We start from the raw sequence: 512,802 nt of genomic DNA, 5'->3' as shown, positions 1-512,802 counted from the left end.
ATTAGTTATGGTGAGCAGAGACAAGAATATTATTGTTTGGAGGACATGAATATGTTTACCCAAAACACCTTATTATCTTCTGTGACTTATACCAGGCTTACCGGGGGAAATAAAGCAGTCATTGATTGGATTTTCCTAAGGTTTACTCACAGTCATAATAAGATTTAATTCAAAACTCTCACTGGATTTCTTTCTAAACAGACAAACAAAACCCAACATTTTGTGACACCTTTTGTCTTTATATCATACTTGTTTTGCGTAGGGAGTGTGAGACTTTTTGCTAGCTGAAATATAGTCCCAAAACAAGTTGGCTTTTCTGTTGACAGATAAGCTTAATAAATATAGAAACATGGGCTAAGTGGTTGGAGAACACTAAACTTGAAGCCCTGAGTTATCTTTTGTTCTGGCTTAAACTCATTTATTCTTTATTTCTCCTTACATTCATGGCCAAATTTCTTGATAAGATTGCTCATCAGTACCCCTACTTCATTTCCTCTCATTTTCTTCTTAACTCTCTGTAGTCTGGATTCTGACCTCAGCATTCAACTAAAACTGCTCTCTCCAGTTACCAATGATTTCTTAATCTCCAAATTTAATGGCCTTTTCTCAGTCCTCATACATTTTGATCACTCTGCAGCCTTTGACACCATCAATCACCTTCTTCTCCTTGAAACTCTCTTCTCTCTAGATTTTTCTGACACTGCTTTCTCTTGCCCTTTCTAATAAGCTGTCTGATTATTCCTTCTCTGTCCTCTTTGCTTATGCTTCGATCAAATCATAACCATAAGGGTCCCCCAGTACTCTCTTCTAGGCCTTTTTTTTAAAAGGTTATACATGTGTAGTCATGCAAAACATATCCATGATAGTCATGCTGTGAAAGAAAACATAGACCAAAAAACCCTCCAGAAAACAAAGTATATATATATGTGTGTGTGTGTATACACACACACACACACACACACACACACACATACATACACATATATAATGTTTCAATCTGTATTCAGACACCATCAGTTCTTTCTCTGGGAACGGATAGCATTTTTTTTTTGGCTTTTTGATGAGGCAATTGAGGTTAAGTGACTTGCCCAGGGTCACACAGCTATTAAGTGTCAAACATCTGAGGGCAGATTTGAACTCAGGTCCTCCTGACTCCAAGGCTGGAACTCTATCACTGCGCCACCTAGCTGCCCAATGGATAGCATTTTTCATCAGAAGTCCTTCAGAGTTGTCTTGGATTGTTGTATTGCTGAGAATAGCTAAGTCATTCACAGATGATCATCTTACAATATTGCTGTTACTTTGTTCATAGTACATTTCATTTTGCATCAGTCCATGCAAGTCTTTCCAGGTTTTTCTGAGAGCATTCTGCTCATTTCTTATAGTATAATTGTATTTCATCATAATCACATACCACAACTAGTTAAGCCATTCCCCAATTGATGGGCACCCCCTCAATTTCTAATTTTTTGCTCCCAGAAAAAGAGCTGCTATAAATATTTTTGTACATTTAGATCCTTTTCCTTTTTGTTTTTTATTTCTTTTTTGATACAGACCTAGTAGTGGTATTGCTGGGTCAAAGGGTATGCATACTTTTATAGCTCTTTGGGCATGACCCTCTTCTTCCTCTATACTATTTCACTCTGTGATTTCGTGGATTCAATTGTTATTTCTATTTAGATGATTCCCACATCTATTTATCAAGTTCTAACCTCTCCATCTCCAGTCTTGAAATTCTAACTGCCTATTGGCTATCTTAAACTGAATGTCTCATAGACACTTAAACTAAACATGTCCAAAACTGAACTCATTATCTTCATTCCACCCCAACCTTTCTTCCCAACTTCCCTAAGACCTCAGTAGTGGCTGAGGGTACAATCTTTCCATTCACTCAGGATCAAAACTTAGGTGTCATCCTCAGCTCCTTATTCTCTCCCCCCTTCCCTTATATACAGTCTGCAGCCACATCCTATGGTTTCTATCTTTGTATCTTCTTTAAGATATGCCCCTTCTTCTCCTCTGACAATGCCACCATCCTGGTACAGACCCTCATCGCCTCAAGCCTGGACTTTGCATTGCCTGCTAGTAGGTCTCTCTACCTTAAATCTCTCATTTCTCTGATCCATCTTCCACTTAGGTGCAAAATTGGTCTTCCTGAAATCATAACCTATAGCTAATAAAATCCAGTGGCTTCCTATTACCTCCAGAATCAAATATAAAGTCCTCTGTTAGCTTTTAAAACCATACTTCTAGTTTAAAACCTGGACCATTCTCCCTCTCCAGTCTTCTTATACTTTGCTTCCCTTTACATATTCTTTATTACAAATCTTCTTCCTATGCTATTTCATTAAATATTTTTTCTTTATTATTGTGTCTTCTATATGACTAGAGAAAAAATAGACCAATAGAGGCTTATGAAGTATTATTTTTTTGGGTAGACATGGGCCCCAAAGAACTTTGAATATGGCATAGTTATTCTAGGGATTCTACATGTGAAAAATGGGTATTGGGGCAGTGAGGTGGCGCAATGGGTAGAGCACCAGCCCTGGAATCAGGAGGACCTGAGTTCAAATCTGGCCTGAGACACATAACACTCACTAGCTGTGTGACTCTGGGCAAGTCACTTAACCCCAATTGCCTTGCAGAAAGAAATACTGAAAAATGGGTACCAAAGATCATACATCTAAAAAAGTATCCCTTTATTCCTTCCAGATTGAACCCTCCTTTGTATGAAAAATACTCAATATGGTGGCCACATCTGACAATATATACAAAATTCTGTCATAGTACTTCTCCCCTTCCCTACCACAAGGGGAGAATTATATTTAGTTTCCTGAAATATTATATCCAAATACAATATTTAAAACTGAAAAAACATTCTTAGCTTGCAAGCTGTACAAAAATAGGTAGTCAGCCAGATTTATCTCATGGGCTGTAGTTGGCTGATCCCTGCTCTAGATACACAGATTCTCAATGTATGTTGACTGGTCTGGTTTTGGAATGGTATAAAATTCAAACACAGAACATTTTGGTATCTGAACAACACATTGAAAAGAAGGAGAGCTCTTTACTCTTAGTGATTTGACTTAGTGAGGGCTGGGGATGGTGACACTGCCTGGTGTACCCCAGAAGTGAAGAATTTGTGGTCAGATCTTCCAGTTGGCTTATGTGTATTCCTGGTTTTTAGGCTTACTTTGAAACGTAACCTATGCAAGAACTGTATGAACCGATGCAAAGTGAAGTGAGAAGAACCAGATGATTATCGTGCATAGTAGCAGCAATGTTGTAATGAAGACTTGGCTACTCTAACCAGTACAATGATCCAAGAAAATTCCAAAGTATTTGTGATGAAAAAAGAGAGAACTGATGCACTTTGAATGCAAATTGAAGTATAGTTTTCTCATTTTCTTTGTCTTGCTTTTTAAAAAAAGATGGCTAATATAGAAATATATTTTGCATGATTTCACACGTATAATTTGTATATTGCTTGACACTTCAGTGGGTATTGGAGGGAGTAGGAGGGAGGGAGAGAACTTGGAACTCAAAATTTAAAAAGAAAAGAATATTAAAAATAATAAATAAATTTTTTTAAAGGTAGCTTTTACTTTAAATGCCTAGAATGAACCTTCCCTTCAAGCAGGCTCACAGCTAGAATTCTTTAAAAAAAAAAACAAACCAACTCCTTGAAACACAGTAACTGGTTGATAATCTTGTAGTTAAATTCATGTCTATTTATCAATCATCCATCTATCATATATCTCTCCCTCTCTGTCTTTCTCTTTCTCCCTCCCTCTCTCTCTCTGTGTTTTCTTAGCTTTCCACTAGAAGTAGATCATTATCAAGGCTTTTGTCCTAGGCAATGATGCAGGAAAATTAGAAATGCAATTGATGTTAAAGAAGGTATCAGGAACTGGCTTGTCCTATGAAACATAGTCATAGATAGTCTGTTTAAGACCTCCCTGAATTCCTTTTATGACTAATGGACTTTCATTATTTCTAACCATTGTGTAGTAGGTGCTCTAAGTTTTCCCACCAGCTAAAGGGATGTCCCAATGATTGTTTTCCTCTGCCACCAGCAAATACAACTGTGTTTCATTGAGCAAGATGCTAGTACAACTCTGATTATTCACAGGTATACTGGTAACTGAGTGAATCATAATGCCTGGCATTGTGAATTCAGTAATAATCCCTTTCCCCTGATATTATACTCTGCTTATCTCCTTGCTGTTGACCTGTCACTTAATACTTGATAAATTCTTTTCTAATTGACTGTCTATGGGCCTGTGCTGTATGTTGTACAAAGAAAAGCAGACAGGCATCCCAGTCTCTTGGAATCTCTAACTCAACTTTAAGATTCAATTCTTGTGCTACCCCCTATGGGAAGCCTTTCCCAACCCCCTTAGTTGTTAGTACTATTTATTCTTCAAATGATCATATATCTATATCTATCTATATCTATATCTATCTATTATCTATCTATCTATCTATCTATCTATCTATCTATCTAATCTGTATTGGTGTCTAGATGTAGAAATATACTTATCTGTGTACATGTTGTATTTCTCCAGTAAAAGGTAGGGTTAGGAACAGCTTCATTTGTATCTTTGTAATCCTAATGCTCAGTACAAGGTCTCTACGTAGCAAAGGTCTAATAAATGCTTGTTGGACTGAATATCTCCAACCTGATTTAGCTAAAATGTTTATTTTTTTAATTGCCCCCTTTTCTTAAACAAATCCTTTTTATTGTTCACTTAAGTACATTTGAAGGCATAATTTGATCTGCACAAATATTTTTCATTTTGTAAAAGCACTCGAGTCCCAATTATAACACTTTCTTGTGTGACTTACTCAGCCTCTCCTGATAGTACAATTTCTTCATCTGTCAAATTGGAGACTGATATTTATATCACATTTTAAAGTTTGGAAAGCACTTTATAGACACTATGTCCTTTGAACCTCACAACAACCTGTGAAATAGGTTCTACTATTATTTTCTCCCCATTTTACAGATTAGGAAACTGAGGTTCAGAGAGTAAGGTGACTTCACCCTAGAGGCACACAATGAATAAGTGGAAAAGGTAAAATCTAACCCCTGATCTTCCCAACACCAAGTCCAGCAAATTGTCTAATCTGTTTCCTCTCAATAGTTATAATTGTTTTCTCTCAGTAATCATGATACTTGCATTATCTACATCATAAGATTGTTGTGCTTAAAAATCCTTAAAGTGCTATTTAAATGTGAGCTGTGATATAGTGAATTCAGATGTACCAACCCTTTATCCAAAGAGTTGGAGTGTAGATGAAATGGATGCTTGCAGGACAGAAATACTCAGTCTGATTCAAGGACAATAAAGTATGTGATTATTTCTGAAAGGGAAGGTCTTTCTTTCCCCTTTAGAAGGGAGAGCTAACATTTCTCCAGAGATGAGAAAAGAGCAAGGTGAGGTAGGGGCTGCATGTGAAGTTCCATGTGAGGAGGCAGGACCGATGTCCCTGGGGGAGAGGGGACCACAGACGGGCCATCCTGGGAGGCGCTCTAATACCACTTTTGCTGCTACCACAGCAGCTGTTCCTCCTGGAAGTGAAACACTAGAAAATACTGTAGTCATCTGTAGTGGATGTGGGATGGTGATAGCTGTTACTCTTCCTGAGAACATAACTGGTAACATTCCTGTTTCCCTATCCTTTATGTCACTTTCGCTTCCAAATTGATCCTATATCCCAATGTTCATTGTTTTGAGGGGTGTTGGTGGTGGTGGTTTTTTCATTCATATTTACCATGTGTTTTCAAAAGAAACTGGTTTAAGATATCATAATTCGTTGTGTGTGAGGAGGAGAGGTGTAGAGGGTGTGTGTGTGTGTGTGTGTGTGTGTGTGTGTGTCTAGGGGATTAGATATAGGTGAGAGGGAAGCTGTAGTTGGCCAGGGACACAGTGGGGAAAGAGAGAATTATAGATTCTCTTTCTGATTGTTGGAGCTACTAACTGGGGGCTCAAGCTCTATAAGAGATTTTATTGACAGATGTCATTGTAGCTTCCCAAATTCAGAGAAGTAGAAATGCATCGGACTATAGACTGATGTGGCAGTTTTCTTGTAGGAATAGGTTGAGTAAGGGAGGGGGAGGCAACCAGGGCTTAGGCAACTTCCATTCCCATTGTCTCTCCCTGGGCAGGTTTGGAGGAAACCAATTTTCCCCTTCCTACCAGAAGCAGAAGGATAGCAAGAAACAGTGAGGCCCACAGGGATACCGGAAGGGAGGAGATGGGAAAGCATGGCATTGTTCACATGAGAGTGTGGGCCAGAAAGGGGGAGTGACTTATGGTGTTGATATTTTACAGACTGATGCATATGTATACATATTTACTGTTCTCCAAACATATATGTATATATGTGTGCATGTATAATAGTAGCTGTATATAAAATGCGTGTAGAACTATAGATACCAACATACACTTGTATATATATATACACACATATATGTACATACATACATGCATATACATACATGTATATATATACATATATGTACACACATACATGCATATACATACATACATGTGCCAAAGAGATTAGTACCTCTTCTCCAGAATATTTTACTTATCTTCAGCAAAAATGCAAAGGAAAATATTTTCATTATACTTACCAGAAGGAGATTTTAAATAATTACTGCCGTTAAATTAATACCATTAGTGGATGAATTGATTACACTATAATGCTTGCTAGTGTGTTTCATGAATGTCAAGTTATTACCAATATCTACTTTTTTGTTGTTCTCTTACTGTCTGTTAAAACTTTATATTTTAGTTTCCCCAAAACTCCCAGACTCCCCCCAAAAATAATGATGATAATGATGATAATTAGGATATTTCTTTGATTCCAAGGCCAAGGCTCTATCCATTGTGCCACCTGGTTGACCCCTTACTGCCATTACTATTTATTTTTATATTTGCATTACTGTTATTTGCTATGTATCAATCACTGAAAGCAACGCCTTATAGTATCATTGCTATACAAGACAACAGAGCTAGCTTATTTCACACTGTGGTCAGTCAAATATTGTTATTATGGATCAATATTTTGTAAATATGAGTTATATGTGAAATGCATTTGACATTCCTATCTATGGAAGGCTACTGTTATTTGGAATAGGCTCTATCAAAGTGTTTGATTAATTGGTACCTGCATAATAACTTACATTACAAAAACTCAACCCCTACAACCTCAGAAATGTTCTCTTACATATGGGCCATGGAAGTTAATCAGGGGGACTATCTTACAAATCCAGTGTTTGCCAAGGAAACACACAGAAAATCTGATAAAAAGTTGACCCAATGACAAATGCATTCTTCTTCTTCTTCTTTTTTTTTTTCCTGTGAGGCAATTGGGGTTAAGTGACTTGCCCAGGGTCACACAGCTAGAAAGTGCCAAGTGTCTGGTTTGAGACCAGATTCGAACTCAGGTCCTCCTGACTCCAGGGCCAGTGCTCTATCCACTGCACTACCTAGCTGCCCCAAATCCATTCTTCTTAGAAATGTAAAGGGATAAGAGAATGGTGACCACAGAAATGGTGACACATGACTCCTGTCATCAGGAGAAAACCAGAAAGAATTCATTCCCTTCTTCTACAACTGTAGAGAAGATGGCCACACACAAGTTAGATATACCCATGAAGAGAATGCAGCGTTAGTGCTAAGGAAGGTGAGATGTACAGGGTTAGCATTGGGAAAGAGAGATAGAGGAAGGGAAGGAGGATTCTCTGGACTCTGAAAGTACTGACTATGACCTCCATCAGTCCCTTATAGGTCTCTTCTGCCTGGATTCTTGGACCCTGTTCACAGGTGACAGTAATGATGAAGTATACAATGTAGTGTGATGTTAGACAGCAAAGGGCAAATGACCTATATATTTCGGTCATTTTCTGAGACACCCATGGGGAATACCATTACAATCTTTGGGTTTGGATTTGGAAAGCTGAGCGATAAGAATAATATGTATCTGGAATGTGTCAAAGTAAACTTGAAATTTCCCAAGGAAGTTACTGGTGTCAGTGGACACCTTGGCTGTGGTATGTTCAGATCCATCATTACAGGATCAATATTAATTAGAACCAATTCCAATCTGTTCAAGATACTAGCAGGATACTCCAAATACACCTGCACACTTTGACCATCCCAGCAGCCCACTGTGTAGAAGGTTATGCCAGAGGCAAGCGGTGATGGAAAACTTCAGAACACCAACAAATTTAGCCACGATCCATTCCCAGTAGCAGAAGAAGAATGGAAGGAGCGGCTAGGTCAGAAGCTCAGGACAGGTGTGTTCTCACATCTGTAGGTGTGAGACGACTGAATGCTTGGAATAACCCACAGGATGCAATTTTCCAACCTTTGAGAGTTCTTAGAAAGATCCAGGAAGATTCCTTTGGCTATGGTGACTGACTTCAAAAACTGTTTCAAAGACCCACCAGTCTATGGAATTATTGCAGAGTCTAGCTGCCCATATGTATCCTGTATAGTGGTGGTATGGAAGAAAAATGAAAAGATATAAATGTATGTAGACTACCAGACTTTGAACATAAGAATCAAAGTGGATCAGTATACCATGACAAGAATTCAAGATGCCGTGGATTATCTGTTGGGCACTAGCGGTTGTCAGCATTTGACTTATGCAAGGCTAATACCAGATTCCTATGGCAGAAAGAGACAAGGAGAAAATTGCTTTCATCTACCAACCTGGATTTTATCAGTTTGCAAATATTTTTCAAAGCATCTGCGGGTGGGGTCGGGGGAAGTGTGGCACACCTGCCACTTTCCAGAGACTGTTGAAGGAAGTAGCTGCAGATATGAGCTGCCTGCAAGTGTTGGGGTACTTTGATGATGTCATTGGCTTTGGGAATACCATGTAAGAACACAAGTAGAGACTAATGAAAATATTGGATTACCTAGAGGAAATTTTCGACTGATTAAGTACCAGTTTTGCAATGCCTCTTTCAAGTATGTGGGTCATTTAGTATCTCAACAAGGTGTAAGCACAGACCTAGAAAAGATCCACAGAACCTTAGAAATCTAAGGACTTTTCAGAGATTTGGTAGTTATGATAAATAATACAAATAACATAAAAATGGCTGACATTTATATAGTGCTCACTATGTTACAGGCACCGTGCTAAGCACTTTACAATTATCTCATTTGGCCCTTACAACAATCTTAGGAGGTATTATTATCTCCATTTTACAAATGAGGAAACTGGGGCAAGCAGGTTAAGTGTCTTGTCCAAAGTCACACAGCTAAGTTAGTGTTTGAGGCTAAATTTGAACTCAAGTATTTTCCTGACTCAAGGCCTGGTGCTGTTCGCACTGAGTCACTAAGCTGCCAAATTTGTCAAGAACTATGCTGCTTTGGATGGACTAAACTGATTAGGTATCCATACTAAGTCCAAAACCAATATGGTGAGCCCCCAGGAGCAAAGGGCCACCAGGCTGCCTAGTAAAGGTGATCTAGTTCAGCTTGGAAAAGGAATAGCTTGAAGCTCCCTCACCAATCAATAGTAGAATCAGCCATGAGTGGTCATTGTACTTCCAGCCTACATGAGATAGGGCCACCCAATCTCAAACAAAATAAAATGCTGCTCTGCTAACTACTGAATGACCTCACTTGTGCATATATGATTTTTTTGACCCAGAAGGACAAGAAATTCAAAGTTGCCTTAAAACCCACTAGAGAGAAAGTCATGCCTGGAGGGAGGAGTTTGGAACAGAGTAGCTGTACACCCCACTTGGTGAAGGGCCAGAGAGAAAGAGTGGATTTTTATTATATTAATAGCCAAACATCCATAGGCAAACATCTCTTATCCCCAACCACTGCTAGAGAAATATACCCACAACCACTCTTACACTTAACTTGCTAGTGGCACCTGAATAACTACATATGCTTCCACTTCCTGAGGCCAGAACTGCCCTCTACTGCTATATTACCAGTGTCTCACCCCAGGTCCCCCCATCAATATCCAACTCTTTTCCCCTCAGGGCTCAGAAGGGACTCTGAGTTAATGTGATTACTATCTTTGTGACTAATATGGAAATGTTTTACATGATTGCATGTGTATAAACTATGTCAGATTGCTTACCTTCTCAGGGAAGGGAAAGGGGAAATTTTTTTTTAAAGTTTAAAAATTGTTTTAACATGTAATTGAGGAAAATATTATATAAAAAATATGATCCCTATTTTTGGATACATTATGAGTTAAATAGGATTTTGTTGACTAGCCTGAAAACCTAACACTATTTGTGAAAATATTGGAAAACGTATTCCAAATTTTATGTAACTTACTTACAAATGGGTTTTTTGAAACAAACTAGCTCATGAATTGGGAATGAATTTTTTCCAAGTAGAAAATAAAACCACCAGGGGGCAGAGTTGGATCAGGAAGAGATAGGAAGAAAGAGATTTGGAAGATTTGCACACCCAAGGTTCTGAATGCAGTGTAAGGGTTAAAATATATGGCACTTGCACTATTCATCACTTATGATCTGGGGATGTTGAAGTTCAGACCCAGATTGACAGCCACCTGCATTAGCAAAGGGAGTTAGGAGACAAAGAAATCAATGCAATTTACAGACACCTTTGCTTCTATACCCTGAAGCTCAGCTCTACAAATACGTGTAAGGCTCTGGAGCAAAAAGTGAGCGATATTTTTTGGTTGGGTTATGTTCTGCCTTACTGAGCTTACTTCCCCAAAGCCAGAAAAATGACCCGACTCTGAGTCATCAGTGTTTCCTGCTACCCAACTCCTTGCCCCCAACAAATACCCAACCCTAGTCTGGGCTTGATATAAAGGAAGAGAGACCAAAAATGGATTGAATCTCAATTTAAACCCAAATTTTAAGTCTAAATGGATTTCTGGTTAGTATAAAAGAGAACATAGTATTGATTTTGGGTTGGTTTCTAAAAGAGCTACATTTACTCAGAAGAACCAAAAACTGGGAGAGGAATAACTTTTTTTTTTCCTGACGTGGGACATAGTTTGGCTGAACACTGTGCATTGGAGTTATTCCACACACCCCAGAATGATCCCCAATGGCCAAGTCTTAAGATGAAAAGGTACAGTTACCAGTCTTATTTCAGAAGGTTAAGTTTATGAAAAAAATTGCATGAAATAATGCTTTTCAGAATGGGAAATGTCTTTAAAAAAAAAACATGGGAAGTATTGATGCAGTGTGTTGGGGGTGGATTATTCTTTATTTGTGGAGTAAACTCACAAGTTGCTGGACTAACTCCAACAATCTAAAGGGGCTACAAACTGAAATGAGCTGAGCCCATGCTGATGGAGCTAAATGAGACTAATGAGTGCATTTTGCCAAAGCCTGTGTCCTCATTCTTTTAGAGAATGACTATTATTAGCATTATTTCAGATTTGTCAAGTTCCAACCGGGGTGGCTGGTCATAATGGATTGGGTAGGCAGAGGGAAAAAGCACCAGCTGTCCCTGGCATCAACACAGTATAGCCAGTGCTGACTACAGGGGAATAGAATGAAAAAAAAAATGTTTTTTAAGGGTCTGTCATTTGATGCTGCTACTTTGGGATGAAATTAGGGTGCCTCCTGGTTGTCTCGTTAAGCCCCATGTTATCTTAATTCTTCCCCTTCAGCTTTTCTTATCCTTTTTTTTTTTATCCAGGAAAAAATATTTACATTTTATAAGACTTCACTGGAGAGCCATACTCACTCCTCCAGTCCCCAGATGGCCTAAAGTAGGTGGATATTAGGTTTAACAATGTCATATCTACATGAATCTTGAAGATAAATCTGGGGTATTACTAATGTTCACCATTGGGGTTAGCGCTATTAAGATGGGATACAGTTTAGGAGATGGAAGGGGAGCCAGAAAGATGTGGCTTTCCTTTTTCTTCACAGAATTAGGAAATAACATCTGGACACGGAATTGGTCTTCAAATTCTCAATTACTCCCCAATGACTCCAAATTTCCCTTCTCAAATTCAGTTTTTGGCCTCCTTCACAAGGTTAAACCTCTCCAAATCCCCCACGCAATGGCCTTCTCCTTATTTAACTGAAATATTTCTCTTTTCTCCTGCTCCTTCTCCCACAACCTTCTTCCACTGAAACCAGTCATAAATGCCAAGATATATTTACACAAATAATTTGGAAAACATACTAATACATAACTTGGATGGCTATAGTGCCTTCCATCCTGAAGGACCACTTCCCCCAACTCTGTAAAAACCATCATAGAACCTTAACTAGAATTTTTTTGCACCTAGGGCGATTGCCATAAAAGGAATCCCGGACACACTACTAGGAACACATCCTAGGTTGTGGGAAGTGGGTTGGGGCTGACCTATGGGAGGAGATAGGCTCTTGAACACCTCTGTGAAATTACCACTGGGGAGGAAGGAACAGTTGTGGGAGGAGAACAACTCCCTAGCCTAACATTTGGTAGCTTCCTATTTTAACTACTCTACTAGAACAAATACAAGAGTAGGTATCACCCCCATTAGAAGTGATCAACTTATGATACAGCAGGCCTATGCTATGAACAACAGGATTCACTGTTTGATTATTGTGGGTACAATCTGAATACCATCCCCACATTTGGAACAAATATTTAAATACATAGTGATAAGAGAAAGAGAATTAGCCTTGGAGGAAGGAAATCCTGCATCCAACTCTTACTAATTGTGCCTCTATTACAAGCCATTTCTCTAAGTCTTAGTTTTTTCATCTGTCAAATGGGGATAACAACTCCTGTAGTTCCCAGTGCAGAGTTGTTGTGAGGGTAAAAGGAGATGATATATGTAAAACCCTTCATAGATTTTAGAGTATTATATAAATGTCAGCTGTTATCATTCATCATTTATACAGCCTTTCTAATTAAATCTATAGGATGTTGACATATCACTAATCATTCAGTGCTACTATGGTATTATTAACATTTATATCATGAGCCCATCAAACTTTTTGAATGTTTTCTCAATTATTAATGTATTAATATTAAATGATTAATTCCTTTGCACATGCTAAACTGCTGTGTCTGCCTGCATTAGTACATTGTTCACAACTATGTCTTCGTACTAAAAAAAAAATTGGAATAGGAATACCTGATCTATAAAACCTACCAATTAGTCAAACTCCAGATCATAACCCTTTGATAAAAATGTCCTGCCCTGATAGGTGGGATATAAGTTTCTTAAGGGCAGAGATTATTTCACTTTGGGTCTTGTTATCTCCAGCATGAGCATAGTGCCTGGCACCTAGTGGGTGTTTGATACTTACTGATTGATGGATTGCTTTCTAGCATCATGTCTCCAGAATTTTTTAAAAAAGTAGATATAATACCACTTCACAGAGACTAAAGATGTATCCCAAAATTAAACATATAAACAAATTGTTTTCCTTCTCCTTGATTAAAACATGAATACTAAAAAAAAAATGGAGGAAAAGTTCAACCGTGTCATGAGCTCATTCATGTATATGTATATGTAGATATATAGGCATGTCTATATAGACACATGGACGCTGTATGTATGTATGATGTATGTGTGTATAGCTCCTCCACAACAGAAATGTCAAGCACTTACCATACAACATCCCCCAGTGCGTCAGAAGCACATTAAAATGTAATTGGGAAATATTTAACAAAATAAAAATACAATAGCACATAGATAATGTTAATATGTGGTTTTCTAAGTCAATATCCTGTCTCTATTTGAGTTTGACAGGAACTGCAGATGTACAATGAAATAGACCCAGGATAGAGTAAGGGGAGATGCTGGGCTAAATTACACCTGGAAATTTGAGCAGTGTTTTTAATGATCACTCATTGCCTTTTCATCTTGGCTATTGAAATAGCTGACTTAATTGATCCCCCTGTCCTGTGTCAGCTCTGGATTTACCATCAGGAAGATCTGGCTTCAAAACCTACCTGGGACACTTGCTAGCTGCATGATCTTGGGCAAATCACTTAACCCCTCAGTACCTCAGTTTCCTCATCTGTGAAATGAGAGAGTTGGACTAACTGGTCTTTAACGTCCCTCCAAGCTCTAAGTCTATGGTCCTATGATCCCTCTTCCTTTTCTTGCAATATAATCTTCCGAAGATACAGACCTGACCATGGCACTTTCCTATATCTTTAGTGGCTCTCTATCATCTTTGGATAAAATGCAAATCGAGCAGTCCAGCATCTAAAGCTATCTGGAATCTGGATCGAACCTGCCTTTCCAGACATTTTGTATAATTCCCTTTCACATACTCTTTGGTTCTGGCCAAACTGGATTACAGTTATCCCTTCCATATTGCAGGTGTCAGGAGTACAGTGCCCCCACAATCTGGAAAATCTGCATAGTATTTTTGACCCACCTGTTATACCAGAGAGGTCTGAATTTTTTCTTTTTCTTTTATGGGTGTTTACAGTACCTTGTTGTAAAATTTGAGTTGACAGTATACAATACTATATTTATATTTTATGCATTTCTGAGTTTCTGAACTTTTTCTGTTTAGTCTCCTGGCCTTTGTGAGTTGTCTGGGGCTTCTCCAAAACTCCCCCCAAATTCCCATTTAATTTCTCATGCTGACTGATTATATATTGAAACCACAATGGGAATTGTGGAAGGGATAACTGTACTGGCTTCCCTGAACTCACCATTCCATGTCTACTATATGCATCCTTACACAGACTGTCAGACTCCCAAGCTTTGGGCACACTGTCCCTTCACTTTTATACCTCAGAATCCTTCAAGGCTTCTTCCTTCAAGGATTAGCTCAAGGACTACATTATATTTGGTCTTCATAAATCCTCTTATTATTACTGCTCTTTCAAGTTATTTGATTTTTGTTTATCTGTGTGCAAGGTTGCATCCTCTCTTAGAATAAATTCCTCTAGGCCAGGGAAGAACCAATTTTTTTTTTGTCTCTCCACCCCAGCACCAAGCACGTTGCCCTATATATAGTAGGCCCTTATTAAATGTCTGTTGAATTCAGTTGCATCTGAACACTCTTACAAAAGCCAATCTCTTCAATGCAAGTACTTTCCTTGTGGTGTTCTATGATTGCAAACCATGTAACACCATGATCTTAGATGAATTAAAATTATCATGTCATATGTAATGAGAAGTAGGATAAGGAAAGTCTGGGTATAAATCCCACCTCTGACACTTCATAGCTGTGTGACCCAGGGCAAGGAATCTAGCTTCTTTGTGCCTCAGGCAATTTTCTAGGCTTAAATGGAGGCAGTATGGTAGAACGGTGGAAAGCAATCCTGCTTTTGGAGTCACATCTGTGGTCTGTGGATGCCTGTACATGAGAAATAATCTAGTAAGGGTCTGAGAAAGATGTGAAGAGTAATGATAATATTGTCTGATTCCCTGCCAAGGTTACTGAGGCATGTGTTAGCCTAACAATAATAAAGAGGCATTATCTTCTTGGGGCATTTATTATCAGAGAACCACCCAGGACTAGTAAAAATGGATGACTACTTTTGATATGTTAAACAGTTGTACTAGTTTTTCCTCTGTTTTTGCCTAAAAACCCCCACTATCTGTTATATGGTTTGACTCTCTGGGAGGGGGACAGGCACTAGGGTAATGTAAAAAAAAACCCAAAATATATCAATAAAAACTCATTTTTTTAAAATGGATATTTCACATAGGCAAAAAGGGTATAGCCAGAAGGAACCTAAGAACTATTGCTGAAGAATACCAAGTCTTGGGCAAAAAATTAGGTTAGGGCAGCTAGGTGGTACAGTGGATAGAGCACTGGCCCTGGATTCAAGAGGACCTGAGTTCAAATTTGACCTCAGACATATAACACTTACTAGCTGTGTAACCCTGGGCAAGTCACTTAACACTATCGCCTAGCTGAAAAGAAAAAAAAAAGAAACTAGGTCACAAGAGGTATTTTCCTTACTGCTGCCTACTGAAGGTAAGGGAATGAAGAAAAGAAAAATTGATTTATTAAGTAAGCAATTAGCTAAGAAGTTGGTGTCGGAGAATGAGACTTGGACTTCTAGACCATGGTTTAAAATACAATGATGGGAGCAGCTAGGTGGCACAGTGGATAGAGCTCTAGAATCAGAAGGACCTGAGTCCAAATCTGACCTCAGACACTTGACACTTACTAGCTGTGTGACCCTGGGCAAGTCACTTAACCCCAACTGCCTCACAAAAAAACCCAAAGAAACAACAACAACAACAAAATATAATGATGGCAGACTCTCAGCCACGAATGAAATATGTCCAACAAAGACTGATAAGCATATATTTGCCTGCTCTCTCACAAAACAAAAAAGCTTTAAATATAAGAAGATGAGGAGGGAGAAAAATGCCTTAGTGGGATTTATATATCTACTGTTGAATGTACATATATAATGAATAAAAGAGAGCAGCAGTTGAGATAAGCAATTCACATGATATAAAAATCCAAAGAAGGAGCCAGTAGTAAAATCTATGCTATCAAATATGTATACACAGTAATAATGATAGCCATCATTTATATGGTGCTTTAAGTTTTGCAAAGCACTTTTCACATTTCCATTCATTTGATCTTCACAACTCCAGGAGGTATTATTATTATTATCCTCTAAATATTATTATTATATATGATATTATATTATTATGTCTAAATCATAGCTAAATATTATAATTATATTATATGATATTATTGTATATTAATTAATGTATTATATTATTATTATATAATATTATTATTGTTTAAAAATGAGAAAACTTAGGCAGCCAGAGGTTAAGTTACTCACTCAAGGTCACACAGCTAATAAGTGTCAGAGGCAAGATTTGGACTCAGGTCTTTCTGTCTCCAAGACTTGTGCTCTATCCATTGTACCACCTAATGGCTAGCTATAATTATACACAAATGGTCAAAGTTTGGGCAATAATCAAGAGGAACTTGAAGTCCAAATAGAAGAAGGTAAGTTTGACCTCATAATTATCACTGAAATTTGGTGGGATGAAATCCATGACTGTAATATAACTTGGGATAGGTATATTTTGTTCAAAAATATTAAGATAGGTTGGAGGGAGAAGGTAGCATCATATTTTTCCTCATGTGAGGAAGTCCAGGAAGTCCCAGGAAGGAAACATGATTACCAACATTTGGATGAAGATCAATGAAAGGAGAAACAGAAGTAATTTTGTCATCAGACCACCTGTACAAAAAAGAAGAAATAGATGAGCTCAGCAAACAGAATGGCATCATATAGTAGTGATAAGTGACTTCCATTATCCATACACGGGCTGGCATTCTACGTCAAAAACAATGACGCTACTAACTTACTGACTTGTCTTAATAATAACTTTAAAAGGTGAAGGAACCTAATAGAGGAAATTCTATGTAGGATCTGAATCTCCCTAACAGGGAGGAATTGGCTGGTAGAGTGGAAATGATGGGGATAACAAGAGAAAATTCTCTCTCACTCCTAGAATATGTGACAGAGAAAGAGAAAAACTGGGCAGAGTCTGATTAAACACTCTAGTTTCGGAGAACAGATTTCAAAAGGTTCAGAGGAAGTCAGCCCAGGAGGGATGGGAAACTTCCAAGAATGAAAGTATTTTTAAAACTTTATTTTTAACATTCTTTTCTTTTTAAATTTTGAGTTCCAGATTATCTCCCTCCCTCTAACTCCTCCCCCATCCAGTGAGAAGACAAACAATATCAGTTATGCATGTGAAATAATGCAAAACCTATTTCCATATTAGCCATGTTAACAAAAAAAAAAGCAAAACAAAAAAGTGAGAAAAGTATACTTCATTTGCATTCAGAGTTCATCATTTCTGTCTCTGGGTGGATAGCATTTTTTTCTTGAGTCCTTTGGAATTGTCTTGGATCACTGTCAGAGTAGCCAAATCTTTCACAGTTGACCATCATTACAGCATTGTGGTTATGATGCACAATGGTCTCCTGGTTCTTACTTCACTTTGCATCAGTTCATATAGGTCTTGCTATGTTTTCTCTGAAACCACCCCATGTTGTGGAGCACAACAGTACTCCATCACAATCATATGCCACAATTTGTTCAGTCATTCGCCAGTTGAGGAGCATTTCCAATTCTTTGTCACCCCAAAGAGAGCTGCTATAAATATTTTTGTACCCTTTTCCTTTCTCTATTCATCTCTGGCCTTTTCATCAGGGATGCTTGGAATCCTCTATTTTGTGAAATGTCAATTTTTTTCCCTTAAAAATTATACTCAGCTTTGTTGGGTAGGTTATTCTTGGTTGTAATCCTAGCTCCTATGCCCTCTGGTACATCATATTCCAAGCCTTTTGGTCCCTTGATGTAGAAGCTACTAAATCTTGTGTGATTCTCCTGACTGTGGTTCCATGATATTAGGATCGTTTCATTCTGGCTGCTTGCAATATTTTCTTCTTGATCTAGGAGCTCTGTAATTTGGCTATAATATTCCTGAGAGTTTTCATTTTGGGATCTCTTTCAGAAAGCGATCAGAGGCTTCTTTCAATTTCTATTTAACCCTCTGATCTAAGGTAGCTTTCCTTTATAATTTCTTGAAATGTGATGTCTAGGCTCTTCTTTTTTTTTTTTATCACGGCTTTCAGGCAGTCCAATAATTCCTAAATTATGTCTCCTTCATCTATTTTTCAGATCAGTTGTTTTTCCAATAAGATATCTAACTTTTTTCTATTTTTTCATTCTTTTGATTTTGTCTTATTGTTGAAATCTTATACAGCCATTAGCCTCCAGTTCTCAATTCTTTTTTTTTTTAAGGAATTCTTTTCTTCAGTGAATTTTTGTGCTTCTTTTACTATTAGGCCAATTCTGTTTTTTTAAGATATTATTTTCTTATTTTTTGTTCTTCTTTTCCCAAGCTATTAATTCTCTGTTCATAATTTTTTTTTTGCATCACTCTCATTTCTTTCCCCAATTTTTCATCTACTACTCTTATCTTTTTTTATTAACTCTTCCAGGAATTCTTGCTGGCCTCGGGCCCAATTAGCATTTTTCTTTGAGATTTGGTTGTAGAGATTTTCACATTTTTGTCTTCTTCTAAGTTTATGTTTTGGTCTTCCCAGCCACCATAGTATGGTCAAGTTATTTTTTTTTTCATTGTTGTTTTTTGCTCATTTTCTCAGTCTATTTTTTGACTTTGAACTTTATGTTAAAGTTAGATTCTGCTTACCTGGAGGTGGGGAGGCACTGTGCCAAATTTCAGGCTTCTTTATGCTGCTATTTTGGAACTAGTTCTGGGTGTCTGCAAGTTTTCAGTGGTTTCTAGGTGGTGTTATCCTGGGAGAGATATGGTCACTGCTCTCCTGCAGCTGCAAGTACTAGTGCTCCTCTTGGTCCTGGAACTGTGACCTTCTTCCTCCCTCCATTCCTTCCTTCCTTCCTTTCTTTTCCCATATTTGTATTCCTATAGCTTAGCACAGTATTTGGCATATAGTCAGGCATTTAATAAATTTTTGACTGAAAACACAAACAGAAATTATCTCAGTCAGCAGGAAAAAATGGGAGTTCTCAATGAGAATGATGTGTAGACACAGAGAACTCATCAATAAACTTAGATTTTTTTTTTTTTGGCTAGGCAATGGGGTGAAGTGACTTGCCCAGGGTCACACAGCTAGTAAGCGTCCAAGGTCTAAGGCCACATTTAAACTCAGGTCTTCCTGAGTCCAGGGCCAGTGTTCTATCCACTGCACCATCTAGCTGCCCCCTAAGCTTAGGTTTTTAAAAGATACGTACAAATGAGAGAAGCAAGGGCAGGTAACAGAATCTGAATATAAGAGCATGGAATGGCCCTGAAAAAACAGTGTCAGAATGCTAAAACTCCGAATAAGCTCTGGTAGCCAACAGAAGTTAAGGACTATAAAAAGAGTTTTCTTGTTTTTCTACCTATATTAGGAAAAAGAGAAGGATCAAAGGGATAGCACCACTGTTTAGGGTGGGTGGGACAATGGTAACTGACAATGGAAAGAAGACATAATTGCTCAGTTCTTATTTTACTCCTATTTTCTCTGCCAAGGAAAATGACTTAAGTGTCTGAAATGTCAAAGCAAAAATGGTGAGCAGAGGGGTGATAAGCAAGATAAATAGGGAAATAGTAGGAAAAAATCTTGATGAATTCAAGTCACCCAGCCCAGATGGACTACATCTTTGGGGATGGAAAAAACTGACAGTTGTGATTACTGAACCTCATCCTTCTTATGGAACCACTGCAATGATGTTTGAAAGATCATGGAGATCTAGGGCAATCTCTCTGTCCTAGAGGACAAATGCAATCCTAACTTTGAGAAAAAGGGGACAGTACAGAGTCTTCTAACCAGTGATCTAGATTTTGATTCCTGGGAAAATTTTAGAACAGATCATTAAAAGGTCAGCGAATATCTCACTTTGTCAAGAGCAGGTCATAACAGACTAACCTTATTTCCCTTTTTTGATAGGGTTACTAAATTAGTAGATCTGGGGAATGCTATAGATTAAAAAAATTTCCCTAGCATTTGATAAAGTAACCCATTCAATTCTTGTGGAAAAGTTATTGAGAAGTAGACTAGATAATTCAATTATCTGGCTGAATGGTCAGACTCATTGTCAACTTGGCAAGAGGTCTCCAGTGCAGTGTGCAAGGGATCCGTGCTTTGCCCCGTGCTATCTATAATTTTTCTAAGTGACTCAGATAAAGGCATACGTGGTATGCTCATCAACTTTGTAGTTCACACAAAGCTGAGAGTATTAGTTAATGTACTAAAAGACACAAAGTCCAAAGAGATCTTGATAATCTAGCATACTAGGGTGAATCTAATAAGCTGAAAGTCAATAGGGATAAATGTAAAGTCTTACATTTGTCTTTCCCAAATTAACTTGTGAAGTACAGGATGGGGGAGTATGACTATACAGTAGTATATCTATGGAGGGAGAGAGATTAGTGGACCACAAACTCAACATCACCTTGCTATACATGATCATGGTATGCTACTGTGATTTTGACCAGTATCACAAGAGGCATGACTAGTAAGTGGTGTAATGGATAGAATGCCAGGCTTGGAGTCAGGAAGACCTGAGTTCAAATCTAGCTTCAGATATTACTAGCTATGTGACCCTGGGCAAATCACTTAACCCTATTTGCTGGAGTTCCCTCACCTGTAAAATGAGCTGAAGAAGGAAATGGCAAGCCACTCTATTATCTTTGCCAAGAAAACCCCAAAAGGAGTCACAAAGAGTCAGTCATGACTGAAAAATGACTCAGCAGCAACTACAATGAGGCATAGCAGGAATATTTCTGGAATAAGGAGATAACAGTCCCAAGGTCCTTTTCCCTTGTAGGATCACATCTGGAGTAGCATTCAGATCTGGGTGCCACAGTTTTAAAAGAACATTGATAAGCCAGGAGTATCCAAACGAGGGGGACCAAAATGGTGGAGGGACTTGAGTACATGTTATAAAAGGATTGGTTGAAAGAAGAGAAAGGACAGCATATAGCTGTTTTCAAGTATCATGAGGTGGTAGATTCCCTATCATTGGTGGTCTTTGGCCAAAGGTGGGAGGTCAGGTATTTATATTAGAGATTTCTTTTGGGTATGGGTGAAACAGGTGGCCACAGAGATCCCTTCCAACTCAATTCCTTTGTTCTGTGAGATGTTTACACACACACATACACAGCACAATACAGTCAGATATTGCTCCTGGTCCATCTATTCCCCAAGCTGCATTAGGATATAAGTCAAGGCTCTCAGTAGGGGTGGAATGAATTGGCTGGAAAAGCAGAGGAATCTTTTCTTGGACTCCCAGGGGTTCAAAAGTAATTTTGAGGAAGAAGGAAATGTATCTGCAACTGATTTTACTTTCTAGTTCATTCTTATTTCAAGGAACTGGGTCAAACTTTTCAGTAGGGTTGGACAAGTTTAACCCACTCCTTTCTTGGCTGGATTACATTTCCATTTGTCCTGGAAAGAGGTCAGTGCTGCTCATTTTGTACCAGTAAAGTTTAAAAAGAAATATCTAATTTTTATTGCATCAATGAGCTAAGACTATGATGACCAAACTATTAAACCATCACTCAAACCCCAGAAACTCGCATCGGAGATAGGCTAAGTTTTGTTAGCATCTGGAGGCTACTGCCAAAGGACTGTCCGGTAATGCAGCTCAATGGCTGTTTCCAGATAGAAAATGGCTGGGACGCTAAGTTTGATGCACAGCAATGCTGCTTCCTGGGTCTCAAGCTGCAATTTACAGACTTGAAAATTCTGCTGCATCAAACAGGACCTGGATTTTAAAATGGACATTCATAGGAGCTGGTATAGTTTAATAATAATAATTTTTAAAAGGTCAATGTTTATATGTTCTAGAAGAAATTAGGGGGAAAAAAGATATAACCAGAAACCAAATGAAAGCAACTGGAATATAACGCAAATCTACAGCTGAGGTTCAAAGTGAAATTAAAGAGTTATTAAGGAAAGGTTAAAAATTAATTGCCTCATTAATGAGTTTTTCCAGTCTTGGTATTAGTTGGGTACAAGATAGAGGGTGGGGTCAGAAAAGATTTTCCCAGTTGGTTCCAGGAGAACTCCTCAGTCCCCAGAGATCTGGCTTGGATCTGACATTCCACTCTTCAGGAAATGACACCAAACTGACCTTTTCACATAGAGGGAATTAAGTGATCCAAATACTGAGAGAGAATGTGGAATAGTGGATAGCATGCCTGATAGGATCAGGGAGAGCTAGATTCAAATCCTGCCTGTGACATTATTTACTAGTTGTATGTGACTGAGGGAATGTCACTTGATCTCCCTCAGCCTTGGTTTCCTCATCTGGAAAATGGGGATAATAACAGTGCCTACTTCACAAGGTTATTGTAAGCAAATGAGATAACATGTAAAGTGCTTTGCAAATCTCAAAGTGCTACATTAATGTTCTTGATTATTATTTCGGAAAGCAGCAGGTCTCTTGATCCTTGAAGGTATGGTCATTCCACGGTTGGCGAAAGGAGGGAAAAAGAATAAACATTTATATAGAGTCTACTAAGGGCCAAAATGCATCTCTGCCTTCTGGCTTTCCTGACTTCCCTTAAGTCACAGATAAAGTCTCACCTTCTGCAAGAAGACTTTTCCAGTCCTTCTTAATCCTAGTGCCTTTCGTCTGAGACTAGCTAGCTCCCATTTATCCTGTATTTTCTTGTTTGTACATGGTTATTTGCAGGTAATATCTCCCATTAGGCTGTGTACAACTTGAGGGCAGGGCCTATTTTTGCCTCTCTTTGTAATCCCAACTTAGCCCAGTACATAGTAGGCACTTAATAAACCTGCCGTTGACTTGATTTCTTTGGTTACTTTGTATATAATTTGTTTGTAAGTCATTTAATATCAAAATTCCCCTAGATTTGTCAGTTCTTATTCCTCTCACTTTTAGAGATGGAAAGGAGCGTGGAGATCATCTGGTCTAACAGCTTTTTTACCTTTTTTAGGTGAAGTGAGTGGCTCTGGGTCACAGAACTAGCATGTGACAGCAAGAACTTAAATCAACGTCCCCTCAATTGAAGCTCAGTGCCCTTTCTACCATAATGTGCTTTGTTTCCATTAATTTAGAATCCATGTTGGTCGACACCCATCAGAAAAATCTACAAGGACGAGGAAGAGAAGTGGTAAAAGAACAGACTGCTCCCCCCCTCCACCCAAGTAGCCATAGGCCTGTGGACTGACTTGACTGAAGGAATTCCTTACCATAGTAATGAAACAGCCATTGGTGTCCAAAAAACTAATAGATTATGTGAAAGCTTTTGAGCAATTGGAAGGTGGCCCCCAAACTTAACCCCAACCATCCTCAAGCTGTCTTCTTGTATATGGATCATGGAAACTAAACAAGGGAATAGTCTTGCGGTTGTAGAGTTAACTAAAAAAACTCAGAAAATCTGGTGAGAGGCGATCCCACTAGCAAAGCCATGTTTCTTGGATCTAGTTCTATGATGGCCTTACTAGCAGCATCTCTGGCATACTGACATCCATTTTACTCACATAGTTTGCATCTAGAAGTGGGTAGCAGATGAAGAAGGGGATATGAGACATCAGGAGAGCAGAAACCCTAAATGCTTTTTTTTTTTCAAATGAACAGTAGTGTTACCTTGGAGCCCTGTTATAGTCTCTCCTGATAATTAAAGAATGAGGTCCAGACAGGATTCTCTTTCTAGCTCTATGACTAACTAGTTATATGAATTTAAGCACATCACTTCTTGTCTTTGGGACATAGTTGACTCCTTTGTAAAAATGAAGGTGATGGACAAGGCAACCTATAAGGTCCTTTCCAGCACTGACATTTTTTTCACCTATAGTTATGGACTTAATGGAATATTTGAGCTTATCGGAATTGTAAAGAAAATCAAGTTCTAAATCCCTTAAATGAGTAGAGATGTTAAACCAAATTTCATCCAGATAGTGAATGACAGAGACAGGGTTCAAAACTTTGTCTCTGGACTCTAAATCCATTGTTTTCTATACTCCCCCATATATGAGTTTAAGATTCTAGAGGAGTTTAGAATCTGGTTGGGGAGATAAGGCTTCTGCACAAATAACAATTAGAGAACAATACAAAGCAGTCCATAACTCATTTTTCCTACAAATATTTCTTGATCTAGTAGAATATTCTGCTGTCAGAATCTGAGCTGGTATATGCCAGGCATTGTGCTGTTACCAGTTACAGATAGTGTGGTTCAGATGACAAGCACCATGAGAGTTTGGAGAAATGAGGTATGTTCTCAAATGTGTGTTTATTAATACACACAGGACATTATTTAGAATTCATCCTTGCCTCATTACTTCCAACTCTAAAATCAAAGCCAGTAACAATTATTGCTATTTTGTTGGGTGCAGAGTACCACACAATCTTGGAAACTGAGGAACAGGCAGGTTATGCTGGTAAGTATTTAACAACTGGCTCCCTGGGAAAGAAAATGTACACCTGATTCAAACTTTTAAATTTAATCTGCATCATTAACATTTCCTTTATCAATCTGTTTTCTAGATAATCAACAAAACAATAAATCAAGCCCTGATTTGTAGTGTCTGTTGATTTCTGAGGTGCAAATGCTCCCACTGCAGCCAGCTTGAACAGCTTGAGAGAATCAATTGTTAAGTTTGAAGGCATAATGGAAAGAGAAAATACTTTATCTGCCCCTATGGAGCTTACATTTCAATGCAAGAGACATGCCTAACCTGTGTGGAAGGAGATCAAAGAATAAATATGCAAGAAAATTGCACACAGGCCAGTCATTTGTACATTCAAACCAACCAACAATGATTTATTAAACACTTGCTATGCAGAAGGCATGCTACTGCTCACTGAAAGTATAAAAACAAAATGAAAACCAGTCCCTACCCTTGAGATTTTTGGTGGTGGGGACAATATCTTAACTCTCTGCCCTCAAGCACATTAGGCTAATTTTTCGTTAAAAGATATTGAAACCATCCTCAAGACTTGATTGACTCAGAGGACTAATGTCACTTCTTGGTTGCTTGAATACCAAATAGCCATTTGGAGCTCCAGACTTGCTCTGAAGCTTAGCTGGATGACCACGATGGGCGGCTGAGAGGCAGGGAGCTTTACTCTGCTAAATCAGTTTGAGATCTCCTCCCTGCATATCCTTGTTGAACATTCTTCTTCTGCTATGGCTAAGTAAATCTCCTTTTGTTAACTGTTGAACAACTTAGGAGCATCTCATTCAGTTCCAATATATACCAGGGGACTGGCCTAACTCAGGCCCAACCCAGAATAATCCTACTTAGGAGGATCTCATACTTAAATTGGCAAATATATACATCACAATCTGAGGAGGAAAGAGAATGCACTAAGTAGAATCTGGAAAGGTTTCCATTAGGAGATTGCAAGTAAACTGATTACAGAAGAAACTAAGTTTTCTAAAAGGTTTAAGTGAAGACAAATGACATTCCAGTCACAGGGACAGCCTCCTCCTCCTCTTTCTTCTCTCTGTCCCTTTTTCCTTCCTCTTCCCTTCCTCTCCTCCCCTTCTTTTTTCGTTTATATCTTTTCCACCTCCCTGGAATGATGTAGATCATAGGTATCAAATTCTCGCTGGGCTGTATATGAGTGTAAACTCGATGAAAATGCAATTGGGAAATGGTCTAAGCCCAACCTGTTTCTGTTTGAATTTGACACATTGACCACTATGAGTTTGCTGAAGTGAAGGAGGCGTGAAAGAAGCTGTGGTCCCCACACAATGTGGTCTACAGTGACAAGTGTCAGCATTGACTCAGCCTGCAAAATGACACATTCCATGAAGAAAGGCAGTCTTCCTTTAACCCTGAAGGTTGTTTTAATTCTAACTTGATGATAGAAATGGAAGGGGGAACTTAGAGCCAGGGCTCAGTTACTCATGTGCTGGCTAAGACAAAGCTGGAAGTCAAACATGACTTCACAGTCCATGTTTCAAGGGACAGTATCCTTCTCATTAGCATTTTGACTAGCCATCATAGCTTGATATATTAATTTCCCTGAAACCATCTGAAAGGCCTGAGGACCTCTAGTCACATGCCTTAAGGGAAACTTCAGGGATTCAGTCTGGAATATATAAAAAACAAAACAAAACAAAACAACTCCAGAATATAAACTACTTCACAGGATACTTGAGCAGAAAACTCTTTCTGACTTAGTATTAGCAAACACAATAAACACAAAGTAACACATTTGCTAAAAAGCTATTTGATATATTCATTTTTTCTTTTAGTCTTTTTTTTTTTTGTGAGGCAATTGGGGTTAAGTGACTTGCCCAGAGTCACACAGCTAGTAAGTGTCAGGTGTCTGGTCTGAGGCCACATTTGAACTCAGGTCTCATTTTTTCTTTTAAAAGGATGAAAAGGCTTCCAGTCCTTCCTGATTGATGTTACTTTATATAAAGTAACTGAATAGAGAAGCTTACCTGCCAACTTACTGAAATGAAGGAAAGGAAAAGTATGAAATATATTTTTATAGTCCTCTAAAATCTTTAAATCAGGACTGGGATTCCTGCTCCTGCACTTTTGGCAGATTTTCCCTCTTTCAGCCTCTACTACAAGGAACTTGTGCTCACATAATTCTTTCCACTCAAGTCAGAGTGGTATAGTGGAAAGAATTCTGGGTTTGGAATCAGAGGAACTGCATTCAGATCCTGGCTCTGGTTCTTCCTGCTTTCATAACTTTAGGCAAGATCCTTCATATCTCTATACCTGTTTCCTTATTTGTAAAATTAATCATTTATTAAGCTTTGACTAGGCATAGGGGCTGTAAAGACAAAAAGATCTTATATCCTACTGGGCAATACAAAATGTGTACATGTATGAGAATGTTATATGCATATATACAAATTGGAAGAGTGCCTATAGGAAGGATATAAAGTGAAAAGGAGAAAGGAAAATATCTGTGAACCTCTGGGTTTATTTTGCATTTTGAAAAGTTGAATTCATTTGGTTATTGAACCATCTCTTCAAGCCTGTGCTAGGCAACAGGTTTTTAAATACAGCAGAGGTATCAAACACTCCAGAGTCCACCCTGAACCAAATTAAAATGTAATTGGGAAATATTTGACAAAATAAATATAAATAAAGTAGAACATAGATAATGTTAATATATGGTTTTACCTAGGCAGGTACCCTTAAGTATGGCTTAGTGGTACCCATTTCTATTTCAATTTGACACCACTAATGTGGAACATTCAAAAGATTCTCTCAGACCTTGAATTTCTAAGGTTGAGAGGTTTATAAAAATAATCCTCCCCCAACACACATACCTCAATCACACTCAGCCATTTTGGTGGTTCATAAAGCCAAGATGGGAGTATCTAATTATTCATAACTGCTTTTGTGTCATCAGGCTTAAAGTACTTTGCATCCAACAGGGAAAATAATTTGGCTGTGAGTTGGGGGATAAATAGCTAAATAGTTCCCTTACTATACAACTGAGAGAACTGTCTGAAAATACGAATGATAAAAATGATAAATATTGATCTACACCAAATGTTCTATTTTTTAAGCAAGACCACTAGGACTGAGAGGAATCAATGCTTCATTTCTTTGTCCCTGAAGTCATTTCTCTGTTCATATGGTCTACACCACAAAGGGAGACATTGTAGCTGTTTCTGAAATGCCTGAATAGTATTAGTGAAACTAACCATGGGCTGTTGGAAATGCATATATATACCTATGGGGATGACTCCCTTATGAAAGTAGATCAGAAGAATGAAAATAACACCAGTAAATCCTAAGCATCAGCACTAAATATTCGCCTTGACCACTTCAGGGCAAAATTATAACCTGCTGCTTTACATGTACACTTGGCACATGAAGAAAGAAGAATTTAGGTCAATGTCACATTTTCAAGCAGAGATTGTGTTGGAGATAAATCCAGACTCCTCTGAACCCAAATCCACTACTCTTTAAAATCAAAACCCAAGGTGAGAGAAATGGAACTCTGGGTTCAACTCCTGGTGCTTACACCTCAAGATACATTTATTGTGCCTATGTGCCTGGCACTGTGCTAAGTGTGGCAATAGGAAGACAGACACTTAATACCAATGAGGCTTTGGGCAAGTCATTTCATCTCTCTGAGATTATATCATAATGTATTAGCATTTATATAGCACCTACTATGTGCCAGGAACTGTGCTACGTGTTTTATAAATATTCCCTCATTTGATGCTGACAACCCTAGGAGGTGTTTCTTCATCTATAACAAGAGTGAACTCGTTAAGCGATCTGAGGTCCCTCCCAGTCCTACATTTAAGACTTGTGATGCCAACTTTCCCCCTCAGACCTCCAAAAGCAGTATTTTGTCCCTTTCCAATATACTTATTTTATTTTTATGCATATGTATATATACATATTTATGTGTGTGTTTATATACATCTATATTGCACACACACACTAGATTGTAAGCTCCTGGAGGGCAGGGACTTGACTTGCAGCATATAGCTACAAAGTGTTGGGCTTGATTTTCTAAATTTTTTAGATATACATGCATACATACATATATATATATATATATACACATATATATATATATTTTAAGGCAATTGGGGTTAAGTGACTTGTCCGCGGTCACACAGCTAGTACGTTTCAAATGTCTGGTCTGAGGCCACATCTGAATTCAGGTCCTCTTGACTTCAGGGCCGATGTTCTATCCACTGCGCCACCTACCTGCTCCCAAAGTGTTGGACTTGAACGTCGGTTTCCCACATTCCAGGTCCTTCGCTTTATCTACTGCGCCACCTAGCTGCAAAGCGAACATTTGAACCCAGGTCTTCTGAACCCGGAAGTCCTGCCCTCAAAAAGCTTCCATTCTATTGCAAGCTAACCGCTCTTTGATAGACTGACTGCATGGATTTATGCGAAAATGCAATTACAGCGCCTCTAAGGTCACGACCCGGGCTGGCCGCAGGAGCTCGGCCAGGCCTGGGCTCAGGCCACTGGTTTCCTCGAAGTCCGAACTGGCTACCGCTCTCACTCCCTCTCCGCTTCCCGGATCCGCCCACGAGGGGCGGTGTCGCTCAGTAGCGCCTCCGCGGCGGGCTCGAGCACGAACGCACGCACGCACGCCCTCCTTCAAGCCGTCGCGCACGCGCACGCTCAGAACCCGGAAGCGGGCGCGGCGCGGCGGGGGCGCGGAGAGGGAAGCCGGGGGAAGCCGACAGCCACGTGGGGTCGGGCCGAGCGCAGGCCGGCGAGCGCGCTGGGGGCGGGCCCTCGGGGGCGGGGCTAGGGGCGGAGCCCCGGCGGGCGGAGGGGACCGGCTCGCATGGGGGAGTCCATCCCGCTGGCCGCCCCGGTGCCGGTGGAGCAGGCGGTGCTGGAGACCTTCTTCTCGCACCTGGGCATCTTCTCGTACGACAAGGCCAAGGACAATGTGGAGAAGGAGCGGGAGGCCAACAAGAGCGCGGGGGGCAGCTGGCTGGCGCTGTTGGCCGCCCTGGCCCACCTGGCCGCTGCCGAGAAGGCCTATCACAGCCTTACCTACCTGGGGCAGAAACTAGGTACCGTTCCCTCCAGCCCCGCCGGCCCCTCCCCCATGCCCTTGACCCTGGCGTGACCCCGGGGGGGCGCCCTGCCGGCCGGAGCCCTCAGCCTCTGCGGGAGGCCTCCCCGGGGGGGGGCGTCCTGAGCCGCGGGGTCATGCCCCCCCCACTTGTGACAAGTCACGAGTGGCCCCAGACGTGCGCTCTTGCTTCCCCGTCCATTCTCCTCTTCCCTTCCCCTTCCCCTAAAAACAAAAACAACTCCTCCCCCGCCTCCTTCCTCTGCTCACTTGGCTTCGCAGGCGATAGCGACCCTTGCGGGGTCCGGGACCGAAACTCCCCCCCCCACCGTGTTGCATTAATTGGTCATTGGGAAGTAATCATCTCCCCAAATTAGGTCCGATGACTGCTGTTGCTAATGCCTACTGCGCTAATGTCCGGTTCCTAGTCCCCAGTAATAAGCCTCTTAGAAAACCTAATAGAATTTTACATCTGTTAGTTAAAAAAAAATCGTCTCCAAAGAGAAAGGTCTCAGAAATAGGAACTGAAAAAAGAAAAAAAAACCCTCATGACCTCAGCTTGCTCTCCCCACCAGTGTAGCATCTGGGGGTGGCAGGACCCTGGAGGTGGGATGGGGTCTCTTTTCCTCCTTCCACTCCTGCACCCTTGTCCTAAGTGGCCCCAGATGTTCCTTTCATCACTCATTGCCTTCTTTTGCTTTACTTTCCATCTTCCTTGCTTATGTTATTCGTCATCGAAGATGAGTAACGATTGTTATTACCCTATACATGTTAAATTCCAACCCTTAATTTTTCTTAGAATTTGAGTCACTGGCCTTGTTTTTCAGTCTAATAAGTACACAGTCTGAGTGGTGACTATGAAGGACTAGGCTCTTGAGTAAATAATTACTATCAGGTTAATGGCCCAGTTTTTTTATTTTTCCCCTACTAGCGCCTGTCTCATCTTGATCATAGAGCTTTTAAGGTGGACACGTGGGGCGGGACCTTCTGAAATTTTAACATGAATCCTGTAGCAGTGATTCAAATACAAGGAAAGTTGAAAATTCGGATATGGAATCATTGGCACCAGTGATCAAATAATTTATGTATGTTTTTAACTCTCTTCCCCCTTTTAATTCCAAGCATATTACATATTAGGCAGCTGTTTTGTGGGAGCTCAGAGTATAAATTTATCTCTTATGTTTGCAGTTTTCTGTAGGGGTATGGTTATCATCACAAATGAGAAAACTGCCAAAACCAGAAACTAAGTGTGTAAATTGGGTTCCATCCACATAATGACATCATATAGTCTCCCTTTGGCAAAAACATCACAAGTCATGATGAAGTTGTCCTTGCCAAAGTAAAACCGTCTACTTGTGCCTTTAATCTTTTCCCCCACTTGGTTCCCCCTCCCCCATCTCCTTTCCTCTCTAGGTACTTGCCCCTTCAGTCTTCCCATTCCATACCTGATTTTCAAACTGTTCTTTATACCTATTGCCTGCAAAATCTCTCCTATCCTTTAAAAAAAAAATCTTCACGGTTTACCCCTCCCCCACTCACCACTCCCTCCAGTCAGTCTCTATATATTTTCCCCCTTTCACAGCAAAACTCCTAGGGAAAAAAAAAGAACTGTCTAGTCCAAAGGTGATTCAGTGAAAGGGCCCCGCTTGAGGAACCAGAGGACCACATGTGGCCTTGAGGCAACAGTTTCCTCACCCCTGGTCTCATCCATGCCTCCACTTTTCTCACCTCTCACTTCTCAAACCTTTGCAATTTGGCTTCTGCCCCAGTTATTTGACTGAAACAGTTCTGTCAAGATTGCCAAACATATGTTGTTTGCTAAATACAATGGACTTTTCTCAGTGCTCATCCTTCTTGAAGTCTTTGCAGCTTTTGACACAATTTAACACTTTGAATCTGTCCCGCTAGCTTTGCTATTTGTACTGAGGATTCCACCATTCGTTAGTCACTCAGGTGCAAAGCCTCAGAGCTATCCTTGCCTCCTCTGTCTCCTTTATATCTCATAGCCAGTCAGATGCCAAGCCTTGGCCATTTACGTCCTCCGCATTTAGGCCTTCATCAACTCTCACCTGGACTGTTTGTTAGTATAGGCTTCGAATTGGCGGTCTTCCTACCTCCCATTCTCTTCCCTTTCCAACCTATCTTCCATGTAGCTGCCATATTGTTATTACTAAAGCCCAAGTCGGACCATGTCCCTCCCTATCTCAAGAAGCTTCATCTGGCATTTAATACTCTTCACGGTCTGGCTCTAACCTACGTTTCTAGACTGATTTCACATTATTCCCACTTTTACTTGAAATAGTAAAACTTGAGGTTCATGACACCACCCATATACAACCTTCTGTTTTCTACTTCTGTGCTTTGTATTGGCTTACCAAGAATGTACTCTCTCCACAGATTTTCTAATGCCCAGCTTTGTTCACAAGGAACTGTAGGATAGGCGGGACTTGGGACAAGAATATATATTTATGTAGGTCATTATCAGAGTTTGCTTTTGTTGTTGTTTTCTTTGTTTAGGAACTGGAGCTGATAATTGGCAAGATGGTAAATTCTATAAAGGGCAGACTGGGTTCCAGAACTACCTCTGGCATATATTGGCTTTGTAACTGTGAGCATGTTAGTGAACCTCTCAGATCCCTAGGTACTCCACTAAGACTATAAGTTACTGATGAAATGTCCAGCTGCATTGGGGGAGGGAGTTTCCATACCAATAATTCCTGTGATAATGAAATTGAAGGTTTGGAGAAAAGTAAAGGAAAACTTTTTGAATGAAATAGTTCTTGGGTGATAATGGAAAAGGAGTATAAATGTGACTTAGGATTTGAAACAAAAGTGGACAAGAATTGGGAAGTATTGTGAAAGCTTTCCTTAATTGACTGGTTTGGGATTAGCTGCTTAAATAGGTCATTTCAACAAACAACTTCACTTAAAAAAATTTTTTTTAAATGAGATGTCCTTTGAGTGATGTAGATCTTTGACTATTAAGACAGAGTTCCGAGGTAATCAGTAAAAAGTATCTCTGCCCTTTCCTGAGGCTTCAGCAGTTGTGAGAGCTGTGCTTCTGTCCTTCCTTTGAGGCTCTGTTGTTTTTGGTCTTTTGGTAAGATGTGGGATTGAATGAGAAGATATCTGTGAAGCAAGCTTCTAAATTCATTGACTACATAGAGACCTCTGGTTGCTAAGGAGCTGGTGAAATGTTGCCTCTCTCCAGCCCTCTGCACGTTTGCTGTTAGGCTTTGCAGATTCCCCTTAGACCCCCTTAGCTGCAGTTATGGTTGAATTCCTGCTTGGCTTTTGCTATCAGTAATTTAAATTGTGATTCTTGTTAGTGTCTAATCCCTTGTCAAATATTAGAAGCCTTTCTTCTGTGTGGATTGTGTAGACAGGGTTCTTAGGAAGTTCCTGGATGGTCTCTCTAGAGACCATCTATATGCAGGTTCTGCTTAATGTATGTATATAAAATATATAAATAATGTATGTAAATATATGGTAAAGTTAACAGTCTAAAATGAGGTGGTGATGGTGGGAAGGTCATGTTCTGACTTGCATATTTTACTTCATTTAAAAGTGCCAGGAGAGATATAGTGCTTCTGGATCAGAGGTACAGCCATTGAATTAGATCTGAAACTCAAAGGTGGGGTGGAAAGACTAATTTTTTTTTGGCCTCAGGAACATGGTAATGAGTATTCATTTAATCTTTTATTAAGTGAATTATAAATCAGAATGTATTCAAATTCTGATTATAGGCTTCCTTGAACACTGCCGGAGAACCTGCAGAGTAAGATCTTGAGATCAGGGGTTTTTTTATTTTAGAAACTGGTCCTTTCCTCCTCTCGTTGCTCTTTCTCACCAGTAATGTGCCCCTGTCATTTACCCTAACAGGTGGGCAGTCCTTTTTCAGCAGAAAGGATTCCATCCGGACCATTTACACCTCACTGCACAATGAGTTGAAGAAGGTGGTAGTGACTGGCCGTGGTGCTGCAGGGGGGACTGTTCCTCACTTGGAAGAGCTCCTGTCCCATTTGTCCGAGCAGCTCTGTTTCTTTGTTCAGGCTCGAGTGGAAATTGCTGACTTCTATGAGAAGATGTACACCCTCAGCACTCAGAAGTTCATAAACTCCGAAGAGCTAGTCAGTCTTTTGGAGTCCATCCTGAAAAAATACAGCTCCAGGTCAGTGTAACATCATGACGCAGCTTAGGTGTTGATGAGGTCTAGTGGGCTGCTGAGAGCCCCCCTCCCCACTTTCCCCATCCTCTTTTATGCTTCGAGTGAGATTATAGAAAAAGAATTGTGGGTGTGTAAATAAATATATATGTATATATTTTACATGTATGTGTAAAAATGTATGTATATGTATGTAAAAATAATTGCTAACATTTATGTAGCACCTTGTACGTATAGGTGATATATAGTGTAAGGTGCTATACTAAATGCTTTAGGTTATCTCATCTGATCCTCACGATAACCCTGGGAAGAGGTGCTATTATTATCCCAATTTTTACATATGAGGAGACTGAGGCCAACCGAGGTTAAGTTATTTGTTCAGGGTCACACAGCTAGTAAGTGTCTGAGGCAAGATTTGAACTCAGGTCTTCCTGACTCCAGGCCCAGGACTCTATCAATTATGCTACCTAGCTACCAAATATATATATGTGTGTATATACATGTATGTATGTATTTGTGTACATATACATGTATGTAAATGTCTCTATCATCCTTTCTGGGCCCTGGGGGCAACTGTGCACAAGCAGATGTGAGCTCTTACCTGGGGCACAGAGAAATTAAGTTATGACCTTAACAAACATGAACTTTTCCATATATAAAAAATGGGAAAAGAGTATTACACATAACATCATAAATCATTACTTTGTAATCTTAGGGTTTTTTAAAATATGCATATTAAATGTGTTTGTATCCCCTTCTCAAATTTATACTGTTCTCTTCTGTGCATTTTAGAAAAAGTTTTTCACATTCTTTTCTTTTCTTTTCTTCCTTTTTTCGAGTGTCACTATCACTAACCTTCTACTCCATAACTACCTCTCCCGCTCCACTCCCCCATTAGTCCTTCCTTTGTAACAAATAAGTAGAGTCAAGCAGAATATCCACACACTGGCTGTATGCCAAGACATTTCCCATTCTGCACCTCTATTCTGTTACCTCTCTACAAAAAGGAAGGAAACATTAGTCATTATCAGTCCTCCGGAATTGTGATTGATCATTATATTGAATGGAGTTCTCATTTGTTTCACAGCTGTTCTCTTTTGCAACATTGTGATCATTGTATAAATTCTTCTGGCTCTGAAGAGTGCATTTGACATCATTTCAATATTCAAGTCTTCTCTGGCTTCTCAGAATCCACTCCATTTTATGTGGCTCAATAATATTCCATTACATTCATACACCATAATTTATTCAGCCATTCCCCATACCCCTTTTTTCCAGTTCTTTGCTACAACAAAAAGTGCTGCTAAAAATATTTCTGTACATGTGGGTCCTTTCTCTCCACCTCTGATCCCCTTGGGGTACATGCTTAGGAGTGCTGTTGCTGGGTGAATGGTTCTGGGGTATGGTTCAAATTGGTTTCACTGGTGGAAGGATCATTAATTTCACAGCTCCACTGAGAAGTCATGAGTGTGCCTGTCTTTCCGTAACATCTCCAACAATTGTCATTTTCCTTTTTTTGTCATCTTTTTTTTTTTTAAGGCAGTTGGGGTTAAGTGACTTGCCCTGGGTAACACAACAAGTAAGTGTCAAGTGTTGGGTTGGAGGCCAGATTAGAACTCAGGTCCTCCTGACTTCAGGGCCAGGGCTCTATCCACTGTGCCACCTAGCTGCCCTTTTTTGTCATCTTTGCTCATCTGATGGGTGTGAGGTAGAATTTCAGAGTTATTTTATTTTTCACTTCTCTTAGTAGTGATTAGGAACATTTCTTTCATAGAGTTGTTTATAACTTGGACTTCAAATGATTTTCCCAGGGTCATGCAACCTATTTGTGTCAAAAGTGAGACTTAAAGATGGTAGTCAGCTCTCTTTGACGTGCTGGGTATCCTTGAAGCCTAACCACCACCAGTCAGTCAATAAGCATCTGTTAATAATAATAATGATATCCGTGATAAGGATAGTGCTTTGAGATTTGCCGCGCAGTTGACATCTGGTATCTCATTTGCTCGTCACAACAGTCATGGGAGGTAGGTGCTGTTATCCCCATTTCACAAATACAGAAACTGAGTTTGAATGACTTGCCCAGGGTCACGCAGCTAGTGTGTGTCTGAGGCCGGATTTGGCCTCGGGTCTAAGGGACTGTGTACAGCACCGTGTCTACACGGTGTTACCCGGCGGCCTGCTGTTTATGAACGCACCAGGACAATGATGCGCTATGGAAATTCTCGTCCTTATTTAACAGATATTTTTTTTTCTGAATAGCACTCTTTGATCTTTCCTTCGTGAGCCTTGACATGACCCTGGACTGACTGTTGAACCCTAGGGTTTTTTTGTTCCTAGGTTTTATTGATGATCATCACCATTATTTCTGATTATCTCCCTGCCTCTGACAGAAGAGTCCATCATAACAAAGAAAAACAATGAAGGGAAGCCAAGCAGCAGCTGTCTCTGGCAGCGCCATGTAGGCAGCCTCTCATGCTTCTTTGCTAGAAGGATGGATGGGCATTTTACTCTCTGTTCTTTGGGACTGGGATGGGTCAGCCCAGTTCTTCCAACCCTGACTTCCTTGTCAGGTTGCTTGTCTGTATCCTCTTATTGGATAGACTCTTCTTCTGGGGTTGTGGGACTCACCCTGCCATTCATGGCTTTCATTGTATTGTGGGTGTCATTTTGTCTGAAGCAGCAATATGCCATTCCATTCATAACCATCATTTGTTCAGCTATTCTACACTTGATTCTCGTTTTTGTCGGCCATCCACATTCCAACTCTTCCTGGAAGTACCTTGGTTTTATACACAGCTGCCAAGGCTTGATTCTCCTCTTTCCTTCTTCGAACGGGTATTTAACGTTCAGGGTGTATTTAAGTAAGAGGCAGCATGGTGTAGGGGAAGCCAGGAAGGCCCAGTTTTAAATCAACTGCTTTACCTCCTAGCTCTGTGATCTTGGGCAAGTCACTTAACCTCCTTGTAAAAACTCTTAGTGCAGGGAGTCTCCTTCCATGGTAGTTCCAATACTAATGAAATTGCCAATCCAGACCCTACCCTTTTTATTCCTGAAATGTTCAGTAAAACAAAGGCACAGTATTCCACTTTCCCAGTGTGTCTTTATCTAGTACGTGGTATACCCTAATCTGAGAATTCCTTCAGTTAGAGGCTTTGGGATTAATTTAAACAAAATTACTTTCCTATTTTGTCAATTCTGAAAGTTCAGAGCTCTGTGTACTGTATTGAGTTTCCTTAGGATGAAAGATTCGGATGAATACTGCCCTTTTGCTGGGCTCTTTGCCTTTGTGGCAGACAGGGTTGTTTTTTCTTTTTTTTTTCTTTTTTTGATTTGGTGCTGTGCATCAGAAAACTATTAACTCTTTTTTCTTTTTTTGAGGTCTCAGCATTCTGAAGGAGTAATTTACCCTTTGGTCTCATATTGTTTCAGAAGAACTAATGCACTCAATTTTCAACATAATGGGTCAGTTCCTGCTGGGTGAATAAACTATACTCAGAGCATAAATGGCATCATAAAAAAATTCTGTGGCTAGTCTTTCAACTAAGAGGATGTTTTTGTATTCAGAAATGGAACAAACTTGATGAATACATAAAGCCTAAAACCCTGGCTTTCATTTTAAAGGCCTTTCTGCTGTGAGTTGTTGCAAAGACCCAGCCTGCTAACTGAGATAAATTGGAAGCAGATTTTTTTAAAAAATTATATTTGTTTTCCTTGAGAATGCTAATTGGGTTCAGAGTAGAATAGTTTTGAAGGTATTTTTCCTTCTCCCTTTTTCTTTTTTCTTCTTTTTTTTTTTTAAATTCTGGAAGATAAGAGGAGTTGGACCACTAGCCATTCTTGAGAATCATTAGCATCTTTTGTGGAATTGCCTTCCACAGGATAGGAGTTTTAGCATGTTATAGGTCTGAAGTAGGTACAGTAAAATGCATAGGAAGGAGAATTATTCTAATTCAGCCCTTGCTGGATAAGCATGTCTCTTTTTTTAATAAGATACATTCCTAATAGGACAGGGAGATGATGTGAGTTGTTTCTTTTTTTTTTTTTAAGTGGTAGCAATAGATGTTTTTCCTAATCCAGTGGTAGTTAGCTTTGAATATATTAACCTGGTTCTATAATATACGATGAGCACAAAACAATACCTGATAATTTTTTCTGTTCTGTGCCCAGTAAAAAAAATAATTAATCTTGGAAAATACATAAATACTTAAATGGATCTGGGATCTTATGGATTCAGAAGGTCCCTCCATTGATTCAGATTGCACCTTATCCATGCCTGGCCATTCCATTGTCACTCTTGTCCTTGTTCTCCCCATAGTTCTGCATGCATTGTGCATGCAAGGCTCACCTTGCTTTTTTTGGACATCTCCAAGGCACCAGTGGAGTCCTCTGGCTGGTTACTTGTGCTCTTGTCATATGACTAGTCCATGTCTCTTCCTCAGGAATGCAGTTTCTCAGGAACATCCTTTATTCCCGTTTTTCATACTTCCTTGTTGATTATGATGCATCCTAATTATACTCACTGTATGCCTCTTCATGAAAATTAATATTTAATCTCATGAAAAAAGAGTAAGAATATGGATAAGACATTTATTATAACAGGAATAATCTCTTTTAGCATACACTTTGGACAACTGCAGCTTTCCATGGTATGGGAGATTTTATTCAATGGTTTTAATTTTTTTAAGTTTATAGCTAGAATAGAAATAGTATCATTTGAAATAACAGTACTTCACGTGGTTACCATTTGCATTTCAGAGGACAAAGCTTCTCTGTTGGAGCTCTTTCAATTGCCAGAATTCTTACTGAAGGGAAGACTATTAATGAAACAATTTGTGAGTTCCTCATATGTGGTTCAGCAAGGTTAATGCTTACTAAAAAAAAAATTCATAAGCCCATCAGCACTACTGTAGCTTAATAATTTTAGACACAGTGCACTTGCAGCATTTAATATGCATGTGGAGAACACGTTCAGTCTTATTGCTCATGACCACTGTCTTAAATAATAAGATTTTAGAATCAGAAGGCATTGAAGGGAGTGAGGTGGTGTAGTGGATGGAGCTCTAGAACTGGACTCAGGAAGACCCGACTTCAAATCCAGCCCCAGACGGTAGCTTTGTGACCCTGGGCAGGCCACTTAACCTCTGTCTGCCTCAGTATCATCATCAGTAGAATGAGGATGTTATTCTCACCTGCCTCTCAGGGTTGTTGTGAAGACTAGATGAATCATATTTGCAAAGCACTTGGCAAACCTTATATAAATGATAGTGAGCTATTAACAGGACATGTGTTCCAAGGTGCCTAACCTCGAGGTCCATTGATAGCTTTCAGGAAGTTTGTGAACTTAGAACAAAAAGAGGTGGCATCTTTATTTTTCAGTAACTTTTGAAATTTATCATTTCCTTCAATTATTGAAAAACATAATTCTAAGAAGAGCTCCAAAGGCTTCAGCCTCCTTCCAAAGGGATCTATGACAGAAAAGGCTAAGAACCCCTGAATTTGTCCAATTCCCCATATTACAGAAAGGAAATTGAAGTTCAGGGTTAGTTAAAATCTCGCAGTGAGTTAATAGCAGAACTTCAATGGGAACCAAGACCTCTTGGCTCTAATCTAGTATTCTTTTTTACTATAACTCCAGATGAAAATATTGTGTTTTTAGATGGGTTCATAGATCTAGAGCTGATCTTAGAGGTCCTCTAATCTATAGCTCTTAATTTACAGAAGAGAAGTAGGGCCAGAGAAATTCGCTGATTTGCCCAGGGTTGTCCAGGTGGGTGAGTAGCAGAGAAGAGATCCCAGGTCCTCTGGCTCCCAATCTGGTGCTCTAGAACAGCGCTTCTTAAACTGTGGGTTGTGACCTCATATGGGATTATGAAAAATTTGGCAACAGTAAAAGGTTCCCGAATATGCAACAACCAAAAATTAATTAAAAATCAAATGCATAATGAATCAAGGTGTTTCTGGTAGCACTTTCCCGAGCAGCTTCCTTGCAGCCTTGGTTCTGAGCACAGAATACGTGCACTTTGTATTGCATATGCTGTCACACCACTAAATGCTGCCAAAATGCAAAAAAGGGTCACTAGTGGAAAAAGTTTAAGAAGCTCTGCCTTAGAAAAGAACATTGGGGATGCCCTTAGCTTCAGCCCCCCAGAAGGCCTTGCTGCTGACTCAGCTGATTTAAAGTGCGGGGCTTGGCATTTCTCCAAGGAATTCAGACTGTGCAGATGTTCAGGAGGTAGAAATTTTCTCAGACTATGGGGATCTGCTCATTAGAATGTTATAAGAACCCTCTTTTGCTTCTTAGAGACAGTTCTGAGCCCTTACAATAATTAGAGTAGATCTTCTCGTCACAAAGCTGTCAATTTATACTGCTTTCAGACCCTTTCAAGCTCTCTACCATGGCTAAAATGTGTATTTTTGCATTACAATAATTTAACATCCTGCTCTGGAGTGAAACATGAAAAGCTTCCAGCCACCAAGCAGCATGGAATTGGGGAAATGATGCAGTGTACTGCTAATCCTGAGCCGTGGTGGGCCTACATTAGCATGAATTTTTTAGCTGCTCTTAAGGATGAAATATAACTTTGTCACTAACCCCTAATAGATGTTGAACATTTAAAACATTCCATGTATCTGGGGAATAGCTAATCCAAAATTATTTTTCAAGGTTTGTACAGTGAATTCATAGTCTTTTAAGGACAGCATTGGAAATGAGGAAAAGGGAAGCACGTAGGAAAGCTAATGACAGTTATTTGTTGCTGAATGGTTTTTAAAAAATTTTTTTAATTTAATTTTAATTACTTTAAGCAATTTCAACAGCTTACTATCTGGACGTGTTCCTAGGTTCCCCACCACTTCTAACTGGTGGATGACAAAGAATCCATGAAGTATATGATTTGATCCTCAGAACAACCTGGGAGGGAGGTGCTATTATTAGCTCTGTTTTAGAGCTGAGGAAACTAAGGCAGATAGAAGGTAAGGGACTTGCACAGGGTCACACAGCTAGTAAGTGCCGGAGGTCAGACTTTAACTCAGGTCTTACTGACTTTCTATCCACTGGGCCTCCTAGCTGTTTCTGTATAGCAGTTTATCTCAACCAGGTTTGGGAGTTTTTGTGGTCAGCAAGCTCAGTACGTGCAGAGTGTGATATTTCAGCCACAAAAGTTAAATGTGATCTTTGGCTGCATCGAGAGGGATAGATAGCATCTAGGGATTAGGTGGTGATGGGCATCTCTCTTGGCGAGCTCTTGGTCAGACTCTGCTTATAGTAGTGTGCTCCATTTTGGGCACTATGTTTAGGAAGGACATCGATTAACTGGACAGTGTCTTGAAGTGGTAAACTAGGATGTGGAACAGCCTCTAGTTCGTGCCATATCAGCATATGTTGAAGAAATTAGTGATGTTCAGTTTGGAGGAGACAAGATGTAGGGAGGACGTGGCTGTCTTCCAGGATTTTTGATTTGTTGTCCTTGGCTAACCACCCTGGCTCCAGAATCAAATGACTCAGGTTCAAATCCTGTCTCTGACACTGCCTCTGTGACCTTGGATTAGTCACAATCAGTTTCCTCGTTTGTGAAATGAGGGGCTTGGACTCTGAGGGCCCTATTAGCTCTATCTGTGATCCTGTGAATGAGTAGCAGTGGTTGGAGGCCTCAGTTTGCCTCTTTATAGCTTCTCATCAAAAGTGGCATGGGTTGGGTGGAGTTAGCTTCCCTGTACTGAAGGTCTTTGAGTCGGAGCCAGGTGACCACCTGTTGAGTATGTTATAAAAGGGATTTTTTTTTGTGGTTTGGGTGGATACAGTGACAGTCCTTCTAATTAAAAAATTCTGGGACTCTCAACAAGGCCCCACAGAATCCTAGTATATCACTGTGGGGAACATTTTGGTGTTAGCAAAAACTTTACCATCAAAAGTATTAAATGTGAAATGCGTGTGTCAAGTGCTTCCTGTGTGCAAAAATTTTTGAGTATAAGCTTAATGTACTCAGTTTCAGAATTTCTCTCCAACTGCCCCCTCCCCCCCGATTATAGATTCTGTAATCTTTCCCAGAGGGTTTTGTGTTTAAAACAGTTTTAGAGATCCTGTTTTGAGGTTTGTGTTGATGAAGGCAACAAGATTCCAACTGTGGGCTGGCCAGGGCAGAGTTAGGTAGGACCATTGCCTCCTCATTTATGGGGGCTGTGTCTCTCTTAATGTAGCCTAGGATCACTTAGGCTTTCTCGGCTGCCATGTCAGAAGTCAGATGCAAAATGTCCGTCAGGGTTCTGTCCTGGGCCCAGGCACTCTTTTTTTCTCGCTCTGTACGAATTCATTTGGTGATCTCATCAGCTCTCATGGATTTAATTGCCTGTCCTGCCCCAATATCTATGCTGACCTCCACTCTCACATCTCCAACAGCCTTTCAGACATCTCAAATTGGATATCCAGTAGAAATATCCGAAACTCAGTATATGGAACTCATCTTTCCCCCTAAACCCTCCCTACTTCCTTCTCTATTACTGTAGAGGGCAACACCATCCTCCCATCCCCAGGCTCACAGCCCAAGAGTCCTCTTGAATTCCTAATTATTTCAGCCACATCCAAGCTTTTGGCAAGGCCTGTTGATTTCACCTTTACAACATCTCTTGAATATGCTCCCTTCTCTTTTCTGACACTGCCACCTCCTTTGTACAGGCTCCCTGGTACCTCACCTCTGAACTATTACAGTGGCCTGCTGTTGGGTCTGCCTGCCTCAAGTCTCTCCCCACGCCAATCTATTCTCCATTTAGCCACCAAAATGATTTCCTTAAAGGACAGATCTGACCATATCAACGTCCCCACCCCCAATAAATTCCAGTGGTTCCCTCTTGCCTCCTGGAGCAATTATAAAATGTTCTGTTTGGCATTCAAAGGCCTTCATCGCCTAGCCCCCTTTCACCTTTCCAGTCTTACACGGTACTTCCAAACGTGTACTTTTCAGTCCAGTGACACTGGCCTCCTGGCTGTTCCATGAACAAGAAACTCCGTATTAGCTCTGGGCATTTTCTTTGGCACTCCTCCAAGCCTGGAATACTCTCCCTCCTCCACTCTAATTACTGACCTCACTGGCTTCCCTCAAGTCCTCACTAAAATCCTACCTTGTATGAGAAGCTTTCCCCAACTCCTTAATTCTAGTGTTTTCCCTCTGTTAATTATTTCCTGTTTATCCTTTAGATAGCTTGCTTTGTAAATATTTGTTTGCATGTTGCCTTCCCCCTGTGAGACTATCAGCTTTTTGAGGGCAGGCACTGGTTTTTTGCCTCTTTTCTTATCCTCAGGTCTTAGTCCAGTGCCTGGCACATAGGCGCTTAATAAATATTTATTAATTAATTGATAGTAGTAGATTACTCAGTTAAACAAAAATACTTTTATTTGGATCTTAGTAACTCTATATTGTTGTCAGGGCCCTGTCTTGGGCTCTGTTCTGGCCAGCATTTTATCATTGATGCGACAGAGGCCAGATGCTGCTCATATATTTAAGTGACACAGAGTAGCAGGAATAGGTGATATGCTGGCTGACAGGATTGGGCTCTCAGAACATTTTGACAGGTTAGAAGTGAGCAGGGGTAAATGTGATGAGGATAAATGCAAAATCCCAAATGTGGTAAAAAAAAAAATCAGCTGCACCAAGACAGGTTGAGGTGGGTTCTGTCTAGGAAGCAGTTCACTGCAAAAGACTGTAAGGATGCTAGCTGGTGGCAAGCTCAGGGTGAGAAGACAGTGAGATGTAAAGAGTTCATGTGACTTCACACTTCAGTGAATATGTTCTGTTGCCAGACCCTCCCAAGGTGAAGATTTTAGTGCCTCAAGTGCCTTCTCATCTTGGCAATTCCCTGATAGAATATAAGCTCCTTGAAGGCAGGAACTATCTTCTTTCTTTTTTTTTAAATTTTTTTAGGCAATTGGAGTTATATGACTTGCCCAGGGTCACACAGCTAGTAAGTGTCAAGTGTTTGGTCTGAGGCCAGATTTGAACCAACCACTGTGCCACCTAGCTGCCCTGAACTATCTCATTTCTCTTGTATCCCTAGCACCTTGCCCAGTTCCTGGCAATAGTAGTCCGTTAATGAATTCTGATTGTTTGAACAATTGATTCTAGTTCAAGACCTCACATCTGTCTTCCACAGAAGCTTTATCCTGCCATGATGGAGGATTCCTTCTTGGTCTTTTCTAAGACTCTAATCTTAGGCTGCCTTAATGAAAGTTTGGGTCCTGAAGCAAGGGAAGGAGACCACTCAGCAGACCTCTCACTGGATCCTTCTCACAGACCACGTCTTAAGTATTGTGAACAGTTTTTGGGGCCCCATTTTGGAAGACATTGACCAGATTATGGAAGACAACATGCTAGGCCATGCTAAGCTAAAGGAGTTGGTGGTGTTTAGTCCAGAGAAGAGAGCACTTGGAGGCAGGGAGAAGGGGAGTTTTGAGAGCAGCCTTGAGATATTTGGATTGTTGCCAGGTCCCCATCAGTGCCAAGCCTGCCATCCTGTGGTCCCATGGGGAAGAGTGGCTGGGTGGGTTTTTCCTCTAGGCCCAGTGGGTGGAAGCTGCAAGGACACAGGTTTTAGCCCAACCTTAAGAGAAGCTTTGGAACCATTAGAACTGTCTGAAAATGGAATTGGAGGTGGTAAGAATGCGAGATCTGGAGCCAGAGGGCCAGGGTGAAGGCCAGCTCTGCCTGTGTGACCTGGGAGAAGTCACTTCACCTCTCTAGGCCTCAGTTTTCTCATCTGTAAAACAGGGAGTTGGACTAGGTGACTCTCAGGGCTCCTTCCAGCTGGAAGTCTATGAGGCGATGTCACAGGAGGAAGTAAGCTCCCACTTACTGGAATTCTGCAAGTAGAACTGGGACAGTGACTGATTCCTGGGATAATATAGGATCGTAGATTTAGGGCTGGAAAGGCCCCCATTGCACACCCACTACTTCATAGCCTCCAAGCCCTGACTTGATACTGAGTCACATTCTGCTCCATCAGATTCTCTTCCACCCCACAGTGTGGTGTGATGTATTACAAGTGAAGAACTTTGAAGTCCCCTGAGGAAAAATGCTAGATCCATGTGACTTTTAAAAATGTTACAGTAATAATAGCTAGCATTTATATAGCTCTTTAAAGTTTACAAAGCGCTTTCCAAATATCTCATTTTATCCTCACATCAGCTTGGAAAGATAGGTGTTATTATTATCCTCATTTATCTTCACCCAAATGAGGAAACTGAGACACAGAGCAGTTAAGTGGCGTAACTAATAAGCATCTGAGGCTGGATTTGAACTCAAATCTTCCTGACTCCAAGTTCAGTGCTCTGTCCAATGGGCCATCTAGCTGTCTTCATATAACCTACATTTGTTTATTCCTCCCTTTTTTCTTCTCATTTTCCCTGTATGTGGGTGAGGTGACGTCTAAAAATTTAATATTCAAATGCCTATGGACTAGCTATGTAACAGGAGCTCCCCTGTTAAGGAAATCCTTCCAGAGAAAGTGTAGCTTCTATAAATCCTTCTAAAGGTTATAAAGTTTATAAGGGTGGTTTCTGTGTATTTAACAGGAGAGACCTCATGAATCAGTATAGCCCACATCTGAAAACACTGGGTGGGCCAAGAGGCTTTTCTCATCAAGAAAGAAAAAAGTGCTAGGTAGGTCCTGACAAGAAGCAAAGTTAAATTAACTGGCTATTAGGTTAGAAACAGGCGGCCTGTTGTAGCATAGAAAGCCCTGCACTTGGTGTCAGAAGATCCAGGTTTGAGTGTGGGCAATGCCACTTGATTGTGTGACTCTGGGAAAACTTAACTTTACTAAGCGTTTTCTTATTTATTAAATGGGTTTAACAATCACTTGTGTCAGTCTGTCAGTCAGTAAACATTTATTAAGTGCCTGCTGTGTGCCAGGCACTGTGCTAAGTCCTGGGGATAAGAAAAATAGGTAAAAAGACAATCCCTGCCCTCAAGAATCTTACAATCTCATGGGAGAGACGGCATACAAGCAAATATATACAGAGCAAGCTATCTACAGGATAAATGGGAAATAATTAACAGAGGGAGGGTACTAGAATTAAGAGGGCTTGGAGAAGGTTTTGTAGAAGGTAGGATTTTAGTGAAGTCAGGGAGGTCAGTAGTGGGAGTGGAAGAGGGAGAGCATTTCAGACATGGAAGACAGCCAAAGAAAATGCCTGGAGGTGAGAGATGGAGTGCTTTGGTCATGGAACAGCCGGGAGGCTGGTGTTGCTGGACTGAAGAGTTGGGGTAGGGGAGTGGAAGTATGAGAAGACTGGAGAGTAGGAGAGGATTAGGTTCTGAAGGGCTTTGAATCTCAAATGAAGCATTTTGTATTTGATCCTGGAGCCACTGGAGTCTATTGATTAGGGAGTGACACAGTCAGACCTGCACTTTAGTGAGGAGCTGACTGACCAAGGGGTCAAGATGGGTACAAGAGGAGAATGGATAGTGCAGAGGAAGTAGCCTACGGGAGAATTGAAGGGTCTTGGGATTGGAGGTCATAGTGAGGATGGAAAGTAGGGTTAGGTAGGGAAAGACAGAGGGAGAGGTGAAAAACCAAGAGATGATGGTCAGATCGGGGGATTTCAGAATTCTTGAACATGGGGGTGGTACATGTATTGTGGGTGATGGCAAGATCAAGGGCAAGACCTTGTGTGTGTGTGTGTGTGTGTGTGTGTGTGTGTGTGTGTGTGTGTGTGTAGGTTGGTTGTACGAGTAGGTCATGAGAAGTGTCATAGGTTGAAAAACCAAATAGTTGAGGCATTTGAGTATTTATGTTGAAATCCCCTAGTATGAGGGCAGGAATTGGGGAGGAGAAAAAAATTAGGAGCCAGGTACTGACCTCCTTGGGGAAGGAAGGGGTAGATGTGAACAGAGAGGAAGAGGGATTACAAAGGGATGGAGGCACAGGCAGAACCTGGGAATGGCAGGAGGGAGCAAGGAGTATTCCATTTCCCCTAGTGAGCCAAGGGGAGTGAGGGAAGGCGTAGCTGGTACATGGGCACTGCTTATCTCGTAGAATTGTTATGGAAATAGTGCTTCCTAATTATCAAGTTCTGAATAAATATGAACCTTATTAGTAGGAACAGATCAATGTTTACACAAAGACAATTAATGGAGAAGAAACCAAAATGAAGATAATTAAAAATTATATATTAACTATGTTGTCTGTTTTGTTTTTAAGCATCTCAGTGGCACAGTGGATAGAGTATTGGACTTGGCTTCAGGATCACCTGAGTTCAAATCCTGCCTCAGACATTTACCCTGTGCAAGACACTTAACCTCATTTGTAAAGTGGGGATAGTAATAGTACCTTATCTTACAGGGCTGCTGTGAGCATCAAATGAGCTAACATCTATAAAGTGCTTTGTGAACCTTCAAGTGCCAGCTTTTATTATTTTTTATTATATGAATATGTAAATGTGGCAGACTTTTGGGAGCCAGGGCTGAGTTATTGTCTGTCTGGTTAGGTTTATTGTGTCCTTATAGCCCTTTTGGTGTCCATATAGTATCCTTAAAACCAGTAGCCAGAAGGAAAAAAAAGTTTGTCTTACTTACAGTATTACTTCTACAATAAACAATAAGCAAACTCAAGCAAGAAAGAAGAATTACAATCAAGATTAATAACACCTTTATTTTTGAAAAGGGGCCCTGTATTGAATTTGCCACACAAAGAACTGTTCTAGAAAGTCTCAATTTGTATAGCCATAAAGTGAAGTTGTTGAAAGTTTTTATTGATGTCATTAGTTTTCCCTCCTAGAGAGCTATTCCATATAACAATATAATCATTTTAAAGACAATAAAAAAGAAAAAGAGGAAAATCAACATAACTGATAAGTTCATTGGACAAAGTCTAAAAATATGTGCAGATATTTCTGAATTAAAAATTGACTTAAGAAGCTGAGACGTGTTCAGAATGACTTTGAATTGGCTTGAAATTCTTCCATTTTCCCCACTCCTTGATCCTACTGTTACAGCATTTAACTGACCAATGTATTTTTGTTTTGGTCAGCAAAATCTACATTGAGTAATATTTCTACTTACTTCTTTTAAAATATTTTCTTCTTCTCTCTAGATTTCACCACCCAATTCTCAGCCCTTTGGAGAGCAGTTTCCAGCTGGAAGTTGATGTCCTGGCCCATCTCTTAAAGTCCCAGGCTCAGATCTCCGAGTGGAAGTTCCTCCCATCCCTGGTCAACTTGCACAGCGCCCACACCAAGCTGCAGACGTGGGGCCAGATCTTTGAAAAGCAGCGGGAGACTAAGAAGCATCTGTTCGGAGGGCAGTCTCAGAAGGCTGTCCAGCCCCCGCACCTCTTCCTTTGGTTGATGAAACTCAAGAACATGCTCCTGGCCAAGTTTAGCTTTTATTTTCATGAAGCCCTGAGCCGACAAACAACAGCTTCGGAAATGAAGGCGCTGACTGCGAAAGCCAATCCTGACCTTTTTGGGAAGATCTCTAGCTTTATTAGGAAGTATGATGCTGCCAACGTGTCTTTAATCTTTGACAACAGAGGCTCTGAGAGCTTCCAGGGGCATGGTTACCATCACCCTCATTCCTATCGAGAGGCCCCAAAGGGAGTGGATCAGTACCCAGCTGTGGTATCCCTGCCCAGTGACAGGCCTGTCATGCACTGGCCCAATGTCATCATGATCATGACTGATCGGACCTCTGACCTGAACACCTTGGAGAAAATTGTCCACTTCTACGATGACAAAGTCCAGAGCACCTACTTCCTGACCCGCCCAGAGCCTCACTTTACCATTGTTGTCATTTTTGAGTCTAAGAAATCAGAAAAAGATTCCCATTTCCTCTCCTTCCTCAATGAACTCTCACATGCCCTTAAAAACCCCAAAGTATTTGCAGGCCTGAAACCTGGATCCAAAGGGTAGTAGGCTTATTAGAGTGACAGTTTCTCAAGGCTGATTAACAAGACTGCTGTAATTTTTGGTGATTCAGGTCACATCCGTTGATGATTCTTTAAAAGCTAAATTAAAGAAAAATTGTCATGACATGTATTGCACATTTCATATGTAATTATGGCCATTTAAGTTAAATATCCAAAGATGACTATAGTAAGTGATCATGGGTACTGTGTATCTCTGTGTTGGACAGAGTGATCTCAGTGTTTTTTCCACATTTTCCTGAGTTTTGTGTGATTTGAGTATTTATTTGGTCCTTGACTTTGTGAGGGAGGAGGTAGTAAAAAGGGGCAGGGCGTGTGTGTGTGTGTGTGTGTGTGTGTGTGTGTGTGTGTGCGTGTGTGTGCGCGCGCGCGTGATATTCTTGCTAGCTGCTGTATCTTCTTCTAGTCCTTGAGTTCTGGTGCAATGTTTTTTTTTTTTCCTGTTGTATGGAAAAAGTAATTAGGATGGAAAAAATTAAATGGCCTTTATAGAATTCACTATTATATGATTTCTGTCAAGAAATCTCCGATCAGCAAAAGGATTATGTTTGGGGTTCTAATTTATTAAATGATCTTTTATGATGCCCAAATGATGAGCACAATACTCTAGTTTTAAAAGAATTATTTAATTAAGTTTTATCTTGGTAATTTTTTGTTTTTATACCCCAGTCATTTTTGCATGCCAGAGAGATTCCCACTTCAGAGAGAGATTCACTCTCACACTTCTGAAATTGAATAATCCCCTATAACAACAATAATAACCTAGTTAAAAATAACCAATACAGTGGCTGTATCGGACTATATTTTTAGAACCTTTTGCCCTCATAGTCCCTCACCTATTTGCAAAGAAGGGCAAGGCATGTGTACTTTTTTCTCGTCACCTCTCTGTTTAATAAAAAGACACATCTAGCTGTGAATCCCATAGAAGGGAAGGTATCTCCATTCAAAAACCCCTAAAAGATGACCCCCCGTTTCAGAGATTGCGTCTTTTCCTCATAATCTGAATGCCTTCTTTAGTCTCTAACTTTATCAGGATTTTGGGGTGGAGGCTAGTAGAACATGTAAGCAAGCCCCTTTCGGTTTAAAATTTCTCAATTTGCATTAACATTGGGATAGTATAGGTCAGGGGTGGGGAACATTCGGTCTTGAGGCCACATGTGCCCCTCTGTTTGTTCTGTGAAGTTTGGATTCAGGCAAAGGGCTGCATTTAGGACCTAGAGGGCCACATGTGGCCTTGAGGCTGCAGGTTCCCCACCCCTGGTCTAGGCACTAGATCTTGGATTTCTTTGGTATACAGAACTCCCGGATTAGGAAACTCCCGTCTACCAATGCAAGTAGTCACCACCCCTATAATAGTCTCCAGAGATTTGCTTGCTTAGAGCCCTAAGTGAAGTGCCCAGTCACACACACAAGTCAGTGAGTGTCAGATGATGGATTAAAATCAGGATAATCCATTATTCAGGAGTTCCCCATTCTTTAGCTCACAACCTTTTTATTTTTCACTTTTTTTGTTGCTGAGATCTTCATTTTAAAGAATCACTTACTTCCCAGTTATTTTTAGGAATAAACAGCATCTAGCCTTTGACTTTATTTGAAAAGCTCAGTGACCCACTTTTCAAATGGCCAGAAGAAAGGTGGCACTACTTGTGCTTATAAAACTTAGTTGTGTATTCCCAGGACCCCTTCCTGCTTGGACAAGCAGCAAAATACTTAAGCACAGTTGAACTGAGACTGTCTTTGCCTTTCTGCCACTAATTTATATTTAGACCCAGTTATACATCTTAACATGTGCTTGACTTCAGTGGGTGTCCATGAGGACTGCATGGATCAGGGGAGGCTTAATGGGGTATGGAGTCCTTTACAGCAGGCTTATTGATCCAGAATGCGAATAAGCCCTAACGGGTAAATCGAGCCATTAGCATCTGACAGCCACTTCATAGTCTGTGTGAGATGTAATGTTCTGGTCGATTCAGTCTCTCCCAGTTGTTCAGAGGCAGGCCTCACATGGGGGCCCCCAGCAAGAAGCTAAGTATTGGAACTGGGCTGAGAAGTAAAATGTACCATTCTAGAGAGCGGAGCCCTGGTGGGTTGGCGTTCAGACACGGGAAAGGTTGACTACTTCAGACTTAGAAAATTGGAAGGAAGCTTCCAGTAGTCTGTTTTCCAGGGTCAGCAGGTGCTTTAAAAAAAAGTGGCATAATTTGCAAATATTGAATTTAACAAACGCTTGTCAAATACCTACTATATGCAGGATACTTCCAGGCACTTAGAAGTGAATGTATTTGGTTGGTTTCCATGGGATTTGGAGCAGGAAGGCTCCCTTTTGCTCGAATGATCAAGTGCAGATTTGTCTCTTTGGCATTTCAAAGCCCTTCACAACCTTGCCCCAACTTATCTTTGATTGTCCGTGACTCTTCATGTCCTCTAGGATCCAGCCAAGGTCACCGTGCTGTTCCTTGCCCATGACATTCCATCTCCCGTCTGCCTTTGCTCAGCCTTTCCCACATCACACACCTGGGATCCACACCTCACTTCCACCTCTTTCCTTCAAGACTCAGCTCAAAGCCTTCCTTCCACGTAAAGACATTTGTGATCCCAACAACCATTAATGCTTCCCCACCACTCCCCCAATTTACTTTGTGTATATGTTGTATATTTATGTGACCATGTTGTTTTCCATGGTAGAATGGAAGCTTCTTGAGGGCAGGGACTGTTTCGTTTTTGTCTTTGTATCTCCAGCATGTGGCACAGTGCTTGGCACACAGTAGGTATCTAATAAATGCTTGTTTATTGATTTATCTAGTCTAAATCCATTATTTGAAGCCTAGAGCAGTAAAGTAACTTGCTGAAGGCCAAGGGATATAATATATAGCAAGGCTTGAGTTGGAATTCAAGTCTTCTAATTCCAAGTCTTTCACTCTTTTTCTTTTTCTTTTTCTTTTTTTTTTTTGGTGAGGCAGTCAGGGTTTAGTGACTTGCCTAGGGTCACACAGCTAGTAAGTATTAAATGTCTGAGGCTGGATTTGAACTCAGGTCCTCTTGACTCCAAGGCCAGAGCTCTATTCACTGCGCCACCTAGCTGCCCCCTTTCACTCTTTTTCACTAAAAATGTAAAATAGTAATTTTCCCTGAGCATTTTAGTCACACTGGTTCTTGATAGGGAAATGGTCTTGAAGCCAGAAAGACCTGGGTTCAAATCCTGCCACTGAAATACTTCACTGTTACATAGCACTTACTTTGTACAATTATCTCATTTGATTCTCATAACAACCCTGGGAGGGAGGTGGGATTATTATCCCCATTTTATAGGTGAGGAAACTGAGGCAAACAGGTTAAGTGACTTGCCTAGGGTCACACAGCCAGTAAGTTTGAACTTAGGTCTTCATAGAGCTTAGGTGCTCTATCCTCTGTGCCACCAGCTGCTCCTTAGGCAGCTCCCAAGTTGCAGAGGAGGTGCCAGCTGGAATTGGTAGAGGGGGGTTTCCTCATCTGGATGTTCCCTCTGCCAATAAAATCCCAGGTTCAGTCCTTAACTCTGTGCTAATTTCGCTTTACATTGAAGTGGAAGCAGAATTTAAAAAGTAAACAACACAGAACTGAAAAGGAACTTGGCCATCTAGTCCAATCCATGCACAAAAAGAATCGCCGTTATAGTATACCGGAGGAGTGATTGAACATTTCGAAGGAGGGCCCAGCACCTCTTGACGTTGTCCATTCCACTCTCGGACATCATTAGGAAGTTTTTCCTGACATCAAGCCTGAATTGGCCTCTCTATCTTTCCTGTGACCTTTGCCACCAGTTTTGCCTTGTGAGGTCAAGCAGAAAAAATTCTGACCCCACTTCTCCATGAAAGCCCTTTAAATCCTTGAAAACAGCTATCCTGTCTACCCCCTTCCCTCTAGTCTTCTCCAAGTTAAGCCCAGTTCATTCAAGCAGTCCTGTTATGACATGGACTCAAGATTCTTCACCATGCTGGTTGCCCTCTTCTGGACATTTTCCAGATTGTTACCGTTGTCCATCTTCAGCTATGGCGCCCAGAGCTCTGGGTAAGGTCTGATAAAGGCAGAGTATATGAGGAGCCCCCATTCCTAGAAGTTAGGCCACCTAATGTAGCCCAAGATGGTATTAGCTTTTTGGCCACTGTATCCCACTCAGACTGAGCTTGCAAGACACTCATCCCCAGATCCTTTTTCAGAATAACTGTTGTTTAACCTTGTCTGCCTCTACCTTCCATATAAATTAAAGATGTATGAGGTTGAATTTATTAAGCACCTGTTATGTACCAGGTACTGTGCTAAGAACTAGGGATGCTAAAAAAAAAAAAGACATATGAGGTTGACAAGCACAAGTAAATGCTTTTAGCATAAACATTCATCTTCCTCTTCTTTTATCCATGTTTACCTGTTAGAAGAGCCTAACTAGATCTCAGATTGCTAGAGTTAAACCTTAGAGATCACACAATTAGGCCTGGAAGGAATCTTAGAGGTGGCTTCACTTTAAAGCTGAGGAAACTGAGTTTGTGTGAGACGGAATGTTGAAGGTTATATAAATAATAAATGGTAGAATCACAATTCACACTCAGGTCTTCTGCCTCCAAATTGATTATTTTCACCATTGTACTATGATTTTTGAGTTGTTTTGTGTCTAAATCCAATACTTTTATATTCATCTCTATTGAATTTTATTTTAGAGCCAGCCCAGCTGTAGCGCAAGCTCTCACTCAAAGTATGATCTGGGGGTTCTTCAAAACCTTTTCAAAGGTCCATAAGGTCAAAATGATTTTCATAGTAATACCAAGATATTATTTGCCTGTTAAAATTCCTCCCTTTTCCAACTACATATCTGTGTGAGGCTGGATTTTCTTCGTATACTTTGCCAAAACAACATATTAGTTTGAATGCAGAAGCAGATATGAGAATCTAGCTATCTTATCTATCTTTAAGCCTGAACAGGCTTAAAGAGGTTTGTAAAAATACGTAAAATAATGCCAATCTTACTGAATTTTTTGTCTTGTAACAATTATTTTTCATTAAAATTTGTTAATATAAATAAGTTTATTTTTATTTTAAAATAAATTATTTTTAAATGTTATCAGTTTCAATTTCTAATATGGCGGCTAGGTGGCGCAGTGGAGCCTGGAGTCAGGAAGACTCCTCTTTCTGAGTTCAAATATGACCTCAGACATTTACTAGCTGTGTGACCCTGGGCAAGTCACTTAATCCTGTTTTTCTCAGTTTCTTCATCTGTAGAATGAGCTGGAGAAGGAAATGACGAACCACTCCCGTATCTCTGCCAAGAAAACACCAAAAATGGGGTCATGGAAAATGACTGAAATTTAAATATCTATAAATATAACCCATTATAACCAAAAATTCTTTGGGATCCTTAATAATTTTTAAGAGCATAAAGGGTTCCAGAGAACAGAAAGTTGAGAACCATTGCTCTATCCTGTAAAGTTCTTGGATACTGTCACCCACTGTATTAGCCATTCTTTTCCACTTTGTGTTATCTGTAAATCTGGTGAGCATACCATCTATGTTTATGTCAAAGTCATTAATAAAAATATCAAATAGCATGGACTTAACATAGATCCTTTAGGCACTCCACTGGAGACCTGAAAAAGCAACAAAAGGACAAACTTTTCACATGCCTATTTACTAAGAAGGGTGTAGACTTAGTTGTATTCTTTGCTACTTACATGTTAGCACTAATGGTTGTTCTATCCATACCCAAGAGAAAATAGACTGAAATGATCAGTTTCCTTCTATGTATGCCGGCCACCAGCTCTTTCATGGAGCACATTTAGATGCATATTACTTTAATGAACTTTTGTTCAGCCTGGGGAACAGTGTTATTTCACTCTGCAGGATTGTTCTCTGTAATGAGATAATCACAAATTTCTGTCTTTTGCTACTAGGGTAAGAATATACACATTCTCCAGCTGACATCTTGAAATGTTATATTTGTTTCTAAAGTCAGATTGAGTAAAATCCTTAGAGATCATCTCATCCAGAGGTCATAAGATAATAGATTTGGGATCTCAGAGGCCATCTAGTTCCACCCCCCTCAATTTACGGTTGAGAAAACAGACCTAGAGATGATAAGTGACCTGTCTAAGGTCCGAAATGCAAAATCCATTTGTGGAAACCTGTCTTCAGACTCCAAATCTAAGCTTCTTCTAGGTATCTCATTGCCAAGAACTGCCAAATCTGTCAATTCAAAGTTTCATAACAGCTCTTGTATACATCCTCTGACATTCTTTCCTCTGACATTGCCACCATCTGTTGCAGGCCCTCATCACCTCAGCCTGGACTATTGCAATAGCCTGCTGGTGGGTCTTCCTGCCTCAATTTTCTCCCCTCTCCTATCCATCCTCCACTCAGCTGACAACTTAATCTTCCTAAAGCATACGTCTATGTCACCCCTCTATTTAATAAACTCTAGTGGCTCACTATTACCACCAGGATCAAATATGAAACCTTCTGTTTGGCTTGTAAAGCCCTTCATAATCTTTTCCCTTTCATATCTTCCGTTATTAACTTTCTCTTCTCTAATCCTCTAACACTGGCCTAGTTTTTGTTCCTCATACAAGACACTCCATTTCCCGATTCTGTGCATTTTCACTGACTGTCCCTCATGTCTGGAATTCTCTTCCCCATTATCATCTCCTGGCTTCTCTCAGGCACAGCTAAAATTCCATCCACAAAGAAGCTTTTCATTATCCCCCTTAATGCTAGTACCTTCCTTCTGCTGATAATCCCCAATTTAACCTCTCTAGAATCTTGTTTGCCTTTCTTTATATCGCTAACCCTTAGCATTGTGTCTGGCTCATGACAGGTACTTAATTAATGCTTGATTTGACTTACATAAGGGAAACACTGAGTTTCGCCACTTTGACTGTACTATAGAACAAAATTGTCCAATCTGCAAGAAAAACCACTGAGGCAGAGCTCTAAGCCAATGGCATAAAGGGTGCATGGTCCCCTTTAAAGAAGTAGACCTCAAAAAAAAAAAAAAACTAGACAGATCTTCCTCATGATCTGAGATGCCTCCTTCCTCCAGGGCCTTAGTTTTATAGTGCTTGATACCCGTATAATACAGGTAGAGCAGGCTATGGCTAAGAACCATATAGAATGAAAAGGTGTGGATAACTGCACCACTGGAGGGTGTACCCACATCAGTTATTCCCATCTCTATGAATTCTACCTTCCTCCTGGCTCTTATTGTTGCAAAATGGTGGCCTTCCCAGGTCTTAGGGAACCAGTCCAAAGTCCAGTGTCTATAGATCCAGCTCTGGGAAATACCACTTGAATCTATTCCTTACTTTAAATGTCTTTACAACCAGTCAGAAGACCTGGATTCTGGTCCCAGTTCTGCTGTGTGACCTTGTCAAGTTACTTCCTGCTCTGGCCCTCAGTTTTTTCATCTCCAAAATAGGAGTTTGGAATGAATTCTGGAGTAAGATTTTCTTACTGTGTAGGAGCATTATTATTCACCAGGGTCCTTCACCATGGGCCTCCAAGTTGCTCTTCCTAAGGCCTTACTCCATACAGATTAGGCTTGTTTTTCCTTAAAAGGCATTGAAATTATCCTTGAGACTTCTTTGGCTCGGGGTAACCTAAATAGAAAAGCTTTTGACTTCTGAGTGGAAGACCAGCATAATGACCAATATTACAAGAAGCTGTCCTTGACTAAATCAAGGCTTTATCCTCAATGAACAACCCATCTCTGTTCTAAATGTTCTTCTCCTGCTGTGGCTAAGTAAACCTTTTGTTAGATAAACTGTTTTCTTAGATAAATGATGAGTGTCTTGTTGCGTTTCAACCTCTAATCTAAGGTACCATCCCAGCCTAGCCAAGATTGTTCTAATATAGTTGGTCAGTCAATAAACATTAAGTACCTACTATGGGTTAGACATTTCATCATTGTCGTCATCATCATCATCATCATCATCCTAACAACTGAAACCTCAAAAAGCATAGTACAATGGTGAAAATGATCAATTTGGAGTCAGAAGACCTGATTTTGAAGCCTGATTCTACCATTTATGCATTTACCTGTGCTTGTCAACTTCATACGTCTTTAATTTATATGGAAGCTTAGGCTATAAACCTAAACCTTTATCATATATTCAAATGACTTACTCCCTCCTGGACTCAATGCCTATGGCTGGGAGCTAGGTAGAATTCCTTCAATCAAGCAGGTAACAATAAGAGCTATTTAAAGGTCTTATATATTTAATGCCTCTCAAAGGGTGCTTGTGGGTTTTTAAATGCTGGAATAAGTCTCCCTCCCCCCCATCTCTCCCTCATCCCCCCCCCCCTTTTCTTCTTTAGGTCTTTCTCATTTTCTTGAACTTGTTAAAAGCTGGGCTAGTCCCCTGGGAGTCTGTGTTTGATGTTGGAATGAAATGAGATACCCCTAGGCAATTCAACAGTTAATGAAACTGTTACGGCTACTTAGCCTTAGCAGGGGAAGGAATCAAGGACCCCACGATTGATTCAGCTGAGGGAAGGTCCCCTGCCTGAGCTGCCCATGGTGGCCCACCAGCCAAGCATCAGAGGATGTCTGGAGTGCCTAGTGGTTCATACTTAGACATCAATAGTCCACGTCAATAGTCAGATATCAATAGCCTGAGTCATTATTAATCCCCTGAGCCAATTAAATCTTGAGGATGATTTCAACACCATTTAAGGAAAAGCTAGCCTAATTTACATGGAGGGGAGGGAGTAGTCAGAATCTTGTTCCCACTATATCCATATATGGGGATTCATAGTTTATACTATGCATTTTTATTATTATTTTTTTTGCTTAAGGAAAATCATTAATAATAGTGTACTTTTTGGATTACCCTAATGCAGGTAAATTAGAAGGTCAGTCAATGTATTAGGAAACACTGCAGGTAGAGTTTGGTTCACTAATCCCGTCATCCTCCCGCCTCTCTCCTTTTCTACCTGGGAACTGTTACAAATGCCAATTATTCCATGGCTCCTTGTCTTCATTATTCCTGTTTCCTTAAAAGAAATCAGTCAGATGTAATACAGCTCTGTTCCCAATGCCATGAAGCTCCACAGTAAATCATTAATGCAAACATTTGGATTTATCTGAATACATTTTCAATATGCCCTTTAACAAAATCTATTTCTGTAATAGTGAGGGTTGAAAACCATATGGTGTCATGGAAATAATTCTAGAGAATGATAGGCATAGGAGAGCTCAAATAAAGGAGGTAGAGTGGTCTCAACCTAAGGGTCATTTGTCTCCCCCTCCCCACTTTGCCAATATTTCTGCAATTCAGTCTTGCTCATATGCTTCTGGTGTAACTATGACAAGGTAAGTGGGAAAATTGACATGGGGTGCTTCCTGGGAAGGGGTGGAGGGAAGAATAAAAGAGTTGTTGCTACAGTGACCAGGTTCTACACAGCGCTGCAGTGAGCAGCATAAAAGACAAAATGGTCATGATGAGGGGGAGGATGCTGGTGTTGGAGACAGAGTGTGATGAAGGAATGAAGGAATGAAGAAATAAATCAAAAGAAATTTATTACACATTTGCCATGTGCCAGCCACTGTGCTAAGTGCTAGAAATACAAATATTTTTTAAAGGCAAGATAGCCTCTGTTCTTAAGGAACTTACCTTCTTTTAAAAAAAATAATTAATTTATTCATTTTTAGTTTTCAGCATTTACTTCCATAAGATTTTGAGTTTTGAATTTTCTCCCCCACCCTCTTCTCCCCCTCGCCAAGATGGAGTGCAATCTGATATAGGCTTTACTTATACATTCATGGAACTTACCTTCTAATGGGGGTAGCTAGAGAGGGGGTGTCATGATAGGACTGATATTTATTAGGGTTTCTCTCACTCCCAACTTGGGTTGGTTTTTCCCCAAAAAAGCAGGGACTTGATTGCACAGGAATGGAGCAAGGCTCAAGCTATGCCTCCTTTGTTGAAGTTTCCTAATACTCTCTACACATATTGATGCCTTGGCTTCTTGTGACTCAAGGGCACAAAAAAGGCCTCTCCTTGTGGGGTCAGGCCCTCAAATCTTAGAAGATGTTCCAAGATTGCAGGAATTGCCACACTCAGCTCTGCAGAGCAAATGCATTCCATATGGATACACAGTAGGGCCACCCCCATCTGAGCAAATGCTAGTCCAGGGGTGGAGAATCTGTGACCTCAAAGCCACACATGGCCTTCTAGGTCTTTGGCTGTGGCCTTTTGACTGAGTCCAAGTTTTACAGAACAAATCCTTTTTTAAGGCGGTTTGTTCTGTGAAGTTTGGATTCAGGCAAAGGGCTGCACTTCAGGACCTAGAGGGCCACATGTGACTTTGAGGGCAAAGATTCCCCATCCCTGTGCTAGGTGTATCCTTATAGAATATCCTTTCTATGTTAGGGCTAAGCAAACCTCCTTTTATTAACTGTTGAATGACCTAGGAGTGTTTCATTTTGTTCCAACCCCAAACCTGAAATAACAGGGCCTGAGTCAAGCCTGCCCCAATTGGCATTTTGTGAGTGAAACCAATGGACAGGAATGGTCAGGGTGATCTGATGACTGCTCCTGGAAAGAAAAGGGGGAGGCAGCAGCGGCAAGGCAGAGCAACAGTGCTGGGGTCTGGGTTGGGCTAGATATGGAGAATTCTCACTACCCAGGAGCCCAGGGCTCCAGCTGGAGCACCTGTCTCAGGCAGAGGCAGAGAGACAGAAAAGAGGTTGGTGCTGGGGCTGGGGAGGCTGCACCTGGAAGGATATGGTGGGGGTAGAGGAGAGAGGCAAGGGAGGTGGGGAGTAAGGCTTTTAACGAATTTTGACCCAGGTGCAAAATCACATTCATTATCCTTGCTTGTTTGAAGACTTCTGCCCCAGGCAGAAGTTCTAGGGTTTATTGCATGCTTTGAAGTGCCTATGGGAATCTGGTTTCTTTTCTCATCCCAAGGATTTGAGAGCAGGTTTGCTCTTCTGGATTGGTTCTGGTCTTGCCTTTGCCTTGTGGGGTCCTCTGGACATGGAATGACCTAGGTCAGGCTGAACTCTCTTTTCCCTTCCCCCTCCCTACTCTCAGAGGTAATCCAAGTCAAGGCTCCTAAGGTCAAACCAATTTTTAAATATTTCTAAGGCAAAAGGGAGGTAGAGGTGGAGACTGAAAAGTTATGTACGACATGACTGTCATTATCACTATAGCCATCTGGGTCCAATGGCCAGATACAGATCAGGATGACTGAAGATGGCCCCCAGTCTAGGGAGTATTGTTCGAGGTAAGGAGGAGGGGAGATGGGGCCAGGTAAATGGGATATCCAGTATAGGTGACTAAGCTAATATTTATAATATAATACTTTAAAGGTTAACAATGCCCCATGGGAGGCAGTATGGTAATAAAGAACACTAGACTTGGAGTTCAAAGGACCTGGCTTTAAAGTATGGCTCTGCTACTTACCGTCCTTGGGCGATTCATTTAACTGCTCTGGGCCTGTTTCCACAACTATAAAATGAAGGGATTAGACTAGATACCTTCTAAAGCCCCTTCCAGCTACGATCCTACTACCATAGAATAATTATTGTCATTTTAAAAGAATTTATTCCCATTTTACAGATAAGGAAACTGAGGCTTGACATATAGACTATGTATTAGAAGGGAAGAATAATTTTCCTTGAATAACCTCAAAGAGTTTTTTTAGGAAAGAAATAGAAGAGAAACAAATAGACAAATAGGTTTCTAAAATTCCATGAATTTGTCAAGCTTTCCAGTTTCTACAAATTACCATTGTCCTGGCCACATCCAAACCTTCTTCTCCTTTCTCTTGCTAGTTCTCATATCACAGGAAGAAGAGAATAACAAATGTATACTTTAAGTCAAGTAATCAGTGCTTTTTGGGTACCTACTATGTGTCTAATGTGTTCAGGGAAAAAAAAAGGCCAAGGCCTCCCACTGAATCCTGGGCCATCACCAGTCATCTTGACTTATGTCTTGCCACTGGACTCCCATGACTGGAGGAGAAGGCGAGGTTGATGACTTTTCACTGCTTTGCCTCACTTAAATCTAATTTACTTGCAAGTCAAGACATCACTCTCAAGATGTCATTGGTCCTCTTCCAGAAAGAAGTAGAAACAAGAACAACAAATAATGTGTTCAACTCTACATGGCCTAATGTCAGATAAATGTAAATCATCCATTCACATCATCAAAAATTAATTCCTTCAACAGTTATTGTAAATTTATTATAAGATTATTATTATAAATTCAAACATTTATTAAGCACCTACTATGTACAATCGGCTATGCTTAGACACTGGGGGAGATACAAAGAAAAACAAGACATGGTCCTTCTGAAACTTATTATAATGTAGAAATTAAAATTTTCATTACTCAATAAGAAAATGATGGAAAGGGAAGGCAGAATTTATTCATTTCCCCAAAGCCTCTCCTATCTTTGCCGTCCTGTTGAATCAAAGTTAGATGATTTTACTGGTGTAGCCTCCAGGGGGTGCTGATTCATATGCTTCTCTCCAGTGACAAGGACCAAGCGTTGCCAATCGGATGCTCATGTCGAGGAGTTCTGCACCTCTTCCTGACCCAGAGGACATTTTGGAGGCAGTAATTAAATTCTCTCTGGTTATCTCTACCCCATAGTTCCACTCCCTTTTTGGTGGCACCATTTTTATTCATCCAGACTCTTGACTCAGCCCTAACTCCTACCCCAGAAAAACTCTGACCTCTTTAGCATCTCTGATGCATTTCAATTAAAATCTTATTATGCCAAGGCTTCTGCCCTCCTCATTCCACCAAAACTGCTCTCCCCAAAGTTATTCTCTTAGCCGTGTCCAATGGCTTTTTCTCTATGCTCGCTCTCCTTGACCTCTCTGCAGCCTTGACACTGATGATCACTCTCTCCTCCCTGATACTCTTTTCTCTCTAGGTTTTTGGGACGTCTCTCTCTCCTGGTTCTCCTTTTACCTATTTGAATGCCTTCTTTCTGTCTCCTTTGCTGGATCCTCTTGCAGATCACACCTTCTAACGGTAGGTGTCCCCTAGGGCTCTGTATTGGGTCCTCTTCTTTTCTCCTACTGTACTATTTCACTGGGGATCTCATCAGCTCCCATGGATTCAATGACCATCATGCTGCTGATGATTCTCAAATCTATCTTTAATGCTCCAAACTCTGCTCTCTTCCAGTCTCACATCTCCCACTGCCTTTTAGACATCTCAAACTGGATGTCCAGTAGACATCTTGAAATGTTATGTCCAAAATGGAATTCATCATCCTTTCATCTAAACCCTCCCTACCCCTACTTTCCCTGTTATTGTAGAGAGCAACACCATCCTCCCAGTCCTTCAGCTCACGAGGAAGTCTTCTTGGATTCTTATTCTCAGTGCCTTCCCTCCTCATCCAATCAGTTGCCAAAGCCTGTTGATTTTAATTTTGCAATATCACTTGACTACACCTCCTTCTCTCCTCTGACACTGCCATTTCTCTAATGCAGGCCTTCATTACCTCACATCTGGATTATTATAGAATTATTGGAATGGCCTGCTGGTGGGTGCGCCTGTCTCAAGTGTCCCCTTACTGCAATCCATTCTCAATTCAGCCACTAAAAGTGATTTTCCTAAAGCCCCTCTACTCAACCCTAACCCTAACCCTAACCCTAACCCTAATTGCGCTCTAACCCTAACCCTAACCCTAACCCTAACCTAACCCTCAACCCTAACCCTAACCCTCAACCCTAACCATGCCACCCCTCTACTCAATAACCTCCAAGTGGCTCCCTATTGCCTACAGGAACAAATTCAAAATACTCTGCTTGGCATTCAAAGCCCTTCATAACCTAGCCCCTTCTAATAATGTTCTTACACCTTACTCCCCAAGATATACTCTTTGATCCAGTGACGTTGGTCTTCTGGCTATTCCACTAACAAGACACTCCATCTCTCAGCCCAGGCATTTTCTCTGGCTGTCCCCCATGCCTGGAATGTCTTCTTCCTCCATTCTGCTGGCCTCACTGACTTCCTTTAAGTCCCAACTAAAATCCTATCTCTCATTGGAAGCCTTCCCCAATCCCTCTTTCCCTCTGTTTATTATTTCCTATTTATCCCATATATAGCTTGCTTTGTATATATTTGTTTGCATGTTGTCTCCCCCATTAGATTGTAAATTCCTTGAGGGCAGAGACTGCCTTTTGCCTCTTATTGTGTTCCCATTGCTTAGCACAGTGTCTGAAACATAGCAAAAATGTTAATAAATGTTTGTTGATTGATTAAAACTATTCAGTTTTTTAATTATAACATTAGAGATAGGTAAAAACAAATGCATTAAAACAATTACTGGAATTAACTTTCATCCCAGGAATCCTCCCAAAATCAAACAGCAATCCTCAGTTTAGAGGCAAATCCTAAAATTTCTGGTGCTTAAAGAAACTCAGTTTCAATCCTTACTCTCTTACATGGAGGGAATAATGTTAGTGACTCATGGATAGGCTGGATCCCACAAGCTGCCGCTTTCCCCCTTTCCTGTTCTGAATCCTCTTCTTCCTGCTGCTCTTGACAGGCCCACTCTGCTCTGGCCACACTTCCTGTTTAGTTCTGTGTGCCTACCTTGCTTGTCTTTGGGTCTAGCTCATGGTCTAAGAGTATGCAAATTCAGTGCTGAAGTCTTACCTCAGGAAGATAACTAGATGTGGGGGAGAGAGTTAGGATGGCTTCATGCCGGTCACCATTTTGTCTCTGTCCCTTTTCATATCAGATTGTGTGCCATCCTAGGGAGGGAGGTGGAGAAAAATTTAAAACTCAAAAGCTTATGGAAGTGATTGTTGATAATTCAAAATAAATTAATTAAAAATTAAAAAAAAAAAAAAAAAGCCCAGGCTTGCAACCTATATCACTTCCACTGGGGGCCTCATTTAAATTACTTATATTTCTGTTTTTCTATTGTCTCCTTGGTCCAGGGCTTTGTGGATGGAGTACAAATGTTGCATAAATGTAAAATAGGAAGGAAGAAAGAAAATGAATTTTGGGGAAAATCTTTGGTTTTGGCTATTCCTTCCATACTTTGAGGGACAACATATGGAATAGCAGAAAGAGTTCTTTACTTAGAGTTTAAAGAAACTTGTTTTTGAACCCTACCTCCAATAGCACATATTGGGTGACTGGCCAGGGGCCTAGTACTTCTGAGCACATGCACAGAACCTCAGAGCCCATCAGCGCTGCTCATCCGTCACAGAGCTCCATCTAAGAAGAATCTGGTGAAGACTCCATGAAGGAAGAAAAAGGATTCCCAGTGCCAGGATTCAAGAAGTACCCATTGCCCCCTGTGTGTTTCAACTACGTGTATGTGTTTCAACTACCTTTGAAGTGCCTTCAGTACCCATTGTTAGGGACAGCTAGGTGCCACCATAGTGGATTGAGGGCCCAGCCTGGAATCAGGAAGACTCCTCTTCCTGAGTTCAAATCTGGCCTCAGATACTTACTAGCTGTGACCCTGGGCAAGTCACTTAGTCCCATTTGCCTCAGTTTCCTCGTCTAAGGAAAGAACAAACATAAAAGAAACAGAGAGGACCGTATCCTTACAGCTTGTGGCTGGGGAGTAGGAGGGGAAGGGCACCCTTCACTCTCCAAATTCAGACATAACCTCGGGCCATGAAATTTTAAGAGCAACGTTTTTCATAGATACCTGCATACCAAATGTTCATAATCTCTGTGGAATAAAATAAAACATGCCATGGATGAAAAGCTTTCAAAATTATAGAGACCTTGCAAAAGAAATATAAACCATGTGGGAACAGGACGGGGTATGTGTCATACCTGTCATCCTGTCTGCTACTGGAGTTGTCCCAAAGGTGCTTTCAGTGAGTCTGTAGAAGATGAGCTTTCATTCAACTATTCTTACTCGATTACAAAAAGCAGTCATATTATCCGCCTGTATAATAGTCTGCAGAACACCAACTGTATGAGAAAATAGAAGAATAGGGACATTATCCTTGGTCCATTTCTACTTGAATTCCATCAAAAATGATGAAAACAAAGATGATTTTTAATGATGACCATGATAATAGCAGCTTATCTTTATGTAATGGCTTAAGCTTTACAGAGTCCTCTCTTCCCAACAACCCTGTGAAATGGGTAATGTAAAATAATTTTTATTCTACATCTCTCACCTTTGACCCCTCATCATCTGCTACTTAGTTTGTTCAAACAGCCTCCTGGTTAATCTACCTGCCTCAAATTCCTCCTCATTCCAGTTCATCCTACACAGTTGCTAGGAGAGATTTTTTTTTTTGCACTCATCTTGCTATCCTATCTTTCACCTCCCACACTTCAGTGATCTTTATTTCTTTATAATTTTTGTGTGAAATAAACAGCAAGTTAGGGCATTGAGACCCCTCAGGAAGTGAGGGCAGGGCTGGCCCCTGGCAAAGAAATGAGAGATTTTCTTTAAGTGCACATCTGACCTTATCACTCTCCTCAACAACACCAGTGTCTCCCTAGTACCTTTAGGATAAACATAGATTCTTTTGTTTTGTCTTTTTTTTCTTTTTACTTCTGTTTAGTCTTTAAAGCCCTACACAACCTGGCTTCAACCTATCTTTCCAGATTCACTGAATGTTATTCCCCCTCACCTCCAGAAGTGTGTAATCCAGCCCTACTGGCCTTCTCTGTTTCTGACCTCCATTTACTACCTTCATGTCCTTGCCCTGGCCATCCCCCATTCTCTCATGAACTCTCTGCTCATCCCCACCTCATAGAAATACTTTTTTCCTTCAAGACACAGGTCAAATACCACCTTCTATAGCTTTTCTGATGCCCTAAACTTGGACTGAGACCAAGTTTTACAGAACAAATCCTTTTATTAAGGGGATTCGTTCTGTGAAGTTTGGATACAGTCAAAGGGCCGCACCTGAGGACCTAGAGGGCCATGTGGCTGTAGGTTCCCCACCCCTACTTAAACTGAAATTTTTTCTCTCCTGAACTGTGTAGTGTAACCAGGCTTTGAGTATACCCAGATTACCCAACTTGGGAGCACCCATGTGAGAGAGGCCAGGGACCATCTTCTGGAAAAAAGACACTCTTCCTTCCTCCACATGGAACACATGTGAACAGCGTGCTCCGATAAGGTAGAGTAATGTGGAATGTTTCCTCCCTGTAGCTGGTCCCTGGTCTCTTCTAAGTAGGTACTTCCAGGTTAGATGATCTGGGTACATGCAAAGCTTGGTTACTCTTGTATTTAACAACTTTGTATTTATCTGTTTTATAGTTATTATAATCTTTATAGCTATATATTACATAAAATGTATATGATTTATTACATATATAATTATATATCATACATGTAATTATATATTACATTTGTATTATATATTATATATAATATATCTATAGTTATATATACTATATAATGTCATGTAGTATATATAATATATTTTATATTATAGTTATATATTATATCTTTATAGTTATTCTGTATATACCTATTATGTGTTTTTACTGCTTCCCTCAGTCATGTATAAACTCCTTCCAAGTAAGAACTGTTGCATTGATTATTTTTGTATCCCTAGCACCCAGCACAAGGCCTGGTTCAATGTTAGTATTTCATAAGGGCTTGTTGATTGATTCTTTGAGAGGTTAGGTGCCTGGGCCATTAATAATAGACATACTGAATAACTGAGCCAAGATTGGAACCCAGTTCTTGTGACTCCAGGCCTAATGCTTCTTCCTGTCCTCTACCAAAGGAGAGTAGCATGGAGTTAGCCAGTAGAGAGCCCTCTGGCTACAAAGCTTTTACCTTTTCTAAGCCTCAGCTTCATTTCCAAGAACTAGAAAACCCTTTGTTTAGCTTAATGTAAGCTCTCTTGGCTCAGGAATTGTTCCAAAGAGGCTAGGATCGAGTTCTTTGTTGGTGAGTCTCAGGCTGCTCTGCTTGTAAAAATCTGTGATGGCAAGTTTTATGGCAATAGCTGAATGAGTCAGAACCTAAATCAGTGATTTCCTTTGAATTTTGACCAAGAACTTCTATGCCCTTTCCTTCTTTAGTGACTGTGAATACTCCTGACTCAGAGTCATTCACAAAGGCTGTGTCACCAATAAAATATTCAGCTGCTCCTTGCTTCCCTTCCTCCCCACCCTTGCCTCCCAGCTGTCTTCTTCCTTTGGAAAATCTATCTCTAGAATTATCTCTTCTATCACCTTCTTCATTTAAGCCTCAGTTTCTTCATTTGTAAAACATGGTTTTCTCATGCCTGCCCTTCTCTCGAACCATTGTCAGGAAGCTCAAGTGAGATAATTCAAGTGAAGATGCTTTGTAAATTCTCCTTCAAAAATAGGTCATCAGAAGGGGCAGCTAGGTGGCACAGTGGATAGAACATTGGCCCTGGAGTCAGGAGGAACTGAGTTCAAATCAGATACTGACTAGCTGTGTGACTCTGGGCAAGGCACTTGACCCTGATTGGCTCATACATACATATACATACCTGTATATGTATGTATGTATGTATGTATGTATGTATGTATGTATGTATATCATCAAAGTCCTGCTCTTCCCTTCTCCCCCTGAGCTGGGATTAATCTGGGGTCCCTGACCACTGAGAGAGTCAGCTTCTGTCTTATGTTCCTGTAAAAAAAATATAATGTATTATTATTACTGAAAAGGTGCTCCAATTTTAAGACTAAATTCCTTTAAAAACATTTTTTTTAAATGAGTTTATTTTATGAAGCAGTGAGGCACGGTTAGAGAGCAATTATCAGAATTAGGGAAACTTGGGGTCAAATCTCATTTCTGAAAAATACAGACTATGATATCCTATGAAGATTATTTCATCTCTCCTTGCTCTAAGACAGGATTCTTAATCTAGGGATTTGGCCTGTGGACAGAGTTCATGGGGTCTGTAAACTTGTATGGAAAAAAATGTACATTTTCTCTAACTGAAATTTATAATTTCTTTCTTTTTTTTTTTTTTTTCAGGCAATTGGGGTTAAGTGACTTGCCCAAGGTCACACAGCTAGTAAGTGTCAAGTGTTTGGTCTGAGGCTGGATTTGAACTCAGGTCCTCCTGACTTCAGGGCCAGTTCTCTATCTACTGCGCCATCTAGCTGACCCTATAATTTTTTTCAATTATGAATTAAAGAACATTATTCTGAGAAAGGGTTTATCTATAGGCTTCACCAGACTGCCAAAGGGGTCCATGAACAAAAAAGGTTAGGAACTCCTCCTTTAAGAATGAAAGTTGAAGGGGCAGCCTGGTGGTGCAGAGGATAGAGCACCGGCCCTGAAGTCAGGAGTACCTGAGTTCAAATCCGGCCTCAGACCAAACACTTGACACTTACTAGCTGTGTGACCCTGAGCAAGTCACTTAACCCCAATTGCCTAAAAAAAAAAAAAGAATGAAAGTTGAAAAGAAGGTGCCAGCCTGCATTGGTAGAGGTCGTTTCTTCATCTAAGAGTTTCCTATACCCATGAAATTACAGGTCCAGTCTCTAGCCTTGTCTCCTATTTTACAGAATCATAGAGTGTTTAGTACTAGAAGGGATCTTAGAGAATCATTTCATTCAAACCCTAAAGATTAAAAAGCTGATTGAGAACCAAAAGGAAAAGGCATTCTGCTTAAGGTCACAGAGTTATTTAGTGGAAAACTTGAGACAAAATCCTGGTTCTTATTTTACTAAGTTTGGGGATGTCAGAAATGCGTAAAGACCTTGTCCTTCTAAGTCTCCAAATCCAGCATCTTTGTATCATCGGATGCTAACGGAATGCTTTGCATGTAGTGGACACTGAATTAATATTTGTTTAATTGACTTGTGATTTGTAAGTTCCTTTAGGGTCAGGATAGTATTTTTATATATCTTTGTATTCTGCCCCCCTCTTAGCACCCAGTTGGTCTAACACAAATGCTTCATACACAATATACATTTAATAAATATTTGTTTATCCCTCTACCTATTCATCCATTCACCCCAGGCATCTTGCCATCTGCCCAGGCCCTGTCCCACCCCCATCACCATATCTTTTATAGTACTCTCAAACCAGACCTTCAGAGAACCTTCCCGGGGGAGAGAATCCACTCAGCTTTGCCATTCTTACTTGGGGTTCAATGGTACAGATTTGTTAGAGATTTCAAACTCATCTAACCCACTATGTTTATTAGGCTTCAAACCATGTGTCCCATCATCCCATCCATCCACCTTGTGCATTATGTTTCAGTCATCCTCCTACTCCCTTCCACCAATTGCTCAGGAAAAGAAATATTCAAATCAATTATTTCTTGAAAGAGCATTACAATCACAACTTATAGTTCCATTCATTACCTGGCCTTGGGGTCATCAGGTCAATGTACTCTTTTCTGACCATCAATCCCCTTTCTATTATTCTCCTCCATTAGAATGTAAGCTCCTTGAGGGCAGGAATTATTTATTTTGCTTTTCTATTTGTAATTCCAGTGTCTAGCACAAAGCTGGATACATAGTTGTTTGATACATAGTTGCTTAATAATGAATCTATCAATTAGAATATTTATTAAGTACCTACTTTGTGTCAGACTCTGGGTGCTGGGGATTGAAATACAAAGAATAAAACAATGCCTATTCTCAAGGAGCTTAAAAATTCCTTTTCATTTGGGCAGCTAGGTGGCGCAGTGGATAGAGCACTGGCCCTGAAGTCAGGAGGACCCTGAGTTCAAATTCGGCCTCAGACCAAACACTTGACACTTACTAGCTGTGTGACCCTGGGCAAGTCACTTAACCCCAATTGCCTATAATTAAAAGAAAGAGAAATAGTATTTTATTATTGTTTTGCATGTGACACTGTACTATAGACCAGATAGCTAGGTGTATGTATCTGTGACAATTCCGCTTACTTAGATGAATGTGGAGAAAATAGAAAGAAACCCAAAGAGGAGGGGATCTAAATTATGGAGAGTTTGTACATTCAAGGTAGAACTACCAATGCATAATGGCTAAGGGTTTAAAAAACAAGCATTTACTAGTCGTGTGACCCTGGGCAAGTCACTTAACCCCGATTGCCTCACCAAAAAATAAAAACAAAACAAACCAAGCATTAAGAGAGATGAGATTTTATGAGAGAGAGAGACAGAGAGACAGAGAGAGAGACAGACACAGACAGAGACAGACACAGACAGAGAATTAAAATACTTGGTAAATCAAGCTAGTAGCCACAGGGTCATGTGATGGAAGAACTAAAGCAGAGTAATTTTTTTTTTCACATTGGATTTTAAAAAAGCACCTACTGGAAGGGATTTGGTGATTTGTTGGGAAAAGCAGGCCATGCCCTAGAAGGAAATGAGCTCCCAGAAGAACTTTATCTATGTGAAGGGAAGGGGGTCTAGTTTCTTACAGCGCATGTGAAGACAAGTCTGTCAAGCTATAGGCCTACCTTGCCAGCACCATGTGGCAGCTTATATGTCCAAATTTGTTAAAAATACTTACTATTGCTAACCCACTGAATGACCTCACTTGTGCATATATTATGGGAAGGAATTAGAAACCAGAGGGTAAGAAAAGCTGACTCACTTAAAAACCTACTAAGTCATTTGGGAATTGATGGTCAGACAGATGTGAATAAGATTTCAAAGATTTGGTTAATTGCTTCTCACATATGCCATTGTTGGCCTGCATAGAGCCAAGCAAGCCTTTTGTCCTATATACACATGCTAGTCTGGAGGGTTTGAGAGCAGTCCTGTACCAAAAGAGTTATCAGAAACCTACTAATTTGCCAGTCAAGGACATAGTGACAGCACGACTTGCTACCTTACATATAAACTTGGAAGTATTGGCTTTGAAGCGGGCTGTCACTGAAGAGTTCAGAGGTTACGTGTATGGAGAGAAATTGTAAGTGTGAACTGACAGCATTCTACTGATTTATAGTTTGATGGGTACCAGGATGGGTACCTCTTGCTAGAGATAGGTAGTAGTATTAGCCAACTCTGAATTCAGCGTATGCTACCAGTCAGGTAAGATGAATGTGAGAAGATGGACGCTGTTTTGTCAAGGTCAGGTGACACAGAAGATAGTGGGATACGTAAGGAAGGAGGGGCGTGATATGGGACAATGGAGGAGCAAGTATAATATGGTTTTACATAGATGCATATGAATGTATATGTCTGTATGTTAGTATGATCATAGACATCTAAGTATATGTATGTGTATGTAAGCGTATGTATGTGTATATGTATGTATATATATATATGTATTTGTCTATATCTATAAATCTGCACGCTTAATTGTAGACTTTTTTTGGGGGGGAAGGGGGAAAAATAACAAAGTAAAAAGTGCACAGCAGAGAACAAAAGAAAACTCATGAGGAAGCAAAGATGGACAGTCTGAACACAATGTGTAGTATTTATTATATAGACTTTCTTGAAATGGAAATTTATTGCTGTGTATTTTGAATCCTCTCATGTTCTGCTGTGCATGTAGCAATGCTTTTTTTCTTTTCTTATTTTGTATTTAAGTTCTAATATTTAAGTTTATAATATGTTTCTTTTTTATTATGTATTTAAGTTTAAATTAAATTAATAAAAAAAAATTTTAAAAGGCAAAAAAAAAAAAGAAGAATAAATGACTGATGAATGACCAAGAGCTATAAAACAAGCCATGGAGGAAAGCGGTGATGCTAAAGGATGCAAGTTCAAGTCAAGGCAATGGTAGAAGTTGGAATTGAGCAATGGACTGTCATTCTGGACATTCACTAATCTGACACATGGTATGAGGAAATACATAGTGCTACCCAATATGTATTGCTTTATGGCCTTGAAAGCCTTAAATAACTTTGGATGTATGAGGAAGAAATATATTTTGTTAGCCCAAGGTGGTGGCAAATATCATTAAGTGACAGCTTACTATATCAGATTGCAGGAGGGGGAAGGGGAAGGAGAAAAAAAAATTTGGAACTCAAAATCTCATAAAAGTGAATGTTGAAAACTAAAAACTAAAACTAAAAATAAAAGGAAGTGACAGCTGAATGATGGAGTAGATAGAATACTGAATCTGGAGTCAGGAAGACCTGAGTTCAAATTTGAGCTATGTAACCTGGGACAACTCATTTAACCTCTTCAGTTTTCTCAACTGCAAAAATCAGGAGAATAATCTATCAATCAATAAACATTTATTAAAAGACTACCATGTGCCAGGAACTGTGGAGATACAAAAGAGGGAAAAGACAGTCCCTGCCCTCAAGGAGCTTACACTCTAATGGGGGACAACATACAAACAAATATATACAAAGTAAGCTAAATACGGGACAAATAGGAAATAATGAACAGAGGGAAAGTACTAGAATTAAGAGGAGTTGAGGAAGGCTTCTGATAAAAGATGGGATTTCTGTTGAGATTTAAATGGAAGCCAGGAGGTCAGTGGTCACAGCAGAGGAGGGAGATCATTCTGGGCATGAGAAACAGCCAGAGAAAATGACCAGAGCTGAGAGATGGAGTATCTTTGTGGAACAGCAGGAAGGTCAGTGTCATTGGATTGAGGAGAATTTTGGGGGGAGTAAGATGTAAGAAGAGTGTAAGATGGGGCGAGGTTATGAAGAGCTCTGAATGCTAAACAGAGGCAATAGGAAGTCATTGGAGTTTATCGAGTAGGTGGGGGTGGGGTGGGGTGACATGATTGGACCTGTGCCTACCTCAAGTCTCTCTCTACTCTAATCCAGTGGAGGATGGATTAGAGTAGAGAGAGACTTGAGGTAGGCACACCCACCATCAGGCTATTGCAATAATTCAGTCATGAGGTGATGAGGGCCTGTACTAGAATGAAGGCAGTGTCAGAGGAAAGATAGAGGTATATTCAAGAGGTGAAATCAATGGACCTTAGTAACAAATTGGATATGGGTTGGGGGGCAGTGAGAGAAAGTGAGGAACTGACGATGACTTTTAATTTGTGAGTCTGAGGGACCAGGAGGATGGTTTTGCCATGGGAAGGCAGAAGGGCTTGGGGAGGGTTTAAGGGAAAGATAATGAGTTCCATTTTAGACATCTTGAGTTTAAGATGTCTACTGGTCGGCCAGTTTGAGATGTCTGAAAGGCAGTTGAAGATGAGAGCTAAGAGATCAGCAGAGTGTTTGGGGCAGAACAGAGTTTGGGGTACCTACCTCACAGCATTGTTGAGAGGATCAAATGAGATATTATTTATAAAATGCTTAGCACAATGCCTGGCCCATAGTAGACTCCTAATAAATGCTTGTTTCTTCCCCGTTCCCCTAAAAAGTGTTAGACTTGTGCTTTTGTGTACAAAGAAAAAATGTTACCAACTGGTGCTACATGTTTGGAGAATGTAATCAGTAACAAACTTTCAGAACTTGTCTGCCTTGATTTTCTTTCTCTGGAAGAATATAGTATGAATGTAAGCCATGTCTTGCTGGTGACTGACCATTTCACTAGATATATAGAAGTATGCCCAACTAGAAAATAGAAAATTTCTGAGGATGGGAATATTTCTCATTATATAGACTCCCTACCAGGATCCATTCTGACCAAGGCAGAGACTTTGAGAGCACAATACTCAAGGAGATACTAGCTTGAGTGTTAACTAGAAATCTATAACTACTTCTTACTGTTCCCAAGCAAACTTACAATCTGAATGCTTCAAAATCACATTGCTGAATGAAGTCAACACGTGCCATTTCTTGTCCATGCATACCAGAAATACCCAAGGCTTTCAACCATATTTGCTGATGCTTAGACAAGAGGTATGTCTATCTATTGTTGGCGATTTGAATATAAGTATGAAGGATGATTTGGAGAGAAGGAAAGATGGCAGGAAGACCAGTTAATAGGCTACTAGTGGACAACAACCCAGATAAGAGAATATAAGGTTCTGAACTAGACTGATATAGTGGTGGGATTATTCAGGAGAGGATGAAGGAGCAGAGATGTTGCTAAATTACAGTAAGCCAGAGTCAGGTAGGTGGCACAGTGGATAGAATGCCTGGCCTGGAGTCAGAAACACTTATCTTCCTGAATTCAAATCCAGCCTGGGACATGTACTAGCTGCGTAATCCTGGGCAAGCTACTTACTTCTGTTTGTCTCAGTTTCCTCATCTGTAAAATGAGCTGGAGAAGGAAATGGCAAACCACTCTGGTATCTCTGCCAGGACATGACTGAAATCACTAAACAACTATAACAGAACCTCTTAGCAAAAAAGCGATAGACTAGAGGTAAAGAATGAAATATACATTTTCAGGAATGGCCAACGTTTTAATTTGGTTTGTATCTCCATACTTTGTCGTGGTTCAGTGGGTAGAGCACTGAGCTTGGAGTCAGGAAGACCCGAGTTCAAATCCAGCTTCAAATACTTGTTAGCTATGTGACCCTGGGCAAGTCACTTAACTTCCGTTTGCTTTAATCCACTGTAGAAGGAAATGTCAAACCACTCCAGTATCTTTGCCAAGAAAACCCCATGGACAATATTAGTATGATATAGTCCGCAGGGTCACAAAAAGTCAGACATGACTGAACAACAGCATACTTTCTTATGAGGAAAAGTTTTCATTTTCTTTTTGAGAAGGGACTAGGTTGGAGGAGATTGGGGAAAGAGTGATAGTGATACTTAAAAGGACTGAAGGAAAGAAAGAAAAGAACATAAATTAAAATAATAAATAACAAGTAGAAGGAAGTTCAGAGGGGGACACAGATAAGCAGAACAATATTGGCATTATCATGTTAAATTTGAATTATTCTATGTAGTAGAACTCCCTCTCCCATTATAAGGAGTTCAGTTTCATATATCATATGCTTCTGTTTTCCTTTGTATACTAAGGCAACTTGGTGGCTCAGTGGATACAGTATTGGACTTGAAGTCAGGAAAATCTGAGTTCAAATCTTAGCTCAGACACAGATTATTTATGTGACCCTGAACAAGGCCTAACTTCTCTCAGCTTCAGTTTCCTTTTCCTATAAAGCAGGGATAATAATAGTACACATTTCACTGTTAAAGTACTTTTGGAAACCTTAAAGTGCCACATAAATGCTATTATTGTCATCTAAATGTTCATTTTTTATGTTTAGTTTATAATAAAAAAAGTCATTGAACTTAGGATGTAGGCTTGAAAGAACTGACTCAAATGCATTTTCAACGCAGGTAGTTGAACAAAGGAGAGAAGGCAGCCCTGCAAATTATCAAAGGATTTAGTGTCTGGAAACAAACAAACCTATCTGCGTCTAAATTAAATCCATTTATTAAAAAAACATCTTGATAAAAATGGAGAATACAGTATAGGAAAAAGGTGGGGAAGGTGAGAGCTGATTTTTCTGAATCTGTATACGGGGGTAATTTATGACATTTAAACCCAACCACTCATTATTTATGTTGACTAATGTTCAGCTACTCCTGACTTCAGGGCCAGTGCTCTATCCACTGCACCACCTAGCTGCCCCCGGAGAGTAAAGTCTCTGGGTTGGCCTCATTCTTCTTGCAAACAATATGCCCACAGGAGGTATTTTTGTTCTATTTCTAGCTATAGGCTCTGAGCTAGCCAAAATGACCATTGAAAGAATATTATGAATGATTATAAGAAAATTAGAAGAACATGGAACATATTTGTTATCAGACTTATGGATGGGCAAACAATTTATGAACAAACAAGAAATAGAGAGCATTGGGAGATGTAAAATGGATAATTTCAATGACATTAACTTAAAAAGGTTTTGCATAAATAAAACCAACATAGCCAAGATCAGAAGGAAAGAACAAAATTGGGGGGAGGAATTTATAAACAATTTTTCAGATAAAGGTCTCATATCTCAAACACATAATGAACTTTGTCACATCTCTAAGATTATGAGTCATTCCCCAATTGATAAATGGTCAAAGGATATGAACAGGCAGTTTTCTGAAGAAGAAATCAAAACAATTTATAGGCATATGAGGTAGTGCTCTAAATCATTATTGATTAGATAAATGCAAACTAAAACAACCTTGAGGTAGCATTTTACTCCCATCAGATTGGCTAAAATGATAGAAGGGAAAAGTGACACATGTTGGAGGGGATGTGGAAAAATTGGGACACTATTTCACTATTGGTAGAACCGTGGACTAATCCAACCATTTTGGAGAGCAATTTGGAATTATGCCCAAAGAGTTCTAAAACTGCCTATACCCTTTGACCCAGCAATACCACTATTAGGTCTGTTTCCTGAAATGATTACAGAAAAAGAAAAGAACCTATATGTTCTAAAGTATTTATAGCAGCTCTCTTTGTGGTGGCAAAGAACTGGAAATTGCGGGAATGCTTGCCAATTGGGGGATGGCTAAACAAGTTGTGGTATATGATCGTGATGGAATACTACTGTGCTATAAGATATGATGAGTTCAGTGATTTTAGAAAAAACATGGAAAGACTGGCATGAAATAATGAAGAGTGAAATGAGCAGAAGCAAGAGAATGTTGTACATAGTAACAGCAATATTGTTTTAAGAACAACTTTGAGTGACCAAATCATTTTGACTATTATAAATTACCAAATTAACTACAAAAGACCTATGAAAGAAGATGCTATCTGCACATAGAAAAAGAACTGATAAATAGAACTATGTATAGTATGATTTTACATATACATACACATTTGTGTCTAATGGTAGCCATGGGGGGGGAAGAAAGTTAGACAATAATTTTATTATACATTTAAAAGGAAATACAAGTTGTACATAATAGATTTACAGTTTCACATGCAATCCTCTTCTTTTTTTTTAAATTCTACTTTGTTATGGAAGTGCTTGTGAATGCCAGGATCTGGTTCCTTTCATTTTATTGGCACAGTGATTCTCATGAATTATTATCCTGTTGGCATGGCTAGGGAGGAAGGTAGTGTGGTAGAAAATGCATGGGACTTGAAATCATAGGATATGATAGAGGATTTAAAAATGAAAAGAGCTTAGTCTAACTTGCTCCTTTCACTTGAGGGTATACTGAGGCCAGCTGTATACTAGTAAATGTTTGACAACCAATTCTTTGGGGAAAAAGGAATACATACATACACATATGTGTGTGAATGTGTGTGTGTACATATATGTACCCAAGACTTAATTGAACTTTAATCTTCATTTCAGACATTTTCCTCTATCACCTTAAGTCTAGAAATCATCCATACAATAAATCAGACCCTGATTTGTGGTGCTTGCCTGGTTCTGAGGTACAAATGCTCACGCTGCAAATTTAACAGCCTTCAGCTTTTGAGATACACCCGTGACTTAGGTCCAGGACATCATATGCTGGGGTGAGAATTAGGGAGAAGTCAGTAGTACAGCACACCCAAGAGTTAGCTGGGCTACATTCAATTTAGGCTAGGCCAGAGATAGTAAAGATAGCAGAGCTGGGATTTGAACTCAGATTCTCTCCCTCAGAATCTAATGCTTGTTGCCATCGTACCATGGAGTCAAAAGACTGCAGTTTATGTCTCAGCTTTAACACTTCCTTGTTGTGTGACCTTGGGCAACACAATTGCTCAGGGCCTCAGTTCTTTCATCTATAAAATGGCTACAATGATATTTACACTATCTAACTCAGGATTATTGTGAGGTTCAGATGAGATGATAAAAATGAAAGTATTTGGCAAATTGTGAAGCTATAAAAAAAAAGTAAAAGCAGCTTGAATAGCCTCTCCCATAGAAAGGTTGTTACTGCATTTTAAAGAGAGGCTACAGAAACCTGAAGTGAAAGTTTAACTAGAATTCTATGAGGACTCACCTGTAAAGAAACTGTTTTTTAGGGTCATGAGTAGAGGGAGACTGAGTGAAGTACAGAGAATGAGGATGAAGAAGACTTCTTTCTTTAGAAAAATGTTTTGATCTTTAGCTTGTCAAGAGGATGAAGAGAATTTTTGAGAAAAGACTTTACTCTCCGGGGGCAGCTCGGTGGTGCAGTGGATAGAGCACTGGCCCTGAAGTCAGGAGTACCTGGGTTCAAATTTGGCCTCAGACCAAACACTTGACACTTACTAGCTGTGTGACTCTGGGCAAGTCACTTAGCCCCAATTGCCTAAAAAAAAATAAAATAAAATAAGAAAAGACTTTACTCTGAAATACTTAAATGGTAGGACCATATTGCATAAGTGAGAAGTCAAGACTTGCAGCAAGGTCAAAGGTGAATTTAGATGTGATCTTTCTCAAAGTTTAAACAATTAAAAATAATGATTTACATCTTTGGTTACTGTTGGTTTCCTTGTCAATAAATTGTATAGCCCTTACTTTAATGTTTACCTGATCTTAAGATGTTAGAAGTTTTGACAATCCAGAGAAATATGAACAATGGCTAGTAGAAAATGAGATTTCTCTAGTTGATTAAAAATAGTTATTAAATGAGTTTCCTCACCTGGGAATTTTCTGTGCAGTGAAATTACAGGTCTAGACCTTATTTAATAAGTAATATTTAATAAGCTGGGGTGAGGGCTTCCAGGTAGCTGGTTGGTTAATGGGAAAGGTGTGTAATTTTAGTAACTAATGAAGAAATACCCAAACATATCTCCAGATTTGTGAAGATGAGAATAAATATGGTAATGAATAAAGTATCAGGCTGAAGGTTAATCATCCCACGTGGTCTACAAGTGATCGTGGTGCACTCAATTATGTTACAAATACAACCATTATCATTATTATTAGTTAACAGCTATTTATTAACCTTACAAAAGGGAAAACAGTCCAGTAAAGTTTAAAAGATGTTCAGGAAGCCCAGAGCAGATATGGGAATTGGATCCAAAAGTCGTGAGAAGATTCCAAGGGTGTCCCTTTTATCTCCCCTTTTATCCCTGGAAAATTAAAACTCAACTTGGTTGCTGAATACTAGAAAGACATTGTGTAATTGTTTACCTTAGAGTTTAAAAAAATGATAATTTGGACAAGTTGATCCAAATAGAATGAATTATGGAATTAAAAAAAGAAATACAACTTAAGTATATTCTGCAATAGAAAATAGTTGCAAACTTTTGTCAAGTTGCTTTAACATATGGTTGAGAATAGTTTGTAATCAGTAACTACTTGTGCACCGCTGGTTACACTAGAGAGCTTGGAAACAGACTATTCTGCTAAGTAGGTTACTTAGGACTACTATCTTTTGTACACCATGCATTGCCTAGCAACTGATTTCCCATTGACATCACACAGATGAACTTCAGCCCAGCTCTTGACCAAATGGTTATCATTCTCAATTTAGCCAACTTCTGACATGAATGAGGTTTTATTGTTGAATTTTGAACTATCTTTCTGGAACAGTTTAGGTGTGGGGTAGGGGAGAAAGGAGAAGAGGAAGAACATTACATAATAGATTTCTTGTTGGTTCTTTCGGCTTGTGATACAAAGTGGTTTTAGGGGCACAAGCCTAGGAAACCTGGGGCTGGAAAACTGCATCCAAGACAGTTAACTGGTTTTGTAGAATACATCTGTGGAAGGATTTCAATGAAGAAACCCTGGGGAAACCCAAATGCCCTGATTGAATAGCAGCTAGCTGTTAATTCCCCAGGTGTTCCTCCCCACCCACTCAGTGTAAATTATCACTAATTCCCCAGGTCCAGGCTTGGATTCCTTGCCTCCAATATCTAGTCCTACTTAATCCAAATAAAGGTCAAAACCACCAGATTTTTGCCAGTTTCAGCACATCTAGTTCCACCTCAGACCCTTAGCAGACCTATCTCCATCCATCCTTCCTGCCTGCCCCTTCTTATTGTATTTCTATTCAATATAATTGGCTTTCTTTCCTTTCTTTCTACTGACTAGGTCATACCACATGCTTTATATTTCCTTATACTGCATTTTGGAATCTTGACCTAGTTCTAACTACATTAAGACAGAAGACCTGATAATGGAGATCCCAGTCACGAGGCTTGTCAAAGTAGCCACCCATCTTGTGGCCTGTTCCTACTTCACAGTAGAGTTTCTGTTTGTACGTGGCAAGATACTAAGGATTGCTCATTGGTGTATAAGTCACTTGCAGTTTTTTGTTTGTTCATTTCATTTTAAAATGAAGCTGCTTTAGAAAGGCCTGAATTGGAAGAACCACTTGATAGGATAAGTATGTGTGTATGGGGAATGCACATGAGTCTTAAAGGAGACCTCCTATGTGCAAACATCTGTTTTTCTCTCTTCCGTTGTTTTCTGACTTTCCCAGAGAATTCAGTGATATTCTTCCCTCTCTAACCCTATGTTTCTCTCTTGTCCTATTTATCAATGGTTTCTTCAAACTGAAGAAAATGGAGTATAACATCTGGACATCTGGCCTCCAGTGTGGAAAGAGTGCCAGATTTCCATGACCCGGTCACATCATAATTAAAATTTAAGGCTTGGCAGAGGGCGTGGTAGTCATATCATCAAGCCCTTGAGAAATTGTGGAGTAAATAGTCTCAGTTCCAGCTGTAACATACAGAAGGATGGAGCCCTTGCCCATCATAAACACTTCCTGAGATTTTCTTACTCTGTGCATAACACTTGGTTTTAGGAAAACAAACATCAAAGAACCAGGCGCAGGGGAGGAAAAAGGTCATTGTGAATGCAGAACAGCCTTACTGTGGGGCTTCTGGAGGCTCCCATTCTGCTTTAGAATCTTGGCTGTCCAATCAGAATACATCTTCAAACCAATGCTATTCAACTGGTTACTATGGTGATGATATAGTAGTAGTTGTCATGGCAATGGAATGGAAATGGGGACAACAATTTCTTTAGAGAAGATTGGTCCATTTGGATTTTTTGGGAGGGGAGTCACAACTTGGTTTATTGGTGGTGTGTGTGTGTGTGTGTGTGTGTGTGTGTGTGTGTGTGTTTAAAGGGAGTTCATTCTCTGGCTCTCTATGTATTTGAGGATGTTGGTCTTCATTGGTGTTCTCTTGCTCTTACATCATGATGCTGTCATAGCTTGAATGTATGAGAAAAGATTACAACCCCTCTTCATGTGGCTTGCCCAAAGAACTACAGCAGTTGGAAAGCCATAGAATAGCTCAGATGGGGGCTCCTTCTAAAGTAATATTGCCTCCCTTAATTTTACTCCCTAAATTCTATGAAAAATAAGATATAGGCACTTTATTGAATAGTTTGAATAAATCTAATAAGATACATGAATTGCCTTTTCCTCAATCAGTCTGAATATTTACTGTTTCTCATCAGCATGTTGTGATTAGAGCCATCTATATGTTTGAGCCTGGAATTTTGAGAAATGGTTTTCTTTTCCTCTTCTGACTGACGTTTTGATTCATTTGTCCCTGGAGCTCATCAACAGGAAATGTATACCAAATACAAATTGCATTGGCTTGATGAGCAGATTCTGAGGAACTCCTGTTAGAGGCTCATTCTAACCACTGAGAAAGAAACAATAAATAGCTTGATCAAATAAGTTTCTTAATTTTCAGATTTTTAGAGAAAACTCAAATACTTAAATGAATCTGTGATTTCCTTCATCTGGATGCGCCCCCCCCCCCCCCCATTGATTCAGCTGGCAATACCTCTGGTCATTTGGTGGTTATCCTGTCCATGTCCTCTCAAAAGTTCATCAGAGAGGGCTCACTGAATGTGTTAGGCACCTTCTTCACCTTTTCCTGACATTACAAGGATATTGGTGGAGCACTTGGGCTGTCTACCTATCATCCTATCACTTTACTACATGACCCACCCATCTTATTTTTTGATCATACATTTCCGTAATGACATCCTTGACTCCTGTTCTTCAAAGTTCCTTATTTGTTATAAGTTGCAACAAATTCGTATCCACTAGCCATGTCTTCTGCTTTGAAGTCTTGAGAGATTGATGTGTTTGTGTCTTGTGGTCATATAACAATGCCAGTAGGATATTGGTGTTAAAAATAGGGGCTTTTGCTTCTAGGAAAAGTTTGTGGCTCATCAAAATGACCATTAATGATCACTAAAATTGGGGGTCACAACTTTCTGAAGGTAATTCAACCTTTTTGTTTAATTTTGAGCCCCGCTCATTGTCCATTTATACTGTCCCAGGTGTGTATTTGTGTGTGTGTATGTGTGTGTATAAATAGGAAGTGTATGTTTAGCACAAGTAGATTATGTGAATATCTGTTAATTACTATTATTAATGACAAATTTCACCTTAAATGTATTTTGTGCCTTAGCTAATGATAGTATGAAGCCATCACAATTAGCAAGACATTTAGATGTAAAGTGGGGTTAACTGAATACATCAATTTAGAGTAACTGTCAACATGCTAAGCTTTGATAAATGTATTAGGTGACATTATTTTGATTGTGCAGTAGAAGAGAACAAGGCCTGGACACCTCCCTAGGTAGGACAGGATGTCTCTTTGGATTGGCCCAGGAACCCAGTCACACTTTCTGGCACCTGCATAAAACCAGGAACTAGTTCAGAACCCAAAAGATTCTAGTGGCCAAAAACAGAGAAGAGAGAATGTTCTAGCTGAACCCTTGGGAAGGAATCCATTTGGGGAAGGGGAGAAATAGAACCCTGGGCCTCAGCCTTAGTCTTTCTACCCACCTGCCTCAAGGTCCTCTCTTAAAGGGTATTTCCAAAGAACTGAACAAAGTACCTTCTCTAATCATGCAGATTGGCATTCTCTTAGGAGTGACATCTCTGTACAGATATGTAGTGCAGCTCATTCGGGGTACCCATATAAAAACCTAAATTTTGTTGCTGAAAACAAGGTAAATATATTATACAAACACTTATACCTGTACACTTAAAAAAACTTATAAATTGAATTTTTTGAACTATTTGAAAATTTTCCAAATAAAGAGTTCAGTATAAGTATTTTAAACTTAAGTATTTGTATTTGTATAACTATTGCATTTGTATTAAGTATAAGTATTTGTAAAAAATATAACACCTTTCTATTAGTTTGCAAGAATTACTGATTAACATCAGGCAAGGTGGACATTTGCTAGCTGAATTTCAACAAAAAACTTTGTATAAGGTGGATGGAGTTAAAGAGTGAGTATCATGGGGTAATAAGTGTCGTCAATGAGATCCTTCTTCCACTAAGATCTATAGATCTTTGTGAGAGATCTTTTTCATTTGTCATTAAAACCAAGTAATGAAATAAACTGAGCTCGGAACCAGGTCTTCGGATTTGCTGTATGACAAAAAGGTTAACCCCAAATTTGCAATAGTAATGGTATAGATTCAATCACATTGCTCTCATTAAAACTATTATTAATAACAGTTTTAATGAGTAGAAAATCTTCTTGTACTATTAACAAGTAAAACAAAAATTATTTGAAAATATTTCATTTCAACCTCATTCTTTTAAATTTCTATTCTGTATATGCTTCATAATGAACAGACTACATTAGTAGAGTAGGGCACGCATGTAATTTATAAATATACTTATATTGAGGGTGTGCATTTAAAGACTTTTTAACTGAAGAGTTATATAACCAAAAAAGCTTAGCAACCACCGATTAAAAACAGATTCACAAAGGTTCCTTTGCTTCTCTTGGGCACAGTCAGTGTCACATAACGCAAGAAAGGACAATTTTGCTTTTGTCTGCAGATTAAGCCGTTTTCTTCTTGCTTTTTTCCTCAGGGAAGATGGAGAATAGCTGTTCACCACACTCAGTTTAGCTCTCATGAACTATATATATATAGCTAGAGTCTCTAAAACATTATCAACAATGTCTTTCTCCTTCCTAGGAAGGTTATAAAGGGCTTTCCTGGAAAGAAAGGCATTCATTATTCGAGCTCACTGTTCTTGGGAAAGAACAGGCTGCAGAGGAAACCCAATGCTTCACTTTCAGGAGGACTGAATCAGAAAACTATATAGGAAGCATTGGGAGGTAGGTAGCCTGAGAGCCACAGTCCAAGCAGGGTCTGCAGGGGGTCATATCCTTTATCTTCATCTTCTGCCTTTGAGTTTAAAAAGATAATAATTGTGAAGTGCTTAGTATGATGCCTGGCACATAGTGAGCGTTATCTTAAATGTTAGCTATTTTTCTTTTGTTCTTATTTTTATCATCATTATTAATTATTTACATAGTCCTCAGAATCTGTGGAAAGAGAGCTTAGAAGACATCTAGTCGACCTGGTGTTTCCTGAAGGAGTCGCGTACTTCTGCTAGTGGGGGAGATCCTCCCAAGGTTGCCCATTCCACTATAGTTCTGTTGGAAGCTTTTCTTTGTACTGAGATGAAATGTACCTTTCTGTAACGTCTACCCAATTGTTGCTAGTTCTGGCTCCTGAGGAAGGAAGCAAACAAGCATTTATTAAGTGACTGTTATATTCCAGGCACTGTGCCTTTTTAAGGACTTTACAATTATTATCATTTGATCTTCACCACAAACCTGGGAGGTGAGTACTATTATCATCCTCATTTACAGTTGAGGAAACTGAGGTAGGGTAAAGTTAAGTGACTTGCACAGGGTCACACAGCTAGTGTCTGAGGTCAAAACTGTACTCCAGTCTTCCTGACTGGAGCATTTTATCTCTGCCTGCTTGACCTGTAAGGCCAAACAGAATAATTCTAATCCTTTCACATGGCAGCCCTTAAATACCCAGCTAGTATGTGTTCCCAAGTCTCTTCTTCAGAATAACTATCTCTGATTCTTTCAGCTGATCCTAGTATGGCTTGGCTTGCACTTCTTTTATCATATTGGTTGGCTTTCTTTGCATGCCCTCCAGTTTGTCAATGCTGGACACCCCATCTGATGAAAAGACTAATCTTAAAGACTTCTAAATGAGAAGTGCTTTAAAAATATATACGCAACTTAGGTTCATAGGATCAGGGTTTTTCAGCCCTGAAATTTGCACCCAGAACTGAAAACGATAAGCCAGATGTGCACTGACAAGGGTAGACTCTAGTAGGACTCATCATTTTCTAGTGCCAGACACTGCGCTTCAATCAATGTGGGATAAACTAAGATTAGCTATTTTGGGGCCAGGACACACTGTTGGAGACAGGAAGAGGTAGTGAGTACCAGTCAGGAAGACCTAAGTGCAAATCCTGAAGGTAGGTGGTACAGTAGCTACAGCACTGGGCCTGGAGTCAGGAGGAACTGAGTTCAAATGCTGCTTTAGATATTTGCCACTACTTGTGTTAACCTGGGCAAGCCATGTAACCTCTGTTTCCTCAGCTGTGAAGTGGTGATAATAATGAAATCTACCTCTCAGAGTTCTTATATGGATCGAGGGCCATCTCCAGATCTATAGCGGGCCACTGGACCCATATGGCTCTGGAGGAGAAAGTGAGGCTGCTCATTTTACAGAGCCCTCCCTCACTTAAAATTGAATTCACTTGCATAGCATATATAACCTTCCCTTTAAGAACAAAGGACAAACGATAATATTATATGGATTGAATGAGATAAATTTGTAAAGTGATTAGCACAGTGCCTGGCACATAAAAGATGATGATGATAATAATAATAATAGTTAACACAGATAGGTGTTAGTAGCACTTAGTAGGAGCTAAATAAATGTTTGTTTTCCCCTTCTTCTCTACATTTACAAGCTGTGTGCAGGTCAGATTTCTAGGGCTTTTCTACTTGCACAAAGGTAGATTGTGATGTATATCCATGGAAGAAATTCCAGATCCTCCACACTGTTCACTCATGTTGAACTTGTAGTCCACTAAAACCCCAGATTTTTTTTTATAAACATTGTTGTCCCCCATCCTGAACTCTGAAACGGATTTTTTTCAAGTTCTATGAGACTTTATAATTATGTATGAAATTTGTCAGGACTGCTTTTGTATTATTTTCCTTTTCACTTACAGTCAATAGTTGTTAGCTGTTTGAGGGCAAAGATCATATCGTCTACATCTTTGTATCCCTGTATCACTAAGCATGATGCCTTTACATACATTGCATGCAAACATGTGAGGAGCAGCATGGCGTAATGGAAAGCATCCTGGACCAAGATTTGTATCTTAGGTTTGTATCTTAGGTCTGACACTTACTGATTGATTGACCATAGGCAAGTCTCTTTCCCTTTCTGTGCCTCAGTTTCCTCATTTGCAAAATCATCATAATAATAATACCTATATTATCTACTGCACAAAGTTATTGTGAGGAAAACACTTTGTCAGATTTGAAGCTCTATATAAATGAGGATTGGGGGACTTGTGACAGTTTTAGGGATTTGTCTGATCAGTTCTGGGGAGTGTTGGACACTGAACAAAATGTTAACCATTAAAAACTCTAACCTTATCAATGTAAGTCTAGTATACACTTTAAAAAGCACTTGTCATTTAGAAGGCTCTAAGACTAGTCTATCCATCCAACAATGTATCCAACAGCACTGTGCCACGTGGTTGTAGGCATCATCAATTCTGTCATTCAAAAGATAGTAGGTCCCTTGGATCAGTTCAGTAATTCAATTCAACAAACATTTATGAAGCATCTACTAAGTTCTAGGCACTGTGCTAAGTGCTAGGGATACAAATAAGAAAAAAAAAAAGATGGCTTCTCCCGCAAGGAGCTTACAATTTAATTGGGAAAACAATACACAAAAGAAAGCTGGAAAGGGGGAGGGGCTTAGAGGGTACTCAGTGGAGTCTAAACTAAGTAGAAGTGCTGATGGAAAGTAGGAGGTAGATCCCCAGCCCTTTATAAAGGAAAGCTTTGGGAAGAGTTTCAGGCTTCACTCTCCAGCCAAGGCCTCCAGTCAGAGGGGAGAGGAGGCTGTGGGTGTAGAGAAGGTGTTGAATATCCAAAACTGAGTGGATCCCAGTATGATGATGAGATTTCAGGTAATCCAATCATCCTGGGTGGGGAGATAATGTTCCTGGAGTCCAAAGCAAGAAGAGTGGCTGATGGAAAGTGGAGACCTAGTTGACCATAAAGGAGTTGTTGTGACTCTGTTATAACTCTCATACCTCTATTAGCACTTACCCTAAAGGCCTGTGTGCCACATTTCTCTGACTTATTCCATTCAAGGTATCTGTATCTCCTATACCTCCCTTAGTGTCTGGAACACTATTTAATAGATACTTGTTGATTGAATGGCTGATCAGGGGTAGAGGTTCAGTAATTCTTCACCTGAGAGGATGGGAAGGAAGTTCTATGAGCTGAGAAATTTCCGTGGCTACCACCAGGACCTCTGTTCAATGTGATCAGTCAATGGCATCAGAAAGGGAAAGCTGTGTCTTTCAACTTATTTCTTCATAACTCTTTGTCACTAGACTTCAATGGTCTTCTTGATATTTTATAATTCCTTTGTGTGGAGAATAGCAATATCATCCTTATTTCGTCAGTAGCGGCCCCAGGAAAGCTTATAACTTGTCTACAGTTACTACCCCGCACTACTGCTCAAAATTTATAGGATTATAGATCATAGACTTGGAGCTAATGGAAACTTTGAAATCTGGTCCACAGGCCACATGTGGCCCACAACACTCCTGAATGTGGCCTGATCCAGATTAAAATGTAATTTTATTGGGTAATGTGGAAATTTGTTTTGAATGACTATCCATATTTGTAATAAGTTTTTCTTTTCACTGAGTGGGGGCAGGGAGCTGTAATTTTTTTTTTCTGTTTGTTTCACAGACAGAGGTATAAAGTGTGAGAGGAGACGGTCTGTCAGACTGCAGAAAAGGAATAACTTTCTTAAGAAGATAGCATCCTAAAACCTGTTTTTCCTTCTTTGGAAAATCCCCTGGTAGGGCTACATAAGAACAATTCATCCTCACTGAGGATCTGGAGTCACTCTGGAGGTGAGAGGCTAAAGAGCAAAGTTCTGTGAAGTAATAAGAATTAAGAATTTTGGCATGAAATATGGATGTAGCATCTTCTAAATAAAAAATAATGATAATAAAGAGTCCTATACAAATGATAATGGCATGGGATGATTATGAATTGAGCCTTGAATTTTTAATCACTTTCATGCTACTAGCTATAAGCAGAAGCTCAAAATAAATTGCTCTCATTCATTCCCTTGATACTGGATCTGGTGTGTGAAGGCTAGAATTCTAAGGAGCGTAATGGTGCTATTAAAAACAACAGCAATGACAACAGCAATAATGACTGTATTTTTTAAAAACGCATTTTCATTTCTATGGTCTATTTGGAGCCTCATAACAACCCTATGAAGTAGGTACTTCAGTCACCAATTTATAGATAAGAAAACTGAAATCTAGGGAGGTTATTGGACTTGTCAAGACATGTCAAGGGTGGGATTTAGATCCAAGCCTATGTGACTTACTCATGATCCCACAGCTGGGACATGTACATTGGTGGGATTCCCACCCAAACCTTTCTATCCCTCTCCAAGTCCCACAATCTGCCAAATTATACCGCCTCAGGCAATAGCGTTAATTATTAAGGGCTTACCTCCCCTCAGTTTTTCTTTCCAAAGCTTGACCTACTCAAACTCAAATAAAGTTATTAAACAGGAAGGCTGAACGTTAATAGATGCCTTTAACAATGTAGCCTGCAGTTTAAAGTAAATACATACTACGAGGTACCATTTAAAGTAACTTGTCTCTTGGGTGTTCACAGGAAAGCTATAAACTAGAACAGGTACCGTAAGAATGAGACAAAGCAGACAACGCCAAGTAAGTCAATGTTTAGTAGAGATTTGCCCCAACCCATCAGATATCATGTGTATTTCAGTATGTTCAGTTAATTCTCTGCCATTCAGCAGCTGTTTAATCAATATTAACTTTCTACTCAAATTGTTCGGTTGTTATTCAGTCTGTGTGTGTGGGGGCACGATTGGGGTTAAGTGACTTGCTCAGGGTCACACAGCTAGTGCGTGTTATATGTCTGAGGCCAGATTTGAACTTGGGTCCTCTTGACTCCAGGGCTGGTGCTCTATATACTGCGCCACATAGCTGCCCCAATCATGCTGACTCTTTGTGATGTCTTGTGGGATTTTCTTGGCAGAGATACTGGAGTAGTTTGTCATTTTCCTTCTCCATCTCATTTGACCTATGAGGAAACCGAGGCAAACAGGGTTAAGTGACTTGGCTAGGGTTACACAAAAAGTAAGTGTCTGAGACCAGATCCACTACACCATCTAGCTGCCTTCTCTAATTGAGACTTCAGTAAAACTGTTAAAATATCTAAGACGTGGATTTAGTTGTCTGCACCCAGATTATCATCATAGCATTTATAGTTAGCATTTATGTAGCACTTACTTTGTGCCAGGCACTGTGCTATGCCAAGTGCTTTTATAAATGTTATGTCGTTTGAGCCTCACAACAACTCTGGGAGGTATGTGATATCATTATCCCCATTTTATAGTTGAGGAAACTGAGGCAGAGGTAAAGTGACTTGCCCAAGGTCACACAGCTAGTAAGCATCTCTAGCTGGATTTGAACACTGCTCATGGGCAGCTAAGTGGATAGAACACTGGACCAGGAATCAGGAAGATCTGAGTTCAAATTTGGCCATGATACTACCTAGCTGTGTGACCCTGGGTGAGTCACTTAATCCTGTATGTCTCAGTTTCCCCATCTGTGAAACGAACTGGAGATGGAAATGACAAACCAGTCCAGTATCTCTGCTAGGAAAACCCCAAATGGGGTCACGTTTCAGTCACGACTGGAAAAAGAACTTCTAACTCCAGGCTCAGAGCTTTAACCACTGCATCACCCTGTAACCTAATAGCATCAATGCCATACATTTTAAATTTCAAGGACCCTCTGAGAAGGGCCATTTTATTCTGTCAAAGTCCCAGCATGGGTGGGTACCTAGTCAGTACTTAGGATGAGAATGGATCATATTCCTTTCTTTTTTTCTTCCAGCTTTGGCTTGCATAGTCTTTTCCTTTCCTGCCACTCTCCTTCCTTTATTTTCTCCCTCCCTCTCTCTCATATTTCCCTGCTTTTTTCTTCCAAGTCTCAATCTCTGTAATAATTGCATGTAGCCTCAGTTGCCAAGACTGCACTTTGAATCCATCAACTCTCAGTTAGGAGGTAGATAATGTGCTTCATCATTGGTCCTCTGGAGTTATGGCTGGTTATTATTTTGATTAGAGTTCTTAAACATTTAAAATTTGTTATTTTTTACAGTGTTGTATACAAGTTCTCCTAATTCTGTTCACCTTAGTCTGTATCAGTGGTTATTTCAGTCTCTCTGAGTCTTTGTGACCCCATTTGGGGTTTTCTTGAAAAAGACACTAGACTGGTTTGCCATTTCCTTCTCCAGCTCACTTTACAGATGAGGAAACTGGGGCGAACAGGGTTAAGTGACTTGCCCAGGGTCACACAGCTAGTAAATATCTGAGGCCAGATTTGAACTCATGAGTCTTCCTGATTCCAAGCCCAGTACTCTATCTACTATGCCACCAAGCTGCCCTTTGGGTATCAGTATATAACATTTTTTAAAGACTCAGAAATTATCTTTCATCATTTCTTGTGGTGCAATAATATTCCATTACATTCCTATAACATAAATTGTTTGACCATTCCCCAATTGATGTGCATTCTCTAATTACTACTTTTTTTTTCTACAACAGAAAGCATTACTATGAATATTTTTGTGGATATGGGTCCTTTTTCCTTTGATCTCTTTTGAGTATAAACCTAAAAATGCTAGTTCTCGATTATAGTTTAGTGTTTTGGGGAGTATGGTTCCAAATTATTTTTCAGAGTCCTAGACCAATTCACAGCCCCACCAGTGGATATTAGTGTACCTGTCCTGTTGCAGTCTCTCCTGCAGTGACATTTTCCTTTTTTGTCATCTTGGCCAATCTGATGAGTGTGAGATGGAACCTCAGAGTTATATTAATTTGTATTTAGACTTTTAGAACATTTTATATGGTTGTGAATAATGTAGATTTCTTCTTTTGAGAACACCCTGTTCATGGCCTTTGACCATTTATCAATTGGGGAATGGTTCTTGTTTTCAAATACTAAAGCCTATATATATACCTTTATGTAAGAAACTTACTGCAAAGATTTCTTCCCCCTTCCCCCTCCAGTTACCATTTCTTCTCTTAGCACCTGTGCCCCCACACCCTTTACATTTGCATTTAAAATTTTATTTTATTTTTATTAGGAACTTAAACATTAAAAACAGAACATTTCACATATACAGCAGAACGCAGAAAGAGGACTACATGAAAAGGTGAATCTTTTGCTTGTTTTTTAAAAAAAGATGTAATACATTCTATTTGTCGCTTTCAAAATTGTTGTCTTTGTACTTCCTTCTGAAATTCCTTTTGTTCTGTGCATTTCAAAATGTTTCCTGCCTTCCCTTTTTTCTGTTTTCACTATTGCTGTTCCACTACCACCCACCTTCCCTCACCTCTCTACAAATTAACCAAGAGGAAAAAAAACCCAAAACCCTTGTAACAAATAACCATGGTCAAGAAAAACGAATCCATACAATTGCCATGCCCCCCCCCAATAATGTATCTTTCTTTACATTATGTCTAGCACTTCCGTGAGCAGTGTATAACATCCTCATCATGGGTACTTTGGAAACATGGCTGATCATTGCTTTTTTCAGAGTTCTTAAGGCCTTGTTTTTCTTTGCAATTGTCAAGATACTGGTAGACACCCTCATTTTCCAGAGCTTAGGCTCAGCAAGCAAGCTGTGCCCTGAGCTTGGTATAACAACAATCCTTTGCACTTATCCTCTGGATGATCTCACCCTCTGGCAAAATCACATAATTTTTGTACTGCTTTGACCAGCACCAGACAAGCTCGCACAAGCGCTGGACAAGTGCTGGTCAAGCTTGGACAAGTACCCATGTTCCAGTCACAAAGTCCTGCTAGGAATCAGACCTGTCTTATTGTTGCTGCTAGCCTTCATTGTCAAGGCTATCCCTGAGTTAGGTATGAGTATTGAGATCTGCTTACGCTAAAGTGCGTGTCCCCCCCCCCAGCACACACACACACACACACACACACACACACACACACACACAGGGAGAGGCTCTGGCACATGTGTCCTTGCTTGCAAGCCATTTCCTTCACTTTGAAATTAAACTTTTGTTTGTTTCCTGATTCTCCTGTCTTTAGCCTGCTCTGTTTGGCTCCGGCCAGCCACAGGTAAGAGGTGGGTTCCATCTGGTTAACACACATTGTCCTTGCATGAATTGTCTTTGTTCTACTCACTTCACTTTGCATCAGTTTATACAGCCCAGGATGCTCTGAAATCATCCTTTTCAGCATTGCTTATGACACAATAATATCCCATTAAATTAATATACAATTTGTTTAACCATCCCCACAAATGTTTAAAAGGCACTCAAAAGCTCACTCCCTCAGGTTCTAGTTCTTTCCCTGTCCATTTAATACCTTCAAAACAATTTATTTTGCTCACAAATATTCCTTCACCTCAACATTATCCTCCCTCTTTATCCCCTTTGTCTCAGTTTTTTTCCCTGTTGAGTGTGATTTATAGAATGTCTCAAAAATCTTACTGCAGTTTTAAGCTATGATAATTTTAAAACAGCACCACAATTTTTTTGGAAACACCCTGTATTTTTACCCCAAACTGCAAGTGCGTGTTTGTGTGTTTGTGTGTGTGTGTGTGTGTTCAATCCTCCTTCATCCATTTCAGATAAGAGTGGGGTTCATCTGATGCCTTCTCCCTCACCCCAAATATGTGAAATAGCAAGTCACCCCTCTTTTCTTCCTCTTTTCTATACTAACATATTCCTCCCTTTTTTTTTTTGGCAAGGCAATTGGGGTTAAATGACTTGCCCAGGGTCACACAGCTAGTAAGTGTCAAGTATCTGGTCTGAGACTGGATTTGAACTCAGGTCCTCCTGACTCCAGGGCCAATGCTCTATCCAATGGGTGATGTAGCTATTTCAAAAGTTTCTTTCAGATGGTAGGATTTTATTTTATTTTTTTATTTTGTTTTTCTTCTTGGGTAAGGCAACTGGGGTTCAGTGACTTGCCCAGAGTCACACAGCTAGTCAGTATTATGTGTCTGAGGTTGGATTTGAACTCAGGTCCTCCTGAATCCAGGGCTGGTGCTCTATGCACTGTGCCACTTAGCTGCCCCCCGTATTCTTCCTTTTACCCTCCCTTCTCCTTCCCTCTTAAAACCCTCAAAATAGAACCAATCTACTCCCACCTACTCCCAGAACCTCCATTTTCCTTGAGTCCACCAATACGCTTTGAGGACAGTAAAGTTCAGAAGGGACACTTGTTTCTTTTCTCCCTGTTAGAATGTTGGCACTACATTATTACACAGTTTCTTTGAAAATGATCAAATAAATTTATCTTTCTCGCTTTCTCTTGATTCTTGTATTTCTATTTCACAGTTCTCACTCAGCTCTGGCTTTATCATCAGAAATATTTGAAGTTCCTTTATTCTATTAATCTTCTCCCTCTTTTTTTTTTAAACCTGCAGAATCAAACCAGCTTTGCAAGTTAAATTATTTTTCTTTGTAAGCCTATATCTTTTGACTTTTGGAATATTATATCCCCAGAGCTCCCTTTAAAATGTATTTATTTATTTTTGATGCCAGGTTTTGCATAATTTTGACTGTAGTTCCTTAGTCCTTTCTGGACATTTATAGTATTTTTTTCCTTTGATGTGGAATTTTGACTATGACATTCTTTGGACTTTTCATTTTGAAGCTCCTTTCAGGAATGAATGGTGGGCTCTTTTTAATCTTGACTTTTCTCTCTGGTTCTAATAGATCTAGGCAGTTTTATTTCCTGATTTCTTGAAATCTAGTGTTAAGATTTTTTAAAAATCATTGTTTTTCAGGGAGTCCAATGATTTAATTTTTCCTCCTTTATCAGGTTTCCAGGTGTTTTTTTTTTACATCAGATACTTTATATTTGCTTCTATTCTTTTGATTTTGTTCTAATATTTCTTGCTATCTAATAGAATTATTGATTTCTGTCCAATCTATTTTAGTTTTCAAGGATTTCATTTCTTGGGTAAAGTTCACCACTTTGTCTTCTAAGCTATTTATTCTCTCAGTTTTTTCCTTGAGATTTTATTTCATTTAAAAAAAAATCTCTTGATTAATTACCTGTTTTCAACCAAGCCCATTCTTAGGATATGTAATCTTGCCACCTGAACCCCAACTTTGTGTGTATTTCCTTCCTGACTTGACTCCCTCCCTATCTGGTTTAGGCGAATTTCTTGCACGTAGGGACAATCTTCTATCTGTTTATAGTGCCATGGTGTCTATATGCTTTGTTTGCTTGCTTCATTCCAAAATAATAAAGATCAAGATCATATTACTTCCCCTAGTTCCAATTTTCTAGAAATCCTGAATCCAGGTATTTGTTTTAACCTGAGCGTCGAGATGTCAAATAAAGCAGTCTCTGCTTGCAGTTGTAATGGAGTTAGATTCACAATCATTTTTGATACTGGTCAGTGTCTTCTTTGATTTGTTCATCTTTCTAGCTTCTGAACTGAGGCCAGGCTTCGCCTCTTGTTTTGATTTTAAGCGGAGATGGTCAGCCCTGATCTGTTTTGCCCTGGGTTCCCTGGATTCTTGTGCTGACTTCTGCTTCTCAGGGGTAGGCTGCTTGAATCTTGAAGGTTCAGAGTGCTGGATCTTCAAGGCCCTCTCTAGTGTTTCAGGACAGAATGTCATGGACCTCAGAACCTCAGACTGCGCTATCCTGGTCTGAGAGCTGAGGTGCCATGGTGGTAGTTACCATACTGTTTGCTGTCTGCTGCTCCTGGAGCTTCCAAGGTCCTTATTCTGGGGCTTTCTCATGGACGAGCTCTGCCCTTGTTGCTTCTGGACACAGAGCCTTGCAGGCCACAAGGGTCCTGTCTCTGCTTGTGTTGACTCGTGCTTGTCTCAATTCCCTTAATTATTCTCAGTGGGTTTCTAGGTAACTTTTTGTGTAATTTAGGAGTAGAAAATGCCCCTTGCTATAATTTCTCAATGGATTTCTTGATCATTATTGATCTAGAAGGGTGAACATCAGGGTTTTGCTGGAGTAAGGACATAGAGATGAGTGACCTGCCCCTCATTTGGGCAGCCATTTTGGCAAGAAGTCTCTCCCTACTCCTGGTAAAGAAGAAGGTAGTAAAAGACGAGGAACAGGATCAACACCAGCGGTTTATAACTGAAGATTTTATTCTGTTCCTCTTGGCTTCCTCTCTTGCCCTTGCCTAGACCCTTCTTTTTAAAATTTTTTCCACCCTGTAATATCCCCATTCCAGATCCACCTTCCGAAGCTGATCTTTGTTTTGCTTGCTACTATTTGTTCTCTGGTATCATCCTTCCTCTTAACTACACCTCTATTTTCCTCTCAAGTTCATGTATTTCTGCTCCAAACACATACACACACTCTCTCTCTCTGTGTTTTTGTGTGTGTGTGTGTGTGTGTGTGTGTGTGTGTGTGTGTGTTTGTGTCTCCTCTGTCTGGTTCAGATAAGAGTTAGATTCATTGATGCCTGTTCCTCCCCTTTCTCCATGTTTCTGTACTCCTTGCTCAGCCTAATTATGAGAAATAGTAAGCCCCACTCTCTTTTCCTTCTTTCTGTGCTACTGTTTTCCTTTCACTTGCTTTTTATTTCCTCTCTTAAAACCACCAAGAACCAGACCAATCTACCCCACCCCCTCCCTGGGGTCCTCTGTTTTATTGAACTCACTCAATGTCCTTCGAAACCATTAAAGTTCTGAAGAACTACTCATTTTTTTTTCCTTCTTCAAATATTAGACTGCTAGCATTTCATCATTGCAAAGCCCCTTCTAATTATTCAAATAAATTGACCTTTCCAGGTTCTTCTGGACATTGTGTTTGCATTGCTACTGGACTCTGGTCTTTTCATCAGGAATGCTTAAAAGCCTTCTGTTCATCAAAGATCCATCTAATCCTCCCTCCTCCACCCACCCCCTGAATAAGAGAATACTCAGCTTTGCAGGTCAGGTTATTCCTGGTTATAAGCGTTTTTTGTGTTTTGGAATATTGCTTTCCAAGAAATTCTCATATTTGTAGTAGAAGTGGGCAGGTTTGGTGTGATCTGATTTTGGTACTTAAACATTTTCTTTCTGGCTACTTGTCTCTGATGTGGGAGCTAGGGATTTTGGTTATGAAAATTCTGGAACTTTTCATTTTGAGGTTTCTTTCAGGAGATAATTGGTAGATTCTTTTTACTTTCACTTTGCCCTCTGATTACAACAGATCTTGCCAATTTTAATTTGAATTCTTGTTAGGTTGTGAGCCAATAAGAGGTAAGGTTAGAAGAGAGGAGGGTTTGAGGGGAAAGAAAATGAGTTATTTTTTGGACAGATTTTGTTTGAAATACTTATGGGCATGCAGTTCAAGATGTCCAAAAAAGTAGCAAGACTTGCTGTTCCCCTCTAACCGTTCTTTTTCCTTTGTTATATAAGAGAAGTTTCCCTGGGTAGGGGAAGAGGATAAGCTGTACTTTTAGTAATAAAAACAATGAAACAAAACTAACTATAAATTTAGTTCCCTGTGCACATACATTTTTTCTTTTAAAAATGATGATTTCTTGAAATGGAGCATCCAGGTTTTTTTAAAATAACAGTTTTCAGGGAGCCTAATGACTCTTAAATTGTCTTTCCATGACTTGTTTTCAAGGTTAGTTGTTTTTATAGCAGAGATCTTAAATTTTCTTCTACTTTTCCTATCTTTCCAATTTTTGTCCTACAGTTTCTTGTCTCAAGTGAAATACGTTTAAAAGAAATACTCTAAACTTCAAAGTCTTAAGCAATACTGCCTTAAGTTCCTTATGACAGCACAATTTTGTTGTTTGTTGTCTCAAGAAAAATTTATCAGTACCTTCTGTTTTGATATCATCTGAATTTCTTAATATCTTCTTTCTTCTTCCCCTCCCTGAGAACTCTTATAACAACTAACAAAAGAGATAACAAAAATAGTTCCTTTAAAACAAATCAACATGTCAACAAATCCAACAGTGTATAAAGTGTTCCAAACTCCATCCCCTCCCACCAATGCAAAGAAGAAAAAGAAGCAGATTCTTGTATCTCATTTTGGGGACTAAACTTGGTCACCATAAATTAATAGCCTTCAATTCCAATTATTGTGCTTTCCATATATATTGTTGTAGTATGTATATTTATAGTATACTATACAACATATATATGCATACACATGTATATATACAAATAAAATTTTCCTGGTTCTGTTTGTTTCATTTCATATATGTTTATACAATTTCCAGTTCAGTAAGCATTTATTTTTAACTTTTTTTGCATTTTAAAAATTAATTTATTTTGATTTATCAACAGTCACTTCCATAAGCTTTTGAGTTTTAAATTTTTCTCCCCCTCCCCACCCACCGCTCTCCCAAGACGGCACATAATCTAATATAGGCTATACATATACGTTCCTATTAAACATTTTCACATTAGTGATGTTGTAAGTAAGAATTAGAACCAATAGGAAGAACCACCAGAAAGAGGAAACAAAACCCAATAGAAGAAAAAAAAATAGCAAATAGTATGCTTCCATCTGCATTCAAACTCCATAGTTCTTTCTTTGGATGTGGATAGCATTTTCCATCATGAGGCCTGTGAAGATGCCTTAGATACTTGTATTGCTGAGACTTAGTCATAGCACAACATGGCTGTTACTGTGTATAACATTCTCCTGGTTCTGCTCACTTCACTCAGCATCAGACCATACAAGCCTTTCCAGGTTTTCTGAAGTCTGCCTGTTCATCATTTCTTATATTACAATAGTATTCCATTACATTCATATCACATTCACAGTGATGATTAATATCTCTTTCTCTCCATCCTTTCCCCCCTGTTTATGCTTTTCTTTCTCCTTTTTTCTTTTCCCTCCTCATTAGTGTTTTGCTTTTGACCACCGCCTCCCTCAGTCCCGCCTCCCTTCTATTAGCCCCCTCCCTTTTCTTTTCTCTCTTACTGCCTATAGGTCAAGTTATATTTCTATACCTGATTATGTTATTTCCTTCTTGAGCCAAATGTGATGACAGTAAGGTTTGAACAATGCTCATCTCCCTCCCTTCTTTCCCTCTGCTGTAATAGGTTTTTGTGCCTTTTCCTGTAACATAATTTACCCTTGTCTGTCTCCTCTTTTCCTTTTCTCTCAGATCAGATTAATCCACTTAACCTACTTGATTAGATTTTTTTTATCATTACATCAAAGTCAATTTATACTCACCCCCTTTATGTATACCCCTTTAACATGGTGTAATAACAATACAGTTCTCAAGAGTAACAAGAATCATCTTCCCTTGTAGGGATGTAAACAGTTTGCCCTTATTAATAACATGTTGTTTCTTTCTGTCCTGTTTACCTTTTTATGTCTCTCTTGAGTCTTGTATTTGAAGATTAAATTTTCTGTTGAGCTCTGGTCTTTTTATCAGGAAGGTTTGGAAGTCCACTATTTCATTGAATATCCATCTCCTCCCCTGAAAGATTATGCTCATTTTCACTGGGTAGATGATCCTTGGCTGTAATCTAAGCTCCTTTGTCTTACAGAGTATCATATTCCACTGTGGTCTTTTAATGTAGAAGCTGCAAGGTCCTGTGTAATTCTTACTGTGGTTCCATGATATTTAAATTGTTTCTTTCTGGCTGCTTGCAGTATTTTCTCTTTGACCTGGTAATTTTGGAATTTGGCTACTATGTTCTTTGATGTTTTCAATTTGGGATCTCTTTCAGGAGGTGATCAGTGGATTCTTTCTATTGCTATTTTACCCTCTGGTTCTAGGACCTCAGGGCCGTTTTGCCTTATGATTTCCTGAAAGATACTATCCAGGCTCTTTTTTTTCAACGTGATTTTCAGGTAGACCAATAATTTTAAAATTGTCTCTCCTGGATCAATTTTCCAGGTCAGTTGCTTTAACAATGAGGTATTTTACATTTTCATCTGTTTTTTCATTCTTTTGTTTTTGTTTGACTGATTCTTGCTCTCTCATAGTCATTAGCTTCCATTTGCCTGATTCTAATTGTTTACTTCTATTAGATTTTGTACCTCTTTCCCCATTTGACCAATTGTACTTTTTAGGGACTTGTTTTCTTCAGTGTACTTTTTTTCCAGTTGGCCAATTATATTTTTTAAGGACTTGCTTTCTACAGTTAATTTTTGTCTTTTCTTTTCCAAGCTATTGACTCTCTCTTGCATACCTCTCATTTCTTTTCCCATTTTTTCTTCTACCTCTCTCATTTGACTTTTAAAATCCTTCTTGAGCTCTTCTAAGAAGGTTTTTGGGCTTCAGACCAGTTCATATTCCCTTTTGAGGTTCCAGATGTGGGTTTGTTGACAGTGTTGTCCTCTTCAGAATTTCTGCCTTGATCTTCACTCTCCCCATAAGAATCTATCGTATGTTTCTTTTTGCTCATGGTGTTTGCTTATTTCCTGGCCTTTAAAGAGACTGAGCTCTCCTCCTAGGGAGCAGAGGGCACTGACCCAAGCTTCTTGTGTTGGGAGCCTAAGGCCTGGTCTATGGCTTTGTGTGCTGGGGCCACTAATGCTGGCAGTTGGAGGCTGTAGGGTTCTGGCAGCTTACCTGGTGTTGGGCTGGAACTGTAGGGGTAGGATTGGGTAGCATGGCTCCCGGAGATTTCCTGCTCACCCAGGCTTTTCTTCCCCTTTCAGCTTTCTTCAGCTCCTTTCAGATGGATGTTGCAGGATGTTTATCGCTTGTGGCCCCTTGGAGTGTTGCTTCTCTTAGTTTTGCCGAGGCACTGGGAGAGCTGGTTGCTGTAGAATGCTGAGGCACCTTATGGTTTTCCAAGCTGTTTTCCACCTGTTCCCCCACCCTCACTGAGGCACTTGGGGGTACAGGTGTTGATGTTTGCTTGCTCCACCACCTGGGTTTCAGGATGTCCTCCTAATATGCTGAGGTGAGGCTTTCAGCTAGCTTGCTGGGATTGTACTGTTCCCCTTCTCACAGGGCAAGAGGGGCCTTTCCTGTTAATCCCTCAAGCTACCTGTCCTACTGGACTGCTGCACCCCATCTTTCTTCTGGTTCAGCTGTTCCAAGGTTTTTCCTGGGGTGATATTTTCTGGGCTTTCAGAGATTAATAAGGGAGGGTAAGAGCCTCAGTAAACATTTATTAAGAACCTACTATGTGCCAGGCACTGTGCTAAGTGTTGGAGATACAAAAAGAGGCAAAAGGTAGTCCTTGCCCTCCAGGAGTTTACAATCTAAGTCGGGGAGGCAACATGCAAACAACTAAACAAAGCAAGTTTACAAAACATAAATGGGAAATAATTAAAGGAGGGAAAGCACTAGAACTAAAAGGGGTTGGGAAGTCTCCTTGTAGAAAGTAGGATTTTAGCTGGGATTTAAAGGAAGCCCAAGAATAAAGGAGTGAGAACATTCCAGGCATGGAGTACAGCCAGAGAAAATGCCTGGAGCTGCGAGATGGAATGTCTAACTCTTCCAGTGCTTCTCTGAATTCTATTCATTTCTTCTAACAGCACAGTGACATTCCATTACAGTCACATCCCAAGTTTCTTTATCCATTTCCCAATCACTGGGTATCTGCTTGCTTTTCAATTTTTTGCTACTAACAAGTGTGTTTAGAAATATTTTGGGGTGTGTGTAAGCATATATATGCTACATATAACATATACATATGCATACATACATATCTATATATAAAATTTTCTTGGTTCTGTTTGCTTTGTTTCATATCCATTCATATAATTTCTATTCAGTAAACATTACATATGCATATATGTGTATATACATATAGATATATGTATGTATATAAGACTTTTCTTTTGATCATTAGCCTCTTTGAGATAGAGGCCAATCGGGGGTCTCTCTGGGACAAATTCATGGACCTTCTGATCACTTATTCAAAAGCATAATTCCAAATTTGTTTCCAGAACAGTTGTACTAACCCAAGCATGTTTGTTTGCCTGTGTTTACCAAACTCTTCCAGTGTCACCTATTTCCATATTTTGTCATCTTTGCCAAATTGTTTGATATGAAGTGAAACTTCAATTGTTTTAGTTTGCATTTCTCTTATTAATGATTTGGAGCAATTTTTTTCTGTTAGAATTTGACCCAGGAAGATGGTACATGTCTCCACTGTTGTATCAGGTCAAAAAATAGGTGCCTGAATATCATGTGAGCAAGGAATCACCAATCACCACTATTCCTTTCACCCTATAGGATTATCTCTCACATTATAGTTTCTATGGCTCTCTGATGTTATTCTTTAAAGGACAAGTAGCACCAACTTCACAAACATACCTTACATTGCCTGACATTACAGAGCCTTACATTGCTCTTCTATTCATTTTACCAATGTCCCACCAATCCACTCTTTCAATTCGCTTTATCCTTTCTTAAGTTCTTCAGTTCCAGATAAGTTCTTTCTTGCCTTACTTTGTGTTATCCTTTTATCTTTCCTTTCTTCTTCTCAGTTGGGGAGTTAGTAGGTGTGGTAGAAAGAGTACAAAATCTGGGGGCAGCTAGGTGGTGCAGTGGATACAGCACTGGCCCTGGAGTCAGGAGGACCTGAGTTCAAATGCGGCCTCAGACACATATCACTTACTAGCTGTGTGACTCTGGGCAAGTTACTTAACCCCAACTGCCTTGAAAAAAAAATGAATACTGAGTCTGAAACTTTTGGTTCAAATCTTATACCAGCTACTTGTTTCCTGTGTGGCCTTCAAGGCTCAGACTCTGGAGTCAAAAGATGTGGATTCACATTCCACTCCCACACCATCTGCATGATATTGGGAAATTACCCTCCCTAGAGTTTTGTTTCCCCATCTACAAAATGGGATGGTATCTGAGGTATCTTTTAGCTCTGGATCTATGATCCTAAGCCATTAAAAACCCATTGGTATAAGTTTCCTCATGCTAGGTGGCATCTCCAAATTTTTGATCTATGATTCTTTCTCATCAGGTACTTATGATAGGGTGCTTGGGTGCTTGTACTCGGACCCCACTTTCAAGATCATATTTCTTCCTGACCTTAGAAACACTATCCCTGAGAGTTTCCCTCCAGCCCAAGGACTCTATCTCTGGCAATAACTCATGAATGGGCCCAGTGAGGCAAACCGTCTCTCGCTATTACAAGAACAAGCTGACCTCTGTGGAATTTCCCTTGTATGAACAGGACTCTCTTGTACCAGCAGAACTATCAAGTGCTGATGCCCACGTTTATCATATACAATCCAGAGGTGAAGCTATAGACATCAACTCTTGAAGCTATCTTGTTACACACATAACAGACCTGAAATATGTCCTTTAGGAACCCTCTCTTTCCTCCCTACCCTTGGTTTCCAGTAGGGAATGACATAGTGGTATGTTATCACTTAATTAGCATACTTGGCACATAATTCACTACTTTTCCTATATATATCATCCTAATTCTCTCTTGTAAAGATAAGGGAACACTAGAGTTATCCATAGGTTTCCTTTAACTCCTTTATAAATGGAAGACACTAACTATAAGCTTGTCCTGTTTGATATTAGAGGTCATATCATGTATGTAATTTGATTCAGAGTGGGATTTTCTAATTTCCTTTCTATTCATGAAATTAAATATTTTCAGCTCACAGTATGGTGTCTGAGGAAACTTCCAATTACTGCAATTATTAGATCTAGATCATAATAAATTGTTTGCCCTTCATTTATACAAAAGGATAATCCAATCATAATTTCAATTCACCTACCGTTAGGAGAATAGAGGCTGTTACGTTAGTCTCTTAAAACAAAAACAAACCCATTCTCTGACTCTGTCCCCTAAATGTACTGACTTCATTATTCCATAATTACTCACCAAGAAATCCCAGATAATAGTTTGCTTTTTATTTGAGGAAAGAAACAAACTAATAACTAGTTTTCATTTGGATGTCACTATAAACCTCTTCCAGTATTTCATTGTGGTGTGGAGATGGTTGTAGCTTGCTGAAGGGTGTGCCAGTAGACCATAAACTCTTGCAGGGCCTATCAAGCTAAAAGGGCTTTAAAGGCCCAGTAGAGGGGCAGCTAGGTGGCACAGTGGATAGAGCACCAGCCCTGAAGTCAGGATGGACCTGAGTTCAAATCCAGCCTCAGAACAAACAGCTGACACTTACTAGTTGTGTGACCCTGGGCAAGTCACTTAACCCCAACTGCCTAAAAAAACAAAAACAAAAAAACAAAAAAACTAAAGGCCCAGTAGAGTTTGTCATAGTAAGGACTACTTTCTAAATTCAGAGAAACTCATCAACAGTGGGTTGACCACCAGCTGACAACTTTATTGCTGCAATAGTTCATTGAGGGGGCCATGATATTGGTCTTCAAGTATCTGAAGGGCTGTTACATAGAAGAGGGTAGAACAAAGAGTAATAGATACAACTTGCAAAGAAGCAAATTTGGGCTTGATATAAGCAAAACACTGCTCCCCCCCTCCCAAAAACCCCCTTTGTCATAATTAGAGCTATCCCAGAGTGGAAGGGAATGCCTCAGGAAATGGTAGGTTCCCACTTACTGGAGGCTTTCAGGTAGAGCTAGCCACCAATCAATCACCAATGACCACTTGCAGGGATACTTTAGAGGGGATTCATGTTCAAGTGTGGGTTGGGCTGGATGACTTCTTGAGGCCCCTTCCTGCTCTGAGATTCTACTTGGATGGAGATGATGGGGTGAATGGGTGAAGCATCAACCTGGTGGAACATTCAACATGGGTGAAATTACAGCTCCCTGAATTATCAAAGAAGTGTGATTTTTAAAATGACTTCGTTCATAGTGTTTAGTAATAACAGTGTTGATATTAAGATGGAGATAGGTGTGAAATACAATAGTGAAGCAGACCCCTTGAGGGAGTCACTTAACTTTTTCAATGCTATCATCTGTAAAATGAGGGGGAGTTGGATTAGATGGACTCTTCTAGGTCTCTTCTAGGCCTGGAGTGGTGTCAAACTCAAACAGAAAATGGGCCGCTAGTCCATAAATAAGGATCCCTGTAGGCTGCATATTGGCCTAGCTTTAAAATGCAGTATTTTCGATGTTATGTTTTTTAAAATTAATTTTGTTAAATATTTCCCAATTACATTTTAATTTGGTTTGAGGAGAGTTCAGGGAATCATGTTGTGAGCTGTGTGTTTGGCCCTTCTAGTCTATGATCCTAAAGCAATGGGTTATCCCCACCTAAGTGACTTAGCTTTTCTGTTTCACCACCCTAACCAGTCAGAAAGGGGATAGGATGAGGGTTTATTACATTTGGAAGAACAACTTAGGGAGTCAGTGGGGCCATCCTTGTGTATTTAGGATATCACACTTCATTATTTAGGGTTAAATGCTTAATTTCTGTGACTTCCATTTCTACTCTGTCTTTCCTACTTCAGGTGTGGCCACATTTTTTCATCTCACTATGACTTTGTCAACTTTCAAGATCTCAAACATTGAAATTCCCACTCTGATTCAAACTTCTGGTTTTTTTTTTAGTGTCTCCTATACCCTCTTTCCTTATGAGCCTATCTTTTTATTTTTTTCTTCCTTATATCAATCCCTCCCTGTTATCCCATTGTACCATTCCTGTTTTGGTTTTATTTCTCATCATTCACAGCTTTGACTTTTAGATCAATCTTACCTACAATATACAGTTCTCCATTCTTCAATCTTTGGATTCTCGACCTTCCTCTGCTCCTACTCTGCTAATCCCCAAACTTGGATAACCACCTTCTCTACTATTCATCTTCTCTTTCCCGTCTCACCCCTTTATTTATGAGCAGTGAGATATTGCTAGAGGAAGTCATCAAATACTGCCGAGTCTAACACAAATTTATAAAAGTCATGGTCAACAGAAGGGTCTGGGAAAGAGCCTATCACCTATCACTACTATAAGAAAAACAGTTCACATCCCTGGTAGAAAGGATGACGGCTCCATTTGCATGTATGAGAAACAGCATGTGACCATAGGAGTTGGCTCTAGAATTCTATGATTCCCTTATTTTTATTACCCACTTCCTTTTTTACACACTTTTTCCTGAGATATCTTTCACCGAAGAACAAACAGGAAGGGGCTAATCAACTAACTAGAAGCACACAGACTAGCTAGTTGACAGACAAGAGTACAGCCACCCAACACTGGGATCAAACTACTGTCTCTGGTTGAATTGCCATCCCATTCCAAACACATTGGTGGTGGTGGTTGCGTGGTAGAATGGAGAGAGAGTAGCCTTGGGAGTCAAGATCTGGGTTCAAAGCCTGCCTCTGACACATATACAGGCTGTGTGACCTGGAGCAAGGTACTTTTAACATCTTAGTACCCCCAAGCCACTCTCTGAAAGTGTAGGGCAAGTATTTATCTGTGTACCAGTGAAATTACTCCCCTGGTTAAAAAACAAAACAAAACCAAAAACATTATTCTTTTTCACTTTTTTTTTCCCATGGAATCCTTTGTCATAGGTAGGAAGAGGTTTGTTAGATGCAGTGCTAGAGCCTGACTTAGGCTTATTGCGTTGTCATGAGTTTTTGAGAGTAGGAAAAAATAAATCAATATGTGGTGAATTAAAAATATAGCCAGTGCCTTCTTTGGATTACATACTAATTTATTAAAAATGAAACTGATGTGATCAGCTAGAAATCATAGCACATTAAATAATCTTGGTGGGGGGGGAACAAAACAAAACTTCATCATGGGATCAGGCTTATGGTAAGAATGCTTATGAGGAAGAGACTAACTGGGTCTTCCTAATTCAAACCTCCACTCCAACACTCCAACAACTCCACTCCACTAAAAATTATAGGGGAATTGTGATGTGAATTTGTGGACAGAATTTTTGGGAACTCTCCATACAGATGCAGTTTTTTTTCTTTTGGCTAGGCAATGGGGTTAAGTGACTTGCCCAGGGTCACACAGCTAGTATGTGTGACCGGATTTGAACTCAGGTCCTCCTGAATCCAGGGCCAGTGCTCTATCCACTGCGCCATCTAGCTGCCCCCAGATGCCATCAGTTTTGATGAATCCCTGAATTTGAGTTGGAAGGGACCTAAGTGGTCATCTAATCAGTCAAGAAACATTTTACTAAGTGCTTACTTTCTGCCAGGCAAAGACCCACTCCTATGCCCACTCTGGAATCCCTACCATACCATCATGACAAGTGGTTATTTAGCCTCTGCTTGAAGACCTCCAAGGAAGGGGTGTCCATCAACCCTTGAAGCAGTTCCTTACGCTTTTGGACCTTCTAATTGCTAGGAAGTTTTCTCCAACACTGACCTAAATTTGTCTCTTTGCAACTTCTACCTTTTGAGGATGAAATACACAGATTGCAGAGGACTTTATTTTATAAAGCCTAGGGAACAGAGTATAACTGATACCCAGCATTTTTTAAAGCTTATGTTTTTACATCATTCAACACAACAACTCCAGGAGAATAATAACAGCAGAAAGATACTACAGCAAGAATCATACCAAACTGGAACCAGACAACAGCAGACAGAACTATCTTTTTTATTATAAAGATACACTATGAGGAACAAATCTGAATGCGTTCTGAAGCCGTAATGGTCCATGCCGAAATGTACAGTATCATACATAAAAGTGCATTGTCACGACAGATTAACAGAACATTGCTTCTTCCAGAACTGTAAAATCATCCTTTCTTTTCATCTTGAAGGATGGAAGGAATGTAATGGAAACTGGGCAGCACAAGAGCACAAGGGAACACAATGGCCATACCGCCATCTTGGAGCCGACACTGAAAGAACCCAGTGGGAACGATGAAGTGGGAGGGCCAGGAAGAAGGCAAGACAATACTACTGTACACAGGAACACAAGGAGCAAAGCAGCAGGTGGGAGGAAGGGGAGGGATGGGCAATGGGGCAAGTAGAAAAGAAATGAGGGGCAGTGGGAGGTCGGGGGAGGGGGCAGATGGGAATGCAACAGTACAGAGCAAGGCCAAAGCTCCTCTAAAAAATTTAAAGGCACTTTCACATGTACATACTACAGATGTACAGTGACACAATTAGGTAGGTAACAGTCACAAACAGGGAGCCACCAGGACTGCCACTGATCAAACTGATAGTGAAGGACAATACTGATTTAATTAGGTGTGCAAGAGTTACCTCTACTTAAGTACATCTGTAGTCGTCTCAAGTCTTTCCTGTTACATATCCACTTACTCTAAATAGCTATAATAACCATGAAACTACACATTGAACTTGTGTGAATGCTCTAAAGGGATTGGGGGCATCCACAAAACGCATGGTTCCTAATATTTTCTTTTACTAGACAGTTTCTAAGATAAGCATTATGGAATGCAGTACAATTATTTAAACATACAAAATCCCCTATGTAATTCAAAGATACAGGATCCATCTCAATTATACCATATAGGTTATTTTTTTTTCTTTTTCAAGAAAGAATACTAGGCTAGAACTGCATGTAAATGAAAGCTTAAATTCCAGTTTGTTCCACTGATCTTTACTAAAGTTGTGACTATTGCGAAAGTAATTCTTGGTCCTGGACAGGAAGCCCCAATGGTACCCAGGCACTGGGATTGACCTCAGAATCCTGCCAGAGGTTGGGGTTATCAGCTCCAGGGTACAGGCCAGAGGTGCATGATTAAAATAAGTCATGTAGACTGTGGCCCTGCTTACAGAGTAGTAGCCTTCCCTTCAACACTACCTGATGCCCAGTCCCAAAGCAGACCCTTATATGCAATTCTTTCAAGACTGCTCTTGCTAAATACAGCTTACAGACAAAGGGATACCACCACAAGACTAAATGCCATCTCGAATCCCAAGGCCTGTCCCTAAACCCACTGCATAGACTCTTGGTCACATCTTGGTGATGATACTCGGGATTTTGGGGTCCCTGTTGACCAGTAAATGCTTATTCAAGAAGTAAACCCCAGAGAGGGTAGATCATTCACAAAAACCTGAAGAGACATTTTTATGGCCTCCCATGCTGAAGGAAACTCTAAGTGTGAGACACTTATTTCTCCCTTTCCCCAATTAGCTTGGGCACAGAAAAATTCCACTGAGACACTACTATTAGGGTAGGCAACACTAAACTGAAACCACTTTTACTTGTAGTGATGCAATTCAGTTGACTGATGTTTCCCAGCCAGAGTCTATGGGGCAGTGGTACTGTTTTATAGTAGGACAATGTAGTTATGTGTGAGAACCTATTATAAATTATCCTATGGATGAGGCAGGAGGCATGGAAAATACTTTTCTAAAAAAGTTATAACATCTTGTTAAAATGTGCAAAACTGTTATTCATTGGAGTTTACAGGTCACCTTCCCTTCCTCTCCTCTTCCCCTAATCCTCAATCTAACAAAGGGCTATTAACCATGCTACAACAGTCTGTGGAATACTTTTTAAAAAAGGTACACCAATGTACCTTTCTCCTTGCCACCTGCAATCCCTTCCACTTGCTTCCTTTAGTTCCCCACAAAAAAGCAAGCCTGGTAGAGTGACTAAAGTCAAGGAATTCTATGGAAGCAGAAACGTCAATTCTATGAATTGCAAGTAAGCTATCTTACACGACTGAAACCATCATTGCTTCCAGCAAATAAAATAGTTCACCCTCCCCCCCCACTCCCCAATGATAATATTAGTGAGGTTTATAAACTTGAAACCAGAAATGATCCCAGCCTTCTCAATGACACAGTTCAATTCTCTTGTCTTCCTTTGGGTTGCAAAGTTTAAGAGGCGCCAAGTGGAATTACTCTTCAGTTGAAGTTTTCTATGACCTGACTGCATGACTTTAGAGCCCACAAAGAAACTCTCACCCACAGCTCCCTGGGGTCTTTGCATAGTCACCAAGGTTAGAACATCCTTGTCCCCATGTCAAAAGAACATCAAGGACGAGTCTATTTTGGACACTTTATGTAGCGGCCACCTGATTTCATATCTGGAATTGGAAGATTCTTGAGTAAGGTAAGGTTAGCTCTAGACTCATCCTTCCCTTTCTGTGTTCCTGCTTCTGAACACAGGTCCCTCCCTTGTGCTAGTGCAAGAGTAATGTCTTTGGGAATACAGCAGGAGGCTGGGGAAGAGTGAGGTGTCCAGATTTAAGGAGGAACAATGAGGGAAAGATCAGAAGATATACTGCCTAAGAAACCACTGGCCTCTGAGACCCTGGGAAACCCCATGGTAGTGAGCTCTTGGCTCACCTTGTCAGCAGCACCAGTGTCTCACTTTGTGGAAGAAAACAGAATTCTTTCTTAAATTAAAAGGCAAACAGTATATACGGTAGAATCTTGGGTGGATTACTGGGGAGAAGTTTAAAGAAATGGTGAAGGCTTGCTGAAGCACAGCCTGTAAAGCTAATGGTGGGGAGTGAGATTATGCAATTTACATAAAAAAAATACAAAAACCCCAGAATTAAACATCTTGGCTTTTTAGATGTCTTTATCAGTATCTCCCTATCTTATCCCATCAAGGGAGAACATTTTCAATCATCCTTCCCTTGTTCCTAAAACATTTAAGTTTTCATTTTAACGAAGTACCTCCCAACTTGATGCCCTTGATGAACTAGTAACAGGAAATGGGAACTTGGAGTCAGGGAGACTGGAAACCAAGTTGGAGGGGAAACCTTGGGAGGTTATTTATTATTGTATTAAGGGAAACTATTCTAGAATCAGTCATAGATCTAGAAGGGACTTTAGAATTCTTCTGGTCAAATATCTTTAAATAGGCTAAATGCTATTCACTGCTAGCAGGGTGACATCTCTCGGAGTATCTAAACCACTGGCTAACCTCCATTACAATTTGTGGAGGAGTGAAGGAGATATATGGAGGGTCATAACCTCTCTGAGTATCAGTTACATCATCTGTATAATGACCTGTAAAATGATGGACCAGGTTATTACCAGGTAATTAGGGCTTCATGTCTATGCCTGGAAAAAATACTAGGAGGAAAAAAATCCATCACAAATTCAATTTGTGAGAAGGTACAGGCTAGTAAATAGGCGTGGGTGTCATAATTTAATCTCATCTACTCAATCTCAGTGGCAGAATAATTAGTCTGGCAAATCAAGGAAGAGAGATCAAAGCAATCAATCCTGATTTTAGTAAAGGCTCCGAGTCTTTCTTGAATGATGACAGCTGAAAAATTACACTCTTTATTTTAGAAGCACAAGGTGGGTAGGCACATAACTAGTGGGATGGTTTAAAGAAACATTTATTAAGCACCTACTGCATACAGAGCCCTGTGCTAGGCACTAAAAGTATTTAGAATATGATCCCTCTCTTCATGGAGCTAGGCTAGTAAAGTCTAATGAAAATAATAATTCCAGAGCAATTACTAATGGAGTAGTGCTTATCTAGGGATAGAAAGGCTAACATACAGAGATTTCTTCTGGGCCTTTCACAATAAAAATATTATTTTATCAGTCACTCGTGATGGCACAAAGAACCTAAAACTGTTAAGATGCTGATGACACCAAGTCGAGGCAGGAGGATGGGAAGTGACTAGAATCATAGGAAATCAAAAGGTTAAATGGGCATTGAAGATCAACCCCCTTATTTTAGAGATGAAGAGAGTGAAGTTAGTACCTTGAAAAATATAATCCAGATTCAAAGTGGCCTTTGTGAACTGAAGAAGCAATCAGGGGTGGGGATGGGATGGGATGGGATGGAAAGGAATGAGATGTCCTTTAAGGCCATTTCAGGGCAACAAATCTGGGAGAGTAAAAACAAAATCAAAAAACTGTGCAAAGACATAACCCTGGTTATATCCAAACATGGGGGAGGGGGGGAAACGTCGATGATCCTAGTAGGTAACAAGCTAATCTGTGAGGAAGCACTGTAGTGAAAAAACAAGCTTGCACTGGATGCAGAGATGGGATCAAGAGCTGGAAAGGGACCTTGGAAGAGGTCTGGCAGGATATTCTTGAAATGGGCTAAAGTTTATTCAAAACAGTCATATTTCTTGAAAGTAAAGTCATTGAAGAACCTTAAAAATTTGTGGAAGAGTTAAGGAGATTGTGTAGAGGGTCCCAACCTTTGCAAGTCTCAGTTTCCTCATCTGCAAAATCAGAATGGAACCCAGATGAACACAAAGATATAGCTTAGGCATGAGGCAGCATGGTATTTTTGGAAAGAACACTGGATTTGAAGTCAGAAGACCTGGGTTTGAAACTTTTCCCCCCCCACTGTTGTTTACTATCTATCTTTGTGATATTAGGTAAGTCACTTAATGTCTCTGAGCCTCAGTTTCTTCATTTGTAATATGTTAAATGCGGGGGGTTGGACTCCATGGTTCCACCTCTGTCTCCCATGAGCCTTTGGGCACAGCATCAAAGAACTAGGAGATGACAGCCCTTGTCTACGAACAGATCTGTACTTGAGCGCTAAGGTCAGTCCTGGGATGTGGCAATGAATAAAGTGAATAAACTGGGGAGAATTTTTAAAAAAATTCACAAAAAAATGATTAAAGGCGAGGGCAGCTAGGTAGTGCAGTGGATAGAGTACCGGCCTTAGGGTCAGGAGGACCTGAGTTCAAATCCGACCTCAGATACTTACTAGCTGTGTGATACAGGGGAAGTCACTTAACCCTGATTGCCTCCAAAAAGCAATGATTAAAAGTTTGTAAAACCAGATCTTTGGGGAAACTAAAAAAAACTAGGTTTTTTTTAGCTTGCAGAAGAAAAGTCTAAAGGGTATGATACAGGGTTCACAGAGCTTGTTCTCCATTCCATTAAGGTCAGTGCAAAGATCTGGGTTATATATAATAAAAGAGTTTAATGACAAATACTTAAAAATAGATTAGCAAGAGAGAAGTGCTAGTATGAACATCTGGAGGTCTTTAATAACAGGATTCTCATCTGTATAGTGCAGTCTCTTACCTGAGGGAAGGGGATAAATTAGATGACCTTAGGCACTAAGATTCTGTTCATACTCATGAAAGGAATAATATTGATAGCTTTAGAAACTTGCCTTCTTTCTCCTCCCCCTAGTTAAGCTCAAGTAATAACTGTGTAGGTTTCCCATAGATAATAAGTCCTGGGCTTATAGCATCCTAGATTTAGAGCCAGACAGGACCTTGGCAGTCATCTGTTCCAATCCCATTTTGTAGATGAGGAAACTGAGGCCCAGGGCTTGTTAAGTAACTTGCTCAAGGTCATACAGGTAATAAGCAGCAGAGCTGTGCTTCAGATGAGGCCCTCCAAATGCGGATTTAATGAGATTTCCATTGCAACATGCTTCCAGACTTTGGGTAAGCCACTCTTAAGGAAGTGGGGAAATAATTTAGCCACTAGTCCCACCCAAGCCTGGGCTGATCCAGGGGAAGTACCTGCTTCAGCGACAAGCCTGATTATGGAGTGTATGCTTCTGCGTTTGAGATCAGACACAATCACTGAATAGTCTCTAACCACTATGGTCGTCAGATTTCAGCCACCATCCCAGCTTTGGCAGGCTGGCATGGGCTAAAATCCCCACAAAGTCTGGTACTTAATATTCTATCTTCTTAGCGTGGGAACTCTCTTCTTAACATCAGCTATGCTAAATCTGAGACGTACTGTACCATAGGGAAAGCTGTGCTCCGATCTTTTTTTTTTACAAGTGGTGCAGCATTGAATTTTCAAGTAAATCTAGTGTGTTTCTATTGTCTTTAAAACATGTAGAAATGTCCAGCTTTTTTAAAAAGGAAAAAAATACAAAATACAAATGCCTGTGTTAACATACGTAGCAAGTCTCAGACGTTACATTCAAAAAGACAGAAAAGCCAGTATCTCCAGTTATAAGCACAAAACTCATGAAGACAAGAAGCCTTGAATCCCTCCCCCCCCAATCCATTCCTTTTTTCAACCACTTTTTTTTTTCTACCTTCTGGGTCATCTGTGTGGTTTTTTTTTTTTACATGGTACACGATTTGTCTGTTGGACCCTGCGCAGGAGGTGTGGGTCCTATGGTTGGATTTGTTTTTGGAAGAACAATGGGTTTTGGCCTAAGAGCTGGGGGCTTCAGCTGCACTCCCATCCTGGGTGCCACCATGGGCTTGAAAGTACTCATTGTGTCACTGGAAGAGCTCGTGCTACGTCGGATTTGAGGCTCGGTGCTCCTGAGCATCACGTTATGGAGTGGGCTGAGGGATTCAGTGGATGAGGCAGGTGTGGGGGAGTTTTTCATTTGTTCCAAGGTATCCAGCACCACGTCGGGGGCATGCTTTGCTGTACTCTGCCTTTCCAGCTCTCGGAGTTCATTCAAAGCTGTGTTCATTGTCTCCTCAATATCCTGAAGCCAATGAGAAAGAAGAGAAGATGGAGCCCTTGAGAATAGATGGAGAAAGAACCCAATTTTCAAAACCCTAGGTGCTACTTGCGAAGTTATTCATACAGTCTTATTATGTTCACATGTAAATGTATTCCACTTTAAATCTCAAGCATGGTGCTTGGTGACAGGCTTTCCTTAACATAGTACTTCAGATGAACCCACAGCTTTAAGAGAGGCAGTATGGCACAGGAGATCTTTGTCATACTCTATTCCTTGTCTAACCAGTGTAGCAAGGCATTTAACCTCGAAGTATCCCAGGCAGCTCTCCATGACTCTTGCTAAGTTGCAACAATGGAGGAATTTTCCACACCAGAAACTCCCCATATTGATTAATAGTACCAGAACCCCCACCCCCCCAGCAAGTGATTTTGGATAATGAAAAAAGGTGAAGAATGGAACACACCTTCAATCTAGCAGAATCTTGACTAATATTCACAAGCCTAAAGTCTGATGGCCCCTTGCCAACATACACATCTGAACTCTGACATCATTTGTCTAAAGTCAGCTTTCTTCAGGTTGAAGCCTTCCATGTTTATTTAATTTATGGTGAAGCTAGAGTATAAACCCAGTGACCACATCTCCAGAGAGAAAGTACTGTACTTGGGAATTAGGCACAGCTGAATATGATCAAGACAGTTGCTAAATCGTGGCTACATTCAATCGTTATTCTATGTAGCCAATACAGCTTTTAGAAGAGAGCCTCCTTTTTGAGGAGATTGGGTTGAGTACCTTTCAGTAAAATCCCCTGTATTTTCTTTTGCATCTACACTATGATGCTATGCCCACTAATCTTTGCTGCAAAGTAAGTATAAGTCTTGGTGTAAAGGGACTGCTGCGTGCAAGGTCAAGCTGGAAATCATTATATGGACCCCTGGATGATGACATCACTTTCCAGGAGATGGCTTTCATATGCTATTCCTCTTTTCCTTGAAAGATGTAGATTTGTTATTTTTGCAAAATGCATCTACTTAAGAGAAGATGAACAAAGGAAAAACTGAATGCAGACACAAAAGGGTTATACAAAGTTTCCTACTCTCAAACTCTCACCTCTTCATTCCCTTCCTCCTTGCAGCCTCAAATCATGTTTCTTGTGCTTATGAGAAACGGCAATTTCATGGGTTTATCAAAAACACTAAATAGTGATTTTTGATCAGCTATATTCAACCATTATTGGTTTTAAGCTTAGGATATAACTCGAAGGGCTCTGTAAATACATAACAAAAAACCAAAAGCTTTTTTGATTCTGTTTTCAAAAGGCTGGGCCATTTAATTTAAACTTTTCAGTACTGTTCTGTAATTTAATTCACTTTCCAAGATTCTCTGGGTCTTGCATAGAAACTAAAGCAACAACAAGAAAATAGCTTAGGAGTCAAGCACATTGCTGCGAGATTCCTTGACAGCTTTCTAAAATCGAAAATAATCTAACTTTATTGCTTCCCTGGTTTTCATTCCTTTCATTTCCCTTTCACATCCTATCATTTCTCCTTACTTAGTTCTCATGTGTGTGATGAATACAGATCCTTTGGATGGCTGTAATAAGTCCATAGACTATACTTAGCATCACCTAGCTCATCTTTCTTTGGACTGCTTACAAATATTTTTCTTAATGGTTTATGTCAGCGGTACTTATCTATCGGCAACAGACCCGCCCCCCCAGGCAATTACAGAGCCATTGCAGGGGGTCTGTGAAACCAACATCTTGATCTGTCTTTATTTAGAGCTTTATCTTGACTTACAAAGCAATATGGAAAGTATATATATACGTGTGTGTGTGTACATATGTATGTGTATAGATACATACACACATATACATATATGTATGTGTATACTTCACTTTTTCTTTTTTAGACAGTATTTTTTCCAATTACATGTAAAGACAATTTTTAATTTTTTTTTTAACAAAATTTTGAATTCCAAATTTTCTCACTTCTTCTCTTTCTTCCCCCCTCCCTAAGATGATAAGCAACTTGATATGGGTTATACATGTGCAATCACATAAAACCTATTTCCATTAGGCATGTTGTGAAAGAAGAAAGTTTGTAGAAAAGAATTAGCAGGATTATTTTTCAAGCTATGTAGGTACTATTGTGATGAACAGTATTCAGATAAATTTAAATCTGTTCCTGAATTGATGTGGTTTCCTGTCATTATGTATTTTCCCAATCAATGGAGACTAATAATATAAATTATCATATAGGAGCAAGCAATTTTTTTTAAGTTAAAAAAGGGTATTCATGTTTACCTGTCTGTGTCATGGGTAAAGGCCAAAAACAAAAGACAAAAGAAGGCCAAAGATACTAACCAGGTGCTCAGAATAGCAAGGGAGAAAACCTGGCATATTTATTAATTAGGGTTGTGTTTATACTTGGTTGATTCTAGGGTTTTTTCTTTTTCTTTTTAAAAAAACATTATTGTCCCCCAATTACATGTTAAAACAAATTTTTAACATTTAAAAAAAAGTTTTGAGTTTCAAATTCTATCCCTCCTGTCCTTCCCCATCCCTGAGATAGTTAGTAATCAGATACAGGTTATAACAGTTCTATCCTTGTTATAGTCACTTATGTCCGTAAGCAAGTGAAAATGTGTTTGAATTTCCCATTTTGTACCTTTTTATGACAGGCAGCCTGGATCTTCCTCACCACCTCTATCCTGTGCCATTTTTATCTGTTTCCTCCTTGGACTGGGGAGAGAGGGTGTAACTCAAAGTAACAAGTAACTATTCTTCAGACTAGAACCACAGTCGGGATCCTACTTAATGATTCATTGTTTCCCTGGCTTTTTACTACGACTTAGAGAAGATACATGGAATCCCTTTCTTTACATTCAAAGACGATCCCCTACCTTTTTATTAAACTTTCTACCCCTATTAGAATAATTCTACAAATAGAAAACAGAACAGAACAAATGTAAACCGCAGTGTCCTACCTGAGCAATCGTCTCTGGGTCCAGAGGCTTGTGGTCATTGAAGCCTGTATACTGGCCCGATGATGTTGATCTCCGAATGGGCGGACTGTCGATCTTCTTTAGAGAATCATGCCTACTAATGTTTGTCAAGCTGCCGTGGCCGGGCCTGCGCCTCCTCTCGGGGCTATCATTGAGGCTGCGGTTCTGCAGCAGGGCTCGAGGGCTGCAGTGACTGGACAGGCTAGGGGACCCAAGGTCAACCGAGGAGTTGGAAAGTGAATGTGGTGGGTGGATAGGGCAGTGGCCATCACTGGTCCTGCCAGGACGCCTTGAAGGAAGGGGTGGTTCAGCCCTTTTTCTTTGTCTAAGAAAAAGAAAATAGAGAGAACAAAGGAAAACTAAGCATGCTGGGTAACATGAGTTCAAAGACCTTCTGACTCCTTGGAGTGGTACAGAAGGAATGCTAGACATAGTCAAGGAGACTCAGGACCTAGCTTTGCCCTTTTCTAAATTGTATGACTTTGGGCAAGTCACCCTCTCTGGGCCTCAGTTTCCTTACTGGTACAATGAACGAGGATTAGATGACCTGCAATGTCCCTTCTGGCTCTAAATACTGCAATTCTATGCAGCTGAGACATAGAGGCTTGATTACCAGGCCAAGCCTACCTCGCTAAATATCCATCAGGATGACGGTCAGTTGGGGAGTTCATGTCCTTGGATGAAGACTTATCTTCTGTAACAGGCCCACTGCTGGCTTCACTGTCTGCTTTTTGGCTCAGTGTATCAGAAAAGGTATCATCCCTGCAAATAAAAAAGAGCAAAACATGAAGCTTATTACCTCACAGGTGTGATGAGGCCTTAGGATGAGAGGAAAGGTATGAGGCTTTAATCTGTAATTGAATACTTTAAGTTTTCAACCCATAGTGATGTAACATGCTGAATGAAGGCTATTTCTATATGCATGAATGAAAAAGCTTTTATTAAACGCTTTCTGTGTGCCAAGCATTCTGCTAAGTTCTGGGAATAAAAATGGAAAAGATAGTCTCTGCTCTTATGGACTTCAGATCCTAATCAGGAAGATACTACATATAGAAGCTTTCAGCTGCCAGTTAGAGAGAGGATCCATGGTCCCTAGGGTGCAGCAGCAATGCAGATGGTCATTCATCTTTTTAAATGTCATTTCCACTGATAAAATCATGTGTTTCTTATATTGAACCCCAGATGGTGTCAAGGAATTCAGTAGCATGACCTTTCTTTTCTGGATCTTTAGTTAGTAGCTGTGGCTCCTGAGGAATCACGGGATGCAGTACCTGTGGAAGCAGTCGCTGGGTTCTAGCTTTACAGGGATTGCTAACTGGGATTATGGCTTCAGGGATGGAAGGAGGACTGGTCGTCTGGAGAATGCTACCATGCCTAGAATTCTTGGCCTTATCTGCCCATTGGTGGCAGTTCGTCAGGACTTTGTAGTGGTGGTCGTTGTGGTGGCGGCAAGGAAGCCAGACCCCTCCTCTACAGACAGAGATTTCTTCCTTGAATGATGGCTGGGCCAAAGGTCTAGGGTTGTTGGGGGGGGGGGTGCAGGGAACAGGTCTGCTATTCCCAAAGTTCTTAGGGTTCTGGGCTATCTTCATTAAGGTCTGAGGGGAGTTGGTGGTTTTCTAAGTTGTATCTTTGTCATGCTACAAAGAAGAAGGCAGTAGCATGGGCATTGGAAAGGGTATTGAAATCAGAAAATACATGGGTTTCAATATTGCCTCTGATATGTATACCAGCTCTGTGACTATGGGTAAGTCACTTGAGTCTCAGTTTCCTCATCTGTAAAATGTACCTACTTTCTAGGGGTTATTGGGAGGATCAAACGAAATAATATATATAGAGTAAACCTTTAAGTACTAGATGCTGAGTGTTTTTCATCAGCTCTATGGACATATCTTGCATGAACAGAAGTGTTTTGTTTTCCGCATTGGAACGAAAGCTGCTTGAAGTTAGGGGCTGTCTTTTTCTTTTATATTGTATCCTTGCTGCTTAGCATAATGCCTGGCATATAATGTTAAGCAAGTCACTGCTGACTTGATTTGAATAAACGTCAGACTTTGCTATTATTGGCACATAGCAGGCACTTGATAAATGCTTGTTGACTGATTATTAGGAAATAGGCCTGTGAGTATTTTTAATACTGTAGGCCTTTGTCATGCCTCTGAGACGTAGGCCTTGAAGCAATAGACAGACACAAGATAATACTAGCTTCTTCCACTGAACTCTATACAGTAGTACCAATACTCCTCTTTTTGGAATGATTGAGGCCACCTCATCTCTTGAGAGATCCTCATAATGTAGGGTTTATTCTTGGGAATATGAAACCTCTGAGAGAGATCCTCCCCTCAATAATTTCCCAGTAATCCTTGATCTACTTCCAGACTTAACAGTGGAGACATGAAGAGGGATGAAGATGGGGCCAGGGAGCACAAGGTGTTGCCAGGGAAAAGCAGAGGGTAGTCCTGCTATTACCAACTGAGGGTCAAAGGGAAGGAAGTGCTAATGAACTGCAGCGGGTCTCTTTGGAACTGTTTCATGAGATCCTTGAGGGATCTCAAGTGAGTGGGTAGATCTCAATTCTACTATGAGAAGGAAAGTCCTAGTTCTCCTGAATATGTTTAGACATGGAGCCTTTAGGGGTTACTAGTGAAACTGGGCAATACTTACATATCCTGTACCACAATGTACTGGTGAGGTACTAGGCCATCAATTCCATTGTGCCGTCCTTCCCACCAGTCCTCGGATGCTCGGTGATACAAAAGCAGTGAAGCTCCCTTCTTGAAGGACAGTTCTCGAGCAGACCTCCCAACATAGTCAAATTTGGCTATTGCTTCAATGGGTTCACATTCTGTAAGGAAACCATATTTAAAAAAAAAAAGAATAAGGGACAATGAGCTGAGGAAGCTATTGGAAAATTTCTGAAAGGTATCTCCACGTGCCCATAGATGCCTTTAATTGTGGGTACCTTTTCAGAAAGTTGGCTTTGGAAGCCCAGGTCATCCAAAAGAAACATCTGGAACACAGTATCATCTTTATATGAACAAAAAGCTTATTGATCAAGAGTCAGGAAAAAGAAAATCTGTTCACCTACTTATGATTTTTTGGTGTATAATGCAAGCTTTCTGCTGAAAGCAAAATTTAATGGCCTGTCTCCGGACACTTAATAATTATGTGACCTTGTGCAAAGCACTTAACCTCTCTCTGCTTCAGTTTTCTCATTTGTAAAACGAGGGGATTGGATTAAATACTCTCAAAGGTCCCCTCCAGCTCTAAATCTCTGATCTAAAAATCACATATGAAGACATGTGCGCGCACACACAAACACACACAATGTTCTTCTGGTGAAGCCTCATGGCTGTGAATCATGGAATGCAATAATCTCTGAAGAATCTTCTACCTAATGACACTAGCCTCCTGGCCGTTCTACAGACAAGATGCTTTATCTTTAAGCTCTGGCCATTCTCTCTGGCTGTTCCTCATGCTTGGAATGTTCTCCCTCCTTGATTCATTCCAACATTCCTGGCTTCCTTTAAGTTCCAAATAAAATCCCACCTTCTTCAGGAAGCCTTCCCCAACTCCTCTTAATTCCAATGAATTCCTCCTGTTCCTGTCTATTTATCCCTGTATATAGATTGCTTTGTATACAGTTGTTTACATGTTGTCTTCCCCACCAGACTGTAAGCTCCTTGAGGGTAAGGACTGCCTTTTGCCTCTTTTTGTATCCCCTGGACTTACCACAGCGGCTGGCACATAGCAGGCACTTAAAAATCTTTGTTGATTGATTTCAGGGGACCCAAAAACCAATGGAGAGACACATAGTACAGGGAAATCAACTGCAGCATATTACCATCAAGGACTGGTGCATAAAAAGTGTTATAAAGGGTTTTTTTTTTGGGGGGGTGGAGTTCATTAGCGTAGAGAACTTCTTGGTGAGGAAAACTCTATCTACTAATCCAGACCAGCAACCTATCTGTAACTTAAAGCCTTAGAGAGTTGACTGGGTATACTGAGAAATTAAGTTATTTGCTCATGGTCCCACTGCTAGTAAAGGACAGAGGCGGGCCTTTCTGACTCCAGCATAAGAGATATCTAGGGAAAGTACAAACAGAAGAGAAGGTGGCCTGGCCAAGTGAGGGACAGCAGGGTGACAGATTGTACCCAACAAATTTTTTTCGGAGGCAATTGGGTTAAGTGACTTGCCTAGGGTCACACAGCTAGTAAGTGACTGAGGCATGATTTGAACTCGGGTTCTCCTGACTCCAAGACCTACACTCTACCCACTGTGCCATCTAGCTGCCCCATGTACCCAATGAATGTTAAAGAAGGTCTCTAGTATGATGGGTAGATGCTTTAGGGAGGACTCATGGAAGGCTATAGATGAGAATCAATGATAATACATGGAAAGATCATGATGAGAACAAGGGAAGGGAAGGCAAATCTATTAAGTGCCTACTATGTGCCAGGTGCTAGAGATACACAGCCAAAAGTGAAATGCCCCTGTCCTTAAGGAGCTGATGTTTTATGGAGGGGGAGGGGAAGAATACCAAGTGTACAAAAAATAAATACCAAATAATTTTGGTGGATGTAGACACCAATAAGTACAAAAAATAAATACCGAATAATTTTGGTGGATGTAGACACCAATAACTAAAGGGATCAGGAATAGTCTTGACCTCTGTGGTCCTGAGCTTTGAAGGAAGCTAAACATTCTACCTAAGATGGGGAGGCGGGGAGGAAATGTTTAAAGGTAAGTAAAAAGTAATAAGCCTGCAAAGATAAGCTGGAATCAGGTCTTAACTGTCAAAGAGGGGAGTATTTGGTCCTAGAGGCAATAGGGGGCCATGGGAGCTTACTCAGCAGGTCAGACCCATGTTTTAAGAATATCAATGCAACATCTCTGTGGAGAATGACTTAGAATGGGGAAAATATTGAGGCAGGGGGAGCAACTAGGAGGCAATGATCCAGGAAAGAGGTGATGAGGATTTGAGCTATGGTGAATGTTGTGTGGGTAGAGAGAAAGGGCTAGACTTGAGAGAAATGACAAGACTTCATAACTGAATACATATATGGGGTGACAAAGAGTTAGATGAGGCAGAAAGAGGGCAGATGAGCCACGTTTTGGATATGCTGAGTTCAGTTCAGAATATCTAAAACACAGCAGGCAATGAGGAAGTGGAGCTCACAAGAGACTAGCACAAGCGTGGGGAACCTGTGGCCTCCTAGGTCCTTGGGTGGGGCCTTTTGACTGAGTCCAAGATTTACAGAACAAATCCTTTTATTAAGAGGATTCTTTGAAATGTGGATTCAAAGGGATGCACTTGAGGACGTAGAGGGCCACGTGTGGCCTTGAAGTCACACGTTCCCCACCCATAGCTAGGGACTAGATGTGCAGCTCTGGGGGTCACATGCAGAGAGATTCTAATTGAATCTGTGGCAGCTGATCAGATCACCCAGGGGGCTCAGTACAGACCCCTCAGAGTACACCCACAGTTAGGGGAATGCATATGAATGATGATGCAGCCAAGGAGATTGAGAAGGGGCAGTCAGGAAGGAGAAGGAATATTAAGATAGCAGTGTCAAGGGAGAGCACTTACGCGGGAGAGCACCAAGAAAAAGCAGGCCATTTCTTAACAGTGTCAAATGCTAGAAAGAAGCCAAGGAGGATGAGGATTGAAAAAAAGCAAGTGAATTTGGCAACTGGGATCACTGGTGATTTTGGAGAGAGGGGCTTTGGCTGAGTTCATCAATGAAATCCTAGATCCATTCAGGCATTAAAGAGAATTTGTTCAAGCAACTTTAGGGAGCGGTGGTACAGTCTGCCTCTTCACATGCTGAGGTTTCAATGTCCACCATATAGCATTGCAGCAAATATTAAACAGCAGCAATAATTCTTACTCATGGAGTAATACCCACATTCAAAATGTGAATTCTAAATCATCTATTTAGAATTTTCTTTTTTTGCCTTTAAATTTTATGACCATAGGCCTCCAGGCCATATGTGGCCTTCAAGGTCCTTGGGTGCAGCCTTTTGATGAGTCCAAGTTTTACTGAACAAATTCTTTTACTAAGGGGATTTGTTCTGTGAAGTTTGGATTCAGTCAAAGGGCCGCACTTGAGGACCTAGAGGGTCACATGTGGCCTTGAGGCCACAGGTTTCCCACCTCTGCTCCAGACTATTGTTGTTTTTGCTTCTAGTCTTCCATTCAAGTACATCCTTCATACTTAGGGAACTATTAGGATCATATTCCAACCCTAATTAAAACAAAACAATGGTGGCTCTTCACTGCCTATTGGGTAAAATATAAATCAATCCTGGCTTTCCACTATGGCTTAAACCTTTTTTAAAAATGCACTTTTCTTAAGCTCTACTTTCATCTACTCTATCTTCCAATTCTACCCAACTTCTTTCCATCCTTTATTCTTGTCCTGTCTTCTTCTATCTCTAGGCCTTTGTTTATGCTGTCTCTCATGTCTAGAATGGCCTTCCTTCATCTCCACTTCTATCCCAACTCAGGTGCTATCTCTTCCTTAAAGCTCTCCTTGTCCTCACCCACATTTCCATCTTCTCCACATCTCCAGACTTTTCAGAGCACTTGGCTGGTATCTTTTCCCTTGCACTTACCGCTCTCCTTTGCATTGCAGTCATTTATCCATAATAACCACAATACAGTAATCATTGACTTTCCTTCCATTTGATTGCAAATTCTTTGAAAACTGGTCTTGTGTCACTTATCTTCACATTCCTTTTTTTATATACCTCTATATTTTTTATTTCCAACCCTTCCTCTAATTTCTTACAGAATGATAGATGTTTGTTAATTGAATATACTAAGAGGAGAAAGCTTTTATAACTACCACCCATGCTTAAAGAGGGAAAAGAATGAGGCCCACAAAGAAGACTCAGTAATGACATTACAAGGTTAGCAACCCAGAAGTACTGGGATCTAATTCTAGAGAAGACTTCTTTCTTAGTCTTCCCATATGTGGTAATTTCATGAAAGTAGGTGGTTATTTATTAGATTGTAAACTCCATAAATGCAAGAACTTCATCTAAATTTTATTTCTTTCCCAACACCGTGATGTTGCACACTGGCGGGTACTTGATAAAATGTTTGTTCAATGAATTGAGACTAATCTTTTCAAAGTACTTTGAAAATCTAAAGTACAATACAGTGATCTAATATTATTGGGTGTCTCTACAAGATGCTGGCACAATTTTTTTTTTTTGGTTTAATTTGGATGGTATGTTAGGCATTATTCATTCTTCCCAAGTCACGGGTCCTAAGGTGCTGATTAACCCACAGTGCCCAAATAGTTTGTAAGTGTGTATGTGTATTCCTTGGCACAGTAGATAGAGTACTGGACCTGGGGTCAGGAAGACAAATCCTTGCGAGTTCCACTCTGCCCTCAGACACTAGCTATGTGATGCGGGGCAAGTCACTTAACCTGTTTGCCTCAGTTTCCTCATCTGTAAAATGAACTGCAGAAGGAAATGACAAATCACTCCAGTATCTTTGCGAAGAAAACCCCAAATGGGGGTCATGAAGAGTCAGTATGACTGAAATCACACAGCACAAATGCGTATTCCTTAGTCTTGGGGATTAGGGTTAAGTACATTAAGGGTCACTTTTGGTGAATTCTGTATAAATTGGTAGCTTTTTGGACCAAATAAACTTTTCATTATGGTTTGGGTGCTGTTGTAATTGGCCTGAGCTATGTTTCTGTGGGTGGAGGTCTGGAGAGCTGCATCTATCACTGTGCATCCTTGGTTAGTGTTTGTATTTAATCACCCTTTTACTATTTTTTTTCCTTGCCTCACTGATTTAATCTTTCCAGATCGTGACCCTGTACTTGGGACCAACGTCTATTTGGTGTAAAACAAATGAGAAAACTACAAAACTTTAATTAGCACTCTGTCAATGTCTGCAAATGAAATGAACGTTGTGTTAAGATAGAGCTTAGGAATAGGGAGAAATCAGAAACAAACGGGCTTGCTAATTGGTCATTTACTATCCAGACAAGAAAATATGCCAATCAATAAACGGATCACCAAGTTAGTAGAAAATACTGATTATTAACCAGAACTGCAATATTTCTAAGCTGTTGGGTATGTGGCCAAAGTAAGATTAAATCTAAGATTTTTCATTTCCACAGACTGCTTCTAAGGTTATAATGAAAGCATAATAAAACAATATTCTGAACTTTGCAGTGAGATATATCAAGGCTTTCACTGAAATGCAATATCCTTCATGGTTGCTATAATATCAAGCTGACAATGATGGAGTAGTTATGATTTCATTGCAATGTGTTGATAATATTTATCACATAGAAAAATTGCAACTCAAGAACACAAGACAGCAGTTCATAATCTCTTAGATTACAAATCAAGGTTATAAAAAAGCATCTACAATAATAAGAAACTTGAATCTATTCAGTTTCCTTACATACTTTTATTGGCTAAAACTGATATTCTGACTTTAACAGCAAATGCAAAATCTGTTTTTTCTATCCCTATTAACACTAAAACATGACTTTGTTATCCCTATTTCCCCGAACTAAAAATCTTGATTAGAAATGTAAGTTCTGCACTCACCCCAAACTCTGGCACTTTTTGGTAGCGGATCCCTGGTCCTTGATAATTATACCCAACAACCTCAAACCCCAAATTCCTAAATGTTAAAAAAAAAAAAAGGCCAAGAAAAATTCTTTGAGACTTGGTTCATTGCAAAACTCAGACCTTATGTTCTTCCAATTTACAGTTTCTCTTGCTTCTATGGATGCAAGCAAATATTTAAATAGGAATCCAAGAGGGCAAAGGGGGTAGGGATGGGATTAGGTTTTTTGCAGGTTGTTCCTGAACAACGATCAAAGCCAAACTTGTTAAAGTAAGTGTAAGTTCATTTCCAAATCTGCTGGAAGAATACATAGGTACACACACCACAACTTAAGCCATCTGTCTCAGATTTCCTGAGAAATGCTTTCATGTTTCCCTTGGAAGCAGCTCTTGGCAATTAAAAACAAAACAAAACATAAAACAAAAACTAGGTTATAATATGGTCTCTGAAGACACAGAATAATTTCAGAAGTCATTTTTAGGCTAGGAAGTTTAACTTAGGTTGATCATCCATTGACAAATTCCAACCCGTGTCTGAAGAATTAGAGGAATGATCTTGGGATTGCAGACATGCTAGAAAAAAATACTCATGCTTCATCATAAGGTCTGTTTTAATTATAGCTACATATCTCAAATGTAGAAAGGAAAAAAGGTCTCATTTCAGAGCCTATTAACTAAATAATATTTCATGTTGATGACTTAGGGAAGAATGATTAGGGTTTTTAAACTCCCTTACAGATGAAATAATTTAAAAAAAACCCAAAAACTAATTCAGTCCTTCAGCCCTTCAGTACAATTTTTAGATCGTGGCAATTTCCAGAGAAACATAGATATTTCATCTACCTTCTTGGGTTTCTGAGAAGACACCCACATTATGACCCTATTTTTTTCAACACCACCACTATGAACTTTTTTTATAAAACAAGTGCTAAGACAGTCAGTGTGGTATAGTAGATAAAGCCTTGGAGCCCTGGATTCAGATCTTGCCTCTGACTTGTACTAGCTAGGTGATCTTGGATAAATCGCTCAACTTCTCAGGATTCCACATAACTCTTTAAGATTTTAACTTATAGACAGCGTCTGGCACATAGTGGACAAATAGTTGTTGTTCATCCTTTATTTTTGAAGGCCAATGATATCACAGGTGATGTCTTGAGTTACTCATGAGCTGGATTTAAGTGAGGCAGAACTGCACAAAGCCATCAGCCTTACTCTCTTTTCCTGAGTCACTGAAATCCAGTTGGAAGACAAAAGCCAAAGGTTATGATCCAGGATGCAGTGGATGACCTTGGCGTTTTCAATGTTTTACTAGGCCCTAAGTGCTTCATGGTGCCTGCTTTAGCCACCATGGCTGTTGGAACAAATTGTTTTCATCTGTCTATTCTGTAGGGGGAAGTCTTCACATCTTTGGAGTAGTCATCTCTTTAACTCACTGACAGGTTTGAGGCCTATAGGTTACCCTCAACCTGGTTTTGACCTGACTGCCAAGAAGATTTTCTCACAAGCATGCTACAGCCTCTTGGAGTCACAGGTGAGAGGTGGGTGACAAGTGGACAAAGAGTAAACCCTCACTGATCCATCTCCACTTGTAGAGGGAGTTTCCATGCCAGAAATTCTTTCAAGGTGGAACCAAAAAACTCCAATGTCAAAAAACCCAGCAAGGGTGAGAATGGAAGAACATCTTATGTTTGATCATTACTATGAAAACATAGTTCAAGGACAAAAATTAGGAAATGTTTGTTGAACTGCACAGGATAAATTGTAAGACTCTGATATCAGACCAACCAAGGCCTAATTCTTAGCTGAAAGTCTCAAAGCAGACCAGGTTCTTAGGATGTAGAATCCTGCCTTTGACACATGATCTAAAGATTTTACAAGATAGTTATTTGCTTTTTTCTTTCCCCCCTTACGTACAGTCAGTCCTTATTATTTGCTGATTCCACCTTTAAAATTTATTGGTAACCCTAAAATCAACACTGGCAGTCATATTCATGAACAAATGCAGAGTGAGGGAGAATGAGTCACCTTGACATGCACGTTCCCGGGCTGAAGGTGATTGCAGGGATACTCTGCTTTCTTGTTTTAGCTCTCATACTGTAAACAAGCGTTCTTTCTGTGGAACAAGTGTCCTTTTCGTGGCTTCTTCAGTGCCAACTTTTTGTGTTTTTTGTTAAAGATTTCACTGTTTAAAATGGTCCCCGAGCACAGTGCTGACATTCTGTCTAGTGTTCCTAAGCACGAGAAGGCTACAATGTCCATTACAGAGAAAATATGTGCTAGACAAGTTTTGTTCAGGCACAGGTTATAGCACTACTGGCAATGACTTCAATGTGCTAAAGTAACTGTAAAAGTAAAAGAAGCTCACTGCAGCCTAACCCTGTACTTCTAGGAGCAATGGTTTAGTACTTGTTAATTCAGTGTTCATGGCATCTTTATATAACATAACTACTGCAAATGACAAGAATCGACTGTACTTTTAATTCACCATTGACACGAGTGACTTTCCAACAACCTCACCCCTGTACCTGCCTACAGCCCCAATAACTGCTTATAAAAATATAATGAAGGGGCAGCTAGGTGGCGCAGTGGATACAGCACCGGCCCTGAAGTCGGGAGGACCTGAGTTCAAATCCTGCCTGAAACCAAACACTTGACATTTACTAGCTTTGTGACCCTGGGCAAGTCACCTAACCCCAATTGCAAAAAAAAAAATAATGATTATAGCTCTTCATCTAAAACAGGCATTCTTAATCTTTTTTTTGGTGATGGCCCCCTTTGGCAGTCTGGTGAAGCTATAGATTCCTTCTCAGAATACTGTTTTTAAATGCGTAAAATAAAATACATAGGATTGTAAAGGAAAACCAATACAGTTATCAAAATATTTTTTAAAAAGTTTGTGGACTCCAGGTTAAGAACTTCTGATCTAAAGAGCCAAAGAAAAGGACCAAATCTGCTTTGAGACTTTTATACAAGCCTAAGGAACTTGGCTGGTTTGATACCGGAATCTTACAGTTTATTATACTCAATTCAACAAATATTTCCTGAGCGTCCACTCCTGTTAGGTGCTGGGACTTTTGTTGTTTGGTCGTTTCAGTCATGGGGTATTCTTCTAGGGAACAAAAATTTAGAGGATAGTAATAACATTGTTCAGGGTGCACATCTTTCCTCCCATGGCTTCACACTGGCCCCTGGTCCTTTCCCTCCCTCCACTTCCCCAACAACAGCAGTTGCTAAGCCCCCTAGTAGGCTTCCTCTCCTTGGGTGCATAGCAGGTGCTCCAGGCACAAAAAGTCCTGTTTATAGTTCTAATTATAAAATATACCTTTATGTCATATTGTCATGTGACAATATAATTTTATACTAACGTGGTTTATACTCATAAGATCAGAGAATGGGTTAAGAGCTAAAACAGTCCTCAGAGGCCACGCAGTCCAACTCAGCACCTAGTAAGTGCTTAATATTTTACAAATGAGGAAACTGAGTCCCAGAGACATGCACTGATTTGCTCAAGGTCACATAAGAGTAACAAAGTAGCATGACTGAATTCTGAATTTAGGTCAACTGATTTCAGACCATAGTAATCTCTTCCTCCATGAAAACTTCAACGAGAGAGATTGGTCTGTTTATTTCATCCAAATATAGTTTATAGAAGAATAACTAGGTAATAAAAGACCAGCCAGGTGAATTAATAATACATTTGCCTTTCTGGCCAATCAGCTACTAGGTTAAAGAAATTCCTCCCTTTGGCCTCCCTGTTTTCCTCTAGGAACCACCTGGGTCTCTTTAGATCAATCAATAAGCTATTTCCCCACATCTTTAATAAGACAGAGCAATCCCAAGCAAAGACAATATTCACACAAGCACAGTGGCTCTTTGGAGATCTCAGATGAGATTCTGTTGAATGACTGAATAAGAAAAGAGGGGTAGTGGCCTCATCTTCCTGAATAACCATCTTCTTTTTTTTTTTTTTTGTCCCAGGGAGAAGAAAAGTTAGCAAAGCTGGCCATCTGTCGGGGTACTGGTGTCATGTCCCATGTTTCCATTACCCATCACTTAATCCAGATGTCAAATACACCAAATTTTCCCTTTAAGGCTTCAACATCGTTTTATCTTTTCACAACCTGATCTGTTATCTCTTTTCCTGGGAGACTGATACAGAGACAAATCAGTGATCTGGCTTTTGTAACAAAAGCCACTCTTGTAAGTCATCACACTGCAGAAGATGCAACATACAAAGACACCTGCAATACTTCTGTTAATTTAATTAGGCTTTGGCACAGCTTCAGTGGGACACACCCCTCATTTTTTTTTTTGATCCACTATAGTCAGAGTGCTCATTTAAAATGCAATGGCCTCTGTAGGCCAGTTATCTTGTACATGACAAATAAGAACAGCTGACAAATGGCCTACTGGGTCAGTCAGATATTTGTACTGATACCTAGCATTAACTTTGCTTTGATTCTACATTTTTCTGGGGATAGTGAGGAAACCCTTGCGGAAGCCTCTAGTTTAAAAATAAACCATCCAGAGAAAGAAACAAAGCAATACAAGATAAAAGAAAGTAGATAAGGGTTGGGGGTTGGCGGGGCTTGGAAAAAAGGCAATTCCACTGAAAGGGGAACATTGTTATGTCACTTGCAATGACAACTTGCAAATTAGATTCACTGTAAGTTCTGAAAATGTGAATTTATCTGATCTAAAAACACACAGAATAGTATTTTAACAACATGATGTGATAAGGCATACCATCTTCACTGGTGTGGGGCTCTGTACCAGCATCCTGATCAACTTCTTCCAAAGTACCATGCTCACTATATGGGCTGTCACTGTGGGACAGAAATGGAAATCATTAGGAAGCCACAGGGAGCAGATATATAAGGAATGAGCAAATGAGACTTTAAACCAAAGGACACAATGCAAGGACATTCATAATTCATAATGTTAGCCTCAGTAGAGAGGAGAACTATGATATCTGTGACTTTCTGGTGAGGTGAAGAGAGATCTCACCCATAGAACTATGTATCATCTCGGGGAGGGAGGGACAGAATTTTTGGAACTCAAAATTAAAAAAAAATGTTAAACAGTTTTAACAATTGTTAAAAATGTTTAAAATTGTTTAAATTGGGGAAAATATATTTTAAGAAAGATGATATGAAAACCCATGTTATAACTGAATTGCAAAGCATTTTATAATGAGGTTTAAGTATATTTTAGAAAATAGGTGTTGAAAATTTACTAGATTAGACCTAAAAAAGACCAACAAATCTTGGTTAACAGGCTATCTGATAAACTGTGCAGGAGACCTTAGACAGAGTTGTTCCACTTAATGGAAATGAGATTAGAAGCACCACATGACAACATGTTATTTCAAATCTAGTCTCAGACCAGACACTTGAGACATATTATATTAGCCGTGTGACTCTGGGCAAGTCACTTAACCCCAATTGTTTTGACAAAAAATAAAAGTAATTGTCAACATATTACTTACTATTATCACTTATTTTTCCATTGTTTACATCTAACTTAGAAGGAGGTGAAAGAGAATCTCTACCAAACCAAAACAAGGACCTCTGTATCCTACTGCAGGAATAAAATTAAGTTATAAGGACAAGCTTTAGCCTAATGCTTGGCCTGGTACTAGCACCGAGATGCGATCCTATTTATTCCTGATAAAGGGGCAAGGAACAGTAAAGGGGCAAGGGGTCTAGATGGGTTATAGGGATGGGGAACATGCAGTCTTGAGGCCACATGTAGCCCTCTAGGTCCTCAAGTGTGGCCCTTTGACTGAATCCAAACTTCACAGAACAAATCCTCTTAATAATAGGATTTGTTCTATAAAACTTGGATTCAGTCAAAAGGCCATACCTAAGGACCTAGAACAAATCCTGTTAATAAAGGGATTTGTTCTGTAAAACTTTGGACTCAGTCAAAAGTTCCACACAAGGACCCACCCCTGGGATGGTTTTCTAGTTTCTCATGAGGAGGATTGTCACAGTAGGGTGGACTCATATGTTTTGAACATCAGACACACATCAAATGTAAGCACAAAAATATTGCAAAGTCAAACATAAAGGATTTGGAGGCTTTTTTGGGAAACTGACACTATTTCTCCCCTTCAGGAGTATGGATAATTAGGAGCTGATTATATTTTTCTGATGATCAGAACAATTTCTATGCCAAGGTTCCAGTTTTTGCAAGGCTGTTGCATAGAACAGGGATCAGACTTGTTCTGTCTGGCTCCACATGACAGAACAAGGAATGGTACATGCTCCACACAGGCAAATTTCAGCTTGATGTCAGGAAAGAGCTCCCTAACAATGAGCGTTCTCCTAGAGTGGAATTAGCTACCTCAGGAACTGATGAGTTTCCCCCCTCACTGGGGGAGGGAGGGGTCTTGGAGAAATTGCTTGAGTAGTTGGTGGGTATGTTCTAGTGGAGGATTTATTTACGTCCTATCTTAAAATCTTAGGTTAGGCTCCTACTTATTAGAGCTGTGAACTGGTAAGAGTAAAAAAAAGAGGCTTATATAATTTCTTTATTTTCAGAAGCTCTAAGTGCTTTATATACATGATACTGGGTAGAATCATAACTACCTGGTAAAGGATATGGAAGGAGGACAATGATAACTTCATTAGTCACTTGAGAGGAACCAGATGTATCTGGGTGAAATTTCCAGCCCTTTTTTTTTTTTTAAAGGCAACTGGGGTTAAGTGACTTGCCCAGGCTCACACAGCTAGTAAGTGTCAAGTGTTTGGTCTGAGGCCGGATTTGAACTCAGGTCCTCCTGACTTCAGGGTCGGTGCTCTATCTACTGCGCCACCTAGCTGCCCCAAGCCATTTTCACTTGATATTAGTACAGTACAAATATAAATGACCAAAAAAATTACCCTTCCCCAAATCTGACTACAAGAAAAAAAATGTTTAAGGTCTAGATGAGGTGATAAACCCCTAGTTGAGGTTGGAGTTTCCCTGGTAACAAGCCAGTTTCTAGTAATCATTTCAGTCCTACTAAAATTTACCTGTTTTCTAAATTTTATGGGGTTGTATTCTTTTGACGTAACTAGGTGGTGCAGTGAATATAATGTTAGAAAGATAAGTTCAATCCCAGACTCTGACACTTACTAGCTGGGCAAGTTACTTAACTTCTGTTTGCCTCAGTTTCCTCATCTATAAAATGGGGATAATAATCGCACCTACCTCCCAGGGTTGTTGTGAGGACAAAATGAGAAAATATTTGTAGCGTGCTTTGCCAACTTTATAGTGTTATATAAATGGTGGCTATTATCATTGCTATTATTTTGAGAAGTGTAAGAATTTTGTGGTACGAGGTCCTTGCCTGGTTCTTTCCTGCCTTAAATCCCTCTTACTTACCAGTAGTCGCCTCCAGCCATGCACTTCTCATAAACTGGGCCATCTAGTTCTTTAGCATCTGGGAAAATGATCTCATGGTGGATGATGATAGTTTTGATGATTTCATTCACGTGAGCCTGGCAAGACACCTGGTCCTGTATTTCTGGAACAGGCATTAGTGTTGGCCCAAAACAAATGGCCAGGTTATAGGGGTCCATCATGTTCTCATCGCTGTACTGTGAGAGGCTAGGGAAGGAAACACAAGCAACTGTAAACAGATTTTTTTTTTTAAGAAATAGAAAATTCAGTGATGTTTAAAAATACTGAAATTCTGAGAATTAAGGCATAAACCCTTTGATGATCAATTATGAATTATGGCCCTCTATCTTCCCTACAGTAGTTCAACTGAAAACAAAGATAGCTGTAACTTGTATTGAGTAGCAGCTGAAAGAGAATTGTATATTCAGCTTGCTTTATTAAGTAGCATTCTTGGAAGGCAGGGAAGAGAATTTATTATGGTTCTCAGTACAATTGGGAACTAGGATGAAATGAACAGAGTTCCATCTGTAAGACACAAAGTAAACAATCAGCCATTAAATGTCAAGCAGATACATCTGGGAGGAACAGAAAGAAACCCTACAAGGCTGCTGTGTTTAGATCTCTAAAACCCCTCCTCCCTCCCAACTTTTTTTTTCAGATTTATTTCTTGCTAGAAAGTGTTAAGAAACACTAGTGGGAAAGACAGTTTCTTTCCTTGCCACTTGAGAGGGAGCAAATGAACAACGCTTGGAATCTAAAATCAATATAAGAGACTTCAAAGCTTGGTCTCCAAAGCTAAGCAATAGTCCCTCAACCTCCATCATATCATACACATCAAAGGAGCACAAATATTCTCTTCCACCTCTGCAACAGATTTTTTAAGAAGAATAAATCCCATTCTCCCATCTCATCCATGGATTGTGAGCTGCATGTTTTTGGGAAATCCCTAGTTGACTTGTTTTAATTACAGAGCTCAGTCACATGAATATTCATGATTGTGTTACTATAGTACCTCCTCTAGGTTATTTTTCCCAACCTGCACTCAAACTGGCAGAGAGGGCGGCCGGCACCTTGTGCTCAAGAATAACCCTTTGGGTTATTCTTCTAACTTCTATACTTTAGTTCTAACACTTTAGTTCATGAGCCCCCCCCATACGCTTCCTACGAACAGCCAATAGATATAATTAGCTCTTAACAAAGCCTTTTACTAAGATGGCATAATGTAAAGGCAGCTACAAAACATTCTTCACTAATCAGAGATACTCTCCCATAAATAAACACAGCATCCATGGGAAGAGAAGACTTAAACTCAAGAGTACATATTTATCGCATTTATAGCAAAGGTATCTTACAACTATTTGTGATATACCAGTTTGGAAATTCTTCTTAGATTCCTCTTACAATTCCCCTTATCAATATACAGTATCTCTACTAAGAAAGTTGTTAAGCTGGGTTCCAAAGGTCTAATCTTCTCCATGGACAGCTTTCTTTTCTGCCACCTGAGGTCCCATTCCTCAATAATGCTGACTCCCTCAAGCGACTGCTTCTCTGGAGCCATGTCTATTTAGACTGTGTTTGTGTGTGTGTGTGCGTGTGTGTCTCTGCTCCCTCAACTGTATCTTGAGGTCTTCCAAACCAATGAACTCTTCTCCAGCTGCTGAATGAGGTGTTTGCCTCTGGGCAAATTGCTGCTAGAATCCGTGACTAATGAGGTGGGGAGGAGAGAGAAATCCCTTCCTCCTCCACTTTAGGACTCTACCTCATAAAGAGCCTGGACCCCTTGAACTTCCCTGGGCTGGACCCTGGGTTGGGTCTAATTTGTTTGCTCAGCCAGTGAGTTTCCCTTTAATTCACCCAAGGGACTGGTTTGTATCCCATAAAGTGACCAGTAGGTGTTAATACCTTGTTAACACATTAATTTCTCATTACCCTGCTATCACATCAATTGTACTAGGGGGGTGGGTGTGTGGGGGGGGTAGGAGAAGGAATCCTCCCTTATACTATCCAGGTGATGATTATAATTGGACTTATAAAGATTATAAGACACCTGCTGTTACCTTCCCTCTTTCTTCATTCAAATTGGGCAGGAAGCTACATTAGGAAAACTATTTTTATCTTAGCAATGTTAGTGTCTTATATAATGTCTAGTCTAAAGAGAACGTAAAGTCCAGATGAAAGCACAATGCCTGCCATAAAACAGGTTCTTAACAAATGCTGGTGCTGGATTGAACTGCATTGAATGAAAAGATGACAAACTGAAGGGAAGGAGGGGGGACGGGGAGAACACACACTGCCAGAAGAAGGCTGTGTCAGAGTCAAAAATGACTCGCCATAATGCATGCTGTTTATACGCTTTTTGTGAAATAAAGTAGTCTAGTTGATGTTATCCATTCTTCCTTCTCAAAAAGGACCAATGACATCGCAAGGGTGATGTCTTGAAATGCAATCTAGTTAAACAGAAGGGGGATAAAAGCACAATTTCTACAACTGTTATATAGAACCCCTAAGTTCAGTCTTTACAAAGTCTATAATATAGCACTGGAAAGTCATGTTACTTGAACTGGGCCAGCTCTTTCCTCATATCCTCACACATATTTTAGAAATGCAGCTAGGTGGCGCAGTGGATAGAGCACTGCCCCTGGATTCAGGAGGATTTGAGTTCAAATCCAACCTCAGACACATAACACTTACTAGCTGTGTGACCCTGGGCAAGTCACTTAACCCCACTGCCTAACTAAAAAAAAAATGTCCTTTTCCCTATTTCTGTCTGTTGAAATCCTTTAAGACACATCTCAAATGCTGCCTCTTTGAAGCCTTCCCTGATCCCTTTATTTGCAAATGAGTTTTTCTTTCATGGGAATGTCATTGCACTTAATATGCACATAGCATTTTTAGTTGTTCATCTTCTGATATATTTACCAAGTTCTATTTTGTATTATAGTTAATTGTGTATATGTCTTAGCTCCTCTACCAGACCGTAAGCCCCTAGAAGGTAGATGCCATATCTTGGTTATCTATCTCTCTCCCTCAGTGCCCAGCACAGTGTTTTGCACAAACATTAATAAATGTTGAAACTGAATTGAAGATAAGCGAATCATCAGGGGTGTTCCTGGAGCTAGAAGAGAGCCTGGAGGTTCTCTAGTCTAAGCCTTTCATTTTGAGACTAAGGTAAGAGAGAAGAAAGAATTGGGGTAAAACACAGAGGTATCTATCCCTTCATCCTTATTTTCTTATCAGAAAACACTTGAATTAGGAGGCATGCGATTAATCTTTCCAAGTTTTTAAATTAAGCCTGTTTGAAAAGTGAGCATTTGAAAATTAAAAAAAATGATTTCTAACATATGCACAACAAATATTCTACAACATACAAAGCACTGAAAAGGAGAACTGTAGATGGAACTGTGAAATTTTGTGATGTTCACTTTGGTTTTTAAAATTACACCACAGTACTTTTACAGCACAGTAAGTTTTAATGTTGTTTTCCTATCATTCTTTAACAAATCAAATGAATAATTAGCAATCACCTCTTCTTTGGGCTCTTTCCAAAAGCCCCACACAAACATTGCACAACAAAGCCAGTCTCTTCAGAGGGCAGAGGCAGGATCCCTTTGTGTTCAGGCCCATTTCCTTCCAACCTCTGCCTTTTCACTAGGAGGTTAGGAAAGGATACCATTTGATTCCAAATTATCTTTTTTGACAGGCATATTAACAGATAAGTTCATTTCCAGCAATAGAAAGTAAACACCCTGAGGGCAGCAGTTGTTTCCTTCTTATTATTTCCATCTCCTATAGGCAGCATAGCACCTGGCACTTAATTAATGCTTGGGGGTAGCTAGTTAGTGCAATGGATAGAGCGCTGGACCTGAAGTCAGATTCAAATCTGTCCTCAGACACTTACTAGCTATGAGATTCTGGACAAGTCACTTAACCTTGTACGCCTCAGTTCCTCATCTGTAAAATGGGCTTGAAAAGGAAATGGCAAACCACTCTAGTATCTTTGCCAAGAAAACCCCTAAATGGGGTCACAAAGAGTCAGACACAACTGAAATGGCCAATAACAAGTTGATGACTAACTTGCCGGTGGAAGGGTGGGGTTGAAAGCACTTCTGATAACCTCACTGGGTCAGAACATCTCTATCAATCAATGAATATCGAATAATATTATTTTAAGAACAATTTTGAGTGACTAAGTCATTTTAACCATTATAAATATCCAAATTAACTACAAAGGACATATGAAAGAAGATGCTATCTGCATCCAGAGAAAGAAGTGATAAATAGAAGTATGTGTAGAATGGTTTTATATATCTATATATCTATATCTACACATATATATGCTTATATATTTATATTTGTGTCTAATGATAGCCACCCCTAGGGTGGGGTAGTGGAAGGGAAAAAGAAAAAAAAAGAAATTTACATAAGTTTATACATTTATATAATTTAAAAGTAAAAAGGAACAGCAAATTGTACAAATACATTTGCAGTTTCATGTGCAATTTTCTTTTAAAAATTATACCATGCTGGGGGCAGCTAGGTGGCGCAATGGATAGAGCACCGGCCCTGAAGTCAGGAGGACCCGAGTTCAAATTCGGCCTCAGACCAAACACTTGACACTTACTAGCTGTGTGACCCTGGGAAAGTCACTTAACCCCAACTGCCTAAAAAAAAAATTTAAAAATTATACTATGTTATGGAAATGCTCATTTTATTCCATAAATTAAAAATAAGATGAATAAAAATTTTAAAAACCCAGTGAATTATAGACTAAGTATGAAAAGTCTTGAAAGCCATTTGATGAACTAAAATTCTATCAGATAAGAGGTCTGTTTCAACTGGCTGTGATATTTTGTTGTATCCTCTGAATCCGGAATAAAATCTATGAGTTAGCTGGTATGCTAGGGAATTCTAGTTGAAACACCTGCAAAGGAACAGCAATGCCAAGGTGAGGATAAGGGGTCACCTTGATTAGGCGTCCTTCCCCTTTCCATCTCCCGCTGAGTGGAAGAGGACCCACTGGCTTTGCAGATCCTTAAGGATCTGGTAGATGCAGGGCCTCTCATCTTTCCACTGGTGACCTAGCATCCTGCCTCTATTACAGTAGAAACTCCCACCTTCTCATTGGCGTCTTAGATGTGTCCCGGATCAGCTGGTAGGAACATTCTGTGTCAGGAGCCAAGGAGAGAGAGATGCAAATCCACTATATTTAAGGTGAACTTCCTGAAGTCAGGAAGACCTGAGTTCAAATCCATCCTCAGGCGTTTTCTATCTGTCTGACACTGGGCAAGTCATTTAATCTCTGTCTCAGTTTCTTCATCTATAAATTCCGGATAATAACAGTACCCACCTCCTAGGATTGTTATGAGGAACATATGAGATATTTGTAATTTAGCATATTAGCACAGTGGCTGGCACACAGTAGACGCTATATAAATATTAACTTTTATTACTGAGTACCCCATGAGAGGGAGAAAAGGACTTCTCGTAGCTAAGAGCTGTCAGGTACCCACTTAGCACACGGGCTGGTACCTGAAGGAAGAAGGGTTAAAATTTTGGTGGGGTAATGTTTTACGCCGACTTCTTACTGTACCGCCTTAGCAAACACCTCTTTCTGAAAGTTACTCAGGCTGGCTGACTACTTGGATTCTTAACTGTTAATACTGGCTGGGGTTGTGGGGTGGGAAAGAAGCATACCAGTGAGAGCTTGAAACAATGGCCTCAGAGAACCATCCCTGACCCCTCAAGGGGTATCTCTAGAACCCTGGAGGGAAGACGCAGCCAGCTCAGCTCTAGGGACCCAACCCATTTGTGAGAGTGGGGGATGAGGGAAGGATCTTCAGAGCTAACGTGGAATACACTTGATTAGATAGATCCTAGGTTTCATCGGGGCTCAAGGACTGGAGAAAGGGGTGACAAGAAAATCAGTGTGTGGTGTAAAGTCAGTGAGTAAATGTGACAAATAGGTATATATTACGTGTATATCTTATACATGTATGTACATATGTTTGTGGGCACATATGTAGTGCCTTAATATTTGCAAAGTGCTTTGCATAGATTAACACAGTGATTTTGGCAGGATTTCATGGGGAGAGAAAAGGCTAGTAGCTATTCTCTTGGATGGAGGGCAAATGCAAGTAAGAATCTAAGAGAGTAAATTGAAAGACTGACTAATTTCTCTACCCATAGTCTTCCATCATGTTGTTACTGTCTCCGTACCACTGTGATATATTTAATATACTTAAAAAGATGAAACTACAATTGTGCCTAAAAATAATTGTGATCTGAATAGACCCCAACAGACATTTCTGTTTGAAGCTTTGGGAAAGGAGTGGACACTGAATTTTTAGCCACATGGTTCTCTCTTTATTCAAATCAAATGAATTCACTGAAACACATATTTATTGAATGCCAGCATCTTCCTATCTATATGGACACTCTGGTTTCACATGAAATTTTCAGAAGGGGTCATGTCCACAATTGCCCTGGCATTTTTTTTGAGAGCTCAAAGCAATCTGCAAACTTCCCTTCTCTCTCCAGGGAAGTGGAGAGAAGAGAATGCCCTAATTTTAGAAATGGACAATCTACACTTGACAGAGGAAAAGGCATTTCCTCAAATTGACTCAGTAAATCATTGGTGAACTCCCCCCCCCCCCCCCCGACATCCATTGTATTTCTTTAGCTCCAACTGCTTACTTGAAATGCTGACAGGAGAACATGGAGTGGGAGTAGGGCAGGGGGAAGGAGCTTATCTAGGACCTGGCCAAGATGCTTTTAAAGTTCTGAATATGCACTAGGAAATAAGAAAGCTAGCCTTTTTGTCTTTTTAAAACTGAAAGATAAATGGACTAAATAGAAAAAAAAATGTTCTTTTGAAAATCAAAACTAGATTTTTATATTTCTATTCCATTTAATAATGGAAAAAATGTTTTAGAAATGCATTTAAACCTTTACAGTATCTCATTCTACTGAGCTTAGAGAATTTCTCATTTAATTCAGAGCATAACACTCATCTCTTTTATTTTTCCTTTTTTTCCCTCCAACAGCATTAGAATTACAGTAACTTTCCACAGTAGACAGGTACCTAGCTCATTCTGACTTAAAAAACAACCTTCATAAAATAGTTAATATTGGCTTAGTTTTGTGGTTTGTTCCTTTTAAGAAGATGAGGCTATTTGGGGACTTATGGCCACAGGTTCTGCATTTGGGGTTGCTGTCCTTCATTTGTTCAGTTGTTTCTGACTCTTTGTGACTCCATGGACCATAGCCCTTCTATTGTTCACTATCTCTCAAAGCCTGCTCCTGAAGAAGTTGGGGTGGTGCTTTCAAACTAATGATGATTTGCTAGGAAGAAACATACTTTCAGTCTGAATTCAATCATTTTTTTCCAGTTGTCAACTGTGCCAATTAAAATACATTTGCCTATGATGAAGAGAACCAAAATGTCAGTTTTAAAGAGGACCTGACAGCCAAGACAATTCAGATGTAGCAAATAAATGGTTAAATAGCAGTATTTCCACAACAGCCTCAAAGATACTTACTGGTTGAGGAAAGCAAAAAGGTACCTCATCACAATAAGGACTGATCTCGGCAAGGTAAGGAGGAGTTTATGGATGTGAAGAGCCCTCTCATAGAGATTATCTATTCCTACAAACAGAAGATAAATAGTATTGTTAAGATCCTTCCACCTAAATAAAGTATAGAATGATGCCTATACATTCTGATATGCTTTATGATAAGGACACTTATATAGGTTGACTCTCCATGGCCCTTGGCCAGATCCTCAAACTTTCCCCATGGGAATGCAAGTGACATTTAAGTGAAATAGCATGAGGGGTGCTACCATTTCCAATGATGTCCCCTCTACCCTACCACCATATTTTTTTTTCATTGGTATTCCTATAGTTCTGGTCTTAAACAAGATTCTTCTCATTTATTTAGTGTAGAAACAGTTTTAAACTTGTTGACATTTCTAAATTCCTCTGAACAGTTTTCCCCCTCCTTTTTTTGGAGAAGGAGAGGGAAGGATCTCTCCTTTGCTATGTTTGACTAGTTCCCTGGACTTCCTGGTGCTTCGCATTTCCAAGTATTGTTTTCTTCTCTACCGAAGCAGACTTTTCTGAAGCTTCTCAGCACAGCGGTGTTCCTGAAAAATATTACTCTTAGGGATAATGTAGTTAACAATGATATTAATGCCACTTTCCCTAACCAACGTTCTACTTTGATGCTTTGGAGGTAACACTGGGTTCTCTGGGTTTCACCAAATAGAGTGTAGGCTCTCTGGTAGATCCTACTAAGCTTGAAAGATCTCAATGTCTAAGAACAAATTTGAGTTTGGAAAGAAGACCAAGAAGACTGGTCACCAGGTGACAAGGTGGTTTTTCTTTTTCTGCTTTTTTTTTTCCAATCCACAAATATAAAATATAGCACTGGTGAAAGAGTGAAATAGTAATCCCACTTATTGTTTTTTGTACAGCATTTTGCATCCTGTCTCAGGAGTTATGGGACCTCTAATGCTTATTATCTGTGGGAACTCAGGGAAATCACTTCACCTAGATTTTCCTTTCTACAAAAAGAAAAGGTTGGACTACATGACCCTAAAGGTCACTTTCTGTTCTAGATCTAAACTCCCCCACCTATTATTTTTTTAAAAAGTGTTTTCAAATCCATTTGGTTTTTTTCAGAGCCTCATAACAACACTGTGGCACAGATATGCCAGGTGTTAGAAGCTATATTTTAAGAGATGAGGAAACAGAGGCTCTGAGATCTTAACTGCTTTGTTCAAATCACAGATTGAGTAAGTGGTGGATCTTGGAGCTAGAATTTAGGTCTTCTGACCCCCAGCCCAGGATTCTTTCTGCTCCACTACTTTGTTTCTCTGCATGGCGTTCTGAGAGAATTGACAAGTGTACAAATGAGAGCCTCATTCTGTGAAACATATGAAAATACTGGCATGATTTCCCCCCTAAGGACTTTCAATAGTCTTTAATCATCATATTTAATAAGAGGAAGAGAAAACAATTGACAAATGTATCAGAATAGATGAGAAAGCCTTTCTAGCTTCTTCCTCCTATCAGCACCAATTCAATTAAAAGCTAATTCAGCCCAGACAGTCAGGTGATAATCTACAAATTAAAAATAAAATGCATGAACAACTACATTTAATCAACTAATTTTTTCCCAGCTCCTTCATTGTGTTCCAAGAGTAAGAATAACCATTTACATTGAGAGGGGGAAAAGGTATCTAGGGCTGCTGTCCACTTATTAAGAAACCACTGGTGTGATCAGACAGTTGTTTCTCTGCACAGCTGGGGAGGATTTTAATTAGTGATGGAAAAGGAGGGGAAGTATATGGATATATAATTCCCAGATGTCCTCTATCAGGATGCAAATAAGTTCAAAACCGTACAAGTAACTCTATCACATAGTCAGGACTTACAGAAAAAAACAATTCTCACTCTCACCAATGACTGTGCTACATAGTTTAAGTTGGAGCTGTCATATCTTAAGACTACAAATTCTAAAAAGTCCAACTAAAATGGAGCTAAAGAATTGACATGCTATTCATACTTCCAACGAACTTCTCCATCCAGAAAGGTACCCTCTACATCAACTCAGAAAATACCGATAATACAATCATTTGAGCAATATGGAAAATGTATTTATGATTTGTAAAGTACTTCAGAATGAATCAGAACCCATGGATGTTATAAGGCAGATGGTTAGAACTGAATTCATTGAATGTAGTGCCTTGTTTCAACACACTTTTCAGAAAATGGCCTTGTTGGAGATAAATTACTTCCCTTTTGGAGGGGGGTGAATGTTTTTCAGGTCGCTAGGGCCCAAATGACAGGTTGCCATTCCAGTTAAACTCAAGTATACTCTCAGTGATCTGGAAAAATTAACCCATGTTCCCAATGTAAGAAGTTTATTTTCTGGTCACCATGACAACTAACTCCATTATATCAATGGCTTCCATGTGCCACAGTTAAGGGGGGAGGCACATATTTTTAGCCTTCTTTAGCAGAGGAGAAGCTGAAGGGTACGCATGTATGTATGTATATATGTATGTATATATGTGCATATATGTATATAATCAGATTTAGAACTTGAAGAAACTTTAGAGATCATCTAATTCAACTCCATTCATTCTTATAAGGGGGAACTGAGGTCCATAGAGATGCCCAAAGATCAGAGAAGTAGGAAGGGGCAGAGATCTTCTGCCTCAATCCATTTTATTTTCCACTGAAATACATGGATGAAGAGACTCGTCTACAGAGGACCACCAAGCACTTAACAAGAATGACAAATGTTATGTGCTTAGGTTTTAGTAGATTAAGCATTAAATGATATGAAATATTTTACACAATTTCACTTTCCAATTTCCCCTCTCAAGTTGCCAATGCTCTCTTAATTGCCAATTATAATGGCCTTTTCTTGATCTCTTTGTAAAATCTGACATTGTATTTTTTTCTTTTTAGGCAATTGGGGTTAAGTGACTTGCCCAGGGTCACACAGCTAGTAAGTGTCAAGTGTTTGGTCTGAGGCCAGATTTGAACTCAGGTCCTCCTGACTTCAGGGCCAGTGCTCTATCCACTTCGCCACCTAGCTGCCCCAGCATCTGACATTGTTAACCACCTTCTTTTCTTGGATACTGCCTCCTCTCTGGGTCTCTGTGACTCTGCTGTCTCGGTTCTCCTCCTACTTGTCTGACCACTCCTCATTTTTTTTTGTTAGTTCTTCATCCATGTCATTCCCACCTACAGAGGATTCCCCTCAAGACTCTGTCCTGGACACTTTTTTCTTTTCTCTCTATATTCTTTCATTTGGTGATCTCATTTGCCATGGGTTCAGTTATCATAACTATACAGAAGATTCCCAGATCTATTTATCCAAGTTTAGTCTCTCTTCTGGGGTCCAGTCCTGAATCACCAGTTTCCTTCTACATCTGAAACTGAACACCTCCAAGACATATTCTCTACCCCCACCCCAATCACCTCTCTCCCAAACTCCTCTTTTACTACTGAAGGTATCACAAGTCACCCAGGTTCATCACTTCAGTGTCATCCGTGATTCCTTTTTTTTTTTTCACTGACCACACATCTAATCAGTTACCTAATCTTGCTATTTCTATCTATACAATATCTCTTGTATATGTTCCCGTCTTTCCATTCCCACAGAGACTATTCCAGCCCAGGTGCTTCTCATCTCTTGTCCTGTTTTTTTTTTTTTTGTTGTTGTTGCTGTTCAGTTGTGTCTGACTCTTCGTGACCTTATTTGGGGTTTTCTTGGGAAAGATATTGGAATGGCTTGCCATTTCCTTCTCCAGCTCATTTAACAGTTGAGGAAACTGAGGCAAATGGGGTGAAATGACTTGCCAAGGGTCACACAGCTAGTAAGTATCTCAGGCTGGATTTGAACTAAAGATGAGTCTTCTTGACTCCAGGGCTAGCACGCTAATCCACTGTGCCATCTAGCTACAACAGACTCAATTAGACTCCTTGTCTCAATGTCCTCATTCCATTCCAATCTCCACCCTGCTACCCAACCACAAGTCTGACCTTATCACGTCCCTAGTTGATAAACTCCCTATTGCCTCCATGATACATAATCTCTGTCTGGCATTTAAAGTTCTTCACAACTGGCCTCAGTCTTTCTTTCCAGTCTTTTCTAGCCACATTGGCCCACTTGCTGTTCCCTTGATGGGATTCCCTATCTCTCATTTCTGTGCCTTAGTCCTAGATGTTCCCTATACGTCTCCCTTCTCACCTCTGCCTCTTAGTATCTCCAGCCTCCTTTAAAACTCAGCTGAAACACAAGCTCTTCTAAGAGATCTTTCCTGGTCCTAATGACTTCTTTTCTAAGGCCATTTTCCATCTTCTCTGTATTCATCTTGTATATACTGATTTATATATCTTGTCTCTTGAATTAGAACTTAAGTACCCTGAGGGCAAGGACTAATTTTTTTCTTTATATCTCTAGCACTCAGTGTCTAGCAAACATTTAATAAATGTTTGTTGAGTGAACTTATATTTAGTATTTTATAATTAATGCTATCTTTGAATATTTAGTTACGTTGAATAAAACTGTAACAGAACTTTTATACCATCTCTAATTAGGGTGTCTGTCACACATTGTGAAATAATTACATATTTTGAAGTTCGATGCTAAACAGGAGTCATGTTATACATGTTATGACTCACTCTTAAAAGCAAAAATTGATATTTATCTACATTTGTTCCCTTGTCAACAAGGCAAACATATGTTGTCCTTAGCATTTTTGCCTCCAACTGATTCATGCCAAGGAAGAATTTGAAATAAGTTACCTGAAGATGACCCTGCCACTGAAAGCAGCGTGCTTAGTAAGTGCATAGTGACAGCCACGTAAGCTAGGATGAATGCATCATTTTAAAAAATGCCATTGCTATCACTTAGGATGTGAGAAATGTGGTAAGAATTAAGAATATTATTTTCTAAGCAACCAATCTAACTTTAGGCTGGCAGACGATGGATAACTGTGTTAATCGAGAAGGGTTGGTAGGCAGCAGTCTATCTTACGGTTTTAAAAAAAGTTCTCGTCATCAATCATCATTCCACTTCATCCTTGTGAAATCCTAGCTTTGCAGCTAGGTGGTGCAGTGGAAAGAGTGCCCACCCTGGAGTCAGGAAGACCAGAGTTCAAATCTGGCTTCAGACTGTGTGATCCCAGGGAATTCACTTAAAACCTGTTTGCCTCAGTTTTCTTACCTGGTAAATAGGGATAATAATAGCATCTATCTCCCAGGGTTGTCGATTAATTGAGATAATAAACGTAAAGCACTTAGCACGGTGCCTGGTACATAGTATTAGGTTACTATGATGCTACATTTATAAGATTATGATTATAATAATATTATTACATTACTTCATTATTATATTAGCTGTTATTTTTATTCTGTAGGATGTGCAAAGCCATAGTTCCTGATTCTATGGAAATATCATCATGATATAAGATCCTTTGGGTAATTCTTCTCAACTCTAGAGACCACTGTCTCTGGAGTCTGAGGTCCGGGGCTCAAATCCCCCCCTCAGATATTTACTGCCAGCGTCACCTTGGGGGAATCATTTCATGTCCCCGGGCTTCGGTTTGCTCATCTGTAGAATAAGGGAGTTGGATCAGATGACCTCTAAAGGATCCCTCCAGCTCTAGGTCTACAATCATCAAGACTTTGGTTAATTCCTGTCAACTCTTGAGGCAGTGTGGACACCTCTGCCTCTTGGGATCTCTTGTTTCCAACATTCAGCTCAGATACCACCTTCTACGCCTACCAAGTAATCGACATGCAATTCTTGATTGATACATGCCTTGTGCCAGGCACCGTACAAAGACCAAAACTGAAACGGTCCCTGCTTTCATGGAGCTTAAATTCTACTGGCGGAATCAACATGTGTATATAAGCACATGGAATATTACAGGGTAATTTTTGGGGGAAGGGTCAGGAAGGGCCCCATATGTAAGCGGGTGCTTCAGCTGGCTCTCAAAGGAAACCAGAGATCCTAAGAATCAGAGAGTCGAGGAGGGAATGAACTCCAGGCATAGACAACAAGCCATCCAAAGACCCAGAGATGGGAGATCCATAAAGATTTTCCTAATCTCCCCATCCACTAGTGTTCTTCCCTCCCCAAACTCTCTTGGAATCACTGTGTAGATATTTTATATACACATATGTAAATACTGTAGATAATCTGCACATGTAGTATGTATTCTGTATACACATGTACATGCATATAGCCCGCACACACACACACACGTACACCTATATTCTATACATGTCTATATTCTGCACACATGTGTGTATGTATATAGTCTGTATACACACATAAGCATAAAGTCTATATATGGACACTATATATTCTGTATATGTACATATGTGCACATAGCCTACACATATATTCTATATGCGTCCATATTCTGCAGACAGGTACACTATATATTCTACATACATACATGCAGGCAACACATTCAGTATACATACACGTATGTTATGTAGTCTACACATTTTTGTGTGTATTGTACACATGCAATACACATGCACATATCATGTGTATATACATACACACATCTCCCCTATTACAATGAAAGCCTCATAAGGCAGTGATTTCTGTCTTTATGTTCCAGAGTTTAACAGTGCCTACCATATACAAGGCACACAATAATAACAAACAGCTAACATTTTTATAGTGCTTTAATATGTGCCAGGAACCGTGCTAAGTGCTATTCCCATTTTACAGACAAGGAAACTGAGGCAGGTAAATAGTGAAGTGACTTGCCCAGGGTAATACAGCTAGAAAGTGTCTGAGGGCAGATTTGAACACAGAATCCTAACTCTACATACTCTAACCACTGCGTTGTTGTTGTTGTTGTTCAGTTTTCAGTCACGTTTAACTCTTTATTACCCCATTTAGGGTTTCTTGGCAAAGATACTAGAATGGTTTGCCACTTCCTTCTCCATCTCATTTTAGTGACGAGGAAACTGAGGCAAACAGGGCGAAATGACTTGCCCAGGCTAGCTTGTCCACAGCTAGTAAGTGTCTGATGCTGGATTTAAAGTCGGGAAGACATCTTCCTGACTCCAAGAGTGGCACTCTATGTGCTACTGTGCCACTTGGCTGACCATCCATTGTGCTACCAGTTGTTTAAAGAATGTCTGCTGGTGTATTGGCAAGGTGGAAAAACCACTGCCTTTGGAGTCATAGTATCTGGGTTCAGATTCCAACCCCAGCTCTGGCCCTTACAACTGATGTGACCTTGAGCTATTAGTTAATTTCCCCAAGTCTCGGCTTCCTTGGGTATAAAATGAGGGATTTGAATTAGATGGTCTCGAAGGTCCCTTCCAGCTCAAAATATACAATTCTGTCATCGTAAATACTCTAATAAGTCCTTCCTCAGAGAAGATTTAAAATGCATTAAACTGCCCATGGTGAGTTACAGTTACTCCTTGCTCATGGTAAAAGCCAAAATATCTCGGCCTCAAGGAACAAAGATGAGGAAAAACAATGATGGCAGTGCAGAAAAGCTGAACAAAACTAAACATCTGTGCATTATGTCAACCTAAAGTAGGGTGAGATGCAACCAACCGGCATTTCTGAAGTAGCAGTGTGGGCCTGGAGGTATGCAAGCCACCAGCTGGAGGTGGTGGAAGGGCCTGAGAACTTCCCCTGGCTGTCTCCTCTAGGCATAGTCATTCCCAGCTTGGGTTGTGGTCTGGCTCCAGCTGCTGGCACACTCCCCTGGACCCAGGATTGGGGCCAACATTAATGGTTGTCATGGGTAACCTGGAAAACGTCCATGTCTATACCTGCTTGTGAATGAACATGGAACATTATGCTTCCTTGCCTTCCTTCACTGGAAGACAAGACAAGCAATTATTGATGGATATAAGTCCCTACTGTGTGCCAGGCACATTTATTCCTTTGGGGCATGCTCTTCTCTGGGAAAAGCTGTGAGTAGAAGCTTTGTTTTATTTTCTAAGTCATACCTTGTTTCCACAACTTTATAAGCTCATCTACTTGGGAAAAGGGGGAATTCTCAACTAGGCTTGGTGCATCTGATTAAAATTCTCCAAGTGAGTTAAAGTTCTTGTCTCCAAACTGGAGACTTCACATGTCATTTTTCTAATGCCCTGACATTGAGGCTTGACAACTCTGTGAGGCTGTGTATGAAAAGCTAACCACAAATCACATCTCTGAATTCTGAAAATGGCAAATATCAGATCTTTGGTGGCACCATTTCTAAAGCAGAGAGCAAATGCTAAATCACAGCATGCTATTTCCCTTGGTAACTTATCCTTAAGCATTAAGACATGGATGGAAATTCCATGGTAGCTACATTTAGAAAAGGTATTTATTTAACAGCAGTTGCCTCAAACATTCCTGACATCCATTGCTAAATACTCGCCTTTCAAGATCAATTTACTGGCTAACATTATATATTTAAGTAAGCATTCACATTTTATTTTTGCCACATCACATTTAGAGTCAATGTCTAACATGTGCTAAAGTTAAGTGCGTATGTGAGCTTTATAGGGGGTGAGGACAGCTAGAAAGATGAAGAGAGAAGGAGAGAAAAAGGAGAGGAAAGGGGTAGGGGGAGAGGAAGGAAGAAATATACTTGAAGGAAAACCTTAGTGGCAAATTGAATCCATTTAGATTAATCTTTGCCTTGCTTTCGAGTTATGGTTACCAGAGCACAGTCGTATCAGACTCTCTGTGTGTGTGTGTGTGTGTGTGTGTGTGTGTGTGTGTGTGTGTGTGTTAAGGTAGGAGGGAGAGTGATTTGTGTACTTCTTTAAATAAATGACTTTATACTGTGGCCTCATAGAATCATGGATTTAGAACTGAGAAGGACTTTAGGTGAACCTCATTTTAATGTTTTAAAAACTATTCTCAGAGAGAGACAGAGAGAGATGCAGGTAACTTTAGACTTGTGGATGATGGGGCAGTGGGAGGGATGGATTAGAAAAGTCCTCTTGCAGAAGGTGAGATCTAAGTCAAGTCTAGAAGGAAGCCAGGTTTCTAAGGCAGGATAGGATTCAAACTCAGGTCTTTCTGACTCAAAGTCCAGCCTCTGTCCACTACAGCTTCACTACCAAATAGGACATTTAATCACCATAGGAAGCTCTCTACAGGGCCTTGGCAAAGAGATGTAAATTTTAAAAAATTGCTGTTTAGATTAAATGTCACTTCAAATTATTATATGATGGGAAGAGGGAGGGGGAACTGTGGACACCATTATTGGAAGCTGACAAAGTCCAAATCTACTGATTAGGCCAGTGATCTCTCCTACCCCTGACCTCCTATGGAACATTTTTCCATACCACGTTTATTATACTTGTCTTATGTTACTTTGCAATGTAATACACACACACACACACACACACACACTCTTATAATGTTTTAAATTTGGAGATGTGATATCATTGGAATAGGGAGTTTCTAGGGAGGCAATTTTCTTCCTCTCCCTCCCAAGGCAGATCCCACTAGCTCCATAACTTAAGAGAGTCTCAGATGCTGTCTGAAACATTGAGAGAACTTAGGTATCAGAACTTAAACCTGGGTCTTTCAAGATTCCCAAGCTGGTCCTCCAAACCATTATTCTTCTTGTATACACTTGGCTGTGTATCTTGTCTTTCCTGTTAGAATGGAAATCCTTGAAGGTAGGGAATCTGAGTCTACATCTCTTACGGCATCTAGGATATTGCAGATGCTCAATAAATTGTCCTGGATGGATATATATGTTTATGTATATATGTGTATACACATATATACACATAATGTGCATAAATATATATGTGTATATATATATATATGTTTATTTGTGTGTATGTTATATATACATGCACATACATATACACACATATATGTATGTATCTATCTACCTATCTATCTCTATATCTGGTGTTTAAAATCCCAGCTCAGTTCATCCCTTCCTTTTTTGAACTTGAGCAGGCTAGTAAATTTTTTGGGGCCTCAAAGTCTTCATCTATAAAAAGAAGGGACTGTATTCTAACTCTATAATCCTAGGATCAGTTGAACAATACTACAAAAGCATAGAGAGCAAAAATGTTCACCTGGAGATTAAATCCTAATAGTTAAGAAGCCCATCTTGAGGTTTCTGGGTGATACTGGTTTCCTGGCTGTTCCATGAATATGACACTCCATCTGGGCATTCTCCCTGGTTGTCCCCCATGCCTACAAGGTCCTTCCTCTTCTGTTCTGCCTCCTGGCTTCCTTTCAGTCCCAATGAAAACCTCACATTCTACAGGAAACCTTTCCCAACCCCTCTTAATTCCAGTGCCTTCCCTCTCTAAATGATTTCCTATTTACCTTGCATGTTGCTTGCTATATAAATTTATATGCATGTATACATATGTGCATGCATACACATATGCATGTACATATGGGCAGACAAAAAACAGATATACATACAAACATGTATGCACATGCGTGTATATGTACACATGTGTATACATACATGTTTGGATGTTGCCTCTCCTGTTAGACTGTAAGCTCTATGAGGGTAGGGATTGTCTTTGGCCTATGTTTTGTATCCCAAGAACTTGGCACAGTGTCTGGCACGCAGCAGGTGCTTAATAAATGTGAATCGACTGACTGTTGTAAGAAGCCCTTATGAGGTGACACAGTAGAATAAAAATGCAACAGAAGTGAGGAAACCAGTGTTGCTGATGAGCTGACTAAGATCCTGGCATGATATCATGATATAGGGAGGAGGGCTGTGCCTCCCCTCCAGCTGTCACGTGGGACACCTAAAGAAGACAATGATCTGGGCAACGAGAAATCTGCTGAATGTTGCCGATGAAAATCCCCAGAGTGTTCATTTTCCCATATTTAAGTCATCAGGATGTGAGGGAAGGTTCTGGTCATGGTAGAAGGGGATTCCAGGATCATGACATCTCTCTCTCTTTTTTTTCCTCTTAGTTCTTTCCAGCTGGGTCAAAAGTCTGCTGTGATGACTCAGGCAATGTGTGTGTACATGTTGAAATGTCTCAGAGACATTCTGAATCACCCGCAATAATGTCTAGATAAGCTAGAGGAGGCTTTCTTGGAACAAAGTTCTTAAAAAGTATACCTACTGGTAGTTCTCTCTCCCTCTGGAAAGCACTTTGAATTGACTTGGTATCTATTTTGAATTTAGTTCAATGTGTCCGTGTTGTATTCCCCTTCCCTTCCTAGCCCTTTTCTTCAGCTAGTAAAATGTAAGCATCTTGAAATTGGGGACTGTTTCATTTTGGTCTTTCTATCCCCAGCACTTAGTATCCCCCTGAACATAGCTGGCATTTAACTCACTGAACTGAATTAAGGAAAAACTGTGATCCTGGACTTTCATAATCTTGCTATCTAAGCCAACATTTCTGGTGTGGTACATGTGTTCCAGCAATCATGCTGGTTATGAAGGCTGACCTTTGACATTTCCATTATTTTTAATGCTTATATTTTGGAAGGAACTGGGTTGGGGGGGGGAGTTCTATTAACTAAACATACAGGTCTGTCAGGGAGGGCACTGCCAGACCCGAAACCCTAGGCAGTTAGTTGGTGCAGTAGATAAAGCACTAGCCTGTGAGTCAGGAAGATCTGAGTTCAAATCCCATCTAAGACACCTAATAGCTGTGTGACCCTGAGCAAATCACTTAACAGCCCTGTGCTTTAGTTTCCTCATTTGTAAAAAGAGGGGGTTGGGCTTGATAGTTTCTGAGGTTCCATCTATATTTAAGGCTGTGATCTATTCTTTTTAAATATGTGCAGTAGGACATAGTGTTAAAACACAATCCCTAGGATCAGTTTTCACTTTCCTCATTTCACTTTTAGAAAGCTCGGAACAAAAAAAAAAATCAAACAAAACATGCTCGGGATAGCAGCTTTATAGTCTCCTGTGACATAATATTGTTCATCATCAAGAGGCTATTTGCATAACATTTTACAAAACTGTTACACGTATATGTAATCTCATCTGGACCTCTTGAGGCTGTCAATGCAGAAGCCTGACTCTCCCTCTCCCATGATGCCCTTCTTTCTCCATTCTGAATATAGCTTAGACTCCTTCGCAGAGCAGAACATGATTGGCTCCTTGGTCGGCCCACAGCCCACACTCCCTGGTGACACTGATGTGTACTAATAGGAATTCACCTCAATGGAGCAGGAATTCCTTGAAGCAATTACCAAGATGTGGACATGTTAGATGTCTAAGTTGGGCTAGGGTGAGCCCAAAGCAAACAACAAAACAGAAACGGATCAATACATCTCATTTGCATCAGCCTCACTTCTCCTCTATCTCTTAGCCTGGCTGAACCCATCCTTGAGCACGGAAGAAAATGAAAAGCCCTGGAAGCTTCAATATTCCCTATTCAATTCAGAAATGCCCTCACAACTGCACTCCACTCTGGGAATGCATCTGTGTTCAATCCCAGTCCAAAAAGGGAGTGACCCTGGATGCAAAGCAAGACTCACCCTGGAGATGAACTGCTCCAGAATGGAAACAGCTTGTCTCTGAAATCCAGGGGGCTATCTCTTACCCTTTTCCAGGAAGTTGTTAATTGAAACACATAGTTCTGCAGAGAGAAGGATTTGTTTTTTAAATGTAAAAAAAGTCCACTTACTGACACAAGAAATAAGATCATTAAATCTTTCCTTAGGAAAGAGGGGGTTTTCCAGCCCGCGGAAAAAGAGTTTCAGAACTCCTGCAACTGAGTTAATGTCATGGTTACTTTGGTCGTCAGCCAAAGGATTTTCACCTAAAATAAATAAGTAAAAAACAAATTATTCATATACTTTTGTTCACTCTGATCAAAACCACAGACATTTCTTTACGAGGCTGTTAATTATAATTATGATCTGTGAGATTTTATATGGGGCTAAAATTAAAATTACTGGTTTAGAAATCCCACCCTGTGATTACACTAAATATAGTAGGCTAAAATGAAGCTGTTTTAAAATCTTGTTACCAAATAATACCTTACAATTTACCAAAATGTAAAGAAAAAAAAAACTGTGGCATTCATTATGCTACCCAAGTTTCTCTCCCCTCCCAATGAGCAACCTAACAACATCTAAATTGAATTCTCTTCCCAGACTCCTCATGCCACAGTGTAAAAATCCAAAACGTGTGTGCCTGGGGTAGCTCAATGTTTCAGAAATAATGCAGACTGCTCCTGATTGCAAGAATATAAATATTCCCCCACCCCCAGAGATAAGTCTATTCTAAATGGACAGAATCTTAAATACCTGAAAATTTGGTAGCATTTTCAGGCTATCTAGAAGGGGTGATTAGAAAATGCACCTTTAACTTGTCAGAAATAGGAAAAAGTGGTCTTTTTTTTTTTGCATGTGATAGTGTTTAATTTTTTGTGTTGTACTTTACACTTGTAAGGCACCTATTTATGGTGTTACATTTTGAGGATACTGGAACAGAGCAATGTACCCCTCAATCCTTATTACACAGTCTTTTATAAAGTTACCCACTTTGTAGAGGGAGATACCAAATCATCGTTAAGTAAATTGAAAGAGTCAACATCAAGGCCAGGAAAGTAACTCACTGACTGATCCCTGGTCCCATGTTTAAATCATGTTTGTTATCCATAAAGCTACTCTCCTAGAAAGGCACATATATTTTATGTAGACACTTGGCTATTTCACAGAACAGACTCACCTTCACTCTATGATTTGTTAACTTTGAAGAAGAATTCCTTGGTTCCTGAACAAACAACCTCTCATTTCCCTTTCTTATTACTAGGAACAGTGTACTAGGAAATCACTGATACATATAACCATTCGTACCTCCTTAACATGGAGAAGCTGCATATCTGAAATGAAGTTCTGCTGCTTGTAACACAATTATCTGGCTTTTCCAGACCCTTGGACCGAAGAGAGACTGAGTATACCATACAGAGATAGGCTGTTTCCCTCTCACCCTGAAGGGTAGACCTAGAATGCCAACATCAAGCTTGTGAAGGTTTGTGAGAGAATGCCTTCAAAGTGATACAAGGCTTTGATTTTTTGTTGGGGGAGATAGGAAATGGCTGCTGCTACTGTTATCATAATAGGGGGCGAAGGCATTTGGATGACATTCAGGGTTGAGAGAGAGAGTGCCTTTCGCTAAAAAGGACAATGATGATTCTTTTTCCTTTGGTCTTTCTCCCAGGAAGAATGAGTTCTTGTTTAAAAGCTTATCTCATTTTTTTAAGTCACATTTATAATTTCTAACTAATTATTTTGAATTTGCTACCGGTATAAAGTCATCTATTATGGCTAGTTCAGATCTGAGTACTTCATTATTCATGAAGAAGGAATTACAAAAAACAAGGGACAGTGAGAAGAGAGGGAGAGAATATCTTTATCTGAATGAGAGATGGATTGAGAAGAGTAAATCTCAATAGCTGGGGGCTATATGAGAGAGACTCTTACAGATTTTATAACTCCCTGAAAGATAGAGAAAGGATCTAGTTGTGTGACCATTAAGCTTACACAATGCCTGAGAGATAGGTGAGCAGTTTTAAAAGGGGAAAATTCTCTTGGAGGTAGTAGACTCAGGTTGTTTCTTGTTTTCCTTCAAGCATACCCACAGGATCTTTCCCCTGGGGAGTAAAGGTGAAGGAGGTGACTAGAGCGTAAGTCACACCCAGGGTAAGGAAAGAGGGGGTGGCTTCAAAGGACCAGTGATGTCCACATTACAAAGGTGGGAGGTAGCTAAGAGGGAATAGTTAATTTTCTATGAACCTAAATCTCTCCAGCCCAGTTACTGCTACATAAAAATAATTATTTGATATTTGTTCTACTTTGATGAGAATACCATACCCCCAAACCCCAGCAATGACAAAAAAATAATACCAAGAGAATTTCTGAGGTGAAATAATGGGGCCTGGTCCACCTGAAGAAATGCATCTTTCGACAGAATTTGGCTTATGACCCAGTGACCACCAAATTATACAAAAGTTTTAGTGCATGTAGTTCAGTGTTAGGACTCAAGTTGTTGTTATGGTTGTTTCTGATTTCCACCAAATGTCATACATTGGTAAGAAGGAGAAAACAAAATAAGATAGTGTTTTTTAACTAAAGTCTAGTTGTTTCAATGCAGGGACTGGGCAATGTTTCAGAGATGGATGTGGTTTGCCAAGTTGTCATTTATTTACTCATAAGCAGAGAGAAGGGAGAAGTGGCAGCTAACCCCAAGGGACCTCTCTAACCCCCAATATTGCTAATCCAGGCCATAGAGGAAGATGCCACAGGTGACGATCTTTAAGCCTTAACTTTGAAGAAAGGGAAGAAATGGATGATTGGAAGAAAGGATGATGTGGCTGACCATATTTACTTTTTTAGATGTAAACACATTTCAATGGAATGGGGACAAACTTGAAACCATTAAGGAAGTTAATAATTAATAACATTTTAGCAAGGTTGAATTGACAGCCAACTGAAAGAGATGATGGGAACGAGATTAGGTAGCTGGGAGCTAAGTATAGAGAGGGCATCAGGAAACAGATAGAAAGATGAAGCAGGAAGGCACTAGACAGGTCACAATTTTATGGATAACTCTCCTTGGTTATACTACTCAGAATCACTTTGCATAGTGCTTTTGTAGGCTGCCCATCCTGTTCTAAATCAGAATGCAATGTTTTAATGCTTCTTAGACCTTGGGTAACAAGTCACATCATTACAGTTGATTCTATTTAATAACTGCTCTGCATAGGTCTTTGTACCATTTTTCTTATGTGAAATTATTCCTCTCCCTTCTTTCCACCCCTCTCCACTCCAAGTTTTATGTAGAGAGTAACACAGAATAACATGTTCCTGGACATTAAAGAAAATGATGAATTTTTAACAGCATTTGAGAAGTTGTCTTTCCCCTTGCTTGTATGGATAAAAATGCAATTACCTCTCTCAAATGAATTTTTAATGTCATTGACTTCCACCTGGGAGCCAGACACTCTGAAAATCCCCTGATGCTGAAGACCTACAAAAAACAGAAAGAGAAGGGAAAAAGGTGAAAAATTGCAGCCCATCTTCTGGTTCCCTTTTGCAAATGACTCAACAAATAAGAAGACAAGTTTACTTAAAATCCATAGTAGTTAATGTCTGCACCTTACCATACAGATTGATAAACCTGATGCAGCTTTCCACAATGAGGGGGATGACTTGCCCTGAATCCTGCAGAAAGAAAATGGAAATCAATTGACCTCAATTGAGAACACATAATCACATGCAAAATTAATGTCTGGAGTTTCAGTCAACTTAATTAAAGTCAAATTTGAGTCAATCCTTAAAAAAATAAATTTTTCTTTCCCTTCCCCACCTCAAGATCTTTTGTAAGGTGGAAAGAAAGGGAGAGGAAATAATTTATACTTAGATAAAGGTGTATTTCAGTTCTGAAGCAAGCCAAATCAAACACAGTGGAAATGGTCTCAGTTCTACTTCAATTCTTTGTCTCTGCATAGGAATCCAAATTTCCCTTACAGACCTAACTGACACTATCAAGTAACGTATTTTTCTTTTTCTTTTTTTTTTTTGGCTAGGCAATGGGGTTAAGTGACTTGCCCAGGGTCACACAGCTAGTAAGTGTTATGTGTCTGAGGCTGGATTTGAACTCAGGTCCTCCTGAATCCAGGGCCGGTGCTCTATCCACTGCACCACCTAGCTGCCCCAAGTAACATATTTTTCAAACTAAATATTGTACCTGCTGGGGAAAGCCGATTGTTAAATTTTCACTGTGAGCAATGCTACCAATGAAGGCTTGATTTATTGTTCTGTTGATTGTCCCAACTTAAAATGACAATGCAGATTAAATTTAAGTGTCATGCTTTTTTGAAGAACCACTTGTTAAACATTTACTAGCACACCCCCTGCCAATACCTCTCATGAAATATTGAAAAAAATCCCAGGAGACACTAGCTAGCATTTTTAGAGTGCCTGCTATGTGCTAGGCACTTTACAAATATTATCTCATTTGATCACAGAATCTGGGTTGGCTGGAACCTCAGAGGTCATCCAGTTCAACCTCACTGTTTAGAGAGAAATGTTGCACAAATACCTTCCCTCCGGCTAAAGATTCCGCACCAGACTGTGTCCCCATTCTGAAGCTCAGTGATAAGAGCTCACCACTGTAGGACCCTAGTACTGTTTTTGTTCAGTTTGCATCAGAACTTACTCATAAATAACTACAAAGGTGTTTTTTCCCCCACAAAGCACTTTCTCCATGATTCAAAATTTTATTTATTTATTTAAAAAAATCACACTCGAGTACATCAGATTTATTTATACTGACGTTTTGTTTAAAAATTCCATTTTCATATTTTGTGGCAGCTTAAGGTCTTTGACTAAATGTGAATTCTTGTAGCCCTTTAAGATAAGTATTTACTGATACAGGAGATGGAGACTGCGGTCTCAGTTAAACATGTACTAATGTCATGCACTACCTGTAGTTTCAAAAAAAGGTTACTGCCTACAGAATTAATTTTTCATGTATTTTTAAAAAACTTAGCCCTTCGGTGAATTAAATCTTTCATGGAAACATTAGCTCAAACATGATGGGTTTACATCAGGCACTAATTCGCAGCGAATTTTTAATATGAAACACAAGAAGAACATGGTCTTCTGAATGTCTTAAAACAATTCAAAATACACCTTTCTATTTAAGGAATGGGTTAAGAATTGGGTATACCCTGCTTCTGCCATTTAAACATGTGTTCCTGATGGACTGTAAGCCCTATGAGGATAGAGGCAGTTTTGCTTCTTAATGTACATATGTGTGTATGTGTGTGTGTACACACACATTTATGTATACCCAACATCTAGCACTGGGTCTGGTAGCTTTTAACAACTACTTTTTGATTGACTGATGATTTCTGGGATGGATAATATCCTTCCAAGGAAGATAGTGTTTGTAACGAAAAAATGTGAGAAGCAGTTTAATTGTTCTATGTTTCACTTTTAATAGTTTAGGGTGGTTCTGTAAATATCATTCCGTTCAATTTCCTGAGTAACTGTCACGAGTCTGTTTCAAGGGTATCCATTTCACGCTTTTCTTTAGGGAGTGTTTTTGGCAATGAAAACAGGACTTTGCTCTGAACTGGGCAATGAAGGATAGCAATATGGTAATTAACACCAAGATTTATAGTTTTGATGAGCTGATTCATCTTAAAAAAACCCAGTACATTTGTATCATTTAAAGGGAGTAACCTTTTTAAAGAAACAAATAAAAGAATGCTGTAATCTATAATGGCATTGTGTTTAAATGTCAGCAAAAAAAAAGGGCAGAATATTAGTTTGCACATTTGATGTACTTAATGCTTTAAAAAAAAAAAAGAAAAGAGAACACAGAGGACCAAAGGTGATCAAAAGGAAAATGTTTGCATTAAAAAAGTTCCAAAGAGAATATCATGTTTTCATAGCATTCTTCAAATATGTATTCATTCCCTCTCTATTTAGCCAGTTTATTGCTAGCCACGAATTTTGTGAATGCTAAGCATTTAAACTCAGGCTTTAACAGATAATATTTTATGAGCAGTAAGAATCTGGTGATGTGTTTCTATGGACCCCCAAGGAGCTTTGTGAATCTGAACAATTTTCTTTGTACCTCAGTTTCTCCAACTGTACCATGGGAAAAATAATTTGGCTCCCACTACTTCACAGCTATGTTATGGGGGAGAAATAAATGTAGATCTGCCCTATCTAGTCTAGTAAAAAGAGTACTTGAGAGGCAGGAGGTTTGAATTCCACCTCTGATACTGAGAAATTGAATGAATACAGACAAGTGACAGTCTCTCCGTGCCCCAGTTCCTCGTATATAAAATGGGTAGTAGAGTCGGGAGTCAGGAAGATCTGAGTTCAAACATGACCTCAGACACAAGTAAGTCACTTAAACTGTTTGCCTCAGTTTCCCCATCTGTAAAATGAGCTGGAGCAGCAAATGGCAAACCACTCCAGTATCTTGGTCAAGAAAACCCCCAAAGGGGTCATGAAGAGTGGAGCACAACTGAAAACAACTTAACAACAAATACATGAAATGTCCACCTCACAGGGTTGCTAAGAGGATTAACTGACATAATATATATAAAGCACTTTCCACACATTAATATTCTATACAAATGCCAATCACTATTTATCTGGCATTATTGGAGAATGAACAGCTTCACTGACAAATATTCCGAACAATTCTTAGCCCCCTAGTTGCCAAATATTTACTTAGGACAATGTTTTTGATGGAAACCTTCCTAAATTATATTAAATTTTAACTTCCCTGTCTTTATAAACAGAGAATACTGAAGATAATTTAACCTTTTCTTGTTAACTTCTGATGACTCAGGGTCATTATAAAACTCTATTCTTTTACTCTACAGCAATATACATAGGTCTTAGGCCCTCTTTGGAGCTGTTGGGTTTTTTTTTTTTTCGGTCAGGCTATTACCCTGGCCTAGGAATTCCAATTTTCCCTCTCCCCTTCCCCATTTGTAGCTTCTAATCTGCTATACATGGAGAAATAAAATAACCAAATTTATTAATTACATTAATAGTTAAAAAGCGAAAATTTGAAAGTTTATTGTTAGTACAGGAAATTTATAACTTTTTTTTTTTACATGGATGGGCCTTTTTCTTTAGAGGTTTAGGGGGAAGGCTGCCCCAACTCCAGATAAATGGGATAATGTAATTAAGCAGCAAATGGATCTTTTTTAAAAATAAAATTATTGTGGGTTTAACAGGAGAGGATGTGACCCCACATGAAACACTCCCTTCCCGTGTGATAATATATTTTAGCGAGGAAACAGACCCTTTCTCTTTCATGAGCAATCAACAATAGCTCTAACAGAAAGTCCCCAGGTTCACCCATAAACTTGGCACCAGGATCTTAGGATCATAGGATTTTTGAGTGGGAAGGAACCTTGGAAGCACCCCCTAATTTTGCAGCTGAAGAAACTGAGGCCCAGAGAGAAGTGATGGACTACATCAAGGTTCAAAGGGGAGTAACAGAGCAAGGACCTCAAATCCAGTGCCCTTAATTGCAGGTCAAACTTAAAATGGGTCCATTATCCAAAGACTGCAATCTATGAGCAAGTTGGGTCACCTTACCCAAAGCTCTGATTTCCATTATGAGATGTCTTCTAAATGAAATGATATGATATAATAGAGCAATGAAACTTTGGAAAGAAGCCACATGTAATTAGATAACTCCTTACTAGGGAATTGGACAGTCTATATGCCAGAGTTTTGAATTCCCTGGGTCCAGTCTAAAGGAAAATGTCTAGCTGAATCAGTCAGCTCTCTGAAGGCAAACATTTCTCTTTTAATGTATTGGACAGACCTGATTAAAGCCAAGCCATGATTCCAACCTGAAAAGTGTGATGCAGAGAGGAAGAGAGAGAGAGTGCCTACACTCTCTTCCCACTAGGACTATACCTGATGTCTTGTGTGCGAGTTCCTCCGTCCTCGGCTAGAAGCATTATTAGAAATACAGGATGAAACGGAGATAGAGAGTAAACACAGCAGAGATATAAGGTACAGACTATAAGGTCTCACAATTTCACCCAATATAATGAATTCCTCAAGTCATGGGAAATACAAGCAATTTTGTTTTTTGGGTCCATACTGCCCCACACCTCCTTGCCATGAGGCTCTCAATGATTCTGTATAACTCATTTTGCAATCTGGAAAAATACTGTTTAATCAAATCTTTTAAAAGATAATGTAGCCTCTCTTTACAAAGGCCTTAAAAATGACAACAGTAACAACTCTCAACACCAGGTATACCTGGTATACCAAACCAAACTAACAACATGCAGGACCAACCCCTTCCCTCTGAGGGAATTTGATCCAAATATCAAATTCTCTTCTTTCCCCTCTGACTTCAGGAAATATTATATTGCTCTTCTGGGAAAGCAAAGAGCCCCAGGACAGACTTGTATATAATGATCTGCCTCCTTTTATAAGAGGCCTAGACCATTATAGTAATAAGTGTGGAGATTAGCCACCCAAATAGCTGGTGCCAGTACCTTGATGAATGTTTCCAAATCCCCATTAAACAACTTAGCATTATACTGTGATCGGGGTCTGGGCTTCCTGTGTTTCTGGGGCTTAGGGGGAACATTTGGAGGCCTAAGGGAAGGGAATATAATTACTGAGTAGAGAACAAATCAAACAATAAATGAAACACCCAAAGGTCATGTCAAAATTACATATACGAGGAACCTCTGTTAAGAAGTCACCACTGCCCACCCACATAAGAAACACAATGTCTCACCGCTGACTTTATTAATAAGATAGACAATACATGGAATCAGACTTTTGGTATCCCCTGTATTTTTGTAGCTAGTATCACAGACCATCTGGATTGGTAGGGCAGAAGTCACATCAATTGGTTAACATAACACACATGCTAAGAAATCACAGGCTTACTAAAATAGTGACTTGGGTGGAATTTTTACGAATTTAAATGAAATGATTTATGGTTATAATCTAATGTTCTATCAATGTTTAATAATAAAAATACCTCAGGAGAATGCTGGGATTTTTATCCTGGGTATTAGTGGTTATGGATAAATTATGAGTGCAAAAAGCAGGGTTCAAAAATCTCCCTTCCCTCCACCCCACATTTGTGTTGCATCCAGTGATTAGAATGTAATTCCTTGAAGGAAGGGAGGGATGGTCTCACTTTTGCATTTGCATCCCTAATACAAATACAGGATCTGTCTAATAGAAGGTGCTTAAAACTTATTGAATTGAAGACCCATTCCAGTATTTTCTCAGTAGAAGGAAGAAAGAACAATTTTATTTCTTTTTTTTTAAGCTTTCCAGACAGTATTTTATTTTTTCCCAATTACATATCAACAATATTCTTTAAAAGAAATCATCACACTACCTAAATATGTTTTTCATATAACAGTTATAATATGCTCAATATATAACTTTTCCACCTGACTGATTCTGTATCATTAATCATATATTCATCTATCTACCTAAAAGCATTGATTTAGAGAAGAAAATAGCTTAGTCCAAACAAGTTATTTCATAGATGAGTAAACTGAGATCCTGAGAAGTCTTACTCAAGGACAACTTGGGACCAAATGGCAGACCTGGAATTAGAACCCAGACAAGTCTTCTGACTTCAAATTCAGTACTTTCCCCACATAGCTATATGTGTTTTACTCTACGTACAGTACAAGCTTGTTTCCTGCCTGAATTCTTTATTTGGACTATTTTATTGTGCAAAAGCTCAGATTGTAGAGTGGGGGCTTCCTAACCCATTTCCACTATATTTATTTTTGATATCCCATTTATTTACATATTGTATACCACTGAAGAGATCTCTTCAGCCTATCTCCCATGGCAAATCTCATAAGGAATATAGATTTAGAACTGGAAGGAAGCTTAGAGACCATCTAGTCCATCCCTTTGTTTTACAGATGAGAAACCCTGAGGACCAGAGAGTTAAGCAAAGTTGGGACTCAAACAGAGGTTCTTGTCTTCTAAACTGGGGGCTAGAAACAGCAACTTGAATTTACTTTATACATGATAGTACTAACCATAAAGATGCAGACCCCTTCTCCTATAAGATTTGGTTGGCATTTGTTTTAGTTACTATGGATGTACAGGATTTTATGATACTTTTTAAAAAGGGGGAAAAAGTTCTTGAATAAAGTACAGCAGAAAATATGGCACAGGAAATAGATCAAAGCTAAATCTTTTGGGAAATGTACTTATTAATTAATTAATAAAAGGTATTACAAACTCATAAGCTTCCTGACAGAAAAGCTACTAATGAATCCATGTCTACTGAGAAACCTGGCTATGTATGTAGAATAACAATGCAAAAACCAAGGACGAAATTTTGTCCCTCTGCCTTGAAAGTGAACAAATTTGGCCCCTAAGGAGAAAAATCAAGAGTTGATGGCTTCACTGGCAAGCTGCTTTTCAGCTTCCTAGCATATCTGAAGAATTCATCTGCAGACATGCTCACCTGACCAGTGGGGTAGAAGGCCTTGAACCCCATGACTAGTAGGCAAATTTGTGTTTTTGTAAATTGTCCACAGAAGAAGATGAGAAGGACAATGAGAAAGACTATGATCATATGTCAAGCTCTTAGCTAGGTAGGCTGGGATTTTCTGCTATCACTATAATTATTGGGTTAGCTTTTGCAATCTTAATTAGGAGGTGAGAAAAGGCATGTGGACTACTGAATAGGTAATGCCACAGGAGGGAAGGAACAACTCAGTTGCTGCCCAGTGGGTCCTTTGAATAGCAAAGATGTGACAATGGGTGGCATCTAACTACTTCAGTCACTTTAAACATATCAAAAAGCTTCCCAGTCATTAGATTCTATGACAATGAAATGGCTTTTTAAAGTTAGGCTTTTCTGCATTGGGTCTATTATTTTTGGAAGGTCACTGATTAAAAGGAAAATGAAATCAGAAGACTTATATCAAGCTAGAATCTCACTTAAATATCTGTGGGCAATATAGGTCTTAGAATATAGCTAATAGGTGAAACCATTAGAAACAGGTCACTGGTACTAGTGTCTTGAATGACTTCTAACTGCTATGCTCAGGGCCTGACAATTGCTTCATGAAAAGAAGCCGTTATCTGAAATGGGCTAGTGTTCTAATAGTGGCCTAACAAAGGAAATTTTAGATTAAGATGGAGTGTCTTGCATTAGTTACAGAAAAGAAGGAGGGGGGGGAAAGCCCATGTCAAAGAATTGTTTCTGGGGTAGCAAAAAAGCAGGGCAAGATGGTTGCCCATCGATTGGGAAAGGGCTGAATAAATTGTGGTCTGTGGATATAAAGGAACATTATTGTACCATAAGAAATGCTGAGTTTGAGGAACTCATAGGGAAACGGTGAAGATTTGATACTGAGCCACAGAAGATGAACCAGTAGAACCATACACTCAAAGACTACAGTAATAATGTAAATAAAAACAGTATTAAAAAGCAGCTAAGCTCAGATTACTGTTAATGACTAGTCTTGGTCCTAGAGGATACATAATGAAACACATTTCCTTCACCTTGGTAGAGAGGTGGAGGCCCATGGGCACAGAAAGCTACGTATTTTGTCAGGTGCATTTGTTTTATTGGTTGGTTTTGCTTAACTGTGTTTTTGTTATAAAAGAGGGCTCAATGGGAGACAGTGTAATATTGGGAAATGATCAGTACAGAAAATAAAACTGTTACTGAGAACTGATTGTCACAGAACTTAAAAGCTTCGTAGTTTTCTTTTTGAAAACCTTGAAAAAACAATAGCTATAACTGTCTAGTTGGTTCACTAAAAAAAGCGACAGGTTCACTTTTTCAAATAGGAACATTATTAAAGTTCTAAAAACCATCTGGTGAATTTGGGTGAAGGGCAGTAAAGCCATTTCCTAAATATACCACTTAGCCCAAAGAAAACTTGGCATCCCACTGTAAAATCTTTCTAATGCTGATTAGAATTGCTCCCAATGCTGCCATATCAGCCTTTAAAGAGAAAACCAAACCTTCCTAACTTTTCCCAATCTGAATTGGAATCAGCTTAAACAATAATTTCATTGGATCACCCACGGTTGTGACTCTGAAGTCTTTAGATAACAGAAAAACTACAACTATTTGAAAGGGTTGGATTAAAGTTGAAGAAAATGGTTTTTGAAGGGGTAGAGGATTACCCTATTTGGGTCATTCCACATAGACAAGGTGGGACAAGAAAGGCCTTGACAGTAGTTCATGTGAAAAAAGACCTGGGGTTTTTTAGTAGGCTTCACATTGACATAAATCAACAGTGTAAAAGGGTAAGTAAAAAAAAAAAAGCAAAAGTATTGTGGGCTACTTGGTGTCTCGGACTAGGACGGGAATAGTCCTCCTGTATTCTGTCCTGATTAGATCCTATCTAGAGTATGCTAGTTCTGATGCCATATTTTAGGAGAAAGACATTAAGAAACTAGAAGTAGCTAGACGAAAGTGGCCAAGGCAGTAAAGAGTCTCAATATTATTTCATATTAGAATTAGTTGAAAGAATTAGAGATGTTTAGCCTGTAAAAGACTTGGGGACTGGGATGGTGAGGTGGTGGAGAGGACGCGCTAGCTGCCTCCAAGCATTAGAATGGCTCTGCTAGGTATGAGAGAGTAGGCTTTTCACACTTGATCCCTGAGGCCACAACCTGGAGGAAGGGGTCAAAGCTGAAAAAGCAGCATATATAGACTTGACATCAGGAAAAGCTTCCTAACAATTCAAGTTGTCCCAAAGCAGAAAAGGGTGGTTCTTCCCTTCACTAGAGCTTTTCTCGCAAGAGGCTGCAAGATCACTTATCTTCAATATGGTATAGAAGAAATTCTTATTCAGGTCTGAGTTGGCCTCCAAGATCTGTCCCAATTCTGAGATCTCCTCTTTTCACAATAAAGGAAGAGGGTGGGGGAAAATAACTCCATTTGCTTGTGTGTGTGTGTGTGTGTGTGTGTGTGTGTGTGCGCGTGCTTGTGAATGATCCAATCCTATAATCCCCTTTTGTCTGGAATCTTTCTGGAGCCTCTAAGTGCTCTGATTCAGACAATCCAAGACCTTGGGCTCTTGTTACCAAACTGCCTCATAAGAACACTTTACTGTCCCACTGGGAAGTCCTCAGAAATACATAAATGCAAATCCAGTTTTACTAGAAACCTGAATCTACTACATGGGTTTCACATACATTGGGAAAGCCTTTCCATTTCTGATGATTTAAAATTTTCATTGTCCCTTGACAAAGGGTAGGAATAACAAATGAGCAAGACTCAAACATTTTCCTACCTTGTGGTCATATATTCAGCTCTGTGACCTAAGGGAACAGAAAGAAAATAATTTAAGTTGATGGAAACAGATAAGCCTATTTTTTGTTTCTTTATCACTTACCCTTATAATACTTTTTCTTTTTTGTGCACACCAAGTTTACAATTACTCACACACTAAGTAAATATTAGTATCCTACTGGGAAACACAAGGTTAACATAAACTAAGAAATATATTCCAAGGCAAATATTTCCAACATCCCCTTCGCGATTTAAAAAAAAAATTCTGTAGGCTAACTTGGCATCATGCATAATGTCTCTAAAAAGTTAGAGCAGCTTATGTTTTTATTGAATTACATCAGCCATAAATTGAGGCCTTCTCATAAGATTGACTTTCATTGATTTATACCCCATAGTTCCCTCTGCTCAGACTTGTTGGGTGTTAAAGAAAAAATGTCCTGCCATGAGATTTGAATGTAAGCCCCTTGAAGACAGGAACAATTCCCCTTGTATGCCCAGCCTTTAGTATGTATATGTGTATGTATATATGTGTGTGTGTGTGTGTGTGTGTGTATACATAATACACACACACACATATACATATACACATACATACACATACTGTAGTTCATGTACTATAGTATACAGTAGTACACAGCAAATCTTTAATAAATATTGAATTGAATGGAAATGAATCTGAAGGTTCAAAACCAGTTGGGGGGGGGTCTCTTGTGAACTTAACTCTGTATCTTCTTGTCTGGGACCAAATACAGGAGCAGAAACAAGCTACTTTCTGGCATTTTTGGGAAATGGGGAGGGGAGTCTGATGTTTCTACTTTTATGCATTAAGTCCTGCTTGATCTTAGACATTAGGGCTAAAGATAACAGGATGATAATATGCTACCAAAATGCAATCAGGATTCAAATGCCATTATTTATTTTTAATGGTTTGTATTAGGGGCAGGGCACATAGATTTATTTGGAAATATTGACCTGCCTATAGGGCAGCTAGTTGGCTCAATGGATAGAACACTAAGCCTGGAGTCAGGAAGACCTGAATTCAAACTTGGCCTCAGACACTGACTAGCTGTGTGATCCTGGGCAAGTCACTTCTGTTTGCCTCAATCCACTGGAGAAGGAAATGGAAAACCAGTCCAGTATCTTTACCAAGAACACCCCACGGACAGCACGGTTCATGGGGTCACAAAGAGTTGGACAAGACTGAACAACAACATTGATAGGATTTAGATTAAAATGGTATTTTGCTGCAATATGCAATTACAGACCTGGGAGGTGGTTAGGTTTTATAATCACAAATGACATTTGATTGTTGACATTAAGGCATGACAGTGTTCAGTTTTTGCTGCTTCAACTAACACATGAATGAGCTCAAAACCTTTCTTTTGGGTTCCCTGTCACTTGAAATGATGGGCTCTTTTTATAGAATTTTATGTCTCTTCAGTTTTGTTTTCATCTGTGATTGGGTGTTTGCATGGTGCTCCCACAATCTAAGCTAATTTTAAGTCTGCATGGGTTTGAAGGTTGCCACCTGCTCTGATATTTCAGGGTTGGCCAGGAGAGTATAAGGGATGCATGTGGCACCCTATCATGCTCTAAGGCACCCCAACATTCTTCTACTTTGTTGTTGTTGTTATTTCAGTTCTGTTTGACTCCGCATGACCCCATTTGGGATTTTCTTGGCAAAGATATCGGAGTGGCTTGCCATTTCCTTCTCCAACTCATTTTATAGATGAGAAAACTGAGGCAAAAAGGGTTAAGTGACTTGCCCAGGGTCACTCAGCTAGTAAGTGTCTTAAGCCAGATTTGAACTCATAAATACGAGTCTTCCTGACTCCAGGCCTGGCACTCTATCCACTGTGTCACCTTACTGCCCTATATTCTTCTATAACAGCTTAGAAATAGACCTGGCCTATTAAGGTTATTTTGTAGTACACTCCTTAATATCACAATTCCTGGAATTATCTCCTTTCTTTACCTCTAAGCCTCTTGTAATCTCTAGCTCTATCCCATTACATGAGACCTTTCCTGACTCCCCCGGTTGTCAGGGCTCTCTCCCTACCCCAATATTCTGTATTTGTGTCACATACATTTTGTATTTACTTATTTCTGTACAAGTTCTATCCCTTGTATCCTGCCAATCACCCACCCCAATCCCTACCCACTCCATGAAGTTCCTTGAGCATATTAAATTGAGCAATGCAAGGATTCTAACTTGAAATTTTTAATTGCCTTGTTGTAGGTGATAAATGAATTCTACCAGGTCACTGGATGACTTTCTAGCCAAGCACCCCCTCGTCTACTGACTGGCCCATCAGGTATTTGGCAGATCTTAGGGAAGAGCTGCCTCATTGAAAGTCATACATGGAATCACAGGGTTTTAAGTTGGAAGGGAAATCAACATTCAAGTAGCCCAGCCCCTTTGTTTGAAGATAAGACTGCTGAGGCCCAGAGACATTACTTGCCCACGGACAGAGATATTAAATTACAAAGTTGATATTAAAGTCCAGGTCCACTGATTCCAAATTCAGTGATTCCCCCCCCCCCCAACAGCTGCTGCCTCTAATTACTATTAAAGAGAAAAGTCTTTATTATTAAGGGATAAGAACCTGTGATGGGCAGCTAGGTGGTACAGCGCATAGAGTGCTGGGCCTGGAGTCAGGAAGATTCATCTTTGTGAGTTCAAATCTGGCCTCAGACATTTACTAGCTGGGTGACTCTGGGCAAATCACCTAATCCTTTTTGCCTCAGTTTCCTCATCTGTAAAATGAGTTGGAGAAGAAAATGGCAAACCACTCGAGTATGTTTACCAAGAAAATCCGAAAGGGGTCACAAAGAGTCAGACATGACTAGATCACAACAAAAGAATTCTGTAATGGTTCTTCCCTTTCTTGGAGGGGTGGACTGGAATACTTACCATAAATGGTAGGACTACACTCTGATCCCTGGCCAAAGGGCATGTATGACCCAGAAATTCCTGATTGAGCCCCATGATTGATTGGGTTATGGAGAAGGTGATTAGCAGTAAAGCCAGAAGGAAGCAGGGCTTCATCATCCATATAGAAACATGCAGGCTCTTGATTTATTGACTAGGTGCAGATATCTGTAAAAGCTCATCCGGGTGTTATGAGAGCTGAGCTTCACTCTTAACTTTCACAAATACATTTTGTCAACATACAATATCAGAAAAAGCAGTATGTCATAGTAAACATTGAGCCAGCCTCAGAGTCTAGAAGCCCTGGGTTCAAGTGCTGCCTCTTCTATGGCTGTATGATTCTGGGCAGGTCACTTAATCTCTTAGCCACTTGCTAAGAATGCAAATTGAAGACAAGGTGCTGACCATGGGATTCCCTCACCCGTATTCCACTGAAATTATAGGTCTAATTCCCCTCTCCTATAGTACCATCAACAGCATAAATTCCCTTGAATACTAATCCAGAAAGATAATTTGTAGAGTCCAATGTAATTCCAAGGCTCAAAAACATAAAACTGAAAATGAACAGAAGCTTTAACAGTCAAAAAGCTAAAAGTGGGTGGAGACACAGACTAGAGTTGACAAATGTATGTCATTTTCTAACCTTTCTCGTTTCCTTAAAAGGGGAATCATCTATGGAGGTACATTTCTAGAGAAAGCAATTATTCATATTCAGGTTTTCTTTGGAAAGTATACTTACTCAAGTGGCAATAAAAGAGTACAGCCAAATAGCCTACTTAATTTTGTTCTCAGAAGCCTTAGGTCATGGACTAGAAATAGGGATATGATATGAATTCAGCTTCCAGTGTCAAACCCTCTGAATTAAGCAAAAAAGAAAAAAAAACAACAAAATACCAAACCAACCAAAAAACAAAAACTTTAATGATTAATTAAAGTCAGCCTCTTTAACTTCAAAGCAGCAAAAACACTCCCTGAAATGAAACAAACAAACAAACAAAAACACAACCAAAACATGACACTGATTGGAAGAACTCATTGCCCAATATTTTAGAAGTCCAAACCAATTCCTCAGATACACAGGCCCTATTCATTTCATTCGTTTTTGTTAAAAAAAAAAAAAGAAAGAAACCTTGTGCCATTAAATACTGTTATTCCATTATACGTTATTGAAAAATAAAGCTTTTTTTGGCTTCATCGATGCCAACCTATTATCTAGTTTCTTCCTACATTTCAGTGAGCTTAGATAATGAACTTTCAATGATAATTTCAATGTTGTCACCTTTGCAGATGTGAGAGCAGCAAAGTAAGTTTTGTAAAAGTGTAAATCAATAAGTATATATTAAGTGCTTACTCTGTGCTGGAAACAATGCTAAGCATTGGGGATGTAGTCCCTGTCCTCAAGTGGCTTAAACTCTTACAGAGAAGACAACATATATAAATCAGAACACTCAAGAAAAATAGAGAATTGATAGAAGGCAACCTCAGAGGGAAGGGTGCCAGTCCTCGGGGGGGGGTGGTGGTGGGAAGGCCAAGAAAAGTCTCCTGGAGGAGATGGCGCTTGAGGTGAGTCTTAAAGAAAGCCAGAGGCTGGGAGGGAGAGAATTCCAAGTATGGGGAATGGCCAGTTGTTGTCTGTTGCTTGTTCTTGAAGAGGACCATGACATCAGGCAGGTGATGCCATGACATGCAAGCGATTTTGATTTTTTTTTTTTGTGATTTGGATTTAAGTGAGGGAGAGCTGTGCAAAGTCACCAGCCTCACTCTCTCCTCCAGAGCCATCCGGGTCAGTGGCAAGATATAGATCAGGATGACTAGAGATGGCCCTGGTGAATGGCCAGTACAAAGGCACAGAGAAGATGGAGTGTTAGGTTGTGTACGAGGTTACAAGCAGGCCAGTAGGTCTAGAGTGCACGGAAGTAGAACGTAAGAAGATTAGAAAGGTAAGAAGGGTCTAGGTTGTGAAGAGCTTTAAATGTCAAATAAAGGCTTTTATATTTGATCTTGGAGGCAGTAGGTAATTAGAGACAGAGTGTGACCATGGTCACACCAATGCTTTAGGAAAACCCCTTTGGCAACGGCATGGAAGATGGACTGTGGTGCACTTCAGACAGGAAGACCATTTAGCAAGCTTTTGGAAGCAAGTCAATGGAAGAGAGTGACAAGGACCTGAAAATCTGAATGAGAGTGGTAGCTGTGTCTGTAGAGAGAAGGGGACATACAAGAGATATGGAGAAAGGAATGACAAGATTGGGCAACTGAAGCGACATGTGGGGTAAGGGAAGAGTTGAGGATGACACCAGGGCTGTAAAACTGGATGATGGGAAGGAGGATAATGTCCTTGAAAGTGGTAGGGTCAGCAATAAGATAGGCAAACCCACTGGGTAAATCTTTGAGTTAAGAGCTATTTGTTTTGTCACAAAGGTAACTTTTGTAATAATATGTATAATATAATTCATACATGCAATTTCTGCTGTGCCACTTCAGAACTTTGTGGCCCCTTTCCTGGTGCCCTTACATCACCCAGGCTGTTGCTGAGTTGTTTCCGTCATATCCGACTCTCTGTGACCCCATTTGGGGTTTTTTTGGCAAGGGAATGCTTTGCCATTTACTTCTCCAGTTCCTTTTACAGATGAGGAAAATGAATCAAACAGGGTTAAGCGAATTGCCCAGGGTCACATAGTGAGTAAGTGTCTAAGGCCACATTTGAACTCAGGTCCTCCTGACTCCTGGCCTGGCACACTATCCACTGTGCTACCTCGCTGCCCATAAAGGCAGGGTATTTCTTTATTAATTATTAAGAGAGGGAGTATAATATATGGATTGCCCACCAGGCTAGTGGTCTCGCCAGGGCTTTCATGCATGGGATAACATTCCTGAAAGATTATAGTATCCCCACTCGCCATTACAAGACGTTCGGACTGCAGATGCCTAGAAAGTCACCCCCATTACTGAGCCTGCAGCTTTAAATGGTGGTGCTGGCTGGGAGAGAAGTTAATCTAAGAGCTAAAATGGAATCCTGTTCAAAACAGTAAACTGTGAAATGTACAGTCTATATGGAGCTCTTGAGCACAAACCCTCACCTTGTCTGTGGTCTCTGTTCTCAGTCACAGCTTCCCTCCAACACCCATAGATTCATAGGCTTAGCCTACTGATATCACATAATTTATTGAACATAGCAAAAATAAAAGAAACCAAATCAAATGCTGTAATGTGGAGTCATCTAGCTCCAGCCATCTTCTAAACCTCCTCCCACTTGCCCTACCAGATCCCTGGATGTGGCAGGGAGAGAGTCCAAAGTTACTCTCACCTGAAACTCATGGAAAGGAACAAGGAAAGACGTGTATTTTGGGATATGGGAGAGCAGGAGAGAAAGGAGTCATCTACCCTTCAGTTCAGTAGTCCAATACTAGTAGAACAGATGTAAGTCTGAGGACTCATGATCCTCCCTTCTCATACTGTTTTTCATCTGTTTAGTATAATTTTCTTTCCCCAAAAATTCATCCCTATTTCAAATTTCCATATTTCTGTCATGAGTACCACCATCCTTCCAGTTACCTGAGTTCACAACTTGATGGCATCCTCAATACCTTACTTTCTCTTCTAGCATTCATCTCTTTATCTCTACTTACACAACCACCCCCTAAGTTCAGATGCTTATCATCTCTCCCTGGGTCTATATTTCAACAGCCTCCTGATTGTTTTTCCCTCTCCAATCCATCTTCTACAAAGTTGCCAAAATAATCTTCCTAAGGTATAGCTCTAGCCATGTTATTCTCCTGCAAGAAAAATTGTGGCTCCCTAATCCATTCAGAATAAAATACAAAATCCTTATTCTTGTCTTGTAAACTAACTTTTCTAACCTTATTACATATTGTCCTCCTCGACATATTTACTCTATTATCTAGCTGAACTGAACTCCTAACTGTTCCCTGATCTCAACATATCACCTTCTACCTTGAAGCATTCATACCAGCTTTATAACCAGTGCCTAGATCCCATTCCCCATCTTTGTCTTTGAGCATCCTTATCTACTTTTGTTGTTGTTTGTCCTTTCTTCTGAAGAGGACCATGACATTGGGAAGGTGATGTCATGACTTGCAAGTAAATTGGATTTAAGTGAGGGAGGGCTGTGCAAAGTCACCAGCCTCACTTTCTCCTCCAAAGCCATCTGGGTCCAGTGGCCAGATATAAATTAGGACAACTGGAGATGGCCCCCTATCTACTTTTAGGACTCAGCTTAAGTGATACTTCTTCCTTGAAGCTTTCTCTCCTACCTTCAGCTATTTTCTCTTTCTCCTCAAAATTTCCTGAAGTTTTTTTTCCATTCTGTCTCCCATGCTCCTCAATTCCCTTTCCCTCTATTTAAATGTAGGTTGTATTACTCCTTCTTTACAACAACTTTCTTGAAGACTATTTCACATCTGTCTTTGTATACTAAGTATGAAACTTAGGGCCTTACACATAGTAAACAATATTTTTTTTTTTATTTAATTGCTCCACCCAGAAAACGTTTCCTCTTTGCCTTCAGACCACACCAGGCTCTGCAGAGTTGAAGCTATGGGCTCCACCTGAAATGCCTGCCCCTGTTTCTTTTGTACTTAACAAAATCCCACCCATCCTTCAGATCTATTTAATTCTCATTGATCTCTCTCACCTCTGATGGCCCAGGGCACATATTCCTTTTACCATTCATTTGGGCTCTTTGTCACCCAATGTCTTGAACTGTTAGTTAAATGTCTCATACACATGTAACTTGTGTCCCTAATTAGATCTTGAAGATATGGGCTATGTGCTATCCACAATTTTTGTACTCATGCTTTTAGTACAGAGTCATTACTCAATAAAGACCTGCTAAATGAATGAATGAATTAAAAAGTCTTGCCATGGCCTCCTAAGACCTCAGGGGTAAACAAGGTCTAAACCACACAATCTGAAACACAAATCTCACTTGAAGGTGGCTCTTCCTGGACCATCAACCGGACTAACTAAATCTACTGTATAGGATCTGATGTCCTTCTCCCCTGCTAAGAAAAGGGAAAATGGTATCAGGCACAAACACTTTAATATAAAGAGTCAGCTGTGTGTGACTGAAGTCACATTCAGGTTAGACCAGTTGGTTCTCTTTACCCAAGCTGGAGGGTTGGCCTATATTTGGTGCCATACCAATACCTTAAACAAAGAACAGACCTCCTATTGTGTGGAGGGAATCCAGGTCTCTCAAGCAGAAGAGAAATGGTCCCATGCGGAGTCAGCACCTTTGGCAACAACAGCTCAGGGTGAATTCCCTGATTCTAGATAAAGAAATGACAAGCTTAGACTTCACCATGTTCAATGTGTCTGCAAGCGATGTAATCTGGGATAAAGATCAACAACTGACCAGATTACAGCAGTATTTAATAAAGGCATATGAAAATAACATTAAGAGTCTGGGTTTTCTATTGGGAAGATGTAGATTCCATTCTAGACAGTGAATCACTTCCATAAAAACTCTCTGAATGTGACCTCAAGTGTCTTAACTCATGTAGTGTCTGGTGCCAAGAACGAAGTCACAGAGCTAATTCTCATAAGAGTACCATTTGCAAAGTAACATCACACCTTCTAGGTAGAATGCAGAAAATGCTTCTAAGCCTTAATGTTCACTGAGGACAAATGGTTCCTTTGTGCTCAGAAATTACATTAGAGTATGCTGCTCTATCAGACATTCTGAAAGAGATTAAAAAAAAGGGAGAGAGATTGAGAGAGAGAGAGAGAGAGAGAGAGAGAGAGAGAGAGAGAGAGAGAGAGAGAGAGACTCTTGAAAAGCTAAGAAAACTAGGCAAAGATATGTATGGCCAAGTTCTCAAAAAACTTGTCATTTTGAGTTTTTCTTCCCTGTTAAGTGAAGATTTTTACCTTACAGTCTGGAAGTCACTGCTCAGTCAGTAAGCATTTATTCAGTATCTACTATGAGGCTATAAGTGCAGCTAGGTGGTGCAGTGGATAGAGCATTGGGCCTGGAGTCAGGAAGACTCATCTTCCTGAGTTCAAATCTGGCCTTAGATATTAGCTGTGTAACCTTGGGCAAGTCATTTAACCCTGTTTACCTCAGTTTCCTCATCTGTAAAATGAGCTGAAGAAAGAAATGGCAAACCGCTCCAGTATCTTTGCCAAGAAAACCCCAAATGGCGTCATGAAAAGTTGGATACAACTGAAATGATCAACCAACAACAAAAATGGGACTACAAAGAGAAAACAGAAATTGTCCTTGACCTCAAAAGAGCTTACATATGTTTGGGGGAGATTACATATATGTAGGCACGTAGGTGGCTGGACTTGGATTCTAGAAGACGAGTTCAAATCCAGCCTCTGACACTTAACAAGTTATATGACTCTGGGCAAGTTAAATGACTTATTTGCCTCTTGTTTGCCTCAGTTTCCTCATCTGAAAAATGGAGAAGATAATAGGACGTACCTTCCAGGGTTGAGTGAAGATCAAATGAGATGATATTGGTAAAGTGCTTTGCAAACCTAAAAGTGCTATATAAATGCTAGCTATTATTATATAAGTATATATGAAATAAATATCGGTTAATTTTTTTTTTTGCAGGGATAACACTAGCATCTGGGGGGAGATGGGATGGATAAAGAAAGCCTTACTGTACAACAGAGATTCTTAACTTTATTCATATCATCAACCTCTCCGGCAGCCTAGGGATCACTATATAACTTAAGGAAATGCTAAATTTCTGTTGGAGTTTAGAAATAGAGGAGGGCTTTTGGGCCTGAATCCAGAAGGAAATAATGAATTCTAAGAGGCAGAGGTGAGGGAGGAGGATACTCTAGACATGGGAAAAAACCAGTTCAAAGGCATGGAGATAAAAGATGGAGGACAGTGTGAGAGGAATAGTAAGAAGCCTTGCTCTGGTGGACGATAGCGAGGGAAGCGCTGTCATGTAGAATTAGGTTGAAAGGGAATGTGGAGGCCATATTGTGAAGGGAAGTTTCTATTTGATCCTAGAGGCATTGGGGAACTATTGGAGCTTATTAAGTAATGGAATGACATGGTAAGAACTGCCCTTTAAAAAAATCACTTTGCCACTTGAGTGTAGGATGATGGATTGAAGAGGGGAGAGACTTGAGGCTAAGACACTATTTACAAGGCTATTGCAACGGTCCTGGTGAAAGGTGATGACTGTGTGCTTCCAGGAAAAGAGACCACTGGCAGATACAGAGAAATAAGGTAGGAAATTTGTTGACTTCCTGGGAAAGGAGGAGAGAAGATGACACATACCCTCCCTCTACTTTCAACTAAATCTCAGCAGGCCCTATAAAACATGAAGAAAAGAGAGCTAAGAGAAACAGGAGATGGGGCAGGTAAAGTGAGGATTTGATCTTGTATTTCTATTTCAATTTTTCATTTTACAAATAAACTAAGAAGCATGAACTGAATTATACAGGGCCTTCTTTTTCTTGGAATAGTTTTATTCCTAGTCAGGAGATTAACCATAATGTAAAGAAAGTTCTCAAGGAAAGCCAACACTCATTGAAAAAACAAACTGGATTCTAGAGTGGGAAATGAAACCCCAAACCCTGTAACTTACTAGAATACCAAATACCTAGAAGGGGTGGGGAACCTGAGGCCTCAAGGACACATGTGGCCCTCTAGATTCTCAAGTGAGGCCCTCTGATGGAATTCAAACCTCACAGCACAAATCTGTGTGAAGTCTGGATTCCATCGAAGGGCCTCACTTGAGGATCTAGAAGCCACATGTGGCCTCGAGGCTGCAGGTTCCCCACAAAACAAGTTATAGGGTAGAGAAGTAAGGTAGGGAGCAGCAAATGTATAGAGGTTATAGACATGGGAAGTTGGGTGTGGTTTATTAGCACAAATCCCTTTGGGACCACATTAACTCTATCACCAAAGCCTCTTTTTTAAACACCATCTACACAATCCTTCTCACCCCTTCTAATTTCCTTTCTATTGATATATGCTCTTATCTTCCCCTCCCTATGTTTAGATATGTAGTTAATTCAATTCAATATTTGTTAAATATTTACTATGTGCCAGGTATTGCGCATAGGAGTAGTGATGTAAGGATGAAAAAGTCAGTCTTTGTCCTCGGAGGGTTTATAGTCTAATAGATGCTTATACATATGCAAACGGTGCATTGAAAATACATGGACAGTTATAAATACACATATGAGATCACTGCATAACTATATAAACACATACGTATACATTGATTACTATCAACATTCCTACTTACATAGCATTTGAAGGCTTACACTTGTCTCATACTTATAAAGTAGTTAGTGTTAGGAATCATTGTTTCCATTTTACAGATGAGGAAGCTAAAGCTCAGATGAATCTGGGGACTTGTCTCCTCACACAGCTAGTAAGTACTAAAGCTGATTCCAATTTCAGACCACTTTTTCAGCTCTGATGAATCACCCCCTTCCTGATCATTTTACATCGCTTACCTTCTCCCAGTGTCCTTTGCAGCAAATCATGTTTGGCTTGAAGCTTTGTAATGAGATTACTGCCTTCCAGGTATTCTCTGAATTTCTGCACAAGAGAAGATTGATTTTCAAAAAAAAAAAAATTACCACAAAAAGTCAATATTTTGAAATAAATGTCCTTGCGTTATCTCGACTGGACCTTATGGCTCGGGAAATGAATGACGTACCATGAAGTAGAACTGTTCAGTTTCCTGCTGGTTGGCTCTTCTTTTAGCAATGCTGGGTTTACTCAAGTATGTTTCTGAGACGGTGGACTTTACAGACTCCGTGGACCGACTATGCTGGAAGCATTCTGAGACATCATAATCCTCAATGGTGACCATGTCTTGTATTGTTTGTAAGGTGGCTTCGGTTGTTTTCTTAACCTGGGGACACAAAGACATTTTATTTATCTCTCAGGAAGGAAACACCAACCATGACAAAAGTGACCTCAGGTACTATGTAGTGGGGTGAAGAGATTAGGAAATGACATGAAGAATTAAGGCAGACAGAAGTAACTGGACTGTACTGTATTTGAGACACGGGCAATGAAACAGCATGACGTAGCTGAACAGAACCCCCTAAAGACCCAGCAGATTAAGAATTAGGAAATCTGGGTACTAGTTCTGGCTGCCCTACTAACTAGCCATGGGCTCTGGTGAAAGTTGCTTAATTTCTCATCTCTATATATTTAAGAAGGAAAGAGACTTCAGCTATCAGATGTGGGTAACCCATTGATTACACTCAAGGCAGGGTGGTGCAGTGGATAGAGTGCTGGACGTGGAGTCAGGAAGACCTGAATTCTAATCCTGCCCCACTCTTTGCATTAATATACAAATGGAAGAAGGTCATAGGAATGTCACAGTCATCTCCTTTAGTTTCTTAGTCATACGTGTATATCAACAACAGCTCCTCACATTTGCATAGTTCTTAATGGTTTGAAAAGTGCTTTTCTCACAATAACTCTACTGAGTATGACTATGCTGGTTTTATAGTTGAGAAAACTCAGGTTCTGAATGGTTAAATGACTTGTCCATGGTTATATAGCTAATGAGAGGTAGGATTTGAACCCAAGTCCCCTGACCCCAAGTGAAGAGCTCTATTCCTCAGACCAGTGGTTGGCCATCTTTTGTCTCAATTTTTAACCAGTAGTGACAAACTTAAGTAGAAGAGAGGGCCACATATTGACTTCGATAAAATTAGGTTTTAAAACTATGTTTTATTATATTTTTGTTATTAAATATTTCCCAATTACATTTTAATCTGGTCCAGACTGCACTGGAGAGTGTTGTAGGGTGACACCTCTGTATTAAATTAAGGGCTTTCTATAAACAATAATAATTATTTGGTTTTTTATTATATTAACCTGCATATATGAAACATAGTCATTAACACATCTGTATATATAACATATATATATATATGTATAAATACACACATACACACACACACACACACAAGTAAAGATAAGTTTGATATACAATTTCCCTGTCATTAACTGGAACACACATATTCAACACGTATATATAAATGCACATTTAAGTATAATACCTAAATTCCTATTTTAATGCCCCATTTTACCATGAAGTTGACATCTTTTTTAGTTTATTTTGGTTTTTTTTCCTTTTTGGTAAGGCAATTGTGGTTAAGTGACTTGCCCAAGGTCACACAGCTAGTAAGTGTTAAGTGTCTGAGGTTGGATTTGAACTCAGGTCCTCCTGACTCCAAGGCCAGAGCTCTATTCACTGTGCCATTTAACTGCCCCGACATCTTTTATTTATTTTAAAAAGATGTTCTGCGGTGTTCTTGAATGCTATGCTTTCAGAGTATAAACTCAGCCAAATCCTACCAAGCTAGAAAGATGTCAAGGATGGGCCCAGTAACGGACACAATATATATGTATATATAATATATTTATAGCAATATATAAAGTATATTTATAATATATAATATTTAAATATTAAATCTTAATTTTTAGATTAACATAAAATAAACATATGTTTATATATCTAGTTATATATGTTAAATATATCTTATAAATGACAGACAATTGACTGGTGTTGAGGTAAAGCCCAGCTGAGGTCACAAGCTCATTAATGAGTAGGTAGCAAAGTGATGTACTTTTTGGTTATAGAAATTCTCAAAGATCATTTATTTACATTGATGGATTCACATTGGTGGAGAATGTGCGTTCCCCATTCCTCCCCCAAAATACAGATCCTTAAAGACTTAAACTCTCTGTGCATGTGTAAACACACACATAATGATATACCATAATAATGTAATATCACATAATATAATGCAGCATTTCCCTCAAAAGGCTGCTAGACCCTGGAACAGATGGTTTCTAAGCTACTACCAGGTTATAAAATTCTATGCTTTTAAGATAGTGATTTTGAGAGGCAGTGTGGCTGGGTTGGCAGAAAAGTAGATTCAGGAAATCTTGAGTTCAAACCCCAACTTTGCCACTTACCAGCCATGTAACCATTGACAAGTCACAGAACCTCTCTGAGTCTCAGTTTCTTCTTCTGGGAAAAGAGAATAATGCCAGGAACACCTACATCTTCACTATTATTTTGAAAAGATGTTCTGTGGAATATTCATATATACATACCTGCACATACAAACGTGCACTTACTTACATGACATTTTAGAGATTTTTCAGTTTACACCTCTTCCCTATGAGCCTAACTGACCTTGCTGACTCTGCAGGACAACTGAATCGGCTGTTTAATCCTGAATTGTCCAGTTGAATACAAGATGGGACAGAAATGTGAGATGGTTTGCCTTGTGCTGCAAAGTACTGTCCCGTGGGATAGTCTGAACAAAGAAGCACACCAAACTTACACAGAAAAGCCATATTTACAAGTCACAGGAGAAAAAAAGGACGAAACAGCTCATATAGCGCTCCCGGCAACTCCTCATTAGCAGTGGAAATGAGAAGCCTTTACTTTGTGGCTGGAGACACAAACGTCTCAAGAAGGAAGATATCAAGACCTCCCAATAAGTTTAAAGACTAGGACACACTCGAGGTCAAATGCACTACTAGGCCACACATTAAGAAGAATAACATATACACACACACACATTTTTTTTTAACAAACAAGCATTTATTTTCTCTCCCTCCCATCTCCTCTCACCCCCAACAGGGGGAAAAAAGAAAAATTAAGCTCCTGTAACAAATACGCATAGTCAAGCAGAACAAATTCCCACAGTGGCCATGTTCAAACATATACATCTCCTTCTGCATCTTGAGTCCATCACCTCTCTGTCAGGAGGTGAGCAGCATTCCTCTGCCATCATGGCTGGTCATTATACTGATCAGAAATGTAATGCTGTTTATTTTTACAATGTTATTATTGCATAAATTGTTCTCTTGGGGAATAATCATTTTGGAAAGCTGCTGCAAGTTGCTGGGCCTTTTTTCTTTCTTCAGAAAGCAGGAAGAGGAATCTCCAAAACTGATGGCTCATCCACTCCAACCACCTCTTCAATGTCCCAAGAGAAAATGTCCATAAGCTGATATCCCCCTCTTCTCAAGTGGTATTTGCCCCCAGAAATACTGAGAGACAACATCTTCATGGGCTATGATTTTCTGAATGGATATATCCTTTATGAGAACTTCCATTTCCTTGGATTTACATACTTTTCATAGAAGTCGAGAGTTGGAAGGGAGACATTTAGTTCAATCCATATCCCTAATGAAACCCAAAAGGTGATCTTCCAACCTCTTGCTTGAAGACCTCTATGGAGGGTGAACCCACCACCTCTTGAGACAGCTCATTTCACTTTTCGACCATTCTTAATTAGGAAGTTTCGCCTGATATAATTTCCTCTTTACAACCATTACTGACCATTGCTCTTCGGTCTCTCCTCTGGGACCATACAGAACAAATCTAATCTCTCTTCCATGAAGACCATCAAATACTTGAAGACAACTATCATGCCCCCCCGAGTCTTCTCTTCTCCAGGCTTAACACCACTAGGACCTTTTAATGATTCTCATGTGATATGGACTCATGTTGCTTCCTTTATCAATCTGCTTGTATCCATCTGGACCCTCTCCAGTTTATCAAATTGCTTCTTATACTGTGGGACCTGGAACTGGATATAATATTCTGGATGGGGTCAGACGAGGGCAGAATATAGTGAACGGAACTATCATAATTTATTTCTAGAAGCTGTACCTCTCTTAATAAAGCCAAGATGACATTAGCCACATCATACTGCTGCCTCCTGTTGGGTTTGCTGTTCACGGAAACCCCTAGTTCTTTTTCAGACATGTGAAGTTGATGATTTTCTACCCAAATGAGTAGTGAACTCTCTCTCACTTTATATTCTACATATGTACATATACATATATATACACATACATACATAGCTACTCCCCCCCCATACATCCTAACTGAATTAATCTTATTTGATTTAGCCCACAGCTCTAGCCTGCCAAGATCTTTCTGGATCTTGACTCTCAACCAGTGTGTTAGGTAATCCTCCTAGCTTTTTTATAATCTGTAAATCTGATGCCATACCATCTATGCCTTCATCAAAGGAATTGATAAAATGCTCAACAGTACAGATCCCTGGGCTTTTCCACATTAACAGTGGACCATTAACAGTGACTCTTTGAGTTCAGTCATCCACTGAAATTCTGCATCCGACTAACTGTATTATCCTCTAATCAATATCTCTCTATGTTCTCCACAACAATAGTGTATGATATTTTACTATAAGCTATGCTGAAATTTACTCAGATAGCATTCCTCTTATCTACCAGTTCAGGAATCCTATTACAAAAGGAAATTAAGTTAGCCTTGAAGGACTGGTTTTTGGTGAAGCTATGTTGAAACACACACTCTCTCTCTCCCCCCTGTCTCCCTCCACACATATATAATTACATAGTTATATAATTTTATATATATACATACATATATACACACACACACACACACACACATACACACTTATACAGTTATAAAGATTATATGTATGTTAAATTAATTACATATAGCAAATTAATTTGGGCCAAAACTGATGGGCAAAGAGAACCTAGTCATGGGGGAAATCATACTCTCAGATAATCGAAGTATTTGTCTCTAGCTTCCTCTTCTATTCCATGTAGGGAAAGGTAGGTAAGAAGAGCTCAGAGAAAGGAATGGAAATCTATATGGAATCACCTGAGCAGTAAGCTTTGAAGGAGGTCAGTCCCAGGAATGACTCCCCATGATAGCGAGCACAGAGAGGTAAGTGGTCAGCACCTCTCTGAAAATCTACTTTCTTTAACCCATTAATGGTCTTTTCTTTTTCAAATTTGCATCATTTCAAAAAAATATTTTTTAAAAAATGATGCATCTTAAATTTACTAATTTATTGTAAATTTGTAGGTTTTTTTCCTGCATTGAAATTTTGATGATGCAATATAGTAGCATTGTATTATAAATAAGTCATTATACACATGTATTCCTGCTGATGCATGCTGGACTTCCTGACAATGTGCGACGCCCGCTTGCCTGCCAACACTTGCTTGTTAAGACCCATCAGCAGAATTGACCACTGATAGGTTATAACTTGCATTTTGTGTGTTTATCTGGAAAATAATATAATCACTATGATTTTAACTGTTATACAACAGATGAAACATGTACAGTTTTTCAAAATTTCCTTATTTTCTCTTCTTTCCTTATGCTTTCACTGCCCCCTTATTTTTATTCAACACCTCCCTGCCCCAATTGCACAGGAGGCTACTACTGGCCCTGGGTCCTTCCAAAAACCTCCCAGGGGGTGGTATCACCCACCTTGGGAACCACTGCCCTTGACAAATCATTTAACCTCTCCATGCCCTAGTCAACTCTCTGGACTCAGGGCTTAACTTTTTTTTTTTGGTCATTGTCCCCTTTGTCAGCCTAGTGAGGTCTACGGATCCCTCATCAGTTTTTAAATGCATGAAATAAAATATAACAGATTACAAAGCAATTGTATTGAAATAGTCATTTATAACACATGCCTCTGTTTCTTCCTCAACAAAGTCTTGCATACAAGTTTACAGACTCCAGATTAAGATATAAATTGCAGAGAAGGTGCTGATCTCTATGTGGTAGAAGGAATTTCTGATACCAATGAAACCACTAGGCCAGTAACCCATATCCCCAATTTTTGACAACTAAAAAACATGAAAAATTTAAGTTTATAAATCAGTGAGTTTGCATCTCAGGGAAAAGCATATGTTTTCTAGTTCAGATCATATGGTAGAAACAGTTGTTTTAAAGGTTGAATCTGCAAATCTAAAGTTCTAAACTAGCAATAGGCATTATAACCATGATAAATTTATTATTCATCACTTTATCCAAACATTTCCTCAATTTTTACTTTCAGCCTATACCACTTCTTGGGGTTAATAAATTCTACAGATTCACTCAGATAATTCCTATTTCCTTTTGTTTGTCCTTAAACTACTTTCAAGGTCCCTGTAATTCACATCTCCTAGGGTCTGATGAAAAAGAGCATGCTCACCCTATCTATAACATAAATTATTTTATAAATCTAGATGATCGATTCACCCTTCATCTTCTCTCTTCCCAGAATGGAGTGTTTTAAATTATTCTAGTCAGCTGGACTTGAATACCTTCAGTGGAATAAGGTGTACCCGGGAATAGAACGATGAAGAGCAGGCTATAAATAGCTACAGCTGAAAACACAAGAAAAGATTTTCCCTCTGCTATTGCGGTAGGAAGCTAAAATTGCTTCCAAGCCTTCCTACTAGATTAAGATCAATTGGTATTTAAAGAGAATGGAGGCTGGGCCAACATAAAATGCCATTGTGATGCCTTATCCAGTGATAGATAGAGAGGGTATCTGCCAACGGGCCTTTGTAACCCAAGCACCCACCCCTGTTCCCCAGAAGACATCCTAACACCCCGCCTATGTACTTACTCCCTGGAAGAAGGCCATTAGAACCTCCGTCCCCTACCTTCCACTGCCCTTTATGGAAAAGAGGGATTCTGTAGGAATGTGACTTTGACAACAAAAGATGTAAAACTCTGGACATGTTTTATCAGAAGAAATACATTTAATTCCTTCCCAGGTTTCTTTCTAACACTCAAGGTATTGCCCTGTCTTATTCAGTTTGTAACTACGACGTGCTTATCCACATCATTGCCTGGGGAGCTCAGTAAATGTTCCATAATAGCAGCAGTAATAAGTGTATGTGTGGGGTTTTTTATGCTTGAAAGTTCCTGGACACACAAAATCTAGGCTTAATGGGACCTCGTAAAATGCACTGGGAGATTTGCCAAAGCCCCAACTATGTGGTGCTATGCCCAGAAGGAAAGCCAATGGTTTCAGTTTCAAGAAAGATTCAGTTGCTAGAGTATATATGTTTCAGAAAGCATAATTACCTTGGGTTCAACATAAATTCACCAATTTCAGTAAGGGTGGCCTGATTTTTGTAGTTAGAATGGGAGTCAGGAAATTACATTGGTTTGAAATTCAAATAAATTGGTTAAGAGACTTTCACGCACATGCATACCAATGAAGATATGCATATATGTACAATTAGAAAGACTTAAATGGGACTAAAATGACATATGGTATAAGAATCATTTCTGGAAAGTATTCACTATTCAGAATTCTTATTTTGGCGTTTACTAGATTTAATTAGATTCATTTCAGACACAAGTAGTTAGGGGTTAGACTAAGTGGCCTCTAAGGTCCCTGAATCTGTGGTCCTGGACCCCCTTCTCTCATTGTGCAGAACCATCAGGTTCCCATGGGTTTAATTATCATCTCTATGTGGATGACTTTCTGATCTCTATATCCATTCTGACTCATGCCTGAGCTCTAGTTCCACATCACCAACTGCCTATTAGACATTTTCATCAAAGCCCCATAGGCATCTCAGATTCAGTAAACAGAACTCATTATCTTTTCCCTCAAACTTGATCCCTAGAATCACCATCCTTCCAGTCACCGGGATCACTATCTCACTGTGATCTTCAACTCCACATTTACTCACTCCACATACCTATGTACTTTCTACATCTGTTACATTTCTTGCATCATCCTTCCATCCACACAGACATCACCCTAGTCAAGGTCCTTATAATCTTGGGACTGATCTATCACAATAGTCTCTTAGTTGGAGTCCCTGCCTTAAATCTTCTTTTTTTAATTTTTAAATTTTTTTTTAATTTTTAGGCAATTGGGGTTAAGTGACTTGCCTAGGGTCACACAGCTAGTAAGGGTCAAGTGCTTGGTCTGAAGCCTAATTTGAACTCAGGTCCTGCTGACTTTGGGCTGGTGTCTATCCACTGCACCACCTAGCTGCCCCCCTGCCTTAAATCTTGACCCACCCCAATCTATCCTTCACACAGCTACCAGTGACTTCCTAATGTGCACATATCCCTTACTCAAAAAAACTCTAGGTGCCCCTTATTACTTCTAAGGGCAAACAGATAACCTTTTCATGGAATTTAAATTTCTTTGCCACCTGAACCCATTTTACTATACCAGCCTATTAAACATCACTCCTCTTCACACATGGTATATATATATGTAGTCTAGTGAAACTGACCTCCTTACTCCATTTCCCACCTTCGTGCTGGCCCCCCATGCCTGGGACATACATCCACTTCTTGGAATCTAATTTCCATCAAGGCTCAGCTCAGATGCCCATTTCTGGAGTCAGGAAAATCTGAGTTCAAATCCAGCCTTGGACACTTACTAGCTGTGTGATCCTGAGTAAGTCACTTAATCTCTGTATATCTCAAATTATAAATAAAAATAAAACTCAACTACAAATAAACAAGTTTCTTCAACTATAAAATGCTTCAAATTATAAATAAAAATAAAACTCAACTATAAATAAATAAGTTTCCTCAACTATAAAATAACAACAGCACCTACCTTACAGGGCGTTTGTAAGGATCAAATGAGATATTTGTAAAAAACAAAAATCTGTAACCACAGTGCCTAGCACATAGTAGGCTTACTCCCTCCCCTTCCTCTCTCTCTCTACCTCTGGTGCCCTAGCCTCTAAAAACTACCTTGTTTTTATTTCGTATCTACCAGCATATGTACACAGTTTCCCCCAATAAAATGTGAGCTCCTCATGGGTAAGGACTGTTTTATCTTTATAAGTACCTAGCACCATGTCCGACACATAGTAGGTGCTCTAACAAATGCTTGTTAACTTACTGACATGATCAATTATCATGCTATCTCTTGGATACCTACATGTTCATAATCCACATTTTATGGAACACATGGTCATTCTCAAAGCGTAGGCCTACACTCATGCAATGTACTATTCTGGAAAATCAGAAATAAAACATGAGCCCAAAGGCCCTAAACATTTATGAAGAATATTATTTGTGTGGTCTGGCATATGCAGTGACTTTCACAATAACAAACACTGTTGTGTCTAAATGGGGTTCACTTTCAACATTTATACATCAGTAGTTCAGAATCTATGATTCCTTCAAGGTGGGTACTGAGTGCAGATTGTCCCAGGTTGCAATTCAATTTCCAATTCTCATCCATCTGTAATTCCTGTTCAAGTTTCCCCACACATCCTTCATAAAGGACATATCAGAGACCTTCCTATTTTTTAACAATTTGTACTTGTGTAATAAAGGGCAATCTAGTAAAAAGTCTTAATGGAGAAGTAAGCTTTGGTAACTTAAAACTTCTGTAAGACTTTTGGAACACTTGAGGTTTACATCTTTTAACTCATGCTCTTGCCCTATGAAAAGTTTATTTAAAAAAAAATCACATCACAAAGATGAGGCCAAAAGAACCCAGAAACTGCCTCAGCTGGTAAATATTTGATGTTCCTGCCCAACAGAGAGATGCACTAATTACAGCCCGCACCAACTGAAAAGACAAGCTAATTTGTAAAACAGGAGGAGCGGTATAGACACCTGTGCTGTATCAGTTACATTTCTCTAAGAAATGGTGATAGCCAGAGTCAATATCTTTCCTTTTGTCCCTTTCCTGTACTTTGGAGATGATATTTTATTTAAATACTTGTAGTAACTGCACACTGTTTTACCTTTATAAATCCCTTCTCCTCCCTAATTTAGTATTGCTTTTCACTTTTGTGCTAGTCAAAGACACAACTGCACACAGCCAGTGGATTCTGACTTATTATCAACTTCCACGTCGATATTTAGTTTTTTCTTGATATCTGGTACCTTGAGAAAGTAATCGTGATGATTGTAAGGTTTCTGATCAGTCTATCATCCTCTGAGCGTCTTTTGTTTTTTGATTCTTGACTCTTTAGAATGTTTTTCACACCTGGTTCTTGAAGAGGACCATGGACATCAGGAAGGTGATGTCTTGACTGCTGCATGCATTGGATTTAAGTGAAGCAGAACTGTGCAAAGTCGTCAGCCTCACTCTCTCCTCCAGAGTCACTGGGGTTTAGTGGCAAGACAAAAGTCAAGTCCCAGATGCAGTGCATGGCCTTTTTCAATTAAAGTCTTTCCCAGGTCTCAGTTTGTCTGAGGCAGGGCCCATTCAATGGACCTCTCTGAGGAAAACTTGTGAGTTAACCTTTTGTTTTGCTACAATATAAAGTCTTCTGGTTTTGCTTAAAATGAGAATGTCTATTTATGTACACAATTTCGTTCTCCCCATAGTGTACTGATTAGGTTTTGGGCAAAGGCTATACATTCAGACTTATTGCTGTTGAATCGTTTCAGTTGTATCTGACTCTTCATGACCCCATTTGGGTTTTCTTGGGAAAGATCCTAGAGTGGTTTGCCATTTCCTTCTCCAGCTCATTTTACAGATGAGGAAACTGAGGCAAACAGGGTGAAGTGACTTGCCCAGGGTCACACAGCTAGTACGTGTCTGAGGCCAGATTTGAAGATGTGTCTTTCTGACTCTAGGCCTGGGACTTTTGTCCACTGGATCACATAGCTGTCCTGCACATTTAGAGTACCAGAAGTTAAATCAATGTTTCTAGGTTGTCTAAAAATGGTGTCATTCTTAGCATCCCCTGCCCTGTTTTCCGCTACTTGGTCACCATTATGGAAGAAACAGAAAGGGGGTTGGCATATTCAATAGTCCTTCTACAAATCTGTTTCTGACGTGATAAATCTTTCGACTATTGTGACCCATAAGCCAACTTTTGAAAATGAGTCTTTTTGTACTCAGGCCTGGGCTTGGTTAGTTGCCATAGGACGTCACCAAATCAGTACTCTGAACCTTTCCAGCCACTTCTTGGGATCTAATTTCCATCAAGGCTCAGCTGAGATGCCTATTTCTGGAGTCAGGTAGAACTTTGTTGAGCTTGTACTGCATTGGTATCTGTAGCACTGAGAATTCAGGGTCGTCTCTATGTTGAGCTTCCCAACATTTAAACATAATTTAAACATAAGGCTTAAGATTCAGACCCGGTGATGGACTCTGCATCAGTCACCTGAAGACCAGCTTAGCTAAGATTAGCAAGGCTCAAACATCATGAAGTTGGTCACCAAGGGATGACCTTTTCTGGCCTTTAACATCTCATGAAGACCATCTACTAAGATGTAGAAAGGCTGTGATAGGGATTGGTGCAGGAAGGACCAACACTGATGAAATCACAGGCCCCTGATGTATTGAAGCAAGAGATGCATTTATATTTAAGCGCAGGGAGTCTCTGATAATTCTTTTTGATGATAATAATAGCTAACATTTTTACAGTACTTCAAAGTTTGCGAACTGCTTTATACATACATACATACATACACACATATTTTTGTGACACACACACACATACACATTCTCATTTTATCCTCACAACCACCCTGGGAGATAGGTCTTATTATTATTTCCATTTACAGGGGAGGAAACTGAGGCTGAAAAAGGTTAAGTGACTTTCCCAGGGTCGCATAGTTGTTAAGAGCTGGGGTAGGATTTGAACTCAGGTGCTGACTTCAAGACCAATATTTTAACCCCAAAATCTTTTACCTACAGAAGGCACATAAGACTGTTAGATTTACTCATTACATATAATGTTATGAACTATTTTTAGAGGTAAATACTACAATGGATGTGCTTTATTATGAAGACAGTGCATTTAGCATGTGAATACTCTGTTATATGGGGCAATCAGCGACCAATGCCATAACTCTCGTGGGAATTTCAAACTATGACGTGACATGGAAAGAAATCTTACCTCCTCATTCTCGATTTTGAGCGTGCCAGTCGTGACTGCAGCTGCTGATACCTGAGCATGAGCTCTGCTTGCACTGGCTGCTGGGCGCTGACCTGACAGACCTGAGAAAGAATCACAGAGCATCGTTAGGCCCGACTTTGGGCTGAAGAAGCCAGAGATTTTTACCCTACTTAAACAGTAGTAATACCACATGAGTCACTGCTGGCCCCTTAAGAATCCCCATTATACATCTCCTATTAACAGCCAGCTCAAATACTCAATTTAAAATTTGCTCCTTTTGCATAAAAGGAAAGAACTATATGCAACGATGTGGCCTAGGTATTACTATGAGAAGGCATCTATGTGGGATCTAGCTCAAAGATGCCTGGAGATTAGGCCTTGATTTTAAAGTTCATGCTCTAGGAACTTTCTTAATGACTGAAAAATACTGTCAAAGAGAGTCACACTGAGGGGGGATAAAATCTCAGATAAATTGGCATGGTGTCTTTCAATTAGACTAAGGGTCAGCCGAGTCATTGAGCCCATGTTGAGCTAGAGTAAGCACCACAATTAAATAAGCATTTATTAAGTGGCTACTATGTGCCAGGCACTGTGCTAAGCACTGGCAATAGAAATAGAGGTGAAAAATCAGTCCTTGCCTTCAAGGAGCTCATGGTCTAATGAATACTGAAGCCTAGGTTTTGGTGCAAAGACATTTAAGCAATATCTACATGATTTCAATGTCAGCACTTTTCACTGGGGTTTTATCTGTTTAAATTTTGTGCCCTCTCTCCCCTAGTTTTGCAAAAGGTCCCCTTGAACCTACACTCTATCCTAGAAATGTTCACAGGCACATTTATTTAGAGATGCAAAGTACTTGAAAGATAATTTTGTTCAACTTCTTTTTATAGATAAGGAAACTGAGGACCAGAGGTGTTAAGTGACTTATCACAGGTTACATTGGTAGTAAATGTCAGGGCTGGGATGACTACTCTACACCCTGAAGGAGTTGTATGAAGGGTATGCCTCCTCTATGGGCTCTTAAGTTCTCTTTGGTTGCTTGGTATAGCCCTTGGGTACAGTTGGAGATGGGCAGAGAAGAGCTTTGGATTCACCCAGTTTCAAAAACAAAATACAGAGTCTGTTTTTGAGTTCAGGAGATGCTGGCTATAGTCATTCCTGTCTAGGACATGCTCTCAACCCATGCCCATTTAAATTTGGTAATGTTTGGAAAATGAAAAGATAGCAACCATTTCCATTTTGTAGCTAAAAACCTGGGTCAATAATGCAATTCAATAAACTAAATTTAATTTACTTGTTAAATGCCTATTATTTACAAAGGCAAAAATAAAATAGTTGCCTCCTAAAAAAGCTTACATTTAAGTCAGCTATCTTCCTGTTCAGAATTTTGTATCTTTTAACAAATGTCTATTGGTTTTCAGCATTTCCAATCCGGTCATTCATCCAGAGAAAAAATGAAATGATTATTAAATTAGAAATATTTAAGAAATAGAATTTTCTGTTTTTAAACCTCATACAGACCTGATCTGATATGAAAAATATAATATTAAATTTAATCTCCATAGGCAATATAATTATCTATCTATATCTATATATTACACAGTCTGTCAGTATATATAACCACAGTAACTGAAATTTTTTTCCTCTGGGTATTATCTTGTACACTTGGTCTATTTTGCTCTACGTGGTAAATGTCAAATAATTTGTTCTTCTACTAGCTGTCATGATTTAACTCATTATCTAAGGACAGAAGGGTAAATAATTAACTCTTGAAATTCACTTCAATTATAATTTTTAAAAAATGGATATAAACAAGAATTTAAGATAGAATATTTTTCCCTGTAATTTTTTGGTTCTACCACTGGGGACATGTTTCCATAAAAACAATTTTCCTTCTCCAACTTTTCCTGCCATTTTAAAATTAGTTCTCCATATGACATTCTTTAAATGGCAGTAAGTACTAGCTGAACTTTGCACAACATTGCAAATAATTTAAGAGGGCGGGCTAGGAAGCTATAATGATAACTTTTTCTAAGACTATGGAATCAGACAGTACAGTAAATTAGTATAAGTGCTGAAAAAGGCAAGAGGAGAATCACTCTTTAGTTCAAGCAGTCAGCAATTACGGACCTCATCACCCATGTGAGACTGAAACTCAAATTTCATTGGCGGGCAGAAGGCGGCAGGGTACATCTCCATGAATCTCTGCTTATCACTCCGGGGCTCTAAATTATCAACTGCATTCTCAATAATATCCAGGCCTTCATGTCTGGAGGTTTCAAGGTTATACTCTGCAGAGAGATATGTTCTTAGGGCTCTGTTCAGACTGGCGTGGTATCCAAGATCACAGCACTGAAGTGGGGAAGAAGCAAAAACAAAACAAATCACCGGAAGGAAGCGATAAAACAGGACTGTTTATATTTTCTATACATACAATGACATCATTGTCCCACTCTATAAAGCTCTCACAAATAAAACCTAGAGGAATGCAAAGATACATGAGTATTTCAGATTTTGCATATTACATCAAACCCTATGAAATCATAGGATCACAGAATTAAAGCTGAAAGGGACCTTTAGTCTAATTCTTCCCACTTTACATGGGGTGAAATAACTGGGATTCAAACCCAGGTCCTTTCACTCTAAATTCAATGCTCTTTCTACTAGATCACGATGTTTCTTCAGAGCATGAGGTAGGGGAAATGGTTAGCAATGACTTTACCCCTCACTCAAATCTTTCTTAGTAATTTCCTCTTTTAACTCTCTAATCCACTTATCATATAATATCATGTATAATAAATAGCTATCCTTCTTGGTGTCTTATTTCCTTAGTAGTCTATAAGATTCCTGAAGGCAGGAATTGTCTTATCAAAACTCTGTGTCTTTTACAGCACCTAAGCATAGTACTCTATATTCATTATGTCCTTAATAAATATTATAGAAAAAGAACTAGAATTAGGGGGGTGGGAAAGAAGAGAAGGGAAGGGAATTAAGTATTTAGTGCCAGTATATTAGACACTGTGCTTTTATACAAATATTATCTCATTTGATCCTTATAACAACCCTGCAAAGTAAGTGCTATTATTATTATTACATGATTACGATATGATACATTATTATTACATGATTAAGTGACTTAGCAAAGGTTACACAATTTGCAAGTGTCTTAGGGTGGATTTGAACACAGGCCTTCCTGACTCCAGTCCCAACATTATACCCATTGAACCTCTAGTGTGAGGCAGTTAAATGGCTCATTGAATAGACAAGAAGGGAAGACAGAAAGGAGGCGTAGGAAATAAAAGCAGAATTAAATCTGAGAAAAGAACGGAAACATTATTTCCCATGGTTCCCATTGGCCTTAGTGCCATCTTCTCTTATTCTACCTTCGAGGACAGGGGCTTTGGAATTCTTGAATCATCATCACTTTTCCATTACCTTTGTCATGTCTTTCTTTTTATTTTCCTGGAAGCTAATTTTAAAAACAGGGTTCAGATAAGTTAGTGACCTACGTGCAGGATGGCTGCTAACGCAGTACTCAAAAGAAAGCTGCTGGGTTTTACCCACCACAACAAAACCAGATCACTCCACTGTAGATTTAATTTGTCATAAAGGAGTAAACAGATGCATAGATCTGTTCACTAGAGCTTCTTTGATAACCTTGTTATATGAGGGTTATCTAAGAACGAGGGATGTTTAAACCTGGACATGAGAAGGCTTAGGGGGACGTGAGCATTGTCTTTAAATATCTGATGAACCACCTCATGAAGGAGAGGGAGTAGAGGTGGTTAGTCCTATTTCAGAACAAAGCAGCATGACTGACATGAGGACGCTGCAGGGTAAAAGAATTTGGCTTACTGAGATAATGTCCAAACTACCTTCTACGTCTCTCAAAGATGAGGCCCTTCAGACTTTGTTGTAATTGAGATGAATTGTTGCCTGGTCTGGCCCTGTTCCATTACCTTCCTCATCTCTCCCCAGGCTTTGGATATGCCACTGCCTTCTCCAAATTGGGAATACCAGTTTGTAATCTCAGTCAAAATATATTGCCATAGAGTAGAAATACTCAACCAGAAAAAAATGCTGTTAGCCCAAGAAAGGGCTTTTTTTGTTTGTTTGTTGTTTGCTTTTTTAGGCAATTGGGGTTAAGTGACTTGCCCATGGTCACACAGCTAGTAAGTGTCAAGTGTTTGGTCTGAGGCTGGATTTGAACTCAGGTCCTCCTGACTTCAGGGCCGGTGCTCAATCCACTGTGCCACCTAGCTGCCCCTGGGCTTTTTTTCCCCCCCCAATCAATAGTTGCAACTAGCCTATTAGAAGCAAATCACTGGTCATCCATTGTGTGGATGACTGGTCACTTGTCCTCAACAGATGAAGGCCACTCAGATATTTAAAAAATGAATTATTGAATGTCTTTTAAGTTTCAGTCTTGGACATATGAACTGAACAAATATCTTTTATTTTTCCTGCTACAAAAAAACCCGCAACAATATGTGTTGTCACATGAAACTCATAGAAATTTAAAAATAATTTTATTTTAAAATTTTTAAATAATTCTCATTATCTTTCAAAAAGTTCAAGCCAAAATAAAAAAAAAACCAAACATCTAGCTGTATATGAAGTGGATTTAAATTTCTCTGGGACAAATGATGTCTTGAATACACCTCACTCACTATCATGGATATTGACAGACTCCTAGTAATCAAAGGAATTAAGCTGCCTGCTGATCAGGCCAGCTGTTTTATATTTTATGAATATGGAATCCAGTGGGACTTGGTAGGAAATTCAGACTGGGAGGAATGAAATTACACAATAGACTGACTGATTTTTTTTACAAAAGAAGCTAAACCTCTCTTTTAGGCTTTTCTGGAAAAAACCCTCAAAGAAACCTAACTTTTAAATTCTAGGTAATATAAGCTGTGTTCTTAGTACATAAAATAAATTATAAAATATATACTAGGTATAAAATTACCAGGTCGAACTTGGAAGAGGGAAAAAATAAGCTATTACAAATAGATCAAAATCACTACATAAAGATTTCTACTCCCAGTACCTAGCACAATGCCTTTGCATGCAGTAGACAACAAATGTTTGTTTAACTGAACTGAATTTCATCAGATAGGCAGATGCAGATATACAGATTTATATTTAGATCTATATATCTGCATCTCTAATGAATTCAATTTAATTAAATATACACACATATACTGAGTCTCAACAGCAATGATCATACATCTTGATTTTTTCTATGACTTCAGTGATGAGGAAGGGAACATGTTGCTTAATAACGGATTAATGAAGCTCCTTAGGGCAAACCTGGAAAACCACAGTAGATAAACAACACACTCATCCATCCTTCTTGCCACAATCAGCTGCTGAATGGAAATGATTTTTTTCTCTAACTCCTCCCATCAGCCTGTAAATAATGAACACTACTGACTCTGAGGCTATCACAGGTTTTTAATTGCCCTTCTTTGGGCTCCTTTGGGGAGGGAGGAGGAACCAACATAATGCAAGTATTTCTTTGTTAAAGGGCATATCACCTGAGGCCAATATTGGAATTTTTTTCTTCCATATCAGAATTTGAAACAAGATTGCATACATTCAGATTCCAGAAATTTGGTTAAAAGGGTCTAATGTAATTCCACAGAGCCTATGAATTATTAATGATGATCTGAAAAGCCAGTCTCTCTACAAAGAGTTGAGTTATAACCTCAGCACATTTAATGGAGTACACGAGAAACCAATAAAAGTGCTAATGAAAACAAAGTTGAGGAGTATTAGAGGATGGAAAATTCTGAAGGGGAATCAGTCTAGCTAATACGGTGACAGGGAAAGTCTTAGAAGAGCTCAGCTCTCCCACACACATGCTTGCAAAGATCTCAAAAGGGGCACCAGATGAGGTAGTGTTCAAGAAATCCAAAGAGAAAACCAGCAGTCCTCCATCAAGCCCAACATTGCACAAAAAGATGTCTTGTGAGCACTGGGAGAAGGATCTTGCAAGGGAAGACATTAACAAGAATGGAGGTAAACTGGTTGGGAGCCTGCCAGTCATTCCCCAGGGGTGAATAAGGTGTGTGAAGGGAAGACTTAGGGCTCACAAAATGCTTTGCAAATATTATTTCATTTGATCCTAACAACAGCCCTGGGAAGTAGCTGCTATTTTCTCCATTTTACAGATGAAGAAATGGAAGTTAATTGCCTTGCCCTGGGTCACATAGCATCTGAGGACAGATCTGAACTTAGGCCTTCTTTTCTTTTCTTTTTTTTTTTTTTTTGGCTAGGCAATGGGATTAAGTGACTTGCCCAAGGTTACACAGCTAGTAAGTGCCAAGTGTCTGAGGCCAGATTGAACTCAGGTCCTCCTGACTCCATGGAGAGCACTCTATCCTTCAAGCCACCTAGCTGCTCCAATTTAGGCCTTCTTGACTACAGAGCCATCATTCCATCCACTGCACCAATTTACTGCTTCCTAAGTAGAGACTAAACAATCTAATCCTAAAGACTTAGCAGGTCAAAGAAAAATAGTAGAAAAAATACAATTTCATCAAAGAAAATGATGAAATGGCATAACAATACTTCTGTAATATAGCCAAAAGTGTGGAGGGAAATTCATAGCTCTACGTCATCAATAAAAGAGAGAAAGAACACTTTTTTTTTTCCCCGTTGGGCATGGAACAAAAAAATGCCAAAAGCAAAAAAATCAAAAACCTCAAGGAAACAGCAAACTAGAAATTATGAAAATCACTTGAAAAATAAAAAATGTTTGCTAATAGAGAGGAATACCAAATTGTTAATATCAAAAAAATGAAAAATGAGCATTCACAATATGATGAGGAAATAAAATAAATTATTAGAAACTACAAGCCAAAAAACTGATAAATGAAATGAATGAACATTTGCAGAAATATAAAATACATTAACAGAACAAGAAAGAATTTTTTAACTACCCCATTTCAGAAAAATAAATGAAAAAATCCATAAACTTATAAAAAGCAAACTAGGGCCAGTTAGATTTACAAGTGAATTCTATCAAACCTTCAGAGAAAAACTAATTCCTATGTTACATAAAATGTTTGCTAAAATAAGAAGGGATTTTGTGAAATTCTTTCCATGAGTACAGTTCTGATACCTAAATCACAAAGAGGCAAAATAAAGAAAATTATAGATATTTCCATATATCATATGTATATCAATGCTAAAGTACCAAGTAAAAATTTTAAAAAGTAGATATAATAACATATTAAAAAAGGCCATACACTATGACTACAATGAAATTATAACAGTGATGCATGGTTGGATTAGTATTAGGAAAATCATAGCTATAATAGGCAATATTTATTAAAAAAATGAAATTATAAGATTATTTCATTACCCTCAGGAAAAAAAAATAACAAAATACAATACTCAAATTGAAAAATATTAAAAACCATAGGAATACATGGATCTTTTATTGGTATGATAAATAGTATCTCTCTAGAAACCAAGAGACAATATTATTTGTGATGGAGAAATACTTAAGGACTTCCCAATAAGATTAGGGGAAAAGCAACTACCATTAAGTAATATGGTTTCAGAAATGCTAGCTAAGACAAGAAAAAGAAATTGAGGGGATAACTATGAAAGAGAAAATAAATTGTCACTTTTAAAAAATGATATGATGGCCTACATAAAGAAGTCGAGAGAGTCAACTAAAATTAATTGAAACAATTTTAGCAAAGTAGCGCAAGATAAACACATATAAATATAATCCTTTCTGTGTATTACTAACAAAACAGCAGGAATACATAAAGAGAAATTATATTCAAAATGATTTCACAATGTATAAAACATCTTGAAACATGCTACCAAGACATACAGAGGAATTATATGAATACAACCACATAACACATAAAGATAGCTTTCAATAATTGGAGAAATATTAATTGATTGTAGTTATAATAAAAATGACAGTACCATGTAAATTGATTTACTCACTAGTACCATAGCAATCGAACTGATGAAGTTATTTTACAGAAGACAAAAACAAATGGCCAAAATCTCAGAAGAAATAATGAACAAAACTGGGAAGAAAGGAGTCAAAACAGCCAAAATCATTTGGTACTAGTTAAAAAAACTAGAAAATTTGATCAGTTGAACAGATCAGGTATACAAGGTCCAGAAGCAAATGAATATAGCAACACAGTGTTTAATAAACACAAGGATATCAATCACTGGTGTAGGATCTCATATACCACCTAAATTATGGGGGGAAATGGTAAAGCAGTCTGGCAGAAATTAGGCTTAGATTAACATCTCATACCACATACATAAGCTTCAAATAGCAAAAGACAAAGATGCAAAATGTTACATCATAAACAAAGTAGAGGGGTAGTAACGAAGACAGCTTTCAGCAACATAGGTAGGAGAAGAGTTCTTAATCAAACAAGTAAGAAAGGATCACAGAAAATAAAATGGACATTTTTGATTGTAAAAAACCGAAAAGGTTTTACACAAGCAAAATAATACAGTTAAAATTAGAAGTGAAACAGCTAATTTAGGGGAAAAATTTTTGTAACAAGTTATTCTCATAAAGGTCAGCTATCAAAGACATTTGGAAACTGATTCAAACATATAAGAACAAGATCGATTCTCCCATAGATAACTGGTTAAGGAAAATGAACAGGCAGTTCTCAACAAAAGAAATGAAACTTTTCAACAACTCTCTGAAAAATGCTTCAAAATACCAAAAAGAGAAATGAAATTTAAAACAACTCTACAGTTTCACCTCATACCTATCAGGTTATTTAAGATCAATATTGTACTGGGGCATGCAACTTCTCCATCATGACTCAAGAAGCTTATTATTGGGAAAACCTAATCATCCAATTAGCCTTGGTACACCACTCCATCACCACACTCTGCCCCTCTGATTGAAGGGTGAAGCCATGAACTCCTAAACGTCCATATTAGGAGGAGCCTAGCTCACACATTTCCCCTTTTCTCACCTGGCTGCACTTCTCTGAGACTTCTGACTTTTCTACCCTGTCCCCTCGTCAAGTACCTTCTTTTCTCCTGCCCTGACCTCAGCAACTTCCTTGTGTGTGCTGTCTTCCACCATTAGATTGTAAGCTCCTTCAGGACAGAGAATATCTTTTTTTTTGTATTTGAATACCCAGTGGCTAGCACACAGCCGGCATTTAATAAATGTTTATCGAATGAATAAATAAATCTTCCTAATTATAATTACAGCTCTTTGACTTACCAAGTATATGTAAGAATGGAAGACAGAAATATGTCTTTGGAACAATTACCTATCCTTTCTTCCTTCACTACTTCTTGCTATAATATTCTCCACCAGAAATAACATTTTCTGGGAGGAAAGGTGCCTCTGAGGTCTGAGTTGGAAGATATAGACAGTGGTAGACTTTACCTAAGCTTCTACTGGGTCTTTGTATACATCTGTCATCTTTCCCTCCCCAGGTGCCTTTGTCTTCATTGTCTGATAAACATACACGGGGAGATGACTATAGTTCCCATGAGTCACCAGAGGAGGACCGACCTCTAACCTATTTCTTGCTGCCGTCTTAACAGCCTGGCCAAGCATTTAGGAAAAATAGTTGTCAGCTGTCTCTTCAGCAATAAGTGGGCCTAAAAGATAAATACGTGAGGTGGAAACAGATGCAAAGTACGAAACGGAAAGGTGGATGTTAATATGCGTAGCACAGAGTGCAATAAAGTGAATGGAAATTCGTAGATTTCATTACCTGCCTGCAAACAAATCTCCAGAGGCTCCAAATGCTCCCCAAGGCAGGTCCAAGCTAGTGCACCTCACCCCTTAGGCTAGACTTGAGTTTCTGAAGCCATTCTGAACCTAATGAGTTTCCAAAGGGCTCATATATTCTTGTGCACATGCTAACTGGGGAGGAGAAGATAAGGAGCTAGTGGGTCAAAAACCTATTTATTTGTCTGCTAGATTTTCTATCATGTTTTCCTAGTCTGTTTTTATTAAATACACTTTCTATTTACTCAATTATAATAATAGCTAACATTTATATAGCACTTACCACATGCTCTCCTAAGCACTTTATGATTATTAGCTTATTCAATGCTTATAATAACCCTGGGAAGTAGTAGATATATTCTTATCCCCATTCTACAGGTGAGGAAACCAAGGCAAACAGGGATTAAGTGACTTGGCAAGGGACACTAGCTAGTAAGTGTCTGAGGCTGGATTTGAACTCAGGACTTCCTGACTGTAGGGGATGCCCTTATATAAAGGCATCATGAAGGGCAATGAATTTTGAGCTGAAAAATATTGAAAGTATGTATTCAAAAGGTGGAATTAAACTACGTTGTCACTAGACAGCTACAGGTCTGACGCCTGCATCCCAGTGCAGCTGAGGGCCATCTGGGCAATTAAACAGCAACAAAAGAAATTCCCCAGGAAAAAGCTATAGTTACCTCTTTAAAAATTTGTGAGGGGCAGCTAGGTGGTGTAGTAGATAGAGCACCGGCCCTGAAATCAGGAGGACCTGAGTTTACATCTGGCCTCAGACCAAACACCTGACACATACTAGCTGTGTGACTGTAGGCAAGTCACTTAACCCCAATTGCCTTAAAAAGAAAAATTGTGTAAGGTTTTTCTCAGGTCTGTGACACTCTCCCTAACAGGGGCCATTGTGTTTTAGTCAGTACTCTAAATCTTTCTGACTATACATTGCTACTAGTTAAATGTTTTTGAATATGCATCTCATATATATATATATATATATATATATATATATATATATATACACACACATACATATATATATATATATATACACACACATATACATATACACACACACACACACACACATATATGTATATACTACATACCTGAACGTGGTTCTAAGTTCAGTTAAGTTCAGTATGAGTTTTAGATGGCTAACACAGCTGAAAAGAGGAGACCATAGTTCCAAATTGAAGGATGTTGATTGCACTCAACAAATTCTTTTTTTTTGGGGGGGGGGTGAGTCAATTGCAGTTAATGACTTGCCCAGGGTCACGCAGCTAGTGACAAGTGTCTGGTGTGAGACTGCATTTGAACTCAGGTCCTCCTGACTCCAGAGCTAGTGCTCTATTCACTGCACCATCTGGTTGCCCCAACAAATTCTTGATATGTATTTTTCAACCCCATCCTGTGCTTAAGTTTTTGTTGAAATCCAATAATTTCCCTCTTCCTGGATGTAATTTAGTTATTTTTGCAAGTCACCTTGCCATCAGGGAATAGATAATTTTTAAAAAAATATCTGCTACACATGGCTACTATGGAAATATGTTTTTCATGATTTCACATGCATAAAGGGTATCACTGATTATGTCTCAATAGGTAGGGGAGGGACATAATTTGGAACTCAAAGTATGTGCTAGGTAGCACAATAATGACAGTCATTCATCATCATAGAAAAAGTCAGCAAATTTGGGACACTTCTCTTTTTGTAAAAGAAAAATGTATTCTGGATTTGAACTCAGGTTTTCCTGACTCCAGGCCCAGTGGCTCTACCCACTCTGCCACCTAGCTGCCCATTTATTCCAGTACATCATCCTGTAAATGCAAAGTAATTCTGGGAGAGAAGATGCTAGTAGCTGGTGAGGGTGGAGGGGAGGAAAGGCTTCATACAGACGATAAAGCTTTAGCTAAGTCTTGAAGGAAACAAAAGATTTCAAGAGGCGGAGGTGAGGAGGGAATAAACTCCGTGTATGGAATAGACAGTGCAAAGGCAAGGCCATGGGAGTGGGAGATGTAGTGCCATTTACAAGGAATAGAAAGAGGGACAGTTTGACTGGACCATGGAGTACCTGAAAGGGAGTAATGTATAAAAAGACTGGAAAGGTAGTTTGGGGTGGCTAGGTTGTGAAAAGCTTTAAAACTCAAGGAGAGGAGTTTATATTTGATCCTGGTCAATAGGGAGCCATTGGAGTTTACTGAGGAGGGGAAGTGACATAGTCAAACCTGTGCTTGGGGATATCACTTTTGGTGTAAGGAAGGATTTCAAAGGAGAGAGAGAGGGTTGCAACTGAGGCAGGTGGAATGGTATAGGTGAAAGGGATCCTTACTTAAACTATGGTGAAGAGGGGTGGATGTAGAGGTAGGACAGTTTAAGACAGCAATTGATTAGATACATGGGGTGAGGATGAGTGAGGAGTCAAGACTGATTTTGAGCTTGTGGACTTGAATGAGTAGAAAGATGGTGGTGACCTTAAAACCAACGAATTGAACTAAACTTTTACGGACTTTCGTATTTCAACCTACTTGGTTTCCTGAATAATCCTATGCATCTTATGCATTTAAAAACAGAAAGAAGGGGTCCACAGGCTTCACCAGCCTGCCAAAGGGTTCAAAAAAGGCTAAGAACTGTTACCTTAACCAGGACCCCTAATCTTTTTCTAACTCAACGATTTAAAAAACGTTCACGATCCAGAAAGACAGAAAAGATGACAGAATCATTATTCCTTAACACTTTAGGTTCACAACCCATGGTCTCTCTATAATTGCCTTAATAAAGACTCAGCTCTAATTGGGAACACACCACTATAATTGGATGGATCTCAACTGATAAATCTTAATGAAATTCCTATGATGTAGGGAAAAAGTCAAATTCATTAAGAAAACTCTTCACTCTGAGTAAGTTGTTTTTTCAAGCAGCCTCATTATGCCAGAGACATAAAGATTCAACTAAAAGATGCTACATAGCTCATTATTTAGAAATGACAATATAAAGAGGGCCCGCAACAGAAGACCCTCCCTTTGCATGAAAAGCTAATAACACAGATGACAAACATTTCTACAAAGCAAATTAGTGGGCTGTGGGAAGTTACTGAGCTGCAATAATCCATGATGGTTAGTAAGATTTATTCTCTAACTCCGGAAATAATCCATGCACTTCTATGTAGAATTATTAACATCCAGAAAGCTGTACATTGAAGATGACAAATATTTTGCTATTACTGTATAAATGGAATGGATCAGTGTACTAATAATGCTTCATTATTCAAGACACTGGGGTGGTACGTACCCACCACAAGACAGGCAACTAAGTGAAGCACTGGGTCTGGAGTCAGGAAAACCTGAGTTCGAATCCAGTCACAGATGTCACCTAGCTATGTGACCCTGGGTAACTCATTTAACCTCTGCCTACTTTAGTTTCCTCATCTGTAAAATGGAGACAATGATAACATCTACACCTCAGGATTGCTGTGAGGATCAAATGAGATAATATTTGTAAGATGCTTAGCACAATGTCTAGCACATTTTTTATTGTTGAATGGTTTCACTCCTGTCTGTGATCCCCTTTGGGGTTTTCATGGCAAAGATACTGGAGTGGTTTGCCACTTCCTTCTCCAGATCATTTTACAGATGGTGAAACTGAGGCAAACAGGGTCAAGTAATTTGCCCAGGGTCACGCAGCTAGTAAATGTCTAAGGCTGGATTTGAAGGCAGGTCCTCCTGACTCCAGGCCTGGGCGCCTTGCCTAGCATACAATAGGTGCTTAATAAATGCTTGTTCCCTTCCCCATTAAGAACACGTGCAGGTGTGGAATAGCCAGTGGAATGAATGCCACTTTGTGGGCACCAACATTCATTTAAAGAGCTCAGGTTTGTGGGAATATGAATTTTATTCTAGCTCAAGAAGCTAGATCCTAGTCAAAGGATCCTAGGATCCAGAGCTGGAAGGGACCTTAACAGTCATCTCATCCAACCCTTTTATTTAACAGAAGGAACAAGAACCAAAAGTAATTTTAGGGTGGGAATATCCTCTGGACTACAGGGCCAGGAGGCAGTGGGTGATGAGTTTAGAAAACAGATCATAAACCACATAAGAGGTAAAACATAATAGTGACAGGGGAATTCAACTGTCAAGTAGATGAGTTGATAAATTCTTGATATTTTCATTCTTCAAATGGTATGAGGTGAATTGTTATTCTGGATGGATTCTGACTAACAAAAGAGGAAACGTTTGCTGAGATGCTGTTGAATTGATGATACTGTAAGCCAGCACCGACTTGTGCTAATCTGGCGAATGAGTTTCAGGATGGAATGAAATGAAAGACTCACAGACCATTAACTAAAGGAGGGTGCTTGGCTGTAGCATGGTTAGGCTATTGTGCTTCCCTGACTCCGTGGGCAGTGCTGGTGTGCCTAAGCCAGGAGAGCTAGAGACTCCAATGCTGGCTTTTGTACTTCTGTGTTGAATACCTTTTCTACTTCTACCCCAGGAAGCTATGTAAATGGTCTGGGAATTAGTCCTCTGAGCCAATTAAGTCTCTAGCACAGTTACACTAGCAGTTTCCATAGAGAGCTGTGGAAAAGTAAAAGTTGCATTTCACATTTCCCCCCCCAGGACAATTCTAGAAAATTGAAGACAATAAATTTTTAAAAATTAGTTTCTTATTTAATTTTGTCCAATTTTTTTCTACAGCCAGGAAACAAAATTCCACCATTAGTGGTGACTCACTTGAGCTTGCGTAAGATATTTTGGATGACTGATTTCCTTGGGCACCTCATATGTTTCTATAAACAAGTATACCACCAGGTCTTATGCGAGTTGGCCTGTTTATAGATTGTTTTCAAAAACACTACCCTGAAGTACTTACTGAGTCTACCATCAATCTTATTCTTTAAACATATCCAACAAAAAATTATTTGAGTCGATAAAAAAGGTGGGGATTGAAAGGAAGGGTCTATTCAAGAAGGGACTGGTCATACGTAACACAAACTCCAACACTAGAGGGTGGATAAAAGGAAAGAAAGAAAGGGTAAAACACTGGGATCAGGACTGGGCAATAGCAAGAAAAGAAGAACTGAAAAGAAGCACATTATTGAACACATTACTGAGTACTCTCCTCTCACTACCTTCCTCTTTGTAAAGAGAGGGTGGTGAATAAAGAGAGGAAAACTATAAAACTATAAGATGGAGGGAAATACACAACACTTTTCATCTTGGAGTAGGATTGGTGGTTTAGAGAACAGTACAGTGTTGCAAAAAAAGAAAAGAAAAAAGAGGGTCATTGTGCATTATTATTTTTTTTGGGGGGGGGGCTAGGCAATAGGGTTAAGTGACTTGCCCAGGGTCACACAGCTAGTAAGTGTCAAGCGTCTGAGGCCAGATTTGAACTTATGTCCTCCTGACTCCAGGGCCAGTATTCTATCCACTGTGCCACCTAGCTGCCCCCATTGTGCATTTTTAATGCCCAGAAGAGAAAGAAGTTCAGAAGGAAAAATGGATAAGTGACAGCTTTGAAAGTAACATGTAATGCTTTAGACATAAAGTGTGATACCATAAGCAAATTAGGAGAGCAAGGAACAGTTTACCTGTCAGATCTATGGAGAAGTGAAGAATTTATGACCAAATGAGATAGAGAACATTATAAAATGCAAAATGGATAATGTGGATTGCATTAAATTAAAAAGGTTTTGCATAAACAAAACCAATGCAGTCAAGTTTAGAAGGAAAGCAGAAAGCTGGAAACTCTTTTCATAGCCAACGTTTCCGATAAAGGCCTCATTTCTAAAATATATAGAGAACTCAATCAAATTTACAAGAATACAAGTCATTCTCCAATTGGTAAGTGGTCAACGGATATGAACAGGCAGTTTTCAGATGAAGAAATTAAAGCTCTCTATAGACATATGAAAAAATGCTTTAATTGATTAGAAAAATGCAAATTCAAGCAACTCTGAGGGATCACGTCTCACTTATCAGATTGGCTAATATGACAGAATAGAAAAATGATAAACACTGGAAAAGATGTGGGAAATTTGGAACACTAATACATTGTTGGTGGAATTGTGAACTGATCCAACCATTCTGGAAAGCAATTTGGAACTATGCCCAAAGGGCTATAAAACTTTATTTATTTATTGTTTATATTATTTATTAATATTATTTTACAATGCATACCCTTTGATCCAGCAATACCACTACTAGGTCTGTATCTCAAAGAGATCATAAAACAGGAAAAAGGACTCACATGTATAAAAACATTCATACCAGCTCTTTTTGTGGTGGCAAAGAACTGGAAATTGAGGAGATGCCCATCAACTGAGGAATGGCTGAATAAGTTTGGTATATGAATGAAATGGAATACTATTGTGCTATAAGAAATGATGAGCAAGCAGACTTCAGAAAAAACCTGGAAAGACTTACATGGATTGATATACTGAGTGTAGTGAGCAGAACCAGGAGAACATTTTACATAGTAACAGCAAGATTGTGTGATGATCAACTGTGATAGATTTAGCTCTTCTCAGCCACACAATGATCTAAGACAATTTCAAAAGACTCATGATAGAAAATGCTATCCACATCCAGAGAGAGAACTACAGAATCTGAATGCAGATTGAAGCATACTGTTCTTACTTTTTTTTTTTGTTTTTTTCTTCCTTGTGGTTTTCCATTTTGTTCTGATTTTTCTTTCACAACATGACTGATGTGGAAATACGTTTAACATGATTGTACACATATAATCTATATTGGACTGCTTGCTGTCTTGGGGAGTGGGGCGGTAAGGGTGAGGAAGAAAAATATGGAACTCAAAATCTTAAAAATATTGAAAACTACCTTTACAAGTAATTGGAAAAAATTAAAATACTATTAAGTAAAAAAAAGAGTAACATATAAAAATGTAATTAAAAATGATTAACTCTGAAAGACTTAAGAACTCTGATCAATGCACTTACCAACCATGATTCCAGAGTACTGATGAAAAAGAATGTTAGCCACTTCCTGAGAGAAGTAACAGGCTCAATATGCAAAATGAAACATATGTTTTTGGATATGGCCAACACTGGGATTTGTTTTCCTTGACTATGCATATTTGTTACAAGGGTTTTGTTTTTTTCATTTTTCTTTTCAATGGAAGGAAGAAGGTGAAGACAGAAAACAATAGCTTGTTAATTGAAAAATACTCACTGAAATTAATATGTTAGATGCTATATATTTACATATTATGTATTAACATATTATCTATTTATTTATAGTTTATTATATATTTATGGGTTCATTTTTCCACCATAACTTGTTTTTCTGGTCTACTTTGTATAAGGAAATACTAATTTCCTTTGGTGTATGTGAAGTTTGGATTTTTTGTAATTTTTTTTTGTTTTGTTGTTAAAGGATCATGGCTAGTTAGCCTAGATAAAGCCTTCCTACTTGAAAGGTAGGAAGTGAGAGTGGGTGAGGCAAACATGATAGCTAAGTGTTTGAGGGCTTTCATGTAAAAGAGAGGTCAGAACGGCTCTGCTGTGGCCCAGACCTCTGAATAATGAGAAAGATTAGAAATTGCAGAGAAGCCAATGCCTGCTTGATGTAGAGAAATACTCCCTTTTAACAGGAGTTGTCCAAAAGTGCAATGTCTCTCCTTCATTAGAGATCTTCAAGCAGGGGATGGATGACTGATTTTCAAGGATTTTCTGCAGGGCTTTCCTGTTCAGGTCAAGACTACATATACCACATGGAGCCCCAAAACAGCTGTTCCTGCTTTCTGACCAGGAGCATATACTGCCTTTCACTTGGGCCTGCTATGAGGTCTTCCAGCTCACAGCAATAGGGCAGGCAGTTGAAAGTTATCCCTCCCCAGCTTCCTTTAAGATTCAGCTCAAATTTTGCCATTTACAGAAGGCTTTTTCTCATTTCTCTCTCTCAGTCTTTATGCCTTCCCTCTGAGATTACCTCTTGTCTACCATATCTATACATCCATATATATGTGCATATATACATGTGTATATCTATCATCTATCCATCCATCTATCTATATCCTGTATGTATATGTATAGTATAGAGTTGTTTAACGTTGTCTTTCTCACTTGAATGAGAATTCCTTGAGGGCAAAGACCATATTTTTTCCCTTCTTTGCATCCCCAGGACTTCGCACAGTGCCTGGAATATAGGAAGCATTTAAATGCTAGTAAGGACCAAATGAATATTTGTTAGGACCTCCAGGACCAGCCTTAAACACTATAATCACCTGGCTTCAAGATGAGAATTCACTGATACTCATTCCCCAATGGTTAGCATGCTGCTATTCCTTCCTACTCTCTCCAGCTCAGTGATATGGAGCCCTGATTGCCAAAGAACACCCTCCGCCCCCAGCTCCCTTATTCATCAACCCTATGTCCTTAATGTCCTACTCCATATCTGTCTACTCCTTCCACTGTGCTCTCTGGAATGCTTGCTCCATACTTAATACACCTCCTCTGATTAAGACCATTTTCTGTCTTGTTCTTTCCATCTTCTAGCATTTACTGAGCCCTGGTTCTCTTGAACTGACACTACATTCTTGGCCATTATTTCTAGTTCTGGCTGCACTTTTTTCTTTCAAACTCTTTGATTCAGTTGCAATAATGAAATTGCAATCCTTCTTACTCTCCATTGCTATTTTAAGACCTCCCAACAGCATCACTCAGCAACTTTTCCCATCTCTTCCTCTTAGAATCCCTGGCATCTTCAAGACTCAGTTCACATGCCATCTTCTGCATCATGCCTCTCAACAGTCCACCCAGCTACGAGTGACTTCTTCTCTAAGATTAACTTCCATTTACTCTAAATATGTAACTTGCATGTACCTAGATGTCCATGTTGTTTGCTCCATTAGAAGATGAGCTCTTAGAATGTGAGGGAAGAGGGGCAGCTAGGTGGTGCAGTGGATAGAGCACCAGCCCTGGACTCAGGAGGACCTGAGTTCAAATCCGGCCTGAGACACATCACACTTAGTAGCTGTGTGACCCTGGGCAAGTCACTTAACCCCACTGCCTAGCCCCCCCCAAAAAGAAGAAGAAGAAGAAGAAGATGAGGGAAGGAACTACTTTTATTCCCCTTTGTATTTTCAGTACTTAACCCAACGTGTGGCACATCATCAGTGTTTGATAAATGCCTACTGACTGAAGAACTCTGAAGGACTGTCCAGCTCTATAATTCCCAGATGCTTCTATCACCCAAGTGAATATCCTTCTAAAAGTTTCATCGGTGCTTAGAGTTTAGACCTCAAACACTTCAGTTTGGTCTTAACCATGAAGTTTCATTTGGAATACTTCACACTTGGTATAGGGCTAATCATATGGTGATTACATTAAAATTATACTTAATTAAGAATTCAAGATTTTTGAAAACAAATTCTAAAAGACACAGAGTAACTTTTTTTAAAAAAGAAAACAAAATGGCCCCCTCAAAGTTTATTCAAATTTATTATTTTCTTGTTCTGAGATATTATTTAGGGTTACTGACTTTTTTAGTACCCAGGGTGCAATTCATTCTATAACCCTGAATAAAATTCTCAATATCTGACTACCAAGTGCCCATAGACACCACTTCATATCTAATTCTTTGCCAATTTGCCTCAATTATGAGCTATATATGGCTCATGTATATGTATAACAAAAAAATCACTAATTAGAATTAATGATAGGAAGGTTCTTTCTGAATCACTTAGCCACTGCATCATATAATATCTACAAGGAATGTATTTTTATTATTTAAAAGTATACAAAAGAAATATAACCAGGCTAGCAAGGTGTCATCTAGTGAAGGTCCTTAGGAAGTCATTTTAGTGAACAGATGAGAGTCAAAATTAGGATATCATTTATTTATATGTAAATATACGTATCCATGCATGCCTCTAAAATTCTGAAATATTTTAAATATTGCCACTACAATTTTGTTTAAAAGATAAACACATCCAACATGATATTACCCTGATCAATATCATCTTTCGAAAACACTGTTAATACATTATTAGCAAACTCCAACGTAATGTTTGGAAATGTTATTTGGATAACAATTTGGTTTTTCTAAGATGATCTGAGTTAGCATTTGAATTCCAGTGATATTAAATCTCCTCAGCCCCCTGTAACATAACAAAATAAAAATATAAAATAAAAAATAAAAAAGCATCTTGTTTCATGGAACCAGTTGATGACATAAGATGAAGTATGTCTGTATTAATTTGCACTAAAAAAAAAAAAAAGGATGTGTTATCCAGAGGCTAGCTCAAGTTCACTTCTTGTCTGAATTCCAAATCTGTGGAAGGATGGCTTATTACATAGGATTTTTAATGACATCCATTTTGGTCATATCACTATGGCCTATACCGGTTGGGAAAACTCTTAAGTGAGGCAGTAAAATGTGCTCCACTTTGAGTTATTTTTAAAAAATTCATAATAAGGAATAGGGATAGGGAAACTCCCTCTATCACAGGTGAGTACCTTTTTTGTAACTGTAGTCCTAGAGAGTTGTCTACTGACTCACCCAGGGTTGCATAGCCAGTAAGAACAACGAGCAGCACTCGAACTCAGGTCTTTCAGGCTCTGTGGCCAGCTCTCTATTCACTATGCCATGCTATCTCTTTATTAAATATCTGAACATAAACATCAGCAAATGCTTTTAAAGGTGATGCTTCAGGAGAACATTTAAAGTAAACTAAATCTAAGCATCAACTTATCCTAAACTTCATCCCATATGAAAGACTAGATTAGACTGTCCCTTCATTATATTTCTATTTAATTTGGCTTTTTAAAAAATGTAGTTTATATATAAACAGTTTTACTCTAAATTTTGACTTGAAGGGGAACATCCTTGTTTAGTTTTGGAGTCAATTTTCCAGTGAAGCTCATCTTAAAAGGTATTTTACTACATGGACTGGACTATCATAAAAGATTATCAAAAGGGATGGAAAAAGCATTGGTTTCATGAAATCTAGGTTCAAGTCCTGGCTCTGCCATTTGCCATTTAGCAAGTCACTTTCCATCTGTAGGTCTCCGAGTTCTCATCTCTAAAATGGGGGGAGTGGACTTGTTAATATCTAGAGGCAGCTAGGTGGTTACAGAAGATAAGAATGATGGACCTGGACTCATAAAGACCGGAGTACAAATCCTATGACAGACATGTACTAACAGTGTGACCCCTAGGCAAGTCACTTAACCTCTATCTGTCTCAGTTTGCTCATCTGAAGAAATGGAGATAACAGTACACACTTCTCAGGGTTGTTGTAAGGATCAGATAATATTCGTGAAGCGTTTTGTAAACCATAAAGTGCTATATAATTGTTAGTTATAATAATAATAATAATAATAATATAATAATAATAATAATAATAATAATAATAATAATGACAAAAGGTCCCTTCCAGTTCTAATGTTCTTTGTTACACACTTTCAAATACCAAGGAACTTTTTTTTTCCTACCAAAATGAGTCAAATTCAATAATGTTTTTAGGATCAAAAGTATTATGTAAATTGAATTCCTATAAAATAAACTGCCATTCTGATAGGTCCATTCCAATCCACTGCTTCCTTTAAAAGTAACAACCAATCACCCAATATCAACTTCTTTCAACTTGGAAGTGTTCTGGCTAATTGTGAAAACACTTCATTGGAACAATCTCACATTTAAGCTGAAAATGAAACACAGGCCCAACTTCACCTAATCTAATATATATAAAATTTTTAATTTATACACTTTTGCAGACTCTTCTATTAAAGACTGAGTTATCTTCAACTAAATTCCAGAAAAAATGTATTGAGCACGCATTACATGCAAGACACTGAACCTTATGAGATAGGTGCTATCGATATGAGGATGAGGAAACAACCGCTCTTGCCATACAGAAACTGAAAGTCCAGTGGGGGAACCTATTCTGTGCACATCAACTTCCTCATCTATAAAAGGAGAATAATAATAACAGCAGCCGCCTCTCAGGGTGGTTGTGGGGATAAAATGAAATATTTGTAAAGCCCTTTGGAAACAAGTGCTATTGAAACACTATTATTATTATTGTTGTTGTGGTTGATGTTGTCAAGGTTCCTTCCAACTCTGAAATTCTGCTGTTTTATGACTAGATTTTCTGCCTAAGGTCCCTTCTATCCCTAGTTCCTATAATTCAGTCTTTGATCTTACCTACACTTGGCAAGGGCAGGTAAGCCTTTCACTGCCAGTAAGTGAGAGAAGAATGTTTGAAGGTAGCACATTGGCTGAAGCCAACATGTGTTTGGTGGTGGTAACTACCACCATCATGGCAGGATGTTACTATCACCTAAGCACTCCACTTCACTTTGTAGGCTAATGGAGTATTTTCACTTCAATTATTTCATTTCATCGATCAAAACATTTCCTAATCAATAGCCCTTCTTGTGCCGCTCTTCAGAGATATCTGCCTTCTTTTCCTGCACAACCTGAAACTCACAACAGTACAACAGGAATAAAAATAAAATGAATAACTGAAACTTTGTCTTCTCCATTCTGATTAAATATGAGAAATATACAAACTTCCAAATACTTACATCAATTAAATCCGAGAGGTCATGGATATAATACTTGAACACGGAGGCATTTGTTGCTTCTAGGGTTAGGAGATATTCATTTCGTGCTTTGATGGATTTTAATTTATTCTCTGAATACTTTGCCTGTCGCTGTGAATGAAGATATAGGAACTGAAGATGAAAAAAAGAAATCATAGCTTTTTTTTTTAAAGACAGAAAAATCTCTAGGAATTTTTATTAACCTAAACTGTATATCTAATATGTACAAATGCCTCAAAGTATTTAGAGAAAAGAACATTTCAAATTTGATTTATTGCAAGCCCACATTACCCCGACAACTGGGAATAACAGCTACACAGCTGGCCACAGGCCTGTGTGCAATGAAAACCTCTTAATTAATTTTCAAGTTCTCTACATCTGGAACAAAATATTTTGTATTCAACACAAAATGATGTCCAGCTGCTATTACATGATTTTTATGTTTCTAAAACAATTATCTCCTCCTGAGAGTAGAGACACAGCTTCAAAATAAAGGCCAAATATCTTCATGTTAGTTACTGCATCAGTGCCTTTTCGGACTCATAGATTTTCCACTGGAGCAGGTCTGAAATTCTTTGTGACCTACCTTCTCTTTCATTTTCTCAATCTTCTTCACAGAACTCCTCCTCTGATGTCTCTCTTCTAGTCGGATGTGAAAGACTGGGTCCCCGGACCGTCCAATTTGTTTTTCTTCCTGTTTTTCTGCTTCTTTTAATTTGCTCTCTGCACTGATGCTTTCTGCATGATACATGTGGTATGTTTTCATGACCTGTGGGGAAAAGGAGGCCAGAGAACGGTGAAAACATGACTGTGATTTAAATAGTGAATGAGAACAGCAAGGAAACGCATTAACAATAAAAACAAAACCAAAATCACTATTTTGGAGCAATCATATTTGTATAGATAGTGACAAATCTCATTTTCAGATAATATTGAAGGAAGTTAGTCTATATTAGTTCTAAACAAACAAATAAATGAATGAATGAATGACTAGAAAAAAACTGCTGAATTATTCTTGGGTCCAGACCTGTAATTGGATCCATGTACTGTGAGAAAATCTTTCCACTAATGCAGCTAAATGGCACACTGGATAGAATGCTGGGCTTCGAGTAAGGAACATCAGAGTACAAACTGAGCCTTAGACACTTCCTAGCCATGTTACCTGAGTAAGTCACTTACCTCTGTCTGCTTCCGTTTCCTCAGTTATGAAGTAGGGATGATAATAATAGCACTAGCCTCCCAGTGCTGTTGTGAGGATTAAATGAGATAATATCTGTAAAGTGCTTAGTATGGTACCTGGCACACAGTAGGTGCTACGTAAATGTTAGCTATCACTATTGTTGTTATTATTATTAATCTAACTCAGCCATTTTTCTGTAACTTAGGATCATAGATCAAGAGTAGGAAGGAACACTTATTAAAGGTTAGTCTAACTCTCAATTTAGAGATGAGGGACCTGAAGCTTAGGGAGATTAAGTGACTGCCTAAGGTTACAAAGGTATAAGTGAAAAAGTCTGAATTTGAACTCAACTCCAGTGACTTCAAGTCCATTACTTTAAGTTCAAAGCCTTTTCCACTGTACCACACAATCTGTCAAGAGTCACTTGGGTAATCAAAGAGCTGGTATAAACCAGAGGCTTATATTATATACAAACTTTGTGATTCCAAGAATGCCTCAATATACACTACATTACAAAGTCTTTGAACTGAATATCTGAATATCCCCTCCTACGTCTCTGATTGCCCCTTCTCTGTCTCCTGCAACAGCTCATTATCCATAACTTACCTCACGACTGCCACCCTCAATAGCTCATTATCTGTATCATGTTGCCTTCAATAGCTTATTATCCATATCATACTTCTGAAAAGTGGGTGTTACTCAAGGCTCCATCTAGGGACCTCTCTCTACACATTCTTTCAATGACTTCATTTTCTTCCATGGGCTTAATCATCATCTTTTTGCCAGTGACTCATAGATCTCTTTATCTAGGTCCAGACTCTCCCCTGAGCTTCAGACTCCCATCACCAATTTGCTTACTGGACATTTAGAACTGGATGTTCTGGAGATATCTCAAATTCACCACATCCCAAATAACACACATTATCTTTCACCACACTCTCCTTGACAGCAGGGATTGTTTTATTCTTTTTATTTGTCATCCATGGTCCCTGGACCAGTGCCTGGAATGCGTAGGTGCTTACAGCCTTCTTGTTAGTTGACTGATTGAAACGTAGCTTGCTACTTTGAATTATATACAGCAACAAGAGCTAAGCTCACATCTTGCCCAGCACGGCATGCTTTATGTATAGCAGCTCTTTAAATCTACTTTTTTTTTTAATTTAAAGAAATGGAATTGGAAAAAACAAACCCACGTCTTGATTTCTTTTTAATTAGGGGTGGGTTTGGTGTTCCCAGAGATGATTGTCAAATTTTCAGTGTGAGCATTAAACATGTGAAATTGGCAAATACTACCAAATCAGGGCTTGACTGTTTCGCTGATGTAAAAAACTGATGTAGAAAACCTGAATAATGTAGATTAAATTTAAAAGTGTACAGTATTTTGGTTGTTTTTTTTTTTTGAAGCCAGTTATTAAACACTCTGGGGGGAGGGGGAGAAAAAACAAATAGTTGTTAACTGAAAAATAAAATAAGTGTTAATTTAATCTTTTTAAAAGAAAAAAACCTACCTAGAAGAATACTTTGGGAACTAGGTTAGACTGATTAATTTATTATGTTAATGCTAATTATGACCATGGATATTAATGAGGAACATTAAAATGCTTGAAAACTGTATCTTCTTAAGTTTAAACTCCATCCCCTTCCCCGCCCCAATCTCATTCACATTACTAATTTACTTGGTCACTCATTTCTTCTTAGTCACTAGAAAGGCAAATTTCATGCCAGTTTGTTTCTGATTTGTCACAAATTCCAAATGAATAGAAAGCCTCATTAATTTAATTATATTACATAAGATTCTGCTTGTCAAAATGAGTTGGTATTTTACTTGAACAAGTACTGTGCAAATATTCAGGGGAAACAAAGTCCTAGTACATTAATAAGTTTTGGAGCCTTAAAGTTTAATTTCCTTATCTCACCACCATTCTGGTGAAATTTTTTCCCCCCTGTTTACAGTCATTAGGCTCAGACTAAAATAAAGAAAGAATGGCAAAGGGAAACTTAGCATTTATAGATACTGTACTGCTTCATGAATTCGTCATTATGGGGAATTTGACCACCTAAACAAATTTAAAACCTCTAATTCCATGTCTGAGAATATAAGTACCTAGTAGCCACTTCTATGGTAATCAGTTTCTCCAAACACAGCTAGGCTGGAATTTGGAAAACTGATAAACAGAGCATTATTGATACTCAATCCTCTTCTAGCTTGGGTAGAAAACTAGCTTCAGCCTTGCTCCATGGGCACAGCCTTTCAGCAAGGAGCCCAGCTCACATCCAGCCCACAATGAGGGATCAGAGAAACCTTTGGGCAGAGTTTCGATATATTGAACATTTACAGAGGAAATACTGACCATAAAGACCTCAGAATGTGTCAATAAAAAATACCAAAATGTTTCCTCACTATCTTAGATTAAATAGGAAAATAATCTTTCTCTTCTCAGTCTCAGTTTCTAGAAAAAAGGGGAAAGGAGAGATAATTTAATAATCATCTACATCTCTGAAAACTACGACCAAACAAAGTCTGGCTACTATATTTCAACATCATAAAAGAAAACTGCCTGGAGCTATGAGTATCAGAGGTTAAAGTGAAATCAGAAAGATTGCCTCCTGAAAGAAACCTGAAAATGAACATTCCCAGGCATGCCATAAGCCGAAATCCTGAGCTTGCTTATCCATGAAAAAAATACTGCAAGAAGCCAGAAAGAAAGAATGCAAGCACCAAGAAACATGTCACAATAGACAAGCCTTGTTTGGTGCTACTGACAAAAAGGAGGGGAAATCTTATGATATTCCAAAACCAAGAATAATTTACCCTGAATATAATCCTATAAGAGAAAAAAAAGATGGAATTTTAATATAATAGAGAAGTTTCAAGCACTTGCATTTATATAGCACTTTATACAAAGCATTTTTATGTATGTTAACTCAGTTAATCCTCCCAACCAGCCTTGGAAGTAGGTGCTATTATGTCCATTTTACAGATAAGGAAACTAAGGCACAGAGAAATTAAGTGATTTTCTTTGGGTCACTCCCCTAGTAAGTATCTGAGGCAAGGATGGAACTCATCAGGTCTTCCTGACTCCAAACCTTTGTTCTATCCACTATGTCCCTTAGTTGCTGAAGAGGAGGGCCCAGTAGATACCTGGAAAGGTAAATACATCTGACCAGCTAGAAGAGGTTGGACAATGATGACATGATTACAATCTAATAGAGCAAAAAGATAAATAGTCCTTTAGAATCTTAATGTCTTCAAGGGTTACAGAGGGAGTCAAATACAGGGTGTTACAAAAGTCTTAGTACAGCTTTTAAGCTTTAATAACTCCAGAAACATAAATGCTAAAAACTTACTTGGACAGCTATTTAAATTTTTCAAATATGGATATGTTTCTTACTAAAATTCAATTTAATCACCATTTTCAGAAAGAAAGGATTACATTTGCAACCCTAGACTTAAAGTCATAGAAAATGACAGGTTTTGATGTATTCACAACACAGACAGGTGTCTACATCAGGATCTCAAAGAAGGTAAGAATAAAAGTAAATAAGGTCAGAAAAGATAAACAGGGAAAATGCATTGTGCTTAAAAAAAACACAGACAAGGAAATAATATCATTACCTAATACATATGCATCTATTGCAATAGCATTTAAGTATTTAAATTAAAGGTGAATTGAATTATAGGGAAGAAGAGCCAGAAAAACTATAATCGCTGGGGACCTCAATGTATCCTTTCAGACCTAGTCAAGTTGAACAAATGACAAACAAGAAAGAAATTCAGTACCTACACAGAATTTTAGAAAGCTTAGATATAATAATCTCAGCAAATGATTGAACAGGAACAAAAAGTGGTATGACTATTTCTCAGGTATATGTGACACTCTTACAGAAACCTGAAGACTGGCTGGGGAAGCACAAAACCTCTTAAATAAATACTGAAAAGCCATATCTAAACACCTCATCTGAATGCAAATTCCTTGAGGGGCAGGGACAATATATTATTTTACCTTTGCATCCCCCAATTCCTAATACAGTGCATTAAACATAATTGGAGCTGAAAAATGATTATCGAATAAGACTGAGCAGAATTCCCAAATATACATAAGAAGAATGTGGTAGCAATGGAAGATTGTACTTTCCCCCACCTTTTTAAAAAGTCCTTCAATTGTTTTCAAATTCAATTCAACTAAATTCAACAAACATTTATTGAACAGAGACTGGTTTTGCCTCTCTTCGTATTCCTGTTGCTTAATGCAATGCCTGGCACATAGTAGGCACTTAATAAACGTATGTTGCCTTTGACCTGACTTGACTAAATATCTACTATTTCTCAGAGGATGGGTCTGAAAAGATTAAAAAATGACACTGTCACTGCCCTCAAGGAACTTAAAATCCAGTAAGACTGCACCAATAAATACGAAAAGTAGGATAAAGGAAAATGGAGTTACACAGTTAAGAGTGTGGATACTTGGCTGGAGTCAGGAAGAACTGAGTTTGAATTCTGCCTGACACTTACTAGCTGTATATCTTTATGCGAAACATTTAATCTCTGTATGCCTCAGTTTCCTCCTCTGTAAAACAAGGATAATAACAGCTTTCATTCCTACTATTACCTGAAAAACTTCTTAAAAAAAAAGAGGAGGGAGAGATTACTTTTAAATTTGGAGGTTGTTTTTTAGTTGTGTCTGACTCTTTGTGATCCAATTGGGGTGTTTTCTTGGTAAAGTTACTTGAGTGGTCTGCCATTTTCTTCTCCAGATCATTTTATAGATGATGAAACTGAGGCAAACAGAGTTACACGACTTGCCCAGGGTCAGACGGTGAGTAAATGTTTGAGGCCATATTTGAGCTCACAAAGAAGAGTTTTTGACTCCAGGCTTGGTACTCTATCCACTGCACTACCTAGGAGCCCTTACTTTAGAGGCAGGGTGTAAGTATTTGGAGGGGAATGGTGGGAATGAATACTGCATGGGGAGACAGTGGACTTGGGATCAAGTCTTGACTCTGCCACTTACTATCCATGTGACTTTGGCCAGGTCACTTCCTGTCTGGGTCTCAGTTTTCTTGGCTATAAAATGGGAGTTGCCCTAGAAGGTCCCTTGTAGTTCCTACGAATCAGAGAAGCCTTTTGGGAGGATCCAGGTCATTGAATGGACAATTCAAGAGAAGCATTTCAATAAGCCCAGTGGGAGTATGTTCACGAACAGGAGATAGAGAGCATTAATGTAATGAGAGGAACTAATAACCCAATTTGTCCGGAATGCAGAGTGTGTAAAGGGGAGCAGAGTGAAAAAATGTTGGAAAGATGGGCTGGAACCTTAAATTTCAAGTTAAGGAATTTTTAATTTATTGTACAGGGCATCACTAAAAGGTTTTGATACTCTTACTCTCTAAGAGTGTCAAACTGTATCTCTGTGTTTCTTTATCCCACTTTAAAAAAAAATTATTTTTAATTTATTTTTTCATTATTTTTAATTAATTAATTTTTATTTATTTATTTGTGCAGTCTTACTTTTTTAAGTATTTTAAGTTCCTTGAGGGCAGTGACAGTGTCATTTTTTATCTTTTCAGACCCATCCTCTGAGAAATAGTAGATATTTAGTCAAGTCAGGTCAAAGGCAACATGCATTTATTAAGTGCCTACTATGTGCCAGGCATTGCACTAAACAACAGGAATACAAAGACAGGCAAAACCAGTCTCTGTTCAATAAATGTTTGTTGAATTTAGTTGAATTGAATTTGAAAATAATTAAAGGACTTTTTAAAAAGGTGGGGGAAAGTACAATCTTCCATTGCTACCACATTCTTCTTATGTATATTTGGGAATTCTGCTCAGGTTTATTCAATAATCTCTGTGTGTGTGTGTGTGTGTGTGTGTGTGTGTGTGTGTGCGCGCGAGCGCACGCGCGTATGTGTGTAGTTGGGGAGAGGGTGACAGTCTGTATGGGGGGTTTGAAAAGGTTATTTTGGCAACTATGACCTTGACTACTTTCATGACTTTTCAACTTTATTCACCTGAACCTTCATTTCTTCATTTGTAGAATCAAAGGGGACATTTAATTCCAATCATCTCTACTTGGCAAGAACCCAGGGATTGGAGTCAACGGACAGCAACCTTCCCTAAGAGGTACCCTAGAAAATAGGGTCAAAAGCAATCACTCTCTCACTGGCGTGAGAGAGAATGTAATCGAGGCTGAAACTGAAAACACCAGCAGCTGCTTCTGGGCCAAGTGTAACTTGGAAGGTTATCTGTCCTAAGCGAGCAGTAATCAGACCCAGCCAGGGAAAGCTGGGTCTGCTACTCAAGTTCAAAAGAAAAACAAAACAGCATTAGGAAGCTAGAGAGCAGCTGGGAAATGAGAAGGGACCTACCGAGCAGCTGGGCAAATAGCACAGGTCAAATGACCCTTCCGTATATACACCTTGCATTTCTAGGCTGAGTGGAGAATAAATCCACTTGCCATCTGGGTCCCGGTTCCAGAAACTTTTCAAAATTAACAAAATGAAACACCCACCTCAGTAGGAAAACAAGCTACCTGTTCTTCCTTCCTTTTTTTTTAAAAATAATTAATTTTTAGTTTTCAGCAATCACTCCCATAAGCTTTTGAGTTTTAAATTTTCTCCCCTTCTCCTTGCCAATACTACATGCAATCTGATAGAGGCTCTACATATACATCTGTATTAAACATATTTCCACATTAGTCATGTTGTAAACAAGAATTAGAACAAATAGGTGGAATCACAAGAAAGAAGAAACAAAACGAAACAGAAGAAAATAAAATAGCAAATAGGATGCTTCGATCTGCATTCAAACTCCACAGTTCTTTCTCCGGATGTGGATTTCTTTCTTTCTAGCCATTTGTATTCCTCCAAGTAACGGGCAGGAGAAGTAGATGAAGGTTGGAAGTGAAGGAATCTGACTGTTATTAGAATGGTAGGAAAGGGAGTGTGCACTTGATTTAAATAACCTGGTCCTTTATAATCCCCAAGTGTCTTTATTTTAAAGGCTATCACAGAAAAAGAAGCTTAATTTAAATCCAAGGCCTGAACATGGCATAGCCATGACATTAAGTCATACCCATGGCATAAGCTAGAAAGACTTTGAGTATAGGCCTAGCAATGAATTAAGTTAGGTGTTTTAAGGTTAGAGAGACTGATCACCAAAATTCAATTTAATCGAATTCGAAGAGCATTTCTTTATGTGCCAGGAGGCTGTGAAGCAGCTAAGTGTGGCAGCGGATAGAATGCTGGGCCTGGAGTCAGGAAGATTCATCTTCCTGAGTTCAAATCTATTTTTTTTTTAGGCTATACATGTACAAACATATTAAACCTATTTCTACATTAGTCATGTTGTGAAAAAAGAAACAGAACAAAAGAAAAAAACCATGAGAAAGAAAAAAAAGGGAGAGAAAATAGCATGCTTCGATCTGCATTCAGACTCCATAGTTCTTTCTCTGGATGTGGATACCATTTTCCATCATGAGCCATTTGGAACTGTCTCAGGTCACTGCATTGCTGAGAAGAGCTAAATCTATCAAAGTTGGTCATCGCACAATGTTGCTGTTACTGCGTACATCGTGCTGAGTTAAATCTAATCTCAGACACTAGCAGTGTGACCCTGGGCAAGTCACTTAATCCTGTTTGCCTTAGTTTCCTCATTTGTAAAATGCACTGGAGAAGGAAATGGCAAATCACTCCAGTATCTTTGCCAAGAAAGCCCTGGATGGGGTCACCAAGTCAGACATGATTGAAAGATAACACGACAAAGAAAGTGTGGCAGAGTAAACAGAGAGCCGTCATCAAAATCAGGACGATCTAGATTCGAGTCCACTATATAATTCTGGGTAACTGAGGTTAACTCTCAATGCTGCACGCAACTTTCTAAGGCTACAAGTTGCAGAGAAGGTGCCAACCTTCATTGATAAAGGGCATTTCCTCACCTGGTGATTTCATTATGTCAATTAAACTGCTGGCCCAGTCCTGATGTCTATTCCTATCCCTATCATGTGCCAGGCACTGGGACACAAAGACAAAAATTAAACTATCCTGCCCTCAGAGAGCTTACATTCTACTGGAGGAATAAGATGCACACAGAAAAGTGAATACAAAATAATTGGGAAGAGGGGACACTAAGTATTGGGGGAATCAGCAGAGGCCTCTTGTAGGAGGTGGTACCGTGATGGGAATTTGGGATGCTAGGAGGCAGGGGTAAGGAGGCTTCAACAGTAGATTATAAATGCGTTTGGCCAGGGCAACTGAAGAAGACATTCTATTATAATGGATTAAAATTTGCATCAGTAAAGTGAAGACTCATACCAATGAAATTACAAATGTCTGAAATAATAAGACCACAGAGAATACCCGAACTATTATCAACCTGCCCGCTAGGCTGCTGAGCTATGAGGTAGCAGAAAGAATACTGGATATAGGGTCAGGAGATTTGGGTTGGAATCCCAGCTTTAGCAGCCATGCAACCTTGGGCAAATCACTTAACCAATGTGAGCTTCAGTTTTCTCCACTGTAAAACAGAGGGCTACCTACCTCGTGGGGTTGTGGTAAAGATCAAACGATGAGCAAAGTAATAAAATTTTTTTTAAAAAAGGGTGGAGGCAACTAGGTGTTGCAGTGGATAGAGCTCCAGCCTTGGAGTCAGGAGAACCTGAGTACAAATTTGGCCTCAGACACTTGATACTTACTAGCTGTGTGACCCTGGGCAAGTCACTTAACCCCAACTGACTCATTAAAAAGTAAAAAAAATTAAAAAAAAATTGAGGAGCAAAGTGCTTTTTGTAAACTTTAATACACTACATAAAGATGAGTTATTATTCTTATTATGAATGTCCATTATCTTACTGGGTGTGGGTAAGGAGCTAATTCAGCTAAGAAGCTTGGTTCTCACAAAATATCTCTGGGGGCCAGAGAGATAGAAGATGAGGCTGGCTGACTATCAGTCTGACCCAGTATTGCTGTTTTGATGGGGACAGTCTAGGTGCAAAGTGAAAGCTTTGTGGGCCTACTCTACCTGGCCATAGCATGGGAGAAGACAGAATGAAGAAATTATCCAAGTAGGTGATGAATTGTTGTTAGTTGACTGCTCAATCAATGGCTCCTCGCAATGGTTCATTCCAATTGCCTCATCCAGCTGGATGCTGTTTGGTGATAAAGGAGTTTCATTGTTCAGTCCAAAGATGGTTTAGAATTTGACTTAAGATCTTTACTATTCTCTGAAATGTCAACAATGTGGAATAAATGTATTTAAAAATTTGGAAAGAAAAAATGCTGAAAGCTTTTCAAGAACCCTAATTACAGATAATGCATGCAGGCCTGCAAACTGCATGGCTTAAAATGCAAGCTGTTGACAGAAGTTAAATGTGCTTTGTATTTAAAATAAAACAGAAGACATTTTTCTTTTCAGAGAAATAAAAAGAAACCTTTTGTGGTGGGTTTTGAATACTTTTTTTTTAAATGGGCAGGGGTGTGGTTTGAGGCTGGACTCGAAATTTCATCCATATAAGGACTACCTTTCCTCATCTCCCACTAGGTGTGATATTTCCAAAGCCAGCAGCCATCTATCCACAACCCCAAGTTATCTCTCTTTGCATATACACTGCAAATAAAATAACTTCTACATCAACTTAATACTAAACACGATGCTCTGCATACCAAATGATAAAGGATGGCAACATCTACTTAAATTTAACTGACAAACAGATGTCTTCATCTCCATTCTTCATTATTAAAAATTTCCACAACCATACTAGACATCCGAATGATGCAAAAAAAAAGGAAAAAAAACAAAAAGAAAAGAAAAAAGAATCTTAAAGTCTATTAGCATATATTCTGTTTTCTATTGGACTCACTCTTTGAGTTCTCTTGCTTTGTCTTTAGTTGTGGAACTGAGAAAAAACAAAGGCTACGTAATAAGGAGTGGTGAGGGGTTTAAGGAATACTATGAGACCCTTTCTTTAGAGGATTCTGAGACTCTACCAAAGGAATATTCTAATTTCATCTTTTTCTTTCTTATCTAAAGTCTTCCAGTCCTCCATAAAAGTCTTCCTCCCATGACTAATTTTGGCATGAAGACAAACCTGGCCTTTCAATGACGATGTGACTGAAGCACAGATGCAGGGAGGCTTCAATCATAGGCCCAGCAAAGCACTGTATTCTCCATAAATGGGACCAACCAATCAATTGGTCAATCAACCAAACAACAAGCATTCGTTAAGCTCCTACTATATGCCAAGTACTGGGCAATATGACAAAAATCAAGCCTGTCTCTGTCTTCAAGGAGCCTACATTTTACGAGCCATTAGGTAGTAATTTTAAAAATCTTTACTTTGGCCATAGCAATTTACGAAATGATCAACCAGGGAATCAATTGCTCAAAAATCTTCTTTATTCTCTAAATCAGTGGCAGGGCACGCACATTAAAAAAAAATCAGATCTTCTAAAATACTAATAGGCATACACACTATGTGTTTTCAACAAAGTTTATAGAATCACAGATTTGGAGCTAAAAAAGACCTCAGAAATCATGCTTAATTTCCTCCTTTTACGGATGAGTTGTTCCTTGCTTGTCCTTCGTTCTTGAAGAGGACCAGGACATCAGGAAGGTGATGTCATGACTTGCAAGTGAATTGAATTTAAGTGAGTGAAGGCTGCGCAAAGTCAGCAGTATCCCTTTCTCCTTCGGAGCCATCTGGGTCAGGATGACTAGAAGTGGCTTTGGATGTAGTGGGAGACCTTGGCCTTTTTAAGCCAAGGTCTTTCCCAGGTCTCATTGTGACGGAGGCAATGCCTCTTCAGTGATTAAGGCTAGGTAGGTAAGAAATGAGGCAAAGAATGGCCTCCTTTACCTAGTCAAAACAAAAACCTCCAAACCAAAATCAATACAAGGAGGGGAAGACTCTCAGGTTTTCTGGCTAAAACGGAGACAACTGCTATTTACACTCACTCTGAGTCATCACAATGACCAAGTAAGGTTTGGGTTGGGCTCTATTGTTGGGAATCAATGAGAGTTAGAGTGATCTGGGTTTAAGGCATGGTCCTTAAGAAAGAAATCAAGCCGTAAACCCCAAGGTACCTCATGAAGTTTTAGCTATTAAAATTTTACATTCCTTTGGGCAGGCAAGGGTAGGATTCCCTGTGTGGATAGAGGAAGAGGAGAAAGGGAAGGAATGAAAGAAAAGAGAGAGGGAGGAAAGGAGGTTTAAACCAAGTCCCAAAGAAGTTGTCTCTTGACCAACATCACACAGGTAGTAATCAACAGAAGGAGAACTTCAATTCAAATCCTTTGATTTCAAAGTCAGGACCCTTGCCATGAGGGCCCTGGGTCATCAGGCCTTGGAGATCATCTAATACAATCCCCTTATTTTACAGATGAGGAAACGAAGGCCCACAATGGCAAAGTGATTTACTCATAGTCACACAAGTAGCCAACATCACAATCAGGAATTGAACCAGGCCTTCTGACTCCAAGGTTAATGTTCTTTTCATTATATCAAGGTTGAACTTTCAAAAGTAAGTTATTATAAATGCAAAAAAGGGGAAAATCAGCAAAACTGACCCATATGTTGAAAAAGTTTGAAAACATGTACAATGTACAATACTTGCAGACCTCACATTTCTGCAAAAGGTGAGGGTTAGGGCGTCTACTCATCTTTCCTTTTGCGCTATTCTTTTTTGTTGTTGTTCAGTCATTTCAGTTGTGTCTGACTCTTTGCGACCCCATTTGGAATTTTCTTGCCAGGATTACTGGACTAGTTTGCCATTTCCTCCTCCTGCTCATTTTATAGATGAGGAAACTGAGGGAAAAAGGGTTAAATGACTTGTCCAGAGTCACACAGCTGGATTGAGGCCAGATTTGAACTTAGGAGATGAGTCTTCCTGACTCCAGGCCCAGCACTCTATCCACTGTGCCACCTAGTTGTTACATTTTTTTTCATCTTCTATAAAAATATTATTTGGGGGCAGCTAGGTGGCGCAGTGGATAGAGCACCGATCCTGGAGTCAGAAGCACCTGAGTTCAAATGTGGCCTCAGAAACTTGATACTTACTAGCTGTGATCCTGGGCAAGTCACTTAACCCTACTGCCTAGCCAAAAAAAAAATTTATTTGTTATATGGGATGGTTTTCTCAGAGGGGTTAAGGGAAGGATACTGGGGGTAATTTTGGTGATCTAAAGAAAAGGCATTAATATTAGAAAAAAAATTATTAAAGAAAAAAAAACAATCCTGTCCCACTAAGAAAAAAAATTCCACAACTAATCTCAATATCCTAGTTTAGACTTTAGTAACCATGCTTTAAAAGTCTTCCTTTATTCCAATCTAAATTCTTCATGCTTCATGCTTAACTCACTTTTTCTTTTACATTTAAGTCCTTATAGACTTGAAGACTATTATAAAGGTTGTATATATAGGGCTACTGAATTGATCAGGCAACTCTTTTTGCTGGAGATAATCACATATTCCCTTCAGTGTTTCCTGGACTAAACAGACATCATATATAATTTCCATCATAGCCATATTCTTTGATTCTTTAACACATTCAATTAAAAACTCATTTATTAGGCATCTACTATATGTCAAACATTGTGCTAGGTGTTGATGACACTATGACAAAAATGAATATAGTTCCTACCCTCAAACACCTTATATTCTACTGGGGGGTGGGATAACATATATAAAAGCAAATAATAAAATATTTATTCCAAGGGAAAATCAATGTAATTTTTGGGGAAGTGGGAGGAAATGTTAACAATTCACACAATGACCAATCAGACCAGACGATCAGTGATAAAGAATGTTCCTCACTTCCTGAAAGAGAGGTGATTGATGGATGCAATATATAAAATGTTTTTGGAAATGGCCAATGAAGGAATTTGTTTTGCTTGACTATACATATTTGTCACACACACACACACACACAGAGTCATAATATTGCCTGATCCTTCTTTCAAGATACCAAAGATATAAGAAAGTGTTGTTATGTAAATTTCAGTTCCTAAGCTTATTCTAAAATTGCTTTTTTGTTTTCCCCCCTGAGCAATTAATATTTAAAAAAAAATTCAACCTAGTAACTGTCAAAATAAAGAGAAAATGAAGGGAGGATCTCAAAGGCTTGGGGAAAAAGATGTCAGACCTTATTATTACTGAGAAGAAGCAACTGAGAAAACGCCAATAACTACTGACTCATGTCTTCTTTCCCATTGCTTTTAAATCTTTATGAGAGTAATCTACATGCTTATCAAAGGTGTCTTGGATGAAAATCTGAGAAGAGAATAACTATGCATGAGAAAATAATATTCTAAAGCAGATCATTTTTGCAGTCACACAGCTGAAAGGTAGAATTCCTCTCTGCTCATTATTGTTGCTGATTATAAAACAGCAAACTGATTTATTAAAACAAGATGCCATGTCTTCCATCAAGCTGTCTTCCATCCATGTAAAAGCAATACAAGAGTCTGTCGTCCTTCCTCACAGTCGTATTGCCATTCTCCTCCCTCTGACACACGATGGCTGTGCAAGTTCTCTTCCTTTTCCTTCGAGGTCAAGCTCAATTGCCTCCTCCAAGTAGTCTTCTCTGATTACTGGATCACAGCTTCAGAGCTTGAAGGGGTGGGGCGGTAGAGGCCAGCTAGTCTAACCCCCTTCTCATGCCTTGGGCAACTCTCGAGGGAAAAAGTGCTGAACTCAGGGTTCAAATCCTGGCCAGCACCAGCCCTTAGCTAAATGACCTTGGGCAAGTCATTTAACCCCAGTCCACTTCAGCTCCCTCATCTGTAAAAGGAGGAGGGGCAGACTAAGTAGCTTCTAAGGTCCTTCCCAGCTGTAGCTCTAATATCCTGTGTTCCCAGTTTAGTGTCATCCCTTTTCACCTAGACTTTTAAAACAGCCTCCTAAAGTGGGTTTCCTACAGCCTCCCTCTCTCCCTACTTCTTTTTTTAATTTACACCATAGCATTTTTTGTCTTCCGAGTGTACTACTCTGATATCACCTGCCTGCCCAAAAATCTTTAGTAGCTTCCTAGTAACAAAGCCTCTTTGGTCTGGCATTCAAGGTTTTCGACAATCTGGGTCCAATTCATCTTTCCAGTCTTACTTCCAACTCCTCCTCCTTTCACACTTCATGTCCTGGCCAAACTGTATTGCTTACTATCATTCATAGTAATCTTGCCCTTTCTTGCCTCTGCCATTTTCCCTCCTTTGGGTCCCTTGCAGGACCCACAGAACAGTATGCTTGGCTGTTCCTTTTGGCTAAGCAGTGGTCTCCCAAGATACCAACACAATCCTGGGCCAAGTTCCCTGTACCCCAGGAGGACTGCTCTAAAATGCCTGGCTCCATCAGCTGTCTGCCTCCGCCCCAGCCTCCTAAGTGCTGATTCTCTGCCTGCTGGCTGTAGCCTCTCCATTTAGTCTAAGCTGTCGCCGTGGGTTACAGTGGATCTGCAAGCTTATACCACAGAGAACCTGAGAAACAACCATATACACTGGTGTGCAGCGCTCCCTTGTTCACGTGGATGCTGTATTGTAGAAAGGACAGACTGAGCTTCACCTCTGACGAGAAACTATATAGCAGTGCCTTTGGAGAGCTCTGAGCTGTGGGGCCAGGGTGGTGCCCAGTTTTCTCTGGGATGACTCATTTCACTAGAAGTTGGGTTATGATTGAGAAAAGGCTAAAATGGAGGCAAGCAGAAATCTTTGGGTTTTCCCAGCTGCTTCTTCCTGAGACCCAAGCTGGCAAAAGTAGCTTTAAAAAAGAAAGGCATAATCTTGGGGGTGGAGCCAAGACGGTGGAATAGGCAGCAATCTAGCTGAACTCTCCCAACATTCCCCTTCTAAAAACATTTTGGAGTAGCAGAGTCAAGAAAAGGTAGAGCGAGACATTTTTCCAGCCTAAGACAACTTAGGAAATTGGCAAGAGAGACCTGCCCTACCAAAGATCAGCAGCAGAAGCACAAGCAGTGGGCCTTGGACGTGGCTTCTAAAGGGCACTTCCAGAGCTCTTATCTCAGAAGACAGTAAGGGGGGTGGACAACTAGTTGGAAAGAGATTTCAAAGGAACTTTTGCTGACACTGGGTGCAGTTGGCACTAATTGGCAACTCTATAGCCCATAACTAGCTCAGGGATGCAGTTGTGGGAGCATTTGTGGTTGGTCACAAGCAAGCAGGGGACCTGGTCACAGTTCCAGGGACAAGATGGATACTAACACTTTTGGCTACAGGGGAGCAGGTGCCCTTTCTGGGTAAAGACCAGGAGAGCAGTGACCATACCTCTTCCCACATCACATCACCTTGGAAGAACCAAAAACTTGCAGACCCCCAGAATTAGCTCTGAAAACAACTGCATGAAAAAACCTGAAACTTGGCATAATGCCTCCTCATCCCTAGGAGAGCAGAGCCCAACATTAACATAAAGTTCAAAGTCAAGAAATAGGCTGGGGAAATGAGTAAACAACAACAACAACAAAAAAAAACCTGACCATAAAAAGCTACTATTATGGCAGGAAAATCAAAACAAACACAGAAAAAGACAATAATGTGAAACAACTACAGGCAAAGCCACAGAGAAAAATGCTAATTGGATTCAAGGCCAGAAAGAATTCCTAGAAGATTTGAAGAAAGAGATAAGAATGGTAGAGGGAAAAAATGGGAAAAGAAATGAGAGTGATGCAAGAAAATTACGAAAAGGGAACTAACAACAGGCCCAAAAAATACTGAAGAAAATGACACCTTAAAAAACAGAATTGGCCTAATGGTAAAAGAGGCACAAAATTCACTAAAGAAAAGAATTCCTTTAAAAAGCAGAATGGGCTAAATGGCAAAGGAGATACAAAAATTCACACAAGAAAAGAACTCCTTAAAAAGCAGAATTGGTCAAATAGAAAATGAGATACAAAAGCTCACTGAAGAAAATAATTCCTTAGAAAGCAGAATTGGGCAAGCAGAAGCTAATGATTCCATGAGACTTTAAGAAGCAATAAAAAAAAGTCAAAGAATGAAAAACAGAAGAAAATGTGAAATATCTCACTGGAAAAACAACTGACCTGGAAAACAGATCGAGGAGAGGTAATTTAAGAATTATTGCACTACCTAAAAGCCGTGATCAAAAAAAGAAATTTTTATTTTAAGAAATTATCAAGGAAAACTGCCCCAATCTCTTAGATCCAGACAGTAAAACAGAAATCAAAAGAACCTACCACTCACCTCCTGAAAGAGATCCCAAAATGAAAACTTCCAGGAATATTATAGCCAAATTTCAGAGCTCCTGGGTCAAGGAGAAAATGTAGCAAGCAGCCAATAAGAAATAATTTAAATGTCAGGGAACCACAGGTCCGTAACACACATGATTTAGCAACTTCCACATTAAAGGAATGAAAGGTTTGGAATATGACATTCCAGAAGGAAAAGGAACAAAGATTACAACGAAGAATAACCCCCCCCAAGCAAAACTGAGCATAATTATTCAGGGTGAAAAACAGACACTCAATGAAATAGAGGACTTTCAAGCATTCCTGATGAAAAAACCAGAGATGAATTGAAAATCTGACATTCAAACACAAGACTCAAGAGAAGCATAAAAAGGTAAACATGAAAGAGTAATTATAAGGGACTCAATAAAATTAAACTGTTTTCATTCCTATGTGGGAAGATGATATATACCACCCCTAAGAACTTTATCATTATTACGGGCAATTAGAAGGAGTCTGTACAGATAGAGGGCATGTATATATCAATTATGTTGGGATGATCTGAAAAAAATTTAAGGGGTGAGAAACAGGCAAGTACTAGGAGAAGGGGGAAGGGAGAGGGAGAATGGGGAAATTTTTCTCACATAAAAAAGGTACACAAAGAAGAGCCTTTATAGTAAAGTGAAAACAGGGGTGGGATGGCAGGCAATGCTTGAACTTCATTCTCATTGGAATTTGTTTCAAAAGGGAAGAATACACACACACACACACACACACACACACACACACACACAGCTGGGTATAGAAATCTATCTTACTCAACAGGGAAATAGAAGGGGAAGAGAATAAGAGATATAGAAGGAGGGATAACAAAATGGAGGGTGAATTAAGGGAGTTAGGGGTTAGAAGCAAAAGAGAGAGAAGGAAAAACAAAAGAAAATGGGATGGAGGGAAATACACAGTGATCATAAGTGTGAATGTAAATGGGATGAGCTAACCTATAAAATGGAAGCAGACAGAATGAATCAGAAACCAGAATACAATTATATGTGGTATACAAGAGACACACTTGAAATAGAAACACAGAGTTAAAATAAAAGGCTGGAACAAAATCTATTATGCTTCAGCTGAAGTAAAAAAAAAAGGCAGGGTACCAATCAGTTTCAGATAAAGCAAAAGCAAAACCAAACCTAATTAAAAGAGATAAGCAGGGAAATTATATTTTGCTAAAAGTACCATAGGCAACGAAATAATATCACAAAAATTTAAAGGCAAGTTTTCTGACAACAGCCTGATTTCTCAAGTATATTGGGAAGCGAGTCAAATTTATAAAAATAAGATCCATTCCCCAATCGATAGTTAAAGCATATGAACAGTTTTCAGAAGACAAAGCTATCTACAGTCATATGAAAAAATACTCTAAATTACTGTTGATTAGGGAAAGGCAAATTAAAACAACTCCAAGGTACTACCTGACACGTATCACTAATGAACTGCTGGAGGAGTAGTGAACTGGTCCAATCATTCTGGAGAACAAGTTGGAACAAGGCCCAAAGGCTAAGTTAAAAACTGTACATATCTTTTGACCCAACAATACTACTATTAGGTCTATACCCCAAAGAGATAAAAGAAAAAGAAAAAAGTCCCATACGTACAAAAATATGTACAACAGCTCCTTTTATGGGAGCAAAGAATTGGAAATTGAGGAAATGCTCATTAATTGGGAAATGGCTGAACAAATTGTGGCATATGATTGTGATGGAACACTATTGTGCTACAAGAAATGATGAAGGGAGTGGTTTCAGAAAAAACACAACAAAAAACATGGCACAACCTATATGAACTGATGCAAAGTGACATGAGAACCAGATCACTGTACATAGTAACAGTAATGCTGTAATGATGATTAACTGTGAAAGACTTGGTTACTCTCATCAATATAATGATCCAAGATAATTCTAAAGGACTCATATTGAAAAAAATGCTTTCCATTTCCAAAGACAGAATTAATGAAGTCTGAGTACAAAGTCAAATATATATTTCTTGCTTTATTTTGCTTTTTTTTTTGGTAATATGGCAAATATGGAAATGTTTTGCATGATTTCACATGTCTGATATACTGCTTCCCTTTTCAATGGATAAGGGAGAGGTGTGAGGGAGTGAGAATACAGAACTCAAAATTTTAAAAACAGAAATGTTAAAATTAAATAATAATTTTTTTAAAAGACAAAAGAGGCAGTAAGGGGGTGCCATGAATTTGGAGTCAGGAAGACCTGAGTCCAATTTCTGCCTTACATATACACCAATTGTGTGACCCTGGGCTCTTCAGTTTCCTCATCTATAAAATAGAGATAATAACAGCATCTACCTCAAAGGGTTGTTTGTGAGGGTCAAATGAGATAATCTAAGTAAAGTGCTTTGCCAGCCTTAAGATACTAACTATATAAGTGATAGCTATTATCTTAAAATGAGGCTAAATGGAAAGTGACTTCATGTGTATTCATATTCATGTATTCATATATTCATATAATCTATTCAAAAATAGATAATTATCGGGGTCAGAAGTGAACACCACCTTAACTTCCAGCCCAACCACAACATTCAAGTGAAAATAAGCAAAAGAGAAGAAGCATGGTGCAGTTAGAAGAATGCTGATATTTGGTTTTAGAAGTCTTGAGTTCAAGCTCCAGCTGATTCATTTGGAACAGCTGGGTAAAATGGGGTTTCCATGTACAGGGTCAGCAGGAAGCACTCTTGTAACCATAAAGAATTTTATAAATAGGAGCCATTCTTAACTATGGTGTTGGGTACTAACAAATTTGCCCTGAAAATTCTATGTGTCTAGAACCAAATAAGGTTTTTGTTTGGCCCTGGGGTTGATGTCTGTAATGAAATGGCTTTTTCTTTACTATTTCATAATGTATATTTCATATGCATTATTTTGTAACTGAATAATTCTTTCATTCAAAAAACATTTGATATGTGCCTATTAAGTACAAGCACTATACAGAATGTCTCCAAACTCTAGGTCTTCTGAATTTAGGGTTCTCTCCCCTATGATCAAATGAGTTATTACACTGAAAAATAATTTTGAAAAACATAAAGTAACAGGGCTAAGTACAGTGAAAGGTATTAACAAGGAGAAGAAAGGTCATTGCTTCATTCTGCTAAGTCAGTCCTTCATGAGGATAAGATGAATGAATTAATGAATGAAAAAGCATTTCTTAATTGTTTACTATGTGCCAAGCAGGGATTTTAACAAGTTCTAAGTTGTAGAGAATAATATGTGAACTCCATTGAGGCACAGATCTCATCAATCCCTTCATCTTTTCAGTGTTCTTCCATAGGTCAGACACAGTAAAGAAGGGGGGCTGGGTCCACCCAATATGCTGGGGATCTTCCTTGCTGTCTCTTGACAGTTACCATGGCAACCTGTGAGTTGCATGTGGGGGAAAAACATGGAAAATTAACACCTATGTTTCTGCCCATACTGGATTTTTCTTTTAGTTTCAAAATTATCTTATAAACAAAAAGTAGAAGCAGTGTGGTACAGCAGGAAAAGCTCTGGATCTGCAATTAATAAGTTGTGTGTTCAAATCTATGCCTCCGACCCTTATGAGCTTTGTGACCATGAGTAAGTCATGTAATTTCTTTGTGCCTTCCAAGTGGTTTCTACATTGGTTCTTGCCCATTCTGGAGGAAATCACAGAACATTCATATATTCTTATACAAAGAAACAATTTCTCAATTACACCATTACATGAATGATTATCTTAGGGAAAAAAAAATGGTTATGTAATTTTATAGGAATACCAGCCTGCTTTTTTTTTTAGTGGTGGGTGGTAGAATAATATTTCAACATTTCAACTGGAAATAAAAAACAAATACAAAGTATCTGTTCAAATCATCTTTGATGGCTTTAAGGCAGACAAAACAAAGCAGTACATCATTCCATGGACGCTATAATTCATATTAGGATTTCCCATTGTCTCTATGTTCATTCTTAATCTGTTGTGAAGAACAGAAGCCGCCAATATTCCCTGTAATCTATATCTAGTATGCTATTATACTGATGGTCCGTAATGTAGGAGTATCCATCACCATGCCGACATTAATTAGTGCCCCAACTGGCTATTGATCAGTCATTAAGTGTTCATTAAGGGGGTAAGGCAAGATATTACTTGGTATAGATAGGCTGGGCTGCTCCCATGACAGATCTATCACAGGCTTTTTCTGTATGACTGCCATAGCTGGGTTCAATAGGATGGTACCAGTCATCTTAAAAAAAAAAAAAGCTCTCATCTTAGCAATTTCTAATCAGGCATATAAGCTACAGTTAATTACACCAGTTTTAATACTTCAACACAAGCATGACTGAGACACAGTTAATTTATCCTAAAGGGGAATGACTATTATTTTACTTATACTTTGATGTGGTTATTCCTTTCCATCGTGCGACCCTAATGTATTCGTATCTTCTTATCTCATGTAACTCTTGCCTCTGTCCTCCCATAAATCCATTAAAGGTTCTCCGGATATACTGGGGGCCTTCCTACATTAATATTCCATAGACACCAGGGGAGCATTCAGCAACCTGTGAAATGTTATTTTATGTCATAAAAATTACAGGGTTTATGTTTGTAAGGATAGTATGCTGTATTTGTTACTTTCAATTTAGGCCAACAACTTGACCCTGATGTTAGCTCTATTTCCACGGGTCACCAGAAGCAGGGTTTGGAATTAAATTCTGGAATCATATGTTGTTAGTTATGCTAATCTTTATGCTTGAAGTTGCAGTGACTGTCTTTCTAAATGGTCCGTCACTAGATATTCACTTAATAAGCTCTCAGTGCACCAGGCATCTCTCTAGGGATCCATGGTACAAAATACTTGCCATGCACATAGGTTAAAGGAGATTTCTTGATGAGACATGTTCCATATCAATGAAATCACAATTTGGAACCAAAATAGAGGGTTTAAAACTTCTCACAGAAATGATGAGAGGACTTGATCAAGACTTTTCCTTTATCCCTATATCTCATATTTCCTTGTATCATGTTTACTGTGTTATATAACATATTTTCCCTCCCCAGTAGATTGAAAGTTCCTTGAGGATGAGGAATGTATTATTTTTCATTTTCATATACCTATCCCTTAGCGCAGTACTATACCCTTACTACTGTAAATGTTTGTTGGATTGAATTTCTAGTAGGAGCCAATATAACCCAATGGACCAAAGACTCCAGTTAGATAACTAATCTCATTTGTATCAACTTACAAAAAGTCCCTTTATTTTTGATTCTCTACTTTTTCAGCTCTAATATGGAATTACTATTAACTACACAGTATTTTATATTCCCTGGCTTTATTTCAATGAATTCATATTGCTAGTTATAGCAAAGACAATGCACTAGTACTTTAAGAAGGAATAGTTTTTAGAAATATCAATTAAACTGATTTAGAGTAAAAATGGTGAATCATTTCATAGTTTTGAGATCAGAGCAAATAATCCTATATTTCACACTCTCCCTCTCTCTGACTACCAGTTTCTTCATCTTACAAAAAAAAAACCTCACCCAGCATAACGTAGATAAAGCACTCTACAGGAACTATGCAAATAGCAAATACTTCATCATCCATTATCCAGATCTCAGATGTGGAAGGGGCCTTGGCCAACCTGAACACCAACCTGAGGTGAAGGTATTCCTCTTCCTTTGGCTTTAATTTCCTCAATGGTCAAAAAGAGGGAACTAAACTAGGTGACCCGTAGTCTTAAATATGTTCATCCCCCAGACATCTTGAAAAAGAGACTTCCCCTGCCTTCTGGTAACAGCAAAATGCAGTTGGTTAAAGGAACTTCCTGAGGCTTAGTAAAGACAAGAACTCAGAAGCAGTTGGATACAAAATCAGATGAGCACAAATACTTTGTCCTTTTTTATGCAGGTGTCTATCAATCCAAACCAGGGGAAGGAGACAGGGAAACAATTTGTTAGCCCAATTATCTCTAAATAGATTGCTTTTTCTTAACTTTTCCTTGTGGAGTGACTGAGATTTGGTATTCTAATAAGTTTCTCTTTTTGCGAGGGGTGGTGTTGAGATAGTATTGTATCTCATTTCCATAGCTGATGTTCTAGGCTTGGCATTTTGTGACAAATGTTCACTCATATTACTTTACAGTTCACCCCCAAGGACAGAGACTGCAGCTTTAATATGTATGTACCTGTGTGTATTTACATGTCTAAAATTTCCTTCCCCTTCCCAACACTTAGGAGTGTGTGTGTGTGTGTGTGTGTGTGAGAGAGAGAGAGAGAGAGAGAGAGAGAGAGAGAGAGAGAGAGAGAGAGAGAGAGAGAAAAGAAATCAAGTCACTCAAGGTCAGAGAAAATCGGTCCTGAAGAAGTGGAAAGTACCTCGGGTTCTTTCAAAACCATTTTTTCAACCTTGCCTCAGGCAAGTTTCTTCTGTACAACTGTACAGCATTATCTGTCTTTTGGCTTTGGGGAGGCCCATGGAAGTAGCCGTAGCTATAGACGTCTGGATTTTTCAAGGAAGGGTTTGAGATGATAAACGATTTCTCTTCAGCTCTTAAAAACAACTGGCTCCTTCATGTCAGCATTCCAAAGAGATAGGGGCTTCAAAGGCATGTCAGGGCAGGGGAGAATATCTGATTACAGCTGGCAATGCTGTCTTCAAACTTCCTCCTCCACAAAGGGTTTAGCAATCTAATGGGCTACCCTGAAACTCTTTCCAGCTCCCATTCGCAGATGTCATGGGAATCAATAGAGAAGTCCAGGAAGAATAAAGCAGAGGCGAGTGGGAAATGTTGTGTATACTTAGCTCTAATAAGCAGTTTCTGAATGCACAGCCAAACAGGTGGTGTTGACACACACAACAGGAAAGTTGAATAAGTGGTTAGGGCCCTGTTCTAGGGAAGATTCTGAAAGAAACACTTCCTAATCCTAAAACTGCTCTTACAAAGTGCTTTGGGGTTTGGTTTAAAACAACAACAACAACAAAAAACCCCCAAACCACCACCAACACCCATCCCCTCCCCCGAAAATCAACAGCTTGGGAATTTCAGGACTTAAAACTTAAACCAGACTGTAGAGTATACAGTATTTAATAAATGTATACACTCTCTCTCTCTCTCTCTCTCTCTCTCTCTCTCTCTCTCTCTGTCTTTGACATTTTCCCTAATTAATAAAGTGAGTTAGGACTGTGATATTACTATAGTCAATCAGCAAATTATGATTACAAGAAAATGCTTTAAAATTCCACCGCATGGGAAAAAGTAAATTATAATAACAATACGTGTCATATCTATTAGAACAGGGTTCTTATCCTGGAGTGGGAGAACTTTCCCTCCCCCCAATATTGTGATAACTGTATATTAGGAGAGGGAAGAAAAAAAAAAGAAATTTACATTATAACTTTATTATACATTTAAAAAGAATAGCAAGTTGTACATAATAGATGTGCAGTTTCATGTGCAATCACCTTTTTTAAAATTATACTGTTATGGAAATGCTTGTTTTATTCCATAAATTAAAATAAAACAAATTTAAAAAATAAAAATAAAGCCAACATAATAGATCTTTTTGTAATCCTATCTATGTATTTTATTTTATATACTTAAAAATACTACCCTGAGGAGTTCATGGGCTTCATCCAACTGCCTGTGGGGTCCATCACACCAAAAAGATTAAGAATCCCTGCTGCATTAGAGATTATCTTTATTTCTAGGAATTCATTACACTTTGCACATTATCTCATAAATCCACAAAGTCTCCAGGAACAAAGAGGTCATAGAAAAAAGGTGGTGAAATAGAGGAAGACTATTATCTCATATGCTCAGAGTCAATCTGTCCATCAGTGGCAAGAAGCTAGATTCTAACCCAGCCTCCCTAACCATGAATTCAATATTCCAGCATTTCATGGTTTTTTTTTTCCTCTCCTTCCAGCACAAATTGTACAAGTGATACACTATGACAGATCTATTTCATGGGAACAAAGAACTATTATGACATTTCCATTTTAAACACAAGGGAGACCAAGTATCAGCTTTTTGCTGCTTCGGGATTATGAGTGTCATCCAAAGGTTTCTTCCCCCTGGACATGACTGACCCCTGGTCTTGCCAGAGCACTGCCACAGAGCTATGGTATAATTTCTCTTTTGAGGTTGAAGCGCTGTACTGAATATCTAATTTAAAACTCATCACAACTCACATTATTCTCTGATTTCCAAAATGAGACACAAAGGAGAACTGGCTTGAATGAGGTCAAGCAGCCTCCAATAACCTCACCAAGAATGCTTTCACCTTGCTTGACTATTTCTGACCACAGTCGTTGGGAGCCCTGGTTTCTTTGGTTCAAGTCTGCAAATATAACCACAACTCAAGCTCTCCTTTTAAGTTCCCAGTAATCAAACTCCTCTTTTGCCTTTGTTCTCCTGTTGAAATAATGGCTAATTTGTGATTGTAAAAAGGCACTTTGTGATTTACAAAAGTACTTCCTGAATAACCCTGTTGGGGGTAGGTAGTATGAACATGGCCATTTTACAGATGGGGAGGCTGCAACTCAGTTTGTGTCAATTAATTTACTGAGGCCACCACAGCTTGAGAGGGGTGGATCTAACCTAAGTCTTCTGATTGTACGCTTAATGTTTCCCTCCTTCAAGATGCCCTCTTAGCTTAAGAGAATACTCAAAGATTGCTGGCTCATAGAGTCTTGAAGTTCAACATGCTAAATATTCAGTTTTCTTTTTAAAAATTGTCAACTGATTTTTAAAAAAAAATTTTGGTGAGGCAATCAGGGTTAAATGATTTGCCCAGGGTCACACAGCTAGTAAGTGTCAAGTGTCTGAGGCCAGTAATTTTTTTTTTTAACCAAGCAGTTGGGGGGAGGTATGAAGAATTTCAAAGAATGTGCTCAGGGAAGATAACAATACCGATAGTGATGTTATTAATGATTGTACTCTCCTGACCAGTGATTCACTTCCTAGGATCACCATTTCAGGAAGGACTCCAGCCATGCTTCACTTCACTCCCATCACTCTTTGGACTCCTTCTCCTCCTCCTTGCCTTGTCTCTGCAAAAGTACCATCCCCTTGACTCTGTATCTCTCCCCCCATCTTCCCTTCTTTTTCCAGCTCCTTTTATGTGTTGTCTCTCCCCGTTAGAATACAAGCTTGTTGAAAGCAGAGAGTATCTTGTTTGCTATGTCTGTATTCCCAATACCACTGGATATTCCAAACACTATCTATTGGATAGCTGTACTCTATATAGTGGGGCAGCAGAGGGTAAAGCACTGGGCTTGGAGTCAGGAGACGCAAGTTCAAATGCAGCCTTAGAAAATTCCTAGCTATGCAACCTTGGACAGGTCACTTAACCCCTCTTTGCCACTGGAGAAGGAAATGGCAAACTACTCCAATATCTCTGTCAAGAAAACACCATGGACAGACATTATGGGGTTATGAAGTATCAGACATGACTGAAATGACTGAATAATAACAGTGTATATGGTGCTTTAACATCTGCAAAGTTCTTTATTCATATTGCCTCACTTAGTCCCCACAACAACCCTGTGAATTGGGTATTATTTTTCAGATGATGACACCAGGGCTCAGGCAGGATAAATGACTTGCCCAGGGTTAACGCAGCTACTAAAAATGTCTGAGAGAAGATCCAGATCCAGGTCTTCCTTCTGCTGATCAAGCACGCTATCCATGGTACCATAATTCAGAGAAAGCAAAACTACTTATCTCTTATTTTGTTTTTGTTTTCTTTGACAAAGAGAATAACCTTCAGACTGGGAAGGACACAGGCCTGACACAAGTGAAGTGATGGTAAGGCCTTCGATGTGCTTAGACCACTAAGTCCAAACTAACCACAGGAACAGAGGCTATGAGTAGTGAGATCACAGTAATGCCTGAAAATCTGTGAGGGTAAGGTGAAATGTGGCAGAACTGAAGAAGGGCCAGTATTGTCTTGATTTTCAAATGGGTCCTGGTGAGGAAGGGAAAGGTGGAACAGGCAACCTATGAGCTAACTAGATTGACTTGATTCCCGGCAAATTTCTAGAACTTATTACTAAAAAGACGGTGTTTAATTATTAACTAATTATTCATAAATCAACAAAATTAATTATTTAATTATTGAAAAGATGAGCATTTAGAGAGAAAAGGCAGGATTACTAGTTACTAAGAGCCAGCATAGCTTCATCAAGAACAGGCCATACTAAGCTCATTACTTTTCCCGATGTGAATTACTAGACGAGGACATTAAGGAGAATGTTACAGCTGTAGTATACCCAGACTTCAGAAAAGCCCTTGGAAAAAATCTTGCATGGTATCCTTGTAGACGATATAGTGAGATGCTGATTAGACGAAAGTACAGCGGGTGGGTTCAAAAATGGCTGAATGAGAAGACCCAAAGAGTAGTCATTAATGGGTCAATGCCATTTTGGAAGCAAATGTCTAGAGTAATGCTCCGGGGAGCTGTGTTATTTAGCATTTTTATCACTGCCTTGGATGAAGGCAAAAATGGCACTTTTTGAACCTGTAAATGACATGGATGTGAGAGAGACAGCTGACATAATGGATGACTGAATCAGGATCCCAAAATGATAACGAAAGTTTAGAATGACAGGTCAAATACAATTGGGCATAACTGATTACAGATAAATGTCAAGACCTACACATGGGCTTAAGAAAAACAAAACCACAGTAACCCTACACCCTATAGTTAGGGAAGGAAGAAGATGTGGATAGATATTGGTTTATGTAAAAAAAGATTTAGAAAGCTCAGCAGTGTGACTTGGCGGTCAAAAAGCTCACACGCCATCTTGGGCTTCATTAATAGAGGCCAATATTCCGAAGGACGAGGAGTATAATTTTCTCACTGCACTCTATCCCAGGCTAGACCATATGTGCAGTGTTTAGTCTTGGCCACTACATTTTGGGGTGGCAATGACAAACTGTAATACAATCAAAGGATGGGATTAGGAGGTGGTTACAATGGTAAGAGGACTGGATAATGAATTATATTAAGATTAGTTGAAGGAGATTTATGGGAGCTACATGGCACAGTGGATAGAGTCTGGAGTCAGAAAGAACTGAGTTCAAATCTAGACATTTACTAGCTGCAAGACCCTGAGAAGTCAATTAACCTATCTGTCTCAATAATAGCACCTACCTTCCAGCATTATTGCGAAGATGAAATGAGATAATATTTGTAAAGTAACTTTGCAAACCTTCAGGCACTATATATTGTTGTTGTTGAGTCATTTCAATCACGTTTACTCTTCGTGACCTGATTTGGGGTTTTCTTGGCAAAAATCCTGGCTATTTCCTTCTCCAGCTCATTTTACAGAAAAGGAAACTGAGGTAAACAGGGTTAAGTGACTTGCCCAGGGTCACACAGCTATTAAGTGCCTGAGGCCAGATTTGAACTCAGAAAGATGAGACTTCCTGACCCCAGGCACGGTATTCTATCCACTGTGCCACCAAGCTGCCCCAAGGCCGTGTGTATATCTATCTATCTATTAGCTATTACTATCAGTTACTAAGTATGATGATAGAACTTTCTCCATGTATTTGAAAGGCTGTCACATGGAAGAGGGATTAGACTTAGTCCACTTGGCCCTCAAGGCAGAACTAGAAATACTGTCTGGAAGTTTTTGAAAAGCACATTTAGTCTTAATATATGGAAAAACTTCTCACAAGTAGAGCAGTCCAAAGGTATTATTGCCTACCTTAGGAAGAAGTGGTTTCCAGATCACCAGAAGTTTTAAGTGAAATCTGGACATCTATTTGATTAGTCTATAGAAGGGATTCCTTGGATGTGTCGCATCTGATGTCCCTCTCAATTCTGCTAGCCTAGACTTATCAAATGAACGAAGCTATAAAGCAAGTGCAGGACAGTGACAACAGTTGAGAAGGCGTGGATCGGTTCTAATCTGCTCCTTTGTGGCAGCACCCACTTCAATGAGATCACAACTCAATGAGATCGCAGAGTAAAGGAAGCATACGTCACAAAGCATAAGGAAAAATATCACAATTCCCTCCTTCTGCAAACATTAAGTAGGGATTTTAGCTATTTCATTTATTTATATTCAGCCATTTAAAATTCCCATCACACATTTAATTAAAGTTAAAATGAAGGTTTCAGGAAATTGCTGAGATCTTAGGTAATCAGAAATAAATAAACCATAGAAATAAAGCCCTACAGTACTAATTAGCCAACTTTCAACTTCATTACTTCTGATTAGGAATAAATATAACTTTCCAAGGCAGGCAGGACCATAACAAATAATATTTTTAATGGTCTTCATCATGACACCATAAGAAGGCCTAGCTTCTCCTGAGGATGAACAAATAAGTAAGAATTCTGAAAAATGCTTATTTTAAAATACAGGTATATTATGCTTTAAGCAAATCTTTTAAATGAAAATCCAGATCTGCATGAACAGGAAGTGGAATGAGAGTGACTGCTCATTTTACCACAGTCTTTTTTGTTTTACAAAAAATTTGATCCCAGGATTCCTTTAAAGAGCAAATGCACTTAATTCATCAAAATGATCCAATTTCCAAAAATTTTATTTACCCAAAAAATTTCCTTGGAATTTCAGGATTTAGTAAGGAGTGGTTATATTTCAATTATATGTTTTTCAAACAGGTTTACCTGGAAAGAATAATCCTACATAATTATGGGCTATACGAATGCATATTACCATAACTAAAAATAGCTGATTTTATATTCCATAGTTATCTCTTTTAAAATATAATTGATAAAAATCAAAGAAGGATATTCACCAATTTGTGAAGGAGGATTTGTGAAGGGGGAGATTACTAGGTGAAGAGACCTGAGACTATTTCTTAAGAATCAATGGAATGAATTGGAGATGGTTAACCTGGAAATCGGAAGACAGTCCTTACAAGAGAGACACATGAAAGAGGTACCAGATTCATTTTGTGTGGCTCCAGAGAAAACTGTGAAATTATAAGGAAACAGCTTTAATATCAAGGAAGAACTTCCTAACAATCAGAACTGTTTAAAAATACAACTTTTAATATGCCAAGCTCTTTGACACTGAAGTATTCAAGTAAAGGCCAGATAGGCACTTGTAAGTTACATGCAACCAGCATGCAGGAACTTGAACAAGTGCTAAGGGTTCTTCAAATTTAATCAATCAATCAATCAACAAGCTCGTATTAAGTGCCTACAATGTACCAAGTAGAGCTAGGCATTAAGGATAGAAAGACCAAAAAAAAAAAAGCTATAAAGCAAGTGGAGGACAGTGACAACAGTCCAGGATGAGAAGGCATGGATCAGTTCTAATCTGCTCCTTTGTGGGAACACCCACTTCAATGAGATCACAACAATTCAATGAGATCACATAGTAAAGGAAACATACGTAACAAAGCATAAGGAAAAATATCACAATTCCCTCCTTCTGCAAACATTAAGTAGGGATTGGTTTCAAGGGGTTTATATTCCATTGGTTAATTCAACATGTACATGCATAAATATGCAAAGAATATATACAAAATAAATACAAAGTTAATTGGAGAAGGTAGGCACTAGCTTTTAAGGGCTTCATATAGAAGATGGCAGTTGACTTGTGTATTGAAGGGAGGGTAAGTGTGATGCATTTCAGGGTCAGGGGACAGTACGAAGGTACCAGAATGGTAGCTAGTGCCACTTGTGAGGAATGGAGAAAAAGGGTCTGTTAGCCTGGACGACAAAATTCAGGAAAAATAATGAGACTGGAAGGATAGGTTGGGGCCAAGTGAAAGGCTTTAAAGCCAAGGAAAAGTGAAGGGCTTCAAAAGTCAAACAGAGAAATTTATATTTTATCATCAAGGCAGAAATGACAAGGTTTGTCAACTGTTTAAATAAAGGCTGAGGAAGAGGAAGGATTTAAGGATAACACTGAAGTTAAGGACCTAGGAAAATCTAGGCTTCTATGATTCCAGAAAGAGTTTGAATTGAGTGATAATATGAGAGAATCTTCAAACTTTAAAATGTATACTGCTATTTAAAAAAACATGGGTATAAAGCTTACTTTGTATTCCAAATTTCTCTTTATAAGATTTTTGCTTATGCTTGAATAAAATATTTTTTATTAAAAATTTAATTTCCTTACGCACAGTACTCTGAATAAAACTAAAGTACTGGTTTCTGCCTTCCATTCAAAACTACTGAAGTGAGAGGAAAGAAAGGAAGGAGCTGAAAATAAAGCTTATTAAGTCATTAGCAAAACAGTTAATTTATTTGAAACGGGGATGGGAAAAATCCGAAAGCGTCAAGAGAACTCCAAATTGTTGTAATCTTGGAAACGGCCCATTTAAGTTGGGTATGGTTTAAAAAAGGAAGTACGGTATTTAACAAACAGTTCTTACCATATACATGCAAGGGGTAGGAAGCAAATATCGTCAACATCTCTTTCCACTAGCTTAGCATGCATATTCCACCAGGCAAACATGCATCATTAGTCTGATTTAGAATAAATTCTGACATGAGACAGGCTTACGCAAACAAGGATTCGCAACCAAACAGTTCTTGTAACAGAAGCAAAATTAACATGCTTACCGTATATAGCTCATTAAGAACTTTCATTAAATCCTCATGAAGCTGGAATGCAATCTCTTTGCTCTGTAATTAAGAAGACATTATTAAGGAAAGGATATTTTAAAACAATAGAAATTGTTTCTGCATTATTTACGTTCTAAATTAATCAATGGAGCTGGAGGAGTGGGGGGAGACTTGGTTACAATACTATGCAGACATAATGGTATCTTGTCTTTAGGATATGATACCAATCTAAAAGCCAAAGGTAGCAGTTAAAAAAGCAAAGGATACTTCAAAAGCAATCATTTAATAATGTACAAAGATAGGGACTGAACCTGTGGTTTTATTGGCAGCTAGGTGGTATTGTGAATAGGATGCTACACTTGAAATCAGGAAGACCTGAGTTTAAATCTAGCTCAGACACCCACTACCTGTGTTACCTGGGTCTAGTCATTTAACTCTTCTCAGTCTAAGTTTCTTCATGTGTAAAATTAGAATAACAATAGCATCTACCTTGCAGGGTTGTTGTAAGGATAAAATCTGATAATACTTGTAAAGCACTTTGCATTAAAGCATTATAAAGCTATTATTATTATTATTAGTAGTAGTAGTAAGTGTAGTGGTGGTGGTGGTAGTGGTAGTTCTGGTGATGGTGGTTGTGGTAGCAGTGGTAGTGGTGGTGGTAGCAGTGATAGTGATGCTGGTAGTAGTTGCAATGGCAGTGGTGATGTAGTGGTGTGTGGTGGTGGCTGTAGTGGTAGCGATGGTAACAGTAGTTGTAATGATGGTGGTGGTGATTGTCGTAGTGGAAACAGTGGTGCTGGTGGTGGTGGTGGTAGTTCTGGTGATGGTGGTAGTGATAGTGGTGATGGTAGTAGTTGCAATGGCAGTGGTGATGTAGTGGTGTGTGGTGGTGGCTGTAGTGGTAGCGATGGTAACAGTAGTTGTAATGATGGTGGCGGTGACTGTCGTGGTAGTAACAGTGGTGCTGGTGGTGGTGGTAGTTCTGGTGATGGTGGTAGTGATAGTGGTGATGGTAGTAGTTGCAATGGCAGTGGTGATGTAGTGGTGTGTGGTGGTGGCTGTAGTGGTAGCGATGGTAACAGTAGTTGTAATGATGGTGGTGGTGACTGTTGTGGTAGTAACAGTGGTGCTGGTGGTGGTGGTGGTAGCACTCTAATCACTCAGGCTTACAATCTTATCCTTGACTCCTCACTCTCTCATGCCCCCCATGCTGGATATGTTGCCAAGGCCTATTGATTTGACGTCTGCAACATGTCTTGGATATACCCCCTTCTCTCCTTGGATACGGCCACCACGCTGGTACAGGCTTTCATCACCTCACATTTAGTCTATTGCAACAGCCTGCTGGTGGGTCTGCCTGCCTGAAATCTCTTCCCACTCTAATCCATCCTCCAATCAGCCATCAAAATGGCTTTCCTAAACAAAGGTCTGACTGTGTCACTCCCCTGTTTAATACACTTTAAGGGCTCCCTATCACCTCCAGGATCAAATACAAAATCCTCTGTTTGTCATTCTAAGCCTGTCATAACTTAGCCCTCCTCCACCTTTCCACTCTTCTTATACCATACTCTCTACCGCACATTTCAATTGAGTGACACTGGCCTCCTTGTTCTTCTACAAACAAGACACTCTATCTCTTGACTCTGGGCATTTTCTTTAGTTCCATGCCTAGAATGCTCTCCCTCATCTGCACCTCCTAGCTTTCTTCTCTTCCTTCAACTCTCAACTAAGATCTCATCTTCTCAAGGGGGCCTTTCCCAAACTCTCTTAATTCTAGTTCCTCCCCTCTTTTAATGATTTCTTATTTTTTTGTATGTAGCTTATCCACACACACATTTGTTTGCTTATTGTCTCCCCCTTTAATCAATCAATCAATCAATCAATATTTATTAAGTGCCTCCCACGCCTCCAGGCCCTATGCTGAGTGAATTAGACTATGAGCTCCTTGAGGGCAGGGACTCTTTTGCCTCTTTTTGTATCCCAAGCACTTAGTACAGTGCCTGGCATATAGCAGGTGCTTAATAAATGTTTCCTGATAGACCTAGACCAATACTTGATAAGATAGAGAGACAGACAGAGGCAGAGAGATAGAGATGGAGACATAGAGAACACCAGGGCAGGCTATACAGCTACTAAGTGCTTGCTAGAGCTTTTGACTTCAAATTTCGTGCTCTTTCAACTATATTAAGTTTTCTTTCCATGACATCCCATTTTATCTCATATTTGTTTCATACATGGGATACCATAGCTAAAGAATTCACTACCAAGTGGCCAGCCTTCTGGTGAGACATTACCTATTGACTTAGTTGAAGCTAGACCTTAGCCAGGTGTTGCTAGAACCACACTTGAAGCCTTTCTAATATGGCAGAGCCTATCAATTTGTACTCCACAGTGTTGGTCTTCACACCCAGGGTCATCTCCATGCCACAGTAGGGCAGTGGAACAGGACAAGTGGTAAGAGAATTACAGTTATCCCTTCCATGTAAAATCCATAGAGGCAGACCCTTCACAGCTTCATTTTCCTTTAGGAAATCATAAGGACTTAGACTTTTCTTGTGATACCAGAGTCTACCAGAATGCCTTTTTAATAACAATTCTGCTTTCTGAATTTCTAAACTTTTTCTGTGTCATCTGCTGGCCTTTGCACATCATCTGCAGCTACTGCAAAACTCCCCCCAAATTTCCATTTAACTTCTTATGCTGACTCGCAATATATTGAAACCCATAATGGGAAAGGTCATCATGTGGAAGGGATAACTGTAGACACAGAGTCACAAAAGAACTGGGCTCCTTAGTAGTAGCTAGACATGGAGTCAGACTAGAACTGAATTCACATCCTAACTCTGACACTGGCTGTGTGATCATGGGCAATTTGTTTAACTTATCTGGGTCTCAGTTTCCTCATCTGTAAGACAGGGATAACAGTATCTATAATAGCTACTACACAGAATTATTGAGAAATTCAAAATGAGAGCATGTATAAGGAGTTCTATAATCCTATATATATGCCAGTTATTATGATATGTTATATGATACCATACCATTATTATAAAGAGAGGGGGTGTAATGCAAAGAGATAGCTGGCTTCTTGGTCAGGAAGACCCAAGTTCAAGCCCCACCTCAGGCACATATTGGCTGTGAGACTCTGAGCAAGGATTTTAACCTCTCAGTTAGGAGGTTAATTCTCTGTTGCAGAGCAGTTATAGATCCAGATTTTAAAGGGGGTTTTCTCACCAGGAATTCCCTACACTGGTAAAATCACCAGTCCAAAACAGACAGACAGAACACAGTATTTTATTTTAGATCATTTTCTCCCAAACTTGTTATTAGAGAAAAACCTACTTTCATGGTTCAAAAGTTGCTAAGGTGAATAATGACTCTCATGTAGTTGTTTGACTGGTTACATCACCTACCAAGGGTCCCTGCCACTACTCAGAGAACAAGAGGAGAGGTCCCCAGACTACACGTGCATATTACTCTACAAGGACAAGGCTACAGAATGCCGGTGATCCCATGAAAGAAACAAAACTCAGAAATGCTAAGACTGGCACTGTGTGAGCAGGATTGTGCAAGAAGTATCTCAATTAAAAGACATCCAATATCTGCTGACAGAATTCTCCTGCCACTGGTTCTGCATCATCTACTAAGAAGGAAAGTAATGGTTTTTGTATCTGACACCTTCTGATGGACAATTTTGAGTGAGGGATTATGTATTTGGAACTAGAAAGGACCACACAGATCAGATATTCCCAACCTCCCCTCCCCTTTTCTTTTTTAACAAATAAAGAAACTGAGGCCCTGGTGACTTTATTTTTCAGGGTATCCTGCCCTTTGAAATTCTGTGCCATGAAGCAAAACTCTTTCAAGGAGAAAAGGTGATCCAAAGGGAAGTAAAGAAAACGAAATACTCCATGCTCTACTTCTAAATCCAGGTATCCTGACCTCATAAATGTTACCAAAATCTTCAAGAGTATTTGCTAGATATTATCACTTCAATATCAAATTTTATCCCAGTATCCAGACTACAAATTCAAAACCCCTTAATGGGATCAAAGGTCACCTGGAAACTCTTCCCTTTTCACAAGTAGCAAGCAAGGAAGCCTTGTTTAAGTTTAGGATTTGTTTTATATGACCCTTGTTCGAACACCAGATTATCCAGGTGAGGAGTCAAGACTTAGTATTTCAACCTACTCTAGGCCAATAACTGGGTTTGAGAATTGGAAGGGACCTTAGATGACAGCAATTAATTTATTCCTTTTTTTTTTAAGGCAATCAGGGTTAAGTGACTTGCCCAGGGTCACACAGCTAATAAGTGTCAAGTGTCTGAGGTCAAATTTGAATTCGGGTCCTCCTGACTACAAGGCACTGTGCCACCTACCTGCCCCAATTTATTCTCATAAACATTTTATTTCTGCTTCAATCTAGTAGATAAAGATGTAGGAGAAACCCAGCCAAAGGAAAAAACAGACCTAACAGACATTGCTTAGAACATAAACAATCCCTGAGAGCCATCTGGTCAACCCCCAGGAGGAGCATACCTATATATTGTTTTTTTTAATATTCCCCAGAGGGAGACTTCAGTGAAACTGTTAAGTAGACAATATTTACTTAGCCTCAGCAAATTTTTTTTGCACTCCTTAGTGAACCTTTTGGGGATATGCTTACATGTGACTTCCCCCACAGAATGTAGGTTCCATGAGGATAGGGGTCTGGCTTTTTCACCCCCTCTCTCTACAGTGGGCAGCTAGGTGGTACAGTGGATAAAGCACCAGGCCTGGGGTCAGGAAGATTCGTCTTCCCGAGTTCAAATCTGGCTTCAGACACTTTACTAAGTGTATGACCCTGGGCAAGTCACTTCACCCTGTTTGCCTCAGTTTCTTCACCTGCAAAATGAGCTGGAGAATGAAATGGCAAACCACTCCCGTATCTTTGCCAAGAAAACCCCAAATGGTGTCACAGAGAGTTGGATATGCCTGAAAAATGACAACAGCAAAATTCTCTGCAGTGGGCGGCTAGGTGGTGCAATGAATTGAGAGTTGGGTCTAGTGACAGGTAGATTCATCTCCCTGAGTTCAAATCTGCCTTCAGATACTTCCTAGCTGTATGACCCTAGGCAAGTCACTTTACCCTGTTTGCCTCAGTTTCCTCAAGTGTAAAATGAACTGAAGAAGGAAATGGCAAACCACTCTGGTATCTTTGCCAAGAAAACCACGAACAGGGCCACAAAGAGTCTGACACAACTGAAAATTCTCTACAGAAGCAGTGTCAAACATGGGACACAGCAACAACATTGGGAAATAGTTAACAAAATAAATAAAAATGCAATAGAACATAAATAATGTTACATGTGGTTTTCAAAGCCAATATGCAGCTGTTAGGAATGCTTACATATGGTTTAGTGGCCTCAATTCTATTGGAGTTTGACACCATTGCTCTATAGCACCTAAAAGAGTACCTAGGACACAACAGACACTTATTATCAATCAATTTATTTTGGTTCTTTCTCACTCTCTCTCCCCACCCCTTTCCCATCCTCAGTGCCCTGATGAGAGCCAGAGGCTCCCTGCAGCCCTTAGCCTGAAACAATTATTTGTTTTCTCCATCCACACATCCATTTCCTTGGATCTCCCCCTCTGTGCTAGGAGGCAATAGGCAGATGAAATCAAGTGAGTGAGTTCCTGCAAGTGTGTATTAGCTAACCAGCTAGCTTGCAGAAAACCAAATAGCACCTTATTAGGAAGGTCTTTATGGAGTAAGGCTAACAGAGGGAATTCTCGACTGTGTCATAAAGTAGCGAGGTGTTTTTCTTCAGGGAGATCTTTGCCATTTAGAAGTGTAAGGGAACTCAGAGGCTATTTAATCCAACTTCTTAATTTCACAAATAAGGAAAGGTAAGACAGGTTGTAAGTGGTAGGGCCATGTCCTGTGATTCCAAATCCTGTGCTCTTTCCTCTTAGAGGGCACCCAACTTCCTCCTGAATCATGTCACAAGGATGTGTGTCTACTCTATCCACTTGTGAGTCTAGTCTTGGACTTCCACTCCATCACACTAGATATGGTGATGGACTTGGAGGCAGAAAGGCCTTGGTTTTGTTCCTGCCCCAAATGCTTACCAGCTATGTGACCCTGGGCAAGTCAGGTAATTTATCTCAGCCTCAGTTTCCTCATCTGTTAAATGGGGATAATAATAGTACCTAACTCGCAGGTTTGTTGAAACATCAAATGAGATAATAAACACAAAGCACTTTGCAAGCCCTAATTTTAGCTATTACAATTTAAATAATAGGCTATGATTTCATATTCTTCAGTGTGTTGAATATGTTGAAAAACACCAAGAATAACTGAAGATCCTTTTTTTTTTTTGCAGGGAAAGGGAGCAGGGAATGTTTAAAAAATGATATTTTCCTCAATTTTTCAGACTTCCTTTGAAGGCCAACTTTTATCTCCCCCAATGCTGACCATTTCCTTTTGGCCTCCACATGTCCATGCTGTAATGCCAAATATAGCTGTGAACCAATAAGATGGTGCCATTAATGGTTCCAGAACCAAGAGGAAAAACACAAATGCCAATAAGAATTTTAACTATCAATGGACTGGCTAAAATTATGTAGCCATGTATCTACATTGTATTTCTTTTAAAACCTGAGAACTGGGAAAGTTAATAGAGAACGCTGAACATAACCCAGTGAATAAGTGAAAGGATAACAATATGAAAGCTTATCATGCACTTTCATGTAACAAGAATGAAAAAAATCATCTTCTAAAGCGACACAAATGTTAAATTTTCCTTGCACTTAAAATTACTTGGACAGGAAAGCATGAAAGATGAGTCCACCCATAACTGCCTCTTATGTGGAGGTACTAGAGCAGGGGTGGGGAAACTGCAGCCTCAACAAATCCTTTTATTAATAATAAATTTAGTTATTGATAATAATTTATTAATAAATTAAAATAAATACAATTAAATAAATTAATAAAATTTAAAATAAAATAACAATTTCATAAATAATTTTTTAAAACTAATAACAATAAAATGATTTGTTCTGTGAAGCTTGGATCCAGTCAAAGGGCCACACTCGAGGACCTAGAGGGCCACATGCAGCCTTGAGGCTGCAGGTTCTCCACCCCTATGCTAGAGGAAGGGAGAGGCATTTCCATAATTTGTGGGCAGGCACCACATGAATTTGAATAGGGTTAAAGCCAACAAAAAGATAAATTAAGCCAACAAGAATTCTTAAAATGCCTACTATGTGACAGGCACTATGTTAAGTGCTGGAAATAAGACTTGGAAAAAGGGATTTTCCCTTAATGGGCAGAATAAGACCAGAACAAAAATAACATCCAGCCAAGTTCTCATTATGGATATGTGATGTACTCCTTCCCTGGGCTGTGGCAGCTGTGTTCTTGGAAAGGGTGAAACATCCTTGAGAAAACAGAGCTGGGGAGATAGTGAGCACAGCCAAAACAAGAGGAGAGAATATTGAGCGATCAATCATGGGAGATGTCTGGTTGGATTAAATGACCTTTGCTGAGAGCCCCTGGGCACTCCCATAAGTAGTTTTTAAAGTAAACTCCCCATGATGACCAGTCAGAGGAAGAATAAATGACCATATATCGAGTAAGAGAGAGAGTGAAGAGAGAAACAGGAAAACGAGATTAAAATTTTAATGAGAAGGTTTCAGATGGCTTCAGTCTCTCACACTTGGTAAGTTTAGAATGTCAGTTCTGGCAGAAGGCCATACTGTATTTCCATAGCTTGTAGCCTTTAAAGTTTCCTCATCTTGACTTCACGTCAAAAAGAAAGATTACCAAAACACCAAGTCCCTTTCACTCTAAAGACAAAGGCCTGTCTTGAGAAAGTTGTGCCTGACCTGAACCAGGCTTCTGGATAACATTTAATAACATGATTTTGGTACATTTGCATTCTATCTTCTAAGTGTTGTGGTTTGACCTTGTTAAAAAAAAAAAAAGGAAAGCTACTAACTACTGGAGCATGAAACCACCTTCAAAAAAACCTCATTTTCCAATTAGGCGTAGCTCTGTAGGACTGTTTCATAGTTCTACTTGGAGAGAATGGGAAGAGATAGAAAAAATAAACTGATTTTAGAGGTAAACTGTGGTCTCATTTCCCAGCAAAACAAAGCCTAACTTACAAAAGGAAATATTTGGAGTATCTATTTAACTATTTTGCCTTGCTACAAGACACTTCTCACAAATCTGAAAATGTCCATCATGTGAAAACAAAACAAAATCAATAAAGTTGAAAGTGACAAAAGACAATATAAGAGCTAAGTAATGTGGTATTCTGAGTATACCTGGTAGGAAAAGAGTTGACATCAAGTTGTATGTGGATAAAGCATCAGCCTGAAGTTAGGAAGATCTGATTTCAAATCCCACCTTAGCCACTTACTAGCTGTGTGAGCCTAGGCAAGTCATCTAACCCTGCTGGCCTCAGTTTCCTCATCTGTAAAATAAGCTGGAGAAGGAAACGACAAACCACTCCAGTATCTTCGCCAAGAAAACCCCAAACGGGGGTAAAAAGGGCCAAAGTCGAAACAACTAAACAACAAATTACGAAGCAGCCTTTAGCTTAAATATGGTATAGTGGATGGAGACATAGGTGGCACAGTAGATTAATCCCTGGGCTTGGAGTTAGGAAGGCCTGAGTTCAAATCCAGCCTCAGACACTTACTAGCTTAGCGTTCTTCAGCAAGTTACTTAATCTTTATTTACCTTAGTTTCCTCAACTGTAAAAAAGGGAAAACAATGACATCTACCTCCCAAGGTTGTTATAAGCATCAAATGAGATACAGTACTTGGCACATAACAGTCTCCCCATAAACACTAGCTACTATCATCATCACCATCATCACCACCACCTGGAGTCAGGAAGACCTGGCCTCTGACACTTTCTTTGTGATCAGTGGCAAATAACTTAATCTCTCTTAGCCTCAGCTGTTCTGTTTTCTGGTCTATAAAATGGGAATAATAATAACTGTACTATTTCCCTCCTAGGACTGCTGTTGAGGTTCCAGTGAGGGAGTGTATATTAAGAACTCTACCATTCTTAAAGCACTAGATAAATGTCAGTTTTTATTATCATTGTTAGCAGAAAATACGCAAAAGAAAGTTGCATGAGCCTAAACCATTTACAACCCTACAGGTGAACAGCGCTACACACCAATGAGTCACAGGGGATACTTTGAGAATTCATGATCCTACAGACAAATGAAAATTGTAAAACAACTGGGTGGCCACCTAAGATTTCCTTTTCTAACATTAAAATTATGATCTTGCCATCCTGTGAACTAGGTTTACTTTAACATTTGTGGAGTCCCTCTCTGGGGCTCTTTCTCTATTTGAAAAGCTGATCAGCTTTGCTCACTTTTCCCTTACTGCTAAAAGAGCATCACCAATCTCCAAACTGCTTATGGTTGACATATGCATATGGCTAACAGATCAAACTTTATGTAAAATTATGTAAATGTATAGCCTACAAATGCCTCACTACTGTTTCAGAACAATAATGATTATCCCTTTCTAGCATACAAAGATGCTACAAAGCCCTGGGATTAAGACTTTTTCTTCCATTGTTTTTCCAATGGATTCATGCCATCATACTCAATGTCATGCCTGGTCTCCAGGTCTCTTCTTCCCCAGTTCTTGCCTACCTCCCTATTATAAGCTCACATTTGCAAGACAGCTGACAGTCCATGAAAGGGAGTAAAGCTAACTGGTCCACAAGGCAGAGCACCCATGACCTTGTCTTCACAATGAGAAATAAAACTGGGGTCAATTTTTTAAAAAAATGTAAAATGTATTCACTGAAATAAAGAAACACAAGGTCTATAATTCTGATGAGCTAAGCCTAACAAATCTCTACTTGAATCGTTGCTCAACGTCACCTAAGTAGGCAAAGAATTCCTTATTTAACCCACCAGACAATTAGGAATACAGCCTGGAGTAGCCAAATCCAACATTTATTCAAACATGTTGTATAAACAGGATTATAGATTCAGAACTGAAAGGGACCTCAATAAGTTATCTGCCCAAGGTCCTGAGCATACTGAGTGGCAGAGCCCAAATGTGAACACATCGGACACTCTTTGGACTAGTAACATGTGGGCTAATCTCTCTTAAAAGTGACACTAGATTTAAGAAAAGGTAGTCTAAGGTCAGATGCAGCAGCAAGATAGAGAAATACAGATACACACACACACACACACACACATATGTGTGTGTGTGTGTACATATACACACACACATACATACACAAATGTATATACGTGTGTGTTTGAGTATATGTACATACATATATAACACTTACTTACATGTGTGTGTGTATGTGTGTCTACATCTGTCTGCCTGTCTATCTATCTAACCATCTCCCAGGTCATCATAGCCATTCATCAATAACTTGACACTAAAGTCACTTTGTCACATGCCCCTCCTCCCAGTCTGGCACCAAGATAACTGAGTACTATTTTTTAGCTCATTAATGCTAAAGCAGTCATTTCTAAACTTGTTTTGATATTATACCTTTATGAATAAAAATATTGAGCATGTACCCTACCATATGTATTTTTATTGATAAATTATATATATATCTGCATTTATACACACATATAAACACAAACACATATGTATACACATATATACACACAATTGAATGTAATAATGCAGGGTTCATGCACAAAAATCTTAGTAAAGTTCTAAGCTATTAAAAATTCTGCAGAGTGCACAGATATGAGAGGATTTATGGGGGACATGGATTGATTTCAGCCATAAAACTAATTGAGGGTATTGAATTTAATGCTTAATAAATGGGTTCAAAATCCATTGCAACTCATTGGGAGATTTAAAAAAGTTTTTAAAATTCTTTGAAGTGTACAAATTTGAGATATTTTATAGGGAATACATGTTTTCAGCAATAAAATTTTAGTATAAGCTATTAAGTTTTAAAACGTACTAACACTTTGGAGAGATCCTGTGTATTATTCATATTAGAAAATATACATAAAAATAGATATTTTAAAAGGATAAGATAATAAAACACATTAAATTTTTTTTTCATGGCATAAAAAACCTTTTTGGTCTTACTAAAATTCATTGATAATGAGAATAAGGTGACTGAATTATGTTTCATTATTTTTGAAAGTCTTGGGCTAACATTTTGTGATACAGCAATTTAAAGGACTGAGTCTCAGTGAATGTCAGTCAATTAGTATTAATTGAGCACTGACTGACACAGGTACTGGGTAAAGTGCTGGAGATAACAACGAAAGGCAAAAACCAGTCTGTGCTCTCTGGGAGACAACATGCAAACAATTCACTTCAGTTTATTTTGATTGGATGTCATCGTTGTCATGATGAAAACGCAACTATCTCACAGAGATATACAGACTGCCTCACTGCCTGTTCTTACTAAGTCATGAAACATTTTTTTCAACGTCATTTGCTATTTACGCAAAGACTTTTGTTGATATCCAGCGGGCAAATTTCCAGCTTCCCTGATGTTAGTCAGTTATTCTTGTAAACTAATTGAGAGTGTTTGTATCGTATGTTTTAACAAATGGGTACAAAACCCACTAAAACTCAATGGGAGATTTTGAAACTGCTTGAAAAATACTGCGTAGTATACAGATATGAGAAGTTTTAACAGGGGACATACATTGTAACAACAAGAGTATAGTTAGTCTTGATAATCATGACAGTTTCAACGATCATTAGCGAATGTCTCAAGGCAGGATACACACTTAGAGCAAGGTTCTTAACACCAGTGGGTGGAAATCCATATTTTAGTAAGCTTCTTGACAATTTCTAGTGCTTTTGGTGAAGTTCTTATCAGACTACCTCTTTTTTTGGTGACGCAATGGGATTAAGTGACTTGCCCAGGGTCACAAAGCTAGTAAGTGCTATGTGTCTGAGGCCCAATTTGAACTCAGGTCCTCCTGACTCCAGGGCTGGTGCTCTATCCACTGTGCCACCTAGCTGCCCCTTTATCAGACTATCTTAAGCTGAAGAAAAGCCCATACCAACAGCTAAAGTGTTAGTCCTGCATTTTCTTCTTGTTAGCTTATGGTTGCATTACTACCAGTATAGCTTCAATCTGTGAAAAAAATCTTTTTTTTAAGGCCACTTTTTAAGCCATTTTGTGAGTGTTAACACAGTAAAAATGAGCCATAAATCCACTTAACCTGGCACATGTAAATTGTTACATTGTAATACACTGAAAATGAATACAAGAGGCAGCATAGTATAGTAGGTAAAGAAATAACGGACTTGGAGCTGAGGAAGATCTGGGTTTGAATTCTGCCTCAGAATGTCTAATATCTGCATCACCTTGAGCAAGTCAATTAACCTATTTGTGCTCAGTTTTCTCACCTATAAACTGGGGGTTTTGGATTTAATGACCTCTAAGGCCCCTTCCAACTCTAGGAATCCTCAATAAATTTTTTTTTAGATGCAATTGGACTTAAGCGACTTGCTCAGGGTCACACAGCTACTAAGTGTCCGAAGCCGAATTCGAACTCAGGTCCTTCTGTGTCCAGGGCCAGTGCTTTATCTACTATGCCACCTAGCTGCCCCCCTTTCCAACTCTAAATCTAGGATTCTTGGTATACAGTGTGCAACAATGCTCTATACTTAGTTTCTGCCGAATTGTTTTCCAGTTTTCCCAATAGTTTTTGTCAAATTTTGGGTTCTTACCTTAATAGCTGTGATCTCTGGGATTATCAAACAGTAGGCTACTGTGATCATCTGCTTCTCTGCATTGTGTACCTAATCTGTTCCACTAATCAACCTCTTTATTTCTTTCCCAGTATCCAATTGTTTTGACGATTAGAGTTTTGTAGCACAATTTGACATTTGGTTCTACTGGCCCCCCCTTTACTTCTCATGTTTTATTTATTATACACTATTAGATTCTTGACCTTTTGTTTCTCCAGAAGAATTTTATTTGTTCTAGTTCTATCAAGTAATTCTTTGGTAGTTTTATTGGCATGGCACTGAATAAATAAATCATTTTAAGTAATATTATCATTTTTACTATTTTAGCTCAGCCTCCAATAAACAGTTAACATTTCTCCAACTATTTAGGTCTGCATCTGTGTAAAGAATGTTTTGAGGTTATGTTCATAATAGTTCTGGTGTATATCTTCTCAAGTAAACTCCAGAGTATTTTATACTTTTTGTAGTTATTTTAAATGTAATTTATCTTTCTATATTTTTCTGATGTGTTTTGTTGTTAAGATAAAGAAATGTAGATGATGTATGTAGGTTTATTTTATGTCCTAGAACTTTGCTTAAGTTGTAATTCTTTTTATGTTCTTCTTGACTTCTGTATTTTCATTTTAAATTTCTATGCAGTTCTGGTCTTTTCATCAGGAACGATTGTTGCTGTGTTGTTTTAGTCATGTCCAACTCTTCATGACCTCATTTTAGGGTTTTCTTGGCAGAGATACTGGAGTGGTTTGCTATTTCCTTTTCTAGCTCATTTTAACAGATCAAAAAACTGAGGCAAACAGGGTTAAGTGACTTGTTTAGGGTCACATAGTAAGAGGCTAGATTTGAACTCATGAAAATGAGTCTTCCTGATTCCAAGCCAGTGCACCATCCACCACATCACCTAGTTGCCCTCAGGAATGTTTAAATGTCCTCTACTTCATGAAAGGTCCATTTTTTCTCTGTTAGGAAAATACTTATTTTTTGCTGATTAAGTTATAAACTTTGGAACAGTGTATTCTAAACTCCCCACCCCTTTTTACTGGTGGCTGCTAAATCGTGTGTGATCTTGACTATGGCTCCTCAGTACTTGAATTTCTTCTTTCTGGTTGCTTGCTGTAATTTATTTGGCTTCAAAGTTCTGGGATTTGGCTATGATATTTCCAGAAGTTTTTATTTGGAATCTCTTTCAAGACTGTGCCCAATAGATTTTTCCTATTTTCTACGTTCTTTTTTCTTTTTTTTTTTTGTTCTTTGGCTTCATGAGATTTGTGCAGTTTTCTTTTATGATGTCTTGAAATACGATGGTTAGGCCCTTTTATTTTTGGTTATAACTTTTGAGCAGTCCAATGATTCTCAAATTCTCTTTCCTCAATCTGCTTCAAGATCAATCGTTTGTGCTATGAGATACCTTATATGTTCTTTTTTTTCCTCTTCAATCTTTTAACTCTGTTTTAATGTTTCTTGTTGTCTAATGGAATTGCTTCATTTGGTACATTCTCATTTTCAGAGAGTATGTTTCTTGTATAAGGTTTTGTACCTCATGTTCCAAGCTTTTAATTCTCTTTCCAATTCTTTCTTCCATAGCTTTCATTTCTTTCCTTTAGCATTCTCATTAGGTTTTTTAAAAAAATAATTTTTAGCTCTCTGTCCTCTTAAGCTTTTGCCTTATTTTTCCAGGAATTATAGTTGACTTGTGCCCAAGGTGTGTTTTAATTCAAAGCTTTGCTTGTAGTTATTTTGGAGTTATTCTCTTCTTCTAGGTTTGTGACTTGACCATCCCTGTCACTCACTATGATATCTTTTTTTTTTTTGGCTAGGCAATGGGGTTAAGTGACTTGCCCAGGGTCACACAGCTAGTAAGTGTTATGCGTCTGAGGCCGCATTTGAACTTGGGTCCTCCTGAATCCAGGGCTGGTGCTCTATCCACTGTGCCACCTAGCTGCCTCTATAAAATCTCTTTATGGTGGGATTTTTTTCTTTGCTCATTCTCCCAGACTACTTCCTGATTTTAGACTTGATGAAGTGGTGTTCTTCATGCTTCTGGAAGAAATGACTGAGCTAAGCCTGTGCCCTCTTGGGTTCTTCTGCTGCTTTTATTTTAGAGGGTATTGTGTTATTTCAGCATCTCAGGCTGGGGACCTGCCAGCTTTCAGCACCCTCAGAGTGGTCTGATCCAGGGCAAAGTCTGATTATCACCCTCCTGGTCTAAGTTCTGCAAGTTTCTGTGCAACACACATAGACTGGACTTAGCCACCACCAGCCAGCTGGAACACTCTGCAGGTTCAGAGTGATAGAGCTGCAGGCTACCCTTTGATCTGGGATTGCTGCCTTAGTTATTCCACTGCAGGTTCCAGACTGGGTTAAAAGATACATCTGAGACCCTGCTCCTGGTTCTGAGCCAAACAGCTACTTTTAGCGTTTGAACTTTCTCCTTACTCAGTCCATTCAATTGCAAGTCATGTCATCATCTTCCTGAAGCCATGCTCCTCTTCAAGAATGAAGGACAAACCACAAACACACACACACACACGCCCCATACTTCTCGACTATTCTTCACCCTGGAATCCCTCCCCTGAGTGTAACTCCCCACCTCAGTCTACCCTGGATTGTGACCCAGAATTGAGCGGTGAACAACAGAACTGCCACTTGGCAACAGTTCCGTATCTTATACAATGTCAGGCTTTTCTTTGTGGGTTTAAAACTTGTTCTTGGTATCCAGCCTTGGTCTTCTCTTATTTCTGGCATGCTAGAATCCTCTGCATGGCATGCTGTTGGCTAGACTCCACCCCCAAGGTTCACAGATTTCTCGGTCTCTCTATCTCAACCTGGGCTAGAAATATGACTCACTGTGATTTTTTTTTTTTAATTTCCCTATCAGGACTTGGCCTGGTGTGTTTTCTAAGTCTTTGTGGAAGAGCTTGAATGTACTTCTTTCTGTTACTTCACCATCCTGGCTCTATTCTAAGACTCCCACCAGAATACTCTTAAGATCACTTTAGACCAGAGGTGGGGAACCTGCAACCTCGAAGCCACAAGCAGGCACCCCTGCTTTAGACACCTCAACTTATTGTAGACATATTGTTCCCTCATGGGTTCTCATGAAGTAGTAAATTTCCTCCTTAACTTGTGAGAACCAGATAAGCTTCACTGCTTATATTCTACATTTCCAATCTTTAATAACTAAGTTTAACCCATTTTTAATCCTAATTATTAAATAAAAAGACCGAGGAAATCCAACCATATACAAGATAAGATTACCTTCAACCAGTGCTGAAATGTTGTCCAATTCTCTGTTGAACAGGCAGGATTTGGGGATAAAAAATATTTACTGGGCTTGGCTTTTCCTCCCTCTTTTGCAATAAACAGTGAATAGTATTTTCATTGGAGCCAATTTTGCTCTAAGCATTAGCCTTTACAAACTATTATTTGGGAGGTTGTTTATGGCCTCTCTCTAAAATGTAATTGTCAGGTCAACTATTCACACAAAACAATTAGCACCACAGTGCTATGAAAGACCATCATGTGATAAAATGTCTAACTTGGTTACATGTGGTTCTTTTTAACATGTTATGTTGTTAAGGAGACACATCATTTTCCAACCTTTGTTGACCTGATCTCCTCTCCATCTCTTGCATCGGCTTTTTTCTCTCTCCTGACACGGTCATCACTAGTTCAGACCCTTGTTATCTTTAGTCTGGACCGCTACCATATTCCTCCTAATTTGTTTCCCTCTCTCAAGTTTTCCTCCTCTCCAGTCCAGTTTCCCAAAGTAGCATTCCTCAAACATAGGTCTGATCATGTCACTTTTGTTCAGCTGTTTTTTTTCAGTCATGTCTGACTCTCTGTAACCCTATGTAGGGTTTTCTTGGAGTAGTTTGCTGTTTCCTTCTCTAGCTCATTTTTACAGATTAAGAACTTAGGCAAACGGGGTTAAATGACTTGCCTAGGGTCACACAGCTAGTAAGCATCTGAGGACACATTTGAACTCAGGAAGATAGATCTTCCTGACTCCAGGCCTGGTGCACTACCTAGGTGCCCCGAATCACGTCATTACCCTGTTCAAAATTCTCTGTGGAAAGGGGGTAATCAGAAACAAACACTTCTGAGGAGGGTCAGGGTCAAAAGAAAGAATGGAATAAATAGGGGGTTGGGATAGGATTAAGGAAAATAGAGTTAGTTTTGCACAGCATGTCTACTATGGAAGTGTTTTGTATAACTGCACATGTATAACCAATATTGAGTTGCTTGCCTTTTCAATGAGGGTGGGTGGTGACGGAGGAAGGGAGAAAATTTGGAACCCAAAGTTTTAAGAACATATGTTTAAAAAAAAAAGTTTTCACATGCAACTGGGAAATAAGAAATACAGGAAATGGGGTACAGAAATCTATCCTGCCCTACAGGAAAGTAGAAGGGGAAGGGGAAGAAGGGCGGAGAGACAGAAGGGAGGGCAGACTAAGGGAAGGGATATTCAGAATGCATGACACCTTGAGGTGGGGGGGGCAAGATAGGGTGAAAATTTGAAACTCAAAATCTTGTGGAAGTAAATGTTGAAAACTAAAAATACATAAATTAAAAAATAAATTCTCTGTGGCTCCGTATTACCTCCAAGTACCTGTTTGGCATTTAATCCCTTCACAATCTTGTTCTAGCCTACATTTCCAGGTGTATAACACATCACTCCCCCTGAGTCTCTCTATGTACCAAAGTGGATTATGTGCCATTTTTATATAAAACATCCTTTGTATAAGCAAGTCACTCATGCCTGGAATTCACTCTCTGCTTTATCTCCACTTCTCAGAATATCTAGATTCATTCAAAGCAAACCTCAAGAGCCATCACCTACTGAGAACTTTCTTGATCTCTCTAACTGCTAGTGTACCTCCTCCTGCCCCAAATTACTTTTAATTTGCCTCTTTTTGTATCCTCAGGGCTTAGCACAGTGTCTGGCACATAGCAGGTTCTTAATAAATGTTTATTGGTTGACTGTGTGTGTGTGTGTGTGTGTGTGTGTGTGTGTGTATCATATTTATTTTTTTAAGTGTTATTTCTTTTTTATTTTTTTAAATTAAAAAAATTATTAATTTATTTTGATTGATCAATAATCATTTCCATATGCTTTTGAATTAAAAATTTTTCTCCCCCTTCCTCCCCACCACCCTCCCCTCAAGACTGCACACAATCTGATATAGGCTATACATATACATTCCTATTAAACATATTTTCACATGAATGATGCTGTAAGTAAAAATTAAAACCAATAGGAGGAACCATCAGAAAGAGAAAACAAAACTCAACAGAAGAGGAAAAAAAAAAGCAATTCAACTTCCACAGTTCTTTCTTTGGATGTGGATAGCATTATCCATCACGAGGCCTCTGGAGATGTCTTAGATTCTTGTACTGCTGGGAAGGGTTAAGTTTATCAATATAACTCATCCCACAACATGGCTGTTATTGTGTACAACGTTCTCTTGGTTCTGCTCATTTCACTCAGCATCAGACCGTACAAGTCTTTCCAAGTTTTTCTGAAGTCAGCCTGTTCATCATTTCTTATAGCACAATAGTATTCCATTACATTCATATAAGTATGTTTTATTTCCTCTGATAGAATGGAAGCTCCTTAAGAATAGAAACTGTTGAATTTACTTCTTTGTGTCCAAAGCACCCGAACACATAAGAAATACCCAATAAATGACTGACACTAACTGTTAAAAGGTGGCACAGTGGGTAGAGTGCCAGGCCTGGAGTCAGAAAAACCCAAGATAAAATCTGGGTTCATACACCTGCTAACCTCTGTTTGCCTCAGTTTCCTCAACTGTAAAATGTGGATCAGCATTTCTTAAACATAGATCTGATCATGCCATTTTTTGGGGGGGGGGCAAGGCAATTGGGGTTAAGTGACTTGCCCAGAGTCACACAGCTAGTAACTGTTAAGTCTCTGGTCTGAGCCCAGATCTGAACTCAGGTCCTCCTGACTCCAGGGCCGGTGCTCTATCCACTGCACCACCTACCTGCCCTAAATCATGCCATTTTTGTCCAGTTGTTTTTTCAGTCATGCCCAACTCTCTGTGACTCCATTTGGGGCTTTCTTGGCAGAGATACCAGAGTGGTTTGCCATCTCCTTCTCCAGAACCTATCTCACAGGGTTGTTATGAGGATTAAATCAAATAAGATAATATTTGTAAAGCGCTTAGCACAGTACCTGGCACACAGTAAGCACTATGTGACTATATGACTATATTATATATATGATAATATATAATATGTGAATGTATATTATGAATAAATGAATATATCCTTCCCTTACCCTTCAATAAAAGGAAAATTGGGGGAAAATTTCAGGAACAATCGTTGATATATTCCTTTAGAAACTCATCTGGAGAATTCATACCCTTCAGCCAAATATACATATGTCTGTCATTCTCACAGTAATCAAACAACATACTAGTTTCCAAGATGCTTCAAAAAATCGCATAAAAATAAAAAGATGAAAGTTAGCTTCATGAAATTTACAGGAAAAGGACTATGCTAGACTCAAGAGCTCATGGGAACTTGCTGCTGGTATCAGTACACATTAGTCTTCAGATCCAGAACCGGAAGGTACTTTCAAGGAAACTGTGTCCAATATCTAATAATAGCTTTTCTTTACATTTAGGTACCATAATTTCTTTAGTTGTTCCTCAATAAGTTGGCATTCTCCTTAGATTCCACTTTCTCCTACTATAAAAGGAGTTATTATAAATATTTTTAGATATATGAGTCATTTTCCTCTGATATCTTTGTGGTATATGCCTTATGAGGCATTCCTGGTGGTATTCAAAGTTTGGTGACTTTTTGAGCATAATTCCAAACTTTCTAGAGAGTATAGCTGGGATTTGAACCCATTTCTCCTGATTCCAAACTCAGCACTTTTCCACTATACTATGATGCCTTCAGATTCTCTCAATAATCAAACTGTTCTTTAATCTGGTGGGCTACCATCTGATCTTTCTGCTACAAAGCATTCAAATTCCTTGAAGGAAGTGTTTGCCATTATTTAATGCTGGTAGAAATTTCTGAGTGGCCTTTTCTTAAAAGAAATGATTTTCTTTGAAGGCCTTTTACTCATTGCCCAACATCTTACTGCCAAAAGCTCAGAAGTTAAGGATTTCTTCCAATGGAACAGTTTGACAAAAGATCACTAAAACATATGAAGAGTCAGTTCATCTAAAGGTAGCCTTGTGAACTAGAAAGACGAGTGGACTTGGCATTAGGAGACATGAGACTGAAACATAGTGCTGACATTTACCTGTGTAATAGGTGGACCATGGTATGTAATAAATGGACTGAGCAACCCCTGGGTAGCATGGATACAGAAAGAAATCTGGAATCCCCCACATCACATCTTAAGGAAAACAGAGTTTCACATTTATGGAGAATAAGAAGATGGCCATAACTGGGTCATTATCCCTTCTCCCCTATCTTCAAGAGGGGTGCCGGGCTATAATATCTATTTTGTAGTTGTTATTCAATCATTTCCAGTTGTGTCTGACTCTTTGTGCTCCCATTTGGAGTTTTCTTGGCAAAGATACTGAAGTGGTTTTCCTTTTCTTTCTCTAGCTCATTTTACTCACGTGGAAAATGAGACAAACACGCTTAAGTGCCTTGCCTAGGATCACATAGCTAGTAAGTACCTGAGGCCATATTTGAACTTAGGTCTCCAGGTCTGGTGCTCTATGCATTGTGCCACTTCGCTGCCCTAATTATATCTATCAGACACCAGATATTTGCAGTCAAGGTGTCAGACTCCTTTTTGGGGTGGGGTGGGAAAGGAGAGGGGTTGATAGAAGCCACTTTCCCTGGTGGCTGGGGGAGGAGAAATTAGTTCCTCGAAAACCAGGAGGGTAAAAGTTAGTTTAATCTGAGCCAGCTTAGCCTCCCTCCCATTAAACGTTTTATTATACACAGGATAATCACAGATAGTAAGCAAATATAGTTATCAAAGTAAGCAATAAAACAGTAATTCAGGGAGTCATATAGTTTTAATTTAGGCAACAGGCCACATAAGGGCAAGATTAAGAACAAGATGAAAATTCTGTTCAAAAAAGGAGAGAATGATCTCCCCTACTCTTAGCAATCTCTGAGGTGCAAGAGCTGAGAATCAAGGGGCCTGTTGGGGTGCTGGATCCTCCCCACGTGCCCCCAGTGGTTTCCTGTTCACCATTTACCCCACCTCTCTCTCTCTTTTCTGCATCTCTAGTCCAGAAGTCACTCAGTCAATAAGGGGTCATGTTTCCCTACAAGTATTCATCAACGCAAGACTGTCCTTTAGATGATGGACAAACCCAACAGAGCAGGGTGCTACAGCAGCCATATAGCCAAGAAGTAATAACAATAAAAAAAATAAGCTCTGCATTCACAATCCACGTGACCCTCAGAAAGTCAAGTCCTCTCTCTTAGCCTCAGTTTCTCCATCTGTAAGTCTGAAGGGGCTGGATTAGGTGATCAGTAAGGATCCTTCCTGCCACTTCAAAATCTGTGAGTCTGTAATCCTAATTGCTATAAATGTCAGCTATTATTATGAGAGTCAGGATGTGTCAGCAGAAGGCAAACACAACTCTAAGTCTAGAAAGACTTAGGTTGGAATCCCATAACGAAACTTGGGAAATTTTGGACCAAGAGTAAGTCACTCAACCATTCTGAGACTCAGTTTCCTTGGAAGCCAGCTGGTACGGTAGATGGAGTCCTGGATTTGGAGTTAGAAATATTCCTTCAGACTCTTATTCACTATGCAACCCTAGGAAAATTTCTCTGGGCTTCAAACACAGATATTAATAGCACCTATCTTTAGGGACTATTGTAAAGATCAAATGGGATGTATGTAATGTATTTTGCAAAACATAAGTCATAAATAACATAAATGTTAGCTGTTTATATATTCATTTGTAATATATACCATATAATTTAATATGTAGTATATTTCTATTATATTTGTATTACTGTCATATGATATATATTTAAAATATCACACCTAAATTTATAATTTATATTATATAATTTAGCATAATAATGTTTAATGATATACAATCATATTCTATTATATGATATATTATGTTTTACAAATATTACATAATACAATAATATAAGTTACATGTTTATATATTTGTTATTTATGAAATTGGGGGAGAGAACTAATCCTCCCCTCCTTTTTTTTGCTTTTTGGTGAGGCAATGGGGTTAAGTGACTTGCCCAGGGTCACACAGTTAGTGTCAAGCATCTGAGGCCGGATTTGAACTCAGGTCCTCCTGACTCCAAGGCCAAAGCTCTATCTACTGTGCCACCTAGCTGCCCCCGTCCCCTCCCTCTGAAGAAATATTAAGAGAGCATCTGAAATTTATCCTAGTTGAAAGACTTTGGGCTAACCTAAAAGAGAAACCTCACTGGTCTTTTTCAAAAACACTATCCTGCACGGAAATCTTGTACATCATTCTCAAAGGCCTGACTAGTTTTAAACTCATTTCTGGCCCCTCTCTCCTCCTTAGCCAAGGCAGAACTTTTCCCTGAGTTATTCTCTCTATAACAGGTTAGTGTAATGATCAGACTGAAAGAAGGAAGAAGCCGTTATCACTTCTGTTATAGAAGTAACTCACCTTTGGTCAGCTGGAAAGGACAATACTTAGAGGGAGTGGTCAGAGAGAAGGGACTGCAGAGTTTTAAGAAAATGATTCTCCAAGGGTGTGTTGAAAGGTTATATGACTACTGTTCTGTTTGATGAATGTGTAAATTCAACTTCTCCCTGAGCTCTGAAACTATGTTTTATTGTACTGTGAAGTATTTTTGGTTCAGGAATATCACCAATTGTGATCTGAAAATGGCTTGTCAGAGAGATTTTTAAAATCATGAGGTAACTCAGCTAGGCGATACAGTGGATAGAGTGCCAGGCCTGGCGTCAGGAAGACCTGAGCTCAAATTCAGCCTCAGAATACTTACGAGCTGTGTGATCGGGGCAAAGCACTTAATGCTGTTTGCCTCAGTTTCCTTAACCGTAAAATCCCAAATGGGGTCACGAAGAGCGAGACCCAACTGAAACAACCCAATAACAACAATAATTCTGCCAATCATTAGTTTTTCTTTTCCCTGTAAGCAGAAATACTTATAGATTAACATAAATTAATAAGATTGTTTCCTTATATCTAAAATGCAGAGTTCAAGATTTTCTTTTGTAAGGAAAATGATACCCACAGTCCTTGTTTTGTATGAGGAAAATGATACGTAAACCTCAAGGTGAAACAGAAACGGAACTTTTTATATGATTATAATGATGTAAAGAGTCTTCATGTTAGGTAATACCTAATGGTACAGAATCTGGTAGAATCTATAATTTATAATAATAGCACTGAATCTATTTAAATACTATAACTATAGCTAGGTGCTTTTAGTGGCCCCCCCCAACTTTCTTGATAGTTTTTTTTTTTTATACCTCAGACTTCTGGGAAATATAAATTACTTGGATCAAATGAAAAATCTTTGGGAGACTGCTTTTAGAACTTACAAGAAAAAGCACTGTTGCAGTTTTCTCCGCCTCTGGAAATTTTAATCAAATCAGTCAATACTATTCATTGTTTCTGGAAAATGTGTCAATCTCTTCCTCTCTGGCTCCACTTAATATCCCAATGACTTCCCATACCAAAATCTCTCTCCTCCGCTACTCTGCTTTATAATGTTTCCCCTATTAGAATGTAAGCTTCTTGAGGACAGGGACCATCTCAATGTCATTTGTATTCACAGTACTTGGCACATGATAAATACTTAGTAAATATTTTCATTCATTCATCATCGTTTTAGAGTTTAAAGGGACTACACGAAGGGTATCTCATCTAACTCCCTTCTCTGACAGATGAAGAAATTGGCCAGCATTCTAACCCAGATCCTCTAATTCTAATTCAAATACTTTTTTTCTACTACACCATGATGACTTTCCTCAATCAATTTTGAAAGAGAAATAACTTTCTATTACCTGTGACATATTGGCCCACGTAGTAGAATTTTGGTTCAGCAGCACTTCTCAGCTCCTGCTACCAAGACAACTTCTTGCTAATTCTGTTAGCGTGCTGCTGCCAGAAATCCTCCCTTAGGAACCGCTGGCAGCTAACAACAAACTCCAGAGAAGAGGCCTGCTCACACACCCACTGCCCTGCTACTTTCCCCATGCAACCGCCATTTTCTCTTAAATTCTTTGTAAGAGGAAAGAGGTTAGAATCGGTCTCTGAATATTTGACAATCTCTGCTTTGAATAAAGTGATGCTACTACTACTAATAATAGCAGCTCACATTTACAAACTGCTCTAAAGTTTACACAGTCTTCCCTAAAACTCTGTGAAGTAGATACTATTATTAGTATTGGGTCCTATTATCCAGCACTTTACAGGTAAGGAAACTGAAGCTACGACGGGATGAGTGACTTGCTTGAACCCAGATTTTCCAATTCAAGTACTCTACGCAGGGGCAGTGGATGGAGCACTAGGCCCAGAGTCAGGAAGACCTGATTTCAAATTAGGCCTTAGAAATGAACCAGCTGTGTGACCCTGGGCAAATAACTTAACATTTGTCTACCTCAGTTTCCTACGGTTTCCTCAACTGTAAAGTGGGGATCATAACAGTACCTACCTGCTATGAAGATCGAATATTTAAAATATTTAAAATATGCTTAGCACAGTGCCTGGCCCAGAGTAAGCATTTAATAAATACTTGATTCCTTCTTTCCTTTTCAATCCAAAAGTGTAATGAAATCAAAATGCTCCAAACACTATGTGAGATGAGCTCAAATAGGAACATGCATTGTAGCAAATTCATGTATGAATTTACAATTCTTGTAAATTTATAATTTATGTATACAGTTTGAAAGGGGCACAATATATTCAAATGGGAAGTCCTGAAACTCCTAAGGGTAGAAAGGTGTTGCAGGTGTTAAAGCTAACAGTATTTAGGTTACCCATCAGCAGGTTGGGGGTGGGCAGGGAAGTTGCAGTATGAAGAAGCCCAGAAGCTGGACTATGGTGGTCTTCCATCTAATCTGAAGTACTGTAGTTTTATGACTCCTGCTCATCCAAGCAATGGGAGCAACTATTTTGCTATTCTGGCCATTTTGGGATGTCTCTCCAAATGATATATTTTCTACCAGTTTCTTTTAAACTGGTAGATGAGAAGTTGTGATGAAATATTTAAACAACTAAATTGATTTCCATAGGATGGAAGTTATCTTTACAACACATGTGACTGTGAAAAGGGACATAAGCATTTTTATGCATATGTATGTTTTTTTGGTTGTAGAGTTGGACAAAAAGGAAAAGCATCTTTTTTACCCTGAAAGGATAAGACTTATTAAGTAAGTGGTAAGGAGGCAGGCATCTGTAAAGTGAGACCAAGGTAGTGTGACCAAGGGGCACGCTACCCCCCGTCAATTTCAGGACCAAATGTACCAATATAAGAGGAAAAAGAATGCCAGGCTAACTACCAAAAAGTTGCTAATGAGGCTTTGAAGGCAAAAGAGATATCCACCTGGAATAATTACTGTGGGTTTTTTACCTAGCTACCATCTGCTATCCCATTGGGTTAAGAAATACTATAACACAACATAATGAGGGGGTGTATTCATAATCTTCGAAGACACATTATCTCACAAAGAGAAGTGCAGGTATGAGGTAGAGCAAATTTATTTGTGGGAGAGAAGGATTGCACCACTAAAATCATATCTCTTGGAATCAGAATGCCAACAACGATAAAAGCAAAATCAACAGTTCACTCATCCATCTGGGGGTTTCAGGTCTGCAAAGTGATTTACATACATTTATCTCATTGATTCTTTAAGTACTGTATATGGGATTGTGTAGGAGCAAAACTGGGAAGCATCAGCACATTTTGGTCTATCATATGTTTATGATATTTTTGCTACATAAGTCTTTTCAAATCTTGGAAGAATTTAGTACAAGTCCTAAGGTAATATCATGTAACAGCTCCCACAGGTGTATGAAACAAGAAATTAGCAAAAAAACCAGTTAGCAGGGTCTATTTAGAGATAAGTTTCAGATAAAGAGCATTAAATAGCAAAATAATTTACTGAGGAAAAAAAATGTTAAAAATCCTACCTTGTTAAAACTATTGTGTAGAATTCTTAAATTCTCATGTGAACTTTCAGTGATCATGTTTTGGAAAATACCAAAGGCCTTAGAACTCCCCTGAATGTTCTGAGACATTCCATTCAAGCTACTTCTTCTCCCTTCATGAAGTTGGGGCTTTTTAACTACTAATACTCAAAAGCCCCCACCAGTGTGCCTCTACTGCTCATCAGTTGATATAAATTTTTCAGCCAGAGCTTTTAAAAATGGATATTTACTAAGGTGGTATAGTTAGAACAGTTGGTACAAAACAATGCCCCCAACTGGGGACACACTCTCTCCAAGGAGATGCAAAGTTTGGGGAAAATTGGGCTCATGTTTAGAACACATATTGTGGTAAATGGAGTAAAAGCTCCTACAAAAAAACCTTTTTTCCCCTTTTCACGGAGCCATCATGAAATATCTCTTAATGATAATGTCTCTTAATGATAGGTTCCTGAAACTGCTCTCCCCTTACATGTTCAGTCTATCCTTAGCTGCCACTCTAGACACTGCTATCAGCCTTTAAGCTAGGGATACTGCTAGAATGCCCTTGGGAAATCTGAAATATTCTGACCTTTTGAGCTCATAAGAGACAGATGCTCTTCTCCTCTCACTGCTCCTAATCCAGGGGAATCTCTCTCAGGATCTTGGCTGGATTTCTCTGGGCTTTAGGTTCAGTTGCCATTTGAATGCCTGGCTTCTGAACTGGCTTATTATTTTCTATAAGCCCCACAGAGTATGGCTGAATCTCTTTAGCCAACACTAAATACATCCCCTGTGTAGCTGCATTTCATTTCAACCAATGGCTTTCCTTCCTTTGAAAATAATCAAGGCCTTTTTCTATGCCTATTTCAATGCCTTACTTGACTAAATTTTTTTTCATTTAGTGATGTAGCAGAAGCAACTTATTACTTATTTTAAATGGTGTCAAGTGATTGATTCAGTTGACTCCCACCCTTACACCTATGTATGTATCTAATTTACATGTTGTCTCCTCTTAGAGAGGAGTTATTCCTGTGCGTGTGTACTCGAATGTATGTATGTATGTGTGTATGTATGTACTGGTCTGCTGTTTTTGCTGAAGGGAGGCAGAATTTAACTCCTGCTAATTATGCTAACTTCTAATACTCTAGCAGGTTAGCAGATATTAGTACTTCAGGAGAGGCCAGGGATACTTAAATGAGCATCCCAGGAGGCTTCAGGGCAACCAGAAGCCAACAGAAAAATCTCTGTAGCCAACAGTTTTCAAGGGAAGCCATGAGGGAGTCAATTCACCTTGAGCCCTGAGAAATCCAAATTGACACCCATCTGCAGTGTATAGAGGCATATGATGTAGTAAAAAGAGCATTAAAATTAGAATCAATAAACCTGGATTAAAATCCTAGCTCTGCATTTAATAGCTGTGTGACTATGGACAAGTCTCAACCTCTTTGAGATTTAGATACCTCAGTGCCTGAAGCTCATAACCTTGGATCCTCAGAAAACCGGCCAATACTTTTTTTACTACCTTCACATAAGTTGGTTTGATGAAAGCACAAAGTGATTTTTAAAAATGGGAATTTTTAGTGTTGTTAATAGAAGAAAATCACAAAGTGATAAATAAATGAGAGTTTTCAGCATTGTTAATAAATGCTACATATTCCTGTCTGAAGTTGTCAATTACATATGGTATGGTGCTGTCCACTGGAGAAGAGAAAGGGGCTTGAGAAATCTTTGTCTACACTCAAATTTTTTAGAGAGGATATTGAGCTAATATGGACAGGGCAGAAGAAATATACTAGTAAGGAAGCTAGAAATAACAACATTCTAAAGGGATTGGAAAAGAACCAAATCAATGGGAAAAGTTGGTGATGGGAAAAAACATGATACAGAAGAGAAAGCAAAGGAAAAGAAACCATGTACTAATGAAGGGATACAGGATTCATGAAGCTCATCTATGGAGAATATTATGAATCTTCTAGTAGAAGTCTTCTAGCAGTCTCCTCTGGTAGATTCCTCGAGGGTCAGGACTGTGATGTTCTTTTCAATTTAATTCCTGACACAATGCTTTGTACATAATGAGGACTTAATAAATGTTTACTGAATTTTTCATTCCTTCACATGAATCCAAATTCAAATCCCATAAGGATATTACAAATTCTATAAGGATATCCACTAAAAAATCTTACCTCATGCCTTTGCTAAGAGCCAAGAAGTAGAAAACCCAGAGCTGTGAGAGGCCTACTGTTCTCTATCAATGAGCAAAAAAATCACTTCTGAAAGAGTAGAAACATCATGGAAATAGACACCAAAACACTAAAATTTCAAATTCTATCTTAAATACAGGGTTATATTAACTGTGCAAATTTTCTACTTATTGAGTTTTGCAAAACAAACTACATACACCAACCTCTGATGGACTAGATGTTCTCTAAATATTTTTCTAGCTCTACATCTAGGTAATGCTCTGATCTTCTGTTGGAATCCCCCAAGATGAAGAAAAAGAAGTAAGATTTCTTGAGAAGGCCACCCATCTAGAGTGAGGCCAAATATACTAAAATGATCTAGCTATATTACTTGATGGCAACCTATATTAAAAGCAACATCTGCAGTAGGGAGGGATTATATCAACTACCAGAACGCTTATTTGTTAGGAGTCTCACACTAATAAAAGGAAAACACTCCATAAATTCACTTGCCTCCATGATAATTTCATTTCTTAGAAAGGAAAAGCCACAATAAGTAAAGCTACTACTTTTTGAGATTGCTTTCTGCCAACAAGAATGGAATGGTTGTAAACAGAGGGATGACTAGAACCTTAAAGGAAGATCCTAGTGGTCCTTGAATTTGAAATCAATAAACCTTTCAGTGCCAAAGACAACTCTTTTCACATAATACACACACAGTCTTTCTTTGTTGCAGAGGAGGTGACAATCAGCAGCAGTAAAGGGTGTTTCCCTATTGGGATTCCCCTACACCAATGAAATCAAAGGTCTTACCCAAAATAAAAAAACAAATAAAAATCTTAAAGGATAAGAATTTATCCGGGCATAATTATAGAACTTGGGAACTGGAAGGGAGCTGAGAGTTATTTAAGACTACAAGAAAGTAGAGTTCCTTGAAAAAAAAAAAGGGAAATATAGATATGATATATACCCCATTATTTAATTCAACAACTCAATTCATTTCAAGGGACATGTATTAAAGGCCCATTGTGCTAAGCACTGAGAATTCAAGGCTGAAAAACAAGAGTCTGGTTTAAGGAGCTTGCATTTGACTTGGGAGGCAGGTTAGAACATATACAAGTGTGTTGTCGTTCACTGGTTTCAGTCACGTCAGACTCTTCTTGACCCCATCTGGGATTTTCCTAGCAAAGATACTAGCCTGGTTTGCCATTTCTTTCTCCACTTCATTTGACAAATGGGGAAACTGAGGCAAACTGGATTAAATGGCTTGCCTAGGATTTGAACTCAGGTCTTCCTGATTCCAAGCCCAGTCTCTGTCTGTCTCTTTCTCTCTCTTTCTCTCACTGTTAAAACCAAAAAAGGGAGCATCTACTCAATCTATATCTTAACCTTAAAATGGTAACCTCAGGGATAAACCTAGAGAAGAAATGATTACAAATGTAACTCTAACCAAAGGTCTGCGCTTACTGACTCATTAGCCCTCAACTGCTATTCTCCACCTTAGACCCAGGCATCGAAGACCACATCAGAAAGTGATTTTCCCACTTAAATTTCTTTGGACTTTTAACATCGCTGGCCATGCACACATTTGAAATAGTGAGACCCAAAGACTAAGAAGAGTATAGTAGAGTAAAGATTTCTCTAATTCTTAAATATTCTGAAGTCTAAGGATTACATTACAATGTATTTTGGGAGAACCTTCACCTTTAATTACATCCCAACACACACCAAATAGACTGAAATTAGTCTTTTAGAAGCAGTTGGGTAGAGTGGGTAGAGCCACTGGGCCTGAAGTCAGGAAGAACTGAGTTCTGATCCAGCCTCAGACACTTAACTAGCTGTTCCCTGAGCAAGTCACTTAACTTGCTTGCCTCAGTTTCCTCAAATATGCAATGGAGATAATAATGGCACCTCTCTCACAGGGTTGTTGCAATGATCAAATGAGATAATATTTGTAAAAAGCACTTAGCACTAGTGCCTGGCACATACTAGGTGCTTTATAGATGCTTATTCCATCCCCTTCTCCCCCACCCCCTTTTATTTCCTTTTACTTGACTACTGTAAATTTTGGGTTTGGTAAAAAATATATATTTTATATTTTATTCTATTTTTATTTTTTATTTATATTTATTTCTTTTTATTTTAAAAATTTTATAAATTTTTAAAGTCACAGAAAAGTTAGGTACCAGGTCAACACCGCAAGTGAAAATCAGAAGAAAATATCTAAGTTCAAGTACTTCTGCCCTTCTTCTATCCAAAACAAAACAAGACAGATGAAAAAACAACCGAACAACTCAACTTTAAAAAAAAACAAACAAGAAAAATGAGATTATGATAGATCCCCCTGTGAGTCTTTGGCCTCAGCTATTAGGGACATCAGTGAATGTGGATTTGGGGACACTGTTGCTCACTCCATATCTTACATAAGAAGGATTACAGAAGCTCAAATCTTTACTAATGCTTTGCTGTGTTATTTCACCTAACTATACAGCTCTCCCACTGACTTGGTGGCTTTCAGAGACCTTCCCAGTTGGAAGGTGGTAATCGCATTTACTCTAAAATTTCTGATTAATCACATAAAACTGGAAAAAGCCCTTGGAGATTTCAAAACAACAGAATTTTTCCAAAATTTTCATAAGTGGTGGGCCTCATTCTTTACCACATTCCTTAACCTGGCTAACTTTAGAGGTGAATTCCCCTGGGATGGGGATAGAGTATGGTTAATCAACATCTTATGGTCGAAGAAAGAGAGTCCCTGAAATTAAATGACTTGCTCAGCCACACAACTTATAAGTATCCAGGCAGGATTAGAACCATTCTGAAATATCATTATTATTGATATTGATATAAAAATACTACCCCTTAAGTAAGACTAAATAGGAGTGGTCTCATGACAAATGCAATCCCAGTGATCTCAAAAAAAAACATATGTTCTTAGAATCTCTACTTTTTTTCTTACTTTTTCAACCTTTTTTTCAACCCTGGTCCAATTTTCATTTAAAAACTTGATAAAACTACAAACTAGGTGAATATTCGATAGGGCAGCTAGGCGGCACAGTGATACAGTACCAGAAGGAAGATTCATCTTCCTGAGTTCAAATCTGGCTTCAGACACTTACTAGATATATAACCTGGGCAAGTCACTGAACCCTGTTTGCCTCAGTTTCCTCATCTGTAAAATGAGTTGGAGAAGGGAATGACAAACCACTCCAATGACTTTGCCAAGAAAACCCCAAATGGGGTCACAGAGAGTTGGACACGACTGAACAATGACTGAACAACAAGAATGTCCAATGGACACCAACGTCTTCTTCACTAGAGATCTTCAAGTAAAAGCTGAATGACCACTGGTTAATAATGTAACAGCAGGGAGCCTGGTTCGGTGGAGAACACACTGGACTTGGGGTCACAGAACATGGGTTCAAATCCCGTCTCTGCCACTTATGTACTTGTATGACCTTAGACAAGTCACCTGCTCTCTCTCAACCTCAGTTTCCTCATTTATAAAACGAAGGTTTTTTGAAACAGATGAGTTCTTAGATCCCTTCCAGGATCTACAATCCTAAATTCCTGTACAGGTTAGACGGGTGAACCTCTGAGGTCTTTTCCTACTCAGCGATGCTGAAATTTTGTGTACTGCATGTTTTCCTGCAATAGGAAAGACATAAACAAGCTTTATTCTTTATGCTAATGAGCGTCTAACTATTTGACTTGGAGCCTCTTCAAGAAGTTGTTGAACTGGTTGGCCAAGGTTGGCACAAGGAAAAAGAAGAGGAATCAGTCAGGCTATGGTTTTGCATCATTTTTCCTTCTGGTGCCCTTTAAGAACTTTCCTGCAGTATTTGTGGGAGAGCTGTGTTACCATCTTAACAGGAAATACTTATTTCAGCTGTTTTCATGGATGGATTTTACACTTAAATGATCAGTAGAGACACTAACAAGAGCTCACACTTACATAGCACTTCAAAGTTTACAAAACACTCTACATGAATTATCTGATTTGCTTCTCACAACAAGAATAACAATGCACGAGGCAGGTTTTGTTATTGTTGTTTGTCCTTCATTTTCAAAGAGGACCACTGCCATCACAGGGTATACTTGAGATGTTAATATGCTGAAGTTACATTACTCCAAAATGAAGCTTAGAATGACCAGGCCAATAAGGGGCAGCTAGGTGGTACAGTGGATAGAGCACTGGCCTGGGAGTCAGGAGGACCCAAGTTCAAATCCGGCCTCAGACCAAACACTTTATACTTACGGCTGTGTGACCCTGGGCAAATCACTTAACCCCAACTGCCTAAAAATAACAAATTTAAAAAATGACCAGGCCACATTCACACAGCCCACAGACTGTAGCAGAAGTATCCAACCCATATTTATCATGTCTCCAACAGCCAGTATTCTTTTCAGTACTACCATGCCATACTTTAACTTGCAAAGGCTGGTACCAACATTCCTGGAATATTTGGGGCAAGGATGTCCAGTGCTGGTGGGGGACATCAATGAATTCTTTTTTTTTTTCTTGGGCTAAGCAATGGGGTCAAGTGACTTGCCCAGAGTCACACAGCTAGTGAGTGTTATGTATCTGAGGCCACATTTGAACTCAGGTCCTCCTGACTCCAGGGCTGGTGCTCTATCCACTGTGCCACTTAGCTGCCCCTCTCAATGAATTCTTCAACAGATTCTATACCTCCTAAATAGTGGGATGTGTTGACTTCTCCCTGGACAGCCCAGAAAAAGAATTGACCAGCACTTGTTCAGATACCTGAGTTATTATCTCAAGAGCAACAAATGATACAGCCATAAAGATCATAAGTGAAGACATAAACCGTCCTGATGACTAATTGAGTGCCAGCAACACAGATTTGTTAGAAGCTGAAAAGGACAATCAGATCTGCGAGCTTAAAAATTCTATAACCAGAATCAAATATAAGTTTAAATCTGTCAGTGCACATATAGGGCTGGAGACAGGGCAGATAACTGCTGTATGTGATACCATCTTCTCTACCTGGGATCTATTTCTCCTTAAGCTCCATCCTTCCAATTCCCATTCATCATTCAATAACCAGCTCAAATGCTACTCCCTCCAAGAAACCCTTTCCGATAATTTCAAAACCATGCCTGGCAGTAGTTTTTCCTTCCTATCGGTTCCCATAGAACTTCACTCATGCCTCTCATTGAATATATCATAGAATAACTATGATATAACTATATTATAGAACAGAGGCAACAACGTGGTGCAGTGGATAAACCATTGAACCTAGAGCCACGAAGACCCGAGATCAAATTCAGCTTCAGATACTTACTGGCTGTGTGTCCTTGGGCAAATCACTTCAACCTTTCTGTGACTCAGTTTCCTAATCTCCAAAATGGGGATAATGATAGCATCAACTTCCCAGGGTCGTGTGAGGATCAAGTAAGATAATATGTGTGCATGGCTTTGCAAACTTTAAAGAACTATATAAATGATTTTGTTGCTGCTGTCCAGTCATTTCAGTTGTGTCTTACTCTTTGTGACCCCATTTTGGGGGGAATTTTTCCTGGCAAGGATACCAAAATGGTTTGCCATTTCCTTCTCTAGCTCATCTTATGGACGAGGAACTGAGGCAAACAAGGTTAAACGACTTGCCCAGGGTCACATAGCTAGTAAATGTCTGAGGCTGGATTTGAACTCAGGAAGATGAATCTTCCTTCCTGCATTCTATCCACTGTGCCACCTAGCTGCCCATACAAATGCCAGCTATCTCTCTTATTACTGTTGTTAATTATAGAATATTAGAAGGTGGATATTTTACCTGTTACACTATTCCATCAATTTATAATTCTGCCAATGTGGACACTCCCTTCACCAGTGCAGACCATAACCTTGCTCTACCACAGCAGATGATCTTTGGAAGTCACTATGGCTACAGTCAGGCTAAAGACCCAAACTTAGCTAGCCCAGTCCTCAGACCTATCATTCAGTCAACTAACATTTATTAAGTGCCTAGTATGTTTTAAGCACTCTACTCAGTTTTAGGGAAACAATATATCAGGGTCAGGGGGAGGGAGAAGAAATAGTCCTTGCCCTCAAGGCATTTACTGTCTATTAGGAGAGATACCATGCAAACAACTGTGTACAAACAAGATACAGAGAGGGCAAATTGAGGCTAGTCTCAGAAGGAAGGCAATAAGATTAAGGAGGACTTAGAAAAGGCTTCTTGCAAAAGGTGAGACTTTAGCTAAGACTTAAGGGAAGTTAGGAGGGATAGTGAAGAGGGAGCAAATTAGAGGCATGGGGAATCACCAGTAAAAATGCTTAGGGTCAAGAAATAGAGTGTTATGCTGAGGAATAGCAAAAGAGATCAGTGTCACTAGATTGCAGAGCAGGGGAATAAGGTGCCAGAAGACTGAAAAGGTAAAAAGAAGCTAGGTTACGAATGGCTTTAAAAGCTAACCCAAGGATTTCATATGTGATCCAGGAAGAAACAAGAAGTATGGGAAAGTGGGGTGGTAAGGTCAGACCTCCATTTTGGGAAGATCAATCTGACAGCTAAGTGGAGGATGGATTAGATTGGGAAGAGAAACTGGAGCAGAAAGAGTCACCAACAGGTTACTACAACAGTTCACGCATGGAGTGAAGACCACCTGTGCCTGCACCACCTGCACAGAGTGCAGAGAGAGAAGGGAGAATATATCAGAGACATTAGGAAAACAGACATGACAAGACCGGCCAAGTGACTGGATATGGTGTGAGGGGTGAAACAATGCGTAAGATGTAAGCCCATGCTGTATCTTAACCTTATAGCTTGGTTATGTAGTATATCTCAATAATCTAATTTTATCAAAATTTAATTTTCACTTGACTCTTTAGGGTTCTTTAAGTACACCAACATATCATCTGCTGAAAGTGATAATTATCTGAATTCTTTACCTATGCTTATTCCCTCAACTTCTTTTTTCTTGTGTTATTGTCAAAGCCAGCATTTCTAGTACTGTGTCCAACAGAAGTGGTAACAATAGACATCCTTGTTTTACTGTAATTTTTTTTGGGGGAAAGGATTCTGATTTGTCTCAATTACATATAATGGTTAACTCTTGGTTTTAGACATATGCTATTTACCATTTAAGGAAATATTTATTCCTAGTTTGTTTTGTTTTGAAACAGAAATTAGTGTTGTATTTTGTCAAAAGCTTTGCACCTAGTAATATGATTTTTGGTGATGTTGTTATTAATATGGTTAATTAAGTCTTTAATAATAAACTAACTGTACTGCTGGTACAAATCTAACCCGGTTATAGTTTCTAATATTTATGACGTTATTTTAACTTTTTTGCTATAAGGGTCAGACAGGGGGTCACCCCACATTGGTAGGTGGAGTTTGTTTACCAGGGAGTTCTCTAAACCAGTAAATTCTGAGTTCAGTCCCTGTCCCTACATATAATTAATCAGAAGTGTCAAAGTATTCCCCCCAAACTGAGTATAACCTGTCCAGATTAAAATTTAATTAGGAAATGTTTAATAAAACAAAAAAATATAATACAAAGATAATGTTAATTTGTGGTTTTCTAAGCCAATACGAGGCCCACAGGGTGAACATATAGTATATTACTATATATGTAGCATGTTACATATATTGAACTAGATTATATATGTATCATACCACATACACGCACATACACTTATACATATACACATGGCCTTAGGTCCTTGGGCTCCTGATTTTACCATAACTTGCCAGAGCCAGATGTACCATACTACTGTTCTTCCCCACATACTTTCATGCCATGCACCTGTGCCCCTGCCTCTAGCTCCAACCTGGCCCTCCAGAACCTCCTTGGAGCACTGGGCTTCTGGACTGGAGAGCATTCACTATAACTAGCCTGAACCAGACCCAGCGTTGTTCCTTAGCTATCATCATCTCATACCACCTTTTACATAGTTCTGGGAAGAGTATTCAAATCCACATGACCATTCCTTTGTTGTTGTTTGTCCTTCGTTCTCAAGGAGGACCATGACACCAGGAAGATGATGCTATGACTTGCGCAAGCCAAGTGAGAGAAGGCTGTGCAAAGTCACCAGCCTCACTCTCTCCTCCGAAGCCATCTGGGTCCAGTGGCAAGATAAGACTCATGATGACTGGAGATGGCCCCACACCATTCCTTTAAAGTACAAGTCAGTCCCCTATGACTCCATTCACCATCCCTGCGACATAGCCCCCTTCCCACCACTTCCTTATCTGTGTTGTCATTTGATATTACAATGTAAGCTCCTTGAGAACAGGGGCTATCTTTTTATTTTTAGGTAACTGTATCACAGAATAAGCAATTAAATGATTTTTCATTCATTCAAGTCACTCTTTCATTCATCCATTCACATATTACACAGATTCATATCACAAACAAAATCCACATACTATCAATCCATAGTGAGGCTGGTCTTCAGACAATAGCATACAATTAGTCCATCACACAGGACAAGTTTTATGACCATTTGTGTGAAGAATTCCTAGGGTGGAGCTTCTTTTATCTGTGCAGTTCAGCCCCTTCTCTGCAATTTGTAGCCTTGGCAATTTCCCTTGAGATATTGTCTCCAGAGCAGTGTCATACTGATAGTGTGAGTCAAGGGCAAGACTAGAACCTAGGTCATGGGTTCATAGATGTTGAGTTTCACGGGACCTTAGAGGCCAATGAGTCCAACCCCCTTGTTTTACAGATGGAGAAATGGAGGCTAGACATGTAAAGGGACTTGACCAGGGTCACAGAGAAAATAAGTAAATGAAGTCGCATTTGAATCCTTGTCTTTCTGACTCCAGGCCTAACTCCTGATACACTATGGCCAAGATGATTCTCATTTGTAGACTGTATTATATTTCTGTAATACCGTGCTAATTTAGTAGGGGAGATAAGACATATGCACAAATAATTATAAGTTATCATAATTACAGTCCTATATAGCTATGATAATAATAATTAACATTTATACATTGCTTTAAAGTTTCCAAGATACTTGTCATATTTAATTTCGTTTGTATTCATGTCTTATTTCCTTTACTAGATTACTAAGCTCCCTGAAGGCAAACATCTTGTCTCACTCTTCTCTGTATTCTCCACAGGGCCTCTTACAATAGTAAATGACTGAATATTTACTGAATGAATGAATGGCAAGCCCATCAGGATACAGTCCCTTATAAAATCAAGCATTCCAAAGGAGTTATATGGAGGATGTAATTAACTGGTAATGTCTGCTCTGAATATTTTTTCAGGCTCAAATCAGTTCTTCTGCCTTATGTGCTGCAGAACTTTGATGGTGGTAGTAATTATAGTGGGATGGTAATGGTGATGGTGGTAATAATGGTAGTGGGATGGTGATGGTGGTAATGGGATGGTGATGGTGGTGATGGTAGTAGTGGGATGGTGATGGTGGTGGCGGTGGTGATGGTGGTGGTGGAGGGATGGTGGTGGTAGTGGTAGTGGGATAGTGATGGTGATGGTGGTGGTAGTGGTGGTGGTGGTAGGACCACTTCTCAACAAGACACTATTACAAAATTTTTCTGAGGAAAATACTGACTCTTTCTTCAGGAACCTGATATGCCCACTATATGGGCTGAACTTGCTTCTCTTTCTTCCTGAGCAGGAATACAATGCCAAGTTCTTAAGCTTTACCAAAAGAATAATAACATTCCCTTCCTCTGCAAGCCTGGAGTACTTGTTAGATAGTTCAATCAATTCATGCTGTATTCCAGCACCAGCCAATGGCTTACTTAAGATATCTGACCAGTCACTTCAAATACACAATCAAGAACACCAGGTATTTCTCTATGGTGTCTAGGTTTTGAAATAAAATAAACTGAGCACGAGAGCTTGGGGAGTCATTCTAGAAGTATCTGGTCCCATTTGGGAACAATTCCCCTATCTGTATAGTTGTGAAATGTCCTTTACTACCCCCACTACTACAAGGGTCAGATTTGCCCTCTGAAAAAAAAAAGATCTTTACTTTTTTTTTCTTTCATATTTTGATAAACACCAAAGAAACTGGAGGTATTAAACTTTATCTCAGAAAAGACTCAGAACTGGTTTGTTTGTTTGGTGTTGGGGAAACTCCCACTGCTTTCAATACACAATTAGTAATGGGCTGTTTTGTATACTTGTTTTCAGTTTTCATTTTGACAAACAAGCACTGTAATTAAAGCTATTAGAATAAAACCTCTAAACTATTAAAAAAAAAAAGGTATCTGATCATTGACAGAACAGTCTAATAGGCATGTTAACCATCTAGCCATTCATCTAGAATTTTCAAGGTCCAATTGTGTGTGAAGTTAGGTCATTAAAACAAGCAAAGTAGCTGGGCCTTATTATTTCAGCTTTCCACTGGAATGCTTTCACTGAATTATGATTTCATGTTATCCTCTCTTTTTTTCCACATAGGGTCAGTACCAGAATTACTCATTTTAACAGGGTCATGCCATCTTTTATAAAACTGTAGTTAAATACCAGCCATTATTTTACTCACTGCCCCTTACAAAAGGATGTACAATAGTAAATTCCTGGTTGATTTAAGTACCAGGAAAATACATTTTTCTGTGAATTAATCAGCATGCTTTCTCTTGTTAGAATATTAATATGTAACACGTAGATTGTAAGCTCCTTGAAGGCAGAAACTTTTGCCTCTTTTTGTAACCCCAGCTCTTAGCACAATGCCTAGAACGTTTGTTGTTTTCATTGAGTCATTTCAGTTGTATTTGACTCTCCATGATCCCATTTGTGGTTTTCTTGGAAAAGATACTAGAGTGGTTTGCCATTTCCCTCTCTTGTTCATTTTATAGATGAGGAACTGAAGCAAACAAGTGAGTTGTCCAGGGTCACACAGCTAGTAAGTGTCTGAGGACACATTTGAACTCAAGTCCTCCTGACTTCAGGCCTGGCACTCTATCCACTGTGCCACCTAGTTGCACATAGTAGGCACTTGATAAATGTTCACCGACTGGCTTTTTTTGTCTTAGTTATTGACTATCCCCCCCCCCGTTTCTGTCTAATTTAATACTCAAGTATAATTCGTTTTTTTCAGGTACCTGACAATTTTTTGCCTTCTCCTTCCTTGAGTTGGTGTCCATTTTGGCTTTTGTCCCCAATTACCCTCATTTTTCTCAAGTACCTATTATGTGTCAAGTATATAAAGACAAAAACGAACCATCTCAACCTAAAGGACCTTACAGTCTAACAGCAGAGACAAAATACACACACTTAGGTACAAGCAAAACAGATCCAAGATAATCTTGGGAGGATAAAGATGGTGGTACTCGAGATGAATCTTCTGAAAGAAAAAGGCATTAATTCACCTGAGACACAGGTGAAGAGGAAGACCATTCCAGTAATGAAGATCAGCCAATGAAAAAGTTCTCAGTTGGGACAGGGAGGCTCCTGCCTAAGGAGTAGCAAAGCCAGCTGAACTACACCAATAGAGTTCATAAGGCTAGGTGGTGCAAGGGATAGAGCACCAGCTCTGGAGTCAGGAGTACCTCAGTTAAAATCTTGCCTCAGACACATAATACTTACCTTAGCTGTGTGATCCTGGGCAAGTCACTAAAACTTCTGATTTCCTCACCAAACAACAAAAACCATAGGAGGGGAGTTGGTTTTAATGAGCTTTAAATGCCCAACAAGGGAGTTTATACTAGATCTGGTATTCAGGCCCAATTAAGTTTATTAAGGGGGTGGTATAGGGTATGTAACAGGGTCTTACCTGTGCTTTACGAAAATCACTTTGCCGGCTATAAGGCTATTGGATAGATTGGAGTGGGGGAACGATGTGACGTAAGGAGACCAATTAAGAGGCTATTATGTTTCACTCATAAAGCATCTCAAATACTTTCTGGAAAGCCATAAATGCTAATCAAATAATGAATAAATATTATCCATGGCTAGGAACTCTCAAAGGGAATTCAGCTCAAGCAAGAAGTGGAGTTATCAAAAATAAAATTCTGATTATACAATTAAGAATGACCTGGATAACGTAAAAGAAGAGGAATCTTAAGAAATCAATGTGGCTGAATAAAGAGCTCTCTGACAAGATAATTTAAACAGATGTATGAGAAATAGGAAGCAACACAGATAAATAAGAAATGGTAGCGTTCACGTATAAGAAGAACTTAAGGAAGGTTAAATTCCAGAATAATAAAGTTTGTGATGAATGCTAATCACCAGAAAAGGGTAAGGTTTGTTTTTTTAAACTATATTTAGAGCAAAAATTAAAAACAAGGAAAAGACAAGGCCATTGCTTTAGGAAGACAAATGACAAAGAACCAGAGGACCTATTCTACTCCCATTTTGTTTCCATCTTTTTCATCAGGGAAATCATAAAGGACAAAAGAATTTTAAAACGGAATTGTATACCAATATAGGCAAGGAGATAAAGAACACTTTAAGTAGTTTCATGTTTCTAGCCTCAAGTGAAATATACTCTTAGGTATTGAAAACGCTTGGTAGATAAGATCATGAAACCACTGGTAGTTTGAAAAAAAAATTATGAAGAAAAAAGAAATACCAGAATAATGGACAGGCAGAAGTCTTGATTTTTTAAAAAGAAGGAGGGGAGGGGTGGAGTAGATTCTATAAACCACAGACTAAGCAAGCTTATTATCAATCTTCACCAAAATTCTAGAAATCATTCTATAAAAAGTTTGTGACCACATAATTATGGCTTCCTTTCTGAAGAGTCAGCACGAATTCACTAAGAAAAGTTATGGGGGGTTTTTTGTTAAGATTAATAAACAGGTAGCTCAGGAGAAGACCCAAGTCATACAGAATATTAGGATCCACAAAAGCATTTCATGTCTCTGAGAATGTCCTTGTAAACAAAATGAAGACATGAGAGACAGGAGATGTTATAGAACTGGGGGGGGGGGGGGGGGAGCTGTGGCCTGGAGGCCATAGGTTCCCCACCCATGGTATAGGAAGACAGGTTTGTGGATAGATGAGCAATCATAGAGGTCTCTTGGAGCTTGCCACATTGTACTGTCCTGTTCAATAGTTTTACCAATGCCAGAGATACATTCTAAAGCATAAAGGATTTCATTTAACTTGTTGCTCCAACAAGTTAAGTCTCCAAATAACACAGTATCACACAGTATACGAATGATAGTACACTTTTCCCAGTAGTTAAATATGGAGATCCTTAATCCTAGGAGACATATTAAAATTTTTGAATACACAAAGCTCAGAGAAGTAGCTAACATGATAAAGGGCAGAATTATGAATGGGGAGCCATTCTGGTATAGTGGATATAGAGACAGACTAGAAGTTAGGAAGATGTGGGTTGGAATCCTGCTTACTAGCTGCGTGCCCTTGGCAAACTCATAGAATCTCTTTGAGTCTCAGTGTTCTCCATTTGTAAAACAGGGATAATTAAACCTGTAATATCTTCCTCACAGGGTTGTTAGGGTGAAAAGAGATAATGTGTCTAAAGTATTTTGTAAACCTTAAAACACTACATAAATTTTGGCTCTTAACATTTCAATTATATCCTTCTAACACCCATGGCTATTAGATCTATCTGGTTGGCTGCAAACACTGTGCAAGAGTATCTGAGATGTGTCCTCCTTATTCTAAAGCAAGGGTTCTTAACCTAGGGTCTATGGACCCCAATGGGGTAAGTGGATAGATTTCATAGAGTTCACAAAGTTGGATTGGGTAGAAAATGCATCTTCATTTCACTGATCTGAAGGAACTGTCATTTTGCCTCTTTTTGTAATTCTAGTGCATAGAACCAGTGCCTAATACACAGCAGGCACTCAATGAATGTCTATTGACTTACTGACTAATCTCTTTCTGAAATTTTGCATTTCTTTCAATTACTTCAAAACATTATTCTGAGGAGTCCATGACTTCAACGGTCTGCCAAAGAGATCCATGAGACAAAAAGGGCTAAGAACACCTACTCCAAAGACAAGTTTAAAAATACAAAAACAAAAAATAAAAATAAATAAAAAATTTTAAAAAAAAGACAGGTTTCCATCACATGCTTGATATAAAACCAGCTCAGCTGGTATGTGTAAAGTTCTTTGGAAAGCATGAAGTACTACATAAATGTCAGTTATTATTATTGCTAATGGGCATATAAATGAATCTTTTTAATTTCACTTCTAGCATGATTTCTTTAAAAATTCCTATAACTTAAGATAAAGCTACTTATCTTCTCCTTTTTGGAGTTCTCTCTGGATTCCACTTTTTCCTTTCCCTTTTGACTAGCAGCATTTCCCCCATTACAGAAAAAGACCATTAGGGTTCATCAAATTCCATTTCTAGGACAGAAGTCAAAGCTAATATGGCTACACCAAACATCAGCAGGAAATTTTCCAGCTGGCCTATTATTAACACTACGCTTTTGTTGTTTGAAAACTTTCAACTATAAATATGTCATTAATATTTAGTGGGGGGTTTTTTCATTTTTTTAAGACTTCATGATTAATTAGTGAATAGTAGGTATGAGCATCTGCACTGAACAACCACCATGACATTACACAGCTGGAAAAAATTCTGGGTCATGTAAACAGCAAAAACAGAGGCCAGCTTTGTTACTAGGCAGGAGCTGCACTCTGTACATGGGGAGAAAGCCAACTTATTCACTGCTCAAAATGAAAATGTCCACACAATGAAAGCAGTTGTGCAGCAAGAGCTTTCTAAGTCTGGCTTCTTTTCTAATTTGTACTGGTGGTAGGAAGCCATCTAGCAGAAGGGAGAAGGTGCTCAGGATAGGGGACTGAGTCTTCCCTGGCATTTTTCAGGTAGCTAAAGCTGCAGAAGCAGTTTCCTCTTTATTCCTCACTTCTTGACCAGTCTGAACATTCCCAGCTGCAGACAGTCCCTTCCATTGGGCAGGGACTTGTGATTAACCAAGAACATCCCATCAGGGTTTCTCATTTAAAATCAGATGCCTGCTCCTTCAAATGGTACCAAGGACAAAGGCACAATTCTCAGTGGCTTGGGTCCCTATAATACTGCATGAATCTTAACTGCACCCGACTACTTTAAATACATGTTCAGGGAAGTACAATGCGGCAGAAATGATGGTATTACCTTTTTAAACATTCTGGTAGAATCCTCGCTTATCTGCATAAACCTCATGATGACATTGTTCAGATAGATATCACTTAATGTTGCATGGTCCTTGCTTTCTCTTCTTACTTGGTTCAGGAGTAAATACCAGCAGTTCACTGGAGACAACAGGTTCTGGTCTTTCCTAAGGATTCAAAGAAATGTAGTATTATAAATAGTAGCCAAAGTACACTCAAATCAGTTATAGCAAAATAAAGTAAACCAAAAGAGCATAACAGGGTGCTGTTGTTTGTCCTTTGTTCTTGAAGAGGACCAATGACATCAGGAGGGTGATGTCTTGACTTGCAGGTGAACCGGATTTAAGTGAGGGAGGGCTGTGCAAAATCCCCAGCTTCACTTTCTTCTCTGGAGCCATCTGGGTCTGGTGGCAAGATATAGATCAGGACCACTATAGATGGTCTCGGATGCAGTGGGGAAGACCTTGGCCTTTTTAGTTAAGGTCTTTGTTAGGTCTCAGTTTGTCTGAGGCAACACCCATTCTGCACCTGAATTACAAAAGGCACACCATCACCAGCAATCTATCCTTCTAAGCGGTAGAAGGCACGTGGCCAACCGATCCCCAGGCTTGGAGAGAGAAAACTCAGGCCAAGAATATTTGGTCAAAACCCACACTCTTTAGAAAAGTGCCATGGGACCCCTCACATTCATAGAGCTCAGAGAGGTTCTTAGTTTTAAACATCTCATTGAAGAAAGACAATTTATGTTTACATTTAAATCAAACTCCTGCCTCACAGAAAGAATGTGGTTTGCCACTGTTCAAAGTCTGCTAGGGAAATTCAGTCTATTGCATGTCAGAAAAGATTTGATTAGGTACACTTCCAATGGGATATAAATTCATGTGTTATGTATCTCCATTCCCCCAAAGAATGCCCCAAAATGACAACGCTACAGTATTATGTCTAGTATCTCGACTCTCTGGACTTGCTGTACTTTCTCAACCATGCCACAGAAGCCTCTTCACCTTGGAAGTTTCTTCCACTCATGGTCTTCTCACACTGAAAGAACATTCCACTCCCATGGCACCTTCTCTGATTGGCTGGCTCCTTCTAGAACCATCATTTTAAGGAAAATGCCCAAGCCAATCACAGCTTCATTCCTCTCCAGGCTCCTCTCCTGACTCTCTGGCATTTTCTCTACCGTGTAAGGCATCATGCACACCCCTTGTGGGGATATGGGTACCTACCTTCTCTCTCCCCTCTTTCAGTTTCTTGCTATATGTTATTTCCCCCTACTAGAATGTAAGCTCCTCAAGGGCAGGGACTATCTTTCTGTTTATATTTGTACTCCCAGCACTTAGTACAGTGCCTGGCATGGGAGAAGCACTTAATAAATATCTGTTGATTTAACTTGACATCATAAATGACAGCAAGAAGCCTGCTGGCTTACAAACTTCAAATCCTATTCAAATTCGTAAGACCACATTGGTTTCTTTGATTTCCCATCTCCCCCAACAGAATTATTAGATAATCATAATTTAAATACTAGAACTTTTAAAGATTTTATTCTTTAGGAATAGTTTATTGAGCAAATAAGTTATTTTGACTATTATAAATACCCAAATTAACCATAAAGGACAGATGAAGAAAGATGCTAAAGACTGATAAATAGAAGTATGTATAGAATAATTTTACATACACACACACACACACACACACACACACACGCCTATTTGTGTCTAATGGTAGCCATCCCTAGGGCAGTGGGAGGGAAGAAAAAAAAGAAATTTACATAATAATTCTGTTGTATATTTGAAAGGAATAGCAAGTTGTACAGAGTAGATTTACAGTTTCATATGCAATCATCTTTTTTTTTTATTGTACTATGTTATGGAAATGCTTCTTTATTCCACAAATTAACAATAACATTTAAAAAGAGAGCTCAAAAAAAGAATAGTCTATTGATAAGATATTTTTGCATCATAATACAATTTCAAAATATGAATCTTTTTGTCTTATATTTGTATAAATGCTTCATAGATCTATGAATTCATCAACGGGGATACTTTCTCCTCTAATGCCTATCATAACATCCCTACGGGTTGTGTAAAGGCAGTAAAGATCATGACCTGTGGCTGAAAATTTCAAGGCTGTGTAGCCAAGCTAGTGATGAGTATTAAATGAGTAACAAATTGGATGACAGACATACATCCCACCAAAGGGCCCCTCCTTAAAGACCTTCGGATCTTGGTAGGATAAACCAGAGTTCATGTTCTGCTGACATCACTGTCAAGAAGCCAGTGTTACCCCTCCTGCTATGGTGAGGCACCAGCAAAGAACTTTTAAAAACCTATCAAACCACATGACAGCCCCAAACTTGGGCTGTATGGGAGTAAAACCCATAAGTTCTGTTTATGACTCAGATTTAGAAGGTTACTGCTCATGGTCATTTATGGTCCTTGAATTATAATGTAGCCAGGATAGGATGGCTGATGAAGTCAGAGCTTTCTGCCTACTCAGCTATTGTGTTCACAATTTAACTTCCAGTAAATCAAAATTCTATTTCATTGATCTAAAATATGCTCTGTCAACATACATATTTTTGGACATGGCCAGTGTGGGAATTTGTTTTGCTTGATTATGCATATCTGCTACAAGGGTTTTGTTTTCTCTTTTTCTTTTCCCCCCAATGGGGATAGGGGAAAGATGAGGGAGAAAGAAAAATAGATTTTTGTTAATTGAAAAAATAAACTAAACGATGCCCTGTCAATGCCAATTATCCTTTTGGGAAAAAGCTCCAACAGGAAGGAATTATTACAATAGACCTCTGGAAACTCCTAACTTTTTAAATGTCATCAAAATAAAACTTCAAATTTGATACTCTCTTCTCTTGCATAACCTGCAGGCTAACTACAAATATATTTTGTGAAAGATAAAGGATTCTTGAGCAGTTATTCATAAATAACAGTAGCTATTTCTTCTTATCTTTTGAATAGAATATATAGGGACTGGCTTTAAGTTAACAACGAAGATGTTATGTTTCTTATTAAACTCTCCCCTCACTCCTTGTTTCCTTAATAGGAACAGATTTACACTGTGTAAAAACCAGCAAAACATAAGAAGGGAGACTTGGTTTTTGAACAAACACATCCAACTTTTCATTTTATTTAAGGTGGAGCCTTAAAACTGCAGATGTGTTATATCTGGTGACTAGTTATTCTTGACAAAAATTTGAAACAATCATCTTGAAGTTATTAGAACCTTTTATTAGGTGTCAGCCTTTGGCAGCCTCTCTCTCTCTCTCTCTCTCTCTCTCCCTCCCTCTCTCTCTCCCTCCCTCCCTCTCTCTCTCTCTCTCCCTCCCTCCCCCTCTCTCTCTCTCTCTCTCTCTCTCTCTCTCTCTCTTCTCTCTCTCTCTCTCTCTCTCTCCCTCCCTCTCTCTTCCTCTCTCTCTCCTTCCCTCTCTCATTCTCTCTCTTTGTCTGTCTCTTTCTGTGTCAGTCTCTCAAACACACACACACACACACACACACACACACACACACACACACACACACACACAATTACTGGGTACTGTTGGCTGGGCAAAAACCAGGTGGCAGGAAAGTAACCCTTGTGGTTGGAAAAACGGACACTCCTAGAAACTTGTTTTCTGTTGTTCAAGGAGTACCTAAGCTAACAGTACCCTATGTTTTGTCACAGAACTTCCAAGGCAGCACCTTGTAGAATGATAAGCATAGAAAGCTGTATAGCGTAGATATCTAATAAGTATTCATTGAACGAGTGAGTAGAATGTTAGCTAATCAGATGGAAAACAGAAGGAAAATTCTGTGGCATCTGTTTTTCAAACAATCCCATCTGCCCAGCTAAAAGGATAAGGTCAGATCAGAGTTGAATGGACAAATGAATGAATGATGAAAGTATGAAGGGTGGGGCCAGCTCAACTCTGGTACAGAACTTTTCTTCCCAATCTGGAAATCATCCACTAGTCTACAAATGATGACTTAAAAGCAGAACAATCAAGGTTCCCAGAGGGGGGAAAAGAACCCCAAACAAAATCCAGAAAGTTCATTCCACCTATTAGGAGAGGCTATATTCATTGTATATGTACTGTCCTTTCATTCCCAATGCCACCATCTTAGTCTAGGTTCACTCCACTTCACACCTTGTTATTACAGCAATTTCAGGGGCAGCTAGGTGGCACAGTGGATACAGCACTGGCCCTGAAGTCAGGAGGCACTGAGTTCAAATCCAGCCTCAGATCAAACACTTGACACTTACTAGCTGTGTGACCCTGGGCAAGTCACTTAATCCCAATTGCCTAAAAAACAAAACAAACCAAAAAAACCCAAAACAAAACAAACAATTTCCTCCTTTCCAGAAGTCCCTACTTTTTTTTGGGGGGTGCATGCTAGGCAATGAGGTTAAGTGACCTGTCCAAGGTCACACAGCTAGTAAGTGTCAAGTGTCTGGGGCCGGATTTAAGTTTAGGTCCTTCTGATTCCGGGGCCGGTGCTCTATTCACTGTGCCACCTAGCTGCCCCCTCTCTCTACTTCTCCCACTGCATTCAGGGCCATCTCCAGTCCTCCTGACCTATATCTAGCCACTGGTCCCAGATGGCTCTGGAGGCGAAAGTGAGGCCGGTGACTTTTGCACAGCCTTCCTTCTCTTAAATCCAATTCAATTGCAAGTCATGGCATCACCTTCCTGATGTCATGGTCCTCTTCAAGAAAGAAGGACAAACAATAACTCTATATTACCATCATCATCATCATTATTATTATATTAATAGGCCTCAGCCCAAGCCTCACTTGCTCATTGTTTGGGTTTTGATGGCTCAGAGTGAGTGCAAACAGCAATTGTTTCTATTCTGGCCAGAAACCTTGAGGGTCTTCCCTGCCTTGATTCTTCTGTGAAAGCAAACTAGGCCATCTTTTACCTGAATTCTTACCTAGCCTTTAACTACTGAATAGGTGTTGCCTCAGACAAACTGAGACCTGGGAAAGACCACAGCTTGAAAAGGCCAAGGTCTCCCACTGAGTCCTGAGCCATCACCAGTGGTCCCAACCTATGTCTGATGACTCTGGAGGAGAGAGTGGGCTGATGACTTTGCACAGCTCTGCCTCACTTAAATCCAATTCACTTGCAATTCAGGACATCACCCACCTGACCTCATTGGTCCTTTTAGAGAATGATGAACAACAACTCTACATCCACCTTTACTTAAAAATCCATCCTCTATGCTGAAAGATATAAAATTTCCTGAGAGATTGCTTGTATCTATACTTTTTCCCTCAATGCAAAAATTATCAATGACTCCCTGTTGTCTACATAATAAAGTTCCAGCTCCTTATTTTAAAATTCAAACCCCCTCCCCCATAATGGCCCCTACCTCTCATTCAATTCAATAAACATATACTAACTTTCAACTGTGTACAGAGTACTATGTTAGGTGCCTGGTGGGATATAAAAACTAAGATAAAACATGGTCCTTGCCATCATAGAACATACAGTCTAGAATAACTTTATTTATCACTACAAAGGATCACAGAATGATAAATCTAGAGTTGGACAGGACCTTAAAGATAATGATGCTTCTGCTCTTGCTAAACTGGCTAACTTATTTTTCCCTGAACGTGCCTTCTAATCTCCCAGCTTCATGCCTTTGCTCATGCCATTTCAATTCACCGATATGATATCATTCACAAGTTAATCCTCCCTGCCCAGGACTAAGAGGGGCTAGCTCTTTAAAATATACTGGCACCACTTATTTCATACGGTTGCTGTGAAGATCTTAGTTCTCAATATTCAAATTAATCCGTGATCTTATTTACTTGGGTGTTCCCTCCAACAATGCTGACTGTAACTCATCCACACAAGCTGATCCTGTAGGACTCTTGGCCATGTCCCTCCCCAAGTTCACCAAAAGGGGTCCACGGGACATGATGGAGGCCTTTCTTGTCTTCTCCTGACATCACAAGGCTATCAGTGGAGCATACTAGCTGTCTACCTGTCATAACTCACTCTCATCAACCACTTGATATCATTTCCTCCTATTCTTTGAAGTTCTTCATTAATTATAATTTGCATGGTCACCATGTGCTCCTTATTTTTAAATTTACAGAGACTGCTATATTCAATGTCTCATGACCATAAAGCAACATTGGTAGAATGTCAGCATTAAAAAATATGTCTTTGTTTTGGGCCGATGTTGTTGGGGAAGAAGCTTGGGTCATTTAAAAAAAAAAGCCCTGTAATTTCCTGAAGAAAATGCTTTTCTTCTCCTCCTGTTTAACTCTGGACCACTGTCTACTTGCATTACCTATCCCAGATATACATACTAACGAATAAGTTCTACAAGTGGTTTATCCAAACACATTTCATAATCTGGGCAGGAGACATTCTTCATCCATTTGATCACTCCTGTATGGATGGTTAGGCCAAATTCTTTTGAAGACTTATGGATTTCTTCCAGAAGGCTCTTCAAAGTTCTAGATTTAGATGCAATTAGCATAATGTCCTCTGCAAACAGAAGTGTTTGGAGGACCGTACCACCCACAGGGAATCCTTCAACTTAGACAATTTTCTAGATATCCTTCATCACTGTGGCAAAAAAATGCTGATCAGCAGCATCTCCCTAGTTTTCACAGTGAGGACTGAATAAGATAATACATGCAAGACATTTAAAAACCATATGACTTTTGATTATCTACTCCAAACCGCTTCCTTTTTAAAGATGAGAAGACAAAGACTCTTGCATCTCTATTCTCCCCTCTAAGCCAAGAAAAAAGATCTACATTTGCCATTACTCTGGGTGCTGAAGCTCATATGAACTCCTAGCAGAGATGTGGAGAAGCCCTGAACTGGATTGAGACATGCACTGGAGCCCTTTCACATTTCAGCTGCCAAAGTACCATGACTCTCTCAAATGTACTAACACAATGGATTGGTTATCCAATCACATCATTCTTTGGATAACAGGCATATTGTCAACCACTTATTTTTCCCTCCATAGAATATTACAGAAATCCCCTTTCAATAATCACTGATTTTACTGCTCTTGGACAAATTGCATCTATTTACTCCCCTATGGCTCCATTCACCATCTCTCTAACTTTCCAAACCCAAATATCCCTTCCTGGTCGCCACTCCCCGTTAAGTATTATCTTTCCCATCTCCAACAGAATGTAAAATCTTCCATGGAAGGAACTTCTTCGATTTATATTCGTATCCTCAGCACTTAGCACCATGCTTGACCCGAAAAAAGAACTTAATAAAATACTTTCTCATTCATTGAGAAGATCCTGTAATATTTTAAGGCTTGATGTAATCAGAATAGTGTCATTTACATAAACAGGAGTATCTAGGGAGGTTATCTAAGATTACTTCAATTAAATGTAAGCTTTTATGGGTTCCACCATACTGGAAAGATCAAGTATGATCTCGGAAATCTATTGAGAATATCCCATCAAAGAACCAACCTACCTAAGCATGGAGACTAGGTAATGGATACTTTTTTCATGGCAACCCACAAATCAAGTAAGCACAATCTGTAAGCACAATCTAAATCCATTTTATTTCTGAGGCTATCTCAAAGCATGGGTTAGTTATTTCTATAGACTTTTTATAAACAACTTCATTTTTATTCTTGCTTTTGGTACCTTTTTTGTAAGAACTTAGAAACTATTTCTTACAGCCAATTATTGGGCAGTTAAGAGTTCAGAGTTAGAAAAATTCAAAGGAATTTCCAACTGCTTTTTGGTTTTTAAAAGTATTTTAGCAAGAACCACAAGGGCTAGGAGGACTGAGGGAAGCTTATCTGTTGAAACTTTGTGTACAATAAACTTACATGCCATATTGAACATCCATTAAAAGCAACTGTCCTAGATACTGTGCAAAGACAAGTCTGTGTGCATAAGCAACTTAAAAACAACACTAATAATGAAAGACATTGATACACCACTCTAGATGTACAAAACATGTGACATGCATTCGTTGACTCACTCCTGCTAACAAATCTATGAGGCAGGTAGGTACTACAGGTAATATTAAACCCATTTGAAATAGGGCAAAACTGACACTTGGAGAAGCTTAGCCATCTGCCCATCATCACAGAGAGGGTTAGTAGCAGGGGTGGGAAGCAAACCCAGTCCACCATCCAGGCTGTCATGCTGCCTCCTTCCTTTCAGTTTACAATTTAATGGGAAAAAAAAGATAGATACCTAAGTCCTAAAATCCTATAGGTAACTATAACACAAAATAGGACAATAAATACAGAAGCAAGAAACCACAGCTTCTTTATAGAAGAGCTAACTTCTGACAAGGAATGTGGGAGGAAAACTGTGGGGAAGGGTACTATTGGCTGTCCTCTATCTTCCCTTGAAGTGATTTTTCATGGGATCATAAAATGCGAGAGACAGACATAAATGGTTATCTAGTCCAACTTACCCGTACCATAATTCCCAGCTAAAACATCCTCATAAAGTGGTCATCCACCCCATGCTCAAAGACCTCTAACGACCAACCAATAATGCAGGGTAAAAAGCCAACAACAGAATGAAGTATCCCTATTTTCAACTGGGACTGCACTTTATCTGTGCCCCTTTTACTGCAAGAGAACACAGAGGAAGCAAATTAGAAGCTCGTGGGTACAGAGAATCCCTGTGTAGATACAAACATATCTATTTTACTTGTCTGAGTTATAATAGCTGACATATACCGAAATAAGTCTACATGTTATTTCGTTTGCAGTAATATGTACTATTTCAATAGGTCATTATAAATGCACATATAATTCCACCATATCCATATATCTATACCCCTCCCTGTCTCGATATAGATAGCAATACATTTATATTGATATATATGTGTATGTGTATATATATATATATATATATATACATATATATAAAACACTCTCCTCTCTTTCTCCTTCTCTCTCTTTCTCTCTCTCATACACACATACTCTTCCCCTTTGATATGGATTGCTACAGATCTATATCGATATAGAGAGACAGAACTATGTCTCTCTGCATATATATGTATGTATGTATGTATGTATGTATGTATGTATGTATGTATACATACACACACATATATAGACAGAGAAAGACAGAGAGAAAGAGAGAGAGAGAAGGAAGGAGGGGGAATGTTGGCTTCTGTTAGAAATACCTTACACTATAAAGAACTTGCTTCTCTGGTACAGTAAACTGTCCTTTTCTATGGACTACTGTATAATGTATTGTATAATTAGAAGAAACATGGCTGGGGGGGAGGGTGACCTATAGTCCCCCTTCCTAAATAAAGACAACCTACAGTATCTGACTGAAAAAAGTCCCAAAGACTGAGAACAGACCACTGTTTTTACACACTGCAGTCATTCACTTCCTCAAAAATATTCTGGCTGTGGATTAAGTTTCTGCTTCAATCTTTAGTATTATTTTACCTGCCTCAAACCATCACCTTTAAGTATGACCATAAATGAGATTAAGGGGTTTTCTATTACCCCAGATAAGCTTGAATATTGTGCTCAAGTGGCATTTAGTAACTGACATCACCAGGAATTTATAAGGAATTGCAATAATAATTCCCTCAGCATAATGCCCTATTTTCTTCACATAAAATTCCTGGTTTTCCCCAAAAGCTATGCTTCTGCAAGGATTTTGTTTTATTCATTTTTCTTAAGCTTGGCACAAGAACCCTAAGGATGGATAGGAGTTGGATTCACGGACGAGAAGGGGGACACAGGAAAGCATGAGATTAGTGTGAGCCTGACATGCTGGGGGATAGAAGGGCCTTAGAATTACTCAGAGGATAAGTTTGCCTATCCTAGTAGAAAGTATCCATTTCAAAAACTGAATACTCTTAACCAAAAAGTAATTCCTAAATCTAGTGTCAGGAGTAGTAAGTGTGTTAAAGACATATTTACACACACTTAAACTTCCCCACTGCTACCCTGAAGATGTCATGCTCATTCTCATACCTGAAGCTTCAATTTGCCCCATCCCTTTGTCTACACTGTCCTTTCCATCAATCCACCTTCCACCCACCCTTCCAGGATCTCCACCATTCTAACCTCCTCCTTCACTAACCTGCTTTAATGCCCAATGCTCATGCTATCACAGCATTTGCTATCTGGGACACTGAAATGATACCTAATCAATCAAAAGATGCCACATGACATCTTTTCCACTTTTATTTTAACTCAGCTCTTGTTTTGCCTTCTAGATCCTAAAGGTAATTTAATAATAACAGTTAGCATTTAGATAGCACTTTAAGATTTGCAGAGCATTTTACATACATTTATCTCATTTGATAGCTGCAACAGTCCCATGAGGTAGGTACTATTATTATCTCCATTTTGCAGATGAGCAAAGTGAAGCTGAGACAGGTCATGTGACTTGCCCAAGCTACACATATAACTGATGTATGAGTCAGGTCCAGCTCAGGTCTTTCTGACCCCAAGTTCTGTGCTCCTATCCACTGTGCTAACTACAGACAGGGATCATGTTCTCTACCTTACAGTGCTAAGCAGAGTGGGAGCTTGGGAAAGTCTTTCTAAATCAAGGAATGATTGAAAAATGAATGTGGACAGGGAGTAGCTGGTTGGCCCGGTGAATACAGCATCAGCTCTGAAGTCAAGAAGACTTGAGTACAAAGCTGGCTGTGTGACCCTGGACAAATCACTTAACCCTGATAAGAAAAGAAAGAAAGGAAGGAAGAAAGAAGGGAGGGAGGAAGGGAAGGAAGGGGAGGAAGGAAGGAAGGAAGGAAGGAAGGAAGGAAGGAAGGAAGGAAGGAAGGAAGGAAGGAAGGAAGGAAGGAAGGAAGGAAGGAAGGAAGGAGAGAAAGAAAAAGAAAGAAAGAGGGAAAGACAGAGAAAGAGAGAAAGAGAGAAAAAGGAAGGAAGAAAGAAAGAAAGAAAGAAAGAAAGAAAGAAAGAAAGAAAGAAAGAAAGAAAGAAAGAAAGAAAGAAAGAAAGAAAGAGAGGCCAGTATATAACAAGACAATGATAGAAGATAGCCAAACCACGTACTTCATTGAGGTCCATAAAATGTAAAACGACCTACAAGTAGGTCTCTTGCACATTGGCCAGATCCTCCTCTGAAGGAGGACACAGACAAAAGTCACACAAGACGAGAAGATGCAGATGAGTTACAATCTGTACATATGAAGAAAGTAGACACACTGCACTGTTGAGATTAAAGGTTTACTGCAGGTCTAAGTGGCTGAAGGAAAATTCAGTGCTAGGACCAAGATGTTACTTGTATATCATTTGAATTCAGATCTATTGCTATGAAAGTACCTAGATAAAAATGAGGGAGAAGCAAACTGTGGCAAACATGAAGATGATTTAATGATAGAAACATGAAGATTATTTAACAAATAGAAATAGATTTAACAAAGGAAAAGCTCTTTGGCTTGAAGAGCAATATAGCCTTGGCGTCTCTTCTTGGAGAAAAGATCTAAGTTTGAATATCACCTCTGAAGCATGTTAACAAAGCAAATCACAGAACCTCGGGGAGCCTCAGTTTCTTTATCTGTAAAATGAGGATAATAATCCTTGTAGAACTGACCTACTCACAGGTTTGTCGGGAGGATTAAATGAGATAATAATGTTTGTAAAGTGCTTTCTAAGCCTTAAAGTAACATACATCAACCCTTGTAAAAATCATGCCAATTTTGCCACCAGTTACTTCTGGAGACATGACTAGAGTTCATATTCCTCTCCCTACACACACACAAGCGCGCGCACACACACACACACACACACACAACAAAGAATTATATCTATTATTCCCAATGTAACTACACAATTCATTCGTGCAGAGTTTGGCCCACTTTAAAATGAAAAAGATTAAATAAGGAGATGATTTTGTCACACAAAAAGTTGCATTTTGTTATTTCATCATCGACAACATTTTGCTTGTTCAACAACACCACAGACGGAAAAAAGGGTTGGCGGGCAAACAGGTTGGTATCTCGGAGGACAGTGTTGGAGCGGCCCTTACTTGTACTGCTGGTGATCTTTTGTGCTTCTTGTTTTGGCCATGAATCTCTCTGCTAACTTTTCCAGGTTGCGGGAATACTCTGTCTCAATTTCAGCTTTTTTGCGGAAGAAATCTTGCAGGTCCTGCAGGAGCTGTACCCGCATCTCTGTCTGCTGCTCCAGGCATTTCTGCTGCTCTATCAGCTGAGCTCGAATTTCTAACAATGAAAGAAAAACAGAATGAGCAGGTTCAGGAAAACATAAGAAGATGTATTAACATGAGTAGACTATATAACAGGGAAGTAATCAGCTTCTCACTGTATTCGGCACTGACCAAGTTCAATTCGGGCTTCGGAATCCACAACAATCGCCAATCCTTTTTTTTAAATAGGACAAACATGAAGATAATCGATGAAAAAAAAATCCCAAACTATCAGCCGCTTTTCTACTACTATTAATATGTTTCGAGATGTAATTACAAATCATGAAGAAGAAAAAAAAATCAAGTGCTTAAGAGACTGCCACAATTACTAGCAAGGACTTTTATAGATTTCTGAATAATCAAATATATTCTGGGATTTTTTTTTTTAAATCTTGAAATCAAGACCTCACCTCAATCAACCTTGAACCAACATGGGCAAGAAAAGAGCATCATTTCTTCCCAGCTTCTAATCTACCGCATGTCTTGCCAGTTGGCAATATACAGAGACTGACATCTGGTAATTTTTATTTAGTGCATGTATTTCTAGTTTGTCAAATACACAGCGTCAGAATCATGGGGATGCTGCTTCTAAAAATAGTTTCTTTTTTTTCTCTCCAAATAATTCATGCACAATTGGGCTGCTTCACAAGGGGTTTCCGCTTCTTGGTTCCATTCACAAAATTCACGTGTGTCTTCTACTTCACCTTTGCTATTTAGAAACTGCTTTAACCAACAGCTTATGGATACCTATTGCATGGGGAGAATGATTTGATTCCTAATCTTCACGATTTCTAATATATGAAGGTCACCTGCCATTGATTCAAAGTGAAGGTGAAGCTTTTAGCAGTTTTTATTTCATAAAACTAGAAGAGTAAAATGTGTCATGCAAAAATACTCACAGATATGGGTAACAATAAATTGTGTGTGTTTTGGAAAACATGATACTGTAGCTAACAACTACTGACTTTTTTTGGCCTACGACAGAGGTATGAGCTCTAAAAAAAGAAATATCTTCATAATGGAAAACCTCCTCATTTTCTCATTACTGACTTCAATAGACTTTGGATGAAGTGAGTCTGAAAACATTAATGAGAATAGCAGAGAAACGATGTTCAAAGAGCACTCCCTTGACTTGATCCCTGCTATTTAAGACAGAAGTACAGATATATATTGAAATGTCCAATCCATGCAAGACAATGCTCTCTCTTCCTCCTCTTCCTCTAGAATCCCTAGTTTCTTTAAAACCATTAACTGGGGACTTTGGTTAAGATGGCTACCCGAGTGGAGAAGGCCAGCTCTTACAACTGTACACCAGCAAAGATCTAAGAAGAGCACCAGATCAAAAAACACTCAAGAAATTCAAAGAGAAACTATTGTCCAGGCTCAAGACTGCAGGAAAAAAATAGCCAGCAGCCTACAGGCACTAGAAAAGGAGTCTTACCAGAAAAAACAGTACAAGAACAGATAAATATACCTATAAGCTTAGACCAGAAGCCCGCTAGGAACACCTAAAACTATAGCGAAGTGTACCTGAAAGCAGACAAAAAAGCTGAAGGGTGGTCAGAAGTCCATGTCAGTCTGAGAGCCCAAAGGGCACTGGAGGTTAATAGCACTCTGACCTGAAAACTCCAGAGGGCCTTCAGGACCACAGCACTCTGAACCTGAATGATCCAAGCGGGGCTTAAAATCTGCAAGTGCTCTCAACACAAACACACCAGGGGAAGTGGATGCCAGCCTTAGAAATGTAGGAAATAGTCAAACAGGGCCCAACTACTTAGTCTCAGGAAGGGGAAAGGCCTAGCCTAGTCTAGCCTTGGCAAACATTCCAAATCAGGAACTTAGGCTAGAGATAACAGTAAACAGAAGACTATGAAGAGATACTATGGATCCAGAGATGCCTAAGAGACAAACCCAGGAGAGTTTAATTCCAGAGCTTCAGAGGAAAAAAAATCATTTGTCCATAAGGACTACAAAAATTTTAAATCAAATAAGAGTTGGGGGGGGACTGGAAAGAGATCAAATAACTTAGAACAAAAGGTAGAAAACTCTGCAAAAGAGATCCCCTGAAAATCATTATAGAGACAACAAGGAATATTCAAAGAAAATCAAACTGGAAAAAAATAAAACAATTTATAAGATATCTACTATTTAAAATAAAACTCATTTAGAAAAGTTTAAGGAGGAATCAGACAAAAATCATCAAACTCCCAGAAAACCATTACCAAAAATCCCCATGACACGATATGCCAAGAAAACTATCCAGTTCTAGTAGAACTAGAGGGCAAAGCAAAAAACAGAAAGAATCTATTGGTGACCTCTTGAAAGAAACTTCAAGATGAAAACTCCCCAGAACGTCATAGCCAAAATTCAGAGCTTCCAGGTCAAATAAAAAATGCTGCAAATAGCCAAAAAAAAATAGTTTCAAGTAGCAGGGTACCACAGTCAGGATCATATAGATTATAAAAAGGGAGAAAATCCTAGAATACAATATTTGAAAAGGTAAAAGATAAAAACCAAAAATAACTTAACATGCAAAAGTGAGTATAATCCATCTGAGGAAAAAGTAAACCTTCAAGTACTTTCCAAGAATTCCTTATGAAAAGATCAGAGCTGAGTAGAAATGATAAAATGCAAACACAGTCGTCAAAAGGAACCTAGAAAGTAAATACATATGAAAAACTGGAAAGGAATATATGATGACAATATGATTATATTGTAATAGAGAAAAAATTAGCAAGCGTCCCATCAGAAACCTATTATCTTCAAGGGTCAAAAAGAGAGTTAAATAAAACAAATACAGGGACTGTGTATTTCATTTTGCTTTTGATGGTCTTACAAGAAGAAAGGGAGGAAAAAAAGGAACACACTGTGGAAGAGAAGTGGGAAAAAGAGTATCCCCTTTTTTTGAGGGCAGATCATGAAAGAAAAAAGAAAGAAAGGAAGGAAGGAGGAAGAAAGAATGAAATCAGTGAGCAGAATGAAATTCGGAGAGAGATAGACAAACAGAACAGCTTTGAAGCTAATATGCTGAATTTAGCATATACTCAAATTTAAAAAGAAAACTAGGTCATATGAATAGACATTCACCATTTATTTCATACACAATCTCCTTCTTCCATTCTTAGTATATGAAAATAATCACATTTGGGGCTGCTTGTGGAGTTCAAAATAACAAAAAATTGTATGTGTGTGTATATATATTATATATGTATGCATATATAATACATACATAATACACATATATACACATATATAATACATACACATACACACATAAACACGTGTATATTTTAAAAAACACAACTTAGGTGGCACCTCTTGCAAAAGGTCTTTCACAGTTCTTTCCAATTGTTAGTGTACTTTCCCTCTTGAAATTATTTGTATGACTTTGTATACACTTTGCCTTTACTTATCTGTGTACAAGTCCCCTCCCCCACAGGGGGTGGGGAGAGTTGTCAGGGACTGTTTCATTTTTGTCTTTCTGTTCTCAGCAGGTAGTCAGTGACTTGCTAGAAGAACATAGAATTTTAGGAAAGACCCTTGGAATGTGAACAGACTTAGGTGTCTTTGTCCCAGAACTTAGGAAAGGAAATCATCTGACATTTCTGGGGCCCTGTGTCCTTATCCATAACACAGGGACAGCACAGTGCCTAACAATTAGCATGGCTTGGCATATAATAGGCACCTAATAAATGTTTACTGATTGATTAATTTAAAAACAAAAAAACCTTGCTCTACCTATGTTGCAGGGTTGTTGTAAGGAAGACACCAGGTAAAGCATAAAGCTGTGTGTGTGTGTGTGTGTGTGTGTGTGTGTGTGTGTGTGTATCTGTCAGTTATTTTTCCTTTTTAGATAGCCCTGTTGGGAGTGGTGGTAGAAGGGGAGAGAACCTGAGGTTCTCCGCCTCAGATTTTCAAATCCAATAGTTTAGGCATCTTTTTACTCATTTCACAGAAATGCTGTGAACACCAGAGCAAAGAATTTCTAAGAGTTTATCACCACCACCATCTGCTTGTCACTTGATCAAAGAAACTGCTTTACAAACCAGAACTACAATCAGCATGCCTGCCAACCTCACTCTCAACACATGCAGACACTAAGAATTTTTTTTTGCCCCTTTAAAAGAATGATCGAGAGTCTTCATTCAGCAATTTTAGTAAAACTTCAGAACCAATAGAATATTTAACACATCTGGCTATGCTAAGAAAAAAAAATACATCAACTGCCTAATGAAGGATGAGGGGTAGCCTACAGCCCTTACTGGGAGAGAGCCAAAATCTCCGACCAAAAAATAAAAGTGGAGAAATCACACATTGGGGTTCACTGGGAAAGCCTCAAAGCTATGTAGAGTCATTATGAGACGCCCATGCCCAATTTGCCTTCTTCTTTATTTGGTCAAGGCTTTGAAAATCAGGACTGAAAAACTTGAAAAGAGTAATACATATGCTTAATTTTTAATATGTTTAAAAAAAAATCCTTATCCAAACTACCTACAGCTGGCTATCTGGAAGATGTACTTAGTTGAGTACAAATAATTTCCTAATTACGTAGGAAGAACTGTGTTATTTTGAAAAAAAATTGGATGTGGAAAGAAGACTCTGGATTATATGAAATGCAATAAATGTTCTCCACTGCCCCTTCACCCTCAAAGATCTATAGGGGATATGTCAGCTGAACATCTCCCCCGGGACAGGGACTGTTCCTGTGCTTTCACTGATTTATGGATGAAGAAGCTCCATCTACAAATTCAAGTCAACACTATCTCTGCAATTTATGAATCTTAAAGAGTTGTCAAAAACGCTGAGGAGTTAAGGGATTTCCCTAGGGTAACAGCTCGTATAGAACCCAAGTCTTCCTGGCTGTGAAGGATGGCTCTCTAGACCACCCTGCCTCTCTATGATATCTTGGGGAATGAGAAAGCTAACCTCAGGGATGAAAATAGGAAAGCACCACGATCAGAAATATTGGAAAGACAAGAAACTTGTAGAGACCTTATGTTCCACTGGCTTTCACAAAGGAGGGCAGCATAAAGCAGTGGGAAGAATGTGGAGAGAAGAGGGTTCAAACCCTCAGCTACTTGGGTCTCATTTTGGTCATCTGAAAAAACACAAGGGTTGAATTATATGACTTCTGAGGTCCCTAGCAGCTCCATATCATAAGATGTTATGATCACTTCCTCTTTTTATATGTTATCATTCTGTGATGGTGACCCTGGGTACTCACAGTCTATGCTTCAAGGAAATACAAGTTCCTGTAGGTCCTACCAAGCTGGGAAGGCTTCAAGCATAGGCCCAGCAGTGGACTCTTAAAAAAGTATATTAAAGTTTGAAAAGGCTCATTAGCAAAATACTGACAGTCAAGGGCTGAAGTTTTTTGGGGGTCGTAACTCATGAAACCCATAGCACAACTAGGTAGAATATTCATTGTTCATGGTTGGGACCATATCAGTACAATAAAAATAATATCACCTAAGTTAATTCACAGATTTAGAACTATGCTAATCAATCTAACAATAATTAATAACAAACATTTACAGTCAATAAACACTTATTAAGTGCCAACTGTGTGCCAGTATAATACTAAGCCCTAGGGATAAAAGTAAGAAAAATACAGTCCCTGCCTTCTAGGAGTTCACAGTCTAATGGGGGAAAACAAGCGAAAGCAAGCCAAAAAGGGTTTTGAAAAGGCAGCTGCTAGTAGGGAGTATGAGTGTTTAATGGTGGTGGAGCAGAAACCAAGCAGAGTAGCTGATGGGAAAATGGAATTAGCTGGAAATTTATGAACCTACTTCCTATAAAGGGAGGCTTTGAGAGGAATTTCTTGCTTTGCTCTCTGGCTCTCCAGTCAGAGGAAGTGGCACCTAAGAATGCAGAGGACTTGTTGCCTAGTAAAGCTGAATCAGTCTCTATGATGATGAGCTCTCAAAGAAACCAAGAAGTTATTTTGCATACAGCTAATCAAAATAGTAACAATATTCACTGACATCTAGTATCTTAAGAAAACTTTTTTTTAAAAAGTGGGAATAAACAGGGGAAAGAACTTCTAGACACTTAGATTATAAAGTACTACTAATCAAAATTATTTGATACAAGTTAAAAGTAGAAAAATAAAAGAGTGGAATAGACTAGGCAAGAAAGAATAAGAAACAATCAAACTTAATAACCCAATACTCAATAAATCAGAGACCATAAACAAATGGGGGGAAGGTATTAGATTCTCTCTTTGATAAAATCACTGGGAAAACTGGAAAGCAGCGAGGCAAAAAAAATAGGTTTAGTTCAGTACCTTATAACCTATATCCTGACAAATTACAAATTTAGTTAGGTTAAATATAAAAGATATTTTAAAAATTGAAGATCGTTCACAATTCTTGATGAAATAAAAGCTAGAAGAAGTCATAAAAGATAAAATAGATCATTTTGACAACACAAAATTAATTTTGCATAAACATAATCAATTCAGTTAGTATAAGAAGCAAAACTGTTGACTTTACGTACTGTATACTTACTGTGTACTCCCTAATGTCAGGCACTGTGATAAATATATCTCATTTGAGCCTTATGACAACTCTAGAAGGTATATGCTGCTGTTTGTGTTGTTCAGTCATTTTTCAGTCATGTCTAACTCTTCATGACCCCATTTGGGGTTTTCTTGGCAAAGATACCAGAGTAGTTTGCCATTTTCCTCTTTAGTTCATACTACAGATGAGGAGACTGAGGCAAACAAGGTAACTTGCCCAGGGTCACACAGCTAGTAAGCATCTGAGGATGGATTTGAACTCAGGAAGATGAGTCTTCCTGACTCTATGCCTGGCATTCTACCTACTGAGTCACCTAGCTGCCTGTATATGCTGTTACCACCCCCATTTTATGATTGAGGAAACTGAGGTAGACAGATAAAGTGACTTGCCTAAAACCACACAGCTAGTAATTGTCTGAAGATGGATTTGAAGCCAGGTCTTTCTGATTCTAGGCCCAGCACTGTATCCACTGCACTACCTAGCTGCCTAACATATTCTAACACATATAAGACTAGGAACAATTCCTTAATGGTTAAGTGACCAAAGAATACAAGCAATTTTCAAAAGAAAGGCAAACTACTAATTACCATCTGAAAAAATACCCCAGATCACGAATAATGACAGAATTGCAAAGCAAAATAACTGAGGTTTCACCTCACTTCCAGAAAACTGTCAATGACAAAAGATGGAAATAATGTTCAACATGTTTCAAAGAAAACAGAGAAACACTGATTGGCTATTTGTGAATCTGTAAATGGTCTACCCATTTTGGAAGACTAATATGGAATTATGCTTTAACCAGAAAACAAAGGTAGCAAAAATGTCCATGCCCTTTGATGCAGGGATCCCACTACCAGGCATATGCCTCACATCAAAGACTTAAAGATCTCTCATATAACAAAATATTCATTGGGGCATTTTTTATGATAGCAAGGAACCGGAAACCAAATCAATACTTAGTTTGGAAAAGTCTATACAAAGTGTAGGGCATGAATAGGATGGATTATTACTGTCTTGTAAAAAATTACAGATTTGAAGAATCTGGAGAAGAATGAGAAGGCTTGTATGATCTGCTGCAGAGTAAAAAAGTCAAACCCAGGAAAACAATAAAAACAAAAGACAATAACATAGATGCAAAAGGCACTAAAACAAAACTGAGCACGGTAATGGTCAAATCCTGTTGTGACGGCTAACGTTGGCCCAGGAAAGAGTTGATAAAATGCATATCGCTCTCTTTACTACAGATGTGGAGTATGGGTATACTACATAGTCTGTTAGATGTGGCGAATATGCTGGTTTTGTTGAACTGTTTTTCTTTTCTTTTTAAAATTTTTTTTTTACAAAGGTTCTTTGAATGTAGAGATCACAGCATTATAAATCTAGAGATGGCTCAGAGGCCATCTAGTAAGAATGTTGTTTCCTCAACTGTAAAATGGGAATAATAATTGCACCTTACATCCCGAGATCATTGTAAAGATCAAAAGAGAAAAAGTTCTACTTACATACCTTAAAGTGTCATATAACACTGCTCTTATTTTACAAATGAAGAGTCTGAATCCCAAGGATGCTAAAGAATTTAGCCAAAGTCATACAGATAGTAAGGATCAGAGACAGGATTTGAACCCAGGTCTTTTGAATACAGACACTTACTAGCTGTGTGACCCTGGGCAAGGCACTTAACCCTGTTCACCTCAGTTTCCCTATCTGTAAAAATGAGCTGGGAGAAAGAAATGGCAAACCACTCCAGTATCTTTGCCAAGAAAACCCCAAGTGGGGTCATGAAGAAGCGGACATGACTAAAACTACTGAATAATTAAAAATGAAAGACATCAACTCTAAAAATAACTTGCAAATGGCAAGGAGTATAAAGAAATAATTTCAAGGAAGTGGTCTGATCTTGTAACAAGAAGCAGAAATAATAGGCGAAAAAGCTGAGTACTTGATATGCATGAAATGTTAAAAGAACCAAAGAAAGACTGAACTTCACTGGGTAGATACTCCATCAATAATTAATTAGAAGCCACGAACAAGGAGAATACAAGTTTAAAAGGTGTGGATGGGCTGTAACTAGTAGAGTAAGCAACCACAGAAATGAAATAATAGACGCACAATATTTCCTAATAAGTCCAAGATCTGAATGAAAGCCACCTCAGTCATGAACACAAATTCAATGCTTTATGTCAATACCCCCTAGAAAGTATATAATAAATATTTAATGAAGATGCACAATTTGTGAGTAGAAATGACAGCAAGTAATAAATCCCTCGTATAAAACACTTTTCCAAATTATATTGACCAAGAAAGTACAACCACAGGTTGTTAAAATTTAACCTGACCAGATTAGGTTCATCATAATCTTCCACTATAGCTGGGCAGCTGATCATCTTAAATGTGCATTTTCTCTATAGACCAGAGTATATTATTCAACATTCTTCCTCCTAGAAAAGGGCTGTCTTTACTGACAAGAGCTTTGAACTCTGAATTTCTGTGCAAAATGTTGTAAACCATGGGTGTCTATGTTTCTAGTCTTTCAGATGAGCTGGTCTCTTTCTATTTCAGTCATTCTGGAGTCAGTTATCTTTAGCATCCAAAGGGAAAACAAAATCACCAGTTTTAGATTTGTGACATCCTATTATTCAGTTCTTAGGGTCCTGTGATATTTCCACTTAATTCAATGCAACTAATTCAATTCAAACATTGACTTGGGAAGCCACTTCTTGGCACATGGAACCAGTAATTTGAGGACAGACAGACAGTTCAGGACTGAAGATCATGAGGTACTTACAATCACTTAGCACAGTGCCTGGCACATAGTAAGTAATGAAAAGGAGGCTGGATTTGGGATAAAAAAACCCTGAGTTTAAGTCTCACTTCTGGACAGATAGGAGCTTTGTGACCTTGAGCTTAACCTTTCAGAATTTAACTTTTCAGAACTCCAGGTAATTCTCCAAGACTATATGAATTACAAACAAGTTCCCAATATGCACTGAATGAATGAATACAAAAGCAGTTTTTAAGCACTTACTGTATGCCAAGCACTGTGCTAGATGTTGGGGATATAAATAAAAAAGCTATATAATCTCTCTTCTCAAGGAGTAGATATTATAATAGATGGATGAAATCAGCAGTAGGGTACATGAAGAGGTCCAGTGGTACTTAGGGTATACCAGCAAAGCAGATGGCAACGGATCTTCTTTAGTGTCATTTTCATTGACTAAAACTATATTTAAACTGGTTTCCACAACTGGAGATGCCCCACACTGATGAAACAAAAGTCATTGATGTCTATGAGTGCCAAGTTGTGTGGTAAAGATACAAGTGCCAAAGAAGGGAGAAATGCTAGTGAGCTAGTCAGGAAGGCTTCATCAAAGAGCTGAGCCTTGGAGAACTGTCAGATTTCAGATGCGTAGAAAATGATAAGGAAAGCATTCAGAAATAGAAATGATGGGGGATGCTGGGAAGACAAAAGAAGGGGGGGCAGGTGATGAAGTAGTCAAGGAGAGCCATCTTCAGGCTATGGCATCTTTTTAATGCTCCCTCAAAATATTCTATAATTAACAGAGAAATTCCAGTAAGACATTCCTGAGGATTTCCCATCTGTGATGCCTTTGCCAACTATAGCACTTGTGAAATGCTTCCATGAAAAATCTGTGGATGGAAACATAGGTCTTAAGTAACTGCCAAATTACAAAACTTAAGTCCTACAAGTGAGTGACTAGATCAAATGCCATCTCCTGCCTCTGGGGGATAAAACTGACTCCCCGAGATCTTTATCCATGATCTTACAAACATTGCACCACCATGATTGAGTTTGTTATGTACAGCCATGAAAACAGGTTGTTTTCACCTTAAACTTGAAATAACAACCTCATCCCAGGGCACTATGGACAAACAATATGCTCTGAGGGACAGAGCAATTATAATAACATCACTCCCCATGATGTGAGGGAATCAACGTTTCAGTCAGAATACATCAAAGGCTCTTCTTCATATTGGTAGGATAGCTTTTGAATGAATTTAGTCTAATGAAATTTTAGTTTCATAAAACTGGGTTTTTTATCTTATTTTATTCATAAATTGGTTCCATTTATAAAACATCCCCTATAGATTTACATGCAGATTCCACTTTTCTCCTTCAGTGTTTAACCTAAAAACAAACAAACAAAAAACACTTTTATTTCACACACAAAGCTGAATCTCTGTGGCAAACTTCTAAAAATTTGTTACTAGAAAGAAGAAAAAATTCCAAGTAGCTATTAATAGACTGGAAAAAATAGACTGGAAAAAAAAGAACATGGACAAGCAAATTTTTCAGGTAAATTAAGCAACAAGGAACCAACCAGGGAATATCTGAGCTGGAAGTGCCCTCATTTAGTCCACCTTGTACTTCAACAAGAATCCCCTTTGCCACAAGATATGGTGGAATATTTAACAACCAGCTGTCCAGTAAAAAACAAACCCTAACACATACAGACACACTTTTAAGTTTAATGTACATTATTAACATTTTCTCTATAATTTTAAGTCTAGACAATTAAGAAAACAATAAATCAAGCTCTGTTTGATATCTTTTTCTGATTCCCAAGGTATACATGCTCATATCAAAAATTCAACAATTAGTTCTCAGGAGCTGATACAGGCCAGCTCCAACATGCCTGACAATTAGTCATTTGCCTTGTGTGACAACCTCCCAATAATGAGAAACTCACATATGAGGCAGCTTTACTTCAGATCTGCTTTACTTGTTAGGCAGTCTGCCTCATATCAAGTTTAAATCTGCCCATCTACAACTTCCATTTCTGCCCTCCAAGATAGGCATAACAAGGTGAAATCCTTCTTTCACATGAGGGCTCTATGAATACTTAAAGATCACTACTATGTTTTCCTTAAATCTTCTCTTTTCCTAGAAAAGCTGACCCAATTCCTTCCACTGATCTTTATATACATCACTACAACTGAGTCCTCTCATTGTCCTCGATACCTTTCAATTTATCAATGTGTTCTCTAAAATGTGGCCCTCATAAATAAACATAATACTCTTAATGTGATCTGATATAGGCAGAAAATGAAAAGAGTAAACATTTCCCTTGTTGGAACTAGAATGGTCTAGACCAGTGATTTAAGGGAAGTTACACACAGAAACTCCCTTTTCTGATACAGATCACTAAGTCATCTCTAATTTATGGTCTTAAAAAGTCCCTGAACCACTGAAGGCTAGAGGCAGTGGTCAAGCTGTTCGCATGTGCCAGAAACAAGATTTGAACTCATGTCTTCCTGACTCAAGACCAGTCCCCTATCCACTAAACCACACTTCCTCATCCTAGATAGTATGGTCTCATCGATGTAGATCATACCAGTCTTTTCTTGCTACCACAATACACTGCTGACTCAGACTTGAGTTCCTGGTTCATGCTAAAACATCTAGGGACTTTTCCTACATGAAGTCTAGCTACATCTCACCTCCAATAGCTTTATTTCATGTACATGATGGTAGAAGCAACACTATCTTTACAATCTTTCAAGATGAGGCAGAAAAAAATAAATAAAAGTAATCGATAATGTGGGCTTATGTACTTCGGAAGGAAGAGACAGTTTAAGTACTGAGCTAAATGATTTACTTTGATTTTTTTTCAAGACTTACTGGAAGCAGGACTTTATTAAATTCTCCATAATTAAGAAACTGAAACCAAAACCATCAGAAGTCTGTGTAAACACATTGACCTTTTTTTTTTTAACACCAGAAGAAGACAGTACTGGACCATCTACACACTCTGATTTCAAAGCAAGCACTGAATCTCTTCAGCTTTTTTCAGTCAGACAATCAACTGATCTGTAAACATTTATTAAGTGCCTACTATGTGCTAGGCACTGTGTTGAGTGCTTCGGATACAAAATGAAGCCAAATATAGTCTCTGCCCTTAAGGAGCTCACAATCTAACAAGGGAGACAACATGTAAACAACTATATACAAACAAGCTATATACAAGATAACTTGGTAATACTCAGAGGGAAGGCACTAGAATTAAGAGGAATGAGACAGGCTTCCTGCAGAAGAAGGGATTTTAGCTGGTATTTATGGGAAGGTAGGAGGTGGTAATGAGGAGGAACAGCATTCTAGGTATGGAGGGGGACAACCAGTGAAAATGTCCAGAGCTGGAAGACGGAGGGTCTTGTTGGAGGGACAACCCGTGTCACTGGATCATGGAATATGTGGTGGGGTCTACGATATGAGAAGACTGGAAAGGTAGGGAGGAAGGGCAGGTTATAAAGAGCTATGAATGCCAAGTAGAGGATTTTATATTTGATCCTGGAGGCAATATGGAGGCACTGGAACTTACTGAGTTGGAGAAGGGTGGACTTTGATATGATCACACCTATGCTTTAGGACCATCAATTTGAGTGGGGGGAAAGGGAGGGAGACACTTGAGGAAGGAAGACCAACCAGAATACTGTTGTGATAGTACAAGTGTAAGGTCAGAGGACCTGAATCGGGGTGGCAGCATCAGAGGAGAGATTCATGGAAAGTACTAGTTTGATTTGCATTTTTTTGAATGATTACCCAAGTGATGAACTTTAGGCTCATGATATTTTTTAACTTAACGACTATCAAATCCCATTTTATCCTTAATAATCACAGGAGAGATGCATCTAAAAAAAAAACAAGTTATGCTATATATTAGACTTTGATCAAGTTTTAAAGCTGTATTTTTCAGCTGGTTGAAATCTTTCACAGGGGACTGATTTGAAATTGCAAATCTATCTTAAATGAGGTAATTTTTCTTCACTAAAGTGTAATTAGAATTTTTAAGCATTTGCTCTTCATATCAGAGGCCACTATTGGATAAAAAAAAATTGGAAACAGCTTCATTCTATAACGAAAAAGGTAAGAAAAAGTTATCAATTTATATGCAAAATTATCTGCCTGCAAGTATTTTTAAACATACGTAGGATGCTAATTCAAGCAATAATAAGTATTTTACATATACTGCCTCACTTGAGTATCACAAAAGACCCAATGAGAAGCAGTACAAAAAACAAATAGGCCCCATCCTTGCCATCTATACTCATAGTCTAATTTTTATGTATTCGTAAATATTAAGAAATTGACCAAATATTTCTTAGACACTTCCTGTTTCTCAAATAATACTAATTAAAATGAAGTTTAAACTATCTCTTTCAATAGAGTGCTGGATACAGAGTCAAGAAGACCAGAGTTCAAATCCATTCTTGGACACTAAATTAGTTGCATGACCCTGGACAAGTCATTTAACTTCTGTCTGCCTCAGCTTTTTCATCTCTAAAATGGTGATGATAATAACACCAACCTCCCAAGGTTGTGAGGATAAAGTGGGATAATATTTGTAAAGTGCTTTGCCAGCCTTAAAGCATTCTAATAAATGCCAACTATGTAACCTTCCATAGGGTCACTTCAGAGCTGTAGCAGCCAGTCTGCAGTTACATTTTTAAATTATGATAAATTGCTTGAAAGCAGTGTCTGCATCTTTATATTCCTCTTTATATCCTGTAGCATTGAGTAAACAGAAGTGCTCAATAACTCTCTGTTGACTGATTGAACTAATAAAAGTTTGACAAAATAGGCAAATATTCTCCATGGGACCTGGTAGTACTCAGGCAGGCTTTCCTTTACTTGTGAAATAACTACCTGACCAGGCCAAGACACTGGGAGTTAGTTAAAAAAAAGATGAAAACAAAAACAAAACAAAACAAAAAAACCCCAAAACAACAAAACATTTATTAAGTACCTACTATATGCCAGGCACTATGCTAAGTTCAGGAGTTAAGAAAATACCTTATATGCTTTTCAAGAATATGTTCCTTTAAAAAAAAAAACTCTACTGCACATGAAAATGTAAATGAAAAAAGTTTCTGAAGGCACATTAATTAACAAATATTGATTATCTCATTTGATGCTCAGAATAATCTTGGGAAGAAGGTGCTACTATCACCATTTTACAGTTTGGGAAAGTGAGGCAGAGAGAGGTTAAATGACTTGCCCAGGGTCACACAACAGGTGAGTGACTGAGGCTAAATTTGAAATCAGACCTTCCTGACTCCAAGCCTATCTGCTCTTTTTATCCACTGTGGCCACTGAGATGCCTATTAAGTTTGAAGTCGTAGTCTTTTCAATTCAATTCAACAAACATTTAGTATGTTCCTATTGTGCCCAAAGGACTGAAGTATAAAGACAAAAATGAAAGATGCTTACATACTGTTTCAGGGGATACAACACATACAACACAGGTAAGTATAACAGAAAATCTGAGGAAGGAGAGGATACTGACAAAATGGGTGGGGATTAAGGAAGGCTTTGCTCAGCACCTGAGCAGAATCTGAAAGGAACCTAAGGATAAAATGACCAGTGTGCTTTTCATTTAATATCATGCACTGCAGCAAATAGAAGAAAGAAATTTAAACTTCTGAAAAATGCTTAAATATTTGACTGAGTTGATAAGTAATTTATGAGAATAAATAGTATGTGAATGTAAGATTTTATATTCCAGAATGAAACATAATAAGGGATATAATTCCTTCCCAGTTATGTGTTCCAAGTAATAAGGAAGGAGTTTACAAAACAAATCCACAACTGTACATTTAAGAAACATGATCATAGCTATATCTTAACTGACAAGACCTTTGGAAATTGATATATCCTGCTGTTTTGGACAGATTTTTTCAGAAGGTTATTTTTAAACAGGTTTATGCTAATTTAAAGAAATGAGGCTAGTCATTGTTACATTCAAGACCACAGAAAATGTGATTGAATTTTCCATCATGAGGCCTTTGGAGATGTTTTAGATCCTTGTATTGCTGAGAAGGGTTAAGTATCAATATTAGTCATCACACAATGTGGCTGTTACTGTGTACAACATTCTCCTGGCTCTGCTCACTTCACTCAGCAAAAATTTATCTTTCTTAAAAGAATACACCGTTTATATAAATTAAACCTCATGAAAGTGATATGTAAAAGGTCAAGATGTGCTGGTGTTAGACACATTAAACACCCCAGGATTCATTATGTCAGAACTCTGCAAACATATGAATTTTTATCTTCACAATACCTAAGACTATTGACATTAGTTTAACTTCAAAAGCTTTTTTCATTTATGCTTTTATTTGGAGTAGATTAATTTTTAAAGGTCTATATCCTTAAAAAAAAATTTGGGGCATTTTCTTGACCCCTGAAATATTTTCTTGCATTTCTCTCCAAATCTTTTGTTAGGACTCAGCCCTACTCTCTGGTGTTCAGATCCAGAATCTGATTTATTTCCTTCTCAGAGCTTTCCTTATCCACACCGGGGATTTTCTTTCTATACCTTCCTATAGAGGTAGTAACTGAAGGAAAAAGTAGAAAAAAGAAGAAAGAGTGAGAAAGGAAAGAAGGAGTTAAAGTAAAAGAGGGAAGGAAAGAGGAAGGGAGAGTAGGAGAGAAAGAATAAAGCAAAGTAAAAGATGAAAGAGAAAGGAGATCAAAATTGGACAGAAATAGCATGTTAGGGAGAGAAAGAAAATGAACAAACACAGATGCAAGAAAGGGAGCAAGCAAGCAAGAGAGACACACAGCAAGAGATAGCGAAAGCAACATTTGCAAAGTAAAACTGCAAATGAAGATCCCAGCACGGAAATCAAAGGCAGAGCTAATAGGTGGAAGACTTCTAGAGGTCATGTGGTCCAGCCCTTCCTACTCAGAAGATTCCTGAAGTACACTTTTTCCTTCCAGCCAACCATCTATATACTAGAGACAATTCCTGATACTCCCCAGAAAGATCAAGGAGGAAAAGGACAGACATATACACACACACACACACACACACATGTCTACATACATGTATAAACACATACACATGTGTACATACAATACAGCAACTCTTCTTTGTGATAATAAAGAACTGGAATCTAAACGAATTTTCATCAGTTGGGGAACAGCTAAACAAATTGTGATATATAAATGTAATAGAATAGTATTATGCCATATGAAATGAAGAAAGGTAGTTTCAGAAAATCTTGAGAAGACTTGTATTAACTGATAAAAAGTAAAACGAGCAGAACTAGGAGAATGATTCAAACCAGATAGACAACACTGTAAAGAAAAGCTACTTCAGGGGGCAGCTAAGTGGCACAGTGGATAGAGCACCTGCCCTGAAGTTAGGAGGACCCAAGTTCAAATCTGACCTCAGACCAAACACTCCACACTTATTAGCTGTATGACCCTGGGCAAGTCACTTAACCCCAATTACGTAAAAATAAGAAAAATTAAAAAAAAAATAAATAAAAGCTACTTTGAAAGCCTTAAGAACTATGATCAATACCATGACCACCATATTCTGGACCAATGATGAAGCATGTTACCTACCTCCAAACAAAGAAGTAATAGATCCATGATGCAGAATAAGATACAATTTGGGACATGGCCAATCTCAGAATCTGTTTTGCTTGCTATGCATGTTTACTGTAAGGGTTTTTTTTTTTCCTTCTTTTTTCTCCTCAATTTAGAATGAGAAAAAGGAAATAAGGATAGGGTAATCACAAAATGAAATGCAAAGAAAAAACAAATGGAATATTGTTTTAAATGCACAGAAGCAGAGAAAAGGAAGGCAAGAAAGTATAAGAGGACTTCTTTAAAAGTTATGTATAAAGAAATACTTGTTTTAATTAGTATTTGTGGAATTCAAAATTTTTTTTTAAAATTTCCCAAAACAATGATCTATTAAAGGGTAAAACTTCAAGGTCAAACATGGTGCAAGCTCTCTCACAATGCTTCCTCCTGACACTGAAATACTGCGCCTAGCTGCAAAGAGGAATTTAATAGGTAGCAAGTTTTAGCTTTGCATGGTAATTCAGTTAAATCTAGGGTAGTCATTACACATTCACCTCCTTGCGAACATGTGACTTCAATATTAATGGAGTCTGCCAGGAAAAGAATTCACCTTTCTTCAAAGAACCTTAAATCAAACGTAGCTCTAAACCCAAAGCACGAAAGTCCTTCTTTTTCAGTTTTTTTCACATGTCTAGCTGCAAGCAAGTCTACTCTCTCAATTATGAATCTTGCCCCCCAAGGGCCAGGCCACCCTGGAAAGAAATTAAAGTCAGGTAGAATCTCTTAGAATGCTTCTTACCTTCTTCCCGGGCAACATGGGACCTAACTCACAAAAGCCAAAAGTCTGCCACTGACAACCATAGAAATATTTTTTTTAGTACCATGAAGTTTAAATACTTCTGGCAAGGAACCATGCTATTCACAGACACAGTTCGTGTTCTTCTGGCTGCCTGCACTTAGGAGCTGTTTGAATGGATGGCACAGAGCCTTCCACCACTCTTTTGGACAGCGTCCCAAGAATAGGTGCCAAGTAACCATGATTTCAGGCAGGCAGGCAGTCTACAAAGTCAGGCATCGTTCCCTTTGTGAATGTGGCTTATGGATGCCAGCAGCTCAGCTCTGGCCTAATTAATTTCCCTCCCTCACTTTGATCAGAGGGTTTTTGTTTTTGTTTTTTTCTTTAGTTTCTATCACCATGAAAGCCAAACATTCAGCCACGATCCAAGGGAATATATAAAATTGTTCAGGAATTATTTCTTGAAATTGATGCACAAGCTCTTCCTATCCCTGAGGTCTGAAAGGTGGGTAGTGGCATAGAGAAATCTCAATAAATCTTTGGACCATCTTATAAATTAAGCACAAAATCAGGAAGGCAGCATGCCATAGATCCTTGGGCCTGGAGTCAAGAAGACACTTGCATTCAAGTCCATCCTCAGAAATTATCTGTGTGATCCTGGGAAACCACTTCGTGCCTCAGTTTTCTCATTTGCCTAAAGAGGAGTAGGCTAGGTTAGACTTGATGGCATTTAAAATCCAATGATCCTATAAGTAATTAATTTTGGGAAATGAAAAAAACATTAAGCTTTCAAAAGTTACTCAAATGGATCGATGATCCTCCTCTTTGATGCAAATCAGAATCTATCTATAACTTCTTATCCTTCACATTTCCTGTTCATGTTTTGCCATAAATTTTCCATCAAGGATCTACCCAACAGGCCTTTTTGTTTTTTTAAACGTTTCAAAGAGTTGGACTGGGTTGTCCATCTGTTATTTATTATCTTTCCTTCAAAACCTTCTTTTCTTCCAAAATCTCTCATTACTCTAAAAAACACCATCATATTCCTAGCTACTCAGTCTCAATCCCTGACTCCTCACTCCTAATTACTCCATATTTCCAATCTATTGTCAAATCTTATCATTCTATTGTCACACCATCTCTCAAATAAGTCTCCTCTCCACTCACACAGCTGTTATGTAAGTACAGATTCTTATATTTTCTCTCATTTGGATTATTCTTCCCACTCCATTCCATCCTCAATCAAGCCAGCTGCCAAAGTGATTCTCCTAAAGTACAGGCTTGATTATGTCAGTCCTCTACTCAATAAACTCCCATGGCTCCCCATTACCTCCAGAATTAAATATAAATGCCTCTGACATTAACAGCCCTTCACAACCTGCCCCCTTCCTAATTCCCCCTTTTCAATCTTTTTACTTTTTACTGTCCTGGGTATAATCTACAACCCAGCTAAACTGCCCTATATGCTCTTTTTCACACATGACACTTCAGCTCCTGACTTCATGCTTTTTGACTGGCTTTCTCTCAAGCTTGGCCTCCTTACCTCCACCTCTGAGCTTCTGTGACTCCCTTTCTTTCCCTTCTCAGGGGTAGAAGGCTGGGTGTACAGACAGGGAAGGGAGAGGGAAAGAAGGGAAGGCAGAGGGAGAGATGGAAAGAGGGAGGGAAAGAGACATGGAGAGAGAGGAAGAGATGAAAAGAGGGAGGGAGAGGGAGATGGAAAGGGAGAGAGAGAGAGGGAGAAATGAAGAGAGGGAGGGAGGAAGGAAGGGAGGGAGGAAAAAGGGAGGGAGGGAAGGGAGATGGAGACAGACAGAGAGGGAGAGATGAGGAGAGAGATTTAGCGGAAAGAGCGCTGGATTTGGACTAAGAGGACCTGGTTTCAGATTCTGCCTCAGACACTATGTGATCCTGGAAAGGCATGTAACCTTCCTAAGTCCCATATCTGTGAAACGAAAAGTTTGGATTCAATCGTTGCTGTTGTTCAGCCACGTCTGACTCTTCATGACCCCATTTGGGGTTTTCTTGGCAGAGGAACAACTCCAGAGGAGTGGTTTGCCATTTCCTTCTCCAGGTCATTTTACAGATAAGGAAACTGAGGCAAACAGGGTTAAGTGACTTGCCCAGGGTCACACAGCTAGCAATTGTCTGAGGCTGGATTTGACCTTATGAAATAGAACTTTCTGACTCCAGACCCAGAACTCTATTCACTTCGCCATCCTGCTGCCTAAATGGACTAGATTAAAATGTGAGAAATATTTAATATAATAAATTAAAATATAATGGAACATAGATAATGTTACTATGTGGTTTTCTAAGTCAATATGCAGCCCACAGGGATCCTTATGTACATTTTTAGCAGACCCCATTTCTGTTCGAATTTGATTCTCACTGGAGTAGACAGCCTCTGGATTCCCTTCCAGTTCTACATTTAGGCAGTGTAGAGGGGAAAAGCTCAGGCCAAGGTACAAAGATCTCTCTGACATTCACAAATGCTGATTATGGGACCATCTGATCTCTTAGTGACCTAACAAGCAACTGTCTAAGACTAAATTAAAGAGGAATTGTGAATCTGCATCAGTCAGAGGCATTTTCATTCCTGGAGCTCTCTAAATCAATCGGTAGCAGGTACGACCCAAATAGGTATGTGAGAAAGGTGCTATGTACCACAGATCTTTTGCTTATTAATGGATTCATAGATCCTTTGCAATAATTCAACAGCCCCTAGGATGGCAAATGCTGTCCAAGTGCTGAGACGCTGCCTGCCTTAACTCCCCTGTCAGTTGAAGCCTTTCCATTAAAAATAATTTCTATCACAGCTGCTACCAAGATATTTACAAAACTGGTAAAGTGTGTGGTTTATATTAATGTTTTATATGTTGCTCAGTCTCTGTAATTCTGAAATCCAGGGGCTGGAGTAGATAATCTCTAAAGAGGCCCTTTCTAGCCCTAAAATTCTTTTATTAATTAAGCAAATTTCCCAATCATTAACCATCATTAATGGTTATTGACCATTAATTAACCACCAATTAATAACTAACCCAATCATTAATGACATACTCGTGCCATACTTGACTCAGTGATGAAGTTACAATGAAAAAAAGATTCTTCATGCCTAGTCCAAATTATGTTGAGCATTAAGACCTTTCATTAGTCACACACACACACACACACACACACACAACACACACACACACACACGGGCATCACCTACCTAAACTCCCTCTCCCACCCCAACTGCCCATAATCTTGCATTCCAGTGGTCCCTAACCTTTTGAGAGTCACCACATTCCAATGACATTTAAATGACTTTCCCTACATGCCACCCCAATCAACAAATCTTCATCGTGTTAAATGCTTTGAAGGGGAACTCACAAAAAACCCTATGAGACAACCTTCACAGGGTCACTCATCTAGTAAGTGTGGAAGCCAGGAAAGCCAAACCTTACATTAAGAACAGAACTATTTCCACCCTACTCTAGATCTAATGGTACCTTAGCGATTACCATCTCTAAAAGTGATGTAAAACAAATTTCTTACCCTGAAGGAGTTTGAAGTTTGATAGAAATAACAAAATTACATAAAACAAAGAGACCATCATAGGCTCACAGGGCCATAGAGCCGGAGCCAGAAGGAAACTCAAGAGTTCTTAGTCCAACCCCTTCGATAAGAAAACTAAAATTCAGGATCCTTAAGGGAAATAGCCAAGGTCATACAGGTCGTAAGTGAAAAATGAGGGGTCTTAACCCCTTGGGTTAAGGTCCTGGACTCTAGAGCCAAAGATCTTTCTACTACACCTTTCAGGCAACAGGAATTTTATGGAATAATTGGTGTGGAGGGAGTTTAACTCATACTCTGATACACAGTAGGTTCTTAAATGCTCACTGAATTTAATATCAATCTTTCTCTAAAGTCTTCAGGGAATACAGCTGGATGATGAGACTCTTGATCAGGCCTTGAAACACGGATAGAATTTGAATAGTATTATATAGCTGGGTATTTTTTTAAAAATTAAAATTAATTTTGTTTTGAGCATGTTACAAAACTCTTTGATATACTCACTGGAAACACTCTGTGATGTTTTTATTCTCCAGAGTATAATAACAAAATGGTAGGCACTATCAGTAAATAGGAACACTCTTGAAAAGCAGAGAGACCAACTACTAAAGTTAGATTTATAGGTAATAAAATTTAACATAATTAGAAACCCCAGTCAATTTATAATTGTCATTGTTCAATTGTGTCCAACTCTTTGTGACCCCATGGACCGTACTATCCCTGGGGTTTTCTTGGCAAAGATACTGAAGTGGCTTGCCATTTTCTTCTCCAGTGAATGAATTTAAATAGAGGTTATATAATGTACCCAGGATTACACAGCTAGTGTCTTCCCTACTCCAGGCCCAGCCCTTTATCCACAGAACCAACTAGCTGCCTCCAATTCATAATTAGTGTGATTCAAATAATAAAATTGATTCTAATAAGTTAACAAATTTACACCTTACAAAGAGTCATGGACTGATTTTCTATGAAGTTTATCTACCTAAAGAACTTGCCAGAAGAAGTACAACACAGGATGAATTGGACCTTGTAAATTTGGGTGTGTGCATGTGTGTTTCTGTATGTATATACACTCACACACACATATGAAAATTCAAAAGAAGACACTGAAAAATAAATCTTTTAGGGAATTATCTTTATGTACACATAATTAGAAAACTCAGGTTAGACTGCCTGGAGTTCATAATTAACTGAATTTTTCCTCAGTTTTTATAGAAGGAGAGAATGGGATTCCTGGAGTTCTTGCTCTTGAGGACAGGGGGAAAAAAGGGCTGAAACCTAAAACTGAAAATGTGTAGCCAATGAGGGAAAAAAAAAAGGGTTGAAACCTAACACTGAAAATGTGTAGCCATGATGACAGCAGTTGTCCCCAAAGAGACAGCTGTATCACTCAGAGATTTTTATTCTTATACCTAGATTATAAAAAAATATTAAAAAGGGGAGGGGGGAGGAGAAGGAAATGTGACAAACAGGTGGTTTTCAGTTGCACATAAGTTCCTCACATCTAATGTTTAACAGTTTTTCTCTGGGTGGGATAAAGAACACTTAGGTTTCAGTAACAGCAATTTAACAGATTTAAAACAAATATGCAAAAATTTGCTATGCCAAGATGCCTGCAGCATAATAGACTGTATTTAGGGTGCTTGTTTTGTTTCTTTGGTACAGCTTAATAGATAACTTCTAACGCTTTCCTAACACTTCTGCTGGATCCCAGTGAAGTGGAAGTCAAAATCACACAGTGCTTGGGAGTACACACTGCACCAAGTTAACAAGTTTTCTGCTCATTCACAATTCTACTTGAAAACAAGAATCCTCTTAGCTCTTTTTCTATTGTAAAAGAAAATTTACAGAACAAAAGTGGGGTTTGATTATAAAAGAAACTACTGGTTAGTCAACTACTAGACAGTTACTATTCTGACTAGGTGGTGCAGTGGATACTGGCCTTGGAGTCAGGAGAACCTGAGTTCAAATCCGGCCTCAGACACATGATACTCACTAGCTGTGTGACCATGGGCAAGTCATTTAACCTCAACTGCCTCACTAAAAATTAAAAACAACAACAACAAATACAATTCTGAGGTATCATGATTCCAGAATAAACTATTTGCTTAAAGATTACAGAAATACTGTATTTAACAGAGAATTGGTAACTTGAATGTGTGTAATTTTTTTTAGAACTTGTCTAAGAACCAAATACTCCTGTAAAAGAGCTACAACTCACCCTTTCCTATTTAAATATTTTGCTGTTTTACTTTATGGAAATTATTTTTGCTGAATTAACAAATAGAATTTGACTTAAGAAGAAAAAAAAAGAAAATGAATTGGAGTTTGGAATCTCAAGTTGATAACCTCTGCTCCCCCCCATTCAGATAAATGTTAAGGTGAGGACTACATGATAGTCTAGAACAAAATGTTCCACATTAAATACTGCATGTTCTAGATTCCAAGTTTTGATTATAAACATAAAATATTTTTCATCTGCTGAAAATGGAGGGGTGGGGGAGGGGAACGACACTCAAATACACAAGTGAGCAAGACTTTGAAATTATAGAATCTACCTCAGGCATTTATGTTTGTGACCCTGGATCACTTCCCTCTCTGGGCCTCAGTAAAAGGAGAGTTTTGCACAAGATGACCTTTTAGGTCTTTTCTGGTTCTGGATCAGGGGTGGCTAGATGGCTCAGTGGATAGAGCGCTGGGCCTGGAGTCAAGAAGACCAGAGTTCAAATGTGGCCAATACCCTCGGTTTGCCTTAATCTACTGGAGAAGAAAATGGCAAAGCACTCAAGTATCTTTGCCAAGAAAATTCCACGGATGGTACTGGTGTGGGGCAGCGAGGTGGCGCAGCGGATAGAGCATCGGCCCTGAAATCAGGAGTACCCGAGTTTAAATCCAACCTCGGACCAAACACTTGACACTTGCTAGCTGTGTGACCCTGGGTAAGTCACTTAACCCCATTGCCTAAAAAGGAAAAAAAAACCCTAAAAAACAAACAAAAAAAAAAACAACAAAAAAGACAGTATTGGTATGCTATGGTCCACAGGGTCATGAAAAGTTTGACATGACTAACAAGTTCTAAATCTATAATGCTAGAATCTTTACTATTACCCTCAAGGAAAACACTGCAATTTCTTCTTTTAGCCCAAACACTTTTCAAAGTAATTTTAGTATGAGACAGCCAATATATATTGTAATAATATAAAAACACCGTATGCTCTCTCCTCATATCATCACAGTTTTGCACCAGCTTTTCTTTTAATGAGCTTTTAAATTAATGACTCTTGTAACAACTTGGAAAATTGCATGACGTTCCTCACTCATCTTTCTTGATATAAGTGATGTGTCAGGGCTGAATGAGGGGCTATATTTTTAATTAGCGCTTGTAAACCTGTGCTTTATTTGTTACCAGCTTCACTTCATCAGTGCATGGTCCAATGCAATTCTCCCACATTGTGCAATTTTCATTATAAAAATCTATCAATTAACATGAGATGGGGAAGATGCTAAGAGAAATTTTGATGATATTAAAAGAAAAGGTGTTAATAAAATTTTATTTTTTAAAAAAGCCATTATTATTGAAAATTCCTCTTGATGTGGGATTGCCATCCATAGGTTTGCAAATTAAGAAAACTTCCCTCATATCACTTTCAAGAACATATTGTATATGTGTAATCAAATCAGTGTCTTTACATCTGTTGCTTGCAAAGCAAAATAAGAAGATATCAGTTTCTCAATTAATTGATCACAAAGGTCCTCACACATATGGACAATTCTCTCTCCTACTGTATTATCTCCATGTGGAACCACTTGAAGCTGCTTTGCATGTGAGTCTTAAAGCTTTGGTTTTTTTATCATATCAATAGCTGTGCATAGCACATTTCTCCTACAAATGACGCTTTTTTACCATCACTAATTCTGCAAACAATCTTATTGGATGTTAGCAGTCCTTGTGATGTTGCAGACATGGTTTTTGGGGAAAAGTTTTTGTTTATTAATAGCATCTAATTTTCTCTGGAAAGATTCTCATCTTGCAGACAGATTTTGAGTGTAAACTTTCAAAATGTTTCAATTTATTAGGTTTTATTCTGTATGAAGATAGAACTTTCACGAAGAAAATCTCCATCAGTCACAAATGCTTGTGAATTCCAATAGTAGCAGATCACATTTTCTAGACTGAGGCTCTTTGCTTACTCTATCTGTATTTGTTATTTACGTTGCCTCTTTTCTTTCCTTTTGCTAGTTTCAATGACTCTTTTCAAACTAGTACTGTACTCATTCATCATGAAAAGATTTCACTTTTAAAAACCAAGAAAAATTTAAGACAACTAAATTTTAATTTAATTGTTGAAAATTCAAATGATTCTGTGTGATCTTTTTCAAGTTGAAGTTCTTTTGGGAAACTGGATAACTATACCATACTTCCAAAATTAATGAAAATGAGAAATATAACAGATATTATAGTGCTTCTAATATCTATATAAAGATTGATTAATTTAGAGTTTAAGTACTTCACATTCAAATGTAACAAGTGGGGAGACATTACAACTCCTATGTCAAGAGCTCATGCCAACTGAAAATGGTAGCTGTAGACGACACTCACATCAAGACTCCATGGGCATTTACTCAAATTTGACCTTCTTCACATATACAATATTAAATAACTGCTACACTGAATTTACTGCTGGATGGAGTGAATTTACTATTTTAGTCTTGTGTTTGTTTTTAATGATTAGAATTTTGTTTTAGGCAGCTAGGTGGCACGTGGATATAGCACCAGCCCTGGATTCAGGAGCACCTGAGTTCAAATATGATCTAAAACACATAACACTTACTAGCTGTGTGATCCTGGGCAAGTCACTTAACCCCACTGCCTAGCCCCCCCCCCAAAAAAAAAGTAGTTTAACTGGGAAATAAGAAATATAGGAAATGGGGTACAGAAATTTATCCTGCCCTACAAGAAAATAGAAGGAGAAGGGGATAAGAGAAGGCAAGGAGACACAGAAAGGAGGGCAGACTAGGGGAAGGGGTATTCAGAATGCATGCCATCTTGGAGTGGGGGGAGGGGCGAGATGGGGTGAAAATTTGGAACTCAAAATCTTGTGGAAGTGAATGTTGAAAACCAAAAATAAATAAAATCTGATAAAAAAAAAGAATTTTGTTTTATTGGAGAAAGAGATGTTACTAGAAAATATCCAATTATTCTAGCTTTGCTTCACATCCCCCATTATGTCCCCCAAGTTTGAAAAACCCTGCTATGATATAAGGTCACACAGCAAGAGTGGATGGATGATTCGTTTATGGTCAGTAGCCACTAAGGAAAGCCTGCCATCCATTCTGAAGACACAATGCTATGATTTGAGGCCTTGTGGAAATCAATCAACCCCTGATGTGAATCCAAATAACAATGTCTACACTTAGAAGAGAAAGGAGATGAGGAGGACTCATGGGAGACATCACTGAAGAGTACAACATGTACCAGGAAAGGACTGTAAAATACAGAGGATGCCATTCAAGTGCTATTTGCACATCTCTGGGAAGTAACCCAAGAGCCATTACACGGCCAAAGGGTACCAATCCACTTCTTAACTTTGTGATTTCTGTTGAGGGAGCCTACAATTACCAAGGTTCACAGTATGAGAGTCATCTTCGTGCATCCAATCAGTTAGTGAGTTCTATTGATTTTACTTCAACAATATATCTCACATTCTATCCCATTCTCTCCACTCACACAGCCACTGCCCTAATGCCAGCCTTCATTATCTCCTGTCAGAAGTACTTCAACAGCTTCCCATTTGGTTTCTCTGTCTTGAGTTTCCACCCTCTCAATTCATCCTCCAAACTGCTATTTCCAAAGCACAGGAAACTCGATGAGCTTCAAATCCTTGCTCTTGCCCGTAGGATGACATATCAACTCCTTCTGCTTTTATAGCCTTTTATAACCTGGTCTTGGATTATTTCATTTTCTTCTTCTTCACACAGTTTATGGCTGGCTTGGTATTTCCATAATATAACACTCCATTCCCCACCTTTGCATGGGCTATCCCCCATGTCCAGAAGACACTCCCTTCTCATTCCCAACTCTAGAATCCCAGCTTCCTTCCAGGCTCAGTTGAGATGTTCCTCCTATAAGAAGGCTATTTTAATCTCCCAAACTGCTAGGCTCCTTCCTCTCATTTATTTTTGTTGCCGTTGTTTAAGTATTTCAGTAGTGTTCAACTCTGTGACCCCTTCTGGGGTTTCCTTGGCAAAGATACTGGGGCGGTTTGCCATTTCTTCCTCCAGCTCATTTAACAGATGAAGGAACTGAGGCAAACAGGGTTAAGTGACTTGCCCAGGGTCACACAGCTAATAAGCATCTAAGGCCAAATTTGAGCTCTGGAAGAAGAGTCTTTTCTTGACTTCAAGACTGGCACTCTATCCACTGAATCTATACTGTTGTGTGCCTTGATTCCCTCCCCAGTAGAATATAAAAGCAGGGACTTCTTTTTCTTTTTGTATACTCAGTGCCTGGCATAAAGTAGGCGCTTATCAAATTCTTGTTGATTGATCCACTCTGAAATGCCTATTTTTAGACCATTCTTGTCATTTAAACCTAAGTCTGGCATTGGGGTGGAGGGGATAAAACTCTGCACTAATTTCCTAAGAGCATTTAAAGAGAACTAAAAAGTTGGTAAAGACTAAGACAAAATGACTGGTGTGTTGCAATCACTTGGGGTATGTTTTACCTGCCGCCCATATGCGGTTTTCTTCAATATGAAAAGGGATAGTATGCCGAAGGAGGAGTGGAAATCACATGCACTATTTGGCTTCAATGAATGTCATTCTGGATATGAAATGCTACTACTGGAGAGTTTCATTTTTAAACAATATAGAACTTTTATTACATTAGATGAAAAATTTGATGGTGTTCATATGCCTAAAATGTTCAGAATCAAACATTAAAGAGAAGCTACAGAGAAAATAAGAGTTGGTCTTACAAACTGGCCTATTTGCCATTATTCCTTACATAAGACAGTCTATCCTCACTCCTGTGACTTTCCACAAGCTAATCTCCCATTCCTGGAACATTCTCTCTCTTCACTTCTTACGGCAGCTAGTGGATAGAGTGCTGGACCTTGAGTCACGAAGGCCTAGAGTTCGAATCTGTCCTTGACACTCACAAGTTATGAAATCAAATGCTGAAGCAGCCTCTTACCCTGCAGTGATCGCACTTTTACTGGATGACTAACAGGGCATCTAGAGTTTAATGAGGCCTGACTCCTAACAACAGCCCTTGCAAAAGTCCCTGTTCTCTGGTTGGTTTCTTATTTAAAAAGTACAAAGTGTTTAACAGCATAATCTCCTAGGAAAGACACATCATGGCTGCCTTTCCACAAAATTAGCTATGGGATCAGAGGCTGAAGTAGCCTCTTAACCTTTCAGAAATGTGTCCTTTTCTGCATCATTGCTGTCTGTGCAATATTCCTTGTTAGTACCATTCAGCATTCAAAATGTTATCTAGGATTTCTGCCTGTTAACCTGAAGGGTTAGAGACACTGAACTCCCATGAGCAAGTCACATCCTCTTCCTCGGCCTCAGTTTCCTCATCTGTAAAATGGGAATAATAATAGAACCCACTTCTCAGGGTTGTTGTGAGAATAAAATCAGATAATATTTGTCAAGTGATGTGCAAACTTTAAAGCATTATATAGATATTGTTGTTGTTGTTATTGTTATTATTATTACTATTACCTCCACCTCTTGGTGCCTTCCACATTTAGCTGAAATGTCACTTCTTTCAAAAGGTCTTACAACTTCCAGGTATTAGTGCAGATCCTCCCTACTTAAACCACTTTGATTTAATTTAAATTTAATTTGAACCCATCCTAATTTATTTATTTGTGAACATACTGTACCTCTAGCTCCCAAGCACTTTGAAGCTTCTTGAGCACATGAACTGTTTAATGCCTGTATTAGTTTCTCCAGTGCCAGTGTAGTACAGTGTTCAGCTGGCATTTAATAAATGCACATTGATTATGGACCACAAGGCAACTCCCCAATTATGAAAAACTTGTAGATTTTGTGGTAAACCCTTTCTCCAAAACTCCTTTGCTCATCCCTCTCATGATAAAAAATACTGCTCCTTAATGAACTTTGAAGAGAACCAGTAAAATAGAAATGTGGGCTTGCTGTCCCTAGGAGGCATGCCTTCCTGCAACCATTGGGTTAACACACAAAACACCCGGCCCCTTTGGCCATGGTTTGATGAAGCCTTCTCAGAATCATGTTTTTAAACGCATAAAACAAAACACACAAAATACAAATTACAAAGGAAACCAATTATGTTGAAATACAGTTATCAAAGTATTTAAAAACTTTTCAAAAAAGTTCACAGACCCCAGGTTAAGAGCACCTGGCATAAAGGAAAGAGCGCTAGACCTGTAATCTGTAAGAACTAGACTGGACTCCAGACACAGACAGCAGCTTTGTGATTTCTGCAGGCCAACATTTAACATTTGCGAATGCAAGTTAATTTACCTAACCTCTCCAAGGCTCAATTTCCTCAAGTGCAAAACGGCATAACAGCATCTCCCTCACAGGTTGCTTTGCAAAGATCAAATGATATAATGGCTTACCAATGAGACAATGTCAAATAGCATTAGAGACATTACGGGAATAGAGCTAAGCAAGGCCCATGGACTCCAAGAAAAGTAGATATTTAAGGGACGGGGAAAAATAAAGATTCAATAAAAGAATTAAATTAGAGCAATGCTTCATCCAGATAGGTTATGAAGTAACCTGCTGACCTCATCAAGCCTTGTGCTCTAATAAAGATGCTTCCTCACTTACCTTTGACTTCTTTGGAAGCCGTTGGAGATTAGGTAGAGCACCCCTCAAAAGGCAAGAGTACTAGCGTCAGATGCTAGAGACATCCATAATAGGAGAAAAAATAAAGCAAAGGGTTTTTTAAAATAGGTATCCCCTTATAGATATGAAGATCAGATCAACTCACCCTATGAGGGCTGTACCTTTCTGTTTGAGGGACAGAATACACACACACACACACACACACACACAGAAACAGAGACAGTTCCACAGTAAAACATGTAAAAGGAAAAAGCTAATACAAAAATATCGAAAACCAATGTGGATACTGAATTCTCATAGATGTTGAAGTTATACTAAACCTTAGAAAAGAACGTGTATGTTGCTAACAAAGATAGCAACATGAAAGCTTCCAACCAAACAAGGCTCTCCTGAGAAATGGCTTGGCAAATATGAAAAAGCATATCACGTGAAGCACTGACTCAGGAAAATGAAAGAGAAGCATGAGTAATCTCCTTCATCTAGTCCAGGATTGTACGAGAAGATGGCACAAGTATATGGATGTCTGGCTGAAGGTACAATGAGGGGCCTGAAACTAATAAGATTTGAGTCCTTCAGGGGCCTGTTAGAGTCACAGTTGCAGACAAACCAGCTCTCAAACAAGGAGAAGGAGACGGGTTGGGGCTAGTTCTTCCATTTGGGTCACCAGGAGATGGAAACAGAAGTGGAAGTAAGGGCCAGGTTGCTGCACAGGGCAGGGACAGGGACCAGGAACCAACCACTCCCATTGGAACTATAGCCCAGCACCACAGTAGCTTCCAGATCGCATAAGGGACAAACTGTGTCTTTGCCATCCTAAGGTGGGATGGGGCTGAGAATGACCCTGGCGCAGAGGTCCAATTTCAAAAATGAGAATGTAAGTAAACAGAAGAAAATTCCTAACATGATGAAAAAAATAGGTTGAGTTAAGAGAAGCCTGAGAGCTGAAGCTTGAAGAAGAGAGTAACTAAGCCTTACGTGTAAGTAGAACCTCCAGGGGAAAAATGGGTTATCCATGAGGTCTCCAAGAATGGATGAAAGAAATTAAACAAGAGATTAAAAACCAAAATTAGAGCTCTTTGGAAAAAGATTGAAAGAATATTAAACAGCTTAAAACAATAGATGGAAACCATGACCCAAAGCAGACATCTTGAGAAATAAGATGGAGCAAATGAAACCCAATGATTTAATGAGAGAATAATTAGAACAATGCAAAAAGATTGAAAAAACATCAGAAAAATATGTAAGTTAGTTACCATCATCAACCACTGACCTGGAAAAGAGCAGAGAGAATTTATGAACAATGAAATTGCCCAAAGAATACAACTAAACAAAAAACCTGGACACCTTATTCTGACAAATTATAAAACTGCCCAGAAAACTGAAACAGAGGACAAAGTAAAAATAGGAATAAGCCCTGAGTTACCTCCTAAAAGAAACCCAAAATGGAAAAAGAATTTAGAAGTTGTCTAGTTAAGATGATGCTATTAAAGGTTGTCAAGAAGTCTAGATCTCTCTCACACACTCCAAAATATATATGAAAGGGGCCCAAATTTACAGAATCAGATTCTCCTATATCCATCCAGTCCAGAATGGCCCAAGAAGACATCCAGAAGCCAGGAAAAGCTGGAAGAAGGGTCATACCTGTATTTTTTCCATTATCTGACTCTTTCGTGCCTACTAACATGCTGTTGAATGGAACTGGAGGAAATCATAGAGCTATAAGTCCCATCAATCAATCAACAAACATTTATTAACTAAGTACATACTATGTGCCAGGTACTGCGCTAAGCACTAGAGATACAAAAAGAGGCAAACAGCAGTCCTGCCCTCAACCTTAACTAAGCTAGACTGGGCTCTCACTGCCACAAGGCAATCCTGTTCTTCCCTATTTGATTCCCTATCCCATTGACCACCAAATCTTCTGCCCTTTCTTCAAACCTCCCATGCTACCCTCCTCCTCCTCCCATCCTCTCAGCTGAGATATTGCTTCGTACCTCCCTGAAAAAACTGAGTCTATTCATTGAGCGCTCTCTTCTGTACAACCCCCATATATTACCCATTTATCTCTAGCTTTACTCCAGTCTCTGGGGGTCTTTAAGCAATAACTGGATGCCTACCTGTTTGGTATGCTGTAGAGAGGGTGCTTGTTTGGGTTTAAGTTGGACTGGATAGTCTTTGAGATACCTTCCAACCCCAAAACTCTATTAATTCATACATGGCTATTCATGGCAAGGTGGGGGTGGGGATGGATAAGAAGGGAGTAAATGAAGGCTCTCATCGGTCCAAAAAGCAAACAGACAGCAAATTGCTCAGATTCAGTACAACCTAGAACAAACCTACAGCTGGTCAAGTGCTGTCACCAGCTTGGAATGGGGCCAAATGTTAGAACTCAGTCTGTCACAGAGAAACTGAGATGCCTAACAGTAAAAGGAGTGAATCTAGGCAGTTGTATATTTTGCACAAAGGCCTTCAGTTTTTGCACAATTTTTAATGAGTGAAAAAGCCAGAAACTACATTCTTGATGAAACTATTTCACAAGAAGAAATCTCAAGAGGGGTATTCCAAGAATTAGCATTTAGCTGTCTGATTTCTTTCTTTCATTTTCCTTCTTTCTGTCTTTCTTTTTCTTCCTTCCTTTCTTTCTTTCTTTCTTCCTTTTTTATTTCTCTCTCCTTGGAGGTGGGAGTCTAAACACATCTCTCTTTGATACTTTAAGATTTCTTTTTAAAAATAGTAAGTGGCTACTTTGGGAAAGGCAGACAGGAGGAAAGTTATTACACTGAAGGCTTTTTTCCCCTCTTCATTGAGAAGATATGTCTCTCTTTCAATAGGAAGTTTATTCACATTCTAGCCAGCTGCAAAACAAGGTTGAAAGCCAACTTCCTATTGCCAAAGTTCACTCTTCAAACCAGCAGCCTAAAGTCTGATAACCAGTTGAAATGCTTAACACAATTGCTGGATTTTGGTAGGAAACAGAAGATCCATTGTTTTAAATATATATTTTCAAGTTTGATTCTTCTAGTAATGAATCCCTGAACAAAAAATATTAATTTCAACCAATATCAGAATGAAGAGATATTTTTTTCCACATTCATCAAGGTTATTTTATCTTGTTTGGAAAAGAATGATAAAATGTGTAATCATTCTAGCAACAGCCTGAAAAGGATATTGCCAACCATCTATTAGTAGAACTTCAGAACATTTTACAATCTTTCAAACATGCTTCAAATTCATAGTTTGACTTAAGCAGCTCCAACGTATTTTTAATGATTTTTGCATTTAAGAATAAAACTGTCCTTAAAAAGGACACTTCTTTACTAAGACCCCAATCCTGGCTTTTCAGAAGGTCAAGGACCAGAAGAAATAAGGTCGGCTTATTTCTGTCCCTTTAGGGAGCTAGGAAAGGAACCCAGTCTCCATTCAGGTGAGTGTATTTTGTAATGGACAAAGAATAAGGAAAGGAGCTTTCTGAACATTTGGTTTTATGACTCAGAATTTAAACTCATCACTATGAAAATCCTATGTAACCTCTTTTGACAATGACAACTATAATACTCTTACTAGTAACTCTTCCTCCTAGTAGTAGTAGTAGTAGTAGTAGTAGTAGTAGTAGTAGTAGTAGTACTGCTATTGCTACTCACATTTATATAACACAATTATATACTATACAGATATAATACATACGTACATGCATACACGCAATACACACACTTGTATGTATGTATTTAATGTATACACACACCTTATCTTATTTCATCCTACAACAAAACTTTGAGGCGAGTGCTACAGTTAATATTTTCTCCATTTTACAGATGAGGAAACTGAAAGTGAGAAAAGGTTATGTGACCTGTTCCGGATTACACACCTGGTTAGTATGTGAAGCAGGATTCAAATCTCAGGTTTCCTGACTCCATGCCTAGCATTCTATTCACTTAGCCACCCTGCCTGTCTTATGTTTCCCTGTTATGACACTATCTGAATTCCTGCTTATCTAAAACACCTGTGAGGTTTCAGTAACTAACAAAGAAACCCTTTTAGGAAGGAAGAATCAGAGGCAGTCATGTTTGTTTAAGAATTTATCCTGATGTACAAAAAAGGAACTCTGAGGAGGGATTCTAACTCTGTTTCACCTTCTAGATCCATTTCCAAGCCCTGACTTGTCATACTATTCTGGAATCAAACAGTGAGGTCACTGAGTTAAATTCTCCATCAATGTTTTTTCTGCCCTCTGCGGCAGAAGCTGCCATCCCTCTCCCAAGGGACTAGAAAAGTCAGGCAACATTTAGCATCTCGATGATTCCAGGCTGAATGCATTTTTTTTTGGATGAGAAGAAAGAGATCAGGGGCAGCTAGGTGGTACAGTGGATAGAGCACCAGCCCTGAAGTCAGGAGGACCTGAGTTCAAATCTGGCCTCAGACCAAACACTTGACACTTACTAGCTGTGTGACCCTGGGCAAGTCACTTAACCCCAACTGCCTAAAAAATAAATTAATTAAATAAAATAAAATAAATTAAAAAAGAAAGGGATCAAGGAAGAAAGGCCTCTGTGAAGAAGAACCGCCTACCAGGATAAAAGGAAGTCCTTTAGGTTAGCCTCTCATCCTTTCTCCGGTAGATTATTGCCAACACCCTCCAAATTGGCCTCCCTGTCTCATGTCTTTCAAACCTTCAGTTCAGAGGTGTCAAAGACTGACGCATAGTACCAGCAATGTGGCTGGAACCAGATTAAAATTCTGGAACCAGAAGAAATAAAAAATACAATAGTCCGAAGATAATGTTATTACGCAGTTTTTGAAGTCAATATGCCATGGCAAGGATCCTTAGGTGTGGTTTAATAACCTCATTTCTATTTGGGTTTCCTACCCTTGCTCCAGTTACTAACCCTAGTTACTGTGGCCAAAGTAATTTTCTTTAAGTGTGGATCTGACCACATAACTCCCTTACCCAACCAGCTCCAATGGCTTCCCATTGTCTCTAAGATAAAACACAAATTCTTTTATTTTATTTCTGATACCATACACAGTCTTGACCCAACCTATCTTTAGCTTTCCATCCCTTTCACGCTAGAAAGTCCCCCGGCACTTCCTCTTCTACTCCTATGTTGCCAAGCTGGCCATATCTCAGTTCCTCATTCAGGACCCTCTACCTCTGGCTTCACAGCCTTTGCACTGAGCTTTTCTCATGCCTGGAAGGCAATCCCTTCTCACCTTTCCCTCCCAGAGGACCCCTCCTCCTTTAAGATGCAGTCCAGATACCATCTGCTTCCCAAGAGCCCTTCCTAATCTGCCAAACAGCCCAACCCTCTCTGCCTTATGTTTAAATACTTTGTCTAAATCAGTATTTCTTAACTCCAGAGTTGTTCTGTATCTGGTTTTATATGTACTTGCTGTATCCCTTGACAGAGTGTTAGCTCTTTATGAGTAGTAGAAATTATTTCATTTTGTTGGTGTCTGGTTCCTCAGCTCCTAGGGGTAGTACCTGGGGCCCACAGTAGTTGCTTAACAGACACTTGTTCATTGATTGATAATGAAAAAAATCTGGAAATAAAGGGGAAGTAAAGTGATTGGGGAAATAATTACCTAGAGAAAAGAGAACAGAGAGTTCGCCAAATACAGCATTTCTCGAAGCACTCATTCACACATTTATTCAATACATACCACATGCTATGAATCCACCATTGTGCTAAGCACTAGGACAGATGTAAAAACTTAAAACATACAATCCCTGCCCCCTAGAATCACAGTACCACAAACATGGAACTGGAAGGCCATCTTATACAACCTCCTCATTTTATAGATGTAGCCTCGGCCCAAACCTCACTTGCTCATTGCTTGGGTTTTGAGGGCCAGTGTGAGTGTAAACAGCAATTGTTTCTGTTCTGGCCCAAAACTGTAAGGGTCTTCCCCTCCCGGACCGATTCTTGTATGAAGGCAAACTAGGCCGTCTTCTGCCTAGATTCTTACCCAGCCTTTAACTACTGAATGGGTGCTGCCTCAAGCAAACTGAGATCTGGGAAAGACCTTAGCTTAAAAAGGCCAAGGTCTTCCACTGCATCCTAGACCATCGCCAATCAACCTGATCTGTGTCTTGCGACTGAACCTCACTGACTCTAGGAGAGTGAAAGAGCTTTTGCACAGCTCTGCTTCACTTAGATCCAATTCACTTGCAAACCAAGACATCAACCTCCCGAAGTCACTGGTCCTCTTTGAGAATGAAGGACAAACAACAATAGGTGCAGTTATGGAGCGATTAAGCAACTTGTTTGGATCGCACAGGCAGTAAAATCACAGAGATGGGATTTCATATCAAATCCTATAATCTAGTATTCTTTTGACTTTAACAAGCTGCCATGTACAGTGGCACAGGAGAATGAAACAGGTATACAAATAATGATAATACAGACTGAATTTATAAGTTCTATAAAAGAGTTGTTTCAGCTGTATCCAACTCTTTGTGACCCTATTTGGGGTTTTCTTGGCATTTTTGAAGTGGTTTGCCATTTCCTTCTCCAGTTCACTTAAAGAAACTGAGGCAAACAGGGTCACACAGCTAGTAAATGTCTGAGGCCAGATTTGAACTCAGGAAGAAGAATCTTTCTGACTCCAAGCCTGGCACTCTATCCACTGAGCCACCTATCTGCCAAGAGTCACAAAGAAGGTATTACTAGAATTTGGAAGTTCAAATGCAGTTCAAAGGTCCCATCAATACAGTCACTGAAAAAGTTGGCTTTTGACTTGAATCTTAAAGGGTGGGCAGAATTTCAACAAGCAGAAAATGGGAAAGTACATATATAACAAAGCATTAGAAGAAAGAATGGACATGTGTTGGGAATAATGAGGAGTCTAGTTTGTCCAGATTTGAAGGAAATAATGAGATATGACTGGAAAGGCAGGTTGGAGTTAGGGCATAAAGATAATGATAATGTCTGGACTTTATTTGGGATGGGAAAAGAAAGGAAGGAGAAGAAAGGGAAGAGGAAGGAATAAGCATTTTTATAAAGCCTATTATGTGCCAGGCACTGTGCTAAGTGTTTTACAAATATTATCTCATTTGATCATCACAACAATTATTATTACCCCCATTTTACAGTTGAGGAAACTGAGGCAAACAGAGGTTAAGAGATTTGCCCTGGGTCACACAGCTAGTAAAGTGTTTTGAGACTCAAACTGAGCCCAAGTCTTCCTGACTCCAGGCCCAGCATTTCACTCACTACACCATCTAGCTGCCTCTAATTGGTAGGTTAAAAAAAAATCTTTGTTTGAATGGGTAAGGTTAGGGGAAGATAACTCAGACTGCCCTTTAGAAAAATTAATATGGAGCTTAGTGTGTAGAACTGGGAGTGGGGCAGAGTAGAAAACAGTCTTGTGAAGAAGTAATGAACACTTGATCTGGAAGCAGGAATAGAAAAAAAGGAAGTGGGTCTTGAAATGCATCTGAATGGCAAAGCTGACAAAAAAAATGGAAAATGACAAATGCTGGACAGGCTATGGTACATGAGATGGAATACTAAGTTGCTGTAAGAAATGATAGAGAGGGGCAGCCAGGTGTAAGGACCTGAGTTCAAACCTGGCCTCAGACACTTATTAGCTGTGCGACCCTGGGTAAGTCACTTAACCCCAGTCGTCTTTAAAAAAAAAAAGGAAAGAAAGAAAGGAAGGAAGGAAGGAAGGAAGGAAGGAAGGAAGGAAGGAAGGAAGGAAGGAAGGAAGGAAGGAAGGAAGGAAGGAAGGAAGGAAGGAAGGAAGGAAGGAAGGAAGGAAGGAAGGAAGGAAAGAAGGAAGGAAGGAAGGAAGGAAGGAAGAATAAAGGTGATGGTTTTAGAAAAATCTGGAAAGGACTTTATGAACTAATGCAGAGAAGTAAGCAGAACCAGGAGAACAGCTTATAGAATAACAACACTATAAAGACAAACTACATTGAAAGACTTACGAACTCTAATCAATGCAAAGATCAACTACAATTGCTGAGGATTTACGATAAAACATGCTGCCCCACTCACGACAGAGAGGTGATTTACTCAGAGTGAAGTTTGAGACAGTTTTTAAAACATGCCAGAATTTGCCAGAATCCATTTAGCTTGCCTGTGCACGCTTGTTACAAGATTTTTCCCTATTAAAAAAAAAAAGGGGAGGGGAACGAGAGGAGAATTTTATTTTCTGGAAATTTTTTTTTAAATGAAAAAAGGAGGTGAGAGTTATTTCAGACATATAATGCACAAGATTTGGTGCCTGACTGCATGTGTGGGTTAAGGGAGGAAGGGATATCAAAAATGACTTAATATTTTCAGCTTGGGTAAACAGGGGAGCATTTTGATATTTTTAAACAGAAGTATGATGTTCAGAGGAAGAGATGGTTTGTGTGGGGACATGAATGGAGGCTTACAGAGGGATAAAAGGAAGGATAATAAAATTCAGTGTGAGATATGTTGAGTCTGAGGTGATGGCAGACTATCCAGAAAGAGGTACCATAGCCGGAAATGCAGACAGCTATTAGAAATGTAGGGCTGGATCCTCAGGAAAGATGTTGGAATTGAAGACATGGATTTGGGAATCAGGGATAAGAGGAGAATAGATAAGATTGCCAAAGAAAAGCACAAAGAAAGAAAAGGCTAAGGATAGGCCCTTGGGAAAAGGGGAAAGGAGGAAGGAGAGTTTGCAGAAGAGACAGAGATTAGGATAAAGGCATAAAAAGAGACAAAGGAGTCACATGTCACATAAACCAGGGGAAGAGCTTTAAGGAAGAAGTAATGGTCAATAGTGTCAATAAGAATGAGGTTTGAGAAAAGCTCTTGTATTTGGTAATTAGGAACTATTGGTTTATTGATTATCTTTAAGAGAGAATAGTCAGGGGAAGAAGAGGCAAGAAATTTGGTAGTTGGAGGAAAGCGAGAGCAAGATAGAAAATTTTATTTTATTTTGCATATTTATAGACATAGGGGAAGGAGTCAACGACAAAGAACAAGATGAAGACACAAGAAAAAGAAAGAGAGGATGAATGGTAGAACTGGGTCCCAGAGAATGCATGAGGAAATAGGATCAAGGCACAGCAGGAAGGGGGCTGCTTCATGAGATCCTAGGCAACAGCAGTAACATAACAGAACTAGAGAAACCAGAGACAACAGTTTAAAGGGAGAAAGATGTGACTATGTTCAGTTTTGGACACTGAATTGCAAAATGTTAGAAGCAGAGTCAGTCTTATAAATCATCTAATTGAGAGGTTCTTGTCATTTTTTTTTTCTGACATGGAAATCTGACGAAGCCTATGGACTCCTCAGGATAATGCTTTTAAATACATAAAATTTAAGATTACATAAGATTACAAATACATAATTATTTGGAAATATGGTTATCAAAGAACCAAGTTCATTGACCTCCTGATTTAACCTAACCATTTTATTTTACAGATGAAGTAAGGAAAACACAGTGAAGTCAAGTAATTGTCCCAAAGTCACATAAAAACAGGAGCAAAGCCATGACTTGGGTTTCCTGTCAGGCTAGTGTTTTCCTTTGGTTTTTATTTGCCACGAAATCCCATTTCTTCTCCCTTCCGAGTTTAAGATGCCCAGGGCCGTCAAGGTAGAGTTGTCTAGTCCTCATGCACATGCGCGCGCGCGCGCACACACACACACACACACGTGCACACACACACCCCTTATAAAAACAATAGATTCAAGAGACACAATTCAGAAAGAGGGGGGAAAGTGCTACAAAAACACAGTGATCTTAGACATTCAGATCTAGAATCCAGAAAGATGACTCAATTGACTCTACAGGTAAAGAAATTACATGTTTCTTATACTTAAAAGATTGGAGAAGTAGATAAAAAAAACCCCACTCTCCCTTCCTGTGACTAGAAAGCTGTTTAGTTGACAATGGTGAAGCTTTATAATATAAAAATAGCTGTAGAATCTTCTTGCAGAAACTAATAGGTCACCTATTACCGGTCCCAAAAAAAACCAACTATCTGAAATACAAGAGAGGACCAGAAAGTAAGGGGAAAATATACCTCTGGATAAACAAAATAGAAGTCACAGAACTCAGGCATCAAAGATCATGCACTTTAATTAAGGGAGTATGCATAGATTTCCTCACCCAAGGGCTGTTTACTCTTACTTCAGCTTAGGTTAGAAAGAGCTTTAGAAATCATCTAATCCAGGGGGCAGCTAGGTGGGCAGTGGATAGAGCACCAGCCCTGGAGTCAAGAAGACCAGAGTTCAAATTTGATCTCAGACACTTACTAGCTGTGTGACCCTGGACAAGTCACTTGACCCTGACAAAGAAAGAAAGAAAGAAAGAAAGAAAGAAAGAAAGAAAGAAAGAAAGAAAGAAAGAAAGAAAGAAAGAAAGAAAGAAAGAAAGAAAGAAAGAAAGAAAGAAAAGAAAGAAAGAAAGAAAGAAAGAAAGAAAAGAAAGAAGGAAGGAAGAAATCATCTGTTTAACCACTTATCCCATGAAGACATCTGCTCCAAGATAATCCTGACTAGTTGTTTAGCCTTGTTTGAATACTTCCAGTGACAGGGAAACCCAATGCTTACTTAATAAGACAAATCATTCCATTTGGGGATAGCTTTAGTTCTCTTTTGTCTGGATCTGTGGTTTTACTGGTATATAAAACACTGGGCACAGAAACTCCCCTCCACTGAGGTAGACCAGCAATTCCTATGTGACTTCTAATTTTAGAGAGCTGCTTAGGGCAATGAGAGGTCAAAGGACCAGCAGCTCCCACAACCAGCACGTGTCAGAGGAAGGACTCAAACCCAGGCCTTCCTCATTCCAACTGTAGTCTTCTTATCCATTAGGCCATGTTGCCTCTCTCTCTATGGTGTTATAGGCCAGGCCAGACTCAGGCCAGTCTGGTGGTTCAGATTTTGGACTGGAACAGAATGACCCCTTCATAGACCATCTAACATTGGACAAAAAAGAAGTTTGTTTAACAAGAGCACAAAAAGAGTATTCAGCCAGGTCACAGCGTGGATTCAGGTCAATATAGCTTTTTTTATCTCCATATGACAACACACTTAATCAGAAGGGTGTGTGGGGCAGGAAGGGTGAATAGCAGGAGGACATCTGTCAAATATGAGGAGCCATGACTCCTCGTAGGCTGAGCTTTTTACGTGCCTGGTGACCAGGAAACCACAGCAACAACCTCCCTCCTTCCTTTCCTTCCTTCCTGTCTCCCAGGGAAAAAACTAGCCCAGTCTATCCAGTCTAGGAGATGATGCTACTACCGCACACACAAACAAAATCTTTTCCCCTTCAACTTGCTTAATTCAGTCATTAAGTACCTGTGTGTAACTTCCAGCTATGGACTCTAGTCCAGCCTCCTATAGCAATATGTTGTCATTGTTGTTGTTCAGTCATGTCCAACCCTTCATGATATTGGGGTTTACTTGGCTAAGATACTGGGGTGGTTTGCTATTTCCCTCTCCAAATCATTTTACAGATGAGGAAACTGAGGCAAACAGGGTTAAGTTAAGTGACTTGCCCAGGGTCACACAGTCTGAAGTGTCTGAAGCCATATTTAAACTCAGAAAAGATGAGTCTTCCTGACTCCAGGCCTGGCATTCAATTCCTAACTGGCCCTACGACTATACAGAATAACTTTAGTTCCTTCTTTCAGATAACTAACTGCCCTCCAAATTTCTTAAGTCCTCTGCCTCTTTCTCCCTAAGTTTTCTTTTTCAGGGGACAGCCCTGGTTTATTCTACAGATCCTTGTGCTTCAAATCCTCTTGCCTTCTTCTGGGTGCATTCTAGTTTGCCAATGTCCATTTCAAAATATGGTACCCAGAAGGAACAGAATAATACAGGTATGGTGTGGCCAGGGTAGAATATGGCAAGACTCTTGCCTTCTTTGTTTCGAGGAACTACATTTCCATTAATGCAACCTAGAATGTGTCACATTCCTCTGCCAGATGAAAGCTTCCTCTCATCAGGGCATGGCCAGTGGAGAAGATCCAGTAAATCCTACACTAACCTTGAAAAGCTTCAAGTACAAGCCCAGCAATGAATTCTACACTTGTCAGTCAAGGACCAACCAAATTTAACATCAGTGGGGTTTATCACTAGGTTCTCTTCAGGGTGACGAAGCCAAGGCCACCCCAAAACATCTCCACCAAGATGCTGGGCTGGCAATCTGCACTGATAGTAAGACTAGCCACACTGAGAAAAGCAGGGAATCTTCAAGTATGAGAGCATAATAAAGATTACATTTGCTCTTTTGGGGTCCCCATGGCCTACCGATTAATATTTAATTTGTAGTCAACTAGGCTAAGGGAGCTGGAAGGAAACTTGGAGCTCACTGATTTCTAAGCCCTTCATTTTACAAGTCACTGTACAATCCATCGTGCCGAGATCTGCATGTGTCCTAATGATCTTAAAAATTGTTGCATATGGAATTAATTTTTTTTAATTAATTTTTTAAGTACACTTCCACTGAAGGTCAGATGTTCACTCCAGTATTTATTAGGTGCCTACTATGTTTCAGGCACTTGGGATATGAGTTCAAAGAATGAAACAATCCCTATTTACCAAGAGCTGACATTTTTAATGGGGGAAACAACACTTTACATGTATGAATGTATTAAGTATAAGTATAAGAATAAATGCAAATGCATACAGAGTAATTAAATATAAGGTAGGCAATAATTGGGACCTTCCTGTGAGTTTATTGACAGACTCCCTATGTAACCTTGAACACATCACTTAATTTCTTTGGACCGCAGTTTTCCCGAATGGGCCAGGGCTTCTGAAGTCTTCTCCAATTCCAAATTTATGATCCTATGACTCAATGGTTCATATCCCAGTTCGACACCATGTGATCATGAGCAAATTAGTAAACCTCTCGTTTCAGTTTCCTCATCTTCAAAACTGGAGTTATCCTGTTTTACTACCTATCTCAGTGTGAAGCAAAGCAAAGTGCTTTGTGTAAAATATAAAATCTTACATAAATGCAGCCCACCAGGATGCCCTCCTCTGGAATCCTGCACCACACCACAGAAACCTTTTCATCCAGGAAGATCCCCTAAGCCCAGGAACTCACATCTCCTCAGAAGTATTTTCTACTCCCGGGGTCCCTCTCTTGAATTGGAAAGGCTTATTCTAGAGGCTCAGTGCTGGAGTCATGAAGACTCACACTCATCTTCAAATATCACTAGCTATGTGACCCTGAGCAACTCACTTAAACTATTTTACCTCTGTTTCCTCAACCATAAAATGGAGATAATAACAGCACCCACCTTCACAAGGTTGTTGTCAGGACCAAAGAAGTTAACATTGGTAAAAGTGCTTAGAACAGTTTCTAGCACATTAACAGGTGCTTTATATAAATGCTTATTCCCTTCCCTTCCCACTCCAGGACTTCCATTTAAGGAGGGCTCCCTGCCCAATTGTATCTCCATTTACCATCAGGCTGTATCTCTTATTTCTGGTGCCCCTCTCCCCACCTTTGTCTTCCCCATTAAGCTCCTTGAGGGCGATCTTTCTTTTTGCTTGTGTTTTCATTCCCAGTGCTTAGCCTGTTGCATAATAAGTGCCTAATGAAATGCTTGTTGACTGACTGATCAATGATAAATGAAAACTATAGGTCATAGTCAAAATCTTTAAACTACATATTTAGATATTATGAAGCATATTACTCTTCTAAGGAACTTCCTCCTTTCTATATGAATTTTCTGGTCATAAATGTCCGAGGTGATATATTTTACATCCCTTTTCACATCCAATCTTCATTGGTAATAGCCTGCAGCCTACATACACACCCACCATACATTTCCACTGCCCCTTAGATAACTTGTCCTTTCAATCACCCTTCTGAGATCCTAACGTTCCACGAATCATGGCAAGAAATACAATTTTAGTTCTGGAGCCAGATGTAATAACAATTCTGATCTCACAAGTAAGAGAGAAGCTGTAGGGTGACATTCTCAATACAATTCCCTCTAAAAGATTTTTTAAATAATAAAAATAATCAACCACATATGTTCCACAGATAGGGGATACATGCCTAGACAGTTCTTAACAAGGGAATAATGTGCAATATCACTCCAAAAACAAAACAAAAACAGTGATGTTCTGTCATATCAATTGAAATATGTCCAGAAAGGGGGAGCAGATTGTTTCATTGTACCCTGCCCTGGACCTACCACAGCCTGAGCACTAAATTAAATTCTGTGTATCATATTTTAGGAAGTCAGAGAGCATGAAGAGGAGGAGGTCATGCCTACGACTATGCAGGTTGACAATGACCCATTAATTACCTCTCTCAGGGATAGTTCAACCAGCTATGACACCACCAAACGATATTATAAGGACAGTTCTGCCTTGCCTGGGCATCTGGTTTCTAAGCTTAAAGCAAATAAGAAGCCATATGAAAAGGTAATGGCTCCGACAGACAAACATACTGACAGCAATGAGGAGTGAGAGCTGATAAGAATGGAAGGGGGGAAAAAAAACTAGAAAAAAGCAGACATGAGAACCCTGAAATCACAGCAATTCAAAGCCATTTAAAATGGGCCATCTTGCCTTAAAAGAGGCCAACTCAGTACCACGAGTATCAAAATAAGGCCCCTTAGTGATCAAGAAAATCTCATAGAGCAAAGTGGAGTTCAGAGACTAATTCCTAAGAGTCCCAGGGTGGGGAAACCTGCAGCTTTGAGGACACATGTGGCCCTCAAGGACGAAGGTTCCCCACCCCTGCAAGACTAATTCAAAGGAACCAAATGGTCAAAACTATTTTCATAATACTAACATTTTACTTTCAAAGAGCAAATTTTGTTTGCAAAAGCCCATACAAACAAAAGCTCTTGGAAGGCAGGGATCCTTGATCTTTTTTTTTTTTTTGGTCTTTGATGATCCTGATGAGTGCAAAAGGGCACTGACACCAAAAAGGTTGAGAATTGCTGGTGTGGACAAATGGCATCATGTGGAAAAAGGTAGGTTGCTGGCCCTGGCATCAGGGAGACCGAAGCTCAAATCCTGCCTCTGAAATTTACTGGTTGCATTTATATGAACAGTCACTTATAATCTCTGAGAACTTTAGTACACTTATCCATAAAATGGGGATAATACTTGGAATGCCAATCTCAAATTTTGTTTGAAAGGTTCAAATAAGATAATATATATGTAAGGCACTCTGCAAAGCTTAAAATACTAGAAATGCCAACTATTATTATTACTACTAGTAAGAATACATTTCGGAAGGTAAGGAGACAAAATTCAATTTAGAAAGAAAATGGCTTGTCACCTTCTTTTCCAAACCCCAACCCTACGTTCTAATTGTGTCAGAGAGCAGAGCATATTGTACAAAGGACAGATCTGGTGAAATTAAGTAAAATGCTGAACTAAAAATCTACTATCATAGTTATCACCTCTGAATCATAAAGAAAATCACCAGCTTCACTCCTGACATAAACGTTTAAGACCTCTTATCCCAGATAAATAGACTGCACAGTGCCTCCTTGCCTAGAGCAGACATTTAATCAATGTTTGTGGGGTTGAGTTTCTAGCAGAGTTGGGACCAGACCCCTTGAGTCTTGGGTACTGACCATTAAGTAGTAAGATTTTCCAAAATTTCCCCAATGAAATTTTTACTTTAGAAAAGAAAGAAAGAAAGAAAAAGGATCTGTGCTGGGACAGGAAAGATCTCAACTTATGTATTCCAACAGGTCAGGGAAGGACATTTAATTCTGTGCAGATGTACCAAATTTACAAAAGAGGGGAAAAACAACAGAAGAAAAATTGTTTGGAGGACAAACAAAGCTAACTATGATATGTATGACTGCCAGAAACTGCTCCTACCTCAGAACACCAAAGAGAAAAGATGAAATTTAGTAATCCCACTGAGCTTTTCTAACAATGTAGGTCACTAAAAATGGTTTTATGTTTAATGCAAAAAACCCTCTGCCTTTCAAGGACCTTCCACTCTGCCCCAAACTAAATTATATTTTAAAAGTACTCCATCTGCAAACCATGAAAGAGTTATACACATTGCTAATATGCTACACCTGGAAGCAACATTTGGTAGAGAGAAACTGCATTTTATCAGGCCATGCCAAAGTCATGTTTCAACTATCACTAAGATTGCAGGCCTAATTGTTTTCCTTGGGCAGATGCTATTTTCCATGTTGCCAACAACATAATGACACTGTAGTTTTAGAGACAAAAGAAGGTAAAAACAAATCTCCCTAAACATGGGTTTAGACATATACTGTGGTTCATGGTCTGCTAAACACTTAAGAATAAAATTACAAACAATTACCAATTCAGTATACCAACACAGACCCGGCTCTTCACTTGGCCCATGTTTTAAGTATAAGGTATTTCAGCAAGCTTTAAAGATGAGTTTGCAGCTGGCTTGTAAATAAAGGAAAAGCAAAAATTGCTTCCCATTTCCTGTAGACCTGGAAGGTCTATGGCCCTCCACACCAGCAATGAGTTTTGCAAATTAGCCCTTATTTTTTTTCTGTAAGCAAATAGTGAAAATAGATAAACATCTGTGTGACAAAGAAAAGGCTGCTTGAACAACAGGATGGAGTAGAAGAAAAAGGGAAGGATTGGTTACAGAGCAGAGATTCTTAACCTTTTTTTTTTGTCATGGATCCCTTTAGGAGTCTGGTGAAGCCTATAGACCCCTCCTCCAAATAATGTTTTTAAATGTCTAAAATAAACTAAATTACAAAAGAAAACCAATTACACTGAAACATCATTATCAAAAAAAAATTTTAAACCAATTTCACAGACCCTGTTTCAAGAACCCCTATTGTAGAAGGAAGAAAACAGGGTCAAAATATACATTTGTATTGAACTAGATGGTCATGATCTCTGAATAATCTTCCAACCCCGAAATTCTTCGAAAGGAGAAAAGTGAGGTAAAGAATCATAAGAGCATGAGATCATAGATTTTTAGCTAGAAAGGGACCTCTGTGGGCATCTCATTCAACCCAATTGTACAAATAAGGAAGATGAGGCCCAGAAAGTCTAAATTATTTACCCAAGGTTCAATAAGGTATTAAGTGATACAGGTGGGATTTGAACCTAGGCCCCTGGCCCACAATGCCTTGCTAAGAAACCCAAACCTAGGGGGCAGCTAGGTGGTGCAGTGAATACAGTACCAGCCCTGGATTCAGAAAGACCTCAGTTCAAATCCAGCCTCAGACACATAACACTTACTAGCTATATGACCCTGGGCAAGTCACTTAACCCCATTGCCTAACCAATCAATCAATCAATCAATAAATAAAAAGAAACCCAAAGGACCACTCAATCAACCACATTTGTTAAACTCTTACTACCTCTTGGAGCACTATGCTAAGTGTTGATGATACAAATAAAAAGGGAATAGTTTCCTTCAAGGAGTTTGTGGGCCAGGTATATAAGACATACAACACAAAGTGACCTTAGAAAAGTAGGAGAACCAGAAAAAAGCCTCCTATTTTACAAAGTGGCACTGGATAGCTGTACTTTTTGTTGTAGGAAAGAACTAGAGACAAAGTTACCAATCAACCAGGGAATAACTGAACAAATATTGTAAATGAATGTATGGAATATGATTGGGTCACAAAAAAACTATGAAAGGAATGGATTTGGGAAAACCTGGGAAGATTTGCAAGAACTGATGTAGTAAAGTGAGCAGAACCAGGAGAACAATTTATACAATAACTATAATACAGGAAAACAACTCTGAAAGATTTAAAAAACTATAATCAATGAAATGGTCACCCAGCATTCCAGAAGACTGAAGTCCTGATTCTGACCTCTCATCAGAGATCAGAAGAGATTACAGATAGCTAGGTGACACAGTGGATAGAGTGCCCAGCCTAGAGTCAGGAAGACTCATTTTTCTGAGTTCAAATCTGGCCTCAGACACTTCCTAGCTGTGTGACCCTGGGTAAGTTGTTTAATCCTGTTTGCCTCAGTTTCCTCATCTGTAAAATGAAGGAGAAGGAAATGACAAACTGCTCCAGTATCCCTGCCACGAAAAGCCAAAATGGGGTCATGGAAAATTGGACATGACTGAAAAAGGACCAAACAATAGCAGAAACTACAGAAGAAGACACAATATTTTCAGATGCAGCCAATGTATGTATTTGTTTGCTTGATGGTGCTGGCATATGCAGTGGTATATAGTTTACTTGTATATAAGGGATTTTGTGGGGAAAGGGGTCATACAGGGGAGTAGGAGTGTTACAGCGATATCAAATAATAACAAAACCTGGCAACTGACTGGCTATTTGGGGTGAGTGAAAATGAGGAGTCAAGAAAAACACCAAGGTTGTGAGCCTGGGTGACTAGAAGCATTGTGTCTGAACTCTCCACTGTGCCCTCTGGGACTCCTGCTTTATAAGTAGTAAGCTTCTTTTCATTTTTTATATGTCTCTCAGTGAGAATGATTTGGATTTCTAGACCATGGCTTACAACATAAGGATATTCCTGGCCAGAAACGGAGTACACCCAACAAGGGCTGGTAAGAATGCATTTCCCAGATGTCTCAATCTAACTAATGGGTCTTTAAACTAAAAAGGATGGGAGAGGGAGGAGAATACCTATGTATATACCTCAAATTATGGAGTACCTACAAAGAAGGGAAAAGAGCAGTTGAAATACCCAGAAGTTCCTAGAAGACAAAATCCAAGAAAATCATGGCCTCAAATTTCTATATGCAAATACTCAAAGTTTAGGCAACAAACAAGAATTAAAAGAATTAATGAAAGGAGGCAAATGTGACCTCATAGGCTTGGTGGAAAATCCACGACCGGATGATGGCTCTGGATAGGTATACTTTACACAAAAGCAACAGAATAGGTAAAAAGCTTTGTGAAGGGGGAAGGAATGGGATACTGCTATAGATCAAGAAGGGATTGTCATGTGAAGAGATGCAGGAACCAGAGTAGAGGAAGCATGGTGGAGAGTATTGGGAAGAAGGTCGATGAAGAAAGACACAGAGGGAATTTTGCCATTAGAGTAACATTACAGACCACCCAGATAGAAATCGCAATTAAATGAAGGGCTTGGGAGACAGATCATAAGCCTGGCAAAAAAGGAAAGATCTAGCAGTGATGAGACTTCAATTATCCAGACTCATCTGCTGAAGCACTCTCTTTGCCAAAACCAAAACACTTCGTAACCTGGTTTACTTTGGTGATAATTTCATCCTTCAAAAGGTGGAGGAAACAACAAGAGAAAATCCTTTTCTGGATCCGATTCTTACTAACAGAATTGGCAATTATGTGAACCTTCAAGGGAAGCGACCAGTCATTCCTCGAATTTCAGACAGAGAAAGATGAAATTTTGGTATAGTCTGACATGCACCCTAGATTTTAGGAAAGCAGATTTCAAAGAGTTCAGAGGAAAAATGGGTATTATGGACTACAAAATGATTAGGAAAGTCAGTCCAGGAACGATGGGAGATTCTCCAGAGCGAAATTCTGAAACAATGAGAAGCAATTTCAATGAAGAGGGGAAAACAGGATTTGACTGAAGAATGAAAAAAAAATAGTACTGGCAAAGGCAATTAGGATAACAAAAAAGCATTGAGAGGTTTTTTTTTTTTAGGGGAAATGACACAGGGAGAAAATGGAAGCTTACTCAAGGCATAGAATCTTTGTTTGTGGTAGATGGTGTGATGAGAACTGACAAGAGAGAGCAGGCAATGATCTACAACAATTCTGCCCAATTCCTGTTTTATGTCTGTTTTCACAACAAAAATGACCAACAGGGAACTGAGGCCTATGATAAGCCAGAGACAGTACGATAACACCTGACTGCCCTTAATGAATGCAAGCCTCCTCTCTCAGATGAACTATCATAGGTCCTAAAAGAAGAGGCAGGTGTGATTCCTGAGCCACTCTCAGTGATAGTTTGAAGATCTGCCCAATTCCTCTCCTGTTTTCTAAAAAAAGGGGGGAAAGGGAACAGAATCTTCACAGTATGGGCCAATGAATGTTCAATTCTCAGGAATATCCAATTCCTGGAAAAATTCTAGAACAGTTCATTAATGTGATGATAGGTGAATATCTAGCAGGAGCAGAGATTACAAAGAGCCAACATGGCTTTCCCAAGGGCTAGTCTTGTCTGACTATGCTAATTTCATTTTCTTATAAGATTATTAAACTAGTACATGAAAGGAATACTGTGGACTTGGTTCACCCAGACTTTAGCCAAGCTTTTAATAAAGTATTTCATAGTGTTCTCGTGGAGAAAGAGAGATGTGATAAGATGACAATACAAATGAGATGAATTATGAGCTGGTAGGATGGCCGGACTCCATTAACAAGAGTAACAACTGTTAAGGCTTCAGTGTCAAACAGGCCTGTTGCAGTGCTCCTGAGATCCATACAAGATCCAAAAGAATCTGGACAAAGAACAGCACTGAGTAGAATCTAATAAGAAGAAATCTAATACGAATCAACATACAGTCTTACACTTGGGTACACTCCCCCCTAATCAACTACCCAAGTAAAGTAGGGGGAAGCATGGATGTTCTGAAGAAAAAAAAATCTAGAGGGTGGGATTAGCAGACTACAAACTTAATGAATTAACAATGTGATGTGGCAGCAAAATGAAATTAAATGAAACAAAAATAAAAAGCGTCATTTTGGTCTACATTAAGAGCAGCAGACCTTCCACGAATAGGTAGGAATAGTCCCACTATATGTTCTGCTATAGTAAGACTGTGAAATACAGAATACTATGCTCAGATCAGGGTGCCTTGATAGTCATAAGCTGAAGACTGTTGAAAGAAGGACAGCTAGAATGGTGAAGATCCTTGAGTTCCTCTCACATGAAGAATGAATGGTTAAAGGAACTGAGGATATTTAATCTAGAGAAGAAAATACTTGGTCAGAATACCCAGACATGATAGCTGGTTTCAAATGCTTGGAGGACTGTCATATGGAGGAATGATTAGATTTGCTTTGTTTGGCCCCAAATGGTAAAAGTGGGAGCGATGGGATGAAGTTGTTGTTGATAGGCAACTAGGTGTGGGAAGAAGTTGAAAAAAGGCCAATTTCAGGTTCAATATCAGCAAAAACCTCCTAAGAGTTCAATATATCCCAAAGTGGGATGGGTGGCCTCAGGAGATGCTGGGCTTCCCTCAATGGAGGTCTTGTCAGGTAGGTTATAGCGGTGGTAGGTTCCTTTCATTTGCTGGTAGATCTAGATGGCTGCCTAGGTCCTTTCTAACATTCTGATACTTTGATATTTTCTCCTGCTCCTTCCTTCTTCTGGAACTCACTGAGACCTGGTTCCCCAAATATGGTACTACATCTCCAGCCATCCTTTCTAATCTTTGCTATGGCTACACCTTCTGTCGTATGCCATCCTTTCCATTCACTTCGATCTCCAACCCTTCCCTCAAACATAGTACATTCCAAGGCCATTACTTCTGCTCCAGCCACATTCTCCAGTGTACAGAACAAATCAGTGTTCCGTTTTTTAGGAACAAAGATCAGGAGGGGGAAGATCCAAGAATCACCAAATTCTAGAGCCTGAAGGAACTTTTGGAAATTGAGGCCAAGTTAGGTTAGGCAGCTTGCCCTAGCAAACAGAGTGCTACACATGGAATCAGGAAGACCCAAATTCAAATCCTGCAGTTGACACTTGTGACTGCTACCACAGGTGAGTTACATGGATTCTTTGAGTTTCAGTTTCCTCATCAGCAAAGGGGAGATAACAATCCCTGTATACCCCACAGGATTGTTGGGAAGATTTAATGTACCTCAAGGGATCTGCAAACCTTAAATCTTCAAAATATATATTTTACTTCTCCCATGTATGTTTATATAGCCTCTCAAAAGTTCTATGAGGAAACTCTGGCACTGCTGTCCCCATTTTAACGATGGAAGAAAAGCAGAGGGTACTTCCAGAAAGAACACTAGCCTTGAGAGCCAGAGATCCTAAGTTTCTTGTTCTCTCTGGGTCTCAGTTTCCCCATTTGTAAAATTAAAAGGATACACTAGATCAGAGATACTTAACCTTTTTTGTCTCATAGACCCAGCTGGCCGGAAGTCTGTGCATCCCTTTTCAGAATAAGGTTTTTAAAAGCATGATGTAAAATGTAGGATTACAAGGAAATCCAATAATATTGAAATACAGATATCCAAATATTTTTAAACCAAATTTATGCACTCCAAGCTAAGAACCCCTGGATTAGATTATCTCTACAACTCTTTCCCAGAAGCTAGGTGGCGCAGTGGATAGAGTACTGGGTCTGAAGTCAGGAAGAATCTTCCTGAGTTCAAATCTGGCCACAGACATTTACTATCTATGTGATACCCTGGGCAAGTCACTTAACCCTGTTTGCCTCAGTTTCCCCATCTGTCAAAGGAAATGGCCAAGCAATCCAGCATCATTACCAAGAAAATCACAAATGGGGTCATGGAGAGTCAGACATGACTGAAAAACGACTGAACAACAAGAATTCTTTCTAGAACTAAACCTTATGATTCCACAAAGAAATGACCATTCCAAGTTCACAATGCTGGTCAGAAAATAATTTACTGTGATTTATAGGCTAATGCTCACAATGGACAGTTAGTTCTATATGACTATGCTGTTCAAAGAATCAATTTCCATGAGGGTAATTTAATACGGTCATCAATGGTATATCTACCTACGTCAGATTTTTATGCCCAGGAATGCAAATATCACATTCTGCTTAGAAACAACACTTACCCATCCATTAAAGGGTGGCAAGCTGGCAGAGCCTACTGGATTTCACGTCAAAGGGCATGGGTTTGAATTACATTTTTGCCACTTAGAGCCTGTGTGTACCCTGGACAAGATAAAAGTTTGGCCTCCGTTTCCCTGACTACAAAATGATGAGGTTGAATTCAACTTCCAAGATTCCTTCTGGCTTTAAATCTACAATCCTATGAACTGGTAAAATTCACGTTCAAGCCTTAAAAGTAAGCATTCTCCAAGATATTTTAAGCACAGAGACAGGTGTCAACTTGATGTATATAATTTTTAAAAATTGATGCCTTTTAAAAAACAGTCATTTTTTTGTATATACTCCATCTCCAAAGCCTCTATTTTAACAAAACAAAAAAGTTAAGCAAAAGTGATTAACAAAGCAACCACATCTGACAAGGCCCAAGTTCCTCACTTCTCTTCAGTCCAAGAAGAGGGAGTATCTGTTTCATAAGCTGTTCTCCCAAAACAAAAATTTTTCATTGGGGAATGTCACTGTAATGCTCTATTTCCAAACATGCCCAAACAGTATATAACCCAAAGTGTATTAAGACACACACACACACATACACACAGCTGTTCAATAGCCCAAGGCATTCTTCTTCCCACCCTACCCCCCACCTCCTAAAATGTCACAAAGAAACAAAAAACCAGGAGCAGTGAAAGCAGTAATTTCTCTCCTTCTAGAAAGCTTTCTTGGAGAGTGAAGGGCTGAACAACTTAGAGGGTCTTTCCCCATGCCACAGGACTCTAATAACTTGAGATTTTCAACACTTCTGTAGCTCCTTGGCACGTGCAGGTGACAGGTGGGAGAACGGCAACCCTCCTTGCAATCTTCTTTAGAGCCAGGAAGTTCAATGGGAAATGAAAGTGTCCTCAGAATTTTCCTTTTTCCTGGCCTCAGCAAAGTCCCTGCATAATTTTCAGAGGTGGGGGAGGCGGTAGAGGTGAAGGAAACTAAAATCTGAACTTCACTTTTTCAGGCCTCAGTTTCTGTGTGTGTGTGTGTGTGTGTGTGTGTGTGTGTGTGTGTGTGTGTGTGTGTATGTGTGTATGTGTGTGTGTGTGTGTGTGTGTGTGTGTGTGTGTGTGAGAGAGAGACAGAGAGAGAGAGAGACAGAGACAGAGAGACAGAGAAAGACAGAGAAACAGAAACAGAGACACAGAGAGAGATTAGTCAATCTCCAAAGTCCCTTCCAGGCCTCAATCCTATGACCTTCAAAACGAGAACATCTAATTTTAAAAGCAAAGAGGGCAGGAATCCAGTGTGAGACATTTTGAAAATCTGTGAAACTACAGCTCTTCCCTAAGGCAGCCCAACTCAGTAATTCTTGATGATCACCACTGCCTGCCTTCCTTTGGCCTTGTTTTCTGTGACCCTTTAGGAAGACAGCCATGTCAAGACACATCTTGCCTTTGGGCTTCCCTTTTATCATAAGGGGTTCTTTAACCTTTTTTTCTGTGATTTGGTAGTTGTTGGAGTCTAGGGATCTCTTATTAGAATAATGTTGCTCAATGTATAAAATAAAACACATAGATTACAAATGAAACTACTTATTTTTAAATATTCAACACCCCCCCCCCATTTTTTAATCAAGTTCATGGTCCCCAGATGAATTATCCCTGCCTTATAGCATGGACTCCCAATGGAAAAGCACCAAGTATCCCCTCCTTCACCCTGCTCCAGGCTATTACACATCAGTGAGTTCACATATGCTTTGCTAATGCACAAAACACTCAACAGGATTTTTGGCTGACCTGGAAATCCATGGCAGTCCCACATGCCTCCATGTGCTGAGCAACCCAGAGGATAGGACTGAAGTAAGCCACAAACTGTCTTAGATAACAACATTTTTTCCCCAGACAGTGTCAACTTGAAACCTGGGGCTTTGGCCATATATTAGAAAGGCTCAATGTAGGGAAAGCAGGGAAGAGCCCAGAGTGGATTTATTGGTAACACGAAGAAAGAGAAAGGAAGTGCACCCTAGGGGTGGCTATGCCCATGTTTTTATTTCTTAGAGCATTCATGGTAATTAGCATTCAAACAAGACATAAACTGTGTGTCTCATTAAGAAGTTACAAAGGACTGTATCTTGTTCACATGCAAAAGGTCCCTGTGTGCAGAGAATTTAAAATGTCAGGATATTCCTTATTTGTCCTGGAGGAGTTCCATCTTCTGAAGAGGATATAACTTGGTCAAATTCTGTATCCCTACGTTAATTAACCTAGGAAACTCAGGTGTCACAGGCAGGTACAATTTGAACAAAATTATATAACATGGTTCTAAATTAAGGGAATAAATGGGGGGAGAGAATAGTGGTCTTCAAATTTTTCTGAATTAATCATCACTCCACAAATGACAGCTGGATTTCATCAAGAGAGCCCTGAAGTATTGAGTGAAGGGACTCTGGATTTAAGTCTTGGCTCTACTCCTACCACCCGTACGGACTTGGGCCAGTTACTTAACTTCTCTTGGACCTCAGTTTCTTCAGCTTTAACATGAAAGAGCTATGTTACATTACCTAGGATTTCTTTTAGCTCTAATCACACCTGACTTTATAGAGAGTTAGTCTTGACAGTTGATAATTTCCTTTACTTGAAAGTTCTACAACCAACTCTTTAAGCAATATGATTATGATGAAACTAGTGTGAGGAAGACTGATAATGAATTCAGTTTAAAACAGGCTGTGTTTGAATTGTAGTGAGACATTCAAGTGGAAATTTCTGCTGGGCAATTAGACCACAGGAGTAGAACTCAAGAGAGAGGTCAGGGCTTGAGATAAAGATTTGGGAGTCACCTGCATAGTGCTAATAGGAAGAACTATGGGAGTAGATGTGATCTCTAAAGAGGTATTTATGTGGCTCATAGAGTATCCAATTTTCATCTAGGAAGAGTTAACCTACCTAGGAAAAATGGTCTATTTGAATCATGACTCAAAGTTAAAATATCTCTTCTCTAAAGACTTACACTTGGAAATAATCACAAAACTACTAAGTATTTGAGGTCATGAGCAGCCTTTTTGAAACTTCCTTTCTGTTGCTGTCGTATGTTATCTTGACATAGCAGTGCTCCTCCTTTCTTAGAGAGCTTCTTCAAATACTCTAGAGGACCTTAACTTTATGGCAGATGGCTTCTCCTTATTAACATTACGGTGACACTGCCTGTTTCTATTTTATCACACACAATATGGAGGACCTTTGTGAGTTAGTGGTACAGTTCAGATTGTGGGACTGCCTCATTAAACTTAGGACTCATCATTGTTAAAGTTTTATGAGCTCCATGGGTTTTCTCATGTTAGGTTGCAATTCTAAGTGCTTAAGCCTTTTATCTTAAATGGTTTATTTTTAGTGTTTACTTAATTTTTTTTTATAAGCAATGAAAGTCTCTTCCTCAGCCCCAGGCTTCCATAGCTTCCCAAAGAGAGAAAGATTTCTCTTTTTTTTTCCTCCCCTGCAAGTTCTGAATAGTGATGAGTAGACATGTTCAATTAGCACTGACTGACTCATGAAAAATATTTCCAGGGTCCAATTCTAGCCAGGTATCTGGATTTATACAGAGAGATACAGAAAAACACTAGAGAGTGAAGTAAAACTAGCCCTGGGCTTAGAGTCACTAGGGAACTGGTACAGGAGAACTAGCATTGGACTTGGAGTCAGGAGATTCCCAAGTATGAATCCTCCCTCTGACATTTCTGGCTCTATGACCATGGCTAAGTCATTTCACCTCTCTATACCTTGGTTTTCTCACTTGGAAAATGTACATGACCACATGTATGACATCTACCACAAGGCAAGTGCTCACAAGGAGGTCAGAAGAAGTGCTACAAAGACACTCTCAAGGTGTCTCTGAAGAACTCTGGAATGGATTGGGAGACATGGGAGACACTGGCACAGCACCGCCCAGCCTGGCGTGCCTACCCACACAAAAGAAGATGCTGTGCTCTATGGAAGAACAGCTGTACAGAATTGCAGTAGCTCAAAGAAACATGATCTGGAAATATCTCCACTCTAAATGTTCATATAGACTATTTGTGCTGGACCTTTGGTAGAGCCTCCTGGGTCTGATTAGTCACAGTCAGATACATTGTACCTTTACCCCAATGACGTCATTTTGGTCCTCTTTGAGAGTGAAGCACAACTACCTCTACAAGTCTGCTGCAAGGATCAAGTAAGATCATACGTTTTAAGTACTTTGCAAAACCTTAAAGGGATATTTAAATGTCAATCATTATTACTTTGGCACCAGGAGCTCACCCATAGGGCTAATTAAGTCTTTTCTTTTCCTCCATATCTTTGGGTAGAGATCTCTCTCAGGTAACTATCCAACTTAAGGTTAGATATTCCAAAGCTCCTCCCCAGCTTAACATGCAAATAAATTTGAGCCAAAACAAAAGGTACGATCTTGCTTAAGCAAACAGGTTTCTCCATAATGTGTTGTAATGAGTATAACACTGGACTTGGATATGTACTCAGATATGTACCAGTCCTATGATTCTGGGTAAGAGAGGATAGTAACCTCTCTAGATCTCAGTCTCTTCATCTGTAAGAGGAGGAGACTGGGCTTGATGACCTCTAAGGTCCCATTCAATTCTAAATCTAATTTAATTCTAAATCTATAATCTAAGATATTGTGATCCCATGAGCCACATACCCAGTCCACACTGCTACCTTGATTACACATTTGTAAGAAGCAAAACTTCTATTCTTGGGTGGTCTGTTTTAGTCAGAAGATAAACCTTGATGATTATTTCTTCATCATCATCTTTTTTATTGTCTTCATCTTCATCTTCTTTGTCTTTTTCTTCTTCATCATCTTCTTCTTCGTCTTCTTCCCTCAGTTTAGTGGAATACAGAATCACTCTCTGCTACCATTCTGTTTCCTCCAAAAAACAAATAACCTAAGTGTGATGACTCTTTTTAGGGTCCTTCTATCCATGCACTCTTCTGTCACCATGATCCCCAAATGAGCAGCCTTACATGGTGTAAAGATGCAGGCTTAGAGTCAGAAGACCTGAGTTTAAGCCTTGATTATGAAGCTGCCAAGCTGAGTGACTGTTGAGTCATTTAATCACTGTGAGCCTTGGCTTCTTTATAAATATGGGACAGTCGTTACTCTGGCGGCAGCAGCAGCAGCAGTAGTAGTAGTAGTAGTAACATTCTCCTCTCCCAGCAACACCCCAAGATGATTCTGTCCACATGCTTGAAGGAAGGGGGAAAAATGCAAAAACACTTTCAACCAAGAGTCTATACCTTTCAAATCTTGTGATTCTGTGTTCTTCTCTCATCTATAACCAGGAAGAAGGGAAGGTGGGAGGGAAGAAGTATTTATTAAGCATCTGCTACATGCCAGGCACTGTGGTAAGTGCTTTACAAACATCTCGTTTCATTTTCATAATAACTATCTAGCTGCTTCTACCAATGCTTAAGGATCACTAGGCTTCTATGAGACTATGTGAAGTGCAAATCTTAAAAATACAACACAGCAAGCATTTATTAAATACCTACTATATGCAGAGCATATGAGCAGATTAAAATTATATAGTATATGTATATTTATTATATATAAATATATAGTATATATTTATATATATATATTTATTAAGCCTTTACTATGTGTCAGGCACTGTGTTAAGTGTTTTACAAATATCTCACTTCATTTTCACAATAACCTTGGTGGGGGGGAGGGTGTAGGTGCTATTATTATCCCCATTTTACAGTTGAGAAAACTGAGGCAGATAGAGGTTAAGTGATTTGTCTAAGGTCACTGAGCTATAAAGTGTCTGAGGCTGATTTTGAACTCAGGTCTTCCTAACTCTAGGCCCGGTGTTTTTAACTACTGTGCCACCTCGTTGCTTCTACCAATGCTGAAGGATCATTAGGCTTCTATGAGAATACATCGAGTGCACAGTCGTAAAAATAAAACACAAGGCGAAACTGCCACAAAGGCAGGGTAAGTGAAGTCAGAAGACAAAGCAGAGCACTTTCTAGGGTAGTTCTCTCAATTATACTAAATCACTTCTCTCATTTACTATAGACCTTTGGAATAATGGTGATCATGGCACACATGTGACCCATATGCCAAGAGCTATTAAACAAAAAAAAAAAAAGCACCGCAATCACCATGATCTCATTGCTGATGCAGAAACATGTGCAGAAAGAATTATTGTACATTTCCTTTCCATAACTGTACTCTTTTCCACTCTTAAAACAAAAAAAGATGCATAGGCTATGTAAATGGTGGAAAATGAATCTTTGCTAATAGAAACCTAATGCATTAGGAATTCGTTTTAAGCGAGATTCAAACATTTTTTCTTAAGATAGCATTATAAGATGAATAACTCAGAATGGATTTGTGAGTCTGCAACCATCAGTCATCCTCTTATCTAAACACAGAGATCACAGAATTTGAAAGTTGGAAGGGACCTCAACAGTTCAACCAATACCTAAAAGGAACCTTCACTCCATCACACCCAACAAATGGTATCTAGCCTCTACTTGAAGCCCATAAGGAAGAATCTCCCAATTCTCCAATGAGCCCATTCAATTTCATGACAATTCTAACTGCTAGGAAGTTTTTCCTGACATCAAGCTTAAAATGGGTCTCTTTTCAACTTTCACCCATTATTCCTGGTGCTCTCCTCTGGGACCAAACAGAACAAAAGTCTGGTCTCTCTTCCCCCATGTCAGATGTTTGAATACTTGAACACAGTGATGAACACAATGTCCCTCTGGAGTTTTCTCTTCCCCGGTCATTTAAAGAGCACTGGGACAAATCTAAATATTAGTCTAACAGAACAGCACCATATACAGCATTTTCACGAATGGACTGACACTATCGGACTTTTTTTTTTCTTGAAGTTTCTAACGAACAAGACGATCTTTTACACTGATGCAACAACAAAGAAATTTACTCAGCCACTCTGTACACAAGTGAACCCACGTCTGGTCTCTCTTTCCACCAAATCACTCACTAGTTGATGCAACCCATTTCATGACCCTCATCAACGACATGGTTCCTTGAATACTGGCTACTTTCACAACTCAGGGGAATGGAGAAAATGGGATACTTTTCAAGAAGCAGAGGGCTAAGTAGAAAGTCCAATAGTTTCATAATTCACATGTGGGAAAAATGAACACTGAAGTGTTTTTACTGGCATCTTCTAAAATTCCAAGTCTTTCATCTGCCAACTGTGAACTGGCTATTATGCTCCAAAGTGAATTAGCTTTTTAATATTTCATTTGAGAGGAAGCAAAGATTAAAGAGAAAAGGAACTTTCTGTTGGGTGCCCTACTGTGTCTGTTTTCTCCTATTTCTCTTTGGGAAAATGGTTGATTCAACATGAGTAATACCTAGAAACATTCCTTACCAAATGGATCATTTCTTTCTAGCTTTCTCTCCAAAAATTGCCATGAGAAAGTGAGCAAATTTTGATAACAATGTATCATTTACAGTTAATAACCTTGTAATGCAGGTAGGGCAGACAGAATCCATTTTTGGCAGATGGGGAAGCTAAGGCTCAGAGTGGTTAAGCCACTGCCCCCATCCACACAGTAAGCAAGATTCAAGATTCAAGATTCAAGGCTGACGTTCTCGACAAATCCTGACAGAGCTCTTGCCAGTCCAATACATCACTTTTCATTAATGTGCCACCTGATTCCAGGGACTCTATTTAGATCTTGAAATAGATCCAAGTGAGCCCTTGGTTTGGGGAACTCTTTCTCCCCAAGCAGACCACAATCCCTTAATGCTTCAATTTCACTGGTTACTACAGCCAAAAAATTTCACCATCTTGTAGCCAAACTCAGTGATGAACCTCCTCGCATTTAGCCAGGCTGGTCCTTGAATGACAAATGCAATCCATTCTGGAAGCCTTTCCACCTTAGTGATTATCTAGCATTTATAAAGCATTCTAAGGTTTACAAAGGGCTTTTACCTACATTTATCTCACGTGGCCCTCAGAACAACCCCTGAAAAGTAGGTGCTATTATTATCCCCATTTCATAACTAGAAAACTGGGGCAGCCAGAAGTTAAATGACTTGTATACAGTCACACAGTAAGTGTCCGAGGCAGGATTTTAACTTGGATCTTCCTCACTTTAGGCCCACTACTCCATCCACCGTACTACTTAGCCAGAGTTTATATTCTGCTGGCATTGTCTTTGAGAACTCAGGGCTACCTCCATTAGATATAGGTATCATAATGAGGAAAAGAGCAGTACAAATGTAACTTCATACCAATTTCTCCATCTTCCCTCATCTTATTTAATTAGCTGCCAAGTCCTATTAATTCTGAATGAAATAACAACTTCAACCCTCCCTTTTTATTCCCACTATCACCATCCTAGTTCAGGTTTATACTTCTTCCCAGATTATAACAAAAGGCTGCCAACTGCTCTCTCGGACTTTTCTCTCCTTTCTTCCAATTCATCCTCCATGTTGCTGGCAGAGAAACCTTTCAAATTCCCAGCTCCAATCATGTCAACTGCTTAATAAAAAATTTAGTATTTCTTCTCTTCCTACAGAATAAAGTCCCAAATCTTTAGACTTAGATTCCTATAAGGAATCCTTAGATTAATATTCATGGTCCCCACAATCTACCTTTCCAATTTTCTTTCACATTTATTCCCTTCAATTGATTTAGTGACTGACAAAGTGTACTTTAAGGCAGGTATCAAACCAAGGAAAGGGGAAAATGTCTAGGGGGATAATCAATCAATCAATAAACACTGATTAAGCACCTACTATGTGCCAGGCATTGTGAAAGCATTGGGGATATTTAAAAAAAAAAAGAGGAAAAGATAGTCCCTGCCCTCAAGGAGCTTATCATCTACTATAATCTAATGGATAGTACTGGCAAACCATTCTTATATTAACATGTGCAATGTTAATATAAAGTGCTACAAATGTAATTGCTTTAATTCCATAGTAATCATTTTAACCTCTCTCTCTCTCTCTCTCTCTCTCTCTCTCTCTCTCTCACTCACTCACACACACACTCACACACACACACACACACACACACACACACACACACACACACACACGTAAAGGAAAGCCTGGTGGTCGAACAGAAACTGGGGCCACTAATTTCTCCATAAGGATCCCCATGGGCTGTATACTGACTTAGAAAACCACATTAATATTATCTATATTCTTTTAAAAATATTTCCCAATTACATTTTAATATGGTTTGGGCTACCTCTGACCTACATGACGTTTTATTATAAAGGAAGCTTTCTTTTTCATAATAAATCCACATTTCATCCATTTTAGTTTAAGATAATTTAAGTGAGGTTACAGAACAGCAATAAACGACTGCTAGGATGGGTGTGGGTGGAGAACCATAGCCTCTCTAAATTATTACCCCAGGGGCAAAGAAATATATTATAAATACAGCAGTACGTCTCAAATAATACCAATGACTCACACGACTATAGGACTTTAAGCATTACCAAGAACATCTCTCCTTGCAACCTGTAAGAGATGTTGTACAAGTACTATTATTACCACTTTACAGATGGGGAAACAGAAGCTCAGGAGGGCTATGGCTCATATGGCTCAGAACAGAACTAGGCCTTCACACAGGTCTCCGGACTCCAAATGCAGCATTCATTTTACCTAAAGTACACTCCTTTTGGGTAGTTTTTGCTTCATAAATAAATAAATTTTAGATAAATAAATAAAATAAATTCATAAATAAAATTTTCCTCATAGTGCTTCCCTAAATTTCTCCAGTTTTTGCTATTTTTTCCCCTAAGGGATATTAAGATTTTTATTATTTGGCTCTCTCCTAATGAGCCTTTTAAAAAGCCATACCTGTTATGCTTTATCTTGGAAACCTCTGCTTAGGACTTTAAAAAAAAATCCATAAGACTGTAAAAATATAGTTTCACCAGTTTAGGGATTTTGCTATTTTTCTATAATAAATTCTTCACTCTTAAAAAGAATGATTTCTGCTCTGTTTATCAGACATGTACTGAGCACCTACTGCATACAAAACAGTCTATCAAGTGCTGGAAAAAACTCCTGGCCCGCGGTCTGAAGATGTTGGAAGTCTAGTAAGATTATACAATTTAAAGTTAGGAAGGACCTTAGGAGTAAGCTAGTGCACTCTCGCCCCTCACTTTTATGAAGAAAAAGACCCAAAAAAGGTTAAATGATTTGCCTACAGTCACAAAGGTTGCTAGCAGTGTAGTCAACTCTGTAACATAAATCCAGTGCCCTATCTGCTATACGCTGCCTTCCCTAGGATGTTATGACACAGAGATAATAATATACATTATTACACGATGAACACATTAAAAAGGTGCAAAAAATAAGCTCTAGGTGAGAGGTAGGTGGGGAGAAAGTTGTTATTGACTGGAGGGAAACGGGCAAGGAATCATGGGAAGGTGGTCAAAATGCTTCAAGGTTCAGGATGTTGTCTGATTTACCTGGAATTCAGAGTACAAGCATATTCCATGCCAAATTAGGCTAAAAAAAATAGGCTAGGGGAAAATTAGGAAGGACCTTAAATTATTTATATTATATTTTATCAGAAAGTCAATAGGGAGTGACAGGAGGTTCTTGAGTGGGGCAGGGGCATGGCTAGGCTTGTGCCTGATGAAGATGAATAACGGAATGACTCCAGGAGGAATAAGCTTCCAATGAAGTGGCTATTAAAGTAGTTCAGGCAAGAGATGAGGGACTGAAATCAAGTAGTGTCTATGTGAGTGGAAAAGAAGGCCAAATGCAAAATATAACAATAATAGCTAACATTTATACAGTGACCACTGCTATGTGCCAGGCACTGTGCTAAGTGCTTTACAATTATTATTTCATTTGATCCCCTCAACAACTAACTCTGCAGGGTAGGTGCTATTATTATTCCCATTTTACAGATGAGGAAACCGAGGCAAATAGGGTTTTTTTTTTTTTAGTGACCTGCCCAGAATCACACAGCTAGTAAATATCTGATGCCAGATCTGACTTCAGACCCCCTGCTCTATCAACTGTGCAACCTAGCTGCTTAAGATAATGTGAAGACAGAAAAGACAGTACTTGGTAACTGATTAGTCATGAGGGTAAAGAAAAAGAGAGGAGGACTCCAGAAAAGCTAATGAAATCCAGAGGAGGGAAACCAGAGCGATTCAGGATCTGTGAGGTGCACATCATACAAGGATCACTTGAGGGAACTAGGGATTTTTTTGTTTTGTTTTGTTTTTTGTTTTTCCTACAGAAGAATAGCCTGAGGTGGGACATGATAGCTGTGTTCAAATATTTCTTTTTTTTCCTTCCCCCTTAATTTACAATTTTTTTTTAAATTTCGAGTTCTAAATTCTATACCTCCCTTAAGCCCCTCCACCATGTGTTGAGAAGACAAATAATGAGATCAAGTATACATACAAAAGTATGCAAAACATATTTCCATATTAGCCATGTTGCAAAAAAAAAAGCAAGAAAAATAAAGTGAAAAAGTATACTTCAATTTGATCTCAGAGCTCATCATCTCTCTCTGGAGTTGGAGAGCATTTTTCATCATGGGTCCTTCAGAACTGCATTGGATTGTTGTATTGATCAGAGCAGCTAAGTCGTTCATGGTTGATCATCATTACAATACTGCTGTTACTATGTACAATGATCTCCTGGTTCTGCTCTGCATTCAATTCATATAGGTCTTCTCAGGTTTTCTGAAACCATCCCCCCATTTCTTATAGCATAGTAGTATTCCATCACAATCATATACCATGATTTGTTCGGCCACTCCCCAAATGATGGGCATCCCCTCCAGTTCCAATTCTTTGCCACCAAAATAAAAGATACTGCTACAAATACTTTTGTATATCTTGGTTCTTTTCCTTTGATCTCTTTGAGATATAGATCTAGTAGTGGTTTTGCTGGGTCAAAAGGTATGCACAGTTTTATAGCCTTTTGGGCATAGCTCCAAATTATTCTCTAGAGTGATTGGACCAGTTGTGTTTAAGTATTTTAAGAGCCACGCTGTGAAAAGAAGGTTAGATTGGTTCTGTTTGTCCCCAGAGGGTAGTACGTAAAAGTTAAAAAGAGCTTGATGTCAGAAAAGATTTTCTAACAATAAGAGCTATCCAAATGCATAAAGGGCTGCTTTGCTGGAGGTCTTCTGGATAACCAACTGCTTGGTCTATCCTAGTGGGGATTCCTTTTTAGATGTAGGTCAGTCTACATAAGCTAGCTGGCTACTGGAATCCCTTCCAACTCTTAAATAGGAAGGGAGATTCTGTGAAGATTTTCTGTCTGAGTCATTCGAAGGGTGATGATACCAGCAACAGAAACAGGAGAGTTTAGAGGAAGTGATGAATTTAATGTGGGACATGTTGAATTTGATGTAACAGTTGAAGATGAGCTTGGCACAGAAATTAGGAATGAATACAGATGTGGGAATTGTATGCATAAAGATGATAATTAAATCCATAGGACTGAATGAGCTAATCAATGGAAAGATTACAAGGAATGATGAAGACCCAGGTGAAAAAAATTAGGGCAGAAAGGAAGCCCTATGTTTAGATGCTGGGAAGAGTATAGTGAAAGGAAAACAAATAGTCAACAGGTAGGTGGGAAAGCAGGAGGGCTCAAGGTCGTAAAGAAGCCAAGGAAAGAGGAAGTATCTAAGAAGAGAGTGTAGTCACTAGTGCTGAATGCTCAGAAGTGGAGGAGGGGAAAAGTCTTCTTTTAATCTAAAGATCATTTGCAATGGATGAAAATTATTGACAGCCTTTGAGACAGCAATTTTAGTAGAATGGTGGGAACAGGAGATGACTTCTTCTAGAAGTTTAGAAGTGAAGGAGAAGAGAGATAGAGGACAATAGTTTGAGCAAATAGAGGGTTAAGATTTTGTTGTTAAGAATTGAGGGAATTTAAGTATTGGTATAGTATTGGTATTGGTGGTACTGAATATATAAATTAGTTTCAATAAATAGTCATTTGTTTATACATATAAATGTGTATATATATATATATATATATATATATATATATATATATATATATACGTATTATAATATTTGTGTCTAATGGTAGCCATCTCTAGGGCAGGGTGGGGGGAGGAGGGAAGAAAAAAGGAAACAAAGAATGAAAGTTACATGACAACTTTAGTATATATTTAAAAGGAATAGCAAGTTGTGCAATCACCTTTTTTTCTATTCTATTATACTATGGAAAAGCTTGTTTTATTTCTTAAGTTCAGAATAAAATAAAAAAGTTTTATAAAAAAGAACGGGGAAGACACGTGTGGAAGGTTTACCATAATAGAGTGGAGTGATCTGAGTGAAATTTAGAATCACCTTTTGTTAATTAAAAAAAACTAAATCCTTACTGATGAAAAGGATTCTTTTTATATGGAATATTTTTTCTTTCTTCAAATTATTATGACTTTCCTATTGATTCTTAAAGCCCATTTCACAGAACTTGGCATTGTGCCTTCCAGGGCCTGGTATATAATAGGTATTTAATAAATGTTTGTTGATTGATTGATTTCAGAGGTAAAAATGCATTCTAATATACCATCTCTCATTGGAACAAAGAATGTCTTTGATAGAAGCCATGCAAAAGGGCATATTCCCAGGATATTGACAGAGATGTTAAGTGAAGTCATTTATGTATTTTAATTCTACACACAGCAGGTATATCCAATAAGACTGCTAAATTTAAATAATGAGGCCTTTTAATTCATGCAAGTATATGCACTTTTTTCTTCTTTTAATTTGATTTGAAACCCCTCATTAGGACTGAAATCCTAGGAGTCTTTCTTATCTTTTCATTGCTTCCTAAAATAAGTATTATTCAGAGACCTAGTGTTCCATACCACAGTGCTTATCTTCTCTATCAGTGAGAAACGGGGCCCTTCATGTTGAATGCTGACTCTCCTGAAATTGTCTTAGCAGTTGTTACAGCTACTCTGGAAAAAAAAAAAGCGTTGGCATGAACAAGAGTCTCATGTAGTATTTCACTGAATCACAGAATTTTAGATCTGGAAGCGTCCTCAGCAGCAGCCATCTCAGCCAACTCACTGTGGAAAAGTGAGGATCAGTCACTTAGCTTCTGCTTCAGAACTTTCAATAAGGGAGACCCGGCCTCCTCCTCAGGAGGGAACTCAGGGCACTTTCGGACATCTTTATTCTTGTCTAGTTTAAATGGATCTCTTTGCAACATCTCCCCATCACTCCTGGTACTGCCCTCCGTGGCTAGCCAAACAAAACAGAAGCCTGGTCCCTTCTCCCGCAGGACAGCCTTTCAAATATGTGAAAACAACTATAGCACCACCCCACCCAAAGCTTCTCATCTCAAGGTTAAACAACCTCATTTCCATCATTTGATCGTCATGTGACAAAGAGTGGTGACACAGTGGATAGAGCATTGGGTTTGGAATCAGGAAGACTCAAGTTCAAATCTGGCCTCAGACGCTTACTGGTTCTGTGACCCTGGGCAAATCACTTAACTTCTCTTTGCCTCAGTCTCCTCAACTGTAAAATGCGGTAATAATAGGACCTACAGCCCAGAATCAAATGAGTTAATATTTGTAAAATCAATTAGCATAGTGCCTGACACACAGTAGGCACTATGTAAATGTTTATTCCCTTCCCTTCCTTCACCATCTAGCAATGAATGCTTTTCTCTGAAATTTTTAGCCCCTCATCACCCTTATTTAACTGTGGCATGCAGAACCACACATGGCACACCAGAGGTGGTCTGATGAGGCCAGAATACAGAAGGAAGTACACTTCCTTATTCTCAGAAGCTCTTCCTTTTTTTAATGCAGCTTCTTTGGCTGCTGACTTAACTTCAATTCAATTCAACAATCATTTATTAAGCTCCTACTATGTACCAGGAACTATGCTAGGTACTAAGGATATAAAGAGAAATAAAAAACCTTTCCCTCAAGGAGCTTGGATCAGAGACAAGAGTAGGTAGGTCATCTATTCAATAGTCAATAAACATTTATTAAATATCTGCTATGTGCCAGGCACAATCAGGAAGACCAGAGTTCAAATCCAGCCTCAGAGGCTTATTAGCTCTGTGACTCCGGGCAAGTCACTTAACCTCTGTTTGCCTTGGAGGCAACTAGGTAATTCACTGGATAAAGCTCTGGGCTTATAGTCAGGAAGACCTGAGTTCAAAATCTGGCCTCAGACACTTGCTAGCTGTGTGACCCTGGGCAAGTCACTTCACCCTGTCTGCTTCAGTTTCATCATCTACAAAATGAGCTGGAGAAGGAAATGGGCAAACCACTCCAGTGTCTTTGCCAAGAAAACCCTAGGGTTATTAAGAGTAGGACATGACTGAATGGCTAAATAGCAGCATTGCGCAAGGCAATGTGCCAAGTGCTGGAGATATAAATAAAAAAAGGAAGACAGTCCCTGCCCCCAGGGAGCTTACTATCTAATGGAAATTTGTTTGGAAAGAGTCGATGCCAGCCTAGTACTCACGCAATAACAGCATGACAGAAAGAACTGCCCTCAGTCAGAAGACCCAAGATCGAATCCTAACTCTGATACTTTTCACCTGTGACCTCAGGCAAGTTATTTAACCTCCCTGGCCTCAGTTTCTTCATTTCTAAAATAAATGACTATAACTAAAATAAAATTTCTAAAATAAACTAAAAGACTGGACTACTTGGTCTTGGAAAGCTCTTCTAACTCTCTATCTATGACCACGACCGTCGCTTCCATGGGAAATTATATATCATACACACTGGATAAAATCAAACTGACTCACAGTCATCTCTTGTGAATCCTGCCAAAAATAATTATGGCCAGAGATGCACCTCAACCAAAATACATCAATTGGTGTACGCTGTTTCCGTACTTATGAACAAATACTTAGATAGTTTTTTGACGTCTTTAGGCTGCACACTAATCTTTACTGTACATTCTAAAGACTGTCCCCTTACTTTGCTTAAATAACTACCAGGAAGGTCTACTGGGTTAAGAACAAATATAAAATCAGACATTACAGCGGTGGTAAAAGGAATCAAGTAAAAGGAGAGTCATGTTTGTTTCAGCCATTCCCCACAATACCACTCTTTAAAGGAGTCCAAAAGGCATTTAAAACTGTCTTCCTCCTTAAGGAGTATGGTCCTGCATAGTAGGAGTTTAATCATCTCAATATTCAAAAATTCTCAATACTTGCAAATTAGAAGGAACCTTAGAGATCATTTAATACAATCCATTAAACTCACAGAAGAGGAAATTAACGTCCAGAGAAAATGAATGACTTGCCTAATAGGGAAGGAGCACTAAGTGAGGGCTAGAGAAAGAGTGTCTTTAATCCCTGTCCAAAGCTCTTACCTAGGCCCCTCCTATTAGGTTAAAATTATTTCATCCCTTCTTTTAGAAACTCATAGGGATCCTGGGCAAGTCCCTAGAAGTTTCTTCATTTTTCAGACAACTCTTCAAGGGAGTGGTTCTCAAACTTTTCCACAGAAACAAAACCCTTCATTTTAATTTTTCTTCCTTCTTTCCTTTTTTTTTTTTTTTGGCAATCAGGATCAAATGACTTGCCCAGGGTCCCATAGCTGGTAAGCGTCTGAGTCTGAATTTTAACTCAGGTCTTCCTGATTCTAAGCCTGGCACTCTAATCCACTGTGCCACTTAGCTGCCCCTAACCCTTCACTTTAAACAAAACTTTGGCAGAATCCTTGCAATAAAATCCTCTAAAATATGAATTTTAATGCCTATTAATAAATGACATAAAATTCATTAAAAATAAAGCTTAGAATGTTTCAGCCAGGGGTGTACTGGTAAAGAAATATTTAACAACTCGGGGTAGGGCATGTGCTCGTGGCACACTTTTAAGTTTAATCTTCATTATTTCCATTTTTTCCATCTTTCTGAAGTCTAGACAATCAACAAAACTCTAAATCCAGTCCCAAGTTGTAATGTTTGCTGATTCTAACCCTAACCCTAACCTTAATCGCGCTCACACTAAAAATTTAGCTGGTTCAAGCTGGCTTCAGCCCACTCCTGCTCTTAACACAGTTTGAGAAACACTGCTCTAAGAATCAGTTGTCAAACAATTACTGATCTGCTTTTGGAGAGGGAGTTTCCCTATGCAGAGTTCTCTTCAGAAGTGAAATTTCAAGTCTAGACAAAAACAAAACCAAGAAAAAAAACCACCACCAAAGTCAGGGCAAAAAGTGAGCTATAAGACACTCTTTTTACTCCTATGCTTCTAAAAGATCATTTAAATTAATGTTGACATAGTAGAAACACAACTGTAAGCCAGAAAGTATATTAACTAGAGCTACTGGGTGGAGGAGCAGCTAGGTGGTACAATATATAGAATGTGCCTGGAGTCAGGAAGACTCTTCCCTTTGTTCAAATCTGTCCTCAGACACTTACTAGCTGTGTGACCCTGGGCAAGTCACTTAACCTGGTTTGCCTCAGTTCTTCATCTGTAAAATGAGCTGAAAAGGAAATGGAAAACCATTCCAATATCTTTGCCAAGAAAACCCCAAAATGGGGTCACGGAGAGTCGGACATGACTGAACAACAACAGTGAGCAGGGGAAGAGGTTGCAGAGAAATTCTACAAGGAGAATATAAGGAAGCACGGCCAGAAAACACACACACACACACACACACACACAAAAAAAAAAAGAAAACATTGATTGACCTGGGGTATGAGAGTTGGGAGGCAAAAATACTACAGTATAAAGAGAAGTAGAGTTGAAGACAGAAGAGCGAGGCTGTCACTTTTAGCTGGGCATAAGTAACCCTGGGCCACACATTCTCTCTGGGTCTCAGTTTCCTTATCTGTAAAATAGGGGAAGTGATATTTGTACTACCTTTGAGACAGTATGATTGTGACAGATAGACCAAATATAATAACATATGTAAAGCACTTTGTGAAACTTCAAAGGGACATAAAAAAAAGCCAGCTACAGTTAGCAATCACAATGTTACATAAGGAGGTGAAGCTATTAGGGCAAAGAACCACTGAAAGGAGAAAAAACAAAACAAAACATGGTCATGTAGAGATAGAATGCTTCCACAGAAATACTTCACATGTTTTTCCTGAGTCACAAATCAAAGTTTGATTAATTAAATTAATATAATTAGTTATTATATTAATATAAATTAATATAACTCTTAATGACAAATGGTAGAAATTCCTTTTTTTTCCCTCCCTTCAATGGCCTCTCACTGCAGTTATTAAATTCTTGCTATTCACCCCTGCAGGACAATGCCAAAAACTCCTCTGTGAAAGCGCATGAATTGGCGTGAGTTTGGTCCTGGCCTTGCTAAAACAAAGGTCCAGGGCCCTTCTGTGGGCCCCAGAGGTTGAGCTTCACTACACACCCTAAGGATTGTCATGCTCATTTTACCATCACCACCTGAATTTGGAGATTGAGAGGTTCAGAACAGACCTGTGTGCCCATTGGCACTCAGAGAGACCGTGTTAGCTTGTAGTGAAAAAAGACATAGGAGACAGTGTGTGACTACTCCTGGCTTGACCATTATAACTTGTTTAGTGACCTTAGACAATTCATTTAAGACTTCTGGGTCCCAATTTCCTCATCCATAAAACAAGGAAGTTAAAAAAAACTTGAAAAATACTCATATAGTGCTCTGAAGGTCTGCTAAGTGCTTTCCAAAAGTTTTCTCATGTTAGCCACATAAGGCTCACTATTCTGTGAGGCAGCTCCAGTCCTCATCATGATGCCGATTTTACAAATGAGAAATAGAAGGCTCAGATAAATTAAAAGATTTGTGCAGGTGAATTCAATTAGTAAATGATGGCGGTCATATGTGAACCCTGTCTTCTTGACCAGAAGTCCAGCATACACTAAGCCATAGTGACTATCTAAAAATTCTAGAATTCTTATTTAACTTCATAGCACAGCAACTGGCTGCTGGGAAGCTTGATATCTCTTGGCCTCCATTTCCTCATTTGTAAAATGGGGATAATAATAGCGCCTATCCCACAAGGCTGATATTAGGCTCAAATGAGAGAATATTTGTAAAGCTCCTTGATTATGACTTTGATTATCACTTTTGTTACTCTACAGATGAAACTGAAACTAAGTAGCTCAAAACAGATTACTGTTATCATGGGCTTGGTTCCCCCAGGCTAATACAGGAAAATACCAGCTTTCAAGCATTGTGTACTGGTATAAAAGGATTACAAAAGAGCTGGATCCCATTTTGGGGGGTAAGCGGTTTTGATTAGAACAGCAGAGTAAGATTTCAAGGTTCAATGTCTTTATAAGAATCTATAAATATATTGTACATGTATAATCTACATCAGATTGCTTGTCACCTTGGGGAGTGGGGAGGAAAATGAGGGAAAAATTTGGAACTCAAAATCTTATAAAAAATGAATGTTGAAAGCTATCTTTACATGTAATTGGAAAAAATAAGATACTATTTACAAAAAAAATTATCAAAATATCAAAAATAAAAAATCATATAAAGTTTTCCATTATAACAATGGGGGAGGGAGGAGGGTACGGAGGGAGAGAGAGAGGAAGAGAGAGGGAGAGAGGGAGGGGGAGGGAGGAAAGGAAGAAAAGGGAGAGGGGGAAGGAATAGACCACAAATCCAAATTTTAACCCTTGCATCAGAGATTCAGCACAAAGAAGCTTGGTACACTTTGGAGGAATATTCTTGTCCTCTTGGCACATAAACTTCACCCAGGAAACCAGGAAAAATGTATGCATAGTTCTACACCATAGAGACACTATCTGTCTCCACTTGCAAGTCCCCCCGAGAAAGCAGACAGCCCAGGGTAGAAAGGCTGCAGAAATCATAGAATGCTTGTGTGTCTTCTCCCCGCCTTCACAAAAAGGGGCTTCATATAATACTGCTGTGTATTTGGCACATAACCCTGGGGGGGAGAGGCTGAGTCTACCAGAAGGAAGAATATGGGATGACGGAATAATTCAAATATCGCCTAGGCTACCTAATCATAAGAGCTTGATCTGAGATTCCACTCTACTCCCTAAGGGCCTGTGTGTGAGAGCCCAAGTAGTTAACGGTTTTGATGCCTTTCCCTCTCTCCTACCAAAGCATTCTGCCTGGCTGGACAGCAAATCATAATTCCCCAGCAATCCCTGATGGATAACATTCTCTATAGAAAGAGGGGATTCCCTCTTCACTGGAAGTCTGTCTGTTCTGCTTTTAACAAGGTATAAGGGAGCCCTTTCAGCTAGTTTTGGTAGAATTTAAATGCCCATCTTTCTTTTTTTTCCTCTAACAATAATCCTACTGCAGCCAGATAGCAAGAAGAGTGTGCAGCACTTGTGAGCCTTGCCTTCATTAGCATCTAAATTTCTGAATAGTCTGGGGAGTGTGGGTTTAAGGTGGCCCTCTGTGTTCGCGACAGTTTCTATTACGACAGATTGCTTTTTTCTACCGGGAGCAAATGAAATTTTGTTTTTCCTTTTCCCTTATGATAAATTCTGATTTAAGACTGGAAGTACAGAAGATGAAGCAAAAGAGATATTGATACATTTAGAAGTTGTTAATCAATACGGAATTTCTCTGAGTTCATGTTTGACCTTGGCATTTTTCAGATTTCCAGTGGTCTCCTTGGTGACGGTTGCTATGATCATTCAGTGTTCGTGGCTAAAAATCCTCAAAATGTGGTTTGCAGCCTTTCATTCTGGTTCTCATCTCCTCTTTATTAGCTTTTCTCTCATACATTTTTTTCCTCCATAAGTACAAATCATCCATCTTTTTTTATCAGATTATCTCACACACACACACACACACAGAGCTTTTTGCTCCCTCTAACATTTGCTTCTTAACTTCTATGTTTTATTTTTAATTTGGCAGTGGGAGAACCACAGTGTATGGTTCAACCCTATTTTCCATTAAGGACATCATTGAAACGCTCACATTTCCTGGTTTGAGTGAAAACATTTAACTCTCAGCTGGTTCCTCTAACACATCTTTTTCAGCCAAGCTAATGCACACTGGAAGAGACATAAAAATCTGGCAAGTTCTCTTCCACTCTGTTTAGATCAGGACTCCATACCAGACAATCTCTGAGTTTGTTTGTTTTTTTAAATACTTTTAGATATTTTATAACTACGTTTCAATAGAATTGGTTTCCTTGGTAATCCTATGCATTGTTATTCATTTAAAAACATTTCAGAAGGGGTCACCCAGGCTTCACCAGACCATAGCCAAAGGGTTCTAAGATACAAAAAAGGTTAAGAATTTCTGGTTTAGACAATAAGTCAGTGAAATATCCACTTGGAATTTTTGAAAGTTCACTCTTCTGTTTCATACATGTTTATGGTTTCTTTCTTAAAAGCAACATGAAGGCTGGATTTCATGTCTTAAGATTTAATTTTGACTGTTCGGAATAATGTGAGCACTTGAAGCATTTCATATTGTATTATGTTTCACAAAAAATGTCTTCAGGAGGTCACAGCATTTCAAAATAGGGTTTACTGAAATAAAAAACCCAGTAACTCCATGGTTCTTGAATGTCATTAAATGGTAATTTGCCCTGTCAAAGAAAAACCATTTATCTTCAATAACCAGGAAGAACACCAGCTTTACCAGTGCTAAAATTTCATTAATTGGGATGTTTCACAGAAAAGAAAAGCTAAATATGTTCCAAGGTTGGATACTCTGTGCTGAGAAACTGAAACTTAGAATCCAGATGTAAACAGAAGTACAGCCCCTTTCTGCAGTATTTCAAAGGGCCAATTACTAGGAACTACTGACTTGGGAAAACACCTTAAGGAAAAAGAGGGAAAAAGATGGACACAATGTAACATACAAATAAATAAATAAATGAAATAAATATAAAATGAAATAAAATGTGAATGCATCAGATGGCAGATTGGGGGAGGTTTGACTTGGTCCAGAACAAGTCTGCAACAGAAGGAAGGCCTTCAAATACAGAAATGCCAAGCAGCCATCTACACTAACAGGAAAAGGAGCCACAGCTGCTTACCTAGGCCAAGCCTTCATACAGACAATACAAAGGAGATGATACAAGGCATATTTAGTTCACGGAATAAAAGAATTATTTTTTTCGCAACACTGGTAATCCTTTATGCTCACAATGTTTTCAACACTATTTTGGTTGCTGCTATGCGGGCTGTGATTTCATCAGCGTAAGAAACCCCCAGCTTAGAAAAGCCCTGAACCCAGGCATTCTGGGACATGCTTCTCTAACTTACAGTCTGCTTTTAATTTTATTTTTAATTTAAGGAATAAATCAATCATTTCCATAACATAGATGATTGTACGTGAAAATGCAAATCTACTATGCATAACTTGTTATTCCTTTCAAATATACAACAAAATTATCACGTAAATTTCTTTTTTCTTCCCCCCCCAAGATGGTTACCATTAGAGATAGACAGACAGACAGACAGACAGACACACACACACACACACACACACACACACACACAAACGTATATATGTAAAATTATTCTGTACGTACTTCTATCAGTTCTTTCTCTAGCTGTAGATAGCAACTTTCTTTATATGTCCTTTATAGTTAATTTGGGTATTTATAATAGTCAAAATGACTTATTTGCTCAAAGTCAATCTTAAAACAATATTGCTGTTACTATACACAACGTTTTCTTGGTTCTGTTCATTTCACTCTTCATTATTTCTTACAAGTCTTTCCATGTTTTTCTAAAATCATTGAGCTCATCATTTCTTACAGCACAGTAGTATTCCATCACAATCACATACCACAACTTGTTCAGCCATTCCCCAGCTGATCCCTGCAATTTCCAGTTCTTTGTCACCACAAAGGACTAACATAGTCTTAAAGAGTTGCCTGAGGTACTTACGGGTTAGATGGTTTGCCCAGGGTAATACAGCCAGCATGTCGTCAGAAGCAGCCTTCCTGACTCCAAGGCTGGACCCCTAAGTGATTCGCTATGTCTCTTGCTTACTGTGGTATATTTTAGAAATGATGAGCTCTCAGGAGCTCTCTTAGAAATAAGCTCTCATGGCATCACTTTAAGGCTTTGCTCAATATGGGGAGGCAAAGCCACTGGGAATTTGGGAGGGAGGTGTGTATTTAAGCAAATAAATGAATGAATGACTAAATAAATAAAAAAGGTAGGAAAGAGAAAACAAATTTTTGCACTAATTGACTTAGATGGGGACAAGAGGCTTAGGCAATGGCTGGAGGTTAGTTAAACTGATCAAATAAGAGAATATTTGTAAAGTGCTTAGCACAGTACCTGGCATAACACTGGTGCTTAATAAATGCTAATTCTCTTCCCCTTCCCTGACAGATTCTCCCCTTTCCCTCCCGACATGACTGTTTTCTGATAATTTTCTAAAAGGCTGATCCCATGAACCTGTGCTGGGTTCATGGAGAGAGACCTGTACCAATGACACAGAGAGAGAACAGCATGATACAGTAGAAAGGGGGCCCTGGATTTGCACTCAGAAGACCCGGAGTTGAACCCTGGGCTTGCCATTTACTTGCTCTGTAATCCTAATTTCCCCATCTGTAAAATGAGGATTGGATTAGATCAGCGATATCGAAAGTAGGAAGCATATACTCCCAAGAGGTACACAAAACTGTCCACTGGGATGCCAAAGAAAATATTAGAAGTGAGACCATTCCACTCCCTCATGACTTCATGGAAGGTAGACATTTATTCGCCAAATTTCTATAATTTTTTTTGCATAATTAGTGGATGGAATTGAAAAATTGGTATCATGATTTAATCAGTTCAGTCAATAATGCCCTTCTACCATTTGGATTTTTTGTGATGTAATTCTTCGAGCTATGACAGCCATTACAACCATACATCAAAATCAACTCTATTTAGAAGCAGACCTGTGAATTGCTATATTGGTTGAAACTAAGAATTTCAAAAGTGATGAAGCATAGTCAATCACTCAGTAACTTTTTTTAGTGAGAGCAAAAAGGTTTTTGTATCATTAAAATAAAATAAAAACAATTTTAAAAATACTTTTTACTTCATAGGAGCACAGATTTGGAATTGGAAGGGATCCATGCCCAACTCCCTTATTTTACAGATAAGCAAAATGAGGCCCAGAAAGGTTAAGGCCTAGCTCATCCTTTTAAAATTCCACTTTTTGGTTCATGTTTTATGACTACATAATCTATTATTATAGTAGTATACCTATACAATTTATAAATAAATATACATATATTAGGGGTGTAGGCTTAAAGTTTTTTACTGGTAGGGCTGAACAATCAAAAAAATTGGAGAATACTGCATTTAATGATCTTTAACGTATTCCAGCTCTAGATCTATGATAATAATAGTTTATAATCACATAGAACTTTGATGTTTTCATTTTTTTTTCCTAGCAAGTATCAAAACCAAGATTCTACTCAGGTCTTCCTCCGGGACTCTTTGCACAATGTCCTACATAGAAACTGGAATGCTCCTATAGAAGAAAAAAGTCAAGAGTGGGGTAGAGGAAAAGAAAAAAGAAAACAAGACATTTACATGATAACTTTATTATATACATAAATGGAGTAACAAGTGGTACATAACAGATTTGCCATTTCATGTGCAATCATCTTTTCTTAAATTATACTATGGAATGGAAATGCTTATTTTACTTCAAAAATAAAAATAAAATAAATAAACATGAGGGAGGGAAAAGAAAAAAGTCATAGCTGGGTGAAATTCTTAGAACCCTCATGCTATTCAAGGAATAGCTACTGAAAAAGATGAATGAACAAGATTGTGTAATCTTTTTTCCAGAGCTCTTCAAAAACTGGAGAAATTCTCATGCCTGAGGATGATCTGGTGACAGTCTTTCTAAAAAGCAGGGAGGGAGTTAGATTAAATGATACTTTCAATTCCCTTTGTGTTTCATTTATATTATGCTCGAAGAAATGCTGTGGTTTCTAAAAGGTTATTCTGAAAAGAAAAAGATTCTGATGCAAGAAAAGGGGGTAACAAGCAAAGGGTGCTGACAACAGGCAACAGTCATTTCTCCTTACTCCATACGACAGAAAAAATGATTAGCAAAAAATAATAATAATAATGATGGGGCTCCTTAAAGAGTTACTTTACATTGACATAGCTTCCTCTTTTCTTGGATAAATTGGAAGTACCTTATTCATTACTGACATAAACCCTGCACGTCATATCAATCCACCTCCAAAATAAAGGCTGATATGTATGACCTCAGCCCAACAAGCAGTTTGCAGAGACAGTAGATCATCACCCCTCCTTCTTCATGTCTGGAAAAGCATTTTCTTCTTCTGCGTTGGGAAATGACAAAGATGGAGAAAAGATCATTCCTCAATCTGCATAAAGTTTGCACGAAGACTCTAGAGATCATTTACTTCCAATACCCAGATCATTCTGGTTCCAGGAACCAGATCATGGACCCTGTCCTTTCCTTATCAATACTCATTTGGGACTGAATCCCTTTGCTGCCTTGCCCCAGCAGAGAGTACTAATGAAGAGAGAAGGCACAAGGGACCCATTTACTATCTGCTCAGACTAACCTGATTCCAATGGAGAAAAAATTTTTATTAAATACCTAAGAGAACCATTTCAAACAGTCATACAGCAGTTTCCTTACTAGTATAAACAATCATAATGACAATGTGTTATCCCTACCAGATAATGGTTGGATTTTAACAAGGGTCATGGAGATGATGAAATAATCTTTATTTCCATTCTACCCATGGTGAAATGGAGGCAGAAAGCAGGCATGCAAGGGATTAACTTTCTTATAATCATTCAAAAAGGTACAAAACTCCTGATTTCTATCTAGTTTTATGCTTTAGTCACTAGTCCATACTGTCTCTCAAAAGGTATTTTGAATCTATTTGTGCATTATAGATAGAGAAAAGAAAACTAAATTTAGGTCTCCAATAGTAAAATGACTCAGGGAAAAATCAATGGAGAAGAGTTTATTTCAGGCCTGATTTCCACCTTGCTTACTCTAAAATTAGAAGTTTGTGTTTCAGGATACTAAAAGATATTTCCACTACAAGCAAAAGCTAAAAATGAGCCAAGCTTGTTTGGGTAGGCTTTATTTAAAACATTCAGCATCACTTAGGAATGTAAAGTGATCCCAGCAAAGACCATATATTTTTACATCTCTAGGATGGCTGTCAACAGTTCTTTCAAAGTTTGACAACTGGGGAGAAAATACCCCGTACAACATGGGTATTTCATACAAGACACTGTGAAAGGTGATACAGCTTTTCTGGGTCTGGAATTTAAGTCTGGCTTAATTTAGCAGTCATGGAGAAGGCAGCAACCAAACGAGGCTTTAAGGGGATCAACTGAGTAATGCCATATCTGCGCTGCCCACATGGATCAGTATGGCTGCAACAAAAGCACTGAAAAAGACAAGCTGCTTGCACAGGCCAGAAGCCTGCCTGATAAACATGGACACAATGGAAATCTACCTATTCCTGAGAGATCAGCAGACTCTTGGAAGGAAAAGACACTGGACAAGGCTTTCCAGGTCAGAGAGACTTGAGGGGGAGAGTACAACAAAACTGTCTTCAAGTATTTGAAGGACTGTTTCCTAGAAGAGGCATTAGATCTGTTCTGCCGGTAGAACCAATAAAATTGGTAGAAGGTGCAATGAAGTATATTTGGGGCTGATATGTTTAAAAAAAAAACCACCTCACTAACAAGGAGGGCTACCCCAAAGTGGAATGGGTTACCTTAACAGGTAGTGAGCACTCACTCCTTCAATTAGGCAGCTAAGTGGGGCAGTGGATAGAGCACTGGATCTGGAGTCAGGAAGATTTGAGTTGGAATTTGGCTATATTAGCTAAGTGATCCTGGGCAAGTCAATTAATCCCTATCTGCCTCAGATCGTTATCTGTAAAAAAGGCTACACAGTGGAGAAAGAAATGATAAACCACTCCATTGTTTTTGCCAAGAAAACCCCGGACAAAAGCCCATAGGGTCAAATAGAGTTGGATGTGACTGAACAAATGAAAAACTTCTCCTTCCATTGGAGTCTTCAAGTTGAGAATGGACAGACACTTCCTTCATATGTTAGAAAAGGGCTTCCTGGGGCACCTAGGTGGCACAGTGGATAGAGTACCAGCCCTGAAGTCAGGAGAACCTGAGTTCAAATCTCGCCTCAGACCAAACACTTGACACTTACTAGCTGTGTGACTGTGGGCAAGTCACTTAACCTCAGCTGCCTAAAAAAAAAAGAAAAAAGAAACAAAAGAAAAGAAAAAGAAAAAAAAGAAAAAAGAAAAGGGCTTCCTCTTCAGATATCAAGTGAACCGGATGGCCACAGAATCCAACTCTAAAATTCAGTCACTCAAGTCTGTGGAAGCTCACAATGGTCTTGTGGAATTAGGACTGAGCTGTTTTTGTGAAGTAACTAAGTTTTTTTCCCTCATATTTTAACATCTATGAAGATGTCATGACTAGATTCAGTTCTTTTTATATGCACTATTTCAGTAAAAACAATGACTCTAGCAAGACGAAATTTTGTAGTGAGCTGCTAAATAAGAGGACTGACTTACACAAGTTTCATTACTAGGAGATGCATGATGTGCTTAATAATCATCCCCACGTTTCTGTTTCCACATATGAGGGCACCAAGTATCACAGTGTACTGGAAACTTGGACTTAGAGGAGCACCCAGTTGACACCATCCAGGACTCTTAAGGTAATAAAAAGGAAGATTTACATTTGACCTCATCTAAGCATCTCAAAAAAGCAAAAGCAAGAGCAAGGTTTGATCTGGGAAGAAGCCAGGTGATTGATTCAGTTCTTTATCCTCTTCTTCATCCATAGTATGCTCTCATCTTCATGACGGAGTATCACATTAAGTGCAATCATGGGCCATGCCAGAAGGCAACCAATACAAGGGCAGGAAGTCACATTTGCTTTACTATGACCTGAATAAGAGGCACAAAATATTAGTCTACAACAACCTCCATAATCTTACACCCAACCTTACTCATGGAGTATTTACTTTAGTAAATATGGAAAAACACACAGTGGACGTAACTCAACTGTAGCTTATTAGCAGCAATGATTTACACATGAGAAGGCATCAATGAGGATATGGATGGCTGGAAGAGCAGGTGGAGCAAGAATAAAAAAAAATAAAGATTACAAAATCATAATCTACAGGCACTTCATGCAAGTTAGAGCTAGAGATGTGTGTGAATATACACACACACACACACATACATATATGTATATGTGGAGTAAAAGAGAAAGAGAGAGAGAGAGAGAGAGAGCTATATAGAGAGGTATCCATCCTCTAGATATGAAAAGAATCAGAGGAGGGCCTCTAACAATCTGCATAGTTTAGGTTTTTCCTAAAAACATAGCCAAGAATTTTGAAGAATCAGGTGTGGTTTCAACTTCTACTAGTAAAGAAAGTACCTACATCAATCAGATCACACAGTTCCAAATATGAAGAAATGGATATTATTATCTCAGATTATGCATCCCACCTACACACACCCTTTACACATGGGTTGTTGACTACAAACTGGTGTAATTTTTTTCTTTTTACTCTTTACCTCGTACATATCAATACTTTAATTTCAAAGTTCCATGTTCATTTATATAAAACTTGCATGCCTCTTAAAAGTTTAAAGTAGCACCCAAAGGTCACTGTAGAGATACAGCTCCACATGTATGAAGTCAGAGGAGAGCTGTTCTTGTGTTATATAGCTCTTAATGCTGAAATTTATTTAGAAGGCAAGTGGAAAAGTCAGATAAAGAAATCAAGATGGTAATCCATACACCTGCTTCTTTAAGCGCCAAATGAATCCAGAAATAGAAGGCCTGAGCATATGAACATTTGGGACCACGGGGTGATGGAGAAAAACTAATTTCCTGTTAACGATATCAGGTAACTGTGTGCATCTGCTAGGTCATGAAAATCTAGGTAAAAACAATCTTCGGTTGCCATAAGTGATCTTTAGATTTGCCTTCCTTCCTTCATTTCATTAGTTAAGCAAGCACATGGAAAGTGGAACAAAGTCCTTTGACTCCAGAGCTCATACTTCTATCTTCCATTTAAAGTTAATTCCCTTTTCTCTTTTCCCAGTCTAAGTCAAATCTTTGCTTAAAGGCCCAGTTCAAGCCCTACCTCTTCTGAGAAGCCTCTTGGAATCACTCCAGGCCACACTAATCTCTCTTTAAATACCTAAACCCACCTATCACAGTAAACGTAATGGTTTGCATGCTGTTGCCCCCATTAGACTAAGAGCTTCTCCAGAGCAGGGACTGTTATTTACTGTGTGTGTGTGTGTGTGTGTGTGTGTGTGTGTGTGTGTGTGTCTGTGTAAGCACAGTGCCTGGCAAATAGTAGGTTCTTAATAAGTGTTTGTTGACATGACTCCAGAGGAGTGACTCAAGAATTATTATACTCAATTTACAGAGCAGGAAGTAGAGTCAGGGAGGTTAGATAGACACCCCACAGTGACAAAGCCAGTAAGTCAGAGCTGACCCTCAAACTTAGATTGTCTGGCAATGTGACCGTCTTCTCTCTACCACACCAGCTTACCTCTCAACCCTCAGAACTCTTAACATTCTTCTACAATTCTGAGGTGCTATTATTGTGCATGTGAAAGCTCCCAATTTACTAGATCAAAAAGGACCAACTTCTAGAAGTGACAAGAAATATTTTATTATGATCTCACTTCATAGTAAACAATTCAAAATAACAACAGGCTCTCACACACACTTGCTTAGTACAGCGCCTGGCCTGTAGTAGGTACTTAACAAATGCTGTTGACCAACCACCTATATGCATGTGTGTATATCTGTGTATATTTGGATATGTATTGTGTGTCGTGCAAACACACATACATAAATGTTCATATATATGCATGCACAACTATATATATGTATATATATGTATACACATATATGAAGTAAGTCAGAGTCAAAATCCTATTGTCTGTATAATTCCTCCTCTATAGAAAATACATTTCTTCCTGTCTTTTTTTTTTAAAGGAAACTTCAGACCCGAGACCATTTTCATTTACAGCTGTCACCACTAAGAGGAAGCCTGATGCAGAGGAAAGAGTCTGGATAAAGACAGATGCCTAAGCATGCTTTCCCTTTCTTGGCAAAGAGGTAAAGGCCAGCTTCTATGGGGAGAATAATGCATGCATTTCCAGAAAAAAACCAATACAATACAAATTTTTTTTTTGCTTTGACTACTTATTTGTTGCAAAGGAGGGCTTTTATTTGGGGGCTGGGAAAGGAATAGTGATAGTGGTGTGAAAAAAAGAAGACAATGAAAAAATTTAAAAAGACAGATGAGAACAGAAAGAAGTTTTCTAAACACAGACAAGGGAATACAGACAAGGAGAGTAGTGTTGGTACTACCATATGAAATTGTATTTGCATATATAACATACAAATAGGCAGATATATATATAAATATATACACAACACATATATACATAAGTGTATGGTGTGTATATATGTTATATACAATAGATTATGTGTGTCTACGTGTAGACACATACATAAAATAGATTCAAGGCCCATACACAAACTTCCTTTTCTTTCTTTCTCTGTATCTGGTATTTTGTATAAAATATATATGTATAGTATAAAAATATTTATTGATGACTGTCAAATTAATAACAAAAAAATCCATACAAAGAAAAAAGAAAGAACACAGGATTTGCAGTCTGAAGACCTGACTTTAAATCTGTCTTTGCTCATTACACTCTTCTACGTGGCTTTCGGCAAGTTATTAGGCTCCTTCATCTTCATGTCCTCATCTAAACAATAATACTAGTGCTCCTTATACATGTATATATGTGTACACATATGGTATCAGAGACAAGAATGTGCATGATATTAATGCCAACAAGTAAGTTTAGTGTCTCCTAAAGATAGCTAGGATTGGCTACACTAACAGATTACAGCAGGAGGAATTCAAGTTTCTCCAAATGAGTGAATCCCATTTTATCATCTCAAAAATGCCGTGAGATAGAAATCATTATTCCCTCAAGCAAAAAAGAGAAAATAGACCCTAAGAGGAATAAACGTATATGACTCCACAGCCAATGGGGTCCAGAGACAGGATTTAAAACTAGGTCCAGGGGCAGCTAGGTGGCGCAGTGGATAGAGCACTGGCCCTGAAGTCAGAAGGACTTGAGTTCAAATCCAGCCTCAGATCAAACACTTGACACTTATTAGCTGTGTGACCCTGGGCAAGTCACTTAACTTCAACTGCCTAAAAAGGGGGGGGGGAAGCTAGGTCCAAATTCTAGACTAGACTCCAAATTCTCTTCAGTCCCTTCCAACTCTTCCTTGTTGTTCAGTCATTTCCTGTCTCCAGGCTAGGCATTCTGTCCACCGCACCACCTAGTTGCCCATGCAACTCTTCCTAGGAACCTAAAGAAACCCACCAACCCTAGTCTGACTTCACCAGGAACCAGATTCCCATGTATATGCAGTTTCTTTTCCCATGTGGCAGCTAGATGGCACAGTGCTTAGAGTGCCAGGCTCGGAGTCAGGAAGACTCATCTTCTTGAATTCAAATCTGAACTCAGACACTTCCTAGCTGTGTGACCCTGGGCAAGTCACTTAACCCTGTTTACCTCTGTTTCCTCATTTGTAAAATGAGCTGGAGAAGGAAATGGCAAACCACTCCAGTGTCTTTGCCAAGGAAACCCAATTTGGGGTCATGATGAGTCAGACACAACTGAAAAGGACTGAACAATACCACTAAATAGAGCTGGTCTGAGGCAAAACTTTAAAGTGGGTGAGGCTGCCTTTGACACTCTTTTGTCTTCTCACTGAAAAAGTTTTATTCTTAATGAAAAGGCCAATGTTTTCATTATTTTTAAATACTTGAAAGCAATAGCATATAAGGTCATATATAAAGACTCAAAAAGTAACTTTAACTAAGTGCACGTCATGACACAATGAAAAGGCCTGATGCCTTTTGCTTTGAACTCTTGGTTTCCTCCTTGCTTTAAGTGATTCAGGACTCAATAACATGCTTTCAAAATGTCTAATTCAATTCCATAACCTTTATGGGATGGAAATCTTTTACAATACATACCAAGCCATCCAATATATTCCTTAACATCCTGCTGGTACATTTAAAATGGCTATGAGAAAGCATACTATAAACGGCACACAAATTGAAGCCTCCATTATACCTGATAGAATTACATTTTAAAATTAGCTGGGAAAAGAATAAATTCCTGGAATAAATGTTCTTGCATACTTTACAGGTATTTAAAATTATATGCTGCTTTTAGGCTTCATAGGAATAGTATAAAAGGCAGGATACTAAAGTAGAAAGAAAGCCAGCCTTATAGTCAGGAAGACCTGGGTTCAAGTGCCATTTCACAGACATACAAACACACAGACAGACAGACAGACAGACACACACACACACACACACACACGGTGTGGGACCTTGGACAAGGCAACCTTCACCTTTCATTGTTGTGGACAGCTAAGACTTCAGGTTGCAGAAACAGTGCTGACTGGTGCTGTTTGAGGTACTTCCCTCATCCAGGAGCTCCCCATATTAATGAAATGATAAATCCAGTCTTTCCCCAATAATTACAAAAAGTTCTTATCTCTATTATATTCTACAAAGGACATAATATTTCTTTTACCCATTTTGAAACCTAAACACAAAGAACTGATCGCAGGTATTGTATTTGTATATGCTGAATCAGGTTCTGAGCAGCCATTATCAATTCACAACTTCGGAATGAATGAAGAGGCCAAAAAAAAAAAAAAGGTGGCTTCCACTCAGCTTTCTTGCTGGCACAGGAAATCCTGCATGTGTTGTCTCTCCTTTGCAATGCTCTAAGCTTTTATTTTATTCCTATCTAAAGAGTAACATTAGCTACATTTCTCAAGAACTTTTTTCCTCCCTTTCCCCTCCAATAGTTTCTGGTTCAGGGCTCCATTTGATACAAGGTCAGCAAGAAAAGAGAAGTAGGTTCTTATCACTCTGCAGCAGCTGTGCTGAGGGGGCAAAACACTGCTTCGAGGTGTTCAAATTTCTTTTTAATTACATTTTCTTTTTAATTATCATGTATTGTGCAAATATTAACAAACATATTTCCCAATACAAAGGAGAACAGAAAAAGAGGATTACGTATGACACCATTAATCTCTACAGGTACAGCTTTGTTTTTTAAAGTATATGTGTATAAAATTTAACTTGGGAATTCCAACAGACCTGCTTGCTCCCTTTGGAATTTCATTCTACCTTCTTCTATGTATTTTTAAATGTTTCAATGACATTCTTTTCTTCTTATTCTTTTTTTTTTGTATCACCATTACTACTTAACCCTCCCCACAAACCCAGATTCCTCCTTTGTAACAAATAAGTACAGCCGCCCTAGTTTATATATCTATCACAGTTGTCTTTCTTTACAATGTTGTAGTCAGTGTAGAAATTGTTCTTCTGGTTTTCCTCATGTTACATCCTTCTAAATATCTCCGAATCCGTCTTTTTAATCATTTTTATGGCATAATATTCCATTTCATTCATATACTATAATTTACTTCCCAACTGATACATCCCTGCTTAGTTTCCAGTGCTTAAAAAGTGTGATGCAAAGATTTTTGTGCCTATGTCTTCTACCTCTTCCCTTGATCTCTTTAAGGTATATATGCCTATTGGTAGGATTACTGCCTCAAGGGTACATACAGGTTAGTAACTGTTTGGGAATGGTTCCAAATTGCTTTCGAGAATGACTGGATATACTTATAGCTTCACTAACCATGCGTGCATTAGTGTGTTGTCCTCCAACATCTCCTGTAAGAATCATAATTTTCCTTTTCTGTCATCTTTGCCAAACTGGGTGTGAGGTATATGTACTTCAGTTGTTTTAATTTGCCTTGCTCTTTATTATTACTCATTTGGAACAATTTTTTTCAATGCTTGTTGGTAACCTATCTTTCTTCTTTCAAGAACTGCTTGCTAGTAGAGGGGGCAGAGCCAAGATGGTGGAGTGAAAGCAGTGACTTGCTTGAGCTCTCCCCCAAACCCCTCCAAATACCTGTAAAAAATGGCTCAAAACAAATTGTAAAGCAGCAGAACCCACAAAAAGGCACAGTAAGACAAATTTCCAGCCCTAAACAGCCTGGATGGTTGATCAGAAAGGTATATCGCACCGGGCAGTGACAGGAGCTCAGTTCGGTGTGGGCGCGCAGGCTGCAGCGAACCTAGAGCAGGCCTCAGAGGAACGCATCACAGGCAGCTGTGGTGGTTTCCAGACTCCTCAACCCACAAATGCCAAAGACAAGTTAGAAGGTCAGTGAGAAGTCTGTTTTTGTGGTGAGGGAAGAGTTAGGTCAGAGCCAGTTCCAGAGCTCAGAGTGCGGGCACCCAGGCAGTGGCTGCGTTCTGAGCTTCAGGCCCACTGACTGAGGGGGAATCAAGTGGCTGATCAGAGAGGGACTGCAGGGATCTCTTTCCCAGTGCTCAGGCAGGAATCTCTTGCTTTGCCCGTGCTTGGATCTGGGTCACAGTTCTGGGCAGCGGTCCTGGAGTGCTGGCTTGGTGGAGCTTGTAGTGGTGGTAGAGAGGAAACCCTCCTCACAGTTCCAAGAGAGAAAAGACTGCCTGTCACTCAAAGACCAGAGCACAAGCCAGGAAAAGAGTAAACATCTCGACCCTTATCATACCACCTTGGAAGAACTGAAAATTTACAGTCTCTCTGAAGTATCTCTGAAAACAGCTATACAAACCCCTGAATCTTGGGACAGTACATTCTCCACATTGGAAGCAGACTCTTACCTTAACAAAGAATTTAAAACTCAACTAATTGGCTGGGATCATGAGTAAACCTTGCAAAAAGAGTCAGACTATATTATCTTACTTTGGTGACAAAGAAGATCAAAACATACAACCAGAGAAGGCAACAAAGTCAAAGTTCCCACATTCAAAGCCTCCAAGAAAAATATGAATCCGTTCCAGACCTTGGAAGAGCTCAAAAAGGATTTTGAGAAGCAAGTAAGAGAAGTAGAGGAAAAACTGAGAGTGATGCAAGAAAATCACAAAAAACAAGTCAACAGCTTACTAAAGGAGACCCAAAAAAAAATACTGAAATAACACCTTAAAAAATAGCCTAACCCAAATGGCAAAAGAGGTCCAAAAAGCCAATGAGGAGAAGAATGCCCTAAAAAGCAAAACTGGCCAAATGGAAAAGCTTACTGAAGAAAATACTTCCTTAAAAATTGGAATAGAGCAATTGGAAGATAGCAACTTTATGAGAAATCACAACAAGGTAGAACAAATCCAAAAGAATGAAAAATTAGAAAACAACGTGAAATATCTCATTGGAAAAACAACTGACCTGGAAAATAGATCCAGGAGAGAGAATTTAAAAATTATTGGACTATCTGAAAGCCATGATCAAAAAAAGAGCCTAGACATCATCTTTCAAGAAATTATCAAGGAAAACTGCCCTGATATTTTAGAACCAGAGGGCAAAATAGAAACTGAAAGAATCCACAGATCTCCCCTGAAAGAGATCCCCAAAGGAAAACTCCTAGGAATATTAGCCAAATTCCAGAGTTCCCAGGTCAAGGAGAAAATATTGCAAGCAGCCAGAAAGAAACAATTCAAGTATGTGGAAACACAATCAGGATAACACAGCTTCTACATTAAGGACAGGGCATGAAATATAATATGCCCGAGGGCAAAGGAGATAGGATTACAACCAAGAATCACCTACCCAGCAAAACTGAGTATAATCCTTCAGGGGAAAAAAGACAGTCATTCAGTGAAATAGAGGACTTTCAAGCATTCTTGATGAAAAGACCAGAGCCGAATAGAAAATTTGACTTTCAAATACAAGACTCAAGTGGAACATGAAGAGGTAAACAGGAAAGAGAAATCATAAGAGACTTATTAAGACTGAACTGTTTACATTCCTGCATGGATGATAACTCATGAGATCTTTGTCAGTATTAGGGTAGTGGAAGGGGAAAAATTATATGTATGGATAGATACATAGATAGATAGATGGATAGATGGATAGATAGACAGAGGGCATAGGGTGAGCTGAAGATGAAGGGGTGATATCTGAAGAATAAAATTAAGGGGTGAGAGAGGATTACACTAGGACAAGGAGAAAGGGAGAGGTAGAATGGGGTACATTATCTCGCACAAAACAGACAAGAAAAGGTTCTTACAGTGGAGGGGAAACAGGGGAAGGTGAGAGGAAATGAGGGAATCTTATTCTCATAGGATTTGGCTTAAGGAGGGAATAACATACACACTCAATTGGGTATGGAAATCTGTCTTACCCTACAGGAAAATAGGGGAGAAGGGGACAAGAGAGAGGGATGATAGAGAGAAGGGCAGATTGGGAAAGGGGTAATCAGAAGGAAGTACTTCTGAGGAGGGACAGGGTCAAAAGAAAGAATAGAATAAATGGGGGGCAGGATAGGATTAAGGGAAATAGAGTTAGTTTTTCACAACATGTCTACTATGGAAGTGTTTTGCATAACTGCACATGTATGGCCTGTATTGAGTTGCTTGCCTTTTCAATGGGGGTGGGTAGGGTGGGAGGAAGGGAGAAAATTTGGAAACCAAGGTTTTAAAAACACATGTTTAAAAAAAATTGTTTCCACATGCAACTGGGAAATAAGAAATACAGGAAATGAGGCACAGAAATCTATCCTGCCCTACAGGAAAACAGAAGGGGAAGGGGATAAGAGAACGTGGAGGGGAGAGACAGAAGGCAGGGCAGACTACGTGAAGGGATATTCAGAATGCATGCCATCTTGGGGTGGGGAGAGGGGCAAGATAGGGTGAAAATTTGGAATTCAAAGCCTTGTGGAAGTAAATGTTGAAAACTAAAAATAAATAAATTTATGTTAAAAAAAAAAAAGAACTGCTTGCTAGTATCCTTTAATGATTTTTCTTTTGGGAAACAGTTTCTGTCCTATATTTTTATCAATTACTCCTAAATCCTGAATCATAGAACTTTAATTTAAAAAAAAATTTTTTTTTGGTGAGGCAATCAGGGTTAAGTGACTTGTCCAGGGTCACACTGCTAGTAAGTGCCACGTGTCTGAGGCCGGATTTGAACTCAGGTCCTCCTGATTCCAAGGCTGGAGCTCTACCCACTGCGCCATCTAACTGCCCTGAATCATAGACCTTTAAAAGAAAAGCAAAGACTTTTCCCATTTGACTTCTTCCTTTCTAATTTTAACTACATTGATTTTGTGCATAACCTTTTCCATGTTATGCAATCAAAACTGTCCATTTTAACTTGTATGAGCCTCTTTATCCCATGTGGTGATGAACTCTCCCCCAATCCATTGTTATAAAAGTTATCTCCTTCCCAACTTCCCATACTAATTTGTTTATGATATGACCTTTTATATCTATCATGTATCCATTTGAAGCTTATTTTGTTATATAGTATGAGATGTTGATCTAAACATAATTTCTGCCACACTGCCTTCTAGTTTTACCAGCAGTTGTTAACTAGTATGCCGTTACTCCAATAGTTAGAGACCTTGGGTTTACAGAATATTGTGCTACTTCATTTGATTGATTCTCCATCTGTATACCTAATCTTTTCCCCCGATCAACTTTTCTATTTCTTAACCATCAAGAATAATTTCTAGTACTCCACTGTTGTGTAGTTTGATATCTGATGCTGCTAGGCTCCTTTCTTTCCACTTAAAAAACAAATAGTTCTCATGCTATTCATTACATGTGGTTCCTCCCAATGAATTGTTATTATTTTTTTTCTAATTCTATGAAATAATTCTTTGAAAGTTTGATATAGCAATGGATCTATAAGTTAATTTAAGAAGTGTTGCCTTTTTTTTTTTATTAGATTGGCATGGCCTACTGTGAACAATAAATATCTCTCTGCTTTTTTTTATAATGAGTCTTTATTTCTATAAAGAATGTTTCTCTTGACTCTCATATTTTCTTCTCAGCTCTGATATTCTCATCAGGACTGTTTAAAAGTCCCTATTCTTATTACTATAATGGCAAGAAGGTATTCAGGAAATCAGTTTATTTTTAGAGTTATTTTTATTCTCTATCTCAAATAGTAAACTCAAGTTGTTGCCAGACAAGTTGAGGATTTTATGCAGTCCCTGTTGACAGGTCTGGCACAGAAAGTTCATTTGGCACCCCTAAAACCTCACTGACAAATATGAAAATGTTCCCTTTGTTCCAAACAATCAAGACACTGGAGTCAGGTGGGGTCCTCAAAAAGAACAGAGTACACCCAGCGAAAATAAGCATGCTTTTTCAGGGGAGGAGATGGATATTCAACAAAATAGGGACTTCCATACCTTCCTGATAAAAAGACCAGAGCTCAACAGAAAATCTGATTTTCAAACACAAGACTGAAGAGAGACATAAAAAGTTAATGGGACAGAAAGTAACAACATGTTTTAAATAAAGGCAAACTCTTTACATCCCTACAAGGAAAGATGACATTTGTAACTCTTGAGAACTGTATTGTTAAAGGGGTATACATAAAGGGAATAGGTATAAACCGACTTTGATGTAATGATGAAAAAAATCTAATCAAGTGGGTTAAATGGATCCAAGTAAGTGGATTAGTCTGATGTTAGAAAATGTACTGAGAAAGGAGGAGGAAGACAAGGGTAAATTACATTACAGGAAAAGACAAAATCCTATTACAGCAGAGGGAAAGAATGGACAGAGATGAGCATTGTTTGAACCTTACTCTCATCAGATTTGGCTTAAGAAGGGATTGCCTGTACCTAATCAGTCAGGTATAGAAATCTAATGTGCCCTATAGGCAGCAGGAGGGAAAAGGGGAAAGAAAAGGGAAGGGAATAATAGAAGGGAGATGGGACTGAGGAAGATGGTGGTCAAAAGCAAAACATTAGTGAGGAAGAGAAAGGAGAAAGAAAAGCATAAATAGGGGAGAAAAAGGATGAAGAGAAAGACACAGATAGTAATCATAATTGTGAATGTGATATATGAATGCAATAGAATATTATTGTGCTATAAGAAATGATGAACAGGTAGAGTTCAGATAAACCTGGAAAGACTTGTATCGTTTGATTCTGAATGAAGTGAGCAGAGCCAGGAGAACATTGTACACAGTAACAGCCACATTGAGTGGTGACTGACTTTGATATACTTAACCCCTCTCAGCAATACAAGGCTCTAAGACATCTCCAAAAACCTCATGATGGAAAATGCTATCCACATCCAAAGAAAGAACTATGGAGTTTGAATGCAGATCAAAGCATACTATTTGCTTTTTTTCCCTTCTGTTGTGTTTTGTTTCCTTTTTCTGGTGGTTCCTCCTATTGGTTCTAACTCTTACCTACAACATCACTAATGTTAAAATATGTTTAATAGGAATGTGTATGTATAGCCTGTATCAGATTGTGTGCTGTCTTGGGGAGGGAGGGAGAGAGGGGGAAAAAATTGAAAATTCCAAATCTTATAGAAGTGATTGCTGATAAATCAAAATTAATTAATTAATTGATTGATTTTTTAAAAAAAGAACAGAGTAGGAATCCCCCAGCATTCTGTTCTTCATGCTTTCCCTTTCCTTGTTCTACTTTACCTAACTCTTCCACATAGCCCACAGTTACAAAAGTAATCTTTTCAGGGTCTATAAGGTATATGTGCATCCCATATTGCAGCAATAGTGTATACGTGGTATTAAAAAATAAAATAAACACAAAGAGAAGATGGATTTGATAGATGGCCTCTACAAACAGTCACTAGTATTCCTTACTCTGACTTTAGATTCTGCGTTTCTGCATTTTTTTTTTACCCTGTGTCATAGAGAATAGTATAAATGGAATGCCTAACTGGATTGATAGGATTTCCCATTCCCAAGGGTCTGGATGGTGCGGGAATAATTTGTGAAACAATGTTAGAAGTAAGACCCGTATTCCAGTTCTGACTCTGAAATAAACTTTCCTTTGATCTTGGGGAAGTCATCTGACCTCTCTCTGACCAGCGTATCTTAGCTAGGAAGGGTCTTGAGGTTAGGAGCATGGTGCCCCTGCAATCTGGAAAAATCTGTGCAAAATTTTTTGGCCCTCCATACCAGAGAATAAATCTGAATAATATGTTGATTATTATGCAATACTATACATATATTTTATGCATTTCTGAGTTTCTAAACTTTTTCTGTGTTGTCTACTGACCTTCACATGTCGTCTGCAACTTCTGCAAAATTCCAAAAAAATTCCCATTTAATTTCTTATGCTGACCCACAACACATCAAAACCGTGATGGGGAAAGTTACAATATAGAAGGGATAACTGTATTAACATTCTTTCCCCTATGACACCTAGATGCCTCTCATAATTACCTCACTGCCTCAGATTTCCAATGCCTGAATCTTCTTATGCCAGGACCGGAATCACTGTTCTCAGATCTTCAATTTCCTAACTACAGCTTGAAACTAAAGTTTTGTCCACGGAGGCCCAGGAATGACACCCTGTGTTTAGCTGACAGCCACAGTATATATTTTCTAATAAGCTAAACAATGTCTGATTGGGCGGTGGGAGGGTCAGGGAAAGGGGCATAATCAGAGTCACATTAGATAAAGTAGAGAAAAGGCCAGATTTGCTTAGCAAGAGTCTAGCATAAGAGGCAGTTCACAAGATGCTAATTGTGCACTGGTTTCCAATCATGTCCTTCCAAAGGATAACAAAAGTCCCAATTTCATTCTTAGACAACATGCCCTCCTATCTAACAAAGTAATTGGCCACAGCTGATGGTCTAAAAAAACCCACCACTACATGGAAGAATAAACTACAGCTGTTTCAGCTTCCATTAGTTCAGTATTTTTAAACAAATTTGTTAAAACTCCTGCCTTCCAACTGCAAAGGTAATCCCACCCCTCCAAACCATTTTCCTTTCTGGCAAAGGAAGCTTTTTTTTTTTTAAAGCTGAGTCCAGAAGTATCTCTATCTTCAATAATATTTCATATAAAAGTCTCTAAGCTCAGAGATACAATCTCTTTCAAAGCCCTGCTAAGATAGGATTTAAAGTATCCTAAGGTTAGCTTCTAAAAGTAGCAAAAGGGAAAGCCATTTCCCTAATGATCATTCAGTAGCAACACTGTTGTTGTTACAAAATTGATGAGTTTCACTATTCTTAGGAACTCTTTTCACCAACTGATTTGATCTTGTGACAGTTAGCATGTGATAATGGAAAACATGCTGGATTTAGCTTCAAGAAGATCTGGGTTCAAATCTCTCCTCCGACAAATTACCAGACTATAAAAATCATTTAACTTCTCTGCATCTCAGGCAGCTAAAACTATAAACTACAAATGGTTGGTGATCTGCCAAAGTACTCGGAGTTCCTGTACCAATTCTCTCATTTATTATTCAAACTGGAAAAAGGTGCAAAATCCTCCAAAATAGATTTTGTAATATTCAGTTTTGCTAAGTAAATAGCAAATATTTCTTGGATTTATTTCATGAATTTATTTCATGCCTTACAATCAAATTTTGGGCATTGTTCTTAGGGACCAAAGCTGGGATTCTTTTTTTTTCCGGGGGGGGGCTAAGTTCCCTCCACCAATGCAGGTCAGCACTTCTGGACAACTTATAGTCCCACAGAGTAAGCCACAGCACCATGAGGAAATGACTCACCCAGGGTCTTGTTTTTGTTCGGTCATGTCTGACTCTACCTTTTCTTAGCAAAGATACTAGGGTGATTTGACATTTCCTTCTTCATGCCCAATGTCACACAGCCAGTATTTCAGAGGCAAGACTTGAACCTAGGTCTTCCTTTATCCACAATTTCTCTCAAATTGATTAACCTGCCTCCAATTTTACCAGCCCACCCATGCCTGACCCCTAACCCAACCCATACCTAGGTGTAACTAATGCCTATGTGGACCCACAGTGTTTATAGCCCTGGAGCAAGAAAACTAGGGAAAGAGGGAATCCTTTTCCCTTCTTTGTGTGTGATGGACAGACCCCTTTGGCAGTCTGATGCACAGTACCTGGAGCAGAGGAAGTACTTAATAAATACATGCTTCCTGCCTTCTTTCTACAGATCACTTTTCAGAATCATGTTTTTAAATGTATAAAATAAAATATCTGGGATAATAGCAGAAACAAATTACATTAAAATATAATTATTAAAGTATTTAAAAAGTTAATGGATCCCAGGACAACAACTCCTAGTCTAAGATTAAATTTCTATCACTTTACTTTTATGGACCTCCATTTCCTCATGCGTGAAATGAAGGGGAAGAGGATTAGAATAGATGGCCTCTAAGGTCTGCATCTCTGATATTATTATTCGTGACATTTCTGTAGACTAAACATCCTTCTCAACCACTAGAAATTCCACTTTTCATCCAATCACAACCTTTGTCGTACAAAAAGCTTAACTTTTTAGTGCTCTCTTTCTACGACCATGAAGAAACCAAGTTATGAAATAACTATTCAAGATTCTTCTGGAGGCAGCTAGGTGGTGCAGTGGATAGAGCACCAGCCCTGGAGTCAGGAGGACCTGAGTTCAAATCTGGCATTCAGACATTTACTAGCTGTGCGATCCTGGGCAAGTCACTTAACTGCTCTGTGCCTCAGTTTCTTCATTTGCAAAATGAGTGTTAAACTTGATGGTCTCTAAGCTTGTAATCCTATAAATAAAATAATAATTGAGGGAAATGATCTTTGATGCTATACCTGAGGAATGCTTTGAAGGGATAAGACATGCAAGGCCAGTTAGGATACTTATAGTTGTCCAAGCAAGTATTGGTCAGGACTTGTATAGAGCCAGCACCAGACAGAATTTCAAAGTCGGCCAAGTCTCTCTGACACATTGCCATCTCCTTTTTTGTACCCCTCTACATAAAACACTCACTTCAGAACCCTGCACAACCTTGCCATTTCTAGAGACCCATTCATCAAAATTACTTCTTCCCTTTAGAGGTTTTCAGCTACCATGATTTAAATCAGGAATGGGTTTTCAAAGTCTTGTCCATTTTACAGGAAAGGATACTGAATCCTGGAGACAGTTAATAACTTGTCCAAGGTTACAGAGATTAAATGGCAGAACTGGAATTCAAACCCAAATCATCTGAATCCAAATCCAGCGTTCTTGCCACCACACCATACTGGCTTAATTAAATGAACACTTCTTCCAACTCAAACTTCCACTCCTGCAGTGCAAATGATCTAAGCTAGGTGTGAACATTATTATTTAAATTCACATTTCTACATTTTGTCTCCCCATCTCAACTGTAATCCCCATGAAGGCAAGCATATGTATTATATTTTTTTGTCTGCTCTAAAATGGCCATCCAGGACACAGCCAGAGACTTAGTAATTGCCTAATATATATGTGTTCAAAAATAATAACAAAGACCCAATTATAACAATTCCTAGTAGGTGTGAGTGACTGACAGCCTCTCACTCTGGAGGGTAATTTGCATTTTTAAAGAAGCAACTCAAACTTAAATGAACCTATAGTTAGTTAAAATCTTTTTTTTTTCACACAATGTGACAGTGAAGAATTTCAAGCAGTGGGAGAAAAATAATTTAGGGCAGAGAGAGGCTTTTGTTAAATCATTCCACACAGACAAGGCCTTGCCCTGATTCTGGACTGAAACTATGAAAAAAAGAGGTAAATCTGAAAAAAAAATATATTGTAAGAATAAGAAGATTTAGTGACTGACTGAATGTGAGGGGGAAAGGAAAGGGAGGAGCCAAAGACAACCCCAGGCTTTTCAATTTGTGGGATGGGAAGGATTATGACGCTTTGTTTGGACAATGATATAGTTCAAATCATCAAGTTCCTTCAACCAGTCTTTACGAGACACGGACTCATGGCCTTTCATCCTGTTGCTTCCTCTGGATACTCTGCAGTTTATCAATGTCTTTCTTAAATTGTGGCACCTAAAACTGAACACAATATCCAGATGAGGACTGATGAGGGACTAATATCTCCTTATTTCTGGAAAAAAGGTCTCTCTGAATGCAGCCCAAGATCACACCTTTGGCTACACGTGACACTGAGGATTTATACTACACTTGCAATCAACTAAGACCCTCAGATCTATCTAACCATGCTTCCTTGATTTTATACTTGTAAAGTTGATTTTTTTTCTTTTTGGACCCAAGCATGAAACTCTAAATAAAATTCCTACTGAATTTCATCTTATTCAATTCAGCCCCAATGCTCTAACTTGTGGAGATCTTTTTGGATCCTGGTCATCCAACCAATTCTGAATCTATTTTTCATTGTAGTATCATTATTAGGGGCAGCCAGGGATCACAGTAGATAGAGCACTGGGCCTGGAGTGAGGAGGATTTGAGTTCAAATCTGGCCTCAGACAGTTACCAGTTGTGTGACCCTGGGCAAGTCACTTAACTCCTGCTTGCCTCATCTATAAAATGAATAATAGCATCTACTTCCCAAGGCTGTTGTGAAGATCAAATTGAGACAATATAAGACGCTTAGCACAGTGCCCCTCACATAGTAAGCACTATATAAGTGTTAGCTATGAATCTTTTATTATTATCATCATCTAGCATACATCTCTCCATCTTTTCCACAAGAATAACACATCTTGTCAAAAGCTTAGTTAAAAATCAAAGGAGCTTAAGGGGTCTGCCCTGTTAAAAACAGAAAAACACGCTCTCAATCCAGTCAATATGACTTGCCCAGGCCCATTATTATTATGTCTGGGGCCAAGTGCGTGAGAAGCAGGTCTATTTGGAGGCACCATCCTTACCCTTCAACTCTCCCAGTTATGTCCCTCCCTGCTCCTTGATCTTCAACATGTACCTACCCCCAACCACAAGGTCTTCCCCTTGCAAGAGGCATTACCAGTGGTTCAGTTAGTCAGTCTACACTCCCATTGCCCCAAAGTTGAGCAAACATTGATGGAAGGAAAACTTTGATGCTCCTGCACCACAAATTAAAAAGATCAGTGCATTTTGTAAAGGAAACATTGTGGAACCTAGTTGTCAGTCTGTTGTTTTTTGCATGTTATTGGTGAAATAGATTTTTTCTGAGCTAGCCAGAGAATACACATTTACAAACCTACTTCTTTCTGAGAGAAAATGCACCCCAAATTCCAAATAACCAATTTCCATACAACTTTTAGAACATAATGTACTGTAAATTAGGAACTATCTGTATAAAAAAGTGTCAATTTTGTGGTGCAGATAAGCAAATGTCAAGGAGTCTAGAGAACAGAGTAGGATCAATATGGGACAGAGGTCTTAGAGAGAACGTCACAGACACTGGCTGGATTTTAAGGAACAAAGACCACTAGAATAGAAAGTGGGGCGGAGGAGGAGGATAAATGTTTCAAGGGAAAACAAACAAATGAATGAATGAATGGATGGATAAATAATAGTTTTTGTGCCTTGAGCAGAAGGAGGAAATGCAACACAACAGGAAAGAGCATAAAGGAACATTTCTATGCTGCTGAGGAGGAACCCACCACCTCTCTCAAAAAGGGTAACTGAGGAAGAAGTCCACTGCAAGCTTGGACTGCCTTTGACATGCCAAGGGCTAAAGATGGGCTGGGGAAGAAGTGTGCTCTGTGATGAGGCCACTATTGCTATCAGACACCAGATAAGGAGGAGAGAAAGCATGACCTGAGAAGATACTATCTATATTCTCTAAATTCTCTAGCCTTGGGTAAAACCCTGGTGGTCTCATCCTAGTTACGGCTCTGCAGGGTAAGTAAAAACATGAAAGGAGAGGGGTGTCAAAATGATCATAAATGTATCACGGAAAGTAAAGAAAAAGATTTTATTAAAGAGATTCATGTTGGAGGTGAGTACAAGGTAAGTTTTCACAGGCTTGTTGTAGTTTAGTAGATGAGTCATGTGCAGCTCTTCATGACCTCATTTGGGGTTTTCTTGGCAAAGATATGGGAGTGGTTCTCCAGCTCACTTTGCAGATAAGGAAACTAAGGCAAAGAGGGATAAGTGATTTGCCCAGGGTCACACAGCTAGTGTGTGAGGTTAGATTTGAACTGGGGAAGATAAGTTTTTCTGATTCCAGGCCCGGCACTGTATCCGCTATGCCACCTACCTGCCCCTTTTCAGATGCTGGATGATAGTAAAATTATGAAAGACATTGTCATATCTTTCCCCATTCAACTGGATAAGATTACATGGTATTAACCTTTGTTTGAAGGGTCCTTTCTATGGAGGCAGATATGTGGACCTAGCACCTTACTAAAAGAACAGAGGGAACTCCTCTGGGTGGTCCCCTAGACTGGAGCAATACTCAAGATGATTGACAAAAGAGTGTACAGGAAAAGGGTGGGAGGGAGAGAGAGTCATCAGAAACACTGTCCCTTCCCTGTGTCTGATAAATGTTTAGGTATGAAATTGGTTGGCCTTTCCTTTTCCCATGATTTTTTCACTCTTGGACTTCTAGATCAGGGTGCAGGAAGATAAAATAAGATTTCTTCCCTTTTCCTCCTCACCAATAATAAAAAATCATGACTTGCAAGAGAAGCATATGATAAATTCTGTTTGTCTGGCCAGATGTCCTGAGCTTCCTAAAAGCCTTCCTCTACCTGTTTCCTTTTCTGAACACAGGTCAGAGATTAGAATTCTTGAGAATGACCTTCCTAGTCTTTGGGGTTACTATGTTGATAACCTTGGGCTCAGGAGTTCCTGAGTTTGAGAGGTCAGACACCAGACCTTTTAGATCAGGGGTTCTTAACCTAGAGTCTGTGAAATTGTGTGTATATGTATAAGTACATAACATACAATATATTATGTAAATTGTGTTATATATGATATATGACATATACTGTCTTCATATATATTTGATAAAGATATTTCAATATTATTGGTTTCCTTTGCAATATTACACATTTTATTTTATACCTTGAAAAATATTGCTCAGAGAAGAAGTCCATAAGTTTCACCAGCCTCCCAGGGGAAGCCATGATATAAAAAAGCTTAAGCAGGCCTACTCTAGAAGGCAAAGATTTCCTCAACAGCCTGTTCCTTAAGAGAAAGAAAAAGGATCACCAATATGGCTTCTTCAGCTGGAGAAAGACAACCATATTATGAAAATCCAGGAGCTTTAGAGCTTACCTCCCTGTTAGAGGATATAATCTTGAGTGCTGTATTTACCTTGGCAAGAAGAGGACAAAGGGATGGGGAAACTGAATGAGTATAAATGGATACTGACATGCATTATGTCTCTATATTTGCTAAAAGGTTTCTGTGAGTCCTTGGCATTATATGCATTTTCTACAGCTGATTCATATTTGATACCCATATTGTATACTGAGTCCTTGTGCGGAAACTGGGGACCCTGTTACATTTGGGGAAATTTAAACATGAGCTGTATTATGAATATACTTAGAGATCATCCTGGGATATTCCATGTGCGGGGACAAACAAAAGAGATAAATTGACCTTTTGGGGGTCAACTACCAGGATTGGATCCTGTCAGTGTGAGCCCAGAGCGTTTGGGGAGACCCTGGGCCACAGGTGACTGAACACCTGTTTTGATTTTTTTTTTAATTAATTCCCCATGTCAAGGTTCTGTGATATTACGACAAACAATTCTGAGCAGCAACGATCTGAACTTGCTGTAACATTCACCTCATTTCACAGCTCTAGCTAACTGGCTGCTACTCTTGCCAGTTAGCTGTGTGGCTTTTGCTCCCTCAAAAGAAAGGGGATCATTAGGGGAAAAAAACACCTCTCTGGTCACTAAGATTTTCTTTGTAATGGAAGCTCTTTTATATCTGTGGTTCATGCTTTCTACAGTGACTCACTTTAAAAAAAAAAAGCCTTGTGGCATTTGTCAGCAGCCACTGGAATCATTTTGCTCTGTCTTCACTCCATTACTTAAAATGGGCCAGTCAAACATGATACATGAATTTAGAAACTACTTGAACCTATAAGGGGTCAAAGCCAACAGCGACATTCATATTGTTCACCATAAGCAGCTGAGTGACTAATGCTCCCCACACTGTTCACTGTATATATTCAAAAATATCTTCCTTTAAAGGGAATGCCAAAATTGAGGTATGCCTTGTTTATGAGCCCTATGAGCAAGCCTGGGTTGGAGCTGTCAGTGTTAGACATAATCCTGAACCATAGCCATTTACATGTTCAATGAAAAGTACACGCAGAAAATCATCCACACTTAGGATTATTCAGCCTACAGAACTTCATTTTACAAAGGGATGCCTTTGCTCAAATGAACAAATAAATTCACTCCCAAAATCTGCAATAAGGCAAATATTCAACAAAGTGATATAACCTCCCAAGTCAACACCTCTGAAATTGCAGTAAAAACAAATATCTTTACTCCTTTTTGAATCATGAAATTTGCTTAATTTCAGTAACAAGTTTCACGATAACCTACTAGAGTAGACAGCAGGACCATCTATGACTCCCAAGTAGTCTCACCATTTAATACACTGTGTTTGGCTCAAGAACACCATCACTTGCCTTTCTAAATTTTTTATAATGTTTTGAGAATTTCCTGACAAGGTCTTCCAGTTAAAATGGCAGCAGAAAAGATCTGAGAAAACCCCCGATTCCCAAGATACACTCCAGTATTAATCTAAAAAAGGCACTAGACTGAATAATGATCAAGAAATCCAAAGAGAAACATTAGTAACCTCCTTTATCCAGCCCAGTACTGCACAAAAGGCAGCCAGAGCCTGCAAATACTTGAAGCAATGTCCTGCTGGAAAGCCAGCCCTAGTTCAAGTGAATGGGTCAGAAACTTGCAAAAGCGCCCAGCCTGGGAAGGCTCCAATGGGAGAAGAAAGGAGATAGTAGCCCAAGGAAGGGAGAAGTCCTAGGGGAGAGAGAAGCCCACAGTAGCACTTGCAATAGGGACAGCCAAACTAATCACAGGGCTCTGAAGCCAGCCAGAGTTCTGAACATAGATGGATAAGCGAAGGTAGGAACCAGTGGCAGGAGTCCAGAAAGTCAAGATAAAGAACAAGCAGGGCCTGACCATTCTATCCAAGAGTGTATGAGAGGAAAAGACTGGCCCTGCCACCAGAAAATAAGTAAAATAAAAATCAAGAATCAAAGTTAAAATGTAAACCAAAAGAAGACCCTCAAATATTATAAAGAAATATGATGGGTCAAGAGAGCCCTGATGGGCGAATACAGAAGAAAAGAGTAAGAATTCATGTGCCAATGAACCACAGACAGGATTCCACAAGAATGGAACAGCAACTACATTAAAGAAGAGAAACACTTAGAACCCAATATTTCAAAAAGCAAGAGATAAAGGTTAAAAACCAAAAGCAACTTATCCTGTAAGACTGGGTATAATCCTACAGGGAGGGGAAAAAAGTACCTTTAATAAAAGACTTTTGGGGGCAGCTAGGTGGCGCAGTGGATAGAGCACTGGCCCTGAAGTTAGGAGGACCTGAGTTCAAATCTGGCCTCAGACCAAACACTTGACATTTCCTAGCTGTGTGACCCTGGGCAAGTCACTTAACCCCAATTGCCTTTTTAAAAAAAAGCATTAAAAATAAATAAAAAGACTTTCAAGCCTACCTGATGAAAAGATTAGAGTTAAAACAAGGAACTGGAGAAGGCAAGATTAAAATGATTAAAATATGATTAAAAGAAATATACAAGAAAATTACATTATCCTTAAAAGTAGAAGGTAAACTGTTAACTGGTTTCCTAAATTTGATAGGCAGCATGGTGAAAGACACAGGGCTAAACTTAAGAGTCATCAAGGCATGAGTTAATCCCACCTCAGGCACTGGACAAATCACCCTCTCTCCCTCAGTTTCCTCATCTGTAAAATGAGGAGGTTGGACTCAATGACCACTAAGGTCACATTCAGATTAAAACTATTATCCTATGAAAATATCTTTGCAGCTATCCAAGATACATCAAGACTTAAGAATACAAGAACAAAAGCTATGCCCTGATAGATAAATGGTCAAAGAATATAAATAGGCAGTTCTCAAAAGAAGAAAGCCAAGCTTTCAAAGCAACCATATTTTTTTTTAAATGTTCCAATTCGGTAATAAGAGCAATCCAAATGAAAACAACCCTGGGACTCTACCTTACACCCATTACATTAGCAAAGGTGACCCTCCAAAAAGGAAAATTATAACTGCTTAAGGAAAGGTGGGATAACAGACACAAAATGTACTGCTGAGAAGTCCAACTGTTCCTGAAAGCAACTTGGAAGTATATACAAAAAGTCATTAAGCAGTACTTACTACTTGATTCAGCAGTCTCACTACTAGGCATACATATTATAACTGGGGATAAAAAATTAATATATTAATAATTATTATTTCATTATTATTAAATTATAATTTGTTATTAATAAAATTACATATATGTGTGTGCTTATACACAAATACATATACGCATAGCACTGTTTATTGTGGCAAAGAACTAGAAGCTAAAAGGGTGCTCATAACTTTAGGGAATGGCTAAACAATGTAATGGAATATCATTGAACACTAAGAAATAATGAAAGAGATAGATTTAGAGAAACCTGGGAAGACTTGTATGAACTGATTCAGTGAGATGAGCAGAGCCAGGAGAACCATTTATGCTGAGACTGACTTTGTAAAGACTTAAGAACTCGGATCAAATCTCTGACCAACTGCATAGAATTTATGACGATGCTGCAAATTTCCCACCTCTTGGCAGAGGTGATGGACATGTACAGAATGGATCATATATTCTCAAACACAGTCAATGTGACAATTTGTTTTTTTGTTTGACTGCTAACTTTTACAAGGAAGGCTTCTGGGGAGGGGAAGTAAGAAGGGGTCACTAAGGACAGATGCCACACCCTCAAAAAAGAAAGAAAGAAAATCATAAATGAAGTATTTGATGAAAATGCAAATGAGATCAGATGGTTCAGAGGACAACAGAAGACAACGAAAGTACTGAATTGAGTATGTGCTTAAAAGTATTGAGTACATATACTTCAAAAAAATAGCTCTACATAGTGATATTGTTTCATGTTTAGTCTTTTTCTGTCCTTTCTGTACAAACAGATTTTTGTGTTTGCTGATATCCACTGAGTTCAGAATAACAGAAAAAGAAAACTTCAAGAAAATGCAGACGTTTGGGGCCAAATTGTTGGCCTGACCCTAAAACCAAACAATGGGACAGGCATGTGGGCCTCCTAAGTACTGCCCAGACAGATGTTAACTTGGAGTGCTTTCATTTCTTATTGTGACTGATAATTTTGCAATCCAATGATAGACCAAACTTAAAATTTAACTTGGATTATAAACTAAAATTGCAACACAGAATAGGGAACATAAGACATTCCTTTGGGGTTCTGTTAACTCATCACAAAAACATCAGGGTTGTTTGTGTTTTATTGGCCTGACAACAAAATGATATGCCATGATTGTCTCAGGAAAGTCATTTCATGGAGCTAGCGACCACTCAATACATAAACATACGAGAATGAACCCTGATTCTAGTAGTAAACAAGTTGGTTTTTCATAACCATGATGCTATCTGTGTAGGGAATTCCCAGGGTTCCACTGATACAATTCAGCAATTTGCCTATGATTTCAATAGTGTTTGAGAGTGCTTGAATTTAGTAAAGATTAGTAAATGCTTTCTGATCAAACTACCCTGGTCTGAACAAAGAAGTATACTGGCTCACATCCAGGAAAAAAGTGATTAAATTTAATAAGATTTTTAAATTGGTCATTTCCTTCACTAAGAATCAAAGACAGAGATTGGCTTTGGGGGAGGGGGGAACTTTACTACAGTTGCAGCCATTTTTTAAAAACCACAACAGACTACAAATACCACTTTGTGTTAAGTTAAACAGATCAATGATCCATTTAAGTAATAAGGCAATTAAAGGAATGTTTTCCAGATGAGCATGGTCAGTTGTACATAATATGATAGGACATACATGCTTGGTTATTATTTGGATAGGAGAGTGAGAGAGGATTCCTAAACTTTTTACTTCAACAGTGGGGAAACCTCCTTTACCAATACATAATAGCAATTCTTCTGTCACTTAACGAGGGCCTAGGGCATGAGGAAGTTAAGTGACTTGCCCATTATTACCAAGATAGTGTTGAGTCAGAAGGACTTGACCCCAGATGCTCCTGAGTCCAAGGCCAACCCTCTATCCATGCCATGATGCCTCATGTTTAAATATAACTTGCATATGCCTGTTACTCAGAAAGATTTTACAACAAGTGTATTTGGTATTGTGAAAGTTAGCATTTCTGGATCCTTAACATATATATGCAATATATGCATAAACATATGTATTTGTAAAAGTCATATATTTCTTCTCACCACCTATGTAAACTGATTTACAAACACTCCAGCATCTGGGCTACAAGGGCAAGGTTTTGAAGGTTTACCTAACCACCAACCTGAAAGAAAAATTACTATTAAATTATCAACTGGAAAAAAAGTAAAAATAAAAAATCCTTTTAATCTGATATGGTTACTTATTTTTCTGGTGATGCAGTACCAGAGCTTAGGAGAGAAAGAAGGACTGCATATATAGATTTGGGAGTCATCTCCTTAAAGATAATTGAACTCATGGGAAATGATGAGGTCACCAAGTGATGAAGTATACAGAGAACAAAAAGGGGGAGGCACAGGACAGAGTCTTGGAATACACCCCCTGTTCATCTGTTTCAGTCATTTCCAAATCTTTGTGACCCCATTTGTTTTCTTGGCAAAGATACTAGAATGGCCTGCCATTTCCTTCTCAAACTCATTTTTACAGATAAGAAAACTGAGGTAAATGGGGTCAAATGACTTGCACAGGGTCACACAGCTATTAAGTATCTGAGGCTGGATTTGAACTCATGAAGATGAGTCTTGCTGATTCCAGGCTAAGGAATGGTTAGATATGTGGAAGAAGGGAAATGTCATGAATACCAAGAGGAAAGAGTCTCCAGGCAGAAAGGGTAGTCAACAATGTTGAGATACTGTGCCTGTCCATCAGCCTGGCACTCTTGAGTCATCTCCCCACCCCACTCCACCCTTGTGTGGCATGTGCCAGGAATTATATGTAAAGAGAACCTGAAGTGGGATGGTGGCAACGAGATAAGAAAGGAGAAACACGTGAGAGATACTTGGGAGAATAAATGATCATTCTTAGCAACCAACTAGCTAGGAAGGAAAAAGGAAAAGGAAAAGTCCAGGACAATGCAGGCTTAGGTGGAAATTGCTAGGTGATTAGTAACAAGCTCGTGATAAGAGAAACCAGGAAGCTGTTAGGAAAAGATCATAGGACCAGAGATTTAGAGCTGAACATGAATTGACCAGTCACCTGATTTAAAAAATGAGTTCTCTTTTGGACATGTTGAACGTGAAGTACTCAGTGGGAAAGTCAGTTTGAGATATTCAGCAGGCAAAGTGAAAATAAGGGAATGAAACTAAGGGGATGAAAACTTAGGTATGGGAATCACGAAGAATTTAATTTTGTTGAATCAAGTTTTATTATAACAACCAACTACGTATGAGACACTGTGCTAGGTATAAAAGACATAAAGACATAAAGGAAAGAGTCCCTACACTTGGAAAAACATACATTTCACCGAGAGGAGGGGAAGGATACACCCTGTACACAGGAAAGGAATACAAAATATTAACAAAGTAATTTCAAGAGGAAAAGAGTGCAAAAAACCGAGGTCAGGGGAGCTTAGAGGTGAACTCATGGGAGTGGACTGAGATGGCCAAGGGTGAGAGAAAAGGGATGAGTGTTGAGGGACAGAGGCAATGCAGGCAATGCCTACAGTTAAGAAGGGGGAAGAGAACAGAACGTAGTGTCACAGAAGCCAAGTGAGGATTGAACATCAAGGAATTCAGCAAGTTATCAATGGCGTTAAATGCAGAAAGGTTAAAAAAGATGATAACTGAGAAGAGGCCATTGGATTTGGCAATGCGGAAGTCATGTGACCTTGGAGAACGCCATTACAAGAGAAAGTAGTTACAAGGTGAGGACCAAGTGGAGAGTGAGGCAGTAAAAGCAGTGAGTACAGATTATTTTTCAAGAAATCTGGCAGTGAATGAGAGAATAAAAAAAATGGTGGCATAAGGCAGTAAGTAGGGCCATTTTTTAATAGGTTAGGGAGTACCTGAACATTTTCGGAGGTATAGGGGAAGGAGCCATTAAAGAGGAAGATGCTGAAGATGTGTGTGTATGTGTGTGTGTGTGTGTGTGTGTAGATATACACACACACATGTATGTATGTGTATATACATACACACATATATACACATATAAATATGCTCACATATGTATGCACATGTGTGTGTTATATGTATATATTGTTGTTTGCCCTTTGTTCTCAAAGAGGGCCAATGACATCAGCAGAGTGATGTTTTGACTTGCAAGTAAATTGGATTTAAGTGAGGCAGAGCTGTGCAAAGTCATCAACCTCACTCTCTCCTCCAGGGTCATGGGAGTCCAGCGGCAAGACAAGATGACTGCTGATAGCCCTATATGTGTATATGTATATATGCACAGATAAACACACACACACATACATATATCTATAAATATAGATATAGATATAGATATATATGCAAAAAGAAATCATTAATGGAGCAAGGAGGAAATGGGAGGGCACTAGATTTAGGGCACAGGTGAAAGGGTTAATCTTGGTAAGGAAAGGAGCCATCTGCATCACCTTCTGTATCCAGAGGAGAGGATGAAAAAAGACAGATTTGGATGTGTGAAATATGGAAAATGAAGGTGTTTAGGGTTGGTTTCAATCTTCATAATAAAATTGGAGGTGAAGTCATTTGAGGAAAGAAAAGGGAGTGAAGATGCAGAGTCGGGACTTGGAGGGAATTGCTTTGAAAACACCTGCTATAGGGAATTATATGAAATCAATTAAAAGGTGAATGAGTGTTCTCATGCAGCCTTGAAGGCCCAGTTGAGATCAGATGGCATCAATTCAAAATGAAACTAGCTAGCAAGGTCTCCTGAATCCTTCCAGAGGAACTCTACTACTGAAGAGGAGGAAGAAGTTAGTTGCAGGTTATTTGGGGGTTGGAGATTGGCAAGACAGGAGCAGAGAAGGTCAAAGGGAAGAAGGGAGTTATGGGCAGAGGAGAGATGATCCCTATGGTCCCTTCTCTAAATTTCTACACTCATTTACTTAAATGGTTCCATTTAGCTTTTAAAACACTAGATAGAAAAGACTGTAACTGAGCCACACATCCTAATTATAAGTTTCTTTGTTTCATTCTGAATTCAACTCTCAGAAAAAAATATCTGCATTGAAACGTTTAATCCCATTAAAGAGAAATACCTTTTGGAGGTCTGTGTTCTCAAAATAGCAAGAAGGTGCTTGGCTAAAGTACAATCAGTACCCACACAACACACATGCTCAAAGACACAAAAGTATGGATTACTAAACTAAACAGAGCATCTCCTGCTCATTATTTAGGTCTGAAATGTTATTGATTCAGAACAGATCATTCAACTTAAAGATCTGATTTAGAGGAAAGCATATCCTTTAAACCCTTTTCAATTGGGAGTGGAAAAAACAAACAGAGATGCAGTCAACCAAAAGTATGAATGATGTTGATTGAGACAGCAGCTTTGTCACAGGAAGTTTCCCTTGATCTGGAGAACTTATCCAATAGGTAGTCTATTTGCACACATAACAAATTATCATCCACAGCATAGCTTTTTATCCAAAGAAGGTTTTTAGCATGGAGCCTTTTGTTTGCCACAGGACTAGAGTTTGAGAAGGCACTTTCCACGGCATCGTAGCCTACTTCAAAATGTTAGTACTTCCTCCATTTTTGTACTATCCAGTATTTGTCTCCCCTCAAGTATAATTCGTCTCCATCTATGTCCTACATGGAATCATAGTTCCATAAACACTATAATTTCACAGTTAAATCTATTAACAGGGTTATAAATATTCAGATTATGTAACAAAGATAGTACATGCAGCTGATAAGATGCTGTTAGCATTCATTTATAGTAGCTCTGCCAGCTTTACCAAATGTTGTTTTACATAACAGGTCATGATGTCCTGATTGCATTAGCTTCCTGATTATACTTTTCTAGTTTATGGTATTTCAACACTGTTTCTGACATTCAGTGAAATCATCATGAAGTGAATTTAAAAGTCCAAGGCCACTGAAGGTTTAAGAGATAAAAGTGTCCCAAACTCTTTTCTGTGTTTGTCACACGTCTGTATTTCTTGGTGCATTCACAAAGACAATGGTGCCTTTCAGATTCTTCAAGCCTCCCTTATTTTTTTCGCTTTGCAATACTAAGGTCTCAAAAAGGACACCTCCTCAAGTCTCTCACAATTTAATTTGGTTTGTTGTTAAGTCGTTTTTCAGCTGTGTCCGACTCTCCGTGACCCCATTTGGGGTTTTCCTGGCAAAGACACTGAAGTGGTTTGCCATTTTTAAATGGGGGATGGGGATTGGCATTACTATTCTTTGGCATACTTGAGGGACGTCCTGTGGAATGTTCTAAAACAGATACAATGGGCACAACTGTGATGTATAAAACAACAAACACTGCTGTCAGCATATTACTTTCATTAAGTAAATTTGACTCTCAGTTTCATAAACAGCAGCTGGCAATTTTTGATGAGTTTCAATACTTCCCTATAGACATCAGCAAGAAATTTCACAAATCTTGGGGAGTAACTCTATTTGTAATTAGGGATTCTGTATAGCATGGAGTGCTCATATTTATAATCAACCATCAAAGCTGGGTCTTTTTTTTTTAATTCATTTTGAACTTAAATACATAAAGACAAAAAAGGAACACTTCCATGTACACAGCACAACATAAAAAGAGGATTCTCTATAAAACCATGAATTTGCATTTCACACTGTTTACTTTAAAAAAAAACTATGTTAAGTACTATACATTATTTTCAAAGCCACTCTGTTTTCTAAATTTCCTTCTAAGTTTTCTTTTATTCTCTGCTGTGCACTTTTTATATTTTTCCCTCACTCTCCACCCCACTCTAGAGATGGCTACCATTAGACACACACACACACACACACACACACACACACACACACACACACACACACATATATAAAATCATACTATACATAGTCTATTTATCAATTCTTTCTCTGGAGGTAGATAGCCCCTTCCTTTATAGGTCCAAAACTGGATCTTTACATAGCCAAACACATTGCTACTGTCATACCTAAGCATCTTGCCAGCTATAGCATATGTGTACACATGTACATACACATACATATGTACACACACACACCTTATAGCCTTCAGGTCAAACATACATCTGTGGTGGCTCTACTGTATTCACATTTTGATGTCTATGTGACCTAAAATTGGACATACACAATCTTTTGAAGTAGTTCTATAGAAATTTAAATGTCTCATTTCACTTGTAGGGAGAGGGGGACTATGACCTAAAAATGTCATATACAGAAATATGCTATTGGCTCAATAATATGCTATTTAGAATACACAGCTGTCCCCATTCATGCCCATGCCCCAGACTTCAAATTTGATGAGGTCCTAATTTTTGTGTGTTCTTACTCAACTAAGATTAATCACACTTGAAAATTTAATAGTATTCATACCAAATGACCCGTCTGTTTTGGGTCAGTAATAGAAACAAGAGAAGTCTGATCCATGAAGGAAGGTAACAAGGCTTACCTGCTTTCTTTTGGTCCTCTAAAATGGTCACAGAGCGAGAGATGGGGAATTGTTATGCCAATTCTTATTTTCCTAATACAGATATCTGTTCAGTGACCATGATAAATAGATTGTCATAGAAGGGGCAGCTAGGTGGTCCAGTGGATAGAGCACCAGTCCTGGAATCAGGAAGACCTGAATTCAAATCTGGCCTCAAACACTCACTGTGTGACCCCAGGCAAGTCCCCTAACTGAGGAAGGAAGAAAGGAAGGGAAAAAAAAAGACTGTCAGAACCACAAGGTAATTATCAAGTAACTATACTGAAATGTGATTAATAATTTTAAAACCTTGAATAAACAGAGAGGCAGGTTGGCATTATGGCTAGTTGACTGGCCTTGGCATCTAGATGATCTGAGGTCAAATCCTACCTTTGCTACATTTTACTCTGCAACTCCAGGCCAGTGGCGTCAAACTCGGATAGAAATGTGTAACCAGTAAACCACACAAGGATCCCTGTGGGTCATATGCCGACCTAGAAATCCACATATTAACATTATCTATGTTCTGTTGTATTTTTGTTTGTTTTGTTAACTGTTTCCCTACTACATTTTAATCTGGTTTGGGTGTCCTTGCTGCACTCAGGAACCTCTGGTCTAGACAACTGACAATCTCCTAGTGTAGACAACATTCTAAGATGATAAACTGCAGGTGGTGGGGGAAGTTTCCATATTAATGAAATTACAGGTCTGATCCCCACCCCCCATGGGGGGGTGGCAAGGAGGAGGGGCAAACAGAATGGGCTATGTATTTTCATTAGGATGAACCAAAAAGTCATTTTTCATATTTCCCTAAAACAGAAGTCTCATGACACAAAGCTGGGTTAGGACTTGCTCGCTCTCTCTCTCTCTCTCTCTCTCTCTCTCTCTCTCATACTATAAATAGTCCTAAAAATGAGCTCACTCTAGGACACCTAAATACCAAAGCAGAGAAAATGCAAATCTGAAGAGCTATGACACTGAAAAGCAACAAACTGGTTTAGAATATGTGGCTATACTATAAAAACCAAATAATGAAGGCCTATCCTGAGGCCCCGATAGGTCAATGCTCTCTTTCTCTCTTAAAATTATTGTGTAAATACTCCTCTGCTTCCATGTAACACCCACTCTAATATGGAGTAAGATCTTTAAGATTAAATGAGATAATACATGTAAAACATTTTCCAAACCTTAAAGCACCATATAATTGTTAGCTATTATTACTATTATTAGAGTTCAGGGACTGGTTTTTGTTTTGTCTTTCGTATCCCAAGCACCTAGCCCAGTGCCATGCACATAGCAGTTGCTTAATAAATGCTTGTAGGTCTTCACCAATTGGTAGCAATTACCACAGTGACAAGTCTAACATAATAACTGACTAAATGCACAACCATCTATTAGAGAAAGAAGAAATACACAATGCATAACAGCTAACCCAAAATAATTTATACTTGGTTTTAACTTGCAATCTGATACCTCTGAGTTACACAATTCGGCACACATCACCCACATTCGGTCACTGACCTTGGATTCCACCATGATTAACTTCTGTCAAAAACTGAGTCCGTGGCAGGGAAAAGGGGGTGTGCTAACTTGAAGATGCTACAACAAGCATAATCCCAGAGTTGCCTGTACTGAAAAACTGTTAATAAGAGCTGAAAAATAGTATTCACAATTTGAAAAAATATTGTACTCAAGGATACTGAGAAAAGATTTTAGTCATAAAAATTATTTACTGTCATGCAAAAGAAATAACAAGGGAAATTTAGAGTCCCTGAGGGTCCAGCAGAGAAATCAACAGTCAGGAGATTTTATATACATACATATATACATACACACCCATATATACATACACATCTACACACATGTATATGTGTATATATACATATCTATACAAATATATTACTCTGGAGCATATATACTAATCTAGATGTACATGCATGTATGCATATATACACATATATGCCCCAAGATTCAAATTTGATAAGGTTCTAATTTTTGTGTGTTCTTACTCAGCTAAGGATAGATTAATCAAACTTACATATATATGTATATGTGTATATATGTACATATATATACACACATGTGTGGGTGTGTAATATGCTCTACATTCACCACTGATTGTCTAAGGCACAGGATCAACATGCCTTAATTTCATCTCATGTAAAATGAGAATGCCACCTTCCACCTTATGAAGGTGTTATTAGAATTAAAAAGTACATATGTCAAAGAACTTTAACTTCTTCTGAGGAAACTTAGGTGAATCTAAGGAAGTATCACTATTAATATTTTTTAAAAGTTTTAATTTACAAACCATTTTGTACACATCTCCAATGTGCCCAATAGATGGGCACAAATAAAACTTCTCATGGTGATATAAAAGATTTTGATAGCTCACTTTTTATATTCTGGTCTACGTTGTATCCTTCAGTATGAACTAGAGAAAATACAGAATTAAGCTGCTAGTAGTAAGTCTCACTAGGCCAAAGATCAAGCAGATCACAGGATAACAGAATGTTATAACAAATGTTAGCAGTGGAAGGGACTTTTGAGATCACTAATACAAACCCCACTGTTTTCCAGATTCAATTCAATAAACATGTAATCACCCCTTACTCGGTGCAATGCACAGATGAGGAAAGAAATAAGGCTTACCTCTCTACTTTTTTTTCCTGTTATTAGTATGGCAAATCTAAATCTTGCCATGACTTTGGTTAACACTGATCAGTTTTCCATAAATTCACTTTGCATTCAGACCATTTAACAATAGTGATGATAGTAGGGAAATTAGGAAGATTACTCCTCCCCTCCTCCGCCCCACTTCTTTTTCCCCGTTCCACTACATGTAAATGGAACTTGATTTCACAAAGGCCATTCGTGTTTATACCTAGCAAAATGTGATGTAAAAAAAAAAACAACAACAAAAAACCTCATGGTTATAAAAATCTCAAAATATCAAAAAATTTAAGAAAACAATTAGGAGTTGAATTAGGGGTGACATACAAGGAAAGTACAAGTTATATTTTCTATAACCTTAGTTTAAAGAGTTATGCCCACATACAGGAAAAGAGAATGATGAAAAAAATCCCAGGGTATAGGTGAAAAATTAGCATCTAAATTGGTTGGATTAACTTAATGAAGTCTCGTTATCATCAGCAGCATCATTATTACTGCTACTAATAGTTACATATTTGAGGTTTGCAAAATACTTTACCAATATTATTTCATTGGATCCTTACAACAATCATGGGAAGTATTATTATTATTACTATTACCATTATTATCCTCATTTTACATCTCAGGAAACTGAAGCAGACACAAGTTAAGTGATTTGCTCAGGATCACACAGCTAGTTAACTATCTGAAGCTGGATTTGAACTCAGGTCTTCCTGACTCTAGGTCCAGTGGTCAATCCAGTTTGCCGCCTAGGCTATATGAAACAATAATACAAGAGAAATATATATGGAGGTGAAAGCCCTAGAAACTAAGGTACCAGCTCCTTTCATCCATGAACAAGGACACAGAGGTCAGTAAGATTCCTCCAACTATAGTACTAATTTTATCTCTTTTACCAGTCTTTCCTTTATAGTTTTAAGACATGTAAATTTCACCATAAGCTTCCTCATCAAATAATCTCATGAGACAAAAATAAAGTATCAACTCATGGTTTAAACATCAGAATAAACTAAATCCTACTTGAGCTGGTCCATGAACAATAGTTTAAAAAAGAGAGGGCAGTTTTCTGCATTTCAAACTTTCAAGAAAAGGAATAACACAATAAGTATGGCAGCAAAAATGTCTGTCTTTCATAAGAGAAAGCAATGAACAATCTACTAATATTTTGATTATTTGGACTTTAAAGCCCCACATTAGGTAATTTAAAACCTTTCACAATTATTATTCAGGTCTGCATACTGTCTTCTAACTCTCTCTGTGTCTCTGTGTGTGTGTGTGTGTGTGTGTGTGTGTGTGTGTGTGTGTGTATGTATATATGTGTGTGTGTATATATATATGTATATATACACACACATACATACCCCCAACTACATGTTAAAACAATTTTTAACATTAATTTTTTTAAAGTTTTGAGTTTCAAATTCTATCCCTCCCCCTCCCTCCTCTCCCTCTCCACCCTCCCTGAGATGGTAAGCAATCAGATAAAGGTTATACATATGCAATCTCTAATCCCTTTTCATGGAAGGATGAATCCTAGCCAAAAACAAATCAGAATCAGAGACTCTTAAGTGTTAGATGGGACCTCAGAGTCCGTGGATTTGAATTCATAGCTGAACAAAGATTCCTTCTCTATTATCATACCAAACAAACCTTTGCTTTGAAGACCCCATAGAATCCCAGGATTTGGGAAGGGCCTTCAGTGGCCATCTAGCCCAAACCATGCCTGAGATACCTGACAAATAGTCATCCACCCTCTGCTTGAAGATTTAGAATAAAGGGAAAGTCACCACTTCCCTAGGCAGTCCTCTGCATTTTTGGTCAGCTCTAATGTTAGGAAGTTGTTCCTAACATTCAGCCTAAATTTGACTCTTTCTAACTTCCACCCATTACTCCTAGCTCTTCCTTCTGGTGCCAAGCAGAAAAAAGTCTAATCTTTTCAAATACCTGAAAACAGTTATCATGTTCCTCGCCCTCCTAAGCCTCTATTCTTCAGGTTAGACTTCCTTGTTTTCTTCTACCCGGCCCTATATCCCATGCCCCCAAAGCCCTTTACTACTGAAATTGTATTCCTCTCATCAAGTTAAAGAGATTTCAATGGCACAGTGGCAAACACATGTAAGAAAACAGGAGAAATCTGAGTTAGGTTTAAGAAAGAACTTTCTGAGAATAAGGCTAGCTTGCCACTGTCACTAGCTGAAACTGCTTGATAGTCTATGCCTCCAAGACTTGAGTTCTGCCTAGAGTTTTTATAACACAATCAGTCATCTCTTCGGAACAAAGGTATGGTCACAACAGAAGAAAGGAAATAGCTCGGGTAACCTGTGGAGGTTTCTCCCAGATCTAGAAATCTATTTGAGTTAGTTAGCAATAAATACAACGTATAGCTATTTTAAAACCTCAAAATTATTTTTCCATTTTCTACATCTGGACAAGACAGAATTATGCATTCAGTAGCGTGTAAGACTAACTACTGTTTCTCTCTATTTTGGTCAGCAGATGAATTATTTTTGGCAACTCTTAATGAACAGCCAGAGGAGATTAATGGCAAAGCAATCTACATCCATAACTGCAATCATGCACACCAAAGAAAAGATAATTCATTAGACAGACTAAGCTCCAGTTTCTGTAACAGAGATGATGCAACACAGGGAAATAAAGGAATACTTTCAGCCAAATATCCAATGACACTTACCAACGTCAGGTTCTCCTAAGCACTGGGCCCAAACAGGACTCTAGCAGTTTGCAAATGCATGATCTTTTCATTGCTATCATAAGATCATGGATCCAGACCTGGAAAGGGCCTCCCAGACCACCTAGTTCCAACCTCCTCATTTTAAAGATGAGGAAACTCCTTTAAAGTGACTTAGCTGAGGTTAGGACATACATGAACTACTGAAATGCTCTTCTGATTGCTACGCCTGCCTTAAATATCACCCCACTGCAGTCTATCCTCCACTCAGCTGTCAGTGATCTTCCCTAAATGCAGGTCTGATCATTCACTGGCTCCCCTGCCCCCTACTTGGTATTCAACAAACTTCAGATTTCCTCCTGAATCAAATATAAAGTCTTGTTTGGCTTTCAAAGACATTCACAATCTGGTTGCTACCTTTCCAGTCTTTTTATACCTTCATATCCCCCTGCTACCCCCCATCCCCACTCCCACCATGTACTCTTCAATCCAGTAACACTGGCATCCTGGTTGTTCCTTGCACACAGTACTCCATCTCTGGACTCAGAGCATTTTCACTGGCTGTCCTCCATGCCCAGAACTCTCTCCCTCCTCATCTCTGCCTTCTGGCTTCCCTGGCTTCCTTCATGTCTCAGCTAATGTCCCATCTTTGGCAGGATGCTTTTCCCAGTACTCGTTAATACTAGGAGTGCCACATCTGAGATTTCACTGAATTTATCCTGTATCTAGGTTGTTTGTCCATAGCTCTTTGCATGTTGTCTCTTCCATTAGATTGTGAGTTCTTTGAGGGTAGGAACTGGTTTTTATTTATTTAGATATTTTTGCCTTTCTTTCTTTGCCAGGCATATAGTTAAGTAGGTGCTTAATAAATGCTCCTTGACTGACTGACTGGCTGTTATGACCCTAAGCAGGTCTCTAATCCTCTCTGAGACCTGGTTTCCTCATCTGTAAAACAGATGTAATAGAAGCACCTACTTCAGAAGGGTTGATATGATATAACAATGGGAGCGCTTTGCAAACCTTCAAGCTCTATATAAATATGAACTGCTATAATTGTCACACAATCCATTTGTAATAGTTTAAATGTCAAAGGATGCACTATAGTAGCATTCTGAAGGAAATCCTCCCTTTCTTCTAAGTCTGACTCTCTCTATGTCTCTTCTCCCTTCCCGCTTCCCCTTATTCTCTTGCCAAACTCTGACCAGGAAAAACAACTGAAAATGTAGAATTAGTCACCAGCCTGGATTTGGTGCTTTTAACATCTTTATCTCATTAGCGAAAACAACTACAACAGTAACATATTAGATGGAGCTGAAAAGAACAGGCATCAATAATATTATTTTGAAAAGTGTCTGACTGTTATATATCTGGAGAAAATGATAGAGAAGACACAACAAACCTCTTCCAAAGTGCTCCAATATTTGGCACTGAAGAAGGTTTGAAATCAATGAGAACAGCCAATCAGCATGGCTGCTATGAATCCTCCTAACAGCACGAAGTTTCTGCTACCCAGATCACAACAGTGGGGGAGATGAGCAATTCATCTGAGTGACCAGTTCACACACATGATTCATTCTTTTTTCCCAGGGTAGCTAACTATATATATGAAAGACAATCATCATCACTTCCTGGAAACTGCCATCTGCTAAATCTACTGTATTTTTTTTTGTAATGAGGAAGACAATGTTATTCCTTCTTAGAGGTACATTTGTTTCACACCGTCTCGAAAACATGAGCTAAGATATTTTTAAACATTCCCCTATTATTAAACATAAAATATCTCTCTTTCCTATCTATACAAGTGCTGATTTATGTTATATCCCATAGCTTTTTCTACAAATGCAAACAGGTTTTAGTCCTTAAGCAAATTTAAAAACAAAAAAATCATAAGATTTGCATATTAAAAGAAACGGAGAAGGCAATGAACTTGGTAGGAGTTTGGAGCCTCTGGATTCCGCCACTATTAGTTGGATTCCGCCACTATTAGTTAAGTGAACCAGAACAAAGCACTTATCTCTGGTCTTCAGCTTCTTCATCAGCAAAACTGAAGAGGATGGGGGGAGAGGAAATAATAGGATCAATGTTCTCATTTAACAGACAAGGAAATGAAGTCAAGAAAGGTTAAGAATTTTGTCTAAGATCACACGGGTAGCAATTGGCAGATCCTGGATTTGAATATAGGTGTCTCCTATATTCCTATAGATGACTCCAAATGTGATGTTCTTTCCACAATATCGCACTAGTCTAGCAGTTCCTTCTAACTCTAAATCTGAGGGCTGACTCAGTTATTTAGTGCATTCTTTCATGTGACTGCCAATACTTTGCAATTCTTCTGAGAATTGTTTGTTTATATCCTTTGACCACTTATCTATTGGTGAATGGCTATTAAATACATATATAAACATATATATATATATATTTATACAAACATAAATATGTACATATACACACACATATAAATGATGTATCTTGGATATCAAGCCCTTACCAGAGAAATTTGATACAAAGATTTTTTCTTTCCCCATATGACCATTTCCCTTCTTATCCTATGCATATCAATTTTGTCTATACAGAAGCTTTTCAATTTCAAGTAATCAAAGTTAACTTTATCTTCTGTAATTGTCTCTATGCTTGGTTAAGAATAAATCTCCTATCCATAGCTTCGAGTGGTACATGATCTGTTTCTCTTCTAACTTTTTTTAACTGCATGATCTTTAATAGTAAGGTTACATATCCATTTAAAATGTATCATAGAATATGGTATAACGCACTGGTCTAAGCCTAATTTAGGGCAGCTAGGTGGCACGGTGGAGAAAGTGCTGGACCTGGAAGTCAGAAGACTCGTTTTCCTAAGTTCAGATCTGGCCTTCAGACACTTAGTAGCTGTGTGACCCTCACCAAGTTACTTAACCCTGTTTGCCTCAGTTTCCTTATCTGTAAAATGAGCTAGAGAAGGAAATGCCGGGGCAGCTAGGTGGCGCAGTGGATAGAGCACCAGCCTTGGAATCAGGAGGACCTGAATTCAAATCCGGTCTCAGACACATAACACTTACTAGCTGTGTGACCCTGGGCAAGTCGCTTAACCCCACTGACTAGCCAAAAAGGAAAGAGAGAGAGACAGAGAGACAGAGAGACCCCAAGTGGGTCACAAAGAGTTGGAGAAAACTGAAAATGACTGAACAACAACTAAGCCTAATTTCTGCCTGACTCCAGTTTTTCCATTTTTTTTAACCAAATAAATTTTTCCTAGGTGATTTATGTTTCCCACTTTATTAAAAACACTGAGTTACTGAGTTCCATTTTTTCAGATTCTCCCTTGTCTAGTCTGTCCTATTGATCTATTTTTTTTAACCAATAACAAATGGTTTTGATGACTGCTGCATTATAATACAGTTTGAAGTCTGGAAGTACTATTCCCCTTTCATACCCACTTCATTTTATCATTTCCCTAGATATTTTGTTTTTCCCAATGAATTTTGTTATTATTTTATCAAGTTCTATAAGGTATTTCCTTGGTAACTTGATTGGTATTGCATTAAAAGAAAAATTAATTAGTAGTGTTATTTTTAATTACTAATTAATTGGCATGGCATAGCCATAAGCACTGGGTTGTTCTTTATTTCTTTAAGGAGCATACTGTAATTGAATCTATAACAGGTCTTTTCATGTTCTTTGGTAGGCCAATCCTCAGATATTTTATGCACTTTTTAGTTATTTGGGATTGCCCTTTCTATTACTGCTTCATGTGTTTTGTTATATTATATAAAAATGCTAGTGGATTTTTTTTTGAGGACTTATTTTGCAACCTTCAATTTGGTGAATCTATTAATTATCCCAATTGGTATCTTTGCTGATTCCCTAAAATTTCCCAAGTAAGCCAACATATCATCAGCAAATTGGAATAGTTTTATCTCCATTTCACCTATCATTATGCCTTTAAATTATTTTTCTTGTCTTATTGCTGCTGGTAGCACTTCCAGAACTACATCAAATAGTGGGGAGACAGGGTAACTTTCCTTCATTCCCATATTTATTGGAAAAGGTTCTAGTGTATTCCTGTTGCATATGATGCTTGCTTTTGGTTTTAAAAAGAAGCATTTTATCATATTAAATAATGGTCTTTGGCTGACACATTATATCAGTAACTAAAATGACACTGAACAGTTGACCAAGGAAACCACAAGAGTTTGAAGTGTGCTCATAGTTGTCTCCATTACATGCAAAATCCCTGAAGGCAAATGTGATCATTAATTGTAAGACACTTTGTAAAATTCACATTTACAAAATAATAAAATTGATTCAATTTAAACAAATGCCTGTTTTTTTAGAGTTTTTAGCATAAAAGTGTTGTACTTTGTCGAAGGTTTGGTTTTTCCCCCCTGTGTCTATTGAAATGATTATGTGGTTTTGGATGTTTTGGTTTTTAATATAATTAATTATGTTGATTGTTTTCCTAATGTTGAATCATTCTCACCTCCTTGGTACAAAACCCCTTTGGTCAAAATGATTTTTTAGATAAACTGCTGTAATCTGACAGGATTTAGCTTAAAATTTTTGAGTCAATGGTCATTAATACTGATCTATAGTTTTCTTTTTGTGTGTTATCTTTCCCTGGTTTAGGCATTAGTTCTCTACTCGTCTCAGAAAAGGATTTTCATAGGGTTCTTTCTCAAATTTTGAGGATAATTTGTGAAGTATGAGTACTACTTGTTCTTTAAAAGTTTGATAGAAATCTCCTGTAAATCCATCAGAACAAGGAGTTTTGTTTGTTTGTTTTTGTTTTGCTGTAGTAGTCCTTTACAGCTAGATCTATTTCCTTTTCTGAGACTGGGTTATTTAAGATTTCCAGCTAGTCTTCTGATTATTTGGTTATTTTATATTTTTTAAAGCAGTTCCTTATTTCTTTTATATTCTCAGTTTTGATAGCATATACCTATGCATAATATGATCTGATTATTCTTTTTATTTCTTCTGATTTTGCTGTAATTTCACTTTGCTCATTTAGTATCTTCCTGATTTGATTTTCTGCTCTCTTCTTTTTAATCAGATTAGTTAAGGGTTTATCTGTTTTCTTAGTCTTTTGAAAGAATCAGTTTTCAGTTTAATTTATCTTTTCTATGAGATTTTTTGTTACCAATTTATCTATGTCCCCTCTAATTTAATTATCTCCTCTTTGTGCTTTTTTTTAGGTTTATTGGCTTTCTAATTTTTAAAATACATATTCAGTTCATTAATCCTCTCATTTTTTTTTGCTATTTTGTTAATGTATGTTTGTAAAGATATAATTTTCCTTAGAGGATGGCCTTAGCTGCACCCTACAATTTTGGTATGTTGTTTCATCATTATCATTTTCTTTTGTATAGTGATTGTTTCTGTGATTTGTTCATTGACCCACTCATTATTTAAGATTTCATTGTTATATCTCCATTTGTTTGTAGTCTCTGAACCAATTACTATTTTTATTGCATTATGGTCTGTAAAGGATGCATTACCTATTTATGCCTTTTTTACATTTCTTCGCAATATTTCTGTGCTCTGTAAATGGTCAGTTTTTGTAAATGTTCCATGTGGTGCTGAGGAATACTGTATATGTATATTCTTTTGCTGTCCCATTTAGAAGATTGATAAACCTTTCAAATCTAGTCTCTCCAGCATTTTGTTCAGTTCCCTATTTCCCTTTTTTTTATCTTTCTGTTAGATTTATCCAAAACTGAGAGGGGGATGTTAAATTCTCCTGTCACTATTGTGTTACTGTCTGTGTCTTCTTGTAAATGTTTTCTCTATGAATTTAGATGCTAAAGCATTTGGAGCACACCAATACGTCTATGGTTCCTTTCAGCAAATATATTTTCCTTGTTTTTATATTTTGAATGCTTGTTTTTGTTTTGTCAGATAGCATGACTGCAACTTCTGCTTCTGTGGATTCATTTGATGATAATTTTTTTTTCCTGTGCCCTGTTTTATTTTGTATATGTCTTTGTTTTTTTTAAGTGTGTTTCTTGTAAGTAGGGCTTAGGTTTTTTTAATCCAATCTGTCATTCTTTTTCATTTTATTGGATGGTTTAATACATTCATACTCAAAGTTATGAAAGTTAGGTTTATATTTTCCTCTGTCTGTCTCTACTATTTGTTTTCTTTTTTTTTCTAAGTTATTTTTCCCCCTTCTGCCGCTGTAAACACAGTACTATGTTCCTTCAGTTACTCTGCCTTAATCTTTTTTAAGGTGGCCCTGTTCCCACTACCTCTCTTCCCCTCACCCTTAATCCTGTCCTTTCATCTGTTACTCTTTCCCTTTGGGGTTTTGCTTATTAGTTCCTTTTTCTCTCCTGGAGTTTCATCTAGTTCTATAATGCTTCCCCTCTTTTAACTCTTCCTCTCCTCCCCTTCAACTAGTCCAATTTACTAGTTTTTTTTTTAATTTTGTTTTGCGCCATTTTACAAAAAGGATCTCTCCTATTCTCTTCATTTTCCATCCCTTCTTTGTATCTACTCTAGATCCTCATTCTCTGATTCATGACCCCTACTCATTTTCTGACTGTCCCCTCTGATGGGGTTTCCTGGGAGACAAGGATCTCAAAGCATCTCCACCTCCCACACTGCACAATTCATGGTTTACCAGCCTTGGTCTCTGCCGTAAGTGACTTTTGGCCATTCGGAACTGGTGCCAGCTGCTGTGCCCTTTCCATCAAGCTTAGCGGAATGCTTCACAGAACACAGCATATCTCTCTCTCAATCTCTCTCTGTCTCTCTCTGTCTCTCTCTCTCTTGTCATGGTGTCCTGTTCCAGTGCTGGTGCTACAAGTTATGGCCTCTACGAGGCTTTTGGTCCTGAAAGGATGTGGCCATGTAGGCTGTCTATCATAGCCTGGGCAAACTTCTCCAGCCTGAAGCCAGGGTCTCCATAGCAATGGAAAGAGGGATGGGAGTTTGGGAGTGGGTTTTGTTGTAAGCCTATATGAAGTCTTGGGTGTACTAGTATAGTATAAACTCACTATCAATAGCATGGAAGGTGGGGGTGGGGTGCTGAGTAAGCTCAGGGTCAATGAGCATCAATTCATGGGTTTTGTTTTTCATTTGTTTTTCTTTCAGAATCTGGGTGTCCCAGACCATGGAGACAGTTGCCTTATCTTTGATGCAAAATTTCCATTTTGGAGATGTTTGGGAGGTTGCAGGTATTCTGAGAAAATGTCTAATCCTCTATCTTCTTGCTTTTGTGACCCACAAATTCCCCTTCAGCTTGCTTTTCAAAGGACTTCACTAGGGTATCTCAAATTATTTCACTTTCTTTATTTTCTCCTAAAAATGATCCCTTTTTCCAACCCCTTGCAAGGTCATATGCTATTACATATCTAGGACCGAGGTGTCAAATTCACTGGGTGAACCAAATTTAAATGTAATTGGGAAATAGTTATCAAAATAATAAAAATACACTAAAACATAACGTTAATATGTGGTTTTTAAAGTCAATATGCAGCCCACAGGAATCCTTCTTATGGTTTAGATGTCCTGTTTCTATTTGAGTTTGATACCACTGGTCTAAGACACCCCTTCTACCAAAATTTACCAAACCTTCTCTCTTTTATCACTCTCAATAACTCCTGGAATTTCTATTTCATCCTCTGAAATCTTTCAGATGATAGAGGGGCTAAACCATTTTAGATTACAGAACACCTGAATCACTTCCCCTGAACTGCCCAAGTCTGATGATAAAACTTCTAAGATTTTGTCCTTATCTTCACTATGTACCACCATCCCTAAAACATATTTTCCTTGAAGAAATTACTAGAAGAATGCATGATGTCATCAATGTGGCCCTCAGCAATGCAGACTGCAACCCTGTAAAAATACAATTTTCATGGGCTGCTGTAGCTCCCCCCAAAATTCAACTAGTGATAATGATCTTAATAATTAACAGCTAATGTTTATATAATACCTATTATGTACCAGGTATTGTGCTAAGTGCTTTATAGATATCAGCTCATTCCATTCTCAAAACAACCCTAGGAGGTGGGTGCTATTATGATTCCCATTTTACAGATGACAAAACTCAGGCAAGCAGAGGCTAAGTGACTTGCCCAAGGTTACACAGCATGTAAGAGTGTCTAAGAATGAATTTGAACTCATGTCCACCAGACACCAAGCCCAGCCCTCTATCCATTGTGCCACCTGGCTGCCCAGGTGACCTATCTTCTTGTAAGGAGTCTTCTCCTAATTCACTTAGACTGGTTTTCAAATGATATACATACTATTCATTGTTGGCCTCATAATCAAAGCTTTTCTACCCTGCTTTTGTTATTGTTGTTGAGCCATTTCAGTCCTGTCTGACTCTTTATGACCCCATTTTGGAGTTTTCTTGGCAGAGATACTAGAGTGGTTTGCCATTTTCTTCTCCAGCTCATTTTACAGATAAGGAAACTGAGGCAAACAGGGTTAAGTGATTTGGCCAGGGTCATACAGCAATTAAGTATCTAATCTTGCAAGAACCAAACAGAACTTCAATTCTGCTCTATAGACCCAAGGTGCCCTCCATATCACACTAATACAGTAGAAGGGCCCTTGAATTATACATAATAGAAACAACTTCCTGCCCTTAACGTATCAGTTTACTGATACTTTAACTTCATTCTACCTCATGAATATTCTACAGCTGTAGCTGCATCAATGTACCAATCTTTAAACGTAAACTTCCTGACCAGGACTCCATGTTCTTCTCCGTTAAAGGTAATAAACACTTTTTTATGATGATAAGTATAAGGAGAAAGCCAAAGTCTCATGACAAAGGTGACCTTAGATTCTCTTGGTTATGCCCAACAGAAAACAGACTGTGCCAGGTTCAACCAAGCTAGAAGGCTCAAAGAATGCACAGGTCTATTGCACTTCTATCGTCAGAGGCTCAATCTCACTATATTTGAGGAATTTCATTACCAGGTTGGCTATAGGGTGACATATATTTCAACAACGGCAGTTATAAAAAACTTTCAGTTATAATAGCCCACAAAAATCAGAAAGTTTTTCGATGGCTGCCATGGCTGAAATGTAGGCTGCAGCCAATCCTTGTAAATGACTACAAAGAGAGGAATTTATATTTGATTTTAGAGGTAATAGACAGCCAGAAGAGACTGGGAGCAACATGGGATACCTCTCATTTTATAGGCAAAGAAACTAAGTGATATTTGCCCAAGAGTGTACAGATAATTTGTGACATAAGCAGGGCTAGAAGCCCCTCTGACTTCCTGATTTCTTCTAAAATTCTGTCAGAATTCAAAGACCCCAAATTATTGTCATTTCAAGGACTTCTTTTCTCAGAGTAGAAACTGTATTCACTATAAAGTTGATGCCATGGAAACTAGTCCTCACTCAAACAGCATACCTGCTCTTTTTTTTTTTTTCTTGAGATGTCCTTTGAGAACTGGAGAACAAAAATGATGTGGTTAAGACTTCATAGGGAACAAGAACAAAAAATTCCAACTAAAACTCATCTGTATCTTTCCAAATGAGTTTAAATTGCAACAGTATCCTCACTTTCAAAAATTGTGTTTAATGGTACTATATCTGTCTGAAAATGCTATTGGACTCTCATTATTAAGAGTAGGGTCTCTCAACTTTAGAGCTAATGCCTTTGTACTCAAAACCACAGGGTACACACTTGTACAGTATTTTTCTCATATCATTACTGGCCAAAAGAAACAAAAAGAAGTATTCATTTGGATGACATCTAATTTTGAGTTTTAAGCCCATTTAGCTTTATATGATGCTGTTAGTGGCAGTGGTGACATAGTGGATACTTGCTGGGTCTGGAGCCAAGAAGACTGGGGGAGGGGCAGTTCAAGACCAGCCTAGCACACTTACATGCTATGTGACCCTTGGCCATTCGCTCAATGCCTATGTGCCTCAGGCAATTCCCCAAGACTTATCTACTAAGTCCTAGAAGAACTGCCAACTGTTGCATTCACAGTGAAGAGGGAGTTCTGGAACAATCGCGTCCTTCAGGGATCTGCATTTTCTGATTGTTAGATAGAAGTATGTCAGTAGCTATGGCTGAAATGACTGTTCATTCCACCACACTTATAACTGAGTGAAAGAGCAAACAAACAAAACTAACAAAAGTTGGTTTCATTCGTAAGGGGAAGTTGGTTAGTTACTGTCCTTCGTTCTCAAAGACCAAAATGACATCACTATCTTAGAGTCAAGTTACGGTGTGTCTGACTGGCTGATCAGACTAATGTGAGCTTGGAATGCTTTACCATAGGTAAGGCACAAATAGTCTTTGTCAACACCTGGGGTGGGTTCTCTAAATTTGCACATCTAGGGGGAGGCATTATTTAGGGGATGCCTGATCAGTAAAGCCCATTGGATGAAATAGCAAGATGTACAAATACAGTGAGATAAAATTATGTCCCCTCTCGGGCACGGAATAGTCTCATTAGCAAGTTCTAAGGATTTGCCCTTTTCAGATCCTGAATGGTCCCTTTTTACCTGGTAAAGGTGGTCAGGTCTTGAGGAGCCACTTGCATGTGAAAGTCAGTCCAGAAACTCTCTGGAAAATTGGCAAAAGATAAGAATCCACATGACTCATTATTTTTTTGGATTTTAAAGTTTCAAGTTAATTGGGGCAGAAAGGGCGTATGAATCTTACATCAGATTATGAGTCTGGCTTTTGGACAGCCCATCAGGAGGATCGAAGGGTATCTCCCACATGACAAAGCATGACCTCCCCCTACCAAATATAAAGATGGTTATTCAACTTGCATTTTAACACTTTATTTGATCCAAAATTCATTCAGGTCTTCTAACTCCCTTTTCCCCTCTAGCAATAAGTAGGCAGTACCTCTTTTTAGAACACACAAACAACTGCATGAGAACAGAAAGAGCATGGTTTTAAAGTAATGTGGTTCATAAGAACTCAGATGTTTGAATATAGTAAAAAAAAAATATGACATAGGGCAGTTACAAAAGAAGTTATTTGCAATGACACATTCATCCATGATAAGGTCACTGTCACCTCCTTTGTATCCTTCCAAGTAACCTACCTTGCTGGTGCTCACTGGCTATAACTTAAAACCCTGACAGGTGAAACATTCTCTACCAAGGCAGCCAATGGGCACACCCATACACATACACATGCCAAGTCCCTTTTCTTCCTCATTTCTCTTCCTAATTCCAATTCCTCCCTCCCCAAAAAGAGAGAAGTGTTTCCCACGGGGGGGGGGTGTGCGTGCGCACGTGCTGCATGACTTTTTATTGTTCTGGCAACAGAAGAACACTGCCACTGTCTAAGCCATCGCACATATGTAATACCAAACCACTTCCCAAAACCCTGGACTCTTTACCTTCTGTTATCAATAATGCTCTAACCATCTCCTTCCAAAACCAAGCAGGAAGGGGTCAGTATCCTAGGAGAGATAGGAACCTTGAACTTGAACATCATCTGGTACGATGTACAGCAATTTTCATATCTGTATTAACTCTCACATTGCTTTCATTGGAAGGTTTCCCTACCTGGACTCTGCAACGCTTTAACAAAGGCTTCTATGCCTAGCTCTTAAGCTTGATAAAACTGGACAAAGTGAAGAAAAAACCATGACTGGGAAAAAATAAATTACTATTAAAAAAAATAAGAACCATGAGGGATGGAGGATATGACACATTTAATGTTCCACGGTGGTTTGCAGGGGAATCCTCCAGCAATAAATATCAGTATTTCCCCCAGCTCATTAATAAGCTTTTCTAAAACTGCCTTAATTTGTTGAGAAAAAACAACCCTGTCTGCACTTTGTACCGAAATAAATATTCTTTCATGATGTGTCCCTTGCAAAAATTTGAACCCTGCTGGGGTAACTGACTCAAATGACTTTCCCCTATCCATGTAAGATCTCCCAGTGTCATCGTGTGGTCTCTGTAGCTTATTATCATTGTTGTCTGCATCAGAATATATTAAACGAAGAAGAGAGGAAAAGAACAGGAAGCTTTTAGAAAGGACATATTATAAGCTTAATGGGCACAAAAGATGGATGCTTTCCATTGTTTGGCATGTATTATGCCACAACTGTGAACTTGCTGATACTGATGTTACTTTGAAAATAACTGTACCCAGAGTGGTCAGAGGTGGAAACTCTTGGGACTTTACTGTAAAGCACTGCCTAGAATGGTTTGAAGCTGCGCAAAAACCTTTATGCTGCGAAGTCAGCAATACACCATGCATGGGGGACAGCACCGGTAGCCCAGGAGGAGTGCTGATAGTGAAGTAAGTGGATGTGACTGTTGATGGAGCAGACAGCCTTCCAAAGGTAATGACAGGATCCTCTTATCTCAAGATTACTCCTTGGGCTGTTCTCCTTTAAACAGGAAAGTTTCCCACCTAGCAAAGCCCGGTCCGTGGTCTCATATGTCTTGAATAATGAGGGCATTCTAGTACATGAATTGGCCATTCCAAAGAATGACCTTCACCTGAGAGCAGAACTAAGGATGACTTTCTGATCCAAGACTAACAAAATAACGTGAGGTTGTCACAATCTCCTTCCTTCTTTCACAACAAATTCCTCTGAGCACTACAGGAAACCCTAAAATGTTTTATGATTAATCTTAATGTCACCATCATCAAGCGTCCATGAGTCTGCAGTGTTGGAGATCAAGGAGTGAAACCGCTTCCCTCTCTTTTTAAAGAACCAGACATTTTCCCAAGTAATATCTGTACAAAGGTTTAAATGATTCTTTTGTGCTGATCCATGGTACTGGAAAGTCTAAGAAGACAGTGGTGAGCTTCTGTCAGTACTGGTGCAGAGGATGCTAAAAGCCCCATCCTGATTCTATTACTCTTTCATGGCACCCAAAGGTGACCCCAGTTCATGCCCTTGTCCGTTCATTCAATGATTACTCAATTAGACATTATGCAGAGACTTCAAGGTGGTGGACTATGGAAGGGCCAACAGATTTATAACTGGTACCATGCTTTCCATGATATCTGGTCTTCACAGTTCCTATGATCACTTCTCATGTGTATGTATGCGTGTATATATACATATATGTGTCTTTGTGTATATACACATATACACACATATACACATGGATATAATTTAGCTTTTCATAATTTTGTAATCACAAATACTATCTTTCCTCACTCTGAGGAATGTAAATGAATTACTATAGTTATACACACATATAGACATACACACACATACACATATGTGTACATACACACACCTGTTTCTGCATAGCTGTCTTAATAAGGAAGGCCTTTATCTCCTTGTTAGGATTTTGTGTATTGGAAGTTTCTCCTCTCACCATGGAATCTGAGTCAACATTTCACATTTAGAAACCCAAGGGGAAAGAAAACATAAGTACCTCCAGGAGGTGTGTTTTGATTCATCCCTTGAGAAAATAAATGAAGACAAGTTTCCTGGCACTTGCCACATAACTGGCATATATCCCATAAAGGTTAATTGTCCTTTGCTTTTTGCTTTCACCCTTAAAACAATCCAAGAATGTCTCTCCATCTTTATCCAATAACAACTTCACAGATAACGTGTCCATCTGGGCCAGGACAGTGCTTTAGTATGTCACATCACAGATAAGACCTACCATATCCCCCTGGTAAGCTGGGTACATTTGGGAACATTCCACTCTCATGTGCTCATCCCTCTCAAAAAATTACTGCACTCAAAAGCAAAGATCTGAAAGGAGAAATAGCAGATAACAACTGGCTTCCCCAAAACAGTGATCAGCTCTAACACTCATCAGAGATGGAAATGTTCAAATACAAAAAGGGAAATCTGGGAAGCCATCTTTGGACCTGTCATACCACTACCCCAATCAGACATGGATTTAGAAGGCTGCAGCATCCCATCCCATCTCCAGCCTTTCTGAGGCCTTAGTTGGATATACATAATACACTTTAATAAATCTCCTTTTGGACATGTAGATCTTATGCATGGGTTTAGTTTTCCCCTCCCCAGAGGAACAGAGTGAAAGGATTGAGAGACAGAAGGATAAACAGGGGTGGAAATAGGATGGAGGGAAACATACAGGTAGTAATCATAACTGTATAGATGAACTCATCTGTAAAATGGAAGTACGTAGGAGAGTGGATTAAAAACCAGAATCTTGCAAAAACTGGGGCAGAGTTTTTACAGCAAGTTTCTCTGATAAAGGCTCATTTCTCAAAAATATAGAGAATGGAATAAAATTTATAAGAATAAGAGTCATTCCTCAGCTAATAAATAGTCAAAGGATACGAACAGGCAGTTTACAGACAAAGAAATCAAAGCTATCTATAGTCATATGAAAAAATGTTCTAAATAATTTCTGATTAGAGGAATGCAAATTAAAACAACTCTGACATACCATCTCACCTACCAGATCAGCTAATACAACAGAAAAGGAAAATGAGAAATGTTGGAGGGGATGTGGAAAAATTGGGACATTAATGCACTGTGGGTTGAGTTGTAAACTGATCCAACCATTCTGGAGAGCAATTTGGAACTCTGCTCAAAGGGTTATAAAACTGTATCATAAACTGTCTAGTGGACATTTCACTTGTAGGGCTGTACCCCAAAGAGATCCCAAAAAAGGGAAAGGATCTCTATGTATAAAAACACTTATGGCAGCTCTTTTGTTGTGGCAAAAAACTGGAAATTGAGGGGATGTCCATCAATTGAGGAATGGCTGAACAAGTTGTAGCACGTGATTGTGATGGAATACTATTGTGCTATAAGAAATGACAAAGGGGGATGCTTTCAGGAAAACCTGGAAAGATTTATATGAACTCAAGCAAAGTGAGGTTAGCAGAACCAGGAGAATATGTACAACATAATAGCGATATTGTATGGTGATCAACTGACTTAGCTATTCTCAGCAATACAATGATCTAAGATGAAGAAAACGGTTTTCCACCTCTAGAGAAAGAACTGATAGAGTTTGAATGAAAATTGAAGCATAATTTTTTAACCTCCTCTATTTTTCTTGGTTTTTTTATGGTCTATTTTCTTTTGCAACATGACTAATATGGAAATATGTTTTGCATGACTGCACATGTATAACCTATATCAAACTGCTTGCCTCCTCAATGACGGAAGAGAGGAGGAAAAGAGGGAGAGATTCTGGAACTCAAAATTAAAAAAAAATAAATGTTAAAATTGTTTTTACATGTAATTGGAAAAAAGCAAAATACATTTTTTAAGTTTCCTCCTCCCCAGTACAGACACAGGTTGCCACGTCATCTTTCATCTGGTGATGTCTTTGTTGTGATATGAATTGAAATGGGTAGGAGAAACTAAGCAAGCCTCACTTTTAAAAACTCCCTGAATTCAAGGAGTCTTTATTTCAATGGCTGTCATAAGAAACACTAACTTAATTCCTCAGCTGGACTCAACCATGTGCTTTTGCTTCATGATGGCTTTGCTGATGGGGTAGAGACAGAAGAAAGAAATCCCCATCCCCTTAGCACCCAGCTAGAAGTAGTCAAGAGTTAGAACCAATCCACAGTTTGATTCTAACCAGATAGGTAACTTCACTTTCAAATTCTCAGTCCCTAGTCAGAGGACAGAGAAAAGCTAGATCCATAGACTCTATACTTGGAGGGAGTTTCCTAACCCTTATAAATGCAAAGGAACCAATTAAAGTCTTATATCCTTTACTGAGAGGATAAGGGAGAAGCAATCAGGTGGTGTAGTAGATAGAGCACTTGGCTTGAAATCAGGAAGACTCATCTTCCTGAGCTCAAATCTGGCCTCAGACATTCTCACTAGCTGTGTTACTCTGGGCAAGTCATTGACCTTGTTTGCCTCCACTTCCTCATCTATAAAATGAGCTAGAGAAGGAAAGGGCAAACCACTCTAGTATCTCTGCCAAGGAAACCCCAAATGGGTTTTCTTTCTATCTATTGCTCTATCACCTTTTCTGTGCTTTAAAGTACAAATTTCTTTTGCTAACAATTAGGAAAAAGAATACTATCAGGTCTTTCTTAGCATCATGAAGAGTTCAACATAACTGAAAATGACTCAACAGCAAATCTTTACTGCAAACTCAAAGCCTGAAAGTGACACATCTTTACAACATGTGGCCCTTCACTAAGCTCTCATTTTCTCTGTAACCTTTTCATTAGGTTGAGTGAGGGATTCAATTGATCTTGGGTCCTTTGATCTCTCTCTCTCTCTCTCTCTTTCTCTCACACTACACACACACACACACACACACACACACACACACACACACACACACTTCACGTCTTGATTTTTGCTGTTGTTTTGGTTTGAACCTGTTATTTTACTAGCATAAGAAACTCCCAATAACGCCCTTTCTTACCAATGTAGATGGGCAATTCCCAATTTTTCTAATTTACCAATGATCTCCTCATTTCCATATCAGATGTCTTTTTCTCAGTCCTCATCCTTGACCTCTCTGTAGCATTCGGCACTCTTGCCCACCCTGTCCTCCTGCATACTCTCTCTTCTCAGGGTTTTCATGACACATTCTTCTCCCTTGGTTCTCTCACCTGGCTGCTCACTCTTTGCAGTATGGCTCTTTTTCTTTATGGTGCCCTTAAGTCTAGGTGTGCTCCAAGGATCTCTCCAGGATCTTTGTCTCTTCTCTCTCTTCCTTCTCAAGGCAACCTCATCAGTGGCCCATGGATTTAACTCTCATCTCTCTGCAGGTGATCTTCAAATCTATATATCCAGAAAGTCTCCAAAATGTCTGTCCTGCATCATAAACTGTCTAGTGGACATTTCAAATCAGATGGCACATAGACATCTCATCCCCAAGTCTAACCCTCCTCCTAACTCTTCTATTGTTGTTAAAGTCACCCTTATCCAGTCTTTGGCATTATCCTCAACTTCTCCTTTTCCCTTCCTCCCTTATCCAAACAGTCGCTAAAGCCTAATCTGTTTATCTCCTTGACATCTCTCATATCTGACCTCTACTCTTGGCCATTCCCCTAAGTAAGCCCTCAACAACTATTTTTAAAAATTTAATTTATGGAATAAAACAAGCATTTCCATAACCACATAATAAAAATGATTGCACATGAAACTGCAAATCTACTATACACAACATACTATTCCTTTCAAATATACAAAATTATCATGTACATTTCTTTTTTTTCCTTTTTTTCTCCCCTACTCCCCATTCCTGCCCTAGAGATGGCTACCATTAGACACAAATAGGTGTATATACACGTAAAATTATTCTACACATACTTCTATTTATGAGTTCTTTCTCTGGATGCAGACAGCATCTTTCTTCATATGTCCTTTGTAGTTAATCTGGATATTTATAATAGACAAAATAACTTATTTGTTCAAAGTTGTTCTTAAAAAAAAATTGTTGTTGGGACAGCTAGGTGGTGCAATGGATGGAACACCAGGCCTGAAGTCAGGAGGACCTGAATTCAAATCCAGTCTCAGACCAAACACTTGACATTTACTAGCTGTGTGACTCTGGGCAAGTCACCTAACCCCAACTGACCAAAAAAAAAAGTATACGTTGTTGTTACTATATACAATGTTCTCATGGTTCTCCTCACTTTATTCTTCATTATTTTGTGCAAGTCTTTACATGTTTTTCTAAAATCACTGAATTTATCATTTCTTATAGCATAGTAGTACTCCTTCATAACCATATACCACAATTTGTTCAGCCATTCCTCAATTGATGGGCATCCCTGCAATTTCCAGTTCTTTGCCACCCAAAGAGAGCTGCTATAAATATTCTAGAACATACAGGCTCTTTTCCTTTTCCCCTAATCATCTGGTCTCTCCTTACCCCAATACAACCTACACAGAGAAGCCAATATTCTGTTAAGCACGGGTCTGACCAAGTCACTCCCCTTTCTCAATAAAGTCTTGTAGCTCCCTATTTCTCCCTGAATAAAATATAAATTGCTCTGGTTTTTAAAGCCCTTCACAACCTGGCTACAATCTACCTTTGCAGTCTATTCCCAAACTTTCTAGTATAATAAACTGACCTTCTAGCTATTTCTCATCCACGATACTTCATTTCTCATCTCTGTACTTTTGCAATTAGTAAGCAGAAAGCAAGATAAATATGAAATGGCCTCAGTATTACCTCCACTTTACAGATGACAAAGCTGAGGTTCAGATACAGGAAGAGACTCTTATAGGACACAGTGCCAAGAGGTTCATAACAAGACACAATGGAACATGTTCTGGAGTTGGGGTCAGAGGACCCAGGTTCACATGTAAGCTCTTCCTCTTACCTGTATGACTTTGGGCAAGTCATTAGAATCCTCTGGGTCTGTTTCTTCATCTATAAAAGAAGGATGTTAGACTGCATGACCTTTCAAGTACGTTTCTAACTCTAGTACTCTATGATTCCATGACTGTCAGCCTACCTCCACCTTCGGAAAATAGCATTCCACTGGTTTTTATGTGTCTCACTTGTTCCTTTTCGGTGCATGATGGGAAAAAAAAAGCGACGACGACAACAACATGTTAATGACACAGTAGCTTTAATTTCTATATGGAAACCTGTGGCATGATCTCAGGCCATATCAAAACGAACTGGCAGGTCTTCATGTTCCATCTGCTCCTAAAAAGTACTATTTGTATTCCAGACCACAGAGTGGTTCAAAAACAACAGATTTTTCTTGGCAGTTCCTGTGCATAATGCATAGAGATGAGTATAGAGCTACCTCTGGAAAAGTAGTGGAAAAAAAAATAACTGTCAGTTCATAGCAACTATCAACTAGCTAGTTGAAGCCATTCACAACAAACACTACCTCTCTGCCATCAAGTCAGTGGCACGAAGGTTCTACCCATATGTGCCACTTGCATTGTTGAGTTCCCATGTGTGATATGACTAAGTTCTGCTGGGGATACTGCAAATATCACATGGATTACTGAGATCCAGAGATAAAACTCAAACCTTGTGTTAGCCATTAGTTTCAATTCCTCTTCTTCCAAGCAACTTTTAACTGAATTGTTAACAAGGAGGATGATCAACTGGTTGGCTTCTCATCAATCTTTCCAGCCAAAATTGCTTCTTCCTGGCCTATATTCAGGTATCTCTTTACTTTGGGGAAACATACTGTTTCCCTAAGGTCTATGTTAAGATGAAAATGTTAGATATAGCACACTAAGGGCAGGAGAGATATGGGGAGAAAGGCTAGTTAATAATTAATTCAAATCAATAAGCATTTATTAAGTGCCTACTGTGTCCCAGACACTAAGGAGACAAAGACAAAAATGAAATAATTACTACCTGCCCCCAATCAGCTTACATAGGTGGGGGGCAAAAATCAAATGCATAACACAGGCAAAGTAATTTCTACATGGGAGGGTACTAGCAACTAGGGAGTGCATGATATGTTTCTTAGAAGAAGGGGTACTTGAGCTGAAGTCTGAAGGAAAGCAGGAATTCTAAAGACTGGAAGTAAGGAGGAAAGGTATCCCACATGTCACCATTGAGACAAAGACACAGAGATAGGGGATGGAATATTATATAATGGGAACAGCCAGTAGGCTAATTTGTGTGGGGTGTAAAGTGTGTGGAGGAGAGTAATATGCAATTAGCCGAGAAAGTTGGGCTGGAATTAGGTTGTAAAGGGCTTTAAAAGCCAAACAGAAAAGTTAGTTGTTTTTTTTTTTTCCTACAGCCACAGAAAGCCAGTGAAGCTTCCAGGGCAAGGGAATGGCATAATAAGAGCCATGATTTAGGAATATTGGTTTGGCAATTGTGTGGCAACTGAATAATAAAATAGAGAAATTGGAGGTAGGGAGAGCAGTTAGAAAGATATCACAATAGTTTAACCAGGAGATGATGAGAGCCTGAACTGGGGTAGAGGCTGTGTGAGTGGAGAAATGAAAACTATTGTGGAAGGAGAAGGGCCAAGACTTAGCAATCCATTAGATGTGAGAACTGAGGGAAGGGAAAAGTCAAGGATGGCTCCGGGGACAAAGATACTCTTAACAGAAACTGGGAACTCTGGAAGAGAGATGGGAACTAGGGGGTTCAGATAATGAGTTCTGTTCAGACATGTTGAGTCTGAGATGCTCAATAGGCAGTTAGTAATGTAGGACTGAAGTTCAGGAGAAAGAAAAGGGCCAGATATAACCATCTGAGAGTCATCTGCATATAAAGTTGAAAGGTGAACCCATGGGAAGTCAATGGGATCACTGTGAGAGCCAGGTAAAGGGAAGAGAAGTGAACCGTGGGATCCAATTAACATAGCAGGTAGAAAGAGAAGCAATGAGACAGTTGAGAAGGAAAATCAGGAAAGAGTAGTACTATGAAAACCTAAGAAGGAAAGGTTGCCTAGGAGGAGAAAGGGTGGTCAACGATGTCAAATGATACAGAGAAGAAGGATAAAAATTAAGGGAAAAAAACGCCATCAGATTCGGTAACAAAAATAATTACTGACCTCAGGGCAGGCAGTTTAAATGGAATGTTAACCCTTCCAGTCTGGCTTCATATTAATGTAGTTTCATTTGTCATCTCCCTGATGGAAAGTAAGACCCTGAGGCACTGAGGGTATAAGACTAGCAAACTTTGTCAGGAGAGGGAAAAATCTGGAACACAGGGCCCCCCCCCCCCCCCGACAAGAGAAGCAGGCCAAGATGAGATGGCATCCTTGCCAAACTAAATGGTAACCCTGCAAGTACTGGCAGAGAAGGTTTGTCTATTAAAGACAACTTCATCTACTCCACAATCCTGCCTGCAGCTGGCCATGAAACATAGGTTCATAATAATGACAGGTACTACAAAGGAATGTGTTCAAGGCTGCTTATGCTTTAATGATATGAAAGATATACATTTGTCTTGCTTTGATATTTTTGGCACCAAGAAGCCAACCAGTGGCCTTGAAACAATGGTTTTAATCATCTGGATAAGAGGTGCCATATGAGTCTTTTCAAACAAGGCCTTGATTGTAGGCAAGTGATCTACGATCCTAAAGTTAAATTAACTAAAATAATACTCAAAAGTACATTCTGGTAACTAACACTACAGCAGGGAGACCAGATTATTTTATGCTTGGAGATGCCTTGAAGGGAGCCAGTGGGAAAAAAATGAACAAATAGTGATGACAATGATGCAAAGAAGAGTAAGCCCTACATGAAAAAGAAATCCCAGTGGAGTTCATTTACCTATAAGAAAGTTTATTTGGCCTCTATTTTAATAGAGAAATATGAAGAAATAATTTAGTTGAAATTATGTTAATACTGTAAATGATCATAATTTCATACTAGACAAATATCTGTTTCCTTGCAAACATTTAAGATCACATATGTTTAACACCATCACAGAACTGATTTAGCATACACTGATGAGAAGCTTCAAACATCTAATAAGTCACAATTTCTGATGACCATCCCAAGTTGCCTTAGATTCATACTTCCTCCACCAAGGTCTCTTGATTGAATTCTAGCCTTATTTTCACAACTTGCCTGCACAAAAGAAAATGCATGCTTCTTCTGCCTTTGCTCCAGACAAGTAAAAAACTAAATTTCTAACTGGCCGTTTCAAGAAGATTCTATGGGAAGGGCAGGTAAAAGAGAATGAGCTTTAAGAACTTTGTACTCAAAATTCCAGAGAATAGCAGCTCTCTCTAGACTCCACCCATTGTCTTGGTCAGGAAAGGTATCTCAAATAGACTACAATAGCAATGAAGGAAAACACACAAATCCATATTTAAATACTTCAACAGCAACAGCAACAACAAAACACTTTTACTGAAATAAAAAAATGTTTAGAAGAAAAAAAAATCCCTCACTAGGTAGGTGAAGCAGCCATCGAAAGGAAAATTGCTTAATCAACCCAAATGAGGTTATGCTGTCTACATTAACTGTAATGTATAATAAGGGATCTGAAGGTAATACTCAAATATCTGAACTCTAATTTTACAAGCAAGTACTTCCAGCACACGCTAAAACAATATTACTGTATAAGTGTGAAAGATGGCACTGTATCCTGGAACATTTATCAGGGAGTCAGCTTCTATTAGTCTCTCCTCAGTCTAATTGCCATGCATTAGGCAAGCTTTTTTTTTTTTAAAGGGGTAGTTAACCCTTAATCTCTAGGGAAAAAAAATCACCCCCACCACAATGTTAACATTTAGAAACACAAATAAACTGGGCAGTCACAGTAACACCCCTATGCCTGCCTCCCATGTAAGTTATATGGTTGTGGGAAATGAAGTTAAGCCCATTATTATTCCTATTTAAAGTGGGAAGCCAGCCCGGCAAAAGCAATCCTCATTCCCAGTTCTCTCTGGGTCTAGCAGGACTCAGAGCAGCCCTGTACAAAGCCTAGGGTGTAGCGTCTCCAGATCCCTTTGCCAACCTCTTTGCAATGCTGACCCGCAAGTTAGAAATTAAACTCAGAGAGCACGGTGACAAAGAAATACAGGAACGCACACAAAAGGAAAGGTAGCCGCTCCCCCGCCCCGCTTACCTTTGACTTGACTTTCATACTCCGCTATGATCTCTTTGTCCTTCTTGAATCTGCTCGGGGTGGACATTATCCAGTCGTTCCGGGGGGGAAGGGGGTTAAAAAACGGGCAAGTTCTGTTCAATGGTCATAAACCCAGTGTCCTCGGAGAGGCAGAGAGTTTTATACTCCCACACGCCGGGGTTCCCAGCAGCAGCACCAGCAGGAGGTAAAAGAGGAAGAGGACGAGGAGGAGGGTGCGAGGGAGCTGGAAGCCGACTACTAGATTAACCCAGGTGCTGGCACCATCTCCTCCCAGGCTGGGCTGCCGTATGCAATCAGATGGGGAAAGGAGAACCGGGGGGCTTGAGGACCGAGAAGTGTGGCAAACTCCAGCGGGAGAGCCTCCAGTAGGGGGGCGGGGGGCGTCTCCCACCTCCGAAACCCCACCCCGGACCCTGCCCACTTCCTCTACAGCCGCCGGGTCACGCCGGCTCCCTTCACCATTGTTAAACCTGGCCCTAGAGAACGCTTGCATAGAGTTCCCCGGAGGTTTGGAAACTGAGCCAGGTAGCTAGTTCCCAGCCTCCCCAAGTTGGAAAGAAGAGACGCCTACAGTGGAGAAGGGGCCCTGCTTGCCATCCACCCCTCTCTTTCCTTGCAGGCTAAGCAGGCACCATCTCTGGTACTAAACTAGTCCCGATTTAGTTGGGGATGCTGCCGCTGCCGCCGCCGCCGTCTCTGCTTTTTCCTCCCCCGAGGAAACACTGTTGCTAGTGCCAGGGCAGGGACGAAAAATGAGGATGAGGATAAAGGCAGAGCCAGGCTCCCCAGCGGCGCGCTCTGCCCGAATCAGATTGCAGCGGCCACAATCTGGAGAGAGCGCAGAGTGCAGAGCCTAGTCCTCTGCTTCTCCCGTCTACTATGCCGCCGCCTTATTGTCCTCGTTCCCTTTTTCCCCAGTGCCCCAGCGAGGCCGCGGGTGACACATGTACACGCACACACAGCAGGGGGAGCCCCGCCTCGGGTTGCAGCAAAGTTGCTTGCCTTCGCGCGCGCGCGCGCACCACAGAACGAGCGAGAGCCTGCAAGAGATACACGCCCTGCAGCTGCGCCTCCCCTCCGGGCGGCCCGGGATGAGTGCGCGCGCGGACGCGGCCGCCAGCCTTCTATGCGCGGCACAGCAGCGTCCTCCCAGGTAGGCAGTGGAGCAGCAGACAGGCGGGCGGGGCGGACGACGGAGCTGAGTGAGGAGAAGGGAGGCGAAGGAGGCTGGCGTTGCCTCCCATTCCCCACCCCTCCCCTCCAATACGCGAGGACACACAGGGCTTGCCGGCGAAGATGGATGGCTCCGGTGGCCAACCGCAGCCCAGCTTTTCTCGCCCAGCCCTACGCCCTCCAGCGCCGGTTTCCAGCCCGGGGAGACGGCGTCTCGGTTGCGACTCCTCGGTGGCTTCCGAGCCCTGGGAGCTTGTGATGCATGAAACTGGTACTGGCCGGGGGTGACCGGACGGCGCCGACTGTCCTTTGCTCGAGGTATAGCGAACTGCTGGCTGGCTTCAGGAGACCCATCCTGCAAAAACCCAGCAAAGAGAAAGTCTCCAAGTGTGTTAGGCAGAAATATAGTTCCAGGGTGTTGCCCCTCTCTTCTCACGTCTTGTCTCTCAGCGCCTCGAAAACAAAGTTACAGGATCTCCTAGTTGAAGGAATCTCTGAAGGTCAAACGGTTCGATCAGTATCTGAACATAAATCCCCTCAATGAGTTATGAAGATCCTCTTTAACGGGAAACGCACTGCTTCCAGCGCTTAAAAAAGTGGCTGACACATAGTAGGTGCTTTATCACTGTTGACTGATTGATAGCTCTATGAAAATTCCCATTCCACGTTGTTGGAAGTGTTAAGTAGTTTTCCATCCATTGGTCTTAGTTCTGAGACAAATAATCCCTCTTTCATGTGACAGCCTTAAAATAATTGAAAACATCCAGTGCCTCCCCCTCGACCCCCTCTCTTTTTTAGCTTAAGCATCCCCAGTATATTTAAACCTAGTCCACAAACCATTCATTTGTTTAGCATCAACGGGCCAGGTAGGGTGCTAAAAGGTAAGAAAAAAGAAAAGCAAAAATAGTCCCTTCCCTCATGAAGCTCACAACTGTAATGGGGGATTAGGTGATAGAAAAGGCAAACAGCGATGAACAAACAAGATGTAGACAGAATAAATTGGAGATGATCTCAGAGAGGAGGCACTGACCATAGGGTAGATGAGTCTGGAAAGAGGCCAGGAGGGAGAGCATTCCAGGAATGGGGGGGAGAGCCAGTGAAAAGCATGGAGTCTCAAGATGGACTGTTGTATGAAAGAGCAAAAGGCCAGTATGGCTGGATTGGTGGATCACGTAGCAAGGTAAGGGAAGAAAAATATATGAGGACTAGAAAAGTAGGAAGGGGCTAAGTTGTGAAGGGCTTAAAAAGCCAAAATGGAAGATTTTAAATTTGATCCTGGTGATAATAAATCATACCATCTTTATGGCATGATGTCTAGTTGACTCATCATTCTTGTCCTGTTGCTCTGGACTCCGATTTATTAGTGTCTTTCAAACGTGATTTTGAGGACTAGCCAGAGTACTCCAGATGAGAGCTGAGGAAGGCTGAGTACAGCATAACTGTTACCTGTTTAATTTCACTGTTTTCAGCCTAACATCACACACTGGTTTTTGTTTCTGGTTTGCTATGAGGTTTTTGGGCTGTCATTTCACACATATTGAACTCAGAATCCACTAAAACCCCCAGATCCTTGTCACCAAAAAAATTGTCCAGCCTTACTTAACTCCTTTAACCCATATTTGTGCAGCTGGTATTTTTAACTCATGTATGGACAGGATTTAAACCCCATTGGTTTTAATTGTCTTAAATTTCAACCGAGCATTTTAGCCCATCAAGATTTGTGTGTGTGTGTGTGTGTGTGTGTGTCTGTGGCAATTGGGGTTAAGTGACTTGCCCAGAGTCACGAAGCTAGTGAGTGTTATGTGTCTGAGGCCAGATTTGAACTCAGGTCCTGCTGATTCTAGGGCCTATGCTCTATCCACTTTACCCCCTAGCTGGCCCCATCAGGAACTTTTTCTATCAGCTTTTTGTAGCCTGTATTAGTCCTTTACTTCATTAATTATCCCTTCAGTTTTGTGTCATCTGTAGATTTTATAAGAAGGCCATCAAAGTCTTTATCCAACTCATTGATAAATATATCAAACATCATTAGCATCAAAGACATGCCCCTGAAAAATTTCACTGAAGATCTCTAAGGGGACATTGATCCATTAATAATTAAACCTTGCATTCAGTCATTCAACTGTTTCTGAATTCATCTAACCATGCTATCATCTAGCCCGTATCTGCCCATCTTATCTATTAAGATACTAGAATAAGTTGTCAGATACCTTACTGGTATTCAGGCCTGGTGATCTGAACTCATGGAAGGAAGTTAACTGTTCTCCAACCATCTGCTTATTTATCTTGGATTGTATCTAACTCAGGGTCTTCAAAGACTATGCTAGTGCAGCTCATACTCCGACAATGCTACCAAGTTGGAAAGGCTTCAAGTTTGGGCCAGCAATAGACTGTGTCAGTAGTTAGAGGGCTAGCCTGTCTGAGTTCAGTGTGCTTATCACCAGAGTGTTGGCCATCAGAGGATGAAGGTTTTCAGCCACAGAATCCCCATAAAGACTATCCAATGAAGGAGGATTGGAGTTGCAATCTCTGTCTGTAGACAGAGTACCCATACTGCCTATCCTGGGTGACTCTGTCCTCTTGTAAATCTACCACAGGGTATCCACCCCACCCAGAGGCAGCTAGGGTGGCACAGTAGATAGAGCTCTAGATCTTCAGTCATTAGAACCCTGCTTCAGACACTCACTTTGTGTGACCCTGGGCAAGTCACTTAACTTCTTTCTGCCTCAGTTTCCTTATCTATGAAATGAGAACAACAATAATAGCACCTACCTCCCAGGCTTGTTTTGAGGATAAAATGATCTAATATCTCTAAAGTACTTTGCAAACTTTAAAGTGCTACGTAAATGCAAGTTACAATACATTTCATATCTTGAAATTTCATCAATACCAATGAAGCATGTAGGCTTATTGGTTATCTGTCACTCTTATGACATGACCAGACTATCTTATTTTTTCAGTCCTATGTGCCTTTGATACTTTTATTGCCCTTCTCCAGGGGGCCATCTCCAGTCATCCTGATCTATAGACCCACATGGCTCAGGAGGAGAGAGTGAGGGTGGTGACTTTGCACAACTTACTTAAATCTGATTCATTTGCAAGTCACGACATCTCCTTCCTGATGTCATGGTCCTCTTTGAGAAAGAAGGACAAACAATAACCTGTGAAGAGTAATACTGCCCCACTGGGGACCCAACTGGCTAGCTCCAGTTGAGCCATGCAATTCCTCCCTCCCTCCCTCCTTCCTTCTTTCTTTTCCTTTCCTTCCTCCTTCCTCTCCCTCTGTCCATATAGGGTATCATACCCTTACCTGTGGATGCTCTGCCCAAAGGAATATAAATTTTGATCACTGAAACTCAGCAAGATATCTAAAAGTTTACAAGCTAAATTTCTTTTTTATGAACCATGCCTTAAACCCAAATCACTCTGGCTGTCCTTGATTGGCCAACAGTAGGTCCCAGCCCAAGCCTCACTTGGTCATTGTTTGGATTTTGATGGCTCAGAGGCAGTGTAAATAGCTATTGTTTCTGTTGTGGACAGAAACCCTGAGGGCCTTCTCCCAAATTGATTTTCTTTTCTTTCTTTTTCTTTTTCTTTTTTTTTGACTAGGTAACTTTACCTAAACTTAATCACTGATTGGATGTTGCCTCAGACAAACTGAGATCTGGGAAAGACCTTAGGCCAAGGTGTCCCACTGCATCCAGGGCCATCTCTAGTTGTCTTGATCTATATCTCTTTTTTTTTTCAGCCAAAGACAAGGTTTATTAGAACATTCATCATATTGGGCAGACTGTTAAGGAGTCTGAATGTTAGTGAGCTATTGGCTAGATTTTAAGAATCTGAGCATCTTAATGGAGACAAGATGGACCTTATATACAGAAAAACTATAGGAGAGATCTAGGAGTGGCCAAGTAGTCTATGAGGTAATAGAACTCCAGGGGTGGCCAAGGTAGAATGGAGCCTGGATAGGATTAAGGGTGGGAAGTGGCTGGGGACTTGGGGAGGTGAAACAATAGAGGGCTAGGCTAGGTAACAGAGGGTAACAGAGAATTGGGAGATTGGGTGTAGCCACAAAGAAAGGCTAGTTGATGGGATTATAGCCTCAGGGGAACCCAGAGATTTGGCGGAGTGGGAAAGTCCTGAGTTTTTCCTTTTTCCTGATCCATATCTCACCCCTGGATCCCGATGGCTCTGGAGGAGAGAGTGAGGCTGGTGACTTTGCACAGCCCTGCCTCACTTAAATCTGATTCATTTTCAAGTCATGATATCTCCTTCCTGATGTCATGGTGCTTTTTTCTCCAACATAATTCTTCATTCATGATGTATTTCTTGGCATGCAATGGGTTCATGCCAACTATGTCCCTTTCTAATTGTCCTTTGGAGTGAACTTCCACTACACTTTTTCATTCCTCTTCCTGAGTTCAAATCTGGCCTCAGACACTTGCTAGCTGTGTGACCCTGGGCAAGTCACTTAACCCTGATTGCCTTAGTTTCTTCAGCTGTAAAATGAATTGTAAAACAAACCATTCCAGTATCTTTGCCAAGAAAACCCCAGATGGGGTCAAGAAGAGTCAGAAAAGATTGAAAAACAACTCACCAACAACAACAACAAACAGAGGGCAGGAATTAATTCCTGTGCATCCTAGTGTCCTCTACAACTGTAGTGCACACAGTAGGCACTCAGTTAACAATTGTTGCATTGAATTGAACTGAACACAAGGATTAAAAAACATTTATAATCCTAGAGATCGAAGAGTCTCCATGTATCCATTATTTTTAATGTAAATAATGTAAATGTATCTGGCAAAGATGTTGCATAATAATATTAACACAAATACTATTAATTATCTATTATATTATGATATTAGTAACAGAATAATAGCAGCCAGAATTTATATAGCACTTTAAGGTTTGCAAAGAGCTTTATGAATATCATCTCATTTGATCCTCACAACAATCCTGGGAGGTAGGTGATGTTATTATCCCCATTTTACAGATAAGGAAAATGAGGTAGAAAGAGGTTAAGTGACTTGCAGAGGGTCATACAGGTGGTATGTGTCTGGGACCAGATTTGAACTCATGTTTTCCTGACTTCAGTTACAGTGTTCTATCCTACTATCTATTTATTAAATAGATTTATTTATTTCAATGTGTATTTATCAATAATTTTATTATATATACTTATTTATAATATGTAACCATATGATATATAAACACATTTATATATTTGGTATATATCATATGTTCATATGTTATTTATTATATTATAATATATTTATATATTATACAATATTTCCATATAGCACAGAATCACATTAATAATATTATTGATGAATCTCATAATATTTTGCTTCTTTGCTTCTCCATTCCAACAGCAGAACAGGATTGTTTCATTTTCACTTATTTCATTTTCCTTTCACACCTTCTCTATTTCTCCTCCTTTCTTCTAATATTTCACTTTGTTTCATAAATCCAGACCCACAGGCTGCCTGTCATTCACTCTGTGACTCAATATCTAGAAAAACTACAAGATTCCAAGAGACTAGAGCATCATTCTATTTCTTTTTGCTCTATGTATGACATGCATTGAGATTTTAGACCAATCCACTTTGGTGAGGCTTATTTTCTCAGCCATGAGACTTAGATGACATTTGCACTACCTTTCCTCATTTACTGGGCTGTTGTTATGATGTCTGAGACTCTTTGTGAAGCGCTTTAGGGTTCTTAGAAGAAAAATCACTAGTTACCCTCTCTACCATGCTAACCAACAGTGCCACTTCCCTCCATGCCCATCATAATCTTAAAAGAATCCTAAAGAACGCCCTACTGGACCCTGCCAAATGCTTTGGGAAATTGCCTTCATTCACTGAGACTAATACAGTGTTATGTGGCCAGTGGACACTCAATGAATATTAATTGGTATGTCTTCTAAAGAAACTTGGCTCAAAATTTAACAGTAGCAAGGTGAAATGGATGAGATAAAGATCTATTTAATTTTCCTGGCAGTAGAGTAGCAACATGAAGCTGTCAGGAGATCTTGCCAATTGTAGTTTGATGCACTACTCCTGCGTGGGGAAGCTGGCAGAAATGAAACAAGAGAGGTGAGAAGAAAGAAGCTTGGCCCTGAAGGAATGGGACTTGGGCTGAGAAAGAAGCAGTGATGAAAAATGGAAAGAAAGAAAAGAGGCAAAGGAAGAAGAAGGCATAGATGAATGAGAAGGACATAGAGCAATAAAATGAGCAGAATGCTCTAATGAAAAGGAAAACGGGACATTTTTGTCATTCGGCACCTCCCCACTCTCCAAAAGCCAAATTCTGATTTTCATGGGAGAAGTAGGACACTGAAAAAGTGTGTTTTAAGACTACTTTATATTCATTTAAGTCCTCTGTGCTCAGTCACATTACCATCTTTAGCCAATCATCACAAGCATCACTTCCTTCATCTCCAGTATATGATTTTTGCTCACAATGCATAGCATCGGCTCTGTTGTTTCTATTTGCTACTTTTATAGGGGTGGAGACTGGGCCTGTGATATCATTGGTTTAGAGAACATGAAAATGAGGAAATGAATCAGGCGATAAATGACTTGCTTAAGGTCACAGAGTCTCTGGCTGCCTAGAGGAGCTAATTAACACAGTGAATAGATCCATGGACTTGGAGTCAGGAAGACCCGAGTTCAGATTTGGAGTCAGAAACTAACTAGCTGAGTGACCCTAGACAAATCTGTATCAGCTTCCTCATTCTGCAAAATGGGAATAATAATAACACCTACTTCCCAGGGTTGTTAGGATCAAATGAGAATATTTTTAAAGCATAGTGCCTGGCACAGAGTAAGCACTTAATAAATACTTGTTTAAAAAAAATAATAATTCAGGTCTTCCTGGTTCTAAGACCAGCTTTCTATCCACCACAGAAGACCGTCTCTCTCCTTCCTGCTTTTATATACTTTGAAATCCTAGCACAGATTACCAAACAGATGCCACCCAGTATAAGCAAAACATGAATATTCAGTGAGCCAACACAGAAAAATATATGAAATCTTAACGTTCATGCAAAACTGAAGATATTATTGCTCAAAGGGAAAGAACCGACGTGAAACAAATAATGACAGCAGGAATTGTCAAGATCACTGAGAAAGAGAGGTTTGCTGATGAAGAGGTTTGCTAGACCAAGGTTATGCACTCACTGCCTCCCAGGCCATCACCAATGACTGGACTTGGTTGACTCTGGATGAGAGTGAGGCTGATGACTTTGTGAAGTTCTGCCTCACTTAAATCCAAGTCATGTGCAAGTCAAGAAATCACCCTCATGATATCATTGGTCTTTGAGAAGAAAGAACAAACAACAGTAGGGTTTATTAACCCCCCCAAAAGAGGCAATGCATTTGAGAAAGTAAATGACAAACTGCCTCTCATGCAGGGATGTTCTGGTAAATATTTAACTGGCTCTGTTGGGGAGGGGGGGAGCACTCCAGACACACTTTTAAGTTTAATTACATTAAAAATATTTTCTCTGTCACTAGTTGAAGTCTGGACAATTAAGAAAACAAATGCCTGTTAATCTATGCCTCCTTCCCATTCGTCTACGTCCTCTTTATCCTTTGCCTCTTTTATTTCTTTCCAATTTTTCATCACCTCTTTTTTCTCAGCCCAAGTACTGTTCCTTCAGAGCCAAGCTTCTTTCTGCTCACCTCTCCTGTTGCGTTTCTGCCACCTTTTCCACATAGGAGTAGTGTATCAAAATACAGCTGGCAAAATTTAAGCCCAGATTAGTAGTATTTGTTGATTTCTGAGACATCAATGCTCACACCGAAAATTTAATAATCAGCTTTTGAGACCTGCTGTCTCATCCCAGTTCCTCCCACACAGAGCAAAATGTAGCGTGATATTGCTGATTTTACACAATGGCATGTTCCTGGGATCATACTTAGAGCTAGAAGATACCTCAGAGATCATCTAATCATAGTGTCTTAGCGTCGTAGATTTCAAGATGGGCAGGACCTCTCAATTTTACACATAAGGAAACTGAGCCCCACCCCCACCAAGTTGTAACTTGCGTATGGCCTATGGTAGGAAAGTCCCAATGTCAAAGCCAAGCCCTCTGACTCCAGATCTGGGGCTACTTGCATGTAGACCTAATATCTGAAATATTATTTTTCAGTTCATTAAGAAAGCTGGCTATCTGAAATAATGTTTCCATAAATCCTTTCATTCAGTAGCTCAAGTGCAGTCTTTTTTATGTGGCCTTTCCTGGTCCAAACATCCTCCCCTCCCCTTTGTGAGTGTTCTCTTAGCCTTCCCTTCTTTACTTTGTCTTTACTAGGTATACTTGGGTAGTTCAGTGGTGCAGTGGATAGAGTGTTGGGCCTGAAGTCAGAAAGACTCATCTTCCTGGGTTCAGATCTGGCCTCAACACTTCCTAGCTGTGTGACCCTGGCCAAGTCACTTAACCCTGTTTGTCTCAGTTCCTCATCTGTAAAAGGAGCTGGAGAAGAAAATGGCAAGCCACTCCAGTATCTTCACCAAGAAAACCCCAAATGGGGTCACAAAGAGTCAGACACAACTGAATTACAACAAGGTATACTTACAGGCAGGGTGGGAAAAGAGACTGAGAATGCATTGAAGTCCCTCTTCGGAGAACGGTAAGCACAGCACTCCACGTCCTGCTGTGTGGCTCACATATGCTCTGACCTGATCACAGGGTCCTGATACTGCAGCCACAGCATCCTGGTTTCCTCCCACCTAGAAGTGGCAAAGCTAAAGTTGCTCTACCTCAGGGGCTGGGGCTAAGATAAGGAAGGGTTGTTGTCTCTCTGCATCATCTCATCTGTGCTCTCTCTCATGGTGATAGGAGTATAGAAGCTTCCCCTTAGTGGTGTTGACTGAGTTCCTTGGGTCTTCTGATTGTGCTTGCTTATATCCAGCCTCCCATGCTAATAAGGGCTTGCATTTATATAGTGTGTTAAGGTTTGCAAAGGGCTTTGTGTTATTTCATTTGATCCTCACAACCATCTTGGGAGGTAGGTGCTATTATCCCCATTTTACAGCTGTAAAAAATTGAGGCAGATAGAGATTAAGCAACTAGCTCAGTGTCAGAGAGCTAGTAAGTATCTGTGGTCAGATTTGAGCTCAGGTCGTCCTGACTGTTGGTCCAGCACTCTAGACAAAGCACATTTTAAAGCATTGCTTGTCAGACTGCTTCAGTGACTACAGATCTAAATTGCATGTGGGACGAGTCACAAGTGCATGTCATAGTAGTAGATGCACATCTAAAGAATATGAACCAGTATTTGTAACAGCAAAGCAGATGAAAATAACATCAGCAGGCCTTCAAAATGACAATACATGTAGAAATAATAGACAGTTATCCCTTCCACATCTCGGGGCTAGGGTTGCAGTGCCCTCCCTTCCCCCAAAGCAATCTGGAAAATCTGCATAAAAATTTGTGGCCTTCCTTTTGAATTTTTTTCTTTTTCTCTTATAGGGTATTTACAGTACCTTATTATAAAATTTGGGTTAAGTATTTGGTCATAGGCTATGTGTAGGTCAAAGCTGTGCCGTCTGCTGCCTTTGTGTATCATTTGCAGCTTCTGCAAACCTCCCCTAAAATTCCCATTTTCAGTAATTTCTTATGCCGACCCACAATATATAGAAACCACAATGGGGAAAGTCAGAATTCAGAAGGGATAAGTGTATATGCAAACAAGTATCAAAACTGTGGATCCCTAACAAACACATTGACAATATATGCATGAGAGTAATGTAAGAAAGTAAATATGAACAGCAAAAAAGATAAAAGAGGAGCGTACTCAGAAAAAGTGGTTAATCAAGGAAGGCATTATTATTACATGGATGAACTTTAACATTGTCATTGGCTACATGTGTGAATACTTCTCTGCTTCCCATAGTATTAAAAGTTGATTTGGTCATGGTTCAGATAGATTGGACAGCTAAGTCGTGCCATGGATAGAGTGCTGGGACTGGAGTTAGGAAGACTCATGTTCCTGAGTGCAAATCTGGTCACAGACACTTACTAGCTGTGTGACCCTGCCCAAGTCACTTAACCCTGTTTGTCTCAGTTTCCTCATCTGTAAAATGAGTAGAAGAAGGAAGTGGCAAACTACTCCATTATCTCTGCCAAGAAAACCCCAAATGGGGTCAAGAAAAGTTGGACATGACTGAAATGACTGAACCCCAATAACAGATAGATCCAGTTCTCCTGAGACCTATCTTCTCCAAAACAAATCATAATCCTCATCAGAACTCTGGTCTTCTCTTCCTAAACCTGACCTTGTGGACATCCCAGGCTCAGCAGACTGCTTCAGTGACTACAGATCTAAACTATATGTGGGACAAGTTACATGTACATGTCATAGTAGTACATGCATGTCCAAGAACATGAACAAGTATTTGTGCGGGATGTTATGATACTCTGTCAGGTGTGTTTCCACCATGGGAATCTCTATAGCTGAAATCATAGACAGGAAAGGTGTTGCCTGTAGGTTCAGTCCTCTCCTCTTATTTGAACTGATGGATATTTTTCACCTGAAATGTCTATTTGTGAGACCTTGTCTGGTTTAGACAGTCTTTGCACTACTTCTGGTGGTCTCTTTTGATGGGAGTCTGTTGAAGTAAGTGCTCATCATTCTTTACTTGTTCATAAGATAGTCTAACCAACTTCTTTATAAGTAAAAAAAGGTTGTGGCAAATTGTCTATATGGGGCTTCCCAAAGGTTCTGGAGCTATTCTGAAAACAGGCAAATTGTCTATTCTGTCCATCACTAGGTAGAGTGTAGCTTTCCATCTATTTTGTAACTTGTGTATACTAACAACACCAAGATTTTTCCACAAAACTGTCTCCTTGTTGAAAATCTCAGTAACCAATTCTAATGTCGTACTGCTAATCTTTCTGATAGAATTCTTCTGAGTGGACATTGTAGCTAGCTGGTAAGCTTCTTTTAGATTGTCTCTCTATCGTTTTGAGTGTTTACAATCTCTCTATCCTCAGAGACTCCAAAGCACAAGTCAAGAAGTAGGCAGGGCAGCTAGGTGGTACAGTGGATAGATCGCCAGCCCTAGACCTGGAGGACCTAAGTTCAAATCCTGCCTCAGACACTTACTATGTGACCCTTGGCAAGTCATTTAACCCTGATTTCCTCCAAGAACAGGACAAAAAAAAATAGGCATGTTGTACCCAAATGTTGTCAGGTAGGGTATAAGCCTGGTCAAGTAGCATACCTGTACTAAGAATTCGACATGTTGACTCCACTGATACTTTTCTCTGGCTTTAATATCCCTGAAATCATCAGCAATGTGCATTTGAAACACACAGACAGTTATGGGTCCCTTTGGAGGTGCTAAAATGCAGTTTTAGACTTCTGGATGCCAACCAAAGCTTGTATCTCCTTTAACAGTGAGCTTTCAAAGTCTTTGCATTGGTCTGAATGGATCCTGGTGGGGAATGTATACGTTCAAGAAAAATATTGTTCCCTTAACATTTTAACAGCCTAAGCAGATTTCTGCTTCCTGGCAGAGTGTTCTTGTACATATCTTGTGAAATGGTCAGTCACCACCAATACATGGCTTATATTCTTACTGTCATGTTCAAGAGATAAGGAATCAATGCAGGACAAGTTCTAAAAGTTTTCTATGTTCTTTAAATATGCCATGCAAATTGATACTGTTTTTCTTGACACATAGTGAACATGATGCACACTTCTTGGCGACGTCTGAATCATGTTGAGCCGGTAAATCTGTTTCTTATTAGCTCTAAACTTGTCTCTTGACCCATGTGTCCAAAGTCATTGGGTAAAGCTTTCATGGCCATGGAGTGCTATATTTTGGGTAGCACCAAGTGCTTCCTGGGATGATGTATGTGTGGGGAATCAGTGTCAGTCCAGTGTAGAATTCCATTGCATAGCATCAATTTCTGCTGTTTTCTCAGCAGCATGCTACCTCCATGGGCCTGGAAGTAGAGTGCTTTTGCATCCCTGCCTCGTTTCTTGGTTTGTTTCACTTCTCACACTCCCTCATCAGCCATCTGCTCTCACCACCAGTCATGCCCAGACAGCGGAAGCAAAGTCGGCTCATTCAGCAAGGCCAGATCACCCATTCTGCTGGCATGCCTTCTGGTGGAAAGCCCAAACTTCCAGCTGCATTGCCATTCGCTTGCAGCCCAACTCTTTAGGTGTCTCATATAGTCTCCACTCTTTCTTTAGGTATCATCTAGCTTTGATGTCATGTGTCCCTTGGGACAGGGCATCAGTATCCACATTAGTCTTCCTTGGTGGGTAGTGAATGCTGAATACATAATTGACTGATGCTGCTACCCATTTGTGGCAAACAGTGTCTCACTTGGCAGTGGTCAGAACGTCAGTGAATTGTTGTTAGTTCACATTTGTCACTTTGCTTCATACACATAGTCTTTGAATTTCACGGTGAAAACCCACTTCAAAGCCAAGAACTCTATTTTTGTGTGTGGAGTATTTTTGTGTGTCTCACTGTTGCTCAAGCCTGTGCTCTTAAATATACTTGGTTTTTGGTGACCATCACTCTCCAAGACCCCCAGGCGGGCATCTGTATCAAACAATCAAGAAGCATTTAGTAAGAGCTGACTAGATGCCGAGCACTGTGCTAGGTAAAGTGAATGATGTAAATACAAAGAACAAAATAATCCCTTTTCCCAAGATGCATACACCCTACTAGGGAAGGCAACAGTCAAATATAGAGATATGTAGCAGATAAAAATAATAATATCTAACATTTATATAGCACTCACCATGTGCCTGGCATTGGGCTAAGTGCATTACAATTACTATCTCACTTGATCCTCACAACAACTCTGGGAGGTAGGTGCTATTATTTTTTACCATTTTATAGATGAGGAAACTGAGGCAGGATTGCAAAGCTAGCAAGAGTCTTGGGCCAAATTTGAACTCCCAGAGCCTCTATCCACTGTGCCACCTAGCCAAAGTAGCTAAATACAATAGTTTGAGAGAGATGGTACTAGTAGTTGAGGGATTATGCAGAAGACAGTGCTTGAGCTGTATCTTGAAGGAAGAGAGGGATTCTAGGAAGTGGACATGAGAGGGAGTCAATTCTGTGCATGGGGATTTGCCTGTATGAAGATGCAGAGACAGGCAACAAAGTGCTTTGATTCTGAAGGCAAGAGGGAACCATAGAATTTATTGAGTAAGGGGGTACTGAGACTAAACTTCAGGAAAATCACTTTGATAATTGAGTGAAGATTGGATAGCAGTGGGAAGAGACCTGAGGTGCAAAGATCAGTTAGGAACTGATTTGTTAAATACACTTATGTGTTAAAGACATACTATTCACCAGGCACTGTCCTTGGTGCTGGGGATACAAATGCAAAGAATGAAAAAAAAATCCCTACTTGCAAGAAACAAACTTTATAATGAAAGAGAAGACAAGTGCATTTAAAAAAAAGATGTACAATATAAATATAAAGTCAGAAAATACAAGTGTATGCAAAGTAGTTAAACACAAATTAGTTTGGAAGGGAGAACAATAGCAGTTGGCAGGATCAGAAAGATAGTGCAGAAGACCATACTTGAGTTACATCTTAAAGGAACAGAATGATTCTATGTGGCCAAGATAAGGAAAAGCTTATTCTAGGTAAATGGGATGGCCAGGAGAAAGGCACAGAAATAGGAGATAGACATGCGAGGAACAGAGATAAGACCATTTTGACTGGATTGCAGAGAATAGAAAGGAGAATAATGAATGTCCAGTGAGTTTGGAAAGATAAGTTGGAGCCAGGTTGTAAATAGCTTTAAAAGCTAAACAGGGGACATTTTATTCTAGGGGCAATAGGAAGCCATTACAGATGATAGAGAAGGGGAGAGGCATGGTAAAATCTGTACGTGGAAAATGACTTTGGCAGCAATGTTGTGGAATGCACTAGGGTGGTGAGAGACATGAGACAGGAAGTCCAGTTAAGAGGCTGTTGCAATATATCTAGATGAAAGAAGGCAAAGACCTGAACTGAGGTGAGTAGAAAGAGTCAGATGAAATAAACATTTCAGAGGTAGAAATGGCAAGATCTAGTAACTGAGTACATAGATAGGGTAGGAGAAAATGAGGAACTCAGGATCATGCCAAGGTTACAAATCTGAAAGACTGGAAGAATGGTGCTACTCTAAACAAAAATAGGTAAGTGGTAGTAGGGAGGGTTTGAGGGGAAAGATAATGGATTACAATTGTACACAATGAGTTTGAAATGTCTTTTGGATATCAAGTTTGAAATGCCCAATAAGCAAATGGTGACATGGGACTGAAGCTCAGGCGAAAGGTTGTTGCTGGATATATATTTGTAACTTTGTGAGACATCTGCATAGAGGTGATAGGCAAACCCACAGGAACTGATAAGTGCTACACTGACGAGAGTGTAAAGGAAGAAGAGAAGGGGGTTCAGGACAAAGCCTTGGGGAACACTTACAGTTAATGTATATGGACGGTGAGCCAACAAAAGAAGTTAAGAAGCAGTCAAACAAAGATGGGAAAAAAACCAAAACAAAACTGGGAACTGTTGTGTCATGAATGCTCAGAAAGAAGACAGTACCCATGAGGAGAAAGTGGTCAACACTGTCAAAAGCAGCAGATAGTTATTTCTTCAACACAAATGAAATACAAAAGACCCCCAAATACACACTAACAAAAACTTAAAATAAGCAGCAGCAATGGTTTATAACTATTGGTTACGCCCTACTAGAAGGTTGAAACTTAAAACATGGATGAAGGACTGCTGAATTGGCATTTCGCTTTTAGATCAGTTCTGCATTGTCAACTTTAAGGTCCCCTGACTCCAGAAGACCAGGTCAAGTCTTAGGCTCATCTTTCTATAGGTGGCCATTTCTTTCAAGAAGCCCTATAATGGATGCAGGCAGCCAACTTTCATAAGGCAGCCAACACCAACTGCTCTTGACCTTTTGAACTCCTCCTTAGGATTGCTGTTCAATTATGTACATCACTAAGGAAACAAAACAGAGGAGGTGACAAGTACTGGCTGTCATGTGTGAACAACTCTACATTTCTACACCTTCAGAGATAGACTCAAAGAGCCCTACACAAGTGTCAGATAGGTGATAAGCACAGTCAAGACAGTGTGAAGAGGCAAGGACTCATGCCTGTTCCTGCTCCAGTTCAGCACCCAAGCAGCTTCATCTCTTACATCTCACAGTGTATATAGTAACTGGAGTGAAAATCCAGGCAGCAAACTCTATTAAGTCTGGTTGAGTTAGAATCGTTCCAGTTCTAGCCAGATAACCCAACCCAATCTAATTAGGGCTCTGTAACACAATAAAAACTTTTAATGGTCCACCAATTATAGCACCTTTAAGTTCCCATTTCAATGAAAAGCTTTGGTTTTTGCTATCTGTGGGCCATGGAAAGTTCCATCCTAGTCCCGGGCACGTTGAAGAGCTAACTGGAAGGGATCAATCTGTAGTACAGAAGAAAGCATGCTGTATTTGGAGTAGGAAGGCTTGATAACTATTGTTTACACCCTCCTGAGAGATTGAAACTTAAAGTATTAATATAGGAAGCTAGCTGCATTTAAATTCTGGCTTTGCTACTTAAATGAATGACTGACTAAAGCATTTATTTAGTACTTTCTGTGTGCTAGATACTGTGCTTAATGCTGGGGATACAAAAGCAAGGCAAATGTTGTCTTCTGGGAGCTTATATTTTCTTTTCTTTTTCTTTTTTTTTTTAAAGGCAATTGAGGTTACACAGGGTCACACAGCTAGTAAGTGTCAAGTGATTGGCCCCTGGGAGCTTATATTTTAGTAGGGTGAGAGTGCATATATAAGAGAGTGATGGCCCTAGAAGACTGCTTTGAGATGAGAAGGTTTCAGGATAGTGAATAGAATAATAGAACACACCCTCTCCAGTAGTACTGGTAGTTTTTATTTGATTACCGGTTCCAAGGGCAAGAGTGGTGTGGGTGACACAGCGTCTTTTATAGACTCACTCTCACTAACTCCTAAATGGTAAAAGCAAGGCCTAAGTGGATGGTTATATTGTGATATGTTGTGATATGATATCATGTTGTGATAATAGCAGGGTTTCCCCCATTTTCCCTCCATGAGGATTTTTGTTGTTATTGAATCATTTTCAGTTATATCCAACTCTTCATGACCCCATTTGGGGTTTTCTTGGCAGAGATACTAGAGTGGTTTGTCATTTCCTTCTCCAGCTCATTTTACAGATGAGGAAACTGAGGCAAACAGGGTACAGTGACTTGGCTAGGGTTGCACAGCTAGTAAGTGTCTGAGGCTAGATTTGAACTCAAAAAGATGAGTATTCTTGACTCCAGGCACACCACTCTACTTACTGTGCAACTAGTTGCCCTCAATAAGGATTAGTTTTCCCTAAAAGGTGATGAAGATGTCCCCTGGACCTAATGAGCCCCTGTCTCCCTTGAAGCTTCATGATCATTTAGGAGCATAGAAAGTTCCTCTCACATGGAGTCAGTAACCCCTCTGATTTGGTGAATGTCTAAAGACTATGCTAGTCACCATACCCTGCCCTGCTAACCAAAGAATTTTCATATGGAGAAGACATGGTGAGAATGATTCTAGAGAAACTATGTCACTGTCATCTTGTTTCGTATCTTTTCTGTGTTAAGGCAAAATAAACCTCCTTTCATTAACTGTTTAGTGACTTACAAGTGCCTTATTTTACCTAAAATTAAACCTGAGCTACCAGGGTGCTGACATTAGGCTTATCCCTAACAGATGCAAAGTAAGCTTTAGGGTCTGGGGCTGGATAGCTGGAATATGCCTCATGCTTTTATACTGACTGACTCACTAGTCATCCAGGGCATGGTCTCAGGAAATGCAATGATGTAGAGGAAGCAGAGGTAGGGCAGCTGTCCAGGAGATTCCTGGAGTGGATGCTTAGATGGGATGTGAATGTGAAGTAGGGTCTGGAGTATGAAGTCTTGGATCTGGAGCTAGCTAGCTAGCTAGAGTGAATAGTGTATGCTACCTGTGTGATCCTGGGTAAGTCGCTGCACGTCTCTAGGCCCTCTTTTTCTCACTTAAAATGTTTAGATTGGCTTAGGGATGGTCACTAAGGCACATATGTACATATATACACTTTAAATGTAATAATATTAGTAGTATAATATTTGGGGTAGCTAGGTGGCGTGGTAGATAGAGTGCTAGGCCTGGAATCAGGAAGACGTGTGACCCTGGCCAAGTCACTTAACCCTGTTTGCCTCAGTTTCCTCATCTGCAAAATGATCTGGAGAAGGAAATGGCAAACCATTCCAGTATCTTTGTCAAGAAAACCCCAAATGAGGTCATGAAGTATCAGATACAATTGAAAATGACTCAACGATAACAGCATAATATCTTTTTTAATATATTACCATGTTATTATTAATGTGTAATGATATCACTTATTTAATATAAAATCAAGAAATATTTCCTATATTAATTAACATATGATTAACATTTAATAATGTTGATGTTTAAATATAATATTTAAATATAAATATGTTATAGCTTTCAGCTATTTTTCTGATTCTAATTTAATTTTGTTAGAGTGGTGGAATGGTGTGGCAGAAATAATGTTGAAATTAATGTCAAGAGAAATCTGGGTTTAAGTTTCAGCTGTGATATTTACTCACTGGATGCTTGGGAAAGTCACTTAACTCTATCTGAGCCTCAGTTGTATTATCTGTAAAATGATAATAATAATACTTTATGGATGATAGTAAGGATAGCACTTTGTAAATCTTAAAGCACTATCTAAAGATAAGGCTTGGTGCCAGAGTGCAGAGAGCACTGGACTTGAAGTCAGGAAGACCCGAGTTCAAATTCTGACTCAGATAGCTGATTTGAAGGGCATTGAAGGTTTCCCTGCACAAAATACTCCCTGTCTCCTTCCCTGAAATTCCATTTTTTTGAGTTGGGCTTTGAAAGCTATTGTTAAAATCGAAAAGTTGCCTTGAAAATATAATATGCTGAAGCAAAGGTTCTTAAACCTTTTTTATGTCATGGATCCCTTTGGCAGTCTGGCAAAGCATATGAACTCCTCAGATTAATTACACACATAAAATAAAATGTGTAGGATTATGAAGGAACCAATTCTATTGAAAAAGATTACTCAAAAAAATTTTTTAAAAAGTTCTCAGACCTCAGGTTAAGAATGCTTGTGCTAAGACATTATCCACCATTAACACTTTAGGACAAATTAGTTTATCAGATTGGCAATCAGAACTACAAGGACCTTGAGGAAGTGGGGCAAAAGGTAGGTAAGTTGTGATGGAAGGCCTCAGAACTAGAGCATAGACCACTGGGAGAACAGAGCCAGCTAGGGTGCCACAGTGGTAGACCCTTGGCATCTAGTGGGACACATGATATCAGGAGACAGATGGTATCTGTAGGGAAGAAAGCATGTACAACAGGAGATGGAGGAATCCCGAAGAAAAATATTGTCTTTGTAGTTTTTCCTCAACTGGTTTTGAGTAAGAAGTCCTATGCATATAATATTAAAAACAAATAGTGACTAAGTCATTTTGACTATTATAAATAAACAAATTGAAAAGAAATGATATATGAAGAAAGATGCTACCTGCATTCAGAGAAATAATGATAAACAGAAATATATATAGAATAATTTTACACATATAAACTGTTTGTGTCTAATGGTAGCCATCTCTAGGATGGGGGAAGGAGAAGGTAAGAAAAAAGGAAAAGAAAGAAATGTACATGATAACTGTTGTATGTTTGGAGGAAATAACAAGTTGTACTTGATAGATTTGCAGTTTCATGTGCAATCATCTTTTCTATTGTACTGTGTTACGGAAGTGCTCGTTTTGTTCCGTGAATTTAAAAATAAAATAAAATTTTAAAAAATGAATAGGATAGCCCTTTATAAATGTGAGGTGATGATGACCTAAAATTGGGGGAGTTCAATGACCTATTTCTTGTTACTTTTAGAAAAATGAAGTCTAATAGAAGACTTCTGTGGTCTTCATTTGGCATTTTCCAGATGGGCATCAATCTACCACTATTAAAAATGTAGTCTTAAAATGGCAGACAGCACTTGCAAAACCTTATGCCAGGAGACAAAGCAATGCGTCTATGAATAACAACTCAGTTATGTATAAATACAACAGGAACAGGAGAAAAATAATGTGTCATCCTGGTATTTTCCTGCCTGAGGACATCATTAGTCATTGGTTTCATTTAGAGGTCCTTTGGATTGCTGCTACGCATACAGTTTTGTACTACAGAATATGATGACAATTTATCTTAGCCATTGAAATCATGTGCAAGCTGGACAAGACTGTCTTACAGAACTGCCAGCACCTTGGCACTTGATTCCACTTTACCATCCATCTCCCCACACTTTCAGGATGACTCACCTTCCAGGCATTGAATGGAACTGAACTGAGAGGGAAGACAGAATAAAAGGTGAGTGGATGAAAGAGAACAGGAGAGGTGTGTTGGGCATACTGGACCACTTTTCACCTGCTTAGAGTGGGAATGAAATGGAAATCTCTGGACAAGACTGGAAAGATTCTCACCCTCACTCCTACAAACCTCAAGCCTGTTGTCAACCAACCTGTGTTTACCAGATTTTTAAAAAATGATCAGGGAAGATTCATAAACAATTCTGCTAGGTAGGCAAGTTTCCATTTGACAGGGACTTCACCTCTTCACATTATGCCTATGGAGCAATGACATTCTAAATGGGCACTGGATGAAACCATTGCCCCACTAATTCAGTAAGCAAATCGAGATCAATAGTGATCTTTTAGTTAGATAAGGCAGTGTGGTGTATTGGAAAGAGCTTGGACTTTTCAATGACTTGTCCTGCCAGCACGGTTACTTAGTCTGTATTTATTGTTGTGGTTCAGCGATTTTTCAGTCATGTCTGATTCTTCATTGACCCCATTTGGTATTTTCTTGGCAAAGACAGTGGAGTGGTTTGCCATTTTCTTCTCTAGTTCATTTTACAAATGAGGAACGTGAGGCAAACAGGGTTAAGTAACTTGCCCAGGGTCACACAGCTAGTGTCTGAAGTCAGATTTGAATTCATATCTTCCTGACGGCATGTCTAGCACTCTATTCACTGTGTCACCTAGCTGCCTGTATGACCTTGGGCAAATCACTCTCTCTTCAGGCTTCAGTTTCCTCATCTGCAAAATGAAGAATTAGACAATTTTTCATTAAAGATCCAAAAACCTTGGATTTGGAGTAAGAAGATCTGTGTTCAAATCCTGGTGCTGATATTTATTATCTATATTACTTTGAGCCAATGACCCTTCCTCTTCAGAACTCAGTTTCCTCATCTGTAAAATGAAGGGGTTGAATTAGATGATTTTATCAACCACACTTTATCCAATGAGACTTCAAGGTAATCTGCAATGCTATGTTAGACCCCAGGAGGAAATTGAAAGATATTTATTCACCTTATCCCAGATATCAGCAAAGCCTGAAGCAAGTGTCACTGAAGGAGGAATAAAATAATTAAAAAGGCAGATTTACCTGAGGGATTCTATCTCTGTTTTGAGTCTGACTCACAAATTTGTGACAGAACCTTAAGGCTTTGGGCTTTGGACCATGATTACAAAGGAACTATAGGTAATCAGTCAATCAACATTCATTAAGTGTCTACTATTTGCTAAGCTCTGGAGGAAAAAAAAAGAGGTAAAAGACAATCCTTGCCTTTAAGGAACACGTAATCAAATGGAGGAGACCATAAGTTATATACAGAATAAATGTCATTACTCTTTTGTTTTCTAAGAGGATCAATAACATCACAGGGTGATATCTTGACTTGCTCCTGAATTAGATCTAAGTGAAGCAGAATTGGACAAGATAGTCAGCCTCAGTCCAGGAGCCAAGATGACAGAGTAAGAAGTAAGTCATTCTCATCCTCCCTTATTGAACTCTGAAAGCCCGGAAAATATTGACCCAGGAAAAACCCTGAGCCAGCAGAAAGACGAGGCATAGCAGTCTTGTAGCCCAGGAAGCTTGGGGGATTAAAATGGGAAAGGCCTCTCACTATAGGGGAGGGGCAGCAGTACAGGATGGGAGACATCCCAGCAAGCCAGCAACACGCCCCACCTCAGTATACCAGAGGGAGATCCCAAGTCCCAGGGTGGTGGAGCAGGCAAGCACCAAAACCAGGATGCTCTGAGAGCCTCAATACAGGGAGGGGAATAGGTAGACACAACTCCAGGAGGCAAAGCTCCAGGCTGACAGACATCTTCTAGCAGCAAAACATCCCTGTGCAAGGCCTGGGTGAGCAGGATCCAAACATTCAAGTGCAAGGTCCAGGTGAGCAGGAAAAGAAGCTTCAGTAAGTGCCCCCTTCACACCAGCAGGAGAGCTCAACTTTTTTTTTTTTTAAGTGAGGAAATAGGCAAACACCATGAGCAAAAATCAGAAATGGACAATGACCATAGATTCTTATTATGGGGACGTGGAAGATCAAGGCACAAATTCAGAAGAGGACAACATTGTCAATATACGCACATCTGAAACCTCAGAGGGAAATGTGAACTGGAGTCAAACCCAAAAAGCCTTCTTGGAAGAGCTCAAGAAGGATTTTAAAAGTCAAATAAGAGAGGTAGAAGAAAAATTGGGAAAGAAATGAGAGGTATTCAAGACAGAGTCAATAGCTTGGAAAAGGAAGGACAAAAATTAATTGTAGAAAACAAGTCCTTAAAAACACAATTGGCCAAATGGGAGAAAAAAGTACACTGAAGAAAACAACTCCTTAAAAAGAAGAATTGTTCAAATGGAAAAGAAGGCACAAAAACTCACTGAAGAGAAGAACTGCTTAAAAAATAAAATGGAAAAGGAGGTACAAAATCTAATAGAAGAAAATAACTTGTTAAAAATTAGAATGGGGCAAATGGAAGCTAATGAAAGCTAATGACTATATGAGAGATCAAGAATCAGTCAAACAGAAACAAAAGAATGAAAAAAAAGCAGAAGAAAACGTAAAAGACCTCATTGGTAAAACAACTGACCTGGAAAATTGATCCAGGACACACAGTTTAAAAATTATTGGTCTACCTGAAAACCATGATAAAAAAAAAAGAGCCTGGACAACATCCTTTAGGAAATCATTAAAGAAAACTGCCCTGAAGTCCTAGAACCAGCAAATAAAATAGTCATCAAAAGAATTCACCGCTCACCTCATGAAAGAGATCCCAAATTGAAAATGCCAAGGAATATTGTGGCCAAATTCCAGAATTACCAGATCAAAGAGAAAATACTGCAAGCAGTCAGAAAGAAACTATTTAAATATCATGGAACGACAGTTATGATTATGCAGGACCTTGCAGCTTCTATGTTAAAAGATAAGGGGGCATGGAATATGATTTTCCATAAGGAAAGGAGCTTGGATTACAGCCAAGGATCAACTATCCAGTGAAATTGAGCATAATCTTTTAGGGGAGGAGATGGATATTCAATGAAATAGGGGACTTCCAAGCCTTCCTGATGAAAAGACCAGAGCCCAACAGAAAATTTGATCTTCAAGTAGAAGACTCAAGAGAGACATAAAAAGGTAAATGGGACAGAAAGATACAATATGTTGTCAATAAGGGCAAACTGTTTACATCCCTACAAAGGAAGATGACACTTGCAACTCTTGAGAACTGCAATGTCATTATGACCTTTAAAAGGAGTATACTTAGACAGAGGTGTGGATATGAGTTGACTTTGAAGTGATGATAAAAAATCTAATTAAGTGGTGAAAAGGCATTGTACTGGGAGAAGTGGAAAGGAGGAGACAGACAAGGGTATCACATGAAAAGGCACAAAAACCTAATACAGTAGAGGGAAAGAAGGGAGGGAGATGAGCATTGTTTGAACCTTACTCTCATCAGTTTGGTTCAAAGAGGGAATAACATAATCAGGTATAGAAATCTAACTTACCCTGTAGGAAGTAGGAGGGGAAAGGGAAAATAAAAGGGAAGGGGATAATAGAAGGGAGGGCCGACTGAGGGAGGCAGTGGAAAGCAAAATTCTAGTGAGGACAGAAAAGGAGAAAGGAGAGAGAAAACATAAACTGAGGGAAAATAGGATGGGGAGAAAGACGCAGAGAGTAATAATAACTATGAATATGAATGGGATAAACTTTCCTATAAAATGGAAACAGATAGGAGAGTGGATTAAGAACCATAATCCTATAATATGTTGTTTACAAGAAACACATTTGAAACAGAGGGATACACACAGAGTAAAGGTAAAAGGCCGGAGCAGAATATATTATCCTTCAGCTGAAGTAAAAAAAAGCATGGGTAGCAATTCTGATCTCAGACAAAGCAAAAGCAAAAGTAAATCTAGAAGAGATAAAGAGTGAAACTACATCCTGCTAAAAGGTACCATAAACAATGAAGTAATATCATTACTCAACATATGTGCATCCAAATTCTTAAAGGAAAAGTTAAAGGAGATACAGGAAGAAATAGCAAAAATGAGGACCTCAACCTCCCCCTCTCAGAACTAGATAAATCTAACCACACAATAAACAAGAAAGAAGTTAAGGAGATGAATAGAATTTTAGAAAAGTTAGATATGGTTGACCTCTGGAGAAAACTGAATGGGGACAGAAAGGAATATACCTTTTTCTTGGCAGTCCATGGCATCTACACAAAAATTGACCATGTAGTGGCAGCTAGGTGGTACAGTGGTTAGAGGACTGGCCCTGGATTCAGAAGTACCTGAGTTCAAATCCAGCCTCAGACACATAACACTTACTAGCTGTGTCACCCTGGGCAAGTCACTTAACTCCATTGCCTAGCCAAAAAAAAAATTGACCATGTACTAAGGCATAAAAACCTCATAATCCAATGCAGAAAGGCAGAAATATTAAATGCATACTTTTGAGATCACGATGCAATAAAAATTACATATAACAAAAGGCTATTGACAAATAGACTAAAAATTAATTGAAACTAAATAATCTTAATCCTAAAGAATGAGTGGGTCAACAACAAATCATAGAAACAATCAATAACTTCATCCAAGAGTATGATAATAATGAGATAACATGCCAAAACTTATGGGATGCAGCAAAAGTGGTCCTTAGGGTAAATCTCATATCTCTAAAGCTAGAAAAAGAACAAATTACAAATTCTCAATTAACTACTAAATTAGAAATTCTGAAAACCAAAGGAGAGATTAATAAAATTGAAATTAAGAAAACTACTGTGCTAATAAATAAAACTAAGAACTGGTTTTGTGAAAAAAAAACAATAAAATAGATAAACCTTTGGTTAATTTGATTTTAAAGAAAAAAGAAAGAAGAAAACCAAATTACCAGCATCAAAAATGAAAAGGGTGAATTGACCACCAATGAAGAGGAAATCAAAACAGTAATTAGGAGCTATTTTGCCCAACTGTATGCCAATAAATTTGACAACCTTAGTGAAATGGATGAATATTTACAAAAATATAAATTGCCTAGATTAACAGAAGAGGAAATAAAATACTTAACCCCATTTCATTGACCTCTTTTTAAAAAAATTATTTTTACTTTTTTTAGGCAATTGAGGTTAAGTGACTTGCCCAGGGTTACATAGCTAGTAAGTCTCAAGTGTCTGGTCTGAGGTGGAATTTGAACTCAGTCTTCCTGACTCCAGGGCTGGTGCTCTATCCACTGTGCCATCTAGCTGCTCCAACAACCCCATTTCAGAAAAAAGAAATTGAACAAGCCACCAATGGACTATTTTGTCTTGTGTACCTAACGTATTTCACTGATCCACCACTCTATTTCTTAGCCAGTACCTAGTAGTTTTGATGATTGCTGCTTTATAATATAATTTAAGATCTGGTATGGCTAGGCCACCTTCCCTTGGATTTCTTTTCATTAATTCCCTTGGTATTCTGGACCTTTTGTTCTTCCAGATGAATTTTGTTACTTTTTCTAGCTCTATGAAATAATTTTTGGTAGTTTGATATGGAACTGAATAAGTAAATTAATTTAGGTAGAATCATCATTTTTATTATATTAGCTTGGTTTACCCATGAGCAACTGATATTTTTACAATTATTTAGATCTGACTTTATTTGTGTGAAAAGTGTTTTGTAATTGTGTTCACATAGTTCATGGGTTTGTTTTGGCAGGTAGACTCCCAAATATTTTATAATGTCTACAGTAACTTTCAACGGAATTTCTCTTTCTATCTCTTGCTGTTGGCTTTGTTAATAATATGTAGAAATGCTGATGATTTGTGTGGGTTTCTTTTATATCCTGCAGCTTTGCTAAATTTGTCTATTATTTCAAATAATTTTTTCCTTGATTCTCTAGGATTCTCTAAGTATACCATCATATCATCTGCAAAGAGTGATACCTTTGTTTCTTCTTTGCTTATTCTAATTCCTTCAATTTCTTTTTCTTCTCTAATTGCTAAAGCTAACATTTCTAGTACAATATTGAATAACAGTGGTGATAATGGACATCCTTGTTTTACCTCTGATCTTACTTCTAGCTTATCCCCATTGCACATAATGCTTCCTGATGATTTTATATAGATCCTACCTATCATTTTAAGGAAGACTCCATTTACTCCTATGTGCTCTAATGTTTTTAATAGGAATGGGTGTTATATTTTGTCAGGGCGGGGATGGGGGTAGAGGGGAGAGGAGTCTTCATATGCTTGGGGCAGACTGATGGGTTTGAGGCCTGTCAGTTACCCTCAACCTGATTTAACCTGTTTTTTGAAACAGTTTCCTGGGGTTTGGGTACCTACTTCACATTCTGTAGGTTCTTGGAGCCACAAGTAAGAGCTGGGTGAATCAAAGGTATATGAGCAGCCCTGAAAAGGGCACACCAGAGGTGCTAGTCCTCCTGAACACCCCATATACCCCAAAAGATAAATAGGAAATAATTGAGAAAGAGAAAGCATTAATTAGGATTAGGAAGGCTTGGGAAAGGCTTCCAGAAGAAGGTTAGTTTTTAGTTGGGACTCAAAGGAAGCCAGTGGGGACTTAGCTAAGTGGCACAGTGGATAGAGCACTGGGACTAGAGTCATGAGGACTTATCTCCCTGGATTCAAACACTTACTAGTTGTGTGACCCTGGGGAAATCACTTAACCCTTTTTGCCTCAGTTTCCTCAGCTATAAAATGATCTGGAGAAGGAAATGGCAAACCCCTCTAGTATCTTTGCCAAGAAAACCGCAAATGGGCTCATGAAGAGTTGGACACAACTTAAATAACTCAACAGTAACAACAAAAAGAAGCCAGTAAGTAGAGATAAGGAGTAAGCTCATTTCAGGCACAGGGGACATCAGAGACCATGTCCAGCAGGGATATGCAGTGTCTTTTGGTGGAATAGCAAGGAGGTCAGTGTCACTGAATTGAAGAGTATTTGGCAGCAAGGTGTGAAAAGACTGGAAAGGTGGGAGGGGGCTAGGTTATGACAGGCTTTGAAGATCAGATAGAGGATTTTGAATTTGATCCTGGAGGCAATAGGGAGCCATTGGAGTTTATTGAGAGTGGGAGTGTGTGACATGGTAGACCAGAGCTTTAGGAAAATCACTTTGGGAGCTGAAACACCCCCTGGAGAAAAAGAGGCTTTATGGCAATTGTAATTTAGTGGACAATCAGTCTTTGTAGAAGCTCGTTAGGGAATAAACAGATGGCAGCTCAGTGGAGAAAGCAGCCCAGTGGATGACATCAGCAAATTTTCTTGGAAGCAACAGAGAGTAGCTATAGAGGCAAAGAGTGGTTGTCCTTGGATTTGTCCAGACTGCATGTTCCTTCTATTATTGGGAATGTGAAAAGGTGAGGAAAAGTATCTTGTCTGCATGGGAGAATTTTTTTTAAAAATTTATTTACTTCGTTTGTTTTTGATTAAATGCCTTTGATTTGAATTAAATTATCCTCTGGTTTGGTGTGGTAAAAAGGACGTAATAGATAGGGTCTCATGAGATGTGATTTGAAGTCACTTTGCTGAATTTGCCTATCCCAGCAGATTGAAAGAATTTTTTTTTTAATTTTTGAGAAAAAAACCAAAGGGAAACTAACAACTTCTAGTGTATGACCTTGAACTTTAGACAGGAAACATCTGGTCACTGTGAGACCCTACATATCCAGATTCACATTGAATTATCCATTTTCTCATCTAAAAAGGGGACTAGAATGAGAGAACTTGGAGCCATCTTCCAAACCTATTGTCCTCCTTTTGACTTTCCTTTCTTTCATGCTGTGACAAGAAAATCCAGGCTAATCATGTTCTCTTTCCTATTGGGAGCATGAAAAGCTGTGGGAGAGTGCCTGTGTGCAGCGTGGGGAGGGGGTAAGGGGATGGGGAGGTGGGGGACCCAGGGAGAGAGGGGTTGGGGTGGGGAGGTTTCTATTTATTTTGTTAATCTGTTTAATTGCATGCCTTTAAAAAATATATGTTCTCCGGTAAAAGAAGACAAATACCAAGACAGTTTTAAGAGGAGTCATGGAACTCATTGTTGGAAGTTGCTTTGATGGCATGTGCTGTTGGGTTTTCCTAGTCTCGGTGTGCCTGTGCCACCTATCTGCCAAGGCACTTCATAATGCATTAGCCTGAGTACAGCTCTGGGCTTGAGGGCAGTGATTGTGTTTCCTCATTCATAAAAGAAGCAATAGCATATCAGAGGACTCAAGTGACTGACTTACTCTGTAGGAACGCTTCTTGCTGACTTCCTGACCATGCTCATGTCTGTCCTCCATATTATGAGGATGCTCTGAGTTTGACCTATGATTAATATGCAGCTAAAGCAATAGCACTCATTTAATCCTGATAAAGGAGAGGCAGTCTGGTATAGTGGGGAAAAAATAGTTCAGTGCCTTTGGAGTCAGAAACTCTAGGTGTGAATTCTGGCTCTGCCACTTATTTTTTTGTGTGACTTTGGGCTAGGTACTTCTTTCTGTGTCTCAGTTTCTTCATTTGTAAAATGAGGAAATTAGACTAGATAACTTCTAATGTCTCTTTCCAGCTCTACATGTATCCTATGGTTCTATGAATACATTTTTTCATTGGGATCCCCTCTAGCACAATGCTTTTAGAAACACCCTTATCATGTGCCCCGGGCACAATGGTCAGTAGCACCATTCATGGAACATCCAACACTGTAGGAACTCCTTGGGTATAGTTACATCTATGTACACACACACACACACACACACACACACACACACACACACACACACTTTTCCTTATGCAAGATTCTGAGATCTCAGAGCATAATTTCATCTTGGCAACCTTGGCAAGTTTTATTCATAAGTAGTTGCCTACATCTTTGATTTGAAGAAAACTGGAAAGGTACCTACCCCCTTCTCAAAAATGCTTCCTCCCATTAGTGCTTGGCACTGTTCTGAATATAACCAGAAATTTATACTAATTTCCCTGTAGGCAGGGAGTTCTGGGAACCGTTACTATGGATTTCTGGGAATAGTAGGTTCCAAGGAAGAGTTTGAGTTCCCATCCCCAACCCCAGCTTAGAGGAAGTAGCATCAAGAGATTTGGGGGGAGGAGGCTGAACTGAAGCAGCTGGGCACTAGAGTTTGGGAAAGGGAGGTTTCATATGGCAGCTTTGAAGGGGGAGGAAAAGAGATGGCAGTATTGCCATGTCAGACTGGAACTGATGGTTGGGATGACAGAGACACTCCCACAGGAGCTCTGAATGGAGACTAAAACTGGGGTGTTAATGTGGCTAGAGCCCTCCTTGATCCCTGGCTCCCATCCTGACTTATTGCTCCAAGGGGCAAATCCAGTGAGTGAAGGTGTGGCTGGAACAAACTGGTGATAAGATCAGAAAACAGTGAAAGTTTAACTCCCCTCACCCTTCCCTTATGCTTGCACCTGGCAGGAATTTTCTACACAATTTCTCCATTTTAAAAAGCTGTTTCTAATTCATACAGTTAAGGATTACTCTATGAAGTATAGATAACTTCAAGGGGCGGGGTGTAGGGGTTTGGAGACCATGAAATTGTGTGTTATGTCACAGCACCCTCAAGTGGACAAATATTGTATCTGTCCTCTGTCAGCTTTCCATTCCAAATTACAATTTAGATTATTTATATTTTTCTGCTTTATATAGACAAGCCCACAATTTGCCTACAGATTGCATTCTAAAAGTTCACTCTCTTCTCTTCTCCCCTCCCTTTCCCTTCCCTTTTCTCCCTCTCCCTCCCCTCCCCCCTCTCTCGTAGAGACCTATGATTTCCTCATGGTGGGGGAAATCATAGTGTAGAAACTCACTCTACCTGTGTACCTTGGTGACTCCTCTAGTACATACACTCTTAGAGAGTTGGGGAATAGGGCAGTGGGGACTGATAGATTCAATGTAACTCAGTATGGCAATCAGATACATAACTTGATCTTCCAGGTCTTCCAAACTCCAAGGCCAGTCCTCTATCTATTCTTGTCCTGATTAGTGAACTTATGAATACAAATTCACCTAACCCACTTTATCTAGGCCGGCCCAGACCGTGCTTCACATCCCGTTTATTTTTTTAAATTTAATTAATTTATTTTTAGTTTTCAACATTCTTTTCCACATGATTTTGAGTTCCAAATTTTCTTCCCATCTTGCCCCTCCCCCACCCGAAGACAGTGTGCATTCTGAATATTCCTTCCCCATATCTGCCCTCCTTTCTATCACCACCCCCCTTCTCTTATCCCCTTCCCCTTCTATTTTCCTATAGGGCAGGATAGATTTCTATACCCCATTGCCTGTATATCTTATTCTCCCAATTGCATGTAAAAACAATTTTTAACGTTTATTTTTAAAACTTTGGGTTCCAAATTCTCTCCCTTCCTCCTTCCCCACCCACCCTCATTGAGATGGCAAGTAACTCAATACAGGTTATACATGTGTAGTCATGCAAAATACTTCCATAGTTGTCATGTTGTGAAAAACTGACTATATTTCCCTTCATTCTATCCTATCCCCTGTTTATTCTCCTTTGACCTTGTCCCTCCTCAGAAGGATTTGCTTTTGATTACCCCCTCCCCCAATCTGCCCTTCCTTCTATCTTTCCCCTTCTCTTATCCCCTTCCCCCCTGTTTTCCTGTAGGGTAAGATAGATTTCCATACCCAATTGAGTGTCACATCCCATTTAGACATCTGTCCTGGACATCTTGGCAGGTATCCCTATCTCCCCTCAGCTCTTTTTTCTACCTCTTATTCTGTAAAGGGCAATCAAATCAATACTATCATTACTTCTGGAAAGTGACAATTAATTGCCCTAGAACTTTAATTACTGTATTTGTGGTGACTCTTCAGACAAAAATTTACTTCCTAGGTGCTACTCCTTTAAATATATTATTTCCCTCTATTAGAATATAAATTCTTTGAGGGAATGGACTGTATCACTTTTGTATTTGTATTCTATGCCCCTAGCATAATGCCTGGCACAGAGTGAAATGCTCATTCATTCATTCATTCATTGTACCTTGCCTCCCCCGTATATTTACTAATGGAAAAAAAGTGCTCTTCTTCTCCTCTGAGTGGTTAAGACCACATACAGTTATCCTTTCCACATCATGACTTTGCCCATCACAGTTTTGATACATCTGGGGTCAGCATAAGAAATTAAATGAGAAATTTTGGGGAGTTTTGCAGAATCTGCAGACGATAAGCAAAGGCCAGCAGATGGCACAGAAAAATGTTTAAAAGCTCAGAAATGCATAAAATATATGTATGATATTGTATAATACCAACCAAATTTTATAATAAGGTATTGTAAACACCACATAAAAGAAAAAAATCTGACTTCTTCTCTGGTATGAAGACAGGACCAAACAATTTTATGTGGATTTTCCAGATTGTGGGGGCCCTAACGCACACAATGTTGAAACAATAATTATATAGCCAATGAGTCATCAATGAGATGCTAAGTTATGTAACTAGAATAATGATTTTCAATATGGGAAAAATGTATTAGGTTCTGTATAAGACTGTACAAGCTCACTGCTGAAGGTGTAAACAAGAAGTAGACACAATTCTTGCCAAAAAAGTTTAGAATCTAATAAGGATTATAATATATGTCGACAAACAGCCATAACACAAATTAGAGTATGACAAATGCAAAGAAGTCCAAACAGAGTAGTATGAGAAACTTGGGGAGGGAAAGATCACTGATCTAAAGCTATGAAGTCCTTTAGACATCATTTTAGAGGGAAGAACACTAAAGTCCATAGATGTCCAGTAGTTTGACCAATGTCACATCAGCAGTAAGTTGGGTTTGAATATGGGAGTTATGATTCCAGAGCCAGTATCTTTTCCGTAACCATAACACTGGCACTGCACCTACTTTTTCCGTCTAGCAGGAGTTATTAGGGAAGACCATGAAGGGGACGGCAGCATTGTAGCATGGTGCCTGGCATATAGTAGTTATTTAATAAATGTTTATCGATTGATCAATCATGGGCCAATTATTTAATCTCTAAATGCCCTAGGTAATTCTCTGAGAGGTAAGTTATAAGAGTTGCTGCTTTGCCTTTTAAAGAGAGTTTATTCTTCAGATCTTCCTATACCAATCAGAGGTACAGACCCCCACTCTCACCCCACTCCTAAAAACAAGTGAAGGGAAGACTGGATTGGAGGTTGATTATGTGATGAAAACATGTCTGTGAGTGGTTTTATACATAGCACTGAATTCATTTACTGGCAGGCTGAAAAGGATCATGTTCTGGTGATATAATTACATAAATGAAGCATTTGATATTGAGTACTTTTATGAATAGGGTTTGCTCTTTAATCAATAATATTTTATCCTCCCAATAGGCTCTCATATAATTAAATATTGGTATATTCAATGTTAATTGCCTATCCTGACACTAGGACTTGTCCCAATTGCTTCAGGTTTTTTTCCCCTAGTGGTCAGAAGGAAGGAGTCAGCAGGGTGATCAAAAGTCATGAAGCCTAGTAAATGTGCTCAAGGTGTTATAAGCACAATTGCTGACAGTGGAAAATCAATACAGATGATTCACTGACTTGGCAGGTGTGGAGATCTAAATTGTTCATACTGAGACTTACCATTTGAGATGTTTTTAAACATGGGAAAGGGAGCATATTGCAGTGATGAGTGTTGGATTTTGAGTGGTAAAACCTGCCACTGACTACTTGTGTGAACCTGGTCAAATCATTTACTCTCTGGTGGATTAACTTTCCTCATCTGTAAAGTTATATTATGTAAAATTATAGATTAGGTGACCTTTTGCAATGTGCTGATTTCACATTTGGCAATGGCAGTGGCCACTGGTGGTGGTAGTGAGAGTATGTGTGTGTGGTGTGTGTGTGTGTGTGTGTGTGTGTGTGTGTGTGTGTATAGGGATGACTAAGGATTAGTGATGCAAGTGTAACTAAATGTGTTCCAAGAGTTCTAGAAGGAATGCGTTGTTTAATTCCAAGATAATATTATTTCTTATAGTTGATCCATGCAGCCCAGTCCAAAGTTAGAAATCCCACAGACTTGTTTCTTTCTGGGACAGTTGAGAATTTTGTTCCTTAATTAAAATTTGACCTTGTCTTTTCATTTAAGTGATGTTTAAGTTAAAAAAAAAAGAACTTGAATACTTCATATAATCTTCTTGTTTTCTTTTTTTTAAACTATCTGTTGTTTCTCATGAATATATGTTGGTGAAAAAAAATGCATTATCCATTCTTTGCTATGGTGTAGTAGAGCATTGGACTTGAAATCAAGAAGGCTTGGATTTGAATGCTGACTCTGAACCTGGGCAAGTCCCTTAAATTTTCTCAGCCTCAGTTTCTTCATTTGTAAAGTGGGGCTAATAGTAGTAGCTATTTCATAAAGCTGGCATGGGGATCAAATGTGATAACATGCATAAAATGCTTTGCAAACCTTAAAGCACTATATAAATGCTAGCTAATGGAAGATTAAATGAATCCAAGCAAATCATTGGTCGTGTTCTAAAGGGGAGATATAACAGAAGAATGGCATGTGGAGCCTCTGTCATCAATGTCATGACAAGAGATCTAAGGGAAGTACCCCAGAATGTTTTATGGACCTGCTATGGAAGATTTATCAGAGGATATGGATGATTCACAGAGGACAAGCAAGAAGACAGGGGCTTCAATCCACATCATTAGAGGGAACGTTTACATTCATGAGAGGATAGGTGCATCAATATATTGAAGACATTATTTCTATTCTTTTATATTAATTTAATTTTCTGATTTTTAAAATTTGTATGATAAGGTTAATCATACAAACCTTTTTACTGTCAACCAAAAAAAGCTATACTTTCAAGAAAAACACACCTTGGGTACAAACGCAACTAAAATTCCTGAAAGATGAAGCAAGGACTAAAAAAAAAGAGTTAAAGAATTTTTTTAGTAAATGAAATGAGAGTACTGGAGGAAAAATTGGAAAAGAAATGAGAGCTATGGAAAAAAGAATTGGAAAGTGAATAAACAGCTTGGCCACAAAAGATACAAAACCTTGCCAAAGCAACAAGCTCTGTGAGAATTAGAATGGATTAAATAGAAGCCAATGATTCCATGAGACAAGAAATATTACAACAAAGTCGAAAGACTGAAAAAAAAATAGAAGAAAATGTAAGGCATCTCATAGCAAAAACAACTGACCTGGAAAATAGACTGAGAAAAAACTTTATAATCATTGAAATACCTGAACTCCATTATGGAAAAAAAAGCATGAAAACATCATATTTCAAGACATCTTAAAGTTGCCCGGATTTCAAAGAACCATAGGGAAAAGTGAAAATAGAATCCACTGGTTGTCTCCTGAAAGTAACGTCAAAATGAAAACTTTCAGGAACATCATAACCAAAATCAAGAGCCTGCAGGTCCAAGAAAAAATTCTACAAGCAGCTAGAAAGAAAGAATTTGAGTACTAAAGGAACGACAGTTAAGATCACACATGATTTAGGAAGGAGTAGAGATTAAAGACCACATTACAGAAGACAAAATATAGAGGCTTACAGTCAAGAATAATTTACCCAGCAAAACTAAATAAAATCCAATAGAGGAAAATGGATCTTTAACAAAATAGAGGACTTCTAAGCATTTCTGATGAAAAGTCCAGAGCTATGTAGAAATTGTGAAGTTCAAACCAAACCCACCCCAAAAGATAAACATAGATGAACAATGATAATGAACTAAATAAGGATAAACTGGTTATGTTCTTTTTTTTTTGTTCTCTCTCTTTATATATACATATACATACATATATATGTATATATATATATATATGCACACACATATGTTTCCCCAATTACATCTTAAAACAATTTTAACTATTTTTTAACTTTTGATTTCCAAATTCTATTCCTCCCCTCCCTCCTCTCTCCTTTTTCCTCTCTGAAACAGTAAGTAATCAGATATAGGTTATACATGTGCAATCATGTAAAACGTTTCCATATTAGTCATTTTGTGCAAGAATGCTTGAATAAAAGAAAAGTGAAAGAAAAAAGTGAAAAATAGCATACTTTAGTCTGTATTCAAACAATATCACTTCTTTCTCAGGAGGTGGATAGTATGCTTCTTCGTGAGTCCATTTTTATTGTCTTGGATCATTGTGTTGCTGAGAATAGCTAAGTCATTCACAGTTCTTCATTATACAATGTTGCTGTTACTGTGTACAATGTTCTCTGGGAGATGATATGCATGTATCTTTTGAACCTTATCATCATCAGGTTAAAGAGAGGGAGTCTAATTAGACAGAAGGCCTGAGAGTGGTTCTTCACATAATGATCTTAAATGAAGAATGGAAAAGGAAGGGAAGAGGAATACATTGGAGGTGTCAGAGGAAGAGAAGGGAAAGGAAGTTTAGGGAAAAAAATCTCAGAGACTCATGATGAGAAAGTAGAATTCGATACAAACTATGAAGTGGGGGGGAGGGAGTGGGTGATATTTGAACCTCACTCTCATCTGAACTGGTCAAAGGAGGAAAGAATACACACACACACACACACACACACACACACACACAGAGTTGGGTATAGAAATACATTGCACTCATGAGGGAAAAAGGAGTGAAAGAGGGAGAAGGAAAATGGGGAGAATAAGAAGGAGGGTAGACTAAAGGAGAGATTATCCCCAAGCAAAGCAAAATCTAGCTAAGGATGTATAAAAATATTTAACACTCTTTTTGAGGTGGCAAAGAATTGTAATCTGAAAGGGTGCCATCAATTGGGGAATGGCTGAATGGATTGTGGTATATGGATATGATGGAGTTCTGTCATACCATAAGAAATTATGAAGGGAACGATTTCAGAGAAATCCAGGGAGACATGTATCAACTGCTATAGGTTATATATGTGCAATCATGTGAAACATCTGTACCTCAGAGAGCTCAGGCATATTTGAAAAAAGTATTCCCCAGGGTTTGGTCCTAGGTCCTCTTCTCTTCCCTTTTCTGCCCTTCTCCTTTCTCTCCTTTTCTTTTTTCCTTCCCTTCCTTTCCCCATCCTTTTCTCCTCTCCTCTTCTCTCTATAATATTTTGCTTGGTGATCTCATCGGCTCTCATGGATTCAATGATCATCTCTATGCAGATGATTCTTAGATCTATTTATCTAGCTCTAACTTCTTTGCTAACCTCCAGACTTGCCTCTTCAAGTGGATATCCTGAACTGAATGTCTCAACATATTCAAGTTAAACTCATTGTCTTTCTGCCCAAACTCTTCCATCTTCCTAATTGCTCAGTTGTTGAGGACACCACAATTCTCCCATTTCCCCAAGGTTCACAACCTAGATGTCGTTCTCAACTCCTCCCTGTCTCTCACACAGCTCCCAATATGCAATTTGTTGAAAAGTCCTGTTGATTCTACCTTCACAACATCTCTTGAATATGCACCCTTCTCTCCTCTGATGTTGCAATCACCCAGGTGCATCACCTTCATCACCTCATTCCTGGACTCTTGAAATAACCTGTTGATTGTTCTTCCTTTCCTCAAGTCTCTCCCCACTCCAGTTCATCCTCCACTCAGTTATTAAAATAATATTCCTGAAGAACAATTCTGACTAGGTCACTCCCCTATTCAATAAACTCCAATGGCTTGCTCACTCTAGACCCAATGCCCTACCCAAAGTTTCACCTAGCTTTGAGAACAGATTAGAAAGGTAAAAAGGAGCCAAGATTATGAAGGGCTTTACAAGCCAAGCAGATGATTTTATACTTCATTCTGGGGATGATTGGGAATCACTGGAGTTTATTGAGTGGGTAAATGACATGATCAGATCTAAGCTTTAGGAAGATCAGTTGACAGCTGAGTAGAGAATGGATTGAAGGGGGAAGACTTAAGGAAGGGACACCAAGCAGCAGGCTATTGCAATAGCCAGGCATGAAACGATAGGTTCCTACACAGGGCAGTGGCAAGGTCAGAAGAAAGAAGGGGGAATATATAAAAGATGATAGAAAGGTAAAATGGCCAGGTTGGATTTGGAGAGTGGGAAAGATTTCTCATAATCAAGAATAACATATAGGTTATATGCTTAAGTGACTTGGGTGAGGATGGTAGTACCCTCAAGGGAAATACAGAAGTGTGAAAAGGGGGGAGGGTTTGGGGGAAAAGATAAGAAGTTTTGAACGTGCTGAGTTTAAGTTATCCATGGAGCATCCACTTTGAGATGTTCAGTGGGCAGTTGGAAATTAGACTGAAAGTCAGCAGTGAGATTAGGGGTAGGTACATGGTTTTGAGAATGATCAGCATAGAGATGAAAGTTGAGAGAAGGAAGTCTAAAGGAGAAAAAAGCACTGGAAGCAAGGGTCCAAAGAGATAAAGGATGACTCTAGTCCATTCTCCTGACTGTCAATATCCAATCATCTTTGACAGAACTCATGGAGACCAAACAAGAGTTGCTATAGCATCTCAGAAAAGGCTTTGTGATGTGCAAGAGGCTAACAAACATGGCCAGTTCTGTGGGAGGTGTTCCAGCCTAACAGATCAGGGAATTCCTTTAATCACCCTTGCTACAATTTAAATATTATTATATTAAATATTAAAATTTATAAAATCAAAATATTAGTCTTTTTAAAATAGAAATTCTAAATCTCTCTATAGAACAAAAAAATGGCTCTAGATATTAATCATTAGTGTGCTGAGTAATTGGTACAATTTACAAACTGCAGAATTCAGTAGACTGGAGTTCTCATTCTAGCACTGCCAAAAATTAGTTTGGGGACCTCATGCCAGTCATTCTTGGGTGTTAGTTTTCTCATCTGAAAAATGATGGGGTTGTATAAGATGGCTTGATGATATAAGGTATTTTCCAGCTATAACGGAGTTTGATATAACCTGAAATGCTATTAAGGGAAGATTGCCTACAGTTAAGAAGCTCAATGATCTAAATTTATTCAGGTGGTAGAGATTCTCAAAAAATCCAAAAAGTCTGGCCCTGGGACCTTCACATTTTCATAACTGGTCTCCTGTAGTATTAAATTTATTGAATGATGATGTCCACATTTCAGCCTTTTGAATAAATTAATAATTTATGAAAATGACTATATAGAATCACATCTTATCATTAATATTTCATCAGAAGTAAAACCAATTTTTTATAATTAATTTATTTTTAGTTTTCAACATTCACTTTCATAAGCTTTTGAGTTTTAAATTTTCTCCCCCTCCCTGTCTTCCCCCCCTCCTAAGACAGCATGCCATCTGATATAGGCTCTATGTATACATTCATATTAAACATATTTTCACATTAGACATGTTGTAAAGAAGAATTAGAACAAATGGGAGGAACCACAGGAATGAAGAAACAAAACAAAACAACAACAAAAGAGAGCAAATAGTATGCTTTGATCTGAATTCAGATTCCACAGTTCTTTTTCTGGATGTGGATAGCATTTTTCATCATGAGTCTTTAGGAGTTGTCTTAGATCCTTACATTGCTGAGACAAGCCAAGTCTATCAAAGTCAGTCATCACACAGTGTGGCTGTTACTGTGTACAATGTTCTCCTGGTTCTGCTCATTTCACTCAGCATCTTTCCAGGTTTTTCTGAAGTCTACCTGCTCATCATTTCTTATAGGACAAGAGTATTCCATTACATTCATATACCACAATTTGTTCAGCCATTCCCCAATTGATGGACATCCCCTCAATTTCCAATTCTTGGCACCACAAAAAGAGCTGCTATATACATTTTAATACATGTGGGTCCTTTTCCCATTTGTATGGTCTCTTTGGGATACAGACCTAGATGTGGGTCAAATTCCATCTCATGATGGAAAATGCTATCCAGATCCAAAGAAAGAACTATAGAGGTTGAATGCAGATCTAAGCATACTATTTGCTATTTTTTTCTTCTGTTTTGTTTTGTTTCCTGTTTCTGCTGGTTCCTCCTATTGGTTCTAATTCTTCCTTACAACATCACTAATGTGAAAATATGTTTAATAGGAATGTGTAGCCTGTATCAGATTGCATGGCATCTTGGGGAGGGAGGGGAGGAAGGAAGGGGAGAAAATTTAAAACTCAAAAGCTTATGGAAGTGATTGTTGATAAACTAAAATAAATTAATAAAAAAAAAGGTATTCACAATTTTATAACCCTTTGGCATAGTTCCAAATTGCTCTCCAGATTGGTTGGACTAGTTCACAACTATACCAACAAGGCATTAGTGTTCCAATTTTCCCACATTTTCTCCAACATTTATCATTTTCCTGTTTTGTCATGTTGGCCAATCTGATAGGTATGATGTAGTACCTCAGAGTTGTTTTGATTTGCATTTCTCTAATCAATAGTGATTTAGAGCATTATTTCATGACTATAGATAGCTTTAATTTCTTCATCTGGAAACTGTTCATATCATGTCATTCCTCAATTGATAAGTGGTCATAAATTTTTTAAATAATCTTTTTCTTATAAATTTGACTCAGTTCTCTATGTATTTTGGAAATGAGGCCTTCATCAGAGACACTGGCTGTAGAAATTGTTTCCCAGCTTTCTGCTTTCCTTCTAATCTTGGTTGTACTGGCTTTGTTTGTGCAAAAACTTTTCAATTTAATGTAATTAAAATCATTCCTTTTGCATTTCATAATGTTCTCTTATCTCTTGTTTGGTCATAAATTCTTCCCTTCTCCGTAGATCTGACAGGTAAATTATTCTTTGCTCTCTTAGTTTGCTTTCTAAATCATGTACCCAGTCTGACTTAATCTTGGTATAGGGTGTAAGATGTTGGTCTATACCTAGTTTCTGGCATGCTATTTTCCAGTTTCCCCAGCAGTTTTTATTAAATAGTGAGTTCTAATCCCAGAAACTGGAGTCTTTGGATTTATCAAACAGTAGATTACTATAATCACTGACTATTGTGTCTTGCATACTTAATCTGTTCCACTGATTCACTACTCTATTTCTTAGCTAGTACCAAGTAGTTTTGATGATTGCTGCTTTATAATATAATTTAAGATCTGGTATGGCTAGGCCACCTTCCTTGGATTTCTTTTCATTAATTCCCTTGATATTCTGGACCTTTTGTTCTTCCAGATGAATTTTGTTATTATTTTTTCCAGCTCTATGAAATAATTGTTTGGTAGTTTGATTGGTATGGAACAGAATAAGTAAGTTAATCTAGGTAGAATTGTCATTTTTATTATATTACTTTGGCCTACCCATGAACAACTGCTATTTTTCCAATTATTTAGATTTGACTTTATTTGTGTGTAAAGCGTTTTGTAATTGTGTTCATATAGTTAATGGGTTTGTTTTGGCAGGTAGACTCCCAAATATTTTATAATGCCTACAGTAACTTTAAATGGAATTTCTCTATCTCTTGCTGTTGGGCTTTGTTGTTAATATATAGAAATGCTGATATTTGTGTGGGTTTATTTTATATTCTGCAACTTTGCTAAATTTGTCTATTATTTCAAATAATTTTTTCCTTGATTCTCTAGGTTCTCTAAGTATAACATCACATCATTTACAAAGAGTGATAGCTTTGTTTCTTCTTTGCTATTCTAATTCCTTCAATTTCTTTTTTTCCCCTCTAATTGCTAAAGCTAACATTTCTAGCACAATATTGAATAATAGTGGTGATAATGGGCAACTTTGTTTCACCCTCAATCTTACTGGAAATGCTTCCAGCTTATCCTCATTACATATAATGCTTGCTGATGGTTTTACATAGATGCTACCTGTCATTTTAAGGAAGACGCCATTTATTCCTGTGCTCTCTAGTGTTTTTAATAGGAATAGATGTTGTGTTTTCTCAAAATAAAACAGATCTTTCAATATGTTTTTTGTGGCAAGTGGGAGAAGATGAGCAAAATTGGATTGATTCAGACTTTTGCCCCACAGAAGTGGCCAGGAATAAATTTGAGAACCATTCTTTATGGGAAATAAAATAAACAATACTTTCACTGCAGCACCACCTAGTGGTTAGGTATAGTGAAAACGTGGTTGTTTTTCAATCAGTTGTAGAAATAATCACACTTATTCAAGAAACCTGAAAAAATGGCATATTGTGAACAAAACTTCATTTAAATTAATCTTTACTTCTAAAGGTGAATAAATGCTAATAGCTAGCATTTATATGGCACTTTAAAGTTTTTGAGTAGGTGATCTAATTATCTCCAAATTAAAGATGAGGAAACTGAGGTTGAGAGGTTAAGGGATTTACTCAGGGTCACACAGCTAGTAAGTGTCTGAATCAGGGTCTGGACTCATCTTCCTGACTCCAAATTCAGTGCTTTATTTGATCACCCAGCTAACTCTGAGTGAGGAAGAATTTATTGGCCAGGAATGCTGCTATGTGCTGGTGATAAAATTGATATAAATAAACACTGCTTTATTTTCTAAATAAAGGTTACATCAATTTATTTTCTAAATAAAGGTTACAGAGCCTACACTTCGAGAATATTCTAGGCTAACATTTACATGAATAAAAACTGTAAGTAGATGCTTAGATTTTTTTTGTTATATATCCTTTATTTACTGTTCCCTGTATGCACCAACAGTAGGTGAGTAGGGTAGGTCTCACTGTTTTTTTTTAATATGCTTTGAGAAACCAAAGGACATCCATTTCTCAAATCCCCAAACCTTCCCATCATATGGCTTCCACACCTTGAAATTCTACAAATAGAAATTTCTTTGGTTAATAAGTGTAGCTAGTGCTAGGAGTTTCTCCTTTTTCCCTTTTCCAGAGTTATATCCCCTGAGCAAACGCATGCTAAAAGACTTGGAAACTGCAGGGGCAGCTACGTGGCACAGTAGATAGAGTACTGGCCCCTGGAGTCAGGAAGACCTGAGTTCAAATCCAGCCTCGGACACATAATAGTCACTAGTTGTGTGACTGTGGGCAAGTCACTTAACCGCAACTGCTGCATCAAAAAAAAAAATCAACAAATAAAGTTCACTAAGCACTGGTGGCCCAGTGGATAGAGCACTGGCTTTGGAATCAGAAGGACCTGAGTTCAAATTCCACCTCAGACATTTAACACTTAGTAGCTGTGTGACCCTGGGCAAGTTATTTAACCCCATTGCCTAGCAAAGAGAAATAAACAAAGAAACAAAAAAAGACTTGGAAAATGCATAGCTTTTCTAGGTTAACCTTTTCCTGGGTAAAGGGGGATTTTAATATTCCCATCTAGTTGCCTCAGAGAAATTTGTTGGCATTTAAGGAAAATAATTAGGCAGAAATTTGAGTACTCTGTCAGTGCTTCCTCTGGAGAAGGTGGGGAAACCTTTCTCTCAGTGTTTGAAGGAAAGACAGCAAAATGTACAATATGTGAGCTTGGAATTTCATTGCTGCTGATTTTCTTGAAGATGCAGAATGATGGAACTCTGCTCCCTGAGCAAGTTTAGTGAGACCCAGAGGTTGGCAGCAGTTTAAAAAAATTGAAAAGGTAATACCAAAACCCTTATGAGGAGTCCTTCCTTTTTCTCAAACTGCATCAAAAAAGTTACAACTAGGAGAATGTGTCCTTTCAGCCATGAAAAGCCCTGGAGGCTTTCTTTTTCTTTAGTAATAGAGACTGAATAAGACTGTCTGTGGCAGAGGGTCTATCCATGACTCAGGTTTTTGTTGTTTGTCCTTTGTTCTCGAAGAGGAAGGAGATGTCATGACTTGCAAGTGAATTGGATTTAAGTGAGAGAGGGCTGTGCAAAGTCACCAGCCTCACTCTCTCCTCCAGAGCCATCTGGGTCCACTGGCCACATATAGATACCAGATGCCAGTTGCTTGAAGGAACAAGGATCTACAAGAGGAACTTATGAAAAGCTGCAGGACGACTTACGGTAGAAAGCAGTACCTGATGCTACCTAGAACTACCACAGGAAGTGATGGGGTTGAGATCTGGACCCCAGAAAAGAAAAACCCTAACTTTCCCACATGGCCAAATCTCTGGATTTCGCCTGAGGCTATAATCCCATCAACTGGCCTTTCATTATCGCCTATGCCCAATCTCCCAATTCTATTACCTAGCCCTCCCTAGTTTATTACCTCCAGATGGCCCCACCACTTCCTACCATTAATTCTATCTAGCCTCCAATCTCCCTTGGCCATGTGGTCCAGGTCCCAGGCGTTCTGTTTACCCCAGTTTACTGGCCACTCCCATCCAAATCTTCCTGCCCTTCCTCTTCCACTCACCCCAAACTACTTGGCCACTCCTAGATCCCTCCCGCAGCCTTTTTGTATATAAGGGTCATCTTGTCTCCATTAAAGTGCTCAGATTCTTAAAATCTAGCCACTGCTCAGATTTTTACAATGTGGCCAATGGCTTAGTAATGTTCAGATTCCTTAGGAGTCTGGCCAATATGGCGGATGTTCTAATAAACTTTGTCTTTGGCTGAAAGAAGGGTTGGGTTGAATTCCTTTGGGCAGGACCTGCATATTGTGATATTGAGGTCCCGGGACCCTTGAACTCCTAAACTGTAACAGAAGCATGCAACAGCAATGCCTTACTCTGCCTCGTAGATGAGTCATACCTGATGATACTAGCTGGGAGCCTCTGGGGCAGAACTTTCTATTTGTTACTATAGGTGACTGAGACTATTCAAAAGACTTTGGGTGATGGTTTCTCACTGGAAGGTGTCTGTTATATTCCAAGAGTTCTATTTCATTATCTTCCCACCTTTCTATACACTTTCTCATTTTTAATTTTATGACTTGTGTGTTTGTAAGTAGAGAGATAGTCTCAGTATCCTGAGCAAAGAAGGGGAGTGATATCACACAGAAAATACCAGGTTTTCTGCATGGCGCTAAGAGTCAAAAGAATAATCCAAGTCCCCAAAGGGTCCTCTGGCCCTCTTTGTCATAAGGCCTTTTTTAACATAAGGGTCACACATATTTCTTGTTTCAAAATACAAATACCACTAAGATGGCTAACAAATTAAAATATCTACCAGTCATCTTAATATGAAATAATTCAATCATTTCATTGAAGGAATTGGGAGTTTTGAGGGTGAGAGAGACACAAATGCATAAGATTTAGAGACAGAATCATAGTCTGAGATGGAGACAGTGCAGGACTTAGAAGTCTCTATTTATATCCAGCCTCTGAAGTCTTATTGACTGTGTGACCATATGCAAGTCATTTATCTGTTCTAAGCTTGTTTTCTTATTTATAAAATGGTTAAAATAACTGTAGTGTCTATCTCACAGGACTGTTGTGTCTCAAATGAGATAATTTACTTCGTAAAGCACTTTGTAAACTTTAAAGCACTATATATGTTATTAACAACTAATCAAAACATTTACAAACGAGGAAACTGAAGCCTCGCGGTATAGTGTTTTGCCTACAATCGCCCAGATAATAAAGAACAGAGCTGATATTTGAACACATGCCTTCTAACTCCAAATGCTGTGCATTTGCATTATATTTCAGATGGCTCAGCATCTCAAATATGCTGCTCTCTGGAAGGAAAGGCCTGAGTGAGGTCTGGGTGGAGGCAAAATCCAGATAGCCAGACAGTAGAGAAGGAGATACATAATGGGTTGAGAAAAGAGTTTAGGAAAATGGGCAGGCAACTCTCTTAGGGCCCCATCTTATATTTGAATGTGTGGTTATGATCACTGTTTGTCACCCTACTGTGTTTAGTTGAGCTTCTTCTTCAACTAATCAGTGAGAAGTAGCTGTGAGGCATAATGGGTCAACTGAGCTTGGGGTTAGAAGACCCAGGTTTTACATCTTGCCTCGAATACTTATTCTGAGTGGTCACTTCTCTGAAATTCACCTATCCCCTTTTGTAAAATGCCAACAGTGACACACTACCTATCTGGGCTGCTTCGAGGAAAATGCTTTGTAAACCCTCAAGGCACTGTATAAGTAAAAGCCAACCCAAGTCTGGGAAAAGGATGAACTATCTGCTTTGGTTCCTTCAAGACTGCTCAAATCCCAGCTTCTTCTGCAAGAGGCTTTTCTTAGTTCTTCCACCCCAAGGCTAGTGTCCGCCATGCAGATTAACTCCAACTTATCTTGTATATAACTAGTACAAATATAGTTATTTACCCTTAGTCTCCTTCATGAAAATGTGAGTTTCCTCAGGGTAAGGGCTGTTTTTGTTTTTAAATTTTATTAATTTATTTTGATTTATCAATAATCACTTCCATATGTAAGGGCTGTTTTTTGCCCTTCTTTGCATCCCCAGCTATAACCACAGTGCTTACCTTATTTTTGTTGTTGCTCAGTCATTTTCAGTCATGGCTGACTCTTCACGACCCCATTTGGGGTTTTCTTGGCAGAGGCACTGGAGTGGTTTGCCATTTCCTTCTCCAGCTCATTTTACAGATAAGGAAACTAGGCAGAGTTTAAGTGACCTGCCCAGGGTCACACAGCTAGTGTCTGAAGTCAAATTTGAACTCAGATCTTCCTGACTTCAGGCCTGGCACTCTATCCTCTTTGCCACTTGGCTGCCCAATATAGTAGTGCTTAATAAATGCTTGTTGACTGTTTCCCAAAGCAAAATGAACTGAATTGGCACGTTCTAGTAAGGTTCCTTTTCTTTTTTCTGCTTGTTAACAACTAGCTAGTAAAAGATATATTAATGCTACTACCTTTGAAGATTCCCTTCTCATCTAGGAAGTTGAAATAATTTCTTTCTTTAGCAGATTGGTAAAAGAATGTGGGCCCATCTAAATGAAGGCCTTGAGCAGGAATTTAAATTCCTGGATCATAATTTGAACTTCTCTTTTTTTCTTCCTCAACATTTAAATTTTATAAATTAGTTAATTGGAGATTTTGTAATAATTAAGTTGGCAGCCAGTTTAAAAAAGACCAAGAGTTATTATTATTGATCAAAATCATGCACTTTTAGGAATGGAAGCAGTATTCGAGATACTTTATGGAAAATAAAACTGAACCATAGGGAGTTGAAGTAACTTACTAAAGGTCACCAAACTAGAGAAGTATTGTCTGTGAGAGCTATTGAGAACGTGTGTCACCTCAGTGGATATAGGGCTGACCTGGAATTAGGATGATCTGGGTTACTTTGTCAGAATGACTTCTCTCTGAGGAGCTAACCAGAATCCTGGGCAATCTCCACCCCCAAACTCTCTCTGCTCCAGTGATCAGAACCTTTTGTTTCTAACCTAGGGCTTCTTCTGGCCTTGAGCCTCTTTTTGCCTTTGACTATGTCTGACACTAGGTACTTAGGTGGACCCTTGCCTTGCCTACCCACAACTACCCTTTATAGCCAGTCACCTGACCACCTTGATCTTGAAGACAGTTGCTCTTGGGGGACCTCTCTGCATGGTGGTTTATCTCCCTGACAGGTTGCTGACAGAACACACAACTACTTATAAATATTGCAAATTAATATACATACATATGACATCCACAAAAGGACATACAGGGTAGCCTTTGGTACAAGAACCACAGGATTTTTGAAAATGGGCACACAGTGTGAGAAGAGCTTAGAATCCAAGAAACATTTTAATTTCATTTCCTGTTTGAAGACAGGAAGAGTGTGGTACATAAATCAATATACATTTATACACATATCCAAAAGGTCAGAAAAGGCATCCTCAAGATAAGAACCACAGAATTTTAGAAAATGAGCAAACAGGGTGAGAAGAAGTTAGAATTCCTAAGAAAAAATTTAATTCCTTTTTCTGTTTGAAGACAGGAAGAGTGAACTACTTGAATATCCACTCTTTATATACACATATGCATTTTATATATATATATATGTTTATATATATATATATATATATATATATATATGTATGTATGTATGTATTTAAAAAAGAGAGAGGGTAAGCCCAGGCAGAAAAGCCATGGAATTTTATAAAATGGGTGAAAAAGGTGAGACAGTTAGCATTTTGGAGAAAATATTTAATTCTACTTCCTGTTTGAAGACAGGAAGAGTAAGCTTCATGAGGAAGCCCAGGATGAACTTTGCACCCAATGCTCAGTAGTCTAATAACTGTAAACTACAAAACACATTTTTCCTTAAAAACACACACATACACTAAAAGTTTTGAAAAGTACATTTTCATTCATATCTGAACTTTGAGGTCAAATTAACAACTAACCTTTGTTATCATTCATTAAAAAAGAGTGTTCTAAAGTTTTAATGAATTTCAGTTTGAGCTGTGCTTTGAAGTTTTGATACCACGCAAGCAGTATTTTTCTTCTTTCAATCTTTTCTTGTAAGCTCATATTTTCCTCTTTTTTAAAATAGCAGGAAGCTCTTTCCAGTCTTTAATGAAGATAAAGGGGGCCCCCATAGCCTTAAGAAGCTGCAGTGGAGTGCTAGGAGATGTGGATGCATTCCCACAATTGCCTGGTGTCATTACATCTTCTACAACAGGAATGGAGCCATAGGAACAAGCCTCATAAATTCAGTAACATTCTGTGTTTACTCCTACAGGGCACAACGTGAGATCACTCTGAAGTAAAGCATCTTGATAGTTCTTCAAACTTTCAGTTGTTTCTTGAGGCTTCCACCTAGAAAATAAGAAAAGGAATGTGAATTCTCACTCCATACTAATTCTATTCTTCAGAAGAAAAGATTATATCTTAATATCAAGAACTACAAATGGTTAAAAAAGAATATGTTGGTAAATAAGAAAATAAAAATCTTATCTAAAAAGAAATAAAAGCACTGTGACTTGCTGATGTTTAAGTCCATAATAAAAAAGTAAAATTTTGAGACTATCACTACAGATATTATAATTACCAATCTTTTTATCCAATAGCTTTTTAAAAACTCTTATGGCTAATATTTAAATATATTTTTCATATTTTTCCCTCATGACTGATTCAAAGAGTACTGTACTATTCATATATAATACTAAATTTACTTTAAAAGCTGAACTGGGAATAGACTTTGATAGTCTGGAACAAAATATCTACTAAAATAATTTTAATTAAAACTTCCTGAAGGTCTGGAATCAAGAGTACAATAATAAATTTTTTTCTAGCTAAATTTTACTGAAGGATTTTTTTTTAAAAGAAGAGAATCAGACAATTCAACTCCAATTTCCTACAAAAACAAATTTTAAAAAATGATTCTAAAATTTTTGAAATGAGAATCTTACATTGATATTCATGGACTGTTCTAGGTTTTTCCTCCTTAAAATATTTATTCACATATTGCCATGCAAAAAATATGAGATGGTCCACAATTCTTGGAATCATTATAATACCATTTATTTGACACTTAGGATGTGTTAAATGAAGCAACCAGAAGTTTGGTCTATCAGTTTTTCTTTCCTCCTATGTTTGCTAATTGCTCCTATCCTTCATTTCCCAATTACAAGGTACTGGGGGCACTGAGTTCACAGAAGCTGTGAGGGAACTGATGTAGTGTCAGCTACAGAATCCTGAAATAGCATGATGAATGCCAATGAGATGAACACCATATATTCCTGGCATTCCACATCTCAAGGATGTCAAATTAACCTAGAAAATGCCACTGAGCCAAGCTCTGGGAAATGGTTTTGCCTTTGACTGCCAGTATTATTCCAAGTCCACCCTAATGGAGCTTCTTTGCCCATCTTAAAGTCCTACCTTGTCTCTGTAAGATGCTTCTAAAAGCTTCGATACTATTGTATTTTTCTACAGATAAACTATACTGACAGTACAGTGATTATTTCTTGTGAACCCTCCATGAATGCCCAGGTTAACAAATCCTTCTGCCTGACTTTAGTTAACTAAGGGAATATGCAAAGGAAACAGAACTTACTCTTCTCTGGCTGTAATCCAGCACAACTTATTGTTTTTATCATGTTTCAAAATGTCCATTAGAGTCTCCCTTGATGAATTTTTATAAATAGTTCCTAAGAAATTACACAAGAATGATCTCTTATCATGCAACAATGACCAACTAGGTTCCACCACAGGAAAATTTCTGTATCTATAAAAATAAACATACAAATTAGTGCATAATATATCATACCATCTTGCATTTCAAAATAGGAATGAAATGTAGATTGAAAGATTAGGAATTATTTTTGTACATAATCTGAATTGTCATTTCTTACAAACCAAATGTTGACAAATCATCTTAAACAAATTACTCATGTTTGTGAATATTAATATTCATTATGTTAATTATTATATTATATGAATCTCTAATATATTTGTATTATATATTATATATGTTAATGACAGCTATTTCTATATTAGAAAGATTATCTACCTAAGGTGCATCTATATTTCCCTTTTATACTTCCCATTACTAATCTACATTTGTTGTGTAGGTCACATTCAAAGCTTTGCAACAATGACTTGTGTGTAATCCCAGCATGCTTCCTGGTAGGGAGGCTTAGAGGGCAACTAGGCCAAACTTTTGTATACAAGGACTCCCTTTTCAGGTTTCACAATATCCACAGTAGTTGTACTGTGAGTATCTGTAAATTAAAAGTACATTATCGGGGTAGCTAGGTGGCGCTGGATAGAGCACTGGCCCTGAAGTCAGGAGGACCTGAGTTCAAATCCGGCCTCACACCAAACACTTGACACTTACTAGGTGTGTGACCCTAGGCAAGTCACTTAAGCCCAACTGCCTAAAAGCAAAAATAAAAAAAAGTACATTATCATAAAAAGTTGGTATGAATTCGTGAACACTTTTAAATTAACTTGTAGTCTGTTAATCACAATGGCATTTGAAAAATAGTAATATCTATACACTTGACATTATTCAGTCAATAGAAGGCATTTTGCTTCTTACACTATGTCAAACTGAGTATTTTTTTGGAGCTAAATAAAGAAAAGCAATGATAGTGCATGGGTGCACAGAGATTTGTAATAATGATAGTGGATGCCTGTGGATTGGGGTCCACCAGTTGGGAATCACTGGTCCAGACCAACTCTTTCAATTTACAGATGAGGAAACTGAGTATTAGAGAGGTTAAGTGACCTGCCTACGGTCAAAGAACTAGAAACAGAGTAGAAAGAAGAAACAGATTTCCAGACCAGTGTTATTTCTACCACATTGCCTCTCCAAATGATAAAAAACAATTCTTTCTGCTAGTTAATCTAGTTTTCAAAAATTGCTATTAACAACAACAACAACAAAAACTATATAAGATGGCTTTCAGATTGACTCCTTACCCTTCCAGAAAATATAATAGAAACCTGTTGCATATTTCTAACGTGGATTAGGATAAACCAGAGACAAATCATATTTTTTAAAACCTAAAAAGTCTGGTGTAATATGATTAATCTATAAGGAGAATGCCAGCACTATCTTACATGACTGGTTACCAGGAGGCCCCATGTTATAATATACTAATACCTACCATACTAATATATCTCTTACTATTGTGTTTTATTAATTATATTGTATTAGATTTAAAATTTTTTAAAATATTTTACTTAAAGTTTTGAGTTCCAATTTCTATTCATCCTTCCCTTCCCTGAGATGGTAAGCAATCAGATATACATTATACATGTGCTTCTGTAAATTTTACCTGTCCCTAATGATCACAGACAGATAACTAATTTTCCTGTTCTGAAAAATCTTTAAACAAAGTTGACTGCATAATCTTCGTTTTAATGGCATAAAGATTAAAGTATTCAATTCTGAAAGACAATGTGATTACATTTTAGACTTACGTGGCTACCCCTAAGGGCCACTGGAAAATATCTTCTCCATTAATCCAGGGGCTATCATAGATTACAAAAAGTATTTCCACAAAGCCTCCATTTTTTTTAAGATATGGACTAATCCATTTGTTGTTGCAATGTTCATTTCCAAGTAAGACAACAGCAACGTGCTGGAGTTTCCGAGTGTCTATTAAAGTTTTTGTATAGAGTAACCACTGTGTGGCGAAAGAGATCTTTGTGTCTTCTCTTCCATTTAAAACAAGCACGACATAATCCACCTCAACTGAAAAGTATCCTGGGGTTAGGGCTGGACCAGTGATGAAGCTGTAACATTAGAACAAAGGAACTTGACATCTGGATATGTTAAGACATTTAATCTTCATGGAAAATCTTGTCAAAATTCTGCCCAATTCTTCATGGAAATCTTTCCTATAATTGTACAATTCATGTTCTTTTGAAGCCAAGCTTTAAATGACGGGGTCTGGCTGCAGACTGCTGCCAAATGATCACAGACTAAGCAAAAGAAGCACCCAGAATATTAAGTGTGAAGGTCAAAAGCAGAGACACATACCTGTCTTCATAAGCAGTTACTGAGTGCCTTCTATGTGTCAGGCAGTGGGATAACAAGGAGCTAATATACTACTGGAGAGACATTTATACATATATATGTATGCAAGCAAAATAAGTATAAAGTCATTTGGGGGGGATGGAAGAAGGGGAGGAGAGACACTAGAAGCTGGGAAAACCAGGAAGGGCCTCATGTAGGAGGTGGCATTTGAGGTGAGCTACAAAGGAAATGAGGGATTCTAACAACCTCTAAAAAGATGGAATGCATTCCAGGAATGGGAGACAGCCTGAGGAATCAGACAGAGATGAGAGATAGAATGTGATGTGTGAGTAGCAGTAAGAAGACCATTGTGGTTGGACTGATGTGCCAATGAAGGACTCTTCGGTAGTGTCTTAGGGGTCTGTGCTTTGGTGTCTGCAGCTTGACATATTATCAATGATTTGGATAAAATATAAATGGAATAGTCATCAAATTTGTAAAAGACAGAAAGGAGGGGAGGGACAGCTAAAACACTGTGTGACAGTCAGGATTCAAAAAGATCTTGACAGGCTAGACAGAGTTCAATTTAATAAGACAATTTAATAGGGACAATTATAAAATTGTGCACATCAGTTAAAAAAATCAACTTCAGAAGTATATTAAATCCAAGCTATCAATTACTATATGAAAAACTACAAAAAAAACTATATGAAAAATGCTTCAAATTACTATTAATTAGGGAAATGTAAATTAAAACAACTTTGAGTTTCTGTTTCACACACATCTGATGACAAATACAGGGAAGTGATAATTGTTTAAGAGGCTACAGGAAAACAGACATACACGTGCCCTGTTAGCAGAGCTGTGAATTGGTCCAGACATTCTGGTAGCAATCTGGAACTATGCTCTCAAAGTGACTGAACTGTGTGTGCCCTTTGACTCTGCCACCACTAGCTGGCTTATACCCCAAAGAGATCAAAGAAAAAGGAAAAGGACTTACATGTACAAAAATACTTATGGTAGCTCTTTTCATAGTAAACAAAAATTGGAAACTAAGGAAACTAATCCTTCTACTGGGAAATGGCCAAATTATGGTATATGAAATAAGGAATATTGTTGTACCATAAGAAATGATGAAAAAGTCAGTTTCGGAGGAAACTAGTTGGAACTCCACGAAACATTACAGAGTGAAATAAGCAGAACTAGGAAAACCTTTTATACAATGACACCATTATAGAAAAAACAACTTTGAAAGACTTTAGAACTCGGATTAATGCAATCCATGGGTCCAGAAGACTGAAGACAAAACATATTGGTGATGATCTTTTTTTTTTTTTGGCTGAGGCGATCAGGGTTAAGTGACTTGTCCGAGGTCACACAGCTACCAAGTGTGTTAAGTGTGTGACGCTGGATTTGAATGCAGGTCCTCCTGACTCCAAGACCAGAGCTCTATCCACTGCACTACCTAGCTGCCCCTGAGAGGTGATGAACTTAAAATGTAGAGAAAGACATATTTCCATTCATGGCCAATATGAGAGTTTGTTTTGTAGGACTATTCCTTTTTATGATGACAGTTTTATTTTTCATATATTTTTGTTGTTCTTGTTCAAGGGGAGGAGAGGAGACAATGTCAAGGACAGATAATAAATGCATGCAAAAATAAAAACATTTTTAAAAAGTATATGAACCATGTACTGTAAGAGGGTCTTTAAAATGAGGCTGTGAGGATAGTAACAACAACCATAATAATAATTAACATTTATAGAGCACTTATTTTGTGCCAGGCATTGTGGTAAGTGATTTACAATTACTATCGCATTTGATATTCACAATAACTCTGGGAGGTAAGTGCTATTATTTATCTACATTTTACAGTTGAGAAAACTGAGCGCACAGAAGTTAAGTGACTTGCCCAAGGTCACACAGCTAGTAAGTGTCGAGGATGATTAAACTCAGGTCTTCCTGACTCCAGGTCCAGTGCTCTACTCACTGTACCACCTGTGAGAGCAAGGTCATGGAGCAGCTTACTGGCTCTTTGGGATGATCGTGGACTGTGAGAAGGCTCTGTGTATCCAAGTGAGAGAGTCACTTAAAGCTCTGAGACTCAGGGATCTTAAAAGTCATTCTCCCTTCCTCTTTACAAGCCACTTTCCTCACAGCTTGATGCTTGAAATCCTTGCAAACTGTATTAGCGTGGATGTGTTTGTGTGGGCATGTGCATGCATGCACAGGCGTGTGTTGGCACCTACTAGCCCTCAACTGAATAGCTGATTATGACTGACCTGATAAGGATAACTGCTTTACAGGACAGCCTTTTTAGACTTACATACACATAACAATTGTGACGTTACTCACAAATCAATTTTACTTAATTTAGTTTGGGGGGAAAAGTTGAATTTAGGCCAAGAAAATGCTGGAGTTTTTGCTCATCTATGTAATGTAAATAACCTGTATGATTTCATTTTTTAGTTCTCGAGCATTTTTACTGGAATGTAGAAAATCACAGATAATGACTGCTCTTTAAAGGTATCTCTTTAAATGTAATTAATGATCTGATTAGCATTTATTAAATGTCTACTACATGCAGAAGACTATTCTAGGTACTTATAGAGGTATCAAGATAAAGAGCAAAATGTACACCATTTTCACATTTGAAGGTGCCTTACCAATGACTTTCAACTAGAGTTTAGCTGAACTTATTACTTTTCTTCTTTAAGTTCAAAAGATCTGAGATTTTTCCATAGTGGTGTTCCCTCTGATGCAACAGACTGTAGCCCTTCCACTTCTTAGATGACAGTAACAAAGATTGATCATCAGAAAGAAAACCTCCTAGCAATGAATTAAGGCATTACATATACTTTTAAATGCCCCTTCAATCCATCTTAAAATAAGTTGTTATATATTTCCTGAGATCACATATTCTAAAATCCTGAAGGTCAAAAAAAGAAAAAAGAGGGAACTGTGATATAGACAAAGTTCACTGACCTACTAACATTTCTGACTACTTATTAATATGAAAAATACGAGAAAATCAAGAATATTTTACAACAGAGACAATTTTTGACATATCCACACACAGTAGAGAACCTTCGAACCCCAGTCTGACAGAAGTAGACAAGGAAAAAGGCAGGTCACTCCTCGTGGCCCGAAGAATGAAAGAAAGGTAACAACTAAGGAGTTTAATTAGCCCAGGTCGGTATCCCTGGGAATTTCCACTGGCCAGAAGTTGGCTCTCTCCTCTTCTATACCTTCGTGACTTTACAGCCCTTATCCTGCTCCTTACACAAGGGTTTCTGTACTCTCCCCTCTCCTCCCTACCCTGCTCCAGACCCCAGAGCCATTGGTTTGGAGCTTGGTGAGCTCTCACTAGGACTGCTTGGCAGGTAGAAGAAGAGGTCTATTCCAAGAAAAGTCCATTTTGGGGGGCAGCTAGGTGGTGCAGTGGATAGAGCAATGGCCCTGAAGTCAGGAGGACCTGAGTTCAAATCTGGCCTCAGACCAAACACCTGACACGTATTAGCTGTGTGACCCTGGGCAAGTCACTTACCCCCAGTGCCTAAAAAAAAAAAGTCCATTTTGTCAGAGAAGACAAATGGTTTGGTTTTACAGTATTATAGTTCAGCTACATGATGGATTATATAAGTTTTTGTGGGTTGGCATTGGGACCCTAGTCACAAAAATTTATAATTCTAACAGTAAATGCATTCTAAATACTTATACAAAAACTTTTAAAAACATAACCAATTCCCAAGTTGGGGACTATCTACTACAGTCTCCTTAACTTAGGGACTTTGAGGTGGGGGGTGGGGAATTCCCTCCAGTGATGAGAATCAGCAATTCCTATGTAACTGATAGCCTCCAAACCACCTCAGGTGCAGAGAGACTGTCAACTGCCTTTGAGCACAAAGTTATTACGTATTTGAGGCAGGACATCTCAATCTATCTGACTTCAGGGCCAGCCATTGAATCACTGTTTCATTCTGCCTTTCAGTTGGGCACTTGCTTATAGAAACAGCTATCACATACTATTTTTTAAAAATCTAGCACAAACAAACAATGAATGTATGTTCCTGTGGAATCTGTGCACACATATCCTAATGTGGCTATGCATTAGGCATTCTATACCTATATGGTACATAAGGTCTATAAGTATATAGAGGGTCAGAACCATGTTGTGGATTGGTTTTATATATAGTATCTAACATAATTCAGAAAGGGAAAACAGGAATAACTCAATAATTCTGTATGTGCAGAATTTTTAGCTAATATGACTACCTTTCTGTAAGACTAAAGATAGCTGGAAAAACATTAAAAATATTTACTGTTACTGATCTGATTAATATCTTAACCCTAGTCTTAACCACCAAGTTATTTTGTAGAATACACTTTTATTTCATTTCTTCTTAAAGAATAATTGTTTGTAAAGATATTTACCTACTAACATTTCACTTTTAACTAAATAAGATAAAGATATGCTACATTAGGTCTTAGAATGAAGTAAGGAAGGAAAGAAAGAAGAATGGATTTGTAGAAAGTAAAATCAAAACAATTTGGTTTTTAAGTTACATGAAAGACATGACTGTTTTATCTGTCCATATCATGGAGGATGTTTTCGCATGCATATAAAAAAAAATGATTTATTCATTTCTTATTGGTATTAATTGCTCATGAATGCATTAGCAATTTTCCTTTTTTCCTCCCAAATGACCATAGAAAACTGCCAGAACAATGAATTTCACTTACAACAAGTTTCCAGTAAAACTGTAGGGGGAAAGTAAATTCACCTTACATCTAGAGTGAAAGGATGGGTATACATAGATAATGAGGATTTGGAAATCAATGCAGCTAGGCACAGGAAAGAATGGAAAGAACTGTGACCCTCTGTTAATAACTAGCTAGGTTATCACTATACCAATCAACAAGTGTTTCCTGAGCCCCCCGACTATGCTCTTGATACTGTGGAGGATAAGGAAGGAGAAGTGACAAGAGAGACAGCTTCAGCAAAATCTCACAAGACGTGTATGAACTGACACAGCGCAAAGTGAGTAGAAACAGGAGGACAATTTACACAGTAATACTACAAAGAAAAAATGTAAGAATTCTGATGTATGCAATCATGTATATCAATCATGCTGATGAATGATCATGGAGCACATTCCCTTCTTCTTGACAGAGGGGTGACAGACTCAAAATAGAGAATGAAGTATAAATTCTTAGACACGGCAAGCATAGATTTGTTTTGCTTATTTGTCACAAGAATTGTTTTTCTTTTTCTAAATGTGGGTGGGGAGGAGAGGGCTAGTAACAGTGTTTTCTCCCCAAAAGAAGAAATAAATAAAAAGAGAGTCATAGAAACATTTTAAAAGTGCACAGAAGAGAAGAGAAGGAAGTTCAAAGGGAAATTTAGGTAAGTAGGACAACTCTGAAAGTAACAAGCTGAATTTATAATTTATTTTTTAAAGCAAACTGCAGTGATTTGTGGTTTTACATAAAATCTTCTCTGCCTGTTCTACTTTTTTTTTGTATTCATGAAAATTCAGATTTATTTAAAAAACAAAAGACATGGTCCTTGAATTCAAAGAGAGCACAATCTAGTAGAAAGACAAAAATCAAACATATGAAGCAAGAATATATAATTAAATGATAAGTGATGGCTTGCATTATAAGTGGGAAATCAATGAGGACTGGCCAGGACATGGGGCATTGGAGAGGACATTTTAGGAAAAGAAAAGTGAACAATGAGAATGTGAATTAGTAATAAGACCAATCGAATTAGAAAGGAGGATACAGAAGAAGCAGAAAATGAGTTGGGTAGGGAGAAGATGGACTAAGATTATGAAAAGTCTTTAAAACTAGGCAGAGATTTTATCTAGCTTCAATATGGAAAAGAGAAGAGTCAAAGATGGCTCTATTTTTTCAGTCCTACCTAGATGACTGAAAGAATGTTGGTACAATTTACAGATACATAGAGGCTGAGAGGCACATGATGAAATGTTAAGTTTGGGATATGTCAAGTTTGACCTTAAGTCATAAATACATTTATTCATAAATTCAGGAAATTTCAAACTTCTTTTTTTTCTTGTTCTTAGTACAATATTGATGTTTAGAGAATAGGAAAAGGGAGATGTAGGTATCCAAAAAGTCCTTAGGTAATCTGAATTTAGGGAGCTTATAATTATCTTAAATTTGGGATGTACTCAGAATAAGAAAAATGGAAACTTAGAAAAGGGAATTTTAAAATCTACAAAACAGAAAACCTAGGTATTGACATTTTTAGAAGAAAAACTCACAATCATAAATACTAAGGTAGAAGGTTTTTTTTAATAATTAAAAAAAGTTACATTTTACTTTGGGATACAGACTGGAGCTATATTATTTCATTGGTAGAGGGAATTCTGTGGGCAAGGAAATTCCCTCTACCAATGCAGGTTGGAATCTTCTCTGCACCTCATTATCTTGGAGAGTTGCTTACATCGAGAACATTTAGAAATTAAAGTATTTGCCCCATTTACACAGGTAGTATTTGTCAGAGGGGAGCTTAAACTCAAGTCTTTTTGGCTTTAAGGGTAGTTCCTTCTCCATTATACTATACTGTCTCTCTAATAATTTTAACAACATCAGTAAAAAAAAATATATTAAATATCAGAATGTCCTGGGAACCTTTCAACATAAAGACTCTGAATAACTACATAGCTATATTTGCACAGGAAGGCAACCAATGGCCAGCCAATTTCCCACAGTTTCTCAGTTAAAATATCTACAGTTCAGTAATTGCAAAACTTTTGTCAAAAATGTAATTCATTTTGTAGTTATGGCTACTAATTAGCCACACTATTTAAAATCACTGAATTTTAAATGATAGCAAAATAATTAAAACTAAACTCAAAACAAATTATAATCAATTCATAAGAACTGGAAAAGTGAAATGTGACTCAGGTGAATTTCACAGCTTAGCCTCTGGCTAAGCTTTTCACCTTTTTTAGGTCAATGCATCACTTTCGGTTCTTGTTTTCTGTTCATCCTGGATTCTCATGCCTGGAGCCCTGGCCTAGCTCTCTAGCTCTTGAACTAGGTCCCCTGGTTCCAGAGTTCTAGGTAATTCCATGCCCTAGGCTCTCCCTACTCTAGTTTTTGGGTCTCGATGGCTAGGAAACTGAGGTATAAACCCTAGCTGTACAAAGGGCAGATGTGCACAAAGCACTCAAATACCTCTTTTAACCTCAACTCCCTCCCCAACCCATGTCCACAAAAGGAAGAAATTTAAATGAAAAAAAAAAAGTAAAAACATGACTTCATAGAACTTTTGCTTATTAAATTTACAGATGACATGAAGCTGGAAGGGATAACTAACAAGTTGGATGGCAGAATAAGGATCCCAAAAGATTAAAACAAATTAAAAAAATAATGAGCCAAATCTAATTATATGGATCCCTATGAAATTTTGTTTTAAATCATGTTTCAAAATGTCAGCTGCACAAGAACAGGATAAGGGAGGCAGGGCAGACAAGAGTTCATATGAAAAAGACCTAGTAAACTGCAAATGATCTAACAGCCTAACCTAGGAATAGTTTATATTTTAAATCCTCGTTTTCCCATAGTTGCTGCTCAGTTTAGTATGTTCTAAAGTGGCCAGGGAAGCATATGCTTAATTTACCCTAAGAGAAGAAAATAGTACCCCTAACGTGTCATTGCAGAAATCCTTCTTAAAATAGGCATAAGAGACTCCTTGTTTGAGGCGTGCTTTCAAGATAACATTCTACCCTACCAAGTCAAATGCTTTTTTTGTCATCAATAAGCACAACAGAATCTTATATTTTCTGCAACTTTTAGTCAAGTGCGTGATTCTAAAGATGTGGCTTAATGTAGACAATCATTTGCAAAAGCTTAGTTGTTCCCCAGCAGGTCAGCTAAGTAGCACAGTGGATGGACTGCCGGGCCTGGAGTTAGAAAGACTAATCTTCCTGAATCCATATCTGTTACTAGCCAGTTACAGACAGTTACTAGCTTTGTGATCCTGGGCAAGTCACTTAAATCTTTTTTGCCTCAGTTCCTCATCTGTAAAATGAACTGGAAAAGGAAATGGCAAACCACTCTAGTATCTTTGCCAAGAAAACCCCAAGTGGGGTCATGAAGAGTTGGACACAACTGAAAAACAACTGAACAAAAGCTGTTCCCTTCTCATATTTTCAAGGACGACTTTGATATTTATGTAGAACATTTTTATAGTGATTTATAAAGATGAGAAGATAAGTACACAGGCTAGTACCTATTAATGTCTTTGTCAGTAAGAATATTATTGGTCATTTTTTTCCTAACCTTTTCGAATCTCCATGATATAGTACAAAATAATCACTTAATACTCTAGAAATTGTGTCACCACCCGCACTGGTTCTTTCTTTGATCTGATCCAACCACTTTTCTCAACTTTTTATTTTAAGTGACCTTTCCACTTCTTTGTAGATCACACTAGGGCCTGAAGTTTCAGGGTTCAAAAGTGGAGTTCCAGCATGATTGGTGATGAAAATGGAAATAAAAGCTCTATTCCATTTTCTAGGATTTGTCGATTTCTTGCCAGCATTTTCTAGAAATACTCTCTGGGCAATATTAGTTTAGTTGAGTCTCACACTGAATTGTCTTTAGATGTGTTTTTTTCTTCCTTCCTTTTCATTATTTTAAATTGCAATGGGGTTGAGATAGGGCAATTTGACCAGTGACTTGACTGATACAGGAAACTCTCAGGTGAAGAAATTCCCTCTACCAATGAAGGTCCACACCTTCTCTGCATCTTACAGTTACAGAGAAGTGAGGTAATTTGCTCAGGGTCACATAGCCAATATGTGTCAGAACCTGAACCCAGATATTCCTGGTTCTAAGGCCATCTGTCTATACAACACTTCAATATCACACATAAACTGCCATGATCCTATACGGTTTTACAAATGAGTTTGTTTTCTAAACTGGTGTTTCCCTTAGCTGCCAGTTCCCTCTACTTAGGAAGGAGATCAAAAGGCTAAAATGGTTTTTAGCCAGCTCTTCTGGCTTCCTCTTTGGAGAGACTGTACTAATTGATAACTTTTTTTAGGAAACATTGATAAGATCCACATTTTTGCTTCCTCCACCCCAATCATTTCCTATTTTCTAGCGCTATTCTCTCGTTTGAATAGACTGATTTCAACTTGTAGCATTTGTAGGCCATGTCTTATTACTGAGATCTTTTTTACTAAGTCTATTCCTAATGACCCCAGCATGAGCCAATTCTATGATGTAATCCACAACAAAGCACATGTGTGGCTTTTAGGGCACTATCCTCAACACAGTGTAACAGTTAAATGATTTTTATGGAAACTCCTTATACTGATACAGATGGCCCATTTATCCCTATCATTTAGCTCTAGTTAACTTGGGCACTGAGAAGAGTCACAGTAAATGTCAGAGGTAAGACTTGAATCCAAGTAGTACTGACTCTGACACAGGCTCTCTATTCAATATGTTATGTGACCTTTCTTTTCTTCTCTTTCTTTTTTTTTTGGTTAATTCGTCGAATACAACATGCTTAAGTAGAGGAAAATGTCAAGCAGAATTCATTCTATAATTCTACTTCATACTATTGCTAGTGGGTAGCATGCAGTAGGTGCTTAATAAACATACCTTGGAGGATGTGTTACACAGATATCATCAATATTTGTATGACTAGCTTTATCACGAGTCTACTCAACTTATGAGAAGTTCTGATAGGTGAAATGCTATGTTCGCTTAAGCTCTGGAGAAATAGTCAAAGGAGCTGTCTAGCTGTTCTTTTTTTTTATTCCTCATGAGCTAAATCTCATGCTACTACTTTCTGTAGACTTGTAAAATGCTGAATAAAATATACTTTAGCAGTCTGATAGTAAGATCAGACTCTGCTGAAAGGAGAGGTTGAGAACTGTGTAGACTACAGACAGCTGAGGTCTACTGTGTGTTTTCTTCAATTTGGTGTTTGGTATTAAACTAAGAAGAATTTTGTCTGGCAGGTAGGAAGAGAATCATGACAGAACAGCATCATAAAAACCCAGGAGGAGAATATACAGAAGGAGGGGATGATTAATAGTGTCAAATTTTGCAGAGAGGTCAAGATGGATAAGTACTGAAAAAAGACCACCAGATTTGCAATTAGTATGTCACTAGTAACTTGTAGGGAGAAGTTTTAGGTAAGTGATGAGGTTGCGAGCAAAACAAGAAGTGATTATGAAATGATCAGAAGGAGAGAAAGTGCTACCAATGAGTATAGAAAGATTTTCCTTTTGGACTTTGGCTGTGAAAGGGAGAACGGTAATCAGATAGTAGGTTAAGGGGATAGTAGGATCAGGTAAAGTTTTTTGGGTGGCGGGGGGGAGACATGATCTGGGCATGTGTATAAGTAGTAGGGAGTTGGTGGATAAGGAGACATTAAAAATTACACAGGGATGGTCAAAAGGGAAAAATCCCAGAGGGGAGTTAAGAATACAAAGAGTCGAGACAGTGTTTTGGAGAAAGTTTCTCCAAAAATGAAGCAAAAGAAGACAGAATTAGGGATGACACTGATGTAATTTGGAGCATAACACGCTTACTTCCCCAAGGAGACCCTGTGAATCATCTCTCCATGTTTATGTGACTTTCTTTTGTCTTCTCATTTATTTATCTTAAGAATGCCAATATTGATGTGGCCCAAATTTTCCCAACAGCAGGTTGATTGTTTGTCACTAGACAAAAGTCTGTTGTACCAATAGTTAAGGCAGAGAGGCATTCTACTTCCTTTCTGCCAATCTTCTACGGTTGCTACTGAAGATCAGGGTTGAGGGCCTTTACATCTTTTTCTTTATTTCAAGGGTTGTCATGCCATGACCCTACATATAAACATATGGAGTTATCTTTGTTTATTTTCACATTCCCTTGTTCTCTTTCTCAATGGCTTTATTTCATTTGACTTAATTCCTGACTTTCAGTTTTCTCAATTTATTGACATTCTAAAGTCTTACATGATAACATTCCATGCTTTTGGTCATTCTTCACAATCCCTATACATAATTATTTTTAAAGTGTTACTGGTGCCCTTTGCTTTTACATTGCATTCATTTCAAAATGTGCCCCTCCTCCTTTCTTACTCAGTATCTTCCCTTGTAACAAAGATTAAAAAACAACAACAGAAACAGTTCAGCAAAACCAATTACTACATTAACTATATTCAGACAGCACATGCTTCGTTCCACTTGTAGTTTTAACAAAAAGTGGATGCACTGTTTTCCTCTCTTATCTGAGGCAAAGCTTGTACTTTATAGTTACTACCCTACACTTTAAAAATCTGCATTTATGATTTAAGCATTATTATTCAGAGACATGGATAAATTAGATAAATCAGGGAATGGATAAATTAGAAAGGTCTTTTCTTATATGATACTATATTACTTCTAAAGAAACTATCCTCAGTTATGGTAACTTGTGCTGCATACCTCTTGAAATTGCAAAGGTCCAATCGGATAAAGAAATATTTTTTTTCAAAACTATTGTATTTTTCTAAAACAAGTTCTCTTTTACATTCTTTCAAATAATGTGAAAAAAAGAACATGTTTATAAAGCTGATAGCTTTTTTTCTTCACTTATTTGATTCTAGTATTGATCTGGTTAAATGCATTCTCCATGGTCATCCAATCCCCATATCTTGGCTACTTAACTGGCCAAGTCTCATGAATTCTACTGCCATACTATCTCTTGCTTACTCCTCACTCTACCACGTGGCTACTAGCCAATCTGTGCACTCATCACGTTCACCCTGGACTATTTACAGTGTCTTCTGGACTAGTCTCCCTAATTTCAGGCTCCCACTTCATTAACGTATCCTCTATGCAACCACAACACAGGTGGAATCCTGTTACTTCCCTGCTCAAAAATCTTTACTGGCTCCCTATCATCGCCTCTAGGATAAAACAAAAAATCTTTAGCCTGACATTTGAACTGCTCTGCTATCTGGCTCCCCTCTACTTTTCCAGACAATATTACATTACGGTTTTGTACTCAAACTTTCCTGCCCAATTGAACCACTAACTGTTCCCTAAACAAGACATTCTGCCTTCTGTCTTTGTGTCTTTTCACAGGTTGTCTGTCCCCTCTGCCTAGACAGTACTCTCCCCTTTTACAATCATCAGCTTCCTCCCTGAAGGCTCAGTCCTGATGCTACCACCTCTGTGAAAACTTTCCTGATTTCAGTTGTTAAAGAGTTCTCTCCTACATTTACTTACCTGCACACACGGAATACAAACTCCTGGAGGACAAGAACAGATTTATTTTTGTCTTTGAGTTCCTAGCATCTAATACAGTTATACATATTAGGCACTTAATGAATATTTGTTAATTGAATTAAATAATTCATTTATATTTTTTTCACAAGCTTTTAGTGGCCATCTTGGTAACTCTTGCTTTTAACTAATTCTCAAAAGCATATTCCTACTGTGAATATGATAGTTTCATTTTGTTTTGATTTTTCTCCAGTAATTTAACACCCTAGGCTTTTTTCTCTCCAAGGTTTCCTTTTTCAGTTCCCAAAGTTCTTTGTATATAATATACAACTTAAATTTCTTTGTTCAAAGCAATTCATAATGTTGATGTGCTGTGACCTATTTTTTCCCTTCTCTTTTCTTGAATTGAGGAAATTGAAATTTGCTCCATACATATTATTTCCTAGCTCTAACAACAAAGGACAGCCAACCTTCACTGAGCAATTTAAGTATTACTAGATTGAGGTATTTTTAAAAAAAATATTCACAAGGAAGAGAAATGAGTCTGACATACATATTAGCTAGAACACTATAAAAATATAAAGCCTGATCATCCAATGTTTTAAAGGTTATATAATTTCAGTTCTACAAGACTGAATTCAATACAGATCTTCAATATTCATTCAACAGCCTCTTAAAAGTAAAGCATGCAGAGCACTATGTTAGGCACTGGGGGAGATACAAAGTTTAACTGAGATAAAAATCTTTCCCTCATGCATTTTACAATCTAGTAGGGTGCTAAGAAAGACACATAATTATAACATACAATATTACAAAGCAAAGTGCTACGTGAGATCCAAGGGCATATATTCTTATTGGAAAGAAAAAAAGATAGGTAGGTATTTCCTAAATGTTAGCTTACATGGATTGAAATGAATTGAATGTCCATACTGACATGAATCCATTCCTCTGAATGTATGTCAATTCACAGGTTATTAGATAAGGACCTCATATTTAAAGCTGATGGTCTAAAAGACTTATCCTTACTACTCTCTGCCTCTTTTTGTGTAATTCGACTCTCATCAATGAACAAACAGAAGCCAAGGAAGGGGAATAAGTAAGGTACCACAGAGGACTCTGCCCTTGGACAGGCTGGACCCTGGAGCCCTAGCTTGGGATCACATGCAAAGCATTTCCACAAGGACTATCCATTAAAGCTTGTGTGCTTCTGCTACAAACTTTCAGAACTAAAGGTTACCCCCAATGACTCACTAGAGGAAAAGCCTTTTGTAGAGGGGCCCTCTTAAACACCACCTGGAAGGAAAGATTCCCTTCCTCTTCAACCATGGCACTGGACAGAAATATTCTCTTATGAGAGCTAATAAACCTTGCCCAATTCTTTGACAGTACCAAAATAACAGTGCCACAAATTTTAAGAGTCTATACAGAGTGGTATAGAAAATTCCTACTTGATGAGCACATATTCAAATTTCTAAGAAAAAGTGGATGATTATCAAATCTTCAGATGACTCAAAGCCCAGAGAGAGAGTTAACATGTTAGATGACAGGGTCAAAAAAGATCCTGACAGACTAGAATGATAGGCTATCTCTAAGAAGATTAATGTAAATTGAAATAAATGCAAAGACCTACTTTGGGTTAAAAAAAATCAACTGAAAAAGTCTAAGATGGGGAAGAAATGGTCAGAAAAGCATTCAGTTTAAAAAACCTACCAGTTTTCATGGACTGCAAACTCAATATGCATCAAGAGCATGACAATGCAGACAAGGAGGTGAATGCAATACCTAGATAAGGAAAACTAAAATTTTATAGCTACCTTGTTGTTAAATTTAACAAAAAGTTTGATGCTTTTAAAGTGAGATTTTTTAAAAAAAGATACACATGGAAAAAATCTTTTAGGCAAACAAAAATGTATAATAAAGAATTTAACTGGCAATAAAAATTAAAGTGACATTAAGTATTTAAATATAATTGTTTCTTGATATCGGTGAGGAAGAAATAGAAACCTAACACAGTATCTTTGGCTCACATTTTCACAAGCAATACAATTTTTGCTAAATTCTTTTGAGTGAAAAATTGTGGAACTCTCTTCATTTTAAAAATCTTCCAGGAATAAAACAATTCCCATAAAGTCATGGATAAGGATATACAAAACAAAAACTTTAAAAAACTTAAACAAAAACATTGGTTTTACTGAATATAAAGGAATAATATGGTTCCCTCTGAGTATCATAACTCAATGTTCCAAACCTCTGAAATCATCTAATAAAGTTCATGTATAAAACGTTTTAACAAGCAAGGTCTCAGAATGTTAGTAACAGCCTTTATACTGATTTATTTGGTTTAAAAAAATAAACATGATTGTAATAAGAAGGGGACAAAAAAGAAAAATTCCATGTTAACCTCAAAAGTATCTATGTTAAAATACTCTGCCAATAAAAAGATATCTTCTCCACCTATACCCTCTAAGAAGGCCCCAAAGATTCAACATTACAATATCTAAAGCTCAAGGTATGCTTTTTACATGGTCAAGATATATCTTTAAAATGCAACAGGCAGGGGGAGCTAGGTGGTGCAGAGGATAGAGCACTGGCCCTGGATTCAGGAGGACCTGAGTTCAAATCCGACCTCAGACACGTAACACTTACTAGCTGTGTGACCCTGGGCAAGTCATTTAACCCCACTGCCTAACCAAAAAGCAAAAAAACCAAAACAAAACCAAAAAAAAAATGCAACAGGTATATGAGATTAGGCAACATGCTTTGGGATTTATTTAGTGCCATTTTGTCTTCTTGTCAAAATTAACTAGTAATTTAAAAATAACCAGTGTTTTAAAATTTCTCAACAAAATGTCCAAGGACACCATTTTAAATATTAATTTCTTATCCAAGATGCTTATTTCCATTTTCTTTACAGTAAGTAGACTGAATCAAAATTAATTTAGGTAAATAAATATATTGCCCTCTAACCAACTCTGTTCCTGCTTTAAAAACAAATGGTGCTGTAACACAATTAAAAATTAAAAGGTTGCACAATTAGTACCTGAAATATGTTCTTCCTGCTTTTAAGTTTCCTTCTCTCCACTGAGCAGTAACATCAGCAGGTTCAAGTAGGCCTTCAAAAATATGCTGCCACAGATAAAGTCCTGGTAACCAGAAAAATTTAAAAAAACACCACACATATATATATATTTATATATGTACATACATACATATATGGATATGTACATATAAGTGTGTATTTATAATACAGCAATGTCTAATGTAGGAAAGTACTTTAAATTTACTTATTTATTTCAATTAGCTAGAGAAACATTTCTTCTGCTTTGTTTCTTTATGAACTTTCATAACCGAGGACCAATTAGTAACTGCTTAAAATAAGCCCCATACTAAAAATAAACCTATCAGTGTTTCAACATTACTAATATTCTAAATACTATTTTATGGATTAGAATATTAGTCTCCATTGTTCTACTTCTTTGCAGAGGTTGTCATGGGGAAGGTGGTTTTACTGGGGTAGAACATAAAATGTCAATTTTTTTTCCTACTTATTGATTGGTTTTGTTGAATTTTATTTCTCTTTGATCTTTTTCTTTTTCTTTTTTATAAAGAAAGAAAGGGAGATAAAAGGGAAAATGTAGGCAACCTTATTAAAAAAATACAAAGTCAACATTAGTAATTATTAAAATTCACCCAAGTATATACAAAACATATAATCAAAATTTCATCTATAGAAACCCATGAATATTTGGGTGGAACACAGTTTTAACATCTAAAACTGGGCATTACATAAGTGATTAAATTGTTCTGTCTTGCTTAACTTAAAAACATATCCAAAATTTGCTCTAGGATCCTATGTTCCAGTAGAAAAGACAACTAGGTGATACATAGTTACAGAATAAATATAAGGAGAATAAATACAAATAGATACAAAGTAGTTAAGTGCAAGGCTGTTTGGGAGAGAGGGCATTAGCAGTTGAGGGGATTATGAAAGGCTTTATGGTAGTGCTGGGGCTGAAATTTCAAAGGAGAGGATTCTATGCAATGAGGTATGGGAGACATGGAATACACCTCCAATATTAGAGAGAGTCAGCACCAAGGTGTGGGAATGGGAAATAGAATGCCACATAAGAGAACACAGAGAAGGCCAGATAAAGGGAAAGGATTCATATGTACCAAATTCAGAGAACTGCCAAAGTGATATTCTTTAAGCACAGGTCTGAAAATGTCATTCCCCTTGGGAAATGATTCCTTCCTTTCCTACTGCCTTTAGGATAAAATTCAATCTCCTCTGGGATTTAAAGCCTCTTACAACCTGGTTCCTATCTACCTTTTTATGTTTGTCACGTGTTATTTCTCTTGACAAAATCTACAGTCTAGTCAAACCAGTATTGTTGCTGTTCCTTCTATGCCTTTGTTCTGTACCTCCGTTGACAGTTCCTCTGCTTGAAATGAGCATCTTAAACTCTGCCTTTTGGAATTCCTGGCTTCTTTCAAAGCTCAGCTCAAGTGTAACCTACTTGAAATTTTTCCTGATCCTCTAGCCTAGATGCTATGGTTTTCCTTTTGAAATAAGCTTATATTTAATTTGTATTTATTTATATGCATGCATATTGTTTCCTACCAAAAGAATATAGGCTCTTTGAGGTCAGGGAAACTTTTGTTTTTGTATGCGCAGAGGCTAGAATAGTGTCTGGCACAGAGTAGACTCTTAATAAACGCTTACTGAATGATCTGGGAGAAAAAAAGAAAGAAAAATTGTCTACATTTTAACAGGACAGATATAGAAATGGTTATAGACAAATAATTTCAGGTGCCACTGTATAGGTGCAGATCATCTAAAGGTTAAAGTATAAATACTGAATTAGAAAATGGGTCAAGGATAAGAAGATGACACTACATTCAATTTTAGCAACTCCAAATTTGCTTACTGAGAGATGCGAACATAAGCACAAGTTATCTCTTGTTGCTTAAAAAACCAACCAACTGGGGGCAGCTAGGTGGTGCAGCGGACAGAGTACCAACCCTGGAGTCAGGAAGATCTCAGTTCAAATCCAGAGTCAGACACCTGACATTTACTAGCTGTGTGATGCTGGGCAAGTCACTTAACCCCAATGCCTAGCAAAAAACAAAGCAGAACAAAAAACCAACCAACCTTTAGCCAAGTAGAAAAAAATAGAGCCTTAAAAGTTTTTTGACAGTATGTTCTCTGTTGCATATGTTAAAGTCATCCAAGATTTTATAATGGGTGAGACTATGGAGATAACTTTGGGAGTGAGAAGAATATTATATTTGTGGTTTGGAAAGTCCCTGGTAACCTCTAAGAAAATGTGCTTCCTAATCTGGAATTATATGAAGAGGGCGATTAAAATGTCCATACCCTGTGACCCTGATATTCCACTGGGAGCCACAGACTCCACTGGAAAGGCAGTGACAAAAATAAAGTACTCATATACAACAAAACATGCATAGCAGCACTTTTTGTAGCAGCAAAGAACTAGAAGTAAAGTCTGTGTCCACCAACCAGGGAAAAGTTAAACAAATTGTGGCATATGAATGTAAGGAAACATTATATTCATCAAGAAATACATACATTACATTAAGAAATGTTGAACACTGAAAATCAAGGGAATACTTACATGAACTAATGCAAAGTGAAGTAAGCAGAATTAAGAAAACAATATATACAATGAATATAATAATATAAATGATAAAAAAGAGCAAAATAATCCAAACTAAACGTTACTAGAGTTTCATGACCAAAACTGGACAGAGAAGAGATATGACAAAGTACTTCTTAGCTCTGAGTGCTGTAAATCACGACGACTGATTCTGATATGGAACACTGCATATACCAGACTTTTTCAATATACTGGTTAGTTTTGAACTTTTTCTCCTCTTTTTTATTTTTCATTATAAAGGATAACTCTCCAGAAGAGAGGAAAGATATATTGGGAAATGTAGGGTGATGTAAAACTAAAATCAATATCAATTTTTTTTATTAAATATCAATACAATTTTTTAAAAAAGAACAAAAGCTTCCATGTCTTTGCTCATGTGTTCTTCACATTCAGTGATCTCCTATCTCCTTCTTGGGTTTGGACCACTGTATATAATGTCCGACTTTTTCAATATGTTAGTTTTGATAACTTTTTTGTTCCTCTTTTTATGTAATTAAAAAAAATTTTTATTGTAAATTTGACTCTCCGGGAGGGGGAAAAGATGCATTAGGAAAGGTGATATACAAAAAAACTTGTCAATAAAAATGTATTTTTAAAAAACCCTAATGTTTCCATATCTTTGCTTTCACCTGCACTACATTTCCATGTTTTCTTTCTTTTATACGAGTCCTAACCATTTTTCAAGGCCCATCAAAAGACCCACTCAAACCATGCTTATCCTCCTTGGCATTCCAGCTATCCAAACTGATCTTCATCTCTTTCAGTCTCTTACAGCATTTATTGTCCAATGTGCACAATCAACATTCAATTTCACACTTTTTGGTGTTCCATATTGTTTTATGTATTTTTAGTCCAATCTTTCCAATTTTACTGTAAGTTTTATGAAGGTGTAGACCAAATATTTTATTTCTGTGTTGCCCACAATGCTTACACATGTAGAAAAGATAGATGCATTCAACAAATATTGTTGCCTACTGTATACATAACATGATGCTAGGCAGTGGAGGAGACGCAAAAGTTGATTCCGGCCCTAAAGAAGGTTATCATCTCAAAGGAAAAAAAACCAAAACACTTTTCTCTCATACAACCAAGTGGGTAAGTATTAACATCTCCTGAGCAGGCAGAGGAGATAATTCAGAAGGGCCGAGGGCCAGATAAAGCTGGGATTAAAATCTAGGTCTTCTGATTAAAAATCAGTGTTCTTCTAAAATACGCTACCTTCCAATATATCATACTGGCCATTCAATAACTACTTGTTAATCCAATTAGGTTGAATATAATGATGCTGTATTTCTCTCCCTAAAACTATACCCTAATTTTTTTTTTGGACCTAACACACAATTTCATCAGTGTGAGAAACTCCCTCTCCTAATGCATATCTACAACAATTCAGCAACGTAAGGGTCTTAGAAAGTTGCCTGTACCACATCTAGCCAGAGCCCAGCTGGTAAAAGTCAAAAGCAAAATTTGAAGTCAGATCTTCATATCTTCAAAGCTAGCTGTCTATCCACTATGTTAGACTGCCACTCATTCTAGTATTGTAGTATTATTAAAGTGCATAAGAGAAAATATTGATTACCTTTTGTGTATACACACACACACACACACACACACACATATTTATATAAAGTTGAAAAATAGCAAGGGAACTTTGAAAAAGAATTCTAGTAAGTTCCAAAAGAACAATTTATACAATTACTACAATATTGTAAAGAAAAACATCTTTGAAAGACTTAAGAACCATCTGACAGAGAGGTGGGGGACTCAAAGTTCAGACTGAAATAAACATTTTCTGACATGGGTAATATACAGATTTATTTTGTTTGTTTATGCCTATTTGTCAAAAGGTTTTTTTTAACTGGGGGAGTAACTTAGGAGGGTAAGGGAAACAACTATAGTAATAAAAGGAAAACAAGAAAAAAGTCATTGTAGCAGTTTTTAAAATGCACAGAAGAGAACAGAAGGCCTTCAGGACACACAGACAAGCAGGACAGCTTTGCAACTAACATGCTGAATTTTGTAAAAATACAAGCTGGATATATAATGAGAGATTTGTGGTTTTGTGTCCAAATCCTTTTTGTTGTTGTTTTTTCTGTGTATATGAAAGTGCCCATTTGTTGATTTTGGCTGAGTTCAGAATAACAAAAAATTTTTTAGAATACTTCCAGTACTACCATATCATATATACTCTTAAGAGCTTAATAATCTAGTCAAGAATGAAGATAAGATGTACTCAAAAATACCAATTTAATATAATGTTTACAAGCAAAATTATTTTGTGATGTATTTTACTATGTAATTTATACAACTCACCAATGGCAGCCTTGCCCCAGATCTGTACCCTGAGGTCTATTTTTCCTTTCTGAGATCTCTTTTTCTCAAACAACTGAATATTACTTTCATATCTATGTTGCAAAGCAAGCTGCTCAATTTTTTCATCTGCTTCCCAGGGATTCCATTCCTCATTTGTCAAAGAAGAAGGTTCTGTGTTTTAAAAAGTTAGAGTATTGACAAGCATGTTAACATGGTTATCAGAGACAGATTCAGGAATTCCTTATGAAAGATTACCAGGATAGGTACGGGGAACTTAAAAATGTATATAACTAAGGGGAAATTTTAATGTAGGGGCAGGACATAATTTTAAGGTATAATTCACACTACTTGAGCTGTAGCTTTCTTCAAACAATTTAAATATTGGCTGTATCTACTTTTACCAGAACTTTAATAGTTTATTGTGGAAATGATGAAAAGCAAAATCTGATTCAATACAATGGTGTACAATTTAAAATTTTAAAAGCAGTAGCTACTTCATTATTTGATACATTTCTAAGGTCTGAAAGAGCTTGAGAATTAAAGGGGAAGGAATATAGATTTCCTCTCCAAAAGTGGCTTGTCAAATATGCTGATGTTGTATATCAACAGTGTACATTTATGTTTTACTATGTCCTTGTCGACTGTTACATGTATAATCCCGTGCATAAAAACACTATACTTCAAAAAGACAATGTAACATTTATTCAACTGTATAAATACTACATCCAGGCTGTCACAGAAACAACTAAGTTTCAAATACTGGTGTAAAATTCCGCATGACTAGAGTCCAAAGGGAAAAATATCTCCCCAGGTCTAGTCCTCACTCCATTTATCTTAATATGCTTAGTTATAAAACACTGTAAGAAAGACCATCCTTCCTGATAACTCATTAGGGTGTAATAGAAGTGCGTCTCCTGTATTATAGGTAGAACCTAGCTAGCTTGACAATGATTCACCAGATTTAGCTCTAAACACAGGAGAGGAGACCAAGATATGCAGAGTACTCATCTTTCCTGGAATCAGCAGGCTTGGGTTCAAAACCTGACTGTGCCACTTAACTTAGCACTAGTGCCATCTTGGACAGGTTTCTTTTCATGGCCTCAATTTCCTCATCTGTAAAACGGGGTAAACACAATTTCTAAAGGCCTTTCCTCCCCAAACCCGTCTAAATTCTACGATTACATGATAGGAACAATTTTCAAACCACATTCCTTAATTTCTCTCTTTTTTAAAAACAGATATCTCATTTGAGCCTCATGATGACCCTGTGAGGTAGGTGCTATTATAATCCCCATTTTACAGATGAGGAAACAGACACATGGGGGTGAAGTGATTGCCCAGGGTATTATGATCCCAATTTTAAAGTTGGAGAAACTGAGGCGGATAGCGGTTAAGTGCCATGCCCAGCTCAGAGCTCTGCGCACGTGGAACCCCCGGGGTCCTTGAGGGTGGCGGAGGGGGCGTGGCCAGACAAGACGGCCGCAATGACGCGAACGCGGGAGGGAGGGGTCGGGCCGGGCCAAGCCTACCCGACCTCGCAGCTCCCCTCCCTCCCCCTCAGGGTCGGGCGGCTCTTCGCTCCCGGTCTCCTCCGCGGGCCGCCGCCCGGGCCCGGCTCCCCGGGTGGGGACGGAGGGGGAGCCAGGAAGGAGGAAGAGAGAGAGGAAGAGAGAGAGGGAGGGATGGAGGGAGGGGGAAGGACGAAGAAGGGGAAGGGGCGGGTTGGTTACCTCCGCGGCTGCCGCGCCGACTCTTTCCTGGGGCCGTCCCATCCCTCAGGCCTCGCGTGGAGGTTGCCGCGCCCCGGCGGTCTCGGCGACTGCCGAAGAAGACGCTGTAGGCGGCGTAGAGCGAGAAGAGGCAGTAGGCGGCCACGAACGCCGAAGCCAGGCGCTTCCGCGTGAGCCGCATTCCGCCTCAGGCCGCCAACGCCGCCGCCATGGCGCCTGGAGCAGGAGCGCAGACCCCGCCCGCCGCGTGCAGCCGTCTCCCCACCCCCACCCTGGGAGGCGGAGATCCCGCTGTGGGCCGAGGGCCCGGCGAGCGTCCCCAGCCCGGGCCGCGGCAGCCCGTGCGGCCGATTCCCGGTCTGCCGCCGCGGGAGGACTCGGCGAGGCCGCCCGCACGTGCGCATGCCTGAGCCCGCGCGCCAAGTGGGTGCGCTTACCTGCCGTGGCCGGCTCGAGCGCTTTGGTTTTGTTTTCAAAATTTTTTCAGTGAGCAAGCATTTTTTTAAAAATTCACATTTTTTTTCTCTTTCTCACTTGCTGAAAAAGAAAGGAAGGAAATAGATAACCGTTTATTCATAAGAAAAGAAAGAGAACCTTTAATCAAAAAGAACGAAAGACATACCTTAAATCGTAAGAAAGAAAACCTTATAAGAAAGGAAGGAAAAAAAGAGACAACTTGTATCATAGGAAAGAAAGAGAAGCCTTGTTAACAACAAGAAAGAAGGAAGACAAGGCAACTTGTATTCTAAGGAGAGCCCTTGTGTCACAAGAAAGGAAAACCTTGTACCATAAGAAAGAAGAAAAGACAATCCTGGTATCCTAATAAAGAAGGAAGAAAAGACAGAATCCGCGTATCATATGAAGGAAATAAAGAGAACCCTTGTACCATGACAAAGAACGAATGAAAGAACCCTTGTACCATAAGAAATAAGGAAGTAAAAACAACTCTTGTATCATAAGAAAGAGAGAAGGAAAGGCAGAACTCTTGTATTGTAAAGAATGGAAGGAAATCGGGGAAAGAGGAAAGACAGAAGCTTTGTCTCACATAGGCCTTGTCCAGCAGGTTGCATGCTGCTGACTGAAGCTGACCTAGTAGTTCTGGTTCCCAGACCCATGAATTCCCTGAGGCTGACTAGATAGTATCGTTTCCAGCCTCTTGACTATTTTGTAAATCTCCCAAACTTTCCACTCTGGGATTCCCAAGCTTTCTTTCTGGAGTTTTAGTATGTATGCAAACCAACTTACTTTGTAAAACCTTGGAATGTCCCAACCCCTTTGCACCTTCAGCCCTTTTGCCTCTGTTCAAATGCTTTGTAAGCACCCCAGGCCAGCCCCCTCTTCAGGCAGTTGATACTGAGTGGAACCTCAGTTGCAAATCTTAGCCCCGACTGAAGATCGTAAATTTTGCAATATTGGCCGTCTTCTTCTTAATTCAGGTTGACAAAATCCCACAAGGCCCATCTACAGAACTGTGTTTCATATTTTACGTGTTAGCCCAACAGCTATCTGTCATGAGATGGGCAATATTCTTCATAACTCCTTTGGAAGCATGGTTAATCATTTCCTTTATCTAGAACTCCTGAGTCTTTTGGAATTTTTAAAAAATATGTTTTTACAATATTGATGTTATAGCATACATTAGTAATTCTCAAAGTATGGTCTGGGGACCACTGATGGCCCCAAGACTTTTTCACAGCATCTGGGGAGTAAAAAATATTTTCATTATAATACTAAGACATTTTAAACTATGTGACCCTATGCAAGTCACTTGACCTCTCAGCCTCAGTTTCTACTATCTCCATTTTACAGGTGAGAAAGTTTCTTGATCTGCTAGTTCCTTATACCAATATAATCCAGTCTGTAATGCTATCTTATCAGTATTAATACTCTTGTTTTTGGCAACAAAGGTAGTACCCAGCTTGATCACCTCTTGTGTGTCACCAGATTTGTGAAGGAGGTTTAGTTGTTTTAAAAAATTGAGCCATCCCTCAGAGGAGGAAGATGTTATTGTATATCCAGAAAAATTGCTGTACCTCTGAAGGGCAATCCAAAAGAGAAGTTCCAAAACCATTCAAGCATTGATTCCATTGTTTGAATAAGTTTTCGACCTTTTGAAAACCTGCAGGAGGCAGTTTGCCAGGAGTGTATAGGAGGTATTGGTTAAATCACTGTTATCCTATTGGGGCATCTAGTGGTGCACTGGGCAGTCTGGCCTCAGACAATAGTTATGTCACCTTGGGCAAGTCATGTAACTGCTGTTTGCCTCAGTTTCCTCCTCTGTAAAATGTTGATAATAATAGCACCTACCTTACAGTTGTTGTGAGGATCAAATGAAGTAATAGTTGTAAATTGCTTAGCAGAGTGCCTGGCACATATAAGGGCTATGCAAATGTTAGCTATTATTTGATTTGCAATTAATAAGGTTACAAAATATTTGGTATACCATTGAAAAGATAATAAAAACAGCTTTTTAAGGTTCACAAAGTGCTTTACATATGTTATCTCATTTGATCCTCACCAACACCCTGTGAGGTAGGTGCTATTATTGTTGTCATTTTGTTGTTGTTGTTCACTCTTCATAACCCTATTTGGGTTTTTTTTGGCAAAGATACTGGAGTGGTTTGCCATTTTCTTCTCCAAATCACTTTATAGACAAGCAAACAGTGTTACATGACTTGTCCAAGGTCACACAGCTAGTAGGTGTCTGAAGCTGAATTTGAACTCAC

At 38.9% G+C, this 512,802-nt stretch overlaps 3 protein-coding genes across 3 annotated transcripts; 1 reads left to right on the top strand and 2 right to left on the bottom strand.

The window, feature by feature from the left end:
- Positions 1 to 29,709: 29,709 nt before the first annotated feature.
- KICS2 (KICSTOR subunit 2) lies at positions 29,710 to 51,857 on the top strand. The gene is made up of 3 exons (XM_020990184.2): positions 29,710 to 29,979; positions 33,864 to 34,152; positions 48,229 to 51,857. The coding sequence occupies exons 1-3, from the start codon at positions 29,745 to 29,747 to the stop codon at positions 49,043 to 49,045; spliced, it is 1,341 nt and encodes a 446-aa protein (XP_020845843.1). The 5' UTR covers positions 29,710 to 29,744; the 3' UTR covers positions 49,046 to 51,857.
- Positions 51,858 to 106,241: 54,384 nt separating this feature from the next.
- Positions 106,242 to 437,453, bottom strand: SRGAP1 (SLIT-ROBO Rho GTPase activating protein 1). The gene is given in 23 exon segments (XM_020990183.2): positions 106,242 to 112,995; positions 115,960 to 116,302; positions 116,605 to 116,739; positions 118,642 to 118,822; positions 129,335 to 129,414; positions 131,960 to 132,184; positions 139,516 to 139,621; positions 152,128 to 152,262; positions 155,400 to 155,477; positions 155,611 to 155,671; positions 160,507 to 160,609; positions 165,265 to 165,292; positions 176,656 to 176,740; positions 176,862 to 177,059; positions 188,834 to 188,859; positions 188,862 to 188,934; positions 190,964 to 191,185; positions 211,130 to 211,258; positions 211,734 to 211,916; positions 243,104 to 243,166; positions 286,185 to 286,347; positions 298,172 to 298,367; positions 436,400 to 437,453. Coding segments are annotated over 23 exon segments (3,258 nt in total). The 5' UTR covers positions 436,467 to 437,453; the 3' UTR covers positions 106,242 to 112,617.
- A 45,966-nt stretch (positions 437,454 to 483,419) lies between these two features.
- RXYLT1 (ribitol xylosyltransferase 1) lies at positions 483,420 to 510,466 on the bottom strand. The gene is given in 8 exon segments (XM_020990182.2): positions 483,420 to 484,181; positions 484,184 to 484,455; positions 485,696 to 485,866; positions 487,570 to 487,884; positions 502,066 to 502,137; positions 503,396 to 503,498; positions 508,347 to 508,517; positions 510,077 to 510,466. Coding segments are annotated over 8 exon segments (1,431 nt in total). The 5' UTR covers positions 510,258 to 510,466; the 3' UTR covers positions 483,420 to 484,035.
- Positions 510,467 to 512,802: the final 2,336 nt, after the last annotated feature.

Source organism: Phascolarctos cinereus, unplaced genomic scaffold, assembly GCF_003287225.1.
Source record: "Phascolarctos cinereus isolate Bilbo 61053 unplaced genomic scaffold, phaCin_HiC Scaffold_1;HRSCAF=81, whole genome shotgun sequence".
Classification (NCBI taxonomy): domain Eukaryota; kingdom Metazoa; phylum Chordata; class Mammalia; order Diprotodontia; family Phascolarctidae; genus Phascolarctos; species Phascolarctos cinereus.
This window is presented reverse-complemented; position numbering and strand designations above follow the sequence as displayed.

Bases quoted from the DNA above. Each gene is read 5' to 3' on its own strand.
- KICS2 (XM_020990184.2), top strand. From the start codon at position 29,745: ATGGGGGAGTCCATCCCGCTGGCCGCCCCGGTGCCGGTGGAGCAGGCG. The intron at 29,980-33,863 runs GTACCGTTCCCT...TTACCCTAACAG, and splicing joins CTACCTGGGGCAGAAACTAG to GTGGGCAGTCCTTTTTCAGC. The intron at 34,153-48,228 runs GTCAGTGTAACA...TCTTCTCTCTAG, and splicing joins CTGAAAAAATACAGCTCCAG to ATTTCACCACCCAATTCTCA.